At 38.4% G+C, this 487,749-nt stretch overlaps 4 protein-coding genes across 18 annotated transcripts; 2 read left to right on the top strand and 2 right to left on the bottom strand.

The window, feature by feature from the left end:
• Window positions 1–5,473: 5,473 nt before the first annotated feature.
• MIOS (meiosis regulator for oocyte development) lies at window positions 5,474–63,006 on the bottom strand. Of its 5 annotated transcripts, none has more exons than XM_008978677.6 (12): window positions 61,105–62,834; window positions 60,465–60,562; window positions 54,818–56,151; window positions 54,391–54,489; window positions 45,226–45,480; window positions 42,782–42,951; window positions 40,046–40,111; window positions 39,043–39,201; window positions 33,478–33,630; window positions 32,149–32,353; window positions 22,575–22,704; window positions 21,165–21,650 (listed from the first exon to the last, which is right to left on the bottom strand). In XM_008978677.6, the coding sequence occupies exons 3-12, from the start codon at window positions 56,109–56,111 to the stop codon at window positions 21,554–21,556; spliced, it is 2,628 nt and encodes an 875-aa protein (XP_008976925.3). In that variant the 5' UTR covers window positions 56,112–56,151; window positions 60,465–60,562; window positions 61,105–62,834; the 3' UTR covers window positions 21,165–21,553. The 5 variants fall into 5 exon arrangements, with proteins under 5 accessions (XP_034819578.2, XP_008976925.3, XP_008976926.3 ...); XM_008978678.6 differs by having other exon boundaries at window positions 61,517–62,834; XM_034963687.3 differs by lacking the exons at window positions 21,165–21,650; window positions 22,575–22,704 and adding an exon at window positions 5,474–6,316 and having other exon boundaries at window positions 61,517–63,006.
• Window positions 62,543–262,022, top strand: COL28A1 (collagen type XXVIII alpha 1 chain). The gene is made up of 39 exons (XM_055115702.2): window positions 62,543–62,682; window positions 72,152–72,278; window positions 73,412–73,445; window positions 86,387–89,827; window positions 91,394–91,594; window positions 95,819–95,979; window positions 96,828–97,384; window positions 104,483–104,503; window positions 106,768–106,824; window positions 108,614–108,667; window positions 110,896–110,937; window positions 112,896–112,922; window positions 117,600–117,644; window positions 121,567–121,611; window positions 122,663–122,716; window positions 138,339–138,407; window positions 139,522–139,590; window positions 151,801–151,869; window positions 154,312–154,380; window positions 166,787–166,855; window positions 169,500–169,568; window positions 170,622–170,690; window positions 173,028–173,099; window positions 173,854–173,922; window positions 176,641–176,712; window positions 180,051–180,119; window positions 181,049–181,117; window positions 184,811–184,879; window positions 184,970–185,038; window positions 197,616–197,684; window positions 199,644–199,712; window positions 236,026–236,094; window positions 236,777–236,857; window positions 236,947–236,982; window positions 242,147–242,183; window positions 244,127–244,675; window positions 246,800–246,957; window positions 257,151–257,289; window positions 258,872–262,022. The coding sequence occupies exons 6-39, from the start codon at window positions 95,856–95,858 to the stop codon at window positions 259,042–259,044; spliced, it is 3,378 nt and encodes a 1,125-aa protein (XP_054971677.1). The 5' UTR covers window positions 62,543–62,682; window positions 72,152–72,278; window positions 73,412–73,445; window positions 86,387–89,827; window positions 91,394–91,594; window positions 95,819–95,855; the 3' UTR covers window positions 259,045–262,022.
• Window positions 262,023–309,947: 47,925 nt separating this feature from the next.
• Window positions 309,948–330,638, top strand: LOC100978633 (glycine cleavage system H protein, mitochondrial-like). Its single transcript, XM_055115277.1, has 2 exons — window positions 309,948–310,130; window positions 329,517–330,638. Exons 1-2 carry the CDS (start codon window positions 309,948–309,950, stop codon window positions 330,075–330,077), a joined length of 744 nt encoding a protein of 247 aa, XP_054971252.1. The 3' UTR covers window positions 330,078–330,638.
• Window positions 330,639–350,813: 20,175 nt separating this feature from the next.
• Window positions 350,814–471,542, bottom strand: C1GALT1 (core 1 synthase, glycoprotein-N-acetylgalactosamine 3-beta-galactosyltransferase 1). 11 transcript variants are annotated; one of them, XR_004672351.3, is made up of 7 exons: window positions 445,921–446,150; window positions 391,362–391,598; window positions 386,984–387,651; window positions 382,143–382,369; window positions 361,423–361,628; window positions 357,037–357,220; window positions 350,814–351,300 (listed from the first exon to the last, which is right to left on the bottom strand). XR_004672351.3 is itself a non-coding variant. In XM_034963683.3 (6 exons), exons 4-6 carry the CDS (start codon window positions 391,579–391,581, stop codon window positions 382,166–382,168), a joined length of 1,092 nt encoding a protein of 363 aa, XP_034819574.2. In that variant the 5' UTR covers window positions 391,582–391,598; window positions 437,246–437,347; window positions 437,545–437,603; window positions 445,921–446,150; the 3' UTR covers window positions 381,545–382,165. The 11 variants fall into 11 exon arrangements, 9 of the variants coding, with proteins under 9 accessions (XP_034819572.2, XP_034819573.2, XP_034819574.2 ...); XR_004672352.3 differs by lacking the exon at window positions 357,037–357,220; XM_034963683.3 differs by lacking the exons at window positions 350,814–351,300; window positions 357,037–357,220; window positions 361,423–361,628 and adding exons at window positions 437,246–437,347; window positions 437,545–437,603 and having other exon boundaries at window positions 381,545–382,369.
• Window positions 471,543–487,749: the final 16,207 nt, after the last annotated feature.

Below are 487,749 nucleotides of genomic sequence, written 5' to 3'. Positions count from 1 at the left end.
ACAGGGTTTTGTGATTTTTGCCCAGGCTGGTCTTGAACTCCTGAACTCAAGCAATCTGCCTGCCTTGCCCTACCAAAGTGCTGGGATTACAGGCGCGAGCCACTGTGCCCGACCACTTCGTGTTATATTCCTTTCTTCATTATATTTATTTATTCATATCTCTCATCACATTTAATTTGATAATCCCTTTTCAGATTAAAATACGTATTCTTTTAAAACTTACAACACTAAAAAAAGAAAAATCAGAAAATAAAGTCCACATTGTCTTTCCAGAGACAGTGCTATCAGTGGTGAACTACAATATGGTTGTCTTTAGTTGTAATTTTACAGATGTTCTTCAAATGGTCACTTTTATTTTCATCTAGAAGTGACAAAATTAAACACAACTCTGAAAGCATCTCTTCATAAGGTGAGGTAAATACTCTGAGTGATCAACTAGTATTATTACAAAATTTATAGAAGTTTGAAGTTGTCTTTTGTTTTTTCTAGAGTGAAGTTGTCTTTTAAAGGTATTAATTTAATATGCATGTTTTTGTATATAGCTTTCCAGGACTTTCTCTATATAGACAAACTATGTGTTCATAGGACCTCAATACACTATTCTGCAACATGCATTTTTTTTTTTTTTTTTTTTTGAGACAGAGTCTCACTCTGTCACCCAGGCTGGAGTGCAGTGGCATGATCTTGGCTTACTGCAAGCTCCGCCTCCCGGGTTCACGCCATTCTCCTGCCTCAGCCTCCTAAGTAGCTGGGACTACAGGCGCCCACCACCACGCCCGGCTAATTTTTTTGTATTTTTAGTAGAGACGGGGTTTCACCGTGTTAGCCAGGATGGTCTCAATCTCCTGACCTCGTGAACCACCCGCCTCAGCCTCCCAAAGTGCTGGGATTACAGGCATGAGCCACCACGCCCGGCCGCATTTTTTCTTAATATGTCTCGGCAACTGACATATAGAATAATCTCATTGTCTTTAATGGTTGCAAAATAGCCCATTGTACCAAATGTTCCCTAATTTATTTAATCCTTTAATTAGCCTTCCCCACTAAGAAGAGGTCCCTATAAATGGGGAACCTGAAGTAAGCCTGCCTTATTGGTATTTGCCAATGTCTAACATAGTGCATGAATAAATTAGCCTATCTAGCCTAGTTTGAGAAGTCACAAAACTGAGAGGAGAGGTAATGAAGGCCTGCACCATTGTCAGAACTGTGACAACTGTTGCGGGAAGTCAGGGACCCCAAACGGAGGGACCAGCTGAAGCCATGGCAGAAGAACATGGATTGTGAAGATTTCATGGACATTTATTAGTTCCCCAAATTAATACTTTTATAATTTCTTATGCCTGTCTTTACTGCAATCTCTAAACATAAATTGTGAAGATTTCATGGACACTTATCACTTCCCCAATCAATACCCTTGTGATTTCCTATGCCTGTCTTTACTTTAATCTCTTAATCCTGTCAGCTGAGGAAGATGTATGTTGCCTCAAGACCATGTGATAATTGCATTAACTGCACAAATTGTAGAGCATGTGTGTTTGAGCAATATGAAATCTGGGCACCTTGAAAAAAGAACAGGATAACAGCAATTGTTCAGGGAATAAGAGAGATAACCCTAAACTCTGACCACTGGTGAGCTGGGCAGAACAGAGCCATATTTCTCTTCTTTCAAAAGCAAATGGGAGAAGTATCACTGAATTCTTTTTCTCAGCAAGGAACATCCCTGGGAAAGAGAATATGCGCCTGTGGGTATAGGCCTATAAACGGCCACCCTAGGTGTGCCCGTCTCTTATGGTCAAGGCTGTAGGGGTGAAATAGACCCCAGTCTCCCATAGTGCTCCCAGGCTTATTAGGAAGAGGAAATTCCTGTCTAATAAATTTTTGGTCAGACCGGTTGCTCTCAAAACCCTGTCTCCTGATAAGACGTTGTCAATGACAATGGTGCCCGAAACTTCATTAGCAATTTTAATTTCACCCCAGTCCTGCGGTCCTGTGATCTCACCCTGCCTCCACTTGCCTTGCGATATTCTGTTACCTTGTAAAGTACTGGATGTCTGTGACCCACACCTATTCACACACTCCCTCCCCTTTTGAAAATCCCTAATAAAAACTTGCTGGTTTTTGCGGCTTGGGGGGCATCATGGAACCTACTGACATGTGATGTCTCCCCTGGACGCCCAGCTTTAAAATTTCTCTCTTTTGTACTCTGTCCCTTTATTTCTCAAGTCGGCTGAAGCTTAGGGAAAATAGAAAAGAACCTACGTGAATATTGGGGCGGGTGATAGGAGGCAAGGAGTTCAAGAACTATTATGATGGATTCCATAGGATTCAGTGATGATGCTAAAGAGTTAAACAGAATGACAACCAAGAAAGAGATCAGTGGGTTAGAAGGCAATACATTTGCTTTGGTACAAATTAAAGTATTCGATAGGTCCTTTAGTAAAGATGTCCAGAAGGTATTTGGAAATGTAGGACCAGACAGATTCAAGACAAAATTTGCTTAATATATTTAAAGTAGGAAAAGTTTAAGAGGTAAATCATCCCTTATCTGCAATCTCAAAATCGAAAATGGTTTGAAAAGCAAAAGCATTTTCTAAGACAAAACTCATTTACCTGCAACACCTGGTAAGAACTGTAGTGAGGCTGAGGCGGGCAGATGACCTGAGGTTAGGAGTTCGAGACCAGCCTGGCCAATATAGTGAAATCCCATCTCTACCAAAAATACAAAAATTAGCCAGGCATGGTGGTGGGCACCTGTAATCCCAGCTACTCAGGAGGCTGATGCAGCAGAATTGCTTGAACCCCATAGACGGAGATTGCAGTGAGCCGAGATTGTGCCGCTGTACTCCAGCCTGGGTGACAGAGTGAGATCCTGTCTCAAAAAAAAAAAAAAATGCAGTGAGGGTTATAGTCTATATATACTACTATAGTAGTCATAGTCCCTATCTCGGTTTGTGTAAACATTCATATATTTCATTGCAGAAATATTAATATATTTGATTAAAGAGTGCTGCCCCTCTCTGTGTAAAGTGTTACAAAATATATGGTTGTTACAATCTATGACTTTGCTAAAATCCAAAAATTCAGAATTTTGAAGCATATGTGGCTTCAAAAGTTTCAAGTAAGGGATTGTGTTCCTAAATCAAGGCACAGAGTGCAGAATTGAGAACATCATAAAATAAATGACAGAACCTTGGTGGACCTGCACCATTTATGGGGCAGAACTGAGAGTAAGTGGGATGAGGAAGAGGATCATTGAATTGGGAGAGGAATCGCAACAGTGCCTGACAACGATTAAGTATTCAATAAATATTTGTTGACTGAAAGAATATAGTGAAAGGCAAGGAAGAGAGAGTTTCAGCTGGTGTGGTGGTTCACACCTGTAATCCCAGCACTTTGAAAGGCTAAGGCAGTTGGATCACTTGAGTCCAGGAGTTTGAGATCAGCCTGGGCAACATGGAGAAACCCTGCCTCTACTAAAAATGCAAAAAATTAGGTGGGCATGGTGGTGCACACCTATAATCCCAGCTACTCGGGAGGCTGAGGCATGAGAATTGATTGAACTCGGGAGATGGAGGCTGCAGTGAGCCGAGATTGTGCCACTGCACACCAGCCTGGGCAACAGAGCAAAACTCTGTCTCAAAAAAAAAAAAAAAAAAGAAAAGTTTCAAGGAGTAGTGAACAATGTGTTTTGAAAGCTCAAAAACAATTGAAAAATGAGGATTAAGAATAAAAAACTGACATTAATTCATAATATACAGCACACATTTCTAAAAAGGATTAAACTACAAAAATAAAAAGGGAAACATTGAAAAAAGGAAATGGTAACTACAAAAACACCCAAACTAATATAGAAAATATAATTAGGCATTGAATTTAGCCCCAAGTCTTCCTGGGAAGCTAAGAAAGGAAAAGAACAATAGGTTATAGAGTTTTAATATCATTAAATTCACTAGGACAATCAAACTTTTTACTAACATTGAATTTTTGAAGAAATATCAAGCACAATCTAATGTAGGGAATGAATGATGAACTACAATATGGTTGTCTTTAGCTGTAATGTTACAGATGTTCTTCCAGTGTTCACTTTTATTTTCATCTGAAAGTGACAAAATTGATCACAACTCCAAAAGCACCTCATAAGGTGAGTTAAGTGCTCTGAATGATCACCTAGTATTATTACTAAATTTATAGAATTTTGAGGTTGTCTTTTGTTCTTCTAGAGTGAGGTTGTCTTTTTAAGGTATTAATTTAATATGCATTATATTATTTAACAAGCACTTTGAGTAAAAATCCTGGGCTAACTACTGGAGATACAAATAAGGTCTAAAATCTGCCGTATGAAATCTCAGTCGACAGCTGTCTAGTATAATCTCTAGAAATGTCTCCACTCTTACTAGCTATTTAATATTTAACTAGTCTAAGGTTTCAAAGAAATCCACCAGCATTAACAACAAGCAAATTCTGTAGGTTCTATTTAGTGAAACTCCAATTTGGTTTCTTATTTAATTTGCATAGAATTTGATTCTGATAGGTTGCTAAAAAAATTAATAATTCTGGAACCACAGGTTATCTTTCCTAAGAAGATGATGTTAAATCTAAAATACCAACAAAGCATGTGTTTTAAGTTACTTTCTAATAGTGATGTTGGTTTGAGGTAAGCCACTTATGTTCTTTATGACCCCATTTGACCTACAGCATGACATTTTGAGATGGCTAATGAAGGCCAGAAGTGTAGGCCATAAACAATTTATAGTGTAATACATTCATATTGATTGCAAGGATAAAACTGTAGTTTGCATACTATTGTTTCCTTACATATTACAGAATGTAAATTTTAGAAAAATACTGTGGCTTTTGCATATTAAAAAATGCAATTTCAACATGATTGTCTCTTCGGTGGGCAGATAAAGAACAACAGTGAGGTATTCAAGATGCAAAATTCAGAAAACTTCCAAACAGTTATCAGAAAATAGCGAGGCCTGTAAGTTGAAGGAAAATATGTGAGCAGAGTGACAGTTTTGGGCAATGCCGTAAATGACACTATGACTTAATTAGCCCCCTTTTCTAAGCAACTATTCATTTTTCGCAGGAGTTTGAAATATTACCCAGGAAAACAAGCCAATGATTTTGACTGTGAGAATCTCATACCATAAAATGTTAAGGTAATATAGTCTAATAATGGGCTTAAATGAATGGTTTTGTTAAAAGATCTTAGTATCTTTTCATCTGAATCTTGAAAGATAATTAGCAGGGAGAAATCTTCTGTTGAATAATTACTAATTAAAAAACTAGATAATTTAGCATTATTTTTACCTTAGCTACTCAATTAGGAAATATTTATTATTTAGATGGTGACATTTATTTTCATTAATTTAATTCTGCTTAACACGACATGATCATTTAAAGTTAAATTGTGTCAAGTAAATTTATCATAACCTTACAGAAAATCAGAAACAGTGCCACATTTCACTCAAATGTTTTCATATTTTTATTTAGCATTTGAGAGCTTTAAATGTTATGAAAATATTGGAACTGATGAGAGAATACATTTTCTTTTTAAGAGACGCATCTATTCTTTTAAGTGATCAGAGTCCCATTTAGTCAATTATTTTTTCCATATGGCTCAGAAATGTATGTCTTTTTTGGTCATGTATTTGATTGACCAGTTATGAAAGGCAGACAGTTGACCACGGGTTGCCTCGTTTTAGAATCTCCTTGGAAATGACTAAATGTTTTCCAGATGAACATACTGTGGACCAAGTGGGGAGCTAGGAATTAGAAATCATTGCCTCTAAACCAGGGGAGTTTGTGGACTATTTCTGTTGGGACTCGGTGACCTCAAGGAATTGACCCACTGAGCAATTTCCTTCACTCTCCACAGTGTAAGTAAGTCATGAAAACAACTCAAGGTAAGACATATATATTTATGGCTGCGCACAGTGGCTGACGCCTGTAATCCCAGCACTTTGGGATGCCACGGCGGGTGAATCACCTGAGGTCAGGAGTTCAAGACCAGCCTGGCTAACATGGTGAAACCTCGTCTCTACTAAAAATACAAAAATTAGCTGGGCGTGGTGGCACGCACCTGTAATCCCAGCTATTCGGGAGGCTGAGGCAGGAGAATCTCTTGAAGCCAGAAGGTGGAGGTTGTAGTGAGCTGAGATCACACCACTGTGCTCCAGCCTGGGTGACAGAGTGAGACTGTGACTCAAAAAAAAAAATTATATATATATATATGCAACACTTGTTTCCACAGCAGAATTTAAGGCAGCTGCCAAGGCTTCTATCTTCTTTACCAAATGTAAACTTCAGTTACCTGTGGAGATATAAGGGGGCAATCAATTTATTACTGTGTTATTTGTCACCAGACCACTCATCTGCCAAAATTGGCACTAATATCCCACTTCATCCCTTTTTAAGGAAAATAAAAATAACATTTCAATAGCAATAAAATATGTTCTATGTTGCTTTTCCTACTTTATCTTCATCTCATAACCTAAACCTATTTAACATAATTTTTTTTTTTTTTTTTTGAGACGGAGTCTCACTCTGTCACCCAGGCTGGAGTACAGTGGTGCGATATCGGCTCACTGCAACCTCCACCTCCTGAGTTCAAGCGATTCTCCTGCCTCAGCCTCCCAAGTAGCTGGGACTACAGGCAAGTGCCACCACACCCGGCTAATGTTTTGTATTTTTAGTAGAGACGGGGTTTCACCATATTGGCCAGGCTGGTCTCGAACTCCTGACCTTGTGATCCATCTGCCTCGGCCTCCCAAAGTGCTGGGATTACAGGCGTGAGCCACCGCACCTGGCCCAACATACAAATTTAAGAATACATTTTAAGCAGTATAGGGAAAATAAATGATGAGTATATACAAACTCTAAAATTCTACCTAAGATAATTTATTTTTCAAAAAAATAATGCTCCACTGTATAATCTGTTATTCAAAGTTGAATGGTTGGTACTTTTTAAAAGGAACAATAGGGCCCCGCAAAAGGGCCCAAATACATTTGTGAAGTTCACCTAAAATAATTGGAAAATATACCAGTTATGTACACATTTATGTTTTCTTAATCAAAAGAGTAGAAAGAAGTATAAGGCACAAAATGCTTCTAGGTATGACTCCCTAAACAATCTGGAACACAACATTTAGCTTCCATAATTTTAAAACACAGGAACTAGAGAGAAATTGTCTGATAGATTGTCTTATTGGAAATTAGGTTAGGGGATTGCAGGGATTTGGAGAAAGAAACTAATGCATAATGACACCCATTTGCAACAAAAGAACACTTCAAGGGATTTATCTAAAATACATTTCAGAAATGGATGATTTGGGTTGATGCATTTGAATCTTTAAAAATTTTATTAGTTAAAATCATTAAATCAGTGACATTTAGAAACACGGCTGCTGCCTTCTGTGTTCTCAACAGATTCTAAATTCAGCTACATGTATCTTGCGATTACAAGAGATGCTTACAAATAGCAATAATTGTTGCAAAACAAATTACAGAGTGGCACAGGAAAACATTCCCCCTCCAACAGAGAGGGAGAGTGGATTACCTCACTCATATAGCCTGCAGGTTATATAATGAAGATTGCAGACTTTAAAATGAAAAAGAAATGTATGCCAAAATAGAAAAGTGATTTCATGAAAAATAAAGACAGATTCTTTTGTTTAGGGGAAAACACCTAAAGAATTGATGAGAAAATTCAGGCGCAAATATTTAAGTGTTTATGACTCTGTAAACTGTTTCTAAAAAGCTTATTTATTCATTTCCATAACTATTCATAGGATACAGTCATGCAAATAACAGCTTTTTCATATAGGGCTTGAAAATATTACAATTATATTGCACAATATTGCACAACAAATGTACATTTGTACATATACACAATATATTACATTTTTACATTGTATACATATAACTGTATAATAACAATGTTACATTTATATACAATACATTACAACTTAGAAATGAGTAATTTCTACTTAGTTGGATTCAGTGTCCAGACAAAAGTATTACTGTTAATTTTAACCCATACATTTTAGTAAGAAGTGGACAGAGCATTAGCATGACACATTTGAATTACTTCAGGGTACATTTTTATATAAGTAACCTCCAGGAAGTTGCCACACACATAGCAATTATCGCAATAGAGATTCCAAGAAGTAGGCCAAGGGACCACTTTATTTTTCTCTGTGGCAGTTAATTCCTTTAACTCATTCTCCATCTTTTTAAACCCTTCATTGATAAATATTAAAATCTCATGATTGAAGCTTCCCAGCTCAGCATTCTGTAACACCCTCCTCCCAGAACCCAGAAACGTAATAAAAAATTACTGATGAGAAGACTGAATGTACCTTATTATAATTTCTTGGTGGTCTACCTGTTCAATATACTACAAACTCCATGAGGATAGGGTGGGGAAACTGGAAGATAATGGATGGGGATGAAAAAAAACACTTTTCACTTTGTTTTCTTTATACTTCTTGACTTTTGAGCCACGTTGTGATGGTTAATTGTATGTGTCAACCTGGCTGGGCTAATGGATGCCCAGATAGTTGGTAAGACATTATTTCTGGGTGTATCTGTGAGGATGTTTCCAGAAGAGATTCACATTTGAATCCGTAGACTGAGTAAAGATGATCCAGCCTCACCTATGTGAGTGGACATCATCCAGTCTATTGAGTGTCAGGATAAAACAGAAAGGTGGATGAAGAATGAATTTTTCTATTCTTGAGCCTGAACATCCATCTTCTCCCGTTTTTGGACATCAAAGCTCTTGATTCTTCGGCCTTTGGACTCCAGGACTTGCACCCCCCAACACACACACAGACACACACACACACACACACACGTTCTCATGCCTTCAGCTGAGAGATACATCATTGGCTCCCCTGGTTCTCAGGACCTCGGAATCGGACTGAATTGCACCACTGGCTGTCCTCATTCTTCAGCTTGCAGATGGCGCATCCTGGGACTTCTCAGCCTCTATAGTCATGAAGTCAGTTCCCATAATCCCCGTGTGTGTGTGTGTGTGTGTGTGTGTGTGTGTGTGTGTGTGTGTGTATCCTACTGGTTCTCCTTCTCTGGAGAACCTAATACACATGTGAATACATTTCCTATTCGAAAATTAAACTAAAAAGTCTTCATGATAAACAGTTGTTCCTGAATAGTTAGCCCTCAGGTAAACCAGGTTCATTTTTCAATAGGATTCATTGTAACTGAATTGGCCAAGTCCAGTCACTTTGGTCTGTTAGTATATGAAGGTATCCTGAAAACAGGGTATCACACATTTTGTTATTCTTGAAAATATGATTCTTTCTATAGTAGAAATGACTGAGAAACAAGATGAATACCAAGGACACACAGTTACTGACAAGAAGATTATAAAGCATAATGTGCTAAGCAATGTTATAACAAAAATTATCTCTGAAACGAGACCATCAGGGACCTTTGGCAGTACTATTAGTCCTCCTCACCCTAATTGCTGTCAAGGTGTGGAGAATCTGGTTAAACATTGAAAGAGAAATGATTATCATAAAAGAAACAAGGCACTGGGTGCAGTGGCATGCACCTGTACTCCCAGCGGCTAAGGAGGCCGAGACAGGAGCCCAGGAGTTCAAAGCTGTAGTGCACTAGGATCACACCTGTGAATAGCCACTGCACTCCAGCCTGGGCAGCATAGCAAGACCCTGTCAAGGAAGGAAGGAAGAAAGGAAAGGAGGAAGGGAGGAGAGGGAGGAGAGGGAGGAAAGAAACAGTGGCAGTGAAAAAACTGACCAAAGCTAACTTTCAAATTATAGCAGAAAAGGTGTAGAAAGAGGGAATTACATATAATTCAGGGCTTTTCCATATAGGTATTTTTTTTTCCTCAAAGTAAACACCATTAAAATTGAGCATGGAAATGAACAAGCAGTGCATTGTAAATAAATACAAACAGTGAATAGTCATATAAAATCTATGTTTAACCTCATTCAGAATTGAATATATGTAAATTAAAATATTTTCAATATTTTCATCTACTACATGGCTATTAAGTAGAAATTTTATAATGCTAAGTGTTGAAGGTGTTGGGAAAACAGGCACTTTCCTATGCTGTTTAGTTTATAGGGAGATAATTAGTTCAACTTTTGGAGGGCTATTTGTCAATATCTATCAAAATGTAAAATACACATAACTTTTGGCTCATAATTTCACCTAATTTATCTGAGAAATTAACTCACTCACAAGTACCCAAAGATTTATACTCAAAGATGCTCACTGCAGTATCATTTGTAAAAACAAATGGAAATACCCTACATTTCTATCAATGGGAGATACAGACATCTAATCACACACCATTCAGTCAGTTTTTAAAAATTAGATATATATAGGCTAATAAGGGAAACTCTTCAAAATACATATTTTAGATAGGAAAAAACCATTACAGGAGAGTTTATGCAGTATGATCTTATCCAGGCAAAGAGAGAGAGGCAAAGACGAACGCAGAGAAACACAGCCAGATGTGGTTTATGTAAAGAACATTTCCTTACATGTGTACAGACTTTAAAGCAGCTTTTCCTAGAAAGTGAGAGTTGGCATTTAGGGAGGTGACACATAGAGCAGGAAGATAATGGGGCAAACTGCTAAGAAGAAATTTACTTCCACTTTATACTTTATGTAATTTTTTTTTCTTGTGATAAGCCTGCATTTTTTCCCAATTTTTTATTGTGGCAAAATACGTATAATATAAAATTTACCACCTTAACCTTTTTTAAGCATACAATTCAATGATATTAAATACATTCATAATTATGTGCAACTATCACCACCATCCATCTCCAAAACTCATTTCATTGTGTAAAACTGAAACTCAGTATCCATTAAACAGTAACTCCCCATTCCCTCGCCTTTAGTCTCTGGCTACCACCTATTTTCTCTTTCTATGATTTTGACCAATCTAAGTACCTTATACAGGTGGAATCATAAAGTATTTGTCTTTTTTGGTTAGATTATTTTGCTTAGCATAATATCCTCAAAATTTATTCATGTTTCAGCATATCAGAATTTCCTTTTTTTTTTTTTTTTTGTCAGGGTCTTAATCTGTCACTCAGGCTGGATTGCAGTGGTGTGATCATAGCTCACTGCAGCTTTCACCTCTCAGGTTCAAGCAATCCTCCCACCTCAGCCTCCCGAGTAGCTAAGACTACAGGCATGTGCCACCATGTCTGGCACATTTTTGTATTTTGTGTAGACATGGGATCTCACCATGTTGCCCAGGCTCTTCTTGAACTCCCGGCCTCAAGCAATCCTCCTACCTCAGCCACCCAAAGTGTCGGGATTTCAGGCGTGAGCCACCATATCCAGCTCCTTTTTTTTTTTTTTTTTTTTTTTGAGACGGAGTCTCGCTCTGTCGCCCAGGCTGGAGTGCAGTGGCGCGATCTCGGCTCACTGTAAGCTCCGCCTCCCGGGTTCACGCCATTCTCCTGCCTCAGCCTCCCGAGTAGCTGGGACTACAGGCACCCGCCACCACGCCCGGCTAATTTTTTGTATTTTTAGTAGAGACGGGGTTTCACCGTGTTAGCCAGGATGGTCTCGATCTCCTGACCTCGTGATCCGCCCGCCTCGGCCTCCCAAAGTGCTGGGATTACAGGCGTGAGCCACCGCGCCCGGCCCAGCTCCTTTCTTTATAAGGCTGAATAATATTGCTTTGAATATGTATACCACATTTTCCTTATTCATCTGTCCAGGACACTTGAGTTGCTTTCACATTTTAACTATTGTGAATAATGCTGCTATAAATATTGGTATACAAATAACCCTTTGAGACCATTTCAAAAGATTGCTTTCAATTATTTTAAGTATATACCCAGAAGTGCAATTGCTGGATCATATGGTAATTCTTTTTTCTTTCTTTTTTCTTTTTTTTTTTGAGACAGGGTCTCACTCTATCACCCAGGCTGGAGTGCATTGGCACAAGCATGGCTTGTTGAAGCCTTGAACTCCTGGGCTCAAGTGATCCTTCTGCTTCAGCCGAGACTACAGGTATGCTCCACCATGCCCAACTAATTTTTGGAATTTGTTTTTGTAGAGTTGGGACCTCGCTGTGTTGCCCAGGCTGGTCTTGAACTCCTAGGCTCAAGCAATCCTCCCACCATGGCCTCCCCAAATGCTGGGATTACAGGTGTGAGCCACCACATCTGCCTGGTAATTTTATTTTTAATTTTTTGAAGAAACACCATACTGTTTCCCACAGTGACTTTACCATGAGCCTGTATCATTTTTATAATAAAAAGTTAGCTTTAAAATTATTGGAAGTTCATATAATATACATCATACTAACAGAAGAATTCATCTGGTCCAGTTCATTGTCTATGAAATATAAGAGTACTAGACTTCAGTCAAGAGACTTGAGATCTAATTTCAGCTTTACCATCCAGTTCGAATCCTCTCCAATTGTCTAAATTGGTAGTTAAGCTGAAAATGACAAACAGGTGAACACTGGCCAGTTGGTAGTTGGTGCCTAGAATACTACGCTGAAAAAAGATCTCAGGGAAAGTGGGAGATTGATGAACCACTTGTGCCAAAGGTAAAGAAGTGTGTGGTCATTCACCACTACGTCAAGCACAACTTGGCCTAACCTGTCCATCTCATGGTGTCTGAAACGAGTTGCTGTATTTCTCATTGGAGAATTTTAACACATAGAGGAAGTTTGCTATTGGCTCACATGTAGAAATCTTGTTACTATGTGTTTTTCTTATCACCCAGTGCTTCTTACCATGACCATTTTCTTCCCATTTTTCAAAATACAAGTAAGTCTCAGCTATCTACATTAATCAATGTTAGGTAAAAATGTCCTCTACTTAGCAGTCCTCAAAGCAGCCTTTGTTAGCTTCTTCTTAAAATTTCACAAAGACAGAAATGAAAAGTCACAATACCACTACCAACAGATTGTGGAAAGAATATTAATCAAGTATAGGACAGAGCAGCTGGATTGAGGACCTATGATAGCTCCATTTCGTTGTATAATCAATGCGTCTCAGCTCTGAAGAAAATGCACATGCACTTCAATTGGGTGACCAATACAATGTAGTAAAGGTGGTGTCTTAATTCAGAGGCAGATAAAACCAAAACCAACTGTTTATATTTGAATTTGAAATTCAACAGGGGAAGAGAGAGGAAACAATGAGGAAATAGGAGAAAGCCATGCTGGAAGATGAACATAGATGAGGAAGGAGTTTAAGCTCAGTAATACTGAGAACTTGAGAAACTTGGTCCCAGGAGCAGAAAGAGATGCTAAAATACCTATTCCAAGTACCATTCATTTTCCTTGATGAATCATTTTACCAAAACTACAATCTGTCACTTTTTTGTAGGACTATGGAGACCCACATTATCTGCCATCTGTTTTAGAAATGCAGCCCACATCATCCCGACATCTAAATGATGATGTTCTTATCACTTCATTCTCACATCTGCCTGCTGAAATATAAGAAAAACTTTATTTTGCTGTATCTCAGTATCATTTGTAAATCTCCTTCCTCTAACTTCCCCCTTTCTGGATAAATTCCGACCTTTCAAAAATGCCTAACTCTATCCTTTGACTTTTTGTCTGAAGGAAATAATTTGGCAACTTCATTGGTCACTATTGAATGCAAATTGTAGCATTTCATAAATTTGCATTTCAAGGAACATGACAGTGATTAATAAAAAGAATAAGTTTGGAAATCTTAGAGGGTTGTTCTTGAAACAAAAACAATCCTTCCATGCTTCCCTCCTCAATCTAAGGTTTTGTGATGCTGTCTGATGAGCAAAAAAACAAAATCACCTTACCAGTTCTGACAGAGTGACTCAGAAGGGATTTTTTTTTGTTATTTTTAATGCCATAACTTAATTCTTTTATTTAAATGCTAATTGATGATCCTAGCACAACCCTCTAGTGGCAGAATCAATTTCAGTAATGATGTTGATGGCTGCAATATGATCAACTGAAGCCTCCACCACTTGGTACAAAAGGAGTGGAAATGATAGGCAGCTCATTAATCATTTATTCCAGAGATGAATGTGTTCAGTTGCTGATAGGGTGCTGTAGGTGAATGCTGCCAAAATGAGAAATGTCAATTGTCAGGCCTCACGCATAATAACTGTGGAGCTATTTTTAAGCTTCTTTGAAGATTAAAGTTATGCCCTTTTCCCCTACAGTTCCGTCACATATGCTTGGCAATTTTGGTCTCTGAGAATTCATTTTCACTATGCGCAGATGTCTCTGCTTGAGAAAAAATATACAGCTCAAAATCTAGCATATTTGAAAAGTTATCTAGAATCTGCAGAGGTCCACACACTGGAAGAGGACTCTAAATGAATACATAAGAAGTAGAAGATGCAAACCTGGAGATATACTGAGTAACTAACTGTTTTGGCCAATTTTTCCCATGAGATATGTTTTATCAGGATGATACACGTTTTTAATTTCCCAGGTCCCCATAGGGAACATACATTTTCTGTATTCATATAACATTTTCTGAAGACAGAAGTAACAAAATTCAATAAAATATATTAAAAAACAATACAATGTTTCTAAAAGAGTAGTTGTTCCCAGATGACCTTGAAAATCTGTCCCCAGCTTACTTGTCTCTAAATTGTGTCTGGTTCTTCCAGTAGAAAAAGAGAAAAAAAATGTGCCCTGTCTGGAGTATTCTCTTTTGGAAGCCAACAGTATCTTAGCATCCATTGAAAGAGTTACACTCAATTTTCCGAAAAGCATTTAATGTATTTCAGAAAGCCGTCTATGTTTAAAAATGCTAATCTGTACTAAGAGTGACAAGTGACCAGACATTCCATTTTTGAAGAATGGAAGAAAAAGATCAGAAGATTTAAAATGATAAAACATATTACTTTTTAAAGAAGTATTACTTTATCAAGAGATACTTCTCCCACATTTGTCACACCGCTGAATATGTTTGCTTCATAAATACACATCTTCATCCATTTTGGGAACATTTATGTACCATAAAGATACACATCCACAGTTGTTCAAATATTAAGTATACCTACTTAATGCATAATAAAAGTTTGCAAATTGACGATGAAAATATTTTTTTGACATAACACCACAGGAATATTGTAACATTCCAATTTTTACTATCAAATAATACATGGTGCTAAAAAGGATATTTAGCTTTACATTTTACAGTAGCAACTTCTTATTTAACTATCATCAGCAAAATATGTGGCTGCAATGTGATATAAATCTGGATAAGCATGAATTTGGACAACTATTATTTCAAACTCCAGGCTTTCTTATGTGTAAATGGAGCTAAAATTCTTTAAATAAAAAGATGTAAGATAAATAGTTTGCATGAATTCTTACATATATGTTTCAAGTTGTGAGACATTAATCCCTTCAAATGCTCCTCCAGACTTGTCTTTGTGACTTTATATTTTAAGAGACTAATTTGATTCCTGCATCTAAATTTCCAGTTAAGAAATTATGTTAAGGCAATATGCTTTTCATAAATTGAATGATGAAAGTCTCTACTGAATTATTATTGCTGCTGTTTCTAACATTACATAAATTATCCTTTAATCCTAAAGCTGCCTTTTTAGCAAAGCATTTTAAAACATTGTGCCATTAGTAGATGAGTAAGAAAATTACATTTTTGAAAAATGTTATGGAAATCTCTATTTCCTCAAATTATTTTTAATTGCAAAATAATTTATAAAGTCCAAAATGAGAAAATTAAATAGACATTTTCTGGCTTGCAGAGATGCTAAAATGATACTCATTTTATGCAAATGCTATAGCAGTTGTAAATATTAAGCTTCATAGATTTGAATCTGCTGAAAACTATGCCTGTATCTACCTCTTCCATTAGACATACAACTCCTCCAAGGCAACTATGGTGCCATCAATCCTTTAACATCAGAACCTTTAACAGTGTCCAGCACACGTAGGTATGGTTCTGTGTTTTGGTGAAGCAAAGACACACAGGCATGTTCAGAATTCATCACTTAAACCTAAATAACCTGCTATTATTGGAAATGAATTGAGCAAAGTGCATGCCAGATTAGACTGGACAATAATCACATAAATTCAGTACATAGAGGAGGACAGCTTTCCCCCCTACAGACCCAGAGCCAAAAAAGAGTCAGGAAATCTCATGATGAAGATACAGGAGAAAAAATATTGAAATGAAGTTATTAATCATGTACCACTAAGCTCAGGGAAATCAGAATTATTTTACATATTCATTTCCCAATACGCTAAGTGGAGAACATAATGCACTACTTCCAAATGTAATGAAGAATTGAGAGGACTATATCTTGTTATTCTTGTATATTACTAGCGTAGAGTAAGAAATCTAGAAAATGCTTTCTGAACAATTAGATCTCAATCCAAATTTTCATAATACCTTGTAGCCTGTTTTTTCACCTCATAGAATAAATCCTAACATATGATTGTTTCACTGTGTTTAGTAACAAGATACAAGGTCATGGATAACTTTTCTAAAAGCCAGTATATACATATATGGTGTGTATGTGTGTGTGTGTGCGCAAGAGACAGAGTGAGACAGACAGACAGAGAGAGAGATGCATGTACATTTATTTATATATTCATTATTGGGAAAAATGAAAGATAGATATGAAGAAAATGTTACTCAAAATTCCACTCTTTAAAGATGGCCACTGTTAAAGTTTCTGTATTAACCATATCCCAAACAAATATATTTATATGCTAGATATACTATCCTAAAACTTCCCTTTCACTTACCAATATATTAAGAAACCTTCGTCAATGAAAACATCTATACTAATTGAATCATTTCTTAGTAACCCACTGTATGTATATACAATAATTTATTCTTTTCTATTATTGGACATTTAGGTTTCCAAGTTTTTATTATAAACAATACTGTGTAGAACCGTATCATAAAAATATACATCTTTGTGCACTTATGCAATCAATCCCTCAGAAAATATCCCCAGCATACTATGTCAAAGGGTATGAACCTCTTCACGGCTTCTGATTAATACAGTTTACCTGTCCTCAAGACTTACTCTCATAAGCTGTTATCTCAGAATGCTTCCTTCCCACATCCATGAAAATGCCTATTATTTTAAATCTATGCAGTCAGGCGAACAGTATTCTACTTTTTAATCAGCATGTTACTGATTTAGCATTTATTTGTCAGCAGTTCTATTTTGCTTGCACAAGTCTTTGATTGATATCATCTACGGATTGTTTTTTCCTCGGCTTTGAAAATGTCCTTTCTGAATTAAGGCAATTTGTCATAAATGTTGTAGTTTATCAATTTGTTTGCCTTGTAACTATGATTTTTGCCATATCAAATTTTGATGACTTGGAAAAGAAGCAAAGGTGTGCCTTTTGCTTTCTTCTTTTTCATTGCCATGTGCAGAACCAGTGACAACAGCATCCACTTCTTATTCCTGTCTATAGTGAGAAGGATTCTAGTATTTCTCTAACAGGTATCATGATGTATGAGACAGTAAAACAGGAGGGGAGAAAATGGAGAGAAAACATTTCCTTTGCATAAAAACTGACCTCAAAAACAAATTAAGAGATCAATTTTTGAATTTTATCAAGTGCTTTGTACATCCAAAGAGCTGCTGACGTGGTTCTTCTCTTTTGGTATATTAATACTAAATATAATTAAAATATTACCTAGCACTTAATTCTTGGAATAAACCCTTGTCATAGTGAATCATTCTCTTACATATATAACCGACAAAGTAGTACACAGAAGCAGAAAACAGAAATTAAAAGGGCAGATTAGCAGGTCAAGACTACTGGAATCTAAGTCTTGGCTGTATTTGCTACTCATGTAACCTAGGACAAGTGACCTGATGTCCCTATGCCTGAGTTGCCTCATTTACAGAACGGGGACAATAATGCCATAACTGCCTCATAGGTTTATTGCGAAAACAGGATAATGCGCTTGGCACCTGGCACATAAAAGGCATTAACAGTAATTTAAATACTGCTGCATTTGATGCTAATTTTACTTGTGACTTTATCATGTTAAAGTTGTGTTAATTTGATATCTGGGTTGTTAGCTTTTAAAAACCTTGGGAAGCTTTCCTTCTGTCTCTACTCTGGGAAAAGTAGTATTTTATAAAAATTAATACATTTGTAAAGTGCTACTTGTTATAATCAACAAAGTAACCTACAACATTTTCAGGTAGGAGAGAAAACTGGCAGATGATGTAATGGAAGGAGTGAGTAGTGGACAGGGGAGCTGCTATCTAACAAGGCCTGTTTCTGTCATTGTGATGTGGGTCACTAGACTTGATACAAGATACTGACCCAAATATGTGCCTCCTACCTCTCTGATGCCTGTCTGAGCAGATGTCAGAAATTGTGCCCACTAGCTTTAATTACGGCTATTCCGGGACAGCAAGTCTCACAGTATACTTTTGAAATTATCACTACCACCCCAACATTATAATTTAAATGAACATCAAGTGTAATAGAATGGCAGAAAAAGAAAAAGTACACAGAATAATCCTGGATACTTTCTCCAAGTATCCAGATTAGGGAGTTCAATTTAAACGTAGTTAAATTAAGAGTTTAGACATAAAACTTAAAGTTTTCAATAGTCAGTTGTTAAATTTGCCATAATTTTTTCCTCTGGGTTCATTTTTATATCACATTTAACTCTTAGGAGGTCATTTGGAGGATTTTTGCACGCAGCAAAAACAGTAATACTATAAATTTATCCAAATTATGGCATTTTTCTTTTGAGACAGGACTTAGCTACTTTTGTTTACCCTATATTTGGAGTATAACTATTATTGGGAATTTTCATTCTTTTTAAAAAAATCTATTTCAGCTAACTCACACCAAGGAAATTTTCATTCTTGAGACAAATGTAGATTAGTTAAAATTATAAGTATTCATTATACTTATAATTTTAACTATAATTAAAATTATACTATAAGTATTCATTGAAAAAGTACTGATACATGAGCAATCTATGAAAATGAAGGTAACAATGACTGCTAATCACTACCATTTATAGAGCACTATGTGACAGGGATATGGCACTTCATGTTTATTGCATCACCTAATACTCCCACACTCTGAGGTAGGTATTTCTGTATCTTTCTTTTAACATATGAAGAAACTGAAGCTCAAAAAGGTCAAGTCACTTACCGAAGATCCCGAGGCTAGGAATATAATTTATGTTTCAAAGACCATGCTTTAACTACTTGCAGTCAAATGAATGACTGAAATTGAGTCATCTAATTAAATGAAGAACTACATTCTTTTAAATACTTACTATGTGAAGCATTGACAATGGGAAGCTACTTTTAAAATACACCATTTTAAAGGATAATAACTATTCTGGAAAGTGGGTTGAATTGAAAAACAGAGCCTAAAAGGAATGTTACTTCTAAGATTAAGTATGAAGTCTGTCATCAAAAAAAGCACCAATATTACTTCACATGGATTATTTGTAAAGGAATCATAATTTCTTGATTAGATACAATGACTTCAACCCAGATTTATTCAATCTTTTAAAAATAATAAAAACACTTTTAATAAACACGTCTATTGATCATGTTTAGGTAAAGTATCTTGTTGAGTTTATAAACTCAAATACCAGTGACTTAGTGATAAAAATGAGAAAATAATTTGAATCTACCTTCATTGTCCACGCACACTGAAATGCAAAACAGACACCAGAGACATAAACTGCATGTTTGGGCTTCACAGAAAACATTTAAGAGGTTGACACATACATACAATCTTAAAAATGTCACCCTCATATATTAGGATTACAAATAAGCATATTACATAATAGACTTTACATTCATGTTTTATACTGTATTTGCAAAACTTGTAACTATTTGAGATAATTTTACATTTTACTTTAGCTAATGAGAATGAAAATGCATATGAGTCTGACATTACTTAAAGCTGACTTTCATATTTAAGACAGTAAGTTTGAAAGGAACACTTCAAATGAAATATTAAAGGTAAAAGGTATATGTTAATAAAATGAAATCAATTAAGATTTACTCAAATGAAGGCTGGAAAAAGTACCCTTAATAGCAATCTTTAAAAAAACAAAAGCAATTCCCATGTCTTTCATTTGAAAAGACTGTCATGTAGGTGAGACATTTAGAGTAAATATGTACTACTTCCAATGTTTTCCTAGAAAAGGGTTTTATGTATCAGACACTCAAGGTAAAAAATAAATTCAATCTACTTTTAATATTTAGGTTACACCTCAAACTAATCTGACAAATCTTAGTTTTTATAAGGCAAAACTGCTAATACGAAAGCTCTTACAATTCTTGTTTTATTTCTCCAAAATCTATAAAATAAGATTTACTCTTTATGAACACAGCTTCAACTACAAAATTCCTAGTTCAGTCCCTCTGCATATGGCAGATGACAGAGAAGCATCTTGTAAATTCTTTGTATTTCTCTTACAACTATCTAGCTATGAAATGAGAAAAAAAAATGTTTTAAATAAAGTCCCAGACTTAGCCCCAGTAACACTTACATTTAAAAACTTACATCTAAAATGGTCTCTGAAGTGGCCCTATTTCCCCAACACTTCCTAGTCTACCTTGGAAAGAACAAGGTATGGTATTCCAAATCAGGACGGAATTTGACAGCACAGAAACACTGACATAGATTATACTAAATGGCTAGTTACATATAATCTTGCATAGACTTTGTATGCAGTAAAATGTTCTCAGGTGATGAGGATAAGATGACAAATTAATATGGAGAAAAACCTTTGAAGACAAATCAGGACATTGGAAGGCAAAAGGTAGAAAGTGAAAATTTTGTATGTTCACCTGAAATGGTACATGTTTTTCTCTTCTGAAGAGAAAAAGTTGTAAGATAGATTCTTCATCTTGGCTTTTCTAGGAAGACGATAATGTCTATGCCAAAAGATTGCTTATCTTAAAATCAAAGGAGGGAAAAGGCTCCTTTAAAAAATACATATTTATACATACACACATAAATATACACACACACATAGACACACATAAATAACAGACAGTAATAAAAAATATTCTCCAGTGTGGGATAGGGGCTCTGCAATTCTAAAAGTAAAAATCTATAATTTTAAATTAATCTGAAAGAAATCTAAGCACAGCTGAACTTAAAACTATTGTCTGAATCACAGAATTAGTCATTTTATTTTAAAAGTGCACATATTTTATTGAAAGATATCCAGTTTCAGCTTTGAAGATATAGGCTCAAAGTCTGTTCTTGGCTCTTCCAGAAATTCTGCTTCTAGAGTGTTCATAATTTCAACCAAAACTTAGAAAGTTTTTCTAAATCAGACTTTTCAACCTGCTGAACAGAACTCATGTCTATACTTCGATGTTTATTTCGGCAGCATTTGTCTCTGTGAAGCATATCAAAATCACTCAAACATCAAAACTGCTGATCTGATAGAATGATTTGTTTTCCCACTACAGGTAAGTCATGAATGGCTTGTTCTGAGGTATGTTTCTGAGCTATGAAGGACACCTACTAGAAAGCTCCACACTTGAAGGGTTCTCTTACAGTGATAACATTTTATGGCTGGACAGTCTCTGCAGGTACCAGATTCCCTGTTGTATCCAACTGCATACATTTACACGTGCATGCAGACACAGGGCACTCTGCATGGTCCCTAAAAAAATAGGTCAAATAACAGTTAAAAATCCAAATTAGACAGACATACATTTATTTATTTATTTATTTTTTAAGAGACAGGGTCTCCCTATATTTCCCAGGCTGTACGCACACTTTTGGGCTCAAGTGATCCTCCTGCCTCAGCCTCTTGAGTAGCTGGGACTACAGGTGTGCACCACTGTGCCCACCTGTTTACTTATATCTATCTATAATGCAACTTTTCAAAATGGCATTTGGAAAAATATAGAAACTAAAACTCAGAGAAAAAAAGCATCAAAAGCATCAAATTATAAACTACTGCCAAGCTGAACTTTAGGGAGAAGTTAAGAAACACATACCTTTTACTTTCTACATATATGGCAAGATATTTCATTTATAGTTGTGAAGGTGACAGGGATGTGCTCAGAGTTTAAATTAGCTAGTAAGACAAATTGGGTATAAATGCTGTATCAACCAGGAGCACAGGGCCACTGGCACCATTCAAAATAAAATTCAAATATGTCTTGACAGTCTTAATCGCATGACTACATAAAAAGCTTACTTAGAAGAGAACTGAGGCAGCAGTATGATATGCTCTTTTAACATTTCATTAGTAATTCAATTGCATGGTAAATTACAGCATATTCAGTGTAAAAACTGTAAACATATCCTCTCCCCGAATAAAGTTAAATAATGTTATTCAAACATTTAACTCATACAAAACATTTAAATTAGTTCTTACATAAGTATTACCTTTATAGTTTAAGGTTACATAGGATATCTAATGATGACATGTTCACACCACCTTTGTTAACATGAGTGACAGTAAAAAATAAAATTCATACTTTGGCTAAATGCTAATAGATAAACCCAAACTATTTAGAAGCAATCTGTGTTATCTCCCATAACTCCAAGCCTATCAAAGAAGAAATGTGCTGATTACCTGAACCAACTAAGCATATGTCCAGCATGTCCACCGTGCCTGCAATTATGACACCATGTAAACCAGTTGTTAAACTGGGCTAATTTTTTGTCCTTGCTCAAGTCCACTTTTTCATCTGATTTGGTTCCTCCTATGACAAAATGAAATGATCTTCATTAACTGTATCACAATATTTTATTTAAAGTTACTTTCAAAAAGCATTTCTAAAACTGTGTTCCAAATATGAATCACACATCATATTGAAATAGCAATTTTGATGGTAGGTTCTAGTTTAGAGGAAGCGAAACTGAATGACAGGAGCTCCCCTACATTTTTCATAGCCAATATAAAAATGGAAAAAAAAATCCAAACCCACTAAGAAACAATCTAAATTTAAAACTTTGGAGAGACCAAATCAGTAGTTTAAAATCTTTCCACAAGGAAAATACCAGGCCCAGTTTACAAGTGAATTTTACTTAACATTCAAGGAACAGGTAGGGCTGGGTGTGATGGCTCATGCCTGTAATCCCAGCACTTTCGGAGGCTGAGGCGGGCAGACCACTTGAGGCTAGGAGTTCACGACCAGTCTGGCCAACATGGTGAAACTCCGTCTCTGTTAAAAATACAAAAATTGGCCGGGGGTGGTGACACATGCCTGTAGTCCCACCTACTTGGGAGGCTGAGGCACAAGCATTGCTTAAATCTGGGGATTGGAGGCTGCAGGGAGCCAAGATTGCACTGCTGCACTCCAGGCTGGGTGATGGAGCAAGACTTTGTCTCAAAAAAAAAAAAAAAAAATCAATCAAGGGACAGGTAATTCTCATCTGTACAAGCCCTTTCAAAGAAGAGAAAAACCAGAAAGTTTCCCAATGCACTTCATGAGACTTGTGTGACTTAAACAATTGCTTAATTAGACTTAATATTTTTACTTAATTGCTATCTATAAAGACATTATGCATCGATAACTATGTTAAAAATTTTGCTTGGACCATTGCAGGTCACGCTTTCATGACCAAAAGGATAATCTTGCAGTCGGGAATAGTTTTAAAAAATATCCGTTTTTGCTAATAATATGAGGTGAAAGGATGTGTAAGTAATTCAATGATTAAAGATGTAAACACACTAAAATTACTCCTGAAAGGGTCACCAACAATTAATAATGAGAGGGCAAAAAGGAAAGGGGGAAGAGATAAATAAAATATAGATGTGATATGTACACTACTTTACACCTTTGTGTAAAGCTCTCATTAGTGCTTGCCACTTTGTTTTTGTAACTTCTAACATAAACAGATAACAGACTGAATCAGAACAAGGCATATCCTTATATTTTTCTGACGAAACTGCAAGTATTAAGGTCTATCTCACTGCCAAGTATAAAGGCTTAAGATCAAATGACTTCAAATTTTAAAAGATTTATAGTGAATTATGAAGACAAGTGCCACAGAACACTTTAGGCGAAACCAGAGTTTCACTTATGCATTAACTCATAACGTAAGAGGAAAATGAAGGAAACCAGTAGATAATCTAACTTTTAAAAAATGTCTCATTGTCCAGAAGTTAAATTCTGTAAGGGCAGCGATTTTTGTTTTCTTTACTGTAACATTTCTAGCACTTGGAACAATAGGTACCAAATAAACATTTGTTGAATAAATAATATTTATAATGTTTATAATGACGTTAGAACTGTTTCAATAGATTTCTAATCTTCAAAGCACAATTGAGTATAAAAATATCAAGTCTCAGTTAAATAAGCTTATAGAAATTCCAGCTATTTGAATCACAAAGCATGATGGATGGATGCAATCTCTGATTGCAGGCAAAGCACCAGGGAGGTTTAGATACTCGAGCCACTAGCCAGCACTTTATTTTATTTTATTATTATTATACTTTAAGTTTTAGGGTACATGTGCACAACGTGCAGGTTTTTTACATATGTATACATGTGCCATGTTGGTGTGCTCCACCCATTAACTCGTCATTTAGCATTAGGTATATCTCCTAATGCTATCCCTCCCCCTTCCCCCCACCCCACAACAGTCCCCGATGTGTGATGTTCCCCTTCCTGTGTCCATGTGTTCTCAAATTGTTCAATTCCCGCCTGTCAGTGAGAACATGTGGTGTTTGGATTTTTGTCCTTGCGATAGTTTGCTGAGAATGATGGTTTCCGGCTTCATCCATGTCCCTACATGAACTCATCATTTTTTATGGCTGCATAGTATTCCATGGTGTATATGTGCCACATTTTCTTAATCCAGTCTATCATTGTTGGACATTTGGCTTGGTTCCAAGTCTTTGCTATTGTGAATAGTGCTGCAATAAACATACGTGTGCATGTGTCTTTATAGCAGCATGATTTATAATCCTTTGGGTATATACCCAGTAATGGAATGGCTGGGTCAAATGGTATTTCTACTTCTAGATCCCTGAGGAATCGCTACAGTGACTTCCACAATGGTCGAACTAGTTTCCAGTCCCACCAACAGTGTAAAAGTGTTCCTATTTCTCCACATCCTCTCCAGCACCTGTTGTTTCCTGACTTTTTAATGATTGCCATTCTAACTGGTGTGAGATGGTATCTCATTGTGGTTTTGATTTGCATTTCTATGATGGCCAGTGATGATGAACATTTTTTCATGTGTTTTTTTGGCTGCATAAATGTCTTCTTTTGAGAAATGTCTGTTCATATCCTTTGCCCAGTTTTTGATGGTGTTGTTTTTTTCTTGTAAATTTGTTTGAGTTCATTGTAGCTTCTGGATGTTAGCCCTTTGTCAGATGAGTAGGTTGCGAAAATTTTCTCCCATTTTGTAGGTTGCCTGTTCACTCTGATGGTAGTTTCTTGTGCTGTGCAGAAGCTCTTTACTTTAATTAGATCCCATTTGTCAATTTTGGCTTTTGTTGCCATTGCTTTTGGTGTTTTAGACATGAAGTCCTTGCCCATGCCTATGTCCTGAATGGTATTGCCTTTCTTCTAGGGTTTTTATGGTTTTAGGTCTAACATTTAAGTCTTTAATCCATCTTGAATTAATTTTTGTATAAGGTGTAAGGAAGTGATCCAGTTTCAGCTTTCTACATATGGCTAGCCAGTTTTCCCAGCACCATTTATTAAATAGGGAATCCTTTCCCCATTGCTTTTCTCAGGTTTGTCAAAGATCAGATGGTTGTAGATAGGTGGCATTATTTCTGAGGGCTCTGTTCTGTTCCATTGGTCTATATCTCTGTTTTGGTACCAGTACCATGCTGTTTTGGTTACTGTAGCCTTGTAGTATAGTTTGAAGTCAGGTAGTGTGATGCCTCCGGCTTTGTTCTTTTGGCTTGGGATTGACTTGGCAATGCGGGCTCTTTTTTGGTTCCATATGAACTTTAGTTTTTTTGAATTCTGTGAAGAAAGTCATTGGTAGCTTGATGGGGATGGCATTGAATCTATAAATTACCTTGGGCAGTATGGCCATTTTCATGATATTGATTCTTCCTACCCATGAGCATGGAATGTTCTTCCATTTGTTTGTATCCTCTTTTATTTCATTGAGCAGTGGTTTGTAGTTCTCCTTGAAGAGGTCCTTCACATCCCTTGTAAGCTGGATTCCTAGGTATTTTATTCTCTTTGAAGCAATTGTGAATGGGAGTTCACTCATGATTTGGCTCTCTGTTTGTCTGTTATTGGTGTATAAGAATGCTTGTGATTTCTGCACATTGATTTTGTATCCTGAGACTTTGCTGAAGTTGCTTATCAGCTTAAGGAGATTTTGGGCTGAGACAATGGGGATTTCTAGATATACAATCATGTCATCTGCAAACAGGGACAATTTGACTTCCTCTTTTCCTAAATGAATGCCCTTTATTTCCTTCTCCTGTCTGATTGCCCTGGCCAGAACTTCCAACACTATGTTGAATAGGAGTGGTGAGAGAGGGCATCCCTGTCTTGTGCCAGTTTTCAAAGGGAATGCTTCCAGTTTTTTGTCCATTCAGTATGATATTGGCTGTGGGTTTGTCACAGATAGCTCTTATTATTTTGTGATACGTCCCATCAATACCTAATTTATTGAGAGTTTTTAGCATGAAGGGTTGTTGAATTTTGTCAAAGGCCTTTTCTGCAACTATTGAGATAATCATGTGGTTTTTGTCTTTGGTTCTGTTTATATGCTGGATTACATTTATTGATTTTCGTATGTTGAACCAGCCTTGCATCCCAGGGATGAAGCCCACTTGATCATGGTGGATAAGCTTTTTGATGTGTTGCTGGATTCGGTTTGCCAGTATTTTATTGAGGATTTTTGCATCAATGTTCATCAAGGATATTGGCCTAAAATTCTCTTTTTTTGTTGTGTCTCTGCCAGTCTTTGGTATCAGGATGATGCTGGCCTCATAAAATGAGTTGGGGAGGATTCCCTCTTTTTCTATTGATTGGAATAGTTTCAGAAGGAATGGTACCAGCTCCTCCTTGTACCTCTGGTAGAGTTCGGCTGTGAATCCATCTGGTCCTGGACTTTTTTTGGTTGGTAAGCTACTAAGTATTGCCTCAATTTCAGAGCCTGTTATTGGTCTATTCAGAGATTCAACTTCTTCCTGGTTTAGTCTTGGGAGGGTGTATGTGTCCAGGAATTTATCCATTTCTTCTAGATTTTCTAGTTTATTTGCATAGAGGTGTTTATGGTATTCCCTGATGGTAGTTCGTATTTCTGTGGGATCGGTGGTGATATCCCCTTTGTCATTCTTTATTGCGTCTATTTGATTCTTCTCTCTTTTCTTATTAGTCTTGCTAGCGGTCTATCAATTTTGTTGATCTTTTCAAAAAAAAACCCAGCTCCTGGATTCATTGATTTTTTGAAGGGTCTTTTGTGGCTCTATTTCCTTCAGTTCTGCTCTGATCTTAGTTATTTCTTGCCTTCTGCTAGCTTTTCAATGTGTTTGCTCTTGCTTCTCTGGTTCTTTCAATTGTGATGTTAAGGTGTCAATTTTAGATCTTTCCTGCTTTCTCTTGTGGGCATTTAGTGCTATAAATTTCCCTCTAAACACTGCTTTGAATGTGTCCCAGAGATTCTGGTATGTTGTGTCTTTGTTCTCGTTGGTTTCAAAGAACATCTTTATTTCTGCCTTCATTTTGTTATGTACCTGATAGTCATTCAGGGGCAGGTTGTTCAGTTTCCATGTAGTTGAGCAGTTTTGAGTGAATGTCTTAATCCTGAGTTCTAGTTTGATTGCACTGTGGTCTGACAGACAGTTTGTTATAATTTCTGTTCTTTTACATTTGCTGAGGAGTGCTTTACTTCCAACTATGTGGTCAATTTTGGAATAGGTGTGGTGTGGTGCTGAAAAGAATCTATATGCTGTTGATTTGGGGTGGAGAGTTCTGTAGATGTCTATTAGGTCTGCTTGGTGCAGAGCTGAGTTCAATTCCTGGTTATCCTTGTTCACTTTCTGTCTCGTTGATCTGTCTAATGTTGACAGTGGGGTGTTAAAGTCTCCCATTATTATTGTGTGGGAGTCTAAGTCTCTTTGTAGGTCACTAAGGACTTGCTTTATGAATCTGGGTGCTCCTGTATTGGGTGCATATATATTTAGGATAGTTAGTTCTTCGTGTTGAACTGATCCCTTTACCATTATGTAATGGCCTTGTCTCTTTTGATCTTTGTTGGTTTAAAGTCTGTTTTATCCGAGATCAGGATTGCAACCCCTGCCTTTTTTTGTTTTCCATTTGCTTGGTAGATCTTCCTCCATCCCTTTATTTTGAGCCTATGTGTGTCTCTGCACGTGAGATGGGTTTCCTGAATACAGCACACTGATGGGTCTTGGCTCTTTATCCAATTAGCCAGCACTTGATTTCTATTAGATCCTGTTTTACTTTGGAAATGGACTTTTCTGATTTCACATAAAAAAAAATTATTTGCTTCTTTTTCTTTTTTTTAAACTTTTACTTTAGTTTCAGGGGTACATGTGCAGGTTTGTTATACAGGTAAATTGCGTGTCATGGGGGTTTTGGTGTACGGATTATTTCATCATCCAGGTAATAAACATAGTACCCGACAGGTAGTTTTTCGATCCTCCTCCCACCTAGCACCCTCCAGTAAGCCCTGGTGTCTGTTATTCCTTCTTTATGACCATATGTTCTCAATGTTTAGCTCCTACTTATAACATGTGGTATTTGGTTTTCTGTTCCTGTGTTAGTTTGCTTAGGATAATGGCCTCCAGCTCTATCCATGCTGCTGCAAAAGACATGGCTGCATAGTATTCTATGCTGTGTATGTACCACATTTCTTTATCCAGTCCACCACTGATGGGCATTGAAGTTGATTTTATGTCTTTGCTATTATAAATAGTGATTATTCTCTAACTTAGCTCAGCAATGCCTTTAAAGATCATATTCAGGCTCTCCCTAATTTTCCTACTGTTTCTTATCAGTTCACTTCCTAGGTCCTTTCACAACAATACACTTGCTCTTCCCAAACACCCCCTGTACTTATCATAATACTTACCAATCTCTTCACCCTAGTTCATGTTTTTTACTCTTGGTCTGCAACCTGGATGGCTTCCCTGCAATCTTCATATATTAAATCTACCAAACTTTAAAGGACTGGCTTAAATGGTAACTTCCTCCTAAAGCTTTCCAGATATCCTTCAGATAGAAGTAATATTTCCCACTTTCAAAATTCCTAATTCTTTCCTTATATAATAGTCCTAATTCATGTTGGGGGTTTAGATGTGTTTCAGAATCCAGGATGTTTGGGATTTTAGAAAAAAGTAGCAAATATGTACACTTTGAGGGAAGTCTAAAGCACCCTGTAATCAAACTTGTTAGTATTTCTGCAGTGAAAGATGAATATTCACTAATAAATAAGAGAAATAAATATCTTAATAGCCTCACATCAATTCTGAACAGGTTTTGTGGCCAAATGAGATTACTGTAATTTTATTTTTAAAAGGCATTGGATTTTCAGATCTTTTTAGAGACTTTGAAATGACAGATAAGGCATTGTAGACCAGTATTTATTTTCTAGAAAATATCACTTATTTTATATTCGTTAACTATGCTTATTGCACACCAAGAGGTTCTTTGATTTATTCATCTCAGCACATCAGCATTATATTAATGTATCAAGTAAAATCAGTGTTCAAATATGTATTATATATATAAAGAAATTATTTCTGTAGCAAATATGGAAACAAATTCTATAACAAATATGGAAAAATGTTAATATTTGATAAACCTGAGTGCTATTCGTTATATTAGTCATCATAATAAACAATTTCAAATGTTTTAAGATTTTTCTTCAAATTCTAGAAAATTATTTTCTTTTCTTACCTATTTCGAAAATAGAAAAGATTGAAAAACTGGTATTCAGCAAAAAGGAAGAGTGCCCAGGTGTAAGAATGCAAATAATCCTTATAGCTTCCTGAGGCTTATGGTCCAAAAGATGTGTTACATTTAATTATTTCTATATATCTCAGTTCATACACATATATGACTTATTTATGCTATATTTTACCTCGAGCTCTCATTGTTGTAGATATTCCAAATTGTTATTTTCTGTTTATTAGGACCAGAGTAACATAAAACAGTGATCAGTATGTAATGTATAAAATAAAAATCCTCGATTAAAATTTAAATCAAAACTAAAATGTACATTTAAAACATTACATATTCTCTTCATTTCTTTAAAAAAAGCATCTAGATGGAAAAATAATCGCTAAGCCAATGATACCAGCAAGTCTTTCATAAATGTTAATGTAATGATAAAGCAGACTACTTAAATGAACAAGATACAGAATAGAATTATAAAATGAATGCACTAGAAAGGATCTCCAGTCCAGAGGAAGGTGCAAGTAACTATCAGTGTCACAGAGTGCACGTCACAGAGTTAGAATTAAAACAGACATTCTGACACTCTAACCAGTTCTTTATTCATTACGCCTGTGTGCCAAATACCCAAAATGATTTTAATTGAAAATTGTGCCACAGTATCATTTTCAAGTTAGGTAAAGAGCTGGAATAATTCCAGCCACCACGTATAAGATATTTAATTATCTACTATTCTCAAAAATTTTCCATATGTTTACTATAAAGAGTAAAAAATAATCTTAATATTTCTAACCATTAAAAAATATAGGCTGGGCATGGTGGCTCATGCCTGTAATCCCAGCACTTTGGGAGGCTGAGGCAGGTGGATCGCTTGAGTTCAGGAGTTCAAGACCAGCCAGGGCAACAGGGTGAAACCCTATGGTCCCAGCTACTTGGGAGGCTGAGGTGGGAGGATCACCTGAGCCCAGGAGGCAGTAGGCAGAGGTTGCCGTGAGCCGAGATCATGCCACTGCATTCTATCCTGGGTGACAGAGTGAGATCCTGTCTCAAAAAACAAAACAAAACAAAACAAAAAAAAACGAACAGTGTGTGTGTGTGTGTGTGTGTATATGTATATATTCCAAATTGTTATTTTCTGTTTATTAGGACCAGAGTAACATAAAAGAGTGGTCAGTATGCAATGTATAAAATAAAAATCCTTGATTAAAATTTAAATCAAAACTAAAATGTACATTTAAAACATTACGTATTGCCTTTATTTTTTATATATATATGAATATATATATACATATATATAAATATAAAAATTTACTAGGTAACTGACAAACAGCAGAAGCAGCATCAAAATCTAGAAGTCAAGGGACCTGACTTCTAGGCTAATACTTTCTCTATGTATTTTCTTATTTATTATTATTTTTTAATTAAAAAAAATTTTTTTTTTAAATTTAGGACAGAGTCTTGCTCTGTCGCCCAGGCTGGAGTGCAGTGGCACGATCTTGGCTCACTGCAACCTCTGCCTCCCGGGTTCAAGCAATTCTCCTGCCTCAGCCTCCCAAGCAGCTGGGACTACAGGTGCGTGCCACCACGCCCGGCTAATTTTTTGTATTTTTAGTAGAGATGAGGTTTCACGATGTTTGCCAGGATGGTCTTGATCTTCTGACCTTGTGATCTGCCAGCCTCGGCCACCCAAAGTGTTGGGATTACAGGCGTGAGCCACCATGTCTGGCCAAAAATTATAGAGATGGGGTCTCACTATTTTGCTCAGGCTGGTCTGAAACTCCCAGGCTCAAGTAATCCTTCCACCCTGGCCTCTCAAAGAGCTGGGATTACAGGCATGAGCCACTGCAACTGACCCTTCTCTTACGTATTTTATAGGTAGGTTTTGAAGATGAAGGAAGAAATGTCAAAGTGCTTTAATGATGTCAAAAGATCCTTAGAAATACAAAGTATCTGTTAATAGGTGCGGGTATACTGACTTTTAAATAATCAAATTTGAACGAACTCCTCTTAGTGGAAACAGTGATAAGAAAATGGTAATATATTAAGATTATTTCATATTTAAGTTTTTCTCACAAACTTTAAATTGGTCAGAACTTGTGAAATTACCTGAAGTATCAATAGATATAGATTTTGCTTTTAGTTTACGTAGTTCATAAACTATAGGAACATAAAAGCCTTCAAGCTAGTAAACTGCCCTTTCTTAGAATAACTCTAGCTAGTTTGTATTTTATTTGCAACATTAACTCAATTATGTAAGAATCATTTCAGTTCATAAAATTATTTTGTAAAATTATGTCATACCAGGACAGCTGGAAACTGGTGTTCCCATATTAATGAGACAAAGCGCACATCGAGGAAGGGGTTTTCGACAGCCAGGACAACTTGTGACTTTAGATTTCGTTGGTGAGCCACTCACACCATACTGACTAAAACCTCTGCCCTGATGAGGCACAGCTGAACAGCTGTAGGAGATTGACTTGCCACAGAAATTGCAACTCACAAAAACCTACAAAACAAATGAAAGAAAAAATAAATGTAATGCAAACCATAATGGAATGCTAAATAACTTAGTGTGCGCCTAACAAATTATTTTTAAATACTTTTAAAAAACTTTATTTCATATTTCAAAATTGATCTGCTAAGGTTGACTAGCTCTCATTTAAAATTTATACCTAGCAATTACATTTTTGGGGTACTTCCTTTTTAATTATATTCTTACTAATACCACTGAAATTGGTGGAAGAACTCAAACTTTAGACTCCAACATTTTAGAAATAACAATGACTTCAGAATTCACACTGGGCCATTACAAAATATCCCAATATGACTTCTAAACCACAGTTCAGTGATGTAATCTTCTGAACAAAATTTTCTTATAAAGAAAACGCTGTTCCTAAGACAAAGAGAGTTAACAAACTTATAATGGTAAATAGTTAAATTTTTAGAATAATAGCAATAGAAGCTGTTCATTTTGTTTTTACAGTAAATTGCTAGGCTCTTAATCACTTATCATATAGATTAGTAACATTACTACCATGTAATGCTATTTTATCAACACTCTGGTTTTAATATAAGCACTTTCTCAAGTTCCTAAAATAAGAAAATAGCACCATCCAGTGCTCATATTGAGGATAACATAATATTTAATATCTGAACTAAGACACAGTGATTTAATGTGGTATACCTTATGTGACAACAATCTCATTTTTTAAACTAATGCTAAAAAAAAAATTTCCATGTGTAATTAAACATATAGATATAGGTAATACTGCTAAAGTCTAAAAAACCCAAATCCTGCCTTACTGCACATAAATAATGCTAAAAAACTTAATACACAAGTGGAATTTATAAGATAATGTAATAGCTTAGAATCTGAAAGGGCTGGAAATACACTGGAAAACTTCAGGCCTGCTGTGGTTTGTTCTATCTGCGACTAAAGCTCAAGCCACTGAGATGACTGTTAGCAAGAAGCAGAACCAAAGGACAGGAAGATCAAGGACAAAGTTCAGTCTAGAAAAGACAAAGACATCAATGGGAACTCAATATAAGCAAAATAACGAGCTAATAGTAACTTATTAAATTGAACATCAACATGTTACAATTTGATTTTCTCCAAAACAATGTACTTACTTGTGCTAAAGGCTTGGAACTGGGATCCAACTTACTCCTGTGAATATCAAATTCAGCTCGTTTATGCCAAAACCTCCAGGCATCTAACAAATTTCTATAATTCTCAATCCAGTACTGAACCCTTTCATCTTTAAGAACATCTAAAGGTGAACCCTAAAACGAAAACATGCATTATTTCAATTGTTTAAAATCTCCTGGCTAGGCCAGAGACTTCTGGGTAGCATGTAAGTATGAGTAACACAGAAGAAATAGGCCTTTTTTTTTTTTTTTTTTTTTGCCAAAAGCTGGCTCCTAATGAGAATAAAGAAAATTTATGGAAGCTCCATTAATTTATCTCAAGCTGGGTTCCACTATTGACATAAATATGTACTTTATATATCATACCTGGCCAGGGAAGTGTAATTCTCTACCTTTTAGTTAAGTTTAAGAAAACAGAACTTCGTGGTTGAATGTTGTAAACAGTGATACGAATACCCTTTGTCCCAGCAATTAAAAACCTCTGGGTTCACAAACTCTGTTTACTATCAAATCCAAATGTAATACAGGCTGGGCGTGATGGCTCATGCCTGTAATCTCAGCACTTTGGAAGGCCGAGGTAGGCGGATCACTTGACGTCAGGAGTTCGAGACCAGCCTGGCCAACATGGTGAAACCCTGTCTCTAGTAAAAATACAAAAATTAGCCAGGTGTGGTGGCAGGTGCCTATAATCTTAGTTACTTGGGAGGTTGATGCCTGAACCGGGAGGCGGAAGTTGCAGTGAGCTGAGATTGTGCCGTTGCACTGTAGTCTGGGTGACAGAATGAGACTCCATTAAAAAAAAAAAAAATCCAAATGCACACCAAAATTGCTCAGTCACATCTGAACTAACAGTTAGCTTGGTCCTTCCTATCTAGCAATGCACGGTGAACTGAGATGCTGCTTTTATATATCTACTTATCTGTAAGTTAAACCTGTCTATTCTTACTCTTGCCTTCAATTAAAACATACATTTCTTGCCTTAAAAATAATAATAAAACAAGAAAAAGCAAAACCAAACCAAATACCTTCTTAGTTCTTTTGCCCGTAGCCACAGTTAAAAGCAACACCTTGTTTTAGTTAAATTTACTTTAGAGTTCTTCTCATTAAGATCTTCAAGTTCTTGCCAGTAATAATTTTCCTAAAGTTGTATTTTCCCTGGCAGCTGTGACATTCCACATTTCATCTATGCTTGCTTTAGGTTTTCTTTTTCTCTTTTCTTTTTTTTTTTTTTTTGGAGACAGAGTCTCACTCTGTCGGCCAGGCTGGAGCGCAGTGGCACGATCTCGGCTCACTGCAACCTCTGCCTCCCGGGCTCAAGCAATTCTCCTGCTTGAGTAGCTGGGATTACAGGGGTGTGCCACCACCTAATTTTTATATTTTTAGTAGAGATGGGGTTTCACCATGTTGGCCAGGCTGGTCTTGAACTCCTGACCTCAGGTAACCTGCCCACCTGGGCCTCCCAAAGTGCTGGGATTACAGGCGTGAGTCACCATGCCCGGCCGCTTCAGGTTTTCTTAGAAGACTTTCAGCCCTGTCCAGGATATCTTCCTTAACTTTACATAATGGAGAAAGGAGAGAAAGTCTCTACTTCCAATGATGCTTTGGCATCAATCTGAAGGTCAGTTTTCTCAGTCCTACTTGAGGGCCAATAGAAAAGTGAAATTTCAGAGAGAACCTGGCGTATATCTTACTTATAAAAAAAAAGAACAAAAATCTGTAACAGCTAATATAATCTTTAGACATCCAATCAAAAACTGAAGCAACATATCTTTCATCTATTAAATTCAGTGTTAATTACCAGAGTTAAATTTAGCTAAAAGAACATGTGAAACACATAGCTTACAATTTCATTTCTTAAAAAAGTAGAGGTCTACTCTAGCCCTAATTATGACCAAGTAGGCAGAACTAAGTACCAAAGTAGCATATAATCCCTGGTTTAAAAAGAAAATTCACAGAAAAATAAGATGTTTTCACATCTCATTCTTTCCCCTTATATGGCAATAAGGAGATAAACTAAGTAAGAATTTGGTCAATACATATACAGTAAGTCTTCTCTAGATCCTCTCCAATAAAGCCTAAAATCAAGCCACAACATGATCTGTAATGAAAATAGTTCAGAGATTGAGTCTGACCAAATCAGAAGGGCTTGGGAAAATAGTGTTTTGATGAGTGAAGAGATAAGGAATCTGAACCGAGAAATGTAAACCAGGGGGCTCCAACCCCCAATATACCCCCAGGTCCATGGCCTGGTACAAACTGGGTCACACAGCAGGAGGTGAGTGGCAGGGCAATAAGCAAAGCTTCATCTGTATTTACGGCTGCTCCCCATCCCTCACATTACTGCCTGAGCTCTGCCTCCTGTCAGATCAGTGGTGGCATTAGATTCTCATAGGAGAGTGAACCCTACTGTGAACTGCACATGTGAGGGATCTAGGCTGCATACTCCTTATGAGAATCTAATGCCTGATGATCTGTCAATGTCTCCCATCATCCCCAGATGGGACCACCTAGTTGCAGGAAAATAACCTCAGAGCTCCCACTGATTCTACATTATGGTGAGTTGTAGAATTATTTCATTATGTATTACAGTGCAATAATAATAGAAATAAAGTGCACAATAAATACAATGTGCTGGAATCATCCCTAAACCAACCCCCTGGTGCTAAAAAGTCCCTGGTGCAAAAAGGTTGGGGACTGCTAATGTAAACTGTAACAAAGTTAAGATTCTGTAACTGAAAAGCACAATAACTGAAATGAACAATTCCCTGGGAAGTTTAACAGCAGACAGAGTTGATGGAATAAGTCAACAGAATCAACAAATCTGGGCCTGGCACAGTGGCTCGCGCCTGTAATCCCAGCACTTTGCGAGGCCGAGGCGGGCAGATCACTTGAGGACAGGCATTTAAGATCAGCATGGCCAACACAGTGAAACCATGTCCCTACTAAAAATACAAAAAATTAGCCAGGTGTGGTGGCACATGCCTGCAATCCCAGCTACTCGGGAGGCTGAGGCATGAGAATCACTCGAATGCTTGAACCTGGGAGGTGGAGGTTGCAGTGAGCCAAGATTGTGCCACTGCACTCCAGCCTGCGTGACACAGCAAGACTCTGTCTTAAAAAAAAAAAAATTAACCAATTTGAAGAATAGTGGGAAAAAAAACATGGAAGGAAGAAGAATAGAGCCTCAGGCACCTATGAACACTATGAAGTGGTTTAATACATATGTAATAAGAGTCCTAGAAGAAAAACCGAATAAGATTGAGGCAGAAAAAAATATTTAAAGAAATAATATCCCCATACTTCCCAAATCTGCTGAAAAACAGACTTCCAGATCCAAGAAGCTCAGTGAACCACAAACAGGATAAAAGGAACCACAACCAGGCACATTAAGGTCATACTACTGAAAAATCAAAGGTAAAGGAAAAATCCTGGAAGAAACCCAAAAAGATTATCCTACATATAAATAATAGAAAACATTTTATTGATGGTTGCAAGGAAAACAAATTTACTTAAACATTAAAAATCAGAATTTAGGCTGGGCGTGGTGGCTCATGCCTGTAATCCTAACACTTTCAGAGGCTGGGGTGGGCAGATCACTTGAGGTCAGGAGTTTGAGACCAGTCTGGGCAACATGGTGAAACCCCATTTCTGTCAAAAATACAAAAAATTAGCCAGGAGTGGTGGCGTGAACCTGTGGTCCAGTTCCTTGGGAGGCTGAGGTGGGAGGATTGCTTGAGCCTGGAGGCTGCAATGAGCTGAGATCCACCCCAGCCTGGGTGAGAGAGCGAGACCCTGCCTCAAAAAAAAAAAAAAAAACCCAACAAAAAATGAAACATCACAGACAGGGAGACAAGCATAAGAACAGCTGATTCTCATCAGAAACAACAGAGGCCAGAAGACAGTGAAACTACATCTTTAAAGTGTTGAAAGAAAAAATAAGAGTGAAATAGACATTTTCAGTTAAAATTTGAGAGAATCTGTCACCTATATTACAAGGAATGCTATAGGATTTACAGAAAGGAAAAAGAATGCCAGGAATGGTAAATAAGTGAATAAATATAAAAGCCCATGTCTTCTTTTCATAATTTACATAAAAGACAAATGAGTGTTAAAAAGAACACAGTAAGTTGGAGTATATAATATCTGTAAAAGTAAAATATATGACAATAGGACAAAGGAATGGATGGGTAAATGAAATCACACTGTTGTGACATTTGTGAAGCATCAAGTAAAACCCAGAAAGTGTCAGAGTGACATAAGAAAGGGTAAAGTAGAAAGAAAGCATGATGTGTCAGGTGAGAAATGTGAAGTATGAGGGGTTAAAATGTTGACTTTGATGAGTTGAGGGATGCATATTGTTAGACCTACAGCAGCATCTTTTAAAAAAGATAATGAAGAGAGATATAGCTAAAAAGCCAATAGAGGCAATAAAATGAAACATGGAAATATTAACCCAAAATAAGGTGGGAAAGGAACATAGGAACAAAAGGAAAAAGGACAAACAAAACGGAAAACAAACAGCAAGATGGTAGACTTAACCATGACCATATAAATGTAAATGAAGGAAACACTCCAATTAAAGGCAGCAATTATCAGACTGGATTTTAAAAAAGCAAGATCTGTATTGTCTGCATTTTAAATATATTTTATAAATCTCGGTAAGAAGTTACTAACTCATTTGCACTCTGTAGCCATCTACAGCCATATACATACACTTTAATTTAAAAGACATAATTTTATCTCAGCAAGAAAAAATGTTATAGAAGGGTACTTTTTCTTCCATGGGCAGTGGCTTGATACATTAGGTAAGTTTACTGTGTGGTCTGTGGGCTAGTGTCTCTATATATGCGCAAGAAGGTGCAGTGGGAGAGGGGCATTTTCCTGTGTTCACCCAGTACACAGTATGCCACCATATTGTGATATGAGGATGAGGGCAGGAAAGAGGAGGGTACCGACACCATGTAACGATAAGATCAACTGGAGGGCTACAGGAAATCTCAGAATACTCTAAATTTTACCATTATTTCCAGCAAAAGTAAAGTAGACAGCAATCTATGCCTGGAATCTGTTTTTAATCACTGGACAGTAAAAATTGAGAAAATATAGATAAATTGGTTACCCCAAATACCCCCATCGATAATAAAAAGAGAAAATGAAAGCTGAGAGCTGTGGTATAACTAGACTTCAGCACTTCAAGTAAGACTATAGTTGAGATCAGGAAAAGCCAATCTTTCTTGTAGAAGATGCAGTTATGTCAACAATTGGAGAAACTGAAGAGAGTTTCTCTATTCCATTTGAGCTTTACATAAATTCCGATGCAGTCAAGACTGGCCCTTCCCAGACTGAAAGGAAAAACTGGATAACTCAATGAAGAGGCTTAGGGACAGGAAGATAAGGCACAAGTCTTCAGCAGATCAACTGATTAGGTTAAAACTAAATGCCTTCTAAAGATCCTAAGCAAGCAAAAGTGCATATTTACTTTCAACTGAGGAAAGAAAATATAGAATATTGTTACTTTTTTAAAAGCTGCTGTCAAACTGCACTGACCTGTAACATACAGTAACTTGCTGTTTGAACATCTCCAGTTCTATCAACATAACTCTCCATTAAGTCCACTCCATCTTTAGTAAGGCCTGTAAGCAAAATTCCTTCCAAATTTCCAGCCTCTTTCATTTCATTGGTCAACTTTTCGATGTATCTATTTAACTGGAAAATTTAAAGTGATTTTTCTAAAGCAATCTGTTTCACTATGTATTTTGTACTTCAAAACTACTACATTTTGAACAATTTCATTCCTAATGGAAAACATTTTAAAACAAAAGACTTTACTAAAATATAAATATGTAACTAAGAAGTCTGCATCTATTACAAATTTCAAAGCAATATCCATAATCATTTAAAATATTTTAAAAAGGCATTTACTATGTTGATAATTAATCCATAAAATAACTACAGATGGTTTATTATTTTAAAGAGAATTGTCCTCAATATTCTGCGAAGTTTTTGCTGTCTATCACAGTAGTATGTAACAGAATCACAAAATCTGGAGTTGGAAGGGAACTTTAAGATCATCAAGAATAACTTCCTTTAGGTCTTCCCTGACTTCAACCCACCCCAAACTCTTGCCAAGATTCCTCCATCTTTCCCCAGCATTTTTCATTATTATAGTACTTAGCATATAGTATTACTAGTTGTTTACATTCATTTCCCCCTCACTATATACACAGCATAGGCATTTAGCATTGTTTAATGTAGTAAAAATGAGGAACCCTTGCATAGCATCACTAAGAGGTGAGTTTAACATCTTTACCTACTAACTAATCTTACCCTCCAAAGAAGAAATATACTAACATATTGTCAGTATTCTAAACAAATAAATTTAGTTATGGTAGACATTTTCAAAATATTTTTATCTAATAAATTCTTACCATACTTTTTAGAAGAATTAGCTTATCAATCTCATACATATATAATTATAAAGACTAGTTTCTCACATAATTGTGACAGTACATATTAATTACTTCAAATGTGGAATTAAATCAGTTTTCACCTGAGTATCGCTAAGGAATTTACAAGCAAATGCCACTCTGTCACGTACTGCAACTTTGTTTTCATACTGGAAAGAAGAGAAAAAACAAGGAGTTACTTCTAGGCGCACTGGTTTTAAATTTTTGCAGAGACTGAATGTTTTATATAAATAAAATGAATATGTTTATTTCCAAATTTATTAATAAGTTATATTTATCTTGCGGAGCCATTAATTGCCTGAGATGCCTTTCTTGATGTAACTCTCAGGAAATTCAGCAATAAGGTTTTGTCCTTGCAAAGTAAAAATTTACCTTTTAAACACTAGCCAAATTCAGTTTTTAAAAATCCAGGTCAGTCTTACATAACTCCAATATAAAACATAAGCAATGATGCACAGTATATCAAATTTAAGATGCCACATAATCTTTCCATCATACAAATTAATTTTAGAGAACTAAGGAAATCTTTCCTTGGCTACTAAGTTAATCAGTAAGTCTAAGAAATTTGTGAATTGGCTACACCAGTACACAACTTAGAAGAATACCAATATACGTTTCCAAGTACAAAGTGACAAGTTTTAAAACATAAACAGACACACTCTTGTGGCTAAAGTTGTTATATAGGTGGTTTGTGGCAAAGACTTCAGAGGCATTATAATAACTAAAATTTTTGTAAACTCGTCAATATCATGAAACACTTTTGAAATATATTTACTACAAATGTAGGAAGGTACAATTAATTTTGTAATTTGTAAAAATAATTTAAAGGTGGAAAAAAAGATCCAATTTCCATTGAAGTCATCCTATGAAAATTTTACTTTTTTAACCGTAAGATCACTTCAGTTGATACCTATATCTTAGCATATTTTTTCTATGATAAAATATGGTTTTGCCCTAAAGAGAGAACATATTTCATATAACTACATTTAACTCTTAGATTCAGTTGCATATGTTACAAAATTTTGATCTGGAAAGAGTTATAAACATTATTCTGTCCCATTTTACATCTCGGGAAAGTAATACTCAAAAAAATTAACTGAATGGCTATGGTAAATGGGGCAGAGCAAGGAGTCAGGCCTGTATTTTCTGACTTCCCAATTCAGTACTTTTCACATTACTATTAACATTTTTTAAATAGCAACATTAATTATAATTATTTATACATAAAGTATAAATACATAAATGAAACAGCTTGGAAATACGAACTTCGTACTCAAGATGACTGTTATCTAATAACTCAAATTTATGTATAGCAAAACAAGGATACTGGGGTAGGGCATGGTGGCTCACATCTGTAATCCCAGCACTTTGGGAGGCCAAGGCAGGTGGATCATTCAAGATCAGGAGTTCGAGACCAGAATTGATATTTCTGGCCAACATGAGGAAACCCCGTCTCTACTAAAAATACAAAAATTAGCCGGCATGGTGGTGCATGCCTGCAGTCTCAGCTACTTGGGAGGCTGAGGCACAAGAATCACTTAAACCCAGGAGGTGGAGGTTGCAGTGAGCTGCCATTGCACCACTGCACTCCAGTATGGGTACAGAGCAAGACACTGTCTCAAAAACAACAACAACAACAAAAAAAAAAAAAAAAGGAAAGAAAAGTACTTATTATGGGTCACTTAACTTAAAATGCAGAAATTTAATATTTAAACAATATACATCTTTATCAATTCAGAAGTTAACAATCCACTTGTTTATCTAGTCTCTATCATTCTCTAACACTTCGTGAAATTATTATTTTATCTCTCCAAGATACATTTAAAGTCTTCTGTTTAACAAAAAAGATTACAGTTAAAAAATAAAGTCCTAACATTATATGTATTAATTTGAATTGGTCAGAAAAAGTTCAATAGTAATTTATTAAAAGTAATAAAGTACATAAAGTGCAAAATACACATTTATTAAACATTTCATTAAGCTGCTCCAATAAAATACATATTTTTACAAATTCTTAGGGACTAATACTTAAATCACTTATTCAAGAAATGTATAATTGATAAGAAATGGTACAGTAGCAAACACAGAAATGAATTTCAGTGTAGAAATTTCTTCCCAAGTAGTGCAAAGAAGCCAAGTAGTGCAAAGAAAGTTGTAGTACTATTGTTTAGCTTAAAACCCAATAGCTAAAACTGGTAAGCAAATCTCACTTCATTCTTTCTTTCCCGTTTTGTGATAAAGAACCTATTTGATAGTGTTATGATCACAGGTGGTTAAAACAGAAGAGAAAAAGAATAACACAAAGACCAAATAAAAAGCTGAAATAGTCCACTGTAAGTACTGTTATCATTCCTAACAGGAACCACAAAGACTAACTGGGACAAGATGTATGGCCACCTCCACCATAACTGATCAATAATCGTGAGTTGTTTTATTTAACTAAATACACACACACACACACACACACACACACGTGCATGTGTGCACAGTGTAAACAGCGAATATATTTTTATGTTTACACAGCTGTAGATTTCTACAGCTCGGTTCTTAAGCTAAAGGATAAAATCTTTATTCCTTCTATATCTGTAAATTATATTAAAACCATAAAAATCAAATCCAGTTTGGTATCAGTTAACTAACTCCAGGACGGGAATCACACTCAAGAAGAGCTGCTCAAAAAAAAAGCCCAAGATGCCTTATTTTAAATAACATATGCATCAAAATATAATATTTTATGCAACAGACATTTGAAAATTTTAATATAGATAAAAACTCCTATCTTAATTCAAAGGAAGATCTTAAAAAACAAGTTAGCTTACCAAAACTCCATCGTAAGATCCTGTTTCACTTGTCAGAAATGCAAACATGACACACAAATACGGGTTGTTTAGTTGTAATCGCAGTGTGCTACACATTTCTCTCCAAAGGGAGTTCTTCTCATCCGTATAACCCGATAAAGCCATTGCTACCACATTGAGATTCAGATCTCCTGCATATTAAAAACAGCCAGCTAATCAAAGTGATCAAAAGCTTAATATCTCTTCTACATTTCTTAAACCATAAATAGAAATCAGAGGGTGACTTTTACCCTCAGAAAAATGAGCTCAGAGAATAAGGGTTTTGGGCTGCTCTGTCTATGGAGTAGCCATTCTTTTATTCCTTTACTTTCTTAATAAAGTTGCACTTTACTCTTGAAAAAAAAAAAGGGGGGGGGGGTTTGGGTTTTGATTCAGACTGGAAAATTTGGCAAAGACAATAAGCAAAACATTTCTACCCTTATAAAACTCATGCCCATGTGTGCAAACTCTGTGCAGGGAAGCAGATCTTTTAATTTTCAAGTTCTCAATCCAGGCAGGGTCTTATATAAGTTATTCCTGTGTATGTTCCCATATATGTATGTTATTGCTTACTAAATGAAGAAAAGTGAAGTCATCCTACCAGAATCACTGTCAACTTTAACAAGTTTATTAATGTAAAGGTATTTCAAAAACACTTATAGTAAATATTGCATCTCAAGACTGCAATATTCAAAATCATTTTATTTTCCTATTCCTAAATATATAATGCAGATACTTATGTATATAAGTGTCAATGCAAAGTGCAGAAAGTAATATTTCAATACTTTAATTACAGTATTACACTTACAATTTTTCCAGGACAAAATGAACTATAAGAATTACCACAGAACTGCATTCAGACCCATTTGCAACAAAGCATTTGTTACCAATAGTCTTTTAAACATTTGTTCTTAGCAGTTTAGATGCATGCTGATAAGCTGCTAACTTTGCCTTCAGCAGTATGGCTGCCTAGTCTTCTAACCGAAGTTCAGCTTCAAAAGAAAAAACTGAATTTTCCTTTAACTTTCACTTTTAAGTATTTTCTACACTTATTATATAAGTTTTCTTAATCTATTTCTTGATTCTAATCTTTTTCTTTCTTTTCCAAATAAAGCAGTGTTTCCCACTTTATGTTCTTAACAGCTTTATATTCCTCATTTCTATAAATATTTTCCCAAGTTACTTTGTGCTTGCTTCCTTTGCCTAATACATTAGATTTAAGGTCTTTTAAAATAAAAATAAAAATAGCAAAGAAGTATCTTTGGATTTTGTACAGAACAATTTACTTCTAAATGGAAAAGAATGTTTGACTCAGAGAAGTCTTCTCTTCAGTCCTTAAAATCACTGGAAAGATATATTTTCCCTATTGTTAGTATGGGTGTTTAAATCGACCACCAAATTTCCCACGTACACAAGATAGGAAAGTATCACCCTTTCAAGTTATAGCAAAATTATAATTAGAAATGGCTTTAAATATCAATTCTTTTTTCCATCATCACCTATTTTCTATTGCACTCTTAACTGAGGAAGACTTTTGTTAGAGCAAAGGTGAAGGAAAAGATGCCAATCTGAGCAAAATATTAACTTTTTTAACTTTTAGACTACAAAAAAAAATTACAGTGAATTTCATGTTTTTCTCTATGCTACAGCTAAACTATAATGGTTTCAAAATGGACCAGCAAGTAAGGATTCAGTATTCTGAATACTCAAAAATTATTTTTTAGGTGTACTAAAGACCAATAGCTATATATATTTTAGTTATTTCCAAGTGAAATATTCCTGATAAGAAAAAAACCCCTGAGGTTTTGTATCAGGATTTGTTTTTCTGAGGATCCTCTGGCAAAATGCCAGAGTGAAAAAACCTTATCTTATTTCTTTCTTTTTAAAAAATACTAAATGAAAACTGTATTTTAATCGCCAGACTCAAGAAGCATTTTTGAAGATCAAAGTATGCTTTTTATAAGAATTTGTATTAGCCTAAATAAAAGTGTCATTCAGAGTTTCTTAAAGGTCATACAATAACCATCCCAAAGAAAGTATAAACTAAAACACTCAAATATGGATCATAAAAATACTTGTAGGCTAAAGTAGTCCTAATCTTTAAGAAAATATATTTTTAAAAATGTTATGTGAACAATCTTTAAGAGAAAACATTGAAAATGGACACACTTGAGCACTCCTTATAATATTATACTAACATTTAAGATACATCTTTGTTTTTACAGCCCTAAACCAAGGCATAAGAGATGAGCTAAGTATTTACTGTTATAGATATACTGCTGTGTTAATTTTCTCCTCCAACAAAAATTAAATGAAAATTTTAAGTGATTAGATATTTGAAAATTATTAGCCTCTTTTCTTTAAAAGATTCTATGAACTGCTAACATCTTAGATTATAACTAATATCTTAGTTTATAACCTAATACCTTTTTCGGAAGATGCCCCTTCATTCAGGATTTGGATTGCTCGGCGAATATCCAAGTTGAACAATGCCACAGCAGCAGCTCTTTCCCATTCCCCTTCTTGTACAAGGGAGTTCAAAAATGGCCCCACGTCTACATCCGTTCCTTTCTTTATCCACCCACAAAGCTGTAAAGCTAAGATTCTCTCTTCATTTAAATTTTGAATATCACTTTGCTTATCCAACCCACTCCAATTATGTCTGCTGCTTTCCACCATTCCTAAAAACAGAAAACATTTTTATATTATTTCAAAATATATTTGGAAAATAAGTCAGTTTTACAGAGAACTATGTTGACACATTTAGAATATTTAACTTCTCAGCCATAATTTTATGATAGTGTAAATATGAAATATGCCACAAATACAACATATTTTGCATGTTTTTAACTATAGTAGCTCCTTGAGTTAGCAAAGAACTACTGAAATAAGAGCAAATGCTCAGATGGACTAAACTGAGTTACTGCCTGGCCACCTAATCTAAAATAGATATACCTGTTATTATCTAACTCACCACCCACTGTTTCCTCTATTTCCTTTAGCACTTAATATGTGCTCCCATTTATTAATTTATTTTTCAGTCTTATCTCTTCTCCCAGTAGCGCATAAGCTCCAAAAGGGCAGGTGTCTTGTCTGTTTTATTCACAAGGTATCCCTACTGTCTGAAATCCAGTAGAAGTGATCTCGCTTTCTTCCTTCTCTCTCTGTACATTAAAAAACAAGATTACAGACTTCAAAGTACTTTGAAAGTTTAAGGTGAGTAATAATTTTAAAATATAATGGGACTAACTTGAGGGCTATTTTTCCCCTTACTAAATCAGAAAACTTCATTTCTCATTCTTTTTTCAGAACAAACCCTTGCCTTCACGTAGCATTATTTATACTGCAATCAAGGCAGTTGATCCTAATGACATGGTAATTTCACTTAGGATGATACTTAGTGCCAAATAAAGTCAAAACGAATAAAGATGACACTTAAGAACTATAATAACAAATTCTTAAATGTTCTAGAAAGTTTTACCACCAAAATTGTCATTATATAATTATGTTTTTTAACAAAAAGGATTTTCAGAATAAATTAAATTATGAATTAGGCAACATGAATGTCCAACATTACCAACTTTTTATTTTTTGTAGTAATTTACCTTTGTAATTTACAGTAATTATATATTTATATATTTACATACAATACTGCAATTATACATTTGTAAATAACTAGATCAACAGCAGATAGTTTCTAGAATTCCTCATTCAACCTGTTGGTTGTAGGCAGAACTGTTAAAAACGGCTGCATTCCTGTCCTGGCCCGCCCTCCCGCCCCGCCAACCACACTCTTGTGTAAACCCCTCCCCTTGCGTACAGGTAGAATCTGTAACTTGTCTCGAGATAACAGAATACAGCAGAGGTGAAAGCATTTTGCAGATATAATTAAGGCCCTTACTCAGTTCACCGAGTGAATCAAGGGAAGATTATCCTGTGTGGGCCTGACCTAATTAAGTAAGTCCTTTGAAAGACAGTCTCGAGGTAAGAGAGAAGCAGCAGGAGACAGATCTCCTGCCGATGATCTTGAAGATGTAAAAGCTGCTGTGCTCTGAGAGGGTCTGTGAGAAGGCCACGTGGCAAGGAACTGTGAATAGCCTCTAAGGAGCTGAGAGCAACCTCTGGCCATTAGCCCACAAGAAAATGGCTACCTCAGTCCTACAGTTTCAAGGAACTGAATTCTGCCAACCACTCCATGAACTTGGAAGAGCACTCCGACCTCTAGAAGCTGATAGCTTCTGGTTAGCCTTTTTGAGACTCTCAACATAGGACCCAGCTAAGGTGTGCCCAGACTCCTGACCCATGGAAATGACGAGATAGTAAATGAATGAAAATACACTACCAAAGTTAATTTAGCTATAGTCATTCTGGTCAAGGAATTAAAGGCATAAACAAACACAAGCAAAAATAAGAAAATATTAAAAACTTGTCATTTGCAAGTTAAATTACATATATAAAATTTTTCTTTTCTTTTTTTGAGATGGAGTCTTGCTCTGTCACCCAGGCTGGAGTGCAATGGCACACGATCTCAGCTCACTGCAACCTCCGCCTCCCAGGTTCAAGCGATTCTCCTGCCTCAACAGGTGCACACCACCACACCCGGCTAATTTTTGTATTTTTAGTAGATACCAGGTTTCACCATGTTGGCCAGGCTGGTCTCGAAGTCCCGACCTCAGGTGATCCACCCACCTCAGCCTCCCAAAGTGCTGGGATTACAGGCATGAGCCACCGTGCCCGGCCTATTTTTACTCTTTTCAAGTATTCAGACTAAATGACTTTTAAGAAAAATTTTAGGCCAGGCACCGTGGCTCATGCCTGTAATCCCAGCACTTTGGGAGGATGAGGCGGGCGGATCACCTGAGGTCGGGAGTTCGAGAACAGCCCGGCCAACATGGCGAAACCCGGTCTCTACTAAAAATACAAAAATTAGCCGGGTGTGGTGGTGTGCACCTGTAGTCCCAGCTTCTCGGGAGGCTGAGGCAGGAGAATCGCTTAAACCTGGGAGGCGGAGGTTGCAGTGAGCCGAGATCGCACCAGCCTGGGTGACAGAGTGAGATTCTGTCTCTTTAAAAAAAAAAAAAAAAAAGGTAAAATAGTACATAGTCAAAGGTCTAAACTCTCTTTTATACCTAATTCATACTTTTAAAAACCTTGTGTGATTATCTGATTTTAGGCTGTGGCAAGTCTAAAATATTATGCATGTTAGTACATATTTTAAATTATATCCGATTGCTTTATGAAAAAGTTCCAAGATGTGTTATTTGTAAAATTTTGGAAATACAAAAAATAGTTAAATAATTCCACTTGAAGTTACTTATTTTTAACCTGACTATTGGAAACTATTGCCAATTCAGGTCAAGGAGTTAAGAGGAAACTTCCAAAAAGTTTTCTTACTTTAACAGCACTTCCTACCCACTAAAAAGAAGCAGCATGCTACTTTATTTGCAACCATGAGGGGAGTCAGCCCAAAGACAGAATCACTTTTAGCTTATCAAAGTGGATTTTTAAGGACTATAATGTGAAAACTTTTAACGATTAATGATAAAAGTTAATAAAACACTTATTAAAAAAATTAAAACATTCATTCTGAATAACAAATTTAAATTGTCAGGGCAGAATGCAGTCATTTAATTTCAGGTAGAGGCTGAGATGTATTATAAGGTGTGTATTTTCATATCTCTCCTATAAATTTTGGATTTAAAGCTGGTATTTAGTGATAATACAATTTTAAAACAGGTGAGCAAAAATCAGCAATTTATTTTTCAAATGGTTCCTTACAGCTTAATAATATAATAATATTCTAATTTCTTAAAGAGTTTTTATTTTATAGAAATCATGTCATGGAACAGAATAGAGAACAATCCAGTCATGAGTTGATTAACAGTAGGGATACCTTCTGAGAAATGTGTCATTAGGCAATTTCGTTGTTGTATGAACATCACAGTGTACTTACACAAACCTAGATGGCATAGCCCACTACACACCTTGGCTACATGGGCCTGTTGCTCCTAGGCTATAAAGCAAGCTTGTCTAACCCACAGCCCAGGACAGCTCTGAATGCGGCCCAACACAAATTTGTAAACTTTCTTAAAACATTATGAGATTTTGGGGGGATTTTTAAAGATCTTTTTTATTTTTTAGCTCATCAGCTATTCTTAGTGTATTTTATGTGTGGCCCAAGACAATTCTTCCATTGTGGCCCAGGGAAGACAAGATTGGACACCTCTGCTTTATAGCAAGTTACTGTACTGAATACTGCAGGCAACTCTAACACAATGGTAAGTATTTGAGTACCTAAACACAGAAAAGGTAAAGTTAAAATACAGTATTAAATCTTATGGGGCCACCATTACATATGCAGTCAATTGTTAACAGAAACATCATTATGCAGTAGATGACTGAAAATGAATTCAAAGAGGTCACTGCTAGGAGGTGGAAATATTAATATGTCCTGCATGTTAAGAACATGGTTATTGTATCACATATTTTTTCTGCTTAGAAATCTTTTTATTGATAACTATGCTACAGTTGATTATCAGAATTATCAAATAAGCAATATGACGTCAGCATGGGTTTTAACTTATGAGTTTAACATACATATAAATTTTTAATATATCTCTGAAAACGAAGTAAAATATATTTATGCATGTTATATAACACTAAAGTAACAAAATTTTATCTCCTTAATTTGAGACTGTCCTATACATAAATAACAGAAAACGTTTTACTGATGGCTGCAAGGAAAACAAGTTTATTTAAACATTAAAAATCAGGATTTAGGCCAGGCACGATGGCTCATGCCTGTAATCCCAGCACTTTGGAAGTCCGAGGCAGGCAGATCACTTGAGGTCAGGAGTTGGAGACCAGCCTGGCCAATGTGGCAAAGCCCTGTCTCTACAAAAAATACAAAAATTAGCCAGGTGTAATGGCATGCGCCTGTAATCCCAGCTACTCAGGAGGCTGAGGCACGAAAATCACTTGAACCCAGGAGGTGGAAGTTGCAGTGAACCAAGATTGTGTCAACTGCACTCCAGCCTGGGTGACAGAGAGAGAGACTCTGTCTCCAAAAAAAAAAAAAAATTAGGATTTAAACATTTCTTTCAAATCAGCAATCAGATACTACGCTCTTTGTAGCTACTAATTTGTTTCATTTTAATATCTATGTAGTAACTAAGCAATACAATTATCCAGTTTATAAGAAATCCTAGCTATTTTGCCCCTTGAAGTCATTTTGCACAGACAAATTCTCAGTTCTCTAGATTAGATTTTACCTTTTTGTTTGTTTGTTTAAAAAAAAAAAAAGAGAGACAGGGTCTCTATGTAACCCAGGCTGGTTTCAAACTCCTGGGCCCAAGCGATCCTCCTACCTCAACCTCCTGAATAGCCGGAACTGTAGAGTTTACTCCTTAAGCATGAAAAATATTATTTTCATGATGGATTAAAGCAGGCCAATATTTTTTATACAACTTTCTGCCATCTTAAAAGGAAGGAATTATACCTACTAATAACACTGTGAACTTGCTATACAGGTCTGTAGAAGAGATGCCCTCAGAGCATGCATTCTTCTCATCCTGGTTGATCTAAGCACTTAGCCCATTCAATAAACTAACCTCTCAGTTCCTTTGCTTCCTTATCTCCAGTGGTCTACACCTCCAAGACTTTAGCTACTCCTTTCACAGCCACACTTGAAACTGTCCTCCTCCAAAAGACCTACTTTCTAACCACAACCACGTAGCCTTCCAAAAATCTCACTTCCTTATATTTTTCACAACCTCGCAGTGTCTTCACCACTATTATTTTTACTTATCAGTCTTATCCTGTCTTCATTTTCATCTCTATCCAAATACGATCCCAAGGGTCAAGTGAATCACTCTCTTGCCAATATATTTAATTATCTTGCCCTACTGTCCTTTATTCTGCCTTCAGGTAAAATAATGTTACCCAGTAATCCTCCCATATTTCTCAAGACAGCTCTCTCTCCTCTTCTCCATATCCTCTTCCTACAACCTCCCTGCTCCTTCTCAACAGGAGCCATAAAATGGGAAATCCCTCAGCCTCTGGTTATTGAAACTTAAACATCCTGCATACAGCATCCTTTTCCCCTTTCCTCTGGCAAATGTGGAGGTGTGCACCCTTGTATCTAAAGCTAAAGAAACCTGTGCTCTGGATCCCATTCCCTTCCATTTCTAGGAACTTCGCTTCACTCCCTTCTCTCTGCATCTTTAACCTCTTTCTATGGGCTTCCTTCAATTAGCATTTAAACATGCTTAAATTAATCCCATGTTGAAAACAGAAATAAAGCAACACAAAGCTCCCGGCTCCAGATTTGTCTCCTCCTACTGGGTATCTTTTTGTCCTCCTTTATATAGGCAAATTCCTTGAAAAAAGTATTTATAATTGATTACTTCATTTCCTCAACCCACTCTGAATTTCTAATATAACTGCAATTTACTATCCATACCGCCAGTGAAAGACCTTCTCCTAGTCCTAAATTCAGTGAGTCCTTTTTAGTTCTTATTTGGCTGGATCTGAAGCATGGAGCACTGGACAACTGACCTCTCTTCCACATGAATGTATATTAGGTTGGTACAAAAGTGATTGCGGTTTTTGTCATATAGCTCTTTCTCCTACATCTCTCAACAATCTGCCTCAGTCTCCTTTAAGCCATCTCTTTCTTACTCCAAACAATTCCATTTACTCTATCAAATATCATTTATTTCTGACATACATTATATTCCTCCCCTGGGCTTTGAACTGATATCCTATTGCCCAATGGACATCTCTACCTAAGCATCTTGATTTCAACTTGCTCCAAAATAAACCCAAATACTCTTCCTGCGTTATTCCTAATTAACATACTTAAAATTAACTAGTTTCCCAAACTAAATATATGTGTGCTACCTTTGACTTTTCCATCTTCTCCACCCCTTTATCTAATTAATCATTAAATTTTGTCCTATTCTCTAATGTATCCACATTTCTCTAGCTCCTCTGCTACTAACCTTGTTAAGGATAGCATCACGTCTTGCCTCCTTGTAGCAGGCTTCTATCTGATATCCCCACTATCAATCTTGATCCTTTTAAAACACAAATCTGTCACAAATCCATCTGTTTCCCCGTCTTACAAGATGAATCTCCCTAAATTCTTAACATGATTTCTAAGTCTTTCTTGAGTTAGCCCATTGCTTACCTTTCTAGCCTCCATTCTTTCCTCACTTCCTCTCTCACGCTCTGTTTCAGCCATAATAATGTGCTATGCTCTCTACCCTCTGGGTCCACTGCACATGCTGCTCCCTGTCTGGACCTTGTCTTTAACTGTACCTCCTCTGAGAAACCTCTAATCCCTGCAACCAGATTAGGAGTCCTTCCTGTAATTAACTGTCTGTTCTTCCCTATGTTATAACTGCCAGCTTACTTGTCTATATTCTAAACTAGAATATAAACTCCTCAAGAGCAGGGATGACATTGATCCTGCTCAATCTCCATGAGGGAAGAGATTTATGTATCTTCTTGAGAGTTATGTCTCTAGTTCCTAGGATAACTCCTGGGATATAGCATGCATGTAATAAATACTTGCTGAATGAATGAGCTTACTTCATATTGCAGTTGTAAAAATTAAAGTAACATGGGAAAAGCAACTAATTCATAGCAAGCACTTATATATATACTATTTGTTACCAAAATTAAAATTTAGCTGTATGCTCTAATAAACTTGTGTATTAGGTTACTGTGGACAAGATGGCTCAATGTGTTGACTTACCATGTGTTGATTATTAGAGATACAAGTAGAGGAAAAGGTATGGCCAAATAAAACAGAAGACTGAAATCTAAGAGTGGCATACTTGACAGTATTTCTCTACTTTTCACCTTTGGGTAGTAGAAACAAAAATATCTATACCAAACAAAACAAAAAGCTGAAAACCTAGCAATGAGAGAATGATGAATGAGGAAATCTTTCCAACAGTAGTGTTTCTTTAGTGTGGGTAGAGACTATTTTGACACAGGGGTGGGATACTCAGTTTGTCTCTAGTGCACCAGAAACATAAACATATTACATTTTCCCCTTTTGCTTTTCCTCAGATGCTGGCTTTTCCTTAAAATATATCAAAATACAAAAAACACAATAACCAACCTCTAAATAATTGAGTGCAGTGTGGCCTGATCTACTATATAGCTAAAACACTATAAATTCTATCAACTTGGTGTTTAATTCTTTGTAGCAATAGGCAATGGCTCTAAAATCATGAACCATGGTACCAGGTTCATTTGTGGGAGTAAAACAGTATGTGTGCCCTTTTACCTATGTTAATAAAAACAGCAGCTTCTAACTAAACTTATTCATTTTACTATTTATAATAAAGGTTACTTTTTTTGGTGGAGGGCTAATACAAAAACAATAAAATCAAACTGATCAGTAAGTAGTCTACTGCATCTTTCAGTAAAGTGAACCAAAGTAATTTGAAAGACCTTAAAAAACACTATAATGTAACAGTTTAATTAAAACACTTAACCTACTCTAAAATATTTTATTATTTTGTATTTTGTTTGTATGGTATTGATACAAGCTCTGTAAAAAATCAAATTGGATTTACTACTTCTATTACTGCTCTTTGACTAAATAATGTTAACTACTTTTCTAACAGCTTGACTTGGGCCCAAATTTGACTTACCAAAAGCTAGAGAACGAATCCTAGATCACAGAGATACAGGGTGAGCATCCCAAATCTGAAAACTGCAATCCAAAAGGCTTCAAAATCTGAAACTTTCTAAGTGCTGAGATGATATTCAAAGGAAATGCTCATCGGAGCATTTTGGATTTCAGAATAGGGATGGTCAATCTCTAAGTATATAACGCAAATATTTCAAAATCTGAAAATATCTGAAACATTTTTGGTCCCAAGCCATTTTGGATAAGGTATACTCAACCTGCAATTCTAATATAACCCATTATTCAATTCCAGTAAAAGAATAGGAACAACTGTTTAAAGCAGTCAGAAAAAAAAAGTTTGGTTTTTGTCACTTTTATTCTTTAGTAGTTTACCATACCAATTTTCAATCCTACATTAACTCACGTTAATTAATTCATTCACTAATTAACCAAGGACTATATCGGGTATAATTCCTCCAGGTTAGGCCATATTTCATATGATACTCCTTGCTGTTAGATGGCTCAATGAAAGTATTTGAGGAGCAAAATAAAAAGGGATCTCCTTCAATTAGAGATCTTTTTAGTTTTTAAGAAGCAAAATGTTGCGATAAAACCTGAACTAACAATCAGTAATCTATAAATTGTCTAGTGTAAAACCTCTCAAAGTGGGTTTTCAAAAAAATAACATTGAATAAACGTGTGAATAGATTTAAGAAGATCAACATCACTTCAGAGAATTAAGACTCCCTGCAAAAAGGGTTTTGGATATAAATACAAGTATGCATTTAACTCAACAATACACTGAAATATCCAATCAGAAAACAAAAAAAAATTATGTACATGATCCTGAAATAACTAGATAATTTCTGCCAAATGACAGGGGGCAAAATAAAAGTACAAAAGTTATAAACATATTGGAGAAAATGAAATAGAATTTTCTTACCCAATGATGACTTTACAATTGATTTAATTCCTGCATAAACCAATGATCCTTTGTTCCCTGGAGATTTCTGATCCATATCTTCTGTGTATTGCTTCATAAGTATTTAAATGCATAGGAAATACTAGTGATGCATGACAATATATTTCAAAGCTAAATTTATTTTGATTTGGAGCCAATTCATAATAAGTATCAGTGTAAATAAGGTGGTTCGACTCTATTGCAGAGATACACTTTTCTTCCTCCTACACAATCTACAAAGCAGTATTTCAAGTTCGAAAGTTTAGAACAATTTTACTTTATAATGTTAGTATTATGTAACTTCTATTTGTATATAAAACATTGAGCATATTTACAGACTGACCTTTTGGCAAACTTCAAGAACATTTCTACCTGATTCACCTCACAAAATTCACAATGAAAAGGATATAGTGCAGAGTATACCAGAGTGACTTGAGCTGTGGATCTTCATTTCCAGCTAAAATGTGGTTCCTCCACACCTGCTCTGTATCAAGTCCATACCTTGATAAAGCCCGAAGACGCATCTTCGTTGCTATATCTTTTTCTAAAGAATTATCATTTTCTTCTTCCGTACATTCATATAAATGACGACCACAAGCCCACATTAAAGATGTAATTGGGCTCCAGGCAAGAGATATCCTTTCAAAAACAGTGAAGTCTGACATTGTTCGGTTGGGAGTTACAACTATCATTCGATTTTGACTTGTTGGATGCCATGCAAAGGAAGCAATGTAATTGTCACAAGGTTGCACACTTCTTTCAATTATTGTGGGTTCAGTTTCATCCCCAATGGGAGTGGGTGTATGCTGCATATCATACAATCTAATAATATTACTATCCCTTGTTAAAGTGGCAAGTAGACCAGTCCTAGTGGGACACCATGCTACTTTTGTTAAGGGTTTTGGTTGCTCAGTCAATGTCAAAACTGGCTTCTCAAATTTTCTAAGATCCCATATTGCAACCTGACCTTCATAGAAGGAAGCAACACGATCGTGGAAATATGGGTCTACCGTCACACCCTGAACAGCTTTTGTATTTACGAACATCTTTTGGCTTGTATTCCGAAGATCAAATATAGCTAGGTTACGATGCATACCAGCAAGGAGAAGTTTCTGGTCTCGTGGAAGCCAACAAAGAGAAAGACAAGCATCATTCTGTCCTAACTCATAAAGTGGTTTTGTTACTAATAATGTTGTTTCAGTTTCACCTGCTGAAAGTTTCACTTTTTCCATGGGAACTATATCAGGAGTATATTTGCTGCAGATATCCCATATCAGCACTGAAAAGTCAGCTCTGTGCTTATCTAAACCAGCAGCTAGCCAGTTACTATCCAGTGGATTCCAGGCAAGGGTATTACATTGTCGTGCATGTTTTGGAACAAACTCTTTTCCTATCAAATCTTTGAACTTTGAGTTATGATCTTGACCAAGGCTTGTAAGTACAACTCGACCATTTGCTTGTCCAACTGCCAGCAGACATTCAGGATCATAATTAAGATACCAGGCAACACATTTCATATAGGGTGTATCTGAATTTATTGACAGTAATGTAGCTGCAGAGTCTTCAGATAAACGTAAAGATCCAGCTTTGAGTTCTGAATTCACAGTAGATTCCACATGATAAAGACTTAGTTCTGAGTCACACACAACAAATCTATCAACATGGTGTGGTGCCCATAAAATATCAGGTTTGGTACCGCTCATGTTTACTGATGTGATCAAAGGGTCCACTCAGGTCCATTCACTGAAAATGTTTAAAAATAAAAAGTTTTAAAATATCAACAAAATATAATTCTTATGTTGAATAAACTATTCAGAAAGTCAGAAAATTCTCTATTCAAGAACCCTCTTTTTCAATATATTTGTATTTCTTCTCTCTATCTGCTATGAATTCAAGAAAATATTTATTGAAAAAAAAGGAGAAAGAACAACCACTTCCAATAAAATGAGCTGGTAGGAATCTGAGAATCCCATCCTGGCTACATTTCCCATGATCAATTATCTTAATTGCACTGTTACTAGTACCTTCAGCTTAACTTCAGAGTTATAACGACTTCAGTGTGGTAAGCAAATTAATAAGTATTATCCCTTTGAAGGGGGGAAAACTTATGAATCATATTCCTAAGCAATAGTTTAAAGCAGCACTGCCCAATAAAACTTTCTGCAATGACAGAAATGTTTCATGTTCATGCTGTCCAATATGGTAGCCACTAGCCACATGTAGCTACTGAGCACTAGAAATGTGACTAATTCAAATTTTAAACCTTAATTTTAACAAATTTTAATATAAATAACCATATGTGGTCATCGTAATGAACAATGGAGATTTAAAGTACAATGTCATACTAAGACAGCGGTTTCTTCAACTTTAGTAATAAGCATCAGCCTTGTATGGCAGAATAAACACTGGAATGTACTGAACGAACCTGAGTTCTAGTCCTAGCTCTGCCGTATATTAGTTATATGCCTCAGAAAAGTCATTGTGTGTGGGGAACCCCTTTGTTTTCTCATCTACACAATGTAGGAGCTGGTTTAGATTAGTATTTCCCAAACTTCAGTCATGTAACACCTATGCCATTAATATTTTTCTTTAAACTGACTCATTTTTAAAATCTGAAAATTGACTTTAATCTCTTCATAAGGTCCATGAATCATGGTATGCTATGCTAAATATATTTTTAACCTACACTGAAATATATAACTATTAAAAAGGCTTGATTGTGTTTTATCTACAAAGCATCCTGTTTATGACCAGTGGTACACACATACCACACTCTGAGAAAGTGGATTAAGTGATCATTAGAGGCTCTTTCAGTTTTCGCTTCTACAAACTTTGAATAAGTGTTAAAGTAGAATTTTTGAAAAAAAATAAATATTCTAGCAGTAGAAGCACACGAACTAAATATAGCTATAGTTAAAAATGGTGTTTCAATAATTAAGGTTGCCTACAAAAATTTAAATGCCTGTTTCTAACTGAGGCTGGCAAAAGGTAATAGATTCAAAAAGAATGAACATACTTAAAATCTTCATTGCAATTGGCATCTGTACAACTCTGTTGTCAGTTCTCATAAGGTAAAGCTATGGTTCGCTTACCTCTCTATCCTTAGTGCCATATATAGAGCCTGGCATAGACTCCTAATAAAGATACACTAAATAGTTCAACTCAAACATAATTGCTTTTCTTTTTGATCTTGCAAAAGTTGCAGTTGGGAATCACCAGTCTAAAACTTCAGAGACTCACATAATTTAGACCAGGGGTCCCCATCTCCCAGGGCCGCAGACCAGTTCTGCTCCCTGGCCTGTTAGGAACCAGGCCACACAGCAGGAGGTGAGCAGCAGGCAAGGGAGCTAAGCGTCATCTGTTATTTACAGCCACTCGTCTCACACACTGCTGCCTGAGCTCCGCCTCCTGTCAGATAAATAGCAGCATTAGTTTCTCACAGGAGTGCAAACCCTATTGTGAACTGCGCAAGAGAGGGATCTAGGTTGTGCATTCCTTGTGAGAATCTAATGCCTGATGATCTGTCACTGTCTCCTGTCACTCCCATATGGGACCATCTAGTTGCAGGAAAACAAGCTCAGGGCTCCCACTGATTCTACATTACAGTGAGTTGTATAATTATTTCATTGTATAGTACAATGTAAATAGAAATAAAGTGCACAATAAATGTAATGCGCTTGAATCATCCTGAAACCACACCCCCACCCCTCATCCGTGAGAAAATTGTCTTCCATGAAACCAGTCCCTGGTGCCAAAAAGGTTGGGGACCACTGATTTAGGAATTCTTATACTGGTTTTATTTCCTTCTTTAGCATTTCTCAAGCCCAAGATCAATCATTTCAATATTCTTACTAGCACCCTCAATGTCTTCATTTCCTTGCCACTTTGGGTTTGCCTTTCCCCAGTCCTAGATCAACCCAATTATTTATCAACTTGTCTCCTCACTCAGGCTTCCAAGTGCTACCACACAGAGGATAGTCTCAAGCCTCTGAAAACTGATTTCAGTAAATTAAGGTATACAACATATCTGGTGTGTGGTGCTGGAGGCTTTTCTTTTATTCATCTTTCCCCTGGTCCTTCAGAAATTTTGCTTTATAGAATACCAGAGTAAAAATCTTTCTACAACACAACCTTGACCAGGCTATCCTTCCTTGCTTAAAACCCTCTAATGGTCTCCAGCTGCTCTTAGTATAACCTACAAAACCCTAAATGCTTTTGGTCTCTGCCTACTGCACCGGCCTTGTGGCACAACATTCTTGCTGTCCTTTTACACTGTCCTTTCCACTTCCTGGAGTATACCCCCTCCCTCATCACCATACCTTTGCAAATGATGTTTCCTCTGCTTAGAGCACAGTTCCCTGTCTTCTGGGCCAAGTTAATACCTGCTCAACCTTGACGTCAACCACCCTCCATCCCCTCCCTAGTCGAGGTCTGGTTACTCAGACATACGCTGTCATTAAACAGTATTCTTTCCCTTTAATCATCCATCTCTGTCTCTTCTACTGGATTATACACTCCATGAGAGCAGGTGAAGTATTTTTTGTGTTCCATTGTACCTCTAGTCCCCAGTACAGTGCTAGGCACTTAGTAGGAAGTTAATAAACATTTGTTAAATAAATGCATGTGCTGAATGATCCCTCTGACACTTCTCACAACTGCTATCTCCAAGTTTTACCTATTTCCTCATGCTTCCACTTCTACCCTCCCTAGGAGAGGTTGGCTCCAGCCAAGATTTAAATGTCTGCTATTATACTTTCATTTATTCTGTGACTCTTCATTGGGCACCTTCTATGTTCTAGGCATGGTTATGAAGCTGGGAACACAGCAGCAAACATGAGCCGATGAAGTCTCTGGTCTTAAAAAAACCTGCACTGTAGTGATAAAATTAAGTCCAACCTTAAAAAGAGTTTCAAAATTTAAGAATGAGGAGGAAGAGGGGCACCTCATGTAACAGGAAGCAGCTACGACAGCAAAGAGGAACAGATACTGCCAAATAAGGGTTCATACTCATACCCCCACAAACAAAGGAAATCTCTTAATTGGAGACATCATGAGATCTGGGCCATTTTCCCATCTCATTGAAAAATCAATGTTTAAATAAACACACTTTTTATCTAGGCTTTCATTCCACAACCCTACTCTTTATACCAATGGTCTATGGTAAGCAATCTTGATGCCACAAAGAAAAATCCATCTTACAAAACATAAAATACGAGTTTTAGCGTAAAATTTAAAACTTTGATTTACATGACTCTCAACGGAGAATATCAGCATTTCTTCCAATGTTATGCACCTAAAATACTTGTATTGCCATCCACAAAATCTGATGACAGTAATTCATACAGAATCAAAACTTGAGAGAAAAAGACTAGCTAAATCTTCTAATTTCACAAAGGAGTAAAGTGAAGACCAGATGTTTGGGTGCTTATCCAAGGTCTCTCAACTTCCATCCTAGATTACTGCAAAGAAAAGGATCAGCTACACAATATGCAGGGCGTGGTGCAAAATAAAAATGCAGGGCCCCTCATTTAAAAATTATTTACAATGTCAAGATAGTGATAGCAGACTGGCCATTAAACTAAGTGCTAGCCATTCTAAATGCTGGGCTCTGTGCTACTGCACAGGTTGCACATCATAAGAGTAGCCCTGTATAGAGAGGTGCATCTATGTCCACCCTTTTAAGAAGTGTATTTTTTTCACCATCTAATATACAGGATAAACAGTTCCTTGCTCATGAACATACATCACCAAGAATCTGGTGTAAAGAAAACAATCTAGAGTCAGAAATCCTACAGCCACTCCCCAGCTCAGATCCTAACAAATCCTGTAATACTCCAAAACCATAAAACCGAGATAAAATCTATCCCATTTCCATCTCACAAAGCTGTGACAATCAACTGAAATGAGCTCTTCACATCACACAGATGTTAGTATTACTACCATTCCCTTAATCAGCCCTGAAAGTTAATGTTTTTTCCAAATGTTGGAGACATTAAAAAATTAGGTGTAGAAGGGGTGCGGTCTGCAATAATTACAGCTTGTATTTATATCCTCACCTTTCAAGTTTAACAAGTCTCACTTCCCATCAGTGATTTCTCAGCAAAGGAAAGCCATGCTGATTCTGTGTTCATTCACCAGAATATTTGTAACAGCACTGTCCAAAAGAAATACAGTGTGAGCCATATGATTTAAAAATTTCTAGTAGCCACATTTAAAAAGTAAAAATAGGTGGAATTAAATTTAAAAACACATTTTATTTAGCCAACATTATCAACAGCATTATCCTTTCAATATGTAATCAATGCAAAAATTATTGAGGATTTTTACGTTTTTTTGGCACCAACTCTGGGAAATCCGATGTGTATTTTACACTTACAGCACATCTCAATCCCATGTGGCTACTGGACAGTGAAGTCCAACACATTACAATACTACTAAGTGTACAAAGTATCCAACCACATGCTTTTTGATGTTGTCTTTTACTTTTCTTACGGTGGCAAATTACGAGAGCGGTTTCAAGAAATTTCCACCATCAGCATCTTCGAGGAGATGCACTGCACATATCCAAATTTCCCTTAAAATATACAAAAGGCCTGCAGTCATTTGCTAACCTATTCAGCAAAGTCCACAACATGTGTGAGGTTTCATTCATCCTCTTAATTTTCATTACTCATATGAGAAGAGAACAGAGCTCACCGGGAGACAGGCCGTTTAAGAAGTACAGTATTTAAGAGGGTACAACGGGAACAGGGCACGTTGCTATTCTAGGTAAAGCAGGAATCTGAGTCCGACTCTCCCGCTCCAGGCACCTGGCTGAGCCTCCCGGGAAAGGCTGGGACGCCGCTCCCCACAAGCCTGCCGCGGCGAAGGCTGTAGCGTGTTCCCTGCGCCCCGAGGAGGTCTCCGCAGGTCCCACGGCCGCCCGCAGCCCCCGGTGGCTCCCGCTGAGGCCCGGCCAGCCGGCCGGCCGCCCGGCGCGATTACCCTACAGCGCGGAACGCGCTCCCCGCCGAGACGCCCGGGCCTTTCAACCAGGCTATCTCCGGCCCCTCGCTGCGGCCGCGGCGCTCCCGAAAGCCGAGACGCGGACCGGGTCGCGCTCACTGACCTGAGGTGGCAGCGCGGCCGCCGCACAGCCGCTTCCGGCCGGGACACCGCCCCTCCCGCCGCAGGAGCCCGGACGCGGGCAAGATGGCGGCCGCGGCGGTGCGGCCCGTGACCTGGACCACTGGGCTGGGACCCACGACCCCACCACCACGCCTGGAGGACGCGCAGCGGCGCCTCGGCCTTGGAAGGGGAGTTTCCCAGCGCGAGCCCCGCCCTTCCCCGCCCGGGAGGCGCCTCGGGGCGGGGTCACTGGCCGGGAGGCCCCGCCTTCCGCCCGAAAGCGCCGGTGCACCCCGCAGGCCCTGCCCGTGGGTCCACAGGCCGGATCCCCGGGTTCCTAGGCTGGGACTGCTTCTCAGAACCACTCTGTCGTTTTTAAGCAGGGTCACACACTCTAGCTCACTGGGTCCATTTTAATTTCTATTAAACATTTTCTTTTTTTTTGCAAATGATGTAGCAGGAGATCCAAGGTGTTTGGTTAATGATTTATTCACTCATTAGTCATTCCACAAACTTGTCTTGAGCACCTGTTATGTACCCAGCACTGTGCTGGAATGCTGAGGAGACAGGAGTGAAGTAAAAGGACATGGTTCCGGCAGGAAACAGGCAAGGAGAGCCTTGACTTGGTAGGGCTAACACAGCGCTACACAGGAGGGACGCCCGCTCGGTGTCGGGGGTCAGCAAAGCTTCCTTAAGGACCACTAGGTTGAGACAAGAAGGATGAGTATGGGATTAGCCAGGAAAGGGAAAAGGGCAGTGGGAACTGGAAGAGAAGAGCCTTCTAGGACTGGGAAAGAGCAAGTGCTGGGTCAGGAGAGAGGACATAGCAGTGAGGAGGCAGTAGGTATGGATGAATGAGCAGAGGAAGTGGGGAGGGATTAAGGTGCTTTCAGAAACGGGTTGGAAACCAGTTTAGTGAGTTTGGATGGCATTTACCCAAAGGCAATGTTAGAGTCATCGAAAGTTTTTAATCAGGCAAGTGGTATGATCAGTTTTTTGTTTTGTTTTGTTTTGTTTTGTTTTGAGACGGAGTCTGGCTATATCGCCAGGCTGGAGTGCAATGGCGCGATCTCTCCTCACTGCAACCTCCGCCTCCCGGGTTCAAGCGATTCTCCTGCCTCAGCACCTCGAGTAGCTGGGACTACAGGCGCGCGCCACCACGCCCAGGTAATTTTTTGTATTTTTAGGAGAGATGGGGTTTCACCATGTTGGCGAGGGTGGTCTCATTTCTTGACCTCGTGATCCGCCCACCTCGGTCTCCCAAAGTGCTGGGATTACAGGCATGAGCCACTGTGCCCGGCCAGTATGATCAGTTTTTGCGCAGAGAGCTGGAGGGATAGAGTATCAGAATGAGGGATGATAGAAACGCAGGTTACCAGTGGCACGGAGAGTGGGCATGGAGAGAAGTGGGTGCCCTGGGGAATATTTAGAAGGTGGGATGAACAGAGCTTGGTGATTGACCAAGTGAATGACGGTGAAAGAGGATTCCAAGTTTTTTGTTCCCAAAACTGAGTGAATGGTGCTGCCTCAGGTGTCACGAGTCTGACCTCGAGGCAGTCTTCAGATGTCTGACAGTCTTTGCTTGTCTGTTCATGATTAAAAGTGGGTGGTCTTGGGCTTGTGGTGGTGATGGCTGTAAACAGCATAATGAGCTTAGTCCTGATGATCTTGGTGGCAGATGGTTTTGATAAGATGATGAGTTTGGGGAAAGTATTGCCTTTCCAATCCTGCCATTAGAAGAATGTAGGCTGAAGAAAGTGCTGTATTACTGAGAGGAGACACGACAGTATTCATCACTTCAAACACTATCTTGCCAATCTTCTCAGTGGTTTTGACCCTGGCCTCAAACCCCCACACAAAACCTCAGATCAATACAAATCTCTTCCTTATCCACTCCTACTATACATAGTTGAGGACAACTTTTCAGCTTGCACTCAGGAGATGACACTGCCTCCTACTTCAGAAAAGAAAATTAAAACTATTAGCTAGAATTTGCACAACCTCCCACTGCTTCCTCCTTCCCTCCTCCAACATCTTGATTCACTACCATTCTTATCTTCTTTTAGGTGACAAAGAGTAAGAGGAGGAACCCCATGTATATCTCCTCTTCTGAGACCTTGCACCATCAATTACTTCACTTCCATGTATCTTTGCCTCTCCATTTCTACTGGTTCTTTACCTTCAACACATACTCAAGTTATTCCCATTTTCTCTTCAAAGGAGAGGATCATATTTGCTCTCTGTAATTCCACTTCCCCCTCTCTCCCTTGAATTCACTCCATTCAGTCCTTCATGCCCACCATGCCACGAAACTGCCACTTGTCAAGGTCACCTGTGAGCTCCATGCTGCCAGTTTCAGTGGCCAAAGCTTCACTCTTGCAACTTCTTTGTTCTTGACTACTTCCTCTCTTGACGTGTCTCATTCACTTGGTTCCATATCATCACTTTCTTCTGGTTTGTCTTTTATCCCTGTGACTTCACTGTTCCTTAAACATGACAAGCATGCTCTTGCCTCAGGGCTTCTTCACTAGCTATTCCCTCTGTCTGGAATGCAGAAATCTACATGACTCACTCTCCCTTTACTCAAGACTCTGCTCACTTGTCACTGACTACCTATAAATTAGCTCTTTTGTTCTTGTCTTTATGACACCACAACTTCACATACATCGCCATCTCTTTACTTTCCTATAGTTATCTTCTAGACTGTCTTCTCCTTATCTCCAGTTTTCATTCTGTATTTTTTTTTCTTTTTAGTAAGAGGAAATAACTCTACATTCAAATTTGAGCAGGGCACTTGGTGACCTACTTAGACATGACATTCCTTGGCCTCCCTTTCAGCAAGGTAAGGCTATATCAAAAAGTTATGTCCTGTAAGATGTGAGTAGAACTGGATCATGTCCCTTAAAAGGAAAGCTGCTTGCTATACACTTTCTCTTCCCTCTTCTTGCTGTCTGGCAAATGGCAAAAAGAAATACAGACTGGAAATGGAAGCCATGTATTAAGGAAGGCAAAGCTGTTCTCACTAGCCTAAGTCCCAAACTAATCTCAGGGAGCTGGGGCACCTCCTCCCTTGGATCAACCACAGACTTCTGGACCATTATGCAAGAGAAAATAAACTTTGTTCTTTAAAAAATCATTGTTTGTTTGGACCTGGTAGAGCAGCTTAGCCAATTCCCTAATTAAAACAGAGGGGCTCTGTCTATTTTATTCTCTGCTTAATCACCAGGATGTAAAACAGTACCTAATAAATGTGGTAAATAAAAATGTATCGGATAAATCCTAAAACAACGTATTTATTCTACATCCTCCTCCAGCTAATGTCCCTTTTTCAACTTTCTTTTCCACTCAAGCTTTGTGAAAGTATATATTTTTTCATATTGCCACTAATTCTTCTAAAGCCCCTCACAGGAATAAGTGACACCTTTCTCAGTCTTTTTGGAAACTGATTCCCCTTCTCTACTAAACCAAGATCCTTGCAGGTAGCAATCTTTTAGCATGGAACTTTGGATTTCCTTTAGCACCTGTTGCATAGGTATCCAAAAAATATTTACTGAGTTGAGTGAGTGCTTTGTATCTTTGGAAACAGTAAACCGTAGCAGAGAACTTGACAGACTGGTCTGAGATTACACTAGTTGCCTTTACTAAACATGCGTTTTACAATAGATCCTAGGGCCACTGTAGTTCAGTCTCGGTATTTTGTTTGTTTTTAATTTAAGCTTTTGTATTCCTAATAGGATTTTTTTATTGTTGTTTTTTTGAGATGGAGCCTCGCTCTGTCGCCCAGGCTGGAGTGCTGTGGTGTAGTCTCAACTCACCACAATCACTGCCTCCCAGGTTCAAGTGATTCTCCTGCCTCAGCCTCCTGAGTAGCTGGGATTACAGACATGCGCCACCATGCCTGGCTAATTTTTATATTTTCAGTAGAGATGGGATTTCACCATGTTGGCCAGGCTGGTCTCGAACTCCTGACCTCAAGTGATCTGCCTGCCTCATCCTCCCAAAGTGCTGGGATTACAGGCGTGAGCCACTGCGCTTGGCCAGGATGTTCTTTTTAAGCTTCTTCATTTATGTTGTGGTGATCCAGGAGAGGATTTTTGTTGTGGTTTTAAAACCAAAAGGATTGCAGTTGAAGGACAGCGAATTTCTTTCTTATTTACAGCTGCTCCTGGCAGCAATTCAGTTACTACAGTACTGGAACATTTTGTGAAGTCTGTGACTGGCTAATCCCAATTCTTTTTATTTCCACATGCACAAAGTCAGTCTGTACCTGAGAGCAAGTTTTGCTTTTAGATGGAGGCTGGGCAGGTATCAAGCTGAAATGAAGCCCTGTAAGCATGTGCCATGGCTTAGGTAATCTTTTCACAAAGGTTGAAGATCAGAAGATCAGAGATATCTTAAAATAATGGCCTTCAAAAACTTTTCTAGAATATCCCCAAATAAATTTTTTAAATCAATGCATTTCTTCATGCATTTTGGGATTACACCTAACATTGTCAAAACAAATTTACATAGTTGTCAAGTATATGATTTGTAATATTTTTTAAATCTTTAAATTATAAGCAAAACAGGGCTGGGTGTGGTGGCTTATGCTTGTAATCCCAGCACTTTGAGAGGCCGAGGCAGGTGGATCACCTGAGGTCAGAAGTTCAGGACTAGTCTGGCCAACATGGTGAAAGCCCGTCTCTATTAAAAATACAAAAATTAGCAAGGCATGGTGGTGTGCACTTGTAGTCCCAGCTACTTGGGAGGCTGAGGCAGGAAAATCGCTTGAATGCGGGAGGCAGAGGTTGCAGTGAGTCAAGACTATGCCACTGCACTCCAGCCTGGGCAACAGAGCGAGACTCTGTCTCCAAAAAAAAAAAAAAAAAAAAAAAAAAGGTTTTTGGAAAAATTTGACAAAGCATATCATGTGAATTCAGATTTACCTCAATACCAAGAATTATGTTTAAATAGGACAAGGAAGATTTTTTAAATTTTTATTTTAAGTTTAGGGTTACATGTGCAGGTTTGCTATATAGGTAAACTCATGTTATGGGGATTTGTTATATAGATTATTTAGTTACTCAGGGATTAAGCCTACTACCTGTTATTTTCCCTGATTCTCTCCCTTGTCTCACCCTCCACCCCTGGTAGGCCCTAATGTCTGTTGTTTCCCTCTATGCGTCCATGTGTTCTCATCTTTTAGCTTCCGCTTGTAAATGAGAACATGCGATATTTGGTTTTTTGTTCCTGCATTAGTTTGCTAAGGATAATGGCCTCCAGGTCCATCCGTGTTCCTGCAAGGGACATGATCTCATTCTTTTTTACGGCTGCATAGTATTCCATGGTGTATATTTACCACATTTCTTTTAACCAGTCTACCATTGATGGCCACTTAGGTTGATTCCATGTCTTTGTTATTGTGAATAGTGCCACGACAAACAGACATGTGCATGTGTCTTTATAATAGAATGATTTATATTCCTTTGGGTATATACCCAGTAATGGGATTGCTGGGTCAAATGATAGTTCTGTTTTTAGGTCTTTGAGGAGTCGCCACACTGCTTTCCACCATGGGTGAACTAAATTATATTCTCACTAACAGTGTATAAGCATTCCTTTTTCTCTGCAACCTTGCCAGCATCTGTTATTTTTTGACTTTTCAATAATAGTCATTCTGACTGGGGTGAGATGGTACCTCGTTGTGGTTTTGATTTGCATTCCTCTAATGATCAGTAATGTTGAGCTTTTTTTTTTCATATACTTGTTGGCCACATGTATGTCTTCTCTGGAAAAGTGTCTGTTCATGTCCTTTGCCCACTTTTTAATAGGGTTTTTGTTTTTTGCTTGTAAATTTGTTTAAGTTCCTTATAGATGCTGGATATTAGACTTTCGTCAGTTGCATAGTTTGCAAAATTTTCTCCCATTCTGCAGGTTGTCTGTTTATTCTGTTGATAGTTTCTTTTGCTGCACAGAAGCTCTTTAGTTGAATTAGGTCTCATTTGTCAATGTTTGCTTTCATTGCAGTTGTGTTTGGTGTCTTTGTCATGAAATCTTTGTCTATTCCTATGTCCAGAATAGTATTGCCTAGGTTGTCTTCCAGGGGTTTTGGGTTTTACATTTAAGTCTTTAATCCACCTTGAGTTAATTTTTGTATATGGTATAAGGAAGGGGTCCAGTTTCAGTCTTCTGCATATAGCTAGCCAGTTATCTCAGCACCATTTATTGAATAGGGAGTCCCTTCCCCATTGCTTATTTTTGTCAGCTTTGTTGAAGATCAGATGGTTGTAAGTATGCAGCTATATTTTTGCGCTGTCTATTCTGTTCCATTTGTCAATGTGTCTGTTTTTGTACCCATACCTTTCTGTTTTGGTTACTGTAGCCCTGTAGTATAGTTTGAAGTCAGGTAGCATGCTCCCTTCAGCTTTGCTCTTGTTGCTTAGGAGTGCTTTGGCTCTTCAGGCTCTTTTTTGGTTCCATATGAATTTTAAAATAGTTTTTTTCTAGTTCTGGGAAGAATGTCATTGGTAGTTTGATAGTAATAACATTGAATCTCTAAATTGCTTTGGGCAGTATGGTCATTTTAACAATATTGATTCTTCCTATCCATGAGCAAGGAACATGTTTTTCATTTGTTTGTGTCATCTCTGATTTCTTTGAGCAGTGTTTTGTAGTTCTCCTAGGAAAGATATTTTATTCTTTTTTTTTTTTTTGGTAATTGTGAATGAGATTGTGTTTGTGATTTGGCTGTTGGCTTGACTGTTGTTGGTGTATAGAAATGCTATTGATTTTTGTACATTGATTCTGTATCCTGAGACTTTACTGAAGTCATTTATAAGCTGAAGGAACTTTTGTGTAAAGACTATGGGGTTTTCTACATATAGAATCAAGTCATCTGTAAACAGGGATAATTTGACTTCTTTTCCTATTTGGATGCCCTTTCTTTCTTTCTCTTGCCTGATTGCTGTAGCTAGGACTTCCAATACTATGTTGGATAGGAGTGGTGATGGAGGGCATCTTGTCTTGTGCTGATTTTCAAGGGGAATGCTTCCAGCTTTTGCCCATTCGGTATCATGTTGGCTGTGGGTTTGTCATAGATGGCTCTTATTATTTTGAAGTATGTTCCTTCCATACCTAGTTTATTGAGAGTTTTTTTAACATGAAGCAGTGTTGAATTTTAATGAAAGCCTTTTCTGCATCCATTGAGATAATCATGTGGTTTTTGTCTTTAGTTCCATTTATGAGACAAATCACATTTATTGATTTGCATATGTTGAACCAACCTTGCATTGCAGAGATAAAACCTATTTTATCATGGTAGTTAAGCTTTTCGATGTTCTTCTGGATTTGGTTTGCCAGTATTTTGTTGAGGATTTTTGCATCAAGGTTCATCAAGGATATTGACCTGAAGTTTTCTTTTTTTGTTGTGTCTCTACAAGGGTTTGATATCAGGATGATGCTAGCCTCATGGAATGAGTTAGAGAGGAGTTCCTCTGCCTCAGTTTTTTTAAATAGTTTCAAGTAGGAATTGTACCAGCTCTGGTAGAATTCATCTATGAGTCTGTCTGGTCCTGGGCTTTTATTTTTTTATTTTTTTAAGTGGTAGTCAGCCACTGATTCCATTTCCGAGCTTGTTATTGGTCTATTCAGGGATTCAATTTCTTCCTGGCTCAGTCTTGGGAGGTTGTACGTGTCCAGGAATTTATGTTTCTTTTAGATTTTCTAGTTTATGTACATAGAGGTGTTCATAATATTCTCTGACGGTTATTTGTATTTCTGTGGAGTCAATGGTAATGCCCCTTTTATTGTTTCTAATTGTGTTTATTTGGATCTTCTCTCTTTTATTTTTTATTAGTCTAGCTAGTAGTATATTCTGTTAATTTTTTTAAAGAACAAACTCCTGGATTCATTGATCTTTTGAATGTTTTTTTGTGTCTCAATCTCCTTTAGTTCATCTTTGATTTTGGTTATTTCTTGTCTTCTGTTAGCTTTGGGGTCAGTTTGGTCTTGGTTCTCTAGTTCTTTTAGTTGTAGATGTTAGGCTATTAAATTGAGATATTTCTAACTTTTTTATGCAGGCATTTAGTGCTATAAATTTTCCTTTTAACACTGCCTTAGCTGTGTCCCAGAGATTCTGGTACATTGTATCTTTCTTCTCACTAGTTTCAAAGAACTTCTTGATTTCTGCCTTAATTTCATTATTTACCCAAAAGTCATTCAGGAGTAGGTTATTCAATTTCCATGTAACTGTATGGTTTTGAGCAAATATCTTAGTCTTTATTTCTAATTTGATTGCACTGTGGTCCAAGAGAGTGGTTGTTATGATTTCAGTTCTTTTGCATTTGCTGAGGAGAGTTTTGTGTCCAATTATGTGGTCAATTTTAGAGTATGCGCCATGTGGTGATGAGAAGAATATATATTCTGTTGCTTTTGGATGCAGAGGTCTGTAGATGTCCATCAGGTCCATTTGATCTATTGGTGAGTTCAGGTCCTGAATATCTGTTAATTTTCTGCCTCAATGCTCTGTCTAATACAGTCAGTGGGATGTTGAAGTCTCCCATTATTATTGTGTGGGAGTATAAATCTCTTTGAAGTTCTCTATGGACTTGCTTTATGAATCTGGGTGCTCGTATATTGGGTGCATATATATTTAGCATAGTTAGGTCTTCTTGTTGAATTGAACCCTTTACCATTATGTAATCCCCTTCTTTATCTTTTTTGATCCTTGTTAGTTTAAAGTCTGTTTTGTCTGAAATTGAGATTGCAACCCCTGATTTTTTTCTGTTTTCCATTTGCTTGGTAGATTTTTCTCCATTTCTTAATTTTGAGCCTATGGGTATCATTGCATGTGAGATGGGTCTCTTGAAGACAGCATACCAATAGATCTTGTTTCTTTACCCAACTTGCCACTTTGCCTTTTAATTGGGGAACTGAGGCCATTTACATTCAAGGCTAGTATTTGTTCCTATCCATATTCTGAATTCTGTTTCTGTCATTTCAGCCATCTCAGCCTTGTTCAGAACCCTTGCTGGAGAGGTGGTGTGGTCATTTGGAGGAAAGAAGGCACTGTGGTTTTTTGAGTTGTCAGAGTTCTTGGGTTGGTTCTTTCTCATCTTTGTGGGTTGATGTTTCTTCAATCTGTGAGGTTGCTGACCTTTGGGTGTTTTTTTCTTTCTTTCATCTAGTATGATGACCTTGAGGGTTTGGTTGTGGTATAAGATGGATTCAGTCAACTGGCTTTGTTTTTGGAAGATTTTAGGGGGCCAATGCTGAAGCTCTCAACTCTTGGACTGTGTGTTCTCTCTCTGGGGGACTTGTATCGGGCCCTGATCTTGTTGTCTGGATCCTTGAGGTTAGGAATCCACTGTATGGGGGGTTGGGGTGGGGAGCTGAGGTGGTTCGGATTGCTGTTCACTACACTAATGGGTGGTGTTAGCCAAAGCATTTTGTAGTGCAGTAACACTGGGATCCATCCTCGTTCACACATGACAGCAGCAGTGGCAGTGGAAGCATAGTGAGGTATATGCTTGTTTGCTGCAGCAGGGTACAGGTGCTGGGATGCCTGCCTCCATGTGGGCATTCATCACAGCGGCCGAGGCAGCACCGCTGGGTGGGGGTCGGGGGGTCGCTGCTGGCAACTGTGCAGTCAGGCTGGTGGTGGTGTTAGCATGGGGGTGGGGTGCTGGTGGGCACAGGTCTGTGTGTGTTCTCTGTGTGCTGCAGGCTAGGGTGGTCCCTCAGGGCAGGGGAGGATCCACTGTTTTCTCTGCCTAGTTTCACTCCCAGGGCAGTGTTGGCACAAGGGCAGGGCACTGGTGGGAGTAGGGCTGGCTGGCTGGCTGTATGCCTGCCAAGGCTCCAACTGCAATGGTGGTGGTGGTGGTGGGGAGGTGGGGTGGAGTGCATTCTCACTGCAGCAGTAACAGGGCAGGGAGCTTGCACACACTGCACTGGTGGGTAAGGAAGGCAAAACCTGCTCATGCACATGTGCTCTGGGAAAGCAATGTGGGGGCTTGCTGTGAGCCTGGGGGAAACTGCAGTGTAGAAAGGGAGCAGGCAGGCTGGTGCATGGCCATGGGGGCCACCCCTCTGGAGCTGTCTGCCAGCCAGGCCTGATCTGCCAGTACAGGAGCTGTGAAGTGGGCCCCCAGGGCACCTGAGGCTGCTCTGCAACCAGGTGTGGGGAGGCTGGGGCCCTGGGAGAGGCCAGCAGACCAAGAGGTGCTCAGGTTGAACTGGCCCCATTTGAAGGGCAAGATCACCTTGCAGAGTTCAGATCTTACAGTTTCCCTAGGGCTAAAGTCTCTTATGGGAGCAAGTTGAGACTAGGGAGATGGGCTTCCCTGGCTGTGCTCCACTAAAGATGCTCCTGCACCAAACCCTCTAGGCTCTGCCTCAGCTGATGTGCTGCCGCTACCACTTCTCTAAGCAGCCTTTCCTGCTAACTCAAGTGTCTGTGCTGGTCAAGGGGGTCTCCTCCTGCTGGGATTCCAGAGGCCCATGGCAAGAACGGGTTGCTCCTTGCCAGTTCAATTCACCTGTTCCCCCGGTGTCACTGGGGCCAGGAACGAGTCCCAGTGTGTGGTAGCCTCATGCAGGGTTCCCAGCTTCTTCCCCCTTCAGCCCAGGTTCTGTGTCTTCCCTCCATCCACTCTAGGTGACTTCCCTCTGAAGATCTGTTAGACGTGCTCCGGGCATCTTGGTTCCTTGGTGGCAGCTGTTCCACCCGGCTGTGTCCAGTCAGCCATCTTGCCCTCCCTCCAGAAATTCAAAAAAAATTTCAGGTAGAAAAATAGTTTGATTGCTTTGAATTTTATGTAGCTTTGGACTTTTAAAATGTCAGAATTTATTCACTTACTAAAAGTGATTTGGAAAATTATGCCTTTGGTTTAATTATTGGTAATTACACTGTCATTCTCTTTCCCTTGTGTATTGAACTAGGTCCAGAATTCAGTTTATGTAGACTCTGAACATGTTATGAGAATCTGATTGATGTTTGTCCCCTGTATTTAAAGATTAGCATTGGATTATTTCATGTTGCATGCCTGTATCAAAAGATTTCATGTATCCCACAAATAGATACACATACTATTTAAAAGAAAAGTACACCTTTTTAAAAACGATATTTAAAAATAAATAAATATTAACACTGGAATATTTCAAAGTTGTCAATGTGGATTGTCTCAACCAATAACCACTGCTTGATCTATATAATTAATTTTTTTAACAAAAACTTTATGATTAAGCTATTCTTCAATTGTAGGAAATTTTACATTGTTCTATTTTTTTCTCCTTGAACTTGTATTTCCATTTCACTCTTTCCCACTGGATTATTTATTTAAGAAAAAATTATATAAATATATAGCATCTACTATGTGTCAGAGATTTTAAATATAGACTCATTTAACATACTATCTCAGGTTAGGTTTCCTGGGAACCAGATTCTAAAATGGAGACTAGGATGTAGCATATTCATTAGGGAGTATTGTTGGGATCAGCACCTAAGGATGGGAGGAGGAAGAAGGGAGATTAGACAGAGGGGGAGATTGAGCAGCTATGCAATGCCAAAAAAGGCCTCTGCCAGCCCATGGGTAACTCTGGAGTTGGACTGGTCCTTCAGAGTTGTCCTGAGTTGGGGGCTAGGACACAGGCCTTTATACTATTCCATTTATGTGGATGTGTCATTGAATGTGAACTGTCCCTTGGAGGAGGCATGATTTTGAGTGAGGCAATTTCCTCGGGTAAGGCAGTCCCCAAAGAAAGCTGACAGCTGAGGGCTGTCTACTGGCAGCACTTCCCACAGCTGAAGGAAGAAGTCACTAATGACCAAAGGAAAATCTGGAGGCGCATCACAGGGCTCACAACATCTTCATCACAACTTTATGAGGATAACACTTTTATTTTTCCTATTTTGCAGATGAGAAAACTGAGGCACAGAGAGGTGAAATAAGGTAGGCAAGCTCATACGTTTCTTAAATGGTTGCGCTAGGATACAAACCCAGACAATCTGGCGCCAGCATTGTGCTTCTAACCACTGGCTCGTGCACTCTCCAAGGGAACTGCCTTTTGATCTAATTATATGCTGTCATTAAAATAATCTTTTTTTTTTTTTTTTTTTTTTTTTTGAGACGGAGTCTCGCTCTGTCGCCCAGGCTGGAGTGCAGTGGCGCGATCTCGGCTCACTGCAAGCTCCGCCTCCCGGGTTCACGCCATTCTCCTGCCTCAGCCTCCCGAGTAGCTGTAAAATAATCTTTTAAAGCAGGAGTTAGCAAACTGTTTGTAAAGAGCCAGATAGTAAATATTTCCAGCTCCTCAGGCTGTGCTGCCTTTGTCACAACTATTCAATTTTGCTCTTGTAGTGCAAAGGGAGCCATAGATAGTACATAAACAAATAGCCATGGCTCTGTGCCAACAAAACTTTATTTACAGAAACAGGTGGCAGGCTGGATTAGCTTGTTGACCCGTTTTAGGAAATTATTTAAAGATTGAGAAAGCACTATGGTTTACTGTTACAGGAATGAAATATTACTGGGTGAAATAATTATACTGATCCTAGCCTTATTTTAAAAGGGTAAGTTTTAACAGATTTCTCTGTGTGGTAGGTTTAAAAGTGATCATTATTTTCTTCATTATACTTTTCTGTGTTTTCTAAATTTGAATGTAATTGTTATATGCGTTACAATATAAAAATGTTTTTAATAAGAAAAAAATGAATGTTATTTTAAGAGTATAATTGGAGGGATCAGGATGCTAAATTCCATAATAGACACATCATAATCCTATATCCACAAAGTTAAGGCACAAATAAGATGCAAGCAGCATATCAGATGCCTTATTAACTGGAGCAGTTTTAGCATGACAACTGCAACATGGGCAATGCAAACATTTCCTGCCTTGCTCATTGCTTTTTTTGTTAGTAATTTGGCGCATTTCTTCTAACAAGCACTGAGTCACTAAAGTAGCAGCTATCAAAATTGTTCTCAAATTGGCATCGTTAGTCCCAGTAAAACCAAGTCATTTTACTGCCTGATCTCTACCCCTCATTGAACAAGACTTGAGTAAATCACATTTGGGATTTTGAAACAGATGATGTGGCTACATTCTGCCAATGTCTCTGCTCCCACAGCTATTGCCCTGCTTTAGGTCTTAATTACTCCTCACCCAGACGGTAGTCTCCCCAGTTGGCCTCTGGCTCCCTGGTTCCTACTCATTTACTCTAATCCTTTTCCTCTGTGAGGCCAGATTGATTACTCTGAAGCATACCTGAAGCGACCCTTTACTTAGAGCCTTTCATTGGTTAACATTCCCTATAAACCAACATCCAGACTCCTCAGCCTTGACTTAAATGTCCGTGTTGCAAGTCATAATGGTTGAGAGATGAGAAAAAAAGTTGTATTTTCAATGAATCAGATTAACTTTATAATTAGACCCAAAGCAGTTATATAAACAGTTTTCTGTTGGTAGTAAAATAAGAAAAAGATTTTCAGAACAAGAACTGGGAGGTAGATGTTTATTAGACTATGAAGGCAACGCATTGAGGACCAGGGTCATTTTGAGAAAAAGATTAGGTCACAGAAAAATCAAAGCATATGTGATTGGCCTGAGTCAGTAATTTGGACTATTTCAGATGTAAGGTACAATGTGTAACTGGAAAACCTTCAGATGGATAACAGAGTTGACTCACATGCTCTAAATCCTGGAACATTAGCAGCTCGTTTGAGAAGCTAAGCCTGACTTTCTTGGCTAAGTATAATCATAACCCAAGGAAGCAATGAAAGAGGGAAAAAACTCAGAAGCATAAAGAGAACCAGAATTAGAATCAGGACAGGCATGATGTGGACACAAATTTACTTCCAAAGTTTTAGCCTTTTAATGACTTTTATACTATTCAGTTTTATAATCATTGTTCTATTGGCATATTTTGTCCTCTTTTTGAAAAATATTTCCAAGAGTCTCCTACTTTAAACTTGAGAAGAGGGATTCAGTTTGCAACAGTGCTTAAGAGAAATCTCATTTACTAAATTAATAGATGTTAAATGTGTTGTATAAATGAGGTAAGTATATGATAATTATTTAAAGATTAGTAAATTACATGTAATGGTGAATATTTCTCTCCATGTAACACGGATAAAAACATCTGGAATTTTTTTAAAGGGTTATCAACATGAGGTTGTCCCTACCTACTGTGGCCCAACATATTTTTTCCCACTTGATTTCTTAATTCATACTAGAGCTGTCCCACTGAATTGTTCCCAATTACTTTTCCATAGCACTTTCCTTATAACATGCTTTTGTTCCTTCCCCCCAGGCCCCCAGAATGCTCTTCTCCAAGACTTAGAAAAATCAAATGCTATCCATCCCTCAAGATACATCCCTCCAGCCCCTCCTTGAAGTCTCCTGCAGCTAGAAGTAGAAGTAGTATCTATCCCCATCTGGACCCCTTAGCACTTTGCTGTACCTCCCTTAGTCCCCATCTCTTTACACACACACACACACACACACACACACACACACACAGAGTATTATAATACTATTACCTATTATATTACATTATATTATTGTAGTTCTACAGGAACTACAAGGAATTCTACTGTGAATTCCTTAAGGGTGGGATACATTTTACAATCATCACTGTTTCTCTCATTAGTTGTGGAATCAAAAAAATGAGTGCACGATGAAAAATTATTCAAACACATACATGCTTTCATTCCAATTGAAAATTAAAAAATATTACTATTAAAACAATATTGAAGGACATGTAACACAATTCAAATATTCCTACCATGCACGATTGTTTTCACTTCTTTGTGCCTCTTTCACCATTTATTTGTGTGCATACTCAGCATATTTGTTTGTGTAACAGGATGTTAAAAATAGAATTTGTTACCTGTAGTTTTTGCTAAAGCTCTACTAGAGTGGAACAGAACAATAGGTGGTAAATACTCCATTCCTCAGTGAGATGCTACCTACCTATGCAGAGCTGGAAAAGATTTTGCAACCTGAAAACCCAATCCTTTCTGAGATATAAAAGAACAGAAGAGTCTGGAAGTGATTTCTTTGGAGAAATTCATTTTCTGTGAGTCTCACTCCTAATCCCCTATGAGATATCTGGGGGTGAAGGGCAGGTGCTGTTCCACACAGAGAGCTTAATCTGTGCATCTTGGAAGAGGGAGGTAGGTAGGGAACAGGGTGGGCTGCTTTGGGACCCATGCCTTAAAACTCAGGTACTGGGGCTGGCTGGTTCTAATGGCCAAGAGGTGAGAGGTGCACCTGTGGGGAACAACCTTCACTCTCAGTTTGTCAGGATAGAGGATATGAGTCTTGCCCTGAGGATGGGATGTAGACTACAAGGGCAAGAGAGTCAGCTTAAAGAAATCTGTAGAACTATCTGCCAGGACTGAGGTGACCATAGCAGAGAGATGTTGGAGGTATTCTGTTGGGAACAAGATGGTGTGAGGTAAAGATTGTATTTGATACCTGCTGGAGAAGAGATCTTGCATTAAGGCCAGCATTAAGAGAACTTCAGATGAGAAATCCCTGGTGAAGCAGAGTCTCCAAAGAATGCATAAGAGCTCTGCAGTGAGAAAGAGATCACCTGAATACCTTCCAAAATCAAAGCATGGCAGTGACCAGCTAAGCAGATCTTTCCTGTCTTCTACCTGGAAGGGCCTGAAAGTGCAATTCATGAGTTTGGGGAAGGCAGAGAGGCACAAAGTGGGGAAATGGAAAAGTTGACTATGTCCCCTTTCCTACTGCAGTATTCCAGAGAAGAAACTTCAAGCTCAGAATATTGGCTACTACCTGTGATAAACATTTAAATTATTGGAACGAGAGAGTTTTTATAACTAAATTTGAAAGAAGCAATTTTTTTTAATCAAAGACCAACCCGAAGATTCATGACCACTACCTGTGATTTCATCCATGTTGCAAGGAAAATCCTGCCCCACTTCCCCAATAGGAAGAGTGGTGGGGGAATAATAAAGTTGTTTTATGATGCATCCTATGGACCTCTACTCGACAGAATGGTAACATTCAACTGTAATCAGGATGAGCAAGCCACTTTATTAAACTAAAATTTTAAACTTTAATAAATATAATACAAACTGAAAAATAAAAATAATTTTTCAACTCTACACAAGTATGTTAACTGCATAAACAGTGAGATGTTACACAGGGCTGAGGCCTATACTTCTTCAGTTTGTACATTAAACGTCTCCATGGAGGGTCAATTGCATCCTACCTATTCTGACAGTTATCAGGTAGCGAGAGATTTGAGGAAGAGGCGCTTTTCTAATCTGGGGTAGGAAAAGGAATGATACCATGTATCATGAGAAGTATTTGCACATAGTGTGTCAATTAAGCAAGTGCTCAGACTATTAACAACATTACTATGTGATGAATGTTTATACAGTGGATTCAAAAATAAGCTTCTTTCCAGAAAGCAGCTTAGTTTTCATTGATTATTACCAGCATCTTGGTAATTATTTATTTAATGGTTTAAAAGTTAAAGTTTCAATCTATATTTGTTTTTTTAACATCAGCCAAGGAAATACATGTCTGTTATACTGCATCTTTGGAAGTATGCAATAAGTGTAACTATTGAATCTATATTGAAGAGCCACAAGACACTGAATTTAACTGGACGAGACTATTTTATTTAGGAAGACAATCATCTCCTGTGATCAGCTTAAGGTTTTTGTTTTGTATTATCTGGAACAAGCTAAGTTCATATTTAGAAAATAAAGTTAGTTTTTTGGGTGCATGAGTTTTAGAGTAAATTAGTAATTTAGTAAACTTTGACATTTCCACTTTGTCTCCAAACACATTTAAATTCTATCTGTCTGACTGAAGTTCTAAGGCATTCTGTGGTTACTTAGAAATGATTCCTTATATTAATGTTTACAAATGCTAAATTGTATTTGTTAAATACATGTCTTATTGCATAAGAGTTTTCCTTTCTTATAAGTTTAATATAAATGTCTAGGAAATAAGACTCCCATTTAATAGCTTATAAAGAATGCTGATGTATCAGCAGTGGCCTTGACATTATTGGATACAAGTGAGATCTACACTGATGATTAAATCAAATTGGCTAAGATTATTCGTTCTAATAAAAGCACTGACTCCATGAAGTTTTCTTGTGGCTGAAATTAACATTCGTGTTCCTACAAGCTCTTTAAAATCTTAGTTACTGAAAATTATTCCTTTTGACCTGATTTTTTCTTTACTTTGGATGTATTTGACAAGGTAGAGGTTAGGGATTGGAGAGTATGTAAAGAATGAAATAAAATGTAGTCACTTTTAACTATATCCACATATATCCACAGGGAGATGGGGGTTAACACTGATAATTATTCTCAACATTCTTCTTCTGGGTTTGGAGTTAATTGAGAAATATACATAGCGGTCAGAAACATAGGGATCAAAATATCAGCATAGTTTTCCATAAAGCTGAATGTGCCTTGGACCTGCAACTCAAACCAAGCTTCTAAGTACCTGTACCCATGTCTAGATTTGGAGTTTCTCATCGGGGTATTACAGTTGCAAAGGGTGTCACTCGCTGCCTTCCATCCTTGGATTCTGAATAGTAAAAGAGGAAAAGAAATCACAATGCATAGGACTTTTAACATATTAACTCCACTAGTTCAAGAAAAATCAACGAATGGATGTTAGATCAATGCATGTTAGACTATCTCCCCCCATCATAACACTGAGATGGGTCAGTGTTAGGGTTGCTAGATTTAGCATACACAAAAATTATAGGCTGCCAAGTTAAATTAAGTTTCAGATAAGCAATTAGTTTTTTTCTCAGTGTAAGTATGTTCCACATGTTGCATGTGACATACTTATACTAAGTATGAGATACACCTAACTCCTCCTCCTATGGGTAGCAGTGAATTAAGGGATATAGAGATGCCTAAAATTCCACACTAACAGAAGTATCATGAAAAAATGAAGGCAGAGGCATAGGGTTCCCATGACATACTTTGAGGAATTTTGTGAGTTTAAGTCATCAAAATCTTGGAAAGATAAAGTTATTTAGAAGACAATCACACAGTGCTACAATATTTAAAATAGTTGTTCATTTTACAACCATTGCTGATGAATGACTGCATACATTGCTATGGGTACTATAAAAGCAGTAGAATTTTTTAAAAAATTCCTGCCTTTAATAAAATATATATTATTTAAGTATTATTATATAACATAAAATATTCACTTCTCAGTACAAAACACAATAAGTATTGTTAGATGAATGGTACCATAAATAATGCTGGAAGAATTCAGAGCAAGGAATGATCTTTGTGGGCTGCATGCCAGTTAAGAAGCATTAAAAAGTAGAAATTTGCCCCATTTTCTATAAGTCTAGAGATAGAATGAGCTTCAAGTACAGGACAGAAAGAAATGGATGTTGTCAAATGGTAACTGATGATTTGTTTATGAGTACATATACGATGTCTACTTGGGATTTCTAGGGCTATTTGGAGAGTGAGTATTTTGCAGGGGCTAAGGATTCTAGTTAGTGAAGCAGCGATCTGGTGGAAAATTAAAGTATCCATGAGAAATGCTGAAAATAAGAATTAATGAGATCTGGTGGCCTAAGGAGTAGAGTCCAAAATGATAAATCTGTGTAACTGGCATGGTATCAACTCTGTTTTAATTATTGCTTAATAGGTTGAAGAGTTGAAGGGTTTTCAAAGTACTTTTTATTGTGAAAATTTAAAAACATGTATATTAAGGGTAATATGACAAAAATCTGTATACCCACCACCCAGAATTTAAATGTTTCAGGGTTTTTAAAAAATTCTTCTCAGATCATTAGAAATAGAGTTGAAGTCCCCTTTGTATCCAGTCCCAGTCCTATTCCCCTTTCTCTCTCCAATGACAACCACTATCAGAAAACTGGTGAGTTTTCTACTATCAAAGTTTGTTATAGATTTACAACATATAGATGTATCTATTTTACAGATGTATCTGTAAAATAGCTAACATTTTCTATGTTTTAAAATGTTATAGAAAATATATCATATTTTTATATCATTCCATAGCTTTCTTTTCTATTTAAAATTATATTTTAAGGATATATAAAGGTTACAAGATATATTTGTTGAATAAATAAATCAATGTTGTTACATCCCAAATTATTTATCCAACCTACTGATCAACATTTAGGTTGTTTCAAACATTTTAGTAGAATAAACATTCTTGTCTATGTCTTTTGAACAAATGTGCTAGAATTTCCCCAGGGTATATTCCTGGAAGCGAAAAAAATACACATTGTTATTTTTAACAAATATTGCCAAGTTGCTCTGTAATGCAGTTTTACCAAATCACCCTCCCACCACATGTCCCATTTCCCAACATCCTTGCTAACCCTTTATTACACTCTTTAAACTTGTCAATCTAATGAGAAACATATGATATCTCAGTGCTTTTAGTTTGCATTTTCATGAATACTAATGAGAGTAAATACTTTTTCACATGATTGTTAGCCATTCTTATTTCCCTTCTAAAAAACTGCCATTTCATATCCTATTTTTTTCTTTTTCTTATATATTCTGAATACTGATCCTATATATTATGAACCTGTTCTAGTGTAGTTTGTCTTTTTTTTTTTTTGACTTTGCTGCCCACCTTTTCTTTTTTTTTTTATTATACTTTAAGTTTTAGGGTACATGTGCACATTGTGCAGGTTAGTTACATATGTATACATGTGCCATGCTGGTGCGCTGCACCCACTAACTCGTCATCTAGCATTAGGTATATCTCCCAATGTTATCCCTCCCCCCTCCCCCCACCCCACCACAGTCCCCAGAGTGTGATATTCCCCTTCCTGTGTCCATGTGATCTCCTTGTTCAATTCCCACCTATGAGTGAGAATATGCAGTGTTTGGTTTTTTGTTCTTGCGATAGTTTACTGAGAATGTTGCTTTCCAATTTCATCCATGTCCCTACAAAGGACATGAACTCATCATTTTTATGGCTGCATAGTATTCCATGGTGTATATGTGCCACATTTTCTTAATCCAGTCTATCATTGTTGGACATTTGGGTTGGTTCCAAGTCTTTGCTATTGTGAATAATGCCACAATAAACATACGTGTGCAGGTGTCTTTATAGCAGCATGATTTAGAGTTCTTTGGGTATATACCCAGTAATGGGATGGCTGGGTCAAATGGTATTTCTAGTTCTAGATCCCTGAGGAATTGCCACACTGACTTCCACAATGGTTGAACTAGTTTACAGTCCCACCAACAGTGTAAAAGTGTTCCTATTTCTCCACATCCTCTCCAACACCTGTTGTTTCCTGACTTTTTAATGATTGCCATTCTAACTGGGGTGAAATGGTATCTCATAGTGGTTTTGATTTGCATTTCTCTGATGGCCAGTGATGGTGAGCATTTTTTCATGTGTTTTTTGGCTGCATAAATGTCTTCTTTTGAGAAGTGTCTGTTCATGTCCTTTGCCCACTTTTTGATGGGGTTGTTTGTTTTTTTCTTGTAAATCTATTTGAGTTCATTGTAGATTCTAGATATTAGCCCTTTGTCAGATGAGTAGGTTGCGAAAATTTTCTCCCATTTTGTAGGTTGCCTGTTCACTCTGATGGTAGTTTCTTTTGCTGTGCAGAAGCTCTTTAGTTTAATTAGATCCCATTTGTCAATTTTGGCTTTTGTTGCCATTGCTTTTGGTGTTTTAGACATGAAGTCCTTGCCCATGCATATGTCCTGAATGGTAATGCCTAGGTTTTCTTCTAGGGTTTTTATGGTTTTAGGTCTAACATTTAAGTCTTTAATCCATCTTGAATTGATTTTTGTATAAGGTGTAAGGAAGGGATCCAGTTTCAGCTTTCTACATATGGCTAGCCAGTTTTCCCAGCACCATTTATTAAATAGGGAATCCTTTCCCCATTGCTTGTTTTTCTCAGGTTTGTTAAAGATCAGATAGTTGTAGATATGCGGTGTTATTTCTGAGGGCTCTGTTCTGTTCCATTGATCTATATCTCTGTTTTGGTACCAGTACCATGCTGTTTTGGTTACTGTAGCCTTGTAGTATAGTTTGAAGTCAGGTAGCATGATGCCTCCAGCTTTGTTCTTTTGGCTTAGGATTGACTTGGCGATGCAGGCTCTTTTTTGGTTCCATATGAACTTTAAAGTAGTTTTTTCCAATTCTGTGAAGAAAGGCATTGGTAGCTTGATGGGGATGGCATTGAATCTGTAAATTACCTTGGGCAGTATGGCCATTTTCACGATATTGATTCTTCCTGCCCATGAGCATGGAATGTTCTTCCCTTTGTTTGTATCCTCTTTTATTTCCTTGAGCAGTGATTTGTAGTTCTCCTTGAAGAGGCCCTTCACATCCCTTGTAAGCTGGATTCCTAGGTATTTTATTCTCTTTGAAGCAATTGTGAATGGGAGTTCACTCATGATTTGGCTCTCTGTTTGTCTGTTGTTGGTGTATAAGAATGCTTGTGATTTTTATACATTGATTTTGTATCCTGAGACTTTGCTGAAGTTGCTTATCAGCTTAAGGAGATTTTGGGCTGAGACGATGGGGTTTTCTAGATATACGATCATGTCGTCTGCAAACAGGGACAATTTGACTTCCTCTTTTCCTAATTGAATACCCTTTATTTCCTTCTCCTGCCTAATTGCCCTGGCCAGAACTTCCAACACTATGTTGAATAGGAGTGGTGAGAGAGGGCATCCCTGTCTTGTGCCAGTTTTCAAAGGGAATGCTTCCAGTTTTTGCCCATTCAGTATGATATTGGCTGTGGGTTTGTCATAGATTGAAATACGTCCCATCAATACCTAATTTATTGAGAGTTTTTAGCATGAAGGGTTGTTGAATTTTGTCAAAGGCTTTTTCTGCATCTATTGAGATAATCATGTGGTTTTTGTCTTTGGTTCTGTTTATATGCTGGATTACATTTATTGATTTGCGTATATTGAACCAGCCTTGCATCCCAGGGATGAAGCCCACTTGATCATGGTGGATAAGCTTGTTGATGTGCTGCTAGATTCGTTTTGCCAGTATTTTATTGAGGATTTTTGCATCAATGTTCATCAAGGATATTGGTCTAAAATTCTCTTTTTTGGTTGTGTCTCTGCCCGGCTTTGATATCAGAATGATGCTGGCCTCATAAAATGAGTTGGGGAGGATTCCCTCTTTTTCTATTGATTGGAATAGTTTCAGAAGGAATGGTACCAGTTCCTCCTTGTACCTCTGGTAGAATTTGGCTGTGAATCCATCTGGTCCTGGACTCTTTTTGGTTGGTAAACTATTGATCATTGCCACAATTTCAGCTCCTGTTATTGGTCTATTCAGAGATTCAACTTCTTCCTGGTTTAGTCTTGGGAGAGTGTATGTGTCGAGGAATTTATCCATTTCTGCTAGATTTTCTAGTTTATTTGCGTAGAGGTGTTTGTAGTATTCTCTGATGGTAGTTTGTATTTCTGTGGGATCGGTGGTGATATCCCCTTTATCATTTTTTATTGTGTCTGTTTGATTCTTCTCTCTTTTTTTCTTTATTAGTCTTGCTAGCGGTCTATCAATTTTGTCGATCCTTTCAAAAAACCAGCTCCTGGATTCATTAATTTTTTGAAAGGTTTTTTGTGTCTCTATTTCATTCAGTTCTGCTCTGATTTTAGTTATTTCTTGCCTTCTGCTAGCTTTTGAATGTGTTTGCTCTTGCTTTTCTAGTTCTTTTAATTGTGATGTTAGGGTGTCAATTTTGGATCTTTCCTGCTTTCTCTTGTGGGCATTTAGTGCTATAAATTTCCCTCTACACACTGCTTTGAATGCGTCCCAGAGATTCTGGTATGTTGTGTCTTTGTTCTCGTTGGTTTCAAAGAACATCTTTATTTCTGCCTTCATTTCGTCATGTATCCAGTAGTCATTCAGGAGCAGGTTGTTCAGTTTCCATGTAGTTGAGTGGTTTTGAGTGAGATTCTTAATCCTGAGTTCTAGTTTGATTGCACTGTGGTCTGAGAGATAGTTTGTTATAATCTCTGTTCTTTTACTAGTTTGTCTTTTAAGTTGTTTTTGAAATTACAGAACATTTATGGATTTTTACTGGTTACAAAGCTCTTTTGATACTCACCACAACACTGTGAGAGAGGTGTTATTTTTGTTGTTGATTCGGATGCTGCTGTTGCTATCCTTATTTTTATTGGGCTCCTCCTCATAGTCTTCACTTGCGGATGTGGAAACTGAGGCTTTCAGAACTTACAGGTCCAGCGTCAAAAAGTGGCAGAACCAATTCTCAGACCTGTGTGCTGTACTCTTTTAAGAGGCAAGAGGGCACCGCACAGCCTGGAAGTTAGGTATAGTCTCTGGTGTGCTGAAGATGGCTCATGTCACCTTGTGAGGGTCAACTGCTAAATTTCCAGAAATTTTTTGAGCCAGTTGTTAACCGCAGATATTATTAAATGTTGTATTATATATTTAACTTACAAATAAATAAATTACATTAAAAACAATAGTAATAAATACTCAAAACTCATTACTTCCTAATTATTTACTAAATCTTACTATTGTGTGTGTACTTGAAGTTGTTTGCATCCATGGCAACTATATGATGGAAATCCTGCATAGTGGTATGCTGCTATATATTTGTGTTTCTCTTTCCAACCCTGTGTTCAGTGATGTCACATTAGTAATTTGAAATCTGACATAGTAGGACTTTTTACACAATAGAAATCTGCTATAAATTAGGGCTTGAATTACTGTCTTATTTATTGTCTAGGCCAAAGAAAGTGATGGAGAAAACAATAATGCAGATTAAACTCAAAAGTGTATTTTATCTGTAACAGTTGAACAAGAAAAAAACTAAGAAAATGTTTCAGTATTTGAAAAGTATTATTTTATTCAGCTACAAAGTTGCTTATATCATTGACAAACAAATGAAGTTTCAATGCACATCCATCTTTTTCTTTGTTTCACTTTTGTCTTACTTGTTCAACAAGAGGAAAATGCCAACCAACATTCTTGTTGGAACTACACTCATTCATCAATTACAACCATAGATTGGCTAAGGATATAAGAATTTGGCCAAAAATCAATGAAAGCAATCTGTATGAGTCAGTTTGCTATATAGAATTTATAATAGAGAATATTGTGTATTTTATTATTATTTGAAAATTTTATACCATACGTTCTTTATCAATAACATTTCTGATAAACTTACGTATGTATATGTGTACAATACACTTTTTTCCCCAGAGAGACAGTTATTAAATACTTTTTGGCAGACTGCTGGGTACCATCTTTCTCCTTCATTTCTTCCAGTTTCCTAGGCCAATTAGGTACTAAGCTCTTTGATTCTGCTTCTTAATATTTCTTAGACTTCTTCACTTTGCATTCTCATTGCTGGTACTTGAGAGCCTTATCTCTCATTGGTGTCATAGTAAGTTTCCTAGTAGATCTCAGCCTCCAAGCTTGTTTTCCTGCCATTATTCACACAGCAATCAGAGTGATTTTCCTAACATGAAAGTGTGATCATGTCACAACCCTGCTTAAAATTGTTCAGTGGCTCCCGTTGCTTTCAAGATAAAGTTTAAACCCTTTAACATGGCATGAAAGAAACCACTGTTTATCCTCTGCTCCTGCACTTCCAACTTCCATATCACAGTCTGAGCTGGGTGCCCTCTGTGTAGGTCTCTTTTATAGATGTTATCACACTATATTGCTCTTGCTGTTTTTGGCCTAATATTTTGTTATGAAAATTGTCAAACATACAGAAAAGTTAACAGAATTATACAGCAAACCCATTACCTGCCACCTAGATTTCACAATTGTATTTGCAATGAACATATTTGCTCTATTGCATAATCTACGCATCTACCCATTCTTCTACCCGTCTCTTTTCTTCTCTTTTTCTTTCTTTTTTTAGATGGGATCTCACTCTGTGGCCAGGCCGGAGTGCAGTGGTGCCATCTCAGCACACTGGTTCAAGCAATTCTCCTGCCTCAGCCTCCTGAGTGGCTGGGATTACAGGCATGCACCACCACGCCCAGCTAATTTTTGTATTTTTAGTAGAGACGGGGTTTCACTATGTTGGCCAGGATGGCCTTGATCTCCTGACCTCGTGATCCGCCCGCCTCGGCCTCCCAAAGTGCTGGGATTACAGGCGTGAGCCACCGCACCCAGCCCCATCTTCTTTCTTTATGATGCATTTCAAAGTAAGTTGCAGACACTGGTACATTTTGTGCCCAAACCCTGCAGCATGGTATTGTCAACTAGAGTTAGATATGTGATTACTTAATTTTTTTTTTTTTTTTTGGTAAAACTTGCCATTGCTCTTTACTTGCTTATTTTCTTCACTGGGTTGAAGTGACTGCATCTATCTGTTTTCTATCCAGTGCCTCACATATAGTAGAAACTAAGTTAATGTTAGTTAAGTGAATGAGTTATGGATTTCATCAGATGTTACTTAGAGAGCTTCTTGATCCTATATAAGAGTAGTTTTATCACTCTTTGGTTCATCTCCTCATTCTTCTGCCCAAAAAAGCTGTAGAAAGCAACTTATATTCCACCCGTTCAGCATCACAGACGATTAAAATTTTTCATCTGTTAACAATAGTTGACAAACTCTCACACTGTGTCTTTCTACAAAGTCCCACAAGGTGGTGCCCAAATATCTTTTTTCAAACAACACTTCCTGAAGACCCATGCAGAGTCCTGACTAAATTGTGTTAGTATTTGGCATTTCTGAATTTGGTCAATTAGAATAACAGAAAATATATAATTAAGTAAAAGTTACTCAACATTAAATAACATTATATATGTGATTTCAAAATCTATAGTTCTGGATATAAACAATGAATAATGATAATAGGTACTTTATTTCTGTGTAGAATTTAGTATTATTAAAAGGTTGTTCATATCCCCAGATAGGAAAAAAAAATTCACCTCAAGTCCCCTTTTCTATAAATTTTGTCCATGAATAATTTACCCTTAGTATAGAATTTATAAGGGCAGAAGGAGAAACAAACTGTTGTGCAGGAGGAACTATATAATTTAGATGCAATGAAAAAAACAGATGACCCTATTACCTTAACTGGGAACAATGTTGTGTAAACCAGCATTGTAACGGCTTAATATAACATGGGATAATAAGTTACTTAATGCTCTTAAAACACTTTTATTCCGGAAATTTAGAAGAGTTATTTTAAAACTTTTTTGGATATTCTTATTAAATCTCAATACACTGACCAGAAAACCCAAGTAGGTATTGTGTTTCTACAACTTAATATTCATGCAAATGTTGATATCTACCTATATTACTGGCTATGTTTTGATTAGGGATCAAAAACATGGGCTGTCAGTTACTGAAGTAGCTGTAACAATCCCCAGCTACTCAGATAAACCTGTCCAAACCTGGAGGAGAAAGTTTTTCAACCCAGGGTTCGAAGAGGTGGTGTTCATTGCCTTTAATGGCCCAGGCACTAAGATTTACACAGTGAGACGTGAGACTCTTTAATGTGCTGGAACTTAGCCCATGATGATTTGTTCTGAGCCATTTGCCACTAAAGTTAAATCCTTATAAATATAAATTATTAGCCATACAGCCTCCTTTTTCTCCTGCTCAAGCACAAGCCTGGATAGCGCAAAGGCCTAAAAATTTTCTAGGGCATTTAGAGATAATGAAAGATGGCCACTTTGATGCACAAAGACCTAAATTTTAGTCCCTCACTGATTAATGATTTGACCTTTGGTTGGGTCTTAATATCTGTCCTCTATTTTATCAACTGTGAAATGGCAGAATTAAATAAAAGTGGTTTCTAAGTTTCCTTCCAGTTCAGAGATTTAACACTATTGTTTGTCCCCAATACAAGAAAAGTTTAAATACCAATCAGTGGTTATCAAATAATTCACCAAGATCTAGAATAACACTGTCTAATATCTGAAAGTAAAATGAACTAAGTGAAAAATAGAAATATTTTTCCATTTAAAGCAGAGTTTAGTCAAGGTATAAATAGATCTGATCTTTCTCTATTTGTAGGCTCTGCATGAAAAAGTTAAAACTGCTCTATCCATTGACCAAAGAAAATAATTAAAGAAAAATATTGAACATTCAAACCTATGATAGGACTAGATCAATCTACTTTCAGATATTTCTTAGAAAAAAAATTGTAAAACTTTCCAGATGGCACCTTGATTTATTTTTGGTCTAAAAGAATTGCATTTAGTCAGGAATAAACAACATGGAAAGAAGAAATATTAATATTGAAAAAACATTTTAGAGAAAGAGATTAATAGTCATAAGATTGGTATAATGGGAATTTAGCCTGTCACTGTAGCCTATGAGGCACTGTGTGTTGCAAATGTGACACAATTATTCAAGCTGGGGATTGAATGGCAAATAATGAAGCAAGAGATCTTAGGGAGTAAATGATATAAAAGATAATTGAGTCCGTGTTGCTGTACCCCGAAACTGCTCTAAACCATAAAGTTTATTAAATAATAGTAACAATTGAAAAATAGTAGAGGGAATGTGGAAGGATCAACTCAATCAGAATTTGGTGAGGGAATAGGGACTGAAGTCACACTGTTCCACATTTAAGCAATGCCACATCCTGTATTTTATTACCAATGATAATTTTTATTTTCTTATTGTCTTTGAATGCTTTCAATCTTTCCCTTTGTTGACAAATAAGACCAATACAGTTTTGGTGTTTGCCGTGGTTTGCATATTTGCCCCCTCCAAACCTCGTGTTGAAATTTCATCCCCACTGTTGGAAGTGGGGCCTGATGGGAAACGTTTGGGTCATGTGGGTGGATCCCTTATGAATGACTTAATGCCATCCTTGCGGTAATGAGTGTGTTCTCTCTGTATTAGTTCCTGGGGGAGCTGATTGTTTAAAAGAGTCTGACACCTCTCTCCCTGCTCTCTTGCTCCCTCTCTTACCATATGATCTGCACACGCTGGTCCCCTTTCACCTTTTGCCATGAGTAGAAGCAGTCAATGGTCCTCACCAGAAGCAGATGCTGGTGTCATGCTTCTTGCATAGACTGCAGAATTGTAAGCCAAATAAACCTCTTTTCTTTATAGATTACTCAGCCTTAGGTATTCCTTTATAGCAACACAAAATGGACTAAGACAGTATTCCTCTAATTACTGATGAAGGAGTTGAGAGAATGCCTAGGTCATATTCTGGGTCCAAGGATAACGAATCCCAGAAATTTCAGAGCTTTGGGGCAGGTGTTAGAAATTCTACTATATCAAGCTTTTCTACTGACAAAAAGAAGAAAGAGAAAGAAAGAAAGAGAAAAAAAGAAAAAAGAAAGAAAGAAAGGAAAGGATCTTCAAGAACAAATTTCTTCAAATCAGGTACGAAGGTCATTAATTTCTTCCTTGTTAGTTGGTAATTTTTTTTTTTCTACTCTAGATCAGCAGTGTGGGAGGTGGCTAAAATAGGGAGAAGCTTGTGAAACTATACTATGCCTTAATCTTTGTCAAAATATATAACTTTGATTTGTTACCAGCCTTTTTTTGTGTGTATTTCTATGACTTCATGCAGATACAATTCTCTGAAATATGTAAGTCCTAGCAGACTTGTCTCTTTTTAAATGATTCTAGGACCCCAAAATATCATCACCACTAAAATTAAGATGTTGGCACTGGTACTAGAATCAATAAACACAATGCAGATGCTACTGTGGTAGCATATTAAAAGAATTTGAAAAAGTTGAAAAAAGATTTTCATCTAGCAGAGCTTTGGAGAAGAGCAATTTATTGTATCACAGACCTCAAGTGACTGATAAACACTAAAAATTACTTCTAATAATCATTTATTTCACGAATATGACTGCTTACTCTGGGCTATTTATAGTAGTAACAATGAAAATAGTGTGCTATATTTCTTCCATAAAGACTTTTACTACAAAATAACTATCAGAAGGGCATGGGCTCCACGTTGCCTTTTTCTAGTCATTATGGTTATCCATGCTCTCTTATTTGTTCTGGTGTAAGTCCAATAGCATACTAATTCAAGACCATCTGTTGGGATTAAGATTGTGGTGCATTGTTTCTCTGGGTGCAAAACTAGTTGTCTTTTATACATTGATGAAACTGAAGATTTTATTTTGCATAATCTTCCCAATTAATTTAGTGCTGATTTTCACGCTTGAGAATGAGAGGTGGCAAATCTTTGGTTTGAGTTACCCTATTTAATGTTGGAGAATGAAAGGGAATGGATGACTAAGTTGGACTCCAACCTCCCACCAACTTTAATCAAAACAGCTCCAAGGCAGGAGGGCTTTAGTCCATTTCCCCCATCTAGGAATCACCTGTTTGCTTCTTAGTGGCATTATTATTCTGCATGTTTTTAACCTGCCTCAGCAAAAAGAGAGTTGACCTGAAAAGATGCTACTTCCTTGTCTCTTGATTCTCATCTTACAAAAGTAAAAAGTGTGACTAACACCCATAGGCTATCAGGTAAATATATGGTTGTTCCCTAGGAAATTCCGTTGTTATTTCTGCGTTATACCCACCGTTTCTTCTTTCTGTTACCAAAGCCTCACAAAACTTCCTCAGTTCCTCGAAACCTGTTTTGTGAGGAGGAGACAGTGAAAACACAGACATTCGCATAGATACTTAATGATGCAGTAGTTGTTATAAGTGAGGCTCACAGGTCTTATAAGCCTGAGTTAAAAGTTCATTTTGCCATTCTCTGGTTTTAGTATGACAGTGGACAAGTTACTGAACCTCTCTCTGCCTCCATCTTGGAAAAATTCGAATTCTTACAACATCTACTAAGTACAAGGGGTCCTGGAATAATATTTTGTTCAATGTCATTTTGTTATAACATTGATGAGAAAAAAAATTCAATTCCTGGGCCAGGCTCACTGTGTGGAGTTGACATGTTTTCCCTATGTCTGTGTGGGTTTTCTCCAGGTCCTGGGGTTTCCTCCCACATCCCAAAGCTTTGCCCATTAGATGCATTGGTGTGTCTACATGGTGCCTGTCTGAGAGAGTGGGTGGGTGTATGTGTGCCCTTTGACAGGACTGCATCCTGTCCAGGGCTGGTTCCTGCCTTGTACCCTCAGCTGCTGGGACAGGATCTGGTCAACCGTGACCCTGAACTGGAATATGCAGGTAAGCAGTTATCTTGTTTTTATCAATCTTTCATAAATGTATATATAGCTTAGATTTATTTCAATGTTTATTATTAGAGGTGTTTTGAGTATTTAGAGGTTTAGTAATGTTTTTGTGACTAGGAATATGCCATAAGAGCTTAACTCTTATTTATATCAATTAGCTCTTGGGAAAATTGTCTTCATTATCAATTGTTTCACTTTATGTCACAGTTTCCAGAACCTACAGAGGACATTAAGTGAGGACTTACTGTATATAGGTGGTTGTGCTTGTGAAGGATTAAATGAGGTAATGTGTGTGAAGCACTCAGGACAGTGCCTAGCACCTGGTAAGTGTCCATGAATTGGAGGCTATTATTGCTATAATAAGGAAATTCATACACATTAAAATGGCTAAGAAAGTTCATTTTAAATAACCGTAACATGCACATTTATATTGCTTTCTCGGATGATCTTGCTATTCTGTATTTCAGAGGAAGTCCGTGGAGAAGCCTGCCTGTTAGTTGTCTAGGGGTCAGGTGGCTTCTTGGCAGTACATATTACATGATAAACATTGACTTAATATGGGCCATAACCACAAGGTAGAAAATAGGGAAACAGGGAGTGGAAAAACCACAGTGACCTCCTTTCCTAGAGAGAGACCAAAATATTAACCGCTGTAAACCTCTCATGTTACAGTTCGAACACATCTTAATAAATGATTAAATCCACTCTCTCATTTCATAAGTGGGGAACTGAAGCCCCCACAAAAGTTAGGGGCAGAACTATGACTATACTCAGACCACTCTTTCCCTGTATATTACATATACCTTTTATTATAAAAAATTTCAAAAATCACAGAAATACAAAGACTAGAACAATTCACACCTATGTACTCATCATCCAGCTTTAATAACAATCAAACTGTTACCTCTCTTAAAAAAACAGCTTTGAATCTGAGTCTGGTGTCATTTATACTCCTTCACAGAGATGTTCAGAACCAGTATCTTAGAGCACATCCCCTAGGCAAAGAAATGTAGCAATAAAAAGAGAAGGACATAGCATGAGAAAAAAAGGCAGGCTGTCAACCAATGCCTAAAATGTAGAAAGTTCTCTCAAGTTGTTTTTACAATAGTCTGGAAAACACAGTCTCATTCTGAAAGGACACTGTTCCTTTAAATTGCTTACTGATCCCACCCAGATCTTGCACCCTGGCCAAATGCCTGACCACTCTTGCTTTGACTTAGTCGAATAAATATGAACAAAAGACTGCAAAAGATCCTAAAGCAAAGACACTTTTATTTCCCACAGAACAGAACAATATCAAATAGCTAACTTCACCCCCAACCACAGTCCTTGCTGTTGGCATTTACTCAACTAGTCTTTAATTCCTGTTTGACAAACTTTATAAGGTAAGACATAACAGATTTATTTTAGTCACTTGAAATCAGATAGGACCATCAAGGAACTGTGGAAGACTAAATGACTTACTTACGTAATTATTAGGTGAGAAAGCTTGTCAATAGTTTGTATTCTCTGCAATTACTTCAAATCAATTATTAGAAAAATATTAACATTGTTAAAATGTAGAAATTTAAAATCTAAAGTTATTTTGAAATGGATTTTTAATTTACAGTCTTCTAAATTGTTTTACAACGATGTTAATATATTTTAGGACATCTTTTTCTTAATTTGGAACAGGGTTTACAATTCAGAATTAGTTGTAGAATACTTTATAACTTGGCTAATTTGTCAATTTGAATAAAGTCTTTATTCAATCATTTTCTATTTGTGTAGAAACTGAGATGCAAACATTGTAACTAAAGTTGGTGAACTCTGATATAAGATCATTTTATTTTTGAAAAATTATAAAAAATAAAGTATCTTGGATTTATTTACTGATCCTGATATTTACCCCAAATAAATTTTAGGCCAAAAGTAAAACTATGGTATTTGATTAATAATTATGATTGTTTCTGCATTTGTAAAATGTAACCTATAGTAAACACAGAGGTTCACATTTCTTTCACTTGACTAATGGCACTGTTTCCTCTGAAACCTATTTTGCTTGTACGTGACATCAGAAAGAGAGAAAGGTGAGAATTATTAAAAACAGAGGCAAAATAAAACATGGTAAAAAGTGATTAGAAATGAGTGGGCTCTCAAGATGCCAAATTAATAAACGAGAAAGATATTTCAGGGAAGCAGTAGAACTAACAAGCTAGAGAAACAAATCTAGAGAGGTATGAAAATGTCTTCTGGCTACAATAGGGAAACAGAAAGAAATAAGACTTTGGTTTGGGAGGGCTAGATTAACAATGTCAGAGCAAATAAGAACAAAATATGAGATATTGGGATTATTGTCAATGGAAAAGTTATGTTTGTGAATATCATATATACAGGGATCAGGTACAAATTCATGATTATATGCCAAGAAAACAGTAAGAGCAGGTGCTTAGTTTTGGGAAAAGATAAATCTTTATTTAAAGCCAGTATTTCTAAAACCTTACATGAAGGGTTTTGAAGAGTTGCTTGATTATGTTGCTTATAAAATCTTGCTCAGTTCTCAATGGAATTCAGTTCTCAGTCTCTTATTTCCAGAACTTCTGAGATGTTCCTTATGGTATGAACTCAACCAAAGAGAAAAGTCATATGTAATACCATGGCCATGGTGTTATTCCCTTTCCCCTTTGAAAATGCAATAACAACTGTGTTTTTCACATAGCCTTATCTTTACACTAACTTTCAGACTTAAAGTTGTACATCATTTATTTTTTTCCTTGGTTAGCAAAGGGACAACTTGAGGAGAGATGGCCTTTGTGTGTTCTATTTCCTTAGCACACTTCTTGGTTTTGTTTTGTTTTTAATACCCAGCTGTCTTTACATTTTAGTATACCTTGTCTGAGGATCAGTTGGCATTTGGCCAATTGCTACACAAGATGTTTGGTCATACCTATCCAAAGTTCTTTTAATACACTTCCAGCTGTATGATGCTATGTGAGGAGCAGACTGTGGCATGAAGCCATCCATTGGTCCTCTCCTAACCCAACAGTTTTGTTTCCCTTTGGGGTTTATCCATCTGGCATGTATGAAAAAAGTCAGTCTCCATCTCACTCCTCACTGCCTTTGCATATATTTCCACTCTCTACTCAGAGTCTGGAAAAATCGTGCTCATGATTTCCCAGATTCTTATCCCCTAAAGGCAAGATGCCAAAGAAGGAAAATGTGATTCCTTTTCCAGAACTCCTGAAGTCAATAAAGTTTCAGCAGGCAAGCATTTTTAAGCCATACTAAGTATTGATTCGAAATAAGCTTTCTCGTTCCCATTCTCTTGGGTATACTGAGGCAGCAACACATGAGTCTTCTCCTCCCAGGGAAATCTGTGAGTTTAAGAGTCATTTGGTGTGTAGCTAGGCATACTGACTGGTGAAGATTGAGGATTTTAATACAGAATTAGATTTTTCGTTGTTAATCCACCCAGAAAAATAGTTTCACGGGGCTATTCAGAGGGGGTGCTTCTTGGCTTTAAGTCCCGTTTCTGTCCATTAGTTCTTTTAGCCATCACTGGAAGAAGAGTGTTGCTTTTAAGCAAATCTATTATTTTTGCTCTCATACTCTTTTGATTCATTGCATATGCAGCTTTGAACCCCTGGTGGAGACAAAGTTTCCAAAGCTAGGGTAGAAAAGAGAGATGGGGTTCTATGGAAACAGAAGGGTCGTTTAATTTTTACCTTGACCTCTGAACTCACTGAAGTTATGTGTGTAGTATTAAGCCTGAAAGGGTGGTGGTTGTCTACAGTTCTACAAAATACTAGATTTGTCAGGAATCAGTTATAATGAAAGTGAATGAAATGACCATATAGCAATCTGAATTCCCCCTGAAGAATTTGGAAATGTCAAAGCAGACCCTGTGATTGAACCACAGTAATCACATAGAGCGGGATTGAAATGTTTTTAAATGGCTCTCCCAACTCCATGCTCCTCAAAATACAATGCAGAATTAAGAATACTTAAATATAGTTCTTTGAATATATAGAAATATTCACTAATAAATGTTTGGTCATGGTGCCATGATTTATTTGGATTGAAATCTTTCAAAATCTCAATGTGAATATTTTTCTAGAAATATGAATGAAAACCTCTTTTTTCCAGTCACATGCCAGTTTTCAACCCTGCTGGCTTGAAATTTAAAAATAACAAACACCATATTTTATTAAAGTATTTGTAACTGACTTTTCTATTAAAGGTGCTACAAGACAGATGATTTTTCACCATCTACCATAATGTGGAACAGATATTTTGTCTTCTATCTCCTGCTTTTGTCAGCATTTACGAGTCAAACAGTATCCGGACAAAGAAAGAAAGGACCAAAATCAAATTTGCTTGCAAGGAAAAGTGATGTCCAGGGTAAAAAAAAAAAAAATTGTTTGTTTTTAAGTTTAGCCTGTTAAAAATACTTATGTGAATTTTTCTAAATAGCATTTGATATAAATAGCAAGTCATATACATGTATACATGTGATAGTCTACTTTGATAAAATTATATGATGATAATATACCTTACATACTTATAGCACATCAGAGTCTTTAATAAGAGCACTTGTGCACTTATTATCTCATTTGAGCCTCACAGTAACCTTGTAAAATAGGCAGGACGGAGATTGCCACTCATAGTGTAGATTAAAAAAATTGATGTCTTAACAGGTCGAGTGGCATACTCAAGGCCATAGGCAAATTAACCAGTGAGACACAGAGCTGGGATTTAAACTTAAGTTGTGTTTAAGTTAGGTTTCTTCTCCACTTACTCTTGGTATAGGGGGTATAGTCATTTTCTCCCTTGATTTCAAGAAAGTTTTAAAAAAAATAGGGACTCACCAATATGACACAACCTGAGAATTAGAGTATCATTTACTTCTAGACAACTATGCTCAGTGTTAGTTGGATTTTTAAAATGTGATGCATCTTGACTTCCCATTTCTTCCCACTTTCAGCAGGTTTAACATTGAAAAGATGCTCAGAATAAAAGATATCTTATTTATTTTTAATTTGCATGATTTTACAAGGAGAAAATAATTCATAAACTTAGACATTTAGTTTTTTACAATTTAAGCCTTCTGTCCAACGTGTCTCTCTTTCTCTCCTCACGCTGCTCTCAACACCAAACAATATACAACACACCACTTCAGGGCTTTCCTTATGCAAATTTGTTTCATGATAGGAATAATTATTTTGCCTAACCTGTTTATTCTGTTTCAGGCTCCATTTGTTTCATAGATATTGTCTTCATCGTGGACAGCTCTGAAAGTTCTAAAATTGTCCTCTTTGATAAACAGAAAGATTTCGTGGATAGCTTGAGTGACAAGATTTTCCAATTGACTCCTGGTCGCTCCTTGGAATATGACATCAAACTGGCAGCCCTTCAGTTTAGCAGCTCTGTCCAAATTGATCCACCTTTTTCTTCCTGGAAGGACCTGCAGACATTTAAGCAGAAGGTCAAGTCTATGAATTTAATAGGGCAAGGTACCTTCTCTTATTATGCCATTTCCAATGCCACTAGGCTACTTAAGAGAGAAGGGCGTAAGGATAGTGTGAAAGTGGTTTTGCTGATGACTGATGGCATCGACCATCCAAAGAATCCAGATGTTCAAAGTATTTCTGAAGATGCCAGAATTTCAGGAATATCATTTATCACCATTGGACTTTCTACGGTAGTCAATGAAGCCAAACTTCGTTTGATTTCTGGGGATTCATCCAGTGAACCCACTTTACTGTTGAGTGATCCAACCCTTGTAGATAAAATTCAAGATCGTCTGGTAGGTACCTAATGGGTTGATTATACAGTTATCATCATAATATTGACATATTTGTTGTAAATTCCATAAGAAGAGATACTGGGTCAAAAAGATGGAGAAAATGAGAGTTAACACTGAAAACAGAAAGAAGAATCTTTCTGAAGTGTCACTCCACTTTCTTGGCAGTTTACTCCAGACAATCTGGAAAAGTTCCAGGCTAATTCCCTGGAATTGCATTCTTAACTTTATTGCTAGCTGATGCTGAGGATTTTGGAAGGGGTTATTTTCCAATCATATACCTTAAGCTCCTGTTTATACAGCCTACAATCATGAACATTGCTGACTTATATTCAGGTTGTGCTCAACTTGAGGTGTTAGGCTATATTTGTACTAAGTTGGTCTTTTCCCATTCCACATCTGTACAGGTATTTTTGACATAATTTTGACATATTCTCTCTTACTCTTCTAAAGGGCTGAGTATTTTTGACTCTGTCTCACCTATTGTTACATTATGCTACTCAAAGTTCATAGACTTCCAATTTTTAAAATTACCTCCTTTCTTAGATGTTCACAAGCCCATCCAATTTAAAATCATCTGCAACCTGCAGTCAAGCAACAGTTTCTCCCATCAAATCAATGAGTCCCACTTGATAGGTCTGGTCAGCTTTTCTTTGTTTGTTGCTCAGCTGTGTATAAAAGCCTTTCCTTGCTGCTTTGTAAAACACACGGCACCACAATCAAAAGGAAATCCCTCTTCACAATATTTCTCAAGGAGAAAACGCCTAGAGATAAATTGGTTGATTGGCTGAGTGTTAAAAACTGATTTTCTTAGAAACTTGGATTTCTTTGATTTCCTGAGAAAGGAAGGCAAAGGTGTCCTTGATGTACTGAGCGTTTCATATGGCTGTTTTCTACAGCTTGCACAGAAAACTCAGGCTCTATTTCAGAGATTGTTTTGCTCCTTTTGTCTTATCCCTCGATCCTTTTCTCAACATTACTCTTATCTTTTTACTCTCTGTTGCTTTCAGCATAAGATCTGAGGTTTTCTTACCTAAATAATAGCTCTTAGGTATTGAGTACTCTCTCTGTATTAGGCATTTTCCTGAACACTTTATATATTTTATTTTATTCAATGTTTGCCACAATCTTATGATGTAGGTAATGTTATTATACCCATTTTGTAGTTGAAAATTTAAGGCCGGTGAAGACCTCACAGTTTGCATGCTTAACCCTATAAAGGCATATTGAGAGAGGAAATAGTAACTGCTTTTTAAAAAAAGATTTTCTCAATCAGAACTGCTCTGAAACAGTTTGGTAGTAGCCCTCCTCCAAAGTTACTATTGTTTCTAGCCTTTTTTCCTTGGGGATTCGGGGTAAATGGGAGAGTTATGCCTAGATCAGAGATAGAGCTGATGGGCCCAGTCCTGTGGTGCTCAAGGTAAGTGCTCATTCTGAGCAGCTCTTTTGCATGAAAGGGAAATTTGTAGTGGTTCCTGGCTAACACTTAGCCCTGCCTGTGCCATGACTTAAGGGGTCCTCACCACTGAACATAAAACAGAGGGCTCCAGCAGGTGCGGGAGAGAATCCTGGTGATGTGGTCATGAGTGGGCTGTTGTTACTTATTCATCTTCACCTTAAGATGGATAAGAGCTGACCATAGAAGATGTGGGACAGGCAGCTCCTTGTTTGGCCACAGGTGTAGGCTCAGGTTGTTCATATTCCCACCAGATACACCCTCGCTGAGAGTACCTGCTTCACTGAGAACACAGGTTCTTGGCAGTAGACTGGAAGCAAAATTGTTTGTCTGTTCCTGGGGAACCAGAAAATGACTGAATACTGCTCTTCCTTAGCATGCAGCGACTTCGGCTTGTTTGTTTAGCATCTGTGATTTCAGCTTGTTTGTTCAGATGGAAGCTCCATGAATAAATCACTTTTTAGAAGGAGGTGCTGCTTTCCAAACACAGGATCCAAAGTGCTTATTAGGCTCTTCAAAGAATGGTATACCAACTTTCAATGTTTCAAATTGCCACCATCTAGAAGGCAGAACTTGACTCTTTTTTTTTTTTTTTTTTTTGAGACGGAGTTTTGCTCCTGTCACCCAGGCTGGAGTGCAGTGGCACGATCTTGGTTCACTGCAACCTCTGCCTCCCGGGTTCAAGCGATTCTCCTGCCTTAGCTTCTCAAGTAGCTGGGATTACAGGCGCTTGCCACCATGCCCGGCTCATTTTTTTGTATTTTTGAGTAGAGATGGCCAGGCTGTTCTCAAACTCCTGACCTCAGGTGATCTGCCCGCCTCGGCCTCCCAAAGTGTTGGGATTACAGGTGTAAGCCATCGCGCCGGGCCCAGAACTTGACTCTTGATGAGACCATTGGAAAAATTCTTTATCTAATCCCTTTCTATTACATCTTTAGTTGAATTTTTAAACTTTTTATTTTAAAATAATTATGTAGTTGACTTTTTAAATAAGTTAATTAGGTATGATTTAAGTACACAACTGCATTAACATAAAGGGCACAATTCCATGAGCTTTTGACATAGGTACACACCTATGAAACTACCAACACAATTAGGATAGAGAACATTTCCATCACCTCCCCAAATTGCCTCATATCTCTTTGTAAGACCCCATTTGCTCCTGAGCTACTGATCTTACTTTTGTGACTCTAGATTAGTGTATACTTTCTAGAATTTTATACAAACTCAAATAGTATGTATTATTTTTGTGTCAGGCTTCTTGTACCCAGTATAATGATTTTCAAACTCATCAGGGTTTTTTTCTGTATCAGAAGTTTACTCCCTTTTATCGTAGAATAGACTTTAGTTGAATTTAATGGACACGAGTATACAGAATGAATAGATTCTTCAGGAGCAAAGACAAAACAAATCATTGCAAATTCCTTGATGCCTCTAGTAGGAATTATCATGTAAGAACCCCATAGAAACATTTTAGTTCTGAATTACTCAAAAGAGACTTAATGATTCCAAATTGAAGGAGACATGTAATATATTTTTATTGCTATTTTTATTATAATTTACATAATAGTATTGAAACCAAAGAAACAAATTCAATCCAAAGTCCTGGATATGTTACTTGGTCCTGTAGAAGAGTAAGAGAGGATATGTGAAAATTAAAGACAATTTTTTCCCTCTATTGCCTTTGATGTTAAGTATTTAAAAAGCCTTTATGGAAATAAGGGTTGTGACAAATTTGTCTTTTTTTCTGAAGGATTTTTAAAAAACATAAATTTAAGGTATTCTCTCCCTCACATACCAAGAAGAGATCAATGTGATGATATCTATGTCATCTTTAGAATCCTATGCTTTATTAATCTATTAATTATGATCACTTTCCATTTTTTCAAGACTTCCTCTGTTTAGGGCCTTATTTTTGTTTTCTGTTTTAGATTTTATAGTGGCCATTTTGCTACCATTTTAAGTTGAATTTTTTTGTCACAGGGTTTGTTCCCCTTGCCTACCGAGTGCTTTGCTGTCATTCCATGTGCTGTGATATTTGTCCATTCCTCACATGTTTTCTGTCCCCTTCTCATAGCATAAACCTTATACTCCTTGAAAAATTGGTGATTCCATTCTAGCATTCTGGTTTTGCATATATAATATATGTGAATATATGCCATATATATGAATCCATTAATGAAATTCTGACTGCATCTTCTTTTGCTCTCATGAGACCCTTTCCCTATTTATCCTTTTCATTGAAACTCAAGCATCCCCCCAGTCTGTCATTGAACATGGCCTCCCGTCAGGCTTTGACACTGTTCTCCTTGCAGCCCTCTTCCCTGCCTGAGTGCAAGCCCTCGCCACCTCCCAAGGCCTCCGGCTCTGTCCATGTGGGCCCTTCCGTCCACTCCCTTTAAATGTCCCTCCTAATTACTTCCTTTGTCTTATTGCCCACACTAGTCCTTATGACTTTTTTCCTCATCAACTTTGACATATAGGACAGCATACCATCAATGGGTAGTCCTTTGCATTCCTCTCTTCAAAACCATCCAGAAAACCCACCTATTCCAAGAAGCCATCTTGTTAGCGGCTCCCCCGCCCCTGGCCTAGGACCTCCTTCCTACTCGGGTTGCTGTGTGTTGTCCTCTGTTCCTGGGGCTTATAGCCTATAAGAGCCCTCAGGGATGGGGCTTTGTTCTTTGTTTGAAACAGTCTTATCTATTGTGTAGTTTTGGGTTCATTTTTGTTTCCATAGAAATATAAATTCCAGCAAACACAAAATTAAATGAGTTCCAAAAATAGTTTTTTGCATTGCTATGGTTTTAAGCCTTATGCCACATATTTCTAAAGAGCAATATGACAAAGAAGAAATTGAATTTTAAAAGAAAGAACTGAAAAAAGTATAAAATTACACATCAGGCACAGTAAGAGCTGAATTCATGAATTTAAAAATTGATTAAGATATTGCTTATTGTGGCTAGGTGCGGTGGCTCACACCTGTAATCGCAGCACTTTGGGAGGCCAAGGTGGATGGATCACTTGAGGTCAGGAGTTTGAGACCAGCCTGGCCGACATGATGAAACCCTGTCTCTACTAAAAATACAAAAATTACCCTGGCTTGTTGGCGTGCTCTGTAATTCCAGCTATTTCAGAGGCTGAGGCAGGAGAATTGCTTGAACCCAGGAGGTGGAGGTTGCAGTGAGCCAAGATCATGCCACTGCACGCCAGCCTAGGTGACAGGGCGAGACTCCATCTCAAAAAGAAGAAAAGAAAGATATTGCTCATTGTTAAAAGATTTTAAAGTGACAAATATTTAAATTTTTCTTTATTTCAGTAGTGGTTTTTAAATATTACAATTTGACTTGAATTATTAGTTGTTTTACTGCCTCTGTTGAACTTCTTTTGAATTTCTTTTCTCTCTCTTTCTCCCAGAGGAAACCACTCTCTGACGTGGTTTGAAATATCTTACATATTTTAATAAATCAGATCATATTGTATGTATCTATCTACAACTTGCTTTTGCACTCAGTGTTTTTTTGGAAATTTTGTTGAAATGTGTAGATCCAATGCATTCACTTTAACTGCCGAGTAGTATTTCATTTGCTGATCCATTCCACTATTGGCAATTATTTTATTTACAGTTTTTCATTACAAAAAACAATGAATGCTGAAATGTGCAAGTGCAAGAATTTCCCTGTGGTATGTCTAGAAAGGATGTCAGGATAACAGGCAAAAGCAAGAATTGTCCTGGCAGCCTCGTGATAAAGCAGGTCCATCTTCAGCTTTGTAGGCATAGCCAAATGTTCTACAGAGGGTAATACCATTTTAACTAAAACTATCAGTGTATCTGAGTTGCTATTTCTCCATAGGACCTCCTAGCTCTTAAAGATACAAATATCTCATCTGCTTTCAGCCTGGATTTACATGGCTAGTAATTTAAAATCATTTGGTTGGGAGGGGTGGTAGGTGAGACTGTAAATTTTGTAGCTAGTGTCTGTGGCTAGGGTTTTATAGCTCCTGAGATCATGTAGTCAAACTTTGTCCTTTTCATATATGGAGAAAATTACCTGGAAGGATTGTATGACTTGTCCAAGGCCACATAGCTAGTTAATTGTTGAAACGGGATGGAAACCCAGAATGACACTTAATTCCCAGCCTAACTTTTTCCCTATTAAATCGTTAAAGCATTTTGTTATCTCGTCCCTCTATAGTATTAGTTTGTACGGAAATAAAGTAAAAATAAAACTAAAGGGATGCAGCATCCTTCATAAAGCTACATACTCTTATTTAACTTCCTTGTTAGCTTCTGCATTTTTAATATCTTGCAACAAATATTCCAGTGCTTGCTCCTTCATCTTTCTATTTTATCGTATGTAAATTACCCCTTCAGATGAAATCACAAGGCACTGGTTTGACACATAATTTCTAGGTTAAGAAAGTACTAATTCTATATGTAAACATAGATTAGTTTCTTTCCAGCGTTTGACTTCCAACACAGCCTTCAGTGCACTTGTCAGGTAATATCCCACTGAATTCAAGTATGGTAGTGAGGCCTAGGTGTTAGACAAAAACAAGATCATGACAGTTCTGCAAAATTATAAATTTAAAATAGTTTTGAAAAATATTCTGGCTAATTCATTCCAGAATTATGGTACATATGACATGCACTGAAGACGGTCAGGAGGTGCAGCCCAAGTGTGTTACCTCAGTTGAGTCACATTATGGTGGAACCATGTTTCCTTATTGCAAAGCAAGAGGTTGAGTCTGATTGACTAAGACTCATTAAATTTGTTTTTTTGTTTTTCATAATGATCATTTTTTATTATGAAATATGTATTACTTTTCTATCACTTAATTTTTTCCCTAAGTTAGCCAGTTATAAATGTAAGTCCTCTTTTACATAAGTAATGCATATTGCTATGAACAGTTCAAAATTTTTACCAAAATATTATTCCTAATACTGTTTAAATTTAAAAGCTGAGTATCTTTTTTGGCTTCTGTTGAAATTCTATAAATAAAGTATCACATTGGAGGCTTTTCAAATTTGAAATAGAAAACTCCTCCCCTAGTGATCATAATAATGGAAATCTTTGTCTTCTCATAATTCAGATCATCTCACAAAATGTCACTGGACTTTGTAATTTTCTCTTTTTGAGTTTTAATATGATCTAACACCCATTAATATTTCATGAAGTTATGACTATATTGTTTTAATCTTGAAAAATAAATCATGAAAAATAGATGCATGTATATGTGCATAGGGATGGAAAAAATTGAAAATATACAATTATATATTCTGCCTCAGTCTTTGTATGTAAAAGTGAGAGCTTTCTCATTATGACTGATTAACTTTATAGTCAAATTATGGAGATTACAGAGCTGATAAAGGAAACAAAAGATAAAACATAGAATGCAGTAAGATGAAGTTCCTAGAAAATATAGATTAATTTTTAATGGTAGTTATATCTCTTATTATTACATGGCTCGGACTGCTCCTTGGGTGGTTGGCTGGTTGGTTTTATTGCTTTTACAAGTTTAAAAAGGCTGAATTGCTATTCTTTGTGGAAACTTCATATCCCATAGGGAATAGTTATGACTAATAAGTAGCTGGAGGCAGAACTATCAATCGAGTTAATGCTTCATTCTTTTTTCCCTTGTAGGATATCTTATTTGAAAAGAAGGTAAGCACCACATGCTTTGATTACTACGAATTACTCCAAACACTTGCATTATCAAATCAGCATTATAATTCACATTAGAAGATTAAGTGTGACTAAATAAAAATGCTTAGTTCTTTTAAAATGAGCCACTGTATTCTGAGGCAGCCATCTGATTTCTTTTATACTACCATATTCAATGCAAGTTGGAAAATTTAGAAAAAGTAGGAAATATTGAATGTGACTCCAGGAGTGATTTTAGAAATCAGTCATGAGCAAACTACATAGTTTTTGCTTACTTTGATGTGCTTCCTTTATTCTAAGCATGTATCTGACATCAGCCACATCAGGTCCTCTATTTTGGGGGGTGTTCCTGGTGTTGGCTAGGTTAGGCAGAGGGTTCCCAGCTAAGAGACAGAGTTTAGAGTCATCCCCTGCTGCCTGCCAATTGACTTTGAGCTCATTCTCCTTATTGTGAAGAAAAGGCAGCCTGATGATGGCAACCAGACCACATGGCAAAGGAAACTGGCCAATAAGATTGGACGGGCCTTAGCACAATAGATAATCATCAGCTTGCTGAGGAGTCCTGTCCTGGACATGCATTTCTTAAAAGAAAGAGTTTGGAACATCTGAGCTTTGTTCAATGAGCTGCTTATTTAACATCAGGAAATTTACAAGTATTGTTGCATAAAATAATAGGAGTCAACCAAACCTACGTCACACTATGTTTTATTGAATTGTACATGTTCGGATATACCATTATGTTATGTACCATTAAGAAAGGAAAAAAAAAACGGCCAGGCATGGTCGCTCACGCCTGTAATCCCAGCAGTTTGGGAGGCCGAGGCAGGTGGATCATGAGGTCAGGAGATCGAGACCATCCTGGCCAACATGCTGAAACCCCGTCTCCACTAAAAATACAAAAAAGTTAGCTGGGGGTGATGGTGCATGACTGTAGTCCCAGCTACTCGGGAGGCTGAGGCAGGAGAATCACTTGAACCCAGGAGGCAGAGGTTGCAGTGAGCCAAGATTGCCACTGCATTCCAGCCTGGTGGCAGAGTGAGACTCTGTTTAAAAAAAAAAAAAGAAAAGAAAGAAAGGAAAAAACCCTTGCTAGCTTATCTATGATACAGTGTCTTCTTATTAATTGCACTTTTTATTTTATACATGTGGAAATAAGTTTTTAGACATTTTGGATGTAGATTTTAAAATCCTGTATCACTTTCATATATACATATAAGGGAATATGTAAGCAAAATAACTTGGTTATTTCTAAAACTTCTTCACATCAGACTCTAAATCAAGCTTGTCCAACTCGCGGCCCACAGGCTACATGCAGCCCAGGACGACTTTGAATGCAGACCAACACAAATTTATAAACTTTTTAAAAACGTTATAAAATGTATGCACGGCCCTTTTTTTTTTTTTTTTTTTTTTTTTTTTGCTCTTCAGCTATCGTTAGTGTTAGTGTATTTTATGCATGGCCCAAGGCAATTCTTCTTCTTCCAATGTGGCCCAGGGAAGCCAAAAGATTAGACACCCCTGCTAAATCTGAATCATTTTTTGTCTGAGTTGTTGATGTCCTTGTTTTTCTGCATAATACTGACCTCTATGCCAGCAAAACCATTGGTGATGAAGCATTTCTTAAGAATGTTCTGGAATTTTCTCCCATTTCATTCTGTAAGTTTTGAAGTGCATGTGCAAAAAGCAACTACTTTGTCATGACTGAGCCTGGTCAACAGCTGTTATAAGACTCATTCTGATTTCAGAGTTGTTAAAATGAGGAAGAAGGTGCATCTTACAATTATCTTACAATTAGTAAAATATGGTATAAGTCAAATGTTTTCCTTTGCCTAGTGAAGGAGCATTTAATATTATTATATTATTGAGCTTTGATGTGTTATATAGAAGAGAAGGATCAGAAATTCTAAAAGTCCACTGAAAATATTTATTTTCTCCTTTTAACTGGCATCTATATATTATACATGTATTTTTGATGGGATGTCTTTTATTTAACTATGCTGAAATTTAATAATATTTTGTTAGCTAGCTCTTGGTAGGTATAAATTTGCCTGGAATAATTTAATAGAGAGAGCAAAACATCCATAAATGTGCAAGGTAAAATTTCTTTGAGAGTGCTCCAGTTGGTTATATACTGAATACAATTTGAAATGCTATTTGAAATGTATTTGAAATACAATTTGAAATGTATTTGAAATACAATTTGAAATGCTGAATACAATTTGAATTTCACTGTGTGTTAATATCATATTTCATTATTGATTCAGTGTGAACGCAAGATTTGTGAATGTGAGAAGGGAGATCCAGGTGATCCAGGGCCTCCTGTGAGTATACTTCCACTTTGAACTTAAGTCAGAAAGTCCTAGCAATGATAGCTCCACTCGCTCTTGAAAACATCGGGGCTATTTTGCACTGCTGAAAAGCAATTGTTTGGAAATGGGAGGAAAAATGGAAATGCTACTTCTTTCTTTTATTTCTAAAGGGACACATTCTATCCTTAGAAATAAGCCTGGGATTTTACTGACCTGAACTGAGGGCAGGTGTGTTTTGAAGTTGTTCCCACAAAGGACATTTATATTCCTCCTCATAAAATAATTGAAGCCAGAATTTCTCAATAGTGAAGTGAATACAGAAAAAGCTAATACAAATAATCAGTGCTTTAAGCAAAGCTTTATCCCACTAGAAACATGGAGTACAAGCCTCTCTGAAAGTTAAATGTTGGCTTCACACGAATGCAGCAGTGCAGCAGCAACACCGTGTGGCCTCATGGACAGGAAGCTGGTCACGATGCTTTGGGGGATTAGGGTGAGTTCTGTGAAATGGAAGTAAGCACATGGCAACCAAAAATAAATGGCAGGATTGACTATGATGATTCATTGTTTGATAAGATAATCCAGGAAGGAGTGCTTTCTTTATATTCTGGCCTAATAACTGGTAGGTGCCATGTCTGTACTGGGAAGGCATTTGAAATGACATCTAGATCACTGGAAATGCTGAGCATTTTTTTAACATTTATCTTCATAAAGCATTCACGTGCTCATTCAGTCTTCTATTTATTTGTATAATTCCAAATATCATCCTTAGAGTTCAGAAGAAGCCCTATGGAGAATCTCACAAAATGCATGGATAAAAATTTTCAACTAATGCTTGTATTTGGGGGCGGGAGGGGAATGTATACTGTGAATGAATTAGAATGTGACAAATTTTACCTTGAGACTCGTGTCCAAAGCCTACAATTTTTCAAACCATCCTACCAATCAAGGGATGTTTTTCTCCCCAAATACAAAGTTAGATGCATTATATGATAGTGGGGCAGCCAGTAGAAGCTGACTTTGGCTAAAGCAAAGGTTTAGCCATCCCTTCCTGTAAAGTCTTCGTTTATCTTTATGACACCAAGAGATGGCCAGGGTAAGAAATATTTCTTTATATTTTAAAATGAGCAATAAGAAAGCTCACAATTGCTAAGCACCTGACAATTTTAGTCACATTCTTGTCACATTTTAGTAGGGATAAGCCACAGAATATGTTATTTAACATTATCGAGTACCCCCAACACCAGTTCTCAGAAAAGCAAGCTTTCTGGTTGATTAGGAACAGGAAAACAAAATGCTTTTCTGGAACAGGATTACAGAGCTCCTTTCTCCCATCTTTTGAGATTGTCTCCTGGATATCAGAACCTCTTTGACCAAAGGCAAGCAAGCTAGCTTGGTCCTTTTAAAAGTGAGTGACAGAGGGAATCGTAGAAGTGACCCACAATGAAGAGAGATTGGGAACAACTCCTATCCTTCTGCCTGTTGCAGCTACTCTTTTAAATCTTTGCATGAGTTTGATTTTGTTTGCAAAACTGCTGAGAAGTAATTGTTTTGGGAAGAAGTAATTGGTGGGAAGAGAGAAACATTATTCTCTTTTGAGCAAATCTAGAAAACCTCTCAATTCAAGACAGTGGTTTTCCTGGTGTAGAAAAAGGGAGAAGAGAATTGAATTTCTGCTTGGCAGGTAAAGGTTTTACAATTCTCCCTCATTCTAGGAAACAAAACTGATCAGAAATTATTATGAAGTATAGAAAACAATAGAATTCCTACTTAAAATAATATTTTTTCCCTTTGCCTTCAGGGTACACATGGAAATCCAGGTATCAAAGGTGAGCGAGGACCAAAAGGAAACCCGGTAAATGAATAAACAGCTTTTCTTTAAACCAGCGTATCTCCTTCTAGACTTTTTTTTTAAAACAACAATTTTAAAAATAAAAAGCATTGTAGTATATGGCAAAAATCTGACAACTTTTGTGAAGAATACAGGATGTCCACTTCCTATATTATCTATCTTATTTCTATTAGCTTGAATTCACAAATTCTGAGTAACATATATGAACATTTTAGTCAGTAAGTTTAGGAAACCTAGGGACATTGAATAAACAGAAACTAGTACTTAAACGATAGCAGCCAATCTTATTTAGGATGATGATTCATTAACTACTAATATGTGTTCCATATCAGATTGACACTGGCACTTGTGTTTTTAATGGGTCTACTTTTAATGATTAACTGACTGACAATAATCATAGAAAAACCACCAGATTGTTTCTCACTCCCAGAGCATCTTCAAGGACTTCTCGAATTCTTTTCTCTGTGTACCTATCAAAAAAAATCCCAGGCTTTTAAAGAAAACATTCATCTGTTCAGATCATTGTTAGGATTTTGGTTCCAAGTTCAAGAACAACAGCAGTAATCACAAAGAGAAAAGTAGATATAACTATGTGAAAATTTGAGGCAAAATTCTCTGTAATGAAAAAAATAATAATTAAAGAAAAGGGAGTGATATGCTTTGGTTATGTCCCCACTCAAATCTCATCTTGAATTGTATGTAGCTCCCATGATTCCCACATGTGGTGGGAGAGACTGGTGGGAGGTAATTAAATCATAGGGGGCGGGTCTTTCCCATGCTGTTCTTGTGATAGTGAGTAAGTCACATGAGATCTGATGGTTTTATAAGGGGAAGTTCCCCTACATAAGCTCTCTTGCCTGTCACCATGTAAGATGTGGCTTTGTTCCTCCTTCACCTTCCTCCATGATTATGAGGTCTCCCCAGCACTGTGGAACTGTGAGTCCATTAAACCTCTTTGCTTTATAAACTACCCAGTCTCAGGTGTGTCTTTGTTAGCAGCATGAGAATGTCCTAATATCAGGAAGGAATATTAAAGAAATAGAAATATCAGGAAATATTTGCATCAAATGTAATGGACATTGGGTTAATTTCTACAGTACATTGAGTTAATTTCTGAACACAATTTTCAAGAGAGGAAACAAAACTAGTAAAGAAAAAAGTAAAAGCACATTTAATTTCATTAGGTAATAAAATAAATTTAAATAGACAGAATGAGATATCCTTTAGTAGTGATACTTACATTTTAGAAACTTTGGAATCCAGAGGATTATTTTTTTTCTGGAAGTGGTTTTCTAGTTCACATCATTTGTTTTTGTGTGTGTTTTGAAGTTTAAAAACATTTCTTTCATTATAGCAAGTAACACAGCAATATTAAAACAATAATAACTAGTGATAGCAATGTGGCAGTGAAACTGGTTTGCTTTTCATTGCGGGTAACTTGACACAAATAGTTTGGGAAAAATTAGGCAATACATAAGAGGTACTCAAATACTAACAAAGTTAACTATTACATTAAAAATTAACTCAAAAATGAACTCTAAAACAGCCCTATTAGAAAGTTTTTAGAGAGGTAATGAAAAAAATCAAAAGTTAAATGCATAAAAGCATTTTTGGCAATTGCTTGTCAAGGAAAGGGAATATAGCAGCCTTGGATAGCTTTACAACATACACACACATGCTCAACCAAACAACCCTATACTCACTCATCTTATATACGTCCAAACTGATGCCATCATGTCTTCTTTTTGTTGTGTTAAATACCCCTTATAAATGTAAGTTCACATTTTATTTCTTTGGTTTGTAATTTTGTGCCACATAATATATTTTCTTAAGTCTTGCTGAAATCAAGCAATCACTCTTGAGGACATTTTGGAAAACATTCCAAAGCCCCTTAGAGAAAAGCCAGAGTGACTGGCTCCAAGTGAGTATAATGATGTATTTGAGAACAATCGCTGTGTTGTTCAACTGGGATGTGGTGTAAGCTGTGAAAAGGTACCTGGATCCTGCACCCTACACATCTGGCTTCACTGCAAAGGGCAAAGTTTATCTGAGTTGCTATTTTTTTTTTTTTTTTTTTTTTTGCCTAGATTGCATAGTGAAAATGTCAACGGGACAGACTAAAGATGTTTCCTAATTGGGCTAAGCTATTAATCTTCTGTATAATGCATTTTATTGAGCAATCAGTCACTCTTCAGGGCTGTGGAATTTTTACTGTTTTTTGTTTGTCACAGGGCAACGCTCAAAAAGGAGAAGCTGGAGAAAGAGGTCCAGGGGTATGTACACAACTGGAATGCCTTCCTAAGAAAGTGATCCTAGGTTACGGATTTTGTGGTTGACCATTTTGACCCCCGTAGTGCAAGTGCAAAAGTGATTTCTATCTACCTTGTGCTCTTGATGGCTCAGGAAGGCCATCAGAAAGAGATGATCTTAGGAGTGGAAATGTGGGGAGAAAATACTCAGCTAACAGAGTGAAAATGGGAGCAGGAGTGTTCAACCCTATCAAATTCTCTGATGCTTAATTTGACATTGGTGAAAGGCTCCAATGAGAAAACTATTTGCTTTATTTCTTAAGTTTTTTAAGATAAAGAATAAGTTAGAATTTCAGGAGCATAAGAACTACATGGTCTAAACTATGCTTTTGTTAATCCAATTCTGCAGGCATAATAAAATTTACCATTCTATTTGATTTCTTATACCCCAAATTAGAAGATAGTGGGTATTGCCCAAGAACTAATTACAGTATATTTCTTATTTTGCACTTTTCTGGGCATTGCAGTAAGTGTATCAAATAGCAGAGATGTGTACGGTGCATAAAAAGAAGACCATATGACATTGCCCCTCTCTGCTTGTCCCCCTGGATGTGCCCTGGACTCAGACCCAGAGATGTTAAAAACTGTTCTCTTGGTATTTTTAATCAACTTCATTAAAAAAATCTGATAGAAAGTTTAGTAATGTCCACAAAAAATCTGAAATTTGTGTTCAGGAAACATTTCTTAGGTATCTTCTACATATAAAGCATACAAGTATGTAAAAATAAAACTAAGATAAAGCACTTGTATTTTTAAAAAGCTTATTATCTCATAGGAGACAATTCTACGTTTATCTTCTATTCCTCATTGACCACATATTTGGAAGTTTTATTTCCTTCATGAAGTTTCCTTTTGTAAAAAAAGTCAGGCCAGGCACAGTGATTCATACCTGTAATACCAGCACTTTGGGAGGCCTAGGTGCAAAGATCACTTAAGGCCACTAGTTTGAGACCAGCCTGAGCAACATAGTGAGACCCTCTCTCTACACATAAATAAATAAATAGATAATAGTATTAATAAAAAAGTCATGCATAGAACAAAATTTTGTAGTCTGACTCACATGTAACTGTAATAATAGCTTATTTATTAAATAGGTTTCTTCAGCTCTCTCAATAAATCTGACAATTCTATTTCCATATTTGAAAAATATAGCTGTATGAAAGACAAAAAAATCCCATTTGAAGAGGACTTGCTGCTGCTTAGAGCTGGTGATTTCCCAGGCCATGTAATATTCACTATTGTGTTTCTTAAAGGGCCATGGGCAGTGACACAATGGAAAAGGCTGTACAGGATTCCCAAGGGTGACACACAGAAGACAGTAGAAGTGCTGGTCTCTTATTTAGTGTGAGATAAAAGACAGTAGCTTAAAGGTCACTGTCGCATTAGGGCTGATAAAGGAACCTTTCATTTCCTTGATGTTATATATTTTAGACCGAATTTGTAAGGAGGACCATAATGGATACAAATATTTACACACATTTTAAAGGCCATTATCTCAGCTCATTTTCAAAGCCAATTTCTTTCAGAGTCTCTGTGAAACATTCTTAGCTGCAATAGTTCATAGTTTAAAAGTCAATATAACAGTTTTGAAGGGACCATTATAGGCCATCACTTCTACAATGACTTTCAGTGTACATTATCTCCTCTAGTTTTGGGCCAAAGGGCAAGAAACTGGATATGAAAAAATACCTGAAACTGAGAATAAAATGTGACAAAGGGAAAACAGATTATTTTCTTCTCCTCAGTAAATGTATATTTCTCCAAGCACAAAGAGAAGTGAAACAGTTTACATTTCTATGATCTAATTTTCCAGACTGTATAGATGTGTTTTTGTTATACCTTGTAATTGAAAAATACCTAATCCTTATTCTAATTCTGCCTCAGAGTATCATATTTTACTTTTTATTTTCTTTTTAAATTAGGGAATTCCTGGGTACAAGGGTGACAAGGTAAGTTGGTAACAACAAATAGATTGACCAGAATTTCAAAGAGAAAAACAGAAACATAAGTGTACTTAGGAACTTAATAAAAGTTCTTTTCTTTATTTTTGTAAGTCTGGATTCCCTCATTCCTGAGTTAACATAAAATAATAATAGAACTTAACATATGGATGTGTGTTGTAAGGGATGGAGGGTACCATGATTCCTGAGATTAGAATCCAGCCTCCTTCAGCTTTGCAAACATGAATTATTTTAATAGAGAACCCCAATTTATAAGCCACGCAGCACAGGTATGCAGGCTAAAAGTTTCTTTACACAAACAGATTCAGCAATACTGCAAATAGGTTGCACCCTTGGTGTTTAACTTCCTATGAAAACCTAGACACCAAATCCTCTCCCAGGGAAAAGAGAGGACTTATCCTGGTTAAGCAGTGAAGAGCCACTGACTTCACTGAGTCAGGCAATTGGGTAGAGCTTGCAGGGGAGTAAATTTGGCAAACAAGCAAACAAAAGGTATGGGTTGGTAGATGATTTGATGATTATTTACGAGTTACAAGTTAGGATACCAAACTGCTTTAAAAGGGATTAACAAGTCATACTGGGGCTCAGGAACCTCTGAGAGTGCTCACTGGTTCATTGATAAGTCTGTCCCACAGTTCTTGTTATTATCAGATTTTCTATCTGAATCAGAACATGCACCTATCATCCATTCCATCCTACAGGGCTACAACCTTCAGGCATGAGAAAGAGGCTAGAACTTTAGAGGGTCCAGCTCTGAGTCTCCTCTGGCCTCCCTGCTTCTCATGGAGCCAGGAGTCTGCAGGAGGTCTGTGCTTCCTTCTTCTGGATCATACATTGGGTAGCCAAGACTTCAAAAGGCCTGCTGCTGGGAGGGCATACAAAAACCTCCTTTCCATATCCATCATTTTCCTAGGTTGGAGGGGGAGCAGAATGGTAGCTGTTTGTTGGGGCAGGAGAGGTCATGTAGCGGGCTTTGTTGTGCTGCCCAGGGCATCTTCACGTGTGTGCTCATGCTCTTGCTGTGGAAGGAGTTGGAGGTGGGAAGGGAAGTTGGGGCCAGGCTGCAGGGGGCTATGTCTGGCAAGGACCTCTGAGGAATTCATAAGTCTTTTAATTCTTTATTCCTTTTGAAGACATATTTGTTAAGGAAGGAAGCCAGAACATTATTAGTTTAGTTATAACTTTCAACTATTTAGACACATGGTATGTGGGCTTCCACTTATACTCTTGCCCTGGGCCCTGCAAATATTAGGGGTGAGCCTACATGTAAGCCAATAAATATATCCTAATCGCTGGCAATGTTAGACCTCCAAGGGGAAGAGTGTAAGAAATCCCATGATTCTACACTTAGCAGCCTTAAGAACTTAGGTAACTCAATGTCTTGGAGTATCTGTTTCTTCAACTGGATGGAATACAATTTGTACAGGCCTGCCTAATTTACAGAGTGGTTGGAGAATCAAATAATGGGCGTGACAATGTATTCCAAAATGTTGGCTTGTCTACAAATGTAAGTGCCATTATGAAGAGGAAAGGAACAAATATTAATATGGGAAAACTAAAAAAGTTTCACAGTTGTAAAATTATCAACTGTGTATATAGTTGAGGAAAATAATGGGTGGCCCCCTCCTCCATTTTGATTTATATAGTGAGGTAGTTATCAACACAAGGAAGCTTTATACATATATTTTTTGAAAAGATTCACTTTCTGGAGAATTATTGATTCACTGGAAGAGTTCTCACTTGGAAAATACAAGCTGTCAGAGCAAAGTGACCCTGAACCATCGACATTCAAACCAGAATTTCACCAGGAGCAGCAGCATCAGAAAATAGAGGCTGAGAACAGAGCTGATCTGTTCATGGCTTTCTGAAGTACTCGCTTTCTGAAACTATGTAGCTGTGGCCATTCCACAGGGATTAATGAGCCCACCAAAAAGGAAAATGCCTTTGCAGAGGCAAATAACACGAATACAATATTTTCATTGATGGCAATCTGTGCCCCCCAAAAAGCAAATGCTGTTCCTCAGGCCCCTATAGCTAACAAATCTGTCTGGACAAATGGAATGTGAATTGTAGCCAAAAGCATTTTGAGTGTATTTATGGTACTTTCTGTTTTATATTTTGGTGGTTGACTCATTTTATTCCCATCCAAAATTATTAAGTTAATTGCTTTCTAATTGATTCTTCAAAAGTGATTTTCCATTTGCATTCAGAAATAAATGTTCAACTTGTTCTAAGTGAAAGCTCAGTTTTTCCTGGGTCAGTTTGACTCACAAAAGGATGTGAAGAGAGAACAGATTGCTTTTGATCAGAGGCTTAGCTGGCTCTAAGAGTCACACCTCCCTCTTTCCTGCTCCTGATGCCTGCAAGAGCCCAGGCAGTACCCTAGGCAGAAATGTCAGGTTAATGGAAAGTGACTTGCAGCCTATGACAGTGTGCCTTGTTCAGCTACAGGTGACTGGTAAGAATATGGACTTGAGAGCCTAACAGACTCAAATTTGTGGTCATGGACAAAGTATGTAATGTCTCTGAGCCTCATTTTGCTTATCTGTGAGTGGAGATATGTATATATACCTCGCAAGGCTGCTATGGGGATTAGCAATAATGTAAAGGCTATGGCACACACTTTGCATCCATAATTGGAGGTTACAGTTGTGATTTCCCTCCGTAGAGCACTGCTGTTGAAACTGTGGTCTGCAGGCTGGCTGCCAGTCTGTGAATGGTTTGTTGCTATTCTGCAACAAGATAAAGCTTCCGCCAGCATATAAATCCACTATATTACAACGTATACTGTTTAAAGTTCAGCTGACATTTATTTTTCATAGCAAGACTTCCTTGATGAAAGAAGCAGTGCATTGATTTACATTTGAATGCAATTTCCTTGTCATTGTGTAGTGGCACTTCCAGTAACATGCTCTAGAGCAGTACAGAGGCAGAACAAAGAAGCAGCAGCAGAAGCTAGTGTTGAGAGCACTGGACTAGGAGTCATTGGGTAGCCTGTACATTTAAGTAAATCATTTGACATCTCCAATTGTGTTTCCTTATCTTGAAAATGAGAATTGAATTGAGGATCAAAATAACGATATATATAAAAGCATTTTGAAAACTCTAAAGTGATTTATAAATGAGATAATATTACTATGATTATGAAACTTTAGTCGTTTTTCTGACTGTCACCTTTTAGTTCTAAGTAGTAGAAGTTTCAAAAGTCTGATATAATGGATTAGTATTCAGAGGTCCCAATTCTCCTTCTACTTGAGGAAACTAACCTTTTAAAAATATTTAGTTTTATTTAAAAAATTTAATGGACAAATCTAAAAAGTTCATATTTATTGTATTGTATAAAATATAATTTGATAAATGTATACATTATAAAATGGCTAAATTGAGCTAATTAACATATATATCACCTCACATAATGATCAGTTTTTGTGGTGAGAATGCTTAAAATCTACCCTTTTAGTGATTTTCAATACAAGACATTGTTATTAATGATAGTCATCGTGTTGAACAATAGATCTCTTGAACTTATTGCTCCTATCTAACTAGTTTTGTATCCTTTGGCCAACATTTCCCAAATTTCCACCAATTATCCCTGGTAACCACCCTTCTACTCTGTGCTTCTGTGAGTTCAAATTTTTTAGATCTCACATATAAGTGAGATCATGCCATATTCGTCTTTCTGTTCCTGGCTTATTTCACTAAACATAATGTCTTCCAGGTTCAGGTTCATCTATGTTGTTACAAATGACAGGATTTCTTTCTCAAAGGCTGAATAATATTCCATTGTATACCACATTCTCTTTACTTAACCTTCTTAATTACAAAATTTTAATCTATAAAATTGGATTAATATTTATCTCAGACAGTTAATGTCAGATTAACTAAGATAAAATATTTATGATAAACTATCACTGATAAACTCTAAAGAATAACTCAAATGTTGTTTTTTCAGCAATATTCTAGGGAAGACAGGGAAGTAGAGCATAATAATGAAAAATATGTAGCATGCTTGCTGCCAAGCCCGGCTCTCCTACAGCAGTCCTCGCTAACTCATCATGGCACCTGTTCCCACTAACTCACGATGCAATCTCACTTCAGAACCTTTCTCTCACGGTTCTCCAGGTGAACACTACTAGGTGATCAAGGTTGGTACTCAGGCTGAAGCATGGTGTTCTTGAAAAAATAGGAATTCCAAGTTAAAGTATCTGGGTTCAGACTCTGATTCTTTTACTTACTAGCTATTTGCTAGAGGGAAGTTATCTTGTTGAGTTTAAATGTTCTCAATTATAAAATAAGAATGATAAAGCTGATCTCCCTGGGCCGTTATGTGGATTCAATTAAACCACATATGCAAAGGGCATCTAATATGTGGTTAGATGCTAGGTTCCTTTTCTTCTAGTTTCATCCATTTCTTAAAAATGTCAAACCTTATTACATTGTTCCTGATTTATTCCTGTCAAGATAAGGATGACTCTTGGTTAAAAATATTCAGATTTCAATGCCCATAAAACCCACAGTATTGAGGCTAATATTGTGTAGCAACCAAAAGAGTGCTTATGTTACAAGAGTCTGCTGGGAATTTAAAAAACAAACAAACAAACAAACATTCTTAATAGTGAATGACTGCAAGTGTTCTCTTATTTATTTCACTTATTTATTTTTTAGGGTGAACGTGGGGAATGTGGTAAACCAGGAATAAAAGGTGACAAGGTAAGGAACATGTTTTTAAACTGCTTACAGCTGTGATCCCTTTTGGGTTGCGTTTCCTTAAGGGGAAATTCCTGGGCTGAATTATGGTGATCTCAGTACTAGAGTTGGAATCAATGGCTCAATTTTTCACATCTGTAAAACATGTGGTAGAAAACAAAGTGATGCCTAACTCAATAATAGAACCCCCAAATGCCTTTTTTATGGACCATTAAGACTTCATTTTCTGACACCCTAACCTTGGAGGCCCCGCCCACTGAATGTTATGGTAAAAAGAATTATTTAACCTGCAAAGTTAATTAAAGCTGCAGTTAGGTCAGAGTAGAACTGCTTTCCAGATGCAAACACTGAAAACAGGCACTTTCCAAAATAGTGTGAAGAACTCTGAAATCAGTCAGTGAAATAGTTATAAACAATGTGGTGCAACTAGACATAGAGATTTGGAATTTTGAAAATGTAGACACAAACAATTGGATAGATATTCACCTTTATTTTAAAAAATAAATATAGGCTGAACGCAGTGGCTAACGCCTGTAATCCCAGCACTTTGGGAGGCCAAGGTGGGTGGATCACCTGAGGTCAGGAGTTTGAGACCAGCCTGACCAATACGGTGAAACACCATCTCTACTAAAAATACAAAAATTAGCCAGGCATGGTGGCGTGCACCTGTAGTCCCAGCTACTCAGGAGGCTGAGACAGGAAAATTGCTTGAACCCAGGAGGCAGATGTTGCAGTGAGCCGAGATCGTGCCACTGCACTCCAGCCTGGGTGACAGAGTGACTCCGTCTCAAAAATCAATCAATCAATCAATCAATCAATAATGAAAGCACTTAAATTTGGAAATAATATTATGTTAAAGAGTTCCTCAAAAGGCCAAATATATACAGAGAGTATATCTGAAACATGATGTTAAAGGGTCCAAAAAAGTACAGAGTAAAAATAAATAGTTTTCATTATATTAAGAACTATTAACATCATGCCACCAAGATACCAAACTTTTTCAGTTTCTATGTTATAATTCTGGAAGGGAGTCAAGGAGAGAAAATGAGGCAGAAGGTTAGGAGAAGAGGGTGAGATAATGACTTTGGCCCATGGAACTAAACACTTTAAATAGATTGAGACTTTCTGAATGCTTTTAAAGTACTGTAGAGTTAAAGTCAGGTGGATCTGCAAAAGGTAGGCTTGGTAATTATCTCTGGTCAAAATGGGAAATGTGAAAATGAATAGATTCTTCCTGGAGTATAACTGAACATGGAAGATGGACCTGGATATTGGCAATGCAGAAAAAGGGACGCACATAGAATAGAATAGAAATGAAAGTCAAAGTATACCTGGGAAAACTAGATGAAATTAAAATGGTTGACAAAGGATATCATATTTCATTGACTAAGATGTCAGGGGTTATTAAATGTCCCATTATTTTCCATACCAAAAAGGAATAACCAAAAAAAAACCCACCGCCAATTATAAATGTAAGGTGCAATTGACTGTAAAATATACCCCAATGTCAGAGATATAAAAATGTGAAAAAATGTGCCTTAGAACTGATGAGATATAGAGTCCTTGACACGAAGAGTTTACACAAGTTTATTCAGAAAAACATATGAACAACATGAAGAGATAGAGAAGTGGAAATTAAAATGGCTAATAAATAAGAAAAATATCCGAATACAGTAGCAATCAGATAAGTGAAATTAATACATTAAAATTAGGCCGAAGTGGGAGGATCACTTGAGTCCAGGAGTTTGAGACCAGCCTGGGCAACATAGTGAGGCCCCGTCTCTACAAAAAATTTAAAAATTAGTTGGACATGTGCCTGTAATTCCAGATACTTGGGAAGGTGAGGTGGGAAGATTGCTTGAGTGCAGGGGGTTGAGGCTGCAGTGAGCTGTCATTGTGCCACTGTACTCCAGTTTGGGTAACAGAGCGAAACCCTGTCTCAAAAAAAACAAAATAGGCTGGGCATGGTGGCTTATGCCTGTAATGCCAACACTTTTGGAGGCCAAGGTGGGCAGGTCATCAGAGGTCAGGACAAGCCTGGCTAACAAGGTGAAACCCCATCTCTACTAAAAATACAAAAATTACCCAGGCATGGTGGTGCACACCTGTAATTTCAGCTACTCGGGAGGCTGGAGCAGGAGAATCGCTTGAACCCGGGAGGCAGAGGTTGCAGTGGGCCGAGATTGTGCCATTGCACTCCAGCCTGGGGGACAGAGTAAGACTCCATCTCAAAAACAAAACAAAACCAACAATAAAACAATAAGGTATTATATCACCAGCGTGGGCAACTAGGGAGGCTGAGGTGGGAGGATTGCTTGAGCCTGGGAGATAGAGGCTGCAGTGAGCTACTCCAGCCTGGGCAACAGAGCAAGACCCTGTCTCAAACAACAACAACAACAACAACAACAACAACAACCAAAACCAAACATACAAAAGTATTATATCACCTATCAAATTAGCAAACAGTGAAGTAATGTATAATACTAATTGTTGATGGGGAGCCCATAAGATAAAGATACACTCTCTCATACTCAGGTAGTGGAAATGATTAACAAACAAACTTTATGGAGGAAGTTTCTCTCTGTTTATTTCTATATATGGCATGAGAGACAAAGGACAGCCAGTGAGCCTTAAATGTGCTTATGGTCTCTGCTTCCATCATCCTCTTCTAGTAGACTATTCTTCGGAGTGAATCAGAAGTTGGGCAGAGATTTATACATAAAGATGTTCATTATAATATTAGGTCAAAGCTAGGGAAATGAGTAAATAAATTATGGTAGTTCCCTATTCTTGACTATTATCTGTTTACTATGAGTTTTTAATGACATGGAAAAAGGAAATTTTTTTTTTTTTTGAGACAGAGTCTCGCTCTGTTGCCCAGGCTGGAGTGCAGTGGTGTGATCTCAGCTCACTGCAAGCTCCGCCTCCCGGGTTCACGCTATTCTCCTGCCTCGGCCTCCCGAGTAGCTGGGACTACAGGCGCCCGCCACCACGCCTGGCTAATTTTTTGTATTTTTAGTAGAGACAGGGTTTCACTGTGTTAGCCAGGATGGTCTCCATCTCCTGACCTCGTGATCCGCCCGCCTTAGCCTCCCAAAATGCTGGGATTACAGGCGTGAGCCAGCACGCCTGGCCGGAAAAATATTTTTGATACAGTGTAAGGCCAAATGGGTAGGACAGAAAATCAGACATACACTTTGATCACATTATTTGAAGAGCAATCTACTGGGAATAAAACTGGATGAAAATATGCCTAAAATGTTAACAGCATTTGCTTCTGTGTGATTTTTCAAATTGTTTATTTATATGTTTCTATAATTGTCAAAGTGTGTCAATTGTTAACAGGTTGTACTTTGATAAGCAAAAAAATAGAAGTGGAAATCTGGGGAAATAAAAACTAGACTATGTTCTCCCTCACAAAATAAATTTTAAAGGGTTTCCTGGTTATGGGACCGAATGAAATATTTTCTATTAGAAGAGTATTGAATATAAACAGTGTTTTGCCACGTTCAGTGTTTTGAAGATGAGCAAAAGAGTGATTTAGATAGCATGGAAATGCACTACATTGTTAATTTAACTGACATTACCCTGTCGGAAGGAAATAATATTCCAATAAGTTTATAGCCCTCTAAGGAATCTTATAAAGTAATTTCTTTACTCTAACCAAAATGACCAAAATGTCAATATGTAGGCAACGGACTTACATCTAAAATTGTATTTTCGTGGAGATTGTTTACTGAAGGAAAGTTTGACACTCCTACCCCTTGGCTTGTTAATTAGGATTATTTCAGTTTATTGCCTTTGATGTTAAGATAACCAGGGAAGATGGCAATTACCGAGAACACATTTCCTTCCCTCCTACCTAAAATCACTGCACGTTGAAGATGTATATTTAGAGAGACTTATTTTCAATTTTATTCCACAGGGATCCCCAGGGCCATATGGACCAAAGGGACCCAGAGGAATTCAGGTAAGGGGGTTAAAACCAAATCTAAGTTTGGATTAGAATCACCTGGGGAGTTTTTAAACCATCCCCTTGCCCACTTGCACCCTCTGCCAATTAAATCAGAATGTCTGGGGATTGAAGCCAGGCATTAATATTGTTTAAGATACCCAGAAGATTACAATGTGCAATAAATTTTGGAAACAACTTCCCTAATGTTTTCATTAACTTAACTAAGATTCCTAAAGATAGGTACCAACAGGCAAGTATTAGTGAGTAGCTTAGGGGATGAAGTTAAAAAATTAGGAGTCTGGAAAGATGGAAAGTCAAAGTGGTTAAAAGCAGGATGTAACTATTTTTGCACTGCTACTATAATGTAGTTGGAAAAGTTATGCATTTTATCTAAATCACAGTGTATTTTTATTGTTCTATAACTACAGATAGTGTTCTATAATATGGACTGATTCTCTAAGGCATTTAAGTTAGACATCCATAGATTTCAGAAAATAATTTGAATCTTTTCCTAGCCTAGGAACTTATCTCTTCTAAAGTTATAATGGTGCTCTGTGTGAGGAGTTAATTTCAGTATTTCAAAAGGCCAACAGAAAATTATAATTTTACCCAGAATTTCCTAGACACCATCTAGTTAACCACTAACTTCTTTGCTTTAGCCTGGAAATGTCAGAGCCAGGCAGTCATTCTGGTTATCACAGGTTCATTGGAAGCTCTAACATCAGTTACATATGCCTTAGATATTTTAAAAAAGAAGATACTTAACTGGCAAAATATTTTTTAAAAGGAGTCAAGAACGTTGGAATAACGTTGGAAACACAGGTTTAGTAAACAAACATCTCGTTAATTAAATGTTTGCTCTTAGCATAAGTGCTATTTTGGAAGCTACTTATTTGACACAAGAAATTTTATCTCATCCCACTTCTCGATTGAATGTGATTTCAATTTAGCTCTGAGTTACACAGTCTAACTTCGAACGCCAGGATCTCTAGGGACCCTAAAGAATGATTCATTCCTGCTGGCCTTTTGTACACAGAACTAATTCTTGGTTTTCATCCTGGAGCAGGGAATTAGTGGACCTCCAGGAGACCCAGGCCCAAAGGGGTTTCAAGGCAATAAGGTAATCTTCCCCTTTGATTAAAGACAGGCAGAGTGCATTTCCCCTAGTGCACTATGGTAATGTATGTTTTATTAGGTAAAAGTCAATGGATTCTTTGAGGAAGTACCTTTGGAAATGCATAATAACCTGCAGATGTATACAGAGAATTAACTCCTAGTGCATTCAGGAAGTTAGCAGCATACCTTTGTCATTTATTATTATATTATTCAAAGAGGGGTATTGTTAACTATAAGCCATTATCTAGAATCTTTGCTGTGTTTCCTTCTTACTCCTGACTTTTATTTATTTTATGGCTCATTAGAAACCAAAAAGCAATAACAAGTGACACAATTCAAACCACTCTATTTCTCAAATGTAATGCCACCTCAATATACACTTTATAGGGGAAGGAAATTTACAATTGTTATACCAACAGAAATCAAGCTTTTTTTAATTACAGGGAAATCTCAACCATCAGCACCATGCTTGTAGTATCAGTCCACAGATAACCAGCCAAGACAAATAGGGAGGGGTTGAATACAAGCCACGCAGAACAAAAAGATGCGGATGGGAGGGATCTTTAAAGGCCTGGTTATAAGGCTCTCTTTTCCAATGAGAGTGACCATTAATTTGCTAAAACAAGCTGTTTAGTTCCTTTTTAACTCTTCTCAAAGTTTAGTAAATTTCACGGATATAGTAAATATCCAGTAAATGGTGTCGACTTAGTGATTTGAGTGGTATGGAATTTATGGCAGTAATAAAAGCAGAAGATGCCATCCTCAACTGACCCTAAAGAAAGCCAGCTTTTAAAGGGTGATATTAAACTGAAGTTGTAGGGAGCAGTTGGGCTACTTGAGAGAGGGGAAAGAGAGTGACAGTATAATATTTTTAATGAGATAATGACAGTGTGTGATTTACCAGGCCACTTTCAATTGGCAAATTAAAATAGAATGGGCTTCTCAGCAGGCATGTGCTTAGGCTTCAACTGGGGAAATTGTCTTTTTCACTTCTTGCCTATGATTAATTCTCTCTGGGGAAAGAAATGGCCTTGTTGAATACTGATGAGCAGAAGTTTTGATAAAATTGCATTGGCTACAGGTACAATCCTACAGTAAGAAAAAAATATATATTTTGACAGACCACACAATTTTTAGAATTCTTTGATTACCTAAGATGACAATTTTCATGTTTGTGAGAAAGAGGCTTACAGTCAGGGATCAGAGCTGGGGTTTGCAGTAGTGATGGAATTATAGAATGTTTGAGCCACTAGGGATGTTAGAGATCATACTGGCTTAGCATTTTCATTTTGGAAATGAGAAATAAAGCCTGGAGATCAAATGGCTTGCCTGAGGCAGAGTCCCAGTGAGGTCCCATCATCTGTGGAGGGCACTGAGGTGGTGCTGGCCTGGAAATAGTGCCTGCAGCTTTGGGTGATGCAGGTCGTGGCTGGCAGTTGTGGTGGTATGGTAGGGAATGGTCCATAAAAAGGTGTTCCTCCTCCTCCTTTTCTTCTTCTTCTTCTCTCTCTCTTTTTTAGAGATAGGATGTTGCTCTGTTCCCCCAGCTGGAGTACAGTGGCATGATCATAACCAACTGCAACTTGAATTCCTGGGCTCAAGTGATTCTCCTGCCTCAGCCTCCAAAATAGCTAGGACTAGAGGCACATACCACTGTGCCTGGCTAAATTATAATTTTTTTTTTTGTAGAGATGGGCTCTCGCTTTGTTGCCCAGTTGAGTCTGGAATGCCTGGCCTCAAGGGATCCTCCTGCCTTGGCCTCCCAAAGAGTTGAGACTACAAGTGTGAGCCACCATACCTGGCTCAACTCTTTATGTCTAATAGTGTTATCACTTAGGGTTAAAAACATATTTCAGTAAAATTTAGCCTTTAATTTCAGCAGTGCATTAAGTTTTAATAATGCATCAAGTATGTTTTGGGGGGGTTGGTTATAATTTTTCTGACATAATAGCACTTTGTGGTTGACTTTTACAGCATAATCATAAAAGGAGTCATTTTTCCAAAAGCATTTGAGCACTTCATCAATTTCCCAAGGGCCTCTCTTTTGTAAAATATACATGACATAAAATTGCCTCTTAAGTTTTAAGCACAAAGTTCACTGCCAAGTGAACAAAGTTCATTGCCAATCGAAAAGCTGTCAATTTCTAGATAATGTTGGGGATCGCTCGGAGTCTATGAAGTGGGCGTGAGTTCCCCCTTTTCTTTCTAGTCATAGTTCTGGTTTAAGGTCTGGACTCTTACTTTGACACTATTACTAACTTCTATATAATTTCTACTGCTCTTTGGATCTGTTAGCTGGAGATTCATGTCATATTGGTCATTAGCTATTTTTTTCATTTTATACACTTATTAGTGTACTGTCATAAAAGTCAGTTTTCAGGGAATGATTTCATCTTGCCTCCCAGAATGTACTATACTTTGAAGACATAATAAGCTATTTTTGTTCCTCAATCTGGAAATAATATTTTATAGTGACATTTATTTTTATCCATTATCATTTTATTAGACAATTTTAAAAGAAGCTGCTTTTGCAATTTGTGCAAAGAAACCCTCTAAAATTCAGTAATTCTGTATTCTCTAATGGGCACGAGGAAGATTATTTATTTTGAAACTTCTACAGTACCTAACATTTATTTATTGTATATTTATTATGTATAGGTAAAGTTTTAAGTGCTCATTTAATACTAATACCACCTTTTGAGACATGATCTATTCTTATTTCCATTGTACAGATTAGTCTACTAAGGCACAAAGAGTTTAAGCAATGGGTCCAAGTCTACAGAGCTAGTAAGGGACAGACTGAGTATTGAAACCCACAAGTCTGCTCTTAGCTACCATATTATATTTATCCCTTTAGGAAAAATTGCTGAATTTCCTGAATATTTGGCCTGAAATAAATGCATTTCTTTTTGACAGTGTGGAAGTTCTATCTGTCTTCCCTTCTGGTGGACTCTGGCTAGGGACAACAGTTTGTTGAAAGGTGCATTTCTCCTGGGTTTTAATCTTCATCTGAAAGTGCAGGAAAAAGGAAGGGAATATCTTGGGAGAAAGAAAACAGTAATGCTAATTGTGCATTTTCAAATATTATATTTCATATAAGACCTTAAAATAGAAACCTTTAAACTTGCAACATTTGCAAAGATTCCATGAGAGGTTCTAGAAAGGGCCTGCCTATGTCTGTGAATTTACAAATGGTCTTTCTCTTGAATTACACTCACTTTCTGCTGCTTTAGGGATTGGCTTTTCTTCATTAAAGGGTTTTCAGAAAAGGTGGCCAAAGAACAAAAGGAAAAAAATGCATGTGTTAAGTCAGGAAAAAATGTGCTCCTGGCCCATTTTCACAAATTATTTCTGTCAATAATACTTTCCACATGTAAAGTAGCTCCTAGTCTGCCCTGAATGACTTTGTTGCCTTAGGAACAAAACATAGATGTTTCTCAGAAAGAAGCCTTAGCTCAGAGTCCACCTCATCCTCTACCACACACGAAGGTCATCTTGTGGCATTCATAAGAACATCTCAGCCAGGCGCAGTGGCTCACGCCTGTAATCCCAGCACTTTGGGAGGCCGAGGTAGGTGGATCACGAGGTCAGGAGTTCAAGACTCAAGACCAGCCTGGCCAAGATGGTGAAACCCCGTCTCTACTAAAAGCACAAAAATTAGCCGGGCGTGGTGGCGGGCGCCTGTGATCCCAGCTACTCTGGAGGCTGAGGCAGAGAGTTGCCTGAACCCGGGAGGCAGAGGTTGCTGTGAGCCAAGATTGCACCACTGCACTCCAGCTGGGGCGACAGAGCGAGACTCTGTCTCAAAAGAAAAAAAAACGGAACATCTCAATAGTCTCGGAAATCAGTTAGAATTGTAATCACACAAGTGCCCAAGAAGCCTTATCCCTGAGACCAAACTGAAATTGTGACTCAGGAGACAGCGCTATGCTCTGAGGAAAGACTGAACCCCTAAAAACCCAACGCTGCTGCCTTCCATGGGGCTGTCATGGTGGCTCAGGTTGCAATCACGTGTGACCCTTGAAAAAGGCCTTTAATTACTAGGAAGAATGGCTTATGATTGGTAGGCCTTTCAAGTCACAGAGGACAAGTTACCGAAACTAATTTTGAATAAATCAACACAGTGGAACACTGGGTTTGCCCAGCCTATATTAGGTAATTTTTGCCATTTTCTTGATGTCTTTCTGAGGTTATTTCTGAAGGGCATTTCCTTCTCAAATCTCATGCAAATCCACTCTTTCCAAGACTCTCTTTGTGCCTTGGGAGGAGGGACTGCACAGTGGCGTGTGCAGGAAGCAGCTGGTGACATTTCGAAGTATCCCAGCATTAGAGCTTCAAGGCCGAAAGGGCACAAGGAGATATCCCTCATGTTTTTTCCCAAGGGAAAGTACCATATGCTAATCCTCAAACAGTTAAAAAATACTGCAGTATTATATATTTATCTTAAAAAATGAATTGCCTCCCTTCTCCTAACTCCTTCCGTTGTTCTACTCTAGGACGTTCATAATATTCCTGCAGGATATTTGTCCTAAGTGTTTTCTTCTTGCTGTACCGTCAAGTGTAAGAAACTTAGCATTCTTTTACCTATGAGACTTGGTCTTACTTTATGTTCAATTTAAACTTCTGAGATTCTAAGAAAATCCATAGAGAAATAGCACTAGACTGGCCCAGTTTAATAAATGGATATGGTCAGGGTAAATGACACAAACATTCATCCAAAATGGACAAAAGACCTACTGTTAGTGAATGAACTACAACCATGTTTGAAGAGGAGTTCATTGTAGTGAGGGTGATGAGGGTAGTACATGATACATTTAGTTCACCCTGAAGTTTGCACCACACCACAGTTTTTGGATACCCTACTTTTCTGAATCCTACTTTTTCAAGCTTCCATCCCAGTTTCTGAGGTTCCCAAGCAAAGGATATGTTTTTCAGGTTAATGATATATTAATGAGGAGATTAAGTAAACAAGAGCTAGTTGTACAGACCCTGAACTTAAAACTGTAAGCATGCTAAACATCCCTATGCAACATCCTGTTTTCTTCAAAGTGTTCTACGAAAAAGGGTTTTGGTAAGAGGGCTGGCTGTCTTCCTTTCAGATATGATATTAGGAATGCATGTGTGGATATTTCTGGGAGCTGGAAGTGTGCTAATCAAGTTTCTCTCCTTTGAGCTTCCATGTATTATACCGTTAAACATTCCTAGTCTTCTTTCAGATAGGAACCATTGGCAGAAGAACTGGACAGATATGAGCAGGTCTATCACTATTTTTGAAAAGTCTAAATCAGAAGATTTGGGAACAATGGGTCAGGAACACCACTATCTGGGAGATTCAAAAATTCTGCTTTGCATACTAATTCACACACAGTTACATGAAGCAACAAGTATTTTTTGAATGAATGAGTGAATAAAAGGTTTTAAATGGCATGAGTGGTCAACAGTGTCATACTGAAGACAGGTTATGTGGGCAGTTGCCTATGTGGTAACTTAATTTGGCAATATTGAGGTCATTGGGAAGATTCAAAAGAATAATTTCAGTAGAAGGGTCAAGGAGATGGCAATGAGTTGTGGAGAAAACCAGAGAGAAGGATTTAACAGTCAGGAACATTGACCATTCTTCTAACATAGTTGGGTAATAAAGACAAACAGGACAGTGTTGACATACCCCATCAAAAGCTTCCTGTGCATTAAACAATCCAGTGTGTTACTTCTACTTTCTTCTAAAAGTGGCATGAAGACTTGGGGTTTAATTTGTATTTTTTACAGTTTCTTGTATACAACTTAGAGTCTTACATTTTCTATGCCAGTATTTTCATTAGAATAGAAATCACTAATGAAGATTTAGTAGTTTTAAAAATACATTATTGTTTTGGTCATTATTTAAGTACTTGGTTTGGCTCAAAATTAGCTTAGTAGCTAGGTCAACCTACTAAACATAACTAATGTTTCCAGTTACGGGTTGGAAGTAGTTCAACATCACAAATATGAACAACTATAAAGAATTTTTACACCTTCTCCTCAAACAAGCATCTCGTGTAGATATATTTCAGTTCTTATATAAGTCAAAAACCTAACAATTTCCTAACATCATGATGTTGCTTTCAACCACTTAAAAAGTCACGATTTGTAACAGGATATAATTCCTTATAATTTATCACTTGAAGTGAAGTAAATCAAGTGAAAACATGTAGACACCTACATTTCTTGGCAAAGAATAATTAATCAAACAAAAAACTGTTTTAAGTTCACAATTCTCTTAACAGAATGACTGTATTTTTGGCTTCATGTAAACTATTTTAAGTATAGGGTAGTTGAACATGTCAGCTTTTCTAGTTGTCCAAAAACAGTAATTTGCTTTCTGGTTCTTCTGGCAGGACAACAACTTTGAACAAGGGTTGTGACTGCTCAGTGTATAGGAAGACTCCCTTTACAATTTTAATTATAAATAACTGTTAAATGAAGACTCATAGCCAAGCTGCCAAACGATGTGAATGTTTTTCCTTCAGAGATGTCAAAGTCTGAATGCTATTTCTGTTCTGGGCCTAATTAAAGGGAAAGAATCATTAGTAATCCAGCAATTCTTGCTGTAGAAAAGGCTTTGACCTACATGCACATCTGCCCACCAAGACTCTAAATGAGCTTATTAACTCGTTTGACATGAGACAACTGATAGTGACAACTTGAAGTGGCTGCCAGAACATGTGGGATGTCAGCCAATAGCTTCAAGGTAGATGATTTCTATTCCCAAATTGCTGATGCATGTGGTTCTCAGCAGATGGGGTACATATACTCTGTGTGTGTGTGTGTGTGTGCGTGTGTGTGTAGATTGTCAGGTAAAAGCTCTGATGGACCAAGGAACTGAAAATGCTGCCAACATTTCCCACAAAGTTGCTGAGTTTAACCTGCATGCATAGTCAAAGGGGGCACTAATGTGGATCAGAATCAGCCACTGCAGTGTCTTCAGAGGGATGTCAGAATGTTTTCTTTGTAATTACATCAATGTCCTTACTTATTTCAAGTAAGTTGCAATAGCAAGTTTGCAACAGAGAAAATTAATTGTATTCCAAGGGTGTTTTTATTGTGGTAAAATATATAATAATATTTATTATTTGAACCATCTGTAAGTATGCAATTCAGTGGTATTAAATACATTCACAATGTTGTATAACCATCACCAGTATCTATACCCACAACTTTTTCATTGTCTCAACATAAACTCTGTACCCATTAACCAATAACTCCCCATATTTCCCTCCTCCCAGCCTCCAAGGGTTAGTTTTTAAGAAACATTATCACGCTGTCATATGCGCCCATCTGCTCTCATAATCAGTGGCCTTGTTTTTAGGTTAATGGAGCATGTCCACCCTGAATTTTTACCAGCAACTCATTTTGTGCTGGAGGATTCTAAACAGTGTCTTCTAGAGCTGCGATTCTCAAAAGCTCTCCTAATGGGCTGCTGACTGGTCCTTCCTTTTAGAGAAAATGACTTGCATTTTCTTAGATTTTGTTATATATAATGAAGTATGACCTTCCTATTAGTTGAAACACATGAATTGCCATGTTTGTAGGCCAAACATGATCAAATATTGTCAATTTCATGTGGTTAAACCTAATAGCATTCTAGAAGGTGAGTTAAGAGTTACTAAAATGTGGTTCAATATAATTTTTATTATATTCTTCACCAATTCATTGTTATTATGGAGTCTTTTTCTGCTTTAGACAGCACAAGTAGGTAGAATATATGGACTGGACTTTCTCTCTTACCTAAATAGCTGGTATTCAAAAAAGATTTTAGTTGGAGATTTGACATAATAGTGGTTCCAAACTCAGTACAGTTCACTTACCAGTTTATATGTAGATTTACCTTGTGTGATCACAGTATTGCCAGTTATAATTTACATTACTTTTAACATTAAGTGACAACCAAGTAGACTTTATTTACCTGAAATAGCATGTGCATCAGCTTGGATAAATTATATTTCCTCTTGGCTTATATTTTATTTTAGAGATGCTTTGTCTTCATACGATGGATTTTCAGTTATGAGTAGATTGTAATTATATGACTTTTGTATTTTTCATCCTGTAATAAAGATATGAATTTAGTCTGCAGTCATACAATTTTTGAAATACTTTAAAAGAAGAATTAAAAAGTTTCAAGAGGCAGTTTGGCACAGTGATTAAGGTTTGGGTTTAACCTCAAACTGCTGGGTTTCAAACCCAGTCCTATATTTTATTGGCTCTATGATTTGGGCAAGTTACTTTACCTCCCTATGACTCAATCTTTTCATCCATGCAGTAAGTTAATAACAGTAGCTACTTCTTAGAGCTGTGGTAAGGATTAAATGAGTTAATACACGTCAGTCACATAGAGCAGCACTTCTTGCATAGTAAGTGCCATATGTGTTGGTAATTTTAATTAAGTAGTTAAGTATTTTGACAACTGTCTTTATACTAATGTAGACCAAGTTTATTCTGGTAAATTTTCTAAAAACAAGCCTTTTATAACACAACACTTCCTCTGAAATGAGAAACTTGGTGCTAAAAATGGAGCTTGATTTAACAAGTACTTGATAAATATTGATCCTTCTTTCCTTCCTTCCTTCCTTCCTTCCTTTCTTCCTTCTTCCCTCCCTCCCTCCCTCCCTTCCTTCCTTCCTCTATTTCCAAAAGGAGGCTTTCTTGACCTTTCTCCCAAGTCTCTGTATACAGTCATCACTTCACTGAGTTTCAGCTGAGAATGTATCCTGGCCATACTTGAACCATTCTGCACCTACAAAATGTTCATCCATCATTTTCTTCCATTTGAAAAGTATTAGAATATTTGCAATAAAACTTAAAATATTAAAGTTGGTGCCATACATATCTGGGAAATGATTTTTAAAAGTTGCTAAAACATCTTTGTAATGTTAAGAAAATATGATAAAATTGTTCATAATTGTATTATCAAAAAAAAGTGTAAAGTTATGTCCTCAAATAATTCAGTCTTGGATAACCATTTGTTATGTATTATCTTAGAGAAATGAAGGATTTGCTTTTGGTTAGAATCAGTGCCAGGGATACGGAGTGTTAGTTGGTTTTCTCAGCTGAATTTTCCTCTTCATTGTGGTTTCATTACTCTTTCAGGTAAAAAAAAGACTAATTGTGTCTGGGTGAATTGGTAGGAGAAATTGTGTAATAGGTACTTGATATCATTATGTAATTTATATACAGTTGCTCCTAGTTGAAAACCTAAGCGAACCACAGGGAACTGCAGAGGAGCATTTCTAGACCCACAGCTCCTCAGCCCAGAACAGCTGTCCAGTTTTGTTCACCTCCCACAGCTAGCAGAGCCCCTGCTCCCTAGTCAATGCTCAGTAAACGTCTGGTGCATGGATGATTGAGTGAATGATAGGAATGAGCTAAACACTGAGAATGCAAAGCTGAACAAAATCATATGCATCATCCCCATAGTCTAGTGGGGAGGAGATGGAGAACATTAAATGCAAAGTTGCAACTTGTAATGAATGCTCAGAAAAAAAAGGAAAACAGTACTATCAATACTAAAATAGTGACTTCATCTTATCAGAAAAACCCTTCTTGAAGCCATGCTGCTTAAAATAAGATCTGAAGGGTAAGAATCACTATGAAAGAGAAAGGTAAGAGCATCCCAGACAGAGAGAATAGACTGTGCAAATATCCTGTGGCAGGAGGAGCAAGGCAAGTACAAGGAATTCAACAAAAGCCAATGTTGCTGGAGTGGGGAGTAAAGAGGTGACTGATGACAGATGGATTGGAGAGGCAGGGCCTTGTAAGGAGCTCTGTCTTTGGGAAAGGCCTCAGAAGGTTTTACTCAGATTAAAATTAAAATTAAAAAATTGCTCTGCAGCAATGGAGGGAATAAATTGGAGCATGCTAGAGTGGCTGCGAGTAGAGTACTAAGGGCTTTGTTGTACTCTGAACAAGAGGTATTATCAGTTTGCTGTAGACTGGAGATGCGTGGTAGAGGACTGAAGTGGATGGATTTGAGAGATATTTAGGAGGCATACTGATAGGTGTTGGGATGCGTTGCATATGGTGGCAGAGGGAGTGGGAGGTGTCATGAATGACCCCTAGGTTCCCGTTTGACACAGGAGGGATTCTGGTGCCCTTCCCTGAGGTGGGAAGGGCTGGAAGATGACTATATTGGGGAGTGAAAGATGACAATTTATCTTTGGAAATGATGAGTCTCTTTTTGAAATTCTCTTTTTCCCCAACTCCCCACAAGACATCTTTGTATTCTTCCACTCCCACCTGACTTAAATGTTGGTACTGTTCATGGTACTGACCTGAGCCTTCAACCTCATTAATCACTCTAAACCGCAGTGCCCAATAAGGTAGCCACATGTGTCTACTGGGCATTTGAAATGTGGCTGGTCCAAATTGAGATGTGCTGTAAGTATAAGATACACATCAGATTTCAAAGACTTGGCATTAAAAGATGGTAAAAAATAATTAATACTTTAAAAAGTGTTGATTACATGTCAAAATGATAATATGTTGTATTTATTAAGTAAAATTTATTAATTATAATTTACCTGTTTTTTTATTTCTTAATGTGGCTAGTAGAGAATTTAAAATTACAAATGTGGCTCGCTGTCTACTTGCATTGGACCATGCTGCTCCAGACAGTGGCCCTAGTGTCACCTTGTTTCCGGCCTGTTGGGCTCGCAGGCTGCTGACTGTCTCTAGAATATTTAACATCATTTTAAGCCTCATACTCTTTCTTCTTCTGTAACTTTTGTTTCTTTTCTTTTCCATCAGATTAGCTATGATTCCTACTTCTTTGTTTGGATCAAACATCTCCTCTACTATATGAAACTTTCCCAATTCCTTAAGGTAGAATTAAACATTTCTGCCTCAGAGTCTTATGTATTCTGTTAATATCTTTATTATGCTAATTCACATGCTTGTATTTTATTTTATATTGATTTGTCTCTCCAGCCAGATTGTAAGCTTCTGCAAAGTGCAGGTGCAATCTGATTTATGTCTGTGATTAGGTAAGCTGATATTCAATTATAGACATAAATTGTTATTTACCTATTATTAGTTTGGTGCTCAAAAAAGGTCTGGTGAATAACAATTAAATCTATACATATTAAACAGGTGTTGTGTGACTGGTTATGACTTAGATGTTTTGCAGACAATATCTTGAATCCTCTCAACAGTGCTACAAGGCAGATATAATTATCCTCATTTTGCATATGGAGATCTTGCAAAAGCTAAAATTGTTAGTAAATGATAGAACCAAGGTTCTACAAGACCAAATGATTCAAAGCCATGGTTTTTTCCCTGTGACTCCATGCATGAAGGGCTAGGTGTGGTGGCTTACACCTGTAATCCCAGCATTTTGGGAGGCCAAGACAGAAGAATCATTTGAGGAAAGGAGTTTGAAAAAAAAACCCAAACCCCAAAATCTATTTCCTATGATTGTTAGAAGATTAAATGAGATAATGTATATAACATGTCTGGGCAGTGCTGATAAATAGCAGGTTTTATTAAACATTGGCTTCCTGTCCTCTTGAAGCCCATAGTATGGGTGTTCTTAATTTCTGAAAAGGACAAAGGTGGTTTACCTAAACTTTTTGCTGCCTCCACACATGCTCACACTCACATTCACACACATTCACACTCACATGGAGGTAATGAGAAACATATTCTTTCTGGGGCTACTCATTTTAACCCAGACCTCTTTGTTATACTTGCCTGTTGGTAAATGGCTCTGATGGCAAATGAAAGTAAAGTAGATAAATAATTACTGTGGACATGCAATTTTTTGGGCATGCCATCTCTCTCTCTTTGTGTGTGTGTGTGTGTGTGTGTGTGTGTGTGTGTGTGTGTGTGTTGCTAAGGGCTGGGGTAGGAATATTATCAGGAAAGGAATCATGCCTGCCATCTTACCAGGGCTATTCTGACTAGAGTGCTGACTCTTCCCTCCCTGTTTTGTTTTTACCCAGACAGCATATTTTAGAGTCAGGACCACTTTCTTTACTACCTCAGGAATCTCTGTAGGAAAGAAAAAGTGGAAATTGGAAGGGAATAAACATGAGCTATAGGCCAATACTGTTTTGTGGATCCTACCTTGAGATACCAGGCTCCCGAGAAATAAATTTAAGCAAGTGAAATGTGAAGCTACATTGCTAAGGGGCTGTGTTCAGGTAAAGGAGAGCAATCCCTCTGTAATCTTCAGATCCCTGCAACTGCCTTGTAAAGCAATATTAAGATATTGCTCAGCTGCTCTTGGTACTTGACTAAGGCTAAAGGGATTTCATGGGCTCAAGGTAAGAGAGCTGCTTCTATTCTTCATTCTCCTGATCCATACATTTCAAGGTAATGACCAAATCAATTTCTTGTCACCAACCTGGGCTCTTGGTTTGTTTCTGATCAAACATCAGATAAGTACCAAGTAGGGCAGAACTTCCACTACTCAAAAAATCCTCAAATTCTCTACCAAATATATAATTTAGATGCCTTCTGACCCATTACAGAACCAATGCTACATATAGAAGGGATAAAAAATGAATAGAATGAGTGAATTTAGGGCCTTGTATTGTTATTATTGTATTTTTTTTTAGCCAGACAAATTCAGCAGTGGGTAGATATTATTATTGTATTTTTAATGGTATTATATATATATTACATATTAATGTTATATAATATATAACATTACATGTAATGTTATATATATAATATATAATATAATATTTTATATATATATTATATATAGTATTATATATATAACAGTATATATACTGTTATATATATTATATAACAGTATATATGCTGTTATATATATTATATAACAGTATATATGCTGTTATATATATTATATAACAGTATATATGCTGTTATATATATTATATAACAGTATATATGCTGTTATATATATTATATAACAGTATATATGCTGTTATATATATTATATAACAGTATATATGCTGTTATATATATTATATAACATTATATATACCTGTTATATATATTATATAACATTATATATACCTGTTATATATATTATATAACATTATATATACCTGTTATATATATTATATAACGTTATATATACCTGTTATATATATTATATAACATTATATATACCTGTTATATATATTATATAACATTATATATGCCTGTTATATATATTATATAACATTATATATACCTGTTATATATAATATAACATTATATATACCTGTTATATATATTATATAACATTATATGTACCTGTTATATATATTATATAACATTATATGTACCTGTTATATATTATATATTATATAACAGGTATATATAATGTTATATATATTATGTAACGTGTATATATAAATTCCACGGCTAAAAACATGTAAAATGAGAATGTCAGTCAAGTGGCTGCTCAGAAAACTTAATCAATATAGAAAAACAAGTACAAACTTAGGAGTTTAAGGGAAAAAATATTTGCCAGACTGACTTGTACTGAACAGGATGCACAGTAAGTACTTTTGAATTCAATCCACTTAAATATCAAAGGATCATAAATGTGGATGACTCATTTTGAGGCAGGATTCCTTTGTTTTAAATCACTCTGAGCCTGGGCATATCTTCTGGGGAGCTGGTTTGACTCTGACCCTTCTTAGCCCTTCTGGTTCTCTTCCGCAATTGGTCAAAGTCAACAGACTTTTTTTTTTTTAACAGACGGAGTCTCGCTCTGTTGCCAAAGCTGGAGTGTGGTGGCGTGACCTTGGCTCACTGCAACCTCTACCTCCCAGGTTCAAGCAATTCTCCTGCCTCAGCCTCCCGAGTAGCTGGGACTATAGGCACATGCCACCAGGCCCAGCTAATTTTTTTTTTTTTTTTTTAGTATTTTTAGTAGAGACAGTGTTTCACCATGTTGGCCAGGCTGGTCTTGAACTCCTGACCTCAAGTGATTCACCTGCCTCGGCCTCCCAAAGTGCTGGGATTACAGGCATGAGCCACCACATCGGTTACAGACTTCTTATAGTAAAGCAATGTCTTTACTATACCCACAGAACATTGCTCTGGTCATTAGGTGTCCCTTCCAAAATCACAAGCTTCTGGGGTAAATTGAGACTTTAATATTTCTGAAAACTCCTTTATCTCCCTTCATCTCAGAGAAGGCTTGTTTCACTTTCCTGTTTCATTTTACTGTTGGTTAGTGAAAGCATGAAGAGAGAAATCTTTGGGTTGAATGAAATTTTTAATAGCAAATATTCATTAGGTGAAACATAAGAGTGTTCAGCAATCTTCCTTAGCATAAATTAAAGGTACATGTGTGAATGTAAAAAACTGGAAGGAAATACACCGAAATTTTATAGTATTAATAGTTACAGATAGGTAATTTAAAATTTTCTTTGCATGCATGCTTTTTAATATATGACAATTTTCTACAATGAGACATATTATTTTGATAAACAGAAAAAAATAATATTATGAAAAGGGTAATTGGAGTCAGTAGCCACTCCCCTTCCCCTATCATCATGCCACAGGGCTTAAAGCCCGAGAGACCTAAAGAGCTGTAACTGTGTGAGTGGTATTCAGGTGTGAGTTTGGGCTGGCCAGGTAATCTCTCTGGGACTTGGGTTTCTCACCTGTGAAATGTAGGGGTTTGAGTGCAATGGTCACATCTAGTTCTAAAATGCCTGAATTCTATTATGGGCTTGCCACATCATAGGCTATTATTATTTCAAAATGCTCTGGCTTTGAGTAACAGAAATCTTGAATAATAGTGGCTTAAATCATAAGAACTCTTGCTGTTGAGTAAACAGAATATTTGAAGGCAGGTAGTCCAGGACTGGATCAGTTGCTCATTGAGGGTATCCAGGAGCCAGGCCTCTTCAGCTGCTGGCTTTTGTCCTAGAGATTGCTGCCTCATAGTTACAAGATAGTTATCACATCTCTATGTAGGAAAGAAGAGACAGAGGCAGTTTTCTCCTTTGCATCCAGTAAGGTCCTTCACATCTCGTTTGTCAGAATTGAGCCATGTGACCAACTGAGATGAATCAGTGACAAAGGGAAAGGAAATTCCCATCTTGCATTAGGCCAATGATCATTCATCCTACACCTCTGAGGGCAAAGAACAGCCACCCACTGACTGACTCAATTGGGGGTTTATCAGCAGGGAAGGAAAGCTGAGAAAGGACAGCCACAGGGGAGGAAACAAAATATGTCTTCCAGAGCACTTAAAGATTTGTGAATGAATGAGTGATGGCTGCGTTATGCCTTTTATGGATCCTGAAAACACTTGACTTTGTGGGCCCCTTCCTCCATAAAAACATTAAAAAATTATATTTATGAATGCAAGCTGTATTCATTGTTATATAGTCATTATGTTTATTTTTATTTTGAATCAAAAAATTACAATTGGAACATATTTGCAGGCTCCTAAAAGTGTTGTGGACCCAGATATTGTGACTACTGTGCCTAGTGGATAATTTGATCTTGGGTCTGTGTTTTCTTTCCAAATGAGTTGTAAACAATTGAGGGCAGGCACGATGTACAGGTTTGTTGTTGCTCTGAAGGCCCCTATTGCAAAACCATACATCTAAAAGCTGCTTAGTCAATACTATTGAGTCGACCTAACATATAACTGATGTCACTATTTCTTCCTCCAGGGTGAGCCAGGTCCTCCTGGTCCTTATGGTTCTCCAGGAGCTCCTGGAATTGGACAGCAAGGTATTAAGGTAAAGATACTTGTCTTTTTGCCCACTGATGACTGTTGAATTTATTGTAGGGCCTGGGGGAGCCATGATTTGAACTCCATTTGGCCTAAATCCAATAGACACAAGGAGGCTTCCTGAAGTTACTTCATTTTATGTGCTTGGACACAGAAATGTGCTTGTCAGGGGCAGTTACCACAAGAATAATTAATGTATTTTTTAATTTTGTTGGAATGAAAAACTTACTTGTCTCCAAATACCCACCCTTTTGCCAAGGTACATGTAGTTCTGTTGTTTTCATGGACTTTAAACATTCACATGCAAATATGTTATTGGGAAGTGAAACAACACATCAACAATCATGGTTCACACTGAATAAGCATAAAGGGGCAGAAACCAGAAGGGCCATGGCAATGAATAGGTCAATGTTGGCAGAGAGGTTTGTAGAGAACTAGAAAGGGAAGGAAGGAACGTCCATCCTGTGAGGCTGTACATTATGCAGGACATATTAATAAAGCAGAAGTGCCTATTTTGAATGGCTTTTCCAAGTGGTTGTGACAATAAGACTTTGAAGCAGGATTAAAATAGCAAGCAGTACAAAGCAGTGTACTTTGAATGTAATTGAATATCCCCATGTATAGCATTTCAACAATAAGCACATTGAGACTCCAGAAAAGGTGGAGTTTATGCTGGCAGAGTTATGGAGAAGTTTTCTGGAGGAGATGAAGTCTGAAAAGAGCTTAAAGGAGAGATGATAGGATAGAGTGGGGACAAGGAAGGGGTGACATTCCTGGATGGTGGCAAGAGGGCAGGGCACAGCACACACATTGTCAGCTTAGTCAGCTCCGTAACCAACCTGCATTGCCACACAGTCTGTCCTGCCAATTCTTACACAATATTTTGTGAAAACTGAAAATACTGAATTACATTTGGACAAGAAGAGATAATAAACATTTTAGGGTAATTTGTTCACTTAAATTCGAGCTATTTCTCTTCCTCTAGAATTTTTTACCTTTATGAAAACCAACATTTTGTCTATTTCGCTATTTATCCTTGTTGAAATCTTGAGAGAACTTTGCGCTATGTTTATTCTTTATTTAAAATCTCAAGCTTTCATTCTATTATTTCTTTCTCTTAGGGAGAAAGAGGCCAAGAAGGAAGACCGGGAGCTCCAGGACCCATTGGAGTTGGTGAGCCTGGACAGCCAGTAAGTAGCAAAAATTCTAGATGGAATGAAAAGGACAAATATAGTTTTTACTTGTTCTTTCTGTTTAGAATAAATGGTCAGATTAATCCACCTTGTATCTATTTTATTTATTTATTTTTTTGAGACGGAATCTCCCTGTCACCCAGGCTGGAATGCAGTGGCATGATCTCGGCTCACTGCAACCACCACCTCCTGGGTGCAAGTGATTCTCCTGCCTCAGCCTCCAATTAGCTGGGACTACAAGTGCACGTCACCAGGCCCAGCTAATTTTTTTTGTATTTTTAGTAGAGACGGTGTTTTGCCATGTTGGCCAGGCTCATCTCGAACTCCTGAGCTGAGGTGATTCACCCACCTCAGCCTCCCAACCACCTTGCATCTTTATGAGCAACAAATGAAAATAAATATGCGAGAACCAGATCCAAGTGCTATTTTTCACAACACTTGAAATAGAACTATGTATATATCTATATGTGTAAATATATATGATGTTTACAACCAACTCTCTTTTACTGTAACTTCTTACAAGATTAATCAACTTGAACAAGAAGAAAAGAGTTCTCATGTGTCAAAATTTTCTAGGAAGATCTGGACTCAAGCCTAATGTTTATACTATATAATGGATTTCTTTGTAACCACGAGAAAAATCACTGAGAATAAGGGCTTGGCTCATTATCTAATCCATGAGTATGCTCTAAAGCTAGGATTGATAATGGTAGACAGATAATACCTGTGTTATTCACAGCATCTCTTTTATGTAGCTTTGAAGTTTACTGTTGTTGGAGAAGAAAAAAAATTTCTACTAAAAGACATTTGGAGAGGAAGTGAATAAAATATGATTATTCTGGTATATGAAGCTTGTTAACTTTTCAAGTAATCATTATTCTCCTAGGGAAAAATAGTAGCTGACTCACTTAGGTACAAATAAAAACAACTGATTGTGGATAGCTGGTCTTTGAAGTTGTCTTTGCACTGCATAGTTCCTCACGTGTGTATATTCACAGAAACATACACTTCCTTACTGCACTCTGTGAGTGAAATGGCAACATATTATTTAGGTTTAGGCTTTTCACTAATGTCTGAACATACTAATTCAAAAAAGAGAGCATCATATGGAAGAAAAATACACTGGACTAATCATCTAGAGATCAGTGATCTAGTCTTAGTTTCCACTAAATAGATAGTACCATTAAAGATAAACTACTAACTTATTTTGGTCTCTATTTTGGTTTTGTGTTTCTGCTTAACAAACTTCCTCAGGACTAAGTGCCTTAAAACAATAATTTGTTATTTCTTATGATTTTGTGGGTTGACATGAGAGTTCTTTATAACTTGAAGTCAGATGGAGTGCTAAAATGGCTGGAATGTTAAAAATGGCCTCAAATGGCTGGCAGTTTGGTGCAGGTTGTTGTCTGGGAGCTTAGCTAGGGTTGTTGCCCAGAGACCTCAGTTCTCCTCCACATGGGCAGCTACAGTGGTTGCTTGGGCTTCCTCACAACATGGCAGCTTGAATCCAAGCAGGAGTGTTCCAATAGGCAGAAACCACTCATCATGTAAAGCTTAGCCTCAGAAATTATACAGCATCATTTCTGTGACATCTAAAGTAAGTATAGGACCAGCTCAGATTCGAGTGGAATAGAAAAAGATTTTGCCCGCTTATGAGGAATATCAAAGAACTTGTGGATGTATTTAATTTAGCGAAGTCTCAAATTTTAACTTCTATAAAATTAAAAGATTGGGTTCTCCTTAGGTCTATGATTTTCAGAGCTGGAAATATTCTGAAAATGTCAAAGAAATAAGTCATAATTAATTTTTTTGAGTCTTGCTCTGTCGCCCAGGCTGGAGGGCAGAGGCATGATCTCGGCTCACTGCAGCCTCTGCCTCCCAGGTTCACATGATTCTCCTGCCTCAGCCTCCTGAGTAGCTGGGATTACAGGTGCCCGCCACCATGCCTGGCTAATTTTTGTAGTTTTTGTAGAGACAGGGTTTCACCATATTGGCCAGCCTGGTCTCGAACTTCTGACCTCAGGTGATGAACCCACCTCTGCCTCCCAAAGTAATGGGATTACAAGCGTGAGCCACTGTGCCCCTCATAAAAAATTTTAAAATATAGATTGATGATTGTTTTTTCCAAAGAACTTTGTGCTTTGCTATTATTTATACCTTCCAAACTCAGCACTAAACTTAAGAATGAGTGTCACTTATTCATTGTCGTTCTTAAAATGTTTTTTTTAAATAATGAAATATTTTAAGCATATTGGAAAATATAGAGAATGAGTTGGTAAACCTCCACCAGGTAGACAATTATACTTAGTACATTTATTACTCTTGCTTTAGATTTTCTTTAAAAAACATAAAACATTATGGATACAGTAAAGTCTCCCTATCTTTTTCAGACAATAGAAGAGGAAGAAACATTTATCAACTTAATTTATGAGGCCAGTTTTCCCCTGATACCAAAACAAAATACTAAACATACATAAGAAGAAAACTACAGACCAATATCCCTTGTGAATATAGACATAAAAATTCTTAACAACATGCTAGCTAATAGAATTCAGCAATATATAAAAAGAATTATACAGCATGACTAAGTGGGGTTTATCCTGTGGATGCAAGCCTGGCTTAATAATTGAAAATTAATCAATGGAATACACCATATTAATAGGCTAAAGAAGAAAGATCACATGATCACATCAAAAGACACAGAAAAGCATTTGACAAAACTCAAAACCCTAATAAACGCTGATAAATCTCTCATAGAAACTCTCAGAAAGCTATAAATAGAGGAGGAACTTCCTCAATTTCTATGAGAAATCTAGAGCTAACATTATGCCTAATAGTGAAAGAGTGAATGCATCCCTCGAAGATCAGGAACAAGACAAAGATGTCTGCTCTCATCAGTCTTATTCAACATATTGGAAGTTCTAGCCAGCATGATAAGACAAGAAAAAGAAATATAAGGCATTGGTATAAAAACAATAAATAAAACTATCCTTATTTGCAGATGATATGATGGCCTCCATAGAAAACCCCAAGAAATCTATACGAAAACCTCCTAGAATTAACAAGTGAGTTCAGCAAGGTCACAGGGTACAATATCAACATACAAAATCTATTTAATTTCTGTATACTAGTAATGAACACATAGAAACTAAAATTAAAAGCACAACACCATTTTTAATTGCTAAAAAAGAAAAATACTTGGGTAGAAATCTAATAAGACATGTATAGGGCTTGTATAAAACTACAAAACACTGATGAAAGAAATCAGAGAATACTTAATACATTTAGAGGCATGTTTATAGATTAGAAGACTCAACAACATAAAGATGTAAATTCTTCCCAAATTGATGTAAAAGTTTAGTGCAAATGTCTTTGATACCCCAGCAAGATTTTGTTTAGACTTGGACAGGGCTATTTAAAAATTAATATGGAAAGGCAAAAGAGCTAGAATAGCTTTTTAAAAACTTGAAAAAGAATACACTTGGAGAAATTATACTAACTTTTCTGGTCTTAAGATTTATTATATCTTAATTGTACAGTAACAATGACTGTGGGGTATTGGCAAATTATAGAAATATGATCAGTGGAACAGAATAGAGACCCCGGATTCAGACCTACACAAGTATAGTCAACAGATTGTGAAAGCAATCCAATAGAGGAAACATAGTCTTTTTAACAAATGGTGCTGGCACAATTGGATATCTGTGCAAACACAAAAAATGAACCTCAATTTAAGTCTCACACCTTATACAAAAAGTAACTCAAAATGGATCATAGATTTAAATATAAAATGTAAAAACTATAAAACTTTTAGAATAAAACATATGAGAAAATCTTTAGGATCATGGGCTTGATGAAGATTTCTTAGACATGTCACCAAAAACATGATCCCCCCCCTAAAAAGTAATTAACTAGACTTCATCAAAGTGGTAAATGTGTGCTCTGTGAAAGACTCTTTTAAGGGTATAAAGAGACAAGCTGCTGATTGGGAGAAAATATTCACAAACTACACATTTACAAAGGATTTGTATTGGGAATACATTTTTTTAAAAAATTCTCAAAACTAAATAATAAAAATCGAATTAGAAATTGGGCAAAATATCAAATATATATACATATCTCAAGCATATATACACGCACATGCACAATTTGGTATGTATATATCTATATATGTGTACATATACTTGTATATATTTTTACATATTTTGTTTCTTTTTTTGTGGTTACTAAACTTTAATATGTGTTCTTTTTATTAACTTTTATTTTAGGTTCAGGGGTACATTTGCAGGTTTGTTATATAGGTAAATTGCATGTCACAGGGGTTTGATGTAGAGATTATTTCATCATCCAAATAATAAGCATAGTACCTGATAGGCAATTTATCCATCCTCACCCTTTTCTCACCCTCTACCTTCAATTGGGCCCCAGTGTCTGTTGTTCCCTTCTTTGTGTCCTTGTGTTCTCAGTATTTAGCTCCCACTTATAGGTAAGAACATGCAGTATTTGGATTTCTGAGTTAGTTTGCCAAGGATAAGGGCTTCTAGCTCCATCCATGTTGCTGCAAAGGACATGATCTCATTCTTTCTTATGGCTGTGCAATATTTCATGGTGTATATATACCATATTTTCTTTATCCAGTCTACTATTGATGGGCATTTAGGTTGATTCCTAACATGTTTTCTTGACTAACAAGTTTGAAATGTCATCAATATTGCCACCTACACCTGAAAAATATACTGACCATATGAGACTTTTACTTCAATCATTTCTTCCACCTTCAGAGTATTATTCCTATTGACTTAGTTCTACTTTATTTTCATCCTACCAAAATTATTTATTATTATTTTTGAACTTTTTAAAGTCAGTATTTGTATAGTTTTACCCATATATTTACCCATTTCTTAGTTGACATAGCTTCCTAAATTTCTCTTTTCTTCTTGGCTGATTTCATTGTTTTTTTCAATAAATACTTCTTTCAGAAGATGTTTTCAGTAAAAATATGTTAGCAGTAAACCCTTTCAGCCTTTGGTTGAAATGCCATTGTTTAATTTGCTTTGTAAGAATAGTTGACCTGGTGCAGTCTGGATTGTGTACTAATTCCATTGTCTGCTGGCAACCATGGTTTCTGTTTCCATGTCTTTAGTCTGTTTATAATTTCTTGTAGTAATTCATTTTTGCTTTAGGCTGCTTTTGCAATTTTTTTTATTCTTTAGATTTCCTGTAGAGGAATTATGATGCATATAAATGTGAGTATATTTTCACATATACTTTTTCAGATTTACTGTTTCATGAATCTGAGGACTCCATAGTTTAAAAAAGTTCTTAGCTATTATTTCTTCAAATATTTTCTTGCCCCATTCTATTTATCAAGAAATCCTACTAGATATTTGGTTGCAATTGGATAATTTTCTCAAATCTAACTTATAACCCACAAATTTATCTTCATCATGTTATAAAATGTTCTTAACTCATTCATTGTATTTTTAAGTTAATAAGTATTTTAAAAATTCTTAGTTATTTTTTAAAATCTGCCTTTTATTAACTATATTTATTATCTTTTTACTATACTGTTCCTGTATTTTCCATTATTTCCATAAGACCATTAAGTATTTAAAGTACTTCTTTTTTGTCTCTATTATTTTATTCTATTATTTGACATTCTTGAGGAAGTTTACATTGTGTTAGTTTACTTTTATTCATTGTGAGTTATTTTCTTTTATGTTTTGTACTTTTCCATCTGAGTTATTTTCAACTGGGCTTTAATTGTGAATCCTAAGCATTCTTAGGATTTGAGAGGAGTTTGTGTTTGTATCTCTTTTGTACTCCAGGGGTTTCCTTGATGCTAATGTCTTGACTAAGGTGTTCATGAACCACTTAGATAATGTCAATTGAAATCATAAACTCATACACAGCACAGGACCATGGTAGAAATTTTTAGTCATTATGAGCGCAAGCCAAGCAGACAAGATTCTTGTCATTCATACCACTGTGTTGATGGGATGGCTTTTTTCTACTTTGTTCTTTCGTTGAATATATACAGATGCTCCTTGACATACAATGGAGTTACATCCTACTATACCCGTCATAAATAAAAAATACTGTAAGTTGAAAATGCATTTAGTGTTGGTAACACCGAAGATGGTTCCCAACTTACAATGGTTTGATTTATATATATATTTTTACTTTATGAGGATGCAAACGCAATGCATTCAGTAGAAACCATAAGCCCATTGTAAGTCATAAGGAGGTCCTTGACTTACCACGGGGTTACATGCTGACCAACCCATTGTAAAATCCAAAAATCTTAAGTCGAACCATCCCATCTTAAGTTGGAGACTGTCTCTCTAAGTTTGTGGGAATCTCAGTTTCTCAGTTATAATTCTGTCTTCATTTTCCATTGCGTGAGCCAAAGTCTTTGCTGCTGTTCCTCCCCCTAAATTTCCTAGCCTTCTTCCCACCACACAAACACACTTTTCTATTCAGGACAGCTGTAGCACCAGCTTAGATGCTTACCTAAGATGCTTCACTTATATGCTAGAGTTCTCGAGTTTTGATTCTCTCTTTTTGAACCCTGCAATTTCTCTTATCTTCTTTGGACTCTTCCATGCCTTTAAAATTCATCTTAAAAAACGTATATTACCTGTCTTTCTAACTGTTTGTAGTTGAGAGTTTTTAACAATATTACCAGAACATGAAATTCTTGCTTGCTTGCTTGCTTTCCAAGTCATAGTTACAGAGTTATACTTAATTGGGAACTAAAATCATAACAAAGGTAGGAAAGATCCTAAATAATGTATCAAAATGTTGCACCAAAATGTCATTATAAAAAAATCAACGATGTGAATTTTTTTTTTTTTTCTGAGACAGAGTCTCACTCTTGTCCCCCACGCTGGAGCACAATTGGGCGATCTCAGCTCATTGCAACCTCCACCTCCCGGCTTCAAGCGATTCTCCTGCCTCACCCTCCCAAGTAGTTGGGACTGTAGGCTCCAGCCACCAGACCTGGCTAATTTTTGTATTTTTAATAGAGATGGGTTTTCACCATGTTGGCCAGGCTGATCTCGAACTCCTGACCTCAGGTAATCCGCCCACCTCAGCATCCTGAAGTGCTGGGATTACAGGCCTGAGCCACCATGCTCAGCCAACAATGTGAATTTTTGAATTATTTAGAAGTAAGGTAAAGACTTATCTTAGGACTGACAAAGGTTCTACTGAAAGTCCTTTGCTTTTGTTTCTTTGCCTGAATTATTTCAAGTGTTTCATATTTAGTACTACTCTCTTTTCACTACCACACTAATATAAATCTGCTGATAGATTGAATTAATATTCTAGCTCCAAGACCTACTTTTGAACTGTCATCTGTCATCTTTATGTGATTACCACTAGTTTTGTGCTGGTCTGGTAGATGTAACTGGTTCATAAAAATTAAATTGGTTAAGACTGTCAGGGTGATCTGTTTGTTTTTTACGCAAGGTTATTCAGAGCACTGTAAATTATAAAAACCCCTGAAAGAGAACTATAATTATTTTGAGATTAAAAAATAAAGTAGATGGCACTGTTTGAAGATAATGGACAGTTACTATTATTATTAGCATATTTATCTCTAATGCTTGCAATGCATATTGAAAGCATTTGTATTGATTATTAACACTATTGAGATTACTACGGAAAGTAATAAGATGAACATAATGGACAATCGTATTTCATCTCATCGTTAATGTCTCAGATAAAGCATTTCACTGATCAGGCTGTGTTAACTGATAATTAGATTCCTTCATTATTTATTTTTTATTAGAGGTGTTCGTTAGAAGCCAAGTAAGTATGTCGTAGTTGTAATTGGTTCTCATGGCCTTAGAAAGGACACTGAGATTTTTTAATAGAAGGATTTCTGTATTTTAAAAATAGTCTTTTGGTACTATCTTAATAAATTAAACTATAACCATTTAACCCAAGTACCTTCTACTTCTCTTCTCTGGCTAATGGTCATCTTCCATGCTGAGTGTTTAACTGGAAGACTTGAGAATATACTGATGGCGTGGAATATTACTCTGATGGTTTATAGTAATTACACTTTGGATCACTGCTTTTTTCTCCTAAAAGACTGTCCATGAGCATTAACTCTCTGTTCTCAGCATCTTTGAATACTTGGCTCCTTAAAGATCCAATATTTTCACCTCCAGTTTAGCTAACGTACTCTAGAAGTGCAGAGAATGAAGGAAGATTCAGTGTTTATTCAGTGCAGCATGCTTTTTACACATTGTTTAATTTAAATCATTCACTCGGAGACTGCCTTTATTTGTAAAAACTTCCATGAAAGGACATTCTTAGCAATTACAGGACTCAAGTAAAATAATTTGGATAATGATGGCAGATATTTATTGAGTGCTTAATCTGTAAAAGATTTAAATCTCTCTGACTTAATCCTTGCATGAACACTTGTGGTTGAGGTAGATACTATTATTATCACCATTTTGAGGAGGATGTTGTGCTTTGCAGAGACTGACTTACTTGTTTAAGGTGAAACTGCTACTATGTAGCAGAGCTGGGACTTGAACCTCAGTACAAATGACACCAAAATCTGCTTTTAACTATTATGCAATATTGTCAGCTCCGTGAGACAGGGAGCAGTTTTGTCTGCTATCCCTAGAACCTAGCACAATGCCTTTTACCTGCTAGAAGTTTGGTATATCTTTGTTGGATGAATGAAAAAAGTTGAGTGAACTGGAAAAATACTTCCTTACATTTAATGTAAATTGTGGTTTTTTTCATTTGTCATATTATTAGGGAAAAAATAATTTGTCAATGTTTTCTTTGTTAAAGTATGTGTTTTCTTTGTTAAAGTATGTGATGTTGGCTTGGCACTTTTGGTTTAGTTTGCAATCTATTAATAATTTGGTTGAGTTTGCAATCTATTAATAATTTTCATGCTCCTATTTATTTTCCTACTAGCTAATTGCTCTGCCAGTAGAATAAACTGTCATGGATATTAGTGCTTTCATTAAGGTCTTGGAAGTGTTAAAAGCTAGGTTTCTGTTAAGTGTTACAATTTAAATTGAAAAAGATGTTAGCTTTTTCTTTTAATTATTTACGAAATCAGTATGCATAAATACTAAAGAAGATTGTCTTGTAAAATATAAAACATTAGGGAAAGACAAAAAAATTAAACACTGAAAAACAGATCTTTTTCTTACAAATCTATAACTATGATCAGTCACTGATGAGTATAATGCTGCATCCTCGTTCTGCTACTGGGCTTGAGGAGAAAAGCGTCTTAAATCACCCTGGATTACTGTATCTCAAGCCCAAAGATCATTCAGTGTCTGTAGTGTGCTGGTTTAGGAACTTGCGGGAACCTTGGCAGACTTTGTTCCATCATAGGTTTATCTCTCTGGCAAGTGAAGCCTAATTATCTGTTTAGATTCGTCAGAGAAAAAGCTTCATTTTCTTCTTCTAAGATTCTTGTTGTAAGTTCCTTTACTACTTTTTTACCTTCTGGCCAAGAAGAAAAGGAGAGAAAAATTATCGTCTTTAAAAATTTCTGATTTAAATGAAAACCTCACTATTACTCTTTTATTTTTCCATTAGTACATTTTCTGCAAGTCCATTTCAAAGCCTGAGACTGTGTTTTTCTTAACTCATGTGAGAAGTCATCTTTCCTAGTGGCTTTTTGAGCAATAGTTACATGAACTTCTTAATTTGAATCATTGCAATGGAAAATCATGTTTCCCCTTAATGATCCTATCAAGATTTCAATTTGCATATAAAACTGCCTGTGGGTTCAACCAGTTCCTGAAATAATTCAAGTTTTAATCCAAATTTATCAGTACAGAAATTGAAACACACGTAAACAGCACTTAATGCTTTAAAACAGCTGTGTGATGATTTCTTCACAGCACTCCCCTGATAATTAAATTATTAAATCACTCTGCATCCTTCTCTGGGCCACACAGTTCCAGATTTTTAGCATTTCCTCAGATAATTTATTTCTTAATTCTTATTTCAAAGCATCATTTAATTTCCATTTTCTTCTACTTTGAGAACACTGGAATAAAACATTTTATGCCAATCAAATGGAACGAGTATTTAATACAATGGGAATATTATTCTTCGTAGCTCTACAATTCTACTGATCAGTATTGAGTTGACTAGAAGGATTCTCACTAAAAATTTAAATAGAGCCACAGTCATTAGCCATTCCTTGGTATTCATGGGGGATTGGTTTAAGGACCTCTGTAGACACCAAAATCCACAGATGCTCAAGTCCCTTGTATAAAATGGTGAGAGGTGACAGCGTGCTGGCAGCCCTCGCAGCCCTCGCTTGCTCTTGGCGCCTCCTCAGCCTCGGTGCCCACTCTGGCCATGCTTGAGGAGCCCTTCAGCCCACCGCTGCACTGTGGGAGCCCCTTCCTGGGATGGCCGAGGGCTGAGCCGGCTCCCTCAGCCTGCGGGGAGGTGTGGAGGGAGAGGCACGGGTGGAACCGGGGCTGCCCGGTGCTTGCAGGCCAGCTAGAGTTCCGGGTGGGCGTGGGCTTGGCGGGCCCCGCACTTGGAGCAGCCGGCTGGCCCTGCTGCCCCAGGCAGTGAGAGGCTTAGCACCCAGGCCAGCAGCTGCGGAGGGTGCACCGGGTTCCCCAGCCGTGCTGGCCCACCGGCAGTGCGCTTGATTTCTCACTTGGCCTTAGCTGCCTCTCTGCGGGGCAGGGCTTGGGACCTGCAGACGGCCATGCCTGAGTCTCCCCCACCCACCGTGGGCTCCTGTGTGGCCTGAGCCTCCCCAAGGAGCACGGCCCCTGCTCCACAGCGCCTGGTCCCATCAACTGCCCAAGGGCTGAGGAGTGCGGGCGCAGGGCCCGGGACTGGCAGGCAGCTCCACCTGCGAGCCCATGCGAGATCCACTGGGTGAAGCCAGCTAGGGTCCTGAGTCTAGTGGGGACTTGGAGAACCTTTATGTCCAGCTAAGGGATTGTAAATACACCAATCAGCACTCTGTATCTAGCTCAAGGTTTGTAAACACACCAATCAGCACCCTGTGTCTAGCTCAGGGTTTGTGAATGCACCAATCAGCACTCTGTATCTAGTTAATCTGGTGGGGACTTGGAGCATCTTTATGTCTAGCTAAGGGATTGTGAATACACCAATCAGCACTCTGTATCTAGCTCAAGGTTTGTAAACACACCAATCAGCACTCTGTGTCTAGCTCAGGGTTTGTGAATGCACCAGTTGGCACTCGGTATCTAGTTAATGTGGTGGAGACTTGGAGAATCTTTATGTCTAGCTAAGGGATTGTGAATGCACCAATCGGCACTCTGTATCTAGCTCAAGGTTTGTAAATGCACCAATCAGCACTCTGTGTCTAGCTCAGGGTTTGTAAATATACCAGTCGACACTCTGTATCTAGCTAATCTAGCTGGGAGGTGAAGAACTTTGGTGTCTAGCTCAGGGATTGTAAACGCACCAATCAGCACCCTGTCAAAACGGACCAATCAGCTCTCTGCGAAACAGACCAATCGGCTCTCTGTAAAATGGACCAATCAGCAGGAAGTGGGTGGGGCCAGATAATAGAATAAAAGCAGGCTGCCCTAGCCAGCAGAGGCAACCTGCTGGGGTCCGTTTCCATACGGTGGAAGCTTTGTTCTTTTGCTGTTTGCTATATATCTTACTGCTGTTAATTGTTTGGGTCCACACTGCCTTTATGAGCTGTAACATTCACTGCGAAGGTCTGCAGCTTCACTCCTGAAGCCAGCGAGACCACTAACCCACCAGAAAGAAGAAACTGGGAACACAACTGAACATCAGAAGGAACAAACTCTGGACGCACCGCCTTTTAGAACTGTGACACTCACCGCGAGGGTCCGCGGCTTCATTCTTGAAGTCAGTGAGACCAAGAACCCACCAATTCCAGACACAATGGCATAGTATTTGCGTATAACCTATGCACATCTGGTATACTTTGAATCATCTCTAGATTAGTTACAATACCTAATACAATGTAAATGCTGTGTAAATAGTTATTATGCTATAGTATTTAGGAACTAATAAAGTAGAAAAAGCCTGTACATGTTTAGTACAGATCCAACTATCCATTTTTTTTTTTTGGCATGTAAACTGAAATATAACCGTTCTCTTTCTTCCTCTTTCCTCTTTTTCATCACTCCTCTTTCCATTTTCTCTCTCCTCCTGCTCCTCATTTTCTCCTATCCTAACCAGGGTTCCCGTGGTCCTGAGGGAGTACCAGGAGAGAGGGGCTTACCCGGAGAAGGATTTCCAGGACCAAAGGTAACAATACCTTCTGTACCAGGAAAAGGTGCTTTGTCTTACATGCTCGTGAATTACAAATTTTAAAAATGTGTCCTAGCCAATTTTTAGAAGTTAATTATTTTTCTGACCATCTTTATTCCATTTAATGAAGGAATATGTAAATTTCCCTGTAATGCGAAAATACAGTAAAATTTGGAACTACAAATAAGTAATTGAAAGACTTCTACTTCATGTAATTACTACATATGAAATTAGAAAAATCTCTTAAAGTAGTTTGTAGTCATTTAAAGCCACAGTGATAAATAACATCCTTATGCCCAGAAGTTAAATCATCGAGTGTAGCTATGGCAATGCTTTGCTCACAGCTTTTTTCGTGAAACACAGATAAGAAACCAATCTGTAATAGTACTGCCATCAATATAATAAGAAAGAAAATTTTACTACAGAAACAAAATGTTATGAAAGACTTCCTTTTTAACTAGCCATTGAGAATTTCCTGTCATTTCCCTTATGTAATTCTTGGAGCTCAAGTTGTTCTGCACCAAAGGTTGGCAAACTTTTTCTGTAAAGGGGCAGATAGCAAATATTTTAGGCTTTGTGAGCCATATGGTATCTGCTGTAACTACTTAACTGCTGTTGTAGCTTGAAAGCAGCCGTAAACAATGTATAAATGAAGGAATGTGGCTGTTCCAATAAAACTATATTTATAATATAAAAACAGGCAGTGGGCTGAATTTGGCTTATGGGCTGTAGTTTGCTGTCCCCTGATATAGGCAGTTTGTATATAATCTTTGGCACATTTGCTGAAGGGCATGTTAAAAAGTGTTTTCCAAAATGAGCGGCATCAACAACATTTCAGAGTACGTAAAGATACATTTTGGAGTCCTTCTTCCTTTATTTCCAAAGTCTCCCCAAAAAACACACACATGCATATACACACATACTGCCCGGAGAAGTACATGCTGCTTTCTAAGTGTCTGAGACCCTCCACATCAGTCATTCCATCAGCTGACTAAGATATGGCCTTCTCAGTATGGCCTCATGCTCTAAAAGTGCATTTCATTCTCAGCTTCTTCCACCATGATCGATATTCAATTATCTATGAGAATCCTAAATCTCTACTAGAGGGAAAACAATTAGATAAAAACAAATAATTCATCCTTAGTTGTGAGTGACTGCTGGGTTAAATTTTAAAAGACGCCCTTGTTAATGAACACATTTTAATTTGTCATGATAATGGAAATAATATGTTGGATAAAGGGATATTACTAAGACCTTTGACCAATCACAGTATCACTATCAGAAGACAGGTCAGCAACTTGGCATGACATCACCGAAAGTTTTGTAATACACAGTTTGAGATTTTTTTGGCACTTAGTAAATTTCTACTTCTACTTATGTGTAGCCCAAATATTCTGAAAAATTCAAATAGAATTATTTCTCTTTAAAATCTGTGTTTTTTAAAGAGAAAGAAATAAATGAGAAATGAATATGTGAAACATTAAGAAGAATATGCCAGGGTATTTCATAGTGACAGGTTCAACATACTTTTATATTATATGAGGTATTATCATACTTTATTGATACTCTTGTATGTAATAGCTCATGGGCATTGACCTCTATCTCATCAAAGAAAGAACATATCGTGTTCCGTGCTGCTTTAGGATCAAGTATATGCAGTTATATTCTGTGGTAATGATCAGAAGAACCCAGAATCAGAATATTTCATTCCCCGACTAGTCAGACCAATGGGTGTTCTCTGTATGTACTATTTGGGGCTAATTTGTAAATGTTCTTTGATTTTACTCTTGGTTCTAATAAATTTATTAAATGAATGCTGCTTCTGATTTATTATATGGTTTATTTTTCATAAAAATGCATGAAGTATTATGACAATATACGTTATATTAAGGACAGAGCTGTTCACTTATGTCATGTAACTGTAGGAGCATATCTAAGAAGATTTTCCATGAATTCTTTTAAACATAAATTTTCAATGAATGTTTATAAACAACAAAAAAAGTAATAATCTAATCCTAGCAAGTATTAGTTCACATATTAGTACGAGAAATAAATTTTCCTTGTGTGATGGACCCAGTTTCAGCAATATTAAGGAAAAGGAGGCTTGATCCAGTTAGTTATACTATGTGATTGATTAGGTGATCCATTTCCAGAATATTTTTGTTTAAATTGGGAACTGAGCTCTTTTCTAACTTCAGGGATGCTACATATGTGTTTTGCTTGGATAGCTTCCTTCTTGTTTAAGTGTTATGACTAATGTATTTTTTGCAAGTTGCAAATCTCAGAGTCAATTAGAATTACCCATTTGTAGTAAACAGTGACTTTGGATGCTTTATTTAAAAAATAATTTTGAAGCACAATTCATAGTATTTGTAATGTAAACTCTTTTAAAATTCAGATTTTGGTTGGTGCATTGATATCCCTCCCTTGTACTTTCAGGGTGAAAAAGGTTCTGAAGGACCAACTGGCCCACAGGGATTACAAGGCCTGTCAATCAAAGGGGACAAGGTACTGTATAATAGGGTGTACACTAGAAACAATGCCAATAAAATTGTCATTGTTCTTTATGTATGTACATTTCTGAACTGTATACATGACAACCATGCCACACAGGTATCTGGTTAATTATAAATCTAGTATATTCTTTTTTAAAAATAATTATTTTATTTCCACAGGTTATTTGGGAACAGGTGGTGATAGGTTACATGAGTAAGTTCTTTAGTGGTGATTTGTGAGATTTTGGTGCACCCATCACCCAAGCAGTATACACTGAACCCAATTTGTGGTCTTTTATCCCTCACCCTCTTCCCACCCTTTTGCCCCGAGTCCTCAAAGTCCTCTGTGTCTTTCTTATGCCTTTGCGTCCTCATAGCTTAGCTCCCACATATGAGTGAGAACATATAATGTTTTGTTTTCTATTTCTGAGTTACTTCACTTAGAATAATAGTCTCCAATCTCATTCAGGTCACTGCGAATGCCATTAATTCATTCCTTTTTATGACTGAGTAGTATTCCATCACATATATGTATATATTCCATATATATATAGTATTCCATCATATATATAGAGTATACAGTATATATATAGTATTCCATCATATATAAAAACACACTATAATATATGTTATACTATATATACACTATATACACAATATATATAATGTATATATAGTATACAGTATATATATTCCATCATATATATAAACAAACACGCACACTATATATGTAAACAAACACACTATATATAAACACACACTATATATATAAACAAACACACACACTATAATATATATATCATAGTTTCTTTATCCGCTCATTGATTGATGGGCATTTGGGTTGGTTCCATGTTTTTGCATTTGCAAATTGTGCTGCTATAAACAGGTATGTGCAAGTATCTTTTTCGTATAATGACGACTTTTCCTCTGGGTTGATACCCAGTAGTGGGATTGCTGGATCAAATGATAGTTATACTTTTAATTCTGTAAGGAATTTCCACACTGTTTTCCATACTGGTTGTACTAGTTTACATTCCCACCAGCAAGGTAGAAGTGTTCCCTGTTCACTGCATCCGTGCCAACATCTATTATTTTTTGGTTTCTTGATTATGGCCATTCTTGCAGGAGTAAGGTGGTGTCACATTGTGGTTTTGATTTGCATTTCTCTGATCGTTAGTGATGTTGAGCATTTTTTCATGTTTGTTGGCCATTTGTATATCTTCTCGAGAATTGTGTATTCATGTCCTTAGCCCACTTTTTGATGGGATTGTTTGTTTTTTTCTTGATAATTTGTTTGAGTTCATTGAAGATTCTGGATATTAGTCCTTTGTCAGGTGTATAGATTGTGAAGATTTTCTCCCATTCTGTGGGTTGTCTGTTTACTCTGGTAACCGTTCCTTTTGCTGTGCCTTTTGCTGTGAAAAAGCTTTTTAGTTTAATTAAGTCCCAGCTATTTATCTTTGTTTTTATTGCATTTGCTTTTGGATGCTTCATCATGAAATCCTTGCCTAAACCAATGTCTAGAAGAGTTTTTTCAATGTTATCTTCTAGAATTTTTATAGTTTCAGGTTTTAGATTTAAGTTCTTGATCCATCTTGAGCTGATTTTGTATAAGGTGAGAGATGAGGATCCGGTTTTATTCTTCTACATATGGCTTGCCAATTATTCCAGCCGAATTATTCCAGTTGAATAGGGTGTCCTTTCCCCACTATATGTTCTTGTTTGCTTTGTCAAAGATCAGTTGGCTGTAAGTATGATGGTTTATTTCTGGGTTCTTTATTCTGTTCCACTGGTCTATGTGCCTATTTTATACCAGTACCATGCTGTTTTGGTAACTATGGCCTTATAGTATAGTTTGAAATCAGGTAATTGATGCCTCCAGATTTGTTCTTTTTGCTTAGTCTTGCTTTGGCTATGTGGGCTCTTTTTTGGTTGCATATGAATTTCAGAATTGTTTTTGTCTAATTCTGTGAAGAATGATGATGGTATTGTGATGGGAATTTCATTGAATTTGTGTATGGCTTTTGGCAGTATGGTCATTGTCACAATATTGATTCTACCTATCCATGAGCAGGGGATGTGTTTGCATTTGTTTGTGTCATCTATGATTTCTTTCAGCAGTGTTTTGTAGTTTTCCCTGTAGAGGTCCTTCGCCTCCTTGGTTAGGTATATTCCTAAGTATTTTATTTTATTTTTTTGCAGCTATTGTAAAAAGGGTTGAGTTCTTGATTTTATTCTCGGCTTGTTTGCTGTTGGTGTATAGAAGAGCTACTGATTTGTGTACATTAATTTTGTATCTGGAAACTTTGTTGAATTCTTTTATCAATTCTAGGAGCTTTCTGGAGGAGTCTTTAGGGTTTTCTAGGTAAACAATCATATCATCAGCAAACAGGCAGTTTGACTTTCTATTTATTGATTTGGATGTTCTTTATTTCTTTCTCTTATCTGATTGCTCTGGCTAGGACTTCCAGTACTATGTGTCAGAGGGGTGGTGAGAGTGGGCATCCTTGTCTTGTTCCAGTTCTCAGAGGGAATGCTTTCAGCTTTTCTCCATTCAGTATTATGTTGGCTATGGGTTTGTCATAGATGGCTGTTATTACCTTGAGGTATGCTCCTTGTATGCCAATTTTGCTGAGAGCTTTAATCATAAAGGGATGCTGGATTTTGTCAAATGCTCTTTCTACATCTATTGAGATCATCATGTGATTTTTGTTTGTTGTTTTGTTTTTTTGAGGCAGGGTCTCACTTTGTTGCCCAGGCCAGAGTGCAGTGGTGCCATCTCAGTTCACTGCAACCTCCACCTCCCAGGTTGAAGCAATTCTCCTGCCTCAGCCTCCTGAGTAGCTGGGATTGCAGGTGCCCGCCACCACATCCAGCTAATTTTTATGTTTTTAGTAGAGATGGGGTTTCATCATGTTGGCCAGGCTGGTCTCGAACTTCTGACCTCAAGTGATCTGCCTGCCTTGACCTCCCAAAGTGCTGGGATTACAGGTGTGAGCCACCATGCCCAGCCTGTTTTATTCTGTTCATGTGGTGTATCACATTTATTGACTTGCGTATGTTAAACCCATCCCTGCATCCCTGTTATGAAACCCATTTGATCATGGTGGATTATCTTTTTGATACGTTGTTGGATTCAGTTAGCTAGTATTTCGTTAAGGATTTTAGCATATATGTTCATGAGGGATATTGGTCTGTAGTTTTCTCTTTTGGTTATGTCCTTTCCTGGTTTTGGTATTAGGGTGATACTGGCTTCATAGAATGATTCAGGGAGGGTTCCCTTTTTCTCTATCTTGTGGAATAGTGTCAATAGGATTGATAATTCTTTGAATGTCTGGTAGAATTTTGTTGTGAATCCGTCTAGTCCTGGACATTTTTTGTTGGTAATTTTAAAATTACCATTTCAGTCTCACTGCTTGTTATTGGTCTGTTAAGAGTATCTAATTCTTCCTGATTTAAGCTAGGAAGGTTGTATCTTTTCAAGAATTTATTCATCTCCTCTAGGCTTTCTAGTTTATGCGCATAAAGGTGTTCATAGTAGCCTTGAATGATCTTTTGGATTTCTGCTTGGATTTCTTTTAGATTTTTGGTGCCAGTTGTAAATCTCCTGTTTCGTTTCTAATTGAACTTATTTGGATTTTCTCCCTTCTTTTCTTGGTTAATCTTGCTAATGGTCTATCAATTTATCTTTTCAAAGAACCAGTTTTTGTTTCATTTATCTAATTTTCAATTTCATTCAGTTCTGCTCTGATCTTGCTTATTTCCTTTCTGCTGAGTTTGGGTTTGGTTTGTTCTTGTTTCTCTAGTTCCTTGAGGTGTGACCTTAAATTGTTTGTTTGTGCTCTTTCAGACTTTTTGATATAGGTGTTTAGGGCTATGAACTTTCCTCTTAGCACTGCCTTTGCAGTATCCCAGAGGTTTTCATAGGTTGTGTCACTATTGTCATTCAGTTTGAAGAATTTTTAAATTTCCATCTTGATTTCATTTTTGACCCAGTGATCTTTCAGGAGCAGGTTATTTAATTTCCATGTATTTGCATGGCTTTGAAGGTTCATTTTGGAGTTGATTTCCAGTTTTATTCCACTGTGGTCTGAAAGACAGCTTGGTATAATTTCAATTTTCTTGAACTTATTGAGGCTTGTTTTTGTTGCCTGTGATATGTTTTATCTTGGAGAAAGTACCATGCACTGTTGAATAGAATGTATATTTTGTGGTTGTTGGGTAGAATGTTCTGTAAGTATCTGTTAAGTCCATTTGTTCCAGGGTATAGTTTAAATCCATTATTTCTTTGTTGACGTTCTGTCTTGATGACCTGTCTAGTGCTGTCAGTGCAGTATTGAAGTGCCCCACTATTATTGTGTTGCTGTCTGTCTCATTTCTTAGGTATATTAGTAATTGTTTTATAAATTAGGGAGCTCCAGTGTTGGGTGCATATATATTTAGGACTGTGATGTTTTCCTGTTGGACAAGGCCTTTTATCATTATATAATGACCTTCTTTATCTTTTTAAACTGTTGTTGCTTTAAAGTTTGTTTTGTCTGATATAAGAATGGCTACCCCTAGTTGCTTTTGGTGTCCATTTGCATGAAATGTCATTTTCCATCAGCTTACCTTAAGTTTAAGTGAGTCCTTATGTGTTAGGTGAGTCTCTTGAAGGCAGCAGATTGGTTGGTGAATTCTTATCCATTCTGCAATTCTATGTATTTTAAGTGAACCATTTAGGCCATTTACATTCAATGTTAGTATTGAGATGTGAGGTACCATTCATTGTGCTATTTTTTGCCTATATACCTTTTTTATTATATTTTTGTTTTATAGGTCCTGTGAAATTTTTGATTTAAAGAGTTTCTGTTTTGATGTGTTTCCAGGATTTCTTTCAAGATTTAGAGCTCCTTTTGGCAGTTCTTGTAGTGCTGGGTTGGTAGTGACAAATTCAGCATTTGTTTGTCTGAAAAAGACTGTATCTTTCCTTCATTTATGAAGCTTAGTTTCAGTGGAAACAAACTTCTTAGCTGATAATTGTTTTGTTTGAGGAGGCTGATGATAGGACCCCAATCCCTTCTAGCTTGTAGAGTTTCTGCTAAGAAATCTGCTGTTAATCTGATAGGTTTTCCTTTATAGGTTTCCTTTACAGGAAAGATTTCAACAGTTCATTATTATTACCTCTGCTCTAGGGTTTTTGTAGATACTCTTTATAAAACTTAAAAGTTCCATTTAGTGCTCGATATAATATGTTATTAAAGAATTACAATTAAACATTAGTGAGGTGTTTTTGCCTCACAGCTGTTAAGATTCTTTCCTTCGTCTTAACTTCAGATAACCTGATGACAGTGTTCCTGGGCGATGATCTTTTTTGCGATGAATCTCCCAGGTGTTCTTTGAGCTTCTTGTATTTTGATGTCTAGTTCTCTAGCAAGGGTGGGGAAGTTTTCCTCGATTATTCCTCCAAATATATTTTTCAAACTTTTAGATTTCTCTTCCTCCTCAGGAACACCAATTATTCTTAGGTTTGGCCATTTAACATAATCCCAGATTTCTTGGAGGCTTTGTTCATATTTTCTTATTCTTTTTTGTTTGGGTTAATTAAAAAACCTTGTCTTTGAGCTCTGAAGGTCTTCCTTTTGCTTGTTAAATTGTATTACTGAGAGCTTCCAGAGCATTTTGCATTTCTTTCTTTTTTTTTTTTTTTTTTTTTTTTGAGATGGAGTTTTGCTCATGTTGCCCAGGCTGGAGTGCAATGGTGTGATCTTAGCTCTCACCACAACCTCCGCCACCCGGGTTCAAGTGATTATCCTGCCACAGCATCCCCAGTAGCTGGGATTACAGGCATGTGCCACCACGCCCGGCTAATTTTTGTATTTTTAGTAGAGACGGGGTTTCTCTATGTTGGTCAGGCTGGTCGCGAACTCCTGACCTCAGGTAATCCATCTGCCTCGGCCTCCCAAAGTGTTGGGATTACAGGTGTGAGCCACCGTGCTCAGCCTGCATTTCTGTAAGTGTGTCCATGTTTCCTGAAGTTTTGATTGTTTTTATTTATGCTATCTATTTCATTGAATATTTCTCCCTTCACTTCTTGTATCATTTTTTAAATTTCCTTACATTGGGCTTCACCTTTCTCTGGTGCCTTCCTGATAGCTTAATAACTCACCTTGTGAATTCTTTTTCAGGTAGATCAAGGATGTCTTCTTGTTTGGATCTATTGCTGGTGAGCTAGTGTGATTTTTTGGGGGTGTTAAACAACCTTGTTTCGTCACATTACCAGAGTTGGTTTTCTGTTTCCTTCTCATTGGGGTAGGCCCTGTCAGAGGGAAGTTCCAGGGCTCAAGGCTGTCATTAAATTCCTTTTGTCCCATGGGGTGTTTCCTTGATTTAGTAGTCTCATCCTTTTTCTAGGGATGTGGCTTCCTGAGAGCTAAGCTGTAGTGATTGTTATCTCTCTTCTGGATCTAGCCACCCAGCAAGTCTACCGGGCTCCAGGCTGGTACTGAGGGCTGTTTGCACAGAGTCCTATGATGTGAACCGTCTGTGGGTCCCTCAGCCATGGATACCAGCGCCTGCTCCAGTGGGTGAAATGGACTCTGTGAGGGTCCTTAGCTTTGGTTGGTTAGTGCAGTATTTTTGTGCTGGTTGGCCTCCTCCTGGGAGGTGGTGCTTTCAAGAGAGCATCAGTTGTGGTAGTATGGGAAGGAACAGGTGGTGGACAGGGCCTTAGAACTCCCACGAGTATATGCCCTTTGTCTTCAGTTACCAGAGTGGATAGGGAAGGACCATTAGGCGGGAGCAAGGCTAGGTGTGTCTGAGCTCAGACTCTACTTGGGTGGGTCTTGCTGTGGCTGCTGTAGGGGATAAGGGTGAGGTTCCCAGGTCAATGGAATTGTATACCTAGGAGGATAATGGCTGCCTCTGCTGTGCCATACAGGTTGTCAGGGAAGTTGGGGAAAGCCAGCAGTCACAGTCCTAACCTAGCTCCAATGCAAACTGAAGGGCTGGTCTGACTCCCACCGTGCCCTCCCAACAACATTGAGTCTGTTTCCAGGCAGTGGGTGAGTAGGGCTGAGAAGTTGCCCCAGGCTTCCCACCTCCCAGCTAGGAAAGTCAGTAGAGCTTTCCTTCTTCCCCTGCCTGTGGAGTCTGCACACTGGATTCACGCCCTTTCCTGAGTTCTGGCCAGGAGACTTCTCAATCTGTTGAAATTATTACAAAATTCAGTTGGAGGTTTCCTTCCCCCTGTGGGCTTTTCCCAGTGCCTCTGGCAGCCATCTTCAAGGACCCCAGTGATGTGAGGCAGAGATGGCTTGCTAGGGAACCCACTGCGCCCACAGGGATTTTCCTGCTGCTTTCTCTACCCCTGTATTTCGCTTGGCTCTCTAAATTGACTCAGCTCCCATAATCTAGACCTTCAGGTTCCCCAGTGGGGGTATGTGTTCAGGGGCGGACAATCTCCTTTTCCCATTTCTATAGTTTGGGCACTCACAATATTTGGGATGTCTCCCAGGTCCTGCAGGAGCAATCCATTCCCTTCAGCAAGCCTGTGGGTTTTCTTGGCTTTCCTAATGTATTCCTGCAGTCGTCCTAGAGCAAAGGTTCACAGTGCGAGCCTTCACATGCCGTTCTTTCCATCCGAGTGGGAGCTGCGATCTAGTCCTGCCTCCTGTCCACGATGATCTCCAAATCTAGTATATGCAAGATGTGTTATTATGTAGGATGACTTATGATCTGAGAAATTAGGTTATTTCTATTTATTGTAATGTCTCACTTATTTGGGTTCTGACATCCAGTGACTTCTACCATCAGCAAAGCAGCTTTGAATCCAGACATTATCAAAAGACATTTCTTCTTAGTAAAGAAAACAGTTGTTAAAAACATTGACTTGGCCGGGTGCAGTGGCTTACACCTGTAATCCCAGCACTTTGGGAGGCTGAGGCGGGCGGATCACGAGGTCAGGAGATCGAGACCATCCTGGCTAACACGGTGAAACCTCATCTCTACTAACAATACAAAAATTAGCCGGGCGTGGTGGCAGGCGCCTGTAGTCCCAGCTACTCGGGAGGCTGAGACAGGAGAATGGTGGGTGAACCCAGGAGGCGGAGCTTGCAGTGAGCCGAGATTGCACCACCGCACTCCAGCCTGGGTGACAGAGCAAGACTCCATCTCTAAAAAAAAAAACAACAAAAAACATTGACTTGACCTTCTTATAGAAGTGTATATCCATCCCTAGGCTCCCACTCAAAAATATTATCTTAAAATCAGGTTAAAATAAGAAAACTCATTTAAGAAAACTAGTGTTGATGCCCTCCAGCAAGGACCAACAGGAATCCATCCAGAGTTTTAACAAGGCTTGTTGACTCTGAAGGGAGGAAAACCACATACGATGAACCTACAGTGACTCAGGAAGAGGATGAAAGATATTTCATAGGATTTGCACTTGTGTTAGGTGATTTTGGGAAGCATTTAAGAAATCAGGGATGGGCTCTGGATTTAATGTTATCAATAGTTGGGGATAAGTTTAGGATTGAGTATTTAATGAATCTTATCTAGAAGTTGGGACAAATGGAGTTAGGCTGAGTCATAACTGATAGAAGTAGCAGTCACTCATTTTAGCCAGTATTGGAGGATGTTTGATAATTTGAGGGTTTTATATAGTGTTTGCTGTTTTTGTCTGTGCTCAGATATAATTTTGGAGTAGTCTGGCTTTCATCTTGGTCCATCACAGTCATGGGGTGGCCTTGTTTGATCTTGATGATTTGTCAAATTGTTCATGTTTGACACCACGGCCTACTTGCCAGGGTCAGGTCAGCTCCTCGTTGTTAGGGATTGCTTTTCTCTTTCTCACTGGCTATTTGTTTTCTTTAAAACAGCTGCAGATTATACCAGATTAGAAATGGGAATGGAGCTGGTGATAGAAGCTACTAGAGGCTGATACAGCCATAAAGAGCATTGAAAGTGAAGCTGCCAGAGGGGGAAGGATATAAGAAATGTGTAAAAAAGCAAAGAACTCATATCAATTTGGAGTCATTTATATATCAGCCTTTAAGCATATCATTATATTGTATATTATATTAGAATAACAATTGATATTCATGATTATCTCAAGTGCTGGGTTTCAATCTTGAATGACTTATTTTTATTTGCTGGTAGTTATCTCTTCTAGCTGTTTGTATTTAAATAACAGAAATAAACAGTGAGTGATATGAATTTTAGATGCAATACAATTCTTTGTTCAAGTCTCTTAGCTCTGGCTGTACAGCAACTCCAAAATACTCCAAAAAATACATAAGATGCTCTTCCTTCCTTTGGAGCAGCGAGAACTGAATACAACAGAACCATTGTTTTATGAGTTCAGCAAATTAACTTTTTCAGGTGGCGTTGTGACATGGTGCATGTATTTTTACATCTGGAGGTCATGCAAAGAAATCACTTTGAAGTATCAGGATATTATTACATAGCAAAGCTTTTATCTGCTGTTCCCTCAATACCATCTTCTTTTTCCTTTCTTCCTTTCCTGTTCTTTTACATATAACACTAGATTCAGAGGGCTTGATGTTTGTGATTCAAGTGATAATATAAACACGCCTCTGGTAAGGCCTCTCAAATGTATGTAAATGGTACAAAACAAAGTTGTACTTATGGCACAGGTACTTAAATGTCAATAACACTGCACAAAAAGGGACCCTCTCTTATGTGTTTAACAAATATTTGCAAACTAGTGGCTATGAGTTGGGTTTTGGAGTCAGAGTGGACTTGACTGTCACCTCTGCTGTCTAACAGTTGTGTGACCTGGGGTGAGTTACTTACACTCATCTGAAAAATGGGGATGGCCACTTTACAGGGGTTGTTGTGAGGATAAATGAAAGGATGTAAAGCATTTAGCACAATATCTGATGCATAAGAAATCAAGTTCTGAATCAAAATAGTCCAGCTCTGAGCCAGAACTGGATTCCATTATGTTTTCCTTCCGTAATATTGATGTAGATCAAAGGTTGATAGAGCACTAAGTAGTGTATTTCAGGGCATCTCCTAGTGCAGGTTCTATATATTTAATGTTATATAAAGTTTGATCTAATGATACATTTTTCTTTTCTTTTTGTTTTTGTTGTTGTTGTTGTTTTTTTTGAGACAAGAGTTTCGCTCTTGTTGTCCAGGCTGGAGTGCAATGGCACCATCTCAGCTCACTGCAACATTCACCTCCCCAGTTCAAATGATTCTCCTGCCTTAGCCTCCTGAGTAGCTGGGATTACAGGCTTGTGCCACCATGCCCGGCTAATTTTGTATTTTTAGTAGAAATGGGGTTTCTCCGTGTTGGTCAGGCTGGTCTCGAACTCCCGATCTCAGGTGATCTGCCCACCTCTGCCTCCCAAAGTCCTGGGATTATAGGCGTGAGCCACGGCGCCCAGCAAATGATACATTTTTCTTCATAAAAACATATTTATTTAGCTCAAACATTGGCCAACTGTTGAGCTGGCTGCCTGTTTTTACAAATAAAATGTTATCAGACCACAGGTATACTTGTTCACTATATATTATCTATGGCTACTTTTGTACTACCAAAGCAGCATTGATCAATTACGAGAGACATTATTATGACCCTCAAGCCCAAAGTATCTGCTATCCAACTGTTTAAAAGTTTTGTGGCCCTAATGTAGTCTAAATACAACTGCCATTAAAATGAGCATGTTAACCATGTTACTCAATCCAGCGGTCAATTCTCTGTCATCAACTAATTTGCCCTGTTGGTAGCATTTGACAGATGGATCCCTCACCTTCTTGAAACACTCTCTTCACTTGGTCTCTCTGGCTGCTTCCTTCTCAGTCTCCACTGCTGTGACTTCTTCATCTCTCTGACCTCTAATGATTGGAGTGCTTAAAGGGCTCAGTCCTGGGACCATCTCTTTTTTCTATTACTTGGCAAATTCACTCAATTATGGTCTTTAATATCATTTATATAGTGAGGGCTCCCAAATTTATGTTCTCATCCCAGGCCTCTCCCACCTACTTGATATCTCCATTTGGATGTTCATTTTAGGGATCTCAAACTAAACATGTCCAAAACTGAACTCCTGATATCACCCTCCCCCTCAAACCTTGCTTTTCTCTCAGGCTTCTTCTTCTTGGTCAATGACAACTCTATTCTGCCAAGAGTCCTTTCAGTCCTCAGCAAATTCCATCACTCTACCTTCAACATTATCCAGGTTTTGAGCACTCCCCACCACCTCCACTCTCAACATTCTGGTTTGTGCCCCATCATCTCTCATGTAGACCCCCTTCAGTCTGTTCTCCATACAGCTTCCAGATGGGGCCTTAAAAACCAAGTCAGATCTCTCACTTCCCTTCTCAAAACCCTCCAGTGGCTTCCTAACTTACTCAGAGGATAGCCAAGTCCTTACAGTGGCCTCAAAGGCCCCACTGATCCTTCTACCTGACTCCACTGCCATAATTCTCTGACTTCATTGTCTACCGCTCTCCCTCATGGAGATGGTTCCAGCCGCACTGTCTCCTTGCTGTTTCTGGAACATGTCAGGCATCATCTTTGTTTTGGCTGTTTCTCTGCATGGAATGCTTTTCTTCTGGGTTTCTACCTGGCTCATTCCCTCTCATCAGTGACTTCATCTCTGGACATCTTAACCAAAATCATTGCTGCCTCTTCTCTTCCCTGATTAGTTTTTCTCCTTCATACTTATTATTCAACATACTAGTTATTTTATCTACCTGTCTTGTTTACCATCTTGTTTCCCCTACTAAAATCTAAGCTCAATGGAGGACAGAGATTTTGAGCTGTTTTGGTCACTGTTGTTTTCCTAGTGTTTGGAATACTTTCTGGCTTATAATGGGCACTCAACAAACATCTGTATAAAGACACAGAAAGAATGAATTATGTTCTTCTTGCTGGTAACTTTAATTTTGTTTTCTCAATTTCATGGAAGAAGAAAATAGGGCTGTTTAATTTTGCTGCATTCACGTGAGATCATTTCTTCATTTTCAAAATGCATTTTCAATAAGATTTGGAGGGAAAGGGTATTTAGAAAATTTAAAAATATTTTTCTTCAATTTATCTCTCATTCTATTTTTATTATATCCTATGAATTTTCTACTTTTAAATATTTCTGTTACAATCTTAGCAGGAAATGTTTGTGTCATAACAACTATTCAGGAAATTTTGTTTGTGAGAAAAATGATTGATAAATATAAGCCTATACAAATGCTCACCAACTTAGACTGAATAGAAAAAATGTCATTTACTATTTTGGGGAATTTGAATTATTAACTTTAAAAGGAATAAAATAAAGTTTTATAATTTTCCATGTTGAATTTTTTTTATAGTATAAAGATAGATTTTAACACAGCCCAATTCCAGGTTAGCAAAGTATGAAATAATAAGATTTTATTTTATTGTTATATTTCCTGGCTTATTTTCTGTGCAGGGGGATATGGGACCTGTGGGACCCCAAGGACCAATGGGTATCCCTGGAATCGGGAGTCAAGGGGAACAGGTAATTAATGCATTCTTCCTTTCCCTTCAGTGCAGAACATTCCAGCCCAATCCTGGTCTTCATTGAAGGCCAGTCCTGCAAACATCTATGAGTATATTTGACAGTTAATTGCAGTGGAGTATAAGTCCAGAAGTGAATATAGGGAAGGATAAGATGGTTTAATGAGAAGATTTTATTTTTTAGAACTTCCAAAGGCTTAAAAAATAAGTAGTGTGTTTCTTGATGCTGTGACTTTTAACATTAAAACCTAATTAACAAGGTAAATGTTTTGGTGCAATATTTTTAGTTCCCCTTGGGAACAATAGTTTACTTACCTGCTGGTTTGTGTATTTTTTTCTCCTTGAAGCTTTGTGAAAATTAAATCCCACTCTCTCCCAATGGAGTAGAGTAGTATCCCCCTACCAACCACTCTAACTAGCCACATATCCATTTTTTAAAAAAGTATTATAGTTAAAACTTGGACGAGGATCAGAGATAACCACTTAGTTTAAGGGGCAAACTTCTGGAATAGAAGCAAAACACAGATATAATTTATAAATGACACCTGGCCCCTCTTGGTGAGAAGAAAAGAAAGATCTGTAAGAATGTCTACATTCGTGATTAGAACCATTTTCAAAATCTTCTGATAACTTTTGGAAAATCTGGGTATTGTGATAAATCTAAATAATGTGAAGATAGTATAACAGTACTCTCTACTGTTGTTTACCATGTAGTCTTTTGTTTACCATATACTTTGTTGTTTGCCATATACTTACGCAGTCTTATTAATCAAAGCAACCCACAAATCCAGTTTTATGCTAAATATCTCCTGGTTAGAAAGTGGCAGGTCAGGTTTGATTAAGATTTATGAGTAAGGTTTGAATTATTCTGTTGCTTAAAGAATGAATAGTGCTTTCTGTATCTAGGGTAGTGGGAGAAGGGAAGAATTTTAAAAATGAGATAATTCCAGTGTCATTGTTGAGATTCACTTTGGGTTTATTTCTAATTGGCTGCTAATTTATTGTTATTATTACTTTTCTTGCTAGTCCAAACAACAGCAAAGTTGGATATGACTCCTTTTTCCATTCCCTTGCCATTGGCAGAGGTCCTAGTCTAACACATTAGGAATCTTAAGGTACAGAAGAAGCCAAGATAAATGTATAAATAAATATTTAGATAATAATTAAGAGCTGGATATTTGGGCTACTCAAATATCATGATTTGATGATACCAGCCGACATTCTCAAGCCTTATAGTTTATTTGTTGGTTTTAGCAGGGGCTTACTTATCCCAAAAGTGGCCGGACAATGTTGTCACATCTTGGGTCTTGCGGTGCTCCTGGTGCTGAGTGACCACTCTGGGGCTAAATATGAGGTTCGAAGACAAGTCTGTTCAGATGGCCTGTGAATTCTGGACCTCCTACCTACAGCTTCCTGTCGCCTTTAATGCTGTTCCTTGGTGGAGGTGGTTGTTCTTCAGCTTGGGAAAAAAAAACAAAACAAAACTCTCGGACTTCTTTCGTTTTCTTACCCCCTTTTCTTCTTTTTGAAAAGAAAAAAAAATTTCGAGGTAGATGTGTCCTTACAGAGCTGATCTCTATTGGAAATGAGATCTCTATTTGTAAAATGATCTGAGCAAGAAAAGAATTTATTTACCTTTTAAGACAAATGATATAAATTCTACTTAAATTTAACCTCTGTCTATGCAGTTATTCAATGTTCTTTAATTTGATGTGTTTATCCATTGAATTCTTGTTATGTTAGATCTTCCTATTTCTCTTGTAAAAATGAATGTTTTCCCTCATGTGTTTACGAGGGAACTTCTGTTTCCAGCAACATGTTTACAATCTCTCTTAAATGGCCCACAGATTTTTGTTAAATATTTGGAGGCTTGATCAACTCAGATCTTTTACAAATAGAGTGAAATATAAACAACCAGATATACAAATGTACACATATGTGCATATCCTTTTTTTATACCCATGTATAAAAACCTCCTTTATATTGTGAAGGAGGGAGTCAAGTGTTTGAACCTTCTTCAGTTTGGTATCTACTGACTATTGCTTCTTAGAGCCTAGGTCAAACCTTCAATTTACCATCCTGATACATATATATTGGGATATAGGTTTGCCTGCATGTGACAGAGATATGAAATGGGTTAACTAGATGTAATTTTATTTTCCTTACTTAAAACTCCAAGCTGATATACTGCCTCTATTAATCGGTCTTGATAGTCTGCCATACTGAGGGTGCTTTCCTCATCTGCATGATCCTGGATGGTCACCCTCTCTTAATTCCAGCTACTGAAGAAGAGGAAAAGGGAAGGAGCTTACCTCTTCTTTTAGCGTGAACCAGGAGTTACACACATCACTTCATTCATATCCCATTGGCTAGAATCTAGCCCACATGGCCACGCCTGGCTGCAACAGGGACTGAGAAACGTGGTCTTTATTCTAGGCAGATATACGGGCCAGCTAAAATTTCTCTTAATATGGAAATAGGGAAGAATGCAAATTGTGGTTTAACTAGCAGCCCCTGGCACCCCACTCCACAAATGCTTATTGAGTGTAAGTAACTTATTATGGGGTATGAACTAAAGTTTCACTTTAGAGGATTTGAAACTACTTAATTTCACTAACACTATTTTATAAAATTTTATTTTAAAGGGAATCCAAGGTCCTATTGGTCTACCTGGTCCACAAGGGCCCCCAGGACAGGGCTTACCTGGTTCCAAGGTAACTTTGTAAATGAGAGTGGAGTTTAATATATCTATAGTATAATTGCTGTTTTCTGATCAGTGCCAGTGCAAGGGAAGACAGCAGGTAGAATGAACTTAAAAATCAGAGATCTCTACTTAATGCAAAATGTTACTGATATTTCTGACAATTTAGAAAATGTAATATGTATTCTTTATGCTTTAAGAAAGCTTTATTTACACAATTTTCATTTGTTGTTTTCTTTGTTACTTTTACTTATGAGATCCTATTCTAGCAACGCAAGCAGTAATATTAATAGAGGCAACCAGTGGTTATGTGTCTCTCTAGGTTGGCTAATTTTCATTCTCACCACCACTCTGACTGTAGGTGCAACTACTAAAACCTTAGCTAAAGAGATGGGGTCAGAAATGACCTAACAAATAAAAATGTTTTATTTACTTGGGAATCAAATTATCTCATAGATTGGAACTATTATTTTTTCCTTGAGGAGGAGCATGGCACTCATTTAACTAGTTATCCTTAATATTGCTTCTAAGAATCATGAATCATTGTTAAATAAATAAAATACTTCTCTGAGACTATTCACCTTAGAACACACTCCTTAGAGCTGTCCGTGTGAGAAGCTGCTCAATGGACCACTCTGACTATTCTTGAGAGTTTTGATTTGGGGCTTGCCTTGAAAGCTTAAGTTGCGTTCTCTGCTTATGACATTACTCTTGATCAGCAGTTACCTTGGCTTCTCCTGTGCCAATTTTAGTTGTTCTAGAACACAACTGCCTATCTTTTCCAGATACCCTCCACAAGGGGCTCCTTAAAATCAATTTTGAATATGCTATGTGGCCTATATTTTAAGTCAGACCATATATACATCAAACATTATGTACCTTTTTCATTTACATATATATTCCAAATCTGGTGCAAATCCATCCCCCTGAAGGAATTTCAGGCAATATCTATGAATTGAGCACGTGAAACTGTTTTACTTTGTTGATATAAGACAGGTTTTAGGAGATCAACAGCAGGAATATATTATTTTCACTCTGCTGCTGTATTAAACTCTTTTCTTACTAGGGAGAAGTAGGCCAAATGGGACCCACAGGCCCTCGAGGACCAGTGGGAATTGGAGTACAAGGTCCAAAGGTGAGTTGACTGCTGCTCAGAAGTGATATGATACTTTATGTAATATTATATAAGGTTTCCTTTATATCCAATTGCAGTACAGACCCTGCATGTGTTATCTAACTCTACATAATGGGCTCCTTTTACTTTTTAAGTGCGGCTACTACTACTGCAAAAGCTGTAATTACACACGTGGCTCGCTTTATATTCCTCTTGGACAGTGCTGCTCTAAAATATATACTCCACTGGGGTGGCACTTTGTTTATCTTGGTTTATTATAGAATCCCCAGCTTTCGGGACATGATAGATTCTCAATAAATACTGCTGAATAAATGAACGAATACTTAGTTTACCCTTCACAGTTTCGATAAGTCATCCTGAAGTTATATAGGATCTAGAGAGCCAGTTGAGCACTCAACTTCACCATTGTTCTGTTGTTGTCATATTCTTACGAGCATTTGAGTATTAGAAGAATATATAAGATGTAGGTCTAAGAAGAATATACATGTTACATATATAAACATGATTACAAAGGATAAAAAAGTATTAATATAGTAATAATAGCTGCCATTTTTTTTTAAGATGGAGTCTCACTTCGTCGCCAGGCTGGAGTGCAGTGGCGCGATCTCAGCTCACTGCAACCTCCGCCTCCCATGTTTTCTGGTATGTTAAAAAACACATGTTATTGGCTGGGCACGGTGGCTCATGCCTGTAATCCCAGCACTTTGGGAGGCTGAGGCAGGCGGATCACCTGAGGTCAGGAGTTCAAGAACAGCCTGACCAACATGGAGAAACCCCATCTCTACTGAAAATACAAAATTAGCCAGGTGTGGTGGCACATGCCTGTAATCCCAGCTACTCAGGAGGCTGAGGCAGGAGAATCACTTGAACCTGGGAGGTGGAGGTAGCGGTGAGCTGAGATCATACCACTGAACTCCAGCCTGGGCAACAAGAACGAAACTCCATCTCAAAAAAAAAAAAAGGCATTAAGTTTTATGAATCTTCTTACTTTTTGTTTTCAAGTTTATTATTTTCTTCTTTCATCTTTATCATTCCATCTACTTAGTGTTAGATTTACTGTGCTTTTTTTCACTGGCTTGTTTAGGTTAGTTGAAGTTGCTTTCAATTATTTTCCATTTTGTTGCTATTAATAAATGCCATAAAGATGCTTTAAACTGATTGAAAGTAGCATATTTTTTTCCTGAACATTTTAAAGGATTTATTACTAATTGTAAATTAACTCGAAAGCAAGTGGAATTACTGAATATTAGAGCTGGAAGTGTTGTTAGGGCACAAATTTGTTATTTCACTTTTATATTAGTTTTCTAGAGCTGATGTAAGAAAGTACTAGGAACTGAGTGGCTTAATACAACAGAAATTTATTGTCTCTCAGTTCTAGAGGCTAGAAGTCCAAAATCAGTCTGCAGGGTTATGCTTCTTCCAAAACCTGTAAGGGAGATTGCTTCCTGGTCTCATCTTAGCTTCTCAGAGTGTCTGTCAATCCTTGGCATGCCTTGCCTAGCAGATGCTCACTCCAGTCTTTGCCTCTCTTATCACATGGTGCTCTCCCTGTGTGTCTGTCTTCAAGAGGCATTTTCCTCTTCTTATAGTACCCGTTGTATTAGTCCATTCTCTCATTGCTTTAAATAACTACCTGAGACTGGGTAATTTATATAAAGAAAATAGGTTTAATTGACTTACAGTTCTGCAGGCTGCACAGGAAGCATGATGCTGGCATCTGCTTGACTTTTGGGGAGGCCTCAGGAAACTTACAATCCTGGCAAAAGGTGAAGGGGAAGCAGGCACATCTTCACATGGAGGAGCAGGAGAGTGAGAGAGAGTGAAGTGGGGCATGCTACACACACATTTTTAAACAACCAGATATCATGAGAACTCTATTATAAGAACAGCAAGGGGGAGGTCCACCCCCATAACTCAATCACCTCCTACCAGGCCCCTCCTCCAACACTGGGAATTACAATTCAAATAAGATTTGGGTGGGGACACAGAGCCAAATTATATCACCTTTTATACTGAATTAGGGCCCCCCTGTAATGACTTCATTTTCATTTGATTAAATCTGCAAAGACCATGTTTCCAATTAAGGTTACATTCACAGGTACAAAGAGTTAGGATGTCAACATATCTTTTTGGGGTCACAATTCAGCCCATAAAAATAGAATCAAAAACTAAGGCCTAGGGATGTTAAGTAGCTTCCCAAGATCAAATAGTTTAGTATTAATTGCTAATCAGATTTCTCGGAGGCTTTTCTCAGACACTGTAAGATACATCCAATTGCAAGTACCTCAGAATGGAGGTATGAACTTCAGGGAAATAAAATATTTGTTCATTCACCAGGGAGAGCCAGGCTCAATAGGGCTCCCAGGACAACCAGGAGTACCAGGAGAAGATGGAGCTGCAGGGAAGAAGGTAACACCAAGTTTTTCGTATTACTGGAGTAGGAACTGTTGAACCAAACTGATATCTTGGTCCTGCAGGAGCTCGAATAAAACCATTCAGGACAAACTTAGTCTCTTTAAGAAAAAATATCTCACGATCCCAAATGTCCCTTTTCACTTCTCCCTGAGAGAAGGAGTGGCCTATTCAAAGGCTGAGATAGTGTCTCACATCCTCTGCCTTCTGTCTGGTGTTTTGGTTATGGCCTAGTTTCTTCAGGATTTCTAGAAAGCACATTAATTTAAACTTAAGAGAAAGCCACTCCCCCCGCCTCCCCCTAAGAGGCGAGTCTGTAAATGCATTTAGGAAATAAGGCCATTGTAAAGATTTCCTGAAGTATTTTGAGTTGACATTTGAAATACTCATTTTTCAATAAAAGTAGCAAAAAAAAAAACAGCAGATGGAAAGGCTGAAGGTCTTCCCTGTTTTTTAAAAAATCTACCAAATGCGAATGAAGAGCCAAAAGAAAATGAGCTTATTGCTTTGGAAATTGGCTGAGAAATTACTTTTTCATGATATTCCAGCTGCTCTGAGTTAAACTGGAGTTTGATGTTACTTTATTTCAAGTTTATAAACTTCCAAATTGATTTTGAGACTAGAGTGAAGGTATGGTGTGTTTTGGAGAGTCTCAGCTGAATCCACTAATGATAAAAGGCGACAAGGTGGGATGATACGTACAGTCTGTCTACTGGAGGGTCAGCTAAGACATCAGTGTCATTTTCTCTAGGGAGAAGCGGGGCTTCCGGGAGCAAGAGGCCCAGAAGGACCATCTGGAAAAGGACAGCCTGGCCCCAAGGTATGGAAATGACAGTGTTGGAGGAAGCAGCCTGTGTTCTGGTCTTCATACTGAGGAGCCAACTTAGAAGAAATTCGATTGTTATTCTTACTTTGTCAATGTGTTTATGTCTGGCTTAAAAGTATGAATACTATCTTGCAAGCTTTTGGAAGACAGCAAGCATATATGATTCACTTTTATTTTCCTAACATCTATTGTAAGACCCAGCATAGAGAAGAGTTTGACACACGTTTTCTCAATAAATGGTCAGATTGACATTTAAAAAACACATAGGAAGGAAAAGAAGCCTTGAGATACATCGTTGAGATTTGACAGTCCATAAATTTTCTTTATAAAATCTCATGCAATAAGAAATATCACTTTATGGAATGGCCATTTCACTTCACAACTTGGCATAAATTTATTTTAACCACTGTAGAAATGCTAGTTGAATAACATTTTTATATGTTAAGATGAGACTATACAAATTCATCAATAGGATAAGACAACTAGTGACAATAACCTATAGCCCCTAAGATTCCAGGTCTTCCTGCAATTTTTTTTTTTTTTTTTGAGATGGAGTCTCACTCTGTCCCCCAGGCTGGAGTGCAGTGGCATGATCTTGGCTCACTACAACCTCTGCCTCCCGGGTTCAAGCGATTTTCCTGCCTCAGCCTCCCAAGCAGCTGGGACTACAGGTGTGTGCCACCACACCCAGCTAATTTTTGTATTTTTAGTAGAGATGGGGTTTCACCATATTGGCCAGGCTGGTCTGGAACTCCTGACCTCATGATCCACATGCCTCAGCCTCCCAAAGTGCTGGGATTATGGGTGTGAGCCACCGCACCTGGGCTTCTTTCTATTTTTATGTGTAGTTATCAATTCCCATGTAAAGATTGTTATGGATTATATACAAGTCAAGTAAAAATAAAATTTGTATACATATTAGTGTTCTATTCATAATTCTACTAAAATAGTAATTGATGTGTTGTGAACATACTCACTAAAATTGAATCCTTAATCTTAAATGTGAGGATATGAAATTTAAATATATTTGTAGGCTTTTAAACATTTTTGTTTATTGATTTACCAGTCTCAGGGATCCTTTTTGGGTGAGGTGGAGGGGATAACATCATCACGTGAAATATACTTTTAGAAATGCCGATCTGCTAACATTCAGGAGAATTGTTTTTAGGATGTGTTTTTGGAAAATAGGCGCTTGGAGTTAATAACTGAAGCCGTGAGAATGAACAATGTCTCTAAGGAAGAGAGTTGAGGTTTAAACCCCACATTGTAAGGTAGCTGGAGAACAAGAACTCTACAGAATAGGCAGAATGGTAGCATGTTAGGGATACTGAGGAGAAAGGATTTCAAGATGAAAGCAATGGGTGGTATCAGATGCCACCAATAAGGCAAGAAGAATGTGCATTGGAAAGAGAGGCTACTGAATTTGTGGCTTGAGGTGACTTGTGGCTTATGAAAGGCTATTGGAGAAGAGTGGTAGGAACATGTTACATAGCCCAGGTATACCATGGTTCGGTGTTGGCGATTTATTACATGTAATTGGGTTCCTGCTGTTCATTTCTGGGGTGATTTAGGTCAATAACCTAAATTAGTGGTAGTGGAGGGAAGAAAATAAAGAGTTGTGGTTGAATTTTGTCTCTACTGGTAAGTGATAATGATATAAGATATTTGGACATTCAACTTTTTTTTTACACCGGTGCCACTGCTTTACATTAGTGTGGACCATGGAAACCTCTGTGGATTCTACAGGAGGTCATCTCTTCTTAATAAAGTGCCTGCTTTGCTGATGACCTTAGTATAGTCTAATGATTCTCAAAGTGTGGTCCCTGAACCAGCAGCATCAGCATCACCTGGGAATGTTAAAAATGCAAATGCTTGGACCTCAATGCAGACCTACTAAATCAGAAACTCTGGGTGGAGGGCCCAGCAATCTGTGGTCTAACAAGCTCTCCAGGTGATTCTGTTGCTCAACTTTAAAAACCATGGTATAGTAATTTATATTATAAATATTTTAATAGCCTCAGCTGCAGACCATGAGGAATTTTTTTTTTTCATTTGTTGAGCTGTGTACATCCCTGGATATGGCGCCTTGCAGTTGAACCCTAGTTGAAAGATAGTTTTGAAGGTAAAGGAATTCTTTTGGGAGAGCACTGTTTTACACAACCCTGCTGGGCAACAGCTAGTAGTCAGTTCCTACCTCTGCCCCAGGTTAATGCTCAAGCATCTTCCTGCCAATAAAACTATTGGTCTCTTTTGGGGGAAAGAATTAGACTCCCCAGTGAGGACGAAATAGGGCTGTGATTTTTAAAATGTCTCATTTCATGTTTTAAACCTGAAATAGAAAAATTGAAAAACAGCATGAAAAAGCATAGATAGTACTCATTTCTGAAACTGTGAATGTCTCAGAACCATCTGTTAATAGACCAAGGGTGAAAATGAACTATAAATTCAAACAAAAGTTCCAAAAGAAAGATACAAAACTTATATTTTTGAAAAATAGCAAATCATATTGAATAAATAGTAAAGGCTGAACAATCTGAAGTCATCTGATCTCCTCAAGAACATTGACGAATCCTGCGCAACTGAGCTGTGCTCAGGGCGCACCACTTTAAAATTGGTATTAGTCGAGAATCCGGCTCTGCTACGGTCCTTGCTAGATTAGGGGAGGTTGCTAATACCATATGAAAATCTATATTTTCATAATTATTTTGTTAGGGTGACGAAGGCAAGAAAGGGAGCAAAGGAAATCAAGGACAGAGGGGACTTCCAGGGCCCGAAGGACCAAAGGTATGTTTCTCGTATTCTGACTTATGCTTTGAGGAGTTTGTATTTGTGTCTGGTTTTAATATAGTATTAAATTTCCACTGAAAATTGGATTCCTTGTTTCCTTCCCAACAAGTACGAAACAAATACCCCAAAATAAAAAACCTATAGAAAACATACTATTCCCAGACCACAATAGAATGGAATAGATTGCATAAAATATGTAATACTCATAGAAATACTTATGTTTCTAATTTGTCTGTCAGTCCTCTCTAGTAACAACCAAATATTCAGAAGTTGGGATAAAATTGGGACCATAGGAGCTATCAGTTCTTCATAATCTTGCTTTACTAAACAACCCAAAAGCCTGAGAGTGAGAGGCAGCACAGTGATGATGAAGGCTCTTCTTTGGAAGGCTGATTGCATCCTCCTGTGCCATGAACCTCTTGGAGCAAGTCGCTTCAATTATAGAAAGAAGATAATGATATGTTCTATTTCACAGAGTTGTTGTGAAGACTGAAAGAGTTAATAAAGCACTTAGCACATTTCCTGGTATGTAGTAAGTGTTGAATACATCGAATTATTCAGAGAAAAAAATCAATATGGTGAAATGGGAAGTAGGGGATCTATGTCCTGGTAAATTGTTGATAACACAGTGCTGAGGAAGAAGCGAAGGGGATTCTGAGGTGAGCAATTAAGTATGTGTCCTGACTTAGCCTCAGAGACCCACCATTAAGGTCATTTGAACGTGTCAGGAAACAGAAACTGCAAACCTAAGAGAGTTCATGTCTCTAGAAAGATACTAATTGTGAGAAAGAGACAAGGAGTATATTTTAGGACCAGATGATTAAAAAGCACATTTTTAAAAAATGGTGCTGACAAGATCAGATACAAAACATCACCTGTACACCAGTGACTCTTAAACTTCAGTGTCCATTCAGTGTCCATCGGTATCACCTGGGGATGATTACAAATCCAGATTTCTTGTTACCATCCTCAGCTCTCTGGATTCAGTGGTGAGTGAGCCCAGGAATCTGTGCTTCTCAAGTAAATGCCCTGTGCTGCAGGGAGTTCAAGAAGCACATTTTGAGAAGTGCCACTATGTAACAGATGTGTTGTATTAGTATTAATAACAGATTAGTCTTTATGTCCTAGTTACTCTATTTCAAAGTGAACATTTTTCTGTGTTTTGAAATAAAGCTGTTTTTAAAGATGAAGGTGAAGAATTGCCATATGTTAAAGCATAATCACCCCTTAATACAGGGTATTTAAGACCTGTATTTTAATACTCTCCATGATACTTTTCATGGTATAAAAGTAATTGACCTCTTTTTGAAAAAAGAAGTAAAATTAAATCTAGAGACATAATTTTGATTTTCCTTTGGTTTTAGTGAAGAATTTTAACAGGTTCATGTTCTGTTCCTTTGTCAAAGGCTTGGATGGGGTTTTTTTGTGTTTCCTGATTCTTGTCATGTCCTGTGCCATTGCCATCCAGGTTTGGATTTAAGGACTGGCACATACATGCCTTGGCAAGAACTGGGTCTTAGTGGGCCAGTGTGCTCAGCTTGTTGGTTGTATTGGCTAATCAATACAGCGGGAGGCTTCAGCTCTGAAGATGAACACGGCCCTGGGCAGGAGTCTTCACTGGTGAATCTGACTGATGGAGTCCCTGCTGGAGGAAGCAGGATGACTGAAAAGGAAGCTCATGCAATTGAATTTTCAGAGGACATGAGTCAGACGGAGGCAGGAGTAGTCAGCAGTCTGAAAACCTAGAGGGTCATGTTTAGACACAGCATAGAAATAGCTCATTCTCCACGACTCATCTCCACAGTGTTTTTTGTTTGTTTGTTTTGGTAAAGGTCCAGATAGTAAATATTTTAGGTCCTGTAGCCCAAGAGGCAAAATGGAAGATATTATGTAGTTATTTGTATAATGACCACTTGAAAATGTGAAAGCCGTTCATAGCTCAAGGCTGTACAAAACAAGGGGGTGGGCTGGATTTGGCCCACCTACCGTAGAGAAGTAGTTTCCAAACTGTTATGATTATAAACCCCTCCAGTAAAATTTTGATCACATGCCACAGATTTTTAATTTTTTAATTGTGATTTCTATTTATAAGCTATCATACTAATATGTTATGAATTTATATAAATGAAATTTTAATTGATGAGATAAAAACATAGAGACAAGTTGTAATATTTTCTTTATATCCCAGTGGGTCATTTGGAACACCTTGTGGTGTGCGGTGACAATTGCTCTGGAATAGTGTTTTTCACCAGGGGTGCTTCATAAAATTTCATAATCCTGGGCCCCAACCTCTAGAGCTATTGAATCAGAATCTCTGGAGTTTGAACCCAGAACTGTGCATTACCAAACTTTCCTGATAATTCCTCTGCTCTCTAAAATCTGAGAATCACTTGTCTAGATCCAGATGGAACAGGAGAATTACCTGTTGCTCCAGATTGAGTCTTTGAGACTCTAAATATTAGACATCTCCCCCACTAAATGTTTAAAATTTTCTATTAAAAATGTCATTTTTTAAAATCATAGGGGTTCTTTTTTTTGAGACAGCGTTTTGCTCTGTTGCTCAAGCTGGAGTGCAGTGATGTGATCTCAGCTCACTGCAACCTCTGCGTCCAGGGTTTGAGTGATTCTCCTGCCTCAGCCTCTTGAGTAGCTGGGATTACAGGCACATGCCACCATGTCTGGCTAATTTCGGCTATTTTTTTTTTTTTTTTTGTATTTTTAGTAGCGATGGGGTTTTGCCATGTTGGCCAGGCTGGCCTCAAAACTCCTGACCTCAAGTGATCCGCCAGCCTCGGCCTCCCAAAGTGCTGGGATTACAGGTGTGAGCCACCACACCCAGCCCACAGGGGTTCTACTTCTTAAAAAGGATGTGAGATAACATAGAATGGAAGACTATTATACCTTTGGTCATTAAAATAAAACAACAAAGAAAAAAGAGTTATAACCTAGAAGTACACCCTAAAACATTTGCTGAAGATAATTGCTATATTGAAAAAAAAAATTCTCTTTGAGCTTCCCAACATACAACACAAAAGGGAAGCACCATGAATTGCATAATTTTTATTAGCTAATAAGAGGCTGCACAAGAGATAAAATGTTCCTAACATTCAGTGATTAATTGAACATAGTTATTTAAAAGCACTGAAATCTTACTAGTCAATAACTTTAGCAGTGGTTTACAAAAGATGCTCAAATTATTTTCACATTGGTCTTTGAAACAGATAGAGGTCATAACATAATTTTAAAATCTGCAGACATTTCTATACTTTTCTTAATATTGCTTCTATATGTGCTTTCTCTGCTTGAAATGTAGTGAGCATTTTGCTCTTTTTAAGGGTGAACCGGGCATTATGGGCCCTTTTGGAATGCCTGGAACATCAATTCCTGGACCACCTGGGCCAAAGGTATATATTCTTGGGGATTATTTTCTTTTCCTTGACCCTTTGGCAGTTGGAGAAAAAAAAATCATGATACCAGTGAACTAGAATTTTAGTTTTGGAAGAGCCTTAGAAATGATTCCGTTTAACTCTGAAACTTCACAGACAAGCAAACTACAGCCAGCAGCAGAGTTAGGACTAGAAACCAGATTTTGTGCTCTTGGTCCCAAGCTTGTCACTTTACCCTTCATTACGTCTTCCAAATCCTAAACCCTAATGCAGGTAAGAATTTAGAACATTTATTCAGAAGAATCTACCAGGATTTATAATTGAAGAGTTTAGCGAAGAGATATCCACTCAGGTTGGTTGACTGGTTTATTTTTTGAGACAGTCTCACTCCTTCCCCTAGGCTGGAGTGCAGTGCTGCGATCTTGTCTCACTGCAACCTCCACTTCTTGGGGTGAAGTGATTCTCCTGCCTCAGCCACCCAAATAGCTGGGATTACAGGTGTGCCACCATGCCTGGCTAATTTTTGTGCTTTTAGTAGAGACGGGGTTTTGCCATGTTGCCCAGGCTCATCTTGAACTCCTGGATTCAAGTGACCCGCCTGCCTTGGCCTCCCAAGGTGTTGGAATTATAGGTGTGAGCCACTGTGCCTGGCCTTCACTCAATTTTAAGAGCATTCTCAGCCATTCTTAAAGTCGAAATATTTGAGTCTGAATTGCCACATATTGTTTCAATGGACTTTCTCCCAACAGCAGTAATAGTCTTTACTGACAGGTGTTATTTACTTAGGATTTGAAAGTCCCCTCAAATATGTTTGAAGAATATACTATCTCAAGGTCTGAGATGGACAGATTAAGCTCTTTACAGAGTGGCCAATGGTTTTTTTTGCTATGTGTGCTTGTGATTTCTTGCACAACTGTAGCCTGTGAAATGTTATTTGAAATGTACAGGGAGATAGAGGAGGACCTGGGATACCTGGATTTAAGGGAGAACCTGGACTTTCTATTCGAGGACCAAAGGTATGCTTTATTCATGTTCTTTTTGTTCTTCTGTATCTGAAATAAACGAAGGTAGATTTAATGCATAAGTTGGTTTTTCTACTTGTGAGGTTTCTACATTGATTAACTAAAATGTAAGAATATAGCTATTCCCTTTTTTAAAAAAACAAGCAATCACGTAGTTTATTTTTCATACTTGTGGGGAAAAAGTAGCTCTTATGGTTAAATTTTTTGCTGATTAGACAATTGTTTGAAAAATGCTCTTTTGCACTGTCAGTGATACAAGGCATTAAATGGCCTCTGGCCTCTTCATTTACATATTAGTGGCTGAAGTATCTATTCTGCAAAACATTGTCCAAAAAAGCATGTGTGCTTGGAAGCTTTGCTGAATAAAAATTTCCTGTTTTATTTATCCTTTTGAGTTATTTCAAAGGGAAAGACAAATAAGAAGAAACCAGGTTTCTGTAATCATATCTGGTTTTTCATGGCAACGAAGCACCATTTTTCCTCCTCACACTATACCCAGCACCACAGCAAAATTTAGCATGTATAGCATTCCTAGGTGTCAACCAGCATATCTCTGTTTATGAGGACAAGCTTCAGGGCCCCATCATTAGCACTTTTAAAATCAATAGCATGTTGTTACGTAGCTTTGAAACTTGCTTATATTCTCCCATACTAAGTTGTCTTATCTAGATAAAAGGGTTCAAGTACTAAACTGATGACCTTCAAAGTTAAAAGAAGAAAACATGGAGTCATTTTTTAAATAAAATATGATGCAAAACCTGTTGTATAAAACTGACATAAATTGGAGTGGTTCTTTTTAAAGGTAAAGGGAGAATCTTGAGCCTCCCCTGTTTTTATTGCTTTAACAGTCCTCCCTGCTAGAGTGACAGCTGCCTTAGTTTGCCCGGGATTGAAGGGGTTCCTGGAACGCATGACTTTCAGGGCTAAAACTGGGAAAATCTTGGGCAAACTTGGACGAACTGTTCATCTACTTCCCACAGATCCCAAGGTAACCCAAACTACGTAGACCACTCTCTTTAGAAACACAAGGTATATAGACAGCTCATGGAGACAATAGCAAATTTTCTAATGTGAAAACTGCAGCTATGACCTTGATCAATTATATTTGCGTGACAATTTTGATAGATTGAAGCTGTGTATTCACAATCCAATTTATACATCTCTCTCTACTTATACTTCTGTTTGCAATAGGAATACAATCCAATTAAATGTGCTGCTAGAGTTTATAGGCCTCACCTGTTTTCTGTTGATGATTATTAGGCATTATAGGTGATGGTATTTAAAGATATTTGCCTCTTCACTCAATCATTTTGCTACTCCCCTGGACTCTAATGATACTCTTTCTGTTGTTCTTCCCTAGTTCATGAGTTTTTCAGTTTTGGGAGGGTCATACACACCTTTGAAGGTCTGACGGAAGTTTTAGCACATTAATTTCATTTTGTGTAATACTTCAGGGGTCTCCCAGATGCCCCCTAAAGCTGATTTCAAAATACTAGGTTTCCATTTTTACCCTAATTTCTATTGAATGAGAGAAACACTTTGAAGTAAATAACTTTGTAGGACATTTCCTTGAATCCAGTACAGAAAAGCCAAGTGGCAAAATTCCATCTATAAAAATATGGTAAGGAGTCCAAAATAAAAACCTGCTCCTCCTCTTGCTCCTTGATATTTCCTGTTAATAATAGAAGTAACAAGCTACCTGAGATTTTTGCAGGAGCAAGGACAAAGATCTCTATAAAAAGGATGTTTGTAAACTGTGAGTGTTTTCATGGTTTTCCCCTCCACTGTGGTGTCAGACGTTAAACAAGAGCAGCTGCTGACAATTTGTTCTAAGTTTGGACTGTAGAAATAAAAACTGAAAAGTAAATTTTGATTCCAATTTTCTTTTCCTTTTAACTCAACCGGGGAGCTGTTACTGCTTTAGTTTGTTGTTGGCCCTCTCCTTGTGTAAACATGGAGATAAGTGGAAAACTTATTTTGGGACAAGTTTCATATGCAGATGTTTAGAGCTTCATCCTTAAATGTAATTGGAATAGCATAAAAAATTGGTTCTGAGAAGTGACCAGTTCCCCGTAGTTGGAATACACCCAAATTTACCTGTCCTGAAGACCATGGGCTTCCTTTCTCTCATTCAACTTTAAAAAATCACCTTGAGTTTTTGTTGATGATGAATAGTAGTTTAAATTTTTATGAGTGGCCACATATTTCCTAAAGATGATCATTCTTAAGAAGGTTAACCACATAAAAACAGCCTTTTAGATTTAATAGGAAATAACAGCTGTTGCATTCCTGGTTTTTAAAATAAAGTTTCTGATTGCTTAAAGAGTATATAAAAAATTTTCCCCTGTTCCCAGTCAATTATTCATTTATTGGAGTATAGTTGAGAATAGTTTTTGAGAGTTGGACTTTGGGCAGTATTTTCACTTGGAATAATGGCAATTTGATCTCCGAGTTTGCTTGCATATGAGGAAAGTTCTTAAGAGTCCTGCTACTTTCTTTCTACATTCTTGGAAAACAAAGGTCTGCCTGTTGTTAGAGTTTCCTCCCAATATAAAGAAAAACCATAAATATTTTAAAACATGAGCAGCTCTTTATCAAAACAAGGGCTGCATATTGACAAGGGCTGTTGTAAGAGTCATCAACAACAGATCGGTGTAACAGATAGGTGGAATATGTTGTAAAAAGAAGTGTTACAAGTTTTAAATAAAAGCGTAATGGACTTGTAGGTAACCTTTTTTTTTTTTTTTTAAATGAGGCAGAGCCTCGCTCTGTCGCCCAGGCTGGAGCACAGTGGTGTGATCTCTTCTCACTGCAGCCTCAGCTTCCCAGGTTCAAGCAATTCTCCTGCCTCAGCCTCCTGAGTAGCTGGGATTACAGGCACCCGCCACCACGCCCGGCTAATTTTTGTATTTTTAGTAGAGACGGGGTTTCACCATGTTGGCCAGGCTGGTCTTGAACTCCTGACCTGGTGATCCACCCACCTCAGCTTCCCAAAGTGCTGGGATTACAGGCCTGAGCCACCACACCCGGCCACTTGTAGGTAATCTTCTAAAAGATCCTTCTTAATTTTTTTCTCTCCCCCCGTTTTACTTTAGTCAGAAATTTTCTGATTTCTGTTTGTGAGACAGTTATCAGTCTTAGAAAACTCTGTTGTCTAAAGGACAATAATCACCCCTCCCTGCTCTTTCTGTAGGAGACTAAGGGCCGCTACTAAAAGTGTTTGATGCCTAAGGTCATCACTGGAAAACAATATTTACAGCTTTTTCCTAGGTCTCAAGATATGAATCACAAACTCTATCCCTTCATAACTTGTTTTTGAAAAATTAATGTGTTTTTATTTTCATCTGGGTTTATTTATTCCCTGTGTAATTCGGGCCCCATTAATGAAGACAATAGATTTAACGCAGCAATAGGAAACTGTAGTTATCCCACACTCAAAATTTTGCTATGTATTCTTTTCTACTCTTCTCACATTGTGCTTAATAAATTTTCTTTTTTATACTTCTTCTTGATTTATGATGCGCTAAAAATTTATAATTTTAAGAATTAAAATATTAGCAATAAGTCATTTTCTAACTCCCGGGTTAGAAATCGACCGTTGGCATATTGAGCTGGTGTTATGCTTAAGTTTGACCAGGTGTTTTATAGTTGAGTCTCATGATATCACTGATGTTGGAATTTACCCAGGGTGTCCAAGGCCCTCGGGGACCAGTGGGTGCTCCAGGACTCAAAGGTGATGGCTATCCTGGTGTGCCTGTAAGTGGGACATTTTTTTCTTCCCTCCCTCCTTTTTGAGTGTTGCATACTACAAGGATGCTCACTCCCTCCCTTACTGTGTCATCTCAGGGACCTCGTGGATTACCAGGACCCCCTGGGCCGATGGGTTTACGTGGAGTGGGAGACACTGGAGCAAAGGTAAGACTTTAAAGTAGGCAACGTACTAGCTTCTAAGAGTGCACCTATAGGTAGGTGACTTTGGTAAAAATAAAATTTTTTATCAGCTAGAAGAGTAGAGGTGTCTGAAATAATTGATAAAGTTATTTGCCCTTATCTATAGACTTCCTGGGGAACTAATCTGAACATGTAGACTAACTTTATGGTTTGGGTCCTCCTTCTCTGATAGCAACTCGCATTCCTTTGCTGCTTCCTCTTCTTATACCAAGATCAGGGTTCAAGTCGGAGATCTCCTCTCTCCTCTAGCCATACTCTTTCCCTAGATACTCTCGTCCAGCCCCATGGCTTTAACCACTGTCCACACACTGATGACTTCCAAATACCTATCTTTTCTCCCTTAAAATCTGGTCTCATGTATCTAATTTCCTACCATGTATCCCCTCTTGGGCTTCTCACAAACATCTCTAATTTAAAATAATCCAAAATAAGATCCTTGATTTTTGCCCCATAACCCTGCAAATGGCTCTTCCATGCTCAAGCCAGAAGGATTAAGCATCATCCTTTGTTCCTTCCTTTCCCTCTCCTTCCTCCACACCTAGTCCTTTGGTAAATCCTGTCAATGCTACCGCCAAAATATATCTCAACTCTGGCTCCTTTTTTTCTTTCTGCTTCTGCCAGGCAGACTATGTCATCTCTTACGTGGGCTGTAAAAATAGCCTCTTCATTGGTCTTCCCTCTGTTCCACCTCTGTCCTCCTATAACTTAGCAGGAAGAGTGGTCTTTTAAAACCGTAAATCAGAGCATACACCATTCCTTCCTAGAAACACCCTGGTGGCTTCTCTTTCAGACTTTGAACACTTCCCATGGCCTTGAAGATCCTTCATGCCCCGACTGCAGCTTCTGTCATTTCTCCCTGGCTGCCGACATTCAGCCAAAATGGCCTGTCCTACTTCAGCTCATTCCTGCATCAGGGACTCGCCAGGATGGCTGATTATTAAAAGCTTAGCTCAAATCTCACCTCCCCGACCACCCATACAGAAAGCATTACTACCCCAACCCCTCTGTATGTTTTCCATGTAGCGTGTATCACTTTCTGAGATCATCTTCCTCATTTATTTCTCTGCATATTCCATGAGAGTGAAGGTTTTCCTGGAGGCAGGCTTCTTGCTTTGTTCCCTCCTAACTTCATGTCACCAGAACTAGGTGTACCATTCAGTAGGAGCTCTACAACCTGTTGAATGAATGGAAAATGAATAAATGATCAATATTACCCTAAAGGGAGAATTTTTCCTTTGAAATATATCTACTTACTTAGTTTTTTGAATGTTTCCAGGTCATTAGAGAGAAAAGATGTTGTATGTGCTTAATGCCAACTTCTCCCCTTGGTTTTTGCCCCTGCCACAAAATTTAGAAGTGCCTCTTTGCCCTCTCCCAGGTGGAATAAAAGATTGGAGACCCATGGCACTAAATTTCATCTTTAAAAGGGAATCTTGATAGCTGCCTCATCTCTGCTTCTGGGGGTAATGATGAGAGTCCAATGAGGATGTATCTGGAAGTGCTGTGTACACTGTACAGACAGGACAAACCCAAGGTGCTTCGATGAAGGATCTGGCTTGGTCTGACTGAGGACTACATCAGATCCTTGAATAAGCCTCAACTGTATCAATAAACTGCACCAAATTTGGGTACTGATGTATTCTTTTTTCTTTAAGGCATAGCACCTGTCAAAATACTAAAATAAAAAAAAATAGAAAGAGAAATTCAATAGGTAAACCTCATATCTTATGCTGTGAGTGAAACAATGGTAAAAACTTGTATATTGAATATTTAGGGAAGTAGAAGCTTATTTCTATGTAAAATAAAACATGAAATAAAATATGTTAAATATATACTAGAATGTGTGTATTCCAATGGAAACAGATGATCATTTACATTTTCACAGAGTAGATTATTATGAATTTTTTATATAACTAGACATGATGTTATATTAAATTATACTATTATGTTACTGCTTTACATTGAGCAATAATAATAAATACAGGCACTTAGGCACAGATAAAGAACACTTAAAAAACTAGCCAGGTGTGGTGGCTCATGCCTGTAATTCCAGCACTTTGGGAGGCTGAGGTGGGCAGATCACCTGAGGTCAGGAGTTTGAGACCAGCCTGGCTAACATGGTGCAACCCCGTCTCTACTAAAAATACAAAAATTAGCTGGGCGTGGTGGTGCACGCCTATAATCCCACCTGCTCAGGAGGCTGAGGCAGGAGAATTGCTTGAACCCGGGAGGTGGAGGTTGCAGTGAGCTGAGATCACACCACTGCACTCCAGCCTGGGCGACAGAGCGAAACTCCATTTCAAAAAAAAAGAACATAAAAAACCCAATTCTTATGAATATTTCACTGTGTCAGATTATCTAAGATACAGACTAAAACATTTACTAAATGATTGCATATGCCATGTTCCTCCAAAAGTCCCCTGTATTTGCCTTCGTCTACATTTTAGGGGGAAAAAGATAAGAAACAAAGGGTTCAAAACTTCATCTTGCCTATTGTTTTTTTGAAATGGCTAATATGCTGCCAGAAGATGTGTCTTAAGTGAAACTCCCATTGTCTGAGTGAGCCCACACGGAAGGCTGAGTGGAAGCGGCAGTCCATGGTTTGCTTCCAGCTGCAGGCAGAGCCCGGGGAGAAGAGCACTAGGTAGGACCTACCTGTCTGCACGCCTCCCTCTCACCTGCTTTTCCTTCCTTCCATTGCTTCTTGTCTCTTCCCATGGAAATTGTGTTGTTCAGAATTTCTCTAGCCCTGGAAGGAGACATTAGGAGGGTGAGCTGGTCTTAGAATCAAGGGAACTTGGATCATAAACTTGAAAATAAAGGAAAGTCTAAAAGAAAATACCAGCTTCTAAGTAACTTTAAAAATCATCTCTCCTTTTTTACAGGGGCTTCAAAATTTCTATGTGGCCTTTTTTTCTGAAGAAAACTTCTGGAAACACACACGCATACACACCCCCCCACACACACACACACAGAGCACAGAGAGAGAGAGAGAGTGTGTGTGTGTGTGTGTGTGTGTGTGAGAGAGAGAGAGAGAGAGAGAGAGAGAGGGAGATTCATAGACAGAAACTGGCAAAGAAAGGAAGATAATTCCAGTTAACTTTGCCCTTCTTGCTTGGTAAAGTACGGGAAATTCTGAAAATACCAAAAATTGTCCATGGCAGCGGAAGCAGAGGACCCAAATGTGTGCAAAATTTCTCCCCTTTTGAGTTAAAATGACAGTGAAACTGTATATATGTGTGTGTGGTAGTAGAGCCATATGGATCCTGATATGTTTTTCATTTAAGCTTTGTGTAGTCGCCTTAAAATTGTGGCCTTAAGGCATTAACTTACAAAACAAATGTGTTTTGAAATGAGGAAACCATTAAGGTTGACGATGAATTTATGGTGGGTTTTGGTGCTGTTTAGTTAAGGTCACATGTGTTTAGCATATGACACAGACATTAAACTCAAAGCTTCTGTGTTTCAAAACATATAAAAAGCAGTCCCTGACATCTAGCACCCTTGTGGTTCTCCGTGGCTCTTTTCCAAGTGGAAAAATTCCCTACAACATCAGTGGTTATTGTCCTTCTGGATACAATTACCTTGAATTTAATTCAAATTCGGCAAGACCTTCTGAGATATTTCTAAAATTCTTGTAAAAACTACAACTTTGAAGGAGAGAGGAGATATCGATTTTAAACTCACCTTTGAAACATGCTGGGAAGAGGAACTGATAATTTGGTTTCTTGCTAAGTGGGAAGTGCTCATCCAGTGTCCTCACTCCTGGATCCAATCTCCTGGCTCGTTGATGGGGAAACCAAGCTCCAAGCCCCACCCATCACTGCCTGCTTTTCTTCACTGGAGCCTTAGATATTAAGGGCACTTCTTGTGATTTGAGGACAAACATGCCATACGTCTCATTTCTCTTTGAGGAGCTGCAGATAACTCTGTTCCTGTGTTTTCACCCCCAAAGCTTTGTAAGGTACATGTAGCATAAGGGCTGATTTCCTGATGTCTTTGATATAAGAGTTTATTTCTGGCCTCATAGAAAAGGAATATAAGACGTGGCTCTCCTGAGTTCACTAAGGGCAGGTACAGCCTACCATGCCCGTCTCTTAGCTTTTTTCAGGCCCTCTCAGGGAGCTGGATCATCACAGAAAAAGCTATGACTCACTCCAAAGCCTTGGAGTGGTTGAACTTAGCCTGATCTTTGCATAGAGGAGATCTAACCTGGATTTGGGGTTAGGACCTCTTAACCATCAAGTTGTTGGCATAAGTCTGTTGGCAGAAAAGACTTGTTGGATTGTTGTTGTTATTACAGGTATAATTACTATTATCATTGTCATGATTACGTATTACCTAAATATTTCCAGAATATTATGACATTTTTAACAGTCCCCCTGTTTTATAGATGAAGAAATGAAGAACCAGAAGGTTGAGCAACTTGCCTCTTTACAATAGAAACATTTTTGATACTATATTTGTTTTGTATATGAGAGGGGCTATGGATATGGATGAATGAATGAAAAACTAAATGGATGAATAAATCAGAGCAGAAAGCATGACTTACCCTGATCCACAGATGCTCAATCTCCTATGCTGTCTGTCTTCTATCTAGGCACTGTTTTGTGTGCAGTTGGATTGTTTCCCCTTTCAGCCTAGCTTTTCTATTGTCAAAACTTAAATTATATAAACATTAAAGAGAAGCATAAACCCCAAACCCAAAAGAGTTAAATATTTTTCAGTAACTTTAAATGTTTGAGTATTGTAAATACATGCTTTATTTGACAAAAGTGACCCATAGCCATAAAATGCAAGTCTATGTGGAATTCCACTGAGTATCATTATTCTAAAAATGTTCCCAGCATCTGAATTGCCCCTCTGTTCTCTGCAATGGCTCACATATGTACACTCCACCAACAGGCATTGGTGGAACAGAGGACCGATTCACACAGAGATGCATTAGGAATGTGTGAATTCCATTGGCAGACATAGACTGGACAAGGAACTCCATTTTTGAACAGTGCCCAACAAGGAGGGCTGGCCTAGGATACAGACTTAATGAAGTTAAGGGCATGTAATTCCAAAGTGGACTTGAAGAAAGCCACCTCCCTATAATATGACTGCAAAATTGCTTCAGCCTGGACAATCAGCCCAAAACAGAACTAATTAAAGCCAGAGCCATACAAAGTTTAGACCCTAGGCAGTTTGACCCAGAGATTTCAGAAAGGGTCATATCCAAGACCAGGAAAAGGTTACTCCCCAATGCAGTTATATGCCTGATCTCTAAAATCTGAGCTGCGCTCTAGTAGTCCACCTCATGACTTTCAATATTGCTTTCATCTCTCCTTGCTGTTTTCCTAGCTTTGTATTTCTCTTCTTATGAGTATGTACGTACTTTTCCTTCAGCCCTGGAGACACATGGTAAATCCCCTTAACATTCATTGCCCACATCACCATAAACATACTGTTATTTTTGATCATGCAGACTTGGAGGAACTTTCTCCCAGTGGAAAATTATATTCAGTTTTAGTACAAGACAGCCTGCTCTTCTCACTGTTGTAAGGGGCAGTATCAATATTTCTGTTTTCAAGGTTTCTAACCAAGCTAAATAAGAAAGACTCTTCCTCTCCAATGAAGTTCTTGGCAAAAGGCCATCATTTGCTTATCTTTGATGAGATGATTTTGAGAAAAGGAAAAAATAAAAAGTTTTAAAATTGTCAGGGACTATGAGATACAACTGTTTTGGGGTGAATATTAAAGTTTTAGGAGATAAATTGATTCAAGTAATTGAAAATACTTTAAATACTTTGAAATTTAAAGGTGAAAAAATACTTGAGAGGAAATGTAGCAATTTGAGAACTTTGTTTTCTAGCATTTGTATAATTATTTTCTCATCCCCATGATGATCATGCTGACAGTTGGTACTATCTTCCTATTCATATTAAAGGGTGTCATTGAGAAATGACTGAGTCATATGACAACGGTCATTCAATAATCAATACACATTGCCAATATGTGCATATACTTAGAAAAAAGCCTCTAAAACTTCCATTGACATTCTGGCTACCACGAGTGAGGTATTCTAGAGGTCCCAACACATGACATAGGTGGAATTATGTAAGTCATTCCAGAGTTCTGCCTATGTTTGTGGTAGTTGGAGTAGTTATATCTTAATTTTATTTAAAAACCGGAAAGAAAGAAACATAAGGCAGCTGCTATCATCACTTTGACTTCTACCTTATTTTAAAACCCAGTCATTCCTCAGTTTCATCATTTAGCAGAATCTTTAGAGTACCATTCCTTGGAACATCCTTAAGAGGCTGATTCTTTCACAGTGAATTTAATTTGCTTTTATTGTCCCCAAAGTAGAAAAGCATGAAATCACTTTTGGAACAAGTATATCTTGCTTCCACCTTCTTCTCAAAGAGTGGCAGGAACTTAGCTGGCACAAAGGGAGAGAGTATGATTAAAGCCTCATTAGTGTGTGGGGGAGTAAGGGGGAGGAAAATAATCTAATGGGCTGATTATTTCCTCAAATATTATATTGATATTTTTAGAAAACTCATAAGGTATAGTGGGTTGTTTCCTTGTCACTGCTCCACCTTGAAACCTTGCCACTTATTAGCTGTGTGACCTCAGCAAGTCGTTTAGTCTCCCTGAGGCTTAGCATTCTTATCTGTGATTTGGGATAATAATGCCTACTTCACAGGTTTATTATGATAAATTAATAGACTAATGTATGTAAAACATCTTTATGAATTCTAACAAATTAAAATATAATTAGTGGTAGTAGCCATTTTATGCATCACGCTGCCAAATCACACACATTGTAGGATGGATAAGAAGAGAGATTAAGAACTGGTATAGGTAGGAGATCTGGAATGAAGTCAATTAACACATTGGAGTAAACCGCAAAACCAAGGATTAGCAATGGAGGGAAAATGGGACGGGAAGACTTAGAGGGCTGGATTCTTGTGCAGGTCGTGTGGGACCTGTGTAATACAGGATGAATCTTATAATCCAGGATGTTCTTCTCCTTGAGAGGGTGTGACTGGCAATGTAGGGAAAGGACTTTTACAGTTTCACAGCCAAACAGCCGAGGTCTTTGCATTAAATGACAGCTGGAAGAAAGTTTATGGAAAAGTTAGTGTCTTGCATCTAGTCCCAGTCAACATCAAAATGGGAGATGGGTTCTGGAGTCATACCTGGGTTTGAATTGTTTCGGACTGCCTGGTTTTTGGCAAGTCATGTATCCTGCTGTAGCCTCAGTTTCCTTATCTGTAAAATGGAATAAGTTGATGTTGATAAGATCAGGTAAGATAATGAATGAAAAGTTCCTGCTGCATAATAAACTTAATAAGTATTATTTTTATTTATTATTTATTATAATAGTTTTAATATTAACCAAAGTGAAGATTTACTAATGAGAAAATGAATGAATGTGTTTGCTCTCCTCTTTCTTCTTTCATTTAAAAAGGGAAAGCTTCAATGTGTGAGTTTTAGAACTATCATAAGATGATGTGTATTTTTAAAGGAGTTAAAATTATCCACTCTGCAAGGTTATGGTCTAGGTAGTCTTCACTGAATCATTTGTTAAGTTCATATGCACAAATACCGCAGACAGTCCTGAATTTGGCCATTTCCTGTGAAAATGAAAGTACTATCTCCCATCTAGAATCCCTTTTGCGGGCCAAGAGGAAGTGGTATGCCATCTAAACAGTCCGTTATTCTTCTTTTGAGAGAGTGGGTGCAGGGGTTAGGGATAAGGCTAAGACTGTCATCTTAGGAAAGTGATAGATGTTGTTACCAATGGCGACTCTAGAATTTGCTCGCACGTCTGTTCATTATCTCCTAATACAAGGGCTCCCTCTGCAGGCTCCAACAACCCTCAGCTGTTGCGTGGGAAGCTATGTCCAGCTATGCGAGAACCTGTTGTAATTCCTTTATTTGTGAATGTTGCTGTATCCACTGACAATAAACTGTGTATCTGAAAATATCACAGGTCAACGCACTTCTTAGGTACCTATGGTGCTGCCTTATGACAAAACCAGTGCCGTCAAATGGCCAAGCAAGACCTGTCCGCAATTCTCTTGCTCACATTTACCTGGTGTGGTGGCCTAACATGGACACATGGCCCATGGAACCACAAAAGATCATTTTCAAAGACCCCACCATAGTGGAGAGACACTACTTCTGTGGATTCTCAGAACATTAAATGCCTAATGTTCCCATCTATCAAAGTATGGTACATATACACTGAGGAACAACTCTCATGCCGTGTTACAGACCAATTCTAATATCTGCAGAATGTTAAGACTTGATTTAAAGTCTATTAGATTCACAAAAGCATTGCTATAAGTCATTATTTTCCCGTAGTTTGAAAGATACAAAAGATTATTTAGATATGTGAAACATAGCTATATGTCAACAATTATATGGATAAGGATGGACAGTTTGTTTTAGGTGAACACTGAAGGACCACAGATGACATGGAACACATCTTAAATTCATTGGCTGAGGCTGCGGGACAGAGAGAACAGTAAGGTATCTACAGGGTCAGCTGTCCTACTGCAGTTGGCCTTCAGATACTCCCAAAGGTTGAGGGTTAGGGGGAAGTGAATAAGGGAGACTGTGAAGGAGAGAATGAATAGCAACACTGAGCATTGACAAGGCTGGCCTGAGGTAAACTATGGACCTATTTTAACTGCTTTTCCCGCTTGCTTTCCCATGTGTGGGTATTAGTATAATTAATACTAGTTGAGGGGAGGTTTTAGCTAACATTCTCACACACAAAAAATCATGAATTAAATACTACAGTGCCAAATTTTTTCTTAAAACATACTACTTTGTTAAAAAAAATCTTGCCTTCTCTCCGTATCCCTATGTTAAAAAGAAATTATGTAACATTTGGTACATCCCAAGAATACACACAACAGATGTAAATTCTAATGATGTTGAATCTACCTGTGTGCTCCTCCCCTTTGCCCAGTTTTAGTATCTTTAAAATCATGAATTATTATTAAGGGGGTCTATTACAGCAACACTATCTCAGGTTCACTGGAGAGACTTTTGCTGGATATTGTTTATGGATTTTAAAAAATTGTATTAAAACAATTTATTATGAAAATTAAGCATGCACAAAAGTGGAAAGACTAGTGAAATGAACTCTCATTTACATATCACACTTCCTTAACAATTATCAACACATAGTTGATCTTGTTTTAGCTATATTCTTCACTCCTCCCCTCACCACATTATCCTGAAGCAATCCTCAGACATCACCCATATAAAGCTTTAGCATGTGTCATTCAAATGTAAGAACTCTTTTTAAAAACTTGAGTGCAATACTATTATCAAACCTAAAACAAATGAACAATTCCTTAATATAGCAAATATCCAGCATTCACATTTCCAAGCTTGTCTTACCCATTTGCTGCAATTGGTTTGTTTGGATTGGGATCCAAATCATGCCCACACATTGCATTTGATTGAATTAGCTCTTAAATCTCTTTTAATCAAAGTAGACTCCTCCTTTGTTTTTAGCTCACAGTTAGTGCATGTGTTATTTGTACTCGCGGATTTGCTGATGATATCCTCATGGTGTTGTGTAACGTGTTTCTCCCTCTTCCGTCTATTACTGTAAGCTGGTAGTAATAGCCGGCAGGAACTTGGGGACACTCAAAGCTGGTAGGTCTAGAGACGTGTTTACATCCAGGTTCAGTTTTTTCTAGGCCAGAATATTGATAGGTAGGGTGGTGTATTCTCTAATGTATCGCAGCAGGAGGCACATGGTGTCTGGCTATATCCTTCCTTTTTTTTTTTCTTTTTTGGAGACAGAGTCTCACTCTGTCACCCAGGCTGGCGTGCAATGGTGTGGTTTTGGTTCACTGCAACCTCTGCCTCCCGGGTTCAAGTGATTCTCCCGCCTCAGCCTCCCCAGTAGCTGGGAGTACAGGTGCCTGCCGCCACGCCTGGCTAATTTTTGTATTTTTAGTAGAGACACTGTTTCATTACATTGGCCAGGCTGATCTCAAACTCCTGACCTTGTGATCCACCCGCCTCGGCCTGCCAGAGTGGTGGGATTACAGGTGTAAGCCACTGCGCCCAACCTGGCCATATCCTTCCTAACCTTTTCACCTCATCTTGGAAGGGCACAGGTGAATGGAAATGAATGAGAGGAAGCCACCAAATCTGGGGTGGGTTGGGGTGACTGAGCAAAGAGGAGTATTATTTTTGATAAAACCCAAAATCATTGAATGTTTTATCAAAAATAATACTCCTCTTTGCTCAATGGTTTTGGGTAAGATTTACTTAACTATGCTTCCTTGTTTTGTTGGAGAGTGTCAAAATGTTTGGAAGAGAAAAGACATGTCCTTTTAAGATGTAGCAGAGTGTATGAATCAGTCAGGTGTAGTTGGAGAACTTCAGGCAGTGAACTTACACACTCTCCCTTTGAAAGTACTTCATAGGTACTCAAGAAAGGAGTGCTAATGGAAATGTATGTACTACAGGGTTTTCATGTTCTCTACTTGGAGCCCTTGATGTTGGAGTGATCCTTTCAGCCGGCAGGAACTTGGGGACACTCAAAGATGGGAGTCAGTAGGAGAGAGGTGTTAAAGAGATAATTAGCACCCGTAGCCTTAGAAGCAGCTAAGTACTAAGTGGAACAGATGGAGACAGTATAATAAAAGTGGTCTGTAAGCAAAATAGAAATACGTAATTATGAAAGTAGATATTAAAAGAATTAAGTCAGTAATAAAGTACAGTTTTAAAATGGCCCCCGTCCTTTTAAGGGCTTGTGTTATCTAGAAGTATTTTAGAGTTTATAAGTAGAAAGTAAATTAAAAGATGGACTGTTTTTCTGAATGAACAACTTCAACATTTCTTGTAATTTATGGTTTTTGCAGTGTTGGAAGCTGGAAGCTGGAAGCTGTTTAGCTGGTAACAGGATATGGGCAAAACAGGACCTAAGGCAAAGGTCTTGGGTGGTAGTTCAAAGCCTGACCCTGGTTCTTCTTTTTCTTTATTACTTTATTCAGGCATATTTTACACATTATAGAATTCATCCTTTTTAAGTATAAAATTCAATGGTTCTTTAAGTAAATTTGCTACTAAGCTGTACAGCCATCACCATAAATCAGTTTTAGGTCATTTTTATCCCCCCAGTAAAATCCCTCACGACCATTTATAGTTAATCCATGTTGCTGTCCCTGGCCCCTGGCAATGACTAATCTACTTTTTGTTTCTATAGAGTTACCTTTTCTGGATATTATTTATAAATGTAATCATATATCTGGCTTCTTTCATCAGTAGTAATGTTTTTGAGGTTCATTCATGTTATGGCATTTATTCATAGTTTATTCCTTTTTATTGCTGAATTTACAGCACTTTGTCCATTCACCAGTTGATGGGCATTTAGGCATTTAGGCTGTTTCTAGTTTTGGATGATTATGAATAATGCTGCTAAGGGCATTCATATGCAAGTCTCTAAGTGGACATACATTTTTATTTTCTTTGGGTGTATATGTAGGAGTGAAATGACTGTATCATTTGGCAAATTTATGTTGAACCTTAAACCACCAAACTGTTTTCCAAAGTGGCTGCACCAGCAATTATGAGGGTTCCTGTTTTTCTACATCCTTCTAGACCTGCACCTTAATAGCTGTGCAGACTTGGGCAAACCTTAGCTTCCACTTTAATAAAATAGGTGAGTGGAGCTGACATATACCAAGTGCCTATTCTGTGGTAAAAATCATGATAGAAACACAAGCTTTGTCTCACTTAATTCTGAGCCCTATGAAATGTAGATATTATTTTCTACATATGTGATGAATTTACCAAGGTTCAGAGAAGTTACATAAACTAGACATCATTATAATGCAGGATTATTGTGAGTACTAAATTATATCAAATAACATATATGAACGTACATGGCATAGTCTTGGGAATACAGAAGGTGGCTAATGAAGCAATTTTTATTTCTCTCCTTCTTCCCATCATTAGCATCTCTAGTAGGTCTAGCCACAGGGCGTCACCTACCCTCATCAGGTGCCACCAATTTTCTGGTAATAGTTGCCAGCTATGAAGCTGTCATGCCTTAGTGAAGCTGAAAATCCTTTTTAGAGTTTACCCTGCAGTTCCAGTTAATGAGGTGGCAGAAACATCATAACTCAAATAGCATAATCTTTGTTGCATACAATGATAAAAGCAACTAGCTTAGAATATGATTATATTTCTTAATGGTTGTTTTTTATTCTTATCTCTTCTTCCATCCTCTATTCACAACACTCGTAATTACTTTTCCAAATTCTAGAGAAGGGAGTTCTGAAAAAAGTTAATGTTGCCAAGAAGTTAATTGACTTGATTAATTTGAAATGGACCTGGATCTGTTGGTTTGAAGATTGCCTAGGTGGTAATAGAAAAGTGATCTAGGAGAAGAGGGTTCAATTAATACCTTAGTCACATTCAAGAAGTTTTTGATATTAAAATATATATATTGAAAAAAACATAAAGTCTTTAAAAAATTAGTAACTCATTATTTGTTGTGTCTTTTCAGGGAGAGCCTGGGGTCAGAGGCCCTCCAGGTCCTTCTGGGCCTCGGGGCGTAGGAACCCAAGGGCCAAAGGTGAGTCCTCAGCCCAGTGCTTTGTGTGAGGGTCAGATATCATCAGTGACAAACAAGGGAACAGTAACTTCATAATAAGTGTTCATCTTGGTATTGACTTATTTTTTTCTTGGTGACTGATGAAAAGTCTTATTTTTCATATCAGGTGAACGTTCAGTAAAATAGAACATTCGAGTTTATAAAGCCATTCACTTCCCCCAAAAGAAATGAGCAAGTCAACCTCTTTTTAATTGCGAAGTGCTCAGAACATTTCTGGGTTTCTTAGAGGCTGCGCCGTCGTCAAGAAGCACATCTTTACTTTGGCAGAGGTGCCTCAGGTGGCTTTTTAACAGGTCACCTGCTAATGTGTCATTGTGCCCTTTGTGCCACAGCTACACTGGCAGGGTGGCAGTACAAGGGTCTAGATTGATTGTCCCTGGAGAAGATGAGAGCAACTTCTTTTGGCCCAGTTTCCCTCCTTTCTATGTCTCCTTCAGTTTGGTGGTTATTCACCCTTTTATTCTTTTAATCCAGTGTTTCTCAAAGAGGGAGACTTTGTTTCCCTTCCCTGGCTTCAGAGAACATGTGGCAATGTCTAGGGGCATTTTTTTATTGTAGTAGATCAAGTCCAGAGATGCTGCCAACCGTTCTACAATGCCCAGGACAGCCTCCCATCAGAAAGAGTGACTCAGCTCAAAATGTTAATAGTGCTGAGTTTGAGAAACCTAGTTTTAATTATTCATTCACTTGCTCAACAACTTTCTTTGATTTGTTCGAAAGTAGGGTAAAGAAGTAGCAAGCATGTTCAATAGGGAAAATAGATGTCAATGAACCACCCACCACAAATGCAAATTTTGAATTGGTATATTCATGCCGAAAATGCACAGAAGTGAATTAGAGCCCATTCTCAGAGAGGAGAGGGAAAAGGCTGTATGAGTCAAAGATTTTACTGAGCATCCCAGAATTACCAAGATTCTCAGTTTATCTCTGTTTTGTCCATCAACTCAATTTTGGCGGTATGCTATTTTTGAACCTTCTAGATCACTTTAAATGGATGAAGATCCCCCCAAGATGTTAGTAGTCATTATCACTGGGTGATGGGAAGATGGGTCTATTTTTCTTGTTCATGTCATCTTTATTTCTGTTTAATTTTTTTTTTTTTTGCAATGGGCAGGTATTCCTCTTATAATCAGAAAAAGTCAAGCTTTTTTAATACTGGAAAGTAAAAGACTGACTTATACAATAACTTATATTAACCCAGCATTTCTGAAGTCTTCTTCCATCCAATGTTAATTTAGGAACTTCTGGGATAAGCAACGTTACACTAATTTCTTTGTTGTGGGACTTGTTAGAGCCATTAGTCTACTATATTAGTGTGCACTGGAGATCTCCAAGGGAAAGCGCATGCTATTTTCCAATCTTATTCCACCACGAAGTGTTTCCAAAGAAACATGGGCTCAGTTTATGAACAGATACTGGGAAATGCTACACTTGCTTATAGCTTCATCTACATATTTTCCTAAAATTTTGGACATTGATATCCACTGAATCTTTAACTGCAACCCCAGTGAAATCACACCTTATATTGAAATGGAGCAACATCTTAAGGCTATGTGGAGCCACATGTCAGTGGTTTTCATATGTGGTGCAGGGCAGCCCTGGTGTTCTTGGGCTTGGTGGTAGGGCAGTGAAGGGGGCCCAAGCAGATGAGGCCCTGGGCCTCCATTTCTGCTTAGGCCCAGCAGCTCTGCTTACTGCTTAATTTTTATTTGGATTATATTTAAGGTTTTGTTTGCATAGAATTCTGTGGTTTAAAAATATTGGGGAAGCACTCTAAGTAAAATAGGAAGTAGCTTATAGGCAGCATGAAAGTCCTGGTCAGACTGAAGTAAGAATGCAGCTGAGAGTAGTAATACTTAACGTTGTTTCTTCTTCGATCTTCTTACATTTTGTCTTCAAATTCTCCCCATCTTCTAACAGGGTGATACTGGGCAGAAAGGCTTGCCTGGCCCTCCTGGCCCCCCTGGCTATGGATCACAGGGAATTAAAGTAAGTGAATAGGGTTGTGCTGGATTCACCTCTGATTTCACCAGAGTGATTGGGAGAACAGGTTGTACATAACACAAAAATGGCTATTATGAAATAGATTTATTGTGAGCCTAGCAGTTAAATGGCATCCAGTGTTTAGAGACATCATCTGGAAGTGTAAGAATGGTAAGAGTACAATACTTTAGCAAATACTAAACATTATATAAATTGCTTGGTGCAAAAGTGAACTGCTCTATGGTTTGTTGCTTTCCCCTCTTCGTGAATTGAATGGAGAATTTATACTCAGTTGTTCGCTCTCTCTCTCTCCCCCCCCACCCTCCCTCCCTCCCTCCCCCTCCACCCTCCCTCCCTCCCTCCCCCTCCCTCCTTCCCTCCCCCCTCCCTCCTTCCCTCCCCCCTCCCTCCTTTCCTCCCCCCCTCCTTCCCTCCCCCTCCCTCCTTCCCTTACCTTCCTCACCTGTATCCTCCATGGTAGCCCAGGGCTTCCCAATCTTAGCTCACAGTGGAATCACCTAGGGAGCTTTTGGATAGTACTAATGCCCTTTCCCAGAGGAACGAAATCCGAATCTCTGGGAGTAGAGTGTGAGTGCTGTGGTTTTCAAAGCTCTCCAAGGGATTCTCCTGAGCAGCCAAGGTGAGAACCTCTATTCTAGGCCCTGAGTCTGTGTTACTGGAATTCATAGCCTTCTGCATGTCACTTTGTTTCTGTGTCAGCAGCAACAAGCTTGTCCAGCATGGTGGGACTCTCAGGGTCTCTCATGTCTCAGTAGACAAATTTGGCATCTAAACGTTACTATGTAATTCTAAAAAATTCCCTCTTCTGCTTCTAATATGTTGATGATGTTGTTCTTATCGGTTCACTCTCTTTTTTTCCGATTCCACTGCTGCCCCCATCATAAGCTGGTTTTTTATTTTACATATATTTATATATATATATATATATATATATATATTTTTTTTTTACCATGCTTAAGCTTTGAAACTGAGTTATTCACCTCTCGATGATTGAGATTGATTCTAAAACTGTGGGAACAATCAAAATAAACTCATTTTCAAATAGCAGAAATTCTTAGTCAGTAGGAGACAGTAGGAGCTTAAGATAATGTGAAAATCCTGTGTTGAAATTAAACTGCCTACTTCTGTGTAGAGAGAGTAAGCTTAGTCAAGAGCAGAACTCATAGAATGTGTGTTAAATCTCCAGTTTTATCACACAATGTCTAGAGCTTCTACAGCAGGTCTTTTAAATAACAGTTGTTCATCTCTCGGGCTGAGTATCCAAGCAAAGGCCAAATAGGCATGTTGCCCATGTTGTACAAGCCCTGGAAAGAAAATACAGCAACACTCTGCTTTCTCATAAACAACACCAATCTCATACTTAATCTTTAAATTCTATGGTTAAAAGGTAGTAGTGCTGTGTACACAGTTTTGCATGAGTTTGCTTAGGGAATAAACCTATGCCAAACCACAGGTCCTGTCACCAACATGAGCTCAGTTCACACATGCTGTTAGGTTATTGCTGCCACGTCTTTAGGCCTGGGGCCGGGTTTTCTCCACTTTGTTATCTGGGAACTACTTCCTCATTCTCACCTGGGTTGTGTTTAATTAATCCTTACCGACTATAACTTATCTGGCTTCCTGCCTCTCCTTATGCCCTCAGGGTTATGCTGTGTCTACACTCCATCCTGGGTGAAACCAGGTCCTGAAGCCTCCCATCATAGGAAAGCACCAAAATCAAAACTGCCACGTATCCCATCTTATCAGAAATGAGATAAGGTTTTCCTTCACTTAGGGCTGTAGCCTGATGCTGCTTAGCAGTGAGCCCTGACTAAGGCTCACTCATAAAACTTCTCTAGGCCGGGTGCCAGTGGCTCATGCCTGTAATCTCAGCACTGTGGGAGGCCAAGGCAGGCAGATCACTTGAGTCAGGAGTTCAAGACCAGCCTGGGCAACATGGTGAAACCCCGTGTCTACAAAAATTCAAAACTTAGCTTGGTGTGGTGGTGCATGTCTGTAGTCCCAACTACGCAGGAGGCTGAGGCATGATAATCGCTTGAACCCAGGAGGCAGAGGCTGCAGTAAGCTGAGATAGTGCCACTGTACTCCAGCCTGGATGACAGAGTGAGACCTTGTCTTCCCAAAAAAAGAAAACTACCCAGCACTTTGGGAGGCCGAGGTGGGTGGATCATGAGGTCAGGAGTTTGAGACCAGCCTCACCAATATGGTGAAACCCCATCTCTACTAAAAGTACAAAAATTAGCCAGGCATGGTGGTGCATACCTGTAATCACAGCTACTCAGGAGGCTGAGGCAGGAGAATCGCTTGAATCCTGGAGGCGGAGGTTGCAGTGAGCCAAGATCGCACCACTGCACTCCTGCCTGGGCAACAGAGTTAGACTCTGTCTCAAAAAACAAACAAACAAAACAACCAGAAAAGCCTCTTTAGACATATTGGATTGCCTGGCATCCAGTTGGCAGCAGGGCAGAGGTTCGTCCCTCAGGACTTCCATCTCATTTTCCTGACTGTGGCAAAAACCGCAATTACTTTTGCACCAACGAAATACCATCACTGCAAAAGGGAGGGAACTGAAAAACCAAATTGGTGGCATTCTTCTGAGTCATTTCAAGGATATAGGAACAGTAAAATTTCATTTCTTACATTCATTTGTTGACTTATTTCCTACCCCTTTCCAAAGAGCATTTGAATCAGTGAAATCTGCTTGCTGGTGTGTGTGCTTAGTAGCCTTTGATGGAAAGCTTTGTTGCTGTTAACCTTTAACACAGAAGCCTGAACTGTATTCTGTCTCTCTATCCCCTTCCACTTATGGGAGAAATAAGGGTTGTAGCTGCAATCACAGGTGATTTGCTTCAACCTAACTTAGTTGCTAGAATATTGGCTCTTCAGCCAGTCATTCATTCATTCAGCCGACCAATCAATACGGATTGAGCATCACCTATGTCAGGCAAATAAGCCAAGTGCTAGTATAAAGTAGTGAGTAAAAATATGTGAACTTAGTCCTCATGGAATTTACAGGCTATAAAATAATTAAACTTTGAGTTCTGGAGAGTATAGAGGATGGCACAATGGAGTGAATTTAGATTACAGCAGTAGGCAGGGCCCTTGTGAGGTCCTATAGGCCAAGTAATGAGTTTGGCCTTAATCCTAGGAGCAACTGGAAGTCAGAGAAGAATAATCTGATCAGTTTGGAAGAGACTCACTCTGGCTACCATTTGTAGAATGAATGGACATGACTGGAAGGAATGTGGGAGTAGAAGGGCTTCTCTTTCCATGCGCCTTCCCATTCTCTTGATTCTCTATGTGGAAGAGTATGATCTTCTGGGAACTTCTTTCCCCGGCCTTTCCTGGGGCTCTGGGACCACCCAGGACTGCTGCTGTGGTAGCTCTGGTCCTGGAAAACCCTGAGAGCACGATGGGCTCGCCCCTCTTTATTTAGTACCATGGCAGCCTCCTGCCATTCCTCTGCTGGCCCAACTGGCTCTGCCCTGAAGAGGAACTCCAGCTCCTTCAGGGCCTTGGGCTTTTTCCCAACCACAGATGTCTGTTGTTTGGATCAATGAATATGGGACTGTGGCTGTTTGATCCTAAAATGGCCTTGGACTTTCAGGTTCATGTCACAGGCCAGGAAGTTATATGATGCTGCCATCTTGTTCCACTGTGAGCCTCCAGCACTAACCCAGATATAGACTCCAGATATATCAGAAGTCCCACAGATTAAGTCAGAAGGGAGAAGGAATGGGTCTGGACCTGGAGGAATTCCTTTATATGCCAAGTAGCCATTGTGAGGCCAGGAGGGATGTGATCAGAGGGTGCACCACCCAGGTTAAAAAGCACGGAGACAGATGTGGATGGCTTCTCCCCATTCTTCATTTCTAATTGGGAGTTATGCCAGTTTCCCCATCTCCATCCTTGTTTAAGTCCGTTCCAGTGTCCTGATCAGCCCTGACATTCCCTTAGTACTTATTTTCAGAGGACCCAGAAGTCCTTATATAAACACAATTCCTGGTAGCCCTCCTTGACTTTAAAGACTTTGTGAGGTAGATTTGTGGACTGGCTCTACTATAACTCTTCCTATGCATAAATGCTTTATTCATTGAGAGAATTAGCTTCTATGCCACTGCCTTTTGCTCTTCCTGTAGGCTTGAATATGACTGACCCACCCACCCATTTGAACCAAATGTATAATGGTTCAAACATAGTAGAGGGTTTTGCTCACATAATAGTCCAATGTGTGTGTTCCTGGTTGGTGGGTGATTTTCTTCCACACAGAATTTTAAAAAACCTTGTCTTCCATTTATGGTTCTTCTGTTGGCTGGGCCTCTTTACCACTTACACCCAGCAGGCAAAAAGGGAGTATGTAGAAGGGGTATACCTGCTTCATAAACTCTTGGCCAGGACTTGACACATATCCCCTCTGCTCACGTTTTATTGGTGAGAACTAGTTGCGCGGCTGTACTTAATTGCAAAGTGGCTTGGAAAGGTACTCATGCTGTGTGCCCAGGAAGAAAAGGAACCAGAAGTTTGGTGAAGAGTCAACAATCATTGCCATTCATAATTTAGCCTGTTTCTAGGGAGGATAGAAATTTTAAGTCATTTGTTGCTCTGAAGTATATTGGTGCCTCCAGAAGAGAACAGAAAGTATGGTGGTCTCCATGGCAACTTCCTGGCTGAGAATTCCTCTTATTGGGCTATAGCAAAGGAGGGACTGACTATTCCATGCCTAACAAGTTTGTTATCAGTTTTAAAAAATAGCCTCAATGACGGGCTGGGTAATTTGGTGACCTCTATCCAACAGAAACTCTGGGGTCCCCAAAACTGGCAAATAGTAATGACTGCAGTGGTCACACAGTCACAGGCCTAACAGATCAACCTCTGAGACATCTGAAGCCCATAAATAGAGTGAAATACATTCTGCATGATATCTCCCCCCATCTGTATTCTGACCTCCGTGGTGTAAGGGAAAGAGAATGAGGGACTCATTTCTCAGTGGCTTTAGAGCCAGTCAGATCTTGGCCTGAATCTGGGTTTCGATTTTTTCTAGTTGTAACCTTAGACAAATCATTTATCTTTGTTGAATCTCAGCTTACTAATTTTTAAAATGGGGCTAATAAGGCTTATTTTACACAGTGTTAAAAAGAAAAAATTGTATAAAATGTCTAGGGCACAGAGTTGATATTCCACCAGAGTGTGGGCTATGGAGTCAACAGATTTGAATCATGGCTTCTCCACTTCCTGAGTATTTCATCTCTCCCTCAGTTTCCATATCTGAGTAATGGGATAATACAGTACTGTTTCCTAAAGTTGTTGTGAGGAATGATTGAAATTAGATAGTATGTGTAATGCATGTAATACATGGTTATATATATGGAAAATGTTTGCAGCTATTCACATTATTATTTCCACCTGCTTCCCTTCCCTTTCGCTAGTCCCTCTTGTATTTTCCAGGAAGAAGGCCTAGAATTCTAATACTCAAGTGATTTAATGCTCTTAAGCATAATATATTGGTTACATTAGTTAGTGTAGACATTGCTCCAATACCAAACAGACACCCAAATGTATAATGGTTCAAACATAGTAGAGGGTTTTGCTCACATAACAGTCCAATGTGTGTGTTCCTGGTTGGTAGGTGATTTTCTTCCACACAGAATTTTAGAAAACGTTGTCTTCCATTTATGGTTCTTCTGTTGGCTGGGCCTCTTTACCACTTACACCCAGCAGGCAAAAAGGGAGCATGTAGAAGGGGTATACCTGCTTCATAAACTCTTGGCCAGGACTTGACATGTATCCCCTCTGCTCACATTTTATTGGTGAGAACTAGTTGCATGGCTGTACTTAATTGCAGAGGGGCTTGGAAAGGTAGTCACGCTGTGTGCCCAGGAAGAAAAGGAACCAGAAGTTTGGTGAAGAGTCAACAATCATTGCCATTCATAATTTAGCCTGTTTCTAGGAAGGATGGAAATTTTAAGTTATTTTTTGCTCTGAAGTATATTGGTGCCTCCAGAAGAGAACAGAAAGTATGGTGGTCTCCATGGCAACTTCCAGAATGCCCCGTCATTCTCCTGATACTGTGGGCACAGACACCTGGGCTTATAAGGACTGGGTTTAGCCCATCATTTATTTTATCCTATCCTAAAAAGAGAACCTTAGAGCACTGATAATCTTCTTACTTATTTCAAACAGCATCAGTATTACTCATGGATGACTTAGAAATTGTCGGTAGACAGGCTGAGAACTGGCCAAAGAGCTGGAGGGGGCTTGGGTTTTTTGGTAGGACCAGGAAAGTTCATTCATGTCCATAGCAAAGCCAGGGCCAGAGAATGAGGGACACCTGGAATTTAGTAGGAGCACCATGATTCAAAGGCTGGGGAGAGATGAGCAGGAAAGGATCAGGGGAGGGGGACAAAGCTGGCACAAAGAGCCTGATTTCAGGAGAAAAAGAGGAGTAGCAGTTAGGCTCCTGAAGGAGAATAAGGGAAGGTTTGGAGTCCTGGGTGATTGCTTGGGATGCCAGCAGCATTTGAGACCAAACAGGGATGTGAAGATGGGTGGGTCAGCTCACCTTGCAGAGTGTAGCATAAATGGGCACAGCCAGAAAATTGCTTCTCCCTCCAAAGCTCTCTGATTCAGGAATTTGGGGCATAATGTGGAACGTTATAAGATTCTTGACTCTGTGCTTAAGATTAATGTCATTTCTTAGGAAGATTTCTTTTGGTTTGTCTCAGTTGTGCCACAGTAACTGTGTTTCTGTAAACTCCAAGGGCTCTTTTAATAGAATCAGGTGTCTTTGCTACCTCTGGCTTCCCTTTACAAGAAAAGATAATATTTGAAAGAATGTCAGGATTCTGTAGTGGAAATCTCACATGGAGCCTGCCAACCTTCTGCCTGGCTCCTACCTGTGACCTGATTGCTTTGAAAGTGTTTCCAGAATCCACTTGACTAGATTTGTGGTTAGAATGAACCTTTTACAGCACAGAAAATTGACATGCTTGAAGGCCAAATAGAAACGATTTATTCATTGAAATTTAAGTAACTTAAGGGGGAAAAAGGAATCTCATTTATTAAAAAAGTCAGAGATGGGTTTGAAGTACACTAAGTTGTAAGTACCTGCAGAAGGGTTAAAAAGTATTGACATGAGGAATTTTTCTTTCATCTTCTAAACTCATAACCATGCTGTACAATGGTGTTAATTATGAAGGGAGCAACACACGTATATTTTAATATTATGACTTTGGCATTTGAACTTAAAGGTTTTTTTCTCCTTCTTGACTGCAAATAAACAACAGCATTAAAAAAAAAAAAGGAAGACAAAACCAATCTTGGTAGTAGTAAAATCACTGCATTCAAGTTGAACACACCTCAGAAATTAATAGAAACAATAAGTTATCCAATTAACGGCATAGCATAGACGATGTGTTTGCGTGCACCAGAAACTCTCTTTGAATTAACCTCTGTGACTTATCTCTTATTGTAATTTTGAAATTCACACGATGACTCCACTTCATAAAAAGGAGGAGTCGAGACCACATGAGAGGCTTCAAGTTTTGAATAGTTTGGTGTTTTAGGATTATACCTGCCAAGTCAATTGTGGCAGGGGGTCGAGGGTGTGGCTAAAAATTATCTTGGTGATCAAAATCTACAAACCTGGTTATAGACATTGAAAGCATCTCTATACCTTTATTATTTTTAAAACCAAATTGTAAACAATTACCTGGGTTATAAACCAAAATCAAAAGTCCACAGTATTCTCTGTAGGGTAGCACACATCAGGGCACATTTGCATTTATTAACTGAGGCTGGATCTGTGGCCATTTGTGTTTTTCACTTACTGGTTCACACTTTCATTTTCCTCCTGGACCAAGTTGCTTTCATTCCTTCAAGCCAGTTAAGAAAAAGGATAATTTTTAAAAAATAATTCCTAAATCAAAATCTGAGGATATAGTAGGCTGTTTTCCTCTTTCAATCTCCTTATTAAATTTTCCTTTTTAATAGCCAATTCTCCAAATCAGATTTGGAATGAAAACTTTAGGCTCTCAATTGAGTGGGGCTTGAATCATCATTATTACCGGCTTATATTTCTTGCCTATTTGCTATGAACAAGGCCCTGTGTGATGACAGTGACAGTCACAGATTTGCTGAAATACCACACTCCCTACACTGCCATGAAACAAAAAGGAAAAGCGAATTTTGAAGTCACGTTTTTGAATTAAATAGGGTGCCCTACCTCAAGGTTTACTATAGTTTCCAAATTCCAAAAGAAAAATAAAAATGGCTGCTGACTTGGTAATAAAGATAAGACATTGTTCAGTACCATGTGCTGATTCTGAATATTTAAAAAGGAGATTTGAAAATATCACCAAAAGTTAGAAAATCATGTGAAAGATTTCATTTGAACTGTCATATACTAAAACTACTCATCATGCTATAATAGTCCATAATTTATAATTATGGTACACATGCTGCTGGTTTAAATTGGTTTTTTTCTCTCCTTTTCCTTCATTTCTTTCTTTCTCTCTCCCTTCCTCCTACCCACCTACTCATATCTGTCTAATATATAAAGATGTAGACACCATATATTTATTTTTTCATTCTTGTAACAGATTCTGTCCATATAAAACCAAGTCAAGTGAAGGACATGAATAAGTTACTCTTAGCTGCTCCTACCACCTTTATAGCCCATGAATTTCATTGTTGAAAATTTATAAAAGGCATTTTATCCTTTTCCTACCCATCAGTGGTTGGTCAGAAGTAAGTTACTAGTATAAATTTTTCTCCATCTCCTTTTAGCAAGGTAAGAGGTATTTTTAGTACTTAGAGCTTTGGGCTCCTGGTGAGAGGTAGGGAAATATTATACTCTCTAAATATGATGTATTATTTTATTCAAGCCTCACCATCCTGTGAGGTAGGCTATAGAAAACTAAGGCACAGAGATGTTAAACAACATCTCCCAAATCACTCAGAGCTGCTCTTCACACGACCTACTTGAAGTAATCATGCGTTAGGGAGTAATCAAATCAGAATAAATGTTAGAGAGAGGAAACTGATCAATTTGAGGTCTTAAAAACAAAGTGTCACTCAAAATTTTAATTTGCATCTTGAAATTTAAAGTTGACACATGGAGATGTGAGGTATATAAAGTGAGGTATTTTTTTCCTGATAATCTATTTTTTTTATAAGATAGAAGTATTACATAAAGAGCAATTCTTTTTCCCTAAGTACAGTTCTTCAGAATCCAGGAGTTGCATTTAGTGACCTTTTGAAATCAATGCTAGCTTTACAAGGAAAAACAACAGCAGGATCTGGGCTGGCATGTGTAGCTGCACTGGGGTGGGGCTGTAATAATCACTTCTCATACATTCAAAGACTTACCAAGTTCTTTCCTGTTTGACTGGTTGAAGGACATGTATTTTTGTACTGCAATCCTCTGTGACAAATTAGTGCATAGTATGTAATCTAAACAGGATTTTATTGCTCTTACAAACACCTTAAGAACTTTACAATTGTTGGCTTTTTATCATCAGCACCTTTCCTTACCTAGTTGCAGATAAGTCTTTTTGTTTTAATTATAAGAAGTGAGGGGAAATGAAGTATATTACCTGCTCAGGGTTACTTACAGAATCTCTAACAAAGGAAAGATAATGAAGGTTTGAGTATTTGTGGCTCAAATTGGCAGTCCATAAAGATATTTAGCCCCAGAGCAATCTGTCTTTGATCTTGCAAAAATTCTTCAGCAGCAGTTCTTCAGAACAACTTTCACATTGTCAGAGTGGGAATCATGAGCACGGCTGTAATGTAGGAACTAGTGCCTACCCTGCTCTAAGAAAGCCAAATGAGAAGAACAAACAGTATTAAAATGAAGAGAAATGGAGGCAGAGAGACACAGAAACAGAATTAAGAAGAAAATGGAAAAAGAAATAGAAGAAAAGAGAATAGGATATTGGTTGTGATGACTTCGTTAGGACCCTGTGTTCAGTAATGCTTTTGGCCTTAAAGTCTTTTATTATCTGAAATTAATGTAGTTACTGTCTTTTGGTTAAATTTTACTGGTGTTCTATTTTTAATCCTCTAACACTTAAATTCTGTTTACTTTACCCTGATATTGTTGTTTTACATTTTAATCAGTTTTTAACCCCCCAAAATATTATTTTTGGATATAGTCACTGTTTATTTAGATTTATTCATGTATTTACTATTCTCTTTCTCTTTAATCCGTCTTGCATCCCAGATTGAAACCACTCTCTGCCTGCATTGTATTCTTTAGAATTTTTTTTGGTAAAAGTCTACTAGAGCAATTTTTTTCCATTTTACTTTGCCTGAAAGTATCTTTTTTTCCTCCTTAATATCTTCTTAAAAGATATTTTCCTAAGAATAGAATTTCAAGTACAGTTTTTCCTCTGAGGGCATGGAAGATTTTCCTCTGTCATTTAGTCTCCATTATCGCTCTCGAGAAGTTATCTGTCAGTCTAACTATTCCTTTCACAGTAATTTATCCTTTCCTTGGTGGCTTTTGATACTTTCTCTTTTTATTTAGTGTTTTGCATTCTTACTATTATGTGTTTAGATGTAGATTGCTTTTTATTTATCTTGTTTAAGATTCATTAGAATTCCTGATTCTGTGGACTAGTGTATTTTATGATTTCTGGAAAATTCTCTGTGTTATATTTTCAAAGATTGCTTCTGACCTAGTCTTCTTCCCCCTCTGCCCCACTAACCATCTTTCTGAAACTTCAATTAGTTAAACGTTTTAGTTCTTTCCTCTCTACATATCTATACATATCTTTTTTATATATATTTTTTCAGTCTAATCATTCTGAGTTACATTATGGCCGTTATTTTTCTATTCTATTTTCCAGTTCATTAAATCTTTCTTCAGCTGTATCAAATCTGTCATTTAACCAGTCCATTGAGTTTTTAGTTTCAGTTACATTTTTCATTTCCAGAAGTTCTATTTGATTTTTTAAAACCCACATAGTCATTCTGTATAGGTAGAATATTATTTTAGAAAAAGAATTCAGTCCATATCACTTCCTTGCTTAAAAAGCTTCTAAGGTATTCCTATAATATTTTTTAAAGATTAAAAAAAAAGAAAGAAAACCACTAATCTGGTATGTTGTAATCTGGATGTTGTCCACCTCGTTGACTTTATCTTGCATCTCACTTTATCTCACTCAATACAATCAGAGCACATTGGCTTTCATCCTGTTCCTCAAAAACAATATTCACTCCTTTGAGCCTTTGCACTATTGTTTCTTCTATCTTGGCATTTGACATGGCTGGTTCCTTCTCTTTATGACAGTATTAGCTCTGATATTATGTCCTTAGAGAGACCACCCTTGACCACACTATCCTGCCCCTACCCCATTCTCCATCATTTTATCATGTTATCCTGTTTTATTGTTTTCATAGCCCTGTCATTATCTGAAAATATTTCTTTCTTTGTTGATTATCTGCCTTCTCAAAGTAAAAAGAAATTCTGTGAGTGCACAGGCTGTGTTTCTTTTATCCCCCTCTCCTTCCCAGCACCTAGCAGAGTGTCTGGCAAATAGTAGGCACTTAATAAATATTTGTTGAATGAATAAGCAAAGTAAGGAACACTTGAATGAATGTATGGAGGCTACTTGGTGGGTGATGACCAAGCTCCACCTGCAACAATACTGTTAGACCCACAAAATGATTCATTCATATATACTTTAATTCAACAAACAATTATTGGATTCCATTATTAAAGAGAACCCTAAACTTGTGAAGTGATTCTTTTCTAAATCCTAGTGTTCAGTAGTGGAAGTTCAGTAGTGTTCACTCTTACAGGTTGGTATACATGGTTGGCCTAGCAGGTAGGCACTTACTTGGTACAGCTGGATTTGATTTTTTTAAATTGATACCTTTGTGATCAAATTATCACTATAAAGCAGCAGGATCACAATGAATGCAATAAAAGTGAATGTACTTGTTTGACATGAATAAAGCTAAGGGTATTGTGTCTGTTGGTTCTTTTATATGCTTTGGTTTTGCCTCATGATAGGGTATATATTTAGTAAATTCTTGATTGATGTGATCCAGGTCCTACTTTTAAAGACTCATATTAATATATTAAAGAGCTAAGGTGGAGCCTTACTCCATCATTGCCTGTCACTGGATCAACCAATCATTATGCAATATTGTTAAGAGTTTCCATGGCCCTCTTAGATTAATAATTAAATTAGAAATAAATGAGACACTTGATGCTTTCTAGTTGTGGTTTCTACAAGGAAGCTTGTCTTGGAAATGGACAGCTTTTCCTGTGAATTCATATTTGAGGAGATGACATTTAGACAGTAGTCCTAACACATTCATTACAATTCCTCTTTGTTGGCATAAAGTCAGTGAGCTTTTATAAGACTTTATAAAAGGCATATGCAATTATGCCTTTAAATGGTACCTCTTAAATTTCAAAGCAGAAAATAGATTTTTAATCCATTAGAATACTAGTCTTCCAAAAGTTCTCCAACTGGCTTCTGTTGGTTTTGAAAAATGAAATTTGATGTATTAATAGTTCCCATTGTGATTATTATGCCAGTTTTAGAAAGAAATAAATCTTCCACAGACCTCAGTCTATCTTAAATTACCATACTGTGGTGATTTTGTGAACAATCATATTTGCTATATTTTCCTGCTATGTATATACTTAAATAACGGTGTACACACACTCTTTGCCAGGGTTGTGAGATGAATAATGCTAATATGTCCTTCAAAATAGAAGCTGCTTTTGTTTTACATATAAAGAAAATTAGTTCATATACAAGTTTTAAAATCAGATCTTCTTTCTGCTTAAAGTGAAGGATACTGGCTCCACTAGTCAATCCTTGGTAGTTGTACAAAGTTTTATTTCAGAAATTTATTCAGTAAATGATTATTGAAATTAGCTGGGCATGGTAGCACATGCATGTAGTCCCAGCTACTCAGGAGGCTGAGGCCAGAGGATTGTTTGAGCCCAGGAGGTTGAGGCTGCAGTGAGTCGTGATCATGCCACTGCACTCATGCCTGGGCAACAGAGTGAGACTCTGTGTCAAAAAAATTAAAATAAAATAGTAAATAAATGTTCACTGAACATATGTAAGTATGCCAGTCTGTCTTCTAGGTGCTTGGGATGTATCATAAGCAAAAGAGACAAAAATGAGACTTTGTGGATATTGCTTCTATTAGCAATAAATATAATAAATACAAACATTATATAGTATGTTAGAAGGTGAAAACTGCTATGGCAAATCAAGGAGAGCAGGGTAGGGGGTTAGAAGTGTGTGATGTAATTTTAGTGGATGGCCTTATGAGTAGATAATATCTGAGCAGAGACCAGAGGATGTGAGGGAGACAGCCTTGTGGATTTCTTAGGGAAGAACATTTCAGGAAGAGGGAAGAGCTTGTGCAAAGGTCCTATAGAGGCAGGAGGGTGGCTGGCATGTTCAAAGAAGAGAAAAGAGACTAGTGTGGATGCAGATGAGGTCAGGGAGGTAACAGCAGTGAATTTGGGGTGGGCCTATAGCCACATAGGCCTTCTTAGGTCCTTGGCTTTCCCTCAGAGTGAAATTGGGGAGCCATTTGCTGGGATTCGACCAACAGCATGATATGGTCTGACTTACTCTTTGAAAGAGTAACTGTCTCCTGGGGGCAGTCACTCTTTCAAAGAGTAAGTCAGACCACATATAAGCTCCTTGACCTCTGAGGGGTAGGAGTGTCTCCTGCTGTGTGTTTTAGAGTCCCTCCCCTGCCTTGTTTTGTGTCTTGCACTGACTGATTTCTGAACCATGTTCTATTTGCTTGGCCCTGCCACATGGGCCCAGTGTTCATTTGCGCGTAAGTTTACTACATCCTTTTTCCTGATCGGTCTAATAAAAGATTGATGTGCAATTAAAAAAAAATGACTGTGACTCTTGGGCTGAGAATACACTGCAACGGGGCCAGGATTGCACCAAGAAAGCTATTGCAGGCAACCAGGCAATTACAAATGGCATTCAAAAATCTAGTTCACATAAATTTAACTTCTTAGGAAAAGATTTTTATCTAGTGGCTTGTGTCTAAAAGCTGAGACAAGGAATGGAAAACATTTTATTATGACAAAATTGATGCCAGGTATATAAATCTAATTGCAAATCTACCCACTAAATTATAAGCTATTGAACCATACAAAACTGTATTTTATATCTGGACTGTAGCATATGTAGCAATCCTGTCCCTAGATGAATATTTTCATTATGCATTTAGCAAGAACAACGGTGGAATCCATCCTTTCTACCACCTTAGTCTATAAATATTACGTGCTGAGACATTATAAGTCACATTACCAGGTTTAGTACATACATTTAAGAAAAGTAGCACTCATCCTTACTGACTTCCTTACCAATGTCCAGTAAGGAAGTGTCTCTCTGTTATTGGCCATTAACAAACATTCTGGAATGTACTTTTTAATAAACTAAACCTTCATCCACAGTAAAATGTGAGTGTCAGTATAAAATAAAAATCCATTTTATAATTTAAAAAGATTTTCTGTATTTATCAAGAAAACAAGTCAAAAGAGGTGTTGAGAAGGCTCTTTAAGTTTATGACATATACCCAAAGAGATCAGCTTCAAAAACTAGTATACACATATGATCTAGGTACCCATCCTCAAGTCTCATCCCCTCGGCTTTGATCTGATTGTACTGAAAGTCTTTCACTTCCCCGTGAAAGCTGTGTTTCCTGGGCCAGGTGCTTGTTCACGTGCTGTTCCCTCTTCTTGGAAAGATCCCTTTCACCCCAACTTCAACAGGTTGACTTACATATCAGGGCTCGTATTAGATAGTCTGTCCTCCAGAAGCCTTCCCTGTCTCTTGAAGCCTGTGCTCCCATGGTACACTGACTAGTCCACATCATAGCACTTCTCACACCATGAGTGATCATTTCTTATCTAACCACCGGACTGTGAGATAGTAGATGTCTTGTTTATTGTGTATACTGAGCACCTAACATACACCTGGATACACAGTAGCTATCCAAGGAAAAAAAATGAGTCCTGTCTGTAGTCTTCCTCAGTATTTATAATCTTGCCCATCTTCCAGAGCATTTATTCAACAAATATTAATGAGCATCTATGTGCTGGGTACTGTGGTAAGTGCTGAAGATAGAAGGGACTATCACAGCTAAAGCCCCTATGCATGGAGATTAGATTCTATGAAGTCTCCATCCACATTCCCTTAAATCCATTTGGCAAGAAAATATCAAAACATACAGTGGGGGAGAAAATAAGGACCTGTGGATTGAGTCTGTTGTCCCTTTACTTTATAAAAGATAAGTTGGTCTTGTTTAGTGTTTTGCCTTGATATTTATTTAGTGCCTGATAGAACTGGTGTCAACGTTTTCATCTCATCTCATAGTGAGAACTGTATCTCCCTAGTTTGATTCTCTAAATACCTGTACAAAGCAATTTTCTTTAAATATGATACAATTACTACATGCAGTCTCTCATTTGCTAATTGAACAATGAATTGTATTTGTGATAAAAGTATTGAACAAAGAGTAATATATGAGGTGGGATTGGGAACTAGTAAGATTGAATCCATATACCACACACGAAAATGAATCCACTCCTTCTGAGCCATAGAATATAGGTATTTATAATTTATCTCTTCTTATTGCATAAGATAATGACATTGCAACAAGCCTTGACGGGAAGAAGCAAAATGTTCTGATGTTTAACCTTGATGTTCAAATTATGAAATTGTGAGCTGGAACTAATCTTAGTAACCTCAGTCAATGTGCAAAACAGTTTCCCAGAGTAGCCAGCTGTATTGATGGTAGATTTTAAAGTATGAATTAAAGGAAGATTTAGGGCAACTCCTCACCCATTGGGAGAATCCCGTCACTACACGCTTTTGCTTATTTTTTCAAAAAGCCTCCCTTATGAGCATTGTTATTTGTCCTTCTGTACTCTGCATTCCTGGCTCTTAACATTGAATCCTGCATGTTTAGAAGTGGAGTAGAAGCTCAGGCAATGGATAGAATAAATTTTGGGGGTTCTCAATTAGGGATTGGAATAAGAATCCATGCCTGCCGTATTTGAGGAACGTCAGTGACAATTTGGAATGCAGTGAGCATTGTGATATAAGAAGTTCTTGAAGGGTTTTGCACAGAGGAGTGACCTGATATTAATCATGATTTAAAAGGATGGTTCTGTGGCAGTATGTGACAAATGGGCTATAAGGGGACAAAAACAAATAAGTAAGATAGAAATGTATTGCCAAAGTGCAGGCAGGAGATGGTGTGGGCAGGGTGGTGATGGTGGAAGTGATAAGGGGTGGTTGCATTCTGGACTGAATATGGGGTATAATATAGACAAAGAAGTCGAGGATAACTAAGGTTTTTGACCTGAATGACTGGAAAGGTGAAATTTCCATTTTCTGAAATGGGAGAGTTTATATAATAGGAAGAATGGAGGTGGGTAGGTGTTGAGAAATCAGAAATTCAGACTTGGGCATGTACAGCTAAATCTTTAAATGGACCTGCTAAGTAGGTATTTGGGGATAGAAATGTGGAGTTCAGGGGAGAGGTCAGGACAAGAGATATAAATTTTATTTAACAATTTATAGATGGTATTTAAAGTCTTGAGACTGGATGAGGACGTGTGGAGAGTGAGAGTATACATAGAAGAGAAGAAATCCAAGGACTGGGCCCTGGGTCCTCCAGCATTTGGAAGTTTGTATGATGAAGAGGACCTGGCAAAGAAGGCTGAGATGGAGTGGCCAATGGGGTAGACAGAATGAAAAGAAAGAGGTGTCCTGGAAGCCACGTGAGGAAATATTTCACAGAGAGCTAATTTTGGTGCTGCTGATTAGATGAGAACTGAAACATGATCATTAGATTTGACAACCTGGAAGTCATTGGTGACTTTCACAAGAGCTGTACACACACACACACACACACACACACACACACACCCAAATACCCACACGTCCTATGGGAAGAGGGGAGAGGGAGGGAGAAATAAAAAAAATGGAAAGTCTTAATTGATGAATTAGGGTAAAGGGAATATGGGAAATATTTGTATTATTCTTGTAATTTTTTCCTGTAAGTTTGAAATGATTTTAAAATAAGAAATTTTAAAAAGAGAAAATGATAAGAAAGAAGTGAAGACAAAGTATACAGGCAACACTTGTGAAAAAGAAGTATAGAAATGGAGTTATAGAGGAAGTAATATGTGCGATTAAGGAAGGTTTTTTTTTAAGCTGGGAGATATTATTATATGTTGTATGCTGCTGGAAACAATCCAGCAGACAAAAAATCTGTAATGCCAAAGAGGAAGGAGTTGCTAGGCATGTGCTTGATTTTTCAAATAAGAAAGGGCTTCTTCAGATCCCCTCCCATCAAACATGAGAATGCATTCTACAACATTCTGAAGGGCACCTGGCCATGTAGACTCTGCTAGGGGAGAATACATTTCCTAGTTTTTTCCAGCTTCTATAGACACATTCGTCATATTCCTTGGCTCGTGGCTCCTTCTTCCATCTTCAAAGCCAATGGTTTCCATCTTTTCTGTCTGACTCTGCTTCACCCTATTTTCTATTGCTTGGCCTTCTTCTCTCCTGTCTGTCAAATCTCCCTCTGCCTTGCTCTTAGAATACTTGTGGTTACATTTAGGGCTCACATGGATAATCCAGGATAATCACCCATGCCACAATCCTTAACTTTTTCCATGGATAATAAGGTTCATAGGTTCCAGGGATGAGGACCTGGATATCTAGGGGCCACTGTTTAGCCTACTCAAGTATTAAATCAGCATGAAGGGGGCTTTGCCCTTTCACTGCTTCTGGGTCCATTCTTGTCTGTTAATGAACTGATAAATGGAAAAGAGAAGAGTAATTTGAAAAGCATACAACATTTTATGGAATCCTTTCATTCAGAAAAGTATACAGAGGGATTGAATGCTTTGCTTGGAGGCCCCATTCCTGCTGCTATTGTAGCAGTTGTGGCCACACAGGTCAGCAGTTCTGGCTGGCTTTGCATACCGGCAGCTCTGCTGAAGTGGCCTATGCAGTCAGCAGAATGCTGCTTAAATGAAGTGTAGTATTTTTCTAACTTGTGGTTACTCCCTTATCTGCTTTATTTAACTGTCTCAGAGGACAGTGCCGCAGAAGTTTTTAATCAAGTGGCCCTAGACTCAGCTCCAGATTCCAGGCCCAGAGAATCTGGTTGTAAACACTTCTTTCAATTGACCCAGATAACGAATTCTTGGATGGCATTTTTCCATGTATCCCTATTTTATTATTTCTTTTCCATATTGAACTCCAAAAAATTGTCATGAAATTTGCTTCCTATCAACCTGAGAGGAACCCAGGCTAAACAAGACAAAATTTAGGATGCACGATCTCTAGGCAACTTCTACCAAAAAGATGGCCAACCTCCACATCCATTATCTCTAGCTCAGAACAATATGCAGGGCCCTGAAATAGGCACTCTGAAGGTAGAAAGGCTAATAAGGAGAAATGCCTCCACTTTGGGAGTTTATAATAAGTAGGACAGATAGGATGTGAGCATCCAAGCCTGTTATGAGACACATGCTCTAAGAAAGTTGTGGGTTGATATGGAAGATGTCACTCTTGGCTGGGGTCAGGGAGGATCAGGGAAGACTTCTTGGATGTGTTTGGGAGGCTGGGACTTGCCCACAGACTGGATGAGGGTGTTCAGGAAGCACAGAGGTCAGAACACAAAAAGAATCCTGAGCCTGATGGGTGAGTGGAGAAAGGAAAGCCAAGAGTGAAAAGCAGATGTGGCTGAGGTGTATTTGATGGATTTGGTTCTGAAATGGCTAGCATATGGAAAACTGTAGAAAGTAGATATGAAGTTACACCTGGATCTAAGAGACAGGGCTGAGACTGTGGACTAGAGAATTGGAGATTCTATGACTAAAGTCATAGAAGTGGACAAGATTGCTAAGGATAACATGAAGGTAAAAGTAAGGGACCCTGGCAGAAACCTACCTCGAGGATACAGGGAGCACCAACAGAGGCATCAGAGTAGTTAAAGGCAAACTGACATCTAAACACACAAACCACTAAACACTCAGGAGGACAAGGAGACTGCATCGTGCAGATGGCCAGCAAAGACAGCATTCCAGACATCCTTGTCTCTAGCAGAGTCAACTGTCATAAAGGCAACCCTGTCTCTCTGTATTTATCACTTGTGGTGTGAATATATTCAAATGCCATGTGAGGCATTCATGAAATTTGGCAGGTTTTACAGATAGCTGTTTAGACAGGAGGGCAGGACAAGTTAATGTATGCAACTGATTCCAACTGGAAAAGCCCCTCAAAGCCATGGCACCCTTTGCACTATGACCTATCCATGTATTTAACTCTAGGACTTAAACTAAGAACAATTTCATTGTCAGAAAACAGGACTAAATTCTGTGAATTGGATAGGAAATCAAAATTGTGAGCATGTATCCATGAAGCAATCAACATAGTTAAGTGGCTTGACTGTTGCTGAGATTATTGGCAAATATTCATTTGCTACTTGTCCAATTACTTTATCATTTGCTAGTTGTTATAAACAGAAAAAATGGAAGCAAGGACTAAAAGTTTAAGAAAATGATTGCAGGAAACAATCTCCAAATGGAGAACATTTGACTGTAAGTATTGAGAGCTGAGCTAAGCCAATTTGGATATTTATTATTTGTTAGATTCTGTTTGATGACTATCAGAAGAATGGCCTCTGAAGAATAGAATTCAGTAGGAGTATCTGCTTCCTCCTAGACAACTTTGCTATCAGATGGCATGTTTCAATTAAAACAAATTTCTACCCTGTGTTCAGCTATTTATTATAAGAACACAGAATTCTACCCTGTGTTCAGCTATTTATTATAAGCAGGCATAAACTTTTACTAAAAGATTGGTCAAAGGTCCAATTCAATATATTTTAAAGCATTTTGCGTGAAATGAACACTCTGAGGCAAATGAAAAAATATTCTCATGACAGGACCAATTAACCTTTTAGTTACGTCAGGTGAAGGGATTCTTCATTATGCGATGAGAGTAGGAGGCACTTGTTCTGAATGGAGCTCAAGAATTAGGTGCTCTGTTTGGCTGGTGGGTGGACCTCACTCTTATGCCCAATTTGTGTAGGGGGTAAGGTACCTGTACAACATTTCTAGCTACCACATGTCTTAAACGCTCCTTATTTCATCAAAGATAAATTGTTTTACTTATCCCTATGGAGCAAATCCAGATAGCAATAGTTGAAGCTCACGCCTGAGAAGTGTGGACTACTGAATACGCTATTTCAAGTGTTAACTTAGCATCCCTAGAGTGCAAATTAAGTTAACTTGCACATACACATATTCATGATATGATCTAAATGGAAGTGTATTAAGGTAAATTACAGACAATATAATTATTATCTTACTTTTTGTATAAATAGAGCAAAAGCCACCGTGGTAAGCTGAATAATGGTTCTCAAAGATGTCCACATCTGAATCCCTGGAATTAGTACATATTACCTTCAATGGCAGAAGGAATCCTGAGTTGGGGAGATTATCCTGGATTATCTGGGTGGGCCTTGAATATAAGGCCCGAATGTCCTTTATAAGAGGGAGGCAAAAGGAGAAGAGACTATGAAAGATGCATCGTGATGATGGAAACAGACTGGAGTGCAGGAAGATGGAGGAAAACTGTTGAATACAGGTGGCCACCAGCAGCTGAAAAAATTAAGGAAATAGATTCTCTTCTTACAGCCTCTAGAGGAAACCAGCCTTGTTGACACCTTGACTGTAGCCCAGTGAAATTGATTTCAGACTTCTGACTTCCAGAACTGTAAGAGAATACCACTAAATTCATGGCAATTCATTACAACAGCAATAGAAAACAGATAGCCATCAGTATTAATGTCAGCAGCATCTTGGTCCAGCACAGGGACATTTCCATGGGAGCCGTTCTGAAAACCCTTGCTGTACATGGCTGACAGTGCTTAGGTTATTAACAAAAGCCCTGCATTGAGGGCCATGGAGACAGGGGAAGAGGTACAAATGGTGCAGGTTTTAAACTGTTTTTAGGAACAGACTCAAAATCAGTCCCTGAATCTATAAAAGGTCAACTATTTCTCTGCCTTTCACCAGACACAATGGAACTAGATCACCATTTGAATGAAAATCAAATATAATGAAGCCATGTTTTTGTTCCATTAAGCCCATCAGGATTGTATGCTGGCCAGGTACCAAATGAACCAGGCCTACACTTCAACAAATGGCTTGCCTGATGACAAGTAACTTACTCATTGATTCTGTTCCCAACCAAATAGGGTGCTTTATTGAACAAGCATTAGGCCGTCTTAGTCCCCATTACAGAACGTTAACATATCTATATGGGACATTAAGTTAGAGGGATTGAATTGCACAAAGGAAAAGGATTTTAAAACACTGGAAGCTGCTGATTATCAAGTCAGAGAAGGGGAAACTGCCTGGCTTCTGCTCTACACCAAGATAGTATTAGGGAATGAAAACCAGCAAAGCCTTTGTTCGGAGGGACTGCCAGCTTTGTATTTGAGTGAAAGTATTAGTGAAGCCTTGGTTTTATCATGTATATACTTCTCCCAGGGTTATCACAAAAATTAAATGAGTATATGAGCTCAATTCTTTGCACATGGGCACACAATAAATGGCAGTTGCTGGTTACAGTAGGAGAATTAGGATCAGAACTTCAGGGAGAAGGGGATCAATACCCAAATGGCAGACCACTGGGTTGCTCTAGGGGGTCTCTGGATAAGGTCCTTCTATCAATATGTATAATTTTATGTACTAGAAAGGCTAATGAGAAGTACATTTACCTTCTCAAGTGAATTAGCTGTACTCACAAAGCAGAAAACGATCCCTTTCAAAACAAAGGTAGTTCGTGGATTCCAGGCCAAATACTTGTTGACTATTCAGGTAGGTCACTGCATCTTGTTAACTGTTATTAACCCACTAAGTCAACATCTTAATCCTGGCTGTTTTATTTGACCTAGCAGAAGGCTTTCACACACCACTTTCAAAATGTACAGTTCCCCCGGTTCCTAATTAGCAATAACGTAATTAGAAAGGAGGACAGGCAAACTAGAAGAGAAGTAGAGGAAAGAATGGTAAAATTATTTATTCTGGGATGTTTTGGGGGCCATGAAAAAGTAGTGGGGATGGGTTTAAACTTTTAATATGTTTGCATGATTGCATCCCAGCAAAGAAAATTTTGTGCTAAAGTAAAGTTCTTCCTCTTCTCAGAGCTTTTACAGCAAGTGCTCTCAACCAAGCATGTTCCAATTGACTATAACTGATGGTTAGCCAGAAGTTTCATTTGTTTGTAATGTGTAACCAGGTCTCTCTGATTTATCACACAGGACTGCAAATCTTAATGGAGGAGAAACCCAAGCTTCTGTTTGAGCTGGAAATGCTGGCCATTATTATTGGCCTTAGTTAGCCATTTTTCTTTTTGCAAAAGTTGGAAAATGATAAGGAAGAAAGCAACTTAATAGTAAAATGAAAAGAGTACAAAGATGAAGGATTAAAAGGTGAAATGTTTTCGCTGAATTAAGCCTGGGTTTGGGCCAAAATCCCATTCAGGTACCACAGCTGGTTTGTTTGTGTTTTTTTAAGACGGAGCCTCACTCTGTTGCCCAGGCTGGAGTGCAGTGATGTGATCTTGGCTCACTGCAGAACTCTGTCTCCTGAGTTCAAGTGTTTCTCCTGCCTCAGCCTCCCAAGTAGCTGGGACTACAGGAGCATGCCACCACACCTGGCTAATTTTTGGTATTTTTAGTAGAAACAGGGTTTCACCATGTTGGCCAGGCTGGTCTCGAGCTCCTGGCCTCAAGCGATTCTCCCACCTCAACCTCCCAAAGTGCTGGGATTACAGGCATAAGCCACCATGCCCAGCCCATAGCTGTTTTTTTCTCTCAACTTCCACGTTTCAGTCTGAGGCAATGAGCAAGTGCCGAAATCCAAGAACAGCTCATTTCTTTTTTTCCTTAAGAGTGAACCTCCTAGTACAGTTTTGTAAATGTAAAATACCTATCTCTTCTTAGAAATAAGTAGTGTGTTATAAATAATTACCTCTATTATTACCTATGAGATGACAAAGGAACCTTGGGAAGGCACGAACTCAAACAGGAAGGGAAAAGATTCCTTTTCTTGCTGTCCAGCCCTGGTGTCCTACTTCTCCATTAGCATTTATATTATCCATGTGTAGATAGAATTCACAGTCTAGGGGTAGATAACCGGCATCAGACCTACAAACTGGCTGTGTCCAAGTGGACAATCCTGCTGGTTGAAAAGATTGAACTGACCCTCCATAGCTATAGCATCCTGAATTTCCTTATTGTCATGGCCAACCTCAGCAACCACAGCAGAAAATACAGCTTTCAACACATCTTCAAATGAATTTAAGAATAAGTTAAATAAACCTTACGAAAAGTAAGAATATCAAAGTGCAGAATATTATTAGTTTCCCATACTATAAAGTCAAATTTATAGAAAGCTTATATAGGATTGCAGGCTGGCAAGATGGCTGAATAGGAACAGCTCTGGTCTGCAGCTCCCAGTGAGATCAATGCAGAAGGCTGGTGATTTCTGCATTTCCAACTGAGGTACCTGGCTCATCTCATTGGGACTGGTTAGACAGTGGGGGCAGCACACAGAGGGTGAGTTGAAGTAGGGTGGGGCATTGCCTCACCTGGAAAGTACAAGAGGTCAGGAAACTCCCTCCCCTAGCCAAGGGAAGCCATGAGGGACTGTGCCATGAGGAACGGTGCACTGTGGTCCAGATACTATGCTTTTCCCACAGTATGCACAGCCCACAGACCGGGAGAGTCCCTTGGGTGCCTACACCACCAGGGCCCTGGGTTTCAAGCACAATACTGGGAGGCCGTTTGGGCAGACACCGAGCTAGCTGCAGGAGTGTTTTTTTTTTTTCATACCCCAGTGGCACATGGAACGCCAGCGAGACAGAACTGTTCACTCCCCTGGAAAGGGGGCTAAAGCCAGGGTGCCAAGTGGTCTACTTCAGTGGATCCCACCCCCACGGAGCCTAGCAAGCTAAGATCCAATGGCTTGAAATTCTCACTGCCAGCACAGCAGTCTGAAGTTGACCTGGGATGCTCAAACTTGGTGTGGGGAGAGGGGTCCACTTTTCCCCTCACAATGTAAAGAAAGTTGCGGGGAAGTCCCAATTGGGTGGAATCCTCCACAGCTCAGCAACGCCGCTGTAGCCTGACTGCCTCTCTAGATTCGTCCTCTCTGGGCAGGGCATATCTGAAAAAAGGCAGCAGCCCCAGCAAGGGGCTTATAGATAAAACCCCCGTCTCCCTCGGACAGAGCACCTGGGGGAAGGGGAGACTGTGGGTGCAGCTTCAGCAGACTTAAACATCCCTGCCTGCCGGCTTTGAAGAGAGCAGTGCATCTCCCAGCCCAGCGTTCAAGCTCTGCTAAGGGTCAGACTGCCTCCTCAAGTGGGTCCCTGAACCCTGTGTCTCCTGACTGGGAGACACCTCCCACCAGCAGACATCTCATACAGGAGAGCTCTGTCTGGCATCTGGTGGGTACCCGTCTGGGACGAAGCTTCCAGAGGATTGAACAGGTGGCAGTCTTTGCTGTTCTGCAGCCTCCACTGGTAATGCCCAGGCAAACAGGGTCTGGAGTGGACGTCCAGCAAACTCCAGCAGACCTGCAGCAGAGGGGCCAGACTGTTAGAAGGAAAACTAACAAACAGAAAGTAATAGCATCAACATCAACAAAAGGACATCCACTCAGAAACCCCATCTGAAGATCACCAACATCAAAGAACAAAGGTAGATAAATCCATGAAGATGAGGAAAAACAAGCACAAAAAGCCAGAACGCCTCTTCTCCTCCAAAGGATCACAACTCCTCGCCAGCAAGGGAACAAAACTGATCGAGAATGAATTTAACGAAGTGACAGAAGTAGGCTTCAGAAGGTGAGTAATACCAAACTCCTCTGAGCTAAAGGAGCATGTTGTAACCCAATGCAAGGAAGCTAAGAACCTTGAAAAAAGGTTAGAGGAATTGCTAACTAGAATAACTAGCTTAGAGAAGAACATAAATGACCTGATGGAGCTGAAAAACACAGCACGAGAACTTCGTGAAGCATACACAAGTATCAATAGCCAAATCAATCAAGTGGAAGAAAGGATATCAGAGATTGAAGATCAACTTAATGAAATAAAGCATGAAGACAAGATTAGAGAAAAAAGAATGAAAAGGAACCAACAAAGCCTCCAAGAAATATGGGACTATGTGAAAAGACCAAACCTACGTTTGATTGGTGTACCTGAAAGTGACATTGAGGATGGAACCAAGTTGGAAAATACTCTTTAGGATATTATCCAGGAGAACTTCCCCAACCTAGCAAGACAGGACAACATTCAAATTCAGAAATTACAGAGACCACCACAAAGATACTCCTCGAGAAGAGCAACCCCAAGGCACATAATAGTCAGATTCACCAAGGTTGAAATGAAGGAAAAAATGTTAAGGGCAGCCAGAGAGAAAGGTCAGGTTACCCACAAAGGGAAGCACATCAGACTAACAGCAGATCTCTCTGCAGAAACCCTACAAGCCAGAAGAGAGTGGGAGCCAATATTCAACATTCTTAAAAGAATTTTCAATCCAGAATTTCATATCCAGTCAAACTAAGCTTCACAAGTGAAGGAGAAATAAAATCCTTTACAGACAAGCAAATGCTGAGAGATTTTGTCACCACTGGGCCTGCCTTACAAGAGCTCCTGAAGGGAGCACTAAACATGGAAAGGAACAACCAGCACCAGTCAATGCCAGAAACATACCAAATTCTAAAGACCATTGACACTGAAGAAATTGCATCAACTAACGAGCAAAATAACCAGCTAACATCATAATGACCGGATCAAATTCATACATAACAATATTAACTGTAAATGGGCTAAATGCCCCAATTAAAAGACACAGACTGGCAAATTCAATAACAAGTCAAGACCCATCAGTGTGTTGTATTCAGGAGACCCATCTCATGTGCAAGGACACACATAGGCTCAAAATAAAGGGGTGGAGGGATATTTACCAAGCAAATGGAAAGCAAAAAAAAAAAAAAAAAAAAAAAAGCAGGGGTTGCAATCCTAGTCTCTGATAAAACAGACTTTAAATCAACAAAGATCAAAAAAGACAAAGAAGGGCATTACATAATGGTAAAGGGATCAATGCAACATGAAGAGCTAACCTAAATATATAGGCACCCAATACAGGAGCACCCACATTTATAAAGCAACTTCTTAGAGACCTACAAAGAGACTTAGACTCCCACACAATAATAGTGGGAGACTTTTACACAGCACTGTCAATATTACACAGATTAACGAGACAGAAAATGAACAAGGATATTTTGGACATGAACTCAGCTTTGGACCAACTGGACCTAATAGACATCTACAGAACCTTCCACCCCAAATCAGCAGAATATGCATTCTTCTCAGCACTACATCACCCTTATTCTAAAATTGAGCACATAATTGGAAGTAAAACACTCCTCAGCAAATGCAAAAGAATGGAAATCATAACAAACAATTTCTCAGACCACAGTGAAATCAAATTAGAACTCAGGATTAAGAAACTCACTCAAAACCGCACATCTACATGGAAACTGAACAACCTGCTGCTGAATGACTACTGGGTAAATAACAAAATTAAGGCAGAGATAAATAAGTTCTTTGAAACCAAGGAGAACAAAGATACAAGGTACCAGAATCTCTGAGCCACAGCTAAAGCAGTGTTTAGAGGGAAATTTATAGCACTAAATGCCCACAAGAGAAAGTGGGAAAGATTTAAAATCGACACCCTAACATCGCAACTAAAGAACTAGAGAAACAAGACCAAACAAATTCAAAAGCTAGTAGAAGACAAGAAATAACTAAGATCAGAGCAGAACTGAAGGAGATAAAGACACAAAAAGACTCTTCAAAAAATCAGTGAATCCAGGAGCTGGTTGAAAAGATCAACAAAATAGACCACTAGCTGGACCAATAAAAGAGAGAAGAATCAAATAGATGCAATAAAAAATGATAAAGGGGATATCACTGCTGATCCCACAGAAATACCAACTACCATCAGAGAATACTATAAATACCTCTATGCAAATAAACTAGAAAATCTAGAAGAAATGGATAAGTTCCTGGACACATACACACTTCCAAGCCCAAACCAGGAAGAAGTTGAATCCTCGAACAGACCAAAACAAGTTCTGAAATTGAGGCAGTAATTAATAGCCTACCAAGCAAAAAAAGCCCAAGACCAGACAGATTCACAGCCGAATTCTAACAGAGGTACAAAGAGGAGCTGGTACCATGTCTTCTGAAACTATTCCAAACCATAGAAAAAGAGGGACTCCTCCCTAACTCATTTTATGAGGCCGGCATTATCCTGATATGAAAACCTGGCAGAGACCCAACAAAAAGAGAAAATTTCAGGCCAATATTCCTGATGAACATCAATGCAAAAATTCTCAATAAAATACTGGCAAACTGAATCCAGGAGCACATCAAAAAGCTTAACCACCACGATCAAGTCGGCTTCATCCCTGGGATGCAAGGCTGGTTCAACATACACAAATCAAGTAGCATAATCCACCACCTAAACAGAACCAATGACAAAAACCACATGATTATCTCAATAGATGCAGAAAAGGCCTTTGACAAAATTCAACATCCCTTCATGCTAAAAACTCTCAATAAACTAGGTATTGATGGATCATATCTCAAAATAATAAGAGCTATTTATGACAAACCCAAAGCCAGTATCATGTGGAATGGGCAAAAACTGGAAGCATTCCCGTTGAAATTTGGCACAAGACAGGGATGCCCTCTCTCACCATTCCTATTCAACATAGTATTGGAAGTTCTGGCCAAGGCAATCAGTCAAGAGAAAGAAATAAAGGGTATTCAAATAGGAAGAGAGGAAATCAAATTGTCCCTGCAGATGACATGGTTGTATATTTAGAAAACACTATTGTCTCAGCCCAAAATCTCCTTAAGCTGATAAGCAACTTCAGCAAAGTCTCAGGATACGAAATCAATGTGCAAAAATCACAAGCATTCTTATACACCAATAACAAACAAACAGATAGCCAAATCATGAGTGAACTCCCATTCACAATTGCTACAAAGAGAATAAAATATCTAGGAATACAGCTTACAAGGGATGTAAAGGACCTCTTCAAGGAGAACTACAAACCACTGCTCAAGGAAGTAAGAGAAGACACAAACAAATGGAAAAGCACTCCATGCTCATGGACAGGAAGAATCAATATTGTGAAAATGGTCATACTGCCCAAAGTAATTTATAGATTCAATGCAATCCCTATCAAGCTACTATTGACTTCCATCACAGATTTAGAAAAATCTACTTTAAATTTCTTATGGAATCAAAAAAGAGCTCACATAACCAAGACAATCTTAAGCAAAAAGGACAAAGCTGGAGGGATTACGCTACCTGACTTCAAACTATACTATGAGGCTACAGTAACCCAAACAGCATGGTATTGGTACCAAAACAGATATGTTGACCAGTGGAACAGAACAGAAGCCTCAGAAATAACACTATACATCTACAACCATCTGGTCTTTGACAAACCTGACAAAAACAAGCAATGAGGAAAGGATTTCCTATTTAATAAATGGTGTTGGGAAAACTGGCTAGTCATATGCAGAAAACTGAAACTGGACCCCTTCCTTACACTTTATACAAAAATTAACTCAAGATGGATTAAAGACTTAAGTAAGACCTAAAACCTTAAAAAAAAACCCTAGAAGAAAACCTAGGCAATACCATTCAGAACATAGGCATGGGCAAAGGCTTCATGACTAAAATACCAAAAGCAATGGCAACCAAAGCCAAAATTGACAAATGGGATCTAATAAACTATAGAGCTTCTGCACAGCAAAAGAAACTATCATCAGAGTGAACAGGCAACCTACAGAATGGGAGAAAATTTTTGCTATCTATCCATCTGACAAAGGGCTAATATCCAGAATCTACAAAGAACTTAAATTTACAAGAAAAAAACAACCCCATCAAAAAGTGGGTGAAGGATATGAACAGACACTTCTCAAAAGAAGACATATATGTAGTCAGCAAACGTGAAAAAAAGCTCATCATCACTGTCATTAGAGAAATGCCAATCAAAACCACAATGAGATACCATCTCACACCAGTTAGAATGGCGATCATTAAAAAGTCAGAAAACTACAGATGCTGGAGAGGATGTGGAGAAATAGGAATGCTTTTACAGTGTTGGTGGGAGTGTAAATTAGTTCAACCATGTGGAAGACAGTGTGGCGATTCCTCAAGGATCTAGAACCAGAAATGCCATTTGACCCAGCAATCCCATTACTGGGTATATACCCAAGGGATTATAAATCATTCTATAAAGACACATGCACCCACATGTTTATTGCGGCACTGTTCACAATAGCAAAGGCTTGGAACCAACCCAAATGCCCATTAATGATAGACTGGATAAAGAAAAGTGGCAATATACACCATGGAATACTATGCAGACATAAAAAAGGATGAGTTCATGTCCTTTGCAGAGACATGGATGAAGCTGGAAACCATCATTCTTAGCAAACTAACACAAGAACAGGAAACTGAACACTGCATGTTCTCACTCATAACTGGGAGTTGAAAAATGAGAACACATGGATACAGGGAGGGGAACATCACACACCAAGGCCTGTCATGGGGTGGGGGGCTAGGGGAGGGATAGCATTAGGAGAAATGTCTAATGTAGATGATGGGTTGATGGGTTCAGCTAACCACCGTGACACATGCATACCTATGTAACAAACCAGGTTCTGCACATGTACCCCAGAAATTATAATTTAAAAAATTGAACTGAAATTGGTATGAATACAAATCCTAGGGAAGTATAGAGGCTTCTGGTAACAGTAGAAGCCTCCTGAATTCAAACAGCAGAAGCTGTTTCTGCGTAGGGAGAAATCCACACCTGTAGCTTTGTTTTAGGTCTTTTGATGTTCTTTTAGCCTTTGGGCTCCCAAACTTTGAGTAGGCAAAGTACCCGTATACTCATATGCTTTAGCCACTGCAGCAGTGATAGCTGACATCTTTTTGCAACCACTTGGTACGTTTATTCATGCATTCATTTTATGTATTAATGTTTAACTTTTATTTTGAAATAATTTCAGACTTGCAAAAAAAGTTGCAAAGATAATACAAAGAATTTTTATATATCCTTTATCCAGATTCTATAAATGTTAATATTACCACATTTGCTATATCACTTTGCATATATATATATATGTCTGTGTCATATTATTTTTCTGCAACGCTTGAGAGTAAAATTCAGATTTGGTACCCATTTACTCCTAATACATCAGTATTTTTGCTACAAACAAGCACATTCTCTTATATAACACAGTACAATAATAAACATCAGAAAATTATTGATATAATACTATTTAATCTATAGAACTCATTTAAATTTTGCCAAGTGTTTATCTAATTCTTTTTAACTTTTTAAAGTATTGTTTTATTTTTTAGTAAAGGATTATTTATATGCAGTAAAATTTACTCTTTTTAGTATGCAGTTTTATGTGTTTCAGCAAACCCATACAAGGAGGCGTCTAATGGTCTGGGTGTGGTTTCCTGACCCTCCACAAATAGTAGGGCATCTCTAAAGATCTGGGCCCAGGATTCATTCTTGCAAGGTTTATTCTGTTTCCTTCAAAAGGAAACAGAATGTGGTCTGAAAATTCATATGGTCCCCACATTCATATGTTGAAATTTTAACCCCCAAGTCGATGGCGTTAGGAAGTGGGGCCTTGGGGTGGTGATTAGGTCACCTCTGTCCTCAGGAATGGGATTAGCACCCTTATAAAGGAGGCCCCAGGGAGCTGTCTTGTCCCTTCCACCATGTGAGGACACGGCAAGAAGGTGCCACCTATGAACCAGGAAGTGGACCCTCACCAGACTCTGAATTTGCCAATTCCTTGATGGTGGGCTTTCTAGCCTTCAGAACTGTGAGAGATAATCTGCTGTTGTTTATAAGCCACCCAGTCTATGGTATTTTGTTATAGCAGCACAAACAGACTGAGACCTGTGGGACTGCTGCTTCCCTTCCCAGGCTAGCACCACAAGGGAAGCCTAATCCTGACCCTAGTCCTGGCCGCAGTCTTTCTCTTGAGCACCAGCAAAGTCCCTGAGAAGAGTTTGTGAGTAGCTGTGATTTTCTCTTGTGCCTGCAGCTCCCAGGGGTCCTATCCCCTCCTGCTATCCCACACTCAGCCTTTAGCATCCTGTTAAAAATTTTAGCTAAATTCTTACCAGCTTGTATAACATGTGGCACCTCCACCAGGTAGGTGAATATCCAAGCCTGTGTCTCCTTGAAGGATCTTGACTTTCCTTAGATGCTGAATTGGCGGGGTGCCCTGCAACCACAGCTCTATGATGGATTCAAGAAAAGCTGTGACTTCACAGATTAGTTCTCATTTTTTGTTGTTGGGGCTTTAAGAATGAGAGTAGCATTTTTTTTCCACTTTTCTACACGCTGGCAGAAGCCAGATGTCCATTTTACATTTTATGATCATCTATAAATTTGATTTTTTTCTTACCACACCTTACTGAGAAAACATTTCGAAAGAAAAATCATTGTTTCCTGACGTATCAGTAATGCAAAAATAAATCAATGGAAACATTCAGGTAGATGTGCATTATTCTTAGAAATTTCTCTCCCAGAGAAGCAGCAGTCATCTGAAAAATGAAAATGATCACTTCTTCATCAGGACACATCTAATGTGGCGATGTAGTGATTAACCAGGGTTTGAAATTTAGATTTAATTATAGCTTCCAATAAAATAGGTTGTTTCCTGCAGTTGTTTCTGACCCACACTCAAATCATTGTTTATCATTTTCCTGAGACTTATACATTTAAAAGTCTGATTGGATAGCATTCACCTCTGCCAAGATCAGACATGGATTTACTTGCTAAAGGCTTTTAGCTAGATAGTCTACTCTGAAAGTTATAGGAAGCCTTTAAGTATTTTGAAGGGAAACTAGCGATTAAAAAGAAAATGAATTGCCTTTATTATAGGGAAATCTAGCTGCCTGGAATATCTATAGTGTTAACAGTTATATAGAAAATACTTATATTGTGAAGTAATGCAAAAGAAATTCCTGAACATTACCCTAACAAGATAATTTGCTACTCTAATGTTTTTTCCCTCAGGCATGTGTCATGCTTCCCCTTACAACAATAGGTTTTAGCTATATTAGGAAATTGTGTCATTTCTTAAAGGCAGCTAGTTAGTCATGAACATGTATTGGACATCTTCTGTATTAGCTACTGGAGGAATCTGAAATATTGTAAAAGAAATAATTATTCTGAGTAATTGTCAGAAAGGTATGGCATTCTTTCTGGATTCACTTTGTCTAAACATATAACTCCCAGCGATAATTCACCATCACACCACAGTCTCAGCTCCTCTGTTTATCACACTGTTCTGTCCTTTCAGGTTGAGACAAAGCCAACCATGGATTTCCTCTTAGTGTTCTCCCATGAGCCTTTAGTCTGTCTTATCCCTGGCCAACTGTACCCCCTAACTTAGGTACAGCAGTCTGAAGCATCTCCCCTGCAACCCAAACCTTCTACCAGGTACCTCATTGACTGAAAATGTCCTCATTCACCTCCACAAAAAATCTGAGAAAACAAATTTATACCAAAGTGTAATTTACCAAGACGTCTTTCTTAAGAGGATTTCGTTCCTATACTATTTGTGTTTGTTTTCCTTTTGATTTGAACAGAAGAAGATGGTATAACCTCAGGCAGGTAGCTGCCTGCAGTCCTGCATATCACTCTGGGGGCTGGCTGCTAGTCTGTATGTAGGCAGACCCCACTAACCTTCATGTTCAGAAGCAGGCTGCACATCCACTCCTATTAGAGCGTGTTTTGCAGTGAGCATCATGAGGCTGTTCTGTGTTATCTACACTTTCCCACCTATTCATCTTCATGACACCTATGTTGGGAGTGCCATCTTTGGAAACAGGACAAATTTTTCTCCTCTCCTTTTTTTGATTGAATTTTCATCTTGGAATGCCAGTGTCAGTTTAATGTTTAGGGTTTATTTAACTGGCACAAATTCCTATCCAGGGTTCTGGGGCTCCCAATGATATCAAGTTTCCTGGTGGGAAAAGATTACAGTAGTCCCTCCTTATCTGCAGGAGATATGTTCCGATATTCCCAGTGGGTGCTTGAAACCTTGGATACTACCAAACCCTAAATATGCTATGTTTTTTCTATATACACATACCTATAATAAGGCCTAATTTAAAATTAGGCACAGTAGGAGATTAACAAACACATAATAAAATAGAACAACTATAAGCAATATACTGTCATCAAAGTTATGTGAATGTGGTCTCTCTCAAAATATCTTATTGTACTATACTCACTTATTTTCCAACCACAGTTGGCTGTGGGTAAGTGTAACCATGGGAAATGAAAGTACAGATAAAGGGGGACTACTGTATTCTATCCTGACTTTAAACTGAATAAAGAAGACCAATCATCCCTACTTGTTCCCTCTAAACAACTAACAGAGGAAGCATTCCTCTTCGGGGTGAGCCTCCTTAGGTGGGCCCAAGACATTGTAGTGCAACACTGCATACCCATTTCCAGTGGGCCCAGTATGTTACTGCGCTGGGTTTGGCTCAAGAGATACCAAAGTGAAAAGACATTCAGTGAATTAAGTACTCTGTAATCTCACCCCTGTAAAGAACTTATTTTAAGTCCTCTGGTGTTGAACTGGGGAGGCAATACCATAACACCATACCTACAACCAGTTTAGAAACACATGTAAGAGAATAAAAAGAGCCTTAGAGTTCAGTCAAGCCAGTGTGCCGTGAGAGGTTAGGGGTGGGTGTGTGAAAAGTGGAGCCCTTTAGTTCAGCTTCAGAGAACCTGTGCTGTGTTCATTTTATTTTGTACCATTTTATATAATATTTGTTTCGATGTAAGAGTTTCCTCCTAGGAATGTATACAAGTGTGCAAAGGCATATAAAAGGATATTCTTAAAATATTATTTTTAATACAGAAATATTGGAAATAACCTAAATGTGCATCAAAAGGCTAATGGATAAGTTGTATTCAGTTATTTAATGAAATACTTTATAGCAGAGAGACGATCAACAAATTAGAACCTCATATACACACACACACACACACACACACACACAAATTTCAAATAGATAATATTGAGGTTTTTTAAAAAAATTGGATGCATAAATATATCATTTATTGGAAATTTAAAATGTTAAAAATATCAGCCAGGTGTGGTGGCTCATGCCTGTAATCCCAGCACTTTAGGAGGCCGAGGCAGGTGGATCACCTAAGGTCAGGAGTTTGAGCCCAGACTGGCCAACATGGTGAAACCCTGTCTCTACTAAAAATACAAAAATTAGCCAGGCATAGTGGCACACACCTGTAATCCCAGCTACTCAGGAGGCTGAGGCAGGAGAATCGCTTGAACTTGAGAGGTGGGGACTGCAGTGAACTGAGATCACACCACTGCACTCCAGCCTGGTTGACAGAGTGAGACTCTGTCTCAAAAAAAAAAAACAAAAAAAAACCACAAACAAACAACCAAAAAAAGATGTATTATTTTGAAATGTAGTTAAAGCATAAAAACATGGGTACAAATGATAAATATGAATTTCAGATAGTGATTTTTTCTCTCAGAGAAATAGGATTGGGGATGAGTACCTAAGAGGTTTGAATTGTATCTGTTTTATTTTTTAACGTGGTAGATAGGTGTTTACTTTATTCTATATGATTTTTGTTTTGAAATATTTCATTATAACAATTTAAAAGAGAATGGGCCCTTTTGATTTGAAAAAGCTTGACAGCCAATGAAAAAGGTAAAGGAGGCTTAGGGATGTTGAGGTGCCCAAAGTTGTAATGGTCTCCAAGGAAACCTCTGTGGCCCCTTCCAGGAGTGCCTCGTAAATCCCATCATGCCTCCTGGAGTAGTGGCTCTCAAGCTTTAGCAGACTTATGGCAAAATGCCTATTTTGCCTTTAGCTTCACCTGTGATTCTCATTTAGTTGGTTTGAGGTTGGGCCTGGGAGATGCAATTTTTATCAAGCATGCCAATGATCTTGGTAGGGATGATCAGGATAGTTTTGAAAACCACAGATCAATCCCGAGGAGCCCGTGGTCCTTCAAGCCTTTGCCAGAGACTCATTACTAATAATTATCCAGAGTCAAATAAGGATTGAGTATAGGATCCAAGGAGCATTAGAACTATGACTTTGTATACTTGCTAGTGATTGTTTCTGTTTCATGCTCAACACCATGAAACCCCTTGGAAACTGTGTGGTTTTGGTGGGGCAAGAAATAATGTTAAAATGTGATGGAGAAATCTGGAAACAAGTCCTGAATGTTGCTACAAATTATGAGATGGAACTAACAGTATAAAGGGAATTACATAAACAATGACTTGGCATTAATTGTGGATGGATGCTGTTATATACTCTTTTCCCCGTTACTAAAATGACATTTTTTTTCTTTTTTTTTTTTTTGAGATGGAGTTTCACTCTTGTTGCCCAGGCTGGAGTGCAGTGGTGCAATCTCAGCTCATTGCAACCTCTGCCTCCTGGGTTCAAGCAATTCTTCTGCCTCACCCGCCTGTGTAGCTGGGACTACAGGTGCGCACCACCATGCCCAGCTAATTTTTGTGTTTTCAGTAGAGACAGGATTTCGCCATGTTGGCCAGGCTGGTCTCAAACTCATGACCTCAGGTGATCCACCTGCCTCAGCCTCCCAAAGTGCTGGGATTACAGGCATGAGCCACCGTGCCCAGCCAATAACATGTGTTTTTTAACATACCAGAAAACATGGAAAAATGTAAAGAAGATGGAACCCACCTTTACTACCATAGCTGAAATAGCAGCTATCTGTTATGTGTGAACTGGTTGATGTGTTCATAGCTTGAAATTAGCCACAGTGAAAGTATTTACACCACAGAAATAGGCAAATGGCATAAATCAGAGCCCTCACTCCTATCCTAGTCTTAGTTGTTAAACACTTACTAGCAAACCATTGAGCCATACACATACACACATACACGTATGTATTTATATACATATATATATATTTCCCCCCAAATTTAGATAATACTATAATGCAGTTTTAAACCGTAAGTGTGTTTCTGACCCAAAGAATATCCAAACTATCCTGGGAAATTAATAGAACATCTCTTTCTCATATCCTATGTAGGGGGAACAAGGACCACAAGGCTTCCCAGGCCCAAAGGGCACAATGGGCCATGGCCTCCCAGGCCAGAAGGTAAGTGTCTCAGGATCTTAGAGAAATGCTTAGGCTTAGGATCGCAATAGCTTAACTTTAACTTTGGAAGAACTCTCATATATGTGTCACGCTTCCCCTTACAACTCTCAGAAGAAAAACAATCCACTCGAAATAAAATCCTTGTGCATTGCTTTTTCTACCTATAAATAGGTTCACTTTATAAAATGTCCTTTTCTTTGAGAGCTTGAGGCAGGGGGATTGCTTGAGGCCAGGAGTTCAAGACCAGCTTGAGCAATATAGTGAGATCCCATCTCTATGTTTAAAAAAATCTCATTTTCTTTATTCTCAGAAGATAACTAATAAAGGATTTATTAGTTATCTTACAACATACTTACAACATACCATGTAGGAGATACCAGATAACTCAGGTACCTGGTAAATTGTGTAATAGTTGTATGTCCTGAAAGGTGAGCCGATTAGATGGTATTATATCTCAAGGTCTCTTCACTCTGAGACCTCTGGTTCATCATGAATTAGATTATGGTATCTGATGGGATGTAAATAAGTTACCCCCAATTTTTTTTCAAATACTGCATTTGTATAAACAAGAACTGAAGGTCTTCAAGAGATGCCAGTTGCAGATAAACCAAATTATAGAGCTTTTCTTATCTGGCTTTTAGATTCACATTCTGAACCTATCATTTTACCCTATTGTGTAAAGGGAGAGCACGGAGAACGGGGCGATGTGGGAAAGAAAGGTGATAAAGGAGAAATTGGAGAGCCTGGATCTCCAGGAAAACAGGCAAGAAGTAGTTTTTAATGTCTCACTGTGATTTTATACTCTAACTGGTTCCAACCTATATTGACTTTTACTCTTCTTCTACTAAGTAGGGTTTACAAGGACCCAAAGGAGACCTAGGACTTACAGTGAGTATCCATTCTAGAGGGTAATTGAGGGTTTTGTGCTTGCAAAATTGTTGCATTCATGCTTTAGCTTTAGAATTATGAATTTTTTGGATGCAGAATCCCAGTTTCTATTTAAATGAGAGCAACTACTACCAGCCCAGTGTTGACTTAGATGCATGAGGTAGTTGAATCTGACTATGAGGGGAGAAATAAAACCTTGTCCTGCCTTGTGGTGGGTGTGTGTGACTACTCCACTCGGATCCTTGGTAGAAATGATCACACTGCTGTTACTGGCCAACAAGGAGGTGAGCTGTTTCAAAAAAGCCAGATTACCAAATGACTTTAATTTATGTGATTCATCTCATTTTAGAATGAGGACTCTTTTTTCCTGAACTAGTTCCTTTAGAAGTGCTCTGAGAAGAGCAGCAATCACAAAATTGGGATTATAGTTATATATTGATTCAATTATTCAATAAGTATTTTTTGAGCATCTATAAACATTTCCCTGTTCTTCTCCCCACACCATTAAGAACAGAAAACTGACTCTTTAAAGTCTCATGAGTGGAAGGCAAAGTCTCATTCTTCCTTTTTGCTTTGAAGGCAATCTATCTTCTGGGGTTGAGGAAAATCACAGACCTTTTCCTTTTTTCCTGTTAGACTTTTCCAGGGTTGTGGTCTAGTGGGGCTGATTCAATGTACTAGGAACATCCAAGTGTGAGGGAGTGGCAGTTCAGGTGGTGAAGGCAAGAGCTGAGAGCTGGGCATGTGACCAACAGAACTGCACATGTGTTCCGCGGACTGTCTGCCTTTTTCTCTTTGTTGTTCCCCACCGCAAGTCAGACCCCGAAAGATGCCCATAGTAGATGAAGTAGCTACATATGCACAATTTCTCCCCAAAAGTAGCAGGGGAGAGTGTATGTAAATGAGCAGAGGAACGTTCCCTGTAGGTTTATACCTGCCCTACTGTCCCAACGTGGGGAGAGGGACTGGTTTCCTTTCTCCATTCGTTTATTCATTCATTCATTTCACCAACCTTTATTGGATGTATCCAGTAAACCTTACTCTGGATCAGGCTCCAAAATAGGCACTGGGGAAATAGTGGAGAGTGAGGCTACTTCTTGGAACTGAGAGAGCTCACAGCCTGGTGGAGAGAAAGACAACAAAGATGTTCACCTACAGAGTGATACATGCTATGATAGAAGATGTGGTCTCGGGGTCCAGAGCAGACAAAATGGTGTATGATGGTGTTTGAGGGCAGGATAGGCTTTATCTCTTGAGTGGAAGCTTTTCAACCAAGAGGCAGAGACCTTAGAAGTAGGGACATCATTCTGCTGACTTTGGTTTTCTAGATTCTGGAAGAAGAGACTAGCAAGACGAGAAGAGTGAAGGAAAAGAGAATTTGCATTAAGTGAGAATTTAGTGTGTGACAGGCTCTGTGTTAGGCTCCTGTACATCAGTACATGTTAGGCTCCTTACCTAGTACTGCAGGGTGTTTTAGAGGCCCCTGCTCTGGAACCGTCGTCCTTCTCCAGCTGCACTCCTTCCTCCAGGTTAGAAGTCCTTGGGGCCAAAGGGCATGCACATATGTCCCTCTATGTCGCATTCTGGATGCATGCAATTCCAGAATTCTCGGTTGAAATGACCACAGGTTTGGAGAGCTGAAGCACTGGCCTGGATGCATGGGCCCAGCCAAGAAGTGACCAAACAGCAGGTGGTTTCAGGGGATTTGGACAGAGCTTGGAAATGAGGACTGGTTCACAGCATGAATGCTGGCCAAACCCCCATGCAGTGTAGGACTCGTGGGTTGTGGTACAAGAAGACGGTGACAGGCTGATGGCCATAACCTTCTCTTACCTAAGATCCCACCTTTAATCTGCATGGCTCCATGAGGTAGACAGTATCTCCACATCAAATGGAGACACACAAGTCAGGTTGGACATTATGCCCAAAGTCATCTAGCTGGCATGTAGCAGAGCCCTTATAGCTAGAGGTGGCCTGTCTGATACCAAGTTCAGGCTGCTCCCCCATGAGAGCTGTTCTCAGAAGGCCTCTTTCCTCTCCCCCTCTTATCCTTTCTGTGATCGAATGTATCCCCCAATAGCTATCAATTGTGCAGATTCATTTCAGACTAACAAACTCCTCTTTTAAGAGGCAAATGCCATTGATGGCATTAAATGTTTTAATACATCTCATAAAATTATTTAAAAAGACTCTGTTTCTCCACATGTCACTTCGGTGTTAGCATTTCCCAGTGTCTGGTCCCAGTCTTCCCTGTCTTCAAACTCTCAGGGAATGTAGCCACTAAAGGCAGGGGGACATATAGTTTGAAAAGGCTAATTCTATAGTACAGTGAAAGCATATAGTGAATGAAAAAATAGTGTTTTTATTTTAAGCAGAAAGAATGTATTTATCAAATGTGGGGAAGGGGAAACACACTGCTTTCAAAAAGGCTGAGAAGCCCTGTTCTAGGCAATCTTATTTTTAGTCCCTGTTTTAACAGCCAACTGTACATTGGCATTTCTTAAATCTGCCTCCTGCCTGGACAATTCTCCCAAGCGCCAGATCTTACATCCTTGGCTGCCCGTGGACATCTCTAGGTGGATGTCTTATAGACGTATGAGACTCAGCCAGACTCAAGCTGGGCTCAGTCATCTTCATGAGCTCCCAACCTGCCCCTATCCCACTCCTGCCTCTCTCAGAGTATGGCCCCACTGTCATTTGCCTCCTCTTAGACTCCTTCTTTCCCTCATCCTTTCTTCCAGTTATTCACCAAGCCCCTCATTCTTCTTCTGGAATGTCCCTCCAGGCCTGTCCTCCTCATCCATTACTACTACCACAGCCTTCTGATGTCTGTTTTTTTTTTTTTTTTTGCGTGAATTATTTAGGAAACTCAAACCCCTCCACTGGCTGCTATGATCATCTCTGTTAAATAAAAGTTCCACCAGAGCTCTTCTCTGCCTAGGGATCATGTGAGTCCCACTGCCCAGGAGAAAGTTCACACTCTTCAACATGACACAAAGGTCTTCAAGAGTCCATCTGTCTCCAACATTTCTTGTCATTGTTTCTGCTATGTGCCCTGATTCATAAGTTTACTCGAGTACTGTAATGCAGTATGCTCTGACAGAAGGCCGACCACCTTGCCTGAACGCTTCCCTTCCCTGTCCCAACCTGGTCAGAGTCAGCCTCCCTGGACCACAGTCCCATCCTCAGTTTCCTGCCCCAGGAATTCCCAGCAGATACAGATGGTTCCTTGGCTCTCCATAGCACTTACGAAAGTCTTCGTTTGTCTGCTTCTTCCTAGACTGTGAATCCTTTGAGGGGTATAAATATGATGCCTTCATCATTGGCACCAAGTAGCCAAGGTAGTTATTCAGTGATTTCAGTGGAAGGAATGAACTCTTCCAGTCACTTAAATGCAAAGAACATGAAGAAAAAATTTACATATATGGTAACTTCAAGCATTTTAAACCTGATTATGCCACAAAATATGTTGCAAAATTAAAATCTAACCTTGATACATGCATTGCTCTTATAAGTGAGTAAAAAGCAAATATTCCCATAGAAAAAGATAAGACAAAGAACATACACAGATTGCACAAGAGAATACAACCTGGAAACATGCATATGAAATGAAATGTAGCCTCATGAATAATTTAATTCGTGTAATTTAAAACAATGAGAGATTTTGCTCTACCAATTGACAATGATGATATAATAATAATAGCCAGTATTGGGTGGCTAAAATAAAACAGATTTTCTTATATACTGCTGTTGGAGGTGTCAGTTACCACAACTTTTCTGAAGTACAGTATGAGAGAGTGTATCACAGAGCCTTTAAATGGCCGCACATTCAATTTCAGTAATCAAGTTTTTCAGAATCCTTAATAATGTGGAAAATGAATTATAATATAGTATTAGGTGACAAATTATAACCATAAAACTTGGTGTATAGTATTTTCTCCATTTATAAAAAATTAAACATAAATATATAAATACATATATTTCCCCTTTCTAGATATACTTAATATAAATATATAAATACATACGTTTTACCTTTCTGTACATGTTCTTGTTTCAGATTTTTTAAAATGCCTTTTTAAATGTGGAAAAGCATGACAAGGCCTAGAAAAAAAGAAGACTGTTGACTCTCATTTTGTAGAATTGTATTATATAACTCAGCACTGCAGTAGATGTTCTTTTTAAATAGCCACTTGGAATCGTTAGCTTTTACTTAGTTTACAGTTTAAAAAGTTAAATTAAAATACTATGAATATTCCCCACATATTCTACTTTTAAGCCATGTTACAGGCTACATCACCTCCACCTCGATTTGACATTACAGATTTGTTCTTAAAAATTTTACTTTTGCACCTGTTAAACTTTATTTTCTTAGATTGGGTCCACTGGTCCTTCCTGTTGAGATCTAGCCTTCTGTTAATCATCTCTTTTAGCTTCAAGTGTTTGGCAAATGTAGAATCCTGCCTTCTCTAGTCTCATTGTAGTTACTTATAAACCCACTGCACAGGGAAGGGCATTGGCAGCTTTATTTCTAGTACCCGGCTCATTTCAGGCCCTTCTGATGGAGCTCGTGGGCAGCAGGACAAGAAAAGGGCATTCAGGAACATGGGGAAATGTCACAGAAGAGCCAAAGTGAGAGTGTTAAGAAGCTGAAGAGAGGACTTGAAAAATCAGGAACTAGTACAGAAAAAGAAGAGAAAATACAGCATAGAATGAATTCTCTGTAGGCATTGGGGCTTGTCTTGGTTGCTCAGCACATGTGGTTTAAACTGTATAACTGAATGTATATATAGCACCACAGCACCGTAGGTATGTTAAAGCTGCCAGACCCTGTGCTAACGTGTGCATAACATTGATTAATCCATACCATAGCCCTGAGACACAGACACTGTTAGGGCACCGAATGCCCGAGGTCACACAGCTGATAAATGCTGCAGTTGCAATTTGAATTCCAAAAGTCTCAGCTGTTAAGTTTCACAGCTCAAACGCATTTTAGTTATGGTCTATTATAGTCAGCTTTTGACTTCTGTGTTGTTTATTTTATTTTCTGCAGTGGAAGGATTAAATCAAATGGTCCAATGCTGACTGTAATGAGATATCTTTTATGGCTATAGGAAAAATATTACAGTCATACCTATAGTAATACATTTTTCTTTTTATCCCCTAGAAAGAAGAAATTATCAAACTTATTACAGAAATATGTGGTAAGATTTGATCAAGAAAAAAACATCACTTTAAAGTATCAGCCCCACTATGTACTGTGCTGGTGAGAGAATGTGTTCATCCAGATGTATATTATATAGCTAGCGGGAAAATGTGAAGCTCATTTGAAAAGTCGATGGAAACTGAAAGGAAGCAGTAAGAGAGACTGTGGGAATCCTGATGTAAGAAAATAAAATCGTCTTCCCAGGCTGGTTAAGGCATGTGAAGGTGCCAGCCTAGGGTATGTAGGCAGCCGGGCCTTTTGTTAGCACAGTGCTCGTTTGTATTCAGTGACATTTACCTGAGCTGAGACGAAAAACTCAACAAAGGAAATATGACTACAAGAGCCAAACTGGTATTTGAGTCCAGCCTAGCTGGTGATTAGAATGTCTGTGTTTTTCCTGAAGCCATGAATTCTTTCTGAGTAGAGTTTTGAGTTGTACTCAGTCCCAAAGGTGGGAGGACAGAGTCAGGTATTCACCTTGCTTCACAACTACTAAATGCTTCCATGACTGAATGGTAGACTTAGAATTACCAGAAAGAGGAAGTAAAGAAATTAGCCAAAAGACAAGAGACTAATGGAATAATGATGGGAGAATCTTCTGGGTTTAAAGTGGTCAGAGGCAGGCATATTGTCCTTCTGTACAGAGAATCCCAGAACCAGCTTATTCCCTAAAAGACTGCTGGGCCTAAGAAGCAGCCTGGGAGTCTCTCTAGTGAGAGACCAATCTAGACATGGCTTCTGGGTTCTAGAAGCCCTATAAAAATAGCACATGATTTCCTGATGGTTTTCTGTGGCAGGCTTGTTGAACAACATGAAGATATGAATAAAGAAACAAAATCCTGATAATTTATATTTCCTGATGACTCTGGCAACTGCTTTAAGTGGTTGTTTATCAACCTAAATGGAAGGTTTTTTTTAATTGACTAGTGTTCTCGGGGATTACTCCCCTCAAAAGCTTTCACAGCATGGAGGTACTGCTGGCCTCTTGATAACGTGAAAGCTGCCATAGTTGTCATTTTGGGTGACTGGAGACATTAACTAGAGTAGTTAGGGATAGCTGTTCCTGTGTACATTTAAGGTCCCAATCCTTCTACCACAATGACAATTTTTCATCCCATTACTTCATCCATTGGCCAGTCTGGTGAGCAAATTTCAATTTTCATATAAGGCTATGGTTGAAGACTGAAATATCAGCTTTCAGATTCAGATTAAATACAATGGTGGGATGATAAAGAGCAAATGTCAGATGGTGGTTACCTCTCTGGGAGAGGAAGAGGAATGTTATTGGGACGGCATCCACAGGGCATGCTAACTCTTTTAAAAATATTTTATTTTATAATCCAAGAAATGAGCACATAAGTATTTATTATTTTATCAACTACAGTGTTTTTCCAAGTATATATATATATATATATATGTGTGTATATATATATATATATATATATTTTTTTTTTTTTTTTTTTAAGAGTCAAGTATAGAAACCAGAAGGGGCTGGGCACGGCGGCTCATGCCTGTAATCCCAGCACTTTGGGAGGCCGAGGCAGGCGTATCACGAGGTCAGGAGATCGAGACCATCTTGGCTAACACTGTGAAACCCCGTCTCCACTAAAAATACAAAAAATTAGCCAGGCGAGGTGGCGGGCACCTGTAGTCCCAGCTACTCGGGAGGCTGAGGCTGGAGAATGGCGTGAATCCCAGGGGACGGAGCCTGCAGTGAGCCGAGATCGCGCCACTGCACTCCAACCTGGGCGACAGCGAGACTCCGTCTCAAAAAAAAAGAAAGAAACCAGAATGGAGACAGCTGTCAGGTATTTTCACAATCACAGAAAAGGAAGAGAATCGTTTAGGTCTCAGGTTCATCATTGCCTTTTTCTCCCCTCCCCTCAACAATCTGATGTCAATCATTCCCACAATTTTTCTCTCTCAACATTCATCTTTTAGGTTGTGGGCCCAAATGCAAAGAGACTCCACTAGAGCTGGTGTTTGTGATCGACAGCTCAGAAAGCGTGGGGCCAGAGAACTTTCAGATCATTAAAAATTTCGTGAAGACTATGGCTGACCGGGTTGCTCTGGACCTTGCCACGGCCCGCATAGGCATAATCAACTATAGCCATAAGGTGGAGAAGGTGGCTAATTTGAAGCAGTTCTCCAGCAAGGATGACTTCAAGTTGGCTGTGGACAACATGCAGTATCTGGGGGAAGGCACATACACAGCCACTGCTCTGCAAGCAGCCAACGACATGTTTGAAGATGCAAGGCCAGGTGTAAAAAAAGTGGCCTTGGTCATCACTGATGGACAGACAGATTCTCGTGATAAAGAGAAACTGACAGAGGTGGTGAAGAATGCCAGTGACACCAATGTGGAGATATTTGTGATAGGGGTGGTGAAGAAAAATGATCCCAACTTTGAAATATTCCACAAAGAAATGAATCTAATTGCTACTGACCCAGAGCATGTTTACCAGTTTGACGATTTCTTTACCCTGCAAGGTAAGGAAGGCTATCTGGCCCAGGGGAAAGGCATTTATGTTGTTCCTCTAAGTACCATATCACTGGTTTGTCCTGACCAAATAGAAAAATCTGGAGGTTATAAGGCTTAGGCCAACATTAAACGGTAACACGTAAACTCCAGAAGATTAAAAATGTTTAATATCATTCAGTTTGGAGGATACAATCCCTTGTCTTTATTAAGGGTTAATAAATGCTGAGTTGGCCTTGGAGTTAACTAGAGTCCATGGTCAACAGACAGGAATGGAGAGAAAGAATAGGACTTGGGGGTATTGCTAATATTGGTTAATGTTCAGAAAGTTACCTAACTAAAATAAGGGATCGAGCAAGCCAACAGCAAGGCAGAAAACAGTCAGGAAATCAAAATGAATTAAGAAGCACCTGCCGAACGAAAAAAAAGTTATGGTTATCTAAAGAGATGAGAAATGCAAGTAACTGGGATTAATTAGAGGGCATGTTCTATTCTCTGTTTTTATGAAAGCAGATAATGATGAATAAACAGGTTGATATCGGGAATTTATCTCAAAGAACAACCATTTATTTATTTATTTATTTATTTATTTATTTATTTATTTATTTATTTATTTTGAGACGGAGTCTCACTCTGTCGCCATGCTGGAGTGCTGTGGTGTGATCTCAGCTCACTGCAACCTCTGCTTCCCGGGTTCAAGTGATTCTCCTGCCTCAGCCTCCCAAGTAGCTGGGACTACAGGCGCACGCCACCACGCCCGGCTAATTTTTTGTATTTTTAGTATAGATAGGGTTTCACTGTGTTAGCCAGGATGTTTTCGATCTCCTGACCTCATGATTCACCCACCTCGGCCTCCCAAAGTGCCGGGATTACAGGCATGAGCCACCGTGCCCAGCCAAAGAACAGCCTTTTAAAATTCATTGTACAATGCCAGGCACAGTGGATCACGAGGTCAGGAGTTAGAGGCCAGCCTGGCCAACATGGTGAAACCTCGTCTCTACTAAAAATACAAAAATTAGCTGGGCATGGTGGCGTGTGCCTGTAGTCCCAGCTACCCGGGAAGCTGAGGCAGGAGAATTGCTGGAACCCGGGAGGCGGAGGTTGCGGTGAGCCGAGATTGCACCACTGCACTCCAGCCTGGGCGACAGAGCAAGACTCTGTCTCAAAAAATAAATAAAAAATAAATAGAATTTATTGTACAGCCAGTGCTAATCTGATGGGCTTCTCTATGCTAAGTTTATCCTTTCACATTAACTGATATATACTAATGAGCCATCCTAGGACATTGATCTAATTTAAGCTATGATTAAATTATGGTCCGTATGACTTTATAATAAAATTTATCCCAATTCTTTGAAAACCGATTATTCATTCTGGCAGGCCTGTACCTGGCAAGTTTGTGAAGTAAGTGAAAGGCTTCAGTTTGGCTCCATCCTTCCTCCTTTACCCACCTGGGAGTGGAGTCTGACGTGGCTGGGCACAGCCCATCAGTGCCTCATGCCCTGCCTATTCCGTGTACCAGCACACTGGCCCTAAGGAAAGCATACCATTCTCAGAAACTTTCCATTTGCGATTTCTCACCTTCTCCAGAGCTTTCTAACCTAGGGTTCTACTTCATCAGTACCCTGCTGGCTGACTGGCGGGTTTGTTTATCTGATATGTTCAATCTCACCCGGCTGTGAATGTGTTAGACTAGCCAAAGACATTTCAGAGCCAACTTATATTTTAATCCTTGAAGAGCTTTATCATTATATCTGGAGTTAGTAATTTGTTACAGCCTGTAAAGAATATTTGCAACTGGCTGGCCATTTGCTATCCTTAAAACCAGAGGTAGTTGCCAATTCAACTTATTATGGGTGAGGCTAGCTCTTGACAAGGAGTGATTCACGTTGAACAGAGACACTTTGGGTGAACATACATTAAAGTCATTCTTTTGCCTCTTTGTGTCATGTATATTATTTTAGATGACCTCTTACACAGGATGTAAAAATGCTTTTATAAGTTCGTTAACTTAGCAGTTGATTTCAAGGAATGGGAAATTACATATTTTAAGGAGAGTGCAGATCTTTTTAAATGAGTTTTAAGTATTGTTTCATTGCTTCTACTATCTCTCTTTTCTACTTCTTTTTTAAAAGACACCCTGAAGCAAAAATTGTTTCAAAAAATTTGTGAGGATTTTGATTCCTATCTCGTTCAAATTTTTGGTTCATCATCACCTCAACCTGGATTTGGGATGTCAGGGGAAGAACTCAGTCAATCTACTCCAGAGCCTCAAAAAGAAATTTCTGAGTCAGTAAGTAACTGTCTCACTTACTTTGTGAGCTTAAAATGGTGTATTCTCTCTGTTTCATATCAAAGATCATTCTGCCCTGCATTGTCAAGAATCAGCTGAGGCACGTGTATTTTTAGGTCCTTGGCTCTAAATGTTAGTATCTTGACTCTAGATTTCCAGTTCTGAAATAGCATTAGGTTTTGTAGGATATTTTTTAAAACTTACATATTTTATAAGTATTTATTAAATGTTGCTGATAATATTTTTATATTATACTCCTATCACCATCAAAGTAACCACGTATGCTGAAACAGATTAACACAACACTCTGAATTCACCTACTTGCCATGCTGTGCAGTGCCTTTCATACCCAGGCCACAACTCTCCCTCTTCGTCTGTGCATCTGCTTCCCACTTTGTACTCTCTCATGTTTTTTCTAAATATGCATATGCCCAACTGGCCACTCTCCCACACTCCAAGCCATGTGTTTGCTCATTTGGCTTCCACCTCCTGTGCTCTGAGTGAGGACTGTGAGGGAGGCTATATATGCATATGGTGCAAAGTAGATGCTCTGTTTCAGAGCTCCTGAATCACATAGTATGTGAAGAACCACCTCCTGAATCAATTGAAACAAATGTGACTGTCCTCATAGCAAGCTTCTGGGAACTGACTTCAGCCAATCAGATTATGGGCAAATATTCGTTTTTTTAAGGAGAAAATGGGGGAGCCTTTTATAGTTACCGATGAGTGCTATAGTCTCTTCTCCACCAAGTTGCAACTTGGGCAAGTCTAGACCAATTTCTATTAACCCCATGGACATCCTCTGGCAAGCAGGCACATAACAGTCATGCCCCTGTTCTGTAAGCTCAGTAAAGTCCTTGCACTGCCCTTTTCTGAAGCCTTCATGTACATGAAAGAGTGATCATGAGCATGTGCAACAGTGTTCTAACATCAGGGTTCAGCTAACAGTCTACTTAGACTAAGGCCCTAAGGAACATTCGGATCAGTAGTTGGACTCAGGGCCATTCAGGAATCAGGCCTAGGATACCATTCCTAAGGGCACAGACTATAGAACTCACTAGATTCTCGTATCCTGTTCACAAAAGTGCAGAAAGGCCTCTAACATATTTCTATTTGATTAAATACTAACCAACTGCAAAATGGGTAATTCCAGTCAGGGCAATAGATTCTACTAAATTGCAGATTGAAATTAACACAAACATTTATACTCCATGGTCTATACCAGGTGTCAGCAAACTCTGTAAAGGGCCATATACTGAATAGTTTTGGATTTTCAGGTAATTTGATTTCTGTTCCAATTACTCACCTCTGCCTTTGAAGTAGAAACATAGCCATAGATAATACTTAAATGAATGAGTATGAATAAGTTCTGATGAAACTTATTCACAAGAACAGATAGTGACTCAGATTTGGCCCACAGTGGTTTGCCAACCCTGATCTATATTGTGCATTTTAAAGTAAATTCCAGACAATAATGGACACAGTCTATCTCCTCCTGAGCATGGACCGCTACTGGGGCCTCTCCTGTTTGTGTGACTTACCACTTTGTCCCTCTCCTAGTCAATTGACATCCCTTTCTAAAGCCTTCCTAAACAAGAGCAAGCTCAGGTTTCGTCCAGGAATTGATGCTTAAACTGAGCCCTCCTTATAATCACTGAATCACATTTTTTGCTATATTAATACCAATGAATTCCAATAGCATGTATTGATTATTAACTGCTGTGATAGATGGTGTGGCTCTTAAGACATGGCTCCTGCCTGAGAGAAGCTCACATTCTTTCAGGGAGAGAGGTAAGTACAAGACGCATTACGAATTTTAGCCAGAGCTATGAAGGAAGCACAGAGATGATGCAATTAATTTCAGGGAAGAGTAATGGGAAAGTGTCTTAGTCTGTTGGGGCTGCCATAACAAAAATACCATAGACTGAGTGGCTTAAACAACAAATATTTCTTTTTCACAGTTCTGGAGGTTGGGAAGTCTAAAATCTGGTGTTTGGTGAGGGCTTGCTTCCTGGCTTGTGAACAGCCACCTTCTCGTTATGTCTTCACATGGCTGAGAGACAGCTCATCTCTCACATCACTTCTTATAAGGGTATTGATCCCATTCATAAAGGCTCCACCCTCATGACCTAATCACCTCCCAAAGTCCCCACCTTCAAATACCATCACACTGGGGATTCAGGTTTCAATGTATGGTTTTTGGAGGGACATAAACATTTAGTTCATAACATAAGGCATCACAGAGGAGGTGACATTGAGTCAAGTTTTAAGAATAACTAGGAGTTTTTCAAGAGAAGGGCAGGGGGAAGGGTATTCCTAGCAAAAAAAAAACCAAAAAAACAAAAAAACAAAAAAAACCAGTAGGCAAAGGGAGTCTTTAAAGCGCCATGGCATTTCAAGAAAGTTGAACAAATTCAGTCTAATTGTAGCCTAGGGTGTGGGTGGCAGAGTGATGAGAGCTAAAGCTGGACAGGTAATTTAAGGACTAATTATAAATGTCTTAATGTATTAAGGCAAGGAGCTTGAACTTCATCTATAGGCCAGGCAGGCAGAGACAGCAGAGGAGTTTTAAAAGCAAGAATCATATAGTCATATTTGGTTCACAGAAAGAATAACCCTGATTGCTGTGTGAAACATACCTAGGAGGAGGAGGTGAGGAGACTGGAGGCTGAGATATGAGGCGTGATAGTCCAGGAAAATGATAATGAGGCCCTGAAAGAAGGCAGGGGCACTGGGAATAAAAAGGAGGCACAGATTGAAAAGCCATTTCTAGGGTAGAATTAACAGGATATAGTGATTGAAAGGATTGGAGGTAAGGGAGAGGGAGGGGTTTGGGTAGGACTATCAGGTTTCTAGCATGGAGATGAGATGGATTGAAACACTATATACTGAGATGGAGAATATAAAAGGCAGGGTGGTTTTTTTTTAAAGGAAAATAGTGAGTTTAGTTTGCACCATGTAAAGGCATATGACACGTAATGAGGAAAAGTAAGAACAGATCCCTCTGTATCCCATCCCAGGAAGCCTGATGGCCTTGAGAGACAAATGACATTAACAGACTAGGACATATGAAGCTTTCTAGTAGCTGGGGAGGGGAGGACATAAGAAAAATACAACCAAAATACTCTGGATTTATAACACCAAGAGCCACATGAAGGGAAACTGAACATCAGCTAGGTCTCTCTAGGGGAACTTTGACCCAGATAGTGGGACCTTGCAATGAACTTGACCTTCTCGGATAGCGCCTCTTGTCTCTAGGCTTTCTCATTCTGGCTCTTTTTAAAGAAGCACCAATGCAAAACAATTTTTAAACAATTATTTCCTTATTGATATTTAGTTTGAACAAACGTGCATTTCTATTCACATTTAAACCTTTGACATACAGTCATGCATCGTTTAATGACAGGGACACTTTCTGAGAAATGTTTCGCTAGCCAATTTTGTTTTTGTGTGAACATCATAGAGTGTACTCACACCAATCTAGATAGTATAGCCTACTACACACCTGGGCTAGATAGTTTAGCCTATTGCTTCTAGGCTACAAACCTGCACAGCATATCACTGTACTACTGTAGGGAACTGTAACACAATGGTAAGTATTTATATATATAAGCATATCTAACCATAGAAAAGGGTAAAAATACAGTATTATAATTGGATGGGACCACTGTCGTGTATGTGGTGTGGTTGACCAAAATGTCATTACGCAGCACTTGACTGCACAGACATGCACGTGCACACACACACACACATAGTATACACATACACACATACAAAAACATATTTATGCCTCTGTGCATGCACACCCACCTTTAATAAGTATAATCACAGTATCCAAACATTTAAAAAAAAATGAATCTGTTACAACCTTCCTATTCTCAGATCCTTCCTGAGCCTACCCTAGGCAATACTGCAAAGCTAGTAAACGATCTCAGAAGTACCATTTCCCTTTTGTTGTCTCTTCCTTTTCACTGTTGTCCCTTCTGTCACTCCCTTAAGACACCTAACTCTGTCCTTCCTTCCTCTTCTTCTTTCTACCAAAATATGTTCTTAGCGAAAAATAAAATTAGCATTCTCTCACCGTGATCGTGAAAAACATTCAAATTCTTCATAAAACCCTGCATAACAACTAATTATTAGTATCACTACAGAAGGTTGCTGTACAAGTATTATTTATTGCTTATAATAGACTTGTTACCCTCAGAATATAACATGCACCTGTGTTATGGAAGAGGAAAAAAATAAAAATAATAAACATATTGCTAACTGATCTAGAAGAAATATTCTAGACCTGGAAGTCAGGAAACCTGGTTTATGGTCTCATGGCTGAAGCTAAGGACTATTCTCTTGACTGCAAAGTCTGTAGTTTTTCTATTTTACTATTTCTGAAATTGGGATGCATCTATTTAATGTGTGTGGTCTTTTTTCAAAACTATTTTAAAATTTATAGTATATCTCATGAATGACATCTTAGAAATGAAATCTCATAGCTGCCTGATGTTAGGGGAATCACCTATTTTCCTGAGGTCTCAGTTTTCTCATCTGTAAAATAAAAGAATGTTGCTAGAATGTTCTTCCTGTTCTAAAAGTATATGATTACAGCTGTCAAAAATGTTTACTGGGTGAAGCCAGAATGCAGGCTATTTTACTGCACTAATGTATGAGAGGTTTAAACAGAACAAAATCCTGCATTACACCCTTTATGAAAGCCACAGTGAATCCAGAGAGGTGCAGCCCAAATTCAAGGTGTTCCTAAAGGCCCCAGTAACTTTAAAATGCAAATAAATAACCTTCAGTTTAAGTATTTGAGTGCAGAGAGACCTGACAAAGAAGTGTGTTTGATTCTTGGGGAGAATCAATCAAGAAGGACTCCTGAGAAGCCAGACAATTTGAAGATGCTGGCTGTAGAATCCCCAGAGCCAAATTGGAGAAATTTTGACCCACACTCCTGGGAATATGCTAAGTCTTAACACAAACACTAATGCAGATGATCATTAGCATTCATCCAGAGCAGACATGTGTTCAGATTTGAAGACTTTGTAATATATGCAAAATTCTGGGTAATAAATTCAAGGAAAATGTTTGGAAATCAGAAAGCAAAAGACCTTTTGGATGTGGCACCTGGTCAGCAATCCTTCTTAGCTCATGCATACATGTTCTTGGGATACTGCACTGAGTCTGTTTTCCTCCCCTTAAAGATCAGCTCAAAGGCTGAAAGAGAATGGTGATAACACGTCTGCTTGTCCAGCTACACGGAGCAGCCCTGGACTCCAGGTGTCGGCTCTCAGGTGTCCCTAGACAACTCGTTTGTGCCTTTTACTATGGTGTCCCTGCTTAGAGCTGGAGCTAGCCTTCTTTTCCAAGGCAGGCCAGTGTGGCTGGAGTAGAAATGTGCAGAGTTGACAGGCAAGCTTGTGTTTTCAGATTTAAGATTTATTAACAAGAATAGAAACAAACATTTGACTGCGTACTCACCACCCGGAAGTAACCAATGTTTCCATTTGTTCATTCACTCTTGCTTCAGTTAAAGTCCTAGCTTTTTCCCTCCAGGGCTCTTTTTCCTCCTCTCTCCAGAGGCAATCACTGTCGTGAATTGGGTGTGTATTCTGCCAGTCGTTTGTGTTGGTTAAATCCAACTTTTAGAGTTGGAAGGCATGTTAGGGCCTAATTTTTTTTATTTGAAAAATGATGACGTTAAAGTCTAGAGGAATTAAATAATGCAAATTTATCTCTTTCTCTTTCGCTCTTTGCATATCCTTATTAAGTTCAACTTGAAGACGAGTGTAACAGAAAGATTAACCCATTGTGAATTTATTTAATGGATACTTTTTGCCTATTCTATGCTATGGAAAAAAAGAGGTAGAGAAAGAAGAAAAGAAAGAAAAAAGATAATTTCTCTTATCAGGGAAGTGGAATTTATATATAGGAAACAAGAAATTATACAAGATAGTGGAGGGGAGGAAATTTTTTTTTCCTCTACCCATCTTAGGGTTATTAGCTAGGTAGGGCCTTGTAAATTAGACTGACAAAAGACAGATTAACAATAGAAAAGCACACAGAAGTTATTAACATGTAGCATATACCCATAGGAGCATGGAGATGAGTAGCTCAAAGGGGTGGTTAGAACTTGGTCTTATATAGCATCTTAACGAAAGAACAATGGAGCTTAGAGGAGTGACGACAATGGGAAGGGACTTTCTACAGCAGCAGATGGTGGGAAGGTAAACATATGGGTGAATTAATGGAAGATAAGGATTAGTGAATAGTTTTTTATGTAGAGTCCTCTGGTGTATCTCTGGGCTAAGTAAGGGTCTAGACTCCTCTCGAGTCATTACCCTGATTTTCCGAGGAGGGATTCCTTTACGAATGTATGTCCTGCATTTAGACAAATGAGCTTATATCTGATTCTCAATTGCCTTCAGTTCAAAATAATCAATGTGCCAAAGTGGCATATTTTGGGAGGCATATTCTGTTACTCTTCAATAGGATAGGACTAAAGGTTAAATTCTACACAATCAGCACTGAGTATAGAAGAGTCAGAAGGTACTGTGCATCATCTAGAAGGGGAGAATCAGTACTGACTGGGTTATTGGAGAAGGTTTTGCGGATGGAGACCAACTTTTCCTAGGCTGTGGTGGAAGGGTTGATATTGAGAGCCTGAGGCAGAATAGAGAGGAAGAAGGAATGAAGGGTCCTGACCAGATATTCTGGGAGTAGTGGAAGACAAGGTTATAAAAATGCGGAGGAGGCCGGGCGTGGTGGCTCACATCTGTAATATCAGCTACTTGGGAGGCTGAGGCATGAGAACTGCTTGAATCTGGGAGGTGGAGGTTGCAGTGAGCCGAGATCGTGCTGGGCAACAGAGCGAGACTCTGTCTTCAAAATAATAATAATAATAATAATAATAATAAATGTTATAGAGTCCTGGTGAAATATATAGAATGATCATAATATAGTATATTTTTTAAAATAGCACAGAGCATAGAAAACTGAACATACAGTATTTTTTTGTAACAACAACAACAAAAAAAATGGATATGCACCTAGAAAAAAGACTAGGGAAAAATATACCTGAATGCCAACAATGACTATCTTTAGGAGGTAGAATTACTTCTGATTTCTATTTTCTTTTTTTTGATATCCACATTTTCTAAAATTCCTTTCAGTTAACATGCTTGCTTTTGTGGTAAGGAAATTATAAAAATAGCAAGCCATAATAACTACGCATTTGTGGAAATAATCTGACATCTCACTGAGCCAGAAAATTGATGAAATTATTTTCATTTATTAAAGTTAGTTTTGCTTGTCTTGGAATCTGTGGGGTAATGTTAACAGATATCAAAATTTCCAAATGATTATGTGATTGAGAATGGAAACACACACTCCTAAGCTTAGAAGAGGTAAAATATAACTTTTGAGGACTCAGGACTTGAACAAGGTAAAGATTTAAAGGCTGAGTTAATTCTTTAAAGAAAACTGTGCTGCTTAGCCCGCCTCTTCAATGGAACAGTCTCACCTTCTAGACCGTATATCTGAAGTGTAGACTAATGTCAGTTGGCTTTTATGTTTGATAAACTTACTCCTCAAACTTTTATTTCTTGCTTAAAACCAAATACATGCAGGCAAAAAAAAAAACCAGTACTTTTTTTCCTGAAGGTTTGTCACTAGCTTACCAACAACTTTTGGAAAGTTTCTTAATCATTTATAGCTTTGTATTCCCCCCAGTAGAAAATAAGGGACTCGGTGCCGGGCTCAGGAGGCCAATGTGGAGGATCACTTGAAGCCAGGAGTTTGAGACCAGCCTGGGCAGCACAGCGAGACCCTATCTCTATAAAAAATAGAAAAGAAAACAAGGGACCAAGAGAGTTTTCCTCTAGCTTTAAATTCTCTAGTATAATGATTATTTTTAAAAGTTCACATTCAAATTGCTGTATGTGCATACAGGATCATTCTGAAAGAAAGAGGAACCTCAAGTAATCCATAGTTTTGTCTCCACTTGTACCAAAAGTTGTGTTTAGGGGACAGTGAAAATTTCCTATTGTATTTGAATTGTGTGCCCTTTATATAGGGCTAATGACCAATCCAAATGGAAATCTTTGCTCTAAGTCACCTGATAGTAATTTAATCACTGTAGAAAATACGCATACATGAGTAATAGTACTAATTACTTTTTCCCTCTTGTGTGTGTATGTATGCATGCACACACACAAAAAATCAAAAGCAATAGAACAGCTTAGCTGGCAGAGGGCAGTTAATGATGACAGCATACCAGGATCCCTGGGTAAAAAAGCATAAAAAACTATCTCAGTCACATATTTGACTATTTAAATAAATAAAAATGCAAACAAACAAATAAACAAGAGAAACTCTTGCAAGGATAAATAACCAAGTGTCAGGACTCAGGTGAATGACTGATTCAATTGCATACAGCTGGAATCCAAGGAAAAATTTGAAAAAGAAAAAAGAATATAATTATTCCCATAAAAGATTTGTCTAGCTCCTGGTAATTGTCAAGAATGACTGACATGATTTTTTATTATTATACTTTAAGTTCTGGGATACATGTGCAGAATGTGCAGGTTTGTTACATAGGTATACACGTGCCATGGTGGTTTGCTGCACCCATCAACCTGTAATCTACTTTAGGTATTTCTCCTAATGCTATCCTTCCCCTAGCCCCCCACCCACAGACAGGCCCCAGTGTGTGATGTTCCCCTCCCTGTGTCCATGTGTTTTCATTGTTCAACTCCCACTTACGAGTGAGAACATGCGGTGTTTGGTTTTCTGTTCCTGTGTTAGTTTGCTAAGAATGATGGTTTCTAGCTTCACCCATGTCCCTGCAAAGGACATGAACTCATTTTTTTATGGCTGCATAGTATTCCATGGTGTATATGTGCCACATTTTCTTTATCCAGTCTATCATTGATGAGCATTTGGGTTGTTTCCAAGTCTTTGCTATTGTGAATAGTGCTGCAATAAACATATGTGTGCGTGTGTCTTTATACTAGAACTTAAACAAATTTACAAGAAAAAACTCTATCAAAAAATGGGCGAAGGATATGAACAGATACTTCTCAAAAGAAGACATTTATGCAGCCAACAAACATGAAAAAAAGCTCATCATCACTGGTCATTAGAGAAATGTAAATCAAAACCACAATGAGATACCATTTCATGCCAGTTAGAATGGCGATCATTAAAAAGTCAGGAAACAATAGATGCTGGAGAGGATGTGGAGAAATAGGAACACTTTTAAACAGTTGGTGGGAGTGTAAATTAGTTCAACCATTGTGGAAGACAGTGTGGCGATTCCTCAAGGATCTGGAACCAGAAATACCATTTGACCCAGCAGTCCCATTACTGGGTCTATACCCAAGGATTATAAATCATTCTACTATAAAGGCACTATTTTTTTAAAAAAGTAAAATGCCTTTCTTTCTTGTTTCGTTATATATCATAAATTTGGATGAAACTTGGAAATTTTAGTCCAGAAAATTTGCTTTTGAAACAAAAATCCTTTGTTCTTTAGATATCAAACATTTCTTAGAGCATCTTATATGTGAAGCATCCTACAGCATTTGGTATTAGCTGGGGTCTGATAATAGAAAGAGCAGGCAAAGGTGTCTGCAGCTGAGATTTGGGTAAGCAATCAAAAAGTGGCCACTATTGTTTTTATTTCAGCTGTGTTATTGTCTTCTGCTACCCTAATTCCCAATCTCAAAATTGACTGAGTTCATGGTAAATATTTTGGAATATATTGTTAAGACGTCTAGTGTTAGGAAATGGAGAAAGGCCATAAAAATGTTAAAGAAATGAGTGGTTATTTTCTCATAGCAGTGGCTAAGAATGAAAATAAACTCCTCTCAACTTTGCATCTTTCACACCTGCTTTGGATGTCCCAGCACCCAAAAATCTGTGCCTGGAGGTGGGCTGCATGTGTGTATGTATGTGCGTATATGTGTGTGTACACAGAAATACACCCACACCAAGTGGTGGGAAAATCCACAACTTGAGTATTCAGGGATGCATGACACGGAGGAGGGGCATTATTTCCTGAGTTTTATTTGAAATAGTATCAGAGAGCTAGGGAAACACAGCATGGCTGAACTAGTCCTTATATGTTCCCAAAAGCAAACTAGTATTTTTTTTACTTGATATTATCAGAAACACAAAATGTGAATATTTTTGTGTAGTTGAGTGTCACCAGAGACCAGGATGAAGATGATAAGGCTCCAGAGCCAACCTGGGCTGATGATCTGCCTGCCACTACCTCATCGGAGGCCACCACCACCCCCAGGCCACTGCTCAGCACCCCTGTGGATGGGGCAGAGGGTAGGTAAACCAGAACTCCAAGTCCCATTTTGGTTCTACAGTCTTGTGCGCATATTTGGTGCACAAAGGAAAGAGAGATCTGCCAATCTGCTACTGTATCTACAACGTGAGGAAGGCACAGGGTTACCCAGAGAGAAAATGTTATGATTCTAAACAAGCAGGACAAAATATAGTTTTCACTGGACTATATGTAGAATTTGAAAACTGTGGAGTAAATTTGGTCTATGAAGAATTTCAAAGTTCTTATTTATTATTTTAATTTGAATGCCTTTAGAGGGGATTGCATTCTCCTGTTTACCGTAGTCCGTACTGCTCCCTATTGTCTTACATGTGCCCTTCACACATGTAGGCATTTGAATTTGTGATCCTTTTATTGCACAGGAAAGAGAAACAAGCTAAAATCTAGATTCTGATTCATTAACATATTTTCTATGGAGTTAATATCTATAGAAAATGTATTATTATGTACATATTTTCTGCAGAACATGAGAGACAATTTTTGTGCTCAAAAGTTTAGATTATCTTTAAAATGAATTACACAATATACATTATTTGCTTTTGTTTTTAAGGGCAGAGGTAGTAGAAATCTATGGCTCATTTCCATTTGCTCTAGGGAGTCTTCATAGTAGAGGTAGATTTAGAGGTAAGTTTTAGAAAATAAATGAACCGAGGCATACCCCAAATCTGGGAAAATGTTTAAGGCAGAGAAAGTGCTGGTTTAGCTATTGCAAAATAAAGTTTATCACATATAAGTCCCAGATAGCAATTATCTATTTGGGGATTTTTTGTGTGTTTTTTGGCTTCTCCCACCTTGGCATCACTTCCTGAAGTAGGAAATACTAATCAAGGCACTCCAGAGTACCAAACAATAAAAAGGCATTTAGCAAATGAGGAGTTCCATAATTAAAGGAACCTTCTTAGGACAATGTGGCTTTATTGTTACAGCTGTCCTATGCTTTCTTATAGTAGATGTATTTCTACGATAAGACAATATGACGTTAGAAAGTTGTATCATGTTTTTAGTGTCCTGCAAGAGCTGCTCTTTTAAAAATATAATTGTAATATAAAGACAGTCCTTCATTTTACTTTTTATTTTTTTGTAACTTAAAGTTTTCCTTTCATAGTGGGCAATTGCATGTGATCATAGTGGTGCCTTCTGTGAACAGAATGGGAGGAAATGTGTACAGAAAGTGGAAATATTTTTTATTCTAAATATTAATTTGATTGTAAATCAAATCCAGTGTAAATGAAAGAAGTCCTGTCTTTCTAATCCCCACAAAAGTATTAGCCAATGAAGTCTCACTTAGGCTTTCAGGGAAATAAACATTTTTAATGTGGTTTCATGAGGATCAAAAACTTTCATGTTTTCAAAAGAATTAATATCTAGTAGCAGAGTTTCAGGTGGTGAGGGAAATATTTTCGGTTTTAGGGAATCCTTCTTTCACTTACTTAGAACCATATTTTCTTGGTTCGTTAGTGTGCATGAAGAATAAAGTTTATTTATGTAACTTTATACAGTTTTTATTTTTCATGTCTTCAGTATAAGAAAAATCCGTGACACATTTTCCTTTTCTCACTCTAGATCCTAGATGTTTGGAAGCCTTGAAGCCTGGAAACTGTGGTGAATATGTGGTTCGATGGTATTATGACAAACAGGTCAACTCTTGTGCCCGATTTTGGTTCAGTGGCTGTAATGGCTCAGGAAATAGATTCAACAGTGAAAAGGAATGTCAAGAAACCTGCATTCAAGGATGAGCAAGTAAATTGGCCTGTCTCTATCAAAAGCATAGAACTCCCTAATTTCCACATATTCACCCAATACAAATACAGCACTATATTTGAGTGTATACTGAGTATTTACAACTTATACATGTAATTGAATTCTCACTACAGCCCCAGGATGTACATATTATTAACCACTTATATAGGTAAGAAAGCTGAGGCTCTGAGAAGTTTAGTAACTTGTCAACTGTCACCCAACTAAAAAGTTTCTGAGCTGAGGATTTAGACTTAGAGCTGTGTAACTTCAATACACAGACTCTATCTACTTCACAACCTGCAATGTGATTCTGATTCCTTTAATTCCTGTTGTATGTACTATGTCAGCTCAAACCCCTACCCCTGTCCCTGCCCGTACCTCCACCCACTCACCTCCCTAACCTCCTTATGTCCCTGACAGTAGCAAGACGTAGGTGATAGGAAGGACTTTGGTGTGGGAATTAGAAATGATGTAAATGTTTACGCAGGAGTGCTGGGATAGGAGTCGGGATGGTGAGGGTAGTTAGATTTTTGCCTCACTTGCCCTGAAAGTGGTAATAGGGAGAAACCAATCTGAATTACAATTACTTAAATGTATCACAAACTGTCATTTTGTATTCCTCCAACATGTTTGGTAACAAGTGTTTAATGTATGTTAAAACAAAGAAGCTTTTTATACCCTTCCATTAAAATATGTCAGTGGGCCCTTCCATTTTATGGAGTGGAATGGGAAGGCCCTTGACAGCCAGGAACCACTTGAAGTTGGCATCCACTCTTGAACAGTGTGTATTAAAGACAGGATTCACACTGAAAAGTGAGCCACCAAATTGAAATGCGAGTAAAGGAGAGTAACGGAGAATTGACTCTGTCATTTTATAATACTTTTGCAAGATCCTGTCTGGGAAGAGCATTAGTTCTGAGCTGAGTTCAGACAGCACTTGCATATTTCTTTTTTTTTTTTTTTTTTTTTTCCAGACAGAATCTTGCTCTGTCACCCAGGCTGGAGTGCAGTGGGAAAATCTCAGCTCACTGCAACCTCCCGCTCCTGGGTTCAAGCGATTCTCCTGCCTCAACCTCCTGGGTAGCTGGGATTACAAGCATGCGCCACCATGCCCAGCTAATTTTTGTATTCTTAGCAGAGACAAAGTTTCACCATGTTGGTCAGGCTGGTCACGAACTCTTGACCTCGTGATCCACCTGCCTTGGCCTCCCAAAGTGCTGAGATTACAGGCTTGAGCCACCCCGCCCGGCCACATTATTTCATTTTACAAAACACTTTCTCAGCTGGGCGCTGTGGCTCACGACTATAATCCCAGCACTTTGGAAGGCCGAGGTGGGCGGATCACCTGAGGTCAGGAGTTTGAGAACAGCCTGGCCAACATGGTAAAACCCCGTCTCTACTAAGAATACAAAAATTAGCCAGGCCTGGTGGTGTGCACCTGTAATCCCAGTTACCCAGGAGGCTGAGGCAGGAGAATCGCTTGACCCTGGGAGGCAGAGGTTGCAGAGAGCCAAGATTGCCCCACTGCACTCCAGCCTGGGTGACACAGCAAGACTCTGTCTCAAAACAAAAACAAAAACAAAAAACAAAATACTTTCTCCTTCTATCAGGTCTACCCTCATTCAATTCAACAGTGCGAAAAAGAGCACTCAAGGAACGAGATGGAAGAATAGCCATCTTGGCAGAAATAATGATATGTATAATTTTTTTATTTAATTAAAATTGTATTATGTAATGTTTGATTCTACAAAAGAAGATAATGCAACATGTTTGTCAATTTTTTTAAATTTTACTTTAAGTTTTAGGGTACATGTGCACAAAGTGCAGGTTTGTTACATATGTATACATGTGCCATGTTGGTGTGCTGCACCCATTAACTCGTCATTTAACATTAGGTATATTTCCTAATGCTATCCCTCCCCCCTCCCCCCACCCCACAACAGGCCCCGGTGTGTGATGTTCCCCTTCCTGTGTCCATGTGTTCTCATTGTTCAGCTCCCACCTATGAGTGAGAACATGCGGTGTTTGGTTTTTTGTCCTTGTGACAGTTTGCTGAGAATGATGGTTTCCAGCTTCATCCATGTCCCTACAAAGGACATGAACTTATCATTTTTTATGGCTGCATAGTATTCTGTGGTGTATATGTAACATGCTTGTCAATTTAAAAACATGGTAAGATGAACACCAGTGAACACATCACCTAGAGAATGAAGCAAACATCAAAAATTCTATTGAAGCTTCCCGTGTGGCCCTCCGCCATCCCAGCTCTCTATTCCATGCCAGGGATATCCCATTTTGAACTTCGTATTTACCATGTCAATGTGTTGTTGACTTTTATAGGTAATTTTACATGTAAAACTTTATATATCTCTATGTGTTGCTAAACAATAAATATTTAGCCTTGCTTATTTTACAGTTTTACAAAAATGGTGTCAATGGTGTCATATGCTAGTCTTCTGCAACTTACTATTTTCATTCAATGTTATAACTAATCCATATATTTTATGATATATAAATGTACTCTAGATAATTTATTATTTAGCTTTTTTGAGCTTTAAAAAACTTCCATCATAATATGTAATTCTCTACAACTCACTAGATTATTGCATTATAATTCATACATGTTCATTTACTTCCACGGTTGTATATTTGTGTGAATATACCACAATATGCCTCATCTATGATCAGTTAAGTTCTCCTATTTCATTTTCCTCAGTATTCTGCCACTGTTGCTGTGAATGCTCTTATTCGTGTCTCTTGGTACACACGCATCAGTGTTTTTCTGGGGTATATTCCCCAAAAGTAGGATTTCTGGGTTGCAGAGTATGTAAACGTTCAAAAGTAGTATATCATACCCATTTGTTTCCTGAAGTGTCTGAGCCAATTTATTATAAATTCCCACCAGTTGCATATAAAAGTTCCCATTGCTTGATATTCTTATCAACATTTAGCATTATCACATTTCTTTATTTTGCTAGTATAGGTATAAAATGGTATCTTATTTTATTTTATATTTGTTTTTGAGATGGAGTGTTGCTCTGTTGCCCAGAGTGTTGCAGTGGTACAATCTCAGCTCACTGCAACCTCCACCTCCCGGACTCAAGTGATCCTCTCACCTCAGCCTCCTGAGTAGCTAGGACTACAGCCGCCTGCCACCATGCCAAGCTAACTTTTGTATTTTTAGTAGAAGTGGGGTTTTGCCATGTTGTCCAGGCTGGTCTTGAACTCCTGGCCTCAAGTGATCCATGAGCCTCAGCCTCCCAAAGTGTTTGGATTATAGGTGTGAGCCACGGTGTCTGGCCAGTATATTATTTTTATTTACCTTTCTCTGGTGACACCTTACCATGTTTATTTACCCTCTGTGGTGCTGCTTCTGTGAAATACCTGTTTATAATTAGGAAAGATTTTCTTTATTGGATTGTTTGTCTTTTCCTTAATGAGTTCTTGGAATTCCTATATATCTGAAATATAATTCTTTGCTAATTATTTATGTTGCTAATATCTTCATAGTTTGTCTTTTTACTTTTTTCTTATTTTAACAAACTCAATTTTAATGCAGTCCAATTTACCCATCTTTCCTTTTGTGGCTGGCACTGTTGTTCCTTCTTTATTCCACTCAGCCTGTCAGCATCTCAGTCATCTTTCTCGGGTGAGAAATGTCCTTAGGACAAAAATGACTCTGAGTGCTGGCTCCACCTCACTAGATAATCATCTTCGTGCCAGGTAACTTCTTAGGAGCCTATTAGCTCTTTGGTGTCAGAGGCATCCAAACCAGAGTGACTCCACCTTGAATAAAGGCTGCATAAAGCCAAACCTGCTGGGTTACATTCCCAGGAAGTCAGGTACTCTTGGTCACAAGATATTTATGGTTAAGGGAACAAGTTAATGGTGCTAATTAATTAAGTAAGACTCAGAAGTTATGGAAGTGTCCCAATATTTTAAGAACAAAAAGCATTCTTAGTTTTAGAGTTTCACATTAGAAATAATAATATACTCATAGATTCTTGCTGAAATCAATAGTTGCAGAAGAGAATAACAATACTAATAGCCTGTCACAAGCTGATCACAAGCCTTTATAATAAAGCACATTATTTTTAGCTCTAATACCCTATATAAGCAAGTATTAAGCTTTAGGTAGGGGCGTTCCTCCTGTTGCTTTTTGAGGACACCCTACTCTGTAATAAGAGTAGCCTCTAATAAACTATCTTAATTTCACTATACTTTGATACTTGCCCTGAATTCTTTACTGCACACAATCTGTGAACCTGCTCCTGTGGTCTGGGTTGACACCCCTTTTCCAGTAACATTGGTAATTTCTAGGTGCTTAAAATAAATTTTTTTTGGCCAGGTGCGGTGGCTCATGCCTGTAATCGCAGCACTTTGGGAGGTTAAGGTGGGCAGATCGCTTGAGCCCAGAAGTTTCAGACCAGCCTGGGCAACATGGGAAAACTCCATCTCTACAAAAAATTTAAAAAATTAGCCATACATCATGATGGGTGCCTGTAGTCCCAGCTACTTGGGAGGCTGAGGTGGGAGGATCACTTGAGTCCAAGAGGTCAAGGTTGCAGCCAGAGTGACACCAAGACCCCATCTCAAAAAAAAAATTTTTTTTTTCTCCTTTATCTTCTTTAGTTGTCCTCTGCATGAAAATGGGTATGAGTTATAGAAATAGCCTTTACCATATTTTTTGTTGTAGGATGGAGAGCTATGGGTATTTTCTCATTTCCTGGATGCCCACAGTGCATTAAAACATAGGTATCAGTCACTATATTGTTGTTGGAAAGTAGAAGGACCCTTTAGAGTATCTAGGCTGCTATTTTGACAGGAGAAAAAGTACTTAGATTTCTTGTTCAAGCTTTTCACAACTTTGCCCACATAGAAAACTGATATGGAAGCATGTTGTAAATGTTGACTTGGGTGTTTGTCCCTTTGTCTGCAGTGTCCTTCTCCTCCTTCCCTGACTGACCACATCTTAATACTGCAACCTGAAGGCCTCTTTCTTTGTGGTACCCTCTCATCTCTACCAATTGAGTGGCAACCAAAGTGAGTGGCTGAGGCACAGGTCTCAATGATCGAGGTTTATTAAGCCAACTTTACGGCAAATCCAGGGAAAACACCCATTTGAAGAGGCTTTCAGAAGGTTTAGTATTTATACATTTCTGTAAAGTGGGGAAGGCATGTAGGAAGAGGGGCAGCTAGGCAGAAAGGCAAATAGTTATATTCCTGTGTGTCTTTCATTAGTGCCCAGTAGATCTACATTTTACACAAGACAAGTTGAAGGTCTGAAGAGAAAAAGAGAGTGAAGCAAGAGCCAATTATGTAGATGTCTCTGGGTAGGTGGAGGAAAGATTGATCTCTTGTCTTTGTTCTGCACCTGGGAAGATAAACTTGTAATCAACGTTATCAGCGTGGAATTGAACAGACTTCAGTTTAGGAACTAGACTTGGATTGTAGACCTATAGTTACAACTGGCATGTCCTTGTTTGTGGGAGGCCAGGAAAGAATTTACCTATGACTGATCTGTTGGGGGCAGTGCTTTCCAGATGCCTAATGCCTTTTACTTTTCCATGGGGATCTGGCTGATGCACAGTGTAACAGCTATTCATTTGGAAGAGAGTAATACAACGACTCAGCCCCAGGCTTCACCTTTCCTTTTGCGTAAGAATTTGGGGAGGTCCCGAGACTTTTTTCCTTTCCCTTACGTGGTCCACTCACTCCCAACACTAAGGACCCAAAGCCCTTGGCTTATGCCTCCATTCTGCACACTGACGTCAGGCTGAGCTACTTTGCTCTTAGTTGAGGCACATCTCCATTAATTTCCTTTTGCTGCTATAACAAATTACTACGGATTTGGTGGCTTAAACAACAACAATGTGTTATGTTATAATTTTGTAGGTCAGAAGTCTGATGAAGGTCTCACTGGGCTAAAATCAAAGTGTCCATAGGGCTGTGTTTCTTCTGGAGGATCTGAGGGATAATTCATTTCCTTGTCTTTTCCAACATCTAAAGGCCACCCACATTCCTTGGCTCATAGTTCCTCTATTTTTAAAGCCAGCAACAGCATGTTGGGTCCTTCACATTCTGCCATCCTTCTGGTTTTCTGAGTAGAGCTGGAAAAGATTTTCTGCTTTTAAGGACTCACATGATTAGATTGGGCCCACCTGAATAATCCAGAATAATCTTGCTACCTCAAAGTCCTTCAGTTTAGTTACATCTACAAAGTCCCTTTTGCCATGTAAGGTAGCATATATACAGGAGAGATTGGGGAGCAGACATCTCTGGGGCCATTATTCCATCTGCCACAACAGCTGTGTCCTCTGCCTGCTCTCTGAGCTACTTATGAGTGAAGACATGCCTTGTTTATCTTTGTATCCCTAGTTCCTTACATTCAAGAAGAACTCAATAAATTAAAAATTGAACTCATTTTATAAAAGTCATTACAGAAATAATGAGCTACTTGCAGACGGGAATAGAAAAAGATCAGAAAACAAACAAACCAAAAAACAACCCACACTAGTTTAAAAGGAGACTAAGAGAGAAGGGATATATCAATGAGTGAGGGTTGTCGAGACCAAGGTTTTGTCATGCAGATGAAGTCTCCAGGTAGCAGGGTTCAGAGAGAATAGATTGTAAATATTTCCTTTCAGACTTAAAGAGTGTGTTCTATCAGTAATTCCGAAAGGAAAGAGAGTAGAATGAGACAAGTATGGCTCCCTCTTCCCATGATGGCCTGAACTAGTTTTTCAGGTTGACTTTGGAATGCCCTTGACTGAGAGAAGAGGTCCATTCAGATGGTAGAGGGGGGCCTTGGAATTTTATTTTTGGTTTATAGCCCCAAGTCGTATGTCACACTCACTCACACACACACATACACACACACATGACATTTTGTTTTTTTAATTTTTAAAATATTGGACTGATTTAATGTCTATGTACTCATCATTTTACATAAATTAGTAATTTTTGAAAAAATCTTTCACTTAAATGAACTAATTCATTTAAAGTCACATCAGACTCCAAAAATTAGGAATCCCTAAAGCCTGTTTTAATCAAGTTAAGAAAATATGGGCTCTTAGAATTACCAAGAAATCTTAGAGTCTTCCAAGCCTATGTCCCCTCTATTGCTATTGTAACCTTTAGACAAACACCCCAAGCAACTGGGCATTCTTGGGGTTTCAGGAAGGTTATTATCTCTGCCAAGGGCAGCTCATTCTTAGACAACACTGCCTTCCGTTGCTGTAATTGGAGCTGGATGTCTTCTGTGGCTTCTGGCCTCCTACTCTGACCTTGTAAAGCCAATCATAATAATTGTGTTATTATTGTAAGACAGTCAATATATCCTTTCTCATTCTGGCTGCTGCTGCAGCTTCTCCTGTTTCCATGGCTCTTTTACCATCCTATCCTCTAATTCTGAGCATGCCCTCTGGCTTGTGAGGATGTTTTTGGTGACTAAAGTGGGGGAGAAGAACAAACCAGCATGTTCCTTCTTCTAATTCTTATACTCTTATGGATTCCACCTCAGATGGTTGCCACGTCAATAAAAGACAAAATATCCCTCTAGTTTGGCAGTAGAACAAAACTGAGAAATTACATAGTCAGAATTCTAAATTAATAAGTAAATTGAGGCTTGTGGATTGCATAAACAGCAAAGACTTTCTCTATTTTTCTCTGAAATCGACTAGAAGCTTAAATTTTATTTTCACCACCCTTCAAATTTGCCCTTAAACTTCACACTCAGTTTCTTGACATTATTTGTAAATGCTAATGGAATGTTCCAGTTATTTCCTTCTTGGCATATCTGTTGGTATTATGCCAAAGTATCATTTGGATACTTTTTGTCTGTACGTCTTAATAAGGAGTGCTATGGTTTGCCAGTATCTGCAACTTGGGATTTTTCTCAAACTGATTCCGTTAAGAATAAATCACTGCTGAGACTTGCCTTCAGCGGTTTTTAAAAAAAAAAAAAAGAAAGAAAACAAAAAACAGAACATCTCCCTGCTGGAAAATGAAACGAAACAAAAACAACTCTTGCCTTTAAGTAATTATCTCATCTTTAATCTTCTAAGAAATAAATATTGGAATTGGTATAGACTTTGCCTCTGAGGTATTATGTGTTTTACTATTAGAAAAGGTTGACAAACACAGTGAGATTGACTAAAATTGTGCTTCTTCAAATTTTGGAGCATTATCTTAGCTTTCCTTATACTAAAGATTAGAGGCCAAGTCTATTACATATGTCTTGTCTCACTCTCCACCTCCACTGTACACCAGGAGTCCCTGTATTCCATCTCTCTGTGAATGGCACAGTCACCCAGCCAATGACCGCAGCTGGCCTCTGAGAAACATCCCTGAACCTTTCATCTCCCTCACTCCTCATGTCCAATTGCTCAGTGGGTCTGGTCTATCTTACTTCTTCTTGTTCCTCTCCACCCTGAGACTGTCATTGCACCTGGCTTCCAAATTGGCCTCCTCTTCTCCAATCTTTATCTGCCCAGTACTGTGGAGTTACAGTAATTCTGATCCAATTATTTTCCTCCTTCAAATGCGTTAAGGGCCCTCCATATTCTTTAAGATAAAGGGCAAACCTTTTAGCATCATATTCAAGGTTTTTCAGGACCTCTCTGTCACTTATATTTCCAGGTTATCTCTCTCCATGTCCTTAAATGTGCTCTTCAATTCAGCTATACTGAACTATTTGCTTCTTTTTGAGAGCACTATTCATTTCCCTTTGGAATTTTCCCTTCTTCACTCCCTCCCTTACTCTCTCCCTACCTCCCATTTTCTTTCTCTTCTTTACTTCCTTACTTACCAAGAAGAAGTAACAGGGACCAAATTCTCTCTCATGCCTGAAACAACCAAAAACAGATAAAATATATGAAAAGATGCTTTGCAAAATCAGGCAAGGAAGAGCAGTGATCCCTGAGAGGCAGGAAAGAAAGTGAGGTGAGCCCTATGATGGCCCCAGCTTACTGCTTTGAGAGAGTTTCCAGGCCATAGCACAGAAAGGGGACACCAAGTCAGAGCCTGGCAGTTTTCCAGGATGGACGGGAAAATACTGGAGTCCAGGAAGACTAAGGCAGCTAGAATTCTGAAGGAAGAGTACTGTAAAGAAAGGAATTTCACAGAAAGAAAACTTAGGAGATCTGCAGAGGGTTCACCTTGAGCATTCAGCTAAGTACTGAGGGGTGCATGCAAGTGAAGAAACTACCCAAAGCCAGTAACAGAACCAACTGAAAGGATTAGAGGGAGCAGATGCTAATACTGGGATAGAAATAGTGCTTGTCACACCAGCCAGACTGGAAAACCTCAAGATTCATGAAGTATTGGATAGACTACATATTCTGGGCCGTAAATAGGTGCTAATAAACTTAAAATAATTCAAATCATACAAAGTATGTTCTCTTATCACAATGGATTTAAAATAGAAATCAATTATAAACAATATATTTGGAAAACTCTTAAATATTTCTAAACTATATAGAATACTTTAAGGTCCATATGTCAAAAAATAAACCATAGAGGAAATTTTAAAATGTTTTGAATTGATTGAAAAGAAGGACACAACATATCCAAATTAGTAGCTGGGTACAGTGGCTCATGCCTATAATCTCAGCTATTTAGGAGTCTGAGGAGGGAGGATTGCTTGAGACCAGGAGCTCAAGAGTAGCCGGGGCAACATAGTGGGATGCCATCTCTAAAAAAATAATTTAAAAAATTATCTGGGTGTGGTGGCAGGTGCTTGTAGTTCTAGCTACTGGAGAAGCTGAGACAGAAGGCTCACCTGAGCCCAGGAGTTCAAGTCTGCAGTGGACTATGATTGTGCCACTCTTAAAAAATATTGTGGGATGCTGCTAAAGCAGTACTTAGAAGGAAATTTATAGCACCAAATGTCTACTAGAAAAGAAGAAAGGTCTCAAATCAATGACTTAAGTGTCCACCTTAAGAAATGAGAAAAGAAGAGCGAATAATAAAAAAAAAGAGCAGAAACTAATGAAATAGAAAGCAGAAAATAAATAGATATATACATGTCAAAACTTTTTAAATTGTACACTTTAAATATATGCAGTTTATTGTATGTCATTTATAACTCAATAAAGCTTTTAAATGTTTTTAAAAGTATCTTGTAGGAGGAGAGGGAGAGGGAGAGGGAGTGAGTGAGAGTGTGCTAGAACTCACCAGAGACTGGAGATCTCTTATGAGCTTGGCATTTTTATTCACACTGCCCCTACCTAGGGGTAAATGTGTCTCCTTTGGTGACCTGAATCTGATTATCATATTAGCATCTCCTAATCTTAAGGGGAGAAGCTGGAGTTTTGAGAGATGGATGGAGCTCTTCACCTCCCCCTTACACTACGTAACTCATAGAGCAGCTAGAATCGCTCCAATGATACTTGCAAGTCCTTCTGAACTCCAACTTTACTCTCATTGTCCTTGTCTTAGTTAACGGCATCAAAATGTATCCAATTTCCCAAGCTTACCTTCAGCTGTTATCATCCTCTGCCTTTCCATAACTCACTGAGTCCTGTCAATTAGACCTCAGAAATCTCTCAAATCGATTTCCTCCTCTATATGTTGACTTCTGCTATTTTTAAATGTTCTCCTTAGTTTTATTAGTTGCCATGCCAATTAATGCCTCATAGAATCATTAGAAATATTCTTCCTAAGATACATATCAGATTAAAGTATTACCCCCCTCCCCCATTGCCTACATGAGGAGGCTCAACTTCCTTACCGGGGCTGATAATGCCTTTCACAATCCGGCCTTCATCCTGTTTCAGCATCCCCTCCACACCTTATGTTTCAGCTCCAGCCTTCGCTTAATAATTCCAAACATATTAGGTTGGGCTTGTTTTTGGTATTTTTGCCTTTGTGTCTTTGTACCTGCTGTTTCCTCTATCTCTTCTCCACATGGCAGTCTCCTACAGACTATATAAGATTTAGTTAAAATATCTTTGATAAAGTCTTCCTCATCTTTGCCCCAGAAATGGCTCCCTTTTGTTTGATTCCCAAATGGTTTTGCTCCAGTGGTATTTACTGACAGCACAAATAAGATGTTAACTAACTGCAACCTGGGGCAGTGAAGTTGGGCTGAGAGAAATGACTGAAATGCTGGTGTAAAAAGGAGGTAGCCAGAAGAGAGAGGAACTGCTTAGGTTGGACACTGCAGTATTCCCCTTTCTTGGAGCCACTTAGAGACTGAGAACATTTTTAGAAATATAGCAATAAAATATGAACAGCCATTTTTCTTAGAATAGACATAAGAAGAAAGAGCTATGTTCTGGGTATTTTAGAGGCTTGCAATTATTAACCCACCCACTGGGAAAGAATTGATTTGCTTAATGACAAAGGGAGCTGTGTCATTCAAAGGAGGCTGTAACAGGTATTTTAAGTCAGGGCTCATGCACCAGGGACAAGAAGGAGATCAGTCATTTCCTTACACCGCCTGGTATGGCCAAATACTAATTGAAAGCTCATATACATTGTTTTTTTTGCTAGTGTGGACATTATAATTCATTTGAATCAACATCCATCACTCCATGGAAAAAAGCATTCTGGTATTAAGAAATGAAAGTCAGGTTTCTTAATTCGTGTCTGCTAAAATAATCTTGCAATTGATTTATCTGGTTTGATAAAGAAAAATAATTTTAAATATCTTAAGATAATAAAGCTTTAAAACTTGACCCTGTAGATAATACTTATCCTTCCAGTATCAAAAGGCTCTGGCAAATAATTTTTAAGTGGAATGTTGGCATAACAATTTGGAAAGTTTTTCTCGTGATATATTTGCTATCTTCCTTTTCCCAGAACTTAGTTCCAATTAATGAATATCTCTCTTAAGCCCTTTTCCTAGTACAAATACTGCCCCTCCTTCAGCTTATTTTTGTTTTACCTTGAGCTTAAATGAGTTTCCAAAATGAATGAATTTTTCATTATTTTATTTTGAAAAAGATCTCTCAGATCAATGACTATAGGAAATTCAATGGTATCATTTGATTTCCTGAACCATCAACTATAATATAAAATAGACATGAACATATTAAAGGGCTTGAGTCATTTTCTGGTATTTTCTGTATGTTTTCTTTAGTTTCTACTTCCACAATGGGAGAAATCTTTATTTTCATTCTAATTCAAACAACATTGTATCGCCTTTAAGAGGGAGGGCTTTTCTAATTCTCTAGATTATCTTCATTTTAGAGAGAATGTTTAGAATGAGTACTTTAGTAAATATAGATTCTTATTAATACAAAAATTTTGAATCTGTTTAAAATTAGAGACTTCTATTCCTAGCGATATGCAGGACTACTTTATTTGGGCAAATCCTTATGCTGAAAACAACTAATTTCTTGAAGAAAGTTGAATACATTTCTTAAAAGATCTCTGAAATCTTAAAAAAAAAAAGATTAAAACTAGCTAATGAGATATTAAGGGGTTCCAAGGCTAAAATCTAAGGGAAAATGGGAAATTAGAGCAAATAGTAGAACACTAGAGCTGATTTTGCCACCAAATACTTGTTATTTCAGAATGTCTTAAACTTTAGTTTTAGTAGCTTCTGAATATAAAAAAGGCAAAATTTAAAGCTCAGGATCACATGAAATGAGGAGTTTAATAGGATACCCTTCTACCAAAAAAATAATGACTGCAAAGGGACATGAAGGAGCTTGTGGATGATGAAAAACAGTCTATATGTGAAAACATAGAGATAATCTCAAATTAGATGAACAACATTAAGTCAACCAAGGAGCTAAGAATCTCAAGCAGGGTGAATGCTAAATAAACAAAAACCAAAACACCAAAACATACATAGCCACATCATTGTCAAACTGCTAAAAGCCAAGAATGAACGGAAAATCTGAGAAGCAACAAAAAGAAAAATGACACATTACATTCAGGGGACCAACAAATGTGATTATCAACTGACTTCTTGTAAAAAAACAATGGAGACTAGAAGACATTTTCACATTTTCAAAATGCTGAATGACAAATATCTGTCAAGATGGAATTTGATACCAGTGAAACTGTTCTTTTAAAATGAAGATTTAAAAAAAGACACAAAAAAACAAAAACTGAAGATAATTATTTTCCAGTAGATATGTACTATAAAAAATGGTATAGGAAGTTTTTTACCTAAAGGAAAATTATACCAGATGGTAATTTGGATCTACTGGAAGGAACGAAGAACACCAGAAATGGTAACTTTGTAGGTAAAATAATATACAAGTAGTACAGGATCTTGGATTTTATAATTTGATTTCCTGAGCCACCAAACACAAGATAATAACGAACGTATTAAAAGCCTTGAGTAGGTTTCCATTATATTCTGTATGCTTTTTTTTAAAATTTCTGCTTCCATCATGAGAAACTTTTATTTTTCTCTCAATACAAACAACATCATATAACTTTTAATAGGTAGAGCTTTTCTATTTTCTGATTTCTCACATTTTATTTTATTTTATTTTATTTTGCTTTTCTAGTTACTTTATTAAGGGGTTGTTAATAAAATAACATAATATGGTGCTGCTTTTGCAAATTCAGCAAGTATATCACACAAAAGAGAACGCCCCCCACCCCCGCCAACACACAGACACCTCTTCAGGCGAAAGGGGTGTGTGTGTGTGTGTATGTGTATTTCTTGGCCAAACTCATTTCTCCTGTCCATTTTCTTTTGGTTGTGCACCTGCAATTTGATCTTGCGCTGTAATAACTCAATTTTGCCTAATCTGATTATATCTGACTAAAAATGAAAAGGAGCATCTAAATGATGTATTTACAGGTTTGTCAGAAAAAAGTGCTCAGCCTTCCAGCAGATTGCAACAGTTTAATGCAGGGTTTCTTAGCCTTGTTACTGTTGACATTTTGGTTGCATAATTCTTTGTTGTTGGGGGGAATGTCTTGTGTATTATAGGATGTTTAGCATCATCCCTAGCTTCTACCCACTAGATGCTAATTTCTCACATTTTAGAAAAAAATTCTCTTACTTTTCTTAATGCATTTAAAAGACAGATGATGTGAAACGATACAAAAATTATTTCTCTGTAATTTTGGAATTTAAATATATATAGATATATGACAAAATAGCACAAAGAAAGTGGATGGAGGTAAATGAAACTATATTGTTGCAAATTTTCTGTATTTTATCTGAAGTAATTCAATATTAACTATAAGTAGATTGAGGTAAACTAAAAATGCATATTATAATCACTAGACCAACTATTAAAAAATAATACAAAGAAACATAACTAAAAAGCCGTTGGAGGATTACCCTGGCATACTAAAAATTATTTCATTAATACAAAAGGAGGCAGGAAAAGAAGAAAAAAAATGAACAAAAACCAGACAAGACAAATAATGAGACAATAGGCCAGGTGCAGTGGCTCCCACTTACAATCCAGAGCCTGTCTCTACAAAATAAGAATAATAAGAACATAAATAGTAAAAGGACAATCATACATTCAAACTTATAGATAACTACATTAAATACAAGTAGACTAAATAATCATAAGACAGAGAATGTCAGGCTGGATTTTAAAAGGCAAGACTAAACAATATGTAATGTAAGAAACATGAATGTCATGAATGTAAGAAATTAAGAAATGCACCTGCACCTTTATTTTTATTTATTTATTTTTTTTTAAGATAGGGTCTCACTCTGTCACCCAGCTGGAGGCAGTAGTACAATATAGCACATTGCAGCCTCCAAACTCCAGGGCTCAAGCAATCCTCCCACCTCAGCCTCCCGAGTAACTGAGACTACAGGCATGTACCACCATGTCCAACTAATTTTTGATTTTTTTGTAGAGATCAAGTCTCATTATGTTGCTCAGGCTAGTCTCAAACTCCTGGCCTCAAACTATACTCTCTCCTTGGCTTCCCAAAATGCTGGGATTGTAGGCATGAATCACAGCAGTTGGCCCATAAATGCACTTTAAATATAGAAAGAGAAATATGTTCAGAGTAAAAAGATGAGAAAAATATACAAGGCAAAGAATAAGCATAACAAAGCTGGAATGGACGTACTCATATATATTATAATATTCTGCATCTTTATTTGCCAAAACTTATATAAACTACGTACTTGAAGTGAGTGCATTTTTTTATGTGTACATTATACCTCATGAAATTGATTTTAAAATAAGTAACACATAAATTAACAGCCGATTATGTGCAGTGGAAGAGAGAAAACTGGAAAATCATTCAGAAGACCTTGTCTAGCACGCAGCAAGGAAAAAGATGAAGAGATTAAAAATATAAAGGAAAAGTTAAGAGACATGGAAGTTAGAGTGAGCAGTCTGAGATTAATTGGAATTTTAGATTGAGAAGGAAAAAAGGGGGCATGAGGCATAGACAATTTAAAAAAGGTGATACAATGTGAAATTTTTCAGAACTGATAAAAGATATCAATTTAAAAGTTCAAGAATCCCAGTGAATCTTAAGTAGGATAAATTTGAAAAATCTACACACATATATATATATATATAATATGAAACTACAGAATACTAAAGACGAGACCAAATTTTAAAATCAGACAGAGATTACCTCTAAGAAGGAGCAGTTAGATGTACAACTGGCTTCTTAATAAAATCAGTGGAAACTAAAGGACAGTGAAGGAGTATCTTTCATGTTTTGGAAGAAAGTAATTGCCCACCTAGAATTGTATTTCCTGGTATGAGGGTGAAATAGGCATTTACTGATGAAAAAGAGTGAGGTCAACTCTAGAAAACTCTAAGTTATATTAAAAAAAGGATTCTTTAGGCAGAAGGAAAATGATTCCCAGTGGAAAACCTGAAAAATTAAGGGACAAACAAATTGATAAATATGTATGTAAAAATAAATGAACATTGCCCAAATAATACTAATAATCATAATATGATGTTTTAAAAAGAATTAAAATGCAAAACAATGGTAATGTATAAATCCAAACTGAGTAAAAGGAGGTAAGATACTCTAATGTTCTGGTCTGAAGATGAAGATGTTGGTTAACTTTAGACTTCGATATGTGAAATATGCATGTGGAATTTCTAGGAAAATCAATACAAGAATAGAAACAGAGGACATAGCTTCAAATCTAGTAGATGGAAAAAGAAAGGAAAAAGATAAAAGTAATTAATCTAAAAAAAGAAAGTAAGCAAAACAAAATGTTAGTCCTATCAGATAAATAAAAAGCCCAACACAAAATGTTGGATTTAAACCAAAACGTATTCATAATTATATTAAATGTATTCAGACCAAGCATTGCAATTAAGAGGCAAAGAGTAATAGATTGGATAAAAATATCTAACTATAAATTCTTTTACCAGAGACAAATCTAAAACAGGCAAACAGGAAGAGTAAAAATAAAAATATGGACAAAATACAACATGCTAATACTAACCAAATGAATGTTGGTGTAGTTATATTAAAGTCAGACAAAGTGATATGAAGGCAAAAGAGCATTATTGGAGATAGAGATTTCACTTCATAATGATAAAAGTCTTGATTCACCAAGAAGATATAATAATTTAAACTTGTATGTATCTAATAACATAACCTCAAAAGATATAAAGTGAAAGGGACTGAACTATAAGGAGAAATAGATGGAGCCAAAATCACAGTGGGAGATTTCTGTCTTTGTAACTGAAAGAATAACACACACAAATCTTTAAGGCAATAGAATATTTGGATAACATGATTAAGTAATTTGATGAAATGGAAGTATATTGAACACTGTGCCTAACAGCTGCAGAATATATATTCTCTTCATGTATAAATGAAATATTTACAAAATGTAAATATTTATGGACCATATACTGGTCCATAAAAAGCAAGTTCAACAAATTTCAAAGGCAAAGCATTTTCTCTGACAACAATGTAGTTAAACTAGAAATCAACAAAAAGTTCACTAAAATATCCTCATATATAAATGAAGAAACACATTTCTAAAATATTCATGAGTCATTAAAAATTCAAATACAAATTAGAAAATCAATACTACATACCTAGAGAGAGATAATTGAAGGAGTGCTTAAAATGATAGTTTAAGTGGTAAAACTGTATAATAGCAAAAAAGGCTGAAAATTAATAAGAAGTCAGGTGTGGTGACACACCTGTAGTCCTGGCTACTCTGGAGGCTAAGATGGGAGGATCACTTGAGCCTAGAAGTTCGAGGCTGAGGCTGCAGTGAGCCATGATCATGCCAATGCACTCCAGCCTGGGCAACAGAGCAAGACCTTGTCTCTAAAAAATTTAAAAAGGGAAATAAATTTTAAAAAAGAAAATAATGAGATTAGAAAAGCATCAGCAAAAATAATTCTAAAAAGTAAATTGAAAATAAAGAACATAATTCAATGAAATAGAAAACATGAATAGATATGATCAGTGAAGTTGACTCTTTGAAAAGACTAATAAAATTGACACATCTCTGGTGATGCTGAGCAGAGGAAAAAAAGAGATCGGGCACAAATAATTATATCCTCCTTCTACATCATACACTGGGTGTCTGGAGTCTTAGTATTTTCTGCTGAAATGGTCCGAAGCTTGTTTCCAGAGCCTGTTCTGGCCTTAAGTGGCCAAATGGCAGTGTTGCAAGGATTGTGGACAGCACACAGAGGTGATGACTGTCTACCTATGCATGCACATGGCTCTGTGTGGGTAAGTACAGAATATGGTAGAAAAGAGAAGGGCTTGGACCTTAGCCTGGAGCTGGGGTCATCTCTCCCCATGTGGCTGCATTTGGATGGAACTCTGAAGAGTCTAAGAATTCTAAATTCAAACCAGGTCTTCCTAGTCATTATAAAGGTATATTTACCAAGGTAAGAGGTTATGCCCAGTTGGTGTGCAAATGTACATTTTTTTCTTTTCCCCAGAGTTTGCAAATGATTATAGATGGCCTCAGAGAAAGGATATGTCGTCTGTATGTCAAGGTGAGCCCGAAAGTACCCCGGCAGTAATGCAGGTATAAGTATAAAAAACACAGATTAGAGATGAATCAGGATCTTGCTTAGGGGGAAAAAAAAGATGGGAAATGGCAATTCCTATTACAAAGTGCTTGGTCTAAGTGCAAATCAGTAATAAGGCAGCCAGTGAGGAGTCATTGAGCTAATTGCCTACGGCCTCATCATTCCCTGCTAAGAGGTTACATTTTCAGGAAAGCCAAGGAGCTCACTGAAGAGGCTGTCATGTATGGGAAAGGATCAAGAAAATCTTGACACAGTGAGCTGGAAAGTTTAGACATCAATAATAACAATGTTAAGTAGTCCCAAGAATTTCATTTAGATGAGAGCACACTCCTGACCTGGGCCAGGTTAGCAGGTTTTCCTATGTACTCTAGCACAATTGACTTCACCAGGAACACTGGAAAGTTCAAACAGGAGTTTTCTTGATATGGTTTTCAAAAATATTGGGATGGATAATTTTTAAAACTTGTATTACCAAAAAATAATAATGGGCCGGGCATGGTAGCTCATGCTACCATGGTGAAACCTGTCTCTACTAAAAATACAAAAAATTAGCTGGGCGTGGTGGTGTGCACCTGTAATCCCAGCTACTCCAGAGGCTGAGGCAGGAGAACCACTTGAATCTGAGAGGCAGAGGTTGGAGTGAGCCGAGATCACACCATTGTACTCCAGCCTGGGAAATAGAGTGAGACCTTGTCTCAATGAAAACAAAAACAAAAACAATAATGTAAGGACTATCAAATCAACATTTGTGCAGGATTTTCAAGTTATTTCTCTTAACTACATTCAGACTTTCATGAAATAAACAAATGTTATTTCTAGTCCTGATCATCATGTAGAAACAATTTGTATGACCTAAAAGTGTACCTAATTTTAACAAGCCCAGAAAAATTTATTTAATTTTCTTACATGTTCTTGTCCAATATGTACTATTTCTTAACCACCTATGAAGTAGTCAGATTTGGTGGACAACACAGCATGGTGATTCTCATGTGGTCACTAAATAATGTGCCTTTTTTCTTTTTTAATAGTAATCAAATTGTAAAAGAGATAGAAGTTTTATGCAAGAAAATGAATGAATGAGATCTCCCAGGAAAGGTGTGTAAAGTGGAAAGAGAAGAACTCTAGGACACATTTCCCAATTAACAGTAAAGTAATGGCAGAGCATTGAAAATCAAAGAGAAGTCTGCCGAGGATCCCCAGAGGGAGTGACTTGAGAGTCAGAACAGTATTCTGCCTCAGCACGAAAGCCAAAACAGGAGAGTCAATTTTTATAATGCTACTAAAAGGTTTGGTAAGATTTATATCAAAAGTGTCTACTTAATTGAACAACAGGACAGATACAGAGACCTTAGCAAAAACAGTCTTAGAGGAGTGTTAGGGCTGGTGCAAGACTAGGATACTTAAGGGAGTGAATAGGAAGTAAAGAAGTGAAGAGAGCAAGAGTAGTATGTTATTTCAATTAATTTAGCTGGGAATTAAGAGGCAAAAGATTGGATTCGATGAAAGTAGACATGGGGTGTATCAGCTATTGCTGTATAACAAATGGCTTCAAAACTCAGTGGTTTAAAACAATCAGCATTTATTATCACTCAAATATCTACGAATGAGTTGGTTGTTTCTGTCAGTCTGAGCCTGGCTGTGCTCACTCATGCATTTGGAGTCGGCTAAGAACTGGCTAATCTAGGATGAGCCTACTCAGAGTTTTGGAAGTTGATTTTTTTATTGGCTTGGGTGTTCCAGGTAACTGGGCCATGTTTCTCTCATAATCCAGCATGCTAGTTCACAAGGCAATGGCAGGGTTCTAAGAAAGAGCAGAAGTCTGCAATATCTCTTGAGGCCTCATCATGAATTGGCACATCACCCTGTCACAGCCTGCTGGCCAAAGCAAGTCACGAAGTCAGCCAAAATTCAGCTTAAAGAGAAGGGGATTGACCTCTTGGTAGGAGAAACTACACAGTCTCACTGTAAAGCACATAAGTAGATGTAAAGAATAAGGAAAGTCCTAGCTAGAGCAGTCAGGCAAGAGAAGGAAGTAAAAGGCATCCAAATAAGAAAAGAAGAGGTCAAATTATCTTTCTTCACTGAGATATGATACCTAGAAACCCCTAAAGACTCCACCAAAAGGCTCTTAGACCTGATAAACATCTTCAGTAAAGTTTCAGGATACAAAATAAATGTGTAAAAATCAGTAGCGGTTCTATACACCAATAATATTCAAGCTGAGAGCCAAATCAAGAACACAATCCTATTTACAATAGCTACAAAAAATAAAATACCTAGGAATACATCTAACAAAGGAGCAGAAAGATCTTTACAAGGAGAACGACAAAACAGTGCTGACAGAAAGCAGAGATGACACAAAGAGATGGAAAAATATTCCATGCTAATGGATTAAAAGAATTAATATTGCTAAAACGGCCATACTGCCCAGAGCAATCTACAGATTGCCACCAAACTACCAACATCATTTTTCACATAATTAGAAAAAACTAATTCATATGAAACAAACAAACAAAAAGAGAGCCTGAATAGCCATAGCAATCCTAAGCAAGAAGAGCAAAGCTGGAGGCATCACATTACCAGACTTGAAACTACTATAAGGCTACAGTAACCTAAATAGCATTGTACTCGTACAAAAACAGATACATAGACCAATGGAACAGAGTAGAGAATCTAGAAATAAAGCCACACACCTACAACCATCTGATCTTCAACAAAATCAACAAAAATAAGCCATGGGAAAAGGACTCCATATTCAATAAATGGTGCTTGAATAATGCCAATTCTTCTGGTGCTAGCCAGAAGAATAAAACTGAAGAATATGCAGAAGAATAAAACTGGACCCTTACCTTTCACCATATATAAAAATTAACTCAAGATAGATTTAAATGTAAGACCTCAAACTATAAAAATCCTAGAAGAAAACTGAGGAAAGACCATTCTGGACATTGGCCTTGGCAAAGAATTTATGACTAAGTCCTCAAAAGCAATTGCAACAAAAATGAAAATTGACAATGGGACCTAATTAGAGAGCTTCTGCCCATCAAAATAAACTATTAACAGAGTAAACAGAAACCTACAGAATGGGAGAAAATACTTGCAAACTATGTATCTAACAAAGTTCTAATATCCAGAATCTATAAGGAACTTAAAAAGCAAAAAACAAGTTTAAAAATGGGCAAAGGAAATGAACAGACACTTCTCAAAAGAAGGCATACATGTGGTCAACAAACATTTGAAAAAATGCCCAACATCACTGATCATCAGAGAAATGCAAATCAAAACTTTAATGAGATACCATCTCACACAAGTCAGAATAGCTATTATTAAAATGACAAAAAACAACAGATGCTGGTGAAGCTATGAAGAAAAGGAATGCTTATACACTGCTGGTGGAAATGTAAATCAGTTCAACCACTGTGATTTCTCAAGGAACTAAAACAGAACTACCATTTGACTCAGCAATTCCATTCTCAAGGAATTAAAACACAACTACCATTTGACTCAGCAGTTCCATTATTAGGTATATATCCAAAGGTAAATAAATCACTGTATAAAAAAGACACATGCACTCGTATGTTCATTGCAGCACTATTCACAATAGCAAAGACATGGAATCGATTAGGTGTCCATCTACAGTGGACTGGATAAAGAAAATGTGATACATTATACCACAGAATACAATGAAGCCATAAAAAGAACAAAATCATGTCCTTGGCAGAAGCATGTCATGTCCTTGGCAGAAGCATGGATGTAGCTAGAGGCCATCACCCTAAGCAAATTAATATAGGAACAGAAAACCAAATATCGCATGTTCTTCCTTGGAAATGGGAGCTAAACATTGGGTACATATGGACATAAAGATGGGAACAATAGACACTGGGGACTCCTAGCATGGGTGGGGAGGGGCCGAGGGGTAAGATACTACCTATTGGGTACTATGCTCACTACCTGAGTGACAGAATCATTCATATGTGAAACCTCAGCATCACACAACATACCCATCTAACAAACCTGCACATATACCCCATGAATCCAAAATAAAAGTTGAGGATAACTCATTTACCCTGGTGTAATTATTACACATTGTATGCCTGTATCAAAATATCTCATGTACCTCATAAATATGTACACCTACTATGTCCCCACAAAAATTAAAAATAAAAAATAAAAGTTGAAATTATTAAAAAAAAAATTGGGGCCATTTTTTGCAATCAATGTACTACATGGAATGAAGGTTAGATTTTATATTTGATTTTATTGAAATAGACTTGCTTATATTTAAATGATCCTCAGAAGAAGTTGCATAGAGGAAGAGGTTGAAGATATGGGAGAGAGGGGATCATCAAAAGAAGGAAGTTCCTGAGGTAGAGGGAAAGCATATGATCTACAGCAAAAGTGGAAGATGGGTGTAGAGCAGAGCCGTGTGTTGATTTGATGGTAAGAGGTGGAGTAAGTTGTTGTCTGATGGCTCCTTTTTCATTGAGAAGGAGGCAAGATAATTTGTCAAGAGCAAGAGAAGAGGAGGAAAGGTAGGATGTCTATGGATATGGAAAGAAACCTAACCAGGGAAGTAGCATGCCTGGTTGAGATTTCATGTATGACTTTAACGTTTCATCAGCTAACATGCTGTTGTAATTTTCTCCAACCACATTCAGCTGCTTAAATGCAGGCCTAGACAAGATCAAACGTTATGTTCATGTGAGGTTGAGATTTTGCCAGGCCAGCAGACTGGAAGGATGATGGAACAAGAAAGCAGAAAGAGTGGTGCATGCATCATGGAACACAAATCAGACTGAAAGAGAAGGAACTATGGAAGGTGGTTGCATTAGTTTGCTAAGTCTGCTGTAACAAATACTACAGAATGGGCGGTTTAAACAACAGAAATTTATTTTCTGAAAATTCTGGATGCCAGAAATTCAAGACCAAGGGTCAACAGGTTTACCTTCTTCTAAGGTGCCTCTCTTTGGCTGGGAGGGCTGTCTTATCACTGTGTCCTCACACAGTCTCTCTGTACACACACATGTCTATGTCCTAATCTCCTCTTCTTATAAGGACACCCATCATATTGGATTAGGACCTACCCGTGTGACCTTATTTTATCTTAATTTACTTCTTTAAAGGTCTTATCTCCAAATATAATCATATTCTGAGGTACTAGGACTTAGGACTTTAATATATAAATTTGGGTTGGATGAGTAATAGACAATTGGAAGAACATGAGCCTGTGGTTTAAGAGTGGGATGCCTAAATTTATTACTTCAGAGGAACAGTTGCTCATCGGGTGATGACAATGTTTAAGGCAAGGCCATGAGAGTGGGTAGTTGAAGAGGAAAGAGTGATCACGAGCTCAACAAGGTAGCATTCTGGAGGAGTTTTCACATAGAAATGGAAGTCATTTGAGTTAAGGAAGTACTTGGGGCAGAGGGTGCTGATAATAGGAGATGGCTTATGGGGACTGCAAGACTGTAAGAGAATCAGTCCTCGAAGGCCTTTGGTGGATATGAGAACTTAGAGGTCCTCCTTCCAGAGATACTTAGGATATATCAAATATAAAGTGTATGGGGAGACTCTGGTGCCTCTGAAAGGAGTCAGCTTCAGACTGGCTTGAGAGCGAGGCCTCATGGAAGAGCCTCCTGGATGGCAGGTTCTGTGGGGCTTGGAGGTCCTACAGGGCCAAGAGAACTGGGAGATGTTGGTGATGCCAATGGAAAGGATGCAGGAGTAGGCATGAGGTCCTTACGCTTTGCTCTTTGAGCTGAATTCAGATTTTAACATAACTCCTTACTTTATGCCTTATCAGCACATCGAGGTTGGTAGCAATAATAAATACTGAAATATTGGGAAAACATGTTATTTTTCTTGTTTTTAAATCAGGAAAACAAATCCTGTCATTAAATCAGTCCTGTATTTTGAATTCCAGTCTACAGATTTGCCTTCCTGGTGCCTCATTACTATAGGATTATGTTTTCCAAACCAAAAACCTGACACACAAAGGCTGGCAGTATAACAGAAATTCAAAACAGGAGGGTCCTAGACTTTTGTTCTGATTAGTAATAATAATAATAGCACATACCGAGTGAATGCATATTATGTGCCAAATCCTACTCTAAACTTGCCTTAATTTATTTAATTTTCATAACAGTATGCTTTTAAACAGTGCTATAGACTTTGGATTTGAAACAGTTATATATATATTGCAAAAATCCTCTTCTATTCTGTGGATTACCTGTTCAGTCTGTTAATAATGCCTTTCATGATCTTAATCTTATAGTCTTATTTATGTTATAGAGCGATTTGTCAGTTTTTTCCTGTATTATAGCACTTTCCTCTGCTGTTTAAGAATAAGAAATCTTTGCTTACAAGCAAAACCACAATGAGATACCATCTCACACCAGTAGCCAGTCAGAATGGCTATTATGAAAAAGTCAAAAAACAGCAGACATTGGTGAGGTTGCAGAGAAAAGGGAATGCTTATACACTATCGATGGTAATGTAAATTAGTTCAACCACTATAGAAAGCAGTTTGGAGATTTCTCAAAGAACTTAAAACAGAACTACCATTCAACCCAGCAACCCCATTACTGGATATATATTTTAAAAAATCGTTCTACCAAAAAGACATGTGTACTTGCAAGTTCATCCCAGCACTATTCCCAATAGCAAAGAAGGAATCAACTTAGGTGCCCATCAGTGATGGACTGGTTAAAGAAAATGTGATACATGTATACCATGAATACTATGCAGCCATAAAAAAGAATGAAATCTTATTGTTTATAGAAACATGGATGCAGATGGGGGCCATCCTCTTAGTGAATTGACACAGGAACGGAAAACCAAATACCACATGTTCTCACTTCTAAGTGGGAGCTGCAGATTGAGTACAGATTGAATACACACAGACACGAAGATGAAAACAACAGACCGGTGGACTACTAGAGCAGGGAGGTAGGGAGGGGGGCAAGGGTTGGAAAACTACTGGGTACTATGCTCACTACCTGCATGACAGGATCATTTGTCAGTTTATGCAATTTTTCCATGTAACAAACCTGCACATGTACCCCAGAACCTGAAATACAAGTTGGAAAAAAAAAAGAAATGTTTGCTTAAAAGAAGCCAACAAATATAAAAAAAGTTCAACATCACTAACCGTAAGAGGAATGCAAATGAAAACCACAATGAGATATCATCTTACACCAGTCAGAATGGGTATTACTAAAAAGTCAAAAAACAACAGATGCTGACGTGGATGCAGAGAAAAGGAAATACTTATATACTGTTGGTGGGAATATAAAATAGTTCATCCCCATGGAAAAAATATGGAGATTTCTCAAAGAACTAAAAATCCACTACTGGGTATCTACCCAAAGGAAAAGAAATTATTATATCAAAAAGGCACCTGTACTCTTATGTTCATCATTGCATTATTCACAATAGCAAAGTCACGGAATCAACTTACGTGTCCATTGATAGCTGACTGGATAAAGAATATGTGCTATATATACACCATGGAATACTCTGCAGCCATAAAAAGAATGAAGTTATGTCCTTTGCAGCAACATAGTTAGAGTTTAAGGCAATTATCCTAATTCAGAAACAGAAAACCAAATACCACAGGTTCTCACTTATAAGTGAGAGCTAAACAATGGGTACACATGGACATAAAGATGAAAACAATAGACCTAGTGACTCCAAAAGTGAGGAGTGTGGGAGGGAAATGAGGGTTGAAAAATTCCCTATTGGGTACAATGTTCACTATGTGGCTAATGGGTATATTAGAAGCCCAATCCCCACCAGTACACAACATTCTCATGTAACAGGCAAGCACATGTACCCCCAAATATAAAATAAATAAGAAATCAGAAATATTTGCTTATTCTAAGGTATTAAATATTTTTCTTGTTAAAAACTTTATTGCTTTGTATTTCATATTTAAATCTTCAATCCATTTGGAATTGACTTTGAGGTATGGTGTAAAGTAGAGATTAAGTGATTTTTTTTCCATATTGCTATCCAGTTAACTGAGTCCCATTTATTGAAGTGACTGTCCCAAAAGAGGTGAGCAGACATGGGTAGAATATTTCTGAATATTCTATTCTGTTTTATTGCTTCATTTGTTGTTGTGAGGTTATTAACCTAATTTTACAGATGAGGAAACTTAGGTGCAGTTAAGAAATTTGCCCCAGTTCACATAACTAGAAAGTCCAACCTGTTAATCATATAATACATGTGTCTGCAGAGCAAGTTTACTGGAAGTTATTACATTTTTCTAAGGAAGTTCCCAAATCGATTCTTCAAAGAATACTCCTCCCCATTGGGAAGTGGTATCAGGCATTAAGGGAAGAAAGTTTGACACAGGAAGGAGGTTCAAGTTAGACAGATGTGAGTTTCGATCACAATTCCACATTTACTAGCAATAAGAATGCAGGCCATTAAGCCCACCAAAATGCTTTCTTTATCTGTGAAATGAGATAAGTAACACCTATCTAGCAAGGTTGGACTAAACCCAAGCCAGGCTGTGGATATATAACCTAGGACATAGTACTTATTAATATAATTTGCTTCCGAATTCTTTGACCAAAATGCTTGAGCCTGAAGAAATTCACAAGTGAATGTTATGACATATTCTGAACAATTTTGGTGTATTTAGTTGGTTATTGGTTGGCTTGCTTTAGGGGCTGACTCCAATTTGAAATTAAGTTTTTGGTGTTACTAAGAAAAATAAATGGGTAGTTTTCAATACCTAATGGGAAAGAAAAAAGGAGAAGAAAGAATGGAGCTGAGAAAATAACAACTAGTAATTTTGGCTGGATACCATCATGGTGAGCCACAAAGTTTGATCTTTATTTTCATTCTACGTTGCAAATATTTGTTATCTTGGGATTATGGATGAAAAATACACAGAAAGTAAGCAACTTGCCCAAGGCATTACTGTTCAGTTAATCTCAGATTAGGACGCATGGCTTGTTTCTCCACTCAGATGCTTGTGTTGCCTAACAGGTTGTCAGGAACCTGTGGTCACAGGCATAGTTTTGGGAGGCAATTTATACCTCCAACAAAAACAGATCCTCTTAAAAGATGTATTTGCTTCCCTCTCCTGCCTCTCACCGCCTTCTAATTCTGTTTTTTCCCATATCAATTTTTCCTACTTCCTCTTTCTCTAATTCTTATGATTTAAATATACATATACATGATACCGCCTGCAGCATTTCCTTCTGGCCTAATGAAATGCTGCGTCCTGCATCAACATCAAGCAGCATTTTGGACACAAGTTGATTCTGGACCACTGAGAAGCACTTGTGCAGCAACTCAATCCTATTAACTATGGCTTTGCAAAATTATGTTGATTCAAGAGATAATTCACAATTCTCAAATATCTGTAAAACTAACTGGTTTTCAATTTACTTTAAAACTGCACATGGTGGCACCCATCCTGTTCTGGCAGAGGAGGAAGGGGCATACCAGGTCACAGCCCCATCTGGTGTCCAGATTCATCCCTGCTGTGGACAGAGACATCAGGCTGTCACAGACTGACGCCAGTGGACACTTCCATCACCCCACCAGGACCCCTTGCTGAGATTAAAGACTCCGGAAGCATCCTTCTGATTATGATTCCCATGAGATGTGCCTGTGGGGAGAGATGGATCTGATCCTATATTTCTTATTTGCCTACTGAAGAATAGGAGGGACTGCAATTCCTTAATTTCAGTGATTTTTCAAATACTTGAGCCAACGTAATTGCTCTCAGGAGCTGGGAGGACAAAACATAGGAAAGGAAGCACAAAATTTGCCCCAGACTGATGGTTAATATTGCAGAAGTCATTTAAGTGGAATGAAACATTTAATTTCAGAATATATTGAAAATGTGAGGATCATTTTAAAAAGCAGGAGAATAAGTCTTATGCCAAATATTTTTCTTCTACTTTCAGAATCTCAGGATTTTTTTTGTAGCTTTATTAAATGGTATATGCCTGGGCTTTGCTGCTTAATTATTCCATTTTCTCTGGAACTCTCACTCTGAACCATTCTAGGATCTAATGGCGCACTGGAATTTTAAGCATGTGAGGTGGATAATCGAGAAACGTAGTTCTGTTTCCTTCCTCCAATATTTCAGAGAGGAATTACAGACGTATCTGGCACAGAGATAGGTTAGATAAGATGGTCATAGAGTCACTTGAAGGGAAACAAACTTGCCAAACAGGTGGAGAAAACAAACCGCTTGAGAGTGCAGAAACTGCATCTGCAGCTTTGGTTAGGACATCCTGCAGCAGACAGGACGAAGAGCAGAAGGGAAAATCCCCAAATTTGCACAAGCACAGAAACCCATGATTAGTGTCCTTGACCATGATTAGTGTCCATGACCTGTGCTCATTATAATAGTAAAAAACACACTCCTGGGTAGAGAATTAAGATGCTAATAAGACATGCCATATGTGTGATAGCATTGCACATGCACACCCAGGAGACCACCTGCAACATGCTTAAGCCAACAGCCAGGCTCATTCCCACCCTCTTATGAATAATCACATAAGCTTCCCATAAATGAGATTTCCTAATGTCAGAGGGGACTGTCTTATTCTCAAGGAACCCAGTTTGACCTAGCTTGCAGAGTGTCCTTTCACTTTGCAATAAATGTCTTTGCCTGCTTTTACTCTGGACTCACTCTCAAATTCTTTCATGTGGGTCAAGAACATGAATCAGCCCACTGACAGCAGCACCATCTACAACACAGAGCCCTTCACACTTTGGGCAGAATGCAGGATTTCTCCACCTTTGTATCTTGGCCTGAGACAATAAATGGGGCTCATACCTGGGAGCAAAGAAAAAAAGAAAGAAAAGTGGCAGGAGGCTTTTGGGTTGGAACAGGACAGGACCCTCTTAAATCTGGAAGGGGCAAAACCAATAATAACTTTCCTTATTCCATTGATGGTATTAGCTCTCAGTTCTAAAAACAGAAGATGCTATCTGTGGTCTAGAACTGAACATCTTTGAAAATTTCCAGTCTCTGTCCACGAGCCCCTCTGCCCCCTCCCTACTACTAATATCAATAAGAAGAAGGAGGGCTTGCCAGACCTCTGTCAAATGCTCAAAATTCCAGGAGGTGTGTTTCTTGGCATGCTGGTTCCTAGAATTCAATTCCTGTTGGCAGTGGTTTCTCAGCAGTGCCTGGGGGACAAAGGCTTAGTGAAAAGTCTGGGCTTGTTTAATACTTTGCTGGCTCTGAGGAGCTAGTGCCAGAGCTGTATAATCACATCCCCATGGTGCTGTGAGAAAAGAGGCTTTGCTTTGGTCTCAGTGACACAGGTCAGCACTCTTGTCCACTCCATCCTCAGACTCAGCTCCATCAACTACAGATGTAGCTATAGAGTCTATTTTAAAATCTGGAGTTTAATGAACAAAATGTTAGAAGAGAAATGTAAAGTTGTAAGCAGACATAAAGAGAAGTTGCCATTGAGGTAAATTTCATCTCCTTGGGCAACACGTGTTACTGAGAGATTAAACTAATTCAGCTGAGTGTATATTGGGGCGACGGGGTTGAGATGATAAGTTTGTTTATAAACCTTTATGGTCACATGCCCTTAGACTCAGCTCCTGGGGAAATCATACTTCTAACCATTGTACAATGAGGGTATGTGTAGCCCAAACAGGGCTTGTGTATGCAAGCACCACCTATATGCTAATAAGCTTATTAAATTTTACTTCCTCTACTGTTCTATTAAACACCTGAGCAGCAACCCCATACCACTGCAATCATTTGCATATTCTTCTCCCACTACAGGCTTTTTGAGGGTTGGAATCCATGTCTCTTCTTCTTTGTCTCCTAAGCACCAATGTATAATACTTATGGAGAAAATGAACAAAATCTGAAGTAGGATTTGGTGGAAGGAGGCAGTGAAAGACCATAGAAAGTTTTTTTCTTTCTGTAATTAGAAAATCATGGCCAGGTGCAGTGGCTCACGCCTATAATCCTAGCACTTTCGGAGGATTGCGTGACCTCTGGAGTTTGAGACGAGCCGGGGCAAGATGGTGAGACCTTGTCTTTACAAAAAAAATTCTTTTAAATTAGCTGGGCATGGGGGCACACTCCTACAGTCCCAACTACTTGGGAGGCTGAGGTGGGAGGATCCTTTACACTCGGGAGTTTAAGGCAGCAGTGAGCTATGATCACATCACTGCACTCTAGCCTGGGTGACAAAGTGAGACCCTGTCTTAAAAAAGAGAGAAAAAAAAAGAAAAAGGAAAAAAAAAAGAATTATCAGCATTGGCGAACTGTTTGTTATTTGGAGAATATTTTAAATAATGAAAGAAATCAGAGAACTTTCAAAAGATAACTGGAATGATGAAAATGTCCCATTTTGATATGTGTGATGGTTAATTCCTTGTGTCAACTTGCCCAGATTTCAGTGTCCAGATGTTTGGTCAAACATTGGTCTAGATGTTGCTATAAAGATGTTTTTTAGATCTAAGGAATATTTCAATCAGCAGACTTTGAGTAAAGCCAATTACCTTTTGTGGTGTGGGTGGGCCTCATCCAAACAATTGAAGGCCTTAAGAGAAACAACTGAAGTCTCCTGAGGAAGACGGAATTCTGCCTCCTATCTTCCTTCCCACTTCAGTTGCAACATCAACTCTTCTCTGGGTCTCCAGCCTGCCAGGCTGCCCTACAAATTGTAGATTTACCAGCTTCCCTTTCCCCCTTCCCTTCCTTCTCTCTCTCCCCCATCTCCCTCCTCCTCTCGAGCCCCCTTTCTCTCCATCCTACTGGTTCTTTTTAGCTGGAGAACTCTAATACAATATGTAACAGTTACCTTTTCAGAACGTAATTGGGAATGGACAATGAATATATTGCGTGTCAGTGCTGCTCTTGAGCCCTTGAAGTATGAAGACTAAGAACAAGTCCTAAAAGGAAATGTGGGAGGCACCTGGACATTTAATCGCCCTGATGGAGTACACATGAAAATCCTTCTAATGTAATCACTCTGGATCTAATTTTCAGCCACTGACCTTCTTTAAGGGGGAAGATCAAAAATACACCACACTTAGTCTACTGACTGATTAGCTGGTAAGGCAAAAGTGGCATTGAATCAGAGAGACATGTCCAAACAAGTAGCAAATCTTTTTTTCCCCTGACAGCCTAGATTCAGTCAATAATTAAATTTGTATTGAATGCTGACTGTATTTAGAGTACTGAATTAGCTGTTGTTGAGACTGAAAAAGAAGTAAAAGACATTGAATCCCCAACGAACCTGCAAACTAAAGGAGTCAGTTTAGGATAGATCCACACATAGGTGGCAAATCAATTACAATATTTCATAAAATCACTGTTGTTAGGGAACGTCAGGTGCTATTTAAATGAATTCTTCTTATAATCTAAACTCTTTTGTCCAATACTTAAATTTTATTCTAATGTAAACAATATTGGGGATTTTCGTGAAGTATGTGTATTCCCTATTATTAAGGAAATCCAAAAAAGTTGCTCTATCAGTTAGGCATCTTTATAACTCCAAGATTGACTTAGAAGAAACACTTAAGAAATAGGGAGTTTTAGATGAATAAGACCTAGACTTTTCCCCTAATGGTTAATATCCTAAATTGTATAAAGTTTATGTTTCTTACCATAAATCTTAATAGAAGTTTATAGTTTATTAATTGTTACTGAGTCCAAGGCTTTTATTTTACAAATATCAGAACTTAGTTCCTGAAGTTAAAATGATTTGCTCATAGTGATTTTCAGCTAGTCACTTTAGTGAGTTCATCTAACTAGTCACACAGCTAATTATAAAGTAAAGTAACTACCCCAAAACAGTTCTAATTTCAATAAATAGGTTGCTATTGTTTTAACTGCCAATGTTATTGGTCAGGGTGGCTGGGAATGGGGTAACTGACCAGGTAGGATCCTTCACAAAGAGCCCACTCCCAAGGGCTGGTCAGTTCTGGTCCAGCCTCAGGGTGCTGACCATTCTGTGGTTTGTTAAATCCTCAGAGTCTAATACTGAAGAAACAATAACTTCCAGCCTTTTTGGTTCCAGTTCATTCCTGGGATACAGGTATCCAGAAAGGTAGATCAGCTATGAGTCAAACCTATGGGTTTGGTGACTCCAGCCAGCCAAATTACCGAAACAGAAACTCAACTTCTTTTCGTATAGGAAATATTTCAGAAATACACATCAGATAGCAGTAGCTACTCACAATACTGCTTTTGCTTTTGGACTGTTTAACAGAGTGTCCTTTAAAGTAGAGTTGAGATTCAAGAGTTGTTCAAGCAGTCTCTTGAATGTGTAACCTAGACCTTGGATATGACCTAGAACCAAGTGGCTTAGAATTTTAAATCTACACTTCATCAAAATCCTAGCTTTCTTTTCTGCAATCTTAAGATCCAGATAAGCCCTCTTCAGTCCTGTGTTCTCAAGTTGCAAACCGTAACTGTAGAGGTATCCAAGATAAGATTCACTAGGATTTATACCCATTTCCATGCATAATGCTGTAAGAATTGTTTTGCAATTATCATTGACTGTTACTTGTAAAACACCATTTCTTCTTTATGTTAATACTGAATCTCATCTGTCATTTTCACAATGCAATTTCTTCTAATTCATCAGTAATTTCAGACCCCTTAAGAATTAGGTTAGAGAATGACAGCACATCAATATATTAGGAAAAAAACTGATGGAACTCAAGTGCCTTCGTAAGAATGAATGTAATTGGTGACGGTGGGCATGGGTGGCCCACCAAGTGTTTTGCCCCTTCCACCTCGTTGCAGAGTGAGGGGCCAAAAGCCTTCTCTGTGTAGGAGTAGGTTGGATGTTCCTGAGAAGGAATGTCCTGTAAGAGACGAGGATTGCCATGGTATAAGACCAGTTTTAGTCCCCTGAATATCACAAATGTATCAGTGTGTATCTCTGGAGTGGGGCACATCTTCAAGTGCTCACTGCTCAGAACGCTGCACAGTCTCTAGGTCTTTGTCTTCCTCCTACATAATATCTAACCTATATCATTGGTTAGAGACCTATGTGGCCTTTTGTCCTCACATGGTACACAATCCAGGTCTTCTTGCTGTGGGCCCAGCGCCCTTTCCACACTGCCTCTATGCACCACATTGCTATTCACGGTTACTTCAGTGACCCAATCAAGAAGAGAGTAAAATACCTCCTAACACATTAAAATGGCTTTACAACAACATCGTACATAGACAATACACTGAAACACTCATTACATTCATTTTCTCATGGCAATGGGACATTTTTTTTTTTTTGAATGGATTTGGGATTTGTTTTAACCTTATCCATGTGGTTTTCTATTCTCAATTTCCTCATGTCCCCTTCCAATTACTTAACTGAGTCTTCTTTAATTCTTCCAAAATCAAAACCAAAACACTATGTGCTTGGAATCTCAGCTTCTTCTGGCATCCTACAGAAAAGGTCTAACTTATTTGGGTCAGAATTTCCTTTCTCTCTCCCACATACAGGGAAGTCTATCAACCATTTGGCTTTGTAAGAGCAAGATAGTCATGTTTGCTTCTACTGAGTCTGGTTCTTTTTACTCATATTATTGGTTAGATTCTTTCAGGTAGCAAAGAAGAAAGTGCTGGAAATTTAGATGATAGGGTCCATGTAGAGGGCAGATAGGGAGGAAATGATCCCTGAGCCAGTGTCTACTCCAGTCTTGTCACTTCCAAGGGTAGGATGTCAAGAGAGCAGAACAGAAACCTTGTCATTCAAGATGTGCTAGTGACCCAGGTGTGGTACTCTCTACTCATTCATTTCTGTGGCAGTTTGAGTAATACTCTGTGTTTGCGTTGAAAGCATAGGGCAATTAGTGGTATTTGGAAAACAACTGTGAAGAAATGAGGCTGCTTTCATTAGTCATAGGTCCTCACACATTCTTTTTATATGTGTGAAATGAAGGTCACAGCTTCAATCTAATTTTCATGTCTTCCCAGAAATTCTAGAATATCAGGGCCAGCTGTGAGTCCAGTTTGTATGAGGACATTCTCAGACTCCTGGGAGGAAGGGCAAAAGCAACTTTAGATTAGATGGTCAGATTCCAGGAGTGGGGGGTCACTCACCCGGGCAGAGGATGCATCCAAGGCAGTTGTCAACCCTTTCTCACAGGGAATCAGGGGCCAATTAGAGGGATCGGCTGTAGGCTGTTTTAGTGGCAGAGATGGGAGGGACAGACCAAGTCAGGGGTCAGTGGGAAAAGCTGATGTTCAAACAGCAGAAACACCCTCCACAAATGTTCATTTCCAAGGATAAAAGTCAAGTCCACAGGGTCTCAGGTCAGCATCACACTGGATCAGGTTGACAGCAGGATGGGAATAAGTGAGTGGAATATAATACTTGCTGAGGTAACTCTAGGGTGTTGGTTTTTAGAAGGAAGTAGAAGATGGCTTGGGTTGGAGCCACTCAAAGAACTGGAGACAGGACAACCGAACAGCAGAACACTGAAAGAGGTATTCCATATGGCAACTAGTAAGGACCTTAAAGCACCCTCTGGCCTGAGTCTGAGACAGTCTTGTCAAGGGAAATCTCTCCAATCATGAGGTAAGATCCATCCCAGCACTCCCATCCCTAGATAGTCTTGGCAGCAGTTGGACAGAAAGTAGCAGCAATGGGAGGAAGGGAGTTATGAGAGTCCAGACGGCAGCAGATGGTGGTCAACAGACAATGAAAAGAATGTGGGCCCATCTCCCCAGCAGAAAAGACACAATAACCACTGAGGAAAATAAATGCCTTCAAGATCTTTGGGAACTAGGGAGAGAATTCTGGATGGGGAAGAAAAGAATGTATGCTTCCCCAATCTTTGATTTTCTCCTCAGCTGTTGAAGCCCCACAGAGCAAGGCTGAGGGAGGAATTCCTCAATTTCCAACATTATGCTCCAGTATCCTCCCTCCAGGCCCAATACACAATACATTCTCCCACAGCTACCACTGTGGCCATGATTCATCTAAATTAGATTGAGCCCCTCTCCTACAACGAATCATTCCATGGCCTCTCATGAAACCTGCAAGACAAGGCTCAGTGTGACTTGGCTCCTGCCGCCTACCTGAGTCTTTCATACGCCTCCCACTTCAGCTCCTGTGAACTCCAGCCACACTGGCAACCTTTCTCTGCCTCCACAGTCAAGGCTCTTTCCCACCTCAGAGTGTTTGTACTTGCTCTTCCCTCACCCTAGAAAGCCCTTTCACAGCTCTTTGCATGACTGGTTCACTCTTCACTTCTCAGATCTCAGCTCAAATGTGATGAGCTTTCCTGACCTCCCTATCTAGATTACCTCCCCTGGTTGGGCATGGTGGCTCACACCTGTAATTCTAGCACTTTAGGAGGCTGAGTTGGGAGAATCACTTGAACCCAGGAGTTTGAGACCAGCCTGGGCAACACAGTGAGACCCCATCTCTAGTAAAAATAGAAAAATTAGCTGGGCATGGTGGTGCATGCCTGTGGTCCCAGCTACTTGGGAGGCTGATGTGGGAAGATTGCTTGAGCCTGGGAGGTCAAGGCTGCAGTGAGCTATAATTGTGCTACTGCACTCCAGCCTGGGCAACAGAGCAAGGCCCTGTCTCAAAAAAAGATAAGATTTACACTCCCTGCAGTGAGTCTTTACCACAATGTTTATTTATTTACTTTTTACTATCTCTTCTGAGAGCAAGTGCCTTATATGTCTTGCTCACTATATCCCAGAATTTAGTATGGTGTCTTGTGTATAACAGGTGCTCCAATGAATTTGTATCAGTTGAATGGGTGAATAAAAAATTCTCAGTTAACAGGGGGAGATAGGATGGAGGCAGGGATAGGATGGGAGAAGGGTAGGATCTTCAGGCCTATGTTTGATGGCGGTGATCTGAAACATCACTGCCTCATTCTTCTCCCAGTAGGGCCATCCTTTCCCTCTCTCCTATTGTCTCTAGTCCCTTTACCTATTTTTCTGAGCCCAAGGTAACATTAGCAGCTGGTACAAAGTTCAGGCATAGAAATGAAGCAGGTTCCAAGGTTCTATAGGAGAAGAAAAGTACCTTTTTCTCTGCTCACCCTAGGTTCATGGCTGAGACTCCTATACGAAGAAAAAAGCAACACATTTATTTAATATGAGTTTTACTAAAGCTGAGTATAAGTTTTATTAAATCTGAGTGTATTTTATGGTAGGTTTGAGGAAGAGTGGATAATGGGGAGGAAATGTGATAGGATGAAGGAATGGCATGATCGAATGGTAATAAACTGGCACAAGGTGTCATATTTGGGGGGGGGGGTAGCATGTCCCAAACCCCATCAGTTCTCTGATATAAAGGAATTGGCAAGTCCTCTGTGACCTTAAAATATCTATTCCATCTACTTGCCACTTATCTGAAGTCCTTCCATTAGGTTGACCAGTTATGCCTTTGAGCTAAGACACTGTCTCCTGGGGCCTCTTTTTCCAAGTGGAAACAGTTCTGGGCAGGGTTTGACAAGAAAAGTTGTCACAAGCTCCCAACCATGAACCCACAGAGCATGCCTGCAAGCTGCTTTGTCCCAGGGACTCCATGATATTGCTTGGGACTGAACCATAACCACGTGGCTCTCCTTTACCAGATATAGAAAGACCCAAGAGCCCACCATTCCTCCCCTCATGATAAGAAAAAACCCAATAAGTTACAACATCGTTGTATAAAAAAACCAAAATGTTTGAACTGTAGGGTAAAAATAATAACCCCCAACAGGTTCTTATTGAAACTGACCCCTGTTACAAAAGACAAATTCAGAAGAGAAAAACAAACAGAAGTTTATTAACATGTATATTTCATATATACATGTCTTTGTAAATCTACATCCTGCTTTTAGGAAAAAAGAGGAAAGGCAGAGAGTCTGCCTGCATCCATTTCCTGTTAATGGCCTTCAGCTCAACATTCCTTCATATTTTTGGGAGGCATATGCTGATATCCCACAGAAGTAAATGGTAAACAGAACCCAGCTGGGGCTATGACAGAGCCCAGAGCCAACTCAGCTACGTTGATCAAACTGACTGGGCTCCTACACAAGTGGCCCCAGCTGAAGCTGTCAACCAACTTTAAGCGTTTCGCCCCAGTGAACTTGTGGAAGTCTTCTCTTTCACAGTGTGAGAATGACAGGGCTGGATCAGATAATAGCCCCGAGCATGACTAACCTGCCCTGGGTGTGTTTTCGGTCATGCAAATATGAACATTGACATTGACATAAGCAGTTCTGCCCGGGCCAGGACTGTTCTTCCTCTGTGTCTCAAATTCCTTGGGAGGGTTTCCAGCAGGAAAATCACTGGACCCTGAATTGACACTACTCTTAACCAGCACATTCTGTGCTGGCGTTTTAGAGGTAACTATCAGTGTTTGTAGATGACACTTTGAAAGTCATTCTCTTTGAGAGGCAACACTTTCCCCCTTCTTTCCTCCTCTTAGACTTTTCATTTCTCCTTTGCCTTCCTTTAACCCTCTACAACACACACACATACCCTCTGCCTGGGTTCCAAAGCTAGCCTCACTGACCTGAGGCATGGGTCTTGAGCCGGGCAGTCGGTTCTCATCCACGTTGACCTGCATGATTCTGCCAGCCCACTCTCTAGGGGGCTGGGGGGTTCCACCAGTGTCTCCAGCAGTTATGGCTAAAGTCTTATGCGAACCCACACTTGTACAAGTTACCCAGAATGTTGAAATACTTTTAGGCTTTGTAATTCAAATTTAGGCCTTTAAATGTGTCAAGCCTACTTTTCACTTATGATCAAAAATTTTGCTTTTGTGTTTTCTTGCTTTACCAGGCAGTCACTAAAAGGAATGAAGCTTTCCATTTTTGGAGATCAAGTTTTGTAGGAGCTTATTTTTATGGTAGTTCATGGAGTTTTTTTTTTTTTGCAGTCTTGATTTCGTCCAGGCTCAAGCAGCATGACCGGAGCAATTCATTGATAACCAACAAAAGAATTAATTGTAAGGAAAAAATGTAAAGTCATAAAAGAAGGCCAAGGGTTGGCCCTTCTAACACAGCCATTTTACAGACAAAGAAAGCCAAGTTTAAAGATTGTTCAAGCAACATGACCAAGGCATACCGCTGTATAGGACTAGCAGAGATGGCCCAGGAATCATGGCCTGCCATCTCCAACCCCACGTTATTTCTCTTGCGTGGGATGACAGGAGTGCTTTGGCCAGGAGAGCCATGGGTAAAGACCACACAACTAGCATTGTCACTTGGGATTACGTTCAGTTGTCACATAACAGAAAACAAATGCATCACAGTGTTTTAAACAAATTGGGGATATGTATTTTTTTCCATGAAAAAAGAATCAAAAGATAAATAGTTCAGGACTGTCCTGGAGGCTCCACACCATGATGGAATAATTCAGGTTCCTTCCAGCTTCCCTGCTCACCTTCATTAGGAAGTATCCATAGTCTTCCTGTTGTCGGGATGTATTTCCAGTTGTCACATCCATGTTCCAGGCAGAACAAAAAGGATGAGCTAAGGGAAACAAGCTCTCATTGCCACTGAGTTACTCCCTTTTAAATAACTTTCCAAATTCCGCACTCTATGCCTTCTGTTTACTTCTCACTGGCTAGGCCTGTGCCATATGGTTATTTCTAGCTTCAGAGGAGGTGGATACGTGAGCACTCTGGATAAAAGTAGGGTCTATGAGTAGGGAAGAGGGAAAAAATATTCTATAGGCAATAGTAGTCTCCCCAAACTGGGGAAGACTGGCCCTAAGAGCCACTAGGAATAAATCTATTCTATCGAATGAGAGGAAACAGGGAGGAGAGGAGCCAAATGCAGTGGAAAATCCTTAGGTTTAATTCTACTTAATTGCTTGGCAGCCTTTGAAACAGTTGATCCCTCCCTCTTTCTTTTTTTTTTTTTTTTTTTGAGATGGAGTCTCACTCTGCCATCCAGGCTGGAGAGCAGTGGTATGATCTTGGCTCACTGTAGCCTCCACATTCTTGCCTCAGCTTACTGAGTAGCTGGGATTACAGGTGCATGCCACCACGCCCAGCTTATTTTTGTATTTTTAGTAGACGGCGTTTCACCATTTTGGCCAGGCTGGTCTCAAACTCCTGACCTCAGGTGATCAGACCATCTCAGCCTTCTAAAGCTGAGGTTACAGGCATTAGCCACTGTGCCTGGCCCCTCCCTCCTTCTTAAGTGCCTATTTTTTCCGTGGTTTCCAGGAAATCATCTGGTTTTCTCCTGCAGTACTGGCCATTTCTTCCCAGTCCTGGCTACATCCTCTTTCCCTTCCTGACCTCTAGCATCAGAGAAACCTAGGATGGAGGTCTCAGATGGCTTCTCAATCTATGTTTTCTTCCTAGAGCTCTCATCCAGCCCCACAGCTTTACATGCTTTTTTTTTTTTTTGAGATGGAGTCTCACTCTTTCACCCAGGCTGGAGTGCAGTGGCGCAATCTTGGCTCACTGCAACCTCCGCCTCCTGGGTTCAAACAATTCTCTGCCTTAGCCTCCCAAGTAGCTGGGATTACAGGTGCCCACCACCACACCCGGCTAATTTTTGTATTTTTAGTAGAGACAAAGTTTCACCATCTTGGCCAGGCTGGTCTTGAACTCCTGACCTTGTGATCCACCCGCCTCGGCCTCCCAAAGTGCTAGGATTATAGATGTGAGCCACTGCGCCCAGCCTATATACTTCTTATATGCCCCAATTTTTATCTCTAGCCATGTCTTCAACCTTCTAGTCTCATTTTACTGTCTGCCTGAGATCTCTACTTAGCTGTTTAATCGGCCTCTCAATACTAATGTGTTAAAAGCCAAATTTTTAATTTAGCCCCAAACGGATTCCTCCTCCACTGTAATTCATCTCCGTAATATGATTACTATTTATAGGTTCATGCCAAAAGCCTCAGTGTCATCCTTGACTTTTTTCGTTTTCTCTCATCCCAATGCAAGCCCTTCAAACTATCTCCAGAATCTGACCACCTCTCACCCCGTCCAGTACTGCATTCCTGGCCCAAACCACTATCATATCATCTCTTGCCAGGCCTATGCCTCCTAACTGGTCTCCTTGTTTCCGTTCCTGCCCTTCTGCATTCAATTCATCACACTACAGCCAGAGTGAGCCTTCTAAAATGGAAGTCAATCAGAACAAGGATCTCTGAGGAATACATTTAAAAAGAAAAAAGAATGGAGTGCAATCCCATTCCCTGCAAGAATGTTTTATGTCACACCTTATCAGACCACATATATGAGTTATTGGCCTTAACTACTAGACTCCAAAACACATACATACCCAAGGTTTTGACAGAAGTTTGACAGCTCAGGCTGTGGCAGGGCTCATCTCTGTCAACATCTGAGCCATCTCTGTCAACATCTGAGCCTTCCCCATCTATGCTGTCACTGCTTTCTAGCATTGAGGAACCTTGCATGTTTCATGGATCTCCCCTGTGTTGGTCAGGCTGTGTCTCCCAAGAACCTCTTAGAGAAAGGGATGCCTCAAAACTGATTAGACTTTACATCCACAAAGGCCTGTTTCCATCCTAATTGAGCAACTAGACTATGAGAATTCAACTCTAAATGAAATTGGAACTCACTGATTATAGGGTTAACGTACCTCATCTATTTGAGAGTATTCCCTGTGAGATTTGTTTTAAAAAAAAGTATTTGTATAACAATAAATGTGATTCATGAAGTCATACTTTAATCATCTCTTTATTTTAATCATACGAAATAGTCCTCTTGAAGATGGGCATCTGGCTTATAAGATCTTCCTTATCCTTTCTGTGTCTCCATTCTTTCCCTTGTTCATACTTCTCCAGCGACACGGGCCTACGTGCCGTTTCTTCAATACACCAGGCATATTGCTGCAAAGAACTTTGCATTGCTGTTTCCTCTTCCTGGAATGCTTTGCCCTATGATCTCCACATTGCTCTTTCCCTCGGTTGATTCAGGTCTTGCCTCCAATGTTGTCTCTTCAGAAAAGTCTTCCCTGATGACCATCTGTCAGGCCTACTGTTCTTCACCCCCTGACTCAGCATGATTTTATTTTCATAGCACCTATCACTGTCTAATATTATGGCACATATTGGTTAACTTATTTTTTTTGGCGTGTCTTTTCCATGAGAATGTACACCAATGAAAGCAGGGATTTAATTTTGTATAACACTTTATCCCCAGTGCCTGTTGTATATTAGGTGCTCAATAAAGATCTGTTGAATTAATGAGTGAATTCATAATAGAGGGGAAAAAACCTTTAGGAGACAGTAATTATGACATGGTTTTTGAGTCTTTCTTAGAGAGGCCTATATAGTGCTTAGGAACATTATTCTTTAGCCCACAGAGAAATCCCAAGAGACAGGTGGATCAAGCTGGCAATCCCCTAATAGAAATCCTCTGATGAAAGACATAACATGCCCTATTTATTTTAATGCTAATTCCTTACATCTTACAATAAGTACTGCTGACTTTCAGCAATATAATCCCTATCCAGCAGGAGATGAAAATTCTGGAAAGTGGAATGGAAAGGCATTGTTCATCTTCAAAATGGCATTGAAAATATAATGCAAGTCTAAGCCCAAGAAACATGAGGAAACATGTTCACTGAGGCTGCTGCTGATCTTGAATTTTAGGAACAGACTGAGTTCTTCACATCAAACCAACTCTTGCAGGTGGAATGAAGATATGATAGACTTTCTGACCAAGCCACTTCTTGAACAGAGATTTGGGGTGATTGTGAGAAGGGTTCACGCATATAGTAGGAACCGGTGTATTCAAATGGCAAAGTGAGAAATAGGCAATTAGCCAGATGACAGTAGTTGAAGAAGACCTTGAAATGTCAGTGATCCATAGCAAGTCAGGACATCAGTAACAGGGAGAAAAATACCCAAGTATGAGTGGAAAAATGCTGGAAGAAAAAGTTACAAAAGAGTCATTGCTGTTAAAGCAACAGAGGATGCTCTGTCTTAAAGGTTTGTTCAGATTTCTCAAAACAGCATTCACAAACATGGGAAGAAAGTATTACAATTAACAACTGTTTTTACTATTATTTTAGGGTGAGGAAAGCTCTTAGCTGGATCAGATACAAACTCCAGAATCCACAGAATAATGACAAATTAATTACATAAAAAATACTTCAGGAAAAAATTCATTAATGACAAATAGAGGACACAAAATGACAAACTGGGAAAAATATTTTACCAATATATGACCAAATTCTAATTTCCTAAGTCTGTAAAGAACCCTTAATTAATCAATAGATACAGATAACATGCCAAGAAAAAAACAGACAAGGGCAGAAAAGAAATTATATTGCTTGTAAACATAATAATTTTGAATGAAGAAGCTCAACTTACGGGTATATATGCAAAATCTAATTTTTATTTTTCTAAAACTTGCTGCTAACTGTGCTCTCTCGACCCACCCTCACCCCCTCTGTTCCCCATCTATAGCTGTTAACAGTCGGATACCTTAGTATCTCAACCTAGCTCCACAAGTATTTAGTTAAGACAATCCTATTCACATTCTTATACTTCAGTCTTGTTCATTTATAAAATTTCAATCTCCTATTTGATGAAAACCTTAATTTATGAAATTTCATATTCCCCCCATCCCCCTCCAGCACAGACTAGCTTGGTGACCAGGAATGGTCTACACCCCTTTTTCTGCCCTGTGACTGGTAAGGAGCAGGGAGGAACGCTTCTGCCGGGCAGATTCTCTTGGTTGTTATCACTTCTCTCTTTAACACTGATTGGTCTTGGTTTCCATACGGAAGATGGCCAAAGCCAGCTCTCCAGGGCACTGGTCATTTGTTTTTTCTAAGGAGATTTCTGTCAGGGGCTTCTTCTACAGAGTCACTGCTCTGGGAGCTCTGGCTAAGGCCTGACTTCTTCCTTGTCACCCCACCTGACATCCCCATGTCAGCCTCAGTGATGCTACGTCTACCCCACCTGTCCTTTCTGGTGAGGCTTTCCTCTGCTCCCTCCCCTCCCCATTCCAAGGGAACATTCTTGCGGTGGGATGGGAGGTTAGAAAGCACCACCCGCTGTGGTTAAGATCTTGTTAATGATTTATATTTTGAATCTTAGGTCTTAAAAGCTTAAAATTGTACAGGATCTGGATTTATAAGTATCTTTTAAAAAAGCTTAAAAGCAAGAACCACATGTCTGAACTTCTTGTGAGCAGTTTTGAGGGACTAGGACAGGAGGTGGTGAACATATGTGATGGGGAGAAGGCTCTCCATGCATCCTTTCCATCACGGCAGCCCAACCACTACCTACTCCAAAGGTAGCAAAACCTTAAGATGGAACTGCTCTTTTCATTGACTGGCCAGTAGCCTTAAAAGTATACCCTGATTGTAGACTGCCTCCTTTCCTTGCCTGTATCAAAATTGTTTCCAGTGAGAAACCCACTGTACTCCCAAAGCCTCAAGCTTTGCAGTTTGTGTCCAGAGAAGAATGTACCTGCCCATTGAAATAAACCTTAGCCACAAAGTCAAGTAGACAAGAAACCTCATCTGCTTTTAAAATATATTCATTTGCCTTTCATTCTGAGTTCCCATGAAGCTAACCTGGCAGTAAATTCTACCTCAACCTTACTTGAGGCACCTCCCGGTCCTCCTGCCTGGATAATGTCAAGTTTCCAGTGCTGATTTAGTGTAGAGGGAGCTGCATAAACTTTGGTTTATCAATTTTATGTCCAAGAAAATGTTATCCATTGTCCCTGGGGGTATGACAGCTTCACGCCTGGGCTTTTGTTTTACTTTCATTCTACTCTTAGACCATAGCAATCTTTCTGGTGCTGTGGCTCAAAATCCTAGGGACTGTGACTTCTTCCACCTAGACTTGGCAAAGAGCAGTAAGTCCCTGAGACCTCATCACCTTCTCAGGGCAATGTTCTGAAGCAGAAGCATGGCTCTGCTCATCCAGGACCATAGGTCTCTCTTCTCTTAAAGCCAAGGGGTATCTTTTTCTTACCTTGATCTTCTCAGTCTATCTCCCCACAATGCCTCTTTCCCTCATATCTTAATCTACTCAGTTGGCTTCAGTTTCTAGGAAGTGCATAAAGTCTCCAACCTTCCACATACCTTCTCTGAAACAATGACACACAGAGAATACTATCAGCAGGAATGGGGGATGGAGGAGTTAAGAAGAAACAAAAATATGGACAGAATAAGAATTATACAATTGGCCGGGCTCAGTGGCTCACACCTGTAATCCCAGCACTTTGGGAGGCAGAGGTAGGCGGATCATGAGGTCAGGAGATCGAGATCATCCTCACTAACATGGTGAAACCCCGTCTCTACTAAAAACACAAAAAATTAGCCGGCCGTGGTGGCATGCACCTGTAGTCCCAGCTACTCAGGAGGCTGAGGCACGAGAATCGCTTGAATCCGGAAAGCGGAGGTTGCAGTGGGCTGAGATTGCGCCACTGCACTCCAGCCTGGGTGACAGAGCGAAATCCCTTCTCAAAAAAAAAAGAATTATACAATTAATATGCCGAACTATTTCCAACCAAGTCTTGTTCTTGGGCTCGTTTTTTCCAGTGCTTATATCACTAGACATGTGGAAGACCCCTCACAATGTGACATCCAGGCAAGTTTCCTAGGACATATGGTCTGCTGGTGTGCAGTTTCATATATGGTTCCCTTATATGTCAATCTCAGTGTAAATAAGACTCCAAACAGGATGGTGAGAAGTAAGAAAACCCCATTTCAAACAAGCTTCTTTACCCTTGAAGTCTGTGAATTAATCTATTTATCTACTTTGAGCTTTCTCTTTGGTTGGATGCACAGTCATTTAATAGTAGAATAATTGGACATGAGCAGATTGTCTAAGTGCACAGGTAATGGGGTTTAAATGTTCCTTTTACATTCTCCCTCTGGCTTGCCTGACTAGCTGCCATTCTTGATTCAGGATGAGACTTATTTATAAATAGGCAGGTTACAGCATCATCTATTTGTGTGAACTAAGGAGTTCAAAAGTTTTACCCCAAAGAACAAAATATCTTCTCTATCTGTGGTTGCGATCTGAAATTCTACTAGTTTACATTTATTTTCTTTGTAATACACAATGCTTCTGGGATAGCGAATGTGTCCGTTTAAAAATGCACATATTGTTCTTGGGAAAGAGACCACTTTTATGTAACGTGATTTCATGTGATGGCTTTGAATTCGAAAGAAGCTGCTAATGCCCTGACTCTCCTAAAGCCTTGGGAGATGTTGACAAAGACTACTGGGAGAATGGTGTGTAACTAATATAATCATGATCTTGACGTGCTTGTGGCTAGCAAATAAGACCATCTTTAAAAAAAAAAACAAGTATCCATAATTCAATGACACAGAATCTTCATTCCTTAGATGAAAAGCCATTTTTATACCTGGTTTACCTACTCAGAGAAATCTCAGAAAATCATTGAGTAATGTTTACCTGGTCCATGGATTCTTCACCTCCACCATACTCTGAGCTGCTGCGCACTCAGGCTTGGAAGTTACCTCTTGACATCTTGTAGTTGGCTTCTGTTGGGTACTGCTATTTTTTTAAATCACTTTCCTCCCTGTGAGGCCTCTTTGTTAACTCCCAAAAATAGAGCTAAAAGCAGGTGGAGGCTTTCAGAAACTTCACTGAGCACAGGAGAACAATAGTAAAGAATCAAAACTTAAAGCTGTATTGGCCACAGCTGCTCCTAAGTGTGAGACCACACACCCCTCCACAAGAGGTGGGTCCCTAATGACAGTCTCTCTCCTTAGCTTCCTCCAATGTCAGAGTAGCAATTTTATCTCCCACCAAGAAAAGGGACATTCACCATGTCTCGCCTATTGCCAAACCCCACCATCAAGAACGAAATCATCTCCAACCGTTCAACTCTGTCCTTTTTAAGAGAATCTGCCAAATTATTATGCATACAATTTAAGATCTCATCTCTTAGATGGAATGGACAAATTCATAGAAAGATACAAATTATCCAATCTGAACCAAGAAGAGAACAAAGATCTAAATAGATCTATAACAACAAAAATATTTAGCAATTACAAATTTTTCCACAAAGAAATGCATTGGCCCAGAGAGCTATGCTCATGAATTCTATCAAACATTTAAGGAAGAAACGATACCAGTACTAAACAAATTCTTTGTGAAAATAGAGGAGAGAACGCTTCTGTATTCATTTTTATGAGGTTAGTATTAGCCTGATCCCAAAGCCAGATAAAGACATCATAAGAAAAGAAAACTGAAGGATATGAACATACACTTCTCAAAAGAAGACATTTATGCAGCCAAAAGACACATGAAAAAATGCTCATCATCACTGGCCATCAGAGAAATGCAAATCAAAACCACAATGAGATAGCATCTCACACCAGTTAGAATGGCGATCATTAAAAAGTCAAGAAACAACAGGTGCTGGAGAGGATGTGGAGAAATAGGAACACTTTTACACTGTTGGTGGGACTGTAAACTAGTTCAACCATTGTGGAAGGCAGTGTGGTGAATCCTCAGGGATCTAGAACTAGAAATACCATTTGACCCAGCCATCCCATTACTGGGTATATACCCAAAGGATTATAAATCATGCTGCTATAAAGACACATGCGCAGGTATGTTTATTGCAGCACTATTCACAATAGCAAAGACTTGGAACCAACCCAAATGTCCAACAATGATAGACTGGATTAAGAAAATGTGGCACATATACACCATGGAATACTATGCAGCCATAAAAAAGGATGAGTTCATGTCCTTTGTAGGGACATGGATGAAGCTGGAAACCATCATTCTCAGCAAACTATCTCAAGGACAAAAAACCAAACACCACATGTTCTCACTCATAGGTGGGAATTGAACAATGAGAACACATGGACACAGGAAGGGGAACATCACACACGGGGGCCTGTTGTGGGTTGGGGGGAGGAGAGAGGGATAGCATTAGCAGATATACCTAATGTTAAATGACAAGTTAATGGGTGCAGCACACCAACATGGTACATGTATACATATGTAACAAACCTGCACATTGTGCACATGTACCCTAAAACTTAAAGTATAATAAAATAAAATAAAATAAAGAAAAGAAAACCAGGCTCATGAACATAGGTACAAATATCTTTAATTTAAAAAATTAGCAGAACATAGCCAGCAAAATACAAAAAGAACTATACATTATAAACGAACAGATGTATCCCAGAGTACAAGGTAAGCTCACATTCAAAAATCAATGAATACAATATATTAATAAAATAAAGATAAAAAATATGGTCATTCCAGTAGTAGCAGAAAAAAGCATCGGACAATTAACATACTAGGAATACAGGAAACCGCCTCAATCTGGCACAGGACATCTACAAAAAGCCTACAGCTAACATCATACTAAATGTGAAAGACTGCTTTTCCTGTAAGATCAGGAAAAAGGCAAAGATATCCAGTCTAACAACTTTTATTCAACACTGTACTGGAGATTCTAGCTAGTGCAAAAAGAGGGGAAAAGAATGTAAAGGCATGCTGATTGGAATGTAAAGCCGTACAGATGGGAAAAGAAGAGGTAAACTTGTATGTATTCACAGATGACATAATCTCGTGTATAGAAAATCCTAAGGAATCTATAAAATCTATTGTAACTGCTGAGCTCAGCAACATTACAGAATGCAAGATCACTGTACAAAAATGAATTATATTTCTATAAACTAGCAATCAACAATCTGAAAATAAAAATAAGAAAATAAACATATTCACAATAGCGTCAAAAAGAATAAAATACTTAGGAATAAATTTAATGAAAAAACCACAAGATCTGTACAAGAAAACAGTATAATATTGTGGAAGAAAAACACTTATATAAATGAAAAGATATATTATGCTCATGGAATGGAAGACTCTGTCATGTTAAGGCTGCAATTCTCCCCAAATTGATCTATATATTTAAGACAATCCCAATCAAAATCTCAGTAGGCTTTTTCAAGAATAGAAATAACAAATTGATCCAAAAATGTATATGGAAATGCAAAAGACATAGAATAGCCAAAATATTTTTTAATTTCAAACTTATCATAAAGTCACAATAATCAAGACAATGTGGTACTGTCATAAGGATAAACATATAGATAAATTGAACAGAATAAAGAGCTTAGAAATAAATTTATGTTGAATGGATACTTGACAAAGTTACCAAGGTAATTCAATGTTGAAAAATATTTTCAACCTTTTATGCAGCACAATATGACATACATATGCAAACAAACAAAACTTAGACCCTTACCTCACACTATACAGTAAAAATCAACTCACTGTGCACTAAAGACCTAATGTAAGAGCTTGGGCTAGAAAGCTTCCAGAAGATAACATAGGAAAGATCTTTATGGTCTTGGGATAGACAAAGATTTCTTAGATAGGATACAAAAACTAAGATCTATTAGAGAAAAAAAATGATAAATTACATAAATAAATAACTAGTACTCAGCAATAAGAAAGAACAAACTACTGATACTTGTAGCAAAAACATTTTGCTAAGTGACAGAAGCCAGACACAACTACATATTGTGAGTGGTTCTGTTTGCCTAAAATTTCTAGAAAAAGCAAAATTATAAAGACAGAAAGCAGATGGGAAGGGGGGTTGACAGCAAATGAGCATGAGGGAAATTTTGGAGGTGATGGAAATATTCGAAAGCTCAATTGTGATGATTGCACAAGTGTATACATTTACTACAACTTATGAATGTCATTATAATATGGTATTGGGGCATAATCTGAGGCAGTGTGCCCATGGGCTCCAAATGGAAGATTCCAGGGAGATGCAGCCTGCATTCTCCCCCATGACCTCCCCACACCATACATCTGAGTCGCCTACCAGGCCTCTCATCCTGCAAGGTCACATTGGCTCAGAGTCTTTCATTAGCCATGCTGCCAGTGCTCTTCAAGGCGTAGCGACAAGTCCTCTCCCAAACTCCAACAAGTTGTTGCAGAACTATTCATGCCTGCTTGGCCATTATATAGCATTAAATTTAGAAGATTTAGTCTGAGATTTGTCTTCATTCTTTTACCATCTCATAGTGAGTTTTCTGACTTAGTGGTTGACTTAATGACTCTGAACTGCCTCTACTTGATTCTAGAGATAATCTCTAAAAAGAGACTGACATCTGCCAAGTGACTAAATTGATCCAGGTGGCACGTGAAGCGCAACAACACTCAGGGAGCTGTTGGTAATAGTCCCAAGCCTGAGGTCACCTCCTAGCCTAGGAGGGTCTTGCATCTCCTCATTTAAGTATCCCTCCCTTTGTTTCCTCTGCGCTTTTCTCTTGTTAGAGATATCATGGACTCCTAGATTATTCTCTCACGTTCCTCACCTTTTTCATCCTATTTTTATTTCTTTATCTTTTCCTCCTATTTTCTGGGGATTTCCTTAATTTCCTCAACTTTCAATCCTGTGTTAATTTTGAACTACAGAGACATACATTAAAAGGTGTGTTTTTTTGCTGTTTTTATTTAAATGAGTTTTCCTTAAGACATATCTCAGAATTCAATGGAAACTTTTCCTGTATCACAGTTATCTCTAATACAGAAAGCAGAAATGATGATTAATGTATGATCAATATTATCAGCCAGCCATCTTGGTGAAGAACAGAGCAAAAGAAGAGTAGTAAATGAGTACTAAAACATATACAAAAAAAGCTCTCAAAAGGGAGGTAGAAAAAATGCTCCCAAGAAATCCATAACCTCCATCAAAATAAGAAAGCCAGAAGTAGCATTTTAGGTGAGGGTGGGAGATGGGAGTAATAAGAAATGGAGCTCAATGGTAGATTTAATTTTAAGTTTGTTTAGCTTAAATAAATCATGAGATCATAAGGGTAGAGCTGTCAAGTTGGCAGGTGGAAATGCATATCTTCAGAATGTGTTCAGAAAAGAGGTCAATGCTGAATTAAGTGTAAATAAAAGAACACACATGAAAAGAGCCTAAAGAGAGAAAGGGAAAATGGGTCATTAATGGAGGTAGAACCTGTGATTACAGGAACTTAATACAGATGGGTGAAGAAGCTGTGAATTATTCTTTTAATAAGTGTGATAGTGAAAAGAAAGAGCATTTTATGGTGGCTCACTGAAATCGGAAGGTCAAGAAAAAAAGGAGAATTTGCATAAATGTAAGAGGAAAAGAAGCAATAGAGAGGGAGAGACCAAGCATACACACACACACACACACACACACACACACACACACACACACAAAATGAGTAAAGGGATGGTATGAGATCAAGGTCATAGCCAAAGAATTACTCCTAGAAAGCAGATGTTCCACTTCTTTCTCTCAAGAAAAATGAATGAAGACAGGGTGTGTGAGGCCCTAGGCAAAAATTTTTTTACAAGGTCCAGTCTATATAAGCAATTTGATTAAAAATATATTATAAAATTCATGGACCTATGTGAGGTAGTTATTTATCTATCAATGAAGATTTAAAGTAATAGGTAGAAAAGAGATACTATCAGATTTGTTTATTGTTCAATCAGCACACAAAAATATTTATTGTAATGTCTCTACCTGTTCAGGTCCAGGAACCATCTCTTTGTGTTCTTTACTGTCACCTGCACCACTACTGGCTAATTTCTTACAATGCTATGGCTCTTCAGAATTTGTTTGTATTGAAGCAAATACAGATTCATAGATATTCTTGCTCCTGCAGTTTCCTGGTACCACTGATGTAATATTGGTTACATCATTACTCATGACATGTCATCATCCATCATGCTGCCCATGAATATTGGCTTTGAAAGTCTCTCTTAAAGGTTAACATGCTTTGTTGATAATGACCACAGGTGCAAGTCTTACCCATATTATGCGGAAAAAAAGTGAATGAAAACTCATTTTCTGGTTATGTTAAATTTATCACTTGGAATTTTATACCATAAATGTAGAACAACATGTCTTCCAATCATGTCTTCTCTAGAACTCTTTGAGCTGTAATTGCTATGTTTCTAGAATATCATCTCATTCAATGTTAACTGCACCTTTTCTTTCCACATGCCACCACTAATAAGGAGGATAGGAGAAGAACCCATGGGCAAAGCTAGAGGACCAGTTTCATCCATGCAAGGAATGTCCTTTGCTCATTTAATCAATCCAAGAGAGTATGATGACGAAATCAAAGACAAGAGAGGACCTCCATCAGAAGGGCTTACTGGTATTGTGGGTCACTGGTCTCAAAAGCCCTTGGAAAAAATAGGTACAGCTATAGCTAGAGTACTGACTGACACGGGTGCAGAGCCTGTGGAGGGTGTGGAGTGTGGGTGCCAATGATGGAACACACCTGCTATCATCTGCCACCCTCAGGTTCTGTAGACTGGAAGCAGAATTATAGTCAGTGCAGTGATGGGCCAGATCCTAGACATGGGCTTATACATGCCGCTCAAGCCTAACAGTCAACAATGGATTTTCATAACCCCAAGTGCCACAGTTGTCCTCCACTCATAGTCAAATCTCTGTGGGCATAACCAAGTTTACATGGGAGGTGAGGGCAGAAAGAAAAATGCTGCAATCATTCTTATTACCTTCCCCAAAGGGCCATAATCATGCAAATCTATCGGGCAACATATAGCCAGTTTTCCCATATTTTAAAAGTTAAAACATTGAAAGGAAGCAAGGACTCTTTGTAAGTAGTGGGACTTAACAGGAAATTTGCAGATCTACCATCTCCCATCTTTTGTAGATATGTGGCTATCTCTAGGAGGTGGTAGAGAGATCTTGTGGTACCTGCTTAAGAATCACAGACAATAATTAGAGGTAGGTTAATGCCACCTGCTTTCCAGATAAACAAATTGTCACTGAAAGTGAGTGCCAAGGAGTCTTTGGCTCCAGGTAGGAATCTTTCCCAAGGTTTTCTCGTGAGTGTATGAGCAGGCAATGGAAGGTATTCCTATAATTTGACAGATTTCACAGAGTGTTGTTTAAATAGAGGAACCAGGGTGAGGAAAAACAATGCTTTCCTGAAGAAGTGACAATTCTAAGTCTTAGCAAAGCTGGAGTTTCTGGGAAAGAAAAAAAAAATGCACTAAGAGGGACAGAACTTCAGCAGAGATTTGGTTGAAAAAAACCGAATTCTAAATCACTATTGGCATCAGACCCTAAAAAATGTTTAAAATAAGATTTCATCCTGAATCTCTACACTACATAGGTGACTTTTACATTGATGAAAACAAAATATTTAAATTCACAAGAAAGCATATATCTAGATAAGTGGCAAAACAAAACCCTAGGAAACCTTGCCAATTCCTTATAGTCTATGATTCTGTTCCTAAATTAATAATTAGTTTTTTGAATATATATTCAGAACTACATGTTTATTGCAGCACTATTCACAATAGCTAAGATATGGAATCAACTTGTGTCCATCAATAGATGAAAAGATAAAGGAAATATGTTATATATACACAATGGAATACTATTGAGCCACAAAAAAAGAATAAAATCCTTGCTGCTGTCATTTGCAGCAACAAGAATGGAACTGGAGGTCATTATGTAAAATAAGCCAGGTACAGAAAGATAAATATTGCATGTTCTCACTCATATGTGGAATCTAAAAAAGCTGATCTCATAGAAGTAGAGAATACAGTAGTGTCTACCAGAGCCTGGGGAGGATGGGGGCAGGGAGGATGAGGAGAGGTTAGTCAACAGGTACAAAGTTATAGATAGGAGGAATAAGTTCAGGTGTTCTATTGCACAGTAGGATGACTATAGTTAACAATAATTTATTATTAATTATTATTATGGATTTGAAATATTCCCAACACAAAGAAATCACAAATGTTTGAGGGAATAGATATCCTAATTAGCGTGATTTGATCATTGTATATGGTTTCCATGTATCAAAATATCACATGTACCCCATAAATAGGTACAATTATTATGTATCAATTAAAAAAAGATACAAATATTCAGGACTACCATCATAAATATAGTTCTAATATACCAAAATGATTAATTCATTAAGAAGAAGTTAAATCCCCCACAAAAAAGGAAAGCATCTATAGGAATAGAGTCTTAGGCTGTCTACTCTGTGCTGAGATACACAAGATCCACCCTGGAATCACACACCATTTAGGCAGAAAGAGAAAATAATGCATATGCTCATAATTTATAGTCTTGGTTTTAAACTGTTGTCTTCCTCATTCTTGGCATCTGGGTCCATCAAGCTCTCAAACCCTTAGGCCATGGACCGTCTTCTCTTCATTTCTTTACCTCACTTGGCATGAATGTTGGCTCTATTTAATTTTCTGTGTAAAATCATTATTTCTCCTTAAGATGTAGTTGTCTCTGGCTGTGCCAGGTGAATATGCCTCCAAGGCTGGCCCAGAACTATTCTTCCTCATGCAGCTGCCTGGTGTGGGTGTCACTGCCACTGGGCTCACCTGTGGACTAGAATAGGCCTGGACAGTAGCCAACAAGCCTTTTGTTCCAAGAAACTCTCTGAGGAATCACAGGTGAGAAAATAATTAATATTTAAAACAATGCTTTGGCTAACAAAAATGTTCCTTGGCATGGGAAACAGCCAGAGATGGCATACGGTCCTGGGCAGAAATGAAAGGTAACTCAAAAGCCACCTTGTTGCTAATGGAGAGATGACACCAACAAACATTTACCCACACTCAGGCCTCTTTCTAAGGAAACTGCTCTGTTTACAGCATTGCTGCCTAAGTGGCCCTGATTGGAAAACACTGCCCTAACGCTCTTGGCCATGTCTGAGTGGGTAAAGAGTGAGTGTCCAACCCTATGTGACCAAGTTCCCAGGCTGGCCTGACACCGAAAGATAAGCTGCATGTATTAATTTCCTAGGACTGATGTAACAAATGGCCACAAACTGGGGGGCTTAGAATGACAGAAATTTATTCTCTTAGAGTTCTGGAAGCCAGAAGTCTGAAATCGAGGTATTAGCAGGACCATCCTCTCTCAAAACATTCTAGGGAAGATTCTTTCCTTGCCTCTTTCAGTGTCTGGTGTTTGCCAACAATCATTCTTTTTCCTTGGCTTTTAAATGCGTCACTCCAATCTCTGTTTCTGCTGTCACGTGGCATTTTCCTTATGCATCTTTTTTTCTGTGTCAAAATTTGACCTCTTCTTATAAGGACATCAGTTTTATTAGATTTAGGGCCCACTCTAATCTATCTAGTATGACCTGATCTTCATTATATCTGCAAATATTCTGTTTCCAAATAAGGTCACACATACAAGTACTGTGGGTTAGGACTTAAACGTATCTTTTTGAAGGATGCAATTCAACCCCCAGCATTGGGTCAATCAAAGTTTTTTCTTGGAAATAGGAACTAAGAAACACACAGAGAACTAATCAGTTGGTGAGTGGAGTTCAAAGTAAAACAAAGCAGTGTACTGGAATCAGGGCCAGGGCAACTGAAAGCCATGTTCAAGCAGGAGTTATCTGAGCACAGAAGAGATGCAGGGGGCAGCCCTGGAAGCTGGAGGAGAGAGAGAGAGAGGAGACCAACGCAGTGACAGAGACGGAGATACAGCCATAGATGCTGAGGATGGTTCCTGAAGTTGCGCCACACTCTCCGACTTTCTACCTCCAGTTTCTGTCTAGCTATATATTAACCCCCCTCTTAAGATAAGTGCTTCAGAAATTTGTTCCTCGTGACTACATGAGCTAAGATAAAAGAGTCCAAGGAGACTCTTCTTTTTAGAAGTAAGGAAATGAAGGCCCTGAGAATGCAGTGACTCCAATTCAGTATTCTACCTCCCGGTGTGGCCATCTTCCATGAGTGTCAGTTCCTCCTGACCACTGGATTCCAAGGAAAGCCTGACTGCCAGGCAATGAGAAGGGTTTACATTAGCACCTCCATGAAAGAGTAATAATTACCCACAGGCCACTAGGCACATGCCCAGGCCTGCTAGGAGGCACAGAGTGGTACAATAGCTACCTTTCTTCTGTGATTCCTGGATTCCAGGCCGAATCCTAAGTAGACATGCAGGTTAGGATATGATGATTGCTGTTTACCTACACCATCAATCTCACATACGTGTAGAAGGGAAGCTGGCGCGGGACCTGGGATAGGCCAAATGACTTAGTCAAGAACTGCCCTTTTCACTTTTTAGACTAGGATTCCCCAGAGTCTGTCTCTCCCCAAGCTGGCATAGAACAGATCATTTAATAATTTTCCGCTACTAGTGGAAATCCAATGATCAGAGTCCCAGAAAAAAGGGGGCATGGTGATTTATTCTGGGATTATACTCTACCATCAGCTGTTCCCCCCATTCTGCCATCTCTAAAAAAAAGTTTTGTGTAAGCATAACATAATTTGTCCTTCTAGGGATAATACAATAGATGCTTACTAAGAACTTTCTTATAAAGTGCTCAACTGTGAATGAATGACTGAAAAATTAATTTTATTTTAAGCTTGAATACAAGAAAGAGGAGAAATACAGTTTGGAAATCAGAGAAGTGGTTTCCAGTTCTGTTGCTCTGCTAAACTATGGATCCCCAAGAAAAGTTTTGATCTGACAAGTGAGAATGTGGAAGTAGGAATTGCAGCTACCACTCGGATGGACAGAGCAGCATGTGGAGGCTCGCGTTGTGAACTTCTGCTCCAGAATGACTGCAGGAATAAATCGGGAAAGCTGAGAGAACCCACAGACCCTCTGAAGGAAGCGAATTGCTCCTGCAGGACCCGGGAGACACCCCAAATACTGTGAGTGCCCAAACTGTGAAAGTAGGAAAGGGGAATCATCCGCTCCGAACACACACCCTCACTGGGAAACCTGAAACTCTAGGTCACAGGAGAAGATTCTGACCTTACCTGGAGCTGAGTCAATTTAGAGAGCTGAGCAAAATACAGGGGTAGAAGAAGCAGCGGGAAAAGCCCTGTGGGCTCGCTGGGTGCCCTAGCAAGTCATTTCTGCCTTGCCTCACAGGGGTCCTTGAGGCAGGCTGCCAGAGGCACTGGGAAAAGGGAACAGGAAGAAGGAAACCTCCAGCTGAACTTTGTAACAATTTGAAGCCATTGAGAAGTCTTCTGGCCAGAACCTAGGGGGAGGGTATGAATCCGGTGTGCAGAATCCACAGGTAGGGGAAGCACAAAAGCCCTACTTGCTTTTGCAGCTGGGAGGCAGGTATCCTGGGGCAAGTTCTCAGCCCTGCTTGCCCACTGCCTGGAAACAGACTTGTTGCTATTGGGGGTGGGGGGCAGGCACATGGTGGGAGTGAGACTAGCCCCTTGGATTGAGTGGGAGCTAGGTGAGGCCTGTGACTGCCAGCTTTCCCCGACTTTCCTGACAACCTGCATGACACAGTAGAGGCAGCCACGCCTAGACCTGCGCCCACCTAATGGTCCTTCCCTACACACCCTGGTAGCTGAAGACAAAGGGCATATACTCTTGGGAGTTCTAGGACCCCACACACCACCTGTTCCTTCCCATACTATCATGGCTGATGCTGTCTTGAAAGCACTACCTCCCAGCAGGAGGCCAACCAGAACAAAAATGGTGCATTAAGCAACCAAAAAGTTAAGGACCCTCACAGAGTCCATTTCACTCCCTTGCCACTTCCACCAGAGAAGGTGCTGGTATCCTCGGCTGAGAGACCCACAGATGATTCACATCACAGGATTCTGTGCAGACAAACTTCAGTACCAGCCCAGAGCCTGGTGAACTTGCTGGGTGGCTAGGTCCAGAAGAGACATAACAATCAGAACAGCTCAGCTCTCAGGAAGCCACATCCTTAAGAAAAGGAGGAGAGTACTACATCATGGGAACACCCCATGGGACAGAAAAATCTGAACAACAGCCTTGAGCCCCAGATCTTCCTCTGACAGAGGCTACCCAAATGAGAAAGAACCAGAAAACAAACTCTGGTAATGTGACAAAACAAGCATCTTTAACACCCCCAAAAAGTCACACTAGCTCACTGGCAATGGATTCAAACCAAGAAGAAATTCCTGATTTACCTGAAAAAGGAGGTTAGTTATTGAACTAATCAGGGAGGCACCAGGGAAAGGCAAAGCCCAATTTAAGGAAGTCAAAAAAATGATACAAGACATGAGGAGAGAAATTTTCAATTAAATAGATAGCATAAATAAAAAACAATCAAAACCTCAGGAAACAATGGATGGACTTATAGAAATGCAAAATGCTCTGGAAGGTCTTAGCACTAGAATCAAACAAGCAGAATAAAGAACTTCAGAGCTTGAAGACAAGGTCTCTAAATTAACCCAATCCAACAAAGAAAAAAAAATTAGAAAATATGAACAAAGCCTCCAAGAAGTCTGGGATTATGTTAAATGACCAAACCTAAGAATAATCAGCATTCTTGAGGAAGAAGAGAAATCTAAAATTTGGAAAACAAATTTGGGGGAATAATCAAGAAAAACTTCCCAGGCCTTGCCAGAGACCTAGATATCCAAATATAAGAAGCTCAAAGAACACCTAGGAAATTCATCACAAAAAAGTAATCACCTAGGCACAATGTCATCAGGTTACTTAACGTTGAGATGAAGGAAAGAATCTTAACAGCTATGAGGCAAAATCACCAGGTAACTTATAAAGGAAAATCGATCAGATTAACAGCAGAGTTCTCAGCAGAAACCCTACAAAAAGGGATTGGGGCCTTATCTTCAGCCTCTTTAAACAAAACAATTATCAGCAAAGAATTTTGTATTCAGTGAAACTAAGCTTTGTAAATGAAGGAAAGATACAGTCAAATAAATGCTGAGAGAATTGGCCAGTACCAATCCAGCACTATAAGAACTGCCAAAAGGAGCTCTAAATCTTGAAATAAATTCTGGAAACACATCAAAACAGAACCTCTTTAAAGCACAAATTTCACATGATCTATAAAACAAGAATACAATTTTTAAAAAACCAAGTTATACAGGCAACAAACACCATGATGAATAGAATGGTACCTCACATCTCAATACTAACATTGAATGTAAATGCCCTAAATGCTCCACTTAAAAGATACAGAATGGAGGAATAATCGGTGGAGATGGATTGTGAAATGGAGGTGCATAAATATCCAGTTTGCCAACCCAGCTAAGAAATGCTGGATAAAAGTAAAAGGTGGAGGGAGCTGTTCATCCTCTGGGGGCTGCTGGGCAAGAAACATTTCTTACCTGATAATGTGAAGCGTCAGAGGTCCCTGTTTTATGGCCGCCTGCCTTGGCCTCCCAAAGTGCCGGGAGTGCAGCCTCTGCCCGGCCACCACCCCGTCTGGGAAGTGAGGAGCATCTCTGCCTGACCACCCATCATCTGGGACGTGAGGAGCCCCTCTGCCTGGCTGCCCAGTCTGGAAAGTGAGGAGCGTCTCTGCCCGGCCGCCATCCCATCTAGGAAGTGAGGAGCGTCTCTGCCCGGCTGCCCATCGTCTGAGATGTGGGGAGCACCTCTGCCCCGCCGCCCCGTCTGGGATGTGAGGAGCGCCTCTACCCGGCCGTGACCCCGTCTGGGAGGTGAGGAGCGTCTCTGCCCAGCCGCGACCCCATCTGGGAGGTGAGGAGCGTCTCTGCCCGGCCGCCCCGTCTGAAAAGTGAGGAGCCCCTCCGCCCGGCAGCCGCACCGTCTGAGAAGTGAGGAGCCCCTCCACCTGGCAGCCACCCCGTCTGGGAAGTGAGGAGCGTCTCCGCCCGGCAGCCACCCCGTCCGGGAGGGAGGTGGGGGTCAGCCCCCGCCAGGCCAGCCGCCCCGTCCGGGAGGGAGGTGGGAGGGTCAGCCCCACACCCGGCCAGCCGCCCCGTCCGGGAGGGAGGTGGGGGTCAGCCCCCGCCAGGCCAGCCGCCCCGTCCGGGAGGGAGGTGGGAGGGTCAGCCCCCCACCCGGCCAGCCGCCCCATTCAGGAGGGAGGTGGGGGGGTCAGCCCCCCGCCCGGCCAGCCACCCCGTCTGGGAGGTGAGGGGCGCCTCTGCCCAGCCACCCCTACTGAGAAGTGAGGAGCCCCTCTGCCCGGCCAGCCGCCCCATCCGGGAGGGAGGTGGGGGGGTCAGCCCCCCGCCCGGGGCCAGCCGCCCCGTCCGGGAAGGAGGTGGGGGGGTCAGCCCCCCGCCCGGCCAGCCGCCCCGTCCGGGAGGGAGGTGGGGGGGTCAGCCCCCCGCCCTGCCAGCCGCCCCATCCGGGAGGTGAGGGGCGCCTCTGCCCAGCTGCCCCTACTGGGAAGTGAGGAGCCCCTCTGCCCGGACAGCCGCCCCGTCCGGGAGGGAGGTGGGGGGGTCAGCCCCCCGCCCTGCCAGCCGCCCCGTCCGGGAGGTGAGGGGCGCCTCTGCCCGGCCACCCCTACTGGGAGGTGAGGAGCCCCTCTGCCCGGCCACCACCCCGTCAGGGAGGTGCGCCCAGCAGCTCATTGAGAACGGGCCATGATGACAATAGCGGTTTTGTGGAATAGAAGGGGGGGAAGGTGGGGAAAAGATTGAGAAATCGGATGGTTGCCGTGTCTGTGTAGAAAGAAGTAGACATGGGAGACTTTTCATTTTGTTCTGTACTAAGAAAAATTCTTCTGCCTTGGGATCCTGTTGATCTGTGACCTTACCCCCAACCCTGTGCTCCCTGAAACATGTGCTGTGTCCACTCAGGGTTAAATGGATTAAGGGCGGTGCAAGATGTGCTTTGTTAAACAGATGCTTGAAGGCAGCATGCTCGTTAAGAGTCATCACCACTCCCTAATCTCAAGTACCCAGGGACACAAACACTGCGGAAGGCCGCAGGGTCCTCTGCCTAGGAAAACCAGAGACCTTTGTTCACTTGTTTATCTGCTGACCTTCCCTCCACTATTGTCCTATGACCCTGCCAAATCCCCCTCTGCGAGAAACACCCAAGAATGATCAAGAAAAAAAAAAAAAGAAAAAAAAAAAAAGATACAGAATGGCAAAATGGATAAGAATTCACCAACCACCTGCTGCCTCCAAAAGACTCACCTAACACATAAGGACGCTCATAAACTTAAAGTAAAGGGACTGGACTTGGGCAAGATGGCCGAATAGGAACAGTTCTGGTCTGCAGCTCCCAGTGAGATCAATGCAGAAGGTGGGTAATTTGTGCATTTACAACTGAGGTACCTGGTTCATCTCATTGGGACTGGTTAGACAGTGGGTGCAGCCCACAGAGGGTGAGCAGCAGGGTGGGGTGTTGCCTCACCTGGGAAGTACAAGGGGTCGAGGAACTCCTTCCCCTAGCTAAGGGAAGCTGTGAGGGCTGTGCCATGAGGAACAGTGCACTCTGGCCCAGATACTACACTTTTCCCACGGTCTTCACAACCCGCAGACCAGGAGATTCCCTTGGGTGCCTATGCCACGAGGGCCCTGGGTTTCAAGCACAAAACTGTGTGGCCATTTGGGCAGACACCAAGCTAGCCGAAGGAGTTTTTTTTCATACCCCAGTGGCATCTGGAATGCCAGTGAGACAGAAGCGTACACTCCCATCAAAAGGGGGCTGTAGCCAGGGAGCCAAGTGGTCTTGCTCAGTGGATCCCACCCCCACAGAGCCCAGCAAGCTAAGATCCACTGGCCTGAAATTATCGCTGCCAGCACAGCAGTCTGAAGTCAACCTGGGATGCTTGAGCTTGGTGTGGGGAGGGGCATCCACCATTACTGAGGCTGGAGTAGGCGGTTTTCCCCTCAGTAAACAAAGCCACCAGGAAGTCCAAAGTGGGCAGAGCCCACTGCAGCTTGGCAAAGCTGCTGTAGCCAGACCGAGTCTCTAGATTCCTCCTCTCTTGGGAGGGCATCTCTGAAAGAAAGGCAGCAGCCCCAGTCAGGGGCTTATAGATAAAACTCCCATCTCACTGGGACAGAGCACCTGGGGGAAGGGGTGGCTGTGGACGCAGCTTCAGCAGACTCAAGTGTTCCTGGCTGTCAGCTCTGAAGAGAGCCGTGGACCTCCCAACACAGCGCTTGAGCACTGCTAATGGACAGACAGCCTCCTCAAGTGGGTCCCTAACCCCCATGCCTTCTGGCTGGGAGACACCTCCCTGCAGGGGTCGACGGACACATCATAACAGGAGAGCTCTGGCTGGCATCTGGCAGGTGCCCCTCTGGGACAAGGCTTCCAGAGGAAGGAATAGGCAGCAATCTTTGCTATTCTACAGCCTCTGTTGGTGATACCCAGGCAAACAGGGTCGGGAGTGGACCTCCAGCAAACTCCAGCAGACCTGCAGCAGAGGGGCCTGTTAGAAGGAAAACTAACTAACAAAGGAATAGCATCAACATCAACAAAAAGGACGTCCACACAGAAACCCCATCTGAAAGTCACCAGCATCAAAAACCAAAGGTAGATAAATCCATGAAGATGAGGAAAAACCAGCATAAAAAGACTGACAATTCCAAAAAACCAGAACGTCTCTTCTCCTCCAAAGGATCACAGCTCCTCACCAGCAAGGGAACAAAACTGGACGGAAAATGAGTTTGATGAATTGACAGAAGTAGGCTTCAGAAGGTGGGAAATAAACTCCTCTGAGCTAAATGAGCATGTTCTAACCCAATGCAAGGAAGCTAAGAACACTGAAAAAAGGTTACAGGAATTGCTAACTAGAATAACCAGTTTAGAGAAGAACATAAATGACCTGATGGAGCTGAAAAACAGCACGAGAACTTTGCGAAGCATAAACAAGCATCAATAGCCGAGGCGATCAAGTGGAAAAAGGATATCAGAGATTGAAGATCAACTTAATGAAATAAAGTGTGAAGACGAAGTTAGAGAAAAAGAATGAAAAGGAATGAGCAAAGCCTCCAAGAAACATGGCACTGATCCTACAGAAATACAAACTACTGTCAGAGAATACTATAAACACCTCTATGCAAATAAACTAGAAAATCTAGAAGAAATGGATAAATTCCTGGACACATAAACCCTCCCAAGACTAAACCAAGAAGAAGTCGAATCCCTGAATAGATAAATAACAAGTTCTGAAATTGAAGCGGTAATTAATAGCCTACCAACCAAAAAAAGGCCCAGGACCAGACAGATTCACAGCTGAATTCTATCAGAAGTAGACAGAGGAGCTGGTACCATTCCTTCTGAAACTATTCCAAACAATAGAAAAAGAGGCACTCCTCCCTAACTCATTTTATGAGGCCAGCATCATCCTGATACCAAAACATGGTAGAGTCACAACAAAAAAAGAAAATTTCAGGCTAATATCCCTAATGAACATCTATGGGAAAATCCTCAATAAAATACTGGCAAACTGAATCCAGCAGCACATCAAAAAGCTTATCCACCACGATCAGTTGGCTTCATCCCTACGATGCAAGGCTGGTTCAACATACGCAAATCAATAAAGGTAATTTATCATGTAAACAGAACCAATGACAAAAACCACATGATTATCTCAATAGATGCAGAAAAGGCCTTTGATAAAATTCAACACCCCTTCATGCTAAAAACTCTCAATAAACTAGGTATTGATGGAACGTATCTCAAAATAATAAGAGCTATTTATAACAAACTTACAGCCAATATCATACTGAATGGGCAAAAGCTGGAAGCATTCCCTTTGAAAACCAGCACAAGACAAGGATGCCTTCTCTCACCACCCCTATTCAACATGGTATTGGAAGTTCTGGCTAGGGCCATCAGGCAAGAGAAAGAAATAAAGGGTATTCAAATAGGAAGAGAGGAAGTCAAATTGTCTCTGTTTGCAGATGACATGGTTGTATATTTAGAAAACACCGTTGTCTCAGCCCAAAATCTTCTTAAGTTGATAAGCACCTTCAACAAAGTCTCAGGATACAAAATCAATGTGTAAAAATCGCAAGCATTCCTATATGCCAATAATAGTCAAACAGAGAGCCAAATCATGAATGAACTCTCATTCACAATTGCTACAAAGTGAATAAAATACCTAGGAATACAATTTACAAGGCATGTCAAGGACCTCTTCAAGAAGAACTAAAAACCACTGCTCAAGGAAATAAGAGAGGATACAAACAAATGGAAAAACATTCCATGCTTATGGATAGGAAGAATCAATATCATGAAAATGGCCATACTGCCCAAAGTAATTTATAGATTCAATGCTGTCCCCATCAAGCTACCATTGACTTTCTTCATAGAATTAGAAAAAAACTACTTTAAATTTCATACGTGGAACCAAAAAAGAGCCCATATAGCAAAAAGAACAAAGCTGGAGGCATCACACTACCTGACTTCAAACTCTACTACAAAGCTACAATAACCCAAACAGCATGGTACTGGTACCAAAACAGATATAATTATAAAAAACTACTTTAAATTTCATACGGAACCAAAAAAGAGCCCCTATAGCAAAAAGAACATAGCTGGAGGCATCACACTACCTGACTTCAAACTATACTACAAGACTACAGTAACCCAAACAGCATGGTACTGGTTCCAAAACAGATATATAGACCAATGGAACAGAACAGAAGCCTCAGAAATAATGCCACACATCTACAACCATCTGATTTTTGACAAACCTGACAAAAACAAGCAATGGGGAAAGGATTCCCTATTTAATAAATGGTGCTGGGAAAACTGGCTAGCGATATGGGGAAAACTGAAACTGGACCCCTTCCTTACACATTATACAAAAATTAACTCAAGATGGATTAAAGACTTAAATGTAAGACCTAAAACCATAAAAACCCTAGAAGAAAACCTAGGCAATATTATTCAGGACATAGGCATGGGGAAAGTCTTCATGACTAAAACACCAAAAGCAATGGCAACAAAAGCCAAAATTGGTGAATGGGATCTAATTAAACTAAAGAGCTTCTGCACAGCAAAAGAAACTATCATCAGAGTGAACAGGCAACCTACAGAATTTTTTTGCAATCTATCCATCTGACAAACAGAAAATTTTTGCAATCTATCCATCTGACAAAGAGCTAATATCCAGAATCTACAAGGAACTTAAACAAATTTACAAGAAAAAAACAAACAACACCATCAAAAAGTGGGTGAAGGAAATCAACAGACACTTCTCAAAAGAAGACATTTATGTGGCCAACAAACATATGAAAAAAAGCTCATCGTCACTGGTCATTAGAGAAATGCAAATCAAAACCACAATAAGATACCAACTCATGCCAGTTAGAATGGCAATCATTAAAAAGTCAGAAAACTACTGATGCTGGGGAGGATGTGGAGAAATAGGAATGCTTTTACACTGTAGGTGGGAGTGTAAATTAGTTCAACCATGTGGAAGACAGTGTGGCGATTCCTCAAGGGTCTAGAACCAGAAATATCATTTGACCCAGAAATCCCATTACTGGGTATATACCCAAAGGATTATAAACCATTCTACTATGAAGACACATGCACACATATGTTTATTGCGGTGCTGTTCACGATAGCCAAGACTTGGAATGAATCCAAATGCCCATCAGTGATAGACTGGATAAAGAAAGTGTGGCATATATACACCATGGAATACTATGTAGCCATAAAAAGGGATGAGTTCATGTCCTTTGCAGGGACATGGATGAAGCTGGAAACCATCATTCTTAGCAAACTAACACAGGAACAGAAAACCAAACACCACATGTTCTCACTCATAAGTGGGAGTTGAACAATGAGAACACATGGACACAGGGAGGGGAACACCACACACTGGGGCCTGTCGGGGGGTGGGGGCCTAGGGGAGGGATAGCATTAGGAGAAATACCTCACATAGATGATGGGTTAATGGGTGCAGCAAACAACCATGGCACATGTATACCTATATAACAAACCTGCACGTTCTGCATAAGGTTCCCAAAACTAAAAGTATATATGTATATATATAAAAGGGCATTCTGGGCTTGAAATACAAAAAAGTTAAACATCACCCAGTAGATGTGTACAAAGACTTTGTATTAATGTAGGAAAATATTTACGTTAAAACATTATGTCAAAAAAGCCAGATGCAAAATTACAAATATATTACCCTCTCTGTTTCATAGTCCTCTTTAAAGTAGCAAACCTAAGCAAACAAAAGTAAAGCTGCTTTTTCAAATCTGGACAGAAATACACCAAAACATGAAACAATGGTGGCGATATGAGTTTTTTCTACTTTTCTATATTTTCCCAATTTTCTATAATAACTAATCAATGACTCTATAAGGAAAAAAAACATGCATTGTATTTATTTTAGGAGAAGCAATTACCTCAGAGTTGGGGCTTCAGAGAATGGTATCTTGAATTTTCGGGGAAATTGTAACAATAGCCTGTATGTCTAGGGCTTGGGAGAGTGATACTAAGGTGAGAGCTGATTTTTAGAAGACTACTGGGTGACAATGTGCAGAATGACTTGGAGGCCAGGAAATAAGGGAAGAGATGACTTTGTGGCATTTTTGATGGTGCCCTGTGTGTAGATTTCACCTTGGCCAAGAGGGCCAAGCTTCTCTTCATGCCACCATCACACCACAGGTGTCTCAAAGTACCAAGGAGGCTCTTGCTTTCATCATACCCCAGGAATATCAACAAAGATTATAGCTACACCTTTCAAGAAAGTTAAATATTTTATGCCCATTCTCTCTAATTGCCAGTCTTCTGTTGCTGTACCCTTGTAGGGGCCCAAAGCAGTATCCAAATAGAAGGGAGGTGGTAGAACAATACTAAAGAAAGGATTCTAAAACTAAAGAATATTTTGCCACACATTTCTCAGCCTGAAGTAGGCCTGATCTAGGGAAGAGGAAAAGTTATAAATTGAATGAGACTTTTGAGTTTCACTAAAAACTTTAGTTTTTAAAACTGGACTGCACTTTAGTTTTTAAAATTTTTAAATCTTTAAAGCAAGTGCCTTTTAAAACTAGTTTTTAGTTGTGTCTTACTCACTTTAGTTCATTAAAAACGCACTTGCTTTAACGATTCTATAAATAAAATGACTGCCCACTAATATGTGATATAGTTCATTAAAAAGTACTTGCTTTGGCCGGGCACGGTGGCTCACGCCTGTAATCCCAGCACTTTGGAAGGCCGAGGTGGGCAGATCACAAGGTCAGGAGATCGAGACCATCCTGGCTAACATGGTGAAGCCCCATCTCTACTAAAAAAAAAAATACAAAAAATTAGCCAGGCGTGGTGGCAGGCGCCTGTAGTCCCAGCTACTCGGGAGGCTGAAGCAGCAGAATGGCTCGAACCCAGGAGGCGGAGCTTGCAGTGAGCCGAGATCGCGCCACTGCACTCCAGCCTGGGTGACAGAGCGAGACTCCGTCTCAAAAAAAAAGAAAGGAAAAAAGTACTTGCTTTAATAATTCTATAAATAAAGTGACCACCCACTAATGTGTGATTTTTGTAAAGCATGGCATTTTTTGTAAAGCATGGTGTTTTTTGTAAAGCAGTATTTCTTATAGGAATCTTATGGATCACACAGGAGTGGTAAGAATGCCAAATATAATGATGTATACAATCTAAACTAGACAGGCTGAAAGAATTTACATAATATAAAAACATACACATTAAAAATTAGCCCTGTGGACAGATGCATGCAGTGGGAAGAGTAGGTGACAGAAGCTAGAGATCCTTTTATAATCAGTTGAGGGTCCATATGCAGTGAAATTGACTTTTTCCCTCCATTAAATAACTTTTACTAACAGGTACAGGTATTTCAGACACATTCAAACACAGAAGGATGAACTTTGACCTGCTACCTCTACAGTCTACAATGACATAACTGTGGTCTATCTGATACTCCCAGGAAATCATAAAGAGTAAATCCCATGCAACTTCCATGTAAGTAGCGAGAAGCATCAAGTCATTTATTCTAGATTGAACTTTGAAGATGTTTAACTTCCAACCTTGTATTTGTAAAGAACATATGTCTCCTTAGGCTACATTTTCTTCACAATTGACGTGCACTTAGAGTGGGGAAATTGTGATGACTTGTTTCACCTAACAGTGATAACTGAAGTACTCTTAAAAATGTGAGAAATTTTTAATAACATCTTTTATTAAACTTAACACATAACATGAATCATGTATAGCTTTAAGCCAAAAGGTAGAAGGGAATACATTTGAATTGTCATGCTTTTAGTTTTTATATTCTATAGTTTCTACCACTGTCCCAAAGAATGTAGCTGATCACAACTGCTTCTTTACTTACCAAATGAAGAACTAGTTTGAATTCCTAGATTGGAGGAAATCCAAAATAAAAGAAATGCCACTTTTTTTAAATCCCTCTGGGACCGTTTTAGAAGCCAGACCAAAACAATCAATTATTCAAGGTTCCTATTAAGCAGTGGTTTGATTTTGTTATTTCCCTGTGTGTAATGGTCTAGAAGCAAACCAGGTAAAAACTTGTTAACACTGCAAGAAAGTTGACCTTTGGTATACTTCCCATAAAAAATCAGAAATCTTGAACAGCAATTCAGAGTCAGGTTTTTTTTTGTTTTTGTTTTGTTTTTTATTAAATATACCCCCAAGTATCCTGCTTTGCAGTAACTGTTATGGCAATGAGTTTTGGGGGGGCTATTCTTGAAAACTTGTACCTAAAGATCCTCTTATGGAGATTTCTCTGGTTTTAAAACAAGTTGGCAGATTCTGTGAAACTAAAGAGAAAAAGTCTCTCTGAATGATTTTAAGCTACTGCTTGAATTGCAAATTCATATTGGGGAAAAAAACATTAAAGTAACTTGAAAGTCTCTTTTATTGGCAACTTCAAATGCAAAGTATTTTGTTTTTAAATTTCTAAAGCGTAGGTTAAATAATATAGCTTTCCAAAGCTGAATGTACTCATCTGGAGCTAAGTGTTTCTGCTTTTCTACAACTCCTAGGTGGAAACGCTACTGTTTTGATGACCTGTGATTGAATGAATGGATCCATCTCAGCTGGTAGCATCCCTTTTCTTCCATGTTAAGTATTTTAAAAATTCTAGAATAGATGTGTCTTGCCAGTCTTAAATAGAAATTTCATTCCAAATGTCTCCGGAGAGTCATATACCATTTACAGGAATCCATCTTCATTCTTGTCATTTTTATACACCTTGGAAACCAGTGTGGAAATGCTCACCATACTATTTCTGCTCACCAACAGGAAGAAGGCTTGATCAGCATTCAGCTGTAAGCACCTTCTAATTATTTTGATTAGTTACTCATGTTGACATGGTCGGGTATGAAAAGCTTGGTTTTATCCAATAAAGGAGGCTGCTTCTCACCCCTTGTATCTCTCTGTTCGCCTTGGGATTTTGGTAGGATGTTGCCCTCTGGTAAGTTGGACATCTACTCTTTGTTCCAAGATGTGGTGCTGCTGGAAGTTCCCCTATGCATGCCGCAGGAGGGTGGTTGGCAGAGGTGGCTCTGACTCTGGTGACTTTGACTGCTCTTGTAATTCCTCATCCCCTCAGCCAGGTCAGCTAGAATGGACTGTGTATTGTGTGACAGTGACCAGAAAGGTTATATTCCTTGCCTGACAGTTCTTCCAGGGCTGGCTTAGAATGGATCTGCAGGGCAGGTTTAAGGGGGAGAGATGAGAAACAAAAATGCTGCACTTTGCCTTATCTACAAAGTCCATCATTGAGTAAACCAGTCGCTCCAGGATTAGGAGTATTTGGAGACTGACTGGTCATATGCTAGGCAAGATGGGTCTCTTTTTATCTCATTTATCTCATTTCAGGGGCAGGACGAGTTCCACAATGCCACACCGCATGTGTTTAGCAGGAGGCTTTATTGGAAAAAGGGACGAATTATTGGGCTAAATTATTGGGAAACTGGAAGAATTATCGAGGGAAGAGACCGCAGGTCTTCTCCATTCTCCCGTCATCCCACAGGGAAGCATGCTGGGGCAGGGCGCCCTGCTGGATGTGCAGCGAGGGTCTCTATTCCAATAGTGGAAACTAACCCCTTGATATCTGTTGCAGGGAGAGACACGCTGCTGGAGGCTGCAGTTTACAGACTTTGTCTAGGAATGCTAGTCTGCTAGTCATGCAGCATGTGGCAACCTTGAGATTATGGGAGATTGTGTGGAGTAGGAGGGACGGGTTGGGAAGGGGGCTGGTCACTTGAGCAGCTGGTGTGAGTGCAGCCTCTCATACTGTGAGAAGGAGCCTCCCATCCCAGCTGGCCCATTGTCCTGGCAACCAAGAATGAGAATTTCGAGGTCACTTCTGGCTCTTCTGATGATTGCCCCTACAATACGGGGGAGAGCAAAAAAGAGGAAACAGGTGAATTCCAGCTTTCAGGCCTAAATAATTGCATATTTACAGGAGGAGCAGGACGGAAGCAGGTAGGAATTCCAAGAAGAGAACATGGGGGAAGTTTGAGGAAAATACAAAGGTATTTATATTAAAAAGCAGCCACCATTTCCTTGGTTGCACAGACAAATGAGAATGTATTGAAAACTGAACTGATAAGCCTGCCAAATTCAAATCATTTCATCAGCTGTTTTCTGATAAAGTGGGTTAGAAGATAAATGCCTATTCACTTGTTTAAGATAAGAAATACGAAAATGTGCTCTTTTGCCCTCATCCCATTCTCAGAATAGTAGAAAAGGAAACCAGTAGTTTCAGTACTGTCATAAATGTATTTAATGGAGTTGCTGCCTGGGCATCCATTTTAGACCTAACACAAGTTACTGGAACTCAGTAGTACCCCGTCGCATTCGACCCTGTGTGGTTGTTTACAATATAGCCCACTTGTTCCTCATCCCACAGCTGCTGGCCATGATAAAACCTAATGGCCCACACCAGAGTTAATAAGTTCCCCCTTCATCTGTGTTTTCTTTAAACCAGACAATTCACAACCCCCTCAGGAAGGCTAATGGGCCTTAATGAAAGCCTCGTCCCACATGTGCTCTCTCCTCTCTCGCTCCCCGCTTGGTGGTTGAGCTCCCTGTTGCCTCCAGACTTCTGTGGCCTCCCATCGGGACCCCTAACCTCTCTGGGATATGTAAGTCATACATTTCTTCTGTTTCATGCAATTTGGTTTCACCCTCTCATTTTATCTCATGACCAACACACTTGAACCAGGGCTCTCCTAGCAAGCGGCCATCTTGGCTTATGGCCATTCTCCACAGAGACCTCAAGACCAAATTAGAAACTATAACAATAAAAATCACAACACAGTACTTATAGTTTTAATGTTCAGCTAGTAAATAATTTAGTCCATAATGCCTCAGGACTGAACCTTCAGCAAGTCAGTGTAGGCTATGAGGCTGAGAACTTGCATTTAGAGATGATATATGGGGAAAGTTAGTCGTCACAGCATTTTGTTTTGAAATAACAGGATTGCAAATAACTAAAATCATTATTAAAAGGGTAGTCATTACATAAATTATGTTATACAATTCAATAGAATATAATGCAGCTGTAAAAAAAAAAAAAAAAAGTGAGGGCCAGGCGTGGTGGCTCACACCTGTAATCCCAGCACTTTGGGAGGTTGAGGCAGGCGGATCATGAGGTCAGGAGATCGAGACCACCCTGGCTAACACGGTGAAACCCTGTGTCTACTAAAAATACAAAAAATTACCCGGGCATGGTGGCGGGCGCCTGTAGTCCCAGCTACTGAGGAGGCTGAGGCAGGAGAATGGTGTGAACCCGGGAGGCTGAGCTTGTAGTGAGCTGATAACGCACCACTGCACTCCAGCCTGGGTGACAGAGCAAGACTCCATCTCAAAGAAAAAAAAAAAAAAAAAGTGAGGATACTTTGTTATTCACTGATTCTTAATGACATCCAAAATTCATTCTTACGTTAAAAAAAGGTACCAAACAAGCGCTGCGACCCCCGCACCCCTGCGAACGTGGCGCTGCGAGTGGTGCGGAGCGTGCGGGCCCTGCTCTGCACCCTGCGCGGGGTCCCGTCACCCGCCTCGCCCTGCCCGCCGAGGCCCTGGCAGCTGGGGGTGGGCGCCGTCCGTACGCTGCGCACTGGACCCGCTCTGCCCTCGGTGCGTAAATTCACAGAGAAACACGAATGGGTAACAACAGAAAATGGCATTGGAACAGTGGGAATCAGCAATTTTGCACAGGAAGCGTTGGGAGATGTTGTTTACTGTAGTCTGCCTGAAGTTGGGACAAAATTGAACAAACAAGATGAGTTTGGTGCTTTGGAAAGTGTGAAAGCTGCTAGTGAACTCTATTCTCCTTTATCAGGAGAAGTAACTGAAATTAATGAAGCTCTTGCAGAAAATCCAGGACTTGTAAACAAATCTTGTTATGAAGATGGTTGGCTGATCAAGATGACACTGAGTAACCCTTCAGAACTAGATGAACTTATGAGTGAAGAAGTGTATGAGAAATACATAAAATCTATTGAGGAGTGAAAATGGAACTCCTAAGTAAACTAGTATGAAATAACGCAAGCCACCAGAGTTGTCTTAAATTAGTGGTGGATACAAGACTTAGAATAGCAACTTTTAGTATTACTGATGGGGGAAAAAAAAACTACTATTAACACTGCTAATGAAAGAAAATGCCCTTTAACTTTCTAATGATTATAGATAAATATAATATGCGTCTTTTTCACAATATCCTATAATTTTTAGACTAGGCTCTAGTGTTCAGAATTCATGAAATTATCCATGGTAAAAACTAGTTATAAAAATTACATAATTCAAAGATAACATTGTTATTCTTAAGCCTTATATATTGTAACTTGCATGTATCCATACCTGGATTTGGGATGAAATACTTAATGATCTTTCCATTGGAAATAACTGGAAGTGAAGAGGTTTTGTTGCTTGTACAGTGTCAGATGAGGAACACCACTATCTTAATTTTGCGATACACTGCATTTGCTGGTGCTATTTTTATACAGTGAAGCAACAGCTTTGCAGCAAAATAATAAAATACTTCTTCGTAAAAAAAAAAAAAAAAAAAAAGGTACCAAACAATGTACAGTCTTTGCTATCACTGGCGTAAGAAAGAATGGTAGTGGTGGGGAGTATATGTAGGCATGGTCTTCTATACACATAGAATATATTTGGAAAGATATGCAAGAAACAATATTCATTGCCTTCAGGAAGGGGGTCACCAGGTGGCTGGGGGCAAAGGTGAGTGCTATCTTGTCAAAATATCTTTTGTGTCTTTTGAACGATATGAATGTATTATTTGCTTTGAAAAAAATACGGTTTAACAACAGCATATAAAACCTTACATATTTTCTTTTTCAGACAGAGTTTCTCTGCATTTATTCATTGTCTTTCACTAAAATTTCTGTTCTTTTTTTTTTTTTTTTGGATTCTTTGTTGAAAGACAGTAGTGTGTAGTTTTAAGTTTGGTGAAGAGTGTGAACTTTGGAGTCAGATAGACCTGGGTGGAGAGCTGGTTCCACCAATGAATGGCTGTGGGAACTTTTGGAGCCTGCCTTACCTGAATCTCAGATTTCTTGCTTACAAAATGAAGTTGGGAATACCTTTCATAGGGCTTATTGTGAGAAGTATATCAGGTAAATCTATACAAAATCCTAGCAAAGTTTCTAAGAAACTCTAAATGCCCAAAAAGTGATAGCTATTACTACTATTGGGTGTAATTTAATGGTTAATTTTTGCTTTGCCATGCCGAAATATGAACATACTGAGAGGGTTTGGGGCTCAGCCAGACCTATGGCAATTTGGTCATTTTCATTTGTCGTAGTAAATATCAATAAAGTCTAAAGATGAGAACTGTGTGAAAGCTATAGGTAGTTGTATTCTATTTTGCTGCATAATACTTCAGAACTTAGCAGTGCTGAGCAAATATTTACATTCTTTCAGTTTCTGAAAATTAGGAATCTGAGAATGGCTTAGTTAGGTGGTTCTAGCTCAGGGTCTCTCATGAAGCTGTAGTTAAGCTGTCATTTGGGGCTGTGGTCTCTGAAGGTTTGACTGGGGTGGGAGAATCCACATCCAAAATGGCCTGCTTGACTTGGCTGTTGGCAGGAGACCTCAGGTCCTTGCCATGTGGGCCTATCTTAGGCCTACTTGGGTGTTCTCACAACATGGCAGCTGGTCTCCCCCCAGTGAGTGGTCCCCCCTAAAAAAAGCAAGGGGATCTTAGGCTGGGCGTGGTGGCTCACACCTGTAATCCCAGCACTTTGGGAGGCTGAGGTGGATGGATCACGAGGTCAGGAGGTCGAGACCATCCTGGCTAACACGGTGAAACCCCATCTCTACTAAAAATACTAAAAAAGCAAGGGGATCTTTTAGGACAAGGGCCAAAGTCATATAGCATCACTTCTGCCTTATTTGATTCCTTAGAAGTCGGTCACTAAGTCCAGCCTATACTCAAGAGGTGAGGAATTAGGGTCCTTCTCTTGAGGGAGAAATAGCAAATAATTTGTGGACATATGTTTTAAAATACCACAAAAGAGTATCCTTATAATTTAACATTCAAACTTGGAAACTTTTAGAAGTGAAAAGTGGTGTTATTAAAAACAAAGACTGGACAGTAAGTGCAAACTGGGACCCTCCTGGGCAAAACAGTGTGTATAGTTACTGAGGTGTACATCTTTCTACAACCTCTCATGAAAGTCTCAGATCAAGAGGTGTACAAATACCCATTACAAGCAGACTCCCAAACAGTCATACTTCTTGCTCTGTAAGCTCAGTGTAGTCCTGATACTCTGATCATCTAGGAACTCTAGTAGCCACTTTGCCTGAAAGGCTAATTCCCAGGAAAAATGAGAAAGTGTTCTGACTGAAAGATCAGCTAACTTTCTAATGGTGTCAGACAAGAAAACCCTTCATTAAGGGGAGGAATGCAAGATAGGGTTCTAAATTTTAGGAGTCTTTTCCCAAGGTGTTAAGCTGCCACGTTCTTCATTTCTCATACTTCTGTTCATCCAAGAGTGGAGGCATATCATTCATTTCACTATTGAAAATGGTCTTATATTATCTCTTCTGAAATTCTTTAAGTGCAGATTCAGATAGCAAGTTTTTAAGCTCTGGCAGAATTATCCAGAGTACAGCATCTTTCATATGCAACCCACCTTTCAAGTGTGAGTTTAGAGTGTACTGAATGTTAAGCATTTTCTTGGATATAGATTAACACTAATTTAAACAGACACCTACATATCACATTATCTATGCTGAGGTACCTTAAATTTCAGACAGCATAAAAAAACTCAATAACTGGGTTTCCAAGTAACCAACCTTCAGTTTTTAACAATTGCGTTATAAAGAACTATCATTTCAAAAGGAAAATGAAAGTTACAGGCTAGAGAAATTCAGATTCATAATAACAAATTTTTCCTACAGAAATTTCTATGAAAAGTATTTTCTTTAATAGTGGATAGCTATAAAATTCTCTCCCCCGTCCTTATTGAGGTATAACTGACAAAAATTGTATATATTTAAGATATACAATGTGATGTTTTAATAAACATATGCTTTATGAAATAATTCCCCCATCTAATTAACAACCTATTCCTTACTTCACATAGTTACCTTGTTTTTTGGTGGGGGAATGGGGGTGTGTGCAAGATCTACTTAAGATCTACTCTCAGCAAATTTCAAGTACGCGATACATTATTATTAACTGTAGCCACCATGTTGGACATTAGATCTCTAGAGCTTTTTGAGAGCTTGTACCCTTTGACCAACGTTTTGCCGTTGCTCACCTGCCTCCCTGGCGGCAACCACTATTCTACTCTGCCTCTGTAAGTTCAACATTTTTAGATTCCACATTCTATGAGTTTGACTTTTTCAGATTTTAGAATTTTAGATTCCCAGACCCTGACAACCTCAATTCTACTGTTTCTATGGATTCAGCTTTTTTAGATTCCATCTTAGATTTTTTATTTAAGTGAGATCATGCAGCATTTGGCTTTCTGTGTCTGGCTTATTTCACTTAGCTTAATGTCCTCTAGGTTTATCAGTGTGCTTACAAATGACAGGATTTCCTTCTTTTTAAAGGCAGAATAATAATTTATTGTATATATACCACATTTTCCTTACCCATTTATCCATTGACAAATACTTAGGTTATTTCCATATCCTATTCCATTGGCTGTTGTGAATAACGGTGCAATGAACATGGGAGTGTAGGTATCTCTTTGAGATGCTGATTTTATTTCCTTTGGATATATCCTCAGAAGTGAAATTGTTGGATTATACAATTTTTATTTTAGGTTTTATTTTTAGGTTTCTTGAGGAACCGCATACTGTTTTCCATAATGGCTGTAATAATTTACACTCCCACCAATAGTGTACAGAATTCCCTTTTCTCTGCATCCTTGCCAATATTTGAGATTTTTTGACTTTTTGATAATGGCCACCGTAACATGTGTGAGGTGATGTCTCCTTGTGGTTGTGACGTTTAGTGGATGCTGACCAGTTTTTCATACAGCTGTTGACCATTTGCATGTTTTATTTGAAAAAATGTCTATTCAGATCCTCTGCCCGTTTTCAATTTTTTTTTTTTTTTTTTTTTGCTCTTGAGTTGTATGAGTTCCTTTTATATTTTGGATATTAGCCCCTTACCAGATATATAGTTTGCAAATATTTTCTCCCATTCCATGTGTTGCCTTTGCATTTTGTTGATTGATTCTTTCACTGTGCAGAAACTTTTTACTTCGATGTAGGCCCACTTCTTTATTTTTGCTTTCATTGTCTGTGTCTTTGGTGTGATATTCAAAAAATTACTGCCAAGTACAACATCAAGGAGGATTTCTCCTAGGTTTTCTTCTAGTAGCTTTACAGTTTAGGTCTTATGTTTGAGACTTTAATGCATTTTGAATTGATTTTTCACATATGTAAGATAAGGGAACAATTTCATTCTTTTGCATGTAGATATCCAGTTTTCTTGGCACCAAATTTTCTGAAGAGATTATTCTTACCCCATTGTGTATTGTTGATGCTTTTGTCAAAGATTCGTGACTATATATATGTGAGATTATTTCTGGGCTCCGTGTTCTATTTTTCTATGTGTCTGGTTTTATGCCAGTACCATGTTGTTTTGATTGCTATAGTTTTGTGATATAATTTGAAATTAGGTAATGTAATGCCTCTAGCTTATTTTTCCCCCCTTTGGTGTCTTTGTAGTTACATACACATTTTAGGATTTTTTTGTTTCTATGGAAACATGTGATTGGAATTCTTATATGGATTGCATTGATCACTTTGGGTAATATGGACATTTTAACATTAATTCTTCCAATCCATGAACATAGGATATCTTTCTACTTATTTGTGTCAGCTTCAATTTCTTTTGTCAATGTTGTGTAGTTTTCAGTGTTCAAATCTTTCATCTCCTTGGTTAAATGTATTCCTAAGTGTTTAATGCTTTTTGATACTACTCTAAATGGGATTATTTTCTTGACTTTTTCCCCCTAGATCATTCATTGTTAGTGTATAGGAACCACTTACCAGGTGCAGTGGCTCACAGCTATAGTCCCAGTGCTTTGGGAGGCCAAGATGGGAGGATCACTTGAGGCCAAGGGTTCAAGACTAGCTTGGGCAATAAAGTGAGAGAGAATGAGAATGTTACCTAATTTCGTATGTTGATTTTGTATCCTGCTACTTTACTGAACTTGTTTATTAGTTCAAACAGTTTTTTTGGTTGAGCCTTTAGGGCTTCTACATACAGGATTATATTATCTGCAAACATACAATTTTAATTCTTCCTTTCTGATTTGGATGCCTTTATTTCTTTTCCTTGCCTAATTACTCTGGATAGGACTTTCATTACTATATTAAATAGAAATTCGGGAGAATTGAGTATTGTTGTCTTATTCCTGATCTTAGAGGAAAAGCTTTAATCATTTCGCCATTGAATACGATGTTTGCTGTAAGCTTGTGATATATAGCATTTATTATTTTGAGGTACATTTCTTCTATACCTAATTCATTGAGAGTTTTAATCATAAAATAATAATAAATTTTTTAAATGCCTTTCCTGCATTTCTTGAGATGATCATTTGGTTTTCTTCATTCTGTTAATGTGATGTATCACATTTATAGATTTGCATGTATTACAACATCTTTGTATCCTCAGGATAAATCCAACTTGAACATGCTGTATGATTCTTTTACTGTTCTGTTGAATTTGGCTTGCTAGTATTTCACTGAGGGTTTTTGCCTCTATATTCATTAGGGTTATTAGCCTGTAGTTTTCTTTTCTTGTAGTGTCATTGTCTGTCTTTGATATAAAGGTAATGCTGGCCTCATAAAATAAGTTTGAAAGTGTTCCCTCATCTTTAATATTTTTGAAGAGTTTAAGGCGGATTGGTTTTTTTTTTTTTTTTAATGTTTAGTAGAATTGACCAGTGAAGCCATCCTGTCCTGAGCTTTTTTATTGGGAGATTTTTGATTGCTGATACAATCTCCTTACTCATTATTAGTCTGTTCAGATTTTCTATTTCTTCATGATTCAGGTAGGTTGTATGTTTCTAGGAACTTGTTCATTTTTTTCTAGGTTATCCAATTTGTTGGCACTTAATCGTTCATAGTAGTCTCTTACCCTTTTTATTTCTGTGACATCAATTGTAATGTGTCCTGTTTCATTTTTGATTTTGAGTCTTTTTTTCTTAACTATTGCCAATTTTGTTTATCTTCTCAAAAAACAAATTTTTAGTTTTGATCTTTTCTATGTTTTATCTAGTCCCTATTTCATTTATTTTTGGTTTAATCTTTTCTTTCCTTCTGAAAACTTTGCATATAGTTTGTTCTTTTTTCTAGTTCTTTGGGGTGTAAAGTTTATTTAAGATATTTTTTCTTTTCATGCAGGCATTTATTGCTATTAATTTCCCTTTTATAACTGCTTTTGCTGCATTTCATAAGTTTTGGTACGTTGACTTTCCATTTTCATTTGCCTCAGATATTTTAAATTTCCATTTTGACTTCTTTTTTGATCTAGTGATTATTCAGGAATGTGTTTAATTACCACATAATTTGGATCCTTCCAGATTTCCCTCCTGTTATAAATTTCTAATTTCATTCAACTGTGATTTAAAAAACCACTTTATATGATTTCAATCTTCTTAAATTTAGGATTTGTTTTGTGGCCTAACATTTGATCTGTCCTGGAGAATGTTCTATGTATGCCTGAGAAGAACGTGTACCCCGCTGCTTTGGGATAGAATGTTCTACACATGTCTGTTAAGTCTGGCTGGTGTAAAATGAACTTTAAGTCCAATGCTCCAATGCTTTTATATTATTTTTTCTGCTAGGATGATCTGTCCATTGTTGAAAGTAGGGTGTTGAAGTCCCCTACTATTACTGAATGGTTATGTATATTTCCCTTGGGATCTGTTAATATTTGTTTTATATATTTAGGTACTGTGATATTATGTGCATACATATTTACAGTTGTTATGTCCTTTTGATGAACTGACACCTTTATCATTATGCAGTGACTATTTTTGTCTCTTATGACAGTTTTGGCTTAGTCTATTTTGTCTGATGTAAGTGTAACCACTTTGCTCTCTTTTGGTTAATATCAGCATGGAATATGTTTTTCTATACCTCCACTTTCAGCCTATATATGGCCTTAAAGCTAAAGTGAGTCTGTTGAGAGCAGCATATAAGTGCTTTTTTTTCTTTAGTCCATTTAGCCACTCTATGTCTTGATTGGAGAATGTATTTACAGTTAAAGTAATTATTTATAGGTAGAGACTTACTATTGCCATTAAGTTAAATGTTTCTGACTGTGCTGTAGTTCCTTTGTTTCTCTCTTACTCCCCTTCTTTGTGATTTCATGATTTTTTATATTGGTATGCTTTGGTTACTTTCTCTTTATCTCTTGTGTATCTACTACAGGATTCTGCCTTGTGGTCACCACGGGTTTTACATGAAACATCTTATAGTGTAACCATCTATTTAAAGATAAAGACAAGAGGTCTCAACTTTTACTTCTTTACACTCCATATTTTGTTTTTGATATCTCAACTTACATTGTTTTATGTTATGTATTTGTTAACAAAATTTTGTAGCTACAATTATTTTTAAATCTTTTGTCTTTTAACTTATATGCTAGAGTTTAAAAGTGATTTGCACAAGATCGTTACAGTATTAAAGAATTCTGAATTTGACTATACATTTACCTTACCAGTGAATTTTATATTTTTTTGTTTTTATGTTACAAACTAGCATTCTTTCATTTCATTTGTTGAAAAACTCTCCTTAGCATTTCTTATAAGGCAGGTCCAGGAATGATGAACTTGTTAAGCTTTTTTTTTTTTTTTTAAATCTGAGAAATTATCTATCCTTTATTTCTGAACAGCTTTGCCAGTTAAAGTATTCTCCATTAGCAAATTTTTTTCTTTAATAATTTTGAGTGTATCTTCCCATTCTCTCCTGATCTGCAAGATAAATCTGCTGATAACTTTTGAGGTTCCACCATATGTGGAAAGACTTCTTTCTTGCTGTTTTCAAAATTCTGAGTTTTGACAGTTTGATTATAATGTGTCATGGTGAAGTCTTCTTTGGGTAAAGACTATTTGGGAACTTCTGAGCTTCACGGACTTCGGTTGTTTATTTCTCTTCCAAGATCTGGGAAGTTTGCAGTCATTAATTCTTTGAATAAGTATCTCTCTTTCTCTCTTTTCTCCTTCTAAAACTCCTATAAGGTGTATATTTGTTCACTTAATGGTGGCCCATGAGTCCTGCAGGGTTTGTTTACTTTTTTTCATTCTTTTATTCTTGTTCTCCTCAGAGTGAATAATTTCAAAAGCCTTGTCTTTGAGTTCACCAATTCTTTCTCCTGATTGATCTCATCTGCTGTTGAAGTTCTCTATTGTATTTTTTTTCATTTTATTAATTGTATTCTTCAGCTCCAGGATTTCTATTTGGCTTATCTATGATTTCTATCTCTTTGTTGAACTTCCTATTTTATGTCTTATTTTTCTGATTTTGCTGATGTATCTGTGTTATCTTGTATCTCACTGAGCTACCTTAAAATAATTATTTTTAATCAATTTTCAGACAATTCTAGATCTCCATTTTGAGGTGATTAGTAACTGGACAATTATTTTGTTCCTTTGGTGGTGTCATGTTTCTTTGCTTTTTCATGTTTCTCGTGGCCTTGCATAGATGTCTGCCATTGGAGGGAGCAGTAAACGTTTCCAGATTTTATGGACTGGCTTCAGTGGGGAAAGCGTTTCACTTGCAGGTATGTGTTAGGGTGCTGGCTGGTGGGGTGTAGTGGCTGCAGTTATGGGGAGGGTGCAGTGGTGCAGTCTCCATGTAGCTCTGTCAACTGAGGTCACCATCTGTGAAGAGTGTGGGAAACCTTGGTGGCCTAGGCTATGGGAGTCTGCAGTGGCAGCAAGGGTTATTGGGGAGCTTTGTCTGATACTCAAATTTTGGCATAATTTGGCCCAATGTTATCCTATAGAAAAATAATATGAGCAACATATGTAACTTAAAATTTTCTAGTGCGCACATTAAAAAAAGTAGGCACAGATGAAGTTAATTCTAGTAATCTATATTATTGAAAATATCTTGTAATGCATAATCAATATAAAAACATGTGATATTTTACTTCTTAAAATTAAGTGTCCAAAATCTGGTATGTATTTTACATTTACAGAAAATTTCTCTTTAGACTAGCCATATTTCAAGTGCTGAGTAGCCACGTGTAGCTAATGGCTACTGTATTAGCATAAACTAGTCCTACTCTATTGTGATCCCTTAAATTTCTGTCAACCACATCTCTCATTCTTCCCTGAAAACACTCTGCTATAGTCTGAATGTTTCTGTCCTCCCCAAATTTATATGGTAAAATCCTAATGTCCAAGGTGATGGTATTAGGAGGTGAGGCCTTTAGAAGGTATTAGATAATGAAGGCTCCACCCTCGTGACAGGTATTAGTATGCTTATAAGAGATACACCAGAGAGCTAGCTAGCCCCTTTTACCATCTAAGGACACAGCAAGAAAGGTGTCAGTTAGGAGCCAGGAAATGGGCTCTTACCTACCAGACACTGTATCTGCTGGTGCCTTGATCTTGGACCAGCATCTAGAACAGGGAGAAATAAATTGCTATTGTTTATAAGCCACGTGGTTTATATTTTGTTATAGAAACTTGAAAAAACTAAGACACTTCAAGATTATCTGCCTCATATTTTCATAGGCAGTGTTCCTTTTTCTTGGAAACTCCTTAGTCTCAGCCCTTTAAATCTTGCCTACCTTCTAGTATCATCACAAATGTGAGACCAAACTTTTCCACCCAGATGAAATGTGTTTATTCACTTACTTCTTCTGCCACAGATTATCATAATTTACACATACATTTTATTCCTTTTTGTCATGTTCTCAAGAGAAAGTATTGAGGCTTATTTTTGTTTTTTTCTCAGGCCTAACATATTGCCTTGTATGTACTGATTACTCAATAAACATTTGTTGTTTTAAGTGGATTGTGTTGAATTCACTGCAAAGGAAGAGAAACTATCTATTGAAAAGCAATTGATAGTAAGTAAAACATCTGCCAAACCAATATGTTTTCTACGTACAGGAAAACCAGAGAGCTGTCTTAGTTACTCTATAGCCTAAACAACAGTTAATTATATGGAAATTGTTCACAATGTGTGGTAATTAGAGTCCTCATCTTTAAGTTGATGATTGTATTTTATTTAGCTATTATTACTTTAAGACTATGCAAAACTCTCCCTCTCCATTTTGTTTATTGTCTACTAAGCTAGAATATTGTCATTTGTTAGAAAACTGTCATTTATATAAGGCACTGAAGATTGTTGAAAGGGATGGAAAGAAATGGGACCTGCTTTGAAAAAAAATTTATGAAGTGATCAAATCTCCCTGAGTCTCATTCTACATAAAAAGAGAATTTCAGCTGTTCTAGAAAAAAAATAGTGAAGTAGCACTTCAGCGCTAGTATAAGAGCCAAAGAGGAAAGAAACATGAAAAGCAGCTCAACCGTCAAAGACAGGTTTATTTTGGAGAATAAACCTGAGAGGGGCTTCTGGCTGATTTTTTTGGTTAGGAGCCTTCTGTCTTACAGAATAAGTATTTAAGGGTTCAGGGTGAGAGAACTTAACACAGGCTTGGAATGTTTCTGTGTGGGGAGGAAGTTTATTGTGGGGTTGGAATGTCTCTGGCTGGAGGGGAGGTTATCTTGGGGCTGACATCTCTCTGGCAGGAGGGGAGGTTATCTTGGGGCTGACATGTCTCTGGTTGGGGAGGGGTTTATCTCATTGTTGGAATGTTTCTGGTCAGAGGTGTCATTTGTGGCTTATGGTCATTCTGACCTTAGCCATTAGGCTGATGCCCTTTGGATTTAGGCAGTTTTTGATCAAGGTGAACTTTAAAATGGCAAAGCTTGTCCAAGATGGCAATGCTCCTGCTCTGTCAATCCAGACCCTTTCGTTATAAAAAGGACGAGGGGTGGCGTGTTCTTTCTGGCTACTTCCTGTTGACAAGGGGATGGAGAGTTTTTTGGTCTCAGATTGACTGCAGGAGTAACACCATCTGTAGATGTTTTGGGGTAATTGTGAAATGGCCATGAATCCTGTAGGTTAAAAATCTTTGAAAAAGGTTAATTAGGCAGGGTAAGAACATTAGGCCTAGGCATATCATTAGGAGAGGGCCCAGGGATGGGAGGGCCCAGGGATGGGGTGACCCATGCTATGATTTTGTTCTCAAACCAATAATCTATTTGGTTGTTCTGTTATTCCCTTAGCTTTTTAGCCCTTTCTTTTAAGTTTTTCAGCAGCATCTCTTACTAGGCCTGATTGATTGATACAGAAAAAACATTCCTCACCCAGTGAGAGGCAGAGGCCTCTTTTTCAACAGCTGTAAGATCTAGTCCCCACCTGTTTTGGAGGACTATACCAGAGCCAAGTAGTCTAGTTAGTCTTGAACTCTTAGAAGGCTTCGGGCTGTATCTTCTAAAGAGGCCTGTAGTTCTGCTGAAAGAGCCTTAAAGTATGTTAAGGAGATGGCTAATCTGCCTGTTCCCAATCCAAGTCCAGAGGTTATACCCAAGGCACCCATTAAGGGAATCACGTGGATGGCCCTTCTTTTCCTAACATGTTGAATGGATGACATGGGCAAAGGTTGATTAGGGGGAACTAGTCCAGTGTGGGGAGATAGATAAACTAAGGTACAGGTTCCAGTCCAGTTTGTGGGGAGACAAAGATATGTGTTGGTGCCACACGAAAAGAACAAGGCTTTGTCTTAAATATAGGCAGCGATATGGAAAGATGGAGTGTTTTTCTTTCCTGTGGTTCATTACTCCAGATGGACAAGGAGGAGGCCAGGGAGACACTTACTGTAGTAGAAATATAGGAAGAGTTATTTTTTACACATTTAATGTGATCGATGTTGCACCATTGATATTGAGCCATGGAAAAAGGTGGGCACCAGGGACAGCACAAGTTAGGCTGGAAGCATTGGTAAAGGAAGAGGCCGTAAAACAAGCCAGATGCAGAAACACTCCATTTGCTTCAGGTGATACTTGGTAGTCAACTCAGTTAGTTTGATGGTCAGAGGGGCGTTTAATAATGATAGTGCGGTTGCTCTGGTTAGGTGTTAATGGTCCTACAGGGAGATTTCCCTCAGAGGCTGAAAAGCAAAGTGAAGCTTGTTGTAAAAAGGGGTGTATTTATTTATAGGGACTTCAATGAGAAGGCCTTGGGGCTTGAAGCATTGTAGGGAGTTATAATAGGTTTGAAATAATTTGTTAGCCTGATTGGCCCTGGAAGTGGGATAATTACTGACCAGGGTGTTGGCTCTTTCAAATAAGGAAGCTCTTTTTTGGAGTTTATAAATTAGGGTTATGCTTCCTGTTAAAAGGTCATAAAGGGGTGCAGGAAGGACTGTGTAAGCTGAGGAAGATAGTGATAAGTACATCCAGGATTCCAGAGCAAAGGAGGAGTTAGCTTGCAGCAAGAGAGATTGTATAAGGTTTATAGAGCATTCTAGCTTGAGAGCAGTGAGGATTGGTTGCATTGGTAAGGTTGATGTACTTAGGGAATTTATATTGGGAAAAAAAAAAGCAAAAAGAGAAAAAGGTTATTTGGATAGGAGTAAAATCCTAGAAAGTTCCTTGAAGTCATAGGTCCCATAGAACAGTAAGGAGCAGCTCAGGATATATAATCAGAGTTGCATAAGTGTACTACTGAAGGTCTGTAACAAGATTGGTTAAGAAGTGATGAAAGTTTGGGAGAGAAAGAGATATAAGTGGCTTATGTGGATTTCTCTTCCTTTTCCTCCAGGATTCAAGTGAGGCAAAGGGAAGTGGGTCCTATGGAGACACAAGAGAAGGCCGAAGGGGTTTTAGATTTGGTTGTTTGGGTATGTGGGGAAGGGAAATCTGTTTTCTTGAGAAGTATAATGAATCCAGCTGGGGAGTCCCTGGAGTTTTGCTGCCATGCGTGTCATAAGGATGATTTGGTAAGGTCTCTTCCATTTAGGTGTGAGGGGGGAACTGGGGGTAGGACTGGGAATTTTTATCAGAACCCAATCTCCTGACTGTAGGAAGGGATTAGAGGAGTTGGCAATGGGTTGTGGCAGGTGTTTGTCAGCATATTCCCAAATGAAATAGTGGATGGTATGTAGAAGAGGGGAAACGAGAGGAGTTGGTAGAATTGGCGCTTGACCCTGAGGTGGAACAAAGGAGGTGAGTGGTCTTCCATACATGAGTTCAAAGAGGCTGAGCATTAAGGGTTTACCTGGGAGTGCCCAAATTTTTAAGAGGGCCAAAGGTAAAAGTGTAACCCAGTCTTTATGTGTTTGGAGTGAGTACCTGGTGACAGTGTTTTTTAGAATGCCATTCATTTTTTCAAGCTTTCCTGAAGATTTGAGGTCGACAGGGGATGTGTAGCTTCCAGGTGATTTGTAGAGCTTGTGCAAGTGTTTGAGTAATTAGAGAGATGAATTCAGGACCATTGTTGGATTGAAAAGAAAGAGGCACCCTGAACCTGGGCATGATTTCTGTTATTAATTTTGAGGCGGCAGTAGAAGCCTGTTTTTGGTCATGGGAAAAGCCTTCACCCGTCCTGAAAAGGTATTGAGCAGAATTAGAAGAAACTGAAGCTTTTTAACCAGGGGCATATGGGTAAAATCAATTTGCCAATCCTGTCCTGGAAGGTGTCCCCTGGCTTGATGGGTTAGGAAAGAAGGGGGTCTAGTGTTGAAGTGGGTCTAGTATTGAAGCTTTTTGGCAAACAGAACATTGATGGGAAATGGCTTTTAGCTGTTCCTTTGTATCTGGGGTTATGTGTATATGGGAACTTAAGAAATGTAGAGGGGAATGGCTATTCTGGAAGAGGTTGTGAATGTCCCATAAAAGAGTTGTTTTTTTCAGGGTCAGGTAGGACTAATTTGTTTTCTATGAACCAGTATGGGGGTTTGAATTGTGCCCCCATTGTGACTAGTTGTTGTATTTGGTGTTCTGGATAAAAGGAGGGGATGTGTTGTATGAGGAGAAATAGGTACTGGGGCATTGGATAATTGGTTGAGGTGTATTTTGCCCGATAGTCAGCCTCATGGTTTCCTACCAAAATGTGGCTTTTATCTGATTGATGTCCTTTGCAATGGGTAACTGCAACCTTTTCTGGAAGTAAAGTTGCCTTTAGTAAATGATGAATTAGTTTTTCATTAATGATAGGAATTCCCTAAGCCATGAGATAGACTTGCTTGCTCCAAATTTGGGCACTGGAATGGGTGATGTTATAGGCGCATTTAGAATTGGTGTATATATTAACTTGTATGTTTTTTGCTAGGGTTAGTGCTCTTATTAGGGCAACTAATTCTGCTTGTTCAGAGGACGTGCCCAAACGCAAGGGGGCAGGCTCTATGACTTTTCTAGGTGGGAGAGAGTGAGTATCATCATGATATGCCTCAATGATGGCATATCCTGCTTGGACGGGAAGGTTTTTTTGATGCGCTGCCATCTGTAAACCAATCTGGGGCTCCCTTTATGTGAGTAGAAGCAAGGTGGTGAAACATGGTGAGAGAACTTTCAATTAAATCAGAGCTTCAGTGTTTGTCGGGGTCCAAAATTGGTGTTGAAGGCAAAACAGTTGCGGGATTGGTGGGGAGCATCTAATGAAGAGAGATAGAGGGTTGAAGGAGAGTTGAACGTAAGGCTTGCAAGTAAGAGGTGAAATGGAGGTGAGCACCTATGGCTGAGCATATTTTGCAGACTATGAGAAGAAAATACCTGAAGGGGTTCATAGAATGTGAGTTTTTGTGCCTCAGGGATAATCAGAGAGGTTGTGGCCAAAATTTTTAAGCAAAGGGGCCAACTTTTGTAAATGGGGTCTAGTTGTTTTGAAAAATATGCCACTATTTGGAGGGAGTCTCCCATGGGTTGGGCTAATAGTCCAGGGGCTTGATTTTGAGAACTGTGTAAATATAGAAGAAAGGGTCTCAGAGGGTTGGAAGAGACCTATAGCAGGGGCCTGTAATAAGGCAAGTTTTAGGTGAGAGGAAGCATGATAAAGGTCTGGAGTGAGAGCGAGTGTTTGGTTAAGATTTCCTTTTGTGTGTTCATAATGAGGTTTAGTGATAATGGCAAAATTTGCTATCCATAATCAGAAATATCTCACTAATCCGAGGAAAGAAAGTCCCTTTTTGTTTTAGGAAAAGAAATTTGTTGAGCACCTTGTTTTCGTGCTGGCGGAATTTCTCAAGTATTTGCAGTTATGATTAATCCTAGGAATGAGACTTTTGAAGAGGTTAATTGGACCTTCCTTTTGGATACCTGTACCCGCATTCAGCCAAAAAGTGTAAAAGCCTGGTGGTATGTTGAATACAATGTGGCAGTGTTTTGTATGGAGTTTCTTGTATGGCCTTCATGACAACAACAGAAATGGATGAACGTTCTGATGGGCCTTGATATTTGGTTAGTATCGATAGGCTCACCCCAGTATCCAGAAGAAAGGAAATAATCTTGTCAGATACTGTCCCAATTACCCTGGGTTCCATGGACTAACTTGACGTGGGGACAAAGGATTCTGGGCACCCTTAGTCTTCCATTGTTAGTGCCAGCAGTGAAGAGATTTCCTCCTGTGGTGGTCAGGGGGGTCTCATTATGGGCCACACCAAATGGGGAGGGTGTCTCCATTGAGAGCAGTCCATTTTCCAGTGTCCCCAAAGACCATAAGTTGAACGTGGCTTGGCAAGGGGCCAAGGGTTAGGATAAGCCTTTGCCCAGTGTCCAAGTTTGCCACATTGGAAACAGACTTCTGGAGAGGTGAGGAAGTTTCCCTTTGGGTTATTGGGAGGCTTTCGTATAACTGACTTTTGGACAGCAGAGGTGAACATCTGGTATTTTGGACAGAGATATTTGTCTTTTTGAATTTTTTGTTCCTCATCTCTGTTGTGAAAGACATGGAAGGCTGCATTTAGGAGGTCCTGCTGAGATGTCTGGGGACTCTTCTCTAATTTTTGTAATTTTTTCCAGATATCTGGGGCAGATTGGGAAATAAATTGGAGGTGGAGAAAAGTTTGCCCTTCTCTAGATTCTGGGTCTAGATTGGTATATTTTAGCATAGCTTCAGTGAGGTGTGATAAGAAAAGGGCAGGATTCTCCTTGGGCTCCTGTGTAATTTCTCCAAGTTCGTCATAATTAACTGCCTTTGGGCATTTTTGTCCATGCCCATGAGGAGATAGGCAATCATGTGGTCTCTTCGCATGATGCCACTGTCTCCCTGTTGGTAAGTCCAATCTGGGTCTCTATGGGAGACTGCATCATTGGCCACTGGATTTTGTATGAGGGCTTGGTTATGGAGTTCATCTCTGTGGACTTCAGCTGAATGCCAGATGTGCTCTTTTTCATCAGAAGCGATGGTAGAGGTTAAAATTATATAAATGTCATGCCAAGTTAAATTAAAGGATTGGCTTATGTGTAGGAATTCCCTGTGATAATGAGAGGGATTTTCAGAGAAAGATCCCAGACGCTGTTTGATCTGCAACAAATAGGATAGGAGAAAGGGACATGAATGCGAGCAATGCCTTCAACCCCAGCCACTTCCTGGAGAGGGAGAATGGCAGAGGTGGTTTGACTGGTTGGAGTAGTTTGTGAACGGTTAACAGGTGGAGAAGGAGGAGGAGCAGGATATGGGGCTGAAGGCTTGGGGCCAGGAGGGGCCACTGGGGTGGAGGGTTCAGATGGGTGAGGAGTGGATGCAGGGGCATGAGAAATATGGAGGGGGTTCATCTGCAGGGTCAAAAGGGATTTTGGAGGAAGGGGTTTCAGAGGAAGGAATTTCAGAAGAAGGAGAGACCTGGGGAGGGCTTTCATGAAGAAGGATTTCATGAGGGGTTGCAAGCTTGACATAGGGAGGGTCAGGATCTAAGGCAGAAGAAGGTCAGAACATAGGAACCTCTTGCCTTTCACTGTTCCTGGTTATAAAGTTGTCAAGGTCCTTGAGAATTTGAAAGTCAAAAGTTCCATTTTTGGCCTGTCGGCTGTCGTTATCTAATTTGTATTGGGACCAGGCAGTGTTGCAATAAAAGGCTAAATGCTTTGGCTTTGTGCTTCCCCGTAAGGCAAGTTTGGGGAGTTTGTGAAGGAGACAGCCCAGTGTAGAGGATGTAGGAATGTGGAATTGTTTGGCCCCCATGTGAACTGGTGAGAAGAGGCCGAGGATGTCTGTTTTGGTTCTAGGCATCCCCAGACAAAAGACAGAGACCCAGAATCATCTTTCTAAAGAGGATGGTCAAGCTGAGAAGAAACTGGGCATCCCCAAGATTTCTTCTAGCTTAGTCACACTGGTCCTCTGAGGACCGGGACAGCAGACCTGACTTTCCTGGGTACCATGAGAAAGCCAGGGGAGGGCAGCCCTTACCAGTCAGCTGGATTAGTGTGTGATGTTGGATGTTTCAGTTGGAATCAGCAAAGGGACTCTTGGAGTGGAGCCGTGCATGTTGGGGGGGGCCGCGGGGGGGGAGAGAAGAGAGAGCGAAATACTTTTGTTGCAGGTGGTTGGAGGTGGATTCCTGAGAACTGAGGGTTTTGAGGGCTCACTGGAGGGTAGCCCCAGCCCGAGCATCGCAGTCCCCCTCAGGTTGGTTGTCCTCCTCACGCAAATGGCTCGAAAAGTGAAGTGAGAGACAAGACAGGGTAGGCGACCAGAGACTCTCAGGATCCAGTGGGATGAGCAGCTGCTGTCCATTGTTTCCTGGGTTGCAAGAGAGCCTCTACCTCCAACACCCATCCCAGGTTTTGGCACCAAATGTAAGAGTTAAAGAGGAAAGAAGTACAGAAGAGAATTTCAGGGTTCAGGGTGAGAGAACTTACCACAGTCTTGGAATGTTTCTGGCGGGGGAGAAATTTATTGCAGGGTTGGAATGTCTCTAGCTGGAGGGGAGTTTATCTTGGGGCTGACATCTCTCTGGCTGGAGGGGAGGTTATCTTGGGGCTGGCATGTCTCTGGTTGGGGAGGGGTTTATCTTATGGTTGGAATGTTTCTGGTAAGAGATGTCATTTGTGGCTTATGGTCATTCTGACCTTAGCCATTAGGCTGATGCCCTTGCATTTACGAGGTTTTTGATGAAGGTGAACATTAAAATGGCAGTGCTTGTCCAAGATGGCGATGTTCCTGCTCAGTCAACTAGACTTTCTCCTTCTGAGTTCTATCTTTTGCCCTCTGCTTGTTTCTGTCTTCTGTGAGGCTGCAAAAAGCACCAATCTGCCTGCCGTGTAGGCATCCCAGAGCTGAGGATGACCTAAGTTCCTTCCCCAGTCAAATAATATGAAAAATTACCTTATACCAAAGAACTATTTACTAATGGTCTCTAAATTATTACTTTTCATAGGTATTTTCACTGTACTTATTTTGACAACAGAAATGAAACCCTTGTGGATCTCTGACCTACCCTGAGTCACATCCTTTGAACTCTCCTATTGTATTGCAGGGAAGAACACGGTTTCTTTTCTTTTACCCTTCAAGGTTCTGTTGCTGGGGCCCTGTAAACTAAATTGACAAAAGATCATGCCTCAGCCTCCTGAGTAGCTGGGATTATAGGCGTGTGCCACCATGCCTGGCAAATTTTTGTATTTTTAGTAGAGACAAGGTTTTACCATGTTGCCCAGGCTGGTCTCGAACTCCTGGACTCAAGTGTTCTGTCCCCCTTGGCCTCCCAAAGTGCTTGGATTAAAGGTGTGAGCCACTGTGGCTGGTCCAATTTGCTTGTCTTATAAGCAAAATGGTTACATCAAGCCTGCATGATATTCCCAAAGGCAAAAGTATGGACACCAAGGGTTAAAACATGAAAGAATTTTGTAAAGTCAAGGTATAACTATTGCAATAAAGATCATCATAAAATATAGAACTATAATACAATACCAGGAAAATTTTAGCTCATTTTCCTTTTAGCATTAAGCATATTTTTAACCTTTTCCAAACATATCAGTCATGTTCCTATTTTTGAAGAACTCAGAGGGGCAGATGTGTAATTACAGTGATATTCTGAGTAGTCCTTCATGCATAAATAACAGCTTCAACAACCAGAATCTTATAATCAAGGACAAGTCCTTAGCCACAACTCGTGGAAAAGTGGGATTGGGACCAAGTAAAACACCAAAGGATCAGATCTTCATTGAAAAAGTGAAAAAGCAACACCCACATGTATCTTTATTTCTATTGGTACATTCATTTATGAATTTTCCATTCACATATTGTCCTGAACACTCCCAACACAAAGTTGACATAGGTAGAGGAGAGAAAGTCACATGGGAGAGAGCCATCTTACAAATTAAGACATATCTAGTCATTGGGAAGGGAGTCCCTCCTCCACTCCATTCCCACCACCATCCCAAGCCTCACCACGGAGTAACCTGTTATCTCTACTTTCTCTTTAAAACAACAACAACAACAACAAAAAGGGTCTCACTATGTTGCCCAGGCTGGTCTTGAACTCCTGGCCTCAAATAATTCTGCTTCAGCCTCTCAAAGTGCTGGGATTACAGGCATGAGCTACCATGCCTGGCATCTGCCACTTTCTTTACTGTTAATAGGATCCATGAATACTATAGTGAAAAGCACAAGAAAGACACCAAACTGGTTAAAAATAAGAGGCACAAAATTACCTAACTGAATAAAATTCAGTGCTCTATCATAATAGATTCTGTGTGTCTTAAAAATGAAATCACAGATTTCCAAATATTCAAAGGAACTTACCAATTCTATCAAACTTACAGATATGTTTATTGGACTATTTCCCCTTGTTAGACTGAGAGAAATAGGAATCATTTATCTAAATTCTTCACATCACATTGATTAATGAATGCTTTCATTTATCTAACCAGTATCTATCCAGTGAGGCTGTGAGCAAGTCACCATGTTAGGCTCAGGATGGGGGTTGGGGAGAGAATTGCTCAGAAACTTTATAATCTGATGGATGCTAGTGATTTCTTAGGATCTTGATTATGATGTTATCAAAATCTATCTACATTTTTAAAGCATTCCATATCATCTAAGGGGCCTCAGGAACCAAAGGCATGCATACTATGGATCCTCCACATTTTCTAATTCTTTCATTCCTTTGAAAAAAGCTGTCTATAGAGAAAGATCTTATTTATTACTGGTTAATTTCAAAAAGGTTTTGAGGTAGCAGAAAAAGGTCTCCAGCTATAAGTTGAAAAAAGGAGAACAGCACAAGTGCAGTAAACAAAAAAAAAAAATCCTACATAACCAGACAATGTACCAAGGCTACATCTGTCCCTGGAAAAAACTCAGTATTCCTATAGGAAATCACTCTGCCATTCGAAAGCTTTGCTAAATATAGTCAGGCAGCAGAGCCTAGGCATTAAATCAGTAGGGCTGGTTTGTTGATTATGAATGGACTAAATTCAGGAAGACATAGTGTCCTCTAGGAAGGCCCCATCTACCCTTTGCCTATGTATCACCCTACTTTTTATCTAGGCTTTATCTGTATTGGGGAAAATTGTTCCCAGTTACCACTTCCCTGGTACCTTAGTGGTGCTGAGAAAAGCTCCCTGCATGGAGGAGCAAGGCAACACCCTACCATGTGATGCAGCATCAGTGGAGTGGGGTAGGTGGGGAGAACCACTTTGAGGGCTGTTTTTGGGACTCATCATGGACAAAACAGATCCCTTGCAGGTCAAGGAAAATAAATGTGTTGGGGATGGGAAAAGATAGACACATGAAGAAATATTAGAAGGATTCTCTGCTTTTATTTGAATGCATGTTTTCTTATTGCTTCTACATCCAGAATGAGTTTTTGTAGGCTAGCTGGCTCTTCAGTTCTCCAATAATGAAAGTGAGATGGAATACTAGCCAGTTCAATTAATCATTGATTTTAATGAATGTTCATTGTGCACCTTTTATGTGCCAGGCTCTTCCAGGAGCTGGGAAACAGCAGTGAACAAGACAAGAAGCTCCTCTTCTGGGGTGGGGTGGGAGGATAAACATTCCAATAGGCAGCATCCTGATCATCTCGATATGCCCTTGACCGATATATTCAATATTTTATTTGTTGGTGTATTCTTGGCCTCCCATCCATATACTCTACTTATATAGGACATGACAATAGGCCACTTATTCTCAACTCCCTGGACACTTAGTCTCAGCCATGTTGTACTTGCTCTTCTTAGTCATCCTCATGGTCTTGCTTTCTGTCTCATTCACTCCTATGAATTGTCTGCAACAGAAGCACAATGAGTAGTTTTTAGGATTTAACCAAGATCTGAGGCCTGAGGTTCTACCCCTGGCCTTTTCATTTTCATAGACTTTCTGGCTCAACCATACCCCTTGCTTTGCCCAAGCCTTGCTATAAGCCCTCAGCTCTTACATGTGCCTCTCCCAGTGTTGACTTGTATATACACTGTCCTGCACCTGCTCTTACAACTGACCAATAGGTGACTTGCAGCACATGTACCCGTGCTGAGAAATGTCAATATCTGTCTTCCTCTTTGCTTGCAAGCCTCAGTAGGAGTGATGCCCATCTACCATGCTCCAAAACATCTCAGCCCTATTGAAATTATTATCATGTGAACAACTACCCTCTTTAAAAACCAGAATAAGTTATTAGAGACTTGGATTTAAATACCTTAGGAATGGTGAAGGTAGAAGACAAAGCCCCTAACCCCTATACATGGGCATGTACTTGCTGGAACAAGCTTGAGATTGTACCTTGAGCTGCAACATTTGTGAAGCACTGCCCTGTCACACCTCTAATTTATTACCACCTGCAGATATTGTTTAGGCTTCATATATTACTCTAAGAATCACTACTACTTGCATATAAGGTCATTTTTACCCTAACGTAAAAGTAAATAGTTGACAATGATCGATGAGCAGTAGTCCTGGGTAGTGTTCTCTAAGAGAAAAGACTAGAGTGGCAAAGATTTCCTGCCTAGCAACCCCTCCCTTTTATGAACAGGTACTGTGACTTGTCTTGGATTTCACTTCCTACTCCATTCCTTCTATTCCCCACTCAATAATTTAGGACATTTACCAGTCTGCAAGAGAGTTTGAGGGGGAAACACTGTCCTAAAGGGCTATAAATGAAATCAAAGGCATGGTCTCTGGGGAGTCTCTCGATGTCAAAGAGAGTCAGATCCTCCAGGTACTTTGATCTACTGGGAAGATCGGACAGATTCATGAAGTAGACAAAAAGTCATGTAAAGCCACGTAACAAACAAATGCAAATTGAAACTAAATGCCCAGTATGACTATAAATTCTAGAGAGACTTGAAATAGAGATGTAATACATAGATGACAGTAAAAGAAGGCTTGCTGGAAACAGAATCCTCTCAAGATTGTGGGTATGGTGCCTCTTGGCAATCTGCACCAGCACAGCTGCCAGAAAACAGGAAATCTGGCCAGAGATGCTAAGAAAAAAAACCAATGTCTGTGACAAGCTGTCAGACAGTCATTAGCATTCCCCTGACCACAGAGGAGCTCAAATTTGAAGGTCTCGCCTGATCAAACACACTTTCTGAGTAATGAAGTATTGAGCCAACCCTTGGAATAAAAAGCCTGTAAGTCTCCTTGGAAATATACTGCCATTTGGAACACGTTCATCTCCTGCTTGTGGGCATATCCCCTCTGGGTCTGTTTGCTTTCTAAATTTCAACTATTAAAATGGAAATAAATGATTTGCTATATCTAAGGTGGAACTAACATCTGATCCATGTTCGGTCTTCCAAACAGGGTAATAAAGGTGTTGGTAGTTCTGATGTAATAAATAGTACTTAAGTTGACCTAATACATTTCTGAATAAGAAACTATTGCAATTGTAAAACAGGTAGTTTAAATAGGATTGATCATTTTTTCCTTTTGATAAATTTATCTACTTGTGTATTATGCGTGTTTTAAATGCATTTGCTTTTTATTCAAAGAACAGAAATACCACTTTTTTCTACTTGTCCAAATTTTAGAAAGCTTATTCTTATTGCACATTATGAACAAATATATACTGAGATTTCCTAAAGGAAGTCACTGGGAACGGGTCTGAGCTCTATACTTGTTGCACTATCAAAAATAAACACTAAGTTTACCTAAGGTAAGTTGCATCTATGAAACAGCGTGACTCCAGGATGAGAACACCTGGGCTGCTGCCCCATTTTTAGATTCTCAGGAGTCAGTAATTAATTCTCCATAACTCATCTTGGGTGTATATCCTTAGGATTTGCTCAGATAACAAAGAGTTTTTTAAGAAACATGCTGAGTGAACAGCATTGTTGGAGGTGTTAGTTCCTTATTCAGCTAATAACTTGGCTTCTAAGGGGTAATACCCAAACCCCAAAAGCTATAAGAAGAATTGAATTAGTGGCTATAAGACTATGATTGCTGGGGTGTGTATATCCTTGGACTCAAAGTCCTAGAGGATTATAATATAGCAATTCCTCCCCAAACAGATGTAGGTTCCTGAAAACACCCAGTGAAGTACTATTTGAGGCTGAAGAACTTAAAACCATACACAAAGAAATAGAAAACCCTTGGCAGACTCAGGTTATAAGTAAACTTTAAATCTCTTATATTTTAAGGTTTACTAAAATACAATAACAAAAACAGAACCCCAAATAGAAATTATGTTCATATTATTTTACATAAATAAGTGATTTATAGTTAATTTCCATTTTTCATTCTTTTGCTGGAAATTTAACTGGAAATCCCTCCATTTCAGTAAGAGGTATCTAGTTTCATTTAAAAAATGTCATGGCTCAAGGCTTTCATCAGAAATCATGTGTCATCCCCCTTTCAGCTCCTCCTGTCCTTAGTCATGCTGTTTTCTTCCTCGTGGCTGCAAGATACCTACTGCATCTGTCAGCATCAGGACCACTCACAAGGCAGGAATTAGGAGAAAGCAGAGGGAAATAGCAACATTCTTTTCTTTCTGAGGCTTTGTCCCCTGCTGTGGAAGGAAAGCCTCTAGAACCCCATTCACCTGCACCTCACTGGTGTCACATCTGCCCCTTAGCCAAAGGGGGGTCTAGGAAGTTAAATATTCTGAACTGATGACATTTCTGCCCTAAACAAATAAGTATTTTATTTCAGAAGAAGAGGAAAATTGAATCCCATAGATAACTAGCCATATTTACTGCAAATCTTTTTCTGAATTTTTTACTCTGAGGTTAACACCCATCACCTACTTCCCAGCATCCCAGCTCTTCAGTACTTCTCTTTACTCATATATCCTCGCATGCTTTGGTTCTTAGGCCTTAGGTTACTTTCCATTATCTTCTTTTATCTTTTCAGTATTCCATTACACATATCCCTATTCCTTTCCTTCCAACTTTCTCTGCCTCCTTTTGTCTATGACTAATTTGTTGTTTTTTTCTAAGTACCCCTGATAGGAGCTGCTGTTAATCCAAAATTCTTTTGTTAGCCAAAAACATACCCAGAAATAAATTCATGTATATCCATTAGTCAGATATTTTTATATCTATTAAGTTTTATATCCATAAAATTTGTGTGAGTTTGCTAGGAGTTCCTCCCAAGGGGGTGGCACTCAGATAGGTCTTTGGTTATGGATGGAGGGCCATGAGCTCAGGTGACCCAGGTGACTGGGCCGAAGAGGCAGAGTCCTTGTGGAGAACACAAAGGTGTAAGAGTAGGGTGTCTGAGACTGGCAGGAGCCAGGGCAGTATGGAGATTGGAAAAGGGTTGTATGAGGGACTTGATTTACAGCATTAGTAAACATGCTGCAGTACTTTGTTGATTTCTTGGTAAAATTGTGAAAAAAATTATATGCATCCAATACTGAATCTACTTTAAGCACTTGTTGGAAGTAAGAAGGGGTGGGTGGCTGAGATACCAAAGTGAACAGCCAGACTGACCTAGACACAATGAGAAATGGAAGCATCAAGTCAGCAGAGGAGAGCCTCCCAGACACCCTGCACAGCATGGGCAGTGTGGGAGAACTCCAGATGTCTTTTTTCCCAAGAAGCAAGCTCACACACCCCCGTGGACCCCTTGGGACCTGGGGATGAAACTGTGAGACAGACTTTCTTCTTGGGAGAAGCAGACATCTGGTAGTAAAAACTACCTTTGAATCTAGACAATCTAATTGCTCAACTCTAACCAATGCACAGTTTAACAAAATGCTTTATACGTAAGGATTTTCCACACTACCTACTTCCTTTTATGAAAATGAATCTGGTGCCCATTGGAATGTGAGAAGATGTAATAACTGGACAAAAACAAGGACAGTAAGGAGGGAGGAAGGCTGAGATGTCGGGTGCAGGCCCCAACGTTTTTGAGCAAGACTGACTGCCAATGAAGAAGGAAAAGGAGCTGCCATTGACAAATGGATGTACAGGACTGCCAGCTGGAAGAACACTGGAGGGAAGGCATGACACTGAGCTAATGTATTGAATGTTGACATGCTGAGCCTTCAAGATCAAATAGCTCATGAGAAAATGCCTGCTTGAAATGATTCTATGTTCAAAATGTGCTCTTACAATTTAGACATATTTACTACATTTGTTTTATATCAACAGCAGTGATTATACAGTGCCCTAGCTTTTCCAGTTGCTTCTTAACACATATAGTCTATCAAAATCTACAAGACATGGTTTAAAATGAGAGGTAAATGAATGCTTGCATTAGGTTTTGGTTACATTTAGATCAGGGCAGTGGGCTTTGTGTGTTGAGTTGCTGCTATAGGAACGGAACTTAAGTACCAGATCTTTGGAAAGTTGTGCTGAGTTTGAATTTTGAACTGTGGTCCTAATTGAATGGCAACTTGCATCATTTTTTTCTCAAACTATGTCCATGTAAGCATCACGGACATGATGAGAGAAGATACTTTTTAACTAATTATAATTGTAGAGTGAAAACACAACTAGAGTTTACTACAACCCTGAATTAATAACACATTAAAGTTATTGCCATATAAAAATAATATATACTGCTTTAGCTTTTGTTCCAAGATATTCAAGAAATAAGGACATTTCCCTTGGAAATAACTATATTCATGTCAACATCAATTTCTAGTTCTTATTTTGATGTGTAAAAGTGAGAAAAATCTAAAATCACATAATCTTCACTGCTCTCTTTGCCATTTGTAGAAAATGCTAGTCAAGTTCTCAGAAATTCCCAAGCCTTTCTTGTTAAAATATATTCATTGAGTTGTAATTAAGTAAAAATAATTTATATAGAAGACAATCATCGACAGAAATGAAATTTTTAAAAAAGGTCCAGTATCCTTGGTTCTTGTTTTTGTTTTTTTCTACATGAAATGTCTAGTAGAAAAAAATCCATAAAAATGAGTCACTCAATTGTTGCAAAGTATGTTGTCATATCAGTGGCAATGGTCATTTTTTCATTTTGTTAAAACAGTTTCTCTAAGAAAAGGAAAGTTATTTCAATATGCTTTATCCCCCACTAAAATTTTCTTATAAAAGCAAGTAATTTCTCTCTGGTCACACCATGTTCTTATTAGATTAACATTTAGATGAATTAATTGTGTTCATTTTCATGTTTGAATATAGCTACTGCATATGCTGGGTAAAAGATAGACTTTCTATTTTTTAAAATTGTCAACTATGGCATTATTTGGTTGTAAATAGGCAGACTTTTATGGCTTTCAAAAACAAATATAATAGTTACAAATTTAACTTATACTACAATTGAGATATGATTTTTATCTATAAATGTTGCGAACTTCTCTCTGATCTCCAGTAGTGGGGGGAAAAATCTCTAACATTTAGCACTGTCTGGGTGAAATCTTAGTTCCAATTAGTAAGCAATCCCTTCAGATAATAATCAGCTCTTGGAAAAAAGACAGAAAAAGAGCCTTCCACATTTTTGATCTTGAGTATCCCCACTGATTCTTCCCTAAGATGGCTTCTGTGGATCTGGGGGGACAGGTGTGGTTTTTTTATGCATCTTCCGGGTGGTGGACCTAATCCACCTGGTTGGTACTCACCCAGCTGGCACCTGTGGCTGAATTCTGTGGCTGCTGCACAATGTAGAGTGTCCATGAAGTCCCTGCCTGCAGGCTGTGGATTGTCTTCATGCTCCCCTCTATTCTCCATACAAGACTTAGCATTCTTCACATTCTTCCGGACCTCTTCTTCAATGCTGATGGTTGGGAATCATTAACGCAGTCCCTGAGAATAAATAGTTGTTTCTTTGCTCTTCATGTGGTTACAGCATGGGCTCATCTGGGATAGGGTAGGGGTGGGAGGACTTTGTGGCCACTCCGTCATCATCATCTCGTCTCTTCTTGACTGATTCAGTCCTGTCCTGGTTCCTCGGGGGCTACAGACACTTCTAATCCTGGGCCTGGTGACCCACTCTGTAATGCTCTCTACAGGGCACCCCACTGCCACTATAACAACCCCCACTGGGCTGCTCTGCACCAGAGACTCAGCAGCTGCAGGATCCTATATAAATACCACAGAGCCACGTGGGGCCACCACAATCTTCTCCTGACCTACTGTACTGCCAAGTGACACAGCTTCTCTTTGGGTGGTGCAGAACAGCCTATGAGCCTGTCCCCGACCAGTCCCAAGGGAACTAGGACAAAAGCAGCCCTACCCATGCCTAATTCTGCATATTCTTCAGTCCTCTAAGCTGGGCGGGACAGGGGTGGGGTAAGGTGGGTGGTGCTTGGAACACACATCATCTCTGTACTTGGCTTTCCTAGTTCTTTTCCATTCTGCTTCCTTCTTCCCACCATCCTTTGGGGAAAAAACGGGTGGGTTGTCTATTTTGTGATGTTGTATCTTCTGCCATGTAGCAGCAGGTCTTGAAGCTTTGCTGTCATAGGGAGTAAAGGTTTCTTCTCTAGCCCACAGGAAAATTCTGTAAGCTGGATCCTCCAGGCTGGGACTATGGTATGTTAAAGAGGAGGCAGAGTATTTGGGAAATCTCTCAAGGAAATAACCTGACTTGAAAGTCTTTTTTTTTTCCTGCATAATCTTATTTTTTTAGTGCCAGAATTGGAAAAATATAATATTTTTGCATTCTTTCTTTCTTCAATTACATGGGCACCCAAGACAACTAAGGGAAGGCTACCCTCTCAGAAGGATGAAAGAGAGAAGTGCTTCAGTTAATTTTCATAAACTTATCTAGTTGCAAAATAAACATGTTGCTGTGGGAAGCCACCTCATTTCTATATGGAAATGGATGTGTCAGCTTACCAATTCCTTTAAAAAAGATCATGGAAGAGGCAAAGTTTTGGATCTTTTTCTTGGTGGAGTTTTTTGTTACCATATAAAGAAGACAGAACATTATTTGTTTTTGCAGGCAAACTTCTTGCAGCAAGTGCACAATAGTGCATTATACAAATAGCTACTCATTTTTATTTATTTTGTATTCTAGGCAGCAAAGCTTGATGTTTTACCAAGCATAGCAGGAGGTACCATCAGTAAGAATTGATCCACACACATGAAGTGTTAGCTAATGGTTCAAAAAGAAATCTTGGATGAGATTGAACACATTGATTCCTTTCATAGTTAACTGAAGCAGTTCACAGGAGAAGAATTCATCTACACTCTCTTCCTTAGATACTGCAAAAATAACAACAGCTGACTACAGCCATTATTATCACTTGGCTCATCAAGCTGAATACCTAAAGGGGAATAGGTTTTGCATTCTCTATAACTTGCTTCTAGATATCCTGGTTTTTCACTTAAATTTTAAAACAGATCTCATAATTAAATAACATGCTGAAGTTTGTTTGATACATCTCCTTTCAATGCAGTTAAAGAAAAAATTTCAGTGCCACCAAATTCACCCATCACAGGGGCTACTTTTCCTAGGCATAGGAATTTTCCACTTGATCAGATGTTGGTATCCAGGGTCTTTCAAGTCACACAAAGTCACATGTCCTCAATGCTCGGCTGTGATCAAATCCCTCCCTTGTATGTTCATGATAACAAGTATGTCTTCTCACATTAAAAAATATTTAATGGGCCGGGTGAGGTGGCTCATGCCTGTAATCCCAGCACTTTGGGAGGCCAAGGCAGGTGGATCACGAGGCCAGGAGTTCGAGACCAGCCTGACCAACATGGTGAAACTGCATCTGTACTAAAAATAGAAAAATTAGCCAGGTATGGTGGTATGTGACTGTAATCCCAGCTACTCAGGAGGCTGAGGCAGTAGAATCGCTTGCACCCGAGAGGCAGAGGTTGCAGTGAGCAAAGATCGCGCCACTGTACCCCAGCCTGGGTGACAGAGCGAGACTCCGTCAAAAAAAAAAAAAAAAAAAAAAAATTAATATCAGAATTTCAGTGTTTGAAGTAACAAGGTACACAGTTCATTCACACGGCAGTCAGCGCGTTCCATCCCTACTTGCCAATGTAAGAGTGAAGCTGGAAACACCACAGGAGTTATTGGGGAATAAGAGGCTGTCAGTCCCCACAGTGTAAGGAGCCTTCTGGGATCTTGCAGTTGCCATTGGTTGAACACCCCCTCATATGTTCGAAGCCTTGTGCTGCAGGCTATGGACAGCCCTGCATGAAGCACACAGCTGGGTTTCCCCATCAAGGAGCAAAGAAGCCCCCAGTTCTCTGAGACTCACCATCTATATAGTGTGAGGAATAAACAAAACTTGTGGTTGGGAAATAGAATAATGTCATATTTTCCCATAAATTCTTCCAAAAGTGAATTGTCAATTGCAACTCAGCAGGGAAAATGTCAGTATTAGTGTTGGGCAAGGGACTAATCCAGATTCAATAAAAAGTCTTCATTATAAGACATTTCCTCTCAGGTGAATAACTAGTCCTTTTCATGTTGGAACAGTTATAGAAACTGAATTTTTTTAGTTTATAAAAATTTTGCCTTAAGGTAAGCAACACCTGTTTAGTGAATCTGGAAAAAATAGTCTTTTATTTATTTATATATTTAATGAAATGCCAATTCTTTTTGCAAAGCAAACTGGGGTATGAAGATAAAAGGGTAAAAAAAAAAAGTTCTTTGATGCATTGTCATAGTGAATGCATATTGAATCTCTCTATATTAGTGACTGTGCAGTATATAATATGCAATATCAGTTACACATCTCCATCTGAAGGAAATTAAATCCTAATTATACAAGAGGAACCCACAAAGTTCACTTTTTCCTTTTAAATGGCAGAATGTTGTTCACTGAGAGGAAATAGTTACTTCTCTGTTCCATGTAATTTTCATAGAACAGATGTGTCTGAGGCTGGTTTTTAAAGAGTGTAGCAGGCATTGTTGGGTATAAACCTGGGGAAAAGTGCACAGGAATAAATTTGGAGAGAGCTGCTTAGCCCTGTGACCTTTACAAAACTATGTCACTGTTCTGTGTTTTGTCTGAGAAAATGAGCTAGCGATAATATCCCAGGTGCCTCACAAGACACACATTCCTAAAGGTAAGGGGTCTTCTGGGTCTTCTGGGATCTTGTAGTTGACATTGGTTGAATACTACCTATGTTCAAAGCATTGTGCTGCAGGCTATGGGTAAGCCAATGAACAAAAGGGACCCAGCTACTGTCCTTAGGGAGCCCACACACAACTTTCTATGCATGGAATCACTTCCAAAATGAGAACTATCAGAGATGACTCAGGGTTATGGTAAAGGTAAAAGACACACTAAATGGAAAATCTGGAAGCTTCTTTAGACAGATCGTGTCTCTATATATATCTAGATTATTAAAGTGTGCTCTGATACAGAGTTAACATATTTCTGAAAAGTTGTGTAAACTGATTGCGGTGAGCATTTTCAGAAACCCCCAAGCTCCCATCCCATCCTTTGTCCTTTGGAATTAATGTGAAAAATGAGCACTATCTTGTCTTTCCTTTCTCTTCTCCCATTTCTCCCCATATACCTATTATTTCTGATTTATTTGTATAATAAATACGGGCTTTAAAGATTGGGTTTTTTTTTTCTTAACAAAAAGCTTGTAGACATGTTTTCTTCAAGTCATTTTCTTAGTTATTATTTTCTGCTATGTCTAATACCAATATTGCTGCAGGGAGTGTGTAAAAAGGGAGGAATGCAGATGTTTTTCTATTTGTTTTTACTATCATAGAGTGGAAAAAACATGGACCAGTTAGAAGCAGCTTCATCACTATCTGTGTAGGTGACCCTAGAATGTGGGTGACTTAGACTTCAGTGCACAAAGAATTGGATGGTTGTTAATGCAAATAACCCAGTCCTCAACACCAGAAATTCTTTCTTGCGTTTAAAAGTAGTCCTGTACACAGTTAGAAATGCTTTCAGCTACAAGTAGTAAAACAGTAAATAATAATATCTCACATAATAAATCTCTTAATAATGGTTCTAGGGTTGATGCACCTCAACAATGTCATCAGTGTCCCTGGTTCTTTCTTTTTGTCCTACCTTCTCAACATGTTAGCATTTCATCCAGTCATCTCAACTTATGGCCACAGATAACTGCTGCTCCCGGTGACACAGTCTCTCACATGCTCAAGGAATGGCACCAGACAGCTCTCCTGTGTACTTTTATCTTTTTTCAGAAGCAAAAGCTTTCCCAAGAACTCCCCACTCCTGGTGGAGTCTCCTTATATGTTTTTGGCTGATTCTAGCTGCAGAGAGATGGGAAATGTATTAGGGTTCTCCAGAGAAACCAGTAGGATGGAGATATATATAAAGAAAATAAGATTTAATATGATAAATTGGTCATGCAGTTATGAAAGCTAAGAAGTAAGTCCCACAATCTGCCATCTGCAAGCTGGAGACCCAAGAAAGCAGGTGGTGGTGTTATAAGAAAGGGGTCCTGATCCAGACCCCAAGAGAGTGTTCTTGGATCTCCCACAAGAAAGAATTTGGGGCAAGTCCATAGAGTAAAGTGAAAGCAAGTAAGTTATTAAGAAAGTAAAGAAATAAAGAATGGCTACTCCATAAGCAGAGCAGCAGCATGGGCTGCTCAGCTGCTTATACTTATTGTGGCTTCTTGATTATATGCTAAACAAGGGATGGATTATTCATGAGTTTTCTGGGAAAGGGGTGGGCAATTCCCAGAACTGAGGGTTTCTCCCCTTTTTAGACCATATAGGGTGAATTCCTGACATTGCCATGGCATCTATAAACTGTCACGTCCTTGGTAGGAGTGTCTTTAGCATGCTAATGCATTATAATTGGCATATAATGAGCAGTGAGGACGACCAGAGGTCACTCTTGTCGTCATCTTGGTTCTGGTCGGTTTTGCCCAGTTTCTTTACTGCGACCTATTTTATCAGCAAGATCTTTATGACCTGTATCTTGTGCTGACCTCTCATCTTATCCTGTGACTTAGAACACCTAACCTCCTGGGAATGCGGCCCAGCAGGTCTCAGCCTTATTTTACCTAGCCCCTATGCAAGATGGAGTCACTCTGGTTCAAATGCCTCTGACAGTGTAATTCAGTCCAAGTCCAAAGGCCTGAGAACCAGAGGAGTTGATGGTGTAAATCCCAGTCTAAGGACTAGAGATGATGAGATGACCCAGGTCAAGAGGTGAGGCAGGAAAAAGAGGGCAAATTCCTCCTTCCTCCGCCTTTTGTTCTATTGAGACCCTCAATAGATTAGATGATGCCTACCCATGTCGGGGAGGGCAACCTACTAAGTCTGTTGATTCAAATGCTAATGTTATTTGGGAACACTCTCACAGAGACGCTTGGAAATAATGTTTAATCTGGGAACCCCATGGCCAGTCAAGTTGCTCCACGAAATTAACCTTCACAGGATGGTATTGGGAAAGAGAAATGTGATAACATGACTAGAGCTGAAAACTGAGAACCATGGTTTAACCCCTCTGGCCAGCCACGTAGCCATCTGAGCACACCTGAGGTCCTGTTGTAAGTGAAGTAGCAGAGGATGGCTGTTAGGGACACAACATCAGCAGTTACCACCACCCTGAGGGCAACTGATGCTGGTGTCCATTAACCACACTTTAAACCACTGGTTGCCAAACATCTGGGTTAAATCAGAATCATCCAAGAGCTTTAATAAGTGCAAGAGGTCTGGGCCTCCCTGATTCAGTGGGTCAGGGTTGAGGCCTCAGCATCCTGACTTTCTAAAAGCTCATTAGCTTAAAAACAAAACAAAGCAAAACAAACAAAACTCAGGTGATGCGGTGATTCCGGTGCACAGCTGGGATTGAGAACTTACTGGTCCAATCATTCAATTTCTCCGAACAGCAGTTAGAAGCCCATGGAGATAACACTGGGATAATAATAGTGTTTGTCACAGAGGGTAGGTGTGTGAGGTATAAATGGTTTGGTATACATAAAGTTGAAGCTCAAGCTGGCACATAATAGTTTTGGATCTCAGTCCGCCTTCCCCTTATGCCAGATGCCAGATGGTTTTAGAGGCAGATTCCAGTTTCTTCCAAAGAAAGTGTTTTTTCAAAAATAGTGACAAGTAGACTTGTTTGTCTTGGCTACTGTACTAGTTCCCTATTGCTGCAGCAACAAATTACCACAAACTTAGCAGCTTAAAATGACACCAGTTTATCATCTCATGCTTTTGTAGGTTACAACTCCAGGCAGGCTAGGTTGGGGTCTATACTCAAGAGTCTCACAGGCCAAAATCAAAGTGTTGTCAGCGCTTTTCCCTGGAGGCTTGGGTAAGAATCCACTTCCAAGCTCATTGAGAATATTGGCAGAATTCCACCCTTGTGGTTTTAAGACTGAAGTCCCTGTTTTCTTGCTGGATGTCAGCTGGGGTCCTCTCTGCTCCTAGAGGCCATCCACATTCCTTCTCATATGGTCCCCTCGATGTTCAAAGCAGCAGCTCTTTAACTTCCTCTTCTGCCCCTCTTTGGAAAAGCTAATTTTACAGGCTTATGCGATTATACTAGGCCCATGCAGGCAATCTCCTTATTTTAAGGTTAATTGTACCTTATAACATAATCATAGAAGTGATATCTCAATCTTCACAGGTTCTGAGGATTAGGATGGGACATCCCTCAGGGCATTTTCAGAAATTCTGCCTACCATAGCTGTCTGTCCACTTTCCTGTTCAGCACCCCTTTCCCCCAGTGGCTCTCATCCAGCCTTCAATCTTATCAGCTGGTATTTAGCAATCTCCAGGTGAAGTGTTAGCATCTATCATGTCTTTCACTGCAGCTCTATGTAGGTATAATCATTTCCAATGTTGGGCAAAAACCAAGGCAGGAATGACGGCAGTTTCACTTGCTGCATTTGTGGGTCCCATGGACATAGAGGAATAGTAGGCTGGCCTGACCTCGAGAGGTTCGGGGCCTCAGGTATTCAAGCCTAGGATTTCAGTTAAACACAAAATGACAAACAGCAATAGGAGACAGGTGAAGGACACTGACAGGTAAGCACTTGTGGAGTTCAGAAGCTGTCATGAATAAAGATGATTTCAGAGCAGATGGGCCTGGGAAATCTTTCCACGGCCACTCCAGTCATACTGCACTGGCAGCCACCCACTTCCCTCCTTCCTAAGCTCAATTCTACTTTTCACAGAAGCCCAAATTGGTTCTGGCAGATCTGAAATTACTGTTTTGGAGCAAGGCATACCTTGTAGTTGTCCAGATAATTTTTTGGGAGTTCTCAGGCCAATACTATTTTAGTCTGCTTTTCAATCTTCAAATTGGAATATTTTTTAAATATTGAAAATCAGGCCAGGCACACTGGCTTATGCCTGTAAGCCCAGCATTTTGGAAGGCTGAGGCAGGAGGATTGTTTGAGCTCAGGAGTTTGAGACTAGTCTGGGCAACATAGGAGACCTCGTCTCTACAAAAAATTTTTAAAAATGCTGGGCATGGTGGCACATGCTTGTGGTCCCAGCTGCTCAGAAGGCTGAGGTGGGAGAATCTCTTGAGCCCAGGAGTTTGAGACTGCAGTGAGCCATGACTATACCACTGCACTGCAGCCTGGGTGACACAGTGAGACCCTGTCTCAAAATAGAAACAAACAAACAAACAAATGACCAAAATCAAAGCACAAAGAAATCTGCTGGAAATGGGAGGGTCTGGGATAATCTTGAAAAACCTAAATGAAAAAAATTACAGGTTTGAAGACAGAAACTGTAGATGAGCTTCATGACCACTTTTCTTTAATGTCATTCTATACGGAACACTGTGGTATGTGGGCCAGTCCCCACTTCAAGTTTGAGGCACCCATTCTTCAGCTGCTGGGAGTGCTGGCAGCTGATGACCCTCAGCTGAGTTCTTCTCAGGGAATTAAGAGGAGCTGAAGAGAGCTGTCTTGTCCAAGGTCATGGCTCCTCCCTGGGCGGTCCTTATCCAATGACTCGTAAATATTAGGGTAGCAAGGACAGACTCCAGTAGAACAAGACCAAAGGGCTATCCTGGCTGCACAGTTTGACTGAGGAATTGGCTTAGGCCTTTGCTAGGACTGCTTCATGGTCCAACTTCTCCCTCCACCCAATTCTGCTCCCTCCATTTCCCCATAGGCGTCAATCTCAAAGGCACTATGGGGTATCCAATCTTTTGGCTTCCCTGGGCCACACTGGAAGAAGAACTGTCTTGGGCCACACACAAAATACACTAACACTAACGATAGATGATGAGCTTTAAAAAAAAATTTTTTTAAAGAAAGTTTACCAATTTGTGTTGGGCCACATTCAAAGCCGTCCTGGGCCACATGCAGCCCACAGGCTGTGGGTTGGACACACTTGGGTCCTACGACCTTCCTTTATGCTCATCTGTGGCTAGCAATAGAGTTGAGCAAGTCTCATCAACCTTGCTAGAGGCCTTCAACACATGTGCCTGTGTGTATGTGTCCATGTGCACATGTGTCTGTTTTCATGTTAAATTGACAATAAATGGGCAAACGATCTAACAGTTTAAAATATGATTGGAAAGGAAATTTTTTAGATTTTAGAATCCCATCACAAGCTTCAATTTTTCTTTTTAAAGTGTCAATTTCATCCCCGCAAAAAACAGTCACAAAAGTGAACAATTGAAAGATGAAAATTTCAGAGAGGCTTAAGTGTGTGAAATTCCTTTCGTTCAATGATGCACTAGAGATATCTGCATTTGAGCACAGTCATGATGAGGGGTAGATTGTCAGCCATAGTTAGCTATCCAGGATATGGCATTTACAAAATAATGGCATTATGTCAAAGTTCAAATGAATACCATGTTCAAATGAATACCATTTAAGAATGCCCCACTATCTTTGAAAAAATGGCTCAAGGAAATTATTTCCCACAAATCCATCTTAGTTCTCCTGAGGAGCGGTTGGTTGAGGTAGTGGGGAATGTGGCCTGAAGAGGTAGCTCTGATGAAGTGCTACTCCTCAGGTTGTAACTGGGCCCCTCTGTAGAGCAGCATGTGCCCTGACTCGCTGACCTCCAGTGGGGATACTTTAAAGTGTTAATTTCACTGAAACTGACATGCTGATGCTAAGCTAGTATTAGAAAACTTCCCAAGAGAAAAATAGATAGTATGTAAGAATAGGACAAGGTGGAATTAGTCTGGATATTAAGACATGTGAGATTCACATATGTAAGTATCCACTTGTTTCATGTCCCAAGATACCCAATTCTATAAATATTTTCTAGGTCTTCTGCTATCTTTGGTTTTCATGGAAATTGGGATAGTTTGAAAAGAGCACTCCTTAATTCAACCTTAAACAGTTTAGGGCATCAGGTGCTCTTGAATGTGGTGGGAAACTAATAAAGCCAGTTGTGTATGAGAGGTTGAGTGGAAGGGTCTGGTTTCCTGTGATATTACATCTTGGGTAAAATGTATCTTGGGGACCAGGCCACCTTTGTAAAATCAACAGATTGGCCATAAGATTAAAAATTATGACTCAGGAGTCATGCACCCAGAGGTTACAAGATTACTAACCTCCCCAATTGCTCCTATAGATAACATTACTACTATAAAACCTAAGATTGGTGCTTGAGATATCTTTTAGACCCTGCATTCTGATGGATCAGCTGGCACCACCCAGAATGGTAAACCAACTCATCTGGTCTTGTGGCCCCTACCCAGGAACTAACTCATGCCTGCCAAACTGTCTTTAAAAAATCCTAGCCTCCAAATTTTTGGGGAGGCTGATTTAAATAATAGTGAAATTCTGGTCTCCTATTTAGCTGGCTCTATGCATATTAAAATCTTTCTCTATTGCACTTCCCTGTCTTTACAAATTGGCTGTATCTGGGCAGCAGGCAAGATGAACTGGTTACAATCTCATTTGATTCTTTAAGGATAATACTTTGCTAAACTCTGAGACTTCTTTACCTCACTACGATGTTGGTCAACAGAAGGTCAGTGGGGTTCTTAGATTTTCATTTGTATATACACCATTGCCACCATGTGGGGCAGCATAGATTTTATGGCTTCCATAAGGTGTAACAGATTCATTCATCCTATTCAAAAGGCTACTGACATTCTTGCCAAAGACAGAATTCAACCAAAAATAACTAGAAAATGTAACTGAATACCAAAAAAAAAAAAACAGGCAGTAGACCTAGACCAATAGGGGATCTTGATAATATGACTATCCAACATGGATTCTATAATGATTATGCTTAAAATGTTTAAGGAAATAAAAATTAAGATTGAGAACATTGGCAGAGACCTGGAAATATAAAAAATAACCAACTGGAAATTCTAGAATTGAAAAACTTGATAAATGAAATCAAGAACTCAACAGATGGGCTTAACAGAGAACAAATACTACCAATAAAACTTCTTTATTTTTTTGAGACAAGAGTCTCGCTCTGTTGCCCAGGCTGGGGTGCAGTGGCACGATCTTGGCTCACTGCGATCTCCACCTCCCAGGCTCAACTGATTCTCATGCCTCAGCCACTCAAGTAGCTGGGATTATAGCTGTGTGCCAACACGCCTGGCTAATTTTTGTATTTTTAGTAGAAATGAGGCTTCATCATATTGCCCAGGCTGGTCTCAAACCCCTGGGCTCAAGGGATCCACCCGCCTCGGCTTCCCAAAGAGCTGGGATTACAGGCGTGAGCCACTGCACTTGGCTGCCACAAAACTTTTCATTACAGAAGTTACTGAGTGACCTCCCCCAACCTCTACAAATTCCCACAAGAAGCTTAGCCTCCAAAAGGCGAGCTCGTTTGCCCTGGACAGTTCATGGCTTTATCTTTGGTGAATGGGCATTTGTTGTCTTTGAGTTATGTTCTTTACTTCCAAGTCCTTATCCTTAACTGGTCATTTTGGATCGACATGTCTGAAAAGTATTATCAGCTCTCTGTAATAGTTAAGTTGGAGAAGCCATCTCTATACACTGAGTTCCTGCGGGCAGGATTGTATCTTTTCCTCTGTGCAATCCCAGGACCAGCAAAATACCTGGGGGCAAATCAGTCATTCCTATGAATGTAATAGGACTTGAAGAGTAGAAGGAAAGTGAGGGAAGGATTAATGACAGACTTCAAAAAAACCAAACCCTACGTCAGGGCCCAGACCAAGCAACACTTCGAAGTTGCTTCTCCTCTCAAAGCAGTTTCTTCTGTCTGTGCTTCCCCTAGTTCCTCACCACACCCTCAGTCTGGCTAGTCCTCCCTTCATGACAGGTCAGAGATCCTTACTGAAAGATACGGTGTTTATTCTCTGTGAGAGTAATATGTAATAGTAAGCGGGAGATTTCACTCAACACCTGATTGGTGATGATGGAGAAGGGGGCCGGTCTTTTTCCACTTCTCTAATGGTAATATTTTCTCCCAACTTGCTTGCGTGTTTACAGCAAGCTTAAGTGTATAGCTAAATTTTACCCAATGGAAATTATGGGGATCGCAATATGCAATTTAAGTAAGTAACTCTTTAGTTACTTTGACCCAACTAAAATACTAAAGCAGAAAAAAAAGGGGTGAACCAAGTTGCAGACCTCTTCCTGCAAGCAATGTAGTGAGGTAGAAAATGGGATCAATGTACTTGTGTTCCCTCAAGATACATCTCCCTTCTCCATCCAAACTGTTGAACTAAATGAAGAGTGAGGTCCTTGAGGAAGCTTTTTCCCGTTTTGTTAATGGGGGAGGCTAATATTCCTAAAAGATAGCTCTAAAATGTTGTCAGAACAGTCAAGAATTAACAGCAATTGTCCATGGCTCTAGAAGCCTGATTGTTACTTGTCAAATTCCTTCCGGTGTTCTTTCCCACATGAAAGAGGGGGGTGACTGACTGGCTATTAGGGCAATAGGGGATTTGATGTCTGTTTTACCACACCCCAGCCTCCTGGGTGTGATTTTGCTTTATATTAAAGCTGACAAAATGAATCAAATGTTTGCTGACCTTGTGTATATAGAATAGCTTGGGTTGGATCTTGAGAGAAATTACCTGTTGGAGAGGTGAAAGAGAAAGTTACCATGAACACTCCTGATTTTATTTTATTTTTTATTTTATTTTTTTTTTGAGACGGAGTCTCGCTCTGTCGCCCAGGCTGGAGCACAGTCGCGCGATCTAGGCTCACTGCAAGCTCCGCCTCCCAGGTTCGCGGCATTCTCCTCCTTCAGCCTCCTGAGTAGCTGGGACTACAGGCGCCCGCCTCCGCGCCCGGCTAATTTTTTTTTTTTTTTTGTATTCTTAGTAGAGACGGGGTTTCACCGTGTTAGCCAGGATGGTCTTGATATCCTGACCTCGTGAGCCGCCCACCTCGGCCTGGCAAAGTGCTGGGATTACACACCCGTGAGCCACCACGCCGGGCCAAACACTCCTGATTTTAATACATCATGCCATAGGATGAAGTTAATTTTTAGCTCCGTTGAGAGGAAACAACTACCATCCTGCCGCATAGTAGAGAGTCTGGAGAAAAAGTGTCAGTTGAAACCTCTACTTTCTTTAATTTCATTAAAAAATTAATCTCATTGATGCCATCAACTGTGCTTCTGGATAAAGTCGCTGGTTCACATTTTCAGTTTCAATTTCCCTTGCTTCTCTTGCTTCAGTTTCAGTAGCAACAGGAAGTTTGGGTAATTCTATATCATTTAAATGTGAAGAGGAAGAAAGAAAACCCTTTATAAACACATCCTGATGAGTGAGTGTCAGAAAATTCTATGCAGAGACGTGGAGTAATCAAAGAGCAAATTCAGAAAATATTCTCTAAGTTTAGGATTTGTAGACTACTGAATTATAAATTTATACTGATTAATACATAGCAAAGGTTACATTAATATATTAAATCATGAATTTATATTATCTTGAGGTGATTGACCCTATGAGGCCACTTATAAATTGATTTTATGAGCACATAACACTTTATCTCTTTCCACCCTCTAAGTCTGTATATTATTAAAATACAGAAGACTAGACTTGATGTGTTTCGAAACTTCAGGCGCAGGTTAAGTTCCACCACTCAGTTCTGCTTCACTTGTTCTCGCTCTGAGTCACTCAACCTCTGAACACGTTTTTCATTTGGTCAACTTATTTGAGCATTTGTCCAAGTAGCCTGAGTGGGTCTAAGTATAAGACATGAAATAAAGAGCTTGACATGGCAGAGACTGTCAGACTTTCAGAGAGAAAAAACAGTTTACTTAAGAATCTCAGAAATAGCTGGTCATGTCTAAGTTAGGGTCCCTAAGAAAATACAGGTGGTTTCACTTGGTATTTCCCCCATTCCTTTCTCCCTTCCATTTCCGAAATTTGGTATTTTGAAAAGGATGAAGATCGATTTGGAAGTAGCTTACTTTAAAAAGGAACATAGTAACAGGAAATTGTAAAGTAACATTCTGTTAGGTTTCAAGGCTGATTTGTTTAACAAGCTGACCACAGCCCTAAGACATGCTTGAAACCCTTAGTGCAGGGAGACAAAATAGGAACAGGGCTGAGCCTGATGCGGCCTCATTTGGGTTTGGTTGTTGCTGCCCCACTTGTAAAAACAATACAGACTGCGAAATAGACAGTCGTCCCTCAGTATCCTTGGGGTACTGGTTCCAGAACCCCCTCTGATACCAAAACCCATGGATGTTTAAATCTCTTATATAAAATGGTATAGTATTTGCATATAACCTATGCTTATCCTCTTGCATACTTTAAATCATCTCTATAATACCTAATACGAATGCTATGGAAATAACAGTTATACTGTATTGTTTATATTTTTGTCATATTATTTTTTATTGAATATTTTTGATCCACGATTGGCTGAATTCATGGATGTGGAACCCACAGATATGAAGGGCCTGATTGTACTAACTGATACCAGATCATTAGGCAATTCTCTTACTGGGGCTGCAGATCCAAAATCCAGACCACGTTTCTCTGAGTAAAGGTGTAATTTCCTCGGAAAAGACTAGATGTTTTCACTGCCAGTTTCCCAGGGGAGAGGTTGGTTCAGCAGGAATTTTGGGAGGAGGGTGTCCAATTGTGTTAGGGTGAACACAATCGGAAACAAGACAGATTTGATCTCTGATAACAGTGCCTGGCAACTATTAGGATCGTTCCTAGAATCTATTTGCAAATGGTGGGAAAAGGCAGGGACCAAATATGTGAGTTCTATCTAGCAGTATAATGGGTCCAAGAAAAACAGAAAGAATGAATAAGATCTAGTATTTGATAGCACAATAGGGTGACTATAGTCAATAATTTAATTGTATATTTAAAAATAACTAAAAGAATATAATTGGATTGTTTGTAACACAAAGGATAAATATTTGAGGGGATGGATACTCCATTTTCTATGATGTGATTATTACTTATTGCATGGCTGTATCAAAGTGTCTCATGTACCCTATAAATACGTACACCTACTATGTACCCACAAAAAATTTTGTTAAAGTACATAGCTCAGGTTGTTCAGGGAAGATAAGAAATTGCATTTAGTACAAAGACCACTAACCTGGGAGTCAGGAAAATTGAGTTCTGTTGCCACTTCTGGCATTATTTGTGTCATTTTTCTAAACTTTAACATCTCTAGATCTGTTTCTGAATCTTTCAAATGAGGTGTTAGAACATCTGTAAGCTCTAGAAATCAGTAGTCCTACATTTTTATGTGGGAAAGGGCTCAGTGTCTTCTATTTCCATGAATAAGAGAATAAGACTTAAGCCAGAACAGATCTAAGAAAGATATGGAAATAATCTGACACAAGGCTTTGAGAATAAATAGTAACTTCTGAGTACTCTTCACCCTTGCAGTAGAAGGAGAGAAGGATGCTAAGACGGGTCCACATGAGGCTGCTGGTCCTTTGTGTGGGTCAACTATTTACCACTCTTTAAGATGGATACCTCCTTCATCTACCCTCATTATGAACTAGTTCAGCAGTCTTTATACCCTTGATTGAAGAAAGTAATTTCTTATGGCAAGATAAAAAGAATCCAAATCAGCTTTGAGATCTTTCCAGCTCATGTGTGTACCTGCTTACCTCTACTGCTGCTTAAGAATGTCTGTGGACATTCTTCACCACTGGTTGTAAAAACCCTAGGGAGCCAGGGCCAACAGCTTTTTTTCCCACTTTACTTCTCTAAACTATGACAGTATAAACATGATTTTTTAAAAGTTCAAAAAGGAAAACAGTGAATTATTGAATTTCTTTCCAATCCTAGTACCCTTCCCCAAAGGTACTGCCAACAGTTTTTATATATTCATACATTTATAAGTTAAATCATATTTTTCCTTATTTGACATCGTATCTATGTTTGGTCTTAATTCTGTCATCTATTTTAAATTCCCCCTTTAGCTCTCTTATATGGCCTGTGTTATCTTTAATTTTGTGTTTTCATTTTAATAGTTATCAGGCTTACAGTTTTCGTGATTACCTTCATAACTATTCAGAATATTACATTCCTATTTCTTGATATATTATCAATTTTACAAAATTTCTATTCTGAAAAGTAAAACCAATTAGGGCATGTATATATTACCTCTTGTCTTTGATATTCTGTTTTCTAACTTGTTAATCATCTTTTCTATATCAAGATTTATAACATTTCAATATGCTTCTATAGCCTTATTTAAATAATTCTATAGCTACATAGTTAAATAATTAACCACCACCAGTCCTGTTCTCAATGTTTGTCCATTTATCTCTTTAGATGGGCTTCATCATCTAGATTTTTCAAGAAGTGTCCACCCTGACTCTTTCAATTTACCCTTCCATTTGAAATCACTTGGCTTCTTCCTCCCCCAAGAATCTGGTAGACTTTGCTCCACTCTGCTTTAGCACTTAATGTTGCTACAGAGAAGCCTAAGTCCAGTCCGTTCTTCCTCTCTCCATCTCCCCCTCCCAAAGAAATCACTCAATTTTGTTGCTGCTAAGATGACATTCCCCTCTCCCTGCCCCCAGGACAATTTGCAGATTTTGGCCAGATCAAGAGCAACTGTATTTTTTTTTAATTATAATGTTAAAATTAGCATTTGTTACACGATCTCACTTTAATAAAACCATTTCTATCTATTTAGCTTACTATCCAATTTATATTTATGCATTAATTGGAATTACTTTGGGGGGTGGTGGGGTTTGGGGTCCTTTAAAAATTTTCATCTTTGAAATGGTCATCTGCAAGGAATGTTTAAGTTTTTTTTAAAATAATGGAGCTTATCACTTTTTCAATGGAAAGATGACTTATCTAGTAAAAGTTGGTAGTAAATACACAAGATACAATGATGCGTACTTTTTTGTACGTTTTGAAGAAAAACTAACACAAAAGAAAAATGTTAAATGTTTAAAAAGAGGAAACAATTTCTCAAACACCTCCTCTTGATTCTGACAACTGGGGTGGGTTAATGGGCTTATGTCATAGAAATGGCATTTTCCCCCCTCCATATCAGGATACTTCATAAACTTTAACAAGAAGAATAAGCCAGAAGTTTTCTTAGCAATATGAATTAAGAGTATAAAAGCCATTGAATGATGTGGATGGAAGTTTTTACATGGTTATGGCTGCATATGGAAATGAAATGCTTTAAATGGCCCCTTTCGAGAAGAGTCTCTTGCTTCACACACTCCATTCTTTCTTCTATGTAACATCTGGTACTTTCAGTTCCCCTTTTGTGTAAAGTGCTGGAGGTTAACAAAATACAGTAGTTCCCCCTTAACCACGGGGGGATACATACCAAGATCCCCAGTAGATGCCTGAAACAGTGGATAGTACAATCCATCCACCAGGATTGTAGTAAGAATTAAATGGGATAATGCAATGTAAAACAATTAGCACACTGCCTGAGAGTATAACTCTACTGCACACAACTACTTTTTTGGGTACTTTGCTTCTAATAGAAGGTGAGTTCCTTGACAGCAACAAATATAATTTGCCACTTTATCCCTATTATCTAGCTCAATACTTTTACTAGGCACTCAAATGTTGGTTAAATGATTTGGAGCTAAATTGTCTGGAGTTTAGGTAAGGAATAGCAATTTTTTAAAAAGGGAATACATGCTAGGTCAGGCTGTGGAAGGTCACATAATCTGAGGTTATATTCATTTTATTCAACAGGTCATAGTGACCATTTTTAAGATGTGAGAGAGGACTGCCTTAATACTGAACACTGAAATCTTTTATCTATAAAGATTAAGTTTTTCTCCCCACTGGTTTTCAGGTATTTAAGCACCCATATTTTCACTGAGTAGGTTCTAGAAGGAAACATTTCCTTAAGAAAGAGGAAACTGCAGGATAATGTGGGCATCGATTCTTTGAATGCTATCTCTTCTTTCTTTCAGCAACTTCTAGGCTGGTGAGAGGGAAATGAGGTTCACAAAAGATACACAATTTTTTAAAAAGTCTTAAACACATCCATTTTGATAGAAAATAGAGGCAGCCGGGCATGGTGGCTCATGCATATAATCCCAACACTCTGGGAGGCCAAACTGTTTAAAGACCAGCCTGGGCAACACAATATGACCCTGTCCCTACTTAAAAAAAAAAAAAGAATGGGGGCAATAAAAAGTCTTAAGAAACTAAAGACTTGCTGCTGCCAATTAGAAGAAAAAGAAAGGGTAAAAGAAAAAAACATGGAATGAGAGATGAGTAGGAGAAGGTTCCAAGAGCTATAAATTCAAAGGCCAAAAAAGAGAGAAATTCAGTCAGGCAAGTAGGTTTGTAAAAATTACTTTAAAAATCAGGAATTATATCTGTGGCAAATTATTCTAAACACATAGTTACCTTCACTTCATCAAATAAACCGCTTATTATATAAACCTAATCAACATGAAAATGCAGTGGTTTTAATACTTCAATTACATTAAAAATCCAGTTATTAAAATATAATCATAACCATCCTTTTTCTTTGTCTCTGACTTCTACACACCCACACTCACCTACCCACACCCCACCAAAAAGTATAAAAACAAGACAGTCATGTGTAGAACTAAAGGAAAAGTTGAATATTACTTCTCTTCCAAACCTATGTTCTGGATTTTATCACCACCTTTCCACAATCTAACAATTAGACAAGAAAATTAATAAGAATGAACTGTTAGAGGTATAGAAGGGGAGACAATGCAGTTTAGGTAGTTCTATGAAAAAAAATTGAAGCTTATGAAAGTCAAAAACTGATTAGTTGTAAAAATGAAGACACTGTACCCAAATTAGTTCTATGATAGCACATCATTCAGCAGTTCTAGAAATGAAGTACTGTTAATCTTTCACTCGGCATTCATTAGAAAAGCCAAAGAGCCTAAGTTCTAGGATTGAATCTCATTTTTTAAAATATGAGTATTTTGTTATTTCAAAGTAAGCTGTTGTATTAACCTGCACTATACAGGGGCAATATATAAGAAAGTATATAATGCCCTGGACAAATTTTCAGTCCTGGAGAAAAGCAATATTGATAATAATACAAGAAACACTAGCACATTTTGTAGAAGAAATGCAACACAGAGACAGTTTTAAGTTCTAGGCAGCAATACAAAATGCGTTAATTAGTAATAAACTCATGGCAAAACAAAATTCACTTCTGTTTTACTAATACAGATGTATCTGGAGAATGCCAATGTTGCTGAACTTATTCAACTTTAGTAGTTAAATGTTAGTTCATTCTTAACCACTAAAAAAATTTCCCTTGAACAATCCGTATTGTCAGCATTATTAGACTTTAAGACGACCACTATGTTGAGCTCTGTAGAGTACTTCCCTTTAACAAGGAGATAAATTCAGCAAGAATCTTCTTGTATCCTTTCCAGTACTATGAAGTCATACCTTTGGAAAACTTAAAATAGGTTTAATTGTATATATTTAGGTAAATATATCTACTTTCCAATGACTTAACAATTATCAGTACAGCTATTTGGAAAATATTTAGCTGTCTGAATATGTTAAATTATACAACTCTACTACTAAAGTAGTATGAAGTGGTATTTATCTCCTCAGCTTTTCTAAAGCTGTCTAATCCAAATAACAGTGTGTATGCATGCTTGCGTGTGCACACACACATGCTAATAACATACTGGGTAGCAGATTACTGAAAAATCAAGACATATAGGCTAGACTCAAGGGCCTTATGGAATTTGTAACTGTTTGCCTAGAAAGAGATAAAATACTAGGTCTATTTTTATTCATATTCTGAAACTCCCAGACAAATCTATCAATACACCTGAGCTCTGGATGAAGTATGCCTAAAAACACAAAGTTTTTTAGCCTATAGTTTACATTTCAGTAAGCCTTCACTTATACCTACAGCATGATTAAGCAAGGGTGGAAAGTTTTTTTTTTTAACATATAGTTGGAGCAAATAATTTCATAGATAAAAGTAACTTCTGAAGTATATAAAATGTCTGTTATTCAACATTCAAGTCTCTGCTCAAATGTTACTTCCTAGTCTTCCTTAATACCCCATCCAGAAAATTGTTCTGATAATATTTTTATTTTCCTAATACCACTCTATGAAATACTTGGTTTATTCATCTACTAGCTTATTTTCTAACTCCAGAATTAAGACATCCTGTATGTCTTGCTCACCACTGTATTTCTAGCAGATGCCTGGCATAAGTATTTGTTGAATAAACTAATTTCTCAGTGTATGAGATAGATCAAAGTATACCAAGGAGCACAGAAGCAATCTCTCTAAATATATGAGATTCTCTCCCCTCCTCCACCCCCACCCATCTAGACACACTTACCTAGACTACAGTGTTTCTAATTTTTTTACAGTATATTATTCTCAGTCAGAGGTGGAATATTTTGTTGCTTTAAAGTAAATAATACATATATTGCAGTAAAACTTATGAAAGCCAATTCAAACTAAATAGCTTTGATGGGAAAACAATTTTAAACTTTTGGAAAAATAACCCCAAACTACCCATAAAAGACGACATTTATCTCACAACTTTTATATTGGTTAAAAATAATCAGATGAAACAACTTTGAACATGGCAATTTATTTTATGCATTATTTAAATCCGCTGTTTAAAAATGTTCAAAAGGCACTTCAAGAAACATTTAAAAATACATTTTTCTGACTTAATGGTGATCACTTAAAAATAAGCAAGTCACCAGACATTTTTAAACCATTCATAACACCATTACCTTAAATAATTTTTAAATTCCAAAACACGAACATTCACTATGTAGTACAACACACTGCTTAGCAGTAAGATTAGTTTCCCTCTAATAATATACTTCATGTAGATTATTAATTTGCAGGGGCCTGCAAAGTTATTAAAACTTAATATAAACTGAAAACTAGAGAGGTAAGGGAGTTGAAATAGAGCAAAATTCAACTCTAAAATTTTAATGTTGGTTTCTCTAAAGAGAATTTGTAAAATTCCTTATTCTAGCCTGTATTAAAGTTTTTATTTGAAATCTTATATATAAACACATTTTTAAAAAATCAACAGAGGTTACATTAACATTTAGCATAAAATCTACCACAGGTTGCCTCCCAGATTGCTTCACTATGTTTCTGTCAGGCCTACTATAAAGTAGAAAAATAAAATGAGTTTTGTTTTTTGTTGTCGTTTTTGAGAAAAGGGTGAGTGGAAGAACCCAAATAACTTTACTTCCTTTAATAATTGTAGACATAGAATTAATTTAAAATTATAGATTTTTAAGTAGGGCAAGTATCTCGAGAGCCAGCAGGCATTATTCTTAGACTTTTACTTTCAATTTCATAGGGAACCCTAGTTAGTAGGTTTAAAATTATCAATTAAGTAATAAAAATTCTAATCACTATTAACAGCCAAATTAACCTTGTGAAGGCAGCATTTAAGAGTAACTAGAAAATGGAAGTTAGTAATAAAGCAAACAAAGAAGGGCAATAAACACCAGGCAGAAACTGTCAAAGAATTATAGTCTAATGAACTGAAAATTGAAACGGCAAATAAAATGCTAGATGTAATTTAATCAAGGGTTTCTTTCAAGTACAGTGCATCAACCTGGTAGTAACTATAGTTTGACAGTCTCAAAGAAGTGAAAAATTAATATTCAAGAAAATTGTGAAAATAACCAGTTAGCAAATTTACTGCTCAAATCCAATTCCATATTCAAAAAATATTAAGAGCTGATCAATGATTTATTTTCATACCTCATTACAGTAAGAAAAAGCCCTCTGAAATTTATATTTGAAAGCAAACTGGGACAAAAATCTGCTTTATCTATGAACTTCCCACTAGAAAATACAAGCATACCATTATTAGAGAACATAAGACATCAAAAGCCTTATGTTTTAAAACCATACTGAAATCATTTACCAAATAACAAAGATCTTAATCTAAAAGATAGTGAATACATCATCATCATGAAATCTGGTTTTATGTGCTCTATGAAGTACTTGGAGAATTGCTTTTTTATTTTTCTTTTGCTTCATTAGGTCACACAAAACAGAATGAATTAGCAGAAAAATGTATGTTATAAAACAGCATTTACTACTTCAATTTAATTTTTTTTACTAACAATTGTGGACCTTTTTGATGACACTTGTGTATGTTTTTAATAAATTATGTACTTATTAGTACTTAATGAACCCTTCCTGCCTCAATATAAAATTACTAAACTTGGAGAATTACAGATTTTATTGTGGGCCCTGATGTTAGTCACTTTGGAGAAGCTAAAAATTTGGCCAAAATGAATGATCCAATGATCCTTTAAGTTATCTTTATTTTATATTTAATATAGTGTGATCCTGGACTACACTGATTTAAAACATGCTTTTTGAAAAATGTCTTAGTAATAGGGCAGTAATCTTCAGTGTGTTTCAAACACTACTTGCACCAAAATCATGTAGGTTGTTGGGTATTGGTTCTCAAACTAGGATAAGAAAGACACCTGCAGAGTTTGCTTAAACACAACTGCTAGCCCCTGCCCCTGCCCCTGCCCCTAGAGTATCTAATTTAGTAGATCTGAGATGAGGCCCTGAGAGAGGCTGCATTTCCAACAAGTTCCCAGGTGACGTTAATGCTGTTTGTTGGGACCACACTTTTGACAGTCACTGCCCTAGGGTATCTGGTAAGAATGCATACTCTTGGGCCCCATGCTTAAATTTGAATTTGTGAGATTGGGGTCTTCAGATCTGCATTTAACAACATCCTGGGCAAGTGTGAGAACCACAGTTTAAGAATCACTGTGACAATTTGGCTGGGTTAATTTGACTATTACTGGCCAATGCATCAGACGTCATATATCATATACATAAAAATGGAAATAATGCTACATGAATAGCCCCAAGCCTGATACGGTTCAAATGAACACACAGGGTTTTGAATATAAATCCTACCTCTGTTACTTACTAGCTTTGTGACAGTGACAAAGTTACTTTAATTCTCTGAGCCTCAGTTTCCTTATCTATAATAGGGGTATAACACCCAAATTTTGAGGATTAACACTATTATACACAGATTATCTAAGCACAGTACCTAGCATACAGTTGGCATTGGATAAATACTAGCTATTACTTATTTCCTTCAGTATCTGGTCAAAGCAAATTTTTCATTCACTTAAATGCAGTACTTACACTCCAAGGTAACAGAATAATAATACAATCTTCTATTTATTGCTCCCTATCAATGTTCTAAAAACCTTACATTTATTTAATCCTCATAAAAATCCTGTGAGGTAGGTAGTATTATCATCCCTAATTAAAAGATGAGGAAATTGAGACACAGAGAGATTAAAATTGCTCAAGGTTACAAAAACAGTAAGTGTTAGAGCAAGAATTTAAACCCAAGCAAGTCTGACTCTAGAGCCCAGGATTCATCACAATATTCATTTCCTATGAGCAAATCTTAAGGTTTTTGGATATCTATAGTAAACCATTTATACTTCTAGTCAAGTAACACATATGAAAATTCATGTCCACACCATGGTGAAGAGTTGTTCAAACAATAAAATGAATGCCTTGAAATTTTGGCAGATGATACTACCATGATAATAGGTAAAAATTGGTGCATGTTTTCACTACGTGGACAGAGTAGTCCATGGTTAACCAATGAAATGAACATCCTCTCAAATATACCATTCAAAGAGGTCATGATTTTGACACGTTTTGGCACAATAAATAGAAATTACTTAGCCGGGTGCCGTGACTCACGCTCGTAATCCCAGCAGTTTGGGATGCCAAGGCGGGTGGATCACCTGAGGTCAGGAGTTCAAGACCAGCCTGGCCAACACGGCAAAACCCTGTCTCTACTAAAAATATGAAAACTGGCGGGGCGTGGCAGCGCGTGCCTGTAATCCCTGCTACTCGGGAGGCTGAGGCAGGAGAATCGCACCACTGCAGTCCAGCCTGGGAGACAGAGTGAGACAGTCTCCGAAAAAAGAAATTACTTAGCTAAATAGCAGAGTCAGTGGCATGACTGCCATGTAAAATTGGCATAATGATAAACATAAGGGAAATGTAAATACTTTGTACCATAAAAATAATCTCATAGAAAGTCCGTAAAATATTCTGCTATGACACTCAGTACTGCTAAAGATAATAAAAATAAAAAATTTCTTTCCTTTCAGAAACTCTTTAAACAGAGTCACTAAAAATAGAATGAAACATTTGTGAATGTTTTTGATGACAGTCTTGACTAGGTATTCTGCGTTGTTAGAATTATCCATTAGCAAAACAATTATCCCAAAATAGCATCAACCTTCAGACTGTTATTTATAAATTAAGTATCTACTCTTTCAAGATATAACATTTTTGTTTAAGCACTCTGCATTTTCTATTGTTTTTAATTATCATCAAAATCTTGCATTCTAAATAATCTTGCCACTGTAACTAATAGCCACCTCAGATCCTATAAACTAATTTTAAAACTCTGCTTTAAACAAGTTATGAAAGGCACAAACAAGTTCTCATCCCAACAGGATGAGAATGAAATAAACCATAACTATGTAGTTGGAAAGAGTTTAAAATATCAATTTAAAATGTCACTTAGTAATTCCTGAGAGTGGCACTGTTATAAGAAAAGCATCCTGAAACAGCATTAAATTTATTATTAGTTACCCATAATGAACAATGGGCAAATTTGGGAACAAATATGTAAAATACATGTTTACAGAATGCTATGAACGGTTTGAGTAAATTAATGTTAATAGTGGAGAATGGTATTCAAGAGTGGCTAAACACATTTAGAAAAGAGACAACAGAGATTGCGTAAAAGATTACTAATTAGAATCAAGTATATAATATAGTCAAGGCCCATGATAATTTTAAAGTGTGGTTTTATTAATGCACTTCAGGGTAAGTGCCAGTCTTATTTTAGCTTCTTCTGGAAGAAATACTACCAATTATAAATAATCACAGCAACATTTTCATTAGACAAAAACTGTGTGTGTGTGTGGTAGGGGGGTATCATTTATAGCATACTGCAAATATAAACTCAATTCTTGAGCTGTATTAACAACACTGAGCAACAATATTTCTTTCTAAAATTTTCTTTTCTTTAAGGCAGATCTGTTTATCACTAACATGGTGCAGTGTAGTTTTAGTAAATTTACTATTTTAGTTTCTCAGTGACAATAACACAGATGGTCAGAAAACAGGCAACAAAATCTCTTTTCTAGTTCCTCTACCTGGCCACCATTTAAAAAACACAAGTTCCTCATATATATAGATATATTTATATATTACTGTATCAAAACACATTTTAACACACTTCACAGCTCATTTAAAGCTTCAGTTTATAGTCATTCATGTGAAAGGTTTCTATAAGGAATGTTCACTTAGAATTCCTCACTGGGATTCCAGTGTTCTATGTCAGAAATGCAGAAGTCCTTTTTCAGTGCAATGCTAGACAAATTACCTTTGTTCATTCATGATTTTCTTTCAAGGATTTCCTAACTTCACTTTTGTATCTTCATTTTTGTTTGCTTGACTAATTTCCTTTAGTATATGTTCAGGTAAGGTAGGTTGATATCTGTATAAATAACCATATGGACGAAGATGATAAACGAGGTATTCTAACTCATACATGGTTGTAGAATCAACATAGTGAAAAGAAACTGCAAGATCAGAACAGCAACCAGGACCCTAAAAAAGTAGTGGAAACAGGTATTGTTAATAAACAGCACATTGCTAGCATACAATATTTACATACTTACAAAGGACAAGCTAATTTTAAAAGAATACAAACATTAAAGATGGCAAGGTAAAGCAGAGGAACCTAATGTACTAGACCTGTGGAAGAAATCAATAGTTTACTTAGACATCCTAATGATTTAAAACCAATTGAAATTGGTGAAACCAAGTGAAACTGTGGAAAGTATTTTTAAATGAAACAATATTCTCTCACACTCTTTAGCGGATAAAATTACTGAGATTTCTTCAAATCAAAGGAGCAGCTATACAAGGAGAAATCTCCTTCTCCAACATCTGCTTTCTCTTCCTAATTTTCTCACTGTAATTTTTTGTGTGGCTCAGACTCGGAAACATACCTCTAGGGCATTCAATGACTACAAAGCCTTGCCCATTAGGTGTCTACAACCCAATACACTTCATCTATATATGTATCAACCCAAACAGTACAGTATTTGAGACAAAGCTCTCAACCTAGACTTGGGTTTGAACCCAAATTTTGTGGGCTAGTATACGACCTTGAGTAAGTTATTTAATCTCTATAAGCTTTAATTTCCACATCTGTAAAAGGTGGTTATTTAAAGGAGACAATGTGTGTAAAACGCTTGGCATTACCCTTTGCTTAAAATAAATGCTCAATAAATGTTAGCTATTATTGACTGAAAAATCATATCAGGTGGCCCTCAGGTAGGTCAGATTTAAACCTTTGTCCAGTTATGTAATTCTCATAAATTCCTAATAGGGTTGGTATGAGAACAAAGTTTAAAATAAAACAACAATAATACAACGAACAAGAAAGCAAGAAAATTAAGAAGACAGAAAAAGAGATGAATTAAGCAGTCAACCTAGAGTCAGAATTGGTATCTGGAGAATGTTGGTGTCATCCAGGTGACTCCAACAAAACTTCAGGCTCCATCTGACATCTTTGTAAAGAATGAGGGAGATAGTCTGGCAAGTTCCAAGAGAAGATTCATATTGATTGAATATTTAATAAATCTAATAATTTATGTTTGGAAGTATGTAGCTTACAGTGTGTAAAAATTATCAAACTGTCCACTGCGTTTTCTCTGCTGTTATCTCTAAACTTTCCTTTGAAACACACACTGGATATGTAGATTCTTAGACAACCTACTCTTGCGTCTTTAGGAAATATCAGAATAAAAGCAAATAGGAAAAATAACCAGATAAGTCAACTTGTGATTATCTAAACTAGCTCTGTCCAACAGATATGTAAGCCACATAGTAGCCACATTAAAAATGTAAAAAAAAAAAAAAAAAAAGTGAAATTAATTTCATTTTATTTAACTGAAAAAGTTCATCATACTGTTTTAACATGCAATAGTTTTACGATGATTAATGAAACCTTTCTTGAAATTAGGTGTGTATTTTATTTACAGCATATCTCAATTTGGACTAGCCACATTTCAAGTGCTCAATAACCACACATACTTAGTGGCTACTATACTGTCCAGTGCATATTAAACTTAAGGACTAGACCAGTAATAGTTATAAACTGCTGACCTCTGGAAGCAATTTTTATATTCTGTAAAATAATATTTTTGATAAGATTTACTGCATTAATTATATTTGCTCTTATTTATTTATATTTTACTGGATGGCCAGGATTCTGTTAAGCATTTATGCAATAAAAGACAATAAAGGTAAAAAGCTATAATTATTAGAAAACAAGAGCTAGCAGACAATTATGGTTACCCAAAAAAACTCAAGAATCTCAAGTGAAGAATCATCAGAAATAGAGAATTCAGTTACAAAGCCAGATTTTAAAGATGCTTAAAAAGAAAATCAAACAAATAAGTTTTCATATATATCAGTAAAAAGTTAAGTCTTTAAAAGCCCAAGTAGAACAGTAACAAAAATATTGCATACCTATGGAAATAGTTTATAAAACTTGACCAAAGGACCTAAAAGGTGACTTACAAAAAATCCTGGGCAAAGATGTTATTGTCCCTAAATCAATGAGTTTGTATGCAAAGATAAAGAAATGAGTTGCCAAAACACTTAGAAGAGTTAATTTGCCCTTAGAATAGTAACTTAAAACTGCTGTAAAGCTACAAGGTTCAAAACAATATGGTGCTGGGCCAAAATCAAATGAGAACAATGGCATAGAACTGAAATCCCAGATTTAGATCCTACTATAAGTAAGGTTACAGTGTATGATAAAGGGGACATTTTAAATCAGTAACGAGTTAAAAAAATGGTAGTAGAATAATTAGTTAACAATTTAAAAAAATCAGGAGCTCTCTACCTCAATTATGTACTAATATGTTTCAGATAGAATAATGTAAATAAAACTGAATAAAATAGATCATATTTGACCATTTCTGACCTACAGAAAAGTCAATTTTTCATGTAGAGAGAGATACATATGTAAACAATTACACATATATTTTAAATCTACCATATTAAGACTCACTGCAACTTCTCTGGTGAAAAGTCTATTACTAAGAAGGTGGAGTGGGAAGGGAACTGCTTAAGAGTCAGTTCTGAACAAGAAATTTAGGAATGTAACTCTTTCATGAATTAGAATATCTTTTACCCTGACTTGCTAGATAAAAATTTTCTGTATTTTCAGTAATTAGTATATAGAAAAAAAAAGTATGTATAAGATTTAAACTCATTTAGGGGGAAGAAAACTTACTAAATGATAGATGGATAATAATAGAATTTTAGTTTCACGTTGGGTTTATGTAAGAATCTCCTGAGGGAGAACAGGCAATGTCAGATTGATGGGTCAATTTTGGTACTCTGAATTCTAATTCTGTTTTATGGTCTTCAACATAATTTGATAAATTTTTAGAGAAAGAACAAATTTGCCAATTATGATGTCCCTTTGCTACTACTGTATGTGTATCCAACATCAGATACTCTTAGTAAGATCTTATATGCATTTGGATGTATTTGCTACATGTTTATATTCTTGAATTTGGGTAAATTTTTTGTATGGAAAAGGATACAGAATTAAGAAAGGAAAAAAGATCAAGTCATCTTGGAATGGTCAGAATATATTAAGAAAAGTTTACATCAAAAAAGCATCCAAAGTAGTACTCTCACTAAAATAGAAAAACAGACTATCAAAAGTTTCCTTTTAAAGCTGATTACCTAAAGCTTGGGTCAGATGTTCTAGGCCAGGGTCTCCGAACCATGGTACTACTGACATTTTGGGCTAGAGTAATTCTTTGTTGTAGGAGGCTGTCCTGTGCATTTTAGGATGTTTAGCATTTAGTAGGTTTATAATGTAGTGGGTTTCTACCCATTAGATGCCAGTAGCAGCCTCCTAGCTGTAACAACCAAAAATGTCTCCAGACCTTGCCAAATGTCCTCTGGGGGCAAAATTGCCCTGGGTTGAGAATCACTGTTCCAGATGATGATTTGAAAGCATTGCCTTATGAAGATGACAGTAGTAGCATGAAGTGCATTATTTATACGTTAGGTCCACAGAAAAGAAGGCATAGAGAACTAGTGACTTGCCTAAAGGCATTATTAGTAACAGAATTGAGCCTAAAAGCTAGGTTCCATGATTCCTGGTCTCATTCAGTTATTCACTGAAGCAATGCTTATAATAGTGAACACAGCAGACATGTAATTAACATTGATAAATCTCAATGTTGTGTGAAAAGGGCAAGTTGTAGAAAGATATTTATTTAAAAATCTGAAAAAAATACTATAGCATTTTTTTCTTTAAATAACTGAAACAAATGTGGCAAAAGATTAATATTTGGTAAAGATAGGGGCTAAGTACAATGTATATTCTGAAATATTTGTACTACTGGAATACTTCCTAAAATAATGCACTTTAGATAAAATTCTCAGGAATGTGAGCCAAGGCTTATTAAATGCTTACTGTGTGAAGGGCTGTACTATGTTGTAATTACAACAACTAAATAAGACAGGTACATTATGTCCATCTTACAAATGAGGAAACTGAAGCTCAGATGTCATCCAAGGCTCCTGTCCATCCAAGGTTGTTCGGCTATTAAGTGAGAGAGCAGGATTTGACTCTAGGTCTTTCAGAACCTCCATTAAATCCTCCTGATGACTAGAAGGCTCTTTACCCAGATCTTCACACAACTTGCTCTCTAATAACACTCAGGTTTCTGCTCAAAAGTCACCTCTTTGAGAGGCCTTCTTAATCACCCAAACCAGAGGACTCCATCCCACTCTGGGTCACTCTCCATCCCCTTACTTGGCTTATTTTTCTTCAGGGCACTTACTACTAAAATCCTATTTTATATTTACAAGTCTGCCTGTTTACTGTATATGTCCTCATCCAGAATGTAAGGTTCACGAGAACTGGAAATTGGCTGTGATTTACTTCTACATTCTCAGTGCCTGGCATATAACAGCACCAATAGATATTTGCTAAGTGACTATTGCTGATTGCTGATGTCCCTGTTCTCATCTATTTTGTTATACTGCCACTCTATTTAAAAAGACTAAGAAAGAGTCCTTGTTATTGGTACTAAAGAAACATACACATATTAACACGTTTTTATCAACAAAATTCAGTCAGTCCAAGTATTGACATAGTAATAAAATTTCTAAACTTACCTCTACAGGAGGATAATAGTTGTAATTCCAGTACCAAAATGTTCTAGGTAGATAACCTTTAATTAAATGGTGTTCTGGCACAAAGGGATGAAAAGTTTCTTTTCCAATGGTATCTCTGGAATCTCCTGCTTCTACATTCATAATTTCCATGCATCTCCCCAGTGCTAAGTCTTCAATGGAGGAACTATGTGTACACTTGTCTGTTTTAAATGCGTCAACAAATCTTTTCAAGGCTTCTTTGCTTAGTACATATCCTGCTCCTCCACTCATGTAGCCCTGCTTTACATAAGGCTTAAATCTCCTCCCAAAGTAAATGGGTTCTTCAGGGTCGTATTTTGAAAGAAGCCACCTCAAATTGTCTAGTATGACATACGTGTCATCATCTGCTTTCAAAAACCAATCAGCATCTTCTAAATAATGTTCATGAACATACTGAAAAGCTTTAATTGTTTTCCAGTATAGTTGATCTCTGCCTTCTTTGGTTTTCAGTCCCACAGCAGGGAAGTCTTTATTTTCTTCTGAACTCATAAACAACACTTTGTTACAACGCTGGGCCCAAGTAGCTTTGACGTGTTTGGCCTTTTTCTCTAGGTTTTGAGGGCCGGTCATAACCCAGCAAAGAATTCTAACTTTCTGATAGAGGTTTTCAGCAATGTCTGTGTTCTCATCTATTAAACAAAACATTTTAAAAAGTTATTTACATTGATGTAAAATCCAAATATTAATAAATTATACTGAAGAAAGCATTTTCCTAATTTCAAAGTCCCTATTTATCCCTCTATTAGTGATTTAGCCAAAGGAAAGCAAACTCATCCTAATGTGAACTGACACTCTGATTTATTGGTTTCATGTCAGTGTTATCCAGGACATCACCGGAGCTAGTAAGAGTTGACATTATAATCTAAATTCGTCTCAAACTCTAGTTTACTGATTAAAAGCAGCAGCATCACCTGGGAGCCTGTTAGAAATGCATAATCTTAGGCCCAGACCTACTGAATCAGAATCAGCATTTTAATAAGTTCTCCTGGTGCTTCATAGGCATGCTAAATGCTGCCTTTAAATAGTCTCTGCTTGGCACTTCATAAAAGAAAGCAGCCAGTTTTTAATAGATTATTGACAGAAATTTCTCACTGCTCTGAATGAGTTTCTGAAGAGCAGGAAAGACATGCTGCTGAAGTGGCAGTTCATTTTTGAAGTTCACAATAATCCACTATTAAGAATTTCTACAAGTACCCTGAGGTGGTAAAAGGTCAAAGCACAGGAGTTGAGATTACTTTCTGATAGTCACATACCTCATTCCAAAATGTAAATCCACCAATCAAAAACAGAAGAGAACAATGGTAGACATGGGAATTCCAAGACGGTCTAGAGCAGTGCTCTTTAAACTACAGGTTTGCAAAGAAACAAGGAGCTTATACCAGAATAGAAAGCAACACATTACTTTGAAAAAGGCCTACTATCAGAACCAACCAATCAAAATGTCCACTTAACTAAGCAGTGAGCTTAAAACTGAAACTTAAAACTGTCCATTTAAGTAAGCAGTGAGCGTAAAACTGATCTACATCCTAGTGTAACCTCATTATCTTCTGCAGACAAACAGTTTACAAAGTGTCAGGCCAGGACCGCATTTTGAGTAGCACCGGTATAGAGGAAGAGCTCAATGATGAGATTCTAGATGAGTACTTCCCAAGCTATCTGTGGTGAAAGGCCAATTTTTATTTCTAATAGAGGTCTACACTGTGTAAATAGGATAAAAATGAATTATAAGAAAAATAAAACTAAAATATAAAACAAGTCCTAAATTTTTATTTTTAGCTTCAGACAAAATTACTCCAATTACAATAAAAGTTTCTGCTTACTCCCAAATAAGCAGACATTCTTTATGAACTGACTTTCAGTAGCAATGTTCTGGGCAATATCCTGACGAAGCATATGCTTAAAATTAAGGTCAAACAGCAAGTTACAGAAGCTTAGTCCTATGAGAAATTAACAATGGAGGCATATAATATACTAGTTAACCAACTGAGAGGGAATAATGGGAAAAGCTGGGTGGAACATAAAAATATTCTCATGTCCCAGCTGGGCACAGTGGCTCATGCCTGTAATCCCAGCACTTTGGGAGGCTGAGGCGGGTAGTTGGGAGGCTGAGGCGGGTAGATCACGAGGTCAGGAGTTCGAGACCAGCCTGGTCAACATGGTGAAACCCTGTCTCTACTAAAAAAGATACAAAAAATTAGCCAAGCGTAGTGGCGGGCGCCTGTAATCCCAGCTACTCGGGAGGCTAAGGCAGGAGAATTGCTTGAACCCGGGAGGCGGAGGTTGCAGTGAGCCGAGATCCCACCACTGCACTCCAGCGTGGGTGACAGAGCGAGACTCCATCTCAAAAAAAATAAAAAATAAAAATTCTCATGTCCCTCTGAGTATCAAGATTCACAATCCAAAAGGACAACAGCAGACAAAATCACCCTACTTTCAGTCAGAAAGCACAGACATCTCATATCCTTGAGGAGCCCAATCTCTTGGCTATACAAATATACCAAACCTTGAATAGATAGAAACAGTGAATGCAGGAATCCCCAATCTGTTTCATTCAGGTAAGACAGGTTTGTCCACCGCTGAACTTGATAAATAATTTTTCATTCACTAATTGCTTTGTACTGGGCATGGGCTGGCATAGGAGATGAAAAAAATGAGTAAGACACATTTCCTGCTGCAGAGGAATTCAGTCCATTCAGGGAGCCTGAGCCTGACACACAAACCAATAATTGCTAAGTACTAAGAGATGTTATTATAGAGGTATGAACAAAGGATTCAATGTGCTGAAGGAAAATAGTGGCTAATAAATCCTACAGAGCAGTAGATAGGGACCTAGGTAGAACAAAGAGGAAGATTAAAAAATAAAGACATAATACAGAAAATAGGTTATAAGTTCACCAAAAGGAATGGTGACGTTTGGTTGAGTGCAGGTACGTGGGTATAGCTGAAGGCCTGAATCAGAAATGCACTGAGGACTGAGAGGAAAAGAGATGAAAAATGGTAAAGTAGCAGCACTGTTAGAATGTACTGACAAATCGAATTGGCTAGCATGTGAAGGCAAGCACCTACCATGATTTCTTAATTTCTGGCACAGACAGATGGTAATGAGCCATATAAAAGAAAGAATAGAGGAGGAAGAGCAACTTCTAGGAGTAGGAAGGAAAAGGAGACTCAATTTACACATGCTGAGTCTGAAGGGAGTAGACAAACTTTTAGCATACCCCACATTTTGTAGGCCATTGAGCTGGACAAGTATGTATCTAATACACATGCCTGTAGTGAGGCCTAGTACGGCTTACTATTAGTAGGGAACTCTGCCTCCAATTGATCACCTAAAGACATGTAGCTATGCTACAGAGCAAATACACAGTGACCAAACTGTTCTGTAAGAACACAGAGCACTTGCTCAGAGCTGAATTACTGTTACATAAACAATCACAAAACACAACATACTTTGTAATAGTATGTTTATGTTTGCTAGTTGATAAAATGGAACCAGGCTTTGAAATCTCACCGTTCAACCTCTGCTTGAGAGGTGGTGAAGAAATAATTTACTACTGAGAAGAGAAGAGAAAAAACTGAATAGTGGACCCTCTGCATCCCAGAATTCCAATTGTTTTCAAGCTACTTATATTATTTTCTGTCAAACCGTATTTTGCATTGTGTTAATGTCATCTCACAATGTCTGGAACTGGGCTAAAGACAGTAAGAAATAGAAGGAAATTAAAATTATGCGGGTTAATGATGTCACACAGACAAACAGCTAAAGGACAGAAACTTAGAGAGAACCAACACTTAAGGGACACATAAATAACTCAACTGAGAAAATCTGGTTAGAGGTAGGAGGCTAGGAGAAAATGAAGTCTTTAGAACGCATCCTTGGTTTTTAACTTCCTTGTTCTTTGTGCCTCTTGAGGAAAAAAAAGATTAGTTATATTAACTAATTATAAAAATATAAATCGAAACTTACATACACCTCAAGTTTCTCTAGGAAAACAAGACTTAAGCAAAAGCTATGACCAAAACAAGTAACAAAAACCAAAGACACACATATAACAAAACTGAACCTAGAAAAACATTTTCAGAAACAAATCAAATCTGAATAGTTATGCCCTTCCCCAAATCATGGGTTCTGAATTATTTCTACTTAAAAACTAATTCAAAATTAATATCTTATTCCCTAAATAGAGTTTTAGCAATTCCCTTCTCTTGAGGCAAACCAAGAATTATTTTTAATATCTGGAATATATAGCCCATTTTAATTAACAGATACAGACAGGAATATGACAAAATTTAGACGAAAATACTGCTTATGTTTACTGCTTAATAAAGTAAACCATACCTTTATGTTGGCTAGAATCTGCATTGAAGTTCATTTGTCCTTCTAGATGATTCTGTCCATTATCATCTGAATGCCTTGCATGGGGATCATTATGAAGAACATTAGGCTGGGTGTCACCCTTTTCTCCCAACAAAATACTAAATAGCTGAGAACATAAAAGAAATCCTATTGCTGATCCACAGAGGAAGGTTAAAAAATTCAGCCAGGATTTAGAGGCCATTTCCCGAAAGTGTATTTCTGTAAGAACAAAAATTAGCAGGATGTTATAAAATCAAAGCTGTATACATAATCGGAGTAAAAATTCTGGTAACATTTAGCTATAATGGAAAGTTAATTTCTACCAGTATTTAGCTATTATCTATGAGTTTACCCCTCTATTTGCTGCTAAAACAGCACATTATGGAAAATCCATAAAAATAGATTAATTAGTAGGACAGTCACAGTTGGGGTGGGGTATGGATAAGTATGTCAATATTGCACACAGAATTTCCTATTCTTCCCACCAGGATCCTTTGTGGATCCAGGACTTCCTGTCATGTTGTTTTTCTTTCTTTGCTGTTAACTCTGAGTACGGAAGTCTACTTCTTTTTCTTTGGTAGCAACCACCACCCATTCTCCAACCCAAAAGTTAGCAAACCCTTTCTGTAAAGAACTAGAAATAAAATATTTTTGGCTTTTTGGGTCTCATGTGGTTTCTGTTGCATCTTCTTCTTAAACAATCCTTTATAAATGTAAAAAAATACTTGTAGCTTGTGGAGGACTAGGGTCAGCACAGTTTGAGGACCCATGGACCAAAGCTGGCCTGCTACCTGTTTTTGTAAATAGAGTTTTATTTGAACACACCCATGCCCATTCATTTATATATTGACTATGGCTACTTTTGCCCTAAAACAGCAGAGTGAATAGCTACAATAGAGGCAATATGTCTCACAAAACCATATCTAGCCCTTTATAGAAAAAGTTTGCTGGGTAGGCACAGTGGCTCATGCCTGTAATCCCAGCACTCTGGGAGGCCGAGGCGGGTGGATCACTTGAAGTCAGGAGCTTGAGACCAGCCTGGACAACATGGTAAAAAATTAGCTGGGCATGGTGGCAAATGCCTGCAGTCACAGCTACTTGGGAAGAATAAGGTGAATACTTGGGAAGAATTGGTAAGAATAAGGTGGGAGAATCACTTGAACTCAGAAGGCGGAGGTTGCAGTGTGCCAAGACTGCACCACTGAACTCCAGCCTGGGCAAAAGAGTGAAACTATCTCAGAAAAAAAAAGAAAAAGTTTGCTGACCTCTGCTCTATACTGCAAGATCTAGATTTTGGATGGAATCTATAATATTAACGAGATTAAGTAGGGTACCTGGGACACAGATGCCTGTTGAACTGCCCCACAACCAAACATAGACATAAACGCCCTTTTTAAGCTTTTAACAATTACTATATGGTGAAGTTATAACTTCTATTAAATTCCTTATAAGATTGGTCTTAACTCTAGTTTCCTATTCCTCAAGATAATTAAAAAAATAAGTTTACTAAACATTTATTATATATCAGAAGCTGTCCATACATTATTTCATTTTAAATAAAATTTAATTTCAATGTCCTTTTTCATTCTCACTAAACCCGTCTGCAGATGAGGAAAGAGAAATTTTAAAAAGGTAATTTTAAACAGGTAATTCATATAGGCTGACACAATCAGAAGGAGCCACAGTTTGAATGTAGGTCTGTGTGCTTAAAAAGCCCATGCCCGGCTGGGCGTGGTGGCTCACGCCTGTAATCCTAGCACTTTGGGAGGCCAAGGCAGGCGGATCACCTGAGGTCAGGAGTTCAAGACCAGCCTGGCCAACATGGTGAAACCCCATCTCTACTAAAAATACAAAAATTAGCCGGGCATAGTGGTACGTGCCTGTAATCCCAGCTACCTGGGAGACTGAGGCAGAAGAATCACTAGAACCTGGGAGGCAGGACTGCAGGACCGAGATCATGCCACTGTATTACAGCCTGGGTGACAGAGCAAGACTCTGTCTCAAAAAAACAAAAAACAAACAAACAAAAAAAACCCATGCCCTTTCCATTACATTTCTCAAACTCTTCACCTAATCACCACTAACAGCAGAGGGCAATGGGCAGTGAAAGTAGAGGTCTGGGAAATATAACCCTAAAAATCAAAATTGCTTTGAAATATTTTGTGAAAGCAAAAGTACAAACCAACAATCACCACTACAATAATAAAAACAAAACAACTTCATGTATTTCTGGAATGGCTGACTAGGTTCTTTTAGAACAACCAAGTGAAATCAGAAAAACTGAACAAAATGTAAAAAAATAATAAATATGTGTTTGAAGACATTGGTAAGACATCAAGGCAGTGAGAATTAGTAGGGCCAAAATCTGGAAGAAGGAAGAAAAGAGGCAGACCAGACATCTGGCACAGCTCTATCCTCAAGACAATGACTGATTCTGAAAGAGAAAACAGCAAGGGCAATAAAGCTAAGCAAAAATTAATGTCCAAAGTCTGCTTAGAAGAGGTCCTGAAAAACACCTATGCTCTTATCAAGGACTCTGAAAGGCTACAATCTGAGAATAAGAACAAAACAAAAATAGACCAATCTTTACAACGGCTGAAGTCTACGTTAGAGTCATCTCAGCCACTGACTGGATGATCCGCCCTAGCCTAACTGTAAAAATATTCTCCTGGAGAAATATAAAATCATGAAGAACCTCAAATTATCACTACTTCTTTTTTTTTTTGGTATACAACATGGACAAAATTTTGATACACAATGTCCAAAACAACCAGGCATCAAGAAGAAAATTACAGCTAAACACAAAAAAGTAGACAATAGAAACAGAGCCAAAAGACTCAAATAAGATTTTCATATTTTTAGCTTAGAAATAACTATTCTTAATAAAGTCAAGAAATTAAATGGCAAGATTAAGAAATTAGGCATAGAATAGTCACAGCTGAAGAAAAAAATTAATAACCTAAAAAGCTAGGTCAGAAGAAAATACGCAGAATGAAGTATGGAAAAACAAATGGATTGAAAAAGAATTGAGCAAAAAAACAGAATAAAGTGAAAGGGTCTAATGTAAGTGTTAACTGGAACCTTTGAGGGAAGAGACATAACTCAGGAGAAGTGGTATTTAAAGAAATAATGACTGAATATTTTCCAAAACTGACACAGTGCCAACCCTCACATTAAAAATCTACAAAATCCAATGAAGATTACAAAGAAAAAGAAAACATTACCTAAGTACATCAGTCAAACTACTGAAAACCAAGGACAGAGAAAAAAACTTAAAAGGTGTAATAAGACTGACAGCTGACTTTTTAGCAGAAACAACAGAATCAAGACTGCAGTGAACTATTTTTAAAGTGCTAAAAGAACAGAACTACCAACCTAGCATTCTGTATCCAGCAAAAATGTCCTTCAAGAATGAGCCTTAAAAACATGTTCAGAAAAACAAAACCTAAGTGAATTTATCACTAACAGGTCTATTTCTAATTCTTCAGGCAGAAGGAAAAGAATTTCAGATAAAAATTCAGAGATGTAGGAAGGAAGGGAGAGTCATAAAAAGGTTATGTACGTAAGTAAATCCAAATAAATATTGGCTATAATAAAACATTTTTTGAAAGTCTCACAAGATATTAGTATTATTACCATTAAAACAAATTACAAAACTGGCATCAAAAAGTATAAGGAGGATCCATAGAGTTTAAGAGCTCTAAAGTCATTTCACTGTCCAGGAGTTGTTTAAAAAAAAAAAACTGATTAATAATAGCCTTTAAAAGACCAAGGATGTATAATATAATCTTTAAACAAACAAACAGTAAAACAATATAATTAAATTCAAATACAAAAAAATGAAATGGGAAAATACCCCAAATCAAGGCAATGTTAAAAAAAAAAAAGGGAATATAGAATAGACGAGACAAATAGAAAATAAATAGTAAGGTGGTTGATTTAGAACTAAACATATCAATGATTATATTAAAAGCAAATAGACTAAAAACTACAATTAAAAAATAAAGATTGCCAGCCAGACTCGAGAAAAATAAACTCATCTACATGCAGCTTACAAGAGACACATATTAAATAGATTTCTAAAGTTGAAAGCAAAATAATAGAAAGATATACCATACAAACAGTAATAAAAGGAAAGCTTATTGATACCACAAAAAAAACTAGTAGTTACATGGCTTGTTCTCTGTGACATTCATTAAGCTCTACATTTATGATTTTACATACTTTTCTGTATCAACATTTATTTCAGTAAAAAGTGTATACAAAAACCCCTTCCTGTGTCTTTATCCCATTAAGTACATACTTAATATATTCATATTTGATATAAAAATATCCCAAAATCTACAAGTAAAATTGGCATGCCATGACAACACACCATGCTTATGCTGCATTATATATCTTATATTTCAGGCTCTCTCCTGAATTGTAATTCCAGTTTGGGAAGAAAAACCCTAAGAGGAAGAGGAGAGGTGAAGGAACAGCACAGTATAAGCAAAGCTGCCCAGTATCTTGAGATGTAAATTAACCATCTGAAACTATCAGATACTTGTTTACACCTTTTGCTCTATCCTGACTGTACCTTCAAGTTCAGAAAGGTAGGCCTTCATGGATGATGAGTACATAGCCCCACTCAACGATCCTTCTCTCTACACCCAATCAAATTTGCCACAGGAAAAGCAGAAACAAGTTTACCATGTCTTTCTGCTGTTTTCTCTGATGAGGGGGTCTCAAATTCTGCCTCCCTACTGCCCCCTTTCCCTCATTCAGGTTGGCCGTTAGTGTAATCTTTATATCCAAAAGATACAATAAAACATATCCCTCCTGTCTTAAGTGATTGTTCTGAAATTCTAAATATCTCGATTGTCTGAGGCCCAGTTCATTAGACCTTGCTCTAACCAGAAATCTTGGTTTGAAATTTCATTCAAACAGCCAGAGAACTGATTAGTCAAGTATCTGTTTGATATTATACAAGTCCTTCCTTTAGCAGTATACATGATCAAGACAATCTACAATAGAGGTATGTGATATGAAAGTACCACGAATTGAAAACATGAAGCCAAGAGAAGTAAATGAAAGATGTTTTAACTCTTAATTTCTTATGGAGGAAGACAAGCAGAATACGATTGAAGCAGTGAACCTGGAGCAAGACTTTTAAGGTAACATTAGCAGATACTGAGTTGTCACTCTCTACATCCTCTGATTCTCTCACTAACACTTTGCCTTACAGCACACTGATCTTGGTTTTCCATTGCTTTTTGTCCTAGCTGTGATTTTGCCTTAATACCATACATAGCCACTTCACCATCTCAGAAAGGAACAAAGACAGTATTTTACTGCTGCAGAGTCTACCGCTCCTGGCACTGGAGAAGAAAGCAGTAGTCACAATGCCATTCAGTACCACTTAGGCAGAAAGCACTGTGACTGAGAAGAGGAAGGACTGCAGGACCAGAGAAAATCCCTATTTCTATCATCATATGGATATCTGAAGTTAAAGAAGTGCTAACCCAGCTCCATCAACTATGAATACTAACATGCTACTCAATCATATTCCAAGGACATGCTGAGCTTCAGAACAAGCCTACTTCTATAACACAAAAACAGTTACTGTTTGTGGAAAGCTAGTGAAGTACTTATGGACACAGTTTTTCTTAGCTGAAGAGGCACTTTTTAAGCAAGGCATCTATCCTGGAGTGAATGTAGGGAAAACTGACTTCTCGGTGTTACATAATTGTTTTTAACTTTAAAATGTTTTGTGATGCTGTCTGATGCCTGTCATACTCTCTTACTCTTCTCCCCCAGAGTATCAGCACACTCAGAATGTGTTGGCTCCTCTTGTGTTGTGTTTACCACATTCCCTTCCAATTTAAAGGACTCCGGCCTTATGACTAAATAACTGTAAACTCCCCCCTTTTTTTTTCCTGCTCCTGGGATAAAATAGCCATCTCATGGGGGTAGAATGCATCCCAAAACTCACTCAGATTTTTGGCAAAAATCATGTCCACAAGAGTGTTGAGGTAGACTAGACTGGAAAAAGACACAGCTTAACCACACTGCACATTATGAGGGCTTAAATACTATTTCTTTGAATTGGGTGGGGGAAGTTCTTTATGCCAAGTGCTTCCAAACCTGATGTGTAATCAGAATCGCTTGAGGATATTTTAAAAGTACAGATTTCCAAGCTTGACAACTGAGGTTTCAGATACAAAAGAACTCCCGGGACAACTAAAATTTATATTTTAATTTTATTTTTAAAGGGACAGCTTTATGCTATTCATTGTTAAAAAAGGATTTAGAAGGAAGAAATCATCACAAGTCCTACTACCCAGAAACAATTATTAATATTTTGTGATTATCATTACAGGTTTATCTCCAGCAATAACAAAAATAGGAGAGGTAATTACAGTTAACATTTGAACCCTGTACTAAGAGCATCTGCAAACTATAAAGTACGGACTAGTATTCCCATTTACAGATGAATTCAGACACAGAGAGTCACACTAGGAATCTGAATCAGGAATTCAGACTCTTAACCACTTGCTATTATGTCTTAGTCCATTTTCTGGTATTTATAACAGAACAACTGAAACTGGGTAATTTATAAAGAGAAAGCATTTATTTCTTACAGTTACGGAGGCTAGAAAGTCCAAGGCCAAAGGGGGCACATCTGGTAAGAGCCTTCTTGCTGTTTGAGGACTCTTCTCTGAAGAGTCTTGAGGTGGCACAGAGCATCACATGGCATGAGGGATACGCATGCTAACGTGTTAGCTTAGGTTTGTTCCTCTTCCCTTTCTTTATAAAGCCAAAACAGTTCCCTTCCCATGATAACCCATTAAGTTATTAACCCATTAATGGATTAAACCATTCATGAGGGCAGAGGTCTGTCTCATAAACCAATCACTTCCTTAAAGGCCCTATTAATATGGCCAAACTGGGAATTAAATTTCAACATGAGTTTTAGAGGGGACAAATATTCAAACCGTAACACTACAGTTTTACAGAATGGGAATTATACTAGTCATCTCGTTTTTAAAGAATTAACATTAATTAGATTTATTTGAATTTATAGGAAATAAAGGAAAGGAAATGAATCTAAAAAATCTGAATGTCACCTAGACATTTGTAATATGACCCCCATCCTCTAAAGGATCCCTCTAAAAATTAAGAAAAGTTTACAAAAAAACAGAAAGGAGTTGGAGGGCTCATTAAATAAGCTCAATTTTAGGCACTATCTATTGATTTCTTGCTGTGAAATGTGGAAATCAGCACGGATACACACATGTACAAATATATATATACACATATACATACACACACACTCCCTCTGCCACAACCAATTTTTGTTAACTGCTTTTATTTGGTAAAAATGTACATAGTTTACATTATATGAATTATGAACTGTAATTCCATGACTGCTTAATCCTGGATCTACATTAAACTAGATTCCATGCTCACCAAGAGTCCTTTTTAATCACAACTCCTCTAAATTTGAGTTTTTCATTAATATCCCGTTTTTGTTAGCTGGGTTTCAGCAAGCAGTTTTTTTTAATGGTGCTAATCGGTGCCACATCTGAAATTCTTGCAGGCTTCAGAATGTCTGCTATTGCACAAACTTTCTTCTCCCTAAGAACTTTGTAAATATTACTCCATGGTCTTCTTACATGGGTGCCAGAGAATTCTGAGGATACAGCCTTTAACCTCTTATGCTTGGTTTTCAGCCACTCCACCAGTTCAAGAATATTCTTTCAGCAAGATTGTAATGCCCTTTACCATGAGCGCACGTCTTCTTCCTTTCAGGCTTTCAGGAAGTCAGTGTAATTCACAATAAAGTCCCTGAAATTCTAGTTTTTTTTTTTTTAAATTTTAACACTTTATACCACATTTTGCCAAGGTGACAATCAGGTACTTCTAATTTTGCTCTGGATTATGGGATTCATTTGCTGCATTTATGTATTCAAAATATATTCCCTCTTCTAACCATATTAAAATAATTTTTGATACATCTTTATATTTTCCCAAAAGATTTTCCTTATGAAAGTGACATAAATCTTACAGTCACACACCTTACATTTACAAATATAGTACATGTGAGGTACCATGTTAGAAATTTTTATGTTTTTTTCTGATACTCACAGCAACCTGAAAACTCGATAGCAGTATCCCTTTCATATTACAGATGAAGAAACTGAGTATGAGACAGGTTAATTAAATTGACCCAAACCAGCCAGCCAACATTGTAAATTGGAATTTTCACCCCCATTTCATTTAAAGTTCACTAGTTTTTCCACACACCACTCTCGCACCTATAGCTGTCTATTAACTTTCCATATCCTTTCCCTTTCTCTCTAAAATTATCTTTAAATGGAATACGTAAAAGGTTATGTCATCAGTAGGTCCAACGAGAAACCGCTTTTGCTCTATTTATAAATCTTGAGGTGCAAATAAGATATTGAAAAGTCCACGGGCTCTAAGAATGGACTGGGAGGATGTTAATGTTTGCTGAGAGATTGGAACTGGTTTCAGACTAAATATTCATGCCTCTGCTCTTTAATTTTGCCATTAAAAAACTCAAATGTTTCTCTATATAAATTCTCAAACACAAAAAACAAACACACTGCTAAAGACTTAACCCATACAGTGTTTTCCATATGCTTTTCAACAAACAAAAATAAATTTATTAAGTAGAATTTTACTTGCAATAAACCCTCTATAGTTTTCTTCTAATTTTAGGGAATATTTGTATTGTGTTTCTTCCAGTTCCTGGTTATAAGCAGATGTAAGCTGCCAAGCTGAGATCTAAGTTTTAAAGCTCAAAAATTATTTTCAAATACACAGCACTATGCTATATACTGCGAAAAGCAAAAAACAAGTACCTTTCCCTGCTTTCCTGGAGTTTAGTTTTGCTAATGATACAGGGAAGTAAAAATAGCAAAGAAACAGTTTGGAAACAATAGAGCGGCACAGCAAAAGCAGTGCTAAGAGGAAAACTTATAGCACTAACTGTTTACATTAAAAAAGAGAGAAATAAATTGATTATTTAAGCTTCTACCTCAAGACTCAACAAAAAGAGCACAATAAACCCAAAGCAAGAAGGAATAAAATAATAAAGAGCAGAAATTAATAAAATTTAAAATAGGCATTATTTTAAGTGAACTAACACAGGACAGAAAACCTTATTAGTTCTCACTTGTAAGTGGTAACTAAACACAGAGGACATATGGACACAAAGAAGGGAATAACAGTCACCAGAAACTACCTAAGACTGGAGGGAGGGAAGAGGGTGAGGACTGAAAAACTATCTATTGGTTAAATACACTATGCTTAATACACTTAAATACGCTTAATACACTTAAATACACTTAATACACTTAAATACACTATGCTTAAATACACCAAACCCCCATGACACACAATTCACCTCTGTAACAAACCTGTATATGTACCCCTGAACCTAAAATGTAAAAAAAAGAGCTGGTTCTTTGATAAGATTAATAAAATGGACAGCCTCTAAAGACTGAGACACAAACTACCAATAGCAGGAATAATACAGGGGATATTTCTATTGACCCTGCAGATACCAAAGGATAATAAGGGAATACTACAAACAACTCTACATGTATAAATTTGACAACTTAGATGAAATGGACCAATTCCTTGAAAAGCATAAACCATCACAATTCACTCAATATGAAATAGATTATTTGAACAGCCATATAATTATTTATAGAAACTGAACTCACAATTTTAAAACTCCCCTCACCCCCCGCCCCTGACCCCCGCAAAAATCTCCAGGTCCAGATGGTTTTACTGGAGAATTCTAACAGATGTTCTAAAAATTATTTTTTAATGTTTTAACATCAATTTGTACAATCTCCTCCAAAAAGTAGGAGAGAACACTTCCCAATTCATTTTATCAAGTTCATATTACCCTGATACCAAAATCCAACAAAGACAGTACAAAAAAAAAACCAAAAAAAACTACAGACTACTACCCTTCTCAGAAATACAGAAACAAAAATACTTAAAAGTATGAATTAGCATGTTAAGTACTTATACTTAATGAAGTATTAGTATTTCACAAAGTATTAGTAAATAGAATTCAGCATTATGTAAAAAGAATTATGACCAAGTAGAGTTTATTCTGAGTATGTAAGGATGGTTCAATATTTAAAAATCAACACGATTCATCCTATTAACCAACTAAAAAGGAAAATTCACACAAATGAAAAGATGCAGAAAAAATACCTGACAAAATCCAATATTCAGGACAAATAACTCTCAGAAAAACAAAAACAGAAGGAATTTCCTTAACTTGATAAAGAACAAGTATCAAAAACTAACAGCTAATGGTACACTTAATGGTAAAAGACTGAATGTTTTCACGTTAAGATCATGAACAAGGAAAGGATGTCCACTCTCATTCACTCTTACTCAATATAGTACTGGAAATTCTAGCCAGTATAATAAAGGAGAAAAACAAAAAAGAGAATGAAAAGGCATATAGATTGTAATGGAAAAAATGAAACCATCCCTATTTGCAGATTTGTAGATAATGTGACTGTGAAGGAAATCTCAAGGATTTTGTGAAAAGAAAAATGCTACAAACAGTAAATTCAGCAAGGTCACAGGATATAAGATACACATGCCAAAATAAATTGTATTTCTATATACTAATAATGAACACAAGGACACTAAAGTAATACAATGTCATTTACAATTGCTCAAAAAAACATGAATTATGTATAAAGCTAAAAAAAACATGTATACGACTTGTATGACAAAAGCTAAATAATGCTGATGAAGAAAATCAACTAAGATCGAATAAATGAGGATTCATACTTCGTTCATGGAATTAAAAATTCAACTTAGTAAGGAGGTCAATTCTCCCCAAATTGATGTGCATGCTTAATGCAATTTCTACTGAAGTTCTAGCAAGATTTTTTTTGTAGAGACAGACAAGATTATTCTAAAGATTGTAGGTTAGGGCAAAAGAACTAGAATAGCTACAATTTTGAAAAATGAGAAAAAGGGGAGGGATAAGTCACGTGAGTTCAAGACATCATAGGGCTACAGGAATCAAGACCTTATAGTTCTGGTGAATGCACACAAGGATCAATGCAGCAGAATAGAAAACCCAGAAACAGACCCACATACATATGCTCAACTGATTTTTGACAAAGGTACAAAAGCAAGTGATGGAGCAAAGACAGCCTTTTCAACAAATGATGGTGGACATTCCTAGGCAAAAAAAATAAATAAACCTAGACCAAAGTCTCACACCTGAGACAAAATTAACTCAAAATGATCATAAACTTAAATGTTAAAACATGCAAGTATGAAACTTTTAAGAAAAACAAAACCTTTGGTATTTAGAGCTAGGAAAAGAGCTCTTAGACTTGGAACCAAAAGCACAATTTATAAATGGGAAAAACTGATATTAAACTTAATCAAAATTAAATCTCTTGTTCTGTGAAAGACCCTATTAACAGAATGGACAAACTACAGACTGGAAGAAAACATTTGCAAAGTACATGTCTTAGATCATTTTCAGCTGCTATAACAGAATACCGCAAACACGGTAATTTATGGAGAACAGAAGTTTATTTGGCTCAGTTTTGGAGGCTGGGAAGTCCAAGAGCATGGCACTGGCACCTGGTGAGGGTCATCCCATGATGGAAGGCATCACATGGCAAGGAAGTGTGCCCAAGACAAAGAGAAAAACGGGGCAAAACATCCTTCCTATCAAGAGCCTACTCCTGTGATAATGGCATTAATCCATTCATGAGGGCAGAGCCTTAATGACCTAATCACCTATTAAAGGTCCTACCTCTTAATACTGTTACAAAGACAATTAAATTTCAACATGAGTTTTGGAGGGAATATTCAAACCATAGCAACACATATCTGAAAAAGAATTCCTGGGCACATTGGCTCACACCTGTAATCCCAGCACTTTGGGAGGCTAAGGAGGGTGGATCACGAGGTCAGGAGTTCAAGACCAGCCTGACCAACATGGTGAAACCCCGTCTCTACTTAAAAATACAAAAAAAAAAAAAAAATAGCCAGGCGTGGTGGCGTGTGCCTGTAATCCCGGCTACTGAGGAGGCTAAAGCAGGAGAATCACTCCAACCTGGGAGGCAGAGGTTGCAGTGAGCGGAGATTGCGCCATTGCACTCCAGCCTGGGCGACAGAGTGAGACTCCGTCTCAAAAAAAAAAAAAACTCTCAAAACCAAAAAACCAAGAACACACAAGAATAAAAATGCAATAAAAAATGGGCAAAAGACATTTCACCAAAGATCTATAGATGACAAGAGCATGAAAACATATTCAACATCATTCATTATTAGGAAAATGCAAACGAAAACTACAAGATTCTTCTACACACCTATAAAGATGACAAAAATTTAAAAAATAGTGACACCACCAAATGTTGGTGGGGATGTAGAGAAACTGAATTACTATATATTGCTAGTTGCACTATAAAACAGTGTCAAGCTACTATGGATCAAAGGTTACTATGCAGAGAAAAATATGTTCTAAACCATTAAACCCAATTTGTTAACTGAGACACTATTCATCTTGACAAAATGGGGAATATACCAAACAAATCTGAATGATACGCCCCCAGTCTGGTAAAGCTTCCCACCCCCACACACATCCAATCTCCCAGAGTCTTTTAAAAAAATCACAGAAAAGATCAAGATAAATCTCTACTTGCACTTGCCCCAGGTCCCAGATCTCCTATTTACCTCTCTCAGGCAGCTAAATGTCTGCACAGAGACTATCAACCAGCAGCAGCACAAAACTCCAGCTAAAATTTAAAGGGAATGATCCAAATGATGTATAAAACAACTGTCTATGTGGAAAGAAGTAAAAAAGATTTTCATCCACACATTTCTTAAGATTAGCTAGAACTGATTCAATTTTAAAAATAAATAGAAATGTATCGACTCTACATAAAAATCTTGCAGTGGAAAAAAAATGAAACACAGGATACAAAATAGAGGTGAAAGACCCAGTTCTGAATACTTATTCCATGTAAAATAAGGAAGTCATAAACTATACAGAACTGTTTTGTACACATTTAGGAATTGAAGAGATTAAAGAAATTATAGAGAAGTTGACAGATATGAAAGACAGGCAATGGAGAGCCAACAGAGATAACTTATATTCCAAAAAAGAACAGAATAGGAAAAAAGTCTAAGATATAATAAAAGAAAATGCACTGAAATGAAGGCCATATATCTGAATATTTAAAGGCCTCACATATGAACCAGAAAAATGCAATATATAAACAGATCAGTATTTAAAAACATCCTGACCTTTATTCTTAAACTTTTAAGTATCCAGGAAAAAAAGTAAGCAAGGCAAAGGAAAAGCATTAGGCAGAACCACAAAGGAAAAACAGGCAGCTTTCTCCTCTGTATTATATGGCAAAAGAAATGCTGTAAAAACTGAAGTTTTTGAATGGAAAAACATATGCTCACAGTCTCAGATAATTAGCAAAATGTCATTCAAGAATCAAAATAATAGGAAGACATTTTCAAACATGTACAGATTCAGTATCCATATACCCTTGATATACTACCTAAAGATTTAACTCAGCAAGGAATCTAAATTGAAGAAACGAAACGAAACGAAACACCAGCCCGGGCAACATGGTGAAACCCGGTTTCTACCAAAAATACAAAAAATTAGCCAGATGTGGCGGTGCCTGCCTGTGGTCCCAGCTACTTGGGAGGCTAATGTGGGAGGATTGCAGGAGCCTGCGAGGTGGAGGTTGCTGTGAGATCAAGCCACTCCACTCCAACCTGGGTGACAGAGTGACCCCTGGCCTTAAAAAACAAACAAAAACAAAAATGAAACCCATAAAACTCACAAATGGAGAAATCATACAATGAAAGGCTTGGCAAAAGACATGCAATCTCTTCCCATATAAAACTAAAGAACCTGTGTGTGGCCAGGCACTGTGGTTCACACCTGTAATCCTAGCACTTTCGGAGGCTGAGGTGGGAGAATCTCTTGAGGTCAGGAGTTCCAAACCAGACTGGCTAACATGGAGAAACCCCATCTCTACTAAAAATATTTTTAAAAATTAGCTGGGCTTGATGACAGGTGCCTGTGATCCCAGCTACTGGGGAGGTTGAAGCAGGAGAATTGCTTGAACCTGGGAGGCAGAGGTTGCAGTGAGCCAAGATAGCGCCACTGTACTCCAGCCTGGGTGACAGAGCAAGACTCCATCTCCAAAAAAAGAAAAACCTGTCTGTGATAATTATGCAACAAAGCAGAAATGTTATTATCCCAGAAAGAAAAACTCCATAAAATAAAATGATATTAATTTATGTTATGGTTAGGCAAAAATGGCATTATGGTGCCAATTGAAATGAAGAGGGAGATAGGAGAGAATGTGCTTGTAAGAAGTATGTGTTCTAATTTCATCACGTAAGTAACTCAGTTGACATTTTTTTAAAAAAAGCTTAACTACAAAAATCTTCACACAAGCATAAAACAAAAAAAAAAACTCACATACCTGTCATACAGATTGAATTATAATACAAAATTTGGCATATTTACTTTATTCTTTCTTCAAATGATTATAGTATTTTAATGCAAATCTTAGACATAAAGTCATCTCATTTCTACATACTTCTGTATACCTGTCCGAAAATATCAACATTTTCTTAAAAACTGTAACGCCATTACTAAATGCCTAACAAAATAGCAATAATTATTTGGAATCATCTAACCCATAGTCTGTAATCAAATTTCCACAACTGTCTTCTGTAATCAAACTGTGTCAATTAGCACAAAAATGTCTTTTCGCAGTTGGTTTGTTCAAATCAGAATTCAAATAGTATTCATGTTCACAGATAAAATGAAAAAATAACACTTTGTATAATAGCTATTAAACATAAAAACCTCAATGAAACACACATTTCTATTTAAAAGAAAGCTAATTATCAAATCTGACTCAAGATACACAACCTAATAGACAACCATAGAAAAAATAAAATGTTGTCAAAGAGCCAGACTTCAAAAAGGTCCAGACTTTCCTGGATGAAGTCTCTCAATCTTTAAAAAAAAAATTTTGGGACTACATAAATCATTCCAGAAAATTAAGGAGCAGAAATTAACCAATTATTCTTTAATATAAAAGTTTGATGACATTATCTGACAAACAGAATCCAAAGAACAGCATAGAAAACTTCAGTCTGATTTCACTCCAATTAAAGAGAATGCTGAGCAATTAGTAGTAGTTATCGTTAAGTTGGGTCTTTTGGCAGTAAGCTCTAAGATGAGGCGCTTGTGTCAAAGTTATTTATTAGAAAGTATTCTATGGAAAACCTTGTAGGGAAACAGGACAGGAAAGGGAAGGAAGCTAAGCAAGGGTAAGACACCAAGGAAGGTCCCATAGAGGGTAATTTGAGCTCAGTCCCTCAGGGTAGTTCTGGTGTTAACGTAGGTCACACCTCAGAGTTTACTCATATCATTAGTCATTGGTTAAGGGCTGTCTTCAGGAAGCAAATTTTCCAGACACTTCCACGGCATGTACATTGGCAAAACAGGCTCTGGCATGGTGAGGGTGGCCTTGCAACAAGCCTTAGGAGCTAGATGTTGAGAATCAACAGACGCTAGGAGTCTGACAGCAGGAAGGAAACACAGGCCTATGGACAGAGCACTGGCATCATCTGCTACAGTTTAAGTTTTGGATACAGAAAGTTAAAAACCACTTTGTTTGGATTTGCATTATGGAATTCCTAAGAGGTTGAGCAATATATCACTCCAGTGGGATCATCCTACAGTTAAAAACCACTGGTGGTTAGTCCCAACAACTTGTACAGACATTTCAATTCACTTTTTATTAGCTAGTCTAAATTACCAACACCAGTTATCAATCACCAGACATTTTAAGGAATGGCTCTGATAAGAAAGAAAAAGACAAACAGTCACATTTAAATGAATTTGGTAGAGATTATGCAATGAGATGAAAACTTAAAAACAAACAACATACCACCATTAATATCTTGAGAGAGAAAAGATACCATGCCATTGCATTCATGAAGAACAAGGTATCAGTTTTTAAAAATCAGAAGACAAAAGACTCCTAAAAATTAAAATATAAGAAAATAGAAAACCTCAAATAGAACAGCTGTAAATCAGATAAAGAAATCTCCCTGAAAGTAAGCAATGTTAAAAGACAAGAAAGACGAGGTGATGGAAAATAAGAAAAAAAACTGTGAAAACTAAAGATCACTTTAGAGGTCCAGATAAAAGAGAAGAGGAAATCATTAACTCAATATTTCAAAGACATTTTCATTTTCACGCTGAAAGGATCCAATGATACCCAGCACAGTAAATAAAAACAGACCCATAAAGACATATCATGAAACCTCAGAACGCGTGGGTCAAAGCCATCCTGCAAACTTTCAGAGAGAGGAACAAAAGGTCACATACAAGAGACCAGAAAATAAGTGGTTCTGGACTTGCACAACATTGAAAGCTAAAAAGCAGTGGAGAAAATCCTTTGAAATTCTGAGGAAAAATAATTTTCAACCTAGAATTTTATACTCAAACTATGCAACAAGTGTGAGGGAAGAATAAAGATACTTTTGGGCTGGGCGCACCTGTAATCCCAGCACTCTGGGAGGCCGAGGCCAGCAGATCACAAGGTCAAGAGATCAAGACCATCCTGGCCAACATGGTGAAACCCCATCTCTACTAAAAATACAAAAATCAGCTGGGTGTGGTGGCACATGCCTGTAGTCCCAGCTATTTGGGAGGCTGAGGCAGAAGAATCTCTTGAACCCAGGAGGCGGAGCTTGGTTGCAGTGAGCCGAGATCACACCACTGCACTCCAGCCTGGCGACAGAGTGAGACTCCGTCTCAAAAAAAAAAGAATAAAGATACTTTAAAGACATGACAGATTTTGTTTAGATCAATGCTCAGCATATACCATATTTTAAAGCACCAGTAGGACACTGATGTAGAAATGTTGAGCAAGCTGTTGGAGATACAGGTCTGGGGACTGGGAGAAGTTTCAGAATTGGTCACCTGTATATTTGAATTACAAATTAAAAAGAACACTCAAATCTAAAATATAATATAGCAAATAAAAATAGCTAACACTGAGTAATTATTCATTGAAAAGGATATTCTTCTAAGTGCTTTAAATTAATTTACCATAACTTTCCACAACCCTATGCTGGCTAACAGAGTTGTGTAAATTCCTATTAATTTTAATTGCTTGCTATATGGCCTGCTACTACAAAAAACTCAAAAGACAAGATTCTCTTTAGCACATTCCCCTCTTTTTACTCAGCCACTCAACTCTTAATCTAAGAAAATCTTAATAAAAAATAAAAAGCATTCATGAGCAGTGCCTGTACATAATAAGCTTCCAAGGATGTGCTAAATGAAAAAGATTTAATATCCCAAATCAGAATCAATACAAGGTAAAATTATGTAAATTAAGATATACCCACTAAGTAGATTATACAACTGCTAAATTGTTGAAGATTACATTTTATTATGAAAACATATTAGAACATAAGTGAACACAAATATTTTATATACAATAATTTCATATACAATTCCACACAAAATTTTATAGACAATGTTATTACAATTATGTGCTTTAAAAAAGTGATACTAAAAAAAGACTAGAAGAAAATAAACCAAAATATTTAAAATGCTTCTAATATTTCAATTGGATAAGGGCCAACTAAGATTATTTTTCTAAATTGAGTTTAATGAATATATATTTCTTGAGCAGCTCTCAAAAATTAATCTTAGGATCCCTTTAAACTCTTAATTAGTGAGAATCTCCAAATAGTTTTTATTTATGTAGGTTTTATCTATTGATTAGATTTTTATTAGAAAACTGAAAAATTTTTAAGGCTTTATTTTTTTCAGAGTAGTTTTAGATTCACAACAAAACTGAGAGGAAGGAGAACAGAGATTTCCCAATACTCTCTGCCCCAACATATGCCTAGCTTCCTGTATCAACATTCCTCACCAGAGGGTACATTTGTTTCAACTGATAAACCTACACTGACACATCATTATCATTCAAAGTCTACAGTTTACATTATGGTTCACTTTTGGTGTTGTACATTCTATGGGTTTGGACAAATGTACAATGATACATATCTGTCATTATAGTATCACAGAATATTTTCATTCCCCTAAAAGCCTGTGTATAAACTATTCAAAACAGTAATGTTAAACCTTCTACCTGTCAACACAAATAATGTATTTTATGAAAAACAACTATTTCCATGCCAGGCACAGTGGCTCACGCCTGTAATCCCAGCACTTTGGGAGGCCGAGGCGGGCGGATCACGAAGGTCAGGAGATCAAGACCATCCTGGCTAACATGGTGAAACCCTGTCTCTGCTAAAAAAAATACAAAAAATTAGCCGGGTGTGGTGGCGGGCGCCTGTAGTCCCAGCTACTCAGGAGGCTGAGGCAGGAGAATGGCGTGAACTGCGGAGGCGGAGCTTGCAGTGAGCCGAGATTGCACCACCGCACTCCAGCCTGGGCAACAGAGCAAGACTCCATCTCAAAAAAAAAAAAATAGAAACACGGTTTGAGATTTATACCAATTTGATTTTAAACCCAATTACAAGGTTTTCTGTAATCTTTGGAAGGTGCTACCAAATGGACCTTTCCAAATGTTAAATATTGTACTAGGAGCCAAAGATATAGTCACTAGCACATCTTCTACTGTTTCAGTGTAAACTCTCAGAAGGCAAAATAAGGCAAAACAGAATATCTTACCTCTCAGAGTTGCTATGATTCTTTTTATGAGGCACTAGTGCAATACACAAGAACTAGCTTGTAATGAGGGGGCAAAGCAGCTCACCTTATTCATCCCCCACCCCTAAATCTATATCTCTACGTTGCTCCATTTTAACCACTCTGATGACACTTTTCTCCTTCCATTATTTGTTCATTTTTCGTTGGGCCAATAAATTTTACTACTATCTGCAAACAACCCCATAGAGACTTCACCTAACAGTCCTGTCTTAAAAATATTATACTTTTCAATGCCACAGAATTAAATCCAACTGCTTAACTTGGTACACAGGGTCTAGCTCTAGTTCACCTTTCTGTCATTTTATTTCTGACATTCCCCATCCCTAAGCCTACACTGAGCCTTTCTCCAAGACTTCCATGGCCTTTTATACAGATGACTGACCATTTTAATCTTTATGACTGGAGTGCCTGGCCTGATTTTGTCTACTCCACAGACCTGTAACTAACTTTTAAAGGTTATCTTAGTTTCAGCACTTTCCACTGCTCCCCTTTCCTAACTCCCATGGCCAAACTATAATACTATCCCATCAAATTTTTCCTTATTCCTTCATTTACACCTTTACTATATACTCATCAGTAAAGCTCCCCGCAAATGGCAGCTATGGGCTCATGTGTCTTTCTCTCACCAGTATCTAACATACCACTCAGCTTGCAAGAGCCATCTAGCTTTTTGCGGCAGGGAGGGGAGAGCTACAATTGAAATGATTTTTCTAAACCGGTATCTATGCTGCCTGATTTACCAAACAAAACTGTTTCTGGGCCAGGCATAGTGGCTCATGCCTGTAATCCCAGAATTTTAGGAGGCCAAGGTGGGAGTATCACTTGAGCTCAGGACAAGGCTGCAATGAACTATGATTGTACCACTGTACTCCAGCCTGGGCAACAGAGTGAGACTTTGCTTCTTTAAGGAAATACATAAAAACAAAAGAACTGCTTCTGTTGTATTTCAAATCATGCCTACACCTCTTAAGTTTTCAATAGTTTTCTCAAAGCTTTTAAAGAAGTTTCTATCTTATTAAACAAAAAGGAATAAAAATGAAATAATCCATCAGCGAATAAAGCATGTGCCCACATAATCATTAAGATTTTAACCACTGCCAGGTGCAGGTGGCATGTGCCTGTAGTCTCAGCTACTTAAGAGGCTGAGGCAGGAGGATCCCTTGTGAATGACCACTACACTGCAGCCTGGGTGATGTAGCAAGACCATGTCTCTTAAAAAAAAAAAAAAAAGGTGGGGGCAGGTAGGGGAATTCCCTCTCTCAGCTTTGGAGCCCCCCACCCCCTCAGCTCCCCGGCTCTGTATGGGGGAGCTTCTTCCTTCTACCTTCTTTCTTCTTTCTGGCCTATTCAACTCTCCGCTCCTTAAAACCCCTCCATGTGTGTCCATGTCGTTTTATCTAAACCAGCATGAGTACCAAGAACCCTGGTGTTCCTTCACTCATCAGAACCATTATCATTTTGGTGCATTGGCCGGTAAAGGAAGTTCATTCATCAGACTGGTGAGTATGCAGCGGATTTCAACTTTAAATCTGTCCTATAATCTCAATACTCTCTTCCGTCTACCCTGTCGCCAAATTTTCTCTTTTTATCCACAATCTCTTACCCTGTGTGTGTGTGTCTAATGTGCAGGAATACTTACAGTTTAGGAAAAAGAGGTCTGTTAGAAAAGAAAGAGAATCACAGCAGGCAGTACTCAATAACTCTCTCTCTCTGTGGTTTCTCTGGGAAGCACATGGTTATTTCTAAGCCACTTAGCAGAAATCAGGCTCTAGGACTCTTCTGAGAATGAAAGTTTATGCTTTTAAGTTAGCAGTAAAATGTCTTCGGCAGCCAGATGTTAGTCCCGATATTGTCCCATCAGTGGGAAAACGGCCATTCTATTCCTACGTTCTTTTAAGGCATCTATTCTGTCTCCGATTAAGATAGTACTTAATTAGTAAGGGAAGTTTAAGTTCGGAAGTTAACTGGAACTGTTTTCTTTCAAGGGTAAGTGCTTTATAGCATGGGCCGTAACAGCAGGCAATCTATAGCACATTGCCTCCGTTAAAGGAGCCTTGCCCGAAGGTGACAGCCTCTCCAGATGTTTTTTTTGGCCGGGGGCGGGGGGGGGGATCCAGGCAAATCACACTGGTTCTAGGAAGTCAAAGAGAAATCACACAAGGCGGATAAGCTAAGGCTGCTTGGGTAGATGTGGTTAGCCCCATTACTTAGTTCATCCAGATCCACAGCTTGGAGGACCATGCCTACAACCATGGGGGAGCACATTTAAGAAGGTGCCGGAATCCAGAAACTGGGAAGGTAAGACATTCAGAGGATACCCCGTCTTCTCCTCCACTCTGGGTCATACAGAAAGGAAGGAGACTAAGAAAATGCTTTTATTCTCGCTTCTTTTTCTAAATGGGTAATAAATTATCTTCAGCTTGCACCCCTCTGGACTGCACTCTCAAACACTGGAACTTCCTTAACCTCAGAACTTTAAAGAAAGCAACTCATTTTCTTTTGCAGAAGAGCATGGCATTTCTAATAAACCTCTGCAAGCGTTGTAAGATCAACTCAGATCTTTTAGCACCATATTGGGCAGGCCCAGGGAAAATAGTTCCCCAAAATTAAAAAAAAAAGTAACTTTCAGGGAAATCATCTAGGGGTCCCCCTTATTTGGGGCACCTTCAAGTTCCCTGCTCATTGCAGGACCTTAGGCAAGTAAAAGGAGACTTAGACTGATTTTCTAATGACCCTAAATAGGTATACAGAAACTTTCCAAAACTTAACTCAGGTATTTAACCTCACACGGGAGGATGTTATGTTGCTGCTAAGTCAAGCCCTCGCTGCAGCTAAAACAGGCAGCTCTGCAAGCAGAAGAGAATTTTGGAGATAAGCAATATGTCTCCTACAGTACGCCAAAAGGGAAAAGAAAAAATAGGGAAGGCAAAGAAATAGAGGAAACACTATTCCCAATAGGAAGAGAGGCAATACTTCTTGAAAACCCTAACTGGAATTCCTTTCTATGGTGTTTTTCCTTCTTTCGCGGTTTAAAATGGCTTCTGTCTCTTTTATAATGTTCTTCCAACCTGAAAAAGGTTAATTTTCCAAACCTTAAAATGCTTGGCTTAAAGTTAAGCTAGGGGAAAGGGAACCCAGAAGCCTGATATGCTGGCAAAAGTGTAAAAATTTCTTACCAATCGGGCTTTTGGCTTTTCTCTCCCTGCACAAACCGGCAAAGGGATAATAAGGATCATTGTTTATATTCTCTGTAAATTTATAATTAATGAAGAAGGATTTGTGAGGTTGGTCTTCAGTTATAAACAATCTGGTGTGCTTTGCATGTCTCTTTCTGTATGGTTCTGTCAAAGAAAGGGTACCTTAGGTTAGGATGCAGGCCCAGGACTCCGTAAGCCTGCTGTTCAAGCCAGCCCAGCAAAGCAGTCGGTGGCAAACTTGGCTACAGCCTCCATCTTGTTTCATGTCCTTGGGAACACGACCTGTAACCGCGTGGCAATACTTTGTTTTAGTCTCCACCATTTTACAGTGGTGGCTGTCTTCTTGTGCTAAGTCAGTTCCTGGGTGAGGGCCACAAAATCAGATAATCCAGTTAGTCAATCTGGATGGTACCAGCTGATCCATCCGAGGCAGGGTTTACAAAATATCTTAAGCCTGATCTTGAGAGCAGTTTAAGGAGGGTCAAAATCTTGTAGCCTCCAGCTGCATGGCTCCTGGGCCAAGGTTTCTAGTCTTGTAGCTAGTTTCCTGGTCTGGTCCCCAGGCAAGTGGAAAGTATATCATGGGAAGTGGCTATTATCATCTTTGTTTTCGACTGGAGAATGTAAACCCGGCTTCTCCGAAAGTTTGCTCGGCCTACCCCTGGGATGGGCAAGGACAGCTTGGGGGCTGGAAACCAAATGGAGTTGCTTGGGTTGGATCTCTTTCACTGTCTCAGTCTCAATTTTGAAAATACTCTGTACACCCTCAGTTGAGTCATTACCTGATTAAGCCTTGTTGGTTTCACCTGTGAGGTTACTTTCGAAAGTTCGAAAGCCGAAAATCTTAACTGCTTGGCATGGCTAAAGTCAAGTAACAGGGGATTTAAAAGGATTTCCTTAAAGAGTGCTCAGCTTAATTAAAAGTGGATATTCAAGTTATAGGTATACTTAAAAGGCTTTTATGTTTTTCTCTTCTTGGATCTTGTTTTTCTGGAAAAAGGCTCTCCTCAGTCGACTGAATTATTTTTCTCCATTTTTTGTCTTACCACTCTTAAAGCATGCATGAGAGGTCCTAAGATAACTTCTGGTAGCATGGAGCTCCTTGGCAAAAACAGGAGATGCCACAGACCCTGCTTTGGGAAAAAAACCTTTTTTTCCTCATGAAATCCCAGGAATTAAAAGGAGATGGATCCCTCTCAAAATCAAAGGCTCTATTCTGTTTTGCATTGTGTTATCTACTGTGTTTTAAGTTTGGGGGGTATCAAATTACTTCACATTATGAAAAGCTTTGGTGTGTAATAACTAGGTAGAAAATACACTGTAGGGATGGCTAACAGTAGTTATAAATTAGAAAGCATGCTCTTGGCCACCTGGAAGATAAGGAAACATCCCTACCCCCCACTGGGAGATGAGCCTCCCATCAGGGATGGACTGATTACAAAATAAGCCAATTGGCTTTGGGTTGCTTTGCAATGAAATGCATGGTAGAAGAACTACAGTGTCTTCTCCCATAATATTTATATGTTCTTTTCATAAATTAAGCATTGAAATAAACGCATAGCATGAGGGTCTTAAGGAACTAATCTGCCCTTTAGTAAAAAGGTTATAAAAGGTTTGTAAAGATTTTTACCTCATGGTCAAAGTGGATAAAATTAGATGAAATAATCCAAAAGGTTTCATTTAAACTAATTGGGGTTAACATTAATAAACTAGTGCAAGGGTAAAATTTGGCTTTAAACAAAATTTTCATGTCACAGTAAAGGCTAATGAAAGGTTTTTGCCTTTTAAGTCACCATTTTGGCAAAATATTTATGCCAATCTGGAAATTGTCCTTCCTGATGCCTGGCTTTCTGGATGGCTCAGAGGGCCCCTGAAACATTCAGAGAAAAGGTAGACGGAATCATCTGACATGTTTAGTCACATAAGATTGCCAAAATGATGTCCAATCTTCTTTAAATTATATTTCGGTAAATAATACTCATATACGTTCCAAAATTGTATGGGATTTCTAAAATTCTAATGCCGAAGTACATGCTGTCAATCACAATTAAGGCTAAAGTTACTGTAAACCATGGAAATAAATTATCAGTCATGTTTTTAACTGTAGCTATCCTGAAAATTTTGTCATTTGCAGACAATTGTTGTCTTGCTTTGTTCCTTCTCAAAAGATGGTTTATAATCAAGCTATATTAAGGACTTTAACTGCAGGTTTTTAATAGCTTTGAAGATTGTAACACTGAAATTGAGAAAGAAGATATGGGACTCCTAAAGAACTGACATGCTCACAAATATCAAGCAAAACAAGAGTTAACTAAGTGGACTGCACTCAAAAAGTTTAATCAACTTTTTAACTTTTGCTTGGAATATTGTTGATCCTTGTTTGGTTTTTCAGAGTCAAGGGAACTTATTTTAAACTATTTATGACCTTTTAATAATTGAGTAAGGTATACTACTGTAAACAAAATTTGGAGCATGTTTTGTAAGGTCCTCTGAGCTGGCTGCACCATGGTCAAGCCATCGTGACATTCCCCTGCCTTTGTGATAATGTACTTTGTGATATTCCCTGTCCTTGTGAATGTACTTTGTAACATTCCTCCCAGCCCTTGTGACAATACACCCTCCCCTCCCTTGTGAATGTACTCTGAAACATTCCTCCCTGCCCTTGTGAATGTACTTTGCAACATCCATCCCTTACCCACAAAAAATTGCTCCTGACTCCACCACTTATCCCAAACCTTTAAAAACCAATGCTAATCCCACTATCCTTCACTGACTCCTTTCTTGGACTCAGCCCACTTGCACCCAAGTGAATAAACAGCCTTGTTGATCACACTAAGCCTGCTCAGGTGGTCTCTTATACGGACATAAGTAACAATGTTCATTTTTCCCCACCTGGTTCCTCTATAATTTGGAGACTACCTGTAAGTACTCTTAACTTATGGCAATATAGTTGTTTGCATTAGTGCAGTAAGAATCCATTTTTCTTTCTCAACAGGACACAATTGGAAAAACTGGTTATTATACCAAGGCTTTGACTGAAAGGGTGTGTTTCCCTTTAAGGAATCAAGCTTGACACGCAGAGCCAATAAAAAGCCCCTGGGAGAACTGGCATCATACCTTGTCTACACAGTCCCCGCACAGGGCTCCTAACCTGTGGTCAGTAAAGAACGTCACTTTCTAACAGGTCTGGAAGCTCCGAGTTTCTTGGGACCTCAAGAAGAGAGGATCACCTAACTCACAGGTATTTGAGGATAGAAACCCATTGCTGGCCTAGGCTTTAAAGGTCTTATCTAAGATTCCTTGTGGAACAGAGTTTTATCAAAGCCATCCAAAAGACCTATGTAGAAATAACCATTCTTGCTAACACTTCATGCAAATAATCAGGCCAAGTATAAGACTAAAGTTCATTCACAATTAGCTTTTACCAAAAATGAGAACTGGAGAGAAAATTTTGCTCCAAAGCTTATCATACATTTGTCATTAAATCCTAGTCTCATTAATTGTTTTTAAGCTTTTTGCCTACATTTTAAATTAACCCTGCTTATTCCTGTGACTCAAGTGGTAATCTTCTGCAGCTTGGAAGAAAGAAAAAGGAATGGGTAATGTAAAAATCTGAATCACTATACTAGTTGTGGGAAATTATCCTGCAAATTCTGCCAGGTAATAAAAGTAAGCAGGGTATCCATAACCCGAAGGTTTCTTTGTTTAGGAAAATAAAACCAAAGCTTCACAGACCACCAAAGGGAAATTATCTTGGCAAGTAAAATTTTAGATGGAAATTATCTACTACACCACACTTGTGGGAATTGCTATACTCACTCTACTGTTTGCAATAGGGATACACACGGTAGCACCTTCTAACTGAAATATTGGACAGAGTTTCCATTGCTGTTGTATTTTGCTTAATTATTATCCTTAGAGCAGGAATAATAGTTACTGACAAGGAAGCATGAAAGTTTTACTATCACTGAGTCTGCTAGGACTTTTTTTGGGTTTAGTGGTGATTAACACCTCTAGTAAAGTAGAGAAAAATCTACAGGTACTTAAAGATCAAATCAAAATTATTGACAGGCTCAGAGAAAACGCCAGCTTCAGCCCCGGGTGGCTACAAATTCTTCTTTAATACATTCCAGTCTTCCTTAAGGAATTGGTTAACTCCTTTTTTAAGCCTTCTCTTGTTTATATGTCTTGTATTGATATTTGGGCCCTGTATACTCAATACTGTAACTCTCACCTAGAAGCAATCAATCTCCAAATGGTGCTGCAAACTGATCCACACATGGACATGCCATTCTTCCGAGGATCCTTAGATCAACCCCAGGAGGAGCCCTAGTAGCTGTTCCCCATTTGATGCCCCTTTTCAGCAGGAAGTAGCCAGAAGGAGTTGTTGCCCAAAACCCTCTAACAGCAGTTAGTGTGGCATCTCCACAGGCGGGAATGTTGTAGGAGTTATTAAGAAATTATTTTAGGCAGAGAAGAAAAAGGGGTCCTTGGAAAGTTTTCATTTTTTAAAGCATCTCCAGAAAAGTTTCTTGTAAAGCCACGGCTGTTAAAGCCAGGCCAGCAACCTTTCATATGCAAATGAAGGCCATTAGAAACTGGGTCCACCCAAACATGGAGATTCCCACAGCCTTCTTGCCCTTGCCCTACATGTTCCTGGAATCCCCACGAGCGTAGAACATCATGGCGCCGTGTATTTGCATATTAAAAGACTAGGGTGGAAGAGCCAGCTTTTTCATGAGCTACGTGAACGATGCGCCTAGTCAACCCAATCCCCGGAGCCCTATGCAAATCGAACACCACCTTCTCCAGCCTCTGCATATATACCTGGCTGGTGTCCACCGCACTTGGGGATTCCTTCTCTTGGCTTTGGAGCCTCCCTCCCTCTGTCTCTGTACGAGGGAGCTTATTCCTTCTGCCTTCTCCCTTCTGTCTGGCCTATTAAACTCTCCGCTCCTTAAAACCAAAAAAAAAAAAAGAATTTGCCCACCATGAAATTATGCATGGTCTCATCATTTGAAGCTTTAAATACATTTCTATAATACAAAGCCATAAACTGGACATACAACATGAGCTATACAGATGCTTCGCAATCAAGTCAAAATCAAGTTCCCCAAGTCTCCAGTTGAAATTATACCCTTTAAAATAGTCCCACAATTCCAGGTTCAGAAAATAAAACGTCAGAACAACTTTTTGTTACTGTTCCAAGAGTCACAAATATTTTTTGCAACCTCAACAGGTTCTGTCAGGCCTCTGAGCCCAAGCTAAGCCATCATATCCCCTGTGACCTGCACGTATACATCCAGATGGCCTGAAGTAACTGAAAAATCACAAAAGAAGTGAAAATGGCCTGTTCCTCCCTTAACTGATGACATTACCTTGTGAAATTCCTTCCCCTGGCTCATCCTGGCTCAAAAGCTCCCCCACTGAGCACCTTGTGTCCCCCGCCCCTGCCCGCCAGAGAACAACTCCCTTTGACTGTAATTTTCCACTACCTACCCAAATCCTATTTTTATAAATAGGCCGTTTTATAAAACGGCCCCACCCCATCTCCCTTCGCTGACTCTCCTTTCGCACTCAGCCCGCCTGCACCCAGGTGAAATAAAAAGCTTTATTGTTCACACAAAGCCTGTTTGGTGGTCTCTTCACACGGACGTGAGTGAAAGGTTCTACAATACCCAAGGTTGGGAGAAAATTATACTGCTTTATCACACTGAAAACTTTCTAGGAACATCCAATATTCTTTCTCCACGAATGTCCTATCTGCCTGTCCCAGGAGTAGGCTGATCCTTATCCATTACAAGGTTCAGAAGGCTGTAAGACATACCTGGAAGCAGATTATTCTTGAAGAGCTTGTTCTTTCTGCATCATGCTCCTATTTCTATACTTATATGCACAAAGTATCCATTTAAGACAAGGGTGCAGGTTATCAACACTATTTAATACTGGAAGCACTAGCCAATCCAACTGCACAAGAAGATAAGGGTACAAATATTTCAGAAGAGGTGAGAAAGTCATCATTAACTGCAGATACTATGGCCATCTTCGGAAAAAATACTAAAATGCTGTCCAAAAAACCCAGTAAATTCACTTAAGGCTGCCATTTACAAAGTATGTGAAGTCAATCACTTTTTATATGCAGATAATATGCAACTTATAATGGAAGGTCACGTTTCAATAGCAAACAAAAAAGCTATAAGTAACAAAGAATAACAAAACTATAAATGTATAGGCTCTACATAAAGAAAACTATAATTCCATAAAGGATCTAAAATAAAACGAGTAAATGGAAAGACAAGATGTGTTGTGAGATATGAAGAATCCATGATTAAGTTAGAGGATTCTTGGAAGACAGTAGAGTAGAAAGCACCAAGAATGAGTCTGTATACCCAGAGAACACTTACGCTGGTAGAATCTATCTCATACAACTATTTTGAAGCTCTCAAAGTATACTGAAAACTTCAAACTTCAAGAAAAAGTCCTGGACAGTAAGGTAAACTGTGGCTGATTTCAGTCAATTTCAGTTATTTGCTCAGCAGCAGCTACCGACCCCACCCCACCCTCACTCCCACAGGCAGGCAACTGTGCACGTGTTTGTGGAGCAGCTTATATGTAGCTGTGGGAGTTAGGGTGGGCAATAAGGACCCCGTCCTCCAAATATCAGGAATGGGTATTCTGACTGTTGACTGCTACTTCTGATCACAAAGATATAGGTGCAGGGGCTGGCAGCCATTGTGGTTGTACCTCCACCCACTGATGCAAGCCCCTCCCCCTCTAGCTGAGGTAACTGCCAAGGAACTTAAAAGGCTGGTGCTTTCCCCAACCCTCTTCATTTTTGTCCTTTTCCTTTTTTTTTAGGAGCCAAACATCAAGGACTGAGGCATTCAAAAGAAACTGCATATACAAGGGAAAACAGAAATTCACTATAGTAGTCCCCCTTTATCCACAGGGAATATTTTCCCAGAACCCCAGTGGATGCCTGAAACCGCAGATAGTACTGAACCTTACACGTACTATGTTTTTTCCTAAATATACACACCTATGAGAAAGTCTAATTTGTAAATTAGGCACAATAAGATATTAAATAATAAAAAAAATCATGACAATATGCCATCATCACTATTCTTGTGCCCTGGGGTCATTACGTAAAATAAAGGTTAACTTTATTGAACCTTTATTTTAACTTTATTGAACCTTAACTTTATTGAACTGAACACAAGCACTGCAATACCACGAGAGTCAACCTAATAATCAAGACAGCTGCTAAGTGACTATCGGGTGAGTAACATATACAACGTGCATATGATGGACAAAGGGATAATTCATGTCCCAAGCAGGTTGAAACAAGATTTCATCATGCTACTCAGAAAGCATGTAATTTAAAACTTATGAACTGTTTATTTCTGAAGTTTTCCATTTAATATTTTTGGACCACTGTTGACCATAACTGAAACTTCAGAAAGTGGAAGCAGGGATAAAGAGGGACTATTGTATTACATATCCAGCTTAAGGCACAGGCACAGAAAAGACCTGAAAATACCTTAATTGTACAAAATCTCAGACTGATCTTTGGCAAAGAGACTGCAACAATTAAAAAAAAATGAAGAAAAAAAGCAAACCCTGAGGAAGGGATACTACCTAATTTCCAGAATTACCACATTAAATTAAATTTAAGCATCCAGTTTTCAACAAAAAAGTCACAAGGTATAAAAAGAAACAGAAAAATATGGCCCACTAAAAGAAAGAAAATAAACTAACAAATTGTCCCTGAAAAAGACCTGATGGTAGATCTGTTAAACAAAGACTATAAAACAACTTTCTGAAAAATGCTCAAAGAACTAAAGGAAAATGTGGACCAAGTTAAGAAAATGATGTATGAACAAAATGGAAGTATGAATAAAGACATGGAAAATCTGAGCCAGACACAGTGTGCACAACTACAGTCCCAGCTACCCAGGAAGCTGGGATGGGAGGATTGCTTGAGCCCAGGAGTTTGAGTCCAGCCTGAGCAACAGAGTGAGACCTCAAAAAAAAAAAAAAAAAAAAAAAAAAGCAACAGAGTAAGAGAAACACAGAGAATGAAAACCTAAAAGGATATACACAAAAAATTCTGAAGCTGAAAAGTACAATAAATGAAATTAAAAATCCACTAGAGAGACTGAAAGGCAGATCTGGACAGGAAGAAAAAAAGAATCAGTGAACTTGAAGAGAGAACAATTGAAATTATTGAGTCTTAGGAAAACAAAGAAAAAAGGCTAAAGAAATGTGAAGGTCCTAAGGGACTTGTGACACCATCAACTAGGCCTACATAAACACTGTCATAGTCCCAAGTAATGGAGAGAGAAAAAATGTTTGAAGAAACAATGGTTGAAAATCCCAATTTTAATAAAAGGCATGAATATAAACATCTAAGAAGCTGAAAAAGACTCCAAGTAGAATGACTTCAAGGAGACTCACAGCAAAATATATTATAATGAAACCACTAAAAGGCAAAGAGAAAATCCTGAAAGCTGAAAGAAGTAACTAATCACACATAAGCAGTCCTCAATAAAATTATCAGATTTCTCATCAGACACTTTGGAGGACAGAAGGCATAGGCCAATATAATTAAGATAATAAAACAAAAAAAAAATGCCAACCATGAATCCCACATCCACAAAAACTGTCCTTTAAAACAAAAGCTGAGACATTCTCTCTTTTTTTTTTTTTGAGACGGAGTTTTGCTCTTGTTGCCCAGGCTGGAGTGCAATGGCGCGATCGTGGCTCACTGCAACCTCCGCCTCCTGGTTTCAAGCGATTCTCCTGCCTCAGCCTCCCGAGTAGCTGGGATTACAGCAGTATGCCACCATACCCAGCTAATTTTTTTGTATTTTTAGCAGAGACAGGGTTTCTCCATGTTGGTCAGGCTGGTCTTGACTCCCGACTTCAGGTGATTCACCTGCCTCAGCCTCTCAAGACATTCTTAAATAAAACATTCTCAAGTAAAAAGCTGAGAGAGTTTATTACCAAAAGACCTCTTCTGTAGAGCAAAATTCTCCAGGTTGAAACAAAAGAATACTAGATAATAACTTGTAGCTATATGAAAAAATAAAAATTGCAGTGACAGTAAATACATAGGCAATTATAAATTCTAGTATTATTGTAACTTTGGAGCTCCACATTTTGTTTTTTACATAACTTGAGACTAACACATTAAAAAATTAGTTTATATTTTTTGACACACAATGTATAAAGATATAATTCTGCAACATCAACAAGTGGTGGGGATGGAATTGTAAAGAAGCATAATTTTTTTATGTTACTGAAATTAAGCTGGTATAAATATTGTAATTTTTAAATATTAAGTGTAATCATCACAGTAACCAAAGAAAATAGCTTATAGAATACACACAAAAAGAAATGAGACAGTAATGCAGGAAATGAAGGACAAAATAGCTATAAAGCACATAGAAAAAAATGGCAAAACGACAGAAGTTCCTCCTTATGATTTTAAATGTAAATGGTTAAACTCTAATCAAAAGGCAGAGATTTGCAGAATTGATAAACATCATCCAACTACATGCTGTCTACTAAAGACTCACTTTAGGCCCAAAGACACAAACAGGGTGAAAGTGAAGGCATGAAAAAAAGATATTCCATTCATACAAGAACAAAGAGAACAGAAGTGCCATACTAATATCAGACAAAATTGACTTTAAATGAAAAAAGGTTACAAAAGACAAGAAGGACATTATATATTAATAAAAGATTCAATACAGCAAAAGATATAACAATTATAGTCGACCCTTGAGCAACATGGGTCTGAACAGTATAGGTCCATCTATATGTGCATCTTCTTCTACCTCTGCCACCCAGAAGACATCAAGACCAATCCTTCCTTTTCCTCAACCCAATGTGAAGACGACAAGAATGAAGGCATTCATGATTATCTACTTCCACTTAATGAACTGTAAATAAATTCTCTCCTTTATAATTTTCTTAATACCTTATTTTCTGTAGTTTATCATAAGAACACAGTAAATAATACATATATAAAATGTGTTAATCAACTGCTTACATTATCAGTAAGACTTCCAGTGGTAGTCTATTAGTAAACTTTAGAAAAGTCAAAAGTTACATGCAGATTTCCGTGGGGGGGATAGCATCCCTAACCTCTGTGTTGTTCAGGGGTCAGCTATATAAACACTTACATACCTAATAACAGACCACTGAGACAAACGAACCAAAGGTGAAAAAAATGAAAGGAGAAATAGTTCTATGATAATAGTTGGGAGACTTCAGTACCCCACTCTCAATAATTAACAGAACCACACAGAATGGAGAACTTGAACAACACAATAAACCAACTTGGTCTAACAGACATAGACTGAACATTCTGCCTAACAATAACCAAATACATATTGTTCTCAAGTACACAGGGGATATTTCCCAGGATACACCATGTTAGGCCACAAATAAAGTGTTAATAGATTTTAAAAGACAGATAGCATACAAAGTATCTTCTCTGAGCACAATACAATGAAGTTAGAAATCAATAAAAGAAGGAAAATGGAAAATTCACAAATGCGTGGAAATCAAACAACCAATGGGGCGAAGAATCAATCACAAGAGTAATTAGAAAATACTTAGAGACAAACGAAAAACACAACATAAGAAAATTTATGGGACACAGATAAAGCAGTGCTAAGGAAGACATTTATAGTTATTAACACACGAAATAAAAAGAAAGTTCTCAATTCAAGAACCTATTTTTACAACTTTAAAAACTAGAAAAAGAACAAACTAAACCCAAAGCTAGCAGAAGAAATAAAACAATAAAGAACAGAGATAAACAAAATGGAAAACAGGAAAGCAACATGGAAAAATCAATGAAACTAAAAGTTCGTTCTTCAAAAAGGAACAAAACTGATAAATCTCTAGCTAGACTAAGAAAAAAAGAAAAGACTCAAATTACTGAAATCGAAATGAAAGTAGGGCATTGCTAATAGTTTCACAGAAATACAAAGGATGATAAGAGGATACTATGAACAACTGAATGTCAACAACTGCATAACCTAGATGAGGAAAAACTGTTAGAAACACAAAACTTACTGAAACAGAATAACAAACAGAAAATCTGAAAATCCTATATCAGTATGGAGATTGAATAAGTAATCAAAAACCTCCCAACAAAGAAAAGCCCTGGACATGATGGCTTCACTGGTGAATTCTGCTCAACATTTGAAAGAGAACTAAAACCAAGCCTTCTCAAACTTTTCCAAAAACAAAAACAAAAAAACAAACAAAAAAAAAAACAGAAGAGGAGGGAACACTTCCTGACTTATTCTGTGAGGCCAGCATTACCCTGATACCAAAGCCAGACAAAGACACCCAAGAAAACCACAAACCAACAAAGGATAGTAGAAACCAAGAAGGGGAAGGGAGGCATAGGGAGAGATGTGTTAAAGGATGCAAAATTACAGCTAATGATAATAGTTGGAGAAATAAGTTATTGTATTCTATAGTACGGTAGGATGACTATAATTAACAATAATAATATAGTTTCAAACAGCTAGGAGGAGGATACTGAATGTTCTTAACACAAAGAAGTGTTTGAGATCATGGATATGCTAATTACCCTGATACATTATATGTACTGTAACATCACTATGTACTCCATAAATATGTACAATGACTGTGTCAATTAAAATTATTTTTAGAAATAGAAATGAGAGCAACCTAAAAAGAGAAAAAAAAATACTACGAACCAATATCCATTATTAACAGTGATGTAAAAATTCTCAACAAAATACCAGCAAACTGAATTCAGCAGCATATTAAAAGATTATATACATCATGACCAAGTGGGATTTATCCTGGAATGCAAGGATAGTTGTACATATGGAAATCAATCAAGGCAATACACCTCATTAACAGAATTAAGGAGGAAAAAAAAACCCTACATGGTCCTCTCAATTGATGCAGAAAAAGTATCTGACAAAATTCAATATCCTTTCATGATATAAACACTCACGAGAAACCCACAGTGAACATCAGACACAATGGTAAAGGACTCAAAGCTTTTCCTCTAAGATCCACAACAAGGCAAGAATTCCTGATTTCATCACTTCTATTCAACACAGTACTGGAAGTTCTACCCAGAGCAATTAGGAAAGAAAAAGAAACAAAAGACAACCAAACTGGAAAGAAAAAGTAAAATTATCTTCTTACAGATATGATCTTATATGCAGGGAACCCTAAAGATTCCAAAAAAAAAAAAAAACCTGTTAGAACTAATAAATTAATTTAGCAAAGAAGCAGATACAAAGTCAACACAAAAATGAGTTACATTTTTACGCACTAACTAGAACACTTCTTGAAGTAATAATTCCATTTACAACAGCATAAAAAAGAAACCTTAGGAATTAACCAAGACAGTGAAAGATCTGTACAACAAAAACTACAAAACACTGCTTTAAGAAATTAAAGAATACATAAATAATTAGAAAGACATTACATGTTCATCAATTAGAAAACTTAATATTGTTAAGATGTCAATACTATCCAAAGTGACCTACAGATTCAATGCAGTTCCTACTGAAATCCCAACAATGCTTTCTGCAGAAAGAGAAAAATCCATTCTAAAATTCATATGGAATATTAAGGGACCCTGAATAGCCAAAACAGTTTTGAAAAAGAGGTACAAAGCTAGAAAACTCATACTTACTGATTTCAAGACTTACTACAAAGCTACGTTAATAAAAATAGTGCAGTACTGGCATGAAAACAGACATACAGAACAATGAAATAAAGAATTCAGAGGAAAAAAAGGCATCTCACTTTATGGTCAAAGGATTTTTGGGAAGGGAGCCAAGACCATTCAATGGGAAAAGGACAGGTTTTTAACAAATGTTGCTGGGAAAACTGGATATCCACATGCAAAAGAATGAAGTTGGACTTTTACATAACACAATATATGAAAACTAACTCAAAATGGGAAAATAATGGCAGACAGGGCGCATAACTAACTTGGAGCTCCCACTCAGACACACGGAGTAGTGTGTGGAGACTCACACCGTGAACTTTTACTCCAAGAACTACTACCACGGGAACATACCAGGAAAGCCGAGAGAATCCATAGACCTTTCAAAGGAAGCAGTTTACAGCTGCTGGTCCCCTGAGACAGCCAAAATACTGTGAGTGCCCAATGTGTGAAAGGGAATGTCTGCCTCTGAACACACATTCTCACTGGGGATCCCAAAGGGCCAATTCACGAGAGAAGTATGTGACCTCACCTGGAGCTGAGATTAATTTAGAGAGCTGTGAGAAATATAGGGATAAAGGAAGAAGCAGAAGAGCCCTGTGGGCACTCTCTGTCACCAGGGAAGCCATTCCTGACTTTGTCTCACAGAGGCCCTTGGGGAGAGCTGCCAGTGAAATTGGGGAAAGACCCCAAGGAGAAGGAAACTTCCAGCTGAACTGTGTAACAATTTCAAACATGAAGTTTCCTGGACAGAATCGGGGGAGGAGGCAAACAGGCAGTGCAGAAAGCAGCAAAGAAACCATGGCAGGTAGGGAAGCGTGAAACCTGAAAGCCCTGCTTACTTCCTCGGGGGAGGGGGAGGGCGTATAGCCTGGGGCAGCTTCTCAATACTGCTCAGCAGCTGCCTGGAAATTAACTCAGTGCTGCTGGAAGGGGCACCTTGGGAGTGGCACTGACCTTTCAGGCTTTGTGGGAGCTGGGTGAGGCCTGTTACTGCCGGCTTTCCCCCACTTCCCTGGTCACCTGTATGATCAAAAGGCAGCAGAAACTTCTGCAGACTTAAACATCCAGGTCTGACAGCTTTCATAAGAGCAGTGGTTTTCCCAGCACAGAGTTTGAGATCTGAGAACAGATAGACTGCCTCCTCAAGTGGGGCCCTGACCTCCCAGTAGCCTAACTGGGAGACACCTCCCAGTAGGGGCCGACTGACACCTCATACAGCTGGGTGCCCCTCTGAGACGAAGCTTCCAGAGGAAGGATCGGGTAGCAACATCTCTGTTCTGCAACATTCGCTGTTCTGCAGCCTCCGCTGGTGATAACCAGGCTAACACGGTCTGGAGTGGACCTCCAGCAAACTCCAACAGACCTGCGGCTGAGGGTCCTGACTGTTAGAAGGAAAACCAACAAACAGAAAGGACATCCACACCAAAATCCCATTCTGTACGTCACCATCATCAAAGACCAAAGGTAGATAAAACCACAAAGATGGGGAGAAACCAGAGCAGAAAAGCTGAAAAATCTAAAAATCAGAGCGCCTCTTCTCCTCCAAAGGAACGCAGCTCCTCGCCAGCAACAGAACAAAGCTGGACGGAGAATGACTTTGACGAGTTGAGAGAAGAAGGCTTCAGACAATCGGTAATAACAAATTCTCCGAGCTAAAGGAGGATGCTCGAACCCATCGCAAAGAAGCTAAAAACCTTGAAAAAAGATTAGATGAATGGCTGACTAGAATAAACAGCATAGGGAAGTCCTTAAATGACTTGATGGAGCTGAAAACCATGGCACAAGAACTACGTGATGCACGCACAAGCTTCAGTAGCCGAATTGATCAGGTGCAAGAAAGAGTATCAGTGATTGAAGATCAAATGAATGAAATGAAGAGAGAAGAGAAGTTTAGAGAAAGAAGAGTAAAAAGAAACGAACAAAGCCTCCAAGAAATATGGGACCATGTGAAAAGACCAAATCTACGTCTTACTGGTGTACCTGAAAGTGACAGGGAGAATGGAACCAAGCTGGAAAACACTCTTCAGGATATAATCCAGGAGAACTCCCCCAATCTAGCAAGGCAGGCCAACATTCAAATTCTGGTAATACAGAGAATGCCACAAAGATACTCTTCGAGAAGAGCAACCCCAAGACACATAATTGTCAGACTGAAAGGTCAGGTTACTCACAAAGGGAAGCCCATCAGACTAACAGCAGATCTCTCTGCAGAAACTCTACAAGCCAGAAGAGAGTGAAAGCCAATATACAACATTCTTAAAGAAAAGAATTTCTAACCCAGAATTTCATATCCAGCCAAACTAAGCTTCATAAGTGAAGGAGAAATAAAATCCTTTACACACAAGCAAATGCTGAGAGATTTTGTCAACACCAGGCCTGCCTTACAAGAGCTCCTGAAGGCAGCACTAAACATGGAAAGGAACAATCCGTACCAGCCACTGCAAAAACATGACAAATTGTAAAGACCATCGATGCTAGGAAGAAACTGCATCAACTAATGAGCAAAATAACCAGCTAACATCATAATGACAGGATCAAATACACACATAACAGTATTAACTTTAAATGTAAATGGGCTAAATGCTCCAATTAAAAGACACAAACTGGCAAACTGGATAAAGAGTCAAGACCCATCAGTGTGCTGTATTCAGGAGACCCATCTCACGTGCAGAGACACACACAAGCTCAAAATAAAGGGATGGAGGAAGATCTAACAAGCAAATGGAAAACAAAAAAAAGCAAGGGTTGCAATCCTAGTCTCTGATAAAACAGACTTTAAACCAACAAAGATCAAAAGAGACAAAGAAGGCCATTACATAATGGTAAAGGGATCAATTCAACAAAAAGAGCTAACTATTCTAAATATATATGCATCCAATACAAGAGCACCCAGATTCACAAAGCAAGTCCTTAGGGACCAACAAAGAGAGTTCGACTCCCACACAATAATAATGGGAGACTTTAACACCCCACTGTCAACATTAGACAGATCAACGAGACAGAAAGTTAACAAGGATATCCAGGAATTGAACTCAGCTCTGCACCAAGCAGATCTAATAGACATCTACAGAACTCTCCATCCCAAATCAACAGAATATACATTCTTCTCAGCACCACATCACACCTATTCCAAAACTTACCACATAGTTGGAAGTAAAGCACTCCTCAGCAAATGTAAAAAAACAGAAATTATAACAAACTATCTCTCAGACCACAGTGCGATCAAACTAGAACTCAGGATTAAGAAACTCACTCAAAACCGCTCACCTACATGGAAACAACCTGCCCCTGAATGACTATCAGGTACATAACAAAATGAAGGCAGAAATAAAAGATGTTCTTTGAAACCAATGAGAACAAAGACACAACATACCAGAATCTCTGGGACACATTTAAAGCAGTGTATAGAGGGAAATTTATAGCACTAAATGCCCACAAGAGAAAGCAGGAAAGATCTAAAATTGACACCCTGACATCACAATTAAAAGAACCAGAGAAGCAAGAGCACACACATTCAGAAGCTAGCAGAAGGCAAGAAATAACTAAGGTCAGAGCAGAACTGAAGGAGATAGAGACACAAAACACCCTTCAAAAAAAATCAGTGAATCCAGGAGCTGGTTTTTTGAAAAGATCAACAAAATGGATAGACTGCTAGCATGACTAATAGAGAAGAAAAGAGAGAAGAATCAAATAGATGCAATAAAAAATGATAAAGGGCATATCACCACCAATCCCACAGAAATACAAACTACCATCAGAGAATACTATAAACACCTCGATGCAAATAAACTAGAAAATCTAGAAGAAATGGATAAATTCCTGGACACATACACCCTCCCAAGACTAAAGCAGGAAGAAGGTGGATCCCTGAACAGACCAATAACAGGTTCTGAAATTGAGGCAATAATTAATAACCTATGAACCAAAAAAAGTCCAGGACCAGATGGATTCACAGCCGAATTCTACCAGAGGTACAAAGAGGAGCTGGTACCATTCCTTCTGAAACTATTCCAATCAACAGAAAAAGAGGGAATCCTCCCTAACTCATTTTATGAGGCCAGCATCATCCTGATACCAAAGCCTAGCAGAGACACAATAAAAAAAAGAGAATTTTAGACCAATATCCCTGATGAACATGGATGTGAAAATCCTCAATAAAATACTGCCAAACTGAATCCAGCAGCACATCAAAAAGCTTATCCACCACAATCAAGTTGGCTTCATCCCTGGGATGCAAGCCTGGTTCAACATACGCAAATCAATAAACGTAATCCATCATATAAACAGAACCAAAGACAAAAACCACATGATTATCTCAATAGATGCAGAAAAGGCCTTCGACAAAATTCAACAGCCCTTCATGCTAAAAACTCTCAATAAATTAGATATTGATGGGACATATCTTAAAATAATAAGCTATTTATGACAAACCCACAGCCAATATCATACTGAATGGGCAAAAACTGGAAGCATTCCCTTTGAAAACTGGCACAAGACAGGGATGCCCTCCCTCACCCTCCTATTCAACATAGTGTTGGAAGTTCTGGCCAGGGCAATCAGGCAAGAGAAAGAAACAAAGAGTATTCAATTAGGAAAAGAGGAAGTCAAATTGTCCCTGTTTGCAAGTGACATGATTGTGTATTTAGAAAACCCCATAGTCTCAGCCCAATATCTCCTTAAGCTGATAAGCAACTTCAGCAAAGTCTCAGGATACAAAATCAATGTGCAAAAATCACAAGCATTCCTATACACCAATAACAGACAGAGAGCCAAATCATGAGTGAACTCCCATTCATGACTGCTTGAAAGAGAATAAAATACCTAGGAATCCAACTTACAAGGGATGTGAAGGACCTCTTCAAGGAGAACTACAAACCACTGCTCAACAAAATTCTTTTATTTTACAACAAAATACAAACAATTACAAATTACAAACAAATGGAAGAACATTCCATGCTCATGGATAGGAAGAATCAATATCATGAAAATGGCCATACTGCCCAAGGTAATTTATAGATTCAATGCCATCCCCATCAAGCTACCAATGACTTTCTTCACAGAATTGGAAAAAGCTACTTTAAAGTTCATATGGAACCAAAAAAGAGCCCGCATTGCCAAGACAATCCTAAGCCAAAAGAACAAAGCTGGAGGCATCATGCTACCTGACTTCAAACTATACTACAAGGCTACAGTAACCAAAACAGCATGGTACTGGTATCAAAACAGAGATATAGACCAATGGAACAGAATAGAGCCCTCAGTAATAAAACCACACGTGTACAACCTTCTGATCTTTGACAAACCTGACAAAAACAAGAAATGGGGAAAGGATTCCCTATTTAATAAATGGTGCTGGGAAAACTGGCTAGCCATATGTAGAAAGCTGAAACTGGATCCCTTCCTTATACCTTATACAAAAATTAATTCAAGATGCATTAAAGACTTAAATGTTAGACCTAAAACCAGAAAAACCCTAGAAGAAAACCTAGGCAATACCATTCAGGCCATAGGCATGGGCAAGGACTTCATGACTAAAACACCAAAAGCAATGGCACAAAAGCCAAAATAGACAAATGGGATCTAATTAAACTAAAAAGCTTCTGCACAGCAAAAGAAACTACCATCAGAGTGAACGGGCAACCTACACAATGGGAGAAAATTTTTACAATCTACCCATCTGATAAAGGGCTAATATCCAAATTTACAAGAAAAAATCAAACAACCCCATCAAAAAGTGGGAAAAGGATATGAACAGATACTTCTCAAAAGAAGACATTTATGCAGCCAAAAAACACATGAAAAAATGCTCATCATCACTGGCCATCAGAGAAATGCAAATCAAAACCACAATAAGATACCATTTCACACCAGTTGGAATGGCGATCATTAAAAAGTCAAGAAACAACAGGTGCTGGAGAGGATGTGGAGAAACAGGAACGCTTTTACACTGTTGGTGGGATTGTAAACTAGTTCAACCATTGTGGAAGACAGTGTGGCAATTCCTCAAGGATCTAGAACTAGAAATACCATTTGTCCCAGCCATCCCATTACTGGGCATATACCCAAAGGATTACAAATCATGCTGCTATAAAGACACATGCACATGTATGTTTACTGTGGCACTATTCACTATAGCAAAGACTTGGAACCAACCCAAATGTCCATCAATGATAGACTGGAGTAAGAAAATGTGGTACATACACACCATGGAATACTATATAGCCATAAAACAGGATGAGTTCATGTCCTCTGTAGGGACATGGAAGAAGCTGGAAACCATCATTCTGAGCAAACCATCGCAAGGACAGAAAACCAAACACCGTATGTTCTCACTCATAGGTGGGAATTGAACAATGAGAACACGTGGACACAGGGTGGGGAACATCACACACTGGGGCCTGTCATGGGATTGGGGGAGGGGGGAGGGATAGCATTAGGAGATATACCTAATGTATGATGAGTTAACAGGTGCAGCACACCAACATGACACATGTATACATATGTAACAAACGTGCACGTTGTGCACATGTACCCTAGAACTTTGAAGTATAATAAAAAATAAAATTAAATTACAAAAACAACAACAACAACAACAAAAGATATTCCAAGCCAGTGGACACAGAAAGCAAGCAGAAGTAGCTATTTTTGTTTCAGACGAAACAGACTTGAAAGCAACAAGTTAAAAAAGACAAAGAGAGACATTATATCATGACAAAAGGCCTTGTCCAACAGGAAAATATCACAATCCTAAATATATATGCACCTAACATTGGAGTTCCCTAATTTATAAAACAATTACTGCTAGACTTTAGAAATAAGATAAACAGCAACACAGTAATAGTGGGGGACTTTAATACTCCACTGACGGCACTAGACAAGTCATCAGGACAGAAAATCAATAGAGATACAATGCACTTAAACTATACCCCAGAACAAATTGACTTAACAGACATTTACAGAACATTTTACCAACAACTACAGAATATACATTCTATTCATCAGCACATGGATCCTTCTCCAAAACAGACCACGACAGGACACAAAACAAGTCTCAACAAATTTAAGAAAATCAAAATTATAGCAAGTACTCTCTCACACTATAGTGGAATAAAATTGGAAATCAACTCCAAAAGGAACCCTCAAAACCATGTAAATACATGGAAATTAAATAATCTACTCCTGAATGATCATTCAGTCAACAATGAAATCAAGGTGGAAATTTAAAAATCCTTTGAACTGAATGATAAAACTGACACAACCTATCAAAACCTCTGGGATAAAGCAAAAGTGGTGCTAAACGCAAAGTTCACAGCAATGAATGCCTATATCAAAAAGTCTGAAAGAGCATAAACAGACAATCTAAGGTTACACCTTAAGGAACCAGAGAAACAAGAACAAACCAAACCCAAATCCAGAAGAAGAAACAACAAAGATCAGAACAGAACTAAATGAAATTGAGACAAAGAAAGAAACAAACAAAAAACACAAAAGATAAATGAAACAGAAAGCTGGTTCCTTGAAAAGATAAACAAAATTGACCATTAGTTAGATTAACCAAGCAAAGAAGATCCAAATAAGCTCAATTAGAAATGAAATGGAGATATTAGATTGATACCACAGAAATACAAAAGATCATTCAAGGCTACTATGAACCCCTTTATGCGCACAAACTAGAAAATTGAGAGGAGATGGGTGAATTCCTGAAAACATACAACCCTCCTAGATTAAACCAGGAAGAAATAGAAACTCTGAACAGACCAACAGCAAGCAGCAAGACTGAAATGGTAATTAAAACTGCCAACAAACAAGAAGTCCAGAATCAGATGGATTCACAGCTAAATTCTATCCAATATTCAAAGAAGAACTGATACCAATCCTATTGACACTATCCCACAATACAGAGAAAGAGGAAACCCTCCCTAATTCATTCTATGAAGCCAGTATCACCCTAATACTAAAACCAGTAAATAATATAACAACAAAAAAAAGAAAACTACAGGCCAATATCCCTGATGAACATAGATGCAAAAATCCTCAACAAAATACTAGCTAACCGAATCCAACAGCATATCAGAAAGATAACACACCATTATCAAGTGGGTTTCATGCCAGGCGTGCGGGGATGGTTTAACATACACAAGTCAATAAACGTGATGTACCACATAAACAATTAAAAACAAAAATCACATAATCATCTCAATAGACACAGAAAAGGCATTTGGCAAAATCCAGTGTCCCTTTATAATTAAAACACTCAGCAAAACTGGCATAGAAAGGAGATGCCTTAAGGTAATAAAAGCCATCTATGACAAACCTACAGCTAACATTATACTGAATGGGGAAAGGTTGAAAGCATTTCCCCTGAGATCTGGAACAAGACAGGGATGCCCAGTCTCACTACTTCTATTCAACATAGTACTGGAAGTCTTAGCCAGAGGGATCAGACAAGAGAAGGAAATAAAGGGCATCAAATCAGTAAAGAGGAAGTCAAACTGTTGCTGTTTGCTGATGGTATGATCGTACACCAAGAAAACCCTAAAGATTCATCCAAAAAGCTCCTAAAACTGGAAAATGAATTCAGTAAAGTTTCAGGATACAAAATTAATGTACACAAATCGGTGGCATTGCTATACACTAACAGCAACCAAGCTGCAAATCAAATCAAGAACTGAAACTCTTTTACTATGTCTGCAAAAAAAAATAAAATACTTAGGAATATACCTAAGGAAGTGAAAGACATCTACAAGAAAAACTACAAAACACTGCTGAAAGAAATTGAAAATGACACAAACAAATGGAAACACATTCCATGCTCATGGATGGGTAGAATCAATATTGTGAAAATGATCATACTGCCAAAAGCAATCTACGGATTCAATGTAATTCCTATCAAAATGTCACCATCATTCTTTGCAGAGCTAGGGAGAACAATCCTAAAATTCATATGAAACCAAAAAAGAACACACATAGCCAAATCAAGACTCAGCAAAAACAAAAACAACCCCCCAAAACCCACAAATCTGGATGTATCACATTACCCAACTTCAAACTAAACTAAAAGGCTATAGTTACCGAAACAGCATGGTACTGGTATAAAAATAGGCACATAGACCAATGAAACAGAATACAGAACCCAGAAATAAAGCCAAATACTTAACAGCCAACTGATCTTTGACAAAGCAAACACAAACGTAAAGTGGGGAAAGGACACCCTATTCAACAAATGGTACTGGGGTAACTGGCAAGCCACACGTAGAAGAATGAAACTGGATCCTCATCTCTCACCTTACACAAAGATGAACTCAAGATTAGATCAAAGACTTAAATCTTTTAAGACCTGAAACCATAAAAGTCTCAGAAGATATCATCAGAAAAACCCTTCTAGACATTGGCTTAGGCAAAGACTTCCTGACCACGCACCCAAAAACAAATTCAACAAAAACAAAGACAAATAGATGGGACTTAATTAAACTAAAAAGATTCTGCACAGCAAAGGAAATAATCAGTAAACAGACAACCCACAGAGTGGAGAAAATCTTGGTAAACTATGCATCTGACAAAGGTCTAATATCCAGAATCTACAAAAAAACCAAACAAATCAGCAAGAAAAAAAACAAACAATCCCATCAAAAAGTGGGCTAAGGACATGAATAGACAATTCCCAAAAGAAGATATACAAATGTTCAACAAACATATGAAAACATGTTCAACACACCTAATTATCAGGGAAATGCAAATCAAAACCACAATGCAATACCACCTTACTCCTGCAAGAATGGCCATAATCAAAAAATCAAAAAATAATAGATGTTGGCATCAATGTGGTAAAAAGGGAAAACTTTTACACTGCTGCTGGGAATGTAAACTAGTATAACCACTATGGAAAATGGCGTGGAGATTCCTTAAGGAACCAAAAGTAGATCTAACATTTGACCCAGCAATCCCACTACTGGGTATCTACCCAGAAAAAAAGAAGTCATTATACGAAAAAGACACTTGAACACACATTTATAGCAACACAATTTGTAACTGCAAAAATATGGAATCAACCCAAATGCCCATCAATCAACAAGTGGATAAAGAAAATGTGGTATGTATAATATACACACACACACACCATGGAATACTACTCAGCCATAAAAAATAATGAAATAATGGCATTCACAGCAACCTGGATGGAGGTGGAGACCATTATTCTAAGTAAAGTAACTCAGGAATGGAAAACCAAACATTGTAAGTTGTCACTCATAAATGGGAACTAAGCTATGAGGATGCAAAGGCATAGAATGATACAATGGACTTTGGGAACTTGAAGTAAAGGGTGGGAGGGGGTGAGGGATAAATGACTACACATTGGGTACTGTGTACACTGCTTGGGTGAGGGGTGCACCCAAATCTCAAAAATCATTACCAAAAAACATATCCATGTAACCCAACACCACCTGTTCCCCAAAAGCCTATTGAAATAAAAAAAAAAGAAGAAAAAATAACTCAAAATGGATCAAAGACCTAAATATATAAGACCTAAAACTATAAAATTCTTAGAACATTGAACAAAAGAGCTTCATGACCTTATATTTGGCAATGATTTCTTGGATGTGACAACAAAGGCAGAGTCACTGAAAGAAAATATTGGCAAATTAGATTTGATGAAAAATTTTTAAATTTGTGCACCAGAAGACCCTATCAACAGTAAAAGGCAAGCCACAGAATGGGTGAAAATATAGGCAAATCGTATTATCTGATAAGAGATTAGTATCCAAAATATATAGAAAATTCCTAAAACTCAAACAAACAAAAAAAATCAACCTGATTCAACAATGTGCAAAAGACTCAAATACACATTTCTCCTAAGATACACAAATGGCCAATAAACAGATGAAAAGATACTCAACATCTCTAATCATTAGCAAAACAAATCAAGACTACAATGAGATGCTACCTTATACCCATAACAATGGTTACCATCAAAATTCAGAAAATTGTAAGTGTTGAAGAGAATGTGGAGAAACTGGAACCCTTGTATACTATTGGTATGAAAGTAAAATGTTATTTCTGCTATGGAAAACAGTATGAAAATTCCTCAAAAAATTAAAAATAGAATTACCATATGATCCATCAATTCCACTTCTGGATATATACCCAAGGAGAGCAGGGTTTCAAGAAAGTATTTGTACACTCATGGTCATTGCAGCAGTATTCACAAGAGCTAAAATGTGAAGCAAACCAAGTGTTCACTGAGGATGAATGAACAAGCAAAATGTATTTACATACAATGGAATAGTATTCAGTCTTGAAAAGTAAGGAAATTCTGATATATGCTACAAAATGAATGAATCTTGAGGACATTTTGCTAAATGAAATAAGCCAATCACAAAAGGGCAAATAATGCACAATTCCACTTACATGAAGTACTTTAAAGTAGTGAAAAATCAGAGACAGAGTAGGCTTTTGGTTTCCAGGGCCTGTGGAAAGATGAGAATGGAGAGCTATCGTTTAAACGGATATAGAGCTTCAGTTTTACAAAATAAAGAGTTCTGGAGATAAACAGCGGTGATGGCTGCACAACAATATAAATGTAGTTAATACCACTGATCTATAAACTTAAAAATGACTATGATGGTAAACTTTGTATGTATTTTACCAAAATTTTAAAAAGTTTGAAAAAAAAAAAGGTATCAATGATAATGATGTTGATTTCCTCTGAATTAACCTGTATGTAAAGTAATCCCAGCTAAAACACAGGAAGATTTTTAAAAATTATATAACTTGGCAAAAAGTATTCTAAAACTTTGGACCAATAAACATGTGGGTGTAACTGGGAAATTCTGGAAAGGGGCATTGTGGGAAGGGGTGTACTAATCTGATCCGATCAATTTTAAGTTATAAAAAAGATTTTAAAAAATTAATGTGGCAAAAATTATTCTAAATGTTATCTGGAAAAATACGTGAGTATCACTGGAAAACTCTTGAAAGGGGAACTGGGGAAGGGGAAGAGACAAAGTTTACTACATATATTACCTTAAAAAAGGTAATGAAAACAATTTGGTATTTATGCTGAACAAACTCTCAGTCTGTTTAAAAAAATGCATTTGTTAATACTAAAGACAATGTGCTGAGAAACTGTTCTCTACATCAGACTGTCAGAAACTATGTTATTTGAAATTTTATAAAGTGAGAATGGAACATCCCACTCTTGCACTGATGGTAGATCATTATGAAACAGAAGCAACCTCACTTTGCAACTCAGAGCTTCAGATAAGGGGTTTCCAGACACAACATTCCACCTGTATCGCGATTTTGTAGTCTCCAGGGAATCAGAATCCTGAGTCAGCTTCTCAGCCCAGGCCTGATGTTTATTAACCCTTGACACACAGTCTTGCCGTGCTTTAAGCTTATCAAATATTGTTGCATTTAAACTTTGTCCAAACTCCACCATTCTCCAAAATCCTATAATAACCCTGGTTCCTTCTTTAGAAATGCTGACATTTCCTCTGCTGTGCAAGTCTCCTTCACTGCAGCAAGCTAATTAACCTTTGTCAGCCTACAGATGTGTCCCTGGTGCTCTTTACCAGATGAATCTTATAAAGGGACTTCATCAGGTTGAAATAAAGAGTCTATGAAAAACAAAAATTCATGTGGAAATTTAATACATAATAAACAGCATTTCAAATCAAGAAAAAGGTGGCTTATTAAAGAAATGGTATTGAATTAATTAATCTTTTGGGGAAAAAAAACAAAACCAGCTGGATCCTTACTTTCTAGTAACAATTTCAAATGTTTCTAAGATTTCAGTATTTTAGAAAATGGAATTAAAACAAAACTGGAAGAAAATATATTTTTGCATTTTGATATTACGAATTGAGATCTCTCCCACACTCAGAAGCTGTGACTATTAAAAAACTATGAGTTTATTCATTGGATAAATTTCTGGCAATGAAGTCGCTGGTTAAAGGGCATATTTCTTTATATTTTTTTTTAATGTACAGCAAAAAGAACCAAAAAGTATCATAAATAATAAAAAAGATAGTTAACCAAATACAAAAACAGATAAAGAAAATAAAAGATTCACAGTAAAAAATGGTCAACGATGTTCAAATTTCACTCACAAAGGTAAATCAAATGAAGAGATATTATTTTTAACCTAACATATTGGCAAAACTTTTAAAGTTTATTAACAGCTGTTATTGACACAGATATAAGAAAACTGGTAGTCCTGTATTCTTTCTCATAATACATACTTTTACTGTCTTTTGGAAGGGCATTTCACAACATCTTTTTAAATTTTTAACTAATTATGCCTTGATATATCACTTCATGATCAGAAACTTATTTTACAGACATAATCATAGAAGTCAGCCAAGATGCTCGACAGCCATAACCATAAGACATCTGTCTGTTGATGAGGAACCAGTTTTTAAAAAAAAAGATAGAGCCATAGCATAGAATAGTAGTAGCTGTTAAAAACAATGATCTACATGTGCTGATAAGGAAAATCTTTGTGCTTTTGACAAAGGTTACTTTTTATTGTTAATAAGGTATACTGGGTATTTTTTTAAACATCAGAAAATGTAAAGAAAACAAAAGGAACAAACCTAAACAAATGAAAGAAAATCATAGACAGAAAAGAGTAAATTTTCTTTACCATCTCTACCACTATCTCTCCCCAAAAGTAACTGCTTTCGTATCGTTGGGTAATGCCTATATCATCACATATGTATGTTCAGCTTTTAATTTACATCAGAGATCATGCTTATCGGTTAGTCTGCACTTTAATTTACCCCTTCACTTATTTTATCCATAACACAATGTCATTCATTTTAACAACTGTATAAGATAAAAGGTTTATTTTTTAAGACAATGTACCGAAATATTTTCTAGTATGATTTCACTTGGCTTTTTAAATGTTTCTGTATATATTTTAAAATCTGTTAAGATATATATACATATGATATTTAACAAGAGCTATCTCTGGGAACTAGCACTGGGTGGCATGAGCAAGGAAGGACAAATTTTTTTTATTTTATAACCTTTCGATGTTTTAATTTTGCATCGGGTACACACATTACTTTTCTGATAAAAATTAAATAAAGGGAGGCAATTTTTATCTACAGAGTGAAATAATATGATAAAAATTAAAGTCCACTAATTTCTCCACACTTGTCAAACAAAATGATCTCCTGATCCTTTCAGACTTCTCCAAGTTTCAGATTCACATACACAAATGCCTGCTAAATACTTCCACCTGGACCATAGGCATCTCTAATTCAACACCTCCAAAGTGACTCATTACTTTCCTCTGCTCATTTTACCTTAATTACTGGTAATTACCTAAATTATTCACCAATGGGTTCCTATTTCACTCAGAGCCATAGGATTATCTAAACTACAAAGTACAGAGATATTCTTAATGCTTCCCTTATCTTCACCCCAAATCCAATTACCAAGTCTTGCCAACATTACTTCCTAAATATTATTCTAATCCATTGTCTCCTCTCCATTTGTAGTATTTATCCTATTTCAGACTCTCCTCTCTCCCCCCAGGCTATTACAATATCTAACCTCTCTGACTCAAGTGCTATCCCTCTTTAACTCATACCCCCTGTCACCAGAATGAGCTCTCTAAAATGAAAAGCTGACCATGTCACCCCATGAATCCTTTCACGGAACTCCACTGCCTACAAGACAAAAACTAAACATTTTTTATTAACATGATATATAAATAAAGGCTATGATCTAGAGCCTGTCCAGGTTTCCAGCCTCGTCTTTTGCTATTCTGTGCCTTATAATTTATGTCTGCTTCAGCAATCCTGAACTATCTACAGTTTCTGAAAGGTTCCCAATATGGTCAGCTCCTCTTCCTACTTTCTTCTCTGACTACAACACTTGCTTCCCACCAACCTCTGTAAATCCCATTAAACTAAGGTTTCTTAACCTTGGCGCTACTGACATTAAGAGCTGGATAACTCTCTGTGGTGGAAGCTGTCCGGTCCTCTGTAGGATGTTTAGTAGCATCCCTGGCCTTTACTCACTAGATGCCAGTAGTATTCCCCCTAGTTGTGACAAAGAAAAATGTCTGTAGACACTGCTAAATGTTTCCAGGTAACAACCTCTCCACTAATTTGTTAAAACTGTTTCTCACATTTACATAAAAGATCTCCCGTCTCTACTAAAAATACAAAAAAAAAGAAAGAAATTAGCTGGGCATGGTGGCAGGCGCCTGTAGTCCCAGCTACTGGGGAGGCTGAGGCAGGAGAATGGCGTGAACCCAGGAGGCAGAGCTTGCAGTGAGCTGAGATCGCGCCACTGCACTCCAGCCTGGGCGACAGAGTGAGACTCCGTCTCAAAAAAAAAAAAAAAAAAAAAATCTCAGGAAGAATAGAGATAAGACTACTTTTAACACTAATTGCCTTTGAGGAGGACAACTGGGTAACTGGAGTGGGATGAAAAAAACTTACTTTTCAAACCATTTACGGTGCGTTTTTAGTCTTGTACCTCTTCTGACTTCTCCACTGCTATCACCCTGGTCTGAGCAACCTCTCTGTCTTTTAACTACTGCAACAACATTCTAACCAACTTTCCCCTTCCTTTAGCCTTTCCTTCTTTGGCCCATTTTTACCAATAGCCATGATGATCCTTTTAAAACTGAAATCAGATCACATCACTCATTTGCTCAAAACCCTCCCATCTTCCTAATCTCAGAGAGCCAAAACCTTACAAGGATCTACCCACAATCTGCATCCTACTCCACCCCTTTCTTTCTGATCTCTTCTCCCCAGTATTTGGTGTTTTTGTAGGTCAAAAATGAACAAACAGCAGCAATTTCATAGATTGAACCTAATACTAACTGCTTGTCATTCCTCAAACGTGCCAGGGTCTTCACACTTAACTGTTCTCTGCTAAGAACACGCACCCAGGTGCTCATATGGCTCACTCTTCAACTCCTTTAGGTCTTTACTTTTCAGGAGTCTTCACTGGCCACCCTATGCTTACCCACAGCACCTATTAATATCAAATATTATTTTACTTATTCATCTTGTTTACTGTCTCTTTTCCATCTTGATCAGTGGTTCTGAAACCTGAGTCTCCATCAGAATCATTTGGAAGGCTAGTTAAATAAAGAGTTCTGGGATGGAGCCTGAAAATTTCAATTTCTAACAACTTCCCAGGTGATGATGATGCTGCAGATCCAGGGACCACATTTTTAGAACCCGTGTTTCAGAATGTAAGCTCCATGAGGACAGAGATTTTTGCCTATCCACTGTTTTATCTCCAGGACCTGGCACATAGTAAGCACTTGCTGTGGTCTGAATGTTTGTCTCCTCCAAAACTCATGTTGAACCTTAATCACCACTGTGGCAGTAGTGAGAGCTGCAGTCTTTAAATGGTGACTGGGTACTAAGGGTTCAGCCCTCATGAATGGGTTATCATGGGAAAGGAACTGGTAGCTTTACAAGAAAGGAAAGAGTTCTGGGCTAGCATGCTCGGCCCCCTCACCATGTGGTGCCCTGTGCTACCCTCAGGACTCTGCAGAGTCCCTACCAGCAATGCCCTCACCAGATGTGGCCCCCTGAACCAGGACTTTTCAGCCTTCCTAACTGTAAGGAATAAATTTCTTTTCTTTATAGATTATCCAGTTTCAGATATTCTGCTAGAGGCAACAGAAAACAGATTAAGACATCACTGATATATGTAAATAAATGTAAGTGTCCCATCCTGTTTCCACTATAGCCTCTGATTCAGTCTATAATGCTAAACATTTACTGAACGCTGTAAAAGATAAACCGTGTAACTGTTACAGGTTAAACTGTGTCCCCACAAAAGATAGGTTGAAGTCCTAATTCCAGTACCTCTGCACGTGACCTTATTTCAAAATAGGGTCTCTGCAGATGTAATCAAGTTAAGATGAGGTGATTAGGGTGGATCTTAATCCAATACGACTAGTATCCTTGCAAGAAGTGGAGCACACCATCTGAAGACACAGCCACACAGGGATTATGTTGTGATAACAGAGTCACAGACTGGAGTGACATAGCTGCAAGCCAAAAAATGCTAAGGATTGGCAGTAACACAACAAGCTAAGAGGCATGGAACAGATTCTCCCCTCGAACCTTGAGAGAGCATGGCCATACCTACATCTTGATTTCAGACATCTTGCCTCCAGAACTGAGACAATAACTCTGTTGTTTTAAATCACCCAGTTTGTCGTATTTTGTTACCGCAGCCCTAGAAAATACAATGACCAAGAATGCAAATAACTATGCCAAGCTGTATTTAATTTCAAATTCTGCCTATTATCCAACATCTAGCCGTTTAAATGTGCTTTAATATACAGGTTTCCCATTCCACAATCTCCCTAATATTGCCTCTCATTGCCCCCAACACGCCCCTTCAATGTGCAAGGCAGCACATACTACAGGTGCTAGATAATTTATTTAGACTTTCCTTTCAGTTTCCCCCACCTTCTTATGTGCTTCCCTAAATCACAAACACCAGTTTCTTTATATATTTTTTTTCTCTCTCTTCCTATTCTCACATATTACAGATTTTGGCATATATATTCCCCTTGGACATTTGAATTAGCTGCAAAATAATTTAAGTACACATTGGAGTTCCTCTCTAACCAGATTTTAAGATAAAAGGCTAACTTCTCATTTTATGGAACAAGTCTCCTTCCCGCTCCCCACCTTTCTGCTTTTAAAAGAATGACTTAATCCCACTGAATTTGAAGTAAAAAGATTTTTGTCATACCTTTCTTTCTGCCTTGCTATAGTTTGTACATCAGCGTCTTTAATCAAATCTTAAGAAATCTTCTAAAAGAAAAGATGGTTGTATTGGGAAGCTTAAACTTTTAAGCCTATCTGAATTTAATTTCAGCATCAAGCTTTCCATTTTCTACTTAAGGTTTATTTATAGCTGCAATGTCACAAAAATTCCAATCAATGATTTTACCACACAAAGACTCTAAATTACCATGGCTTATAATGTTAAACTGCATAATGCAATTTTAATTTTAGCACAAATCAATACACAAATAGTAGCATGTGCCTAGTGACATACTTTTTCATATTTCTATTAGGTAAACAAGAACTCATTATATGTACCCTGAAATAAATTTGTGATACAATTTTAAGAATAACTGGATATTGAATTTACTCAACGTAGTCTAGTCTTAAAAAGCATAATTATGAAAAACTTTAAATAGGAAACACAAAATATTTCTAAAATGCTTAATCCTAAGTAGGAAGATACAAAAAAAAAAAAAAACACATTCCAGGCAAATTTGAGAGGCATTTAGTAGTTCTCCACTAATACTGAAAAATTATTCTCTTTATGAAGAATTTTAAATGTCATACTTTCCTTACTAAGTCATTGTTTCACTTACCATAAGGTGAAGAGTTAACTGTTTGCTAACTTGAAACTTTATATTCACTTAAACTGTACATCTATATGTAAAGACTGGTAGAAAGTATAGTTTACTATATACAATATTTAGAACATACAGCATCATGGGCATTAAGCTCAACTGCCATTTACCTAAGAGGGTGAAAAGCTGTCATCTAAACACCTTCTAAAAACTCGGATTCCAACTTCCCAAACTCACACCAGAATCAAGCAACTTGAAATTATGCGCACTTTTTCCTGGCAGAGCTATGTTCTATGCCCAACTTTTAGTAAGTTAACATATTTCTCTCCCTTACACATTGGCCAATTATTCATTGATTCATTATGGTTCTAAATTTTAACTTTTAAATTCATAATGAAATCAATCCATGGTTAGCACAATAGTTTTCTATCTTAAAAAAGCGTTAAAAGGAAATACAGTAATATGTACAATGGATATAGAGAACTAGGTTAGAAATCTTGAGAATTTTTCCAGGATGTGTGGGTTTTTTGTTGCTGATATTGTTGTTTGCTTTAAATGCGGGGTGGTGGGGGGTGGGGAGACGGTAAGGGCTAGGAAAGAATAAATCCACAGCGCTAAACTATGGTCATCTTTTAAGAGCAAAATTCAAAGCAAATGGACAACTTGTCAACACCTACTAATCCCATCACAATTTGTTGGGGGAAAATGGGGTGCAGAAGCAAAAAAAAAAAAAAATTAATGCCTTTCTTCCTCTTCCATGCCTCGAATGCCCCAACACACACGTATCTGCTTCACTCTGCGGCAGGGAAACTTAAAGAAATAAATCAGCTACAGACAAACCTGATGATCCAAGCTAGACCCAAGCAAGCTCCAGGCACTTCTGGAAGGAGCCCGCTCGCTGGGCGCTCTGGCGGCGCGGCAGCCGAGTGGCTCCCCGGCGAAGGTGCCCAACACCTGGGCGCCCAGTCCGGCGGGACCCACAGGTCTGCGGCGGGGCGGGGAGGGCCCGGGAGGAAGGACTGGGAGGGCCCGGCGGGGCAGGACCGCTAAGTGGTCCGGCCCGGGCGCACTGCGCGCCCCGCCGCGCCGCCAGGCAGCGCGCGAGCAGAAGAGGGGCGCGAGCGGGCACAAGGGAAGGACCCACGACGAAGAGGAGGGTACATGTCCACAAAATTGAGGCCGGGTACGCAGCCGAACGCTGTGGCAGATCGCTAAGGCTCCGGGAGCGGGAAGTCCTCGCGCCTTCCTCAGGAGCCCGGACGACCCCAGCCCGACTTTGACCCCGAGACACCTGTTCCGCCGCGCCCGGGGTTTGGTTCCATCCTCCACGCTTCCCCACCAACCCGCAGAGGGGGGAGGGCGAGGGGAGACGAGACCTTGGACCCGTAGCCTGAGGGCGCCTCCGCCGGCCATACCTGACATCAGCTGCGGCTCCCTCTCGCCCCTCCTGGGGGGCGGAGAGGGGGACGACTTGGGACTGGTGACCTTTGCTTCTCTGGGCAGCCGCAAAAGTGGCTCGTGGCCGCTAGCCGAGGCCGCCCGCTGCCGCCCAGATTATTCCCCGGCAGCGGCAGCACAGCGGCAGCGGCCAAGGCGGGCCCAGCGCGCGCTCCCGCCCGCTCGCTCCGCCCCTCCCCGCAGCGCGTCCAGGCCGTGGCCCGCCTATGGCGCAGCCGCCACCCGGAGTCTCCTGGCGCTGACGTCTCCGCCGCCGCACCAGCCCCAGGGAAGGGCGGAGCGGGAAGGGCGGAGCGGGAGGGGCGGTGGGCGGGGATACGGCGACGTGAGGAAGCGGGGATTGGCTGCCGGGTGCACGCTCCGCCCTAATGCGAAGGGATCTGGGAAGTCGGATCTTGCACGAGCAGTAGATTTTGTTGTATCCCCCTTGCGGCTTGTGTCTGCTACCCTCCACCTTTCTGATCCTGCTGTGAGGTTATGCACTGGCTTCAAGACCTTGAGCGGGACGAAAGCAGGGTAACAATAGGGAGCGAGAAAGGGGATGCTTGAAGGACCTTTGTCTGAGGTACAGGCTCTAACCCTGCAGGACTCTTGTGGCCTGTAGCCTGCTCTTAACCCGTTCATTTGTTTTTGTGTTCTCTCCCCATACTCTCTTTACTCAGTATCTCTCTGGGCTTAATGAAAGGAAGTAATAAGATGAAGTATGCATACGGGTGCTGGGTCATCATGTGAGAACCAGGAAGAGCTGAAAACCGAGATAATGATACCAGAAAGCTTTCTATAGGCACATTTCGTCTTTGGTTCTGTCAGCACTTCGGTTCTGTGGGGCAATGGCCGGAAGAGCTTCTTAGAGGCGTAACAAAACCTATCTCCCCTTTCGCTGGGCTCTGAATAAGGAAGTTGTCTTTGGAATAGGGGGAGGAGACTGCCACCTGTTGAGGCAACCCCACAATAGTCATGAGGTGAGGGTAAGGTTTAGGCTTTACTGGCGTTAACCATTATCTACAAGACCAAGTTCCAGAATAGGAAAGCTACCCTGCTTCCTTTAAATGCCCTATCCAAGCGGTTCTTTAGTACTCTACAGCATGGTTGTTAAAAAGTATGGGCTCTGAAATCAGACTGCCCGGGCTGGCATCTTGGTCCCTCCACCTATTGGCAAGTTACTTAGAATGCCTGAGACAAATAATAATATACATTAGTTATTGTTATTTTTCCTTTAATTTGCTTAGGTTCAGCTGTAGTGTAGTTTCTCAGGACATAGCATCAATATATCCAAAAGAATTGTGAAACATAAAGCACATGTAGTGATTCTAATACAGATGTCTCATTTTTCAGATGAGAAAACTAAGGCCAGAAAGATAAACTGATAGGTCCATGTTAGAAGAGAAGTGCAGCTATCCTGATGTCCAGGTTATTGCTCTTTCCTTGGCTCATGGGTCCAGACTTCTCTGCCTTACATGCTTACGTCCATTCTCTACTCCTCCCCAACTTGTATACAGTTGTTGCTCAGCCTCCTCCCCCTCCACCTTTCCGCAACATCCCTCCACCTTTCCGCGACATCCCTCCACCTTTCCGCGACATCCCTCCACCTTTCCGCGACATCCCTCCACCTTTCCGCGACATCCCTCCTCCTTTCCGCGACATCCCTCCACCTTTCCGCGACATCCCTCCACCTTTCCGCGATATCCTACCACCTTTCCGCGACATCCCTCCACCTTTCCGCGATATCCCTCCACCTTCCCCAACATCCTTCCACCTTTCCGCAATGTCTTGCCATCCATTGTGAAACATGGAAGGAAAACTCTTTCAGGGGTCAGTGTTCCAAATAGAAACCAAAACTCACAACTCCTTATCTCGTTTTAATTTTATTAAAAGTTATAATTAATAAAGAATAACACTTTTTTCCATTGAGCAAAGATTAGAACCCTTTCCTAAGATAAGGTCAGCCACAGCCTTATCCTGGAAAATTACTTGCTAGAAACAATACTGGACCAAATCAGCCCTGCCCCCACCCTGCCTTTCTTTGAAAATAGCTTTTTTTTTTTTTTTTTTTTAAAGAGATATGGTCTTTCTATGTTGCCCAGGCTGGAATGCAGTGGCTATTCACAGGTGTGATCTTGGCACACAACAGCCTCGAATAACTGGGCTGAAGGCTGAAGCAATCTTCCTGCCTTAGCCTCCCCAGTAGTTGGGATTACAGGCACAGGCTGTGGCACCCAGCTAATAACTATTGTTTTATAAAAACAATACATGCTTATGCAAACAAATTTTAAAAATTTAAACAAAAATGCAAAGAAGTTAAAATCTGTCCAAATACTATAATATAGAGATAACCATTTCTTAAATTTTGTGTTACATTCTACTAGGCATCTCTCTAAGAATAAAAGCACATATAGACATATAAATACAATATTTCATAAATTGGATCTTATTATCTGCACAGTGAACAACAGTCATGAATAACATCATTTTTAAAAGTTGCATACTGTCTGTTAAATGGATATACCATCATTTATCCAACCAGTATTCTATTGATTGACATTTATGTTTCCAAGTTTTTACTACCATAAAAAAAGTCTCTGATGAACATTCTTACCCATAGGCTTTTGCACAAGTGTGCAATTATCTCCTTGGACACATTCCTAGAAGTGACATTAATGTCAGCCAATTCTTCGACATTTTCAATTAGAGAATAAAAATTGTGGTTACTTTGAAAAATATACTTTATATGTGGGACTCAAAACTGACCAGATTCTCCCATTTGAAACATACTTGAAACACACATAAACCTCAGTATTGTTGTTTCTCTTGTGTCTAGTGTTTAATAATGCATGTCAAAACTCGTTGGAGTAGGTCGGTAGACATTACTAGTTGTCTAAACCAAAATCCTTTCTTCTTTACTAGTAGAACTCTGATTTCTTCAGGGTGACAATGTGGCCAGTTAAAAATATTCATGCCCCTAGACTTTCATAAGTCATGGCTGGCCATGTGACCATCAATTAAATAAAAGTGAATTTCTGTAGAGGAGACTCAAGGAAAGCTTTATGGAAGAAATATCGCTTTAGCCATTTGATATGCACCCATCCCTTTTTTTTTTTTTTTTGAACCTGAAACAGGGACATGATACTGGAGGTAGAACAGCCATATTTCACCCATAATAACAAAAGCCACACAGACACTATTAATAGTGTAGGACACCAGAGGTGCCTAGGTCCATGGTTGCTTTGGAGGGCCAACTTACCAGCTCTGGACTATCCACTTCTGGATTTGTTGTTAGGTGAGGAAGATTATATCCCTTCTATATAAGATTTTGTTATTGTCTGTTGTAAGTGTCAAATGCAATTCTTAGTTGACATAATAAGATAGGCCAAGTCATCATTTATTTAGCACTATATATAGAATTTTTTAATAGACAGAATGAGGTGAAAATGGTGACAGAAAATGCAAACAAGCTAGCAACAACATTAAAACATTGTCTTTTTTAATAGACTTAGTTTCCCTTTAAATACCTACATTTTACAAATATATTAACACCAGTTTATAATAATTAAGTTAAATTTCGTGTATTAAATTTTATTAACTCATATGGTAGTATTAAAATATGTTCACAAATTATTTGATACTTCTTCCTTCAAAGGGTCAAACTTCATTCCCCTCACCTTGAGTTTGGACTGTATTAAATGACTTGTTCTCATGAATAGAATATAGTGGAAATGATGTAATGTGACTTCTGAGGGGAGACTATAAAACATGCCAGACTTTTTATTCTTTCTCTAGGATTACTTGTTGGGGCCAGGTAGCTGTTATGTCAGAGTCATAAGGTCACTCAGGCAACTTATAAGGAGGCTCACATGGTGAGTAATTAAGGCTTCTAGCCAACAACCGGTGAGGTATTGAGGCCTTCTGACAAGAGCCATGTGAGTGAGCTTGGAAGCAGATCCTCTAACCCTTCAGGCCTTCATATGATTGCATGCATCATGGTCAACATCTTGACTGTAACCTAGAAAGAGACCCTGAGACAGAACCATTCAGCTAAGGTGCTCCTGAATTCCTAGGCCACAGAAACAGTGAGATACTAAATGTTTAAATGATTGTTGTTTTAAGCCACTAAGTTTTGGGATAGTTTGTTATGCAACAATAGGTAACTCATACAGCTGGATATAATAGAGCCTAGCACAATGCCTGGCACACATGCAGGTGTTCAATTATTTGTTGTTTGAATGAATAAATAATTGAATGAAGTATATCTTTTTCACTTTAGTAGGTAGCATACAATGTTAGGATTATCTTTGCTCCCTGACACCTGTATTATCTAAGGGTTTCTTGATCTCTTATAGAGAGATGTAGTGTGAATCTTACTGAGAGCTAAACTTTGCCAGTTGTGGAAGTAACATGGTGAATAGAACAATGGAATCCTTGAAACTTGAATTCTGCCCCCAGTTGTTTTTCCTCAATCAATTTTTTTTAATTTTTTAAAAATTAATGAGTTAACACAAAATTAAACCATGTCTTGAAACCAGACAGCCATCTTGTCTGCCATCTCCAAGCAAATTACAGATTGACTCATAATACAAATTTGCCCAGAGGGCTTGCAATACTATTTCACAAAGTTGGCTGTATTATTTCTCTTCACAAATGACCAGTCTGATGCATAGCATGTTTAGCTACAGATGCCTCTGATGACTCTCTCTGCAACATTTTCATGGCTCGCCAACAGGTCTGTCTACATTTCTCAGGTCTACCAAGGGGGCGGTTCGATTCTGCTTTGATGTAATCTATCCAAAGATCAGAATCTACAGATCTAAATTCTCTCAAAGCCCTCTGTTGCAGAATTCCTGCATTCTTGCTCCTTTTCAAACTGGATCATTTCCTAAAAAAGTCAACTAAAAATGGATGGCTCTCCTGTAAACTTTTAAACACAGCTCCAGCCTTTTTGTAGCCACCACTTTGGTAAGCCCAATCCAGGTACTTATCTTTCAGTGCCCCCAGTTTTATCACTGATTAGCTGGATGACCTGTAGTAAGTCACCTAACCCTTCTGAATCTCAATTTCCCTATCCACTAACTGGGGAAAATTATCCCAATGTACCCCAAAAGGCAGTCAATGAGATTATATGTAAATATGCTTTACATATAAAGCATTAGCATTCTTTTAATTAAATTAGGCTGATGAGGTCTACCTGATGTTTAAGCAATTAAGCATTAAGTATTTTACATGAATACCACGGAGATCTTTCAGGAAGTGACAGCTTATTTACTGATTTTACTGTGTACTGTATAAAATAGTAGCATCATTCATAGCAAGCAGTTTGGATTTAAGAGTATGGCAGAATGGTAGCTTATATGTCAGATCTCATTTTATGAGCCTGTTGAAAATTTATTACTCTTTTAAAAGAATGCATAATTATCACTGGCTCCTTTTTCTTTTTCATGAATTAATTTGTAACTGTGGCTGAGTATATCTGCTCCTCTTTGTTGTGACAGAGGTACTTAAACAAACTTAATAACAAACATATATATAACTGGTTATTTGAGTTTATGAGTTCATCCTAGAGCAAAATTGCACCCAATAGCAAGAAAATAAATGGCAGAAAACATGTCTTTCTCTTTCAGAGGGCAGAACTTAGGGCACACAGGGGAAGGCTTTATATACTGGAACATCAAAGGTAGAGATGAGGCAATTATTAACAATGCACATTTTTGTGGCATGACTAACCTGAGAGGTAAATATGTTAGAATGAGTAAGACAGAGCCTTAGTGTGAGACTCAAGTCCTGATTATGTAGTGGATGAATGGCCTTAAATACAAGGTCCCTAATTTAATTGTATGGTTTTTTCTTGCTTTCAGCTATTCAGCTGTGAGCCCAAATCAGTTGAAACTACTGGCCTAATTAGATATCAGACTGTTTGTTGTTGTGGATGATCCCTGAGTAAGAAAAAGAAGAACTCTAGGGGGAAGAAAGGGACAGAGCTTCTTGCACCTCATTTCCTATGTTAAATTAGGGAGTAAGTGAAAAATGGACACCAGGAAACAAAGATCAGGGAAATCCTTCTGGCAACATTGTGCTTTTAGACAGAGCTTCTCGTCCCCTATTGAAAATACCTGACAATGCCACCCTGTATAACCTAAGAGAACATTTTCTAAACAGTTTTTATTCCTTGTAGCTACATCTTTACAAAATTTACCAAGATTTTGAGACAACTGGAATGGCTGGTGTTGTTTTCTGAATTGACTGACAGAGGAATAGGGTTAAGATGGAGAATAGAGCAGAGGAAGAAATAAAGAAAAAAAGTCTAGGAAATACATTTAACCTCGAGGGAAGAGGACTCAGTGTGACTCACAGCATATTAGCTTGAAAGCAGAGACTGTCACGTGTGCACTGAGGAACTTGTGTCATCTAGAAAAATATTCTCAGCTTACGAGGCTAGAATCCCTGGGGTTACTCTTTGTTCCTCTAGTTCCCTGGAATAAGAATCAGGAGTATTCCTTAATTGTTTTCTCAATTGATGAGAAACAGAAGCAGAAACATTTGTTGTAAGTGAAATAGTTGAAGTTTCTTTAGTTTGAAATCCCAAAGGAGTAAATTATTTATAAATGTATATGTTGCATCTGTTATTGAAAAGAACTAATTGACTTACAAATTGTGTAGCTGCATAATGTGGCATTTTTTTTTTCTTATTTCAAGTTGTATTTCTAAATCTAAAGGTGGGCCTATAGTAGATACCTTTTCTGGTTCCTATTCATCCTCCATTGAGAAGCATCTCCTTCCTCGACCTTTTTCCACAAATTCCCATTTTGCTGAAATGGCTCAGAGAATTTGGGCAAATACTTCATCTATGTTTACTCACTTATTATAATGGATACAGATGAATAGCCAGATAGAAGAGATGTATAATGTAAGGTATGGGAGAAATGGCATGTAGCTTCCATGCTGTCTCCAGGCATACAAACCTCTGGGAACCTCTATGTGTTTGGAAAGCCCCCCAACCCTATCCTTTTGGGGTTTTACAGAGGTAATAAAGGTAAAATGAGGGGATAAAGGTAGGGCCTTTTAGCCAATAGGCCTGGTGCCCTTCTAAGAAGAGGAAGAGTTCTCTCTCCCCATTATGTAAGGACACAGAGAGAAGCCTATCATCTATAAACCAGAAAAAAAAAAGCCCTCAGCAGAAACCAAGTCAGCCAGAATGTGGATCTTGGACTTGCTAGCCTCCAAAAGTGTGAAAAATAAATTTATGTTGTTTAAGCTATTCAGTTTGTGGTATTTTGTTACAGTAGCCCAAGCAGACTAATACAAGGGGCTACCTGAAGGATTGATGCAAGATCCTCTCCGCTGTTTTGCTAACTCAGAACCTAGGGCAGAAAAAGCTGGAAAACACAGCAAACTGAAGTAATAACCCTAGACACCTGGAGGCAGAGATTACAGTTGAAACATGCAATAGACTGCCTAAGGCAAAATCTGGAGAGAGTTTCTTTGGGAAATTAAAATATTCAGAAGCAACCATATATACGTGGGAATTTAGAAAGCCATGCACGTGCCCAGGGCAAAACACTTGCTTAGAAAACACCTGAGAAAACCCTAAGCTTTCATTTTGGGCTGATCCCTTAGCACAGTGCAAGGCTAACTAAGAATTGAAGTAGAGCCCTGGCTTAGAGCCACTTTGCAAAGACTGTGAGAGCTTCTGGCATTCGAGGAAATCTGCCAAAACACTAGCTGAACACAGGCTAAGGGACAGAGTCTTCCGTGACCATATTGACAAGGAATACAGTCTTTGAAATAATAGTTTGAGACAGGCATCAAATAAACTGACTGCTACAGCCTTCAAGAACCAGAAAACAGCAAACCCCCCTAGGAAAGTGAAGAAAATCTAATTTCTAGTTACCACATCATAGGAGCCAAATGTCCACTTTTCAAGCTCACACACAAAAATCACAAAGCATACAAAGAAACAAGAAAGTATGGCTCATTCAAAGGAACAAATAAATGGATAGAAACTGTCCCTGAGGAAGTCCAGACATTGGAATTACTAAACAAAAACTTTAAAACAATTGTCTTAAATATGCTCAAAATGCTAAACATGGAAATGAAAACATTGACAGTGAACTAAAGGAAGCCAGGAAAATGATGTATGAACAAGATGAGAATATCAACAAAGAGATAGTAATTATGAAAAGGAACCAAACAGAAATTCTGAAGCTGAAAAATAAAAATAAAAAAATCTAGGTGGCTTCAGCAACAGAACTGAGCAAGCAGAAGAGTCAGTGAACTTGAAGATAAGACCACTGAAATTATTGAGGCTGAGGAGCAGAAAGGAAAAAGAATGAAGAAATTTTCATTTGTTGTTGGAATGCAAATGGTATAGCTACTTTTTTTTTTCTTTTTTAACTAGAGATGAGTTCTCACTATGTTGCCCAGGCTGGTCTTGAATTCCTGAGCTTGTAATCCTCCCACCTCAGCTTCCCAAAGTGCTAGGATTACAGGCATGGGCCACCACACCTGGTTCAGTGTAGGCATGTTGAAAGGCAGTTTTCTTACAAAACTAAATATACTCTTACTATGCAATCCAGCAGTTGGGCTCGTTGTTATTTACCCAGATCAGGTGAAACTTATGTCCACACAAAAACCTGCATTTGAATGTTTACAGCAGCTTTATTAATAATTGCCAGAACTTGAAAGTAACCAAGATGCGCTTTTATGTACCCTTCAGAATTCCTATGCTGAAGCCTTAACACCTAGTGTGGCTGTATTTGGAGATGGGGTCTCTAAGGAAGTAGTGCAAGTTAAGGGTGGAGCCCTGATCTGGTAAGATTAGTGTTCTCAAGAAGAGATTACCAGAGCACTCTCTCTTTCTGTCTCTCAGCATACACGAGGAAAGGCCGTGTGGGGACATAAAAAAAAAAAAGACGGCTGCCTATAAAGCCAGGAAAAGAACCTTCACCAGAAAGTGAATTTGGCAGCACTGTTTTCATGGATTTCCAGCCTCCAGAACTGTGAGAAAGTAAACTTCTGTTGTTTAAGCCACTCAGTCTATATTATTTTTTTCCTATTTTAAAAAAAATTTGAGATGGAGTCTTGCTCTGGTACCCAGGTTGGAGTGCAGTGGCATGATCTCGGCAGGATCACTGCAACCTCCACCGCCCAGGCTTAAGTGATCCTCCTGTCTCAGCCTCCCGAGTAACAGGGACCAGAGGCATGCACCACCATGCCCAGCTAATTTTTTGTATTTTTTATAGAAATAGGGTTTCAGCATGTTGCGCAGACTGGTCTTCAACTCCTGAGCTTAAGTAATCTGCTGCCTTGGCCTCCCAAAGTGCTGGGATTACAGGCATGAGCCATTGTGCCCAGTCCAGTCTGTACTATTTTGTTATAGCAGACCAAACAGACTAATACAAGGTAAATGGATAAATAAACTGTGGTACACACAGACAATGGAATACTATTCAATGCTAAAAAGACATAAGCTATCAAGCCAAAAAAACACATGGTTGAACCTTGTGTTAATCCATTCTTGCATTGCTATAGAGAAATACCCAAGCCTGGGTAATTTATAAAGAAAAGAGGTTTAACTGGCTCATGGTTCTGCAGTCTTTACAGGAAGCATGATGCTGGCTTCTGCTTGGCTTCCAGGGAATCCTCAGGAAGCTTGCAATCATGGCAGAAGGTGAAGGGAGAGCAAGCACATCACATGGCCAGAGCAGGAACAAGAGAGAGAGGTGGAGGGGTGATGCCACACACTTTTAAATGACCAGATCTCATGTGAACCAGAGCAAGAACTCACTTATTACCAAGGGGATGGCCATTCATGAAGGATCTGCTTCCATGGTCCAAACAGCTCCCACCAGGTCCCACCTCCAACATTGGGGATTACATTTCGACATGAGATTCAGGCAAAGAGAAATATCCAAACCATATCAAACCTTAAGTGCATATTGCTAAGTGAAAGAAGCTAATCTGGAACGGTTGCAGACTGCATGATTCCAATCAGATGAGGGGAAGGAATGATGAATAGGTGGAGCATAGGAGATTTTTATGGCAGGGAAACTATTCTTTATGATACTATAATGGTAGATACATTTCATTATACATTGGTCAAAACTTACAGAATGTATAACACCATGAGTGAACTCTAATGTAAATTATGGACTTTGCTTGATAATGATGTGTCACTGTTGGTTCATTGATAGTAACAAATGTACCACTCTGGTGTGAGATGTTGATAGTGGGGGAGGCTGTATTTGTGTGAGAGTAAGGAATATATGGGAATTCTCTGTAACTCCGCTGCATTTCACTGTAAACCTAAAATGGCATTAAAAATAAAGTCTGTTAATTTTTTTTTTTAGAGTTTACAGAGACAAAGGGACCTGTGCGTCATCATCAAGAGGACCAGCATATGTGTTTTGGGAGTTTTAGATGACAAAGAAAGAGAGGGGCAGAAATAATATTTGAAAAATTATAGCCAGAAACTTCCAAAATTTTATTAAATATAGTAACCTACAAATCCAAGAAACTGAATGAACTCCAAGTTGGATAAACTCAAAAAGACCCACACTTAAGATATTTTAACCAACCCATCAAAAGCCAGAGGTAGAGAGAGAATCTTGAAAGCAGCAAACAAGAAAGAAGTAACTCATCACATATAAGGAATCCTCATTAAAATTAAAGGCCAGTTTCTTATCAGAAAACACGGAAGCCAGAAGACAGTGGAGTGACATATTTAAGTGGGTGAAAGAAAATGAAACCTATTAACTGAAATTTTATATCTAGCAAAACTGTCCTTCAAAATGATGGAAAAGTTAGGATATATTCAGATAAACAAAAGTTGAGTTCAACGTTTCCTTCCAACAAGAAATGCAAAGGAAGTCTTTCAAGTTGAAATGAAAAGACACTAGCCAGCAATTCAAAGCCATGTTAAGAAAATAAAGGCCTACAGTAAAGGTAGGGCAAATATAAGAACAAGTACTATTTAATTTTTGTTTGTAACTCTACCTTTTATTTCTGATAAGATTTAACAAACACATATATAAAAATAATAAATCTCCTGTTGGGGACACAATGTTAAAGATGTAAAAAGACATTAACAATATAAAGGGGGAAGATAAAGATGTATAGTAGTATAGTTTTTAAATGTTTTTGAAGTTAAGTTGGTATCAATGCAAAATATATTGCCTTAAATTTAGGGCATTAAATGTAATTGCTATGGTAACCACAAAGAAAATATCTAAAAGATATATACAAAAGGAAATGAGAAGCAAATCAAAATGGTTCACTACAAAAAAATCAACTAAACATAAAAGAAGGCAATAATGGAGAAAATAAGAGAGGAAAAAAGTATGACATACAGAAAACAAGTATCAAAATGGCAGAAATACTTCATTATGAGTAATCATTTTAAATATAAATGGATTAAACTATTCACTCAAAGGCAGAGATTGGCAGAATGGATAAATGCTGTCTGTAAGAGATTCACCTTAGATTTAACGACACAAATGGGTAGAAAGTGAAAGAATGGAAAAGATATTACATCCAAATAGTAACCAAAAGAGAGCCAAGGAGGCTATACTAATATTAGGCAAAAAACCTCAAGTCAAAATCTGTTGTAATGACAAAGAAGGACATTATATATTGATATATAGATAAATATATATATCATCAAAAAGTTATCATAATTATAAACATACATGCACCAAACAACAGAGACCCAAAATGTTTCAAGCAAATTTTGACAGAATTAAAGGCAGATAAATAGTTGTACAATAATAGTTGGAGACTCCAATACTTACTTTCAAAAATGAATAGAATATCTAGACAGAAGATAAGTCACAAAATAAAAGATTTGAATAAGCCAACTAGACCTAACATGTGTATATAGAACATTTTACCCAATGACAGCAGAATACATATTTTTCTCAAGGGCACATGGAAGATTCTTTAGGATAGATGATATGTTAAGCCACAAAACAAGTGAATAAATTTTAAAAAGTTGAAATCATACACAGTATCTTTTCTGACCAAGTAGAATGAAGCTACAAATCAAAATCAAAGGAGAACTGCAAAATCTACAAATATATGGAAATTAAACTACACACTACCAAATGCTCATTGGTCAAAGAAGAAACTACAATAAAAATTAGAAAATAATGAAAATGAAAACACACATATTAAAACATAAGATGTTTTTGTTTGTTTGCTTGGAGACGGACTCCTGCTCTGTCACCCAGGCTGGAGTGCAGTGGCATGATCTTGGCTCACTGCAACCTCTGCCTCCTGGGTTCAAGTGATTCTCTTCCTCAGCCTCCTGAGTAAGTGGGATCACAGATGCCTGCCACCATGCCTGGCTAATTTTCATATTTTTAGTAGAGATGGGGTTTCACCATGTTGGCCAGGCTGGTCTCAAACTCCTGACCTCAGGTGATCTGCCCGCCTCGGCCTCCCAAAGTGCTGGGATTACAGGCATGAGCCACTATGCCCAGCCTAACATAAGATGTTTAATAATGAAAACTAAAACACATATATTAAAATGTCAGATGCAGCAAAAACAGTGCTCAGAGGCAAACTTATAACTATAAATTCCTACATTAAAAAAGACAAAAGATAACCAATGGCCTAACTTTATCCCTTGAGAAACTAGAAAAGGAAGAGCAAACCAAACCCAAAACTAGACAATGGAAGGAAAGAAAGATTAGAGCAGAGATCAATAAAACAGAATAAACAATAGAGAGAATCAGTAAAACCAAAATTTGGCTCTGTAAAAAAAGTGATCAAATTGACAAACCTTTAGCTAAACTGACAAAAGAAAAAAGAAAGACACAAATGATTAAAATTTAAAATGAGAATAGGGGCATTACTGCCAGCTCTGGATAATCTAGATGAAATGGATAAACACACAAATTAACTAAACTTACTCAAGATGAAATAGAAAATTTCACTAGACCTACAACAAGGCCAGAGATTGAACCAGTGATCAAAAACCTCCCAACAAAGAAAAGTCCAGGACCAGATAGCTTCACTGGTGAACTTTGCCAAATATTTCAAGAAGAATTAACACCAATTCTTCTCAAACTCTTTGAGAAAATAGAAGAGGAAAGAACACTTTCTAACTTTTTCTGTGAGATCAGCATTACCCTGATACCAAAGCCAGATAAAGACATCACAAAAAAGTGCACACCAATATCCCTTCTGAATATTGAAGCAAAAATCTTCAACAAAGCACTAGCAAACTGAATCCAACAACATACTTAAAAGACAAACAACATGATTTAAAAATGGACAAAAGACTTGCATAGACACTTCTCAAAAAAATGTACAAATGGCTAATAAGCACATGAAAAGATGTTCAACATCCTTAGTTATTAGGGTAATGCAAATCAAAACAACAATGACGTACCATTTCACACTTACTAGGATAGCTGTAAGATTAAGAAAAAACAAAACAAAATATCCAAACAGAAAATAACAAGTGTTGACAAGGATGTGGAGAAATTGGAACATTTGCACATTACCGGTGGGAATGTAAAATGGTGCAACCACTGTGGAAACCGGCATGGCAGTTTTTCAAAAGGCTAACCATAAAATGACCATACAACCCAGCAGTTTGGCTCTGAGATATACACCCCAAAAAACTGAAAACAGAGACTCAAGAGATATTTGTACATGAACGTTGGTTGTGACCTTCTTCATAATAGCCAAAAGGTGGAAACAACCCAAGTGTTCATCAACCAAGAAATGGATAAACAAAATATTTTATACACATACAGTGGGATATTATTCAGCCATGAAAAAAATCAAGTTTTGATATATGCTACTACATGGATGAGCCTTGAAAACATTATACTAAGTGAAATAAGCCAGAGAAATGACAAAGTATTGTATAATTCCACTTATATGAAATATCTAGAAGAGGCAAATTTATAGAGACAGAAAATAGGTAAAAGGTGGAGGGGATGAGGGAGTGTTATTGCTTAATGGTTATTGAATTTGTTTTGGGTGCTGGAAAAGCTTCGTTAACAGATAGTGGTGGTGTTTGCACAATAGCATGTATGCAATTAATGCCACTGAACTGTACCCTTAAAATGGTTAAAATGTCATACTTTGTGTTGTGAATATGTTATCATAATAAAAAAAGATGATTCTGTGTATATTTTTAAATTACAGTGTTTGCTGAAGACAGGAATAATGTTGGCAGAAAAGGCAAATGTATTGCTTCCTTTTTTAGAGACTTTAATTATTTGTAGGTAGACAATATTCTTACAGGTAATTAAAGTATGCTTAGTTGTCTTTTTAAAAATACCACATTTTAGTTCATTTGAAAAGGAACTGAGTAATCTTGATAGATTATCATACACCTAGTTGATGAAATATTTTGTAACCGCGAAAATGGTAACTGTTAAGAGTTATCATTAACAGGAAAAATAGGAGAAGATTGCTGGAAGTAATCTCTCTGCTATACCTATTAGGTTTGTTGTCTCAGCTGGGGCCTGACGGCTTTCCTTTTACTTTTCCAATTGGTTCTCTTTCCCATTTCCCATGAAAGTTACTTGAATCAATATTCACACTCCTTTATTTGCTTCACGTTTATTCTCACCAGGTGGTATTTTTTAAGATAATATACCTCAACTCCTTCTCTTCTACCTGCAAACTTCCCTCAGTAGCAGCTTCTGAAGTGTTGTCTCCTCCTGCTCTAGGCTGGCCTTCCAGCCCTACTCTGCTTTGGAGACCAGCCCCTCCCTCCTCTTCAGCACTTGCCTCAGCAACTAACCTGCATCTTTTCTAAATTTCCAATTTCTGATACGCCCCTGACTTCTATATCCCATTACCTTACCACCCTCTACAACTGCTGCACACTTCTTTCCTTGGCATTATCACTAGGTTTTTTGAAACAGCAGTCTGCATTCACCATCTCTACTTACCTATTCATGAATTTGTTCATTCCCTTGTGAAATGTGGAGAACATGCTTCTTTATAGATGGCATCAGAATTTCTCTAAGAAAGAAAAGTGTCTTTCTTTGAAAGAAAATTTAAAACCTTGAAAAAAATGGAGTAGAAGGTAAGAGTCTTAGGATTCCATAAGGCCGATGCTAACCAAGCCTTCAGAGACAAGGACTCAGCTGCTCATTCTGGGTCTAGGAGAATGTTTTTGCGGCTTCATAGGAGTAGGGAAAGGGAGGGTGAGAAAAGAGGAGGAAGAACAGTCTCAGGAGAATAAGGGTCTGGGCGCTGTGAGAAGAGGCCTGGGGGTAGTAGGCCAAGGAAAGAGCTGTAGTATCAGGGGGTCCAAATTTTGGTGAATTGGAATGTCCAAGGACAATCTTATAAGATGTCAGCATACCACAGATTCTGCTTGAAAAGACCCTCTCAATGATTATCACTTGGAGAAAAAAAAAATGAACAACAAAAAAAACTTACATAATTCCATGAAATGGCATCTTGATTGGACATATTAAAGATGTATTACTCTTAACAGTATTCTTTAGAAAATAAACATGGGAGATTTATCATTGTTTATATATTTTATAAATTTACATATGGTTTAAATATGTGATGTGTGATGTGCAGTATAACATTTTTAATACATAACGTATAACATTCTTAATACACTATTTTATCCAGGAAAGCAAATGCTTCATAAAGAGTAAGTCAGTTAATCTCAATGAATGCTGTTCTCCCAATATTATGTCTAGTTTGGATTGCCATTCAGGGCAAACTCCTGAGAAACAGGACCTGTTGCTCTCAATTTATCTGTACACTGCATAAGCAATTTCATTGCTGTTTAGCCAGTAGGGATCTGAAAAAGGAGCAGAGATAGAATCTGAAGGAGTATAGGTAAAGAATATGCAGCTGGACTACTGGTCTCCTCCCTGGCCCAGAGTGACTTTTCCAGACCCTGGGGTAATACAGAGGAGCATTTATGTGGAATACTCTGAGCCTGGTGTCCAATCAGGGGATGCCCTCCTCAGCTCAAATCATACAATTTGTCATGGCTTAGCACAGTTTAGTGGAAAGATCTTGGTCTTTGGAGTAAGACTGATGTGTATGAATTCCAGCTGTAAATAAAAAGGACTAACATGATTAGTTAAAGTGGAGAAAGCTCTAAGAAGGAAGAACTCAGTCTAGGACTCCTTGTATCACTACTGCTGCATGCTTACTATTGTATTACACAGTGTGCTAAGCACTTGCCTTACTGATTTAATGTTTACACCAACCCTCTGTGGTAGGCATTAGCAACTCCATTTAACTGATTTTTTTAAAATGTAGTCTTAGAGATTAAGCATTTTGTAAATAGTATAATACGGATTTCAACCCGGTTGTTTTTAACTGCTTTATTGAGGTATAATTGACATTCAATAAGTATACATAAAGTGTATAATTTGATGTTGTGACATATGTATACACCCATGAAACTATCACCGCAGTCAAGATAATGAATGTATCTATCACCTCCAAAAGTTTCCTCCTGCCACTTCCCACCCTGCCCCATCTCCAAGCAACCACTGATCTGCTTTCTGTCAATAGAGATTAGTTTGCATTTTCTAGAGTTATAAAAATGATATCATACATTATGTGCTTTTTCATATCTGGTTTTATTCACTGGCATTGTTACTTTGAAATTAAACCATATTGTTATGTTTATCGATAGTTTATTACTTTTTATTGTTCAGTAATATTCTATTATAAGAATATACCACAATTTTTGTATTCATTCAAATACTGAAGGACATTTAATCCAATTGTTTCTCACCCTAAACCTGTGCTACACTCTCTTCCCAGTTCCATCACTTATTGTGTGGGCTTAGGAAACCTAATTATTCTCCCTGAGTCTTAGTTTTTCTCATGATAAAATGGCAGTAATGTACCTTTTTTTCACATGGTTGTTATCAGTAAATGAGAGAACGTGAACACGCCTAGTACAGGTGTCCCTTATCTCAAGTGCCTGGGACCAGAAGTATTTTGGACTTCAGAGTTTTTGAACTTTTGGAATATTTGCATATACATAATGAAATATCTCTGGGATGGGACCCAAGTCTAAACATGAAATGTATGTTTCATATACACCTTATACACATAACCTGATGGTAATTTTATACAATATTTTCAAAAATGTTGTGCATGAAATGAGTTTTTCTATTTTGACTGTGACTCATCACATAACATTAGGTGTGGAATTTTCCACTCGTAGCATCATGTTGATGCTCAAAAAGCTTTGGATTTTAGACCATTTCAGATTCTGGGTTTTTGGATTACAGATGCTCAACTGGTACCATGTGATCATAAATGGGTGCTTACAACTATTCATTTTTTTTCCTCCTGAAAGGGAACATATTGGAGAAGGAAATGAGAAAAGATATAGCAGTACATGTCTTTCTGGACTCTTTCTTCCTGTCTTGAAAGCTTTGAATTCTTGCATCTAGAGCTTCCTACACTGAAACGTCCTCTTAATCTTTCTCACTTTGATTTCTCCTACACCTGTCTCATCTGCACCCCATGGATATGATGTTTGTCTTTTCTCTCTAATCCAAATATGGACACAGTTTTTTTCTTATTCCCTTAGCATAACTGAAATAGAGTGATGCATTCACGAAAATTAAAGGATAAATTAAATGGGCATAATTATGTAAAATGAAGCAATGGAAAAATAGTCAAGGCTCCTAGATGCGTGCTTTATTCCACATAATCCCACCACAGTGAGTAAAGGGGCTTTATTTAGTTCCATATCTGCTTGCACAAGGATCACCATCTTCTAACACAGATGGGTGGGCACAACCTGGCCTGAGCTCCTTCCTAACCTGCCTTCTGTCTTTCAGTTATCTGGCCATCTTCTCTTCCTGGCTACTGAGGTTTCCAGTTCTGTTCACATAAAAATGCCAGACCAACCTTTTATTCTAAATTCAAACTTCTCAGGCACTGTTTGGTCCTTCTCTGAGGCTTTCAAATCTAAAAGAAACACATAAATGAATAAAGTTGACAGGCAAGGTTAATCTTTACTAGGGTTTCTAGGGCATTTTACTCACCCTACACATCTGAAATAATACAAAATAATATTTACATGCAATCAAAGGCAGCAAACCCAAGGTGAACACTGTGATGCTTTGCCCTGTTCCTCCTTTAGGACAGAAAGATTTATTTCCACAACTATTGGGAGTGCTGCCAGCAGATGACCTTCAGCTTACAGCCCTCTCAGGGAACTGCCTCAGGTGCAAACAACTTAAAGCCATGCCCCCTCAGGCACCCACATCCAATGACTGATCAACATAGGGGTATTAAAAATAGAGCTTTCCTTCCCTGACCTGTGATACTCTTTAGGGCCATTCCACCTTCAGAGTTCCTCATCGGGTTGACTGAGGACTTTAAGACTATATCACAGCTCAACTTTTCCCACTGTCCAATCCTGCTTCTGTCTCTTTCCATGCACATGTGCTGATCTTAAAAGTCTTCCCTAATAAACTTTCTACATGCTGATCTCCATTTCAGAGTCTGTTTTCTGGAAAACCCAGCCTATGGCAAAATGTAAAGCAAGAGGAGAGCTGTATCCCAATCCTCCTGAAATCCAAGCTCCTTTTTAGGTATCTCAGATCAATAGGTTATAGAATTTGACTTACTTCTGCTTACTTAGAGTTAGCTCTTCATACATCATAGACCCGTTAACATTAATGTTCCACATGAGAAATGAAGAAAGGTGTAAGGAAGGGATCCAGTTTCAGCTTTCTACATATGGCTAGCCAGTTTCCCCAGCACCATTTATTAAACAGGGAATCCTTTCCCCATTGCTTGTTTTTCTGAGGTTTGTCAAAGATCAGATAGTTGTAGATACATGGTGTTATTTCTGAGGGCTCTGTTCTGTTCCATTGATCTATATCTCTGTTTTGGTACCAGTACCATGCTGTTTTGGTCACTGTAGCCTTGTAGTATACTTTGAAGTCAGGTAGCATGATGCCTCCAGCTTTGTTCTTTTGGCTTAGGATTGACTTGGCGATGCGGGCTCTTTTTTGGTTCCATATGAACTTTAAAGTAGTTTTTTCCAATTCTGTGAAGAAAGTCATTGGTAGCTTGATGGGGATGGCATTGAATCTATAAATTACCTTGGGCAGTATGGCCATTTTCACGATCTTGATTCTTCCTGCCCATGACCATGGAATGTTCTTCCATTTGTTTGTATCCTCTTTTATTTCCTTGAGCAGTGGTTTGTAGTTCTCCTTGAAGAGGTCCTTCACATCCCTTGTAAGTTGGATTCCTAGGTATTTTATTCTCTTTGAAGCAATTGTGAATGGGAGTTCACTCATGATTTGGCTCTCTGTTTGTCTGTTATTGGTGTATAAGAATGCTTGTGATTTTTGTACATTGATTTTGTATCCTGAGACTTTGCTGAAGTTGCTTATCAGCTTAAGGGGATTTTGGGCTGAGACAATGGGGTTTTCTAGATATACAATCATGTTATCTGCAAACAGGGACAATTTGACTTCCTCTTTTCCTAATTGAATACCCTTTATTTCCTTCTCCTGCCTAATTGCCCTGGCCAGAACTTCCAACAATATGTTGAATAGGAGTGGTGAGAGAGGGCATCCCTGTCTTGTGCCAGTTTTCAAGAGAATGCTTCCAGTTTTTGCCCATTCAGTATGATATTGGCTGTGGGTTTGTCATAGATAGCTCTTATTATTTTGAGATACATCCCATCAATACCTTATACAAAAATTAATTCAAGATGGATTAAAGACTTAAACATTAGACCTAAAACCATAAAAACCCTAGAAGAAAAGCTAGGCATTACCATTCAGGACATAGGCACGGGCAAGGACTTCATGTCTAAAACACCAAAAGCAATGGCAACAAAAGCCAAAATTGACAAATGGGATCTAGTTAAACTAAAGAGCTTCGGCACAGCAAAAGAAACTATCATCAGAATGAACAGGCAACCTACAAAATGGGAGAAAATTTTCACAACCTACTCATCTGACAAAGGGCTAATATCCAGAATCTACAATGAACTCAAACAAATTTACAAGAAAAAACAAACAACCCCATCAAAAAGTGGGCAAAGGACATGAACAGACACTTCTCAAAAGAAGACATTTATGCAGCCAAAAAACACATGAAAAAATGCTCACCATCGCTGGCCATCAGAGAAATGCCAATCAAAACCACAATGAGATACCATCTCACACCAGTTAGAATGGCAATCATTAAAAAGTCAGGAAACAACAGGTGCTGGAGAGGATGTGGAGAAATAGGAACACTTTTACACTGTTGGTGGGACTGTAAACTAGTTCAACCATTGTGGAAGTCAGTGTGGCGATTCCTCAGGGATCTAGAACTAGAAATACCATTTGACCCAGCCATCCCATTACTGGGTATATACCCAAAAGACTATAAATCATGCTGCTATAAAGACACATGCACATGTATGTTTATTGTGGCACTATTCACAATAGCAAAGACTTGGAACCAACCCAAATGTCCAACAATGATAGACTGGATTAAGAAAATGTGGCACATATACACCATGGAATGAATACTATGCAGCCACAAAAAATGATGAGTTCATGTCCTTTGTAGGGACATGGATGAAATTGGAAATCATCATTCTCAGTAAACTATCGCAAGGACAAAAAACCAAACACCACATGTTCTCACTCATAGGTGGGAATTGAACAATGAGAACACATGGACACAGGAAGGGGAACATCACACTCTGGGGACTGTTGTGGGGTGGGGGGAGGGGGGAGGGATAGCATTAGGAGATATACCTAATGCTACATGACGAGTTAATGGGTGCAGCACACCAGCATGGCACATGTATACATATGTAACTAACCTGCACATTGGGCACATGTACCCTAAAACTTAAAGTATAATAATAATAAAATAAAATTTAAAAAAAAGAAAAATAGCTAATAAAAAAAAGAAAAAAAAAAGAAATGAAGAAAGATAAATCCAATGCAACCTATCAGGCCTGTCCACAAATGAGCCCATAATCATTTCACCATGCTGATCAATGACAATTGCTAAAGTTTTTGAACTGTTCACATTTAATGAGAGAGTAGAATTTTGAAGTACTTTCAGTAAGTCAGCCCTCTTTCTGACCTCTTTATGACTGTCTTTGCCTTAAGGTAAACTTCAATAGAATCTTCTGCACTTGCACACATATTTTAAGGATACTCGAAATAGCACCTACCATAGAAAATATGGAAAGTATTCATGTTTTCCTATATTTCTAATTTTTTTAATACCATTGTGACACAATCTGATAGAGTATGAAGTATTAGAAAACATGTATTTTAATCCTGGCTCTACTATTTACTAACTACTATCTACTATTTTCTGAGCCTCATGGTCCTCAACTTTGTAAAAGGAAGATGATGATGCCTGTCTTTTCTAGTGGTTGTGCTGGTTAAAGGGGAGGGTGTTTGCAAAGGGTCTAACATGTTATAAGTATTCAATAAATGGTAGTTATTTTTATCAGCAACTCTTATAATAAAAAGTGGACTGACAAAAATTTTAAAACTAAATATCTTTTTAACAAGTACTTCAATTTATTGCCACATTTTTTAGTCCCTTGGCAACAAATTTTGGCTAGCAAATGTAAAGTTATTCACTATAAATATGTTTATACTAAAATGTTAGTGATTTTCATCCAAGGGGCAATTACCTTTAAAGTAAAGAAGTTAGACTAAGTGAGTTGCAAGGTTTTTTTCCCACTGTTAAAGCCTCACAAGTTTATAGATTTGGATGATCTCCCCAAAATAGAAGCAAACGTTTCTGAGAATTTGAGTCTGTCTTTGGTAAGGATGGTTACATGTCAATAGAGCTATGGTTCCAAGTCCTCTTGACAAGTAGTTTACTTGCAAACTATTCAGTTTGTCTTAGTCTGTCATATCATTGTGCAAAATACATGTCAGTACACAAGTAGTCAGTAATTTTGTGTAGTAATGACTACACAAGTAGTCATTATTATAAACTGGAAGTTACTGCCTATTATTCTGTCTTAGATTTCAGTTGCATAAATTCTATTTAAGTTGATTGTAAATTATGGCTCATTGTTTTCTCTCAATACTCATTACTTCTGCTGATTAGTACTGTGTTTGTGTGTATAGTTCTAAGGTTTTTTTCAGCTATAGTTCCAAGTCCTCTTGACCAGTAGTCTACTGGCAAATAATTCAGACAGCTTTCCCTCTGTCATCTGTTAACATTAGTCCTGGGGACTGGTTTCTCTGATAAAATTCCTGCAGCTACTTCATACCTTTGGACATGTACTTGGACACATGCCCTCTATTTCATCTTTTGTACCCAGGAATGAGTTGCATGTATGTGTCCATCCTTTGGTACAAACCTTACTTCTATCTTGAACTGAACTTGACTTCTCTTTTACTGAATGGATTTAGGCTAGCAGACACATAGACAATTTTTATTTTCCTCCCCTTCTAAATATCTGTCTCTGCATCTATCTTCCTACTTCCTAAGAAGAGCAGTGTAGCCTCCTTTCTCATGAGAAACAGGGTAACATTTTGTCTTCCCACCTGTTCTACATCAACTGCTTAATATATGTATTAGAACACTGTCAATCAAGGTAACATTATCTGTCCCCTTGTACATCAGACTTTTGTCAAGGATATACCTGATTAGGCAAATGGCAGGGATTAGGGGTTGGAGGTAGAAGGTGGAGGTTCAAGAAAGAAATAACACTCTATACAGTTGAAGACCAAAAAGATCTAGATGGAAGGTAAAGGTCATATGCAGAAACGGAATAGAAAGAATTTTCCAGAGTTGAGAAGACACAGATCTCTAGTTCCATGAGGCTATTGGAACGTGTACCCAATATAAAATGTGGAAAGGTACTAGGGACAAGAAGGACACACATGTGGGGCAGGAAAGAGCTGAGGGAAAGAGTAAGAATCAGGAAATTTAACTAGTTTTACTTACGTATGAACAGCCGTTCACAGTGTTGCTGCCATTGATCTTTGAAGTGCAGACATATCCCTCAATTTATGAACATGGGTTGGTGCAAAGCTCCCTAGGATGTGAGAAAGGAAATGAAAAGAGATGCTGTGCTCCAGTTTACCAAGCTCGGAGCTGATAGCTGAAAGGCCAGTTCCCTTTTCTTCCATTACATGTTAAGTGTGTTTTTATGAACTGTAGTGATACTCTTTGTAACACTGTTTCTGTAGGAAAATGCCTTCTTTGAATTGAATCACATTAAAATGAATTTTTTGAATATAGCTTACATGGAGACAGCGAATGTTTTTAACTTTGCTAACATTATCTAAAGATTGCAGGTAAAGAAAATCTACGTGTAAAAATAGTGACTTTCCAAAGGCATTACTATCAAATTAAGCTACAATTAGAATTCATACACCTTCATTTAGTCTGTAAGAGTTCTGTTTCTATTGAGCCTCTAGGGAACCTTTTGCCTTGAAGAGATTATTGGGGAAAGGGGACGAGAAGGAAGGAAACAAATGAGCACAGTCCAACACACCACTTTCTTTCCTTTCTCTTTCTCTTCTGCTCTGCATTTCTATTTCTCTTCCGCTCTATTTCCTCCTCCCCCTCCTCTTCCTGTTTTCTTTCTTTCCTTCTTTTTCTTTGCTTCCTAGTCTTTTACTGCTCTTGGTATTTGTCCTGCGTCTTTCCAATCTCTTCCTTTTTATTTTTTAGTTCTACTTTTTATATCTGCCCCTCCTAGTAGAGAAAAGGTGGTCAATATTACAGTCATTCAAAAATAAAAATTAAGTACTTAACTCTTTCTGGCTCTGTGCCAAGCATTGTAAAAAGAAAATTACGTAGACAGTTTCTGACCTCCAAAAGCATACAATCATTTGAGTCCCAGCTGTGATTTTATAACACCTTCATGATTCTTGACTTTTTTTTTCCTGTTTCTAAGTCCCATTAAAAATCTGGTGATAGCAATGAATTGCTTCACTCCAAAAATGCATAAGTCACAAACATGCCCTATTTGCATATAATTTCAGAAGACTCAAAAACTCCCTGAACCCCTTAATAGTTTATGACCGCCCTCAGATCAAGAACCCTGCTCGTTGTCTCAATATATTTCACAAATGTCACACAGTTTGAGATAGAATGCCTTAAAACACAGTTAATTTTAATCCATTAAGAAAATCAATAGGCCGTCTAACAGCCATTTTGTGTGTTTGGGTAGGCAAAAAGGGAAAGAAATGTTATCTAATTACAAGTAGGTCATAACATTATCCAAAAGGAACAAACACTTATTTGACCACCTATTACATGTCATATATGCGTATATGAGTCCTACATGATACAGCTTTTATAAAATTATAGATGAAATATATATGTATATATACATATACATGCATACATATATAAATAGATACATGTGTATATACCTGTACATTTATACAAATGTTTATATAATATACAAATATATATAAATGTATGTGTATATAATATGTAAAATATAATGAAAAAACATACTAAGTGTTTACAATAGCTATGTTATATAGGAATCATTATACTCAGATATGGAAATTAAGACTCAGAGAGATCAAACAGCTGACTCGGGCCACCTGCTAGTGAACAGTAGAATCAGAATTTGAATCCACATCTAACTCCAATGCCTTCTTGGAGACTTATTTTTCCTTTCTATTCAACATAAAACTCAGCACATAGGAGGTGTTAATGGAATACTGGAATGCTGATTGAATTAGACAGAACAGAGTCAGGTATAGAGCCCTGCAGTAGATCACTGGAGACTAAAGACCACTCTTCCTAACCCCACCCTAACCTCCCATTTAATTTCTTTTCTTTGGCAAAAAGGAAGGGACATTCTAACAGGTTCTAAAGACTAGAGTGGACTCTACAAAACTTCAGAGGGATATAGTAATTTTACTGTATTCATCAGAGAAATATTTCAGCTGTGGTCATGTGAGGGTAACAGGCTTGAATACACCAATTTTCATGTGAAAGGAATGTACTGCTAAGTTAATGCAACAGCAACTTGAGGAAACTACTTTTGATTTAGCAAGTTATCTGAACATTAAAGGAGGCATTCTGACTGAGGTTCCTGAAATATAAAGAACAATTTGAAACATGCCTGGGAGGAAAATACAGCAATTTTAGCAAAAAGACAGTTCTCAAATAAAGTCTGATTTTAAAGGAAAAGAGATCTCATTGATTGAAGGAATTGTTCAGAATGTACATGTACATACCCTTACTGAGGCTAGCTAATGAAGAAACTGAAATTTGAAGTGTGGTGGTAAAGAAAATGAAAGCAATATAAGAATGTTGGCAACTGTGAGATAGAGGTTGATTATACTTCAAAAGAGTATCTTTAGGGAAGCTAATAGACACCTAACTAAGTTGAACAGAAACTATATTGAAATAAATATAATCTTAGAAGCCAGTCAAGACAGTAGAGCAACACGGAATCAGTGCCTTGATTGATAGATTCATGATTTAAAAATAAACCCATCTTGACTTCAAGTCAGGGCAAGGTTATGGTGTACAGTTTCTTAATTTCCCCAAATCCATTCCTAAAAGCATACTGAACCAACTAGAATAGCAAAAGATAAGTTCTACTCACCACATCCTCCAGAAAGCCAACTGAAAAAACATCCCCACGAGCCTCAGAATGCCAGTGGGTTTTGCCCCACCCAAACCACAGACAACGGCAGTAGAACTCATACAGAGCATGCCTAGTTTTAGCAGCTGTGCAGAAGCAGTGGACAGGAGAGAACAAGAGTTTAGAAGGTTCTGCGAACACTGCAATACAGAAATTGTCCACAAATACTCAAAAAGAGAAGGTCTTACCTTGAGTGGGATTCTCAGCAAGTAAATATTGTGAAAATAACAGTAAAAAGGAGAAGGCTTCTGACTCCAATTTATGGCTGAGTAGAATAAAAATAGCCACACACTAAGAGAAAATGGGAAGATCAGAAGGTACTGGGTGGCTTATGTACTCAAATAACTCAGAAATAGCCAATTAAATATCTTTCCTGAGGAAAACACTTCCGTGAAGAAAATTCAAATTGAGCAGGATAGAAACTCTGAGAGTAAATCCAATATTTTGACGACCTTACAATGCCTTTGTTGTTTGTTGAGAGAAAAAGATCAAACACTGGGAGGTCAGGTGAGTCTCCAGAGAAGGCAGATCTCTGGAAGTGGGTGTGACGACACAAAGGCCATCTACGTCTACATGTGTATCTTAATCTATCTGCTATGTGATAATAATAGGGGAGGAATCTCTTAAGCACTGAAACTATAAAGGCTATCATGGCATATCCCATTTCCCTTCAAGGGAAGCATTTCCTAAAAGTACAGAACACCTGATTTTGTTTATACAAAAGCAACAGAAAGGATATGGTTGAACACAAAACAAGTACACTATTATAAAGAAAATAAACTAAATAATGAAAAAATGGGTAGTTAATATGTACCAGAAAAGACATAATTTAAAAAAATGAAAACTAAATAATATAACAAAATTAATGGAAGCAAATTAAGAAAATAATGGAAACTATAAAGTAACAGCATATATTAGAACCAGGAAACTCAGAGACGAGATGGCTAAACATCAATTGGGGACTGATATAATTCAGAACTGGAGTTGAGTCACTGGTCCATTTCCAATTTATCCTTTTTCATAAAATGTGGTCTCTTGTGGTCCCAATTGAAAGCCTAGTGTTTTCGTGTTTTGGTTTTTGTTTTATTTTAGATCTCATCCTCCTTGTGCAGCTCAGAACTCCAATTTTCCCCTCAACTCCTTGAGTCTATTGAAAGTTTTGTTCAAATTCTCATCCTTTCAGCCATTGTTCTCAAATAGGCAAATGCCTCAAGACTAAAAGCAATGGCACATGTCAGGCTCAGCTCTCTGGGGTTCCCTTTTCTTCTGGATCCTGGCCCCATAAGTCCCCACTACATGAGTGGTTTTTCAATACCTTCAAATTGTTCTAAAACAACCTAGTTCACTATTTTCAGAAACAAGACTTGGGAAATACAATTTACAAAGCAGGAAAAGAAAACAGAAAGAAAGAAATAGAAAGGATCTGAGAGAAAAATGATAAATATAGAAGACAGGAAACGAAAATCCAACATAAATGTAACTTATGTTGGAAGGAAAATGAAAGCAATGGAACAAAGGAAATACAAAATCCATAATACAACAAGACGTTCTTAAAATTATAAAAAAACTGAACACCTATTTTGAAAGAGCACACCATTAACCTTGGAAAAGTGGAGCCAGAATGGCCAATACCAAGACATATTCCAGTATAACTGGAAAATAAAAAAACTCTTTGAACATTCAGGCATAAAGACCAAGTCATCAAAAATAAAATCATAAATAAAATCATATTTACATCAGATTTCATAAGTCCATGGAGCAATATATTTATTAAAAAGAAAAAAGTAGGCTGGGTGCAGTGGCTCATGCCCGTAATCCCAACACTTTGGGAGGCCAAGGGAGGGCGGATCACGAGGTCAGGAGTTTGAGATCAGTCTGGCCAACATAGTGAAAACCCATCTCTACTAAAAATACAAAAATTAGCCAGGTGTGGTGGTGTGTGCCTGTAATCCCAGCTACTAGGGAGGCTGAGGCAGGAGAATCGCATGAACCCGGGAGGCGGAGGTTGCAGTAAGCTGAGATCGTGCCATTGCACTCCAGACCAGGCAACAGTGCGAGACTCTGTCTCAAAAAAAAAAAAAATGAAATTTTTATGCATACCCAAACTTACTTTAAAATATAAAAGCTACGGAAAAATAAAGCAATTGTGAGCATACAAGAACTGAATGAATATTATTCCCTAAGAAATATACAGAGAAAACAAGCTTCAACCAAAAAATCACAGGAAATGCTTCAGCTAAGTTCTAGACACATAATAGCTTGCCAATAAATATTATTCGATCAAAGAGATAGATGTATGAATGCATGGATGGAGGAATAAATAAATTAATAAATTAATTAATACCTGGGAAGGAAAAGAAAAGATCTACCCATGTGTATTAGTCCATTTTCACACTGCTTCCCTGAGACTGGGAAGAAAAAGAAATTTAGTTGGACTTACAGTTCCACATGGCTAGGGAGGCCTCAAAATCATGGCGGGAGGAGGAAGGCACTTCTTACATGGCAGCAGCAAGAGAAAATGAGGAAGAGTCAAAAGCGGAAACCTCTGATAAACCCATTAGATCTCATGAGACTTATTCAGTATCACGAGAATAGCACGGGAAAGACTGGCCTCTATGATTCAACTACCTCCTTTTGGGTCCCTCCCACAACACACAGGAATTCTGGGAGGTACAATTCAAGTTGAGATTTGGGTGGGGACACAGCCAAACCATGTCATTCTGCCCCTGGCCCCTCCAAATCTCATGTCCTCACATTTCAACACCAATCATGCCTTCCAACAGTCCCCCAAAGTCTTAGCTTGTTTCAGCATTGACCCAAAAGTCCACAGTCCAAAGTCTCATCTGAGATAAGGCAAGTCCCTTCTGCTTGTAAGCCTGTAAAATCAAAAGCAAACTAGTTACTTCCTAGATGCAGTGGAGGTACAGGTATTGAGTAAATACAGCCATTCCAACTGGGAGATATTGGCCAAAACAAAGTGGTTACAGGGCCCATGCAAGTCTGAAATCCAGTAGGGCAGTCAAATTTTAAAGCCCCAAAATGATCTCCTTTGACTTCATCTCTCACATCCAGGTCATGCTGATGCAAAAGGTAGGTTCCCATGGTCTTGGGCAGCTCCACTCCTGTGGCTTTGCAGGGTACAGCCTCCCTCCTGGCTGCTTTCACGGTCTGGCATTGAGTTTCTGTGGCCTTTCCAGGTGCACAGTGCAAGCTGTTGGGTAGATCTACCATTCTGGGGTCTGGAAGACAATGGTCCTCTTCTCATTGCTCCACTAGGCAGTTCCCCAGTAGGGACTCTGTGTGGGGGCTCCAACCCCACATTTCTCTTCTGCACTGCCCTAGCAGAGGTTCTCCATGAGGGCCCCGCCTTTGCAGAAAACTTTTGCCTGGGCATCCAGGCATTTCCATGTATCTTCTGAAATCTAGGCAGAGGTTCACAAGTTCCTTATCTCCATCTGAGACACAGCCAAACCATATCACCATGTTACTGGTTACCACAGAACTAGGAATGTGAAGTCAATGAATATTAGTTCTGGGAAAGAAATTCTAGATTAAGTACATTTACACCTTCACATTTTAGATAGGTAAACTGTGTCTCAGCGTGACTTCTCCAACATGCCCAGATGGCCCATGGCAGAGCCAGAAAATGGATCCAGAATTTTCTGATGCTTAGTGAGGATCTCTTTAAAAATTTGGTCACTGGCTGACTGAGCTCGGTGGCTCACACCTGTAATCCTAGCACTTTGGGAGGCCAAGGTAGGTGGATCACTTGAGGTCAGGAGTTCAAAAGCAGCCTGGCTAACATGGTGAAACTCCATCTCTACTAGAAATACAAAAATTAGCCAGGCATGGTGGCACACACCTGTAATTCCAGCTACTTGGGAGGCTGAGGCATGAGAATTGCTTGAACCTGGGAGGCAGATGTTGCAGTGAGCTGAGGTCGTGCCACTGCCCTCCAGCCTGGACAACAGAGCAAGACTCCATTTCAAAAAGATCGCAAAAACAAACAAACAGAAAAACAAAACTTGGTAACCAGCAAAATATAACTGTTAAGTATTGTTACTCACTCCCCTCTCTGGCCCCCGAATAAATAAATCCTGCTCCCTATCCCAGAGTAAAATGTTTCTTGAGTGCCAGGCCATGATTTGTTTCATTAAGTATTAAAATTTACAAAAACAATTTATGTTTACTCTGGAAAAGTTAGAAAAAAATCTTTATTTATAATCCTATCACTCAGAGATAACTACTATGTTATACATATTTTTGTTGTTACCTTTTAAGACATTTTTATTCTTTGAACAAATGCACACTCATGTTTAAAACAAAAATAGAATCATATGGTCATATTCTTTTGCAGTCTTTTTCTCTAAATATATCATAATCATCCTTCATTTTCAATAAATATAGAACTAAATCACATACACACAAACTTTAAAATGAATTTTATATCAATGAAAATGTAAATTTTAATATTACCTTATATTTTATTTTCCTGAGCATTTCATGATTTCAATTCATTCAATGTCATTTATAAATAGTTTAGCTTTTATGTATCCTTAATTTATGTTTTCCCATTATATTTGTTGACATAAATTTTAAGCTTGCCAAGATGATCACTTGTATCTCCTTGGTACCTGTTAAAACCTGGAGGCAATGTCATCTGATAGGGTTTTCCCTTTGTGGGGGCAGAGGCGGGGGTTGTGGGGGAAGAAGTGGGAAAATATGAGAGAGGAGGAGAGAGTCACCATGTCCAGCCAGTTCTTATACTTTTAAATAGTTGAGGGAAAGAAAAGAATTTTGAAATAATAAATCTTTGCATAATAAGACTAGAGTATTATAGAGGCCAGGTGGCCAGGCGCGGTGGCTCACGCCTATAATCCCAGCACTTTGGGAGGCCTAGGCGGGTGGATCACCTGAGTTCAGGCATGCGAGACGAGCCTGACCAACAAGGTGAAACCCCATCTTTACTAAAATATACAAAAATTAGCCAGGCATGGTGGCAGGTGCCTGTAATCCCGGCTACTTGATAGGCTGAGGCAGGAGAATGGCTTGAACCCGGGAGGCGGAGGTTGCAGTGAGCCGAGATCATGCCATTGCACGCCAGCCTGGGTGACACAGCAAGACTCTGTCTCAAAAAAAAAGAACAGAAAAGAAATACAGCCCAGGTATAGTGTACAGTGGCTCATACCTGTAACCCTATCCCTTTGGGAGGCCAAGGTGAGAGGATTGTTTGGGGCCAGGAGTTTGAGACCAGTCTGGGTAACATAGTGAGGTCTTTCTCTATAAAAAAGTTAAAAATCAAAAAATTAGCCAGACCACACCACTGCACTCCAGCCTGGGCAACAGAGTGAGACCGTCTCTTTAAAAAGATGGGAAGGGAAGTGTAGGGGAGGGGAGAGGAAGTGAGGGGGGTAGTGGGGGAGGGGAGGGGAGGAGACAAAAATTACGTTAAAAGCAGAAAATTTCCCTAATGAGCGTAGGTTATTTCTTTAGGAAATTGGAATCTATAATGTAGCAGTTGAGAGTTCTGGGGCCAAATTCCTCTGCAGGCCTCCTTAAGAACATATACCTTGGGGGGATATTGTGATCAAATTATGTAATGTTTGCAAAGTGCTTAACATAGTTGTTGACAAGTTTCAATAAGTGTTAGCTCTGTTGCTCCTATGGTTGTTGATATTATTATCATTACTATTATCTCATGAAAGAGATATAAATGCCCCATTTGTCCCATATCCTGACTTCCCTTGGGTATTTATATAATAGCTTTCGTCACTGTCAAATTTCACCCACTTACAGGTGATTGGCTTTTCCGTTTATACCACTCTATTTCTCTTGGTGTTAAAAACCCCACCCTTTTTTTCAGGGGTTTTTTTTTGAAAGGGAGAGTGTCCAGTGACGGCCCACTTCCTCTTGGAACACTGGTTAACATCTTTTTGACAGATTTTTGGACTGTCTTCTTGGCTTTGTATTCTGGTTCAGTGGCTACCAGCCACTGTATGTATATACATATGCTGTATGTGTGTATATATATATACACACACATATATATACATATATATAATAGGTATATATACATGTATATATATGTGTATATATGTATATATATATAATTATTGTTGTTTTTGTCATTAAATATCTTTGGCTTTTGGCTCTGCAGCCCAAAGTTCAGTCCTGTTCTACCCTGCATTCTGGCTTCCACAATCATTGCCTGCATTTCACTTATCAAGACTTGTTTAATTAGGATCAGAAAAGAGGCTGGGTCATTAAGTAGAATAAACAAGGGTTTTGGAGTTACACAGACCTGGGTTCAAATCCCATACTAGTGATTGCTGGTTTTGTAACTTGAATCTGTTACAAGATCTCTCTGTGAGGCAATTTTATTATTAGTAAAATGGATAAGATAATGCCCATCTCAGCAGGGTTTGTTGATGATGAAATATTAATAGCATAATGGATATATGTGGCATAAATACCCCTCAATGTTAGTTTTAACTTATGTTTTATGTATTAAAATTTGAATATGTTTAAATTTACACCTTTCCTTCCTTCAGGAACTATTAAATATAATTCAAAGGAAATACAGTTCCTTAAAAAACGATATTTAAATTTGTATGTGTTTATACCTTTCTTTCCTTCCTTTGAATTATTGCAGATCAAAGACTGCAACAGAAATATGCATGACAGTGATTTCAAATTTCTTTTCCAGCCACATTTGAATAGCAAAGATTATCATTTTCTAGCTAATATATCACCATTATGTAGGTGAGTCTCTGTTACCTTATTTTTTACCACTCCTCAGGCAATTGCTTTTCTTGGAACCATTTGTTTCCATGTACTTGACCTTGGCTTACTTTCTGGCTTTATTACTTATCGTAACTATCAGTTTGTTTTATTACCTTTAATTAAGTTGTATTAGGCACCTGTAAATGGTGATGACCTTGTTTTTTGGTGGGCCAAGTTTCACCTTTACTGATTGAGGCAATTCAGTCCATTCATTTTGCCCTTTATGGCACTTCTGTCTCCATATTTCTCTCAGAAGAAATGCCAATTAAAAATATATTTTAGTAAAATGAGCATTTTAATTAGCATATATATTTTTAAAGTAGAAATTATTGGCTGGGCATGGTAGCTCACACCTGTAATCCCAGCACTTTGGGAGGCCAAGGTGGGTGGATCATGAGGTCAGGAGTTCGAGACCAGCCTGACCAACATGGTGAAACCCCATCTCTACTAAAAATACAAAAATTAGCCCAGCATGGTGGCACGTGCCTGTAATTGCAGCTACTCAGGAGGCTGAGGCAGAAGAATCGCTTGAACCCGGGAGGCAGAGGTTGCAGTGAGCAGAGATCGTGCCACTGTATTCCAGCTTGGGTGACAGAGCAAGACTCTGTCTCAAAAAATAAAAGTAGAAATTATTGATTCTTTAGTTAGTAAAAAGCTCATTTATCTCGTAGCCTTCAACTAACTTTTGTGTTTAAGAAACCAACATGCAGGCTGGGAGGAGTGGCTCATAACAGTAACCCCAGTCCTTTGGGAGGCTGAGGCAGGAGGATCACTTGAGCCCAGGAGTTGAAGACCAGCCTGGGTAACAAAGTAACGCCCCATCCCTGCTAAGAAAAAATTAAAATTTTTATTTTAAAATTTAAAATTTAAATTTACAATGCCAATTTAAAATTTAAAATGCCAGTTAAAATAATTTTAAAATATTTAAAAAAGAAGCCAACCTGCTAGATTTGTCACATAAGCCTCCATATACTCCTATGATATAGCTATATAATTTGATTGATTAAACATGGCTTCCTGATCATCTCATAGGCCCTTGGTCAAAAACAAATCTTCCCTCATTATTATTTATTTAAAAACTGGATTCAATGATTTTATTTTGACTTCTAGCACTATTTCAATTTCCTCCAGTATTCAAATAACAGGATTAGCAAGGTGGTGACCTGCTACAGAAGGGAGGGGCTGGTGACTGTAAGAGACTAATGGTAGGCATTTGCGCCCATGTGCGCACATACACGCACGCGCACACACACACACACAGTACAGGTAATGAGACAGGATAAAAGAAGGTCTTTGTTCTTTAGAGTTTCTTAATTCCAGAACCTTTTACCCTCCATGTAGGATAAACTGGCTTTTCTAAGTTCTGGGAGCTTTCTCAAAGGTAGTGGAATTCTGTTTTCGGAGAAACGGGAGAACTTTTTGTGCCCAAGAGTCTAAAGGAGAGGGCATGGGGTCCTGGGGATTCGCATGAGGCCCGGGAAGTGTCAGGATCTGGGTGCAATGAAAAGAACTCTTGTGAGTGAGTATTGCTTCATACCGCATGTGATGGCCAGATAAGGAGGCCTACCCAGCCCTGTGTTCCTGAGGCTGCTTGTGGGAGTGGAGAGATGTCTCCCCATCAGGCAGGCTGCCATTCTGGTCTCCTTAACCTCCCGGGCATTCCAGGAGGAGAATTCTGAGCAGTTGTATGTTTTCTTGTCAGGTTCTTTAATTCCACTGGTCCTAAGGACCTGTCACACCCTAGCCTACTCACCAGCAAACACACTGGAGACTCATGCTCACCAGAGACTACTGACAGCTGTGGTAATCATGCAGTGCAGATCTCTTGAGTACTTAATACAGTCTTTTCTCAGTATTTGAGGGGGATTGGTTCTAGGACCACTGCAGGATACCAAAATTTCTAGATGCTCAAGACCCTTATATAAAATGGCATAGTATTTGCATATAACCCTCATACATCCTCCTGTACATTTTAAATAATCTCTATATTACTTGTAATACCTAATGCAATGTAAATGCTATGTAAATAATTATAATACTATATTTACATTATTTTTATTGTACTGTTATTTTGAACTTTTTCCTTAATATTTTTAATCATGGTTGGTAGAATTCATGGATGTGGAGCCCACAGATACAGAAGATTAGCTGTATAGGCCAGGCTTTTGATCTGGGGTTAGACTTTTGAAGCAGGAGAACAAAAATTCCTTCCTTTATAAAGCTTAAATTTTGGTGGGTGGGGAGAGTAACACCATAAACAATCACGAGGTCAGATAGTGATAAGTGCAATGGAGAAAAAAAAAAAAGCAGAGAGTGCTGCAAGCAGGAGCTGTAATGTTAAATAGGGTGGTCACTGAGAAATGCACATTTGAAGAAAAACCTAAAAGAGGTTACAGAGAAAAACATGTGACCATCCCAGGGACAAGCATTTATAGCAGAGGGAGTAACAAGTTCAAAGGCCCAGAGGGGCCTATATCCTGTATTTTGGGAGAACAGTGAGATAAGTGAGGCTGAAGATGCATGAAGGAAGAAGAGATTTGAAATAGGTGAAGTACCTGAGAATCATGTTGGGCCTTGTAGGCCTGTGAAAGGACTTCAACTTTGCACTGAGTGAGATGAGGAGACATTGGAGGGTTTTGAGCTGAGGGGTGACATGATCTGACTCTCTTTGTGGTGGGGCAAAATCAGAAGCAATGATATCAATTGGGAGGCTATCGCAAAAGGTAATATAACTTGGACTAGGTTGGCTCCAAAGGAAGGGATGAGAAGTCATTGAGTTCTGGATATATTTTGAGGGCACAGTCATCAGCATTTGCTGATAGATCAAATGTGGGGTATATGAGAGCAGGAGGCATCAAAGATGATTCCAAGCTTTTGACCTACACAACTGGAGAGATTTTATTTATTACTGAGATGGGGGAACTTAGAAAGGAACGTATTTCAGGAAAGATTACAAATTTGTTTTAGGGCACATTAAGTTGAGATGCCTATTAGACATGCAGTTGAAGATGTCAAGTGGGCAGCTGAATTTGTAAATATGGGGTTCACAAGAGAAGCCTATGCTAGAAACATAAATTGAGGAGTCATCAGTGAATAGATGGTATTTAAAGCCATATGTAGTACTAAATCCACATATGGGACTTTGGGGCAGAGTAGAGCACACTGGTACATATCAGACTGAGGATAACAGGGTGAGGGCACTCATCTGACATTAATGCTGCTTCAGTCCAAATACTGTAATGAAATTCAAATACTTCCTATAAGAAATTCTTAATGACAATTGTACTACTCATTAGAATCTCAGTTTTCACCAGGGATGATCCAAATGCCCAAGGGGACTAAAAAATAATACTGAATATGATTAAAGGAGAGGAGATAAACTCTTTGCAATGATAACAGGAGTTTGTGCAGAATCTCAGTGCAGGCTTGATGGAGAATCCAGTAGGTTCTGTGGGCCCCATGTGAACCAGAATGAGGGTGTAAACTGCTGCCCGCAATAGTAATTATCCACGACATAGAACCCATGAGGAACAGTTCTCAGAATACTCACTGCCACAGCCAATCTCCAGGTCCAAAGAAGAGGGAAGTGGTGGTCTATGATATATGTGGTCAACCCAGCCTCTTCCTACTCAAAAGAACCAGCATGATGTACCTCAAAAAGATCTTTCCAACTGGTTCCCACTGATGCCAAGAATATGAGTGCTTTGTAAATTTGACCATAAGGTTGAGGAAGATGCTTACAATTGGTTATTAGCATGGACTTAAATGTGTGGTTTGCCTGTCAGTTGTTCTTAGAAAAGCATTTGTAAAATTGTAAACTAGCTACAGGCCAGGCCAATGAGGAAAGTCATTGAGGTACCCTACCTGCATCAGTAAGAGAGCAATGTAATTTTATTAAGGTGATTTGGGCTTATGTTATCAAGCTACAAGACATTTTTAATCAAAGGAACTTTTTAAGCAAACAGCCTTCTTTTGGATAATGGTAATACGTCCTGGGTTCAGAGTCACTGATTGCTTTCATATATGTAGCTAAAACATTTCCTATAAGAGTTGATAATGTAGTTGATACAAAAGAAAAATGAAAGACTTTTGATAAAGAAAGATAAAAATGTGTATGATTTGTCATTGTTGCCATTGAGCCTACCATTCAGGCAGGTAAAGCAGCTCAGATAGGCAGCATCTTTAATGGCCCACAATGCAAACTGCAAAACCTTCTCAGCAGAAAACAATTAGCTCATGTCAAAAGAAAAAAGTACAATAAATTTAGATAAAGATCTTAACTGAGATATTTATTGGTTTAACTGGCTTCATTTGCAATTCTAGAATAGGATGACACTTCATTCCATAAAATAAGTGTTCCATTGAGATGTGCAGAAGGGTTTGGTTTTACACACAGAAAGGGATGAAGAAAACAGAAACAAAGAACAAAATGCAGTCATTTTAAAGTTACTTTTATTATAAGACAGGAATAGGGAGACAGAAAAATAGAAATATAACTGACTGACATCAGCTTACTGAAGGTGACTTTTTTTTTTTTTTTTTGAGACCAAGGCTTTGTCACCCAGGCTGGAGAGCAGTGGCGCGATCTTGGCTCACTGCAGGCTCTGCCTCCTGGGTTCACGCCATTCTGCTGCCTCAGCCTCCCAAGTAGCTGGGACTACAGGCGCCTGCCAGCACGCCTGGCTAATTTTTTTTGTATTTTTAGTAGAGATGGAGTTTCACCATGTTAGCCAGGACGGTCTCGATCTCCTGACCTCGTGATCCACCTGCCTCAGCCTGCCAAAGTGCTGGGATTACAGGCGTGAGCCACTGCACCTGGCTGCAGGTGACTTTTTGTTGTGAAGATTAAAACAGAGGGAAAGTCAGGAAAACATTAAAGATGGCTGAATAGGAACAGCTCCAGTCTGCAACTCCCGGCATGATCATTGCAGAAGATGGGTGATTTCTGCATTTCCAACTGAGGTACCTGGCTCATCTCATTGGGACTGGTTGGACAGTGGGTGCAGCCCACAGAGGGCGAGCTGAAGCAGAGCGGGGCATCACCTCACCTGGGAAGCACAAGGGGTTGGGGGATTTCCCTTTCCTAGCCAAGGGAAGCCGTGACAGACTCTACCGGGAAAATTGGACACTGCCACCCAAATACTGCACTTTTCCAATGGTCTTAGCAAATGGCACACCAGGAGATTATATCCTGTGCCTGGTTCAGTGGGTCCCACACCCACAGAACCTTGCTCACTGCTAGCACAGCAGTCTGAGATGAAACTGCAAGGAGGCAGCCTGGCTGGGGGAGGGGCAGCCACCATTGCTGAGGATTGAATAGGTAAACAAAGCAGCTGGAAAGCTCGAACTGGGTGGAGCCCACTGCAGCTCAACAAGGCCTACCTGCCTCTGTAGACTCCACCTCTGGGGCAGGGCATAGCTGAAAAAAAGACAGCAGAAACTTCTGCAGACTTAAACGTCCCTGTCTGACAGCTCTGAAGAGAGCAGTGCTTCTCTCAGCACAGTGTTTGAGCTCTGAGAATGGACAGACTGCATCCTCAAGTGGGTCCCTGAACCCTGTATAGCCTAACTGGGAGACACCTCCCAGTAAGGGCTGACTGACACCTCATACAGCCAGGTGCCCCTCTTAGACGAAGCTTCCAGAGGAAGGATCAGGCAGCAATATTTGCTGTCCTGCAATATTGCTGTTCTGTGGCCTCTGCTGATGATACCCAGGCAAACAGGGTCTGGGGTGGACCTCCAGCATACTCCAACAGACGTGCAGCTGAGGGACCTGACTGTTAGAAGGAAAACTAACAAACAGAAAGGAATAGCATCAACATCAACAAAAAGGACATCTGCACCGAAACCCCATTTGTAGGTCACCATCATCAAAGACCAAAGGTAGATAAAACCACAAAGATGGGGAGAATCCAGAGCAGAAAAGCTGAAAATTCTAAAAACCAGAGCACCTCTTTTCCTCCAAAGGATCGCAGCTCCTCACCAGCAATGGAACAAAGCTGGATGGAGAATGACTTTGACGAATTTACAGAAGTAAGCTTCAGAAGGTCGGTAATAACAAACTTCTCCAAGCTAAAGGAGGATGCTTGAACCCATTGCAAGGAAGCTAAAAACCTTGAAAAAAGATTAGACAAATGGCTAACTAGAATAAACAGTATGGAGAAGTCCTTAAATGACCTGATGGAGCTGAAAACAATGGCACGAGAACTATGTGATGTAGGCATAAGCTTCAGTAGTTGATTTGATCAAGTGGATGAAAGGGTATCAGTGATTGAGATCAAATTAATGAAATGAAGTGAGAAGAGAAGTTTAGAGAAAAACAAGTAAAAAGAAATGAACAAAGCCTCCAAGAAATATGGGACTATGTGAAAAGACCAAATCTATGTTTGATTGGTGTACCTGAAAGTGACAGGGAGAATGGAACCATGCTGGAAAACACTTTTCAGGATATTATCCAGGAGAACTTCTCCAACCTAGCAAGGCAGGCCAATATTCAAATACAGGAAATACAGAGAACATCACAAAGATACTTCTTGAGAAGAGCAACCCCAAGACACATAATTGTCAGATTCACCAAGGTTGAAATGAAGGAAAAAATGTTAAAGACAGCCAGAGAGAAAGGTCAGGTTACCCACAAAGGGAAGCCCATCAGACTAACAGTAGATCTCTTGGCAGCAACCCTACAAGCCAAAAGAGAGTGGGGGACAATATTCAACATTCTTAAAGAAAACTATTTTCAATCCAGAATTTCATATCCAGCCAAACTAAGCTTCATAAGTGAAGGAGAAATAAAATCCTTTACACACAAGCAAATGCTGAGAGATTTTGTCATCACTAGGCCTCCTTACAAGAGCTCCTGAAGGAAGCACTAAACATGGAAAGGAACAACCGGTACCAGCCACTGCAAAAAAGCCCGGTTGTAAAGACCATCAATGCTAGGAAGAAACTGCATCAACTAATGGGTAAAATAACCAGCTAACATCATAATGACAGGATCAAATTCACACATAACAATATTAACCTTAAATGTAAATGGGCTAAATGCTCCAATTAAAAGACACAGACTGACAAATTAGTTAAAGAGTCAAGACCCATCAGCGCGCTGTATTCTGGAGACCCATCTCACATGCAGAGACACACATAGGCTGAAAATAAAGGGATGGAGAAAGATCTACCAAGCAAAAAGAAAGCAAAAAAAAAAAAAAAAAAAAAGCAGGGGTTGCAATCCTAGTTTCTGATAAAACAGACTTTAAACCAACAAAGATCAAAAGAGACAAAGAAGGCCATTACATAATGGTAAAGGGATCAATTCAACAAGAAGAGCTAACTATCCTAAATATATATGCACCCAATACAGGAGCACCCAGATTCATAAAGCAAGTCCTTAGAGACCTACAAAGAGACTTAGATGCCCACACAATAATAATAGCAGACTTTAACACCCCACTGTTAATATTAGACAGATCAATGAGACAGAAGGTTAACAAGGATATCCAGGACTTGAACTCAGCTCTGCACCAAGTAGACCTAATAGACATCTACAGAACTCTCCACCCCAAATCAACAGAATACACATTCTTCTCAGCACCATATCACACTTATTCCAAAACTTACCACATAGTTGGAAGTAAAGCACTCCTCAGCAAATGTAAAAGAACAGAAGGCACAACAAACTGTCTCTCAGACCACAGTGCAATGAAATTAGAACTCAGGATTAAGAAACTCACTCAAAACCACACAGCTACATGGAAACTGAACAACCTGCTCCTGAATGACTACTGGGTAAATAACGAAATGAAGGCAGAGATAAAGATGTTCTTCGAAACCAATGAGAAAAAAGACACAACGTACCAGAATCTCTGGGACACATTTAAAGCAGTGTGTAGAGGGAAATTTATAGGACTAAATGCCCATAAGAGAAAGCAGGAAAGATCTAAAATTGACACCCTAACATCACAATTAAAAGAACTAGAGAAGCAAGAGCAAACAAATTCAAAAGCTAGCAGAAGTCAAAAAATAGGTAAGATCAGAGCAGAACTGAAGGAGATAGAGACAGAAAAAATTCCTCAAAAAAATCAATCAATCCAGGAGCTGGTTTTTTGAAAAGATCAACAAAATTAATAGACCACTAGCAAGACTAATAAAGAAGAGAGAAGAATCAAATAGAGGCAATAAAAAGTGATAAAGGGGATATCACCACTGATCTCACAGAAATAGAAACTACCATCAGAGAATATTATAAACACCTCTACACAAATAAACTAGAAAATCTAGAAGAAATGGATAAATTCCTGGACACATACACCCTCCCAAGACTAAACCAGGAAGAAGTTGAATCTCTGAATAGACCAATAACAGGCTCTGAAATTGAGGCAATAATTAATAGCCTGTGAACCAAAACAAGTCCAGGACCAGATGGATTCACTGCCGAATTCTACCAGAGGTACAAAAAGGAGCTGGTACCATTCCTTCTGAAACTATTCCAATCAATAGAAACAGAGGGAATCCTCCGTAACTCATTTTATGAGGCCAGCATCATCCTGATACCAAAGCCTGGCAGAGACACAACAAAGAAAGAGAATTTTAGACCAATATCCTTGATGAACATCGATGTGAAAATCCTCAGTAAAATCCTGACAAACTGAATCCAGCAGCACATCAAAAAGCTTATCCACCAAGATCAAGTTGGCTTCATCCCTGGGATGCAAGCCTGGTTCAACATATGCAAATTAATAAACGTAACCCATCACATAAACTGAACCAAAGACAAAAACCACATAATTATCTCAATAGTTGCAGAAAAGGCCTTTGACAAAATTCAACAGCCCTTCATGCTAAAAAACTCTCAATAAACTAGGTATTGATGGAACATATCTCAAAATAATAAGAGATATTTATGACAAACCCACAGCCAATATCACACTGAATGGGCAAAAACTGGAAGCATTCCCTTTGAAAACTGGCACAAGACAGGGATGTCCTCTCTCACCACTCCTATTCAACATAGTGTTGGAAGTTCTGGCCAGGGCAATCAGGCAAGAGAAAGAAAAAAAGGGTATTCAATTAGGAAAAGAGGAAGTCAAATTGTCCCTATTTGCAAATGACATGATTGTATATTTAGAAATCCCCATTGTCTCAGCCCAAAATCTCCTTAAGCTGATAAGCAACTTCAGCAAAGTCTCAGGATACAAAATCAATGTGCAAAAATCACAAGCATTCCTATACACCAATAACAGACAAACAGAGAGCCAAATCATGAGTGAACTCCCATTCACAATTGCTTCAAAGAGAATAAAATACCTAGGAATCCAACTTACAAGGGATGTGAAGGACCTCTTCAAGGAGAACTAGAAACCACTGCTCAGCAATATAAAAGAAGACACAAACAAATGGAAGAACATTCCATGCTCATGGATAGGAAGAA

The sequence above is a fragment of the Pan paniscus genome, chromosome 6, assembly GCF_029289425.2.
Source record: "Pan paniscus chromosome 6, NHGRI_mPanPan1-v2.0_pri, whole genome shotgun sequence".
Taxonomy (NCBI): Eukaryota; Metazoa; Chordata; class Mammalia; order Primates; family Hominidae; genus Pan; species Pan paniscus.
The sequence above is the reverse complement of the archived record's forward strand: the minus strand, read 5'-3'. Positions and strand labels throughout refer to the sequence as shown.

Excerpts from the sequence above, each read along its gene's own strand:
- C1GALT1 (XM_055115700.3), bottom strand. Across the intron at positions 387,652-391,361 it reads AGATTCTAGCCAACATAAAG|ATGAGAACACAGACATTGCT; the intron begins GTATGGTTTACT and ends TTTGTTTAATAG. Across the intron at positions 382,370-386,983 it reads ACTATTATCCTCCTGTAGAG|GGTCCTGGTTGCTGTTCTGA; the intron begins GTAAGTTTAGAA and ends CTACTTTTTTAG.
- COL28A1 (XM_055115702.2), top strand. The coding sequence starts at position 95,856 with ATGTGGAACAGATATTTTGTCTTCTATCTCCTGCTTTTGTCAGCATTT. Across the intron at positions 110,938-112,895 it reads CTGGAGAAAGAGGTCCAGGG|GGAATTCCTGGGTACAAGGG; the intron begins GTATGTACACAA and ends TTTTTAAATTAG. Across the intron at positions 257,290-258,871 it reads CCCTGTGGATGGGGCAGAGG|ATCCTAGATGTTTGGAAGCC; the intron begins GTAGGTAAACCA and ends TTCTCACTCTAG.
- LOC100978633 (XM_055115277.1), top strand. The coding sequence starts at position 309,948 with ATGGGCAAAGCTAGAGGACCAGTTTCATCCATGCAAGGAATGTCCTTT. Across the intron at positions 310,131-329,516 it reads TAGGTACAGCTATAGCTAGA|GTACCAAACAAGCGCTGCGA; the intron begins GTACTGACTGAC and ends CGTTAAAAAAAG.
- MIOS (XM_008978677.6), bottom strand. The coding sequence starts at position 56,111 with ATGAGCGGTACCAAACCTGATATTTTATGGGCACCACACCATGTTGAT. Across the intron at positions 32,354-33,477 it reads GTTCCAAGCCTTTAGCACAA|GTTTTTGTGAGTTGCAATTT; the intron begins GTAAGTACATTG and ends TTTGTTTTGTAG. Across the intron at positions 22,705-32,148 it reads ACCAGTTTCCAGCTGTCCTG|GAGGAACCAAATCAGATGAA; the intron begins GTATGACATAAT and ends ATTTTGTCATAG.